At 42.7% G+C, this 576,716-nt stretch overlaps 6 protein-coding genes across 16 annotated transcripts; 3 read left to right on the top strand and 3 right to left on the bottom strand.

Moving 5' to 3' along the window:
• The first annotated feature begins 95,473 nt into the window (after positions 1–95,473).
• Positions 95,474–110,641, top strand: CDKN3 (cyclin dependent kinase inhibitor 3). 4 transcript variants are annotated; one of them, XM_060098104.1, is made up of 8 exons: positions 95,474–95,552; positions 97,915–97,997; positions 99,285–99,340; positions 99,836–99,880; positions 102,842–102,929; positions 107,111–107,142; positions 108,843–108,946; positions 110,406–110,641. In XM_060098104.1, exons 1-8 carry the CDS (start codon positions 95,529–95,531, stop codon positions 110,490–110,492), a joined length of 519 nt encoding a protein of 172 aa, XP_059954087.1. In that variant the 5' UTR covers positions 95,474–95,528; the 3' UTR covers positions 110,493–110,641. The 4 variants fall into 4 exon arrangements, with proteins under 4 accessions (XP_059954087.1, XP_059954085.1, XP_059954086.1 ...); XM_060098102.1 differs by having other exon boundaries at positions 102,707–102,929; XM_060098103.1 differs by lacking the exon at positions 99,836–99,880 and having other exon boundaries at positions 102,707–102,929.
• A 5,215-nt stretch (positions 110,642–115,856) lies between these two features.
• CNIH1 (cornichon family AMPA receptor auxiliary protein 1) lies at positions 115,857–130,980 on the bottom strand. The gene is made up of 5 exons (XM_060096195.1): positions 130,815–130,980; positions 125,538–125,606; positions 121,507–121,619; positions 120,283–120,426; positions 115,857–116,755 (listed from the first exon to the last, which is right to left on the bottom strand). Exons 1-5 carry the CDS (start codon positions 130,893–130,895, stop codon positions 116,728–116,730), a joined length of 435 nt encoding a protein of 144 aa, XP_059952178.1. The 5' UTR covers positions 130,896–130,980; the 3' UTR covers positions 115,857–116,727.
• A 24,127-nt stretch (positions 130,981–155,107) lies between these two features.
• Positions 155,108–169,285, bottom strand: GMFB (glia maturation factor beta). 2 transcript variants are annotated; one of them, XM_060096193.1, is made up of 7 exons: positions 169,141–169,285; positions 164,687–164,783; positions 163,256–163,305; positions 162,511–162,560; positions 161,716–161,801; positions 160,390–160,463; positions 155,108–158,832 (listed from the first exon to the last, which is right to left on the bottom strand). In XM_060096193.1, exons 1-7 carry the CDS (start codon positions 169,141–169,143, stop codon positions 158,761–158,763), a joined length of 432 nt encoding a protein of 143 aa, XP_059952176.1. In that variant the 5' UTR covers positions 169,144–169,285; the 3' UTR covers positions 155,108–158,760. The 2 variants fall into 2 exon arrangements, with proteins under 2 accessions (XP_059952176.1, XP_059952177.1); XM_060096194.1 differs by having other exon boundaries at positions 161,716–161,798; positions 169,141–169,284.
• Positions 169,286–182,359: 13,074 nt separating this feature from the next.
• On the top strand, positions 182,360–213,175 carry CGRRF1 (cell growth regulator with ring finger domain 1). Its single transcript, XM_060098099.1, has 6 exons — positions 182,360–182,593; positions 194,457–194,596; positions 204,291–204,468; positions 204,620–204,767; positions 210,902–211,009; positions 211,232–213,175. The coding sequence occupies exons 1-6, from the start codon at positions 182,490–182,492 to the stop codon at positions 211,550–211,552; spliced, it is 999 nt and encodes a 332-aa protein (XP_059954082.1). The 5' UTR covers positions 182,360–182,489; the 3' UTR covers positions 211,553–213,175.
• An 18,139-nt stretch (positions 213,176–231,314) lies between these two features.
• On the top strand, positions 231,315–468,155 carry SAMD4A (sterile alpha motif domain containing 4A). Of its 6 annotated transcripts, none has more exons than XM_060096187.1 (13): positions 231,315–231,551; positions 232,768–233,404; positions 384,817–385,335; positions 415,248–415,511; positions 426,668–426,777; positions 428,968–429,054; positions 436,998–437,331; positions 439,571–439,656; positions 445,147–445,265; positions 449,678–449,879; positions 451,220–451,346; positions 459,451–459,534; positions 459,789–461,387. In XM_060096187.1, the coding sequence occupies exons 2-13, from the start codon at positions 233,209–233,211 to the stop codon at positions 459,932–459,934; spliced, it is 2,274 nt and encodes a 757-aa protein (XP_059952170.1). In that variant the 5' UTR covers positions 231,315–231,551; positions 232,768–233,208; the 3' UTR covers positions 459,935–461,387. The 6 variants fall into 6 exon arrangements, with proteins under 6 accessions (XP_059952170.1, XP_059952174.1, XP_059952173.1 ...); XM_060096190.1 differs by lacking the exon at positions 459,789–461,387 and adding an exon at positions 465,333–468,155 and having other exon boundaries at positions 231,319–231,551; XM_060096188.1 differs by lacking the exon at positions 231,315–231,551 and adding an exon at positions 232,097–232,167.
• A 57,677-nt stretch (positions 468,156–525,832) lies between these two features.
• On the bottom strand, positions 525,833–576,488 carry GCH1 (GTP cyclohydrolase 1). 2 transcript variants are annotated; one of them, XM_060098097.1, is made up of 6 exons: positions 575,997–576,488; positions 549,454–549,563; positions 540,822–540,877; positions 529,858–529,889; positions 528,710–528,794; positions 525,833–527,930 (listed from the first exon to the last, which is right to left on the bottom strand). In XM_060098097.1, exons 1-6 carry the CDS (start codon positions 576,334–576,336, stop codon positions 527,804–527,806), a joined length of 750 nt encoding a protein of 249 aa, XP_059954080.1. In that variant the 5' UTR covers positions 576,337–576,488; the 3' UTR covers positions 525,833–527,803. The 2 variants fall into 2 exon arrangements, with proteins under 2 accessions (XP_059954080.1, XP_059954081.1); XM_060098098.1 differs by lacking the exon at positions 528,710–528,794 and having other exon boundaries at positions 527,824–527,930.
• Positions 576,489–576,716: the final 228 nt, after the last annotated feature.

Below are 576,716 nucleotides of genomic sequence, written 5' to 3'. Positions count from 1 at the left end.
AGGAAACTGATATTTATTAATTCAACTGCTGTGAGCCAAGCACTTTTACGTGCCTTACCTTATTTAAGTCATGCAAACACTTTGTTTGGTAGGACGTTTTTGTCCACAGACAAGATGAGCCTCAGAAAAGGAAAGTGCCATCTCCAAGTCACACAGCAAGTAAATACATAGCTGGGAATCAAATTCACATCTCATGACCTGAAGTCAGGGACTCCAAAGGCCATTCTTCAAACACAAATTACCTTCATTCTCTTATTTCTATTGGGTTTTGTTCAGATCTGTCTGACCAAATCTCAAGAACCAGTCCAGGAAGAGGTCAAGAATACAGGACAAGCTATCAGAGCTGCCCTGTCCAGCAGGGCTAGGGTGACTAACCATCCTGGTTTCCCCAGCTCTGAAGCATTTCTCAGGATATGGGACTTTCAATGCTGAAATCAAGGCAATTCCAGGCAGATACTGATGGGAGAACTCAATGGCTCAGCCAAGAGGGTTCTATCCACCATGGGGTTACTAGTTCCATGCAGAGATGGCCTTAGCATGGTAGCCAAGTAGCAGGGTCCCAGGATGGAAGGGCAGATGCAGTAGGGGACAAACAAGAAGACAATGAGATGGAGTTGGAGTTCTAGGAATTCAGGAGCCAGTCTTGTGAAAACAACACACATAAGATGATGTTTCTTTTACACTAGGCTAAGAATCTCTCTGGATTTAAAAAATACTCTTACAGCACCAGAACTGCCCTGACGAACATCTAATTCTACCAGTTTGGTCTGAACAAAGGGTTTTTTCCCAAGCCCTTTGCCTCACATCCACCTACAGAACATAATTTTGAAATTGAGGTCTTTGAACCCTGGCTTCTCTCCTCACCCTAAGCACTGACACTCCCTTTAGTGTTTTTACCCCTCTCTTTTTAGAAAACCAGCATTCTGAATTTTGTCCATCTTATCAAAATCTGGAAAGGCTCTGCAATCATTCATTGAACCCACTGCTGTGAATTTAAGCCAAAGCGGACTTTTCCCCAGGGTATTTTCATCTTATTTTATCCTACATCTCCAACTGTGGTGTGACTGGCTCTTCTTATAGCCCCAAAGAAGACATGGGATAGTTGTCGGGGTGTGTGGAGAGGAACAGACGCCTCTCCCTAACCTCTGCCACTACCACAGTCCATGGAGTTGACATTGGACAAGTAAACCTAATTCAGAACTGCAAGCACCTGGCTGAGAAAAATGGGTAAGCTTGTCCTTTTTTGAAACTTTATTTACCTAACTTATTTTTTTTCCCAGAATTAGAATAGTAAAAGAGTTTTTAAAAAGTTGTTCCCTGAATCTGGGAGATATCTCTCTTTTGACAGTTCACTGAAAAATCATTCAAGTGAAGGAGGTAGAATAGGATAGCAGAGGGTTTTTGCAATTTTCTTCATATTACGTTTTTTTTAAACTTTTTATTGAGGTATTACCTATTGTGTAGAGAAGTACACAAATCACAAATACACAGCTTATATTTAAAGAAAACTGAACACTCATGTAATCAGCACCCAGATCAAGAAACAAAATACAGGGGCTTCCCTGGTGGCGCAGTGCTTGAGGGTCCGCCTGCCGATTCAGGGGACACGGGTTCGTGCCCTGGTCTGGGAAGATCCCACATGCCGCAGAGCGGCTGGGCCCGTGAGCCATGGCTGCTGAGCCTGCACGTCCGGGAGAGGCCACAGCGATGAGAGGCCCACGTACCGCAAAAAAAAAAAAAAAAAGAAAGAAACAAAATACGTATTACAAGTCCTTCCCTACCCATCCAGAGATAAACCATACAAATGAAATCCTTTGCTTTGTATTCTTTTCTGGCTGGCTTCTTTCACTCAGTATTATCTTTGTGAGATGCTGCTGCATGGGACACTCATTTGTTCTTTCTCATTGCTGTAAAACCTGCCTTTGAATGAATATAACACGACTTATTTTCCATTCTAGTGTTAATGGCCATTTGTAGTTTCTACCTTGAGGTGACTACAAATAGTGCCTCTATGAACTTGATTATACATGCCTTTTGGTGAACATATGTATGCATTTCAGTTGTTAATATACACTTAGGGATAAAATCACAGGGGATATGCATGCAAATGTTCAACTTCAGAAGATATCTCCAAAAGGTCTTCAAAGCCTTAGCAATTTCCAAGGAGAGAACAATTGATAATGAGAGCGCAGATTTAGAAGAAATTCTGGAAATCCAGTGAGCACATTCCCTGGTTTCTGGCTGACTTGCACTCCCACTGACTCCAATGGGTACAAAGCTCTTAATAAAGAAGGCACATCCCCTTCATTCTGTACCCCTTTCACTAACCTTAACTTGGTAAAAGCAGCCACGGTATGACCATGGGGTAGGGACCCTGATTTTCAACCTACAACCTCTGTAAATCTCCTGGCTCCAAGCTGGCCAAGCATGGCAACAGTTTGGAACACACTTTCTAAATACACAGAGCTGGGTTGGGCTCCGTCACCTACAGCAAGACATTTAGCTACTCTGAACCAGCTTCCTTATCTGTAAACTGGCAATTGTTGTATAAAGGCACTTGTCCACACTTGTCACTAAGGAGATTATATTCGTTACCTAGAGCTGCCATAACAAGTACCACAAACTGGGTGGTTTAAACAACCAAAATTTATTCTTTCACAGTTCTGGAGACCAGAAGTCAGAAATAAATGTGTCAGCAAGAGTTTATTCCTTCTGGGACCTCTGAGGGCAAATCTGTTCCATGCCTCTCTCCTGGCTGCTGGCAACCCTTGGCATTTCTCAGCTTACAGCTACTTAAATCCAGTCTCTGCCTACATGGTCACATGTAGGCCTTCTTCCCTGTGTGTCTCTGTGTCCGCCCTAATCCAGTATGACCTCATCTTAATCATCATCTGCAAAGACCCTATTTCCAAATAAGATCATATTCTGAGGTCCTGGTGGACATGAATTTTGAGAGACACTATTCAACTCAAAGCAGGGACATTTAATACATAGTAACTATTAGTATCTACTATGTTATTATTTTACTGACGGATGGCTGGCTGGATGGACCTCTCATTCAACAACTTGACAACTAGTATTGAATGTCTACTATGTGCCAGGCACAGTTATAGGTGCTGGCGAGACGGCCCCTGCTCTCATGAAAGTTACATGCTAAGGGAGCAGGGAGGGAGAGCAACAAATCTATAAATAATCATATAACCTGTCAGACGGTGACGATAAGAAGAAAAGGAATAGTGTAGCTAAAAGTTCCGACTTTGTTCCCTCCGTTCTACCCTGTATGCGACCTTCTGCTCTGGGGCCTTGTTGTTTTTGTTGTCACACCAGACCTTCGTTGTGTCCTTTGCAAAGGAGGACATGAATTTTCCCATCTAAAAATGAGAAAACCCATTCTGGATAGCAATTTCCATTACAGTGGACAAATGAATCATGATTATACCATAAACTGGAGACTTGTATAACCGAGGAAATTGTTCTAAATAAAAGAATAGCTCACAGGGTAGGAGGTAAATCAGATTCCACAAGTGATAATAAGAAAGAGCTAAAGGAGGGCAGTTACGTATCAGGCTGCATGAATCATTTACTATAAATCCAGATGTTTGCAAAATGAAAAACAGGCCAAGTCCATGACCTCGTGAACTGATGTAAGGACTGGTTAAAATATGATGGGAGAATAAATATCATGGATTTTTTTTTTTAAGTCATGAAAAGGCCATTTACCTATCTATCACCTAAAAACATGCAGGGATAAAATATATATATATTGAAATTTTTATTTTGAACTGCCGTCAAACCACTTAAATTTTTTAGTAACCAAAGTTTCAATTATTATAAATCAGTAGCACAGCATGAGTGGCTTGTTATATCACTGTGGGGAGAAAAACACTTTGTTAAGCTCGTTTCCAAGGAAATGAAACGCTTTTCAGACATGTCATTAACGCTCATAAAATTCCCCAAAGCCAAGTAGAGGGCAGATGTTATTTTTCAGAATGGTCACAGACCATCCATACAAGGAAATCTCAGTTAATTGTTTGAGTATTTATTTGCTTATTTATACTTGGAGAAACCAATTTAAGAAAGGAGACAGAGGTGATCTGTATTATTAAAATACAAATCAAACAACATAGAAGGAACCTATGGTTTAAAAAAAAAAGTGAAGCGTATGTGGAGAATTAACCTATCACAAACAGAAGCAAAACACCAATGAAGTGGAAACTGTCTGCTCTTGTACATTCATGAAGCAAAGAATCTTGAACCACCCCCCGAAGACCCCTCCTGAGTTTGTACTAACGCAGAATTCATTTCCACACTGACCCAGAACATTGCCAGTGCCCCAGGATTCCACTGCTTTAACCACCACACACCACACTCTACACATCACACTCTCACTCATATTTCCAAATCCCATATTTCTCTGTATTCTCCCTGAATTGTTCTGCTTCATGATGGGATGTTTGGACCACTATTCTTATCTTCTTCCCATCACCACCAGTTTCTGAGAAACGACATCCCCAGCTCCCATGTATTCCTACCTAGTACTTCTGTCCTCACGCTTCATAGCGTATCCATCTGCCTCTAATGTGCTTACCCTGCTTATAGGCTTGCAAGAGTTTCCCTGACCTACCCAAGAAAGGTAGAGATCATCTCGGATGCATAAAAGGCAGCAACAGTCAGGTCTTCATGGCTTTTTTGCCTATAGTAGTTAAGACTATGAATGAGCCTGTGGCACCCTGAAAGACAATTCTGAATTCTGCAGTACATCCATTCACAGAATCACTCATTAAGTAAATACTTACTGAGCCATGTTGGGTGATAAATTACCTCGACACATGGTAGCCTCCAAGTATACTAACAGGCAAGCTCTCCTAGGGGTCACGGAACAGAAAGGCTCTCAGACTACCTTATGCTTGAATCACGTGGTTCATCAAGTGAATTTAAAGCATGCGGTGAGAAGCAAGGTGAATAGATATGGTGTCAGTTATCACACTTAGACTAGAGTGCAAGCAGGTGGAAGAAACCACACGACCGGAATTCTGGGTTCAGCCTTCCCCATGGCTGCTATTGTGGTAAGGACCAGAGTTAGGGATGGGTAAGAGGGCCCAACAGATGAAGGTGCCTGGGGTCAGGGGCACACACTTGTTCTATCAGAGCAGTTCCATCAGGCCATAGCTGTAGTTTGGCAGTTAGCCTATTGAGCTGCCATGGATTATACTGCACTTCCTTGGTTAAGGACACACAGGCCAAGAGCGGCATGTCAATGAATACCCAAATTAAGACTTCATAAATATTCGGCGCTTTGTGTGTATTTAGTGTGTTACGAATATTTAGTCGCTACTTGGTCCTTCAACTCCTCTCTCTATTCATACACATATGCTCTAATTAATTTATTTGTCGAACAGGCTACTCCAGGCTTAACATATTAATGAGTTTCATCCATTCCATTTGTTTTCCCCTATAGCGGAACTGAATATTCTCAAACAACATAGCAAAATGTACATTAGGAACAGCTACTGTGTCCCGAGGTCTGGGGGCAGGAAGAAGATGCACAGAGCAGAAAGAGAAGGCAGAGAGTGACCACATGGGGACATGGGCAGCAAAGACACCATGGAGGGATTGCTCTGTGAAGTAAGACTTAAAAGCTGGGCGGAACCTGCCCTGGGGAAGCAGAGGGTTTGGGCCTTCCAGACAGAAGAGGAACGACCAAGCAAATGCACTTAAGAGTGACCCAGCCTGATGCCTGCGGAAAAGTAGAACATCATGTGTCAAGTGCAGAACGGGTGCATGAAAGATGGGGCTGGAGAGGGGACAGGCAGGCCAGCAGGTGGAAGGTCTACATCAAGCTGGAGCTGGACAACGCTGAGGAGGAGACAGGCCGCCTCCTTTGAGGGCTGCATGCGGACTCGGGGTCCCAGCCAGGACTGAGTGGTGGAGGCTCTAGGCATCACAGCCCGGGTTGCTGAGTGGTGAAAATCAAATGCGTTGCATGTCAGGTGAGTAGGAGGCCAGCGGCGTCCGGAGAGCGGGCGGGGTACTGCTCAGCGGAGGCCCACTTCACCTCTGCCTCTCTGTGCTGCAACTAAGCCCCGTGGGCTGTGTTTATCAGAACTGTCTCAACGTAAATGAAGCGAGTTTCACCTCTTTCCCTTCCAGCCGCTGATGGACGATCTCACCCAGCGGTGGACAGCGTTCAACACTATGTCATTCCACGTAACGATTCCTGTTTGGTTTCTTGGCGAACAGGGGGCAGACTCAGAGCTCAGTTTTGATTTCACAAAGGGGCCCCTTTGCTCCACTCATTATGGATAAACAAACCCCCTTTCTGGGCCCTTTTTCAACCAGAGCTGATTAGGTTGTATTTATATTTGTGGTAAAAGGGTAAACATCCTCCAAGTTCTTTAAATATATTCACTGATAGACTCAGAAAGATCTAGTCTAACTCCTAATGCCCAACCTATAACCTGGGAGCAGAGGGGAAGCTATAAGAACGAAATAAAACAAATATCTGTGAATTGTAAACTGTATGCTTCCTCGTTCTTCAAGCCAGCTTAAATTACAATGGGCTGGGCTTCCCTGGTGGCGCAGTGGTTGAGAGTCCGCCTGCCGATGCGGGGGACACGGGTTCGTGCCCCAGTCCGCGAGGATTCCACATGCCGCGGAGCGGCTGGGCCCGTGAGCCATGGCCGCTGAGCCTGTGCGTCCGGAGCCTGTGCTCCGCAACGGGAGAGGCCACAGCAGTGAGAGGCCCGCGTACCGCAAAAAAAAAAAAAAAAATTACAATGGGCTGCTCCATTCTCTTATTCATTCACTCAGCAAACATTCTGTGAGCCCTTAATGTGTCGGCAGCACATGTGTTTCACACAGTGATTCAACATCAGGTCCAGGTAGTGTTCATATGACACAGTTTAATTTATAAGTCAGAGATGGTTTTTTCCCTAAATTAATAATACTTAAGTTTCCAGGCCCCTCCCTTGAACAGGTATTTTCCAAGACCCTGGGAGAGGACTTAGCAAAGAGTTTACATAGTTGTGTATTTTATGAAACATGCAAATGTATAATATTTAAACTGCATTGGCTTAAGCCCCATTTTATATTTCCATTTTGGCCTTCCTTCAGCCACACTTCCCCTCGAGTTGGATGGCTTTGGAGTGGCTACAGGCATTTTGGGGTTCTGGCTAAGAAGTTAAATTGGGGGTACATTTGTGTTTAGCAGGATGTATGTATGTGGATCACAGTCATTTACCATGGATAGTTAAGTCAATATTAACCATCCCTGTACAGGACCTAATCCCAGGAATGCTCTTCCATCACTGTGCTGACCTGCCCTGCATCAGGACCAAGGTACAGGGCCAAAGGTCACATCACGATCTGAATGTGTCCTACTGAACCCTGTACCCAAGTATGCAGGTAACAGGAGAAACAAGGTTTGACATGGAAGGAGCCAGAAGTTAGTCTGACTTTTCCAGTCATCAGATGTGTAAAACTGGGTCCTTTAGTTGGGGACCCCAATTTTTTGGTTGGGGAGGAGACACAGAAAGGTCCACAGGATGAATCACTACCTAGGTATGCCTGGCCTACCCTGGGAGTGTTAGAAAGCCAGGGGTAATGTGGGCCTAAGTAAAAGAAAGGAAGGAAGCATTGAATGGAGAGGGGGTGGAGACAGACAGGAAAAGATGGCTTTGTTACCTGGAAGAATTGTATGATTTGCTGAACTAAGTGACACAATGTAGCCTTGGTGTGTAGGGTTCTCTTTGGTCCTAAAATAGGATTCAGGACACAAAATTATGCCCAGTAGTTGGAGCCACATGAATACAGAGTAATACTCCAGACTGTCAGATCCTACCTTGGTCATCATTTGTATCTGCAACTTTGAGTTATTTATACAGGTGTCTTACTTCCTTGGCTCTGAAACCAGAAAAAAAGTCTCTGACCTCAATTCCAGAGTAGTGTTGTCTGAATGCCACAGGTTACTTTCACGAGCGAGTCTCTGAAAGTGTGTCTACAGTTTTACTGACAATGTACCCACCTCTGCCTGCCCCAGAGGCATCTACCTTCCTGTTCAGGATACATTAACACATAGTCCTCCGCTCAGTCCCAGCCTGGAGCCCTCTCCATCAGCAGATAAACTAGGTTCACCACATGGCAATACCAACTTTCCAGGCTACTCCAGAAAGTTTAGTCCATCTGTGCCTCAAGTACCTTGGGTTTCCAGAGCACCATCAGCCAACAGCTGCAGGCTCCCCTACTCATAGTGGGAAAATGTGATTCATGTAGCTATGATGTATATGCTTCAGAGGTCTAAGGGAAACATAACCTAGAAGCTTTTGTAGTAATAAATGTGAAGTACAATCTAGGAGACTCGAGACATAAAAAGCATAAAATCATCAGTCTCTGTAGATTATTGTCCTAGATGGATCATGATGCTTGATGGAGTTTCTACCACATCTTCAGTCCCAACCTGATGGACAACGCTACTGCAGGCAGTTCTTTACACACAAATCAGTGTCACTTGGGACGGGATGCTTTGGGCAGAAATCTGATTCGATTAGCTTAAACAATAAGGAACTAATTACCTCACACAACAAGTCAAAGACGGGGTGATTCTAGAGCTGAGTAATTCAGCCGCTCAAAGATTTTTTTCCACTCTACCATCCTCCGTGTGGTGTGACCTTCCAGCTCGGCTCCCCCTTATGGTGTCAAGATGCTACTGCAGCTTCAGATAATACACGTCGAAGGCCTTGTCCGGAAGGCAGAAAGGGCCTGCTTCCTCTCACTTGTGGCTTTTTTAAAAGTCAGGTTTATGAATATATGTTACATACAGTAAAATTCACCATTTTTAAGTGTATGTTTTGATGAGTTTGACAAATGTATACAGTCATGTAGCAATCAAGGTGTAGGACATTTCCATCATGCCAAAAAGCTCCCTCATGTCTGCTTGTATTCAGTCTTCTCCCTCCACCCCAGCACCTGGCAACCACTAATCTGAATTCAGTCCCTATAATTTGCCTTTGCAAGGATGTCAGATAAATGGAATCATACATGAGAGTAGCCATTTGTGTCTGGCTTCTTACACTTAAGCACGATGCATTTGTGGTCCATCCGTGTTGTTGCATATCTCAGTAGTTTGTTCGAGTGGCACTCCATTGTATAGATATACCATGATTGGTTTACCCGTTTATGGACAAACAATGGACATTGGGCTGTTTCCAATTTTAACTATAATGAATAAAGATGCTGTAAACATTCACAGACAGGTCTGTGTGGATGTATGTTTTCATTTCCCTCAAGTAAATTCTCAGGAGTGGGATTGCTGGGTTGGGAAGTTAAGATACATCATCTTTTAAGAGCAAGAAAACTTTCCCCAGAAGTTCCTCTGTGTTTGTTGGGTCCTGAGCCCCTGCCTAAACCAATCTTGGGCAGAAGGAACAGAAAGAAATGAATCAAAATCCACTGTCATGGCTATAGAGGAAGGACAATCTCCCCTGGTCATATAGCTTCCTATGGAAACAAAATCCAGCCTCTTCCAGCAGGAAAAAAGAGAAGAATAGGTTTGCGCCAGTGGCCAGTAGTGACCCACCCAAGAAACACCTTAACTCTGGACTTCTTGTATTAGATAATTAATTCCTTTTTTTTTTTTTGTGGTACACGGGCCTCTCACTGCTGTGGCCTCTCCCGTTGCGGAGCACAGGCTCCGGACGCGCAGGCCCAGCGGCCATGGCTCACGGGCCCAGCCGCTCCGCGGCATGTGGGATCCTCCCAGAGTGGGGCATGAACCCGTGTCCCCTGCATTGGAAGGCGGACTCTCAACCACTGCGCCACCAGGGAAGCCCTGGTTGCCAATCTTTTTTTTTTTTTTCCCCCAAGCATCCGTACACAGAACCTGCCACTGAGATTACCTGAGGTGACCAGAACTAGCCCTGTCTTTGGCCCCCGGAGCTCTATCACTGCACAGTCCTCTAACCACAGTACACATGATTGTGCCCCTGAAGGCCAAAGTGCACCATGAAAACTTGGTCACAAATACAGCAACAACTTCACCCTCCCAAACACCAGCAGCTCCCTGAGAAGGGTAGAGACCAGTGCATGTGACGGAACAAATCAGGGTTCTCTGAGGGCCAACTCTGAACCCAGCACCATATTAAGTCCCTTCCATGGGTTAACTCATTGAATCCTAAAAACACTGTGATGTAGGCAGTATTCTTTTTTCTACTTTACAGATGAGGAAGCAGGCCTGGAGCTAGGGTCCTCTGATCAGCTTTCACAGCCAAGATGGCAGAGCCTTCTCCTGGGTGAGCCGCTCCCACTGTCAGCCTAGGACAGGGGACCCTGGAGGGGACAGAGCATGGAGAAGTGGCAGAGAAGGCAGAAGAGCATCACCGTCCCACTGGAAGCTGAGGAGGACACCCAGCTGATGAGGAGCCCAAGCTACACACACGCACACACATTTCCAACGCTCCAGCCCAAGAAAAATGTCTCCCACTTCAGAGTTCTGTCCCAAGGATTGAATTAGATCTCAGGCCAAGAGGAAGCAAGCAATTTAGACTCAAGAATTTGTTCTCAAAGGCCTCGCGACTCAAAGTGTGGACTGTGGCCCAGCAGCACAGGCATCAGCCGGACGCTTGCTCAATGTGTAGGATCGCAGCCCCATCTGAATCAGCAAAGCCACACGTGTATTTTACAAGACCCACAGGTACTTAGAATTCCAAGATGCTCTGCTCTAAGGAGACCTGGGTCTTTGGAATAAGGGATGGGGTAAGGAAGAGAAGCGGGGCCAGACCATCTCTTATTTTAGCCTAGTCCAAACCTGACTGGCCAGTGTATGTTTCAGCCCTTTTTTTTTTTTTTTTTTTTTTTTTTGCAGTACGCGGGCCTCTCACTGTTGTGGCCTCTCCCGTTGCGGAGCACAGGCTCCGGACGCGCAGGCTCAGTGGCCATGGCTCACGGGCCCAGCCGCTCTGCGGCATGTGGGATCCTCCCGGACCGGGAAACGAACCCATGTCCCCTGCATCGGCAGGCGGACTCTCAACCACTGCGCCACCAGGGAAGCCCAGCCCCCTTTTTTTTTTTAATGATGTCAGGATGTATCCACCTCTGCACTGTGGGGTTGGTATTCTGAATGCCCATTTAACAAGAAAAACAGGAATTCTTTTTTTCCTTATGAATTGCTTTCCTGAATCTCCTATATGTGTTTCATCTATTCTCCCCGGCTGTGTGTGTTTTTGTGTGTGGAAAAAGCAAAGCTTAAATGTCAGAAGGAAGGGATCAGATTCCCCATCCTCTTGCCAACCAAGAGCACATTTACTAGTCTCTTCCCTCCTTTAAATGTTAAATGATGTTTATGAAGCACCCACATGGGCCTGGAGCTTTTCTCAGTGCTCAAGGTTGCCAGGTGGTCAACATAATGGCATTACCCTTTATTTGAACTCTCTACTCTGGTGTTCTCGGAGGCCCTGCAGGAACACGAGCAGACTCAAATTTAAAGTGAGAACCCAGAAGGGGATTAGACACGACACATGAGGAGTAGTCCCGATTCTCAATCAGGTAAATCAGTGGGCCGTGCCTGGTCAGCTTCACCTTATCAGTGCTGTCCAACTGCTGTCCTCAACTTCTCTGGTCATCCTCCACCCTGCCTCAGCCCTCTGTTCCTTACCGTCCACAGGAAGATTTGACAACCCGTCAAGTGTCGAAAGGGTATCAAAACAGATCCACTTTTCCTATGAAAATCTCACAGATGGAGTGACCAGACTCACTGACTAGATATCGGGGTTCGTGATTTTACAGTGGGAAAGTGCATTTTAAACCAGAGCTAGCCTGAAAATCCAGATCATACGGTCACTACAACTGCTAACCAGATAAATATAAAAATGGGCATTTCATCCTAACAGGAGGAAAAGAGATACGCTTCTTTAAAGATGAATTGTGTCCTTTATTTTGTGTCCAAACCTGCAACCTTTCAACATCTTGTTTGGCGTAACAATTGCTATGTAAACTCAGGGTGGGTAATTACCTTCCTATCATCACCAGGAACTGGGATATGTAACATACGAAAGTAGACTGTAACATCCTCCTACTCGGAAAGCATCCACTCCAGGAAAGCACAGATACTCCTTCACAGAAACCCATCTGCAAAGCAGGCAGGAAGGAGGAGGAGGGAGGGGAAGCTTGTGCGCCACCAGACTCTTGCCCTCCTCTGTCTTGGAGTCTTCTGCTCCGGTTCAGGAGAACGCTTTCAGGCCAGCAGTGATGAATCTGACGCCATGTGAATGAGATTTGCAGGTGTGAGTGGGAGGCTGCCGGGGCAAACCCGGATGAATGGGAACGTGGGGAGAGGAGGGTTTCTGGGACAGAAGCAGAAGCGAAGGTTGTGCTCGAATGAGCAAAAATAGGACAGACGCCTCTTCTTGAGGGAGGGTAGATGGGTCGTCCCAAGAGGCAACTTGAGGGCTCTGAGCTGTACAACCTCAGTGCTGCTGTCAGGGAAGGATACAACAAAGCGGGAGACGGCTTCAGCAGACACTGAGAGTCAGAACTGTCTGATGGCTTGGAAAGTCTGCCAAGCCCACTGGGGCCACCTCCACAGTAGCTCAGGCTAGGCAGCAGTCTTGATAGGTCAACCCCCATGAAAGCAAATGACTGGGTAAGTCAAGGGCACAAGTGCCTGCCATATAGTAGGCACTAAGTAAGTAGTTACTGAATGAATGAATGAGTGGGTGCATGAGCCAATGTAAGCTTCAGAGCCAATGATTTGGTCCAGGAACTGCATTGATTCATTCATTAGTTCATGCAGTACCTATATTTTGAGTGTCCCCTCTATGTCTTGAACTATGCAGCAGTTCAAGATAGAAAAGGTCTGCCCTCCAAAGCTTCTAGTGGGGAGACAGAGACAAATAAATACACAAGCAAATATATAATAAGATAATTTATAAGCAAAGGCAAGTGCTATAGAGAAACTAAAATGTAGTGTTAGACTAGAGCAGAGGTCAGCAAACTTTTTCTGTCAAGGGCTAGAGAAAAAATACTTCAGGTTTTGTGGACCAAATACTCTCTCTTAAAACAACTCAACTCTGCCATTGTAGCCTGAAGGCCCCTGTGGACAATATGTAAATGACAGGCATGGCTATGTTCAAATAAATCTTTATGGACACTGAAATTCGAATTTCACATGATTTTTATGTCGCAAAAATGTTTTTTTTTCAACCATGTAAAAATGTAAAAACTATTCTTCGCTCTCAGGCCATATAAAAACAGGTTGATGGCCAGATCTGGCCCCCAGGACGTAGTTTGCAGACCCCTGGAATAGAGTGATGGGGTGGGAGGGTCTGCTGGGAAGGTGACATTTGAGCCTAGACTAGCATGGGGAGAAAGAACCAGCCATGCAAAGAGGAGGGAAGAACATTCCAGGCACAAGGAAGCATGGTGCAAAGGTGCGTGCGTGTATATATACACACAAACACACATCCACAGTACTATCCACCACGGACAGTTGTTGAATAGTGGTGAGAGAAAACGGATCTAGAAACGTCTGTGTCCCCACCTAACCATGATTTGGGGATGAAGGCAATCCCGGTCTCTGTGCTCATCAGCCAGGTGTGCAGCTTCACACTTTGATGGACTGGCAGGTCTCTGCACAAAACAGATGCTGACTTTACTGGCCCTGGTTTCTCTTCTGCATATTTCCTCATTGTTCAAGATTAGTCATTAGATTTTTAAGCAACAGCATCTTTCTGGAAAATTTGTGGGAGAAGCAGCTCACAAAATGAGGTTGTGCTTGTTTGTTTTGTTTTGTTTTGTTTTGTTCAGGGTTTACAACTTTTTGAGTGTTATGGATTGATTCCTGGATTCTAACCAACATCAATCAACCTGGTGCCTTTCACATGAGTGTATGGACATAACCTCATTAAATACAAATTATCGGAAGTCTTCTGGAATTGTGTATGCAAAGGGAAAATGGACAACTCCATCCATCAACCACACACCATGACGGCTGTGACTACCATCAAAAACTAGGCGAAGCAGGTTCTTGGAAGCCCCTGCTGTACCTTCTCCAACCCCTACTAAGTAGGGATAGAGTAAGAGGGTGTGATGGAGAGAAACAGCCAGCCCCAGGTGAGAGGAACTTGTCTTTGAAGCATATTGTTTTGATTCTTTGGCTTCTGGCCCCTACAGCCTTTGGACCTGAGTCAATTCCTGTTCTTGTGGAAGCTACCCAGGTTCATACTTTCCCCCTTTGTATGTGGATTTTTACTTTGTTAATTAACATTTCTTGCACAGAATTAAGGCACAGAATAGCATCTCAATCCTTCATATCCCCAATTGGGGGGCAAAGCAACTCAGCAGTTTTCAAGTCCTGGCAGCATCAAAAGAGCATCTGCAATCAATTACCACCTTTTCTCCCCCTGTTTCTCACCATCCGTTGCTTAAAAATGGCTAACTTGTTTTTTTCCCTCATATCCTTGTAAAAACACATGCACACACCAACACACACATGGCTCCCAGGCTGAAATCACAAGTGCCAAAGCTCAGCCTGGAGAGAACGTTTATGACTGGGTTATACATCCCCGAAAATAGGGGTTTATAATGGAAACACTGACAGATCATTAACTATAATAGCATAAACCGAGGCACAGAATTTTCACGTTGTCTCCATTTTGTTTGTGTCAGCGGGATTTCCAGGCCCAGAATCTGGTGGGAGCTCATGAGCTGTGCCCAAATGTGTGAGGCAAATCTGAGGGCAAGAGGACAGCCTGGAGAAAATGGCTCAGGACATGCAGAGTCTTCAGGTGCAGAATATTCTGTGACGTTTGGATTCAGAAATGATCACAGGAATCTCAGCATGGAGAAGACAACCATCTGGGCTGGAAGCTTCAATCCCTGTCAGCCACTCATCTCCAGTGACCAATTGCTCCTTGCCCCAGGCATGACTTTTACTGATATAAAGAAGCAATTTAGAGCAACTAGCTAGTTAGCTGATAGATGGAAACTATCCCCAGTGAGATCTCCATTCTAGTTTTTGTGCTCTCCTAGGAGGAGATGCATCCACCAACTTACCACCAATGCTTAGAACATTGCCTGACACATAGTAGATGCTCAAAGCATATCTGGTGCTGCACGCATAACTGGATGGATCCATGAGCTAATGAAGGAATTAACAGATCTCTTTCGGCCTCACTCAGGTTTCTCATGTGTGAAATGAGGGCGTTCATTACCAACAGTGGTTCTCGACTCTGGCTGCACACTGGAATAACGCTAAATCACTTTACAAACATACTAACACCTGGACCCTACCCCCGACCAAATAAGTCAGAATCTCTAGACATGTGGCTTGAGCAGCAATAGTTTGAAAAACACCCCAGGTGGTTCTAATGTAAATTAGATGATTCTGAAATTCCTTTCTGTGTTTTTAATTCTAACTAATTTGGGTCATGAAATTCAAGGCCTAGAATTTGTCTCTCCTCAGAGAGGTAAAAGGAACAGGAGTGAAATGACACTGAGAAATTATACTTAGGAAATAATGACCATTTATTGGACTCCTTGGTGCTAGGCACTGTGTAATGCATATTATTATCTCCAACCCCTCTGACAGGTGGCCTTATCCCAGCTTCCCTGTTTTTCAGATGAGGAACCTGGGGTTCAGAGAAGCAAAGTGAATTATCCAGAGATAAGGAGTTATCCAGGGAGAGGCTGACCTCCTCAGCTGCTGTGGGGCGTTGTCAATTCCTTTTTAGAATTAAAGGGTGTTCAGCATCCGGCAGAGATTTTATGTTCAGGCAGAGTGTTGGAAGAAAGAGAAGTGAGAACTTCAAGACACACCACACAAAACTGTGAGGTTTGGGGAGGAGGAATTCCCTCCCGCCCCTGCTCCCCTCCAAAGTGAAAAAGGACAAGCTCGCGCTCCCCCAGGCCTGGGCCAGCTGTCAGAGATGAGCCCTGATAAAGGCCCTGGGCCTCCTCCTTGAATTCCTTTGTTCCAGAACCTATCCCATTAGAAAAAGGTCACACATCTTTGGCCCCTTTTAATTTCAGGGGTGGAGAGGTAAAAGCCCAGTCGGGGAAACATGTGCAATTATGAGCAATTACTTAAACGGCTTTCAGACAAGCCTTGGCCCTCCACCAGCGGGCACAGGGGCCGGCGTCTGCGTTTTGTAGGCGAGAAGGAGCGAGGGTGGGAAGGTAGGGACGGGGGAGGGGAGACAGCAAAGTCTTTTGTCACTGGGCTACAAAAAAACCCCATTGGTATTTCCTGCCACCGGACTAGCTGACACTAACCAGCCCTGCGCAGGGGAACTATTCACTTAAAAGTCATCGTTTCCTTTACTTATCTGCCTCTAAAGAAACAAATCTATTAGCAGCAAGAAATCACTCCAGCGGCTTCAACTAAGTGCTTCCCCTGCTGAAAATGCCAAAGCCCTGCCTTCAGCTCCGGCCGGCCATCCCCTGGCCTCCGCTCCTCCCAGGCAGCAGCTCCAAGCTGGCCCGTGTCAGGGCGTCTCTGGCCACTACAGATAACAAGGGCCATTACGTTCCAAATCCTTCCCCAACCTCCTCCCCTCCCTTCCGCCAAAATCCCAAACCCAATTTCTCCCTGGCAGATCAAAGGCCGCCCAAGCTACAGGAGAGCTCACTTGATCAATAAACTCTTGACATGGGAATAAACAGAAGGATACAATATTTTCCTTCAGGATTTATTTTGTCCATGGAATAGCAGTGGCTTGCTATGCCTTTCCTTTTGAGAACCATGGAGATTCGGTGTTAAAGCTCAAAATAGTTTACTCCTGAATGAAAAATCAAAAATGCCCAGATAGCCCGAAAACACTTTTTCAGTCTTTGTTGGCCTTAAACATACAAACTTTAAGGGGAAGACTAGATCTTCCAAAAGCAAACTTTCCTTCCACTCCAACTCAGTTTGCAAAAGTTTACTGTAGAGCTACCTAAGCAAGGCAATCTCATTTTAATAATTAACTTTGCAATTTAGGCAGTATAATAAAAATTAATATGCATCTCTCACTGTTCGTCCTGAAGAATTCAAAAGTACTTCACAGACAACGATCTGAAACTATGGATGAAAAAGTACAGCAAACCCCAAAAATGTTGAATCCAGGACGCTGTGCATTTGGGACATACCAATTGTTTTTAAACTCTTGAGAATATTTATTTAAAAAATCAATTCACTGATTCCTGTATCACTCTCCTATGACTGTTTCTTTGATACTGAACCCGCGAAACTGAAGGAGAGAGAATTTCAGCTGAGTTGCTAAAATAGTCCAGGGAACTCATTTGGAATCTAGCTATCTAGATTGCCCCATTAACTACCGTGTTATGTTTACTCACACATGCTTTCATATATAGCACTTGTATATCACAATTTTTAGAAATAAGGTCTTGCATCTTCCTCCTTTGTAAGATATATAAACGTATACTTAGATCAATACGAGCTTTTCATTAGTTAGTACGGAAAATGTTCCACAAAGATCACTGAGGCATATTAAACCACTCTAACTTAGGATCCAGATAAGAGAAAGCAAAGTAGATCAGCAACATAGGCCAGAAGATGAGGAACAGGAGGGGGAAAATGGTGTCTTGTGACACAATGACAGTTACAGTTTAAGCCCAGAATATAGACAACAGGGTGTGTCAGCTTTACATTTATAGCCCACAGGAAGAATAAAAACTCCTTGCCAACCTGTTTGTATATTTCCTCCTACAGCATGACTTCAGATTGATAACTACCATTTACTGAGATCTCACATTTACCAGGCAAAGAGCGAAGCACTTGACAAACTCTACATTATTTCCTTTATTCCTCACAAGAGTCCTATGAAATAGGTACCATTTGACAGATGAGGTATATGGTCCTAAAGAGGTTAATTGTCTTCCCCAGGGTCACATGGAAGCGCTTGGAAATGCTGATATTTGAATGGGGGCATCTGACTTCAGAGCTGCCACGTGAACTGCCAACCTGAGACAAAAATGTCTGCAGCTTCCCTCCCAGCCCAGCACTAAGAATTTCATTCAAGAGGCAGGAGCCTTTCTCTTCCATAAAATCATCCTCAGTCTTCTCCAACCAAACTTTTATATGATCAAACAGTGCTTATTTTATTCATGGATATGTTTACATTGCCTATCTCCAAGTACATTAGTTTTGAAACACTTTCCCCTTATTCTTGCATTTCTGCCAAGTAAGTCAGGAGAAAATCAATATTTCATGGAGAGAAGGGATCATAAAGTACATTGGTGGGGACCTAGAAACGGGTCTACCGATTCCATGTACCTTCCCCCTTAGTCTTGTGACCTTCAGGAAACACATCATTTACATTAACTTCATTAGTTTTCAAGTGTAACATTTTAAAGAAGCCTGGCCTGATTTATTGATGTCTGTCCCCCGGCAGGAGTATTTTTCTCTTTCTCCTCTTAGCACAATGATTTGCACTAATCCTTTAGAAGGGCGGTGGGTAAGTCTTTTGTTCTATTAAGGTAACATGCAACTGTCCAGACCCTGTGTTCAATGGCTAATTTGCCAGCCCTCTCAAGTAGTTTACCATGAAAGTTCAGGGTCAAACAGCCTTTGGATGCACGTATACCGCACCTCGCAGCAAACTCACCCAGAATGGGCTTGCCTGCCTGCCTGAACACAGAACTTGGCATCCTTGGCCTAAAAGGGATCAGCACCACGGGTCCACCTTGTGGGAAAAATGTCTCTGAGCCAAACCATACAAAGCCAAAGTGGTGGGGGGTAGGGAGGAAGACCAAGCCAGCCAAAAGAAAAACCTGTTTCCCCTGTCAAGGAAATCAGCCAGGTGAGGCCAAAGTGGGACAACGGGGCAGGGGCTAGAAGCTCCAGTGGCACCCATGGAAGATAACAGCCTCATGGAGCCCCTCATCTTGATGAATATGTCTGGGCTTCGCTGGCTTCTCGGTGCCCTGGTTCATACCTAAAGAGTGATCATCACCATGGTAGTGACCTGTTCAGCTGGCTGCTATCTCTTTTGGCTGATTGCAGTTCTGGCCCAAGTCAACCCTCTCTTTGGACCAGAGTTAAAAAATGAAACCATTTGGTATCTCAAGCATCTTTGGCCTTGAGGGACAAGACTCCCTCTCCAGTGCTCAGTCACTGAAGTCATGAAGAGAATTCCTCTAGATGCAAAAGCACCTCCAAACCCAGACCACCTTCTTGGACTCACCTATTTTGGCCATTAGTTGCCTTAAACATTCACACCATGTTTGAATATCTTATTCTACAATGAAGTATTTTTTCCTACCGTCTTTTTTACACTTTGAAAAATTATGTACCTACTTAACCTAAAGTGTGCCGACTCCATAAAACGTTTACACACTCTTCTGAGGTAGAAAGTGCTATTCCTCCGAGAAAGATATTACTCTCTCCTTGGAATCTGTGGATTTGAAGATGGCTCCTGCCTGCTTACAACATGGGAATCAGTGAGGTGTTTAAAAACTGCTACAAGACAAATTAAGTCTCCAGTGGGACAGTCAATAAGGGAACATGTTCCGAGGGAAGATGTGACCCAACAGATACACAAAAGTATGTTCTCAGGATGAATCTTATTTCTGCCCTCTTTTGAAATAACTTATTTTTCTGCTTCCTATGAAAAAAAGAAAAGAAAATCAAATTAGTTCCCTGCCCTCAATAATATATAATTTGAAGAAGGTCTTGCAATGTGCTGAGATTTACGTTAAAATGTTAATTAAACCAAGTTGTTGAGTAGAGTCATGGAAACAGTGGATAGGCCAGAGTCGTGTAGCAAACACAGCGAGAACTAACTTGCCCAATGAGCAAGACTCCATGAAAAGTAACATTTCCCAGAAGATGACTTTCCATCAGATTTCTCAAATATCACAGGATTTTGCTGTCAAAGGAGAAGCCTCAGCTCAAAGTGTCTCTGTGGAGGCCACTATGAATCAATCTCCTGCTCTCCCACACGCCTGTGGCCACAACAGATCTGCCTTGTCCACTGACACACGTGTCACCTGGGCTCCTCACAGCCAGAGGCACATGTGCCTAAACAAGCTAAATGAATTCTTGGCCTTGTAACAAAACAAGGATAACCAGCCACTGGTGTTTGACCCCATGACCTTGGCCTCTTTAGCACTATGCCTTCCCCAACAGAGTTAAAGAGCTGTGTGCTCTGTGGTCATGTCACCTGGCAGGAAACCATCAAGCATGTGAGTCCTGTATGGGCAAGGAAAGTCTGGAGAAATTAAGGCTGAAATACTGCCTACACATCTATTTCTAGGAAGTGGTGTACTTCATATAACATGTTCCTATTTTCAAAAATATCAAAATTGCTACATACTGAAAATGGTTGCTTTTGAGCCTTTAATAGAAATATGACTATGTATAAAACAGGTAGGTAGATATTATGTGTATATAACATATTATATATATTTATATATTAAATTACATATACATTATATATAAAAATACAGATATATATATCAGATATATATATATAATTTGTTCATATATATAAATTATATATATATAAAATAATATACATAATTTTATATAATACAGATATATATATATAAAAAATTTTAGAACCTTCTTGAGGAGAAATTGAAATAGGTGTTTCAGAAGCTTTCCAATGGCCGCATTTCACCTGGGCCCACCAGGAAGATTATTAATAAAATAAGGATCTTTTTTTGTTAGTTTTCCAAAGTAAAATTACCACCGAAATTCTAGTGTTCCTTTTCCTGGCAAGCCCCCTTGGTATTAGTCTCTTGGTCTTTTTCTCATGTGCCTGAGGAGCAAGGAGTCTGCTACAATGGAAGCCTCCGCTTTGGGGGACTTCACTGGAATCTGCTCATGGAACTGTTTCCTTCAGTGCCCCCTCTTCCCCTCCCTCATCCTTTGCTCCTTGTCTCTGTCTTTTCCCCAAGATCTCAGCCTGCACCACTGTCCCTTTCCCTTACCACATTCCTGGCATGATGGCCTTCTGCCTTGAGCATGCCAAGCTCCTGCCTGCTCACAGGTGCTTTCATTTGCTGTTCACTATACCTGGAAGACTCGTCCCTGTCTCTTTCTCATCTTTCATTTCTTACTTCAATAATCACTTGCTCAGAGACACTTCCCGGACCTCCCCACCTGAGTCAGTCCTCCACCTCCACCCAGGTACTCTCCATCACATTCCCCTGAGACTTGTCTTGAGAGTACTTATAATCATCAAGCAATATTCTGTGTTTGTTTATTCACTGTTAGCCCTCCCCTCTCTCTAGAATATAAGTTCCATGAAGGGTGAACTTCACCTACTTTTTGCACTCTCAAACACCCAGCACCTAAGCAATGGCTGGCGCACAGTAGGAGCTAAGTAAACAATAGATGAATGAATGAATGAATGAATGAATGAATTGTCCAGTGTTCCTCAGAGGAAAGGCACAGCTTCTCCAGAGAGACTATGGAATATCTGACTTGTTATTTAAGGAATTTGAAGAGCATTAATGACTTCAAACTCTTGACACTCTGCTTAGCCTCTGGTTGCTGTGGGACCTGCCTGACTTCAGGGGGCTTCTCTAGTTTCCAAACACAAAGTTGCCCACATATTAAAATGCTTAGAGATATTTAGCCTCTAGATAATGATAATAGTTACCATTTAGTGAGTACCTTCCCTGCCAGGAACGTGCATAAGACAGTCTCACATTAGTCTGCTCGGCCAACCTATGCCATAGGGGGTGTTATCCCTACTTCATATGCTAGGAGATTGAGTCTCAAGGGATTTGCAAAAACACATGGAACATGTAAGTATCAGAGCTGGTATCTGAAGCTTGTCTGTCTCATCTACCTTAAAGGCCCATGCTTTTAACCACTTCTTTGTTTTGAGAAGCCAAAACATCAATGTGGTAAAGAGAATCAGCTCATGGTGCACAAGTGTGTGATGTCCTTGAAAGGTGTGCAAGCATTTGTGTCATGTGGTCTGTAGTTATAGCTTCCAACCCCTTCCTACCTATTCTAGACCAGTGCTTATTTGTAACAGTACAACTACTTCAGGTTGTTCATGAGTTTTCCTGGGTTTTCAAATACTGTTCTCATCAACTCCAAGGAAAGAAAGCAGAATTATTTGAGGTTTAGCGCCTGCAGAAACTTGCTCTTTGCTCCAAGTGACAAACAGCTCACGTTTATGGAAGACATAAGCTGAGTTCCGCCTTCTTCGTGGTAAATTTCTACCAAAAGTAATGTGAAGGGCTGAAAATTTAATGTTCCTAAGAGTAAAATGTATACAGAAGTTTACAATTCCTAATTTTTCTATAATAATAGCTATCTCAGCATCAACACCATTCAAACAAAGCTATAAAAACATTAGGATAATATTTCAGAGAAAAACAGAAAAGGAAATAATTTACTCTCTTCCAACCCTCAGACCGTTATGATTCTTTTATCTGCATACCTGACTTTTCTTCCTTAATCTGTCCATCATGTAGATCATTCTGAGTCTCTTTCTTTTTTTTTTTCTTTCTTCTTTCCCAGAAATCATCATAAGAATATCTACCTATTAAGCTCTTGTCCCTTCCACTTGCCTTTTCACCCCCCACCCCAATTTCCACATGAAGTTTACCAGTTCCTCCCTTAATTTTTTCTTCTGTAAGATGAGCTTCCAAGTTCTTACTCCTTTCTGCTTGAATGTGTATGAAAATGCAAGTGTTTAAGATTTACAACTCTGCTTCGCAGGCTCTCTCTGCATCTCTTCTGGGGCTTAACTACTGAGCTAAAAATCCCCCAGCTGAAATAGCAACAGATGGAAGGTTTTGAAGACATATCCAAATCTCCCAGTTCAACCAAAAAAGCAACAGCTTTCAAACTTGTTACATTATAGTGGGGAAGGATTTTCCACAGCCTGACCCGTCTTTCTAACAGGAAACTTTCAGCAGCCTCCATGGTGTATTAACCAAATGACTGAATTTAATAGGAGCCTTTTCACAATAGGGAGAGCCTGTGTGCATGTGGACCTTCTCTCTCAGGCCAGTTTACTAGAGCAAGTGTCCAAGTCACCAGACATCTCCCCACTCCTGGGTAACAGGGGATAATGGGTAAAGAAAAAAAAAAAAAAGGCAAAGAAAACACAATGTTGGAGAGCACTGGGAAGTAGTGTGGCCTGGTGGTGAAGAGTAAAGGCCTTGGGATCCCAGTTTTGGCACAGAACAGTTTTTTGTGATCTTGAGCAAATTAATTAACTTCTCCAAGCCTCAGTTACCTCATCTGTAAAATGGGGCTATTCTCAGTACCTAATTTGTCTTTTTGTTGTGACAAGATAGTCACAATTTGACAAGACTGTACAAAAAGCACTCTACACTCTTACGATATCATGCTCTGTAAGTGGTTCCTATCACGAACATAGTTTTTATTTGCTATTACATCATGGACCAGGCAGCTTCTCATGATAGCAAAGGAGTTTAGGCCAACAGGTATAATGTCAGGTTTACCCTCCTAGATAACCCAAATTTATACCAGATGAATTAAGTGGAAAAAAGGAAAAATAATAAACAAAGGACCTTTTAAATGTGTTTCCAATATAAATGGTCTAGAAGCAGAAAAGAGAAAATAAAAGGAAAAGGACAGACAAAACAGATAAAGCTTGCATCTCTCCCAGATTTCAACATAAACTATCATGGCTTTGGAAAAGACCCATCCATTAGTTCTTCAAAGTTTTTTTTCTCAAGGGAGAAGAATCCCGCCCAGAGAAGAGAGACTGGCCTCAAAATACCAAAAGAAAGTTCAGAACTCTGGCCCTCACATTGAGGTAACAGTCTCCAGGTCAGGGGTGTTGACCTGTCTGCAATTTCTGCTGGTGGAGCCACTGAAAGAGGGACCCCCAAGGTACCCACGTGTACACTGTCAGTCCCAAATGTACACACGTTCCGGGTAACGCACCAAAGGTGGGGGGGAGGGGCACTTCATCAACCCCATCAAACTGGTGCTTCTAGTGGCTGATACTCTGACTTTCTGGCCACCAGCTGTCATAAGAGGGCTATATCCCTTTCTGAGACTGAGTCACCTCACCAAGAGGTTGTTCAAAAGGCATGCAGTTCAGAGAAGACAAAACAAACGCAGGTGTGCAGTAGAATGGGGCCAGTTCTGATGCTGAGACCAGAGTGAGGCTGCCTGCCACACTGCTTACTTCAAACCTAGTTTATTGGAACCAGAAAACTGAGTAACAACCACATTCTGAAACTCAAGATGCCGGCAAGAGTTGGATGTTCCTTAAAATAAGCTTTTGCGTTGATTATGTTTAGATGGTGCTGAAAGGAGACAGTTGCGCCCACCTAGAAATTGATCACGGCTTAAGTAGTGGATAAATTATGTTCCCTAGTGTGTGCTTTAAAATGTCACCTGGATGGAAAACGACACCAGCCATGTGCCTCACTGACCTAAACACCAAGCGCTCTCCTCCATACGGAAATTTAATTATTCTGTAAAATAAGACTTTTATTCTTGTGGAGTGAGTATCTTTTTCGCCAACAATGATTTTCAAAGGCTTCAAATATCTGAAATCACTGTGAGAGGCAAACCTCTGATTTAACTGCTTTTTTCCCCTCATAAGGAAATATCTCCTTAAACTACTAATAGAGCCCAAGCCTATTTACATTGCAAACAACACGAAACAATTTCCCTGCTTCTTTCACTGGCCTCATCTAGCAACCAACGTGGTGAGAGTAATAGCAACTAAAACTGACGATTCTGACCTGGTGCCTGGCGAACATTTCTCCTTTTATAACTACTTGAGCGTGGCAGGCTCTTCCTATTAACTACATTACCTCACCATTATCAAAGACGAAAGGAAATTAATTTTGTTTTTCAAGGTCTTGGCAATAAGTCGGTTCTTTACTTCATCAGACATCTGCTGTTTTTCTACGTGTGTCATTTGCGAAGCTGAGTTTTCCTTATGACTTTATTCTCATAACAATTTATCACGCAACGGTGTTTACCAGAGGACTTGGGCCGACGGGTTTTTCTCTCTCCCAGCAGAAAGCGTAACAGTAACTTAAGGCCAATATCATCATCTATATTTCATTCTCAAATAGTTTTCTGGGGCTTAAAAAAAAAAAAGCCAACAAGACTGTCAAGAAAAAATAACCACTTATGGTCTCCGGCTGAAATGTATTGCCAATGCAACTCTACTTTGTTTTAACAGATGGGCCTTTATCAGCAAATTATGTGGGCAGTTCACCAACTTCCCTTAGGAATGGAGGAGTGCTTCCATTTACTTGGGCTCTTATCTGTTCATTTAAAGCCACAGTTGACCACAAAATTCTAGGGTTTTTTTTTCATGTATTGATACAAAGGATAAACTACAGAGAATCTTCTGTTCTCCAATCATTAGTCGTTCCTGGGCTGATTGATAAGGCCTAAGCCTTATTTCACACCAGTGAAAAAAATAATTAGGTAGTCCACATAGATACAGGAGGTTCTCTAACGCACTCTACATTTATTCCCTTGCCTAATGGCATGAGGGCCTCTGAAAAAGCTCTTCACAGTATTTATTTTGATGAATAATCTGCTGGGGTTGACTCATTTTTCTTTTTCTTCTCTCACTTTTCCTCTCACTTTCTCCAGCTGCTGACTCACTCCTAGAAGCCTCAGTTTTGCTGGTAAACACAAGAACCAGATTCACGGGAGGCTGTTGTTTCAGAGAAGAGTCAACAGCTCTAGAATGGGGTGTGCAGAGAATCTGAAAACCAACTTCAAGGAATATTAGAGAAAACCTCTATTTGCCTCATGCCTCCTATGTGGACCCGTGTTTTTCTGTCTATGTTTTTTTATTAAGGAGATTCTTATCAAAAAAAGAGATGAATGATGACAAATTTTTATTTTACCCTGAAAATTACTTTCACCTTCCTTTGTTGCAATTTACCATAAACATTTCCACAAGAATCCAATCCCTAGGCCTCAAGTTCTCTAAACCTATAAAATAAGAAGGTTGCACTAGACACCAAGTTGAGTGTTCATGAGGAACACCTGGGGAGCTGGTTCAGTATGCAGATCTGAGCTCCACCCTGATTCAGTAGTGTGGAAGTGGCACCCAGGAATATTCCATTTTCAACTCACCACTGGTGAATCTAATGCAGACAGTCCATGGACCACGCTCTGGGAATACTGGTCTGATGAACTTCATAGGACAATTCCTCTTTCAAAAGTCTGTGATTCCAGGGGCTTCCCTGGTGGCGCAGTGGTTGAGAGTCCGCCTGCCGATGCAGAGGACACAGATTCATGCCCCGGTCTGGGAGGATCCCACATGCCGCGGAGCGGCTGGGCCCGTGAGCCATGGCCGCTGAGCCTGCGCGTCTGGAGCCTGTGCTCCGCAACGGGAGGGGCCACAACAGTGAGGGGCCCACGTACTGCAAAAAAAAAAAAAAAAAAAAGTCTTTGATTCCATAAAAACCTCAACCGCAGCTATTGGCTGATCCTCTGAGCAAATCTAACATTTATTGACAAATCTATCCAGCGGGCACTGGCTTCAGTGGTATCTCCCTGGGTCTACTTTGTGAGCAGGGCAAGCCTGGCTCCAGGGGGGCTTTGAGGCTGAGCAGGGTGTGGATGGCAGCCCTACACTCCAGGAACCAAACACATCAGCCCAGTCCAGCCCAGCCCACGGGCTCCTCCTGGCCTCAGTCTGAGACATAAGGCTCTTCAAAATGCTGCATCGCTTTGGTGTTCAAGGTAGGTTTCCAAAACAGCAGGCATTTTCAAGGAAAAGTACAGAAACCTCATTTTGCAAGTAGTGACTCTGGGATCACCCATGATTTGTTACTTATTATCAGACAAGTCTTCTCCATTAGCACGAGAGAATATTGTAGGGATGAAATTAGAAAACTGATTACGACCCACATGAAAAATGAACCACAACGAAGTGTGCAACTTTTCAAAACCATTCATCCTAACCTCAAGGCTCATGAATGAAAACCAGAGAAGTACACAGCTGGTATGACCCAAAGGCCAGTGCTCATGCATGCTTACAGAATTTACAGGACGCTGTGAGGACAAGATTCCAGTTTATGAGCACGTGGAAGTCAGAGGCCAAGGCTTGATCACAACTCCCTTACTAACTACTGTGTGACCTTGGCCAAGTTACTTCACTTCTCAGAATGTGTAAAATGGGGCTCACAGTTATTCAGTACATATCTACTGAGTGCCTGGAGTGGGCCAGTGATGTACAGTAATCTCAAGCAGTGGACAAAACAGGAAAAAATCCCTACCCTCAGGAAGAACACAGACAAGAGACAAAGAAATTGAAACTACAATGTCAGTCAGTGATACGATGAAAAATAAAGCAGGGTAAGGAGTTAGAGTTTGGGGTTGCTATTTCAGATAAGAAGGTCAAAGAAAACCTCTCTGAGGAGGGACCGTTTGAACAGAGGCCATAATAAAGTGAGGAAGGAGCCTCATAATATCTGTGTAAAAGCCATCCAGGCAGAAGGAAAGTGCAGGGGCAAAGACCCTGAGGCAGGAACATTTGAGGAATGGTCAGGTGACAGCAAGGCGACAAGTGTGGCTTAAGGAAAAGGAGTGAGGGGAGAGTAGTAGGAAATTAGGTCAAAGAAGGAGTCAAATCTTAAAGGGCCTGAAAGTGAGCACTTTGGGTCTCATTCTGTTTCGATGAGGAGCCTTTAGAAGTTCTGAGTAGCATTAACTGATGGATGTTTGAAAGGATGGTTCCAGCTGCTGTTTGTAGACAAGAATATAAGGGAAGTGCATCCATCAAGATAGGTGAGGTCATCTTTTCTTGTTGCAATCTGACATAATCTTTTCCACAAGAATCAAGTCCCTGGGAAACCTATAAAATGAGAAGGTAATCAACAACCACAAAAATTTTGTGCTTTATAGATGCAAAGTTGACTTCTCACTCATACTTCGTGTCCATTGTAAGTTAGCTGGGGTTCTGCTCCACCTCTTCTCATTCTGGGACCCAAGGATGGAGCAGCCTCTATCTGGATCGCTGCAGATCACCACGACAGAGGGAAAAGGGAGCACGGTGACTCACGCACAGGCTCTGCAATGTCACTGGGAGTGATACACATCACTTCCACTCATATTTCATTGGCCAAAGCAAATCGTTTGAACACATCTAACTTCAAGGGCAATGGGAAAGTACAATCCTACCACGTGCCTGCAAGATGGAAAATGGGATGAACAGCACTAACGAATGCCACAGAGACCAGAGGGAAGCAGGGAGACTGATTAGGAGGCTTTTATAGTAATCCAGGCAAGAGAGGAGAACGGCTTACACCAGGCAGTGGCAGGAGAGGTGTTAGGAAACAGATGCAGAAGATATTCTGAAGGCAGAGACAAAAAAAAATTTGCTGATGGATTGGATGTGGAATAATCATAACCACCTCACAGTGGATTTATTTTGGTGCAGATTAAATGAGATGATATATGTGAAATTTTTGCACAATGCCAGACACGTTGTAAACCTCAACGATGGTGATTATTATCGTCGTAGTTCGAGACTGAAGAGGTACTTATGATAACAGAACAGAACAGCCTAATTTTGGCCCATCCTATTTTCCAAGATATATTGTTGCTTCACTCTTACACCACGATTCACACACACACACATGCACACAAAGATATTTTCCAAAAATAATCGTAGTATTTATTATCAACTTGACTTTAAATGGTCTTCACCTCTTAGGAAACTTTCTAATAATGAACTGGTTTTCCTAGTAACTTCAGAGAAGCTTTCATTCAAGTGGACACACATTTGGGACCCAGAAAGCAGCCTGCATAAAAGTCAGGAAGCCCCCAGTCTCTCAGCTCAGATGTTGTAGATTAATATTCATTTGATTTGGAAATGTGAAATGAACTGATAAGAAAACTTGTTCGTACCAATGACATTCAGGAATGAAAATTGACAGGTCACCTGCGTTAGAAGATTTGATTCTTCAGATTTTAAGGGGAGGAGACCTTTGGTGACATTTGCTCTCTTATGGCTTACATTAAACAATTTAATATATAACATGAGGGAGAGAACATGATTTAAACAATATATCCAGGAGGAAAAATAAATGACCTCAGTCCCCAGAGGCACTGTTATGCACTGGTACTATTCATGTACATTATAAGGGATGATGTATCAGTTTTACTTCTAATCAGCATCTAAATATATCACCGTCGGTTCCTGGAGTGCATTACACTATCTCGCAATGCATGCTCACATTCTACATTAATGTGGAAAGTATTCATCCGTTATCAGGCAGAACTTAATTCTATATTGAAAAATGAGGTGTCTGCTTGGTGCACTTCTATTTTTAGGTTTAAAGTCATTGAGAAACCTAAATCTAAAATAGAACTTTGGAACTAAACTATGCCGTTTTTTATGGTGTGGGTGTTAAGAGATAACAGTTTTTTTGGCATCTGATTCAGAGGTATCACCTATGTTTTGGGTGCCTCTGGCTTCCTCTCCTGTTTGGGAGCATCTAACCCAATGGTGTTGTGAAATTCTTTAAAAATATTCTTAGAACAAATTTTTAAATAAACATATAATACATGCGTCTATCTCTGAGTTAACTGTCCCCATAAACAAGCAGAATATCCCAGGAATGTCACAATTTCAGCTTCTAAACTATGTCTTTCAAACTGCTTCCTGTCTATGCACGTGTCTTGATTTGGGGTTCAAAATCTATGTTCTCTATGGATATCAGTAGATTAAAAAGGGCTGGTTTATGCTAACACATATATATGGAATCTAAGAAAAAAAAAAAAGGTCATGAAGAACCTAGGGGTAAGATGGGAATAAAGACACAGCCCTACTAGAGAATGGACTTGAGGATATGGGGAGGGGGAAGGGTAAGCTGTGACAAAGTGAGAGAGTGGCATGGACATATGTACACTACCAAATGTAAAATAGATAGCTAGTGGGAAGCAGCCGCATAGCACAGGGAGATCAGCTCAGTGCTTTGTGACCACCTAGAGGGGTAGGATAGGGAGGGTGGCAGGGAGGGAGACGCAAGAGGGAAGAGATATGGCAACATATGTATATGTATAACTGATTCATCTTGTTATAAAGCAGAAACTAACACACCATCGTAAAGCAATTATACTCCAATAAAGATGTTAAAAAAAAAGGGCTGGTTGTTGCAATATTATACAAATGAAAGTTAGGTATTGAAACATACCAAGTGATGTGTTCCACAGCATAACAAATACAAGCAGACTCAGTTAGCCAGACCACGTGCTCAGGCCACTGTGGATGTTCCATAAAGTGGATCTGATGGATTTACTGAGCATCTTCTATGCGCTTAGGACAGCATTAGGTACCACGAGAAATAAAAAATACATGCGACTATTTCTGTTCTCAAACTCTTCAAAACGATTGAGGATTCAGTGGATCTCTGTTGGGTCCAAATGATAGAAATGCAACTTGATCTAGCTCAACTCAAACACAGAATAAGTGGAGGAAGGTGGGAATTTATTGGCTCACCTGACTGAATTATGGGGCAAGTGTAGACCTAGCCTGTAGAGGGAAGTATAGACGGATGAAACTCTCGAGTGCTTTGTTTTTACGTCTTGCTCCTGTGCTTCTCTCTGTGCTTCAGCATCATCTTCTCAGACTGGGTTTTCCAGAAAGCACAACTCTGGCAACCTCCAGATTCACATACTGACCACTTCGGCACCAGAATGAAAAGGACCCTTCCCCACTGGTTCTATGAAGGGGTGCACATTTCCATGGTGTAAATACTCCCACCCTGGCCAGCTTCAAGCTACCACCCTGAGGTCACCAAATGGGGAGCAGGGAAGAGATGCTGTCCTGAGCCTGGCTGAGCAGGTGCGAGCCAGCTCCAGTACGCCACTGATTTCCACCATATACTGCAATCCCCTCTCTATACACACCTACGGGAAACCCAGCTAGACCTGGTCCCCGCTTTCAAGGGGTATTTCAAAGAAGACAGAGAAGGAAGTAAATAATTACAGAAGAGTGAGGTAATTCCTACAATACAGGCACACACAAGATACAGAGACGGCCCCAAGCAGGGGTGATCCCCTCTGCCTGGGCTGGAGTTGGGGCCTCAGGGGAGGCTTCATAGGAGATGCCTTTATGGTGGAAAACAAGTTCACCACTTGGAAGTGTGGAGGGGAAGGGCGTGCAGAGGAAGCACCGTGCACAGTGACCCACCGGCATGCAACAGAAGGGGGTGAAGGGACTGTGAGAGCGGTTGGAGGGAAGGTACAAGCTGAGAGACACAGGCGAGGCTGGGGGCTGTGGGGAGTAATTCAGAGATGAGTCATGAGGACTTTGGATGCCTTCTAAGGAATTCAGCTCTTCAGCCCATCCATCAGTGGCCTTCAACCTGTTTCTAGTAGGGGGAACCCTTTTGCTATGAAATGTTAGGTGTGATCTCAGCTTATAGAACAAATAAATTTCTTACATTCTTAGTGCATACTCATTGTACTAAAAAGAACTGTGTTACATTTGCTGAGAATACCCGTTTGTAAACTGGTGGTGTCCTGGGTGTTAAAATTTGGTATACAGCATAGCACATTTGAGAGAGTTCACATTACTTAGGTTTTTAAATAATTGTTTCTGAAATAATTTCAAGCTTAAAGCTGCAAGCATAGTATAAAGTACACCCAGAAGGGCTTCCCTGGTGGCGCAGTGGTTGAGAATCCGCCTGCCGAAGCAGGGGACGCGGGTTCGTGCCCCGGTCCGGGAAGATCCCACATACCGCGGAGCAGCTGGGCCCGTGAGCCATGGCCGCTGAGCCTGCGCATCCAGAGCCTGTGCTCCGCAACGGGAGAGGCCACAACAGTGAGAGGCCCGCATAACTCAAAAAAATAAATAAATAAATAAATAAATAAATAAAAAATAAAGTACACCCATACTTTACCCCGACCTGCCTATTGTTAATATTTTGCCCTGTTTGCTTTATCATTTGCTTTCTTACTCTTGCTCTTTTCAAAAGTATGTACATATGTGTATGTGTATGTATGTGTGTATACTTATTTTTCTGAGCCATTTGGGAATACGTTACATACCTCATGGACTTTTACCCCTGAACACCTCAGGATATATTTCCTAAGAACAGAAATACATATTCTCTCCTATAACTACAGTATAGCTATTAATTTCAATAAATTTAACCTTTATTCAATACTTTACTCTTCTATCCTAATTCCAATTTTGTCAGTTATTCCAAAACTGTCATTTATAGCATTTCCCCCCTCCAGTACAGGATCCACTCTAGGACCCAGTAGGATGTCCTTCCATCCCTGATTTGTGATATGAATTTTGATCTCCAGTCGAAGTTTTTTCAACTTCTCCATTCTATGTATAGTGGCTATTTTTTTACTTTGCTATTAATAAGCAATTTGAGGGGATACATTTTTAGATCAGGCAAAAATGATTTTTCAACTTTAGCACTCCTTCCATGATTACCAGTAGGTAGTTGACATTCCATTATAGGCAAGAGCCCTCCCTTCTCCTCCATAGTTTTTGTTTTTGTTTTTTTTAGTATTTATCTCTTTATTATCAGTATGTACTCACGGATTCCTTTTTCTTCAATGCTTTATAATTCACTTACTGTCTTTAACATTAGTGCTCAGATTATCTCTGCTTTGACCACTGGACATCCCTTCAAACTGACTTCTGTGTCCTAGTGATATACCCCATTGGGTTTTGTGTTTTGGGTTTTTTTTTTTTAGCATTTTCATACTTTCTGACATAAAATATACCAGGTTCATCCATACCTACCCTGCCTCAGCCTTGGAATCAGCCATTTCTTCAAGGATCCCTGGTTCCTTTTATTGGGGAATGGCATTAGGGACCAAGATCTGGGTACTAAGTGTGCTTATTGTTACTAGGGTGTCATTACTTCTTGGCCTTTTCAGTGGACAAAGCTAGGATATATACATGTATGTATCCATAGAGAACACACACACACATAATTCTGAGTCCACACCAATGCCTCAAATTCAAATCCATCCCCACAGAGTTCTTTTCTTGACTTCCCCATTCCACATCTGTACCTCTCTTATTCCACAGTGACAACTAATTATTGTTCCTACTAATATGAACTCATTTACTCATTCCTCAATCCTATAATATACCTAAAAGAGTTTCAGAAGGGCTTCTCCCCAAAACAAACCTACTAGAAAGAGTTGAGGACTTGTTTGCTGTTCTCTCCATCTCCCCAGCCTGCCAAGACTGGATGTATTTAGTCCAATATACTGTGTTCATGAATTACTTCAATTGGTTATTTTTTCCCCCATTTATTTTGGTAATGTTATTCATTTGAAACACAGCTGGGTTCATGTGCTTCAGTTTTCATCTAGTTTCAGGGTGCTTTTTTACCTTCCATCATTGCTAACTTTATTTCATTTTTTGAATAGGTAGAACAGTAACATGCTTACAAACCTCAAAACTGTATGAAAAGGCACACTCAGAAAAGTTTACACTGTAAACTTGTTTCTAAATGAACAGCATTCTTTTTTAGAAACAGCTCCTGTTTCTAAATGAACGGCATTCTTTTTCCTGTAATGAAATCATCAAATGATTTCATCCATCATCAACATGTGTGGGAAGGGGGAATACAATGATGTGTAAAGGGTTAAGGACAAGTCCCAGTTTGCAGGCTGAAGTGCCTGGTAGGATGAAGGTGAACCTCTGCAGGACACAGCTCACAGGGGAAGAAACAGGTTTGGACAGAAAGACAGTGAATTCCGGTTTTGATGTGTACTGTGTTCCTGCCCAGCTTATCTTCTGGAAAGCCAGAAGAAGCAGGACTAAATGAAAGGGAAAAGGGGAAACAACAGCAGCAGGCAATGTGTGAAGGGCCAATGAAAGCTGCACAGCAATGAACCTTGAAACCATCTTGAAATTACCTGTCTTTATTGACTGTGCCATTGCCATAGCCATAAACACACCATCCCCCTGAAGCCTGGGTCCTCCCCTCCATCAGCCCCTAGGTAGGTCCTCTGCAGGGGCACATGGCTTAGTGGCTCTGGAATCAGACATATCTTACACAAATTCTAGCTCCACTACTTCCTAGCTGGGTGAACTTACACAAATCGGCTCATCCTTCTAAGCTTCAGTTCCTTTCCTGTAAGACGGAGAGAGTGACACATCACCTACCTTGCAGTGTCGTTGTGGAGACTATGGGATAATATAAGGCAAGTGCCCAGCACAATGCCCAATTCAAAGAAGGTATTTTCTCTTTTTTCCATTAATCCCAGGTAATCAAGATTCCAACTCCCTCACACTCTAATATAAGCTACACAATACTCTACTGCTGTGGCTCTCAACATTGGCCACACATAAAGATCACCTGGGGAGCTTTTAAAAAATACCAAAACTCAAACCTCACAGCCCAGAGAGTCAGACTTAATCAGCCTGGGGTGGAATTCAGCATTGGTGTTTTTTTTTTTTTTTTTTAAAGCTCCAAGGTGATTTTAAGCAGAATTCAGCACCACTGCTTTCCTCACACACTAAATCTGAAGAAGGGCTCTCCTAGGTTGTATTCCCTCTTGACCCTTCTGACAGCACTTCAGAAGAGAAATAGATGGCTTAAATTGTTCTCTTTTTATCCCCAACATCCAAAGCATATAGCAATATGTTATTCTCCAGGAATCTCTTTTCTGAGAAACATAAATACCACCTTCCCCACAGGAAGAAAGGAATGTTCCTCCCCACCCAAAAGAAACCTGCTCCTTTCTCACCCACCCAGGCAGGCTAGAAAGCAAAACACAATCGGAGCTTGGTCAGCGCAAACTCAGCCCCGAGGAGACGAGCCAGGAAGGGGCAGGTCTTTCCACGGGCCCAGTCCAAGCAGTCCCAACCAGCTGAGGGACGCAGAGGCTGGGGGCTCCCAGAGGGCGAGGCCGTTTCCGCTTATCACACATATCATGTCTAATGGGTGCCGGCGCTCTCAGGAAGCGCGTGAGCCGCTGCACTGCACTTATGCCAGCCATCGCCACCAAACCGATGTGTACACGGGCTGGAAGGCAATTCCTCAGCCAACTCAGGGTTACTTTGAAAACTCTCGTCTGCAGGAGGAAAGGGAATCAGTCACCACCAGCAAAGGTAGAACGCTAACGGGTGGCTGAAGCCCATGGGATCCTCTAAGGTGGATGGATTCCTGAGAAGAGGCGGGTAGAAGCCCACTGCCTAGCACCAGTTGCTTCCTTCAAAACAGGAAAGAGAAACCTTTCTGACAACAGGAAGCAGCTTTCTGATCAATTTTTTTTTTGTCAAATAAAAATCTTTATCTAAGATGTTTGATTCCCATTGCTTACCAGTTTAGGAGTATTTTGATAAGAGTACGTGTTCCCTGGGGCCTGGAATCCCAAAATTCTATCTAGTAATGAAGCTTGCTGCCTTAGGTCACCCAGCTGCCCTCCAAGGACCCTGAAGGCTATAGATCTTCAGTGTAAAATGGGCTGATTCATCGCCAAAGGTGCTGGGCAGAACGCCTAAAAGAACAGTGTTTAGAATGTAGGTCCCAGCACTGTCCTTTGTTTTGAGCTATACTTCTTTACAACATTGAGCCTGGGCAGCCCAGCCCCACAGCGTCTGGCCATTCTTGATGTGCTCGGGCAGCCCAGTCTGAATGTATCTTCACAAAAGCAGGGGCCCGGTGACCAGATGTCCAGTGCAGATGGAGCCTTGGGACACCCACCCAGTCTGAGCCATGACTTACACCTGTGCAACCTCTGACAGCCAGGGACTCAGACGCCTTGGCAATCCAAAGACAGCCAGAGCAATTCTTCCACCTCAAACCCTCCCTCTATTCTGCACCTCTTCTTCTGAACCATGCTTGGAGTAGTATGAAACTGTAACCTTTGGCTAAAGAACATCTCTTGGGCTTCCCTGGTGGCGCAGTGGTTGAGAGTCTGCCTGCCGATGCATGGGACGTGGGTTCGTGCCCCGGTCCGGGAAGATCCCACATGCCACGGAGTGGCTGGGCCCGTGAGCCATGGCCGCTGAGCCTGCGCGTCCGGAGCCTGTGCTCCACAACGGGAGAGGCCACAAGAGTGAGAGGCCCGTGTACCGCAAAAAAAAAAAAAAGAAAAGAAATCTCTTTTATTCCCATCACGTGTCAGAAAGACCCCAGGGTACTCAATAAAGAATGAGAAAGCAAGAAGTAAATGGAAAGAAAAACAGGAGACTAAAGCTTAGGCCATCAATATGAACAAGAAATTAAAACCCTTCTGCAAACCTACCCTTATTTATCACTTGTCTCTAATTTGCTTTAAGATCCTTCAGCCTGTGCAAAGGGACATTGAGTGTGTACCTCGGTTTAGGCTGTAAGTCTGGGGTTGAGCTGCCCAAGCTCAGAAAACATTGAACTCAAGTATGCATAGCCCTGCAGAGGTCAACTAGAGTTCTCTTCAGAAAACCCATAATCCAGAGGCAGCTACTACAAAGGCTTCAAATCCATATCTCAGTCAAACTCAAGGCTTGCAAATTAATACGCTCAATGACAGAAGTGGGCCCCCGTTGCTTTTTTAAATGAATACAGTGGCTTGTTTACAAGGATAACGATGGTTAGAAATTGGTTCTCATTGGTAAAATTAGAAGTATTCAGTATATGTGTATATTGATGACAAATATGTAATAGACCCTCCCCCTCCAGTACCCTTACAATGAATTAGGTATAAGATTCCAGGTCCAGCCCACACCCAAGGGGAAGAGACAACACATGGGTGTGAATACAAGGAAGGGCATCACTGGGGTCCACCTCAAAGGCTGGGTGCCTTCTCTTTCCAGCTCTGGGTCACAAAGGATTTCAGATTCCCGATGCCAGTTATAAGGGTTATAAAGAAATCTTGCCATTTGCCTCAAATAACCTTTCATGTACGACGGTGGGCAGAGTGCCTGCCACGGAACATCACCCGACCCTGAGTTTATTGGTCAGCTCCCCTTTCTACAGAATGTTCCTCTCTTCTCCTCCAACATAAATGAACCAAGCCTGTGTCCTGGATCCTCAAAGTATCGAGTATATTTGGCAAACACATTTCAGCTGAGGTATTTGTGTAAGTGAGGCTTACAACGTTATCCTTCATAGGAGACATTTTTGGATTTTAACTGAAGCCTCTGGTGATAGCACCTCCCAGGGAAGCTGTTTGGAAGAAACTTTGGAATGCAGAACTTTCAGGCTGAAAGGGACCTGAGAGATGGGAGAGTCCAATACTCTTGCTTTACAGCAGAGAAGCAAACTGAGGCCCGCAGGGAACATGACCACAGACCTTCCCAAGTTGACATAGCCAGATTTGCAGGCATCTTTACAATCAATTTTCCTCATTCTCTCTCTCAAATGAATAAAAGGGAAACCATTGTGTCACTCCAAAAATGGATCTCTTGGAAGTAGTGTTAGGAGCACAGGGGGAAGAACTGTCAGTGGCAGACCCAGGGCTTAATGCTAATGATATGTTTGTTGCTTTGTCTTTCAATGCCTAGAGCCTCTTGGCCTATTCTGGTGGTTCCAAACACTACGCCCCCCAACTCTTCTCCATTCTCCTCCCGCACCCCAGCCCTGCATCCACCCCTCTCCCCTCAGTCCCCGGCAATGCAAAGGAAGAGGTCACCACCGCACCTACCCTAAAGACGGCTGTCCCCCGAGGATAACACCCAGAGTGAGATCCGAGTATCAGAGCTGGGGTGTCTGGGCCTCCGGACGGGCTTCACGAGACGCTGTGAACCAGACTGCCCTTGGAAGGCAGGATGCCCCCTTTGACTTCATCTCTGTGCAAGTGTCATCATTATCTGACATTTGAGCAAAACACAGACATACTCCTGTTACACAAGCTGATTAAGCAACTTCATCATCAGAAAAAAGCAAATCTCCAAGAGAGCCCAGCTCACAGCTCATCAGCATGTAGCTGCCCGCACTCAACACAGCCGTTGAGAACCCAGTTCTGGGGTTGTGTTCTGAAAACCAAGACTTCGTGGTCCGTCTCACCAGGGCCAAGGGAAGCACAGCTACCTTTAGAGACAAAGGAGTCACCCAGTTTCAAAGGTTTCTTGATATTGTGCTGTTTGTTGGATTTGAGTTGCATAATATGATGTTTTTTGAGCCTTCAAAAAAGGGAGCAAGATCCAGGCTTTACGGATAGGACAGAGTCTCTGTGTGAATGCACATTTCATGTTCACCATTTGCAATCTTCTAATGGAAAATGACTTCAACAGGCCTTTTACGTGGCTTAAGCCAGCTCTCCAGCCCTTGACACTTTTGCCCTCCTAACAAGTTTGACTAGAAGGTGCGTGGGACTGAAAGAGATTCCACCTGGGCTGGAGTTAGGGCGACTTGAATTGCTGCCACCACAGATCTGCCCCTCTTTGCAGGTCTGTGTCCCTGCCCCATCACACTTCCTGGAAGATGTTTGGCAGACCTGGACTCAGTCAGCCTATACTGGTTAACGGGGCCTTCTAATTTCCCTTTCTTGTACCCCAACAAGATGAGGTATTGGTCTTCCCTGGTGGCGCAGCGGTTGAGAGTCTGCCTGCCGATGCAGGGGACGCGGGCTCGTGCCCCGCTCCGGGAAGATCCCACATGCCGCGGAGCGGCTAGGCCCGTGAGTCATGGCCGCTGAGCCTGTGCGTCCGGAGCCTGTGCTCCGCAACGGGAGAGGCCACAACAGTGAAAGGCTCGCGTACCGCAAAAAAAAAAAAAAAAAAAGATGAGGTATTTCCTGCCTTGCCACAAGCCACGCCCCTAGGTCAAACATCTCCTACTCACGTTTTACTCATCAAAGACCAAGAGAAGAGGACCAGGCACCATTTACAGAGAGAGGAGCTCAAAGATGCAGCTGGACTGGGCCTAATGAAGGGCTCCAAGGGCTATGGAACAGAGGAAATGCTCCTTACAGGGAGGTTCCACATCATCCCGGATCTGGGCTGCTCTCCACAGCAACAAGGAGGACCCGGACCTTGCACATGCGCATTTAAGCCAGATGGCATGCACAGGTGTGAGGCTCCCCTCCTCAAGGTCTGACACCATGGTTTAGATAATAAAAGTCTGTGATAATAGAAATTTCCCTAGGGGCGCTTTTTAAATTCCCTGGCACTCTTACCTAATAGCTTACCTGTCCCACAGGAAAACTATGACCCATTCTTCATTTATTCAACAACTGTATTGAGTGCCTACTCTCTCCCAGACAGAAGAAACTGCCGAGTTTTACTTTATTATTTTACTGGTGGAAAAACCACAGTGCAGACTTCCAGTCCAGGGAGCAATCTATGACCATAATGGTGCGGAAATATTAACATGCTCCTCTTTTTTTTTTTTTTTTTTTTTCTGCAGTAGGAGGTCCTCTCACTGTCGTGGCCTCTCCCGTTGCGGAGCACAGGCTCCGGACGCGCAGGCTCAGCGGCCATGGCTCATGGACCCAGCTGCTCCGCGGCATGTGGGATTTTCCCGGAGCGGGGCACGAACCCGTGTTCTCTGCATCGGCAGGCGGACTCTCAACCACTGCGCCACCAGGGAAGCCTGCATGCTCCTCCTTTTTGTAAACTTTTCACTGAAGCTCAATGTACAGATACAAAGGGCACAAATCCTAAGTATGCAACTCAATGAACTTTCACAAACTCAATAATCCCATGCAACCAACACCCAGATCAAGAAACAGCACATCATCAGCACCCCAGAAACTTACTTTGCATGTCCCACCAGTCACTGCCCTTCATCAGAAGTATCCACTGTCCTGACTTCTAACATCATAAATAAGTTTTGCCTGTTTTAAACATCATATGAGTAGCATCAGTGTGGGTACTTTTTTGCATCTGGCTTCCTGTGCTAATATTTTGTCTGTGAGAGTCCATCTTGTTGTTTCATGTATTTAGGGTTTGTTCATCCTCATTGCTATACATTCCATTGTGTGATTATATTATACCACCATGACTTTATTCTTCTTACTGTTGATGAGCATTTGAGTCGTGTCCAGCATTACATATAATGTAGCTATAGACGTTCTTTTATGTGTCTTCTGGTCAACATGTATATGATTTCTCTTGTTCATATATCTAGGAGAGGTGATATTGTCTCTTAAATAATAAAGATCCGAAAAAGCTTTGAGAGCTACATTTTATTTTATTTTTTTAACATCTTTATTGGAGTAAAATTGCTTTACAATGGTGTGTTAGTTTCTGCTTTATAACAAAGTGAATCTGTTATACATAGACATATGCTCCCATATCTCTTCCCTCTTGTGGAGAGCTACATTTTAAATCAGATTCTTGCTGCTGGCGGTACAGATGGCTCCACCTTGATCCCACCAGTTTCTTCTCATCTCTTCCTTTCTAAGTTGGTCCCAAGATTTGGTGCTGATACCTGGAGCAAGTTTGGGTGGTGACTTCTATCCTGACAGGGAAAGTCACTCAAGATTCAGGCCGTGGCCAAGGTTGCTGAGCTGGTCAATAGCAGGCAGCCTGGGAAGTAACCACAACATGCCCTGGGGCAGGCTGACGGGTCTGCACAGGAAACCAAGAAGCCATTCAGTAGGAGCTTCTGTAATCACCGCCACTGCACGCCTGGCTCTGTCTCCAGGGCTGCCTTCTCACTTCAGACTCTTCTTGTGCCAGTGAATTTCTGGCTTGCTCTGGAAAGGCTGCCAGTGCCTTGTCATGAGCCCCAGAGACCAACCATTGGCATTCTAAGCGCACCACCGCTGCTTGGATGGCAGGATTCAGCTGATGCCAACGTGCCCAACACTGACTTGGCATGTTCCAAAGAGTGAAGTAGACTTGGTCACTCTGCCAGTACTCAAGCTAACTCCCCACGCACCCCACCCCCAGCAATACCCAGGAAGTTTTGGGACTTCCTGCAAAGAACTGGCCAGAACTTGCAGTAAATGAGTTCTCCCAAAGTCCCAGCTTCTGGACAGGTGTTCCCGCTTATGCTGTCTCCTCAACAGTCCCATCCACTCCCTCCACCAGTGTGGTAGGCATGGTTCTAGTCTAAGTTCTGTTCTGTTGGAGGTTGTTATAGGTTACACACGTGCCCAGTGTCATAAAGCTAACACATGGTAGAGCAAGGATAGCAAACAAGATCCAAACCTAGCTGCTTTTCTAGTACAGCTGGAACCTCAAACATTTTAATATTAGCCTAAATAAAAGATCATCAAAAAATCAACAAGGGGGGCTTCCCTGATGGCGCAGTGGTTGAGAGTCCGCCTGCCGATACAGGGGACACGGGTTCGTGCCCCGCTCCGGGAAGATCCCACATGCCACGGAGCGGCTGGGCCCGTGAGCCGTGGCCGCTGAGCCTGCGCGTCCGGAGCCTGTGCTCCGCAACGGGAGAGGCCACAACAGTGAGAGGCCCGTGTACTGCAAAAAAAAAAAAAAAAAAAAAAAAAAAAATCAACAAGGGTAGTTAGTGGAAAGAACATGGAAATAAGAATTGGGAGATCTGGGTATAGTTCCATTCCAGTTTACTACCACCTAATTTGGTTATCCAGGGAAGGTCACTTAAGCTTTCAGAATAACAGTGTCTTTAACTGAAAATGAAAGAGTCATGCATTCCCCACAGACCACACCTCCGTGAGAGCGGAGACCATGTCCTTTTCTCCTGACCGTAGTGTTCCCAGCACTCAATACATGTGAAATGAATGGAAGAATAAATTCATGGGAATCCACATCAGACTCTCTTAACAAACTCTCTCTCACACATCAGACTCTCTCAAAATGCTCATGCCAATGCCCCACCCCATAAATGCTGGTTTTCTTTTAAAGGGAAAAAAAAAAAACCTCTCTAGGTAGTTCTGATTCAGACCCATAGTATGACGTCACAACTCTAAAATTCTATCATTCTGTTAAATCAGCTGTATAAATAATCCCTTACTAAGTTCAACATGAATTTATTTATTCAATTTTATACAGTTCCCTCCTAATTAGGACAATCAGGCCATACGTTCTCTCGATTCCTCTAAATCCCTGAGAAGTCTAACTTCTCTCCCTGTCTGCAATTAGAGTCCCCATCTTTCCCCTTCACTGCTACATTTTTCTCCGACTTGCTTTTAAAAGTCTGTTTTTTTCCTTGAATTACACCAGTTGGATTGAGACCATCAAATCTATAAAGATATAATATCTGCATAAATTAGAAACAAAGTAATTTCTTATTTGGATAGAATTCCTACGTGCTGGTTCACAAGTGTTTTCCCTTTTTCTCTTATCTTCATCTAAAGTTCAGTTAGAAGGAGTGACTGGGAAATTTGTCTTTACTCAGCACTCAGTAGGTGCTTCACATAAAAAAGAGGAAAAAGGAAGAAATACTAAATCAAATCAACCTGGCAAATCACTCAAATGACCCAGCAGCCTACACATAGGTACTGCTGTTCTGTTTTTGTCTTAGGAGGGGTAAAGCTAGCTAATACTGGTTTTCTTTAGGATTTTCCCAATATAGGCATTACCCTACCCAAATACTGTTTGCTAGGCTGCAGTGAAGCCATACTTACTTTAAATACAGACTTCTTTAAACATCCACTGAAGGGTTTTTTTTTTACTTAGATACATTTATGTATTGTAGCATGATTGCCATTTTAGCGATACTTATTACATTACATAATTATAGCACAATGTTGTCTATATTCATTATACTGTGCAATTGACCTCTGTGGCTTATTTACTACTCATTGCAAGTTTGTACCTTAAACATCTATCTTATCACTCCATCCCCATCCTCTGAGAAACACTATTTACATCCACGGAAGTGTTTCAGAGCTGAAGCTTAAGAAACTTCCGTCCTCTGCTTACCTGAAACAATTGGCCATCCCTGCTACCATGGGGGCCTGCGATCCTGCAGCCTTGCACTGTGTCTTCTACATACCCATGGTCAATTGCCTTGATCAAGAAGTCTAGGCCAATAGCAGGCTACTCAGTTTTCTCCCACACCCCCTCGAGTCCCTGGGCCCTCTGTGGCTTTTCCACCTGGGTGCTATTAAAAAAGCGAAGAGGGCAAGAGAAAGAAAGTGTTTGCTGGCTCCTTTGCCAACCGGACCCTTCCTTCCAAGGCCACATGGCTCTGGTTTCTTTGTTTCCTCTTATGTTTAATTTTCTTTGGCCCAGGCTTTCCTCAATGGTTTTCTTTTCGCATTTTATCACCATAAATTAATTAAAATGTTTCTGGTGCTGAGTTCACATCTGATCATCTTGGCAGGATCCCCTTACACAGATGGCGAGTAGATAAAGAGCGATCCAAGCATCCAAGAACAAGAAGAACAGCCCACATAGGGAGCCGGCCTGAGAGAGGGCGAGAGGAGAGGAGGGTCCAAGGAGAAACAAACTGCCACCAGCCTGCACGGGAAAGTTGGAATGGGGGCAGTGGGGGCTAGGGGGAATGTCTTGGGACTCTTTGTATTTCTCACTCCTTCCCCAAACTCCCCAGAAGAGAGCTTGAAACTAATTAGAGGAAGAACTAGAAGCAGTTTTTCTACGTTCCTCTTCACCCTGAAAATTTGGGTGGCTCAGGTGGGCTACACAGCTGTTGGGGGATGGAAGCACTTCGGAGGTAAAGTGTGGCTAGAGGGAAGGGAAGAAGCAATGATCTCCCTTGACAGAGAACCCAGCACGCATGGGTCAGACCCATACTATGCTTCAGCCTAGGAATATAACAAACAACAAGACAGACCTGGGCCCTCTCCTCTCGGTGTGAATAATCCAATAGGGGAGACAGACACGAAAAGCCCAGCTATATGAGGCAGTAAAGAGACCACAGACTTGGAACTTGAAATACGTTTTTGTCATTGATAAGAAGTACGTCGCACAGACGGGACAAGTACGTTCACCGCCCAGAGACTGGACCCACCGCTCCCAGTGCCTGGCTGCCTTGAAACTACTCCCGAGGGGCCTAAGCACCTCTCAGAGGAAGGCCACGGAGTCGTGACGCTCAGGCGGAAAAGAGGAAACTTTGTGATGCTCAGCAAGGGAAAGAGAGACAGACATATGGTCCTAAGTAAACTTCCAGAAGGCTATTCCAAAGGAGAGCTGAAAACCTACTGAGGCTTTAACCTTTCTTTCTCCAAAACTACTGGCACATAACGCTGTCTTATTATACAGGCAATGCTCTCTTCATCAAAACTAACAAGCAAAATAATTAGTTTGTGAAAAGTGCCTCAGACGAAATAAACAGGATGCTGGGCCAAAGAATAATAGAGGCAATCCAGACAGACCTCCCTGAGTGGTGACATTTAAACGGGAAGACAGGAAGGATCCCAGGGGCCTCAAATTAAAACAGAGCATCAGAACTGATACTGTGCAACCCGCCAAAATCAGGCACAGACCACGACGTGCAAAAGCCCCACTCCGGGCATCCGGAGAGAATAAGCAAAACCTGGAGATGGTTTTCGCATCTCCAAAGATGGCCGAGGCTAAGATCCGGCCATTGTTTCTGGCAGCTGGACAATGCGTTCATTGAAAATCAGTTACGTCTGTTGTCTCCTGGAGCAAAGTGAGAAGGGCTTTCCATCCTCCACTCAGGGGAGGAAGGAAATGTGGCATATATCATTTGCTCCAATCTTTGGCCTCCGTGTGTGCCAAGCTCCGTGTGGACACAAACAACGGCTTTATTTACAGTTGCTTACAAGGCCTAATTGTAAGGAGAAGAAAATCTCTCAAAAGCCCCATACGTTCCATCTCCAACTCTACCTCTGACATTTCTGGTCTTCCAGGCATCACCGGTTCATTTTCTCCTGACCACCTCGAAAGTTCTTTAGCATTTGCATACACGCATTCATGTTATCATAACGCTTCTCTGCCCACCTTCTCCTGCTGTCTCTAGTTACTGCGGGTCTAGTTCCTCCAACTACCTCTGACATGATGACCCTACACTCCTTAGAAATAAGAACTGAGTTGTGTACTGATTTTTTCTAGGCACTTAGTAGGTGCTCGATAAACACAATGAATTGAATTTTAAAGTTACAACAAATAAATATCTCATTTCCAAATTGTTAAGTATCAACCATGAAAGCATGATTTTTTTTTTAACCATCCCCGAATTTTATCTTGCAGATGTATTTTACAAATCTTCAAAGAAAGAGGGAGGAAGAGAGAGTGAGGAGGAAAGCACTTAAATCTGCTTTTTTTTAAACTAATATTTTCCTTATTATTCTAATGTGATAAGCAAGGTCTATCAGTGGTAAATATAAATAATTTACAGATGCATAGATATTTTGTACATACACACACATACTAATTTCTCTGAAAAACCTTTCTGTATGAATTGTTTTTCAAGAGTATGATGTGATATATTCTGAGAAGAGAACAAAAAATATTTTAAAAATTTACTGTTGCCAAGCATTCCTTGTTTTTCTGTTCTTTGTTTCAGTTCCTAGAGTCCTGTGCCCTGCTCTCCCAGCATCACTAAATTCAGAGAAACACAAGGCAGATTAGACCATGAAGCAATCCATTAGACAGCTCTGAGGCCCTGAAAACCTCAAAGATACAGGGTCAGGGGAGTGCTATTATTTTTATATTAGTTTACATTTGTCTCCGATTTTGAATCAACTCAATGTTTTTGTCTTGTCCTTGCACTTGCACTTGGTCTCGTGTGGGGCCCAGCTACAGTTACAAAGCAGAGCCCGAGGGAGTTCTCGGTCAGAGACTCAGGGCCTGAGAAAAGGCCAGGTCTGGGAATCACTTGTCCGGTGACTCTGCCTTGGAGGGTGGATGGCAACCCTGGGGAAATTGGACTCCCACCTCTGATGTGTGGGCTTAAGGAGCTCCTTTAAACAGCCTGGAGCTCTGCCTGTGCTTGTTAAAGGATGCTTTGCAGATATGGCTGATACCGTGCATCCCCTCCCAATCGGGATGCTGAGTTATACACCTTTCCTGATCACCAGCCTCAGACACTCTCTCTCTGGGGTTTAGCACCTTCTCTCTCATATTTCCCATTTTTTGTATTTGAGGTTCGGGGAAGTGAGATAAGAGTCAGGCAGGAAAAGACCTAGTTTACAATAATTTAAATAAAAGCAAACTTAGTATAACATAATTAGACGTGCTGTTTCATTCAAGTATCACAAGAATCCCACAAGGTAAGCAATTAGCATTCTGTTTCGGAAATTAGCAAAAGAAGGCACATAAAAGTCCATTATCTTGCTGTTAGTCCCCGGGATTATTTACAGGTAAAGCTTTGAACCCAGGCCATCCAACTCCAAAGCTACCAAGATCTCTACTATGACACATGGCCTGTTGCTTAAAGACTGTACACACAAACACAACTCCAGTTTTCCAAAGGCAAGAAAGCTGGCACTGAAGCAAAACAGTCTGTGGGCATGTCTACAGAACCCAGGTCTTCAATTCTACTCCACATCACTCTCCTCCTACAGGACATAGGCCCATGCCTTGTCTAATTGGACTCCATCTCAAATGCACAGCTGAACTTCAAGACATTTCAGACAACTCAACATTAAATGTCTTACCCAGGATAAGAATATTGAGCAACCACACTTAGGCAAAGAAACTTTACCAGGTAGTCTTTTTAATGATGCTATAAATCCAGAGGCCATAATCAACTGCAGGTAAATTCTGCCTTAAGCCTCTACTGGTTCCTGACACTGAGCTAAGACAGAAAACTGTCTTGTCACAGTTTAGATAGAATAGTAGGTATCTCTATTTCATACAAACAAAATTCTCTTCAGATGCAGTCCCCACCTGATGATATCAGATACATGCCAGGAACCAGCCAGCTACTTATTTCCCCTTAAAAAAAAAGTGTTGGACTTCCCTGGTGGCACAGTGATTAAGAATCCACCTGCCAATGCAGGGGACACAGGTTTAAGCTCTGGTCCGGGAATATCCCACATGCTGCAGAGCAACTAAGCCTGTGCGCCACAACTGCTGAGCCTGCGCTCTAGAGCCCGCGAGCCACAATTACTGAGCCCACGAGCCACAACTACTGAGCCCACAAGCCACAACAACTGAAGCCTGTGCACCTAGAGCCCGTGCTCCGCAACAAGAGAAGCCACCTCAGTGAGAAGCCCGCACAGAGCAACGAAGAGTAGCCCCCGCTCACTCAACTAAAGAAAGCCCCCTCACAGCAATGAAGACCCAACACAGCCAAAAATAAAAAAGAAATAAAGAAACTTATTAAAAAAGAAAAAAAAAGCTTCAAGTGTCCTTATTGGGCAAATGGAGATGAGAGGGCTGGAAAACCAAACTACGAGTTCACATCTGGAAGCCAGGCCACTGAGCCAGTTCAGCTCAGATCACTTGTCAACGGGTCATAGTCTATGAGATCAGAAACAATGCCTTTCAACCAGAGCATTTTTCTCAGGGCCAGTTCTCATGACAGTCCAAAGATGTTGGAGTCATGTTTGCAGTTGTGGTTAGAAGAAGACGTATTAAAGCCACCATCCCCGCTTCTCAGGGTCATGTCCTAGAAACACGGTCCGGCATTTGGGCTGTGCGCACTGATAAATGTTAGTGACACCCAGCTTTGACTGCTGAGTGAGGCAGCCACCCCAGCAGGGAAGAGGTGAGATGGGAAAGCTCCTGCTCTTTGCAGTGGACTGAAACAGCCCTGGCTCCCCACAACATGTAACTTTTGTCCCTGTGCCTCCCCAAAGAAAGAACAGGCCTCAGAACATTGGATATCCCACTGAACTAAAGTTGTGTAAGAGCCTGCCTCTCACTCTGTGCATCCACAGTGACCTGAGAACTGGGCACAAAGCCACTTGAAGGGGTAAAGGAAAATACCTCCCTTCCACTCCCCATAAAACTGCTTATAAAGAAAACAGAAGTAATTATGGGGGGAAAATGCTTAAAAACCTAGAGGGCTCTGTTAAATGAACCTCACATGGATTCTAGTTTAAGTTTCCAAGACTCGGGCAAGAAATATTCATGTTGAAAGCCTTCCTTATCCAAGATACTTGGAAAAACCAGCATGGTTGTCCAGAAGTCCAAACAACCTCATCTGGTAACTAGTGGCTTCTCTTTATTTTTAATTTATTGCAAAAACTGCATTAAAATAGTGACAAAGGAAATTAGGAGAAGGAAAAGTTCCCTTATCAACACTGCAAACCATGAACTTGCTTTTGAATCTCATCTTTCCCCTTCTATACCTTGTTTATGGGCCAACATGATTTTTACGCAGTAAATAAATGTCTCTCTAATCTCATTGTTAAAAAATATTTTCTAAGGAACTTTGAATGTTTTAAAATCCCACAGTGATCTGTCTAGCCACACTCTGAGCCACATCCTCCCAAGTTAGATTGATACTAAGCCAGTCATTTCTCAGGGCTAAAGATTCCTTATCTGTGCTAAAGCAAGCTACCTTTAAGTAGGTATGAATAGCACCCAAAAAACCGATAAGATAGCACTGGACCATAAACTGCCAACATACAGTGTGCGCCAGCCTCACTGGATATCTTCCATTTGTCCCTCCAGATCCACTCTCTACCCTTCTACACTCTGCTCTGTGCCCAGAAAGGCTGACCCACATGGTCCTTATCTTGGGCTCCTTGTCCTCTGGCTTCCAGTTGGGGTCAGCTAATGGCGGGGGGGGGGGGCACCAGCAGGAGATCAGAGGCCAAGAGGAGAGTGAAATCAAGGTATTTATTTTCCCAGCTCCTTTCCCACTGGTCTCCAGGCCATGGCTTCCCTCATGCAGCCGCTACTATAGCTACAGCTACAGCTCCCAGGGCTTGGCAACTGCTCCGTCCTCTTGCTCCTGCAGCCTAAAGGTGGTAGGACTTCCCGCTAGTCCTGGTTTCCCTGAACTGTACCCAGACCTCTGTGATTATGCTCTTCTCTTGGCTCGCCCTCTTGAGTGTGCCCCTGGGACCCTGACTCATACACCAGGCAATGTAGGAAGTGACAAGCTGAAGCCCTGTGTCTAAAACCAATGGGGAGAAAATGCAGCATCCTATAGTCCTACAGCAGAACTTCAGAAAAAAAATCAGTGAAACAGATGGAAGTCAAAACAGTCTTATGGAGAGCCTACCACCTAAGAACCGTGCTTTGCCCTGAATCTCAAGGCCACCCTGAGATGCCTGGGGCCACACCTCCATTGAGGCATGGACTGTCAGATACCTTCGTGTTCCACCTCAGATCCTCTCAGCCCACCTTTGACTCCAGCCATTGCCATGGCAACCAGCAGCACCCAGGTGTGCCCAGCAGTGACCTTGCCTCAGCTGCACTCAGGATCACTCCTGTTCTGCCCAGGGCATCTCTGCCACAGTGGTCGCACAAAACACGTTGGCACTCACACATGCAGAAACGTGGAAGGGTGAGGAAGTTAATCTCATGGGACAACCCTCGACCTATGGAGCAGGGGAGGCAGTAGACAAATGCTCCTGTCTTCTGTCCCTCGGGTGAATAATTCTGGGGTGCATTTTACATGGCTCCTCAGAGGATTCCCAGTGGGATTGGTACAGTGGTAACCATCTTAATATGTACCCTTGCCTTGGCTTTCCTCTCTCCCTGTCTCATTATTCCCAACACTCCCTACATACACACACACACACACACACACACACACACACACACACACACTCCTATCCCTTAGGATACTTCATGAAATAAACTACCTTCACATAAGCTCTTCTTGTTGGCTCTGCTTTTGAAAGAAAACCCAAGCTAAGCTAGGCAGTGAGATCTCCTTGCTGCTCCATAACAGAAGAAAAGCTCAGAAATGGGAGACAAACAATGAGGAAAAGGCCTCCTTATGCCTGTTTGAAATTCACCCCCAGGTGCTCAATGGCCTGACCAGCAAGCCCCAGAATCTTCAAACTATCCTAACCACATAAAAATGCGCCAAGGCAGAACCACACTCCTTACCAGCTACAGGGTATCTGAGTTTTTCGTGATCCAATAGTTTACGTTAGTCCCATATTTGCTGTCAGTGGGGAGAATAAACCAAGAGCAGATATCCTAGAAATTCCATCAACCCAGCTCCCCTACATGGAGGCAAAGTACTCTCATCCCCCCAGATCTTTCGGAAATGCATAAAACATGGTTTCTACAATTTGTCTTCAGACTGCTCTATTTGCCTGACACACAAAGAATCATTCCCTCACACCCTGAGATTTTTTTAAAGTATCTGTTCAGCCTGTTTCCACAACTTCTCTCCAGTACAAATAATCTTTTTGAAAAACTGCTTTTCTCTTCCAAAAAGTCAAGAAATGAGTCCTCTAGTAGCTTTTTGGGTATGAAAGAAAATACACTGGTTTCATATATCATGAGTCCAGAGCGGTGGGGAAAGAGGAGAGATCACATGATGGAAACAGGTGAATTTGGGGGAGTAAAACAAGGAGAGGGAAAGAGCAGGAAAATGCTGTCTTGTGGTAAGTGCTGAGAAAAAGGCTTCAGCACTCAGGAAGTTCTATGCCTACAGATGTCAGATGGAACTTTAAGCAAGCCACTTTGAATTCCTTTAAGATTCTTTTCAGTGCACTCACCTGTAAAATGAGAACAAATTCCACTTATCTGGGACAAAGATCAATACCGGAATACTTCACACATATGAATATTCCTGGGACCACACACACACACACAAAAGCTAGAAAGTTGGATAGGATGAGCTCGCAGTGGGATCTCACCAACCTACTATGTAGCCCCAAATTAAATACGCCACTTATTAGGTAGTTTTCCACATAAATCCCTCGTAGAGGGGGTATGTATGGAGTTCAAATTCTAATAATGTTGGTAGGTTATAATGAACAGGATTGCCACAACTTATTGTCTGCTTCAACTTTATAAGTCAGCCCCCAGGCATACACGCAATGCCCCCCTCTTTTCCTCGACTTTGTTATTTCATCCAGCAATAAAGCCCCATGCCCAGGGCCACACGTGGGGCTGAGATGAACATCACAGGCCCAAACTTTGTGGAAAATAGTATTTTAGCAGCAGCATCTGGCTTCTTGGCATGATCCCCCAGCTGTTGCGCTGACAGCTCTGAAGCTGCTTTTTACTTTGTCATATGGTTCGGCTGCTAATGGGCTGTCTATTCTTGCTTGTCCTCCTCTGGGTCATTTTTCCTTTCAAACTCACATTGAGTTCCAAGAAAATTGCACACTTTGACTCCTCTTCAGGAAAGCCCCGTGCCTAGTTGCCGTGGAATTCAGAGGGCTAGGCATCCCAAGTGGGAGTAAGCAGTCCCAAATGCTCGAAGAGAAAACATCTCATTACACTGCCTGGTACATTTATTCCACGAGAAGTAGGCTTATGAAGGGGCGATTAGGTAACTTGACAGGCACAGGTGGTAGACTAATATAAAGCGTTATTTGTCTTTGTGTTTACACAGGATCGATCACCATAGTACCCAGGGCTTAAACAAGCACATAGTTTTGACACAAAAGGCCACAACTCACTCCTCATAATTGGCAATGCTGCTGGATTCCTAGTATTTTCTCCTCTTGATGCCAATCTGAATACCCAAATGGGAAATTTAGCACCTGCAAGTGGTTTCTTGGGCTCCCAGATCTCACATCAGCAGTCTGTGGAGTCTTTGCATGCATTGTAACAGACCAGACAAGGGTTGGATGTCCAAACTGGAGCCTGATTCCCTGAGACTCTGTGAGTGGCTAAAGAAAACAGCATGCAGTTGGCTTCCCATTCAACCCCTCTGGAGCTACCCAGGATCCAAATGAGCCCATGATGACTTATGAAGTGACCAGAAACCAGCCAAACATGTACCTGACTTTCATGGTCCATAATCAGGGCTGCCACATACTGTTGATCAGGCTGCGTACTGATCAACTCCAGAGAACACCATCCACACAGGCTAGTGACGTTGTGACCCTGATGTTGTGCCATACAATGGCCCAGACCTCAGTAAAGAGATAGCTACAGGATATAGGACAAGGACGCATAACCACAAATTTAAATCACCCCAAATGTAAATGACACCAGGAGATAAGAGTATTTTGAGAATATATAACACACAAATCCTTGAAATAAGTATAAATGAGTTTCTGGAATGATTGAAGAGAGGTGATTTAATTCTAAAAGATGGAACAGTTTCTTTTTTTCTTCTTTTTTTTTTTTTTTTTGCGGTACGCGGGCCTCTCACTGTTGTGGCCTCTCCCGTTGCGGAGCACAGGCTCTGGACGCGCAGGCTCAGCGGCCATGGCTCACGGGCCCAGCCACTCCGCGGCATGTGGGATCTTCCCGGACCGGGGCACGAACCCGTGTCCCCTGCATCGGCAGGCGGACTCTCAACCACTGCGCCACCAGGGAAGCCCTCAACTCAGTTCTTAATAATGTACCCCAGCTGTCCTCCTGCCCCTTTGCCACACAGGGTCCTTATATGGGCTTGGCGTGCAGCCCTCCTGCCTTGCTCTGTTCTCTGGGGTCTGGGCCACCCTGATTCTTGTCTGGTCCACTCAACTCATGAGCCCCTAAGTCCCCCCTCGGACATGCTTGAGCCTCGATATACGCCATCTCCCTCAAACTTGCCTTTCGTCACAGATCCTCACCCTGAATTCACGATCCACGGCTGCCCACGTCCTGCGGGGATGATTTGTTTTCTAATCTGGGGTCAAAATGAGGGGAAATGGGCCCACCCCTCAGCCAAAAGGTTTGACTTCAAGTCTTCGACAATATATTTCCTTACTACAAAAGTTGTAAAACATTGGGATAATGTTACGGTTTTACTACCCCCTCCTTTGTGCTCCCATAGCACTTTGTCCATCTCTTTGTGACAGAATTTATCACGTGTGTTATAGTTGGTTATGTGACTGCCCCCCCTGCTGGGCCATGGGCTCCTCCGGGGCAGGGACTAAACCTTATTCATCTTTGTTTCCCCAAGCCTACCATAGGTGTTCAATAAATATTGAAAGAGAGTTAACAACAGATTACATCTGTATAGGTCCTTATGTTTTGCAAAGGCCGCTAAGGGAGATGGTGGAATCTGGCTCTAGAATGCTAAGCTATAATTTTTCTCCTATTCAATGCACCTTGAGTAAGTATAGCCATCAAAATGGGGAGGAATAACAGGACCACATGCCAGTTTTTAAAAGCAGCAGTACCAAGACTTCGGGATTTCACTAATCAGTGTTTTCCATAACCTTTTAATTGGTGGAAGCAACATGGTGTTCCCAACTACTTACTTTGCTAAGTTAGTACCTTAGAGAAAAAGTCATCATCATCAGCTGCTCCCCTCCTCATTCCACAAAAGGAAGAAGATTTTAAGTATCCCCACTCCTCAAAAAAAAAAAAAAAAAAAAATTAGCAGCATAAACGTAAGCCTAGAATAAATGAAAACTTTTTGGGTTTTTTGTTTGTTTGTTTGTTTGTTTGTTTTTGCGGTACGCGGGCCTCTCACTGCTGTGGCCTCTCCCGTTGAGGAGCACCGGCTCCAGACGTGCAGGCTCAGTGGCCACGGCTCACGGGCCCAACTGCTCCACGGCATGTGGGATCTTCGCGGACCGGGGCACAAACCCGTGTCCCCTGCATCGGCAGGCGGACTCTCAACCACTGCGCCACCAGGGAAGCCCAGTGAAAACTTTTTAAATTGATAAACTTAGCTTTATGAAACCCTAGTACTACCACCTATCTTTTCCTCTTTCCCCCAAGAACAGTGGACTGGCCCCAGTGCCCAGACTCTCAGTCCAGAGCAGTGTTTCTCAGACTGCAGCATTCCTGGGAATCTGAAATTGCTCTGTTAGAATCTTTCTATTCTGGTAAAATATAGATAACATAAAATTTACCATTTTAACCATTTTTAAGTGTACAGCTCAGTGGCATTAAGAACATTCACATTGTTCAACCACCACCACCATCCATCTCCAGAACTTTTCCATCTTCCCAAACTGAAACTCTGTACCCATTAAACACTGATTCCTCATTCCCTCTCCTCCCAGCCCCCAGCAACCATCATTCTACTTTCTGTCTCTATGAATCTGACTATTCTAGGTACCTCACATAAGTGGAATCATACAGTATTTTGTCCTTTTGTGATTGGCTCATTTCACTTAGCATGTCTTCAAGGATCATGCATGTTGATCCATGTGTCAGAATTTCCTTCCTTTTTGATGCTGAATAATATTCCATTGTATGGATATACTACATTTTATTTATCCATTCATCCGTTAATGGACAAGTGGGTTGTTTCCACCTTTGGTTATTGTGCTCTACTAGAATTTTTAACTTATTTTTTTTCACATGACAAAATCTCAGATTTGTAACATAAGCAAATTCTGAATCATCTTGCTCGTCTGAGTCATCACAAGGCACATAGCAATATAGGTATAAGGTGCTCAAAAGAACCTTTGCCATAACAGTCTGTATTCCATTTGCAATGCAAGCTAAAATGTTGGGTGGTCCCTGCCTTTGTACATAACTATCTGTACCACTTTGTTACCATAATAGCAAATAACCCATAAGGAATATTTCTAGTCCCAATTTCAACAATCATTGAACCAGACACCAATTTGATGCAGATGCCAATCCACTGTGATGCTAGTCTTACTTTCTAGTGCAGAAAACACCTCACAATTAACTGATGCCTCATTAAAATTGGTATTTGAATATTTATTTTCAGTAAATCTTAGGTTTACTATGAAGTCTGACTTTTCTAAACTATCAATGCCTTGAAGTTACCAATATTTTTCCTACAGCTCACTTGCAGGTACAGAAATTCTCTGAGCTATAGCATCATTGACGTTAAAATGACAAATTACATACCGGGCTGGATCTCAGGTTTGCGTTTCTACCGTGAATCAGGGATGTGGACTTTAGCTAAATGACACCATCCACACTATTTGATTAATAGTGATTTTGAATAGTATTGGTTTTGTAAGCATTAGGAATATATGTCCAACTTTATGTGTATATAGAGTATAATAATAGAAAGGATAGGAGTCAACACCAGAGATGCAGGAAGACACTGTTGTCCCTTTAAAGGAGGTCTGTACGCTTCTCAGGTTTGCAGGGCACGAGTCTGGAGCTCTATTCCTGGAATGCTCCCCCTCATGTAAGAAGTAGTAGGGCAGGTCAAACCAATTAAGTGTTCCTAAAAACAGAGCTCACCAAATACCGTGGCTGCAGAATAACAACACCAAGAGCCAGCCAGAAGCTTAGAGTGGTGCACGGAGAGGAATGACCCCGGGGGACACCACGTTAAAAGCTCGTATTTCATTCCCCAATGAAGCACTTTCCTTTCAAGCTGCGACCTCTATCGCAGCCGTTGAGAACCACACTTCTTTCCCACTCCCAGGGGTGAGCATTCTCCTCCAGCTTCTGGGCCAGATTGCAGCCAAATGAGCCGTCAGGCACTCCCCTGGGATAGTCAGACATTTGCCCTGAGATCTATAATACAATTTGACCTTCTTTCTGCTGAGGTAAACACACCACCTGTCACCTCTGAAAACTCAGCCTTGGAGTCAAGCACATCTGGAATCAGCCTATAAACGTAGTCCTGAGATTAATGTTGAACAAGAAGAAAAGCTAAGGTATCCGCCACTGATTTCCACTTACTGACAATTCCCACTCAGCAGCAATGTTCGGCTTCCACATGTGGACACCTGAACACTTCCCTGTCCGCAACGCTATGCTGAGATTGGCCAAAAACAAGCCTCAGAACACCTTGAAATCCATTTTAGCTTCGACTGAACCCCCGGCGTGTGGTGTTTCGTATCTGTGTCCTCCGTGGGCAGAATCAGAAGTAATGAAGGGCGATTCTCAAACGTCTGGCCGCATAGAGGGGCGAGGCCCGCGCACACCACTGACTCTGGCGCCCGGAGATTCCCCAGTGTTCACCTCTTATCCTTATGGGCACAGGAGGAACTGGGGCCAGAAACTGACATCCTAGAAACTCCTAAACGCACAGGAAACGTTCAAAGTTGCCATCTTCCCCCCAAAAGGTTACATTTCCAAGAAACCAAGAGGAGAAAGAGAAACATGAAAAGATCTCGTCTTGAAGCTCCCTGAAGTACACCTATGTTCGATGAAAGGGTAAGTCATGCCACATAAAACCCCCGTTTCACAAAATATGATCTCCCTATTAACATCTGGATATGAGCCTCGTGTGTCTTGAATCTTGAGTTCAAAATGTGGATCATCCATAACCCTAGTTATACAACCAACCTGTTGGCACTGACTACAGAGGTGAGACGCCCTGTTGCAAAGGAGGAAGACTGTTTCATATTCAATGAGAATGAGAACGTGTTTCATTTCGCACCGAAGCACGACTTGGTAGGCTCCACATTGGCCCATGCACATGTGGGGTTATTTAAACGGTGCCTCTTAGTCACAGCTCCTGTGATGTGGTGTGTGCCAGGGTTCAGCGGCACAATGTGATCGTATCATGAACATCCTGGCCCTCCTCACTTTACCTCTGAAACCAATTTTGGTGACTGACGCTGCTTTCTTTGCAGTCTTATCAGCCTCTTCTCCCCTTCCGACTGTGGATCTGATCTCCTAACCAGCATTTCTGTGTTTAGACTGTCTGGCCGAGGTCATTTCCCCCTCGATGCTTAACGAACAGGTTTCCACAGTCTTTCGGTTTGTTTTTTGTTTGTTTCTGACAGTAGGCTGTGTGCACCACTTTCTGGGAAGTTTCAAGTTGTTTCAGGGAGTTCCTGGTTTTTTCAGGGAGCTAAGCTTCCCGTTTTCGTTTTTTGAGGTGAGTGCCCCCAGAGTTAATGTAAGATCAGCCGAATCACAAAAACAATTCTGCCTCCCTTGAGAAACAGGCTTTCAAAGAAAATTTTCTTGTTTGCCTGTACATTTGATAAGCATGATCAGGAAAGAAAATAGAAGTCCTGCAAATCTTCTTCATGTTATTTTTGATATTCTTGCCTCAACCTCAGTCCATCAGAAGTGGTGGGATTTCCCTGGTGGCGCAGTGGATAAGAATCCACCTGCCAATGCAGGGGACACGGGTTCAAGCCCTGGTCCGGGAGGATCCCACATGCCGCGGAGCAACTAAGCCCATGCGCCCCAACTACTGAGCCTGCGCTCTAGAGCAGGCAAGCCACAACTACTGAGCCCGTGAGCCACAACTACTGAGCCCGTGAGCCACAACTACTGAAGCCCGTGCGCCTAGAGCCTCTGCTCCGCAACAAGAGAAGCCACCGCAAGGAGAAGCCCACACACCGCAACGAAGAGTAGCCCCCACTCGCTGCAACTAGAGAAAGCCTGTTGCACAGCACCAAAGACCCAATGCAGCCAAAAATAAATAAAATTTAAAAAAAGAAGTGATGCCACTTAGTCCTCTGTAAGGTAGCTCTCACTAATGTACACTTCTCATTAACAACTATTAGAACTTCACTCTTACCTGTAACTGAACATAAGATAGTAATCAATAATCCCACTGTAACGGTTTTCTATTTCAGTCTTTCTCTTTGGGCTTTACTCTTACACACGGAATTTAAATACATGAACACATATTCCTACACACCTGCCAAAGCCAGCTTTCCTTTATCATCTTCCTCCAAGAAGTGGAATGCTATATCCCATAAACAAGGCTGGTAAGGGCATATCTGAGCCAACCTTTTCTTTGGCTGCCTTTCAAAAAGTTGTTTAAAACAAGCTATGTTCTTGAACTGGAAAAAGGAATTACACATGATAACCTCAGAAAGCAGCTACTTGCTATGCCCAACTAATATCATTGCACAACACCGTGGCTCTGTGTGCAGTGTTGTCTTCAGTTACTGGCCAGAGCCATGCCACCAAAATGACTAAGTTGAGATGAAATTAACTGCAATGGGCCGTGACCATATTGAAATGTTGTACTGAGTGTGACTATAAAGTTGGAATAACTATCAAACACTTAATGAGTATAGGATAATTAGGAAAAGGATAGTGTAAAACTCTGATTTCTATGAAATAACAAGTGACTCCAGTTATGGGTCCTTAACCTCACTCACTGATTTCTAACAGTAGCACCTGCTCTGGCAATCACCTCTCCAGTCTTTTTTTTTTAAGTTGAAATACATAATTTTTTTTTTGCCTTTGCAGTCTTTTTTTTAACAAGTATATTTGATTTAAAATATTAGTTTCAGCACAGTGATTCAGTATTTTTGCAGATTATACTCCATTATTTTATATTTTATATTTTATAATTATACTCCATTATACTCCATTATTTTCCAGTCTTAATGAATGAACTGTCCTGAGTCATTCACACCATTCCTCTACTCTCCAAACAATGACCATGTTTATAGGAGGGTGGCCTGTGTCGTTGAAACACTTATGTTTGTCTAGGCAGAGCTAACTAGAACCATTAACCACTGACACCATAACATCAGATTTAGCTAGCTAAACCAACCCAGTATAACCCCACTCCCCTCACCTTTTCTTTCACAACCTGTTAAAACAGATACATAAGCCCAGATCCAAGCCAATGGGCATAAATGCAGCCGGAGCCTCAATGGAGGGGGTCCACAGATACACCATCTAACACAAAGTGACAACATGACCCAAAGAACACATACTTCTTTTGTTTTGCTTGCAGTTCACTCCTTCTGTGAGAAGAAAGCTTGCAAAGAATTTTGTGAGCCGAAGTTTTTTAAGCTAACTGCAAGGCTGCCAAGCGCTGTTATTGCAGAATTCATCTAAGAGTGTGGTGTCAGTGTTACTGTGGAATCTAGGAGGAATGGATTCTGTTAACTGCCCTCTCAAGTACACCCACCACGACCAGATGTTAAGATAATGATCAGCACATCATGTTCTCCAAGGCATGAGCCCTACCAAAATCAGCAAGGGATTTCTCCCTATTTCAAACATGTTCAAATAGCGCGATCATAAGAGGTTACCTGCTTTCCTCGGCCATCGTAAGTACATGCTTCCTCCTGGTGGGATGTAACTGTGGTTGAGTCTACAGTGAAAAGTTGGCTCAGAGGAATCTCCTTGAGTAAAAGTGGCCCTTCTTCCCATGATGGCTGCTTCTTGCCCTGTATCCCAGGTGTCTGCAGCATCTTTTCTAATTCACCCATCACTAGGACTCGCCCTCTAAGAAACAAAACTCCTAATCACTTGGCACCTAATTCCCCATCTGCAATGTGGAGCAATAGTAATCCCTCCCAACTTTCAGGAATAAAGAAGAGCTACAGGCTGCCCTTTTCATGGCATAGCAATGACTTCAATAATAAGGATTCCTCTTTTACTTTCATGTTTTTAACTCATGCAACTCAAAACGCATAATGTCCTTGGGATGAATAAATTCCCCCAACATCTTAGGGAGACCCAGTATGTTTATACAGAAGAGAAGTTATTTACCCCATGCCATACAATGAATTCATGGGGAAACTCTTTAAATATCTTTACCATTCTCTCTGTCCTACTTTCAAAGAGTGGCGAACGCATTGAATTGAACAAGCAGGCACTTACTCCACTGTTGGTCCTCTCCCTCATGTCTTTCCCGAAGCATGATTTGCATGCAGTTAAAATCAGATACCAACTCCAAAACTGAAAATCTGTCCAATAGCCAAAAATTAAATTCAGAGTTTTTATTTTTAAAAAACAACCCGCAAGATCTGTCTTCCCCTCCCCTTAAGAAATTCAGTGCCCAAAGCTTCCCTATAAATAGTTGTCAATAAACACAACTGCTGCAAATGTATTCAGTAAATGTTAAGGTCAAAGGCCTTCGCTGTTTATTGCCTTGTAAACTCAAAGACAAGTGAATTTATTGCTTGAATGAGTTTCAGGGTATTGGCCTTCATAAAAGTTCTGAATCGCAGGTACAAAATGCTCCATCAACACACACCAAAGCTATTCTGCACAGAACTGAGAGACTGCCCACCACTGGATTCATAATTCAAACACGTCTTGGAAAGTGTATTGTTTGCCATGTTGCATAGATCCCCAAGGATTAGTCCTGAACCTCACCTGTCATTATTACCAGAACTTGCTTCAACCTAACTATAAATTGCTGCTGCTTCTAAAACAATATCACGTATTAGCCTACCAATTTAAACTCTCCAAAATATAATAGAAAAGATGTCAAGAATGGAAGAGTTTATCATTTCTCTCTAATCTTCATGTAGGCGGGATATCTATAATCTCCTTCATAGAACATTTGTCAAATTTTAAAGAAAAGGACAATGTTACATGTCAGAGCACACCAGAATGTGTGTACTACTTCAGAAAATTAATTTTTTATATTATTCAAAATGTAATTTTTCTAACCTTTCTGTCATTTGGCAGCTTTAGGTATCAATATGTATGCCTAGTAGAAGTAGCAAAAGGAGCGATCATAAGACAGTTATTAAATATTGTTACTTTTAGAAATAAAAGTTATGGGAGAAGTTCACATTTATAGTTTTAAATAGTTGTATAATTATTTCATTGTTCTATGTTAATAATTTCCTTATGATATAGATATTTTAAAGTTAAACTTAGAGTTCCCTTGTGGCCTAGTGGATAGGAGTCTGGGCTTTCACTGCCATGGCCCGGGTTCAGTCCCTGGTGAGGGAACTGAGATCCTGCAAGCCATGTGGCACAGCCAGAAAATAATAATAATAATAATAAAATTAAATTTATTTTTATAAATAAAGCCAACTCTGGGCTCCAGGACCACTGGGCCTTACCATCTTAAGTGAGGACCAAAGCAATGTAATATACAAAGGCTATGGTATTAATACCAGAAATGCATCATGAAATTTAAAATAAAATATCAAACTCAAACCACTGATGGTAAAATAAAATTATCCTAGACTTCTGATACTCTTCCTGCCATGACGGTTATCGCCTCCAAAGAGTGTTGCAGAAATCATACCCTGTATGAACCTAAATTTAAGTAATATTAAATATCTTCCAACTGTCAAAATGTAAAGTATTAAAAAATGTCACACATGCTAATCCCACTACAAAATGTAGGTTTGGGCTTAAATGCTGGGTTATGTCATTTTTTGACATTACCCAGGGAAAAGTTGAATTCTTAATCTATTTTCTCTCATGTGAAATAGTAGATTATATCACTTTTGTCATTAATAAATTCACTTCATCCTAAACCACTCTCCAATTTTCTCCAAAGCACGGTCTTAATCAGGAGTTTTTCTATATATAAGATTGTAATAGCATAGTTGGAAGGTATTAGGCTACATTTTTGCTATTTTTTTAATCTAATTAGCTGTACGAAAATTAAACATATTAGATGACTTATAAACTGTCATATGCAAAAAAGAAATAGATTCTTTAATAAGTGTGTATTAAATATCTACCCTGCATTACTGAGATGATTAAGACAGGAACCCTGCTCTCAAGGAATTGAGAGATCACTGGGGTGGGGAGTCTGGTGTATGAATAGATGATTATAATGCAACACGGCAACAATAGAAATACTTCAAATAAATAACTGTAGAGTTTACAGGTGAGAAGGCAAGGCAGGAAGTGATAATTCTGCCTCTACATCTTTTTTTTTTTTTTTCTTTTGTGGTACGTGGGCCTCTCACTGTTGTGGCCTCCCCCGTTGCAGAGCACAGGCTCCGGACGCGCAGGCTCAGCGGCCATGGCCCACGGGCCCAGCCACTCCGCGGCATATGGGATCCTCCAGGACCGGGGCACGCACCCATGTCCCCTGCATTGGCAGACGGACCCTCAACCACTGCACCACCAGGGAAGCCCTGCCAGTACATCTTTTTTGTTCTTTTTTAAATACTTATACCTCATCCATATAATGAGTGAAACATTATATAATGAACTGAAATTCAAATTATTTTCATGGAAAAAGATTCTCTGTTCACCTACGACAAGATGAAAATAATATACATGTCTACAAGACATGTTTATAAGTCTGAGTCTCTACACAAGCTGACATGGATCATCTTTTAGAAGAAAGTATCTTCTGGAAGGCAGAATGAAAATTCTACTACTTCTGTTACTCCTAAAAATTTTTATGAGTTGGGCATTTATTCCAGAGATATGAAATCTTACATTCACACACAACCTGCACACAAATGTTCATAGATGCTTTATTCATAATAGCCAAAACCTGGAAAAACTCAGTTGTCCTTCAACGAGTGAACAGTTAAACAATACCATGGAATATGACTCAGCAATGAAAAGGAACCAACGATTGACACACACAACAACTTGGAGGAATCTCCAGGGAATTATGCTGAGTGGGAAAAGGCAGTCATAAAAGGTTACGTACTGTATGATTCCATTTATATGACATTTTTGAAATGACAAAATTGTAGAGATGGAGGACAGATTAATGGTTGCCAGGGGGTAGGGAAGGGAACAGGGTGGGAAGGAGGCGGGTATGGCTGTAAAAGGGCAACACAAGGGATGCTGGTGGTGGTGGAGCTCGCCAGTGTCTGGATTGTGGTGGTGGATCCATGCACCGACACAAGTGATAAAGCTGTAGAGAACTAAATACATGCACACACGCATGCTTGCACACACAAGTACGAGTAAAAACTGGGGAAATCTGGACAAGATCCGTGGGTGGTATCAGTGTCAATATCCTGGTGGTGATATTACACGAGGGTTTTCCAAAGTGTTACCACTGGGGGAAACTGGGCAAGGTGTACACTGGCTCTTTCTGTGCTATTTCTTACAGCTGCACGTGAATCTTCAGTTATCTTAGAAAGAACTTTTAAATTTTTGAAAAAAAGTTTAAATTAAAACTACATGTTTGTGATACATTATTAAATGATATGGGCACAACGTGAGCCCCTTCACTATCACACAGCATGTTAACATAAAAAGAAGTGCACCAACTATGATGACTCTAGTCTCCTTAAAAGCATACCTGCACAGAGCTGGATTCCTCAAGGATACAAGGACCCTACCTTATGGTATGTACAAACTGTGTGTGAATACCACTGGTAAATCTGACTTTGATTTTTCTAAGCAACTTCTGAGAGACTATTCCTCATTGATGAATCTTGCTGGAGGGCAGTGAAGAAGGTGAATTCAATTTCCAATCCATTTTGATAGCCAGTATACTAGATAAAGGAATCCTCATTAACTAATTTACCGCCTGGTATGTTCTAGCTTTCCATCTTCACAATGACACTAAACCTAAGAAGTTGCAGGACATAAAGGCATCAACTGAACTAATGTGACTTACATCTAGAAATATGTTAATTATCTGATGCTGAAAACACAGAAGGGATTAGGGGGATTCTGAGGCAGTTTGCTGAAACCTTCCTTCGTGCCTGGTCCACGAGGGGGCGGATCACATTCTGACACTAGTAAAGGCCTTCTCTCTCGTCCCCTCAGGCTCTTGGGGATCTAAGGCACATCTGATAAAGATTGTCCTTATGATCAAGGCATTGATTATACCTGTGTCTTTCAGCACAGGTAGGAATGTATTTCAGATAAGACAATTCAGCATTTGAAAAGTGATCCATAGTCTCTCAAGTAAAAAACGTTTCTACAGAAACACTCTTTAGAATAAAGCTCCCCTAAGAAGCGGAAAGCCTTTAATGTATAGAGCCTCTTATTCATTCTAAAAGTCCATGAAAATTCATGCTGTGCTGATCATTTATTGACACAACCAAAAACAGGTATGTTTGTCTATGAAGCAAGGGAGGAAAGATGGGACCAAAAAATTGCCATGAATAAAAGGCTACAATTCCAGCCTTACTACCATAGCCTGCAAGATGAAGGGGCCTTTGTTTATACATTGTGTGTATGAGGAAGGGGAAAGCACAGTTTAGAACTGGAAGATGATTAAGTGTCTTTGGGTGCATGATTCAACTTGAACTTGTTTCCTATGCATCAGAATGGAAACCATGATTCCTCCTTTACCAAATTCACCAGACTGTTATGAGACTCCAATGAGAAGATATATACAAAGGCTTTACATTGTTAAAGCACTGTACAAAGAGAAGGGATTATTATTAATAGTCTAAAGAGGAGACGTCTACTATTAAAAAATCAACAGAGAATACTCCCTAACTTAAAGTATGCTTCTAAATCAAAACATTACCTGAGGGCTTCCCTGGTGGCGCAGTGGTTGAGAGTCCGCCTGCTGATGCAGGGGACACGGGTTCGTGCCCCAGTCCGGGAGGATCCCACATGTCGCGGAGTGGCTGGGCCCGTGAGCCATGGCCGCTGAGCCTGCACGTCCGGAGCCTGTGCTCCGCAACGGGAGAGGCCACAACAGTGAGAGGCCCGCATACCGCAAAAAAAAAAAAAAAAAAACATTACCTGAATATTTGTTGATAAGAAGAAAAAAATGCCAAAAGACTATTTAATTGTTGAACAAATTTTCTTTGATAACTCATGATTGACCTAGAATTCTACCAGGTGCAATAGGTGATAAGGAAAAAAAAAAATCTAGGATAATCATGCAACAACTTGGTCTAATGAAAATTAATAGTCAAAGTGAGATTTCGGAAAGGATACCTGTATAATTCATTGATCAAGTTGTTTCTATCTGATTGTTTGGATAGCCCACCATCTGCTTTTTTTATTCAATGAAGCTATAAGATTGCCAGAGCTGACGGTCCCATTTTACATGTAAGAAAAGTGGAGACCAAAGGGAATCAAGTCTCACAAGTTTAATACCCACCGACCGATTTCACATAATTACTGCCAGCACACCTGATGGGAGGAAACATCCAACAGGGATGGCACATCGATGGGGAGCCCAGGATCTTTGCCAGCTTCAGAAAAGAGGCAGAGATAAAAGCACTTCTCTGGCCTCATTTGAATTCCTTGCAAATTCAGGCCAAATCTTCAAATCCACCCAAGTTCTTGGCTGAACACGGTGACTGGGCAACACTGCCTTCCAGTGGCAACAATGTTTTAAGAATCAGAAACCGCAGAGACTATATAGTATTTCAACTAGGTAGTGCCTGTTTACTCTTAGACCCAAAGAAACACCAAAAGATTCTTTTCAAAGCTTTGGTGTAGGCACTAATTAAAATTCCACTATTAGTAATACTCTTTCTCAGTACTACTTGTTGAAAAAATTTAGAGCACCTACCTCGCTTCTGTAGATGAATCCCACTCAGAGCAATTATGTTATTCAAATAAAGTCACAGGATAACTCTGAACTGACTTGAGTGTGGTAATCCTGTATGTCATCATCAAAAGCATACTCAGCAGCCAGTGGTTCCAGACACAGAAAAATCAAAGTGATGCTTTGCAAAGTGGTTGTTCAAAGGTGCTTATGAACTTAGGAAAATTCCAAATTTTCCTTGATTGAAACCAGTCCACCCATTCATTCCTTATACTTCTCTTAAATTCCCCAAAACACCTAATGCAGGATTAAGGATATTTTGGATCCTTGAGAAATAATTATTGTATTGCACTTTTTAAAGTCTGTGCTAACTAGGAAGTGTCATTCTCACTTTGTCTCCTAGACCAAATTTATCTTCTCCAGTTATCCCCCCTCTGAATCCTCCATACCTGCTGGCCTGTCTGAAACCACTCAGTGAGTTGATGGGATTTATCCTCATTATTTTTATCTATGGCTTAATTGTCACCTTCCCTGTCTGTCTCACTGCAGGGCTTTTGTCTCTTGGAATCCACATCTCTAGTTCTAGCATTCTTTCTTCCTAAGTTGTTGTTGCCCCATATATAGCTCCATAATTTATGTTTCCAAGGGATCTGAGCAGGTTATACTAAATGAAACCAAGGTATCTCCCAAAAGGCCTGCCCATTTAGGGGTAATTAGAATAGTAATGCCAACATTGTAAAGGTCTCATATATCTGAAGGCATGAAAGCACTGCTTGCAAGTGTTCTCACTGATAAATTCCACATCCTTGAGAGAGAGTTGAGTAGCCTAATGTCATATCAACCAGAGGAGGCAACCGACACAGACAGAAGTTTCGTAAATGTCTCATATGAGAGGATTGGCCAAATGCAGTAAGTCATTCTGTGGCACACTATGCAATTATTAAAATAATGCCTTGGATAAATGTTTATTGAGATAGAAAGATGGTGGCAACAATATAGCATTAAGGAGACAAAGAGGCAGGTTACCAGATTTAATATAAAATATGATGTTTTAGTGTGTGTGTGTGTGTGTGTGTGTGTGCGCGCGCGTGCGTGTGCATATACAGAGGCACCACCGATCTAAAACTGCCCCCCCAATAGAGACACAGACGTAGAGAATGGACGTGTGGGTACAGGGCGGGAAGGGGAGGGTGGGACGTACTGGGAGATTAGGATTGACATATATACACTACCATGCGTAAAATAGATAGCTAGTGGGAACATGTTATAAAGCACAGGAAGCTCAGCTCGGTGCTCTGTGACAACCTAGATGGGTGGGATGGGGGGGTGGGAGGGAGGTCCAAGAGGGAGGGGATATATGTATACATATAGCTGATTCACTTCATTGTACAGCAGAAACTAACACATTGTAAAGCAATTATACTCCAATAAAAACATAATGATAAAATAAAATAATAAAAGATAAAACTGCCCCCTCCACACACAGAAAATCCCCATGAGCCCTCCCCCCTCCTCCCTCTTTTCTCCCAAATAAACAAAAAAAATCTAAATAAAATCAGTTCTTGGATTTTTTTAAAAGGCTTTTAGAAAAGTCCTCTAGTCGTGTGCTGGTAAATGTTTAAACACTGGCTCCCCAGGAGGAAAGCCCTGATTTGTAGCATTTACCAATTTCCATAGTGTAAATAGTCTCAATATGATCAGTTTTTTTTTTTTTTTTTTTCTTTTTTTGCGGTATGCGGGCCTCTCACTGTTGTGGCCTCTCCCGTTGCGGAGCACAGGCTCCGGACGCGCAGGCCCAGCGGCCATGGCTCACGGGCCCAGCCGCTCCGCGGCACATGGGATCCTCCCAGACCGGGGCACGAACCCGTATCCCCTGCATCGGCAGGCGGACTCTTAACCACTGCGCCACCAGGGAGGCCCAACATGATCAGTTTTAAGCTACCAACTTGATTTTACTGAACGTGGTGTTGGGAAGAGATGCTCAGAGTAGGCTCAACTGCTCTGGCGAAGCCACGTGGCCAGCTTCAGCAACCCACTGCCCATGCCTCACTTGCAAACATACTATAATCTGTAGGCCACTCTTATACAGAATAAACAACAGAATGCATGTTTTAAGTGGTTTTCTTTCTATCTTGTTATCAATCTATATTTTCTGCTGTTTAAACAAAGACTATGTTTCCTGTGTTGGTTTTTACTTATTTAAATTTAAAAAGAAATTGTGTCCCTTTCATTACCTTGAAGTGGAGAAGATCTTTGTAACCATGACATAAAACCTAGAAACCATAAATAAATTTGATCAATTTCACTGCATAAAGATCAAACAAAGACCTAACTAACCAACAAGGACCTACTTTATAGCACAGGAATCTCTCCTCAATATTATGTAACAACCTAAATGGGGAAAGAATTTCAAAAAGAATAGACACATGTATATGCATAACTGAATCACTTTGCTGTACACCTGAAACTAACACAACATTGTTAATCAACTATACTCTGATATAAAATAAAGAGTTAAAAAATAACCTTTTGTGTGGAAAAAAAAAGCTTTTATAAGGAAAGCTGAAATAGAAATGACAAACTAGAAAAAAATATGTGCAGTTTGTTTCTCAGAATCTCCAACATACAGTCATTTCCCAACTGAAAACCTGATAGAAAAATAAGTAATGATTTGAACAGTTCAAGAAGAAAGGAAAGAAAGATAGGGCTCTCAGACAGATTCCCCATCCACCTACTCATCAATAAGAGAAATGCAACTTAAAATTTAACGTGGAGTTACCATTTACTTAACCTACCAGATTGGTAAAGTTGCGAACAGTGTGAACGTACATTCTGTGATGGGAGGTTAAATTGGTACAAATTCTCTGACTGTGGTAACCTGAATAATGACCCACAAAGATGGTCACATGCCAACCTGCAACTTGTGAATATGTTACCTTACATGGCAAAAGGGACTTTGCAGATGTGACTAAAGTCATGGATCTTGAAATGAGAGGTTATCCTGGATTATCCAAACGGGCTTAACATAATCACAAGAGTCCTTATAAAAGGGAAGCAGGAGAATCAGAGTCAGAGAAGATGTGATGTTGGAAGCAGAGGTCAAAGAAGGAGATTTAAAGATTCTACACTTCTGGCCTTGAAGATGGAGGAAGGGGTCACAAGCCAAGGAATGCAGACAGCCTCTAGAATTGAAAGAGGCAAGGAAATGAACTCTTCTTGTAGAGCCTCCAGAACGAACACAGCCCTGCTGACACCCTGATTTTAAGACTTCTGGGGACTTCCCTGGTGGCACAGTAGTTAAGAATCCACCTTCTAATGCAGGGGACACGGATTCGAGCCCTGGTCCAGGAAGATCCCACATGCCGCAGAGCAACTAAGCCTGTGCGCCACAATTACCGAAGCCCGTGCACCTAGAGCCCGTGCTCCACAACAAAGAGTAGCTCCTGCTCGCTGCAACTAGAGAAAGCCCACGTGCAGCAACGAAGACCCAAAGCAGCCAAAAATAAATAAATAATTAAAAAAAAAAAAAAAAGACTTCTGACCTCCAGAACTGTAAGGTAACAGTTCTGTGTTGTTTTACACCACCACATTGGTGGTCATTGGTTACAGGAGTAATAGGAAACTAATAGAGAAATTCGGCAAACTATAAATGTATACACTCTTTGGCTCAACAAACAACATCTAGGAATTTAACTGAAGATACATTCACATACATGCAAAATGATACATGGTCTGTATTGTTGTTTGTAACAGCAAACAACTGGAATTCATGTAAATGTCCAACAAAAGGAGGCTGAATAAATAATATGATAAAGCCATACAATGTAATATTATGCAGCCATAAAAAATGAATAAGAAAGGTCTTTATGTCATGATACTACAAGATCTCTAAGATATAGTAAATTTTAAAAGGAGGATGCTTTCAGTATAACAAGTACAGTGGGTACAGTATACTAACAATTATGTAGAAATGGGGAGGAGGGAAGACATATACTAATTTGCATATATACACATAAATATGTCTGGAAGACTAAATAATTAATAGTATTTGTTGCCAGTGGGGAACGGAACTGGATGGCTGGACATTAGAAGGGAACAGGAGACTTCTTACTATATACATTTTATGTTTTGTTGAAATCAGTATATGTAATATGAATAGATACTACTTATTAAAAAATTTAAATAAAAACAGAAAGAGCATAAATTAAACAAGAAAGAGATTTTGCAGCTTGACCAGGTCACCAACCAAGTCAGTGAAGATGCCATTACCATCAGTGGGTCTCTGAAGAAACTTCTGTTATTTTTGAGGTAGGCAATGCCATGAATTCCAATCATTCTAGAACCTTTGGGGGTGGATTCATGGCATTCTCTGTGACCTAAGGAGCTGGATGAGAGAGGGATTTCCTAATCAGGTGGGATGTGAATGGAGCCCGCAGTGAGCTATAACAGAGGTAACCTTACCTTGTCTCCAAATGAGGATCTATATTTGCTTTAAGCCATGGGCGAGAATTCTTTAGAAGTCCTTACAGAAACCTTATGCAGTCTCAGAAACCCTGTCAAGTAGGGTTGCCAGATTCAACAAGTAAAACTACAGGACACCCAGTGTAAATTTGAGTTTCAGATAAACAACAGTTAAATATTAAGATTTTTTAATAGGAGAAATATTTTTAAATTTTTAATCATTTGCTATTTCTCTGAAATTCAGATTTAACTGGGCATCCTGTAATTTATTTGACAACCCTACCTCTAAACTTCCTTAGAGGCCCCATGATGGCCATGGACCAGCAGGTGAGGACAGATGGGCGCATGACGTAGATGCAGCCCCCTCTCCCGGCCACCATCACTCTCCCTTTCATAGACACAGCACACACCCTTCTGACAGGAAGGCACAGAGAGCTGAACAGGTTTGCATGGTAAGGTGTCGCTTCACCCAGGCAGCGTTACTGGCCAAGGACAAAGTACGTGGCTCCAAGTTAAAGTAAGTCTCTGCTCATTTCTGGCCCTGGAAGTTCCTGAAGGTAATGTGTGGAATACTCTAGAAGAAGTTTGGAATGGGGGTGGGGAGTGTCAGGCAACCTAGAGAAATGTTCTCCCAGCCCAGGTAATAAACATATTCCTTTCCCCCAAAATACCGTTAAAGATGCTTTAAAAAAAAAAAACCTTAAAAAAAAAAACCCTTTAAGCTGACCTCCTGCCAAAGTACACATCAATTATACAGCTTCAGTCAGGCGGATGCTCGAGGAAAGGGGGATAATGTTACACCCAGCTGGGCACTTTGTAGTTAGCACAAATGTAATATAAAGCACAGCAGAGTTCGTCAAGTGTCTGTCTGGATTTTCAGTTTTCATTAGTGCTATAATTAAAACCACATTTTCAGCTCTATTACCTGTAACAAGAAAGGAATGAGAAATGAGGTTGTCAAGGTCAGGCTTTTCCAGCTATTTATACTGAGGATCTGCAGGCCACAAGTTGTTGGATTTGGTGTAAACCAGAGCGATGGCTGAATGTCACACAAGGACCCATCCTGTGTGGCTTGAAAGGCACACTGATGAGGTCACTTCCTTTGAATGGCCACAGGGCCGCATATGTCCACAGCGCATGAGAGCCTGGAGGGTGGGCGGTTGGGTGAATCTACTCTTGGCCACAACCACCGGCCCCTGGATGGGTCTCTATCCCTTTGAGACCTGGTCATGCATCCTAAAACAGCCCCAAAGGCAGTCCTCGGTCACTCTTGTTGAGGGCAAGAATCCTAAAAACCTAAGGCCATCTTCTTCTTACCTCGACTGTAAAGGTGCAAGAGGGCTGGATGGGAATGTAAATGTTAACCCTACCCACCAAGTCACTCCCCAAACTGCGCACACGCTCCGCAGGGGCCACACTCTGTGCAGCAAATCCTGTTGGCCTGGCCTTCAAAACAGACCTAGAATCAGGCCACTTCTCACCAACACCTGGTCCATGGCACCACCATCTCTTCCCTGAATTCCAGCAAGAGTCTCCCTCCTAAAACCGCGGGGTAGGGGGGGATGGTGGTGTGCTGAATTGGGCGATTGGGATTGACATGTATACACTGATGTGTATAAAATGGATGACTAATAAGAACCTGCTGTATAAAAAAACAAAAACAAAAACAGTCTCCCTCCTTCTGCTTCACACTCCCTGCGATGGTCTGAAAGTCTGTGTCCCCCCAAAATCCATATGTGGAAATACTGACCCCTAAGGTGATGGCATTTGGAGGTGGGGCATTTAGGAGGTGATGAGGTCATGAAGGCAGAGCCCTCATGAATGGGATTAGTGCTCTTATAAGAGAGGCCCCAGAGAGCTCCCTCGCCCCTTCCACCATGTGAGGACACAGTGAGAAGTCAGCCGTCTATGAACCAGAAGGTGGATCTCACCAGATACCAAATCTGCCAGTGCCTGGATGTCGGACTTTCCAGCCTCCAGAACTGCGAGAAATAAATTGTTGTCTACCAGCCGCCCAGTCTGGTGGTACTTTGTTATATAAGCCCAAATGGATGGAGACACTCCTCCCGCCCCCCACCGCAAACACACACCTCATAAGAGCAGCCAGACCACATCACTCCCGGACACAAAACCTTCCCGTGGTTTCCTGCTCGCTCAGAGAAGAAGCTGGAGCCCTCGCTGTGGCCCTCAAGGCCCCACTCCTCCTGGCCTTCTCCTACTTCTCCACCTGCACCACCCACTACTCTCTCCCCTTTCATTCTATTCCAGGCACACTCCTTCCTCAGGGCCTTTGCACTGGCTGTTCCCTCTGCCCGGAGTTCTCTTCCTGTTATCTGTATGACTTGCTCTTTATTCAAAAGGTAACTTTTCTTCCAGTGAGGCCTTCCCTGACCACTCTACTCCATAATGCAAACCACCAGTCTCCCACCCACACTGCCAACCATGGCATTCCCTATTTCTTGTCTCACCTTTATTTTCCTCCTCGGCACTTATCACCAGATGGTCTATGGCACTTTTTAAATTTATTTGTTTTCTTTAACTATCTGTCTCTCTTCACTTCCCAGAACGTAAGTTTCTTGAGAAGAGCAATTTTTGTCCGCCTTTGTTTACTGTTGTTTCCTCAGAATTAGAAAGAGCCTGGCACATAATAAACATTTAACAAATGTTTGTTGAATGAATAAATGAATGCAATCCAGAGATGGCTCAAGCCAGCACCAAGTGGGTCCTCTTTGGGTGAGTGATTACTAGGTCCCTGAGGCCCACCCAGCTAAAAAAAAGTGGGCCTTTTTTAGGGTCACTAAAAAGTGGGGTGCTCACGTACCCCCTCCCCAACCAAAAGATGGGTCTCAGGCAAGTGCTTGTTCTCTGGACAAACCGCACATTCTTAACCACAAGCACTGCCCTTGGGGAGCCGACTGGTAGTAACTTACAGTAGATGGGATCTGGACTCCCCTCACCAAATGAGAAATAGAAAGTTCTCCAGCAGTGCTGCCCTTTGCATTCCAGCCTAGCCCAGGTTGGACCCAAGCATCAAGTATGGGCTTTGATGGTTAATTTTATGTGATAACTTGCCTGGGCCACAGGGCTCAGACATTTGGTCAAACATCACTCTAGATATTTCCGTGAGGGTATTTTGGATGTGATTAACATTTAAATTGGTGGACTTTTAATAAAGCAGGTTACTCTCCCTGTGGTAATGTGGGTGGGCCTCATCCAATCAGTTGCAGACCTGACTAGAACAGAAGACTGACTGACCCTGAGCAAGAGGGAATTTTGCACAGATGGCATTCAGACTTGAACTACTATTCGGCTCATGCCCGGGTCTCCAGCCAACCAGCCCACTCTGCATATTAAAAAACAAAACAACCCTCCTTCCCTTTCTCTCAGTCTCTCTCTCCATATATATATATATATATATATGGAGAGAACCCTGACTCATATACTGCCTAAGCTGTTCAGAGGCAGTTTTCCTGGGGATCAACCCTCCTGCAGGAAACCACACTCTTCCAAGTGCCAGCTGCTCTGGAAGTATGAACTGCTGTCCCTGACAGGAATCCTTCCCTCCATCCATGCACAAAAGCTAACACAGCCCCAAGGCATTCCAAACAACACTAGTTGGTCACATCCCTAGCCGAGAGGGCAGCAGAGAATCCCATATAACAAAGACTGCTGCTCTGCTGCTCTGCTAAGAACTGCAAGGAGTATTTCTTTATTTATGGTATCATTGCTGTGAACAATCTTAACAATGCAATAATATTCACATTTCATGCAAACATTATGCTGAACTTTGAGCAAACACATAGCTGTAACCTAAGAAGCTGAACAGAGAGTAAAGCGGTTAAGAAAGTGGGCCCTGGAGTCTGACTGCAAGACTCTAGTCCCTACTGTGCCAAGAGCCGGCTGAGTAAAATGTGTCTACTCCCTAGGCCTCAGTGCTCCCATCTTCAAAATGGGATGATAATAGCAATACCTATCTCACAAGGTTGTCATAAGACCATTGAAATAAGTGGAAAAAATGCAGATAGCACACGCATTTCCTTGCCTGGCCCGTGACCCATGCTTCGTGAATGTTACTGTTATTATTGCTCTGGCATGATCCCAACTCTCAGAGTCTTCTAGAAGCCCAGTGTGGCACTTTGTTGAATGGGATTAAATCAATTATGACCTGTGGGTTGCAAGTGAAGAACAGAAAATACTTGGGGAAGACCTGGAGCCTCAAAGAGCTGCTCCTGGAAATGTAATGAGTAAAAAGATGTTGCACAAAAGTGTAGGAGCTGTGAACTAGAAGACCTCTTAGAGGTCATCCTGCCCCAGGAGGACTCTCTTCTGCAAAAGTCCCAGGGGTGATCACACCACCACATTGATTTGCTCCCACAACAAGAGGCTGAGCTCACTGCATTGCTAGGCTGACTGAATAGGAAAAAAACTCTACTCATATTCATGGAGCATGAGAATATATGATAAACAAGGAAACAAATGCATGTGTGCCACATATATACAATGGAATATGACTCAGCCATAAAAAGGAACGAAACTGAGTTATTTGCAGTGAGGTGGATGGACCTAGAGTCTGTCATACAGAGTGAAGTAAGTCAGAAAGAGAAAAACAAATACCATATGCTAACACATATATATGGAATTTTAAAAAGCAGTACTGATGAACCTAGTAGCAGGGTAGGAATAAAGGTGCAGACATACAGAACAGACTTGAGGGCACGGGGGCGGGGGAAGGGGAAGACATATATATACTACCAAATGTAAAATGGATGGCTAGTGGGAAGCTGCTGCATGGCATAAGATCAACTCAATGCTTTGTGACGACTTAGAGGGGTGGGATAGGGAGGGTGGGAGGGAGGCTCAAGAGGGAGGGGATATGGGGATAACGTATACATATAGCTTTGTTGTACAGCAGAAACTAACACAACATTGTGAAGCGTTTATACTCCAATAAAGATGTGAAAAAAAAATGCATGTGTGCCAGAAAGGAAACAAACAGGGTGCTTTAACAGTTCAAATGAAGTGGGTGTGAAATGTCCAGAGGAGGCAAATCCATAGGGACAGTAGGTAGATTATGGAAACGTTCTGAAGTTAGGTAGTTATGACAATTGTACAATCTTGCGAATAGACTAAAACCTACTGGATTGTACACTTTAAATGGTGAATTCTACACTATGTAAACTGTTATGTGAATCATAATGCAATTCAAATTTTTCTAATAAAAAAAAAAGCTGGGTGCAGAAGGGCCTATTTTAGGTAGGGCAGACAAAGAAGAAAACCTCTCTGAGGAATTTATATGAAGCAAGTGACTGAGAAGTGGAAAGAAGCCAGCCATGGGAAGACAGGTGGATGGGCTCAATGAGCAGATACAGCAGCAATTGAGGAGGACATTGAGCGTGGACCACTGAGTATGGTACATAAACTGTCCCAGATTCAGCCTGGACATCAGGGAAGGAAGAGAGAGAGAGAGAGAGAGAGAGAGAAGGTTGACAAGTCGAAAGAGGCTATATCCTATAAGGCCTTGGTCAGCACAGTAAGAAGGGGGTCGGGGGGTTCACTCCAAATGAGATCAAAAACCACTAAAGGTTTTTATGCTAAGAGTGTCCTGCTCCAGTTGCCATTTTTGGAAGATCACCTATAGCTCCCTGCACACACAGTATCAGTTATCCAGGGGCAGGACCAGTACAAGGTATAATATATTAAAGAGAAGGATTCTCACTGGGCAGGGCTGGTGCACTTTTAACAAAACTGTAACCAAAGGATACAGATTAGACGAGTTTATTCATAAGAAGAAAGAAGTTAGAGAGGTGATATGAAAATTAAATGCACCTTATATCCTTTCCCATAAAATAATCTAGTAATAAAAGGTTACTCTCTTCCCACCACCTCACTGCTGCTTCTAGCAGCAATGGCAGGGCTATTATTAAGACATGAGCGCCCTCTACAGTTATGAGCCTAGATTGCTTTTTACTATTGAACGGACTAAGCTTGGAAAAATGTCTACTTTTATTAATAGTGTGACTGAAAGATTACCATCCCCAAAGCCCATACCACCCATGATAAGCTAGCTCCTCCAACACTTTCCTGAAAGTGAAAAATAGAAAAAGGAAGTGAAATTGGCAGCTTTCTTGGACAGTCATAGAGTAAACAGAGATTTGACTCTCTGCCCTTTGGGGTAATAAGCTCCCTCCACAGACCAAAAGGAGGGTTTGTGTGTGTGTGTGTGTGTGTGTGTGTGTGTGTGTGTACACATATACACATATATTCTCACTGCCAACATTCCATCTCATTATGTAATTGCAAGGACAGAACATGTGTTTGAATGATCGTCTCGTGTTCATCAAAATACTTGGTAGCAAGTCAATGAAAAGTACTTGCCATGAAACCACAGATCAAGGAGGTAAGGGACTGACTTCCCCTGGCCAGTGATAGTGGCAGGAGGCCAAGGGGAGAGCTGGCAACCACCACTTGAACATGGTATGGACATGTTTGAAAATGCAATGGAAGTCTGAGAGGGTGGCCTTGAGTGGGAAAGTGGAGAGATGAGTGGAGAACGAAGATCTGTGTAAGGTGGTAAAAAATAATGCCCAGGGAATTCCCTGGTGGTCCAGTGGTTAGGACTCGGCACTTTCACTGCCAGGTTCGATCCCTGGTCGGGGAACTAAGATCCCACAAGCCGTGAGGCCATAAAAAATACATATAAAAATTTTTTGGAATTTTTAAAAAATAAGAATATGCAAGGAAGGGATTAAAAACAAAAAACAAAAACAAAAAAAACACCCAGAGAGAGGCACCATGCAACAGCTGGAGAGGGCGTGAGGAGAGGCTCTCTCTGTCCAGATTAACGCTGTTCAACCGGGGCTGAGCAACATGGAAAGTGGGAAATCAGAATTTGTGAAATGCTTTGATTGCTCCCTCCACGGTCTACTCCTCTCCCCCAATATTCTTGGGCAAAGTTTATTCGGGAAGGAGAAAGAACAGGGAGATGTACTGGGCATCTAAACAGGGCATGCGAGTTCAGAACCCAACTCAGTTTATAAAGCTTCCAGGACACGGTAAGTACCAATAAAGAAAGGGGGAGATGTCCCTAGGAGCCGGTAGAGACGTGGGCAAGGGGGCAGAAAAACAGACCCCTTCCCAGCGCTGCTTTCCGCTGACCAGCACGGTCTTTAAAAAATGAAATCTGTTCCTAGACAAAATAGAGTCAAACATTCCTGCGCGCTCCATCCTTTAAGCAGATTTAAATATTGGCCTGTCTTCTCCGTGTTTGTTTTGGTTCCCTCAGCCCACACTGGAGTCCACGGGCTCTTTCCCTCACTCATCATCTTGCCTCCCGCTGCTTTGGCAGAGAATGGAGTAATAATTCAGCAAGCTGTTCGGGGCTTCCCATCCCGGGTTTTCACAGCCCCACATTCCAGTGGCGCTCGGCTCCCCGGCCAGCAAGCCGCGGGAGGGACCTTGCTGCAGTGCGCTCTCCTGACGAAGTGAAAGCAATTTGGGAAGCAGAGTGAGGAAAGAGCTTAAAAAGGACATCAATTTCTCCTTATCGGCTCTCACAATTTCTTAGGAAGCTGGACTGTCTGTAGCTTACAGTTCCATTGCCCCAGTGGGGAGGGGGTCAGAAGCAGCTTTTAAAAATATATACAATCATATCTCAATAAAGCTGGGGGAAAAAAGAAAAAGTGAAGATCATGTAGAGGCTGGTTGATAGATGGCTTAAAAATAAATGACTGATTCTCTTTTCCTGAGAGCAACGTGCCATGGCCTTTGGAGTGCTTCTTTCCTGTCCTTGCGTTTGCTTCTGTTTGAGCTAAAAGAGCCTGCTGGAGTGCCACCTTTTGGTTTATCACCCAGAACATCCTTCTCCCTTGGAGGATGCAGGAGCCTGATATTCATCGCCATTGGAGGATGTGTTTGTACCCAGAACTCTCCAGAATAAAAAGGTTTCCAAGTGCTTCACTATAGTGATTTAGTCACAAATGAATTTTGACATGTGAGAAAAACGTGAGTATTTTGGAAGAAAAGGTGATCCTCCCCCGACCCCCCATTAAAACAGAAAGAAGCAGCATCTGAGCTCTGTAATACACTATCCAAAATCAACGTAATACCATTTGAACAAATAAGGGTCTAAATCAAGCTCGGCAGGGGCCTCAGGTCTGGTGATTTCCTGGAGAAGACTTAGTATCATAAAAAAAGCTTTTTCCCAATGTAATGTGGATTTTTTTTAAATGGACTTTTTGTTTATGGTTTATTTGGTTTTGGTGCTGGAAAACAGACCAGGGACTCTGCTCTTTTCACAGGGCTAAGTTTTGAGCTTTTGCATAATGAATGCAATAAGAGAACCATGACTGCCTGAAAATCCTGAAGAACAGGAAAATAGGATGATCAAGAGAAGGGCTGCACCAATGTTCACTGCAGCACTATTTACAATAGCCAGGTCATGGAAGCAACCTAAATGCCCATCGACAGACAAATGGATAAAGAAGTTGTGGTACATATATGCAATGGAATATTACTCAGCCATAAAAAGGAACTAAATTGAGTCATTTGTTGAGATGCAGATGGAGCTAGAGACTGTCACACAGAGTGAAGTAAGTCAGAAAGACAAAAACAAATATCGTATATTAACATATGTATGTGGGACCTAGAAAAATGGTACAGATGAACTGGTTTGCAGGGCAGAAGTTGAGACACAGATGTAGAGAACAAACGTATGGACATCAAGGGGGGAAAGCAGCAGGGGGGTGGTGGTGGTGGTGTGATGAATTGGGCGATTGGATTGATATGTATACACTGATGTATATACAATGGATGACTAATAAGAACCTGCTGTATAAAAAAGTAAATAAAATAAAATTTAAAAAATTTAAAAAAAACTAATACTAAACTTTCTTTGGGTAATTTATATGGAAATATGTTAATATAAATGTTTCAGACATTACATGAAATTCCTAAAAATCTTATATGTTCTGGTATAATGTTATAAGTCATCATTCTAGTTATAACTTTAAAATGTGTAACTCAGAAATAACTAAATTTCCTTGTCAATTGCATTATTATGAACTTTCATCAAATCTTTAACCATGGTCATTTTCAAGTCTTTTGTCATTTACAGACAGTTCTGGGTGTACTCTGATGCTTTTGCAAAAATGTTCCTATAAAAGGGTTTCATCTTCAAGGAATTCATGGAAAAGACTCTGACAAGTACAGGTTTCTGGTAACTGACTATACTGCTGAACTGAATGAATAAGCATTTTCAGAACTCTAATGGAAAACTGATGAATTCATAAAAGTGCTAAGAAAAGATCAAGATAAAAAGAATTAATTACGTGGGACTGAGTGAACTGGTGAGGATTATACTTTTTGTGACTTTCTGTTTGAATTAAAAAAAAAAGAGAGAAGGGCTGAAGGAAGGCAGTACTCAGGAAGGCGGCCAATTCTCTAAAAATCACTCCAACAATAATTAACTGGCTGAAAGCCAATAGTACAGAATTATAGTAAACATTGATAGACACTAACCATAACTACAGAATTGTGAAGGGTAAAAAAAATAATATGGTTAACAATCTTAAAAATGTTAGAATGGGCAAAATAAGAATGAATAAGGAAGCCACAAGGAAAACTATATCACATATAATATTTTGGCTACTAATTACTAGCAATAACACTTACAGTGATACAGTATTATCAAATTGACCAATAAATCTTTGAAACTACTAAAAAGGTTTACTGAACAGGAAAGGTGACTGAATAGGAAATATTTTTATGTGTAATATATATAGAGAGAGAAACAGAGAAAAAGTGAGAGAGGGGGGTCACAGGAAGACTACCCACTGTGGGTAAGTTGATAAAGTTAAGCCCATAAAGGCACAAAGTTGAGTGGGAGATCCAAGCGACCCTCCATGTGCAAAGACCCATAAGCCACGCCTGAAATACCAGCCAGCCTTGTGGTTGCCATTGTCTTAATTCACTCAGCAGGCAGTCAATATGTACTGATAATTCAGCTTTAGCAACAACAATAGAAACTGTCAGAAGTTTCATTGTTTCTTAAATTGAAAGCTCCAAAGGGCAGGAACTCTGATTTCCTGGTTCACTTGTATGGTAGCACAGAACTGCAATAGATGAGGTTTTCAAGCACTGTCTTTATTTTCCCATCATTTTCTGTTTTTCAGCTTGTTTGCTTGAGGTATGTATTCATATGTACATATGTATGCATTTTTCAGATAATGAGAGCTAACATTTATTGTTCGCTGTGTGCCAGGCACCATCCTAAATGCTGGGCACACATCAATTCATTTAACGCTCTCAATAACCGTATAAAGGAGGGACTCTGAATGACCCCTGTCTTTGCCAGATGAAAAGACTGAGCTCCAGAGAGACTAATAAGTCTACTCCTCATATTCTCTATCTCAAGTTCCAATTCCACCTGCTGGCAGAAATTACACTCCTGGCTCCCAAGGACATTTAGCTATTTCAAGTCTAAAATCAGTCTGGAGTTTCTCTTCCCCCTCCTTTTCCCTGGGTGGTTTTCAAGCTCCTGGGGCTCGTGCAGCATCATGACACCTGGAGAAGGCATCCCGTCCCTTGTTGCCATTATCTGCCGTACAACGGCTTCTGCTGAGATGTTCAGCCCCCGTCTGGTCCTCGGCTCAGATGGATGACCCTGCAGGCCAGCATTTGCTGAGGGGGCTGAAATCCCATCTGGTCCCCAGCCACACAGCACATACTCTCACCACGGCTGGTCTCCTGACCAAGAGACCCCTTCAGGCCCACCTGCTCTCGCTCTGCTTCTTGGCGATCTCCCAAGCCCTTCTAGAGAGATGTGAAACCGTGTCTGCTCTCCTAAGGCATGCTCGGCCAGGAAGCCAGGCAGGCAGGCTGTGGAGGCCCTCTCTGTGTTGACACATTCTGTTGCCTTATCTACATATCCTCAGGGACATCTCACCGGTGCAGTAGGAAAGACTTGCTTTCTCAGAGCCAACCCTGTACATAGTCACAAGTTCCCTCCTTCCTCATATCCCCTTACACATCTGAATGTCCTAGTATAGCTGACCCTCCCCCAGCACATAAGTGAGTGGGAGGCAGCCGCTGCTCCTTTCTCTGGGAACACAGTGGCATCTGATCCTCTCATTTCTGCCCCTAACTATCAGCTCATAGGGGAGAAAACCTGACTCCTTATATATGCTTTGCAAATCTTACTTATACTCATAAAATGGCTTTTGAATATAAAGTGAAGGATCAGACACGTGTGTCCTCTGATTTCACACCAACAACCTTTCCCTAAATCAATAGCAACTAATATGTTGTGTGCCCAGGCTCTGGGCAGGGCCTCAGTGTAAAACTGAGGAAGTTCAATGAAGCAGAGGGAGACGGGTACACACAAGTTAGGACCCCAAAATATCATACCCCCAAAGAACCATTAGGAAAACAGTTTCATAAGTGATAGGGACTACTGAAGGTACCCATACACTCTAAAAGCAAAGATCAAAACATCTCATTGAAATCAAAAGGCTACAGGGCTTCCCTGGTGGCACAGTGGTTGAGAGTCTGCCTGCCGATGCAGGGGACATGGGTTCGTGCCCCAGTCTGGGAAGATCCCACATGCCGCGGAGCAGCTGGGCCCGTGAGCCATGGCCGCTGAGCCTGCGCGTCCGGAGCCTGTGCTCCGCAACGGGAGAGGCCACAACAGTGAGAGGCCCGTGTACTGAAAAAAAAAAAAAAGGCTACAGACTATATGATTTCATTTACATGACATTCTTGTAAAGGCAAAATTATAAGGACAAAGAAATGGATCATATCCATACAATGGAACATTATTCAGCCATAAAAAGGAATGGAGTACTGGTGCATGCTACAAAGGGCATCAACCTCCAAAACATTAGATTAAGTGAAAGCAGCCAGACACAAAAGGTCACATACTGTCTGATTCCATTTATATGAAATATCCAGAAGAGAAAAATCCATAGAAACAGAATACAGATTGGTAGTTGCCAGGGGATGGGGGAAGGAGCGAATGGGAGAGAACACTGCAAAGAGTTTTGCTTTGGAATAATGGAAATATTTTTGGAACTAAACAGAGATGGTGGTTGTACAGTATTATGAATATACTAAATGTCACTACATTGTTCACTTTAAAATAGTTAATTTTATGTTATACGTATATCACAATAAATTGTTTTAAAAAAAGATCAGTGGTCAAGGGGGAGGCTTGACTACCAAGGAGCCCAGGGAAATTTGGGGGGGGGCAGGGGGGCTATGGAACTGTTCTGTATTGAGTGTTATGGTGGTTGCACAGCTGCCTACATTTGTCAAAACTTGCACAACTGTACACTAAAAATGGTGCATTTTACTGTCTATAAATTATAGCTTAATTTTTTTAATGGGGCAAGAGAACTATCTAGCATATAAAAGCTAAATAAATATTGTTTACTGAAATCTGCCATATATTATTTTGCTAAAGAATGACTCCTCTATAGAAAGGACCATAGAAAATCTTTTCTACAATTTCATTCTAATGAAATGAAAAATGCACTGGCTACTACAGGATGGAATTTATACTGGCATTTTTTCATCAGCACGTTATTCGCTGTGTAAGAATTTGATGTGTATGAGCCTGTCAGAAAACTTTACTAAGATTTTTTTATAAATATGTAAATGTATCAGGAGTATATAACTCTCCAAATGAAGGACACTGCACATTTAAAAACTCTCATTGAAGCATGAGGTCTAGTAGGTTCTCTGTGAAATAATGTAGCACAGAACTCCAAGGTCAGTTGTAGCAAGCTGGGTTAAACTATCCTTAACATAATTATTTCAAGCAGAAGATTTTATTCATTTCTAAGATGCTCTGGCTATTCATCGTTGTACAACCATGGCAAAACTTAATTGGCTTATAACCTAATTGTATCTCACACAGATTGTGTGTTGAATGGGCTCAGCTGGGCAGTTCTCACTTGGGATGTCTGCACAGTTGCACTGCAAAGTTGGCTATGGCTTCCACTTGCAGGCTCTATTGGGCTAGATGTCCAATATGCCCCACTCCTATGCTGGTGGTTGATGCTACCTGTTGGCTGGGAGCCCAGCAGGGGTCTATACATGGCCTCTTCATGTGACTTGAGCTCCACACAGCACAGCAGCTGGATTCCCAGAGAGAGTAAAAAAGAGCAAGAATTCCAAGAAACTCAGGCAGAAGCAGTAAGACCTCTTCTGACCCAGGCTTGGAAGTCATACAGTGTCCTTTCCACCTCATTCTACTGATCAGAAAGCAAGTCAAAGGGCCAACCCAGGTTCAAGCGGGGTACGGGTGGGGGTGGAACCACACAAGGGCATGAATACTGGGAGGCATGTTCATTGGTGGCCATCCTTGGAGACTGACTTGCAGAAGAGGCATCAGTATTTATGAAGATTTTGGAATGATATTAAGTTTTCAACTATAAAATAACTTTTTGGCACTTTTTGATAAGAATTAAAGTGAATGTCAATTTTAGAAAGTATACATCTTGGCAACTAACTACTGTCTAGTTTATTCACTCAACAACTTTTTATTAAGTGGCTACTCTGTGCCAATCACTGTGCAAGTCTTGAGGGTATATGGATAAATTAGACATGGAACCTATCCCTTTGGAGCTTAAAGTCTAGAGATTGCTTCATGAAAACAAATAAAAAAATAAAAACAAAATTCCATAAAACCTATTGGAGTGCAAAAGAAAGAGAGTTGGTTCTCCCTAAAATGGGGTGAAGGAATGTCAGGAAATGGATCAGAGAGAAAGGACCTATAGGGGAGTCTTGACAAATAAGGAAAAATCCCAAATTCCTTAGCATTTCTTTGGGAGAAGAGTGTGGGTGGGATGGGAAGAGTGTGGGGAAGAAAGAGGGCATTCCCAACGGAGCAAGCCAGCAGAAACAAAGGCGAGGAGGTATAAGACACTTTTAGGGCACTGGAAGCAGTTGCATGCAGCTGAGATACAGGATGCAGGGGGAGCTTACAGACACAGGCATCAATCATGCACCATCTTATACAGGTGTGTTTACTTTGGTCCACAGATTGTTTGTTTTTCTTTTTCACTTTCATAGCGAACTACCACACGATGTTTTTTTTAATTTTTAAAATTAGTTTCTAACATTTAATAAACAGAAAGCTGAAGACACACACACACACAAAAAGTTGATTTGATTTGGCTGTACTGTGCCCAAATTCCCACCTGGCAACAACTGGCTGGAGCCAAAGAGTGTCCCCTCAAAATGGGATTCGAAATCTCTAATTCACAACATCCCCACCTGGTCCCCACTGTCCCCTCCGCTGTAGGCCTCTGGGTCTGAGATTCCCCCAAGAAAGTTAAGATGCATAGTTTAGGCAAGGGAGCCAATTAACAATCTTTTATGCTGTGCTCAAGGGTGGAAAAACGCACAACATAGGAGCTGTGAGTTCTGTTTTATTTGGGGCTCACTGAGGACTATAGCATGGGAGACAGCCTCTTAGATGGGTCTGAGGAACTGCTCTGAAAAGGTTTGGGGGAGGTCAGTATATATATGATTTTGGTGAAGGGGGATACGTGCCATCAAGCACACATTTCAGCAGAAGTTTGTTGCTAGTCATGAGGGAGCAGATGTCCCTGTTAATGATTTTAGTGCTTTTCTAGATATGAGAAGATGCAAGAAGTTGGTTCATAAAATTTTCTCCTGAAAATATCTAACTATCTGAAGGCCTGTTCTGCCAGTTTCTCCCAAAGCACAGAGTGCCTCATTCCTGATCTCCACCCTGAACTCCATTCAGGGTGTGTTGGAGGTCAGCAGCTGCAGTGGCTAATGACCTAATCTTTCTTGAGCTGGATGGCAAGGGACTTTCCTTAGTTGACACCCTCACGAGTGGGGAATAGTAAAGGGTATTCAGTAGGGAAGTGACATGATCACATTTGCATCTTAAAATGATCCCTCTGGTATCACCAAAAGATCCAGGTGGAGAATGCACTGGTGAAGTGCATGAGCAAGAGGAGGAAGGCAGGTGGGAAACTGTCCATGTTACAGGTGAGAAGTGACAAGGTCGGATCCGGGGCAGTGGCAGTGGGGATGGAGAGAAGGGGGCCAAAACGAAAGGTAGTAAGGAGTTGAAAAGGCAACACTTGGCCACCAATTAAATATGGGGTGAGACAGGGAGAGCTAGAATGACCCTCAGGTGTGTGGCTACAGTGAGATGGAGGAAAAGCAAGTTTGAGGAAGAGATCATAATTCCAGCCCTGTACCTCTTCAGCTTTACTGCCTGAGGGCCATCAAGGTGGAAGGCAACTGTGCACATGAGTCCGAACTCAGAAGAGGTAAGGGCCAGAGGTGGACATTAGGAATTCATGGGCTTATTGGCAGTGAAAGGACCACTAAGGCAGCCAACGGTGAGTATGGGGAGTTAGAAGCAAGCCAAGGAAAGGACCCTGAGGAAGGCCGAGTTTCCAGGACAGAGGAGGAGGAATTGGAAAAGAGGAGCTAGGAGAACCGACAGCTGCAGAACTGAGGGAAGAGGGACTTTCACAGAGGGATGGGTCATCATAATCAAAGACCACAGACAAGTCACCTGCAATGTCCACTGCATGTGACAGGAGGATGTCATCAGGATGGAACCTGCGCAGAGCACATGAGAAGAACTCCAGAGGTACAGGCTGGCATTCTGAGTGTGGCTGACGGGAAGGTAATTCTTTTTGTGTGTGTGTGTGTGGTATGCGGGCCTCTCACCGTTGTGGCCTCTCCTGTTGTGGAGCACAGGCTCCGGATGCACAGGCTCAGCGGCCATGGCTCACGGGCCCAGCCGCTCCGCCGCATGTGGGATCTTCCCGGACCAGGGCACGAACCCGTGTCCCCTGCATCGGCAGGCGGACTCTCAACCACTGCGCCACCAGGGAAGCTCGGGAAGGTAATTCTTGAACGAGATACTGTGTTGTGTTTAGGATTCAGGGGAAAAAAACAGAAATTCCTTTATAAGGACTCTGTCATGGGAGGAAGAGAGCATTTAGAATTCTTCCCTTTAACCAGGAGGCGTTTACATGGTCTTTCTATACCTTTTTCAATAATGCTCGTAAAGAAAGATTAGCAAACATCCTGCTGGTTCACTGTATTCTTCATCAACTGGTTCAGCTGAAGAACCATCATTTCTTTTCACCTCATCAGTCCCTCAACCTGAAAACAAACTCCAGTACAAGGGCTCCAGATGTGTATTTCCTCTTGGCTTATAAACAAGTTTTACAATAAAAGATTGTTCTCGTGTTTTTCTCTTTTGTCGTCAAGGGATTTTGCCAGTGGAAAGTTCTGTGATGACAAAATGCAACGTGACTTGGGATTCATGCTCTTATCCTAAGAAATCTACCTAGCAAGGAAGAAAAATGTCTGGTTCCATTCTTAAAGGAGAGACATATTTTCTGATTTTGTATTTGCCTTCTGAAAGAACATTTTTTTCTTACTGAATTTTGCAAAGAATAATAGATTTAAAAGAAGTGAGAAGGTAGAATCTCTGAATACGGACCTTTCTATTGAAAAACTAGGCTCTAAGGGTAAAAGTGATATGGAGCAAGATTGGAGGGGCTGGGGAGGGGTATTTGCTTTGGGGTATGGGTGTGTGTGTGTGTGTGTGTGTGTGTGTGTGTGTGTGTGTTTTTAGCGGTATGCGGGCCTCTCACCGTTGTGGCCTCTCCTGTTGCGGAGCACAGGCTCTGGACACGCAGGCTCAGCGGCCACGGTTCACGGGTCCAGCTGCTCTGCGGCATGTGGTATCTTCCCGGACCAGGGCACGAATCCGTGTCCCCTGCATCAGCAGGCGGACTCTCAACCACTGCGCCACCAGGGAAGCCCTTGTGTGTGTTTTAACACTGGAAAGACTTGAGCTCTCCTATGGGCTCTGCGGAAGTCAATAGTGAGGAGCTGGCGGAAGAGAGGAAATAACTGGTGCTACAAGATTCCACAGAAGGGAAGGAGTCTGTCTTACATAGAAGGGATTCAAACCAGGGGGAAAGAGGCGAGCATTGCCATGGCCACATAATGTTACAGGTGCAGACAAAGGAAGGCCAGGCCATGTGCCGAGCCGGGAAGCAGGGCTACTTCTAGAGGAGAGGCGTGAAGGCTGGGCAAGGAAGGGAGGCAAGAGGGATGAGTGAAAAGATTGACAAGTGCCCACAAGGCCCCCATCAAGGTGGCCATATTTGCTTTCAACTTGCCCCATTTGGTAGAGAAATGCTTTTAAATGCCTTCTGTGTAAACTGAATAAAAACAGAGTGAGAAAACAAAAGAGAGTAAGGAATGGACAAGATGATATTTACTGCGCAATTAAGAAGAGGGTGGGTGGACTTCCCTGGTGGCACAGTGGTTAAGAATCCGTCTGCCAATGCAAGGGACACAGGTTCGAGCCCTGGTCCGGGAAGATTCCACATGCCGTGGAGGAGCTCAGCCCATGCACCACGACTACTGAGCCTGCGCTCTAGAGCCCACGAGCCACAACTACTGAGCCCGCGCACCTAGAGCCCATGCTCCGCAACAAGAGAAGCCACCACAATAAGAAGCCCGTGCACCGCAACTAAGAGTAGCCCCCACTCGCCGCAACTAGAGAAAGCCTGAGCGCAGCAACGAAGACCCAACACAGCCAAAAATAAATTAATTAATTTTAAAAAAAGAAGAGGGTGGGCTTATAATTATTTATTCACTTATTTATTCATTCAACAAATATTTACTGGCGGCTCTTTCAAGCCAGATGTTGGTCTAGATGCTGTTCACAGTCATTGAGAGACAAAAATTCCTGCCTCAGAGAGCACACATTCTCGTCCTCTCCAGATATGCCAAGGTAGTCCTAGATCAAATTCCTAAAAAGTGTTAAGTTTTTGCACCAGCTTCCACTGCTATACATAACATGCCACGTGACAGCCTCTCTTCCTAATAAAGGGCTGCAGCACAAAGAACAAGTGTGAATCAGCTACAGTGGAGGACAGGTTGGTTAATACTCATACAAATTAAAGTGGAAGGGCATTTCAGAAAAAGAACGCCATGACTCAGTTCAGGATTTGGCCAGGACTCCAGATTTAACAGCCTCTGAACAAATTAGCATTTTCTAATAATCCATCTGACACGTTATGTTCAGAATGTGATTTTCCGATTGAGGCGCTAGGCACGAAACTACTTCTTGATAAATCTGAAGACAGACGCTGTAAAGCACATGCAAGGTCCCCCAGGTGTTTGCTGCAGAAGCTGAAAGGGGCAAGGGATGTGGCCATATCCTTTCCGGTCAGGTTTCAGGATAGATAGATTTAAAGGATAGAACTGTAACCAGGATTTGGCCATCTTTGGAAGGAGCATGGTGTTTGAATAACATCCTTCCCAGACTGAAAGTTGTTCAGACATGGATCGTCATTCCAGGCGCTTGGCACACTGGTTTACACTAGCATCCAAGTGCATAATTGCCAGGAACTGGCCAAATCCACAGAGACACCAGTCACTTCTGAATGCTGAAAAATGTTTGTAATATACCGTAATGAATGTAAGCCTGACTCATTTAATCAGATCTGAGTCCCACACTGGGGATTTCTGCATGGGAGGAAGATGTTTTCTGAAATCCTACTTTTCTCGCCTGCTATCTCCCATTCCAGGAAGAACAGAACTATAATCAGGTTGGCCTTGCCAATTTCTGTTTTATATTTTAGATCATTAATATGGATGCTTATAACATACCTGTTTCCAACTCATTTTGAATTCACTTCGATGTGATGAAAATAATGCTCTTTCTCCTTATTTTAGATTCTATTTTTTTGGACCCTTTTTCCTTTTTCTTTTTAAATGTATCTATTTTTGGCTGTGTTGGGTCTTTGTTGCTGCACGCGGGCTTTCTCTGGTGGAGGCGAGCAGCGGTGCATGGGCTTCTCATTGCAGTGGCTTCTCTTGATGCGGAGCACGGGCTCTAGATGTGCAGGCTTCAGTAGTTGTAGCGCACAGGCTCAGTAGTTGTGGCTCGCGGGGTCTAGAGAGCAGGCTCAGTAGTTGTGGCGCACGGACTTAGTAGCTCCGTGGCATGTGGGATCTTCCCAGACCAGGGACCGAACCTGTGTCCCCTGCATTGGCAGGCGGATTCCTGACCGCTGGGCCACCAGGGAAGTCCCTATTTTAGATTCTATTGAAAATGAACTAAGTATTACTGAAAGACAGAAATTTAAGACTCTTCTCCATTCCTGGCAAATTTCTCAAACTGGTTTCCCAAAACCAATGAGAGAAGATGGGAGAAAGGTGCTAGTAACACTCCCCTGTGAGAAGCTGTCTGATTCAAGGCCTCTCTGGGCTGAAAGCAACTGGGACGGGTGAATAGCCCAGCTTCAGGAGCTGGTCAAACTTTCTCCTAAGACAACAATGGAAAATCCAGCCAACTGTTCCAGGCTCTCTTACCCAGCTTCTTTTTTGTAGAGGCTTGATTCCTCAAGTTCAGAAATCTGACCTCCCCAGGATTATTCCAGCCCCAGATAACTGATTCATAACCAAACAAACTCACTAGGAAACTCTCTGAGCTCAGAAGTCAATTCATTCATTTTCAAGTAGCGATTCCATTCCACATGCTACAGATGAGGAGACTGCAATTCAGGTCAGCTGATTAGGTGATTAGTCCAAGGTCCCACAGCTCATTGCAGAACTAGGACTTGAAGCCAGGTCTTCTGACTTCAAGGTCCTCTCCCTTCCTGCTAGAGCACCCCGCCTTCCTGGTGGGAACCCAGCATGCAAGGGCAACCAGAGGTTACAAAACGGCTTCCAAAGAGCAGGGACACTGATGGGGTGCAAGCAGGCAACAGGGTAGGACAGGCCGTGTTGAGAAAGCTGGCCGTGGACAGCAGAACCCATGTGACTGAGGGTCAGGAGCCAGAATTCAGGTCCAGGGCAGGCCAGGGACAGGGGAAATGGCAAGAGATCATCAGGGCTCCATTCAGAACTAAGATATGAACGAAATAGAAACTGTCTCAGGAAGACAGCAAAAGCCAGATTAGCAAAATTGGGCCCAGGCCACGCCAGGTAGGCCCCCCCACCCACCGCAAGCATTAACCTCCAACTGAGTTTCAGAGCCTTTTACTCCTTCTCCTTCTATCTCCCTGTGAAAAGAAGAAACCATCTAAAACCAGAGCAGAAACCAGGCTGTAGGTGGAGCCAAGTGGCTGCCAGCCGTGGGGCTGGGAGGAAAAGCAGGGGCAGCAAACGAGGCCATAGCTGCAATGCCACACCCAGCCTTTGGCGTTCAAAACCCTTTCCTATATATTCTATTTCTTGACTGTTCTAAAAGGTGCTGTTGATTCTGTTTTACCTCTGGAAAACTTTCCTAAAGATGGCTGGAGAGAGAAGGTCCATATATTTTACTACCCCACCCTGGACACTTTTGAAAGTAAAAGAGAGAGCTGTTAATAATTACGCCAGGGCAACCAACAGTCATAAACCAGGGCTAAGGTTTAAACCGGACATGAGGTCACCCCAGCTTGAGACTAAGCACTCGGGACTCAGACATACCTGAGCACAGCTGGCAGAGGGTGAGATAATCTTGTCGGGATTGTTTCCCAGCGAGGCCAGAGGACTCCTGGGAAGAAAGTCACCCTAAAGGAAGAGAAAGTCAAAGTACACAAATTGGGTTCCATGACATCAAGACAGAGCCAGAGGGGAGGGACAATTCTCAGTACTGCTCAGTGTTGGCCACCCTCAACATCCTGTGACCCAAGTTCCATGGCTGTAAACAGCCAGTGAAACTAAAAAGAGCTATTTCATTAAAATCTCCAGGGGACGTTGAAGATGCAAGTGTTAGCAAAATCCTGTGCCAGCAATTTCAGCAGCGACAGAGAAGGTGCAGTTGGCACTGCAGATGGGTGGGACGTCAGTGGTCAGCGGTGGTCCCAGCACCTTCGGCGGGTGTCAGCGTGGTTGCTGCTCCAGGTTTGGGCAGTGACCCCACAAGCAAGGGAGAGCAGGAGAGCCAAAGACAGCGGGTGCCTTGCTCTTGCCTTTCCAAGCATACGAGATGTCATCCGTGAGTATGCACTGAACTAGCGTGAGGAATAAACAGGGGCTGCAATTTCAGAGAGTAGATAGACTAGCAACCAGAGAAATATTATTTCATAAAGGATGGTGGGCTTCCCTGGTGGCGCAGTGGTTGAGAGTCCACCTGCTGATGCAGGGGACGCGGGTTTGTGCCCCGGTCCGGGAGGATCCCACATGCCGCGGAGGGGCTGGGCCCGTGAGCCATGGCCGCTGGGCCTGCGCGTCCGGAGCCTGTGCTCCGCAACGGGAGAGGCCACAACAGTGAGAGGCCCACATACCAGAAAAAAAAAAAAAAAAAAAAAAAAAGATGGTTATTGTGACTTTAATTTTAGCCCCAACCTGGAGATGCCTGGGAAACTTAAATAATATTTCTCTCATCACAGTGCGAGGTGCTCACTGATGAGGCCTAAATTTGGGAAGCTTCCTAAACTGAGGGTCACTCTGTTCATATCAGTAGTTTCACAGTCTAAAGTAGGCATGTACCCTCAAAATATAGACGCTGCAATGATATGGACATTTATAAAATAATGCATAAAATATTTACACATGATAACATAGTACAAAAACATTTTCCAAAAATTCCTAAAAATTATGGAACTTTTGCTACCTCTTAAAGAATGGCATCTACTGATTCTCTCTGATATCCAACTGATTAGTGTTAGTCTCTTGACAATTTGAAATTAGCACCCACTGAATGGCTAAAATGAAAAAGACAGGCAATACTAAATGTTGGCCAAAATGTTAACCTAGAATTCTAACACAGCCCGTGGGAGCGTGAATTGGTACATCCTCTCTGGAAAACTGGCCCTACTGATGAAGGATGAACATATGCACTTCCACTCCTACTATATACATATACATGTATATGTACATATGTTTACCAAAAGACATGGACAAGGATATTTTTAGCAGCACTATTCATAATTGCCCAGCCCTGGAAACTACCCAGTGCCTATCAACAGTAGATGAGATGAATAAATTACAGCATTCATACAACAGAATACTGCCATGAGAATGAACAAGTACAACCCCACACAACAGCATGAATGAATCTCACAAACACAAAGCTGGGCAACAGAAGTCAGACACAAAAGATACCATTTATATACAACTTGTAAGCAAGCAAAATTAAGCAATGGTTTCAGAAATCAAACCAGAGCTAACCTTTGGGGTGGCTAGTGGACGAAGGAGACTTCTGGGGGCTGGTAATGTTCCATTCCTTGATCTGGGTGCTGGATACATGAGGATGCAATTTTATCAAGCTTATCATTGATCACTTTGGTATATTCTACCAGTCAAACTAGTCACTAAGGCCAGCCCATATTTAAGAGGAGTATTATACTCCACCTCGTGACAGAACATGGCAAAGTCACAGGACAGAAGAGTCTGTGGAATGAGCGAAGTTGTTACATCCATTCCCACTATAAAATACAATAGCATTTTAAAATTTAAATAATATTTTAAATATATTTTACAATCTACTCCAGTTGTCCAGTGCAAATTAGAACTCATCATCATTCTGGGGTAAAACAGAGACCTTAGGAAGGTAAAGAAGAAAATAAGAATACCAGTAACCAAAGCACACAAGACAAGGAAGGATGCTCCAGTTGGGGTCACATGCATTCCCTGGACCATTAACTGTGACCAGAGGAATAGGGTACATTTATGGATCAGTCCCAGTCACATGCCCAACAAGACTGCATGAAATGAGACAGGAACAACTCACCAAAGGAAGAAGCAATTGGAAAACAACATATGCCTACTGCAGATGTTATATACTGTAACTGATGGTCAGCACAAGAGAAATTTTTAAACTTAGCATGTCACGAATGGGGAGGTATGATCTCTCCAAGTTGCAGTCAACTCTAAGATTCCAGTGTTCTCTCCCTAACACACATGTCAAATCCATTAGCATTAATATTAAAATATTTAAAAAATATGGATCTATTTGTAAAACATACATCCAAGTACAACCTCTGATGGCAATCATGTTTCATTTCTCTTTGAGCATCTCTAAAGATACTCATCTGTCTGTGAACATATGTTAACACTTTTCCCTCTGATGGTTTGGATAAATCCTCCACATTGTTTTGACCACACACATTTCTGTTAACAGCCGTGAGTCACACAACAAAAAATTAACTGAAGACTACAGGTGTGGCAGGCTGAACGTCAGCCCCCACTCCTCCTCTCCAGGGAGAATCTTGGGGATTAGAGAGAAACTAGGTTACTATGATGCCATTTAACCAGATAGTTCAGCCATAGCCCATGTCAGTTTATGTGGGACCCCCATAATGAAGGGATCAAGCCGAGCAGAGGAGAATGTTTTAGCATAATAAGGCCAGGATTCTTCCTTTGCAAGAAACAGAGTTAAAATCATGTTACTAGAAGAAATATACATTTCTCTCATAGACTATATCACAGGGGTGGGCAAACTTTTTCTGTAAAGGACCAGAGAGTAAATATTTTAGGTTTTGCAGTCCATACAGTCCCTGCTGCAACTACTCAGCTCTACCACTGTAATGCAAAAGTAGCCACAGATAATACTTAAACAACCAGGGGACTTCCCTGGTGGCACAGTGGTTAAGAATCCTCTTGCCAATGCAGGGGACACGGGTTCAAGCCCTGGTCCGGGAGATCCCACATGCCGCGGAGCAACTAAACCCCTGCACCCCAACTACTGAGCCTACACTCTAGAGCCCGCGAGTCACAACTACTGAGCCCTCCTGCCACAACTACAGAAGCCCGCGCGCCTAGAGCCCGTGCTCCGCAACAAGAGAAGCCACCGCAGTGAGAAGCCCGTGCACAGCAACGAAGACCCAGTGCAGCCAAAAATTAATTAATTAATTAATTTTAAAAAAATACTTAAACAATGAGTGTGGCTGTCTTCTAATAAAACTTTATTTATAAAAACAGGCCTGTGAGATTTGATCCATGAGCCATAGCTTGCCAAACCCTGGACTGGACAAAAAAGAAAAAAAAGAAAACCCTATATCACAGAGGTGAGATGTATTTGTCTCTGGGTAGAGAGAAAGCCTAGACCGGCCCTGCTGGTGGAGAGAACAAACAGAAATTGTAATGCTCCCAGCTTACTCCAGCCCTCCACCTTCTACCCTCTTCCTACCATGGGACTGGAGCTCATCCTCCCCTCTCTGCAGAATCAGCAGGAGCTAGAACAGATTGAGACTATGTTCACATCCAGCTGAGGCCAGAGGTGGCAGAATTTGTACCATACTCGAAGGGGCTGGGATTTCATTAATTCCAAAGGGGGGAGGTATGTTCTGAGGAAATGGAAGGGATGTCTGATATTGAAGATTAAAGAGATTTGTGGAGACAACACTGGGAGAAGGGGAAAGAAGGAGAGAGTTAGGGAATGAGGGAGTATCAAACATCCTTAAGCCCACCCAGAAAGTACGTACCTGGAGTGCAGATCCCAGTCTTTCCTTGGACCCTCTCTCAATGCTTCAGAAAAGAGGCTCTTAAGCCTCCCACAAGGCCCTGCTTCATTGCCTACCTCTCTCAGCCTCACTCAATCAGCTTCTCCCATACTGGCCTCCCTGCTGTTCCTTGAACACACCTAGCACATTCCCACCCCAGGGGCTTTGTACCTCCTTACTCTTCAGGCAGACTGAAAACTCTTCCTCTAAATATTCAAATGGTTCACTCTATCTCTTCATTTGGGTGCTTCTCAAGTGACAGCTCAAAGATGCCTTCCCTGACTTTTCTATCTAGAATAGCATCCTCATCAGACTCCACTTGTTTTTTCTTCACAGCACATATCACTACCTGACAGTCTCCCCCAGCACCATGTGAGCCCCATAAAGGCAGGGACTTTGTTTAGTTCACTCAGATATTCCTTGCACCTTGAATAGTACCTAGGACACAGATGATGCTCAATAAATATTTTCTGAATAAATTAATGAATCAAGTTCAGTGATGACTGGACATGTCTGATGGCTAACTTTATGTGCAAACTTAGCTGGGCTATGGTGCCCAGATATTTGCTCAAAATGTGTTCTAGATGTTTCTATGAGGATGTTTTCGGATGAGATTAACATTTCAGTTGGTGGACTTTGAGGAAAGCAGACTCCCCTCTATAATGTGGGTGGTCCTGATTGACTCAATTGAAGGCCTGAACAAAAAGGCAAGCAAGCATTTTGGAGCAGATGGCCTTTGGACTTCACCTGCAATATCAGGTAGTCCTTGTTCTACAGCAGATTGCCTTTGAACTCCAACTACAACTTTTTCCTGAGTCTCCAGCCCCCCCTAGTCTCCCCTATCAGCTTTTGACTTGCCAAGCTTAAAATAAATCTCTTCATGTACATATCCTACTGGTTATTTTCTCTGGAGAACCCTGACTAATACAGTCTCTAAGTCAAACTGTGCTATCTTCTTTGCTAAAGAATTCTTCCCATTAGCTCTCTACCCACTGGTTTCCACAACATGAGTCAAGGAGCTGAAAGCTCTGCATATTTTTGTCACATCAGCAGGTAATATTGCTCCAGGTGACCTTCTTCCCCATGGCCAACTAAATGGGGACTGGAGAATGGGGGAGAGAATAATCAAACATATTTTTTAAACATAATAGCCAATTACTTAGAAACTAGCACTTAAAACCATCTGGAGACTTTATCTCCTCTTCATAACATACTATTTCATTGATATTTTGTTAACAGGAAGGTTGATCTACATCCTAACCTGTATATATCCTGGAATGGTAAGGAACATAAAATATCAAACATACTAGGTATGTTTATATTCTGGATTTTTGGCGGTTCCCATAGTATTTATATGACTAGATATGACCACAATTATAAAGTCTACAGGATGTGGTGTGTTTTCACAAGATGCTCCAGGTCAATGCTTCCCATCATGCCCTTAAAAAATAAAAAATAATTTTAAAAAACAAACAAAACTCCCTACCCTGGTACCGCTTCGGATCCTGCCTCGAGAAAGTACCGCTTTCCAGCGTCCCCACAGAGCTGGGGCGGCCTTTAGAAGATATCGCTCCGCCCCTCTCCCCGCCCCACCCGGCTCCCAACTTGGGGGAGGAGGGCGCCCTCCCAGCCAATCAACACTCAGCAGGGCCCTCCTCCGGCGCGTGTTTCAAAGGCCCCGTAGGAACCAATGAGCGGTTAGAGGCCGAGCCTGGGCACCGGGGGCGGAGTAAGAAACAGGGAGAGTGTCCGATTGGTTCCAAGAAGAAGCCTCGCCCCACCTCACAGAAGGATGTACCAATGAGCTGAGCGGAGGGGCAGACGGCGCGGGGCGGAGGCTGAGACGCTGGTGCTGCCCGAGGGAGGAGGAGGTCGGTCTGTATGTCGCGGCCAGTTATGAAGCCGGTGAGTGGGGCCGGGGATTGGAGGAACCGAGCCGGAGGGATGGGAGCGGCCCCGACGCCATTTATTGAGCCCGGGGACAGCCCCAGCCTAGTTGCGACACGACTCGCGCAGTAACCGTCCAGGGAAAGGGAGGTGGCGCTTCCCGGGACCTGCGAGAAGGATGGCAGCGAAGGAATAGGGTCGGAGGCGGGCGAGGGGAAGACAGACATTCGCTGTGCGCCTGTTGTGGGCTGTGAGCTGTCGCATGCGGGGTCTCCTAAGCCTCACGACAGCCCTGCCAGAGAGGGCTGAGCCCCGTTTTACGAAGGAACGGAGGCATAGAGAGCTTAAGTGTCTCCGTGCATCATTCAGCCTGATACTCCAGCCCCAAAGCATATCCTGGGATGCCCTGGGCCCCCTGGGGAGCAGTCCTCTCCGCGGACGGGGAAAACTTCCTGAAAGATGATTAACACCCCCAGCTTGTGGGTGTGTCACCACGGCCACCATTCCACGGGGCCACCTGGCACTGCGTCCCTTTCCCTGGAGTTAAGAATCTCTGGGCTTGGGGAAGCAGAAACATCCAACTCTGTTAGGATTTGTAAAGCTGGCTGGGAGAGCCTGAGTGAATGGGCCACGCAAACTGAAACTCTTGAATCATCAAAACTGCCTTAAAGAAAGAAAAAACAGGCTTAAGGGGCTGAAGCCCCACCTGACTCACATCACCTACCACCAGAGCTGACAGCCTGTTGAAAGGGCTCCATTTGAGTTGAGTTGATAATAATAATACGGATAGACCCAAAGCAACTCAAATCCATGGCCTAAATTGGCTCTGTAAAGTGATCTGGCAGTTACAAATAAGACCATTATAGGATAGAATATAGCTTCAGAGCTAGAAAAGACATTAGGCGGTTACACTTGCTAATCCCCCTATTTCCATGTGGAGGGACATCAGCTGTCCTTCACTCCTGGCCTCTTTCTACACTTGTCCCCAGAAGGGGAAGAGTGAGTGATCTGATCCCTGAGTTTGGGAGGAACTGAACACAAGTAGCTCAACCCTTCCTTCCCTTCTCTTTGCAGAGAGTACTATCTGGGGTGCTCTCTGCCACAGGGGAGCCATGGGTTGTCCATCACTGCCTGTGCCTGGGTGGATAAGTCCAATTCTGGAGTGAAGAATTGACAAACCCACTTGACCTCAGCTTTAAAGCCACATCCTCCATCCTGCATCTGACACTCAGTAATAAAACTGATATACTGATCTCCATTTGCCTCTCCAGGGTCTCATCCCTCAGCTGGTTCCAACTAGGAAGTAGAAGAAAGGTGTGTTTTTTATTGGTCCTATAACACATCTTCCATGTAGAAATGCTTCCCACGTGATTCTCAACTCCTTAGATCAGCACACAAAGTTCATCTCAGTCTCTCTAGGCCAGTGATTCACAAAGTTAGGGACATGGTATTCCACCTGTACTCCCACTCACCCACCAACCAAACTGCTAGGCTGTTTGGGGGTTATTTATTGAGAAATGGGGTAGAGAAAACTCCTTTAGCTTCCTCTTCTCTGCTCTGATGTCACAGTTCCTGGATACAGTCAGCTCTTGGTGTCCGTGGATGCGGAGGACCAACTGTCCCATGTTGGTCCGTTTTATGTAAGGGACTTGAGCATCTGGGGAGTTAGGAACCCACGGTGGGGGGGAGAGGTCCTGGAACCAACCAATCCCCCCCACCCCCTGCAGACACCAAGGAAATATACTGTACAAAGCCCTTTCTCTTTTTGCCTTAATTGCCTTAACTTCTCTATCTGCTTAAAAACCTCCTGCTCATCCGTCAAAACCCAACTAATGGATCTCTCCTCTGTGAAGCTTTCTCCAGCTCCCTAAGCAGTCACTCCCTTGTCTGCTCTGAAGGGCATAGTGCCATTTTAGCACTTCTAACTTTTTTGAATCTATTTACACATTGTCTCTCCAATTATACTGAAGGCAGGCTATTTATTTTATGGATCTTTGCATCTCCAGAGCTTGGCAAATGAAGGTGTCCAAGAAATGTTTGTGAATGAATGAATGAATAAATCTCACTTTATAGTTTTGGAAAACTGAGATCCAGTAGAAACTGACATCGCTTGTCCAAGTTTATACAGTAAGTGGCAGAGCCAAGACCAGAAGACAGGTTTCTTGGTTCCCAATCCAACACTTTCCACTACATGGGGCTGTAATTATTAATAAGACAGTAAACAGCAATAGTTTATTATTGATATTGCTGATCTCTCTGATATTCCAGGTTGAGTAAATTGCAAATATGCATCAGTTTGTCTTTAAGCAAGGATCAGCTATACTAAAACTATATGTAAATATTCTTTACAGTTATTTAACATAACTGATTTCTTTTGAAGCCTAGTTCAGTGCAAACAAGTGAATTTGACTCATCAGACGAAGAGCCTATTGAAGACGAACAGACTCCAATTGACATATCATGGTATGTTAACCTTTCTGATCAATGATGAGCTAAAATATTTGATGTGTACATAATAATCTTTGTAGAATTTAGTCTACATATTGAAAATGATTCTCTTCTGCTGATTATATAATTCTTATCTATGGTAGAATAAAGCTTTTTTGGGGGGGGTAAGGGGAGTGGTGGGAGTTCCTTCCTTATACATTGAGAAAACCATAATAGAAACAAGGAGTTAAGATTTGAACGAGCTCCCATTTAGTACCAAAACCTTCTTATTCTTTTATGACAAAAGAATAGTGTACAAAACATAGGATGAGAGATCCTATGTTATCATTTATTCCAGTCCTAGAACTACTTGCCACAATAATGCATCTATCAGCAGACCCTGTTTAAGATAAAAGCCACATCACCATAGATACAATAACAAAAACAAATGTTTTTATATAAAATCAACTTCTGAATTTTGGCAGTGACTTACGGTTACAGCAGATTCTCTACAATCCCTGTAAGTGTAATAATCTCTCTCTTTAAGCACTGACCCTGCTGTAGAAAGAGAAAAAAAGTGTTGTCCCTATAGTTCTTTTGTTCTGCCATCAAATAGCAATTAACTTTCATTTCCCCTTCTAAGCCGCCTTCGAACTCAAAAACTCATCTAATTTTCAAAGTCAGGTGATATTTATACAATGCCCCATATTTTCCTCTAAATTCACCTTCTGTTTTGCAGACAAGGTGAGCGTCTGCCCGCTTTGTCCCCAGACACTGCAAACTGGGAATACGATTTCTTGAAATTATTTCATTTTAACCAAAATCCATTACAACAAAGAATAGGTAGCCTGTGGTTTTTATTCTATGAAATTGTATCTGTTTAAGGAAGTCCTATAAAGAAATCTTAAAATAGTAATTTTGAATGAATGCTGGAGATGAAATTGTCAGATGGTCATTTTCCAGCTTATTTCCTAAGGTTACTAACACAAAATATCTCAGGTAACAAACCACAGGACAACTTAAGTACACTTTATACTAGCTGTAAGCAACCTAGGCATTACTATCCTTAAGTTAGTTTAAATTAGCTTGCCACTTTTCAGACTTAAATTGCAACAAAGCAAATGATAAGTTCCTATTTTGAAACTCCTAGTCTTTCTAAGCCTTTTTGTGACCAATACATTGATATTTAACTATGAATTTTTGTTTTGTGACTGCTGTAAAACTTTAAAACACCTTCATTTAGTGGCAGGCACACACGTTTGTATAAATGTCCATCTATAACTTTAAATTGAACTAAACTTGATAAAGTTTTATTCCTTTCAGGCTATCCCTGTCACGAGTGAACTGTTCTCAATTTCTTGGTTTATGTGCTCTTCCAGGTAGGTGACACTATCGATATATTAGAAATTATTTTTTATATAATTCTCTGTACTGAGCAGTAAGAGAATTTCACAGACTATCAGCATAGGAACTCCGTTCTGGAAACCCTCTTGGTGGGCTACAGATAAAGGAACATAGACCCACTCTTCAACCCTTCCACATCCACATTCACAGTTCTACATTTCTGATTTACCTATCTTATAAAATGTAACACAGGGGTACAATGTGAGGCTAAGGACTACAGCCAGGTACTTGTTACAGAAAGGACACGGAATAAAGAATCCTTGGATTAAGAGTTCCTTCAGCTGAGATCTATGAATCCCTGGAATTATATTCCTAAGAATATAAGAAATTTAAATTCCCATTCAGAATGGAATTGAAGCATATAAGTGATCATGTGTAATGACTTTCTACAGTAGCTATATATGTGTTTAATATACTTGTTATTTATGACCAGAAACTGACTCTTTCACTTGCCTTGTTACTACTTACAGGTTGTAAATTTAGAGATGTTAGAAGAAATATCCAAAAAGATACAGGTAGGTGTAATATGACAGGAGCATCTTAATAGGGTCTTAAAAAATAATACTAAAAATCTCTTTGTCAAAAAGAACAAACTGGGGCTTCCCTGGTGGCACAGTGGTTGAGAGTCCGCCTGCCGATGCAGGGGACACGGGTTCGTGCCCTGGTCCGGGAAGATCCCACATGCCACGGAGCGGCTGGGCCCGTGAGCCATGGCCGCTGAGCCTGCGCGTCTGGAGCCTGTGCTCCGCAACAGGAGAGGCCACAACAGTGTGAGGCTGGCGTAAAGAAAAAAAAAAAAAAAAAAAAAAAAGAACAAACTGTAGTCTCTTCTGAATTTTCCAAAAAAAATGTTTGGTATTTCATAAAGTTTCAAACTATAGACTTATTCTAATATGTGAAGAGGTATTTGTGAAGGGCAAAGAAGACTCATCATTTACTAAACATAGTGTTGCTTTTCACTGATTGTTGTAGTTCTATACATAAAAACTGCATTTGAGTTATAATGTATAAGTTGGAGGGGGAAAAGTATGTAAGTAGAAAGCTGACATTGCACTGCCCAGATTTTTTTTTTTTTTTTTTTTTTTTCCAGTACACAGGCCTCTCAATGTTGTGGCCTCTCCCATTGCGGAGCACAGGCTCCGGACGCGCAGGCTCAGCGGCCATGGCTCACGGGCCTAGCTGCTCCGCAGCATGTGGGATCTTCCCAGAGCGGGGCACGAACCCATGTCCCCTGCATCGGCAGGTGGACTCTCAACCACTGTGCCACCAGGGAAGCCCTGCCCAGATCTTTGAACATACTGTTCTTTGCAGACTTGACTGTGATACTGGAAATTAAGCCTGAGCTGGGAACCCAGAGGTAGTATTGAAATTGTCCATCCCACATAGAAAATTTACAGAACCAGTGTCTAGGTGGAAAAGATGGAATAGGGTCTGATCTCTACATGCCCAAGGATGTTCTTAGCCTCAAGTCTAATAATCCTACAAATATCCTGATAATCTGTCCCAATTTGGAATTTATATATTGTATGATACTAACAAATTTAGACTTCCAAAATATTTTATTCTGGTTGGCCTGGAATATCTCAAGCCTGATAGTCCTACCAATGTCCTTATAATAAACCAATACAAAAATGTATATATTGTTTGATTTTGACCACTATAGATTTTATAAATCTTAAAATTCTGTCCTAATTATCCTAGAATATCAATTTGCTAATATACTTTCTTTAATTTACCTACCAGAAAAGACTAATAGATTAGTTGACCCTTGCAGTATTTGTAGAGATTTTCTGCTCTAGAGATACCCACCATGGTAGGAAGTTTCCATTTGGAGAACATTCAGTTATGAGCAAAATATCATTTAAATCATTGGTTCCAGAGCCAATCTTGCACATTTTGGAAAACCCTATTCATTTAGTCTCTTCTGTAAAAGGAGTTTCCAATTTTTTACCAAACCTTTTTTTCTTCCAATGAAATCTTAAATGGAATCCAATATACGAAACAGATGACAGTGTCTGAAGGGGGATACCTAAGACTCTCCTGGCAGCACTTCCTTTGTCTGTCCTCAGAGTCCTTTCTGAGAAAGTTGAAATCTACTATATAATAGAAATTATTCAATGCGTGCAACAGGCAAATAGGAAATTTACCTACTCTCTTAAAAATGGTGACGGATGTCAACTACAAGTTAAACCCTTTTACAAGTACAAAAGCATAATAGTATTACCTAGGGCAGCACTGTCCAACAGAAACATATCGGGAGCCACAAATAGAAGCCATATATGTACTTTTGACATTTTCTAGGGGCCACATTAAAAAAGTAAAAACAGGTAAAATTAATTTTAGTAACATACTTGATTTAACCTTATATAGGCTAAATAGTATCATTTCAATGGGTTTTAAGTATAAAATTATTGAGATAGGAGTTTTTTGGTACTTGGTCTTTGAAATCAGATACGTATTTTACATTTACAATACATCTCAATTTGGACTAGCCATATTTCAAGTACAGGTTTAGAGTTTCATGATTAAAAAGTGCTTTGTACTTAAATAGCTAAATGTCCTAGGATTTAGTGGGTGGGGAGAGAAAAAGGGGAATCAGATGAGTCAGAATTATTCATTTTGAACCAAATGCTCTGTAGTGAATATTGCCCTAAGGAAGCTCCAGTGAACAGAATGGCCTGCTACTCTCGCTTGGTTCATATCATTATACTGAAATTCACTAAGTCACATAATTTTCATACAGCTAATGCTTTATTTCCTAGAAACCTAGTCCATAAAGTTAAATACATGATGGTGTGGTACAATAGGTGAGAATACAAGAGCTCTGGCACCATGGCTGTGCTGGAGATTTTATATACAGTGCTTAGGGTAAAACAAAATAACAGAGACTTGTACACAGCAAACACCATTGATTTGGTGAGAAGAAAATGGGAAAAAATGTGCTATCATTCCTTCTTATTTTGAAATATTAGGTGTTTTACAATTTATTTTAAAGCAGTATTTATTGTAAAAAAAATTTTTTTTTCAAAACAGCAATATAATGGATGTCTTACAATCCAGTAAAAAAACATTTTGACTTATAAAGTCAGGTTTCATTTTAATAACCTTTTGGTTCAGATGTTTCTAATTACTATTTTGTGCTTAGTGACTTGGTTTTTACCCTAGTTTGAAGACAGATCAGTATTGTTTTAGATTATCAATGAGCACTTCAAAGGTTATCATTTGTTATTTACTTAGTTTGTTTGGCTTAAGGAACTTAACTCCATATTTTCCCTCCTGACTGTATTTAAATTGTAATGTTTTGTCCATGTGTGTCCTTGTGTATCTTGGTCTATTGGCAGAAGAACTAAAGAGCTATGGTATACAAGACATATTTGTTTTCTGCACCAGAGGGGAACTGTTAAAATACAGAGTTCCAAACCTTGTGGACCTCTACCATCAGTATGGAATTATCACTCATCATCATCCGATTCCAGATGGAGGCACTCCTGACATAGCCAGCTGCTGTGACATAATGGAGGAGCTTGAAATCTGCCTTAAAAATAACCGAAAAACCTTAATACAGTATGTTTTCCTTTTCTCCATATACTACATGAAAAATGTCCCAGTCAAAATGATTTCTCAAATTATCGCATCCTTATGCAGTTATTACCTACCTTATAGTTTGTTGCAAGGATCAAAAGGAGATAATACATGAAAAGTACTAGCACCATGCCTGGCACAGAGCAAGCACTCAGATATTTGCCATTATTACTTTTTTTTTTTTCTTACATCTTTATTGGAGTATAATTGCTTTACAATGGTGTGTTAGTTTCTGCTCGATAACAAAGTGAATCAGTTATACATACACATATCTTCCCATATCTCTTCCCTCTTGCGTCTCCCTCCCTCCCACCCTCCCTATCCCACTCCTCTAGGTGGTCACAAAGCACCGAGCTGATCTCCCTGTGCTATGTACCATTATTACTTTTGAAGAGTAAGGACAATAAATGAGTAGATGAGGAAATTTTAGGACAGGGTAACAGGCTTTTTTTTTTTTTTTTTTTTTTTTTTTTTTTTTTGCTTTCTTTCCTTTTGTCTTAGACCTTTACTCATGATTTTGGGACCCTCTCCTTCCCAAAAAGGTGAGGGCATCATTCTTGTAATGTAACACCATACCTACTGGTCGGCCTTTCAGTTGTTTAGTTTCTTCCAACAGCAAGAAAGTCCATTTAAAAAAAATTAACAGCAAAGGAATTATCCCTAAGCAATGAGCAATCCTAAAAACAGGACTTGAAAATTATATTTGATGATATGAATTTGCTACCTGAATGAAAGAGGGACTCTCATCGTTTGTCAGTGGCTGTAAATAAGCTGCTGGTATGAAAGTTTAAAACAAAAGAAAATGGATTAAGGGGAAAAAATGAGAAGAAAAGAAAAAAGTAGCTTGGAGAAAGGAAGAAGAAAGTGACAATCAGCAGTAGACAGTAGCATTGGAAAGACTAAGTGGTGCCATGGAAGGGAACATTAGTTATACAGAAGTGAGACCCACAGAGCAGAGGGGAGCCAGCCACAAGGAGAAAACTATAGACTTATTCTAATATGTGAGGAGGTACTTGTGAAGAGCAAAGAGAACTCATCATTTACTAAACATAGGTCTTTGTGCTTATTGGGGTTTTTTTGTTTTTTGGGATTTTTTTTGTTTTTTGCATCCTAATCTTCTTAATCCTTTCTGGAGCAAGATGGAGCATTAAGTAGTGTAATACCTCAAAAGCTCTAAGGTCATTGCTTTGAGCTAGAAAGTATACAGACTATACCAAATAACTGAGTAGTCTCAGGCACCTAGGAAAAGGGCAAGCCCAGCCAGCTTCTCTCTCCTTAGACCAAGAGCCCCAGGGCTTCATGCCAGTAGCTCATGTTCTGAAAGCAAACCAACCAGTACAAGGGTCTTTGGGGACACATATCTGTTTGTGACCAAACTAAACTCTGATATAGAGAACTATCACCTGCAAAGTAGGGGAAAAAGAACTAGATGCCATCCTACATCCTACAGTTTCCAAACTTTATAGAAACACATCATCTCTCATCTAGTACTAATTGTAGAAGCAAAATTTTAGAATAAATGCAGTTAGTTGCCTGTGCTAAATTTTCTGATAAATCTAAGTACAATAGCATTAGGTGGTTAGATGGAGCCAGTGAAAAATATTTTACAATTTTTGAACCCATTTTCAAACCAATTCTGAGATTTTTTTTTCAAACGAATCTTTGAAAGCAGCCTCTACTGAAAGATTACTAGAGACCAAACTAGCTCAGTTTAGAAAAGCTTAACAAAATCTACTCTAGCAAGTTCTAGCAAACCAAATGCTCTGGTGTTTGAACACAAACAGAATGGAAAGGTGGATGGGCAATCTTGCGTATGTCAAATGCTTCAGGCTCCCATAAAATAAAGCATCTGATGACTGGAAATTTTCATTGTCCTAGAGCTTTCAGAGGTGTCCCTACAGTGACTAATGTTTGTTTGGACAAAGATGCTTTTCTATCCTTTCTACTATCTTTGGGTGCCCACACTGCTAAACAGCTCTAGAGTTCTTCCCTCAGAAACAGGGTCTGGTACATTTTTTTCCCTGTTGTCTGTCCTCCCCGGACATTTTTGTTCCTTTATAAAGTCAGTGAACACTGCTCGCCTGTTTTGTTACATCATTTCCTGCAGCTGTTGTAACAAAGGACCACAAACAGGGTCGCTTAAAAAACAGAAGTTTATTCCCACCCAGTTCTAGTGGCTAGAAGTCCAAAATCAAGGTGTCAGCAGGGCTATCTTCAGTCAGAAACCGTGGATAGAGTCCTTCCTCACTTCTTCCTAGCTTCTGGTGGTGGCCGGCAATCCTTGGCCTTCTTTGGCTTATGGCTGCATCACTCCCCTCCGCCTCTGTCATCACATGATTCTCCCTGTGTGTCTGTGTTTTCATACAGTGTTTCCTATCGTAAGGACACCAGTCATATTGGATTAGGACCCACCCTAATGACCTCATCTTAACTTGATTATATCTGCAAAGACCCTATTTTCAAATAAGGTCACATGCGCAGTACCAGTGATTAGGTACAACATATCTTTTGTGGGGGGGCACAGTTCAACCCATAGCACCTACCGTGTATGAAACATTGTGAATATAAAACACACACTCTAGACACAGTCCCCACCCGCAGGAACCCACAGCCAATGACACTATCATGTAAGTGTAATGATACTCAAAACAGGTGTATACGAGGCAGTACACAGGATGGCAGTGGTTTCTATGGGGGGGCACAGAGGCATTTCAGAAGTTGAAATTTGAGCTAGGTTTTGAAGGATGAGTAGGAATCAATCAAATGGGAGTAAAGATAAAGCTAGCAAGATACAAAGTAATTTTTTTGGTTTTTTTTGGCTGCGTTGGGTCTTCGTTGCTGCGCGCGGGCTTTCTCTAGGTGTGGTGAGCGGGGGCTACTCTTCGTTGCCGTCCGTGGGCTTCTCATTGCGGTGGCTTCTCTTGTGGCGGAGCACAGGCTCTAGGCGCAAGGGCTTCAGTGGTTGTGGCTCGCGGGCTCTAGAGGGCAGGCTCAGTAGTTGTGGCACACGGGCTTAGTTGCTCCATGGCATGTGGGATCGTCCCGGACCAGGGATTGAAACTGTGTCCCCTGCATTGGCAGGTGGATTCTCAACCACTGCACCACCAGGGAAGTCTCAAAAGTGGTACATCTTAATCTTGCAGAAAGCCACTAAAATGTTCTACCTCTCTCTGCCTTTATACAGTAGAGCCTCGTCTCTGAAACAGGCCTACAGCTGGGACACTTTGTAGAAAGCAAGTTCATCAGTTATACAGGGGTCAGTACCTGTTTGGTCCTCTGTTTCACATCCTATCACAAGACATGTATCTACAGCTCCATCTACAAATACACCACAGTAACTGATGCTCATGATGAGTTGTCAGCACTGAATTAGGATCAGTACACCCTCTGAGAAAGTTAGGAAGTATGGAATGCACTTTTTTAGGATCTTTGAAACTGATTAAAGTGAATGGTTTTATTGCTTAAGAATCAGTCCTTGTTTTTCTAGCAAATCCAGTTATACAGAACTGCTCATTTCTTCACAATGCTACATAATAGCAGCTAACGCTCATTTACCTCTTACTCTGTGCCAAGCTGTTGTGAGCTTTATCTCATTCAGTCCTCACTGTGACATAGGTACTGTTGCTGGCCCCATCTTATAGGTGAAAAGGCTGAGGCCCAGAGAGGTTAAATAACTTAGGTTCACACATCTAATAAGTGACAGATTCAGGATTCAACCCCAGGCGGTGGGGCTCCAGAGCCCAGGCTTTAAACCTCTAGGATACACTGCCTCTTTACTCTTTCTAGATGAATGAAGAATTATCATACGGACCTGTCCCATAACCACTAAGATTTTGTTTAGAGAAAAATTAAGTGGCAGTTGGTAAAAGTAGTCTGATTTCTATCAGTTTAGTAACATGTTCCACTCCTCAGATGTTTAAAGAGGTCAATAAAAAGGCCCTGCCTTCTTTGTCCCTTATAGGTGTACGGAATACCTCCCAACAAACAAATAAGCACACTTTGCTCCTGATTGACTTATTCAAAAATATTTATTAATCTCTGGGTACAAGGCACTGTGCTAGGCATTAGAGTAGAAATAGAAGGCAGAAAGAGCAAGTCTCTGGTTGTAATTGTTGGGATGGAATGAAAATGTACAAACTTCAAAACTGTTACTTCCCTTTCAGCTGTTATGGAGGACTTGGAAGATCCTGTCTTGGTAAGAAATCTATTTCTGTTATTCAGTTGTTGTTTTTTTTAACCTCGAAGTATGAAAACTTGTGTTTCTGGGCCATATGCTCACTTTGTATGAAAATGAGATGAAACACAGTAAATATCTGCTAAGACCCAAAGGATTATTTAAGGCCCTAAATTTGGTGTTCCCTAGAAAGCCTGGGTGGGAGTCAGAGGTATTTTCAGCATTGTTTTGGAGGATTCTACAAAACATAATTTACAGGTCTTAGCACCTGCATTCTTGTGTGTTGTTTTGTTTTCTAATGTTCTCCCTTTGCAGGTGTTAAGATATTGACAGTAACTTCTAAATAATATCCATGGGTAACATAAGCATAAAAACAAAGTTATATATGTTAACTTTAAACTTTTAAAAAATGTATTGGGGTGGGGGGGAACAGCTAATGAAATACCACAGTGGGAGTAACAGTTATTCCTTTTAGTGTTGGACAATATCAAAACTACAAAGTTTTGTGTTTCAAAGACATTATCAAAATGAAAAGACAGCCCACAGAATGGGAAAAAAAATATTTGCAAAACCATATATCTGATAAAGGACTTACCCAGACTATATAAAGAACTCTTAAAACTCAATAGTAAAAAGACAATTAAAAAATTTAAAAATGGGCAAAGGATATGAACAGACATTTCTCCAAACAAAATATACAAATGACCAATAAGCACATGGAAAAATGCTCAACATCTTAGTCCTCAGGGAAATGCAACTCAAAACCACAGTGAGATACCACCTAACACCCATTAGGATGGCTGTTATCCAAAAAATGGAGAACAAGCTTTGGAGAGGATGTGGAGAAACTGGAACCTAAATACACTGCTGGTGGGAGTGAAGAAGGTGCAGCTGCTTTGGAAAACAGCCAGGCAGTACTTCCTCAAACAGTTACACATAGAGTGACCCTACGACCCAGCAATTTCACTTCTAGGCATATACCCCAAAGAAATGAAAACAGGTCCAGACAAAACCTGTGCACTAACACTTATAGCCACATTATTCATAATAGCCAAAAAATGGAAACAACCTAAATGTCCATCAGCTGACAAATGGATAGACAAAATGTATAGCCATACAATGGAATATTATTCACCCATAAAAAGGAATGAAGTACTGATATGTGCCACAATATGTACGAATCTTGAACACATTATGCTAAGTGAAAGAAGCTGGTCGCAAAAGATCACGTATGATTCCATATATATGAAATGTCTAGAACAGGCAAATCCACAAAGACAAAGTAAGTTAGTGGTTGCTTAGGGGAGGGGTGATGGGTGATAGAGGGATGATAACAAAAGTGTACAGGGTTTCTTTCTGAGGTGATGAAAATGTTCTAAAACTGACTGTCGTGATGGCTGCATTTAACTGTGAACACACTAAAATCCACTAAATTGTGCACTTTGAATGAATTGTATGGGGTATGAATTAAAATAACTCAGTAAAGCTGTTTAAAAAAAAAGAATGAAGCCAATGTTAAATTTTAATTCAACCAGTCATTTAAAATCATAATTTGTCAAAAACACATACTAAAAGGCCTCAGTCTTTTAATTCATTTTCCAAACTCAGTCTTCTGTACAAACAGAAGTCTGAATTAAGTATAAGCATATCATTAATTTATAATATACTATAAGAATATATATTACACGTAGTGTACAATTTTTGTCTCATGTTCTATTTAGTAGCCGCTTGTCTCCTCCTATACCTGTCTGACACAGTATCACCGCAGCAAGCCATCGACAGCCTGAGGGACCTGAGAGGGTCTGGAGCAATACAGACCATAAGGGTAAGGAGGGTGACCGTTCTCGTGAGGCTGTGGCCAGGGGCAGACCGTCACAGTGTAACACCTCATCAAAAGGGTAATGAAAATCCAGAGCATTCTATTATTCATGTATCACCTATTTATATTTTGACTTTTTAAAAATTTACATTTAAATATAACCTGGACGTCTGAAAAAGTTCAGTTTTTCAAACAAAATAATGAAAAATTTGAACTTTCCAGTTTACTCTTTCAGGATCCACTACTGTTCAGTTTTTGCCCATTCTGTTCTGGGAATGGATCCTCTCACCTGGAAAAATGGTAGTTTCCTGGGTATATTTTTGACCAAAAAGATCTCATGAAGATCCTATTACTGTATCACCAAAACATTTAACAAAGATAGATGAATGACTATAATAGAAAAAAATGTAAAACCATGCTAATTACCCTTTGCTGTGGATAACCTTAGTGACATCTTTCACATTTACTTTCTATTTAACACCAAAACACTGCAGTAGCAAAGCCCCAAGGATATTATTGATTTGTAGATCTGTAAAGCTAACTTGCCTTCCTTTCCCAATTACCCAGTCTCAACTTTAGGATGAAGTCTGAGGAGCGGGTTCTGAAAACAGAAGCAGCTCCCTTTATTATCTGTTTTTAACAAATGATGCTTCATATTCAACATGTTCCCAAGTGTCTCTTTGACACAAAACAGAATACATGGTGTCAAACATATGTATATGTATGTTTTACATCTTTAATTGTAGAGAGAATGAAGCCCACATTAATATGGGCTGTCAATTTATCACCTCAGCATTCTGGGGCAAACGTGCTTTTTCCATCTCTGTGCTGATGTAAGTTAGCAGTATGCAATTTCAATTTCTGAACAGTAATACAAAATGAGATTATTGGCAGAGGAGACTATCCTCTGGGCAGCTATTAAAACTCCAAATGAATTATTTGAAGATTTTATTTTCCTTATCTGTTAAGATTAGTGATTTTATTTTAATATTATCTACTATGTAAATTGTTCCAAATGGATTTTATCATCACCAAAAGCAGAAAACTAAGGCTTCTGTAAATTAAGAAATAGATTTTCTTGAATACGCTGCTGTTAATTGCTGCAGAAAGTGCCCTCTCCCCTGTACTTACTCCCCAGGGGAAAATGCATTAGCAAAAAGAGCATCTTCATGTGTTTTTAATCTTATTTCCTCCTGCCAGTAAAGGGAGAAAGGATTTTAAAGATTTATGAAACACTGTTATTTCATGCTACCTCCTAATTTTTAGAGATTTTAAAACAAGTTTTTCACACTATATGTAGCTTTATTGAAAGATAAAACTTCCTCAAGATAGAAATACCTCCTTACGCAAAAGGATGTAGAACTGTTTTTATCAAGTATTTTTTTGATTCCCAATTCCGACTAGTATGACTACTCTGGTAATCAGCTTTCTACAACGTATTTCAATATATCTTTACTTTTTTCAGCAATATAATTATCTTCATGAGTTCCGGGACAAACTAGCTGCACACCTATCATCAAGAGGTTCACTCTCAAGATCTGTATCTAGATAAAAGAATTTCAAATAGCATATATATATGACCATGGCAGAAATTTGAGTTCTCCAACATCTGTATTGAAATGAAACTACTATTGTTATCAAACTGAATGTAATGAATGTACATGTATATGTGCAGATATTCTTAAAGCTTTTATTGACAAATTTCATTGTGTCTCTTTCATCTCTTATAGGAGATAGAAAAACTGGTATACAATTTTCCTTTTAAAAATGCACTAGCTGCTGTGATGTATTTTACCTGGAGGCAATGCTGAAAAAAGCATATGGAAAAATATATTTTTATTTTTTACCACACTCTTACCTCATATTATCGGTAACTACTGGGTAGCATATGACATAGTAATACATATGAAAATTGGTATGAGTAGCTATGCTAAAATTATTTAAATAACTCTTACCCTCTATTCCTCTGAAAATTTCTCCCACTGTTTTCTCTACTTCATAGACATACAGAATTGTGAGGGATCCTATGAATCATCTCGTCACCTCCCTCCCAATACCAGATCATCCCAACAGGTGTTTATCCAGCATTTGCTGGAATTTTCCAATTGGTTCAGACAGCTGCTGTTTTTACAGCATTCATTTTTTCACCCTAGGAACTACACAGAATCAATTTAATCCCTCCTCCACGTTTATTTTATAAAAGCACTTACCTACAGATTAAGTCTCCAGTTCTCTCACTCCTTCACTTCACTCTATGCTACTGAACATGTCTTTTTGTCTTTAAATTCCATGTTGAGCTACTGAAAGTAGTCATTTGTAGACAAGGATCATACAGTGAGTCAAAGTTAAGGGATCTCGGTTTCACTGCTGCAGAGTGCCACGGCTCTCTTGGCTACTGATAGTCACAAAGGTGACCAACAGTGAGAGGCACTTCCATACAAGACAAAGCAAATCTCACTACATCAACCCTTAATTTTAAATAATCATATAATTACCCAAAGACTTACTCTGTCACTCTTCTTGCTCTGATGGACTACTTTAACTTCATTAGAGAATAAAACAATTACTAGTGCTGTTTGGGAACTTCAGACCAGAGAGCCAGCATGTACCATAATATAAAATCAATGTTTTAATACTTTTATATACACAGTGCTTCTAGAACTTAAGGTTTTATAAGACTATTAAGGAAGGTGGGAGAATTGCATATCCCTAGGGATTTCTTACCCAAGGTAATAAATGCCAAAAGTTATAGCTAGAAAGTTATTTATTTATGTTTTAAAGTACAGGCTGCAATAATAGACTGACCTTCCTCATGATTTTGGTGTTATAACCAAATACAGTTTAAAAATCACAATATTTCATTAAACTTTAAACAGTCATTGAAATTGACATTACCAAATCTTATATTAGCTTTCTCCCAATATAAATATATAGCTTATTCTTGAATACTTAAGAAAATGGAAGATAAGTATTGGCATGGACTAATCAAATTCTTTAATAATCAACTAAATTTTCAAAGTGCATGCATCTCTTAATTTCCACTGCAAGTGCTTGTTAAGCGTTCGCATTTAAAATGCTTGACTAAACTATTTTAATACTAGGTATAAGGAAAAACATCAATTATTCCATAACAAAGAAACATGGGATGTCACTACTCAAATATAATTATACAATTAAGTTTAATAACATGTAATTCCAACATTCTTGGAAAAGCATTTTCTCTGGTTAATCTGCAGGACAGCCCTCAAAACAATGGGGGAGGGGAGACAGACCAGCTAGAATCCTCGTCATACACAAGCCGGTTAGTTGCTGAAATAGAATCAACACAAACTCAACTGTTATCCACAAACTACACAAGGAAACATTTGAGAGTTTTTATTAAATATACAAAAGCAAAATAAAGCAAGCAAGCTCTAAGAAGGCAGGACAACATAAGGGCTGTACATGGTGTACAGGTCTTTGGATGGTGTACAGCACCATTAAGGTTAACTTAGATTTTAAATCTAACAAACCATGAGCACAGATGGCTAACTATATTCTGTGTTTCCCTTAGTAGTTTTAAGATCTACCTAGTCATCAATTTATTATTTGAGAAATTTTTCTTCTCCAGAATATAAGAACATGATAACCAAAGAAATTTAGGAAACCACTGTACAATGAACGTTAACTTATTCTTTTCCATGTCAAGATGTTCTCTACATCTTCCACAATGTGCATTAATGAAACTAAAGCAGGGTAAAACCTTCACTCCAATCCCCCAGATCACCTTAGGCGGTTAATACTATTTTCCAAAAACAAGCAGAACAAGCAGCAGAGTTGTTTACTCCTTTCAGACATTTAGCTTTAAAACCATTAATTTTAATCAAAGTAAAATTGTTCTAAGAAAGCTATTCAACATATCCAGAAACAGAACCCCATTTTTTTCTCTCTTAGCATCGCCCCAGAGTATTAGTTCAGAACCATCTGCTAAGCTACAATACTAGTGCCAGAGACTCATTAGCTGCTGGTCTGACCACAGATCAATGACTGGTTTGAACAAAAGAGCTTAAATTATTCGACATTACTATCTTTCCCCTTTGAAAAGAGTGTTGTTTTAAAATATTTCGGCTGTCAAAACTTCTGAGTTCCGGGCCTCCCTGGTGGCGCAAGTGGTTGAGAGTCCGCCTGCCGATGCAGGGGATACGGGTTCGTGCCCCGGTCTGGGAGGATCCCATATGCCGCGGAGCGGCTGGGCCCGTGAGCCATGGCCGCTGAGCCTGCGCGTCCGGAGCCTGCGCATCCGGAGCCTGTGCTCCGCAACGGGGGAGGCCACAACAGTGAGAGGCCCGCATACCGCAAAAAAAAAAAAAAAAAAAAACTTCTGAGTTCCAATTATACTGTACAACTGATTACTGAGAGATGCACACTTTAAATAAGTAACTTAGATGAAAACTTTTAAATAGATTATTTTAACGGGCTTGATGCTGCTATGCTATAGCCATACCTGAAATGAAAGCCCACCCTCCTCCAGGGTGTAAGAAGAAATCCACAGAAGTCATTCTTTGTACTATGGCAAAAATATTCCATGAACACTGTTCATAAATATATATAATTGGAGGAAAAGAGAAGTGTTGTATCAAGGAAAATAACTTGCTAGTTTCAAAGTGTATCTATATCTTACTTCCTTTCTATGCAATTATCTGAAATATTTTCAAAATATGTTGTTGATCTGCAGAGAAGATGAGAGCTACTAACATAAGTGGTCCTCAAGCTGGAAAATACTGAACAGGCTTTAAAAGACACATACTACAAACTGCCATGCACTCTGTTGCTTTGTGTAAGACCATTACCTGGGTATCTAAACTTGACTGGTAGGTCTGGCAATTCATGGTGTAATCCATGAGGCTTCTCAAATGCTTCAGTAATATCTGGTATGTCTCAAAAGTGGATCATCTGGTCATTTCCTATCACTACCCCCTTCCCATGAAAAGTAATTCAAACTTCAAACAAATTAGCAGTTTATATACAGCCTGTGACCCAACTCTCCTCTATCCTGGGATAGGGAGTGGGTACTATCAGTTAAATATTGTGAAAATCATCAAACATTATTAATAAAATTCAGATTCAGGCATTCAAGTAAGTTTCTACCCCATACCTCCTTAACACTAATAGGACATGTTGGCATGATATACTTTTGTTACTAAGTAGAATAACTGCTAAATAGACTACATTTGTTATATAAGATTTTTAATGCAGGAGAATCTGTACCAACAGCAAGGAGCTGCTGATACAGATAAAAACCACAGTGTGTTACACTAATGGTTTCAGAGAGTTGGAACGCTCTTAAAGATAAAACACACAATAGCAAAAGTAATTGTAACCAGGGAAAAAAGAATTCCTAAATAAACAGCTGTGGCTACACAGAGTGCAGTCTGACTAAAGCTGGAAAGGATTACAAACCCAGGCTAACTACGTTTCAGCTGGGCATGCAGGAAAAACAGAAATATGGCTAGGGCCACCCAAACCAGATTAATGGGGGGAAGAAAGCAAACTCAGAGCACGGGAAAGAACAAGTGGGATACTGTCAAACGCAAATATTATGTTTCTGCTTTCTCTTGGTAAGTGACTTAATTTCATAAAACACTGGAAAAGGTAAAGATGAGTAGATATTATGAGAGCATCCAGCTACCCAATCACATGCCTAGGAACTAACAATCTACCACTGAGATGGGTGAACCTCAATTGTGAATCATCTGAGGAATCAGCTAAGGACTACATATCTAATTTTTGAAGCATGAGAAGGTGGCTTCTACAAATTAGAACCAGTAAACCTTGCATTAATCCTGGGGAGTATTGTGGAATACATTATTAAAAGTAATGTTAACTTATAAAGGAAAGTGGTGTTTGCTAAGAGACAGCAAGGGCTCATGAAAATGCTCTGACAGGAATACAAAAGTAACTGCCCCAGGAAACCTACGTCAAGTACAGAAGACTTGGCCAAGTCTCTCATGATCAAATGTTCTTGTGAACAAGAAAGAAAAATGAGTGCAAGCTGGTACAACTGGGTGGATTAGAAACTGAATTATTGCTTATACTCAGATCATGCGTCTTCAGTGCCTGGCAAGGGCTCAGTAAACAATTTACTGCATGAACGGATGATCCCTCGAAGCGTGTTCCAGACTACGAAAGACAAGGTCTTTAAAGCGTCTCTTATTATGAAATGGCTGGACTCTCCTCACTCTTCTGGTTCTACATCCTCTTCTTCAACATATTCACCCCCCCATTACCCAACCTCAAAACAGTAACAGCCACTCTCCCAAAGGTGGAGAGGCATTTTTTTCACTAGTAGAGAATACAACAGTACAGCATCTAATTCAAGGGGTACTTAGAGTAAGACTTCCACAAACACATCCATAAACTCCCTTGATCATTATGTGGAATTTCTGCCTATGGTTTTCTTTCTTTGATCCTTGAAGAAACTTTGAACCACTTAAAACTATTTTCAATTGCCCTAACTTCCTCATCCCAAATAAAGCACAAGAATGCTTACGGAAACATGCAAGCCATAATTATAATTTACCTGCCTTACAAGCAGCAGCAAAAAAACCAAACTTATAAGTCATTTTACCTTAAAACATGCTGTTTCAAAAAGGAAAAAAAATATTTTAAACATTTTAAGTTTCACAATAATTTTTTTTAATTGGTAAGAAAAATACTGATGCTGTACCATCAGTATTTATGAATCTTGTCAAGTGACAAAAGAAGGTAATGTGCTTAACCATTTAAAAATCTTCCTTTTTAGATCCAAGCATGGTATTTAAAAAAATGTAATACTCTACTATCTTTTAAAAAATTGACAGTGATATGTCTTTATTTGGAATAAGCAAGTTTAAGAATAGCTATTGTAATCTTTAAAACAATGCACTGAAAATAAGTCTTAATTTCAGAGTTTTATTGTATTGCACTAAAGGAACAGCAGGACGGTTATACAATGTTCTCTCTATTCAGTTTTGAAAATCTAAAGTACTTGCAAACTCTTAACATCTTTACCACCAGATTAGAACACTAATAACCAATTTCTTAATAAGTAATGTCTCACAAATTAAAACACATTTAAAATAGCTTTAAATGCATTCTTCACAAGTAAGTCAGCATATATTTTTGTATCATGTTCACTTATGCTTAAGAATTAAAGCAAGTATATTACTCTGGTGGAAATATGGGAAATCTCTCATTCATGCAATATACAGGGATAATATTTCAAGTCAAAGGGAAAAAAAATCCCACTCATTTTTTTAATGCATCCATATATAATCACCTACATGATAGATGAGGAAACCCATGAAGTTTCCACAGGTCAGATATATATTTTCAATTCCTCAGAAGCACCTGATATCTACAGCTAATTTATAATTAAATGGCATTTCAATAAAACCAAAATGAGCCCTACAACTTCTATAAACAAAAGCTTCCAATGGACTAAGGATAGTCAATAATTAATGCAGTCATTTAAGGGGTTATGGCTGTTCCTTAAGGAGTGCAAGTTCAAACCTGTCAACACCAGAGGTATCATTTTATATTAATTTATACGTAATTCCATTTAAATTCTTTATCCGAGTATAACATATGAAAACAGTCTTTCCACAAGCAAAAAATGTGGAAACATTTAAAAAATAAGGAGTCATTTTTTAAAGTAACTGATCAGATTCCATAGGCTACTCTTGGAAACAGGATCTTGCTGGATAGAATCCCTTCGTTTGGTGGCTTTTTGCATGCACTTAACTGGACCAGTTCTTCTGAGTGTTGTTCTAAGAGCTCACCAAAACATAGATCATGCTGAAAAGAAGAAAAAGGCTATTATTAACTCAAACGTTCCTAATTATAAAAACTAAGCGCACCAAAAAGTTGAGTCTGCTTTATATAGCAAACTAGTTCATGATATCACACCATCACAGAAAATGGAAAGACCAATGAATGACAAGTTCACAGTATGATTTTAATCTGCATTTATGGACTTTTGCCTAAGGTAGGATTGGCTCAGTGCATGTGCTGTAGTTGTCCCCTATTTCCTTTCCAATTTTAGCAAGTAGAACAGCACAGCTGAAAGCTTAATGGGGATCAGAGCTTAGAGAAGCAATCCAAACAGCACACTGCTCCAGAGCTATGTCTAAGAATAGGAGTGAGCATCTCCAAGGGCTCACTTCATGCCAGGCCTTCTGTTAGGTCCTAGGAGGTAGAGTAGGTACCATTATCCCCATTTTACAGACAGGAATGATCAATCAAGGAACTTTCCCATTAGAGAAGGGCTCTAGGCAATAGCAGAAAGTTTAAAAAAGAAAAGGGGACCAACAAGCAAAATAAAAAGCAATAACCATTTGATCCTACATGAAGGGCAAGGTGGGAGAGGCATGGTTCAAAAGCATGTGTGTCTAAATGGAAATACAAAGCAAGGAGGTGAGCAAACTTGACAGACTATTTATTTTTTGTTATCATTATTTAATTAATAGACTTTTTAAAAGAGCAGTGTTAGCTTTACAGAAAAATTGAGCTGCAAGTAAAGAGACCTCTCATGGACCTCCCGCTCCCAGCACACAGACAGACATACAGACACAGATACACACACACACACACAATTTCCCTTATTACTGGCATCTTACATTAGTGTGGTATGCTTGTTACAACTGAACCAATACTGACACATCATTATTAACTAGAGTCCAGTGTTTACATTAAGGTTCACTGGCTGTTGTACATTCTACAGGTTTTGACACACGTATATTTGCTTGGCAAACGTACCCACCCTTACAGTATCATACAGAATAGTTTCACTGCCCTAAAAATTATCTGTGCTCTGTCTATTCATCCCTCCCTCCCTGCTAATCCCTGGTGACCACTGATATTTTTACTGTCTCCATAGTGTTGCCTTTTCCAGAATATCATGTATTTGGAATCAGACAGTCTGTAGCTTTTTCAGACTGGCTTCTTTCACTTAGCAACATGCATTTAAGTTTCCTCCATGTATTTTCATGACTTGATAGATCATTTCTTTTAATCTCTGAATAATATTCCATTGTCTGGATGGACCACAGATTAAATATGATGTTTATCCATTACTATTGCTTTTTTTTTTCTGGCGCTGTTGCCTGGCATGCGGGATCTTAGTTCCCCGACCAGGGATCAAACCTGTGCTCCCTGCAGTGGAAGCGCAGGCTTAACCACTGGACTGCCAGGCAAGTCCCTACTATTGCTTTTTAAAGAAAGACAATGGGCTTCATTGTAAGGGCTGGGCTCACAGAGGTTCACAGACAGCCTGGGAGGGGGCCCAATGGGTCAATGGTCTTGGTGCTTGGCCTGAGGACAGATGATGGAGACAGAGTGGACTTGTGGGCTCTCATGATCTGGGCGATTGTTTCCATTCTCCTCGGGCAGACAGCTGGCTGTCCCCGGCTCTTCTCAGAAAGGCCTTTCAGGTGGGGGTGATACCCTACTCCATCGACAGGCCTGGGACTTAGTTTGCTGCTCTTATGGGGGCTCGTGGCTGATATGACCCCCAGACTGGGTGTCTGTCCTTCTCTTTCTCCTCAATCAAGGCACTGTGTTGGCTGGGCCTCCCGCCTGGACTCGTGTGTGTGTGCATGTGTGTTGATGGACAATTTAAAACAAATGAATGATGTAGTGCCACCATCTCCTGGTGAATATTTTCCCACAACTCTACATCTCCAATTTTATCATTTATTCAAGCATTCATTTATTTTCCTTCTTTCAACAAATATGTTTTAAGTGCCTACTATATGCCAGCACTGTTCCAAACACTTATTATAGAAACTAAAAACTGAAAATGAACAGAAATTAAAAGGACACATGGAATTTCACTTTTCAGAACTTTTTCACTATCTTTGTTTCATGTATGAACGTCTCTAGGTGTACTAACGGACACTCATTTTTCACAAATATAACGTCTAAAATCATAAAAATACATTTTCCATAAATTCAAGTCTAGCACTTCACCCTTTTCCATAATGGAAACCAGTATGATGTAAACAAAAAATAAGCAAGTTTTCAAGTAACAAAAAGGAGAGGGAAGAGAAACTTAATTACTGCCAAAATTACATCTAATACAACTAATTTTCTTCATATTTTGACAATCAGGTAGAAATTCCTCTCCAGTTGAGTATTTATCAATAAAAAATGGGAAAAGTGTATTTATAAAGCTTAAAGAAAAATTATAACTCCACACTCGCCCGTGTCCATTTCTAGTTTTAATAAGCAGCCGTTTTCCTCCACCTGCAGTACACCTAGAACAGTGCCTCTCAACCAGGGCTGATTTTGCCCCACAGAGGGCATCTGGCAAACGTCTAGAGACATTTCTGGTTATTATGACTGGGGCAGGGGGAAGCTACTGGCATCTAGTGGGCAGAGGCCAGGGATGCTGCTAAACATCCTACAATGCACAGGACAGCTCCTCACAACAAAGATTTATCCTGCTCAAAATATCACAGTGCCAAGATCAAGAAACCCTGACCTAGAGGAATGATGATATGAGTCCATCACAGTATAAAGGGAGGAAAATCAATAACTGCAGCATCAGGACTTCCCTGGTGGTCCAGTGGTTAAGAATCTGCCTTCCAATGCAGGGGATGCGGGTTCAATCCCTGGTAGGGGAACTAAGATCCCACATGCCTTGGGGCACCTAAGCCCACACGTCGCAACTACTAAGCCTGCATGCCTCAAATAGAGAGCCCGCTTGCCACAAACTACAGAGCCCTTGCACTTTGGAGCCCGCACGCCACAGCTAGAGAGAAGCCCACATGCCATAACGAAGATTCTGTGTGCCACAGCTAAGACCCGATGCAGCCAAAAAATTAAATAAATAATAAAATAAATAAATAACTGCAGCATCCTATATGATAGAACTTTTCTTTCCTTCATCCCATTCGGATCATGCAAACCAGAAAATAAAGGGTAGAGTGTACAGTTTATGAAGAATGATAAAGAAAAAATTAAACATAATGTTGAGACAGACACTGAAGCCAAGCAGAAACTTTTTTGCAAACGCACACAGCCATATCCTCTTGCTCTGCCATGGAGAATGAGGACTGTCCTTCACTGACTGTCTGAGACTTTGGAAGCAGCATCCCTGACCCAACCTTCTGCCTCTGACTGCACATCAGCTGGCTGCCTTGACAAGTACCAGTTTATTCAATGTGTGTGAATTTGCTGGTGTGTACTGTGCTGTTATCAGTACCACCATTCAAGACATGAGTTATTCTTCAAGTGGATTTTAAGGTGTTCATACCATAATGCCTGCAAATGTTTCTGGCAGCAAAGTGAAATCATATTTTCGTTTTGTTTTTTAAACTTACCCATATAGGTAGTAAAAAAATGCTAGAAGATAAAAAGCTAATTTGCACCATCCTTCTTTCTGACAATATGCTAGAATATCTGCATTCATGATGGTTGTAGGGTCATAGAGTCCTGGTCCACTCATCACTGGTCTACTCATATACCTGTAATAAACACAGTTGATTAGCCACTCAGAATGGAAGCTAACCTTCAGGATGCAAGGGAGCATTCTTCTTCTCAAATAATATTTGTTACAATGAGAGGTGGTCCACATTGGGAAGCATACTTTTAGTTCTAGGTGGAGTTCTTTCCTTTTATCATCTTAATTTTGAAACTGGAGCCCCTACAGAGAACAAGGTGGTTAAACAAGTCATATCTGGTCTCCTCTACACTTTGAGAAATCCAAGAAAATTAAGAATAACTGTAAAAAGGAAATACAATTTTTTCTTTCAACTTTTTATTTTAACATAAAGAACACTTCACCAAGATATTCCAAATGTTCACATTTACCACACAGCTTTGTCCTTCTCTTTTCTGTTCTCTCTCTAAATACACGTACATTTTTTTCTGAGCCATTTTAGAGCCAGTTACAGATGTGAAACCACTTTACTCTTAAATACTTCTTCTGTGTGTATTTCCTAAAATCAAGGGCAATGAGATTTTGACATGCCTATCTAAATCAAAACACTCTAATGCTATACAGATCAGATATAACATTTAGAAGTTATGAAATATGAATCTTTTATAAATAACCAAATTTAAAGTCATAAAGTAAACATGGAGAAAGAAGTTAGACACACTGTACAATTTGATTTATATGAAGTTCAAAGATGGACAAAACTAATCTAAGCTGCAAGAGATCACTGGTTCTCCTATGAAAGTACAGGGCTAACTGATTGGAATGGGACACAAGGGACTCTTCTGGGGGCTGGAAGTGCTGTATATCTTGATCTGGGCGGTAGTTTCACAAGTGTATCCATATGTAAAAATCCATTGAGCTGTACACTTTAGATGTTCACACATTATCGTATGTAAGTTATACCTCACTTTAAAAAAAACCCTTTAAAGAATAATAACATAAGCTCCATAAGAGGTATTAACACAGTTATTTGTGCATCCATGTGGTTTTAAAAATAAATGCCAACTAATTTCGTTTAGGTGACTAGCATGTAAGATAACCATATCAACCATAGTATAATTAAAATTTAATTAGGAAAAGTATTAGAAGTGTATCTAAATATTACCTCCAAATATGATATGCCAAGAGGGGCATATTGAGACCCAGTGTAAGCCACTCTGCTGCACAAAGAAACATGACACAGAAGAAAGCATGGATGAGGTACTCTGGAAGGACAAGCTGGAAGAAAAACACAAGCCAGTTATCAAAAATGCTTTGGCATTAAATCAACTGCTAATTTGGAAAGCAGGTGGCAACTAAGTTTCACTAATGAAAAATCACTGTTTTCCTAGAATCAGAAATGAAAGATGCTACTGAGTTTTATTTCCATATTAAGCTTTTGAACAAAAGCAGGATTATATGCCAACTGACCAGAGGATATAGCTTGCACTAAAAGAATAAGATATAACTTAAAATTTAAAACCCAAACTCTTAGAGCAACAGGTTAAATTATACAAAGTTACCACCCAGATTGTTCAAACACAGTTATTTGCTAATCACTCAGAATATTTTTTCTTTCCACCATTCAAGAATGATGAAAATACAAAAATGAAATATCTGATCACATGCAACATGATATAAAAAAATCCACAAAAACAAAACTCCCCTTTAGAAGTTTACACATTACTGTTTTTAAGCCTTTAAACAGAAACCAAGGATGTTACATATACAATATTTAGCAAACCACATCACATTACCACAAAAGTAATTTTTCAATGGAAAGCCAACAGCCAATAATCTCAGCACAGTCGGGGGGAAAGAACATTAATGTGCACAGATGCAAACGATGTGCTTTCTGCAATGCAGGAGGGAAAAGACTAAGATCTGAACCATGAAATTGGAATTCTCCCGGTTCCTGAGCTCCCATTCCTACAAGGCCTTCCTATTTCTTTCAGCCTGCTTTCTCCAATGAAGGGCTACAAACACAGCAGACCAGTAGGAGCTCAGAACTCAAAAACAAAATACATCTTTTGATAGCAGGTAGTATTAAGTGAGGAAAAATTAGTTCAAGCAAAATGCTTTTTGTAAAATGACCAAGAGTTCATGCTTTACTTTAAATTATCTTTCTCATCCTACAGATTTCAGCCTAATGACTCTGTTAAATATAAATACCAAAACCTTTCATTTCAAGTTTCAGCCAAAGAGCTTCCTACAAGTCACAGCTTCAAAGCCAGTTTCTCAAATGTGCTGCACTGTCCCATCAGATCTTTCCTGAGGGGAAACTATAGCTGTAGAAATAATATATTACTTATTCAAGTCCATTTTCTAGCACTCCCAAATTACTTTTCCCATTCAAAGCTGTAAAGCAAAGTTTTTAATTAATACTATTTTAAATAAAATTCCAGTAAAACCAATTAATCTATACCACTAACCAGATATTTTCTACAAATTTAAGTAATATAATAACAAGATAAACTCTGCACATGTATATAAACATGTAAATAACATGGACCATTAAGCCAGCATTTAATTAAGATCAAAGTTAAACATCTGCAAGAAAATATCCATAGGAAAATCTTTGGAACACAAAGACTACAACCAGGACAAACCAAGAAAAATATATAATACATTTCATTAGGAGTTCCACTAAAGCTGCTGTTTATAATACTAGTTTAAATTAAAGACTTTTCTTTAAAATATAATGAGCCTATTTTGGCCCTCTAAAACCAAGTGATCTAACAATACAAATCATCATCCAAGTTTTCCAGACTAGGGTATGGGGAGAAAATGATTTTGAAAGCATGATCCCTACTGCTCTTAAACAATATTCTTTAATAAGAGTGATAATAAAGCTAATCTGCAACTCTACCAGTTTTAATATGAAACAAATGCCACACTCCCTCTCTTCTCCTCAAAAGAGTCCAGATACTTTTACTATGCATCTCTCATGAAGACCAGTCCTCTTCAATCATTCTTTAATGACGAAATTTCCCCATTAGTGGCACAAAATGATTCCATTTAGGAACCCACATTTACACAAAAACTAGTATCCATAAACACCGCATGCAAATAAGGCTGAAATGATAGTACTTAAACATGCAAATCATAATATTCTGTAGTTAAGGTTCACATTTTTAAATACAGTGGTATTTGTCTTCCCCCATACTTTGGCAGAATTGTCAAAACAAATTTTCAATAGGGAAAACTGTCAGATGCACTGCTATTAAGCCAATTATCGGCACCCTATCCAAAACACAACTTGTGCTGGTGTAGAAACTTCCTTCCAATCCACTGTAGCATTAGGATGTCCCAAGCACAAAGTGACAATTTCTTTCCATTAAAAAAAAAGCCAAAAATCACACTCTATATTTTAAAATGAAATTAGTCCCTCTTAAGTTATAGTAAATTAGGAAAATACAAGAATCTAAACCTAAAAAATCAGGCAGTCTGGGTTTGAATTCTGACTCTACGTTAGCTGTGTGACCCTGGGCAAAGTGCCTGAACATCACTAAGCCTCAGTTTACTCTCCTATTGATGAGTATAATATACTCACCTCTTAGGATTGTCATGAAAACTGAATGAAAAAACCCAGGTAAAGCCCTCATCTGATTTCAGCTATTATCATCTTCATCATCATTTGGTTATTTGAAGTAATGAAAAGCCAAAGAAGATAGAATACTATTAATAAACAGCCATCAAAAGGAGAAATTTCAGTTTGTTAATTTCTTGGTAACAATTAGTTTAAACAGTAAGTTAAGATGTTTTACAATGAACATCATTACTTTCCAGTGAAAAAGCAGATTCATCTCATATTTTGCTTCATAAGAGTAGAGAAACAGCAAGTTAATACTTTTAATTGTACCTACATCAAGTCTTACTGTAGCAGTTCTTTAAAGACAAACCAGGAATCTATTCCATCATGGCTATTTATCTAGGAAACAATGATAAAAGTAGCAAACCAACTTTATAGACCCTTTCTAGATAAAAGCCCTCTAGCATGCTAGTGCTTCACAGTTTTACACAGCTAAAGTCTATACATGTTTTAATCTTCATTAAGTAATGTTTAAAGATGAATTATTACATTCTATTTCTTGAAGACATACTCACTGCTTTCCTACAAAAATCCTTTCAGTTTCTGACCAGTTAGGCAAAAATCAAACCTACAGGCTAAAGGAGAATCTTCCTGTAAACTAAATGAAGTCAAATATATATATAAAACCCCTAAGCACAAAGGGGCCACATTATAACTAAATCCAGAAGAGCTCAGAACTTAGTGGAAGACAGGTTTGCTTTAGAAACTTAGAGTGGATAGATACTAGAAATAACTATGTAGACATTTGTATACAAATTGTTATCCACAAAATTCTGACAGCATGAATCCAAAGGTAAGCCTTACTGCAAGATTCCAGAGCCTAAGAACAGAGCTATCCACCTAAAAGGCTCTGAATAAACAGCTGCTGAAAGAATAAATAAATTCCAGAATAGACAAAACCAAAGATAAAAATAGATACGGTACTAAAGACTCCACCTACAGACTACCTCAGAGTAAGTTACCACAAAAGAACAATCTCACCTATTAAAGTCATTTCACGTTAACCAACTTTCAAACACTGCACCTAATAATTTAATATCGAAGTGCCTATGGCTATAACATTTTTTTAAATGCATGAGCATTTAACAGCTTTCCCTACTTGACTGGGCCAGCAAGCAAACATTTGCATAAAATATGAAATTTCATGAAATCATAAACCTCAACAGGCATATGAACAAGCACACTGAACAGAACAGTTTACAAATACAAACGCCCTAACCCTCCCCATGAAATGGACGTAGCATTAAAACATTAAACTAAAAAGCAGTACACACCTTTAATGCAATTTTGACTCTTTTAATCTTTTTGACCTTTTCAACTGTCTTTGGCCGACAATGTAAAAAGCAGATTGGAAGAATGTTAGTATGACAGCTGACAAGATCACCAGCAGATTAATAATAGAATAGTCAAGCAGGATAGGAAAAAGAATATTTTTTTAAATTCTGCCTACTTCAAAAAGTACAAATTTATCATGCTACTGAGAATATTGGCCATTTTCAAATTATATCAAGTTAAAAGCAAAAACCGTTTAAAAATCTAGAGAAATAGCCTATATTATAACTTACAGGATTCAGGGTATTACACTGGTCTATAGGATTCTTGTAATCAGTCTTCAGCTCATCAAATGCTATAATCTAAAATAAAAACAAAATAGTTAGGATCTCTCACTTTAATAAAAAGCAGCAATAAACCTGCCCCATCAAACAACAACTGAATAAAGTAAGTTAATAGGACAAAAGCAGAAGTGTAGCAACTTTATATGTACCAGTTTACAGTAAGCTCAATATATGGTAATTAATAAATAACTAGAATCACATTCAAAGAATTGAAAACACTTGTATATTGTTATCATTAAAATGATCTGATATCACTGTGATAAATACCTTCAATTTTCAGTTTTTTCAATGCCTCCACTAAAGTTATTTTCTCTGCTTGAAATAGTCTCTCCCCTAGCCATGACTATTTATGGAAGCTCCTCTTTATCCTAAACAAACATTCTTCCTATGTCAACTCCTCCCTGTAGGTCTCCCTAACTCCCTTGGGCAGAAATAATTGCACGCCTGTCTAATCTCCACATAGCACAAGGCTTTATAACGCTATCAGGCTGGCATTTCTCATACTGGAGGAGAGGATTTAAGTTCAGGTTTGTGTCCCCCCACTAGACTGTGTGCCCCTCAGGGTGAAGTGTTTTTAATCATCTGTGCACGTCCCTCCCTTGTCAGTGTTCAGCGGGACACTAGAAGTGGACTTGTATGCTTCAATTTGTTCCCATTTGTACCTAAGCACATACATTTCACAGTCCTGCTTCGATTTGGAAATTCAAGAAATAGCCTCAGAATAGAGGAACACTAAGAGAATATTAAACTCCACAGCCAGGACCACCACATACAGTACTGCAGTTTCTGCACAGAACAAAAGGCCAGGTGGGGGCACAATGCCACGCACGTTCCTGCTGCCAAGCACCCTGGCATGGGCTCTGCAACAGGGGCTATTCAGGAGGGAGGACTTTTCTAATCCTGTGCCTCAAGAGGCATCTTATTCTAATTCACCTTAAGGCACCACACAGGCAGGAGCAGGCCTGTTTAAGGGCACTGCAAACATGATCAATCTGACCTCCTTTCGTGTCCTCTGTGTATTCCTACCACATGCAGGTCCTTTCATTCGGTCACCAAACTAAAGACTGAAGAAGGGTAAAGCCCAGGTAAGGCTAGCTTCTCATGGTGTGATGAGTGAAACAGTTATAAATATGATAAGGGGAGAAAGATCTCATCCACTTAAAATGCATTGCAAGGACTTCCCTGGCAGTCCAGGGGTTAAGACTCCATGCTTCCACTGCAGGGGACACAGGTCCCATCCCTGGTCGGGGAACTAAGATCCTACATGCTGTGTGGCGTGGCCAATAAATAATAAACAAATAAAATGCATGGCAAGAGTAAATCAACTATCCTTTAATATAAGTAAATAAATAAAAATTTTATATCATACCATTAAAAAAAACAGCAAGAATCAAGAATGTTTCTGTTTGCACTCTGAGAAGAAATGTGGCTTTAACATTTAAGGTCACTGAACACAGAACTTCAAAGTCAAAATGCACTAAAAATCAAATAGGGGTGACACATCACTTTGTGTGAAAATAAGAAGCCAAAGGCCCCAAGTTTATGGGGGAGCTATTTTAGTTGCTGCCACCAGTCACCCAGGGGACAAAGAATTTAATCTGCCCTTCCTGGAATCCGCTAGACCACCGGGGTAGTCTCATTCAGTAAATATTGATTGAACACTTATATAGGTGCCAGGCACTATTTTAAGCCCTGCGACATAGCAGTGAACACAGCAAAAATCTTTGCTCTCACAGAACTTACATTTTAATGTTTAATTATTTTCCTTCTATTTCTACTTTCATTAAAATTTTTATTAGGCCTTCCTAGTAATCCGCCTTCCAATGCAGGGAATGCGGGTTCGATCCCTGGTCAGCAAACTAAGATCCCACATGCCCCGGGCTTCAACTACTGAGCCTGCATGCTCTAGAGCCCATGTGCCACAACTACTGAGCCCGCACGCTTCAACGAAAGACCCCACATGCCGAAACGAAGATCCCGCCTGCCGCAACTAAGACCTGACGCAACCAAATAAATATTAAAAAAATATATTGGGCTTCCGTGGTGGCGCAGTGGTTGAGAGTCCGCCTGCCGATGCAGGGGACATGGGTTCGTGCCCCGGTCTGGGAGGATCCCACATGCCGCGGAGCGGCTAGGCCCGTGAGCCATGGCCACTGAGCCTGCGCGTCCGGAGCCTGTGCTCCGCAATGGGAGAGGCCACTACAGTGAGAGGCCCGCATACCGCAAAAAAAAAAAAAAAAAAAAAAAAAAATATATATATATATATATATATATATATTTACTGAATGAAAGGGGGGAAAAAGGAAAAAATAGTCCTATGCTTAAAAAAAAGTACAGAACTCACCAAAAGGCATTTTCCTTTGCTAATGACCCCTAACGCATATAAATGTTAAAAATATAAATGTACAAATAGGAGATACTAATTTCTGATTATTTATTTCTGATTATTAATCTAATTTCTGATTATTTATGGATATAATTAGTCAATTACCTGACATTAGCTGTGATATATTCCCAATGCATTTTAGTAATAACGTTTAAGACAAGGACTGACTGTGATCGCAAATACAATTACTTCCCTATAACAAGATCCAATTTACTAGCAGAGTATGAAACTTGTGCTTTAACTTTTTTCCCACTGGACAGTTTCTTCAGGTGATTTCAAAGGATCTTTTAATGCGTATGTTGCTGAATGGGTTTCTGTTTGAGTGCTATAAGCTAGAGTTGTCAAAACTCTTCTGAAAAGATTCTTAAACTAGTGGTTTTCAAATCTTCTGTGACTGTGGGTCTGGACAAGGACGTTCACAAAGTTTTCCCAAAAAGTGCAAAAACAAAACAAACAAACAATCCCTAAAGATAGCAAACTACACAATTCAGGATACCTTCAAATTCAATGCACATCTTTGGAGAATGACTTCTGCATTTTTAGCTTTCAAACAAATCTATGCTCCCAACTCTATTCTCCAAAAAGCATCAATCACATGAATTAGGACTAAACTGAGAGATGTAACCATCAGCATAAAAAAAATCCTCCATACAACAATTAACATAAACTGGATTTTCTGAATTTATACCTGAAATTTCCAGATGAGTCTTCTGACAGATACTTAAAATGACCTAAGAAAATAAACTGGGGACCTCCCTGGTGGCGCAGTGGTTAAAAATCCACCTGCCTAATGCAGGGGACACAGGTTCAAGCCCTGGTCTGGGAAGATCCCACATGCTGCGGAGCAACTAAGCCTGTGCTCCATGACTACTGAGCCCGCGTGCCTAGAACCCATGCTCTGCAACAAGAGAAGCCACCGCAATGAGAAGCCCGCACACCGCAACGGAGAGTAGCCCCTGCTCGCTGCAACTAGAGAAAGCCCGCGTGCAGCAACGAAGACCCAATGCAGCCAAAAATAAATTATTTAAAAATTAAAAATATAAAAAGTTTTAAAAAAAGAAAAGAAACTGAAGGTTACATAGTTAACAAACTAAAACTATATCTTTATTTAGAATTTTCTATTTTTTCCCAAAGGATGCACAATCCTCTGAACTACTAGAAATCCCTAAGGATATAAGCTCTCCACTAATCTGTGGAGTACAAACAAATTTTTAATTCTGTAACAGGACTTAAAATCACCTACTTCACCCAAACACATATTCATTTAAATTACCCATTTTTTTCTTTAAAGTGCAGTTCAGGTTTTCTTAGCAAAACACAATCTAGTTCAAAATGTAAGCCATCCACAGCTCTCTTCTAAGAATCCTCATCAGCTCAGAAAACAGAGTGCCCATCAAGCAGGAAGTGATTAACTCCTCATCTACAAACGGCAAGGAACCACACATTTCAGTTTCATCAGAGGTTTACTAAGGCAGAGCTAGTTTGCATCCCAAATTACCTTTACTTATTGTCTTTATTCCACCAAAGAAGAGTCCAAAATGCTCTTCAAGTTATGGGTTCCTACTAACAAAGCATTTTGAGGGAGCAGCCTACATAAGCATTCCCCCACTACACAAGCAGTTGGGTTTCAAATAATTACAAATGTAATTACACTCCTTAGCAAAAGGGAATGGATTTGAGAATTTTTTTTTTTTTTTTTTTTGCACAAGACACTGCCACCACGTAAATCACTCTGCCCCTGTATGTTCCATAACAAATCCCTGCTATGGGCATGATGAAACCTGACTGAAAATTTACATGAGAGTGAACATGCCCAATCATTCAAACTAAGACCAATATCCCAGAAGGTACTAGAATATGGAGGGCAGAGCAAAAATAAGATACATTTTTAATGAATGCTGATGTCCAAAAGGCTGCTTCTAATTTTGTGTTAGAGAAACAGGAATCCTTAAAAATCTCTTGTATTTCACAGGGAACTTAACTTGTTCCTTACAGGGACCAGTAAGGATGTGCTTCTGTCCTGCAACATGATGTGAGTAAAAGAGAGAAAAAAAAAATTACCCTAGAGAAGCGTAAGGTTTCTGAGCATTTTCAAAATCAAATTAAAACTACCTCTACTAAATCGGCTACTCCGAACACAGAGGTGGCTAGGAAGTCTCTCAAGAAACCTGTCGGTCAAAGTATGATTTAGGGGGAAAGTTCGGAGATAACGGTCAACAAAGTAATCAATTCAACCGGCATCAAAGTTCACCAGGAGACAATGCCGGGGGCCGGGGGGTGATTCTACTTGAAAAGCACCCAACAAGTGCGTGAAAAGTAGAGCTGGAAATTTATCTAAAGTGGGTTATAACTACCTCATTTGGGCCACACTCCTGTGGACACCAGAAAACAAAGGCAATCTGCATTAAATAATAATATTTCGGCAAACTTCATTCCGGCTGAGCACGTAGCACGCCCCTCTGCGCCCTTGACATCCTCCCGAGGGACGAGAGAACGCGGGGATGCGGCGCCGGCCAGCGAAGCGCTGTCCCTCAGGGCCCGCTAGGACCGCGGCCGCCCCACCCGGCGAGGGAGGAGTAGCGGCGGGCGCGGCCTGCGCCGGGACACAGCGGGCGCAGCCAGCCAGCCGCCGGACGCCTCGGCTCCTCCTGGACCTGCAGCCCCCGGTTCGCGGACCGAGGGCGCGCAGGGTCCTGGCCGCGCGGCCGGCACCGCCCCGGCCTGGCCCCATTCCCGGGCGTGCGGACCTCCGAGGGCCGTGGCCGCCCCGACCACGGGCCCGGGGCGAAAAGAGGCTGCGCCGCCACCTCGCCCTTCTTTCCCCGGCCCCGGCTACTCACATGCCAAATGGCGAAGAAGATGAGTGCGGCAGTGAGCAGCAGCGCCAGCATGTAGCAGAAGGCCGCGAACGTGAACGCCATGGCCGGGGAGGAGGAGCAGGGAGCAGCGCCGCGGCCAGCGGAGAAAGGCGGCGCAGGGCCCTCTGGGTAAAACCATTCACTTCCCGCGACCACAACCCACACCGCCGCCGCTGCCGCCGCAGGGGCGCCAGCCCTCCCAGCACGCCTGCGCACCAGCCCCGGTGCAAGGCGCCCTCCGGTGGCCGGAGTCCGCCATGCACTTGTATTGTCTGCATAGAGGATTAATTTATTTTGCCTACTTCGCTCCTTTATTCTTTGAACAAATATTCATTGACTGAGTGCCAGTATGTTCCAGGTACTGTACTTCTCCTTTGAGATACAAAGGTGAGTAAAATAGTACTAGCACGGAAAGAAGTTAGTATAGTGCCGGAAATGAATACTTAAATAAATCATTACAGCATTATTACCCTGTTAACGGACATCTGCAGCATGTTATGAAAGGTCAGAGCAGGGCGCCAAGCCCACCCTGCAGCGTTCAGGGAAGGATTCCTGGAATAGATGTTTCTTAAACTGAGGCTTACATGAGTAGAAGTTGTCCAGGCAAAGAGACGGTAGGATCAGCCGTCCAAGCAGAGGGTTCAACGTGAGCAAAGGCACAGAGATGAAAGAAAAAAAAAAATTTCGGTGTCTTAGGTGAAACCACCTAAACAGTTCTAAATTCGTGGACAAGACAGTGCTGAGAGTTAGGGATCATCAAGGGTTTAGATCACAGAGGGCCTTATATGCCTGCTTAAGGAGCTCAGACTTCATATCCCATAAACCCATGTTTTTCAATCTCTTTTGCTCACCACACACAATTAGTCTTTTTCATTGCAACACAGCAGAATATCATACACACGTGGAATTATAGAGACATGGACATCTGGATACAGAGAAATACAGATATAACAAACAAAAATTTCACAAAACTAAATATCCACGAGTACTTGCCCTTCTATTCTTTTTTGCTGTCTTGTTTTTGGAGGGGTTTTTTGTTTGTTTCTTTTCTTTTATTCTTAGGTGGTTTTTATTTGTTTTTTTAACATCTTTATTGGAGTATAATTGCTTTACAATGGGGTGTTAGTTTCTGCTGTATAACAAAGTGAAACAGCTATACATATACATATATCCCCATATCTCCTCCCTCTTGCGTCTCTCTCCGACCCTCCCTATCCCACCCCTCTAGGTGGACACCAAGCTGATCTCCCTGTGCTATGCTGCTGCTTCCCACTAGCTATCTGTTTTACATTTGGTAGTGTATATATGTCCATGCCACTCTCTCACTTGGTCCCAGCTTACCCTTCCCGCTCCGGGTGTCCTAAAATCCATTCTCTACATCAGTGTCGTTATTCCTGTCTTGCCCCTAGGTTCTTCAGAAACTTTTTTTTTTTTTTAGATTCTATATATATGTGTTAGCATACGGTATTTGTTTTTCTCTTTCTGACTTACTTTACTCTGTATGACAGACTCTAGGTCCATCCACCTCACTACAAATAACTCAATTTCATTTCTTTTTATGGCTGAGTAATAGTCCATTGTATATATGTGCCACTTCTTATTGATCCATTCATCTGTCGATGGACACTTAGGTTGCTTCCATGTCCTGGCTATTGTAAACAGAGCTGCAATGAACACTGTGGTACATGACTCTTTTTGAATTATGGTTTTCTCAGGGTATATGCCCAGTAGTGGGATTGCTGGTCTTGTGGTAGTTCTATTTTTAGTTTCTTAAGGAACCTCCATACTGTTCTCCATAGCGGCTGTATCAATTTACATTCCCACCAACAGTGCAAGAGGGTTCCCTTTTCTCCACACCATCTCCAGCAATATATATAGTTTGTAGATTTTTTGGTGATGGCCATTCTGACTGGTGTGAGGTGATACCTCACTGTAGTTTTGATTTGCATTTCTCTAATGATTAGTGATGTTGAGCATCCTTTCATGTGTTTGTTGGCAATCTGTATATCTTCTTTGGAGAAATGTCTATTTAGGTCTTCTGCCCATTTTTGGATTGGGTTGTTTGGTTTTTTGATATTGAGCTGCATGAGCTGCTTGTATATTTTGGAGATTAATCCTTTGTCAGTTGCTTCATTTGCAAATATTTTCTCCCCTTCTGAGGGTTGTCTTTTCATCTTGTTTATGGTTTCCTTTGCTGTGCAAAGGCTTTTAAGTTTCATTCGGTGCAATTTGTTTATTTTTGTTTTTATTTCCATTTCTCTAGGGGGTGGGTCAAAAAGGATCTTGCTGTGATTTAGGTCATAGAGTGTTCTGCCTATGTTTTCCTCTAAGAGTTTTATAGTGCCTGGCCTTACATTTAGGTCTTTAATCCATTTTGAGTTTATTTTTGTGTATGGTGATAGGGAGTGTTCTAATTTCATTCTTTTACATGTAGCTGTCCAGTTTTCCCAGCACCACTTATTGAAGAGGCTGTCTTTTCTCCATTGTATATTTGCCTCCTTTATCAAAGATAAAGTGACCATATGTGCATGGGTTTATCTCTGGACTTTCTATCCTGTTCCATTGATCTATATTTCTGTTTTTGGGCTAGTATCATACTCTCTTGATTACTGTAGCTTTGCAGTATTGTCTGAAGTCAGGGAACCTGATTCCTCCAGTCCATTTTCCTTTCTCAAGATTGCTTTGGCTATTCGGGGTCTTTTGTGTTTCCATACAAATTGTAAAATTTTTTGTTCTAGTTCTGTGAAAAATGCCATTGGTAGTTTGATACGGATTGCATTGAATCTGTAGATTGCTTTGGGTAGTATAGTCATTTTCACAATATTGATTCTTCCAATCCAGGAACATGGTATATCTCTCCATCTATTTGTATCATCTTTAATTTCTTTCATTAGTGTCTTAAAGTTTTCTGCATACAGGTCTTCTGTCTCCTTAGGTAGGTTTATTCCTAGGTACTTTATTCTTTTTGTTGCAGTGGTAAATGGGATTGTTTCCTTAATTTCATTTTCAGATTTTTCATCATTAGTGTATAGGAATGCAAGAGATTTCTGTGCATTAATTTTGTATCCTGCTACTTTACAAAATTCATTGATTAGCTCTAGTAGTTTTCTGGTAGCATCTTTAGGATTCTCTATGTATAGTATCATGTCATCTGCAAACAGTGACAGCTTTACTTCTTCTTTTCTGATTTGAATTCTTTTTATTTCTTTTTCTTCTCTGATTGCTGTGTCTAAAACTTCCAAAACTATGTTTAATAATAGTGGTGAGAGTGGACAACCTTGTCTTGTTCCTGATCTTAGTGGAAATGGTTTCCATTTTTACCATTGAGAACGATGTTGGCTGTGGGTTTGTCATATATGGCCTTTATTATGTTGAGGTAAGTTCCCTCTATGCCTACTTTCTGGATGGTTTTTATCATAAATGCGTGTTGAATTTTGTCAAAAGCTTTTTCTGCATCTACTGAGATGATCATATGGTTTTTCTCCTTCAATTTGTTAATGTGGTTTATCACATTGATTGATTTGTGTATATTGAAGAATCCTTGCATTCCTGGGATAAACCCCACTTGATCATGGTGTATGATCCTTTTAATGTGCTGTTGGATTCTGTTTGCTAGTATTTTGTTCAGGATTTTTGCATCTATGTTCATCGGTGATATTGGCCTGTAGTTTTCTTTCTTTGTGACATCTTTGTCTGGTTTTGGTATGAGGGTGATTGTGGCCTCATAGAATGAGTTTGGGAGTGTTCCTCCCTCTGCTATATTTTGGAAGAGTTTGAGAAGGATAGGTGTTAGCTCTTCTCTAAATGTTTGATAGAATTTGCCTGTGAAGCCATATGGTCCTGGGCTTTTGTTTGTTGGAAGACATTTTTTTTTTTTTTGCATTACGCAGGCCTCTCACTGTTGTGGCCTCTCCTGTTGCGGAGCACAGGCTCCGGATGCGCAGGCTCAGCGGCCATGGCTCACGGGCCCAGCCGCTCCGCAGCATGTGGGATCTTCCCGGACCGGGGCACGAACCCGTGTCCCCTGCATCGGCAGGCGGACTCTCAACCACTGCGCCACCAGGGAAGCCCTGTTGGGAGACTTTTAATCACAGTTTCAATTTCAGTGCTTGTGATTGATCTCTTTTTATTTCTATTTCTTCCTCGTTCAGCCTCGGAAAGTTGTGCTTTTCTAAGAATTTGTCAATTTCTTCCAGGTTATCCATTTTATTGGCATATAGTTGCTTGTAGTAATCTCTCATGATCCTTTGTATTTCTGCAGTGTCTATTGTTACTTCTCCTTTTTCATTTCTAACTCTGTTGATTTGAGTCTTCTCCCTTGTTTTCCTGATGAGTCTGGCTAATGGTTTATCAATTTTGTTTATCTTCTCAAAGAACCAGCTTTTAGTTTTATTGATCTTTGCTATCGTTTCCTTCATTTCTTTTTCATTTATTTCTGATGTGATCTTTATGATTTCTTTCCTTCCGCTAACTTTGGGGATTTTTGTTCTTCTTTCTCTAGTTGCTTTAGGTGTAAGGTTCAGTTGTTTATTTGAGATGTTTCTTGTTTCTTGAGGTAGGATTGTATTTCTATAAACTTCCCTCTTAGAACTGCTTTTGCTGCATCCCATAGGTTTTAGGTCATCGTGTTTTCATTGTCATTTGTTTCTAGGTATTTTTTGATTTCCTCTTTGGTTTCTTCAGTGATCTCTTGGTTATTAAGTAGTGTATTGTTTAACCTCCACGTGTCTGTATTTTTTACAGATTCTTTCCTGTAATTGATATCTAGTCTCATAGCGTTGTGGTTGGAAAAGATGCTTGATACGATTTCAATTTTCTTAAATTTACCAAGGCTTGATTTGTGACCCAAGATATGATCTATCCTGGAGAATGTTCCATGAGCACTTGAGAAGAAAGTGTATTCTGTTGTTTTTGGATGGAATGTGCTATAAATATCAATTAACTCCATCTTGTTTAATGTATCATTTAAAGCATTTGTCCTTATTTATATTCATTTTGGATGATCTGTCCATTGGTGAAAGTGGGGTGTTAAAGTCCCCTACTATGATTGTGTTACTGTCCATTTCCCCTTTTATGGCTGTTAGTATTTGCCTTATATATTGAGGTTCTCCTATGTTGTGTGCATAAATATTTACAATTGTTATATCTTCTTCTTGGATTGATCCTTTGATCATTATGTACTGTCCTTCTTTGTCTCTTGTAATAGTCTTTAAAGTCTATTTTGTCTGATATGAGAATTGCTACTCCAGCTTTCTTTGATTTCTATTTGCAAGGAATCTCTTTTTCCATCCCCTCACTTTCAGTTTGTATGTGTCCCTAGGTCTGAAGTGGTCTCTTGTAGACAGCATATATATGGTCTTGTTTTTGTATCCATTCAGCCAGTTTATGTCTTTTGGTTGGAGCATTTAATCCATTTACATTTAAGGTAGTTATCTATGTGTATGTTCCTATTACCATTTTCTTAATTGTTTTGTGTTTGTTTTAGTAGGTCTTTTCCTTCTCTTGTGTTTCCTGCCTAAAGAAATTCCTTTAGCATTTGTTGTAAAGCTGGTTTGGTGGTTTTAATTCCTCCATGAAATCTGAATGAGATCCTTGCTGGGTACAGTAACCTTGGTTGTAGGTTTTTCCCTTTCATCACTTTAAATATGTCCTACCACTCCCTTATGGCTTGCAGAGTTTCTGCTGAAAGATCAGCTGTTAACCTTATGGTGATTCCCGTGTATGTTATTTGTTGCTTTTCCCTGCTGTCTTGTTTTTAATGTTGGTTGTCACCCACAAAATTGGCTCACCACCTGCTGAATGATTGCTGCTGATGGAAATGGATATCACTGATGGAAATGGATATCACTGAAGGCTTTTAAGCAAGAGAGGGACATGTTTACCTTTGTGCTAAAGATCGCTCACACCAGCAAACTGTATAGAGAATGGTTTAGAAGCAGTCTATCCAGTGCTGTCTGACAGAACTTTCTGCAATGGTGGAAATTTTCTTTATCAGCACTGTTCAATATAGTAGCCAATAGCCACTTGTGCCTATTGAGCACTTGCAATGTGGCTAGTATGACTGAGAAATTGAACTTTAAATTCTACTTATTTTAATTAATTAAAATTTAAAGAGCCAGGGCTTCCCTGGTGGCGCAGTGATTAAGAATCTGCCTGCTAATGCAGGGGACACGGGTTCGAGCCTTGGCCCAGGAAGATCCCACATGCCACGGAGCAACTAAGCCCGTGCGCCACAACTACTGATCCTGTGCTCTAAGGCCTGCATGCCACAACTACTGAGCCCACTTGCCACAACTACTGAAGCCCTCATGCCTAGAGCCCATGCTCCTCAACAAGAGAAGCTACTGCAGTGAGAAGCCTGTGCACCGCAACAAAGAGTAGACCCGCTCACCGCAACCAAAGAAAGCCTGCACACAGCACGAAGACCCAATGCAACCAAAAATTAAAATAAATAAAATAAATAAATTTAATTAAAAAAATTTTAAGAGCCACATGTGGCTAGTGGCTACCACATTGGATAGACATGAGGATTATGTGGCACCTTTGTGCAAATTACAAAGGTACTCTCTCCAGATAAACAGAGCTCCTGTACCCGTGCACAAGAATGCAGGCGATACTTCAGCCCCACTAACCTCCTTGGCCAGCCATCTTTTGCAGTATATAAACTGCTCAGCTGGATGCAGTGACCCCCATTAGAGAAGCATGAGACTGGAAGCAAGGAGCCCATAGCAATGATCCAGGCAAAAGTTGTTGTGGCTCTGACTAAAGCTGTGGAAGCTGGGAGAGAAAGGAGTGAATATATTTGATAATATTTAGGAGATAAGCTCAGTAGGACTTGGTTGACTGTATGCAGTGGTGAGAGAAAGGAAGGCATCAAAGAAGACATATACAGTACTACAGGCCACAGAAGCATGGCAAACTACAGCAATGGGCAATATTTGTCCAGGGGAACTCACAATCTAATGAGGGCAGAGGCAGTTTCCTGATGTCGGGGGAAACAAGAGTTGACGTGGAATTGTCCAAGCCAGACCATGAGATCCAGACACCTTCTTATAAATGAATCCCATCTACACTTTGGAAAATAATGTTTCATCACGATATACCTCGAGGTCCTACCTTTTGGCAACAAGCTCCTCTCCAGCTTCATTTGTGTAAAAAATTAATAAACAGAAACCTGAATTAAATAGGGTTGGGAGACCAGCAAGGGAGCTCTCGCGCCCTGTGATAACAGCAGAGCCCAAAAGGAAGATGAAAGACTCCTCCTCTTTCCTGGCAAGGACTCAGCCAATTAAAAGCTGTGGGCTCTTTGTTTGCCATAGTCCTCCCAACTTCCTTTTCCCCTCTATAAAAGTGTTCTTCTTCCTCCCTTGCCATTTTGGGGAATTGCATGTGGATGCAGATCCCGAATTACAGTTCTCTACTGATCTGGAATAAACCCATCTTTGCTGGAGAAACATCTGGCAATCTATTTCAGGTCAATACTTGAAATGTATCTTTCCCTTGCCTGGTAACTATGTCCAGCACCTTATCACACAAAGGGGAACTGTCTCCCGAGGACCCACCCTCAGTTCTAGAAGGGACGACTCACCTGAGAAAGTAGAAAAAATGGGCAAGAGAAATTTTGAACTTCATTCAAGTGTAGCATTTTAGATGTCCCGACAAGGTTTATTCTATGTCAGATAGAATGCTGACTGGTTCGCTCAGAGGCTGGGGCAGTGTGAAGCCCCCTTTACATTTTACCAGTGCACGCAGGTAAATTTTAGACCTGTGTAGTCTAATACAGGAGCCGTAGGTCACGCGTGGCTGTTTAAATTGATTAAAATTAAATAAAATTAAAAATTTGGCTCCTCAGCTACACTAGCCATATTTCAGTGCTCAATAGCCTCATGTGGCTTCTGGCTACCCTATTGGACAATGTAGTTAAAGACTATTTCCATCATCGCCGAAAGTTCTGTTGGACAACACTGCTTCAGACAATATTACACAACTATAATCAGTTAGAAAATACACTGACTTTAATGAGGGCAAATGGCTAATTAGCTGAACCAACCATAGACGAGGCAGTCGTCGAGGAAAAGAATGGGTTTACTTGACATTTTGGAGGACCATTATGAGCAGAAAGTGCAAACAATTCTCAGTATATTTAAGAAGTTGCATTAACCCTTTTTAGCCCATGGGAGTCATCTTGTAGCAGATGGTGAATTAAGTTCCTGCTTCTACTTACATCTATGGATGGGGCTGGATGATATGGCAAAGAAATATTAATCTTCTCGCTCACTCACTCCCTCTCCCCCCTTCTCTTCTTCCCCCACTCAAATTCCCTTTGTTCAAGTTGTCTTTCCATCATTTGCCTCTACTCCCATGCCCTCAGCCCAGACAGGCGGAGGTCAGCCACCAGAGAGCTGGAAAACAAAGCCCACAGATACAAAGCATGTAGTCTAAGAATTGGATCCCAAAAGTTCAGATACACACCTGAGAGAATTTTCCAGCCCCTTAGACTAGATGAAGAAAGCCAGTGCTGAGGAAGAGGGAAGAGGAGATGCTGAGCAGTCAGGAGAACGTGAGCTCAAGCAGGCTGCAAGCTTCCCTGGGAACCAGCACCACCTTGCCAAACTCCAGCGAGCGCCTGGCAGCTGAACTCAATTTTCCTTTCCGTTGGTGTCTGTTGAGAACTGCCATTCGACAGCAGGTCGTCTTCACACATCCATCTTCCAAGTGGGAGTGATGCTCACCACCCCGCTCAGCACCACATTCAGTCCCTGCCGAGGAGACGTTCCTCTTTCTTTGGCCCAGGAGGCTGGTAAACCACGCACCCTCTCCGTGGAGAGGGAATGAATAGGCTCCTCAAAGACACCGTGGTAGGGCTTCCGTGGTGGCGCAGTGGTTGAGAGTCCACCTGCCGATGCAGGGGACACAGGTTCGTGCCCCGGTCCGGGAAGATCCCACATGCTGCGGAGCGGCTGGGCCCGTGAGCCATGGCCGCTGAGCCTGTGCTCCGCAACGAGAGAGACCACAACAGTGAGAGGCCCGCGTACCGCAAAAAAAAAAAAAAAAAAAAAAAGACACCGTGGTAACATAAAGGGAGAGTCCCAACACTACTGTGAATTTGTCCTTAACCAACTCAAGGTCTCCCACAGGCATGGAACAAGAGGGGAACATGTCATCCAGATGACATATACCATAAGGATGTTTTGGGAGGACCTGGGCCCTTACGTTGACTAATGAGCACAGAAAATGGTAGGCCAGCGGTTCCCAATGTTCCAGAAGAGGTTTGCATATTCGGGAGAAAATCAATTTCACCCGGTGATTGTGGGTGGCACCTGGATCTAGACACGTGTCTGAGATGTAAGCCTTGGAAAGAATAGCCGTGGAGCTGAGAAGAATGGGAGGTATAGCAGAAAGTATTGGTTGCCCCTCAAGCCACTCCCACTTCTTTCTTGTTGGCAGAGTTTGTTCAAGGGTTCATGACCCTCATCCCATGTGCTTCAAGGAGGAGCCCTTCCCCAGCCCAGGGTTTTAGGGAAAGGCAGCTCCTGCCCTCCAGAGTGATGTCTGACTCCCAGCTGCTCTGTATGGGGCAGAGCTGATGGCTGTTTGTGTTATTTTCTGTTTACCACATACATTTCTAAATCATTGGGTTAAGGCTGCATAAATTTTTTTTTTTTGACTGCTCCACATCTTAGTTCCCCGACCAGGGATCAAACCCACACCCCCTGCAGTGGAAGCCCGGAGTCTTAACCACTGGACTGCCAGGGAAGTCCCTCATTCATTTTTAAAATCAACTTTATTAAAGTATGATTTACATAAACTAAAATATCCCCATTTTAAGTGCACAGTCAATGAATTTAGACAAAATTATACACTCAGGTAACCACCCATAATCAGTGCGTTCCACATTTACAACACCCCAAAAAAGTTCCACTGTGCCCCTTCCCAATGCCTAGCCCAAGGCCACCACTGATCTGTTTTCTGTCTACAGATTAGATTTGTCTTACCTAGAGCACCTTATCATTAAAATTATACAGTATGTATTCTTATGTCTGGATTCTTTCAGCATGTTTCTGAGATTCATCCATGTTGTTGCTGTATTAGTAGTTCATTCCTTTTTATTGCTCTGTAATATTCCATCATATGAATACATCACAATTTGTTTATCCATTGAAGGACATCTGGGTTATTTCCATTCTGGAGCTATTACAGATAAATATGCTATAGACATTCTTGTACAAGTCTTTTCTTGTGGCCATATATTTTCATTTCTCTTAGGTAAATATTAGTGAAATTGCTGGGTCATAGAGAAGGTGCTATGTTCTTTATTGTTTTTAAAACACTTAATTCTAACTCCAGTTCTGCTTCCACTGAATTCGTGAAAGATTGTGTACCAGGTATTATTGGGGATCCCCCTTCCCAGTGTCACACTAGAGTCTTGGAAATGTATGTGGTCACAGAGGCAGAACTGGCAGGTATTAGAATCATTGCCAAGTTTGCAAACTCTGGTCCCCCCACAGGCACCCTGGGGTCACCCTTTCTATTATGTCAGCACCTCCCCAGGGCCCACGGAACAGGGCACAGATCTCCACTCCTACGTTCTGTTGACTACTTTCTCCCTAGTGTCTCTCCATTTGTGGCCTTGCCATCTGTTGCCAAGTGTCCTTGTATATCTCACATTCAAACTCCCTGAGAGATAGGGTCTGTGTGGTCCACTTGGGGATGTTGTCTTGGTTGAGCAGAGCAGTGCCTAGATGCTAGCTACCCACAGCTGTGCAAGATCCACAGCCTTCTCATCCCTTTCTGCTTTAGGAGACTGATTAGCTATCCTCTCTTCTTTCTCTGCTGGACCCCCAAAACCTTCACACATCACCCTCCCCTTCTGGGACACCTGGCAGAGTCTCTTCAGTGCAATTAGGGCTCTCATAAAGGGCAAGGAGAGTGGTTGGCTTCAAATGGCTTTCTTCTTTCTGTCCTGTCTGCAAAAATCCCCGAGGCATGGAAGCCTAAACCGCCTAGCCACCTTCACAGTGTAGGGGGAGAAGGAAATACGAGAGAAAAACACCGTAATTATTTCAAGAAATTATGTAGCCACCTTTTAGTACCAGGGAGCGCTTGATCTTCTTTAGGTGTGACTTCCTGAGGTTGTAACTGGAACAACCCCTGTGTTTCAGTCTCCTTATAGGACATACTGCTCTCAAATTTCCTTTACTGGGGCTTCCCTGCTGGCACAGTGGTTGAGATTCTGCCTGCCAATGCAGGGGACGCGGGTTCGGACCCTGGTTTGGGAGGATCCCACATGCCGCGGAGCAACTAGTCCCGAGAGCCACAATTACTGAGCCTGCGCGTCTGGAGCCCGTGCTCCACAACAAGAGAGGCCACGATAGTGAGAGGCCCGCACACCGCGATGAAGAGTGGCCCCCACCCACTTGCCACAACTAGAGAAAGCCCTCGCACAGAAACGAAGAGCCAACACAGCCATAAATAAATGAATGAATAAATAAATAAATAAATAAATTTTTTAAAGGCAAAATTCCTTTACTGGATGTTCTGCCAATTGGATCTGTGAGTGGTTATTCAGGCCCATTGGGGTTTCAAGGAACAGAGTCATGCCCAGGTGGCATGGGTTTAGGGAAGTTTATCCTAAGGATAGACTGAGAGGTAGAGGGGCCAGGTACTGCTGCCTGGGGGCTGCTCCGCCCTCCCAGAACCATATCCCCAAGGGTGTCACACAGACCCTGTGTCTCTGGGAGTTTGAATATGAGATATACAAGGACACTCAGCAACAGGGGGCAAGGCTCCAAGTGGAGAGACACTAAAGAGAAAGCAGTCAACAGAACCCAGGAGTAAGCGGAATCCCAGGGTAAGCTGGAACCATAAACAACACAAGAATGAGTTGATCAAAACCATGTCTAAGCAGAAGTAAAGAAGCTGGTTTCCCCACAGGAGCCTGCTTCTCTTCCTAAACAAGAATGGGAAGTTATTCAAACTCAATAACAGTCAAAAGTTCAGTATGTTCACTGCTTGGCTGCTGTTGTATCTATTGTTCATGTCATCCTAAGCCAACCTCATTAGACCCTGAAACATCACAGAACCCGACGTTGGGAGTCTAGTAACGCCACTGGCTCAGAAAACAGGGGAAAAAAAAGCAAACTTGCAGATATAACACAGCAAGTTGTGGTGCACGCGAGTGCTTTTTAGCTAGCGCGGAGCACCATTCTCAGGGCTTCTACACGTGGTGATTAGGCTGGATAATGAGTGCATGTGTATCTGCTTTATCATTTGTTAATCTTTGAATTTTACGCTCTTTTGTGGTTAATCTTTAAACTGTACCCTCTTAAGATCTTTATATACTTTTGTCATTAGAAACATTTTTAATTTTTTTTTTGGCTTTTTTTTTTTTTTTTTTTGGCTGCATCGGGTCTTAGTTGCAGCACCTGGGATCTTCATTGACGCATGCGGGATCATTCGTTATTGCACATGAGCTTCTCTCTAGTTGTGGTGTGCAGGTTTTCCCTCTCTTGTTGAGGCCTGGGAGCTCAGTAGTTGTGGCACACGGGCTTAGTTGCCCCGCGGCATGTGGGATCTTAGTTCCCCGACCACGGATCGACCCTGCGTCCCCTGCACCAGAGGGCAGAATCTTTACCACTGGACCACCAGGGAAGTCCCTTTAATTTTTTTTTTAAGTAACAAGTATATAACTTTATTTATTTTAAAATATGTCTTTTTTTAAAATTTATTTTTGGCTGCGTTGGGTCTTCATTGCTGCACGCGGGCTGCGCGTAGGCTTTCTCTAGTTGCGGCGAGCCGGGGCTGCTCTTTGTTGCAGTGCGCGGTCTTCTCATTATGGTGGCTTCTCTTGTTGCAGATCACAGGCTCTAGGCATGCGGGCTTTAGTAGTTGTGGCTCGCAGGCTCAGTAGTTGTGGCACACGGGCTTAGTTGCTCCACAGCATGTGGGATCTTACCAGACCATGGCTCGACCCTGTGTCCCCTGCATTGGCAGGCGATTCTTAACAACTGCACCACCAGGGAAGTCCAAGGTTTACAACTTTAAAAGAACTCATTTTCCTCCAGTTCTATTGGACCAGCTCCATTTGTTTCTCAGAGAGAGCCCCAGGTGAGTAGAACAGTAATGAGATTCCACCTCTCACATCCAAGGTTATAAGGACTCTCCTTTGGAAGCTGGGCCGCATCCTGGCCAGGCCAGGCTGGGGCAGATGCCAGCCTGGACACACACCACATTGCAGTGCACTGGGCTGTTTGCAGCCCTGCTGTGGGCAGGGCTGAAGGAAACTAACAAGGGGGTGTGCAGTACACTGCAGCCCAAGATAGCCAGGAGCCGCTACCACCCCCAGGCCAAAAAGGTTGTAATAGGAACTGAATCTGAATTCATAATGAGAGTGTCTATGAGGCAGGAAGGACTAAGATGACCCATGAGTAAAGGGAAGTCTAACTGGTTTTGAGCAAAAGCCAAAGTGGTGAGATTGAGAAAAGGCTAATAGAGTCCATGGTCAGGCACTTCAGCTGCAGCAACAGGCAGAAAGGTGCTTTGTTACCCTAATGGAAGAGGATCAACAAACTTCTGCATTTGAGGTGAAAACCAGAAAATTCAGTCTTGCAGGTCAAGCTAGGTGCTTCCAGTTCCTGGGCCATACTCCAGTCTCAATGACACTCACCTCTTCAACCATCCCTGGGTCAGGTACTTCTGACTGGGAGCACTTGGGAGGAATCTCACGATTAACCCCATGACTAGAGATGGATTAAAATGAATACCCAGCAGCTTCAACAAGGAATATGTGTCACCAATATGGAAAAAAAAATTTGATACCACTTCACTGAGAAAAATAAAAGAGCTAACGGAAAGATTTTCCTTGATTGAAGTTTAAAAAGATGTCATTTTCTCCCAAATTAATTTATGTTACCACGATTGTAATCAAAATGAGATTTCAAACATTATTTTAAAATTCACCTTAAAGAATACTTGAAAATACCAAATAAATATTTGAAAACAAAGAAAGATGAAAAGAAATTAGCTTTATGAGATTTGAAAACATTTTACAAAGCAGTAATAATTATAAGTATGATTGAGGCACAAAAATCAACAAACATATCAATATCTTAGAATAATTATTCCAGAAAAAGACACAATTCCACATAATAATTGAATGCTTTTTAAAGAAGGCATCCCAAATTATTGGAAAAAAATATTTTTCGTGATGTTAAAACCTTTGTCGAGGTACATTAATAATTTAAATTCTCTCGATACCATATAATTAGGTAAATTCAAGGTTAGCCATTTAAAATAAAGGAACGCATAGCGTTGTCAGATCTCCGGGCGTGGGTGTACTTTTTAAACTAAAACTAGTCTGTTACATCTTACACGCACACACACAAAAACCCACCCAATCAACAGAGTCAATTACAAAATAAATAAAATTTTCAATATATCAAAATACACCAAAATAAAGAAGAAAACTGAAATACTCTCAGTTTAAAAAAAAAAAGACAAAGGATGAATAAGTACACTGAAAACTCTCTAAAAATGAACTCTAAACCCCCAGTTGATAAATGGACAAAGGGTAGGGTCACACAGTTTACAGTTGTAGTTGATTAATAAACATATGAGAAAATAAACTCTCTCTAGTAGTCAAAGAAAAAGCCAATTTAAAAATAAAAATTATGAGGTGGATGGACCTAGAGTCTGTCATACAGAGTGAAGTAAGTCAGAAAGAGAAAGACAAATACTGTATGCTGACACATATATATGGAATTTAAGGGAAAAAATGTCATCAAGAACATAGGGGTAAGACAGGAATAAAGACACAGACCTACTAGAGCATGGACTTGAGGATATGGGGAGGGGGAAGGGTAAGCTGTGACAAAGTGAAAGAGCGGCATGGACATATATACACTACCAAACGTAAGGTAGATAGCTAGTGGGAAGCAGCCGCATAGCACAGGGAGATCAGCTCGGTTCTTTGTGACCGCCTGGAGGGGTGGGATAGGGAGGGTGGGAGGGAGACGCAAAAGGGAGGGGATATGGGAACATATGTATATGTATAACTGATTAAATTTGTAAAATTAAAAATAAATAAATAAAAATAAAAATTACCATTTTGGTAAATCAAATTAGGTAGTACTTTAAATAAATGAAAGTATTTGGTATCGGCAAGGCTCCCTTGTCCATAGCTCCTCAGTATAATAACCCTCTTGAAAATCATCCAAAACATGGAAAAGCCTTTTGCACAAAAATATCTCTAGCAATAGTATTGGAAACCACCAAAATACCCAACAATAAAAGAATTGTTATGTAAACTGTGACATATGCACTAAGAAAAATATTATAAAATTATCTAATTATGTTTATAAATAGTTCCTTTTTAAATGGAGAATGTATAATTACATTACTCATGAAATTGGATACATACCATATACAATTATCTTTTTAAAATACATGGGAAATGATTGAAAGGAAACTAATATATATTAAGATGCTTTTTCCAGCTTTATTGAGATATTATTGACTTATATGTAAGTTTAAGGTGCACAACATGATGATTTGATACACATATATTGCAAAGTGATTATCACAGTAAGGTTAGTTAACACCTTTATCACCTCACATAATTACTATTTTTTTGGTGTGGTGATAACATTTAAGATTTACTCAACAGTACAACAATATATCAATACATTCAAGTACATAATACAGTACTGTTAATTACAGTCACCGTGCTGTACATTAGGTCCCCAGAACTTAGTCATCTTATAGCTGGTAGCTGGTATCCTTTGATCAGCATCTCCCAGTTCCCTCCACCACCACCCCACCCCCAGCCCTTGGCAACTACCTTTCTACTCTCTATTTCTATGAATTCTTCTGTTTTAGATTCCACACATAAGTGAGATCATACAGTATTTGTCTTTCTCTGTCTGACTTGCTTTACTTAGCATAATGCCCTCAAGGGCCATTCCTCTTGTTGCAAAAGATAGAATTTCCTTCTTTTTTATGGCTGAATAATATTACTCTGTGTATGTGTTTGTGTGTGTGTGACATTTTCTTTATCCTTTCATCCATCAATGGACACTTAGGTGGTTTCCATGTCTTGGCTATTATAAATGATGCTGCAATGAACAGGGGGATGTAGGTATCTCTTTAGGAAAGTAGTTTCATTCCCTTTGGATAAATACACAGAAGTAGGATTGCTGAGTCTTACAGTAGTTCTACTTTTAATTTTTGGAGGAACCTCCATACTGTTTTCCATAGTAGCTATACCCATTTACATTTCCACCACCACTACACAAGGGTTCCCTTTTTTCCACTTCCTTGACAATGCTTGTTATCTCTGTCTTTTTGATGATAGCCATTCTAACAGGTACAAGGTCATATCTCATTGTGGTTTTGATCTACATTTCCCAGATGATTAGTAATGTTGAGCATCTTTTCTTGTACCTATTGGCAATTTGCGTGTCTTCTTGGGAGAAATGTCTTTCAAGTCCTTTGCCAAATTTTTAATAGAATTGTTTGAGGTTTTTTGCTACTGAGTTGTATGAGTTCCTTATATTGGTTATTAATATATATATTGGTTATTAATCCCTTCTCAGATAGATGGTTTGCAAATATTTTCTCCCATTCTGTAGGTTGCCATTTCATTTTGCTGATTGTTTCTTTTGCTGTGCAGAAGCTTTTAGCTTGATGTAGTTCCTCTTGTTTATTTTTGCTTTTGTTGCTTGCACTCTTGGTGTCATACCCAAAAAATTGTTGCCAAGAGCCAATGTCAAGGAGCTTTTTCTCTATGTTTTCTTCTAGGAGTTTTATAGTTTCAGGTCTTACATTTAAGTCTTTAATCCATTTCGAGTTAATTTTGTGAGTGGTCTAAGATAGGGGTCCAATTTCATTCTTTTGCATGTGAATATCCACTTTTCCCAACACAATTTATTGAAGAAACTATCCTGTCCTCACTGAGTATTTTTGGCTCCCTTGTCAAATATTAGTTGACTGTATATGCATAGGTTTATTTCTGGGCTCTTGATTCTGTTCCATTGGTCTATGTGTCTGTTTTTATGCTGGTACGATACTATTTTGAATACTATGGCTTAGTGATAAAGTTTGAAATAAGGAATGTGATGCCACCAACTTTGTTCTTCTTTCTCAGGATTGCTTTGGCTATTTGGAGTCTTTTGTAGCCTGTATGAGTTTTAGGATTGTTTTTATTTCTATTTCTATGAAAAATACTGTTGGAATTTTGGTAGAGATTGCATTAAATCCATAGATGTCTTTGGGTAGTATGGACATTTTAACAATATTAATTCTTCTGATCCATGAACATGGGATATGTTTCCATTTACTTGTGTCTTCTTCAATTTCTTTCATCAATGTCTTAATAGTTTTCAGTGGACAGCTCTTTTACCCCCTTGGTTAAATTTATTCCTAAGTATTCTATTGTTTTTGATGCTACTGTAAATGGGGTTGTTTTCTTTTTTTTAGATAGTTTGTTTTTAGTGAATTGTAATAAACGGAATTTTGTATCTTGGTTTTGTATCCTGCAATTTTACTGAATTCCTTCATTACTTCTAACAGTTTTTTTGTTGAGTCTTTAGGGTTTTCTATGTTTAAGTTCATATCATCTGCAAACAGACAATCTTACTTCTTCCTTTCCAATTTGGATGCCTTTTCTTTCTTTTTCTTGCCTAGTTGCTCTGGCTAGAACAACCAGTCTCAAACAGTTAGCTAGGCTCTTCCAAATAAGGCAACTGCTTAAGTATGTATAACCAGTCAAAAAATTTCCTTGCTTTGCTTCAGCCTCTATTCTATAAAAGCCTTTCCCTTAGAAAGCTCCTAATCCCTTCCAGTTTGGTGCTGCCTGATTTGAATCATTGTTTGCTCAAATAAACTCTTGTCAATTTTAACGTGCCTCTGTTTATCTTTTAATGAGAATATGGAATCCACTTCATATTCCTTACTGGGAACTGATCTGGAGTTTGTTCTAGACTTACAGGGTTCCAGGTTTACAGGTGGTCAAGGATATCACTTCCAGGCAGCCTGGGAACAATGGCAAACTTTGGAGATCTCAGAAAAAGAAAGGTACTTGCACGTTAAGAGATAATGCAGATGAAACTGGAGAAGAGCCACCAATCCTTGGTTCCTGGGCTTAGATGAGATGATAAGGGCAATTCAAGGGAGAAAGAAAGCATTAGAATAGCCGTGCCACCTTTTAGGAAATCTCCAGATAGAAGTTAACCCATTGGCATTTGTAGTCTTATAGCTCTAGTTTAGTTGATCATAGAGCAAGGACAACAACCTCCTATTAATCAACACCTCCTATTACATGTGTATAAGTAAAACATGCCACACAGAACAGAACATTCACAATTTAAAAGCTCATATTTAGGGACTTCCCTGGTGGCGCAGTGGTTAAGAATCCGCCTGTCAATGCACGGAACATGGGTTTGATTCCTGGTCTGGGAAGATCCCACGTGCCACGGAGCAACTAAGCTCATGTGCCACAACTACTGAGCCCACATGCCACAACTACCGAAGTCCGCACGCCTAGAGCCCATACTCCACAACAAGAGAAGCCACCACAATGAGAAGCCCGTGCATCACAACAAAGAGTAGCCCCCACACACCACAACTAGAGAAGGCCCGCGCACCCAGAGAAGACCCAACGCACCCAAAAAATAAATAAATAAAATAAAATAAAAGCTCATATCTACAAACTACATGAAGAGCTAGTACTGAAATTAAGTCATGGTGAGATTTTGTTTGGAGATTCTTCTCTAGAATAGAAAACAAGTTTAAAGAGAAAATATCAGTATGTATACAAATACAAATATTGCTGACAACTATGATTGTGTATGTATCATATAAATTAAGCCTGTACCTAATTTGTACCAAATAAATAATGGGAAATAATTTTCCTCAAACTGAAGAATATGAATCCCCAGATTCAAATGGTCCATCAGATATCTAGCACAATGAATGAAACCAGATCCATACCAAGTTTCATCACAGAGACATTTCACAACACCAGAAATAAGAAGATCCCAAAAGATTCCTGAGAGGAGAAGAATGTAATTTATGAAAGAATTGGAGTCCAACAGGCATCAGACTTCTTCTTTTTTTTTTTTTTTTTTTTGTGGTACGCGGGCCTCTCACTGTTGTGGCCTCTCCCGTTGCGGAGCACAGGCTCCGGACGCGCAGGCTCAGCGGCCATGGCTCACGGGCCCAGCCACTCCGCCGCATGTGGGATCCTCCGAGACTGGGGCACGAACCCGTGTCCCCTGCATCGGCAGGCAGACTCTCAACCACTGTGCCACCAGGGAAGCCCCATCAGACTTCTTAACAGCACACTGAAGGTAGACGGTGGAGGAGCAATGACCTTAAAATTCTGAGGGAAACTGATTTCCATCCTAGAATTTAATACCCAGAAAAGAGATGCCACTCTAAATTCAAATAATTTGAGGGGGTTTTGAAAAAGGGCTATTACTAAAGAGTGGGAAGGGATGCTGGAGTCCTCAAAGCTTTGCTGTTCCCATCACCAGGCCCAAGGATGAAGAGGAGGTGGTGGTTACCAGGATTCAGAAAAAGCAGATCATGTAGAGAGAACTACCTTGAGTGCAGGAATGACTTTCAGTGGAGGGCCATAGCCTGTGGAGGAAGCCCTAATGGAGTGGTGGAGGGAATAAATACCCTATCCTCACCCCCTATCCTTCTTAGAGATTGGCTGAAATCAAAAAGAAACCAGAAGGCAAAGGAGCCAGTTGATATAGTTTCTAAACATCAGCCTCCTTGAGGGCAGAGACCAGAGAAGGGCAGAGAGTGGGTCTGGAGAAGCAAACCAAAAATATCTGGCACACCAGCCAAACCACAAATTTACTGTGAGTATGGAGGAAAAACATTTTCAGAAACACAGAAGCTCTCCTCCCATGTGCCGTGAGCCTCAACGTAATGAGTTAACAAGACAGGGAATACATGGGATCCAACCGAGGGGCTCCAACTAAGAGGCAAGAGGGGGAAACTTCAGGATGACATCTGGCCTCATACCTATAGAGCACCCAGTGTGTGTGCAGATTTAGAGGGAAGATGGGAGTCAGGGAAGTAGGGCTCCAAGGAGAAGGGAACTGACAGCTTTTCCTATATGCTGAAGTATTGGGAAGAATTGCTCTAGGCATTTTATTAATCTCTTGGGGTATTTGGGCAAAAAATAGCAATGAATACATTAAAAACTAAGAAAATGGGGGGAAATGATACTTCTTAATCCAGTAAAACAAAATTTGTAGAAAGAATAATCATGAAGAAACCCCCAAAAGACATCTAAAAATCCAAAAGATGACCCCTAGGAAAGAATCATTGTTTGAATACCTGTCCCACTCTTGGAACCACAGCCAGTTGGTGTTAAATAAAGAAGCAATGACATCCAGAAGCAAGCAACCTACTCACCAGCAGCACGGGATGGATGCTCAAAGAAGAAACCCCTCCAGGAGAACAGAGTCAGCTTGCCCTGAGCAGGTGCATTAGCTAACACCTTTCCTGTCTCCTGCTTCCCCATCCCCACGCCAGGGGGATAAGTGAGAAAGAAAGGCAGTGCAAGGGGACCGAGGACGGGCGCTCCCCACCACCGCCAGCCACAAGTTTAGCCTGTGCTGATGGGGAGAAAAGGTTTGAATCAAATCTGAGACGGAATTTTTAAAAGGAACAGAACTGAATCTTAGTAACAGAAAAGGCACTTTTAACAACTAAGCGACTGACATGTTATGGAAATATATCATTAAGGAAGCTTTCTAACCAGAGGGAAAAAGAGAGGCTTGACAAGGAACAGAGGTAACAGTTTTTTAAAAAACAACCAAAAATTTTTTATAATATTCCGTTTGAGAATCCTTCATCAGACCAGTTACATAAATTAGAAAAATATCAGATGGTGGTTAAGTGCTATGCAGAGAATGTGAACAGATGGGCCGTGAGTATCAATGTGTTGCCACCTTAGGAAGGATGATAGGAAAGCCTCTGAGCGGCACCATTTAAGCTCAGTTCAGAATACAGGAGCCAGCCACAGGAATATTGCAGGGGATGGGATCAGGGGTGTGCAGAGGGGAAAGTGGGCAATCTTCCCAGGAAGAAGCTACAGCTAGTGAGAAAGACTGAGCTTGCTGTTGGAGGAACAAAAATAAGGCAGCTTGGCTCAGGTGTAGTGGGCTAGAATAGGACAAAATGAGATCAGAGAGGTATGCGGGGCTAGATCTAGATGGCAGAATGAGAGAGTTGTACCGTCCCTGAAGGCAGCAAGGCAAAGACACGTGTTTCTTGCAGGCCCTGCTCAAAATGCCAGACTGGAGAAACAAAGGGAGGGTACCAGAGTTGACTGCTAGAAGCCAAGAGCTGGGAGGGACGGTTGTAAAGTCACCAGCCATAGGGAGCATGACCCGAGTCAAGGGTCTTGCAGCCAAAGCCCCTACTGGGGGAATTGGCAAGAAACCCATGAAATCATTCCATGGGGGAAAAAAGTTGGTATTTGACACTGGCCACGCGAGAGGGCACCAACTCCAGGTTACATCTGTACCAGGTTAATAAGTCTTTTCCTGCTCCCTTATGTTGCCCGTTTCCTCTAATCCCCAAGGGACCAAAGACACCTAGTGAATGGAGGAGCAAAGCAGGGCAATAATGCGGGACAGGCCAATCCCCACGTCACACGGTGGGTTTCCCAGCCTGGAACAAGCTTGAAGGAGGTGGAGTAGAGGAAAGGGAGATGGGAGGGAGGGAGCTTTAAAGAAAGTTAAGATGTTGAAGTTCTGACATTAGACTAGACTTAATTTGTATTACCTGAAAAACTGAGCATAATTCCGTAATTCTTAAGAGCGACCAGAAAAGCTATGGAGCCAGAGACAAGAAAAGAGATAACTAAAACTGTCTCTGGATTTCTCTGAGTGGTAGACCTTTTCTACCTTTTGCTTAGGGTTAGGTGCTTAGTTGGCATTTATGGAGCCATACCGCCATCAAGCAGAGATTGTTTCTGTCAAAGCCAGTTACCAGGTCTCAAGGAATGGAGACAGCCACAGGGCTGGAAGGAACTGGCCCCATGGGGACTGCGGGGGGTGGGGGGGTGGTTGTTTTGTCCTGAGGGTGCACCTGGGCAATGGGCTCCTGGCCGTAAAGTGTGTGTGTGTGTGTGTATGTGTGTGTGTGTGTTTTAAGAAGATGCTATATTTAGTCCAACGAACAGTAGACTTCATGGTTTAAACGGCATTTGAGATGCTTTTTGAAGATCACTGATTTTGGCAGGCAGCAGCAGCGTGGGGAAGAGGTGTTTCTGTTGGTGGGGGATAGGGCCAGGGCATGTTGGTATAAAAGTTGGGCTGGAGATAGTGTAAATGTAGGGAATAGGGGCAGATGAAACCAGAGGTAGCGCTGGGGTTAGGTACTTTATGCAAGTGAACAGACATGTCCACATAGACTTAAGTCGTGGAGGGTTTCTAGTAAGGATAGACATGCAGAGGAACCCAGAAAAAGCTGACCAACCAACCAGGCCTCAGAAAGAGAGGGACTCTGAAGAGTGGCCCTGGATCAAAGGAGGCTCTAGGAACCTAGAAGCCAGGAGGGTGGCCCTTCAATTCAGGGCTCCATCTTTGACATGATTCAGCTGCTCACTGCACACCTGCTTCATTCTATACCTCCCCAGCTGGCATCTTCTTTCCCTCTGCTCTGTAGGTTGCACTTGGCCTCTAATCCATCTAATAGCGTTCTTCCGAGTTCAGCTCCCACTGCTAATGGCCTCATTCAAGAGAATGAGATCATCGTCCCAATATCAGGAATTGAACTATAATTGAATTGTACCTCTTTATAAAGTAACAAGACGGACACTGGGAAAGCAATTGGCCCAGCTCAGTGTTTCCAGTTAGGCAACATCTTAGAGGCTGGTGGCCCTTGGGAGAGATCCTGTGTGTACTGACGATGGGGAGGGAGCTGCAGACAGGAGTACAACCATGTGGGACAAACCATGGCTGCCTAAAGGCTTGCCCCTTCAGCAAGGAGCAGTGGCAGGGGTATTTCTACCTAACAAAGTTCTGTGGTGTATTGGGATCCGCCATCCATTACAGGTAAGGAATAGGTCACAATACGGCAGGACTTAATTCCAGGGTAACAGAATCTATACTTAATTGTGTAGGTAACAGTGTCTAGAATCCACCGCCCCCGCCCCCGCCCCGGTCCCCATCCCCACTCCTACCCCCCCTCGCTGACACACACACACACACACACACACACACACACACACACGGCCCTCCCCCTGCTTTGTCGGGGCACCACATGGTGGCTTTTGGATGCAACCCAGACATTCTGCGTTTTCTTTCCTGTAATTGGAAAAGAGGGTTACCTCAGCAGGGAGCTTTCATGCAGCCTAGGGGCAGATCTCAAGCAAAGGATGAGAGAACTCCCTGATGCTCAGCGATAAGATCTTTCCTCTAACTGGCTTCCCAACATAGCTAAAAATATACCACACAAGAGTATCCACTCAGGGTGCGCCCTCATGCAAATGAGAGCGGGCCCTCACTGTGAGGGTAAGTGATTAGAAATGCTTTTTGATGCTGAAAACTGAAAAGGACAAAAAGACAATGAAGGTGAAAAAATTTAGGAGCTGGCCGTGAGTAGCTAAATGGCTAAATTTGAGAAATAAGGAAGATGTTTCCTCTGGCCAGTTCTCCTTGTGAGATTCTTGAATATAGGAAGGCAAAAACAGCTCCTTTCACAACTGTAAACAAACTGTGACTACTACATAGTCAATCACAAGAAGTATATGGTAAAGTCTAAATACTATGTTAAGTACTGTTGACTTGTATTCATTCAATAGATACCCACGACACACAAACCACGGACAACAGTCTGTGATATAGGCAGAATGGGTCTTTAACGGACGTTTAATAAATGGTGATAAACCATATTCAATAAAAGATCCTTCAATTTAATTTGATTTCTTACAAAATACACAGACCCTCTAACTTACAGTCTTCCCTTCGAAAGCAAGCGTTCATCATTTGAAATAATGCCCTCTGCCCCTACAAACAAACCATTTTAGTATCAGACCAAGTTTTAGAAATTTTTATAATCTCGTTATATTTTCCCTCACCCGTTCCTACTTTTGCCAAGTGATCCACTTATTTTGCCTCTCGGTTTTTCCAGATAAAGTAAACAACTGAATCTGTGTGGTTCACACAGATGCCACAATTGAGCCTGGCAGGTAACAGTAAGTAACTCCAAAAGGGAAAGGAGGCAAGTAAACAATGAAAAGCTATAAGTCCTTTCATGTTAACATTTTATTTAAACCAGTACAAGCACCATGCTTAACAGAAGACTGTCCAAAATAAACATGCAATATGAACTCGCACAGACTGAAACCACAGCTTCAGAAGTTGTGCCAGCTGTTGATTTTGTTAAACGATGACAGGAAACTGTTAAAATTCACAAGACTAAACCATTAATGTTTCAAGCCTCCTGAATGAGATTACATTGGACCACCTAAATCAGTGGGAACTACCCTGGCATGTTAGTGATCTCAAACAATATTCAAGTAATTACACGTGTATGAACTATACTCCAAAAAGCAAGAAAACACAGTTTCTATCACAACCTTAATGTAGTTGTTTTAAATATCATAGGAAGATGATCACTGATTTGAAATGTCAAATGGCATAATAAGAAACAAGTTTCTCAAGAATATTCCACTTGGGGGCACTGATGTTAAGTGGCCTAAAAGAGTTACATTTTTCCAGAAATACAAAATAAGATTCGTCCAGAAATGTTTGAGACACTTCTTCACATAAGTTGTAAAGGCTCAAATTCTGTAGATTCCAGTATTATCAGTCTATTGAACAAACAGGGAAAGCAACCATACTAAGAATATTTGAATTGATAGATTACGAGTTACTCTCTACTTCCACCAAATATCAGCATTTAAACTCTTAGGAAAATATCTTTTCATCACTAGTCCACATTATGGATTAATGACATTGCTCGTGTTTTAAGGTAGTCCAGACATATTTTTAAGAACCCCTTCCTTACTATCTATATGAGTGGGGAACAAAGACAGCCAAATTTAATTTGGCAATAAACTCCTTTAACTGGAAAATTTTTAAAGTGTCAGACCAGGATACAGTTTATGGCTACGTTCGACTCCTGAAAATAGGAGAGAAAAAGGGAGAGAAAAGTGCTGACATTTTGCTACAAAGATCATTTAGTAATGACAATACAAAATTCAGCAACACCCTCTTAAACAAGAGTATGTTTAACTGTACTAGGCATTTAGTAAACTTTTTAGAAATAGACAATTTGAACATTTATTTTAGAAGTCAATTAAACAAAAACAGCCAAACAACTTTTTTCCTAACATAATTGCTTCAATACCAGAACAAAGTGAATGCTATTCAAACTCTTTGACATTTTGGAATTTCAGCATAGTCACCTGAGAACAGTTTTCTTCATATGTCATTTATGTTGCCACAAAAATCATACTAAAAAACATGTCAGCTCTACTTTGACAACATTAGATGCTATGCAGAACTTATACAAGGCCAACAATCTCAAAACTAATGGTGACTTAGAAGACCATGAAGGAGGTTCCCAGGAAAAAAGCAGCTGCCAAAAAGGAAAGATGAAGTTTGAAGGCTGAATGGGAATGGCTGTACCAGAAATGGAATGTAAAAACTGGAATTACAAAATCTGGAGTTACTATTAGGGAGAAGGCAGAAAAAGAGATTAAATAGGAAATATACTTAAAAAGAACAATGCAAAATTTGGTTAGATGAAAGGGAAATATATATAAAAAACAGAGAACACTCTAGGACAAGGAATCTATAACTCTCCCTATAGGACCAAGGAAGTGAAAAAAATGTTCTACTGATTCCCTAGCCTCATCTATTGTCTTGCAAAAATACACGTTATCGATAAGGAGTCAGACAAGCTCAAAAAAGCATGGTTTATCACAGCTCTTTGTCCCTGTTAGAGAAAAGGGGAGCTAAGAGTTCTGTGTATGGAGGTCAGTATTATCTGACATTATGGAGGACCTTCCAATTAAATTAAAAAAACAACAACAACACCTAAAACATGCAAGACAAAATAAGGAACCTCACTAAAAAATACATTCTTGCAGCCCTAGATTCTCTTATTGCTGCGAACCTGATGAAACAAAATATCATTTCCTTCATTCAAAAACATTAGAAGAAGTGTCCAGTCACTTGGATTACATATGCATTTCTGCAGAATTATAAGCATTATTCTCCAATATCAAAATAGCTGTTTAAAGAATTCTTAAACTTCCTGGATGAAGTTCTCTCTCTCTGGAAATTGGAATAAAGAACCTTCCCATTCATTAACCAAAACAAATACCCCCTCCAGCACTTCCTCATCTCCAACTAACTTCCTATTGCTTCCTGTTTTTTAGATTAGTGAAGCCAAACAGTGTTGGAATAGAAGATTCAATATTGTGAAAATTCCAACTATCTTCACCTCTTTATTAAAGTTGGCACAGAAACCTTAAAAAAACGCAAAGCACATATGAATGGGAGATACGCCAACATTAAAAAAAAGCCTTTGCTAGTTTTGAAATGATTAAGATATTCTTAATAAAAGAATTCACTCACCAAATCTGGGTAGTCTTTAGAGTCTCAAGACCTTTTGTCAAATTAATGTCAAGATAATCTTAAACAGTTACTCATATGTTTTTAAAGTACACTATATATCAGAATCCTTGCTTTAAAAATGTCAAGGATGCCATCATCTAACAAGACAGGTATCCAGTTTAGAATATCTTCTGACATTTAGGATGTAAGATCAGATTTCTATTGACGTGTTAATGTTATTAACTATGGCCAAGGTTTTACGATAACCATTTTTTTTTCCTATGGCACAAAACTAATCACAAATATGCCCCAAATTATAACTCTCAACTGCCATATATTCACCAATCCAAGTGGATAGTTGGAATTTTTTAAATATCAAGTTGAATTTATTACAAATTTCAGATACACATATTAGAAAATTGTTTTACTTGGACCCTTTACAAAAGTATTAATTTCACCAAATCTGGAATACTGGCAGTGTAAGAGTCTTAAACTAAATTTAAAGCTAACAAATCAAAGGCACAGTATTAACACATGTAAAATAACTAGCATTCACAGGACAACATTAAGAGGCGCTTTATAAATAAAGTGTTATTAACCTAGATTCAAAACTATCTAGAAATGACACAACCAGGAATGAGAGCCTTAATTAGTTACAATCCATCAATTTCTAAGACTAAAATGCTATTTTCCATAAGAAGAGAACCTAATAGTCATAACTTTATTATAAAATCTAACTTCCAGACCTTAAGAACAAGCAATTGATGAAAAGTTTCTGGGCTTGATTAAAAGGATATAGAAAATTAAGAAGGCATGGAATTGATGAAAAAATGCTTGTAATGCAGATTATACTATAGTAAGTTATTATTCATGGCTCAAAATTGGGTCACTCAAGTCTTCTATCCCAAATTGATTTCAAAGATTTGACAAGTGATAATATGCTATTTTCATATATAAACTGCTAATATCCAGTATTTGTCAAAAGGAGGCAACTGTTGTCTATCACAATCTAATACCCACTTTCCAATGGTGTCTGTAAATAGTAACAAATTCTGAACCATAAGTTGTAGAAATTAGTCACAAGAGTGCAAAAAAGTCCCTGGAGAGAAGTAGTCCACCTAACAATTACAAATATAAGGAAACACTTTACAAAGTTTCATTACTATGAAGATGATTTCCCCTTTGTTCAAACTTTGAACAAATGAAGAATTTTTCTTTACTGCAGGTAACAAACTGTAAATAACAGTGCATTTTTAGGCATAAATAAGTATTTATGTCTGGTTCCAGTATGGTCAGGTTAATACATAAATACTTTAGAAACACAGAAGTTCACATTAGTGGAAAAATCCAAGTTTCTCACGTAACCATTCTTCAGTTAGGTCTTCGGTATTTCTTATTTCAAATACCTTAAGAAAAAAATCAAATATTTTGTATATTTGAGTATTAAATACCAAATTCTCCTTCCTTTCATGTTGGTCATGACTTAATCTGTGTAAATTAGACATACCTTTACGTTTCTTTAAGTGCTAGGGCCTCAGTTACCAAAGTTTAGCAATCAAGACAGCATAAAATCAAAACTCTTAAAAGCACAAATCTACAAATGTTCTGAAAGAGTAGTTTTATAAATATTACCCACTAAAAGAGAGAGCCAAATATACACACTTAAAATCAATCCACTTAGGAACTGGAAGAACAGGTGCTGATCCTCCACAAGTGGAGGAAATACCAGCTGTTTCCATAAGGATAGATTAGTGGTCCACAGCCACAAATCTCTAGCCAGAATCTGAACACACACAGGCCCAGAAAGTATAACGGCTATAAAAAGACAATGTAATAGAGCAGAAAGGATGCGATTTGAGGCCAGATGAAAGTTTGAATCCTAGCTCTGAAATGTATTAATATACAACCCTAGGCAAGTCATTCATCCTCTGAACCTCAGTTTTCCCAGCTAAGAACAGGAGTTTCACCATCAACTTACAGAGTTGTGGTGAGGATTCAATCAGATTATTTGTAAAAGTAACTTGTAAATTGTAATGCCTTAATTCCAGCACTTTAGGGCATGCCTAGGGTTAGAACAGACATGAGCCTGTTAACAGAGCTCCTTCCTAACCACCCAATCCCCTTAGAGCAACTCCAGCATATTCCCGTGGTCCAAATGAGGATAAGTAGTGTCTATAAGTTGCTGGTATCAATGACAATCATGTGGGCTAAAGGGAAAAAGCAGAGGGCACTTAAAAGCATCACCTGGGTTGATAATTAAGCACCCAAGGGGAAAACCCTGATGCTCTCCTTAAAATAAAACCTGAAAGGAAATATTATTTAATACCATTCCAGTGATGCAAAATTCTGTTTCAAAACGTTAAATGTATATACTTTTTCAACTCAAACTAATGCATGGAAGTTAAAGTTTGAAAGCAAGTACCACTCTTACCGTTAACCTTCAAAAACGCCATAAAACAATGGGAACATGTTAAATCTTGAAGCAGGTGTCTCATATGAAACAGAATGTTCTAACTTAATAAAGCTAATACGTATCCTTAAAATTTTAATTTTAGATTTGGAAACAATACAGTTAACTGCATAGCATGGAATTCTTGCACAGAACTTGGTTCATTTATTCTATGGTCAAGGGCCCAGAGAAGCTTCAAATGCTGCATTTATCTACTAGAAATTACATTATGGAAGATGAAAAATTCTCAATAGATTGAGTAGTTTTCTAAAGCTGCCTATATTCTGAATACAAGTTCTTGCAATCAACTTATAATTTTCATTCCAAAAACACACTTTTGGTTAAAGACTTCTATCACTCTATTTCCAACTAATAAAAAGCTCTAGTTTACTGCTCTGTTCTAAATAACTTTCACCTACAAAAAGAAATACTTAACTCTTCAGATTACTTGGGTATTGCTCTATTTTCAAAGGGAAAAAATTGTCTCAACAAGTTAGTCAAATATAAATACCACCTTGGTGAGTTCAGCTGTTTGGACTAGCTTATTCTTACTCCCAGCATACATCATCTGCTGTTCAGGCTTACAACCTGGAAGAGACAGATCAGAGTAGAAATGAGACTTAAATTTTGAAAGAGTGATGAGTTTTCATTATTTACTGTATAAAAATGACACATTTAGGATTTCCTATGCTATCAGGTTTACAGAAACTTCTGTCTAAATGTGTAAAGGCTGTATTTTGAGTCTTACACTGCATACTGCCTGCACAAAGAGAAACAACTATATTACTAATGAACAAGGCTTTAGGTCAGCAAAAATAAATGAGGCTAGATCTCTAAAGATCTTGACTTTTAGAGCCTTGCAAATACTTTAAAACTTTTCAGCACTTAGTTTTGACAGTAAATATCAAGATCAGTTTTACGGAGGCCTAATATATATAGGTTTTGGGATGCTGTTGGGTCAGGAGTGTCAGGAGATTAACTCTGAAAAAAGGTTATGGTCTGTTTACATATTAATTAAAAAATAGACTGCAGTATATTTTAAGTGCTACATAAATGATACAAATAATAAAGTTCAGGGAGGAGTTCAGTGAGCAGAAACTTTATTGTGGGCTTGAATGGTGGCGGCAGTGGGAGTTCTGGTGATAATGGATACTTTAAATACCAATAAGCCATTTTAATATCCAATGTAAGCTATTCTGGGACTATTCTCAAGATTATAGGCATATCACTGGTAACTACTATTTTAAAGATAAACACCAAATATATATCATAATCATACACATAGTTCACATACTTATAAAATTAAAATACAGAAGAAAATGTACTTTTGATATTTTAAAATGTCATTACATTTCGAATTCCTTAAAACGTCTGTACAATTTGACCTAACTACACTTCTAGGAACCTATCCTAAGAAAAGCAAGTTCTAAGAGATGATGCTTTATAGTAACTTCTTTTTAGGGATGCACTCATGTGTGTATGTGCGTGTGCACATACTGTGATTTAGGTTATTCAACACTTTTCCTCCTTAAAATGAGCATAAAATTTGTCTAGTATAAAAATGGTTTAAGGGGCTTCCCTGGTGGCGCAGTGGTTGGGAGTCCACCTGCCGATGCAGGGGACGCGGGTTCGTGCCCCGGTCCAGGAGGATCCCACATGCCGCGGAGCGGCTGGGCCCGTGAGCCATGGCCGCTGAGCCTGCGCGTCCGGAGCCTGTGCTCCCCACTGGGAGAGGCCACAGCAGTGAGAGGCCCGCGTAACGCAGAGAAGAAAAAAGAAAAAAAAGAAAGGTTTAATTTGATCAGAACCAAATATGCACTATTTAAAGAAATTCACTTACCAACAGGACTGGAGAAAATAAAGCACAGAGGGTATGAAACTCTTCCATCATCATGTTGATACTTATAACTATACACAATGAAGGTTTTTCTCAAGTTAAGGAAACTAAAATTACCGCTCTGTTTGAGACAAGTACTTATCAACAAAGTTCTGAAAGAAAACACGCACCAGGGGAGCTAGTGGGTGGCTAATTTCTATCCTATCCATTTAGGCCACACCTACATTATTCATTATCTTTCCACAAAATTATAAATGGGCCCCCCCAAAAAGTTATAACATCTTATACTCTCTCACAAATAAACTTATTAAAAGTATAGATTTAATATGGATTTTTTCTCTTTCTCAATTTTTATTATAAACATGTAATAATAAAAGGAACTTTTAAAAAATAATATTAATTTTTTGGTTCTTTTCCAATACGAGCATACATTTTATTGAATAATTTGGTCATGATCATGATGAAGAAAATTTTGTAAAATATGCCTTTTAAAAGTTGAACAAACGGGGCTTCCCTGGTGGCGCAGTGGTTGAGAGTCCGCCTGCCGATGCAGGGGACACGGGTTCGTGCCCCGGTCCGGGAAGATCCCACATGCCGCGGCGCGGCTGGGCCCGTGAGCCATGGCCGCTGAGGCTGTGCGTCCGGAGCCTGTGCTCCGCAACGGGAGAGGCCACAACAGTGAGAGGCCCACGTACCGCAAAAAAAAAAAAAAAAAAAAAGTTGAACGAACGAACTTCATAAATAAAATGGTGGCCACTTAAAAAAACAAATCTTTCTAAAGCACTAAGAAAAGGATATCGAGGTTGTCGTTCAGGTAGTTCATCTTTAAGTTCATCTGGTGAAATGCCCTGGAACCATAAAGAAAACAACTTTTAAACATTTTCTTACCCATAAATTCTTAAGAGATATACCAAGCACCTATTCTACTAATAGGTATAAATTCATAACCTCATACCACAACATAAAATTTTATTTTACTAAATTGTACATAAGCTGAGGTTATTAAAACCTCAGTGCAATGAAAGCCTACTCCAGCCCACTCAGTTTAGCTCTGTGTATTAACTAAACATGGGGCCGAGAGGCAGAGTAGTCTATGCTCATGTTCCAACTGTCAGGAAATACTGAGTGAGGTAAGCCAACTCCTCAGAGCAACAACAATATCTGATTTAGGGGGAAAAAGTTAATTTCTTTTCACTCTAAATTAGTTACTTAACTTGACACACTAAACACTTAGGTTAAAGGGCTTTAGTTTTTAATTACTGGCCAACCAATTTAGAAGCAAGTTATAAAGTTGATTCAGTTTTTACCAGACATATAGCCCTAACTTCTACTACTTATTACCCTGGATTTCATTAATGTTTTATGGACGGTGATTATACTAGCAAGACAATGCACTACACAATAATTAGCACATGCTTTTCATGCATAATGATCATGTCTAAAGGTTTAGAACTCGCTTTAGAAGTAACTGTAACTAATATAGCACCTTTGGGGCAATAATAATTGCTTAACGATAAAACTATATTTAGCTGATCCAACAAACCTCAAGCTCTTCATCCAGAACCACCAGGCGTTTATCCTTATCAATTTTCACTAAAATAAAAATATAGTATGAGTAAACTGTGATTCTGATGTGACTTGATCTACCAACCCGCAGAGTCCTAGCCCTTTTTTTGGCATCCAAAATTAAAACAGGAAGAAACACAAGCATAAAACACAAGCTTGACTCTACAAGCAGTCAGCATTTAAAAGCTTTTACCCAGAATTCCCAGCACCTAATTTGCTAATTTAGAACTTTATGTCAACTCCTTACATTTACTGTGTATATGAAGAACTTCATAACTCAAATGCACTTCCTAGATGATAAGAAAAGGTCTGAAAAGGTCACTGTGACTGAGACTGGTTTATTGCACTTGGTTAGAATTGCAAGCGAAACGTGGACCAAGGGTCAGGACAGACAACCGCCAGATTGCCAGCTTCTCCAGAGTCAGGATTTCATGGTGCAGTAGGAGTATTCTGAGAAAGTGAACTACCAAATAGTAGTGATAGCTCTATTAAAATACATGCAACAGAGCCCAAAGCCAAACTGAAATACGTTTAGATAATCTATGCCTGTATTCTTTTCCATTACTCTGAAAAGTTATCCAATTTTTTATTTTGCACTAATTTCATAGTAAATCCTGTGAGACACAATATGATCTCAAATAGCTTTACTCTTTGTGGCAAAATGGCACTGACACACATTGTCACTTTTAAGAACTGTATGCCTACGTTGTAGTATTTGCTTGTAAAAGAACCATAATTCAACAAGCTGTCACCACCTCATTAATTCACATCTGCCAGATGCATCTCTGTTAACAGTATATAGAGTTTTACATTCTCACCCCCTCATCCTTCCTTTATCTTTCTAAATCACTACCCACATATTAAATGTTACCTAAGAATATAAAAGATATCTGCATAACATCACATACAGTTCACAGTGGAAGAGGCAATATACAAATCATTCTTTCTACTGTCAAAAGTCAGTGACACTTACAAGTACTCTCCATGAAACTAGAGTTCAAGTCTACAATTGAATTAAGACCTCAAATCACTTTGAACATAATGCTGAACGGTACCACTTTAGGTGTAGGCAAAGGTGTCTGTCTGGGGATGAATGGCCAGGCTATTTTTAGTCTCCTGAGAAGTTAAAGGATGGAGTTGGATGGGTCACTACAAATGACCAAGTGACCAAGAAGATGATCATCTTCTCCAGGGCTGTGTAGGCAGCTGAGGGAGGAGGTAGGACACTCTGCCTCTGTTCTGTGACAGTAGCTGTTATTTTTTAAAGTGACAGATGGGGGCTGGTGGGGGGGGGAATTAAAACTGGAGGAGGTAACTTTCTAAAGGTTCAGGTTATTCGATGTAGCTATAGGATAAAGCCAAACTCCAAACTAAGACCATGTAATGGAGACAATCGCTTTTAGCTTACTTATAATGGCAGCATTGTTCGTCTCTTTGCGAAAACGAAACTTTCTCAGCTTTTCCACTAAATCTTCAGCAACATCACAAACTACCAAAGACTCGCTCTAGAAAAGAAAAAAATCATGTTATCAAATGCCATGACTTCAATATACATATGTACATGTTAAAGTTATAAAACCTAATACCTTTAAGAAGGTATACTGACATCTACAAATGTCGTAATTATGTGAAAGTATTAACGTGAAACACATGAACACTTAAAGAGCTTTTACATCTACCAAGCTTTGTATCTACATTATTAAATTATACACATTTGTTCATCTTATATGTCGGGTATACTTTCTCTTTGGCTACTAAATATCTCAAAGAACTAGACACATAATAATGTGCAATTTCATCAGAACTGTAGAGGAAGGGAAGAATAAGGGAAAAGTCAAGGATCATTGCTGTTATAAAGTATAATATTTTTGCACTATGCAGCAAGAACAGGAAAATCATCTTATTACACTTAGAGTTAGTAAGGCCCTAGTTCATTTTTGAGTCTCACAACTATGAAAAAAAATTAAAAGCTAAAGTATGAAAAATAAACCATAAGAGTAAAGACCGATTACATTGTATATCTTAATTAAATGACTACAGGGATCAAAAAAAGGAGCTATTAAGAATTATGAAAGCAAAACCAGATGAAACAAATATAAACACTCAAAGAACCTTTTATAAATTATGAAAAAATATTAGAAACTCTTCTCCAGAAATCTGGCAAGGAAATTATCAAAAGCACTCTTTTTTTAGTGGTACAAATGCACTATTGATTGCAAGCATGTGGATGGAAATCTTTTTCTTTAATGTGAAAACTTTGAACACATACAAAAGTAGAGAATAGTATAGTGAAATCCTATGCACTTAACACTCAGCTTCAACCATTATCAACACATAGCTAATCTTATTTCATCCAAAACCCTCAATACTGCCCCCACGGACCGTCATATAGGAAAGGCCCAAAATCATTTTAACTATAAATATTTTAATATGTATTAATAAAATGACAGTATGTGCCATTAAAAACATAAGGACAATAACATTATCTCACCTAAAAAAAAAAACTAATAATAATTCCAGTGAATTATTCAAGTAGAGTTCAAAGTTCAAATTTCCCTATTGTTTTAATTTTTTTTTTCTTTTTTAACAGTGAGTTTGATGGAGTCAGGTTGCAAACAAGGTCCACATTCTTTGGTCTCTTCATCTATGGGTCTCCCCGCACCACCCACTTCTTCAGAAAATTAAAAGAGTTTTGAGATGAATGCCAAATACATGTCTCATTACAATCCAAAAGAATTAAGACTTCAAATTTTAAGTTAAAAGGAAAATTTAATAAAAGCCTGCTTTTTCATCCGGTGTTGGGTAAATAAGAGCATATGTTACAACAGTAAATAGCTATCAATTTTAAGTTGTCCTTTAAATTCATAACACTGGTAACATATAAGTTACGATATACCATAGGATGTGCTATTTATACAATTAGAAAGTACATCCCACCAATACATATTAGCCAATAAATTAGGCTCCTGTAGGAGTCATGTATGTCCATCCTTTTACTTCTCTTTAGAGAAAGAAATGCTAAGTCATATGGAGCTTCCTGAAAGCAGTATTCAAGCCTAGTCTATTTTTTCCTATCTTTCAAGAAAGAGATATAAATCAGAAAACTAGAATTTCCAATCTTTCATCACCACAGATAGAACCCTTTAGTAGAAACTAATAAATACTTTAGATTTTTGTAGGCAAAGAGCAATTTGTCATGAGTCTTATCTTACAGTTCTGATACCCAGAGCTGCTTGTGCAATCCTGACACTCTAAGAATAGTAAACCAAGTGAAAAACATGCTGTGATTTAATCTATATTGTTTTTTTTCTTCATTTTCACCCCTCCCAATACCTTAATAAGGCCAAAAATTCCTTCCTACAAGAAAAAGGACCACGGCTCAGCCAACTCTAATGCTTCCAGTCAATAGAAGCATTTAAAAATCAGTATAACACCCTGAAAACAACACTATATGGTAAATATTAACATACAAAGTGGAGAGTTGAACTCAAGTGGTCATTTATTGGATAATCCACACAATGAACATTTAATGAGCGTCAGCACGTGCTAAGTGCTAGGGATACAATGATATAAAATAAATAGATTAAAACTATGGGCCCCTCAAGGAGCTTATAAAGTCTATTAGAAAACAGACGTACATCAAAATCATCAGGTAAAAAAATATACACTTGTTTGTACCTAGGATAAGAGCTAGAAAGGAGAGAAACTTGATGCTATGAGAACTTATGACTAGTGGACAACGGCATGGTTACAGGAGACTTGCCTGAAAAATGCATCTAAAGGACCAAAACTGCCTATGTAAAAACCCTTTGATTAAAGTGAGCGCAGCACATCTAAGATAACGAAAGGCCAGTGTGACTCAAGCACAGAGAACGAGCTGTAACACGTACAAGAGGAGGCTGGCAGGGGCTGGACCACATAGGGCCCACTGGGTCATACTAAGTATTTTGGTCTCTAGCCTATGAGCAAAGGGAAACCACTAAGGTGTTTTAAGTAGGTGGTGACAGGGAAAGTGATCAGATTGCATGCAGGAAACAGGCAGAGCACCTGGATGAATAGACCAAGACTAGTTAACTGACAAGGCTAGTCCAGGTGAGAGATGAAAAGTAGCTTAGACAGACTGATGAGGATAAAGAGAAGCAGGTGAATTCTGTTAATAATTGTTAACGTGTATTAAACGCTATGAGAAAACACTGTGCTATGTACTTTACATGGATCTCTCTTCATCCTCAAAACAATCCCATTAGATGGGTATTATATTATACCCAATTTGCAAGAAACTTATTAATAAGATTTAGAGAAGTTAAGTATATTCCCCAAAGTTATGCAACTAGGGGAGCCAGGACTCAAGCCAGACAGCCTGACTTTAGCCCACACTTAGTCAGCACAAAGGAGCTGGTGACAGCCAATACTAGGAGGGGTGGATTGGTAAAAAAGGTGACTCCTAAGCTTTCTGGCTTGTGTAAGACTTAAACAGTGCTACCTTTCACTAAGTTAAGGAACACTGAGGAACACCAGGTTTGAGGGGAAAGAGATGAGTTCTATTTTGGACAAACTGAGGGGGCTTTGAGGCACTCAAGTAGGGAAAAGCTTCCCAGGGGATGTTAACTAAATAGTGGGATATAAATATCTGTGCTGGATCTCAGAAGCAAGGTCTGCACTACAAATTCACAAGTCATTTACATATAGGTAAGTGGTAATTGAAGCTATGAGTGTAGGTAAGAAACGAAGGAGAAAAAAATACAGAATGTTAAATGAAGCATTAGAATGGAGCCTAGGACTCCTACTTGTGATGTACAGGATAGGAGAAATGCATGGGACACAGACAGACCAACAACAGGAGACGACTAGGAGAAAAATCAGTTCTGGATCCTAGAAGCCAAGGGGGAAGCACGAGGGAAGAAAATGCTTCAAAGAGGGGAGCGTGATCAACACCCAGAATGCAGCTGAAAGGTCAGGAAACATGAGAATTGAAGAGTGAGTCCCTTGGAATTAGTGACCAAGACAAGATCTATTCGATGGAAGTGGGTTGAGCAATGAGTGGGAGGTCAGAGAATAGAACAGTGGGAGTTTTGTGTTTTGCTTGTAATTAAAGACACGAGAAGCATATTTTAAAACCCGATGGGAAAGATCCAGGAGATCCTCGTTGGGTAATTAATTTAATTCTACACTTTATTTTTGAGTGCGGGGTCGAACCCATACGAGACGGAAGCCAGAACCCCCAGACCACGCAAAACTAAGCTTTTGACACTTACTTTAAGGCCAAGGGCCAAAGCACTGAGTCAAAAGATTTCCAACTGCCATAACTCGAAGAAAGCAAGGATAAGGAGAAATCCTTAGAGGCAGGCCAGGGGAAAGAGGAAAAAGAAACTAAGGCGAGGCCGAGAGGATGGAGTCAGAATTCGAGCCCTCCCCCGCAAAGGCGGCCAGGCCGAAAGTGCTCGGCGTCCACCGGCCCTCTGGGCCTGGCCCGGGCCCTGGGAGAAAAGCCGGCGTTTGGGGGAGCCCTCGGCTGGGCCAGACCCACGGCCCCCCCGACCCTTCAGCGCAGCAGCAGCTAGAGCCCTCCATCCAGAAGGACCGGTGAGAATCACCCACCCCCGCTGGCCGCACCCTAGTCGCCAAGCCCGCTGGGCGGTTCGACCCCGGGCCCGGCAGGAGGATGCTGCCCTTATGCGAGGCGGCAGCGTCCGCGGACGGAGGCCAAGACTCAGACTGTGGGTACCCACCAGCAGCCTGGCCGGAAGCGGCCGCCGACCCACTCCGGGCGCTGCCCGCCGAGACCGGTTCTGGCAAACAGGAAAGCCCGGCGGGCTGGCCCAGCCCCCCGGCCGGCCCCCACCCTCCCCAGCAGCAACTCACCATTTTCCTTCCGGCCGTCAGCAGCCTTTCGCCTTCCCTCGGGTCCCTTTAAGAATGGCACGACAGCCGCCTCCCTTCCTGCCCGGCGCCTGGCAGAGCCGCCCCCACCAAGCTACGCGGCAGCGGCAGGCCGGCACGTGATGGTGGACGGCGGGCTGCGCGGATCAAAATTAGCCGAAACGCGAGCGCCCGCTTGCTCTTCAGCCACTCTAGGGGAGGATGCCCTGTCTGATTGGGAGTGGGCGACCGTGCCAAAATACACTCTTAAAACTCAAGCCAGTTTTTGCTTCCTTTTAACTTTCCTCAAGCTCTGAGATCAATTTCCTGGTGACATGATTAAGTCAACGATTTCAGTGGTAAATGTGTGCGTTAACCCTGGCTTCCCTCCCACCCTTTCCGGAACCCTACCCCCGACTCCCACCAGCTTCTGGGACTTGGTTAATACATTTCTTTTCTCAATGGTGTTTATTTATTGAAGTATGATTGAATGATGATTGATGTCTAGATGAGTGCTCTCATCTAGAGCCGTTGTCTAATCGCGCATTAAGAAGTTTCTGTAGGAGGTGCCGACTTACTGGAGCAAGTTTACTTTTGAATGTGATGGGGAAAGTAGTTTAGAAGAAGTAGGGTTCGAACTCAGAATTCATACAGGTGCCTCCAATGAAAGAGGCTGCCTGAGGCAAGATCTCACGGTGTTTACAGCTTATCCCCAACTGCTAGCATGATGCCCCGTCCATAGTAGATGCTCAATTCATATTTGCCGAAAGAGTGAAAGAAGCAAAGAAAAAGAAAATTCCAGAACATGCTCCCACTTCCATCCTTCTTCATTAGTATTAGACTGAATTATTAGAATTTTTAAAATTTGTGTTTAATATTAAATTTAATGAATTGTTAGCATGTTAGTAAGTAGCATTAAATCAGAGTTCAAAATACATAAATTAATTTGAAACGATACCTATGTTTTCTCATAAGTTAGAAAACTAGAAGGATTAGCTATAAGAAATTCCACAGCTCAACTACATTCTCTTAGTGATCTGCCCCCCAGCCCCAGTACTTTTTACTATGACAAGGGAACTGGTAAATTTGACAGGTAGTACCATATAAGAAATGGTGGAAGAGAAAATGATTTTTACTGGTCCATGAACAGTTATATTAGACTTTTTTTTTTTTTTTTTTTGGCTGTGTTGGGTCTTCGTTTCTGTGTGAGGGCTTTCTCTAGTTGCGGCAAGCAGGGGCCACTCTTCATCGCGGTGCACGGGCCTCTCACTGTCGCGACCTCTCTTGTTGAGGAGCACAGGCTCCGGACGCGCAGGCTCAGTAGTTGTGGTTCACAGGCCCAGTTGCTCCGCGGCATGTGGGATCCTCCCAGACCAGGGCTCGAACCCGTATCCCCTGCATTGGCAGGCAGATTCTCAACCACTGCGCCACCAGGGAAGCCCCGTTATATTAGACTTTCACAAAGATTCTCCCCCACCCCCATCTTTTCCCATCTCTTCTCTCCACCTACAGGAGGAACTGGAGGGAAAAGTGAGAAAATTAACATTTAGATGCATGACATTTCATCTGGTAAATAGTAAAGCCATTGTTTTCCTCTTTCATGTTGTTCTTTTAATGTTTCCTAAATGTTAATGGCTATGAAATGGGCTGGTCTCATGTTAGACCCAGAGAGGTTGGGCAGAGTAGTACACTGACAAGAAAAGGACAATGATGAAAATGTGATTTATTTTATTATGTGGGAGGTGTAAAATGAATACAGACTATGTACAGAAATTTTACTTGAACTCAGTCTGTAGAATATTCTTTGAACCAGGAAAAAAAAATTACATCTATTTTAAATGAGGTTTGGGAATGCTGTTCGGGCTTGGGTTATTCTGAGGGGGAAAAGTTCTAACTGTTTTCTAGCACTTTTCTGCCTGGGTAGCCCCTATTAAAAACCGAAGAACCTATAAATACTAAGCTGTGTTGAGGTCATTGAAATGTGTTTTATCTCAGGGAAGCATTTGACGTCAAGACAAGATCAGGGTCGAAAGGAAAGGAGTATTCTAATTAAAAATCGAGGGAAGATCAGAATTAGAATAATCTTTTCTGGCCTGAATTTTTCTAAGTCCTCCATTCTCTGTATTGGCAGCCATGCTAAAGTGTTTCTATTATTTACATATTCATTCATGCAACAAATAGTTATTGAGGACCCATTGGCTCTGTCCTGGTGCCAAGATCCAAAACAGACTAAAATCCCTACCATCCTAGAACTAACATTCTAATGGGGGGCGGGGGAGATAACAGACAATAGCACAGTAAATTAGTAAATATTATAAGTTAGAAGGTGAACTGTGCTGGGGGAAAGAATTGGAAAAGGGAGATTGGGAGTGCAGGGTATGAGGGATTTTTATTTTAAATAGGGAAGTCGTCCTAGTCTTCACTAGGAAGGTCATGTCTGAACAAAGATTTGAAACTGTGGGGATTAGGCATGTTGATATCTGGAGGAACATCCCACACAGAGGGAATAGCACTGTAAAGGCCCTGAGGCAGAAGCATGCATGTTGTTACAGGGGACAAAACAGCAGTCAAATGACTGGAGTGAGTTGTAGGCGTGGTCAGAGGGATTAGAGGGCTGGATTCTGTACAGCCTTATAAATCATCACAAGGACGTGCCCTTGGAGAGACTGAGCAGGGGAGTGACATGACCTGTTATGCATTTTAGCAGAATCATTCTTTTTAACAATTTTAAAAAATTAATTTATATTTTTAATCTATTTATTTTTGGCTGCTTTGGGTCTTCGTTGCTGCGCGCGGGCTTTCTCTAGTTGCGGTGAGCTGGGGCTACTTGTCGTTGCGGTGGCTTCTCTTGTTGCAGAGCATGGGCTCGAGGCACGCGGGCTTCAGTAGGTGTGGCACGCGGGCTCAGTAGTTGTGGCTTGCGGGCTCTAGAGCACAGGGTCAGTAGTTGTGGCGTAGGGGCTTAGTTGCTTTGTGGTATGTGGGATCTTCCCGGACCAGAGCTCAAACCCGTGTCCCCTGCATTGGCAGGTGGATTCTTAAGCACTGCGCCACCAGGGAAGCCCCTAGCAGAATCATTCTGACTTCAGTGTCCTTCTAAAAGGATCCTTCTGTTGTGTTAGACTGTAGGGATAAAGTGACTTCCAGAGCCAGCCAAGATGGAGTAAGTAAGTTGCAGTCTTTCTCTCCCATTAATTACAACTAAAAGCTCTGGAGAGAATATCAAAAACAACTACCAGAGGACTCTGAAGAGTAAATAATAGCAAAATAGCTAGTGGATTGAGAAAGGAAGAGTTTTGATCACCTCTTCTTCATCCTGTTTGTGAGGGAGGGATTCTCTCCCTAGGATTATGGAGATGGCTGAACACACAACACCCAATACTGGACAGGTGAAATTGACAGCAGTTTTTTAGTCACATACACTCACAGTCTGGGGGAGGGGAACACCAAATGCCATGCCCTGGGAAACAGAGTGAACAACTAGAGGCTGTGGGAGGCAGGCTTTGTAGCATCAAGAGGGTGAGGTGCCCCCTGGTCCTGCGGGAGGATGTGACTGGCTTATTTGAATAATTCCAGGAGCTGGAAGGAAACTGAAACCCGGTACTCAGGGATAAGCAGGCACTGTGCCTGGTCCCCTTCATAAGGAGGGTTGTTTGGCTAGGGGACCTTGTCCGTGGGAGAGGAGTGGGGATAGAAACTCACAGTTAGGTCGTTCCCGATTTCACCAGATATCAAGGCAACACATAATATTACACCTTAATTTTAGGCCGTACACAGCAGGAACTCAGAACTTGACAAATGACTGGTATTGTGCTGGTAAGTTTTCTAGTTCTTTTTCCTCCTTTACTGCCTGACTTGAGAGTGGTCTGAATCAGCGAAGCAGCAACAGCAAAACCTCCAAAAGGAACCCTTCCTTCTAGCCTGGGGATGGCGGAAAAGGGGCCCCTGGGAAAGGAGAGTGTGGAAGGAAACTCCCTTTTTTTCTCCTAGCCCTGCCCTGAGGGCAACACCAATCAAGTTGGCACTGTTACAGCAGGGCAGGGGCTCAAGCACCTAAAACCGTGAGAGAAAATCCATTTTTCTGCATAGAGGAATTTGGGAAAAGGTTCCTGTTATACAAAAATTGATGGCGGTATCCCAGTTATTTTTTTTCTCCCTTTTCTCTTGTCACTTTACCTGAAGGACAGGCTCAGTCACGCAGACTGACACAGCAGTATAGAGGGCAAATATTCTGGAAGCTCCCCATCTTTCAGTCCAGAAGAACGGGGAAAGGGGTCTCTGGGAGTCAGAGGGTGTAGAGGAAATCCTGAAGAGGAGAGACTGGGATTGACACTGGGCACATACCCAAGTTCCATATGTGCAGAACACACCCCCAGGAGCATGGCAAAGACTTTGAGAGCTTAACTACAAGATAAACCACTGCCAAGACTCAGATTAAGCCCAGAGTGGCTCATGTGACGAACAGACCCAAACAGCATAGTAAAGCCGTTGCAAATTGAGCTGCCATTCTGTATCCTGGTTGTGGTGATAGGAACTGTACACCAGACATAATGAATATTTCTGTATTTAAATTAAAAGTTAAATTTTTAAAAAGTAAAAAAAAAAAAAAAAAAAAGAAGAAGAAGAACCAACTGTGGGAAATAGAGAAGCAAGGAGACCAGCCAGGAGACTGTTGTAGTAATCCAGGGAATACATGGTCTAGACCAAGGTGGAAACAGTGATTTGGTGAGAAGTGCCCTAAGAAGTGCCCTAAGTTCTAAAAAATTCTTAGAACTACTAAGAATTTTCTGTATAAGGGTTTCTCAACTTCAGAAATATTGACACATGGAGTTGGATAATTCCCTGTGGTGGGTAGGCTGTGCTGGGCATTGGGGAGTGCTTTGCAGCAACCCTGTCCTCTACCCACTAGACACTAGTAGCCCCTCAACCAAAATGTGGCCAGACATTGTCAAATGGTGTCAGGGCCCAAAAGTGAGGATTCACCCCCAGTTGAGAATGGCTGTTCTAGGTGAATGCCTTAAGCTTTGGGCCACAGACTAAGCACCACATTCGTCATCAGTATCGGCTCAGTTGGAGCAGGCTTCAGGTGGGCTCCTAACACTTAGTACATACAGATGACAAAAGCCCAACATCGAAGACCATGGAAGTTTTTTTTACTAGAGGGACTTGGAAGTTCGATGGGCTACAAAAGGTTAGGTTCTGCCAAAGGACTATAAGATTTTTCACAGTTCCTGTCATCTATGAGATCATACCTAAATTGCACATTCATTCAATTCTGTTGTGCAGTGATGGTCTCAAAGTTTGAAACTCAAAGTCATGATGCTTATCATATTCCTCTTGGTGTCTCCAAAACAGAGAGAAATTTGACCTTCCAAGAAATAATGTGGGAGATAGAAAGTCCATATAAAATGAATGAAGGGATTGGCAGCTCCAAGAAAAATGTATACAAGAAATAATTTTTAAAAACATGTTAATGTTTTTAGCATTTCTAATGAGACCTTCTCCTTGGTCACCCAGAAGTATCTATTAGCCTCAAAGGACAAACAGAACCGTGATGTCAGGAATGCAAAAGAAAGCAAGCAGCTTTTGACTACTAAAATAGGATTTTTGAATCCGAAGAAACACAGTAGTCTTGAAAAAGCCAGACACTACCAAGGGAGAAAGGTTTTATAAAATTGTAAAGCTCCATTAACATTTGAAAATCCAGACCTTGGCAAAATTAAAAGTGGCATTTGATATATGCCATATGGTAGAGAAAACTGAGGCTATGACATAAGGAAAGTACCTGCTGAGGGTAGGAAGGAGAGAAAGTCTCCCTTCTGATCTGGAGCAGCGTGGGAAGAAGAAGGGGCTTGGTGGGGGGGCTTCCCTGGTGGCGCAGTGGTTGAGAGTCCGCCTGCCGATGCAGGGGACACGGGTTCGTGCCCCGGTCCGGGAAGATCCCACATGCCGCGGAGCGGCTGGGCCCGTGAGCCATGGCCGCTGAGCCTGCGCGTCCGGAGCTTGTGCTCCGCAATGGGAGAGGCCACAACAGTGAGAGGCCCGCGTGCCGCAAAAAAAAAGGGGGGGGGGGCAGTTAAACTTGAAGAGACTAAGATAACTTTAACTGATAAGTTTAAGCTCCCATTGTCCTCTCCCTTTCACCCTTCCACTATTCAGTGGGGTGGTTATTCTAGAGCAAAATTACATCAGTTATAGATAATAAAGAAGAGCCATTCTTTCCTTTGATGTGAGAGTTACTCTTTTTTTAGCCTAATATAGGTATTTTGTGCTGCCAGGTTACCTTCTGGAGAAGAACCCCCTCCCACTATCCCTCTCCTTCTTCTGTAAACAGGTGTTGAGGGGCTACAAGACATAAGCTAGGTGCTGGTGGCACACACATCAATTAGGTGTCATTCTTGCCCACAGGGAGCTGGGGACCTATAGGCCAGATGGACTAGTGAGCAGATGCTTTCACCAAGGTCAGGGGGACCCCATATAGATCCACACTGGGTGCTATGGGAGAGGCATCTCTCCAAGAGTTGGGAAGTGTCCAGGAAGGCTTCCCAGAGAAGGGAACTTCAGAGCTGAGTCTTAAGAATGGCTAAAAGTTCGCCGGGAGAGGGAAGAGGAAAGAAGAAGGGCTTTTCAGGCAAAGGGAAGAGCCTATGTACAGAGCTGTGATGACTGATTTGATGTGTTGACTTCTCCACATATTGCTCAGATGAAACATTACTTCTGGGTATGTCTGTGAGGGTGTCTCTGGATGAGAAGAGCACTGAATCAGTGCACTTGGCAAAGTAGATATCCCTCCCCAATGTGCGTGGGTATCATCCAATCCGTTGAGGGCCTGAAGAGAACAAAAGGCAGAGGAAGGATATCGCCCCCCATCCCGCCCCCTTTTTCTTCCTGATTGCCTGCTTGAGCTGACACAGTGGTCTCCTGCCCTCCCACCAGCTTCGCTGGATTACTCCACCAGCTTCGCTGGATTACTCCACCAGCTTCGCTGGATTACTCCACCAGCTTCGCTGGATTACTCCACCAGCTTCGCTGGCCCTCCAGCTTATAGACGGCTGAACTGACTGTGGGAATCCCTCTCTCCCTCTCCTTCTCTCCCGCCCTCCCTGGAGAACCCTAATACAATGGCCAATTCTGAAATCTGCAACTAGTTTCTTTCACTGATTTCAAAATTCATTTCCTCCCAACACTTTAACTTCTCTGAAATCAGGATGCAGCTAGCAATCGTGGCATCTTACAATTTTGTTCTTGGTGATACATAAAGTAAAGGTGAGGCTTAAAGCACCCTAAAGTGAATGAAGTTTAAGTTTGGGGGCCACTTGCTTGCATAGGCCCCTTCCAAGGCCTTACAGTTAATTTTGTATTTGTGATTTTGTATTCACCCTCCTAGAATGGGCCCCCCAAATGGTATGTGCTTCAGGCCTCACATACCTGCATCTCTAATGTACTTTAGAAGACTGGTAATTCAATAGGTCTAAGATTTGTATTTGGAGGGAATGAGGGAAGGGGAACAGGGATGAGTGGTGAGAGATTGGAGATTTAGGGTCTAATTTCAGTGAATGACAGCTACATCCACTCATCTGGTAGAAGAACCCAGAAACTTCAACTCCTGCTACTCTCATGCCCCATGTCCAATGCATCATTAGGTCCTGTATACTTCTTCTGTGACAAGAGTTCTCTCCTTCAAACTCCGTTTCCTCCTTCTGTAAGTAATAGAGCCTTCTAGTTTTAGCTGGACACACAGCCACCCTGAACAAAGACTGTATTTTCCAGCCTCCCTTCCAGTTAAATTTTGGCCAACAGAATGTGTCGTATATCCTTAGAGTTTCCTTAAATTGAAATGGTGTCTCATTCTTCCTCTTTTTCCTCCCTCTTGCTAGCAGGAATCTGGACATGGTGGCTGGAGCTGCAGCAGGTATCTTGGACCATGAGGTGACCTTAGGAATGGGGGCTACACATAGTGGAGCAAAATAGAAGCCTGGGTCCCTTGCACTGTGAAACATTGTATCAGTCCTGCATTACCTACTTCTGGACTTTCACCTGAAAGAGAAATAAACTTCTATCTCAAGTAAGATACTGTTATTTATTTATTTATTGAGTCACTCACAGTTGAAATCAGTTCTAACTAATAATCCACTTCGCTGCAAGTCCTCATCACTTTCCTAATCAGAGTTACCAATATTTCTTCTCTGGACTTTTGAAAGAATCTATTAATTGGTATCTCCATATTCACTTATATCCATCCCAGCCTCCTTCCGATAAGTTTTCTACACAATAGCTAAAGTGATTGATTTAAAATGCAAATAGAATGTCGCTCCCTATATTAGTCTGCCTGGGCTGCCATAATAGAATACCACAGACTGGGTGGCTAAAACAATAGAAATTTTCTCATAGTTCTGGAGGCCAGAAGCCCAACATCAAGGTGCCAGCAGTCTTTCTGGAGAGAATTCTCTTCCGTGGTTTTTAGACACCTGCTTTCTTGCTGTGTCCTCATATGGCTTTTTCTCTGTACACACGTGCACACAGAGAGCAATCTCTGGTGTCTTGTCTTTTTTTTTTTTAAATAAGTACACGAGTCCTATTAGATTAGGATCCCACCCTTATGACTTCACTTAACCTTCATTACTTACTTAAAGGCCCTATCTTCAAATACAGTCACATTGCGGGATTAAGGCCTCAACATACAAATTTTGAGGGGGGGGACACAATTCAGTCCATAAAACTCTCTTCTTCAGTCATATCAGTGGCTTCTCATTGTTCTTAGGTTATTTGAGTAGTTAAAATGGCAAGACTCATGTATGATCTGGGCCCTACCTATGTCTCCATTTTCATCTCATAGCATGTTCCTCCTCCCTCTCCATGCTGGCCTTTCATTTTCTCAGGTATGCTATGATTTTCCCACCACAGGGGCTTTGCACATGCTGTAGCTTCTGACCTAAATGCTTTTTGTCCCATCCTGTCCCTTTGTCTGGTAAACCTCTCTCCATAAGCTCTCAGGTCAACCATCTGTTCTTTAGGGAAGCCTTCCTTGATCTTCCTTATATTCCCCATTTCCTCATTATTTACTCTCATAGCTCCATGTACCTTTTTTTTTGTTTGTTTGTTTGTTTTTTTTTGTGGTACGCGGGCCTCACACTGTTGTGGCCTCTCCCGTTGCAGAGCACAGGCTCTGGACGTGCAGGCTCAGCAGCCATGGCTCACGGGCCTAGCCGCTCTGCGGCATGTGGGATCTTCCCGGACTGGGGCATAAACCCGTGTCCCCTGCATCGGCAGGCGGACTCTCAACCACTGCACCACCAGGGAAGCCCCATGTACCTATTTTTTTTTTTTATCATCACATTTTATGGACAAGGGGAGAAGACTTGGAGGAGTAAGGTGACATACTAAGGTCACATAGCCAGTAAGTCCCATACCACGTGTCACACTCTGATCTTTCTGAGACCAGAGCCTGTGCTCTTACCTATCCTCCCCATGCTGAGTGGCCTGGATGCCCCAGCCCTCCGTCTGTCTGCATCTCTCGGAGAGTGGGTTGTGGCAGAGCCAGCCCAGGTCCATCTCTGGAATTCTCCACCCGAGTTGACCCCTCTGGAAGGAAGATAGTTGACCCGCAGTTGAAATCACAGCAGATGGGGCCAGCCAGGGTTTCTAAAGACCATGAGGCAGCAGCAGCTTCCTTTAGCTTGATGGACAACCGTCTAAATGGAACAGGACCCTCGCATTGAGCCAAGCTGCTCTTAGCAACACTTTTTTTTATAACAAATTTAATCAGTTATACATATACGTATGTTCCCATATCCCCTCCCTTTTGCGTCTCCCTCCCACCCTCCCTATCCCACCCCTCCAGGCGGTCACAAAGCACCGAGCTGATCTCCCTGTGCTATGCGGCTGCTTCCCACTAGCTATCTACCTTACGTTTGGTAGTGTATATATGTCCATGCCGCTCTTTCGCTTTGTCACAGCTTACCCTTCCCCCTCCCCATATCCTCAAGTCCATTCTCTAGTAGGTCTGTGTCTTTATTCCTGTCTTACCCCTAGGTTCTTCATGACATTTTTTTTTCTTAAGTTCCATATATATGTGTCAGCATACAGTATTTGTCTTTCTCTTTCTGACTTACTTCACTCTGTATGACAGGCTCTAGGTCCATCCACCTCATTACAAATAGCTCAATTTCATTTCTTTTTATGGCTGAGTAATATTCCATTGTATATATGTGCCACATCTTCTTTACCCATTCATCCGATGATGGACACTTAGGTTGTTTCCATCTCCGGGCTATTGTAAATAGGGCTGCTATGAACATTTTCGCCATGTACCTATTTTTAATAGTAGTTATAATTTTGCCTTTATATTTTGTTCAAGATTCTTTGGTTAATGTTTGTCTTTTCCATTAGATGATAAACTCCATGAGAACAGAGATGTGTCAGTTTTTGCTTATTATTGTATCCCTATTGCTTTCTACAGTGTCTGGCACATATCTGACCCTCAATAAACATTTTCTGAATGAATAAGTAAGAGGTAAGTGGGAGCTGGGTCATGGAGAGATGGGTATGCTAAATAAGGAACTTGGAACTTCATTCTCAAGGACATATAGCATGACAACCAAGAATTTTTGGCAGCGGAGTGAAATACGACATGTTTAAAAATATATATGTGTGTTAAAAAAAATGTTTGCCAGCACTGTGTAGAATGTACTAGAAAGAATCTATGTTGGAAATAAAGTTACAAGTTTCAATGGTTGTAGCAGTTATCCAAGTGGAAAATAAGGGCTTGTGTTAAATTTGTGTCAGTTCCTGTTCTTTCTTCTGAGAATTCTTTGGTGTGAGTCAGGTTGGGTCTATTTCTCCACTGCTGGTTTGGGATTTGGCTTTAATAGCCTGGCTAGTGAATTATCCTTGTTCATCTGTTTTCCATCTTCCAATATGTTGCTGCTGTTATTTTATTTCCTGTTCTTCTTGTTTTTGTTGATTTATTTTTTAAATCCCTTTGATGTAGTTTTAGTGGAGTTTTGGGAGAGAGCAAACTTACAGGCATATGTTTAATATACCACTTTCACTTGGAACTCCTTACCTTTTTGTTTTCATTATGAAAATTCTTTATTGTTTATTGAAATAAAATTGCCTTTCACATTAGCCAAGATTTTTTTTAGTGACAATATCAAATGATGACAAAACCGAGGATAAAAGGGAGGGAACATAAATTGGTACAACATTTCTGGAGAACAGTGTTTCTTCAAAGGCTTAAGACATACATACTTTTTGAACCAAAAGTTCCACCTCTAGAAATTTATCCCAAGGAAATTATTTAGCTTTAAGAATGTCACTGCAGGGCTTCCCTGGTGGCGCGGTGGTTGAGAGTCTGCCTGCCGATGCAGGGGACACGGGTTCGTGCCCCGGCCCAGGAAAATCCCACATGCCGTGGAGCAGCTGGGCCCGTGAGCCATGGCTGCTGAGCCTGTGTGTCCGGAGCCTGTGCTCCGCAACGGGAGAGGCCACAACAGTAAGAGGCCCGCGTACCGCAAAAAAAAAAAAAAAAAAAAAAAAAAAGAATGTCACTGCAGTGTTGTTTTTAATAATAATAAAAAAAATGTCCAGGGCTTCCCTGGTGGCGCAGTGGTTGAGAGTCTGCTTGCAGATGCAGGGAACACGGGTTCGTGCCCCGGTCCGGGAAGATCCCACATGCCGCGGAGCGGCTGGGCCTGTGAGCCATGGCCGCTGAGCCTGCGCGTCCGGAGCCTGTGCTCCGCAACGGAAGAGGCCACAACAGTGAGAGGCCCGCGTACCGCAAAAAAAAAAAAAAAAAAGTCCAACAATTGAGGGCCGATTAAATAAACTACATAAGTTCACAAATCCTATATGTAGCCACTAAAAATTACGTTGTTGGACAAGAGAAGCCTCCTTAATGAGAAGCCCGCGCACCGCAACGAAGAGTAGCCCCCACTCGCCGCAACTAGAGAAAGCCCGTGCTTAGCAACGAAGACCCAATGCAGCCAAAAATAAACAAATTAATTAATTAATTAAAAAATTATGTTGTTGAACCAAGCTTCTCACACAGTACCTCTCCAGAGAATACCCAATACATTGTCATTCACCAAAGGATAGGTGAAGCCACAGGACAAATTTAGCTCATCTTCCTCCAACAGTAATTTTACTAGTGATTTGGGAGTGTGGAGGGACTACTAGTTATCTATCTCTAGGTCCTTTGTCCCTTTCTTCCGTGGTAACAAATCCCTGATCTGTAGCGGGGATGCTGCGTTTCCCTGACTCCGTGGCAGCTAGGTGTGGCCTTGGGACCAAACGCAAACCCATGAGATCTCAAAGGAAGTGTTGAGAGAGACGGGTATAACTTTAGTTGGTATCTGCGATACCTCAACCACGGATTCAACCAACCACAGACCGTGTAGTACTATAGTATTTACTATTGAAAAATATCCACCTATAAATGGACCTTATGCAGTTCAAACCTGCGTTGTTCAAGGGTCAACTGTATATATGTATATGTATATATATGCACATATATACACATACACATAATACGTATTTAAAATTATTATTAAAGTGAAAATTAATACAAAAAATATTCAAATATCTAATTCTAATTTGAGGGGTATAGGGGAGGAAAAAAAGAAAGGGATATGGGAGGACAGTTGATTAAATATTTCTGAGAAGCTTGACACCCAATGCTAATTTTCCTCTAGCATTAAATCCAACTTGAAAAGGCTGACAAGGCTCCTATAAACTGCTTGTGAGACTCTTTTTGGTGTTTCGTACAGTGTCTATTTGTAAGTTTTGTAGATAAAACAAGAGTAGGTGTGGGGTTATTTTACTTTGTAGAACTTAAGATGCCGGCCGCCCTCTTCCTCCCACAACCGCCTCAGCTCTAATAGGCAGGATCTCAGGATTTTGACTCTGGACGTGGATTTCGGACTGTGCCTCTTCTCTCTGGCATCAGAAAACACTACCTGAGTCTTGGGCGGGGTTGGCACCAACATCTATTCAGACTTTGCCGCAGACAAGCGCAGACCGCTGGGACAGACCACGAAATAAGACGTTCGCCGAACACCAAGCCCGTGAGCCGGGGGCGGTGCGAGTCGGGGCCCCGCCCCTCTGCGAAGCCAATAACCCTGGACGGGAGCGGGAGGGGCGGAGTGAGCCCTGCAGGCCGCCTCGTGATTGGCATGCAGGCTCCCGCAGCCCGCGAGGCTACCCCTATCCAGTCTGCCGGAGCTCCAGGCTAGTGCGGATCTACAAAGTTTGTCCGCTCCGGGGCACCGTAGTAGCTTTACCCTGGCCGAGAGGGCCCGGCTGGGCTAGACTGGGCTCAGCGGCTGGAGCCCGGCTCAGCTTAGGAGACCCTGATGGCTGCGGTGTTTCTAGTAACGCTCTACGAGTACTCGCCGCTTTTCTACATCGCGGTGGTCTTTACCTGCTTCATCGTGACCACCGGCCTGGTGTTGGGATGGTAAGTGCCCCAGGGCCAGGGGCAAGGGACGACGGGGCGGACAGCCAGGGAGTGGGGTCGCGGCGGGCAACTGGGGGCAGAGGAGCTGGGTGGCTGCTGGATTGGGGCACCTGGGGCTGCCGGAGAGCCGGTGCCGAGGACTCCGACTGGCTCCGGGAGGAAAACAAGGTGGACACCGCACCTGCATCACTGCTCCGCATCATCGTCCGGTCCCCGTCGCTGCGCGCATCTGGGGGTGGTGCCGGATTGAGGTATTTTACCCAGCTTTGTTTCTAGACGATAAAGCAACCAGTAAGGGCCAGGTCTTGGTGTTAGGATAGAGAGGTTGTACAACAGGCTTCTGTCCGGAATTGGGGCCTACTGTGTGCCCGGAGTGAACCCGTCATCCGCGGTACAGTCCACAGACGTGGACAGTAAACCGAGCTGATCGTTGTTCTGACCTGAACTGAGCACTTGGCCTCAGATCTTACAGTGTAAGTTATAACTGACTGAACTCTGTTACCGTTTGAGAATTTAATGGTTTCTACACATATTTCACACCTTTTGAAGGAATATTTAGATCGATAGAACCATGAATACATAATTTTAGAGCTGGAAGAGACCTTAGAGATAAGTTACACTAAGGGGTAAGGGCACTTTACCTATTGGAGACAAGGAGAGTAGACTGTTAGCTCATCCCTGAGCAATTCTAGCTCAGAAATTCTAAAATTTCTCTCTTGAGGAGATGCCATTGTATCATGTTTAGGGAAGCCTTAAAAATACAGCTATTTGAAACCATCTTACAGGCCCCATCCACTGAGGAGAGAGACATGAGCTGGATTTTGAAGAATGAGTATTTTGAAAAGTAAATGGAGTTAAAGGTGTACAGTAGAGAATAGAAAGCATTTCAGAGAATACATGAGCAGAGGGTCAGAGAAGACATGCTAGCGAATAGAGCAGGCTGTGTAAAATGAGTTTAAAAATACCCTTTGAGCACATATATGTGATTAGGTTAGAGAAAGGACACAAGCCCTGGTCAATTTCTGAAAATATGCCATCTTTAAGAACTAAGTAAAGTTCTAATGTTTTCACACTGCTTTCCACCCTATCAACAGTAGATCATAAAATTCCTTGTTGGTTGGTGGGGGAAGAATAAGACCAGTTTTACACAATTTGTTATTCTTGACCCATCAGACTTTCTTGCTATTGTTCATTTCAAGAAAGTTTGTAATTGGAGTTAGGAAGATGTTGCCTAAGTGAGAAAAGCTGTCTTAACACAGGATTTTTATTGACTATAATGTTAGTGTTATTGTCTTCAAGAGTGTAATTTTCCTCCATTAAGGAAAATAAGTAACTAGTTGATAATTACATTATATCCTTAAATTTTAATTTTCAATAGCCCTAATTATTTTAAAATTAATTTTCAGTCGGCCTAATTCAACTAATTAGGTATCTCAGATGTCCGTCTTTAGTACTGGTAAGAGGAAAATGAGTGAAGACCATACTGATAATGATGGTGGCATCTGTGGGTGAAGGGTAGTTAGGAACCTCATGTTTGTGGTGGTTAAGAGACAGACTTTGGGGTCAGACAGACTTAGGCTCAAATCCTGGCTCTGCCAAATTTGGCTTGGTCTGAAAACTTAATGATTATCTAAACACTCCATTTAAGTATGACTTTTACAAGGGTGGAAACCCAGGTAATTGTAGAACTTTCAAAAGTCTGAACTAAGCACTGCTGAGGACACAAGACCATGTTAGTGCCACTCACTTCCATCCTGATTTGGGCCTAACCAGTTATCTTGAGCCTAACCCACCCATTCTCTCCATCTGGGTTAGCTTTGCCCATCTAAATAACCTTTTTACTAGTGTTTATTTGCTGCCCTAAGCCACGGCTACAGATTCATTGAGTAGAAACAATGAAAACCATCTAGATCTCATCAAATCAACTATCTAATAGTTCTCTAGGCAGAAGGTAAACCCATTAATCCACTATGCTTTTTCACTATGCTTGTCATTTTTTTTAACCTCCCCAAATATAATTTCAGTTGGTCATCTGTTTTCTCTGTCATGGTTCTTACCTCGGTACTGCTCTGCGTTTCTTTCCACTTTTCCCTTGTCCACTTGCACTGTGTGGGAATGGAGAAAGAACAGGAGCACCTGGTTGTTGGAATCCCAGTGGCAATAGCAGAGAATCATGCAACCGGCAGCATGGTATCTCGATTTAACTATATGATGGTTTCTGTGAGCTCTAATAGCTACATTTATTAAGCTCTTGCTATTTACCAGGCACTGTGCAGAAAGGAGACCAAAATGCCATATACATCCTTTAATAGTTTCAAATAATCAGTGAACCTAACTCTGCAGCTACTCTCTGCTTCCTCTGGACTGCAGATTATTAAACTGTCATCTCTAAGCTTCATACCACCCTTATGTACTCTGCTTTGTGAGCCTGGGGCAGAACCTCTAAACCACGTTTCTTCTTTACTAGCTTGCTGCCTCAGTGAGGCTTTGCCTATAGGGGAAGGGGAGTGGAAGGCTAGAGGAGGGCAAAAGGACTTGCTGCTTCCTGTTTGGTTCTTGTCCTCCTCTGTCTCACCATAGTGATGGTGCCTCACCCTGGCATTAACAGTTGGTCGCAGTTTATAGTTTTCCACTCTCTTAGAACCAGCCTCATTGTACCCCCTCAAAGATTTCAATATCCCTTCCTCAGATCTGAGTCCCATGTGCATGGGGGTCTTTCCTCCAAATTTCTAAGCTGTAGTAATCCTCTTTGCTCTATTCCTTGTCCTAGGTGTGATAGTTGCTTCCCACTGTTACTACTTCTTTGATGCTCAGTGTCCCCTTTTTGCCTTTTCAGTTCTTCAACATCTGGTTAGCAATTTTTTTACATTAAATTATCTGTTAAAATACTGGTGTGGTTTTGGTCTCTTGACTGGACTGATATATAAGAAATCGTTACTCAGAATGGGATCCTGGGTCGGGGTGGGGGGCTTCAAAGATGGGATTTGGGTTTGGTCATTTCTTTAGCTCCTTGCCAATGGGAAATAAGATTCTAGTAATCCATGGCATGTGTTGGCCTCATAATTAATCAACTTACTACCTTTGTGTGATTGAGATTAAACGATTTCTGAAGTAAGTGCCTTGGGGGACCAAGCGCCTTAACACTTACAGAAAGGAAATGACAAGCTCATGTCTTTAAACTCTCAGATCAAGTCTTAGAGAATCAAGAGTTTTTATGGTTTTATAGCACTTTACTTCATGCCACAAAGCTAAAAATTGAACACAGTTTTATTTGTGCTGGTATTAGAATTACATAGCCTTGCCAATGTCTCATTTAGGACACTGACTAGAAAAGAGTAGCTTCCTGAAACTAGGAATGGCAACATCTAAATGGGCAGAGCTGAGAATCTTGAAACCCCAGTCATTCTGAGCTTTCCTTCTTGGTGGAAGCAGCCTGCTTTCTGTGTCTGAGAAAACTAGCCTTCTCTTGCTTGAAGATCCTGTAATAACCTCTCCCAGGGCAATTGCTTTGCAAAGGGTGTTTATACTCAAGACCTACCTCTATTACCTTTTGCCACGAGGCCCAGATCTCTTCATGTTCCTCAGGACAGGGACAGAAATCTGACCTAGTCAGAAATAGCCTAGCCTCTAAAAGAATTCCAAAAGTTTGCTAATTTATATCATTGCGAATTTGTGTAGTATGTGTGAGAAGGGAGTGTAAGTAGGTTAGGCCAAGGAGGATAGACTGTAACAATAGAGCGTATGACATTTATTTATCTGGGTGTATTCTTAAAAAATTTCTAACTCTAAAGTGTTAACTCATACTTGGTCGACTGAAACTTGGACTCAGAGGTGCTCTATATTTAATAAGGTTGGACTTCCTGTTAACCGTTTGCTTCCTTTTCCTGGTCTACATTCCTGCAGCACTGGCATCACCCTGGTAGTGACAGTTGGCCTGAGTAACAGCAGTTTGTTTTAGTTTACAGTTTTTCCTCATACCTAGAAACAGCCTTATTGCACTCCTTCAGAAATATGAACACCAGCTGGCCAGCACTCCTACTGGAAAAGTCTGGGTCCAGCTCTGGGGGATTCCTTCTCCCAGCTTCTAAACTGTAATAATCCCCACTCTTCCTTTTGTTTCCTTAGCCTTCGGAGGGATAACTGCTTCTTGCTAGGGTACCTCAGTGTCCCCTTCTTGCCTTTTCAGTCCTCCAGTACTTTAATAGTTCTGTATATTAAAATCTTTGTGTCCAAATAGCTGTCTCCTGCCAACCCTTCCTGATACACTGACCTTGACTGTTTCTCATCTTACTTGTCGAATGCAGTAGGTTGTGTGTGTGTGATGAGGTACACATTCCTTCTTAGGGAAAGAATATAGCGTTATTTTGTATTTGCTTAGGGTACAAAACGTATGACCCTTCTATTGGCAAGAAATTTCTTGGAACAATCTAGAAGAAAACACAAAGCTCTTAGAAATGGCATTTCAAACCTTAAAGGGCCTTAAAATAACTTATTCTAACCCTTCTTTTTACAATTAAAGGCACAGGATTTTAGAGATTGAGTAATTTACTCGAAGTCTGTTAGCACATCAGTTTGCCCAGAAACAACCCTCCTCCTCTACCAAGGATTCCCCCAAGAATGTTTTTTATATCCTCATCCAGTCTCAGTATTCAACTAGCCAAGTGAGGCCAACTTTGGGAGATTGCACAGGAGAGAAGCTTCCCCCCCATCCCCGCCCCCGCCCAGATTAACAGCTGCCTGTATGTTTTCTAATTGACTTTAGAACTCAAGGCTGAAGGGGTGATAAAAGTTGTTTACTGCTGAGCTCGACACTTTAGCCTCAAAGTAAATTTTTTTCAGGAGGGACTTGGTGAGACTCCAACAAGGCAAGGAGGTCATTTCTTCTGATTCAGCTGCTGGGTGGAAGCTTAGGAAGTGTGTGCAGGGTAGGACAGTGTACAGCAATATGAAAAACTGTGGACAGAATTGGAAGTCCCCAGGTTACTGCTGTGCTGGAAGTTTAAGCAGTATGAACAAGTACAACAAACACTTTAGAAATGGGAAAAAAACAGAATTATAGAAAATTCCGGGAGGATTAAGTATGAAATTTTAGCAGTAAAGAGAATGGAAAATTCTCTTAATGGAAAAGAAAGGGGTGGGAGGCTGAGTTTATATAAAAGAGAAAGTAATGAATGTTAAGAAACATTTATTTAGTTGGTATTCTATTGCTAACAGTTGCCAAAATGACTTTGAGTGGAAAAAGATAAAAATGGAATTTGATTGAAAAGAAAATTGCTCAATTTTCTATTTTACTGTTTCTTCTGATGTCATATCAGCCATGATCTGATACACAGGGCATCAGTGTCTTTATTCACGCTTTTGACTAAAAATGTGAAAAAGGCCAGATGTAGGATGGTGGCCAGAAACACATCACAGAGTCTACTTACTAACATTTTTTTTTTTTTTTTTTGTGGTACGCGGGCCTCTCACTGTTGTGGCCTCTCCCGTTGCGGAGCACAGGCTCTGGACGCGCAGGCTCAGCGGCTATGGCTCACGGGCCCAGCCGCTCCGCGGCATGTGGGATCTTCCCAGACCGGGGCATGAACCCGTGTCTCCTGCATCGGCAGGCGGACTCTCAACCACTGCGCCACCAGGGAAGCCCCTACTTATTAACATTTTATAGAACCATTTGGCAGCACCAATTATGGATTGCTCTTTAGACAGTCTCTAGCATTTAACCTTATTCCAAATCATTTCTGCATATTGGCTTTTGAGTAATACATTAAAGATAGAAATATTGGTCCACATCAAATAGGTTTAAACTGTGAAAGTTGTGGATTTTTGTGCAAAAGAGCAAGTTCACGATGTGTCAGGTATGTGAAAAGGTTTAGGGTTATTCTAGGCTGAAAGCTCAACGTGAGTCATCAGTGTGTCAGGTGACATGATCTTAGACTACATAAAGTGTGATGTTTAGGACAAGAGGTGTGGTCAGGCTATGATGTCACTCTGCTACACAGTGAACTCTATCCCCCTCACCCCCTGTTTTCCCTTCAAAGCATGAGGATATCAAGGGAGCAAGGCTGGCAAAGTCAAATAAGGACCCAGAGCCTTGACTGAGTGCTGGCTGCACTAGCCATGCTTGGCTGACTCCTCTAAGAGAACAAGAATACAAAAATGTCTGAGATGGTAATTCAGAAGTGTAGCGGTGTTAGGCCATAATTCACATAAGGCAGTAATGAAAAGCCAAAGAGCAAAAACATTAACCTTCAAGGAAAAGGTTAATAACTTTTGTGTTAAAATTAAGAACCGTGTTCATCAAAAGATACCATTATGGGACTTCCCTGGTGGTGCAGTGGTTAAGAATCTGCCTGCCAATGCAGGGGACACGGGTTCGAGCCCTGGTCCGGGAAGATCCCACATGCCTCAGAGCAACTGAGCCCGTGTGCCACAACTACTGAGCCTATGCTCTAGAGCCTGCAAGCCACAACTACTGAGCCCTCATGCCACAACTACTGAAGCCCGTGTGCCTAGAGCCCATGCTCCGAAACAAAGAGAAGCCTGTGCACTGCAGTGAAGACCCAACACAGCCAAAAATAAATCACACACAAAAAGCATTCTCCATTTATGTAAAAAAACAAACAAACAAAAAAACCCCATACTATTATGTATGTGAAAAGGCAAGGTGTAGAAGAGCTGAACATATATCCAATAAAGGGCTTGTATTCAGAACATATAAAGAATTTTCTATAAATAAGAAAAATAGACCAGTAGAAGAACAGGGAAGGGATTTCAAAGGGCTTTCACAAAAGAGGATATCCAAGTAGCAATAAACATAAAAAGTGCTCAACCTCATTAGTATTCAGGAAAGTAGAAATTAGAACCATAATGCAGTGCCACCACACACCTACCAGGATGGCTAATAATGTTTTGACAAGGATATGGAGCAAGGGGAACCCTCATTCATTGCTGGTGGAGTGTAAATTGATACTACCACATAGAGCAGTTGTTAAGATTATCCACCAAAGTTGAAGAAGCACAGACCTTATGGCCAAGAAATTCCATTCCTAACAGAAATGCATGTACATGTATGTGCGTTGAGAGCCTCTTATGAAAATGTTCATATAAACATTATTCATAATGGCCAAGATGTGAGGACAACTTAAATGTCCATTAAGAGTAGAATGAGTAAGCAGATTACGGCACGTTTGTACAATAGAATACTATACAGCCACAAAAATGCTCTAAGTATAGATACAAGAATTAATCTTCAACATAATGTGATAAAATAGGAAATAAAAGTATACACAGCATGCTTCCACTTATATGAAAGTTCAAAAGCAGGTAAATTATAATAATTTAAATTATAAATTATAGTAAATTATATAATTATATACTAAATTATAGTAATTGAAGTCAAGATAGAAAAGGAAAGGGTAGTACGTGGGAGGTGACACAAGGAGACTTTCTGAGGATATTATTTTGGTTCTTAACCTGAATAACAATTATTTTGTTATTCAGAAAAGTACTTTGTGTACTTTTTTATATGTATGTTATCCTTCACAGCAAAAAGGTTATATAATATAAAAAGGCCAAAGATTGATCAAGATTCATAACAACAACTTTAAAAGATGTTAAATCAAGGACCTTAGGATATTAGAAAATGTAGACCCAAGATTAAGCATGAGGCAGAGAAATTAAAAATCGAGAGAGAGGAATTTCTTTTAATAATAGATGTGCTTTGCCAACTGTTGATGTGATGCTGGGCCAAGCAGTGTTGGATAAGCACGCTTAAAGAGAAGCAGCACTGCACGTGTCAAATTATTTGTTTCACTCTGAGGTGTATCCAAAGCCACAGAGCAGATACGGTATATCCTCCTACAATACTGATTTTATGTAAGGATTTGGAGAAATAATATTTTTATATTAAAACAAAATAATTATGGAGTATAAAAAGCATTTTACAAAGGAATTTTATGCTCACAGTGGACTGCTTCCAGATATTTCCCCAAAGCCTTGCCTTTTGTGGTTTCTGGCTTCTGTACCTTAAAGCAGCAGTCCCCAACCTTTTTGGCACCAGGGACGGGTTTTGTGGAAGACAGTTTTTCCACGGATGGGGAGGGGTTGGGTGATGGCTCAGGCGGTAATGTGAGCAATGGGGAGCGGCAGATGAAGCTTCTTTCACTCACCCGCAGCTCACGTCCTGCTGTGTGGCCCAGTTCCTAACAGGCCTCTGACTGGTACCAGGGGTTGGGGACCCCTCCCTTAAAGGATTCTTAAATTGAAATTTTTAGGTACAACATTATAAAGTACCTGAAATACAGTACTTGAACCTACAGTAGAAATGAACACCATGAGATCTAACTTCTAGCTTTTACTGCTGGTACTGTGGGTATAAAGAGTAAGGCAGTATGGGTAAAGAAAGAAAAGGGTGGGGCGAGGTAGGGAGAATTAAATAATGAGGAAAGGGCCAGGGAATATAATGAGGAGTATGCATAGAGTGGTGGTTTTTTCTTTGCTTTTTTTCACTCCAAGGGACGAAGGAAAGAAGGGGAAGGTGTTATGGCTGTAACAGGAAGGCTATATCTTTTGTCCTACCACTCTGTATGCCTGATTTGACCTCTAAAGGGCACTGGGGCAATGGTGAGCAGTGGAGACAAAAGCTGTGGGGTAATTGATTCTGAGAATCAAAGAGGAGAAGTTACTGGATTTCTGTTTTCTCTCTTCCAACCCCTAAATCCACTCCATCATCATTATCATTGTAAGCACTTACATAGTGCCAAGCCCTGTTATAGACATTTACAGGTGGGGAAACAGTTACATAGAGGTTGAGTGATTGCTTAAGGACACATGGCTATTAAGTATCTTGTTTCTGACTTTAGGAAGAAAGCAGTTTTTAATTAAGTATGATGTTAGCTATACTTTTTTTTTTATTGCCTCTATCAGGTTGAGTAAGTTCTTTTTTTACATTCCTAGTTTGCCAACAGTTTTTATCAGGACTAGACTATGGATTTTAGCAAGCAGTTTTTCTGCATGTAGTGAGAAGATTGTATGGTTTTTCTTTTTTAGTTTGTTAATACGGTGAATTACATTACATTTTTAATGTAATGTTAAGCCAGCCTTGCATTCCCGAGATAAACTTTGCTGGGTCTTGACATATTTTTATATACTGTTGGATTTAATTTGCCAAAATTTTGTTAAGAATTTTTACATTTATGTTCCTGAGTGGTATTGTAATTTTCTTGTATTGTCTCTTCCCCTCCGCTGCAGACTTCAGTCACATGTATGTTAGACTGCTTGAACTTCTCAGCTCACTGATGTTTTGGTTTTTTGTGCAGCCTTTTTTTCCTTTGTGTTTCATATTGGATACTTTCTGCTGCTATGTCTTCAAATTTACTAATCTTTTGTTCTGTAATATCTAACCTGCTGCTAATCCCATCCAGTGTATTTTTCACCCAAAACATTGTATTTTTCATCTTCAGAAATGGATTGGGATCTTTCTTATATCATCCATGTCTCTATATTATATGCTTGATCTTTACTTATTTTCTTGACATATGGAAGATAGTTATAAAATTATTTTGATATCCTTATCTACTAATTCTAGTATCTGTACCATTTCTCTGCCCATTATGGGTTATATTTTCCTGATTCTTTGCATGCCTGTTAATTTTTTGTTGGATGCTAAACATTGTGAATTTTACCTTATTGGGTGCTGGATGTTTTTGTATTCATACAAATATTCCTGAACTTTGTTTTGGGATTCAGTTAACTTACCTGGAATGCTTTGATCTGTTAGAGGCTTGCTTTTCAGCTTTTTAAAGCAGGAACAGAACAGCCTTATCCAACTGTTCTATAAAATTAAAATCATTTAGAGTGAAATTTTGTTTCATTTGTTAATTTTATTGGCTTTCTCTTGGCATTAGATTTATTCGTGTGTTTTGAAATTTTAGTTTGCAACCTAAATTTTAGTGAAAGTCCCCTGCCCCCCTCCTTTGTCCTCATTCTTGCTGTTAAACCAGATTTCTAGACCCCCTCATCAGGGAGTAGGTCTTATAATGAAAGTTCTGTCCCATATTGATATAAGCCTAACCCAGCTCCTGGATTCAAGTTGTGAACCTGGCTCTGGCCCTTGTCTTGAGTGGACAACCTGTAAGGCCTCTTACTGTGTGAAGGCTTAGTTGCCACTGCCTGCTGCCAGACTCAGAACCCATCAAACCATGGCATCAGCCTTACTCATTACTTTGTATTTCTTTTCCTTTTCAGATCCATAAAGATTTGTCTTTTAACCCAGCTGTCTCTTTTTTTTTGCGGTACGCGGGCCTTTCACTGTTGTGGCCTCTCCCTTTGCGGAGTACAGGCTCCAGACATGCAGGCTCAGCAGCCATGGCTCACGGGCCCAGCCGCTCCGCAGTATGTGGGATCTTCCCGGACCAGGGCACGAACCCGTGTCCCCTGCATCGGCAGGCGGACTCTCAACCACTGCGCCACCAGGGAAGCCCAGCTGTCTCTTTTTTATTACAATTTATTATTAAAATTTTCAAACATACAGAAAACTTAAAAGAATTACATAGTGTACACACATATGCCCATCACTTAAGTTCTACAATCAACATTTCACTATAATGTCTTTATTACATATCTGTCCATCCATCCATTCCTCTATCTACCCATCAATCCATGTTAATTTCTTGATTACTTTGAAGTAAGTTATACTCTTTATCCATAAGTACTAAAGCATTGTATATTTTTAGCTAGAGTTGATTGTTTGTTTTTCTTTGTAGTTATTTTTTTTCTTTTGAAGTAAGATTTATAGAAAGTGAAACGTACAAATCTTAAGTGTTACCAACACATCATCTATACAACTCAAACCTCAGTCAAGGTAAGAACATTACCATCACCAGAGAAAGTTTCTTTGTGCCCTTTCCCAGTCAATCCATACTCCTGCACCCCTAGAAGAACCATTGTTCTGTATTTTATTTCTACCATAAATTAGTTTTGCTTGCTCTAGAATTTCCTATTGTGGAGTCATAGAGCATTTACTCTTCTATGTAAGGCTTCTTTTGCACAGTATGTTGTTTCTGAGATTTAGCCATGTGGTTGTGGTAATAATTTACTCCTTCTCATTGCTGAGCAGTACTATTGCTTTGTTTAAACACACCTGCTGTTTGTTTACTCATTTCAGTGTGGTCCTTCTGATTTCTCTTTTTTTTTTTTTTTCATCTATCACTGCTAAGTGTGTGGAGAGAAAAGAGTGCATTAAAGTATGAATCTAACTGTGCTATCTTAACCTAAAGTCCCCTGGTTTAACTAATGTGTTTTCATTTTAAGTTGTTTTGTTTAAACTGAGTAAACTCAGCTGCTTTCTACTTTTATAAGGAATTGAGTTTATCCCTTCCATTTTCCCTCTAAGTCTGTTCATTATCACATTTTTACATGAAATTTAAAAGTAGAGGAAGGGCTATATTTGGTGTTTAAAAGTTCTCTTGTCCCATAAATAATATCAAATAGTCTGCACATTAAATATGTATTTGCTTTTCATTTCATTTAAAAAATTCACTAATTCTATCTTTTTGCAACTGTATTAGGTTCATTTTATCTATAATCATGGCACTCCTTTGTAATCAACAATAATTAACAGTAGAACTCTCTGCTTTCAAGAGTATGTTGATTCAGCCAGCCAAACAATATATTGCAATTCTATGGGACCTCTAATATCTCTTAGTTTTGGATTAATTCTGCAATATAATATAAAATATTGAGTAACTGAATCTATTTTTCTGATACTTATATTAAGAGGAATAACTAATAAAGCACAACATTCTTTACGTATACAGTTTCAATATTTATTAAAATTATGTCTTATTTTATTTTTACCTTTCTTCAGGTTTGGTTGGGATGTTCCAGTAATTCTGAGAAATTCGGAAGAGACCCAGTTCAACGCAAGAGTTTTCAAAAAGCAAATGAGACAAGTCAAGAATCCTTTTGGCTTAGAGATCACCAATCCATCTTCAGCTTCAATTACAAGTTGGTGGCTATTTTCCAAAGATTTTTCTCTCTTTCTAACCCTTTAATTAGCCCTTTAATTTTCTTTCTCTACTGCTTAGCCCTTTAATTTTCTTTCTCTACTGCTTTCTCTTCCTCAGACTTAACAAACATTTATTGAGCCCCTATTCTGTTCCAGAAGCTATGCTACATACCAGAGATACAAAGACTAATAATTCACAAACCTTGCCCCTAAGGAGCTTATCCACTAGTAAACAGAGGCATTTGTATGAGAAAAATAAAGTATCACAGGTGTTAATAAGAGAAGTCTGTTAGGACACTGTGCCATTTTCATTGTTCTTCAGTGCAGTGAGAAAAGTAAGGCAGTGTAGTGTAAATATAGCTAATGTAAGGTTGCTACCCTTCTGAAGAACAGCCATCTTTTCATCTGAAATTATGGTATTTTGGTATTAAATGGTAATAATACATGGTGGTTGTTTATTTCTGTATTTGGGGAAATAAATTGTCTGCAAGATTATCTAGGAACCACTGGAGTAAAAGAAAGAAGGAAAAGGGTTAAGTTTGGGGAAGCATATACAGGAAAAGCTTCGTAAAGAGCAGCGTGCTATGTGTGTCTCTCGCTGTCTTATTCCCCCCCCCCCCACCTTTTTTTTTGGGTGAGTAGCGTTTTGAGATAAGTAGGTGTTTATCTTTTGGGATTGGGAGAAATTCTAGGTAGAGAGAGAAGCACGAGCACAGCAATGAGATAAACAGAATAATACATTAGAGAAACAATAAGTAGTTTGTTATGTATAAAACATAGGGTGGGACAGGTAAGAGAGAAGAGTCAAGGAAAATTCAAGTTCTTTGCGTGGGTCCTCCGTAGACAGATCTTATTGCCAAGGTAAGGAGTGCAGGAGGAACAACAGGTTTTGGAGGAAAGGTAATGAATTCAGTTTTGAAATTGTGGACTTTGAAATGCTTCTGTGACAGTTAAGTAGAGATATAGAGTAGGCAGTTCTCCACACAGTTCTGTAGCTCTACAAGGATTTCTGGGCTAAGACCCTATCATTTTTCACACTTGCTCACATTTCTGGTACCTTCTAAACAAACAGCCCCAAACTTCTTCAACTTGTCATCTTATTCTAGCCACTGTCCTCTTTCTCTTCCTCCCTTTGCAGCCAGGCTTCTTAAAAGTGGTTTGCATTTGCCTTCTCCTCTTAGCTCGTTCCCTTTTATGCCTCAGATGATTGCAGTCTGATTTTTGCCTGTATCCGTGTACTGAGATGGCCTAATCCAAGGTCACTAATTACCGCTTCAGCCCCCACCTCTGGTCCCCCCAGTCTTAAAATCCAGGGGACGCATTTCCAGCCTGAGTTAGTGTTTAGCAGGGTTGGCCAGGCCTTCCTTCTTGACATCCTCTTGCTTGGCCCCTGTGACCTTCTTGTCTAGTCATCTTCCAGCCTCTAACTTCTAGAATCAGTTGTCATCAGTGTACATAGTCAACAGGGGTTATCAACCTTAAGTATATCTTTTTTTAAAATTAATTAATTTATTTGTTTTTTATTTTTGGCTGCGTTGGGTCTTCATTGCTGTGAGGGGGCTTTCTCTAGTTGCAGTGAGTGGGGGCTACTCTTCGTTGTGGTGCACGGGCTTCTCATTGCTGTGGCTTCTCTTGCTGCGGAGCACGGGCTCTAGGCCTGCAGGCTTCAGAGTTGTGACACGCGGGCTCTAGAGCGCAGGCTCAGTAGTTGTGGCACATGGGCTTAGTTGCTCCGCGGCATACGGGATCTTCCCAGACCAGGGCTTGAACCCGTGTCCCCTGCATTGGCAGGCGGATTCTTAACCACTGTGCCACCAGGGAAGTCCAACCTTAAGTAAATCTTGATTTACGTTGAAAAAGTACAAAATTTCTTTTTCTTATTCCTTACCTATAAATATTGTATGATTACCCTATGACTTAAAGGGAACTAAGGACCTCTTTTCCCCCTCATGGTGGATAAGTGGTTCATTCTGACATTTTGCACTTAGGAATAACAAATTTCAAGATAAGACAGAGAAAACTAACTTGTTTAGAAAACATGCCTGATTAAGATGTGCAGAACTGTGGTGGTTTCCTGATCGCTAACCTCTATGGACATGTACTTAGACCTGATATAATGTCACATCTGGCTCTTGAGCAGGACTGCCAATAAAAAAACCCCACCAGCACAAAGCTGTCCTTCCTGCAGCACAGTTCCACAAGCCTGGAAACACTGAAAAAGAAGAACTGTTACATCATGAGCAAACAAATCCAGGACACTTGTGAGCTAGAATGTGTGAGGAAATCCGTCAGTCTGTCTTTCAGGCAGAAAAAGTCTCAAATAGAGCCCACCCTGTAAATGCTAGAAGCAAATGAAAAGATACCCAGTAAGTAGAAGACCTCTCTGCTATGTCCAACACACTAGATGCTAACAGTAGCATTACTGAAGTATGTGAAAAAAATTTTAAGTGTGCAGACTTGTAGCTTACTGAAGTATTTTAATTTTTCAAATACTAATGCATATCATTCTTTTTTAAAAAATTTGTTTATTTTATTTATTTATTTTTGGCTGTGTTGGGTCTACGTTGCTGCGCGCCGGCTTTATCTCGTTGCGGCGAGCGGGGGCTACTCTTTGTTGTGGTGCGCGGGCTTCTCGTTGTGGTGGCTTCTTCTGTTGCGGAGCACGGGCTCTAAGCGTGAGGGCTTTAGTAGTTGCAGCACACGGGCTCAGTAGTTGTGGCTTGTGGCTTAGTTGCTCCGCAGCATGTGGGATCTTCCCAGACCAGGGATTGAACCCGTGTCCCCTGCATTGGCAGGCAGATTCTTAACCACTACGGCCCCATGGAAGTCCCTCTTTTTTTAATTGAAGTATAGTTGATTTACCATGTTGTATTAATTACTGCTGTACAGCAAGGTGATTCAGTTATACATATATATACATTTTTAAAAATATTTTTTTCCATTATGGTTTATCATAGGATATTGAATATCGTTCTCTGTGCTACACAGTAGGTTTATCCATTCCATGTATAAAAGCTTACATCTGGGGCTTCCCTGGTGGCGCAGTGGTTGAGAGTCTGCCTGTTGATGCAGGGGACACAGGTTCGTGCCCCAGGCTGGGAGGATCCCACATGCCGCGGAGTGGCTGGGCCCGTGAGCCATGGCTGTTGGGCCTGCGCGTCCGGAGCCTGTGCTCCACAACGGGAGAGGCCGCGACAGTGAGAGGCCCACATACCGCAAAAAAAAAAAAAAAAGCTTACGTCTGCTAACCGCAACCTCCCACTCCATCCCTCCCCCAACCCCCTCCCCCTTGGCAATCACCAGTCTGTTCTCTATGTCCGTGATTCTGTTTCTGTTTCATTGATAGGTTTATTTGTGTCATATTTTAGATTCCACATATAAGTGATATAATATGGTATTTGTCTTTCTCTTTCTGACTTACTTCACTTAGTATCATAATCTCTAGGTCCATCCATGTTGCTGCAAATGGCATTATTTCGTTCTTTGTTATGGCTGAGTAGTATTCCGTTGTATATATGTACATCTTCTTTATCCAGTCATCTGTTGATGGACATTTAGGTTGTTTCCATGTCTTAGCTATGGTGAATAGTGCTGCTGTGAACATAAGGGTGCATGTATCTTTTTGAATTATAGGTTTGTCTGGATATATGCCCAGGAGTGGGATTGCTGGATCATATGGTAATTCTGTTTTTAGTTTTCTGAGGAACCTCCATACTGTTTTCCATGGTGCTTGCAGCAACTTACATTCCCACCAACAGTGTAAGAGGGTTCCCTTTTCTCCACACCCTCTCTAGCATTTGTTATTTGTAGACTTTTTAATGATGCCCATTCTGACTGGTGTGAGGTGATACCTCATTGTAGTTCTGCAATGCATGTCATTCTTTATCTATCTTCTGTGGGGAAATAAGAAGGTTTTGCTGGGAATTATACTCAGTAGAATAAAATTCATTTGTTTAAACTGTGGAATGGCGGATGTTATTAAAGGTGTCTAACCAGAACATTGAAATAATATTCTGAGCAATAATTGTGAGATTGTAAAAGGTTATTTCATTTGATGTGTAGATAGGTAGTTTAAAAATGCAAGTCTTTATTTTCGCTGCTGTACCTAAGATGCCTGGCATATAGAGGATGAAGGGTGAACATCTGGAGACCTGATTTACTTGAAAATAAAGCAGAGAATCAGTTTTAATCTTAGTTGTTTAGCTCTGTTTACTAGGCGTGGGTTGTTGGGATTGCTTTGTTGTTATTTAATGTATGTGGGTTTATGATGCTTCCATGTCCCCAGGGTAGAAGCTTTAATGACATTAAAAGTAAGTACTCAGGGACTTCCCTGTTGGCTCAGTGGTTAAGAGTCCACCTGCCATTAGCCTGACACTTGGTATTTTTCTTTGTCTATAATTGAGTAATTAAGAGACTGAGAAGCTGAGCAGAAAACAGTAGCTGAGAGGCTGAGAAGTTAAACAGAGCTTTTGAAATTTCTTAGGACAGGTGGAACCAAAATACTGAGTCCCATTCTTCCAAAGAATAGAGAATTTGACAAGTATCAGATGATTTTTGTTAGGGATTTCTGAAGAACTATACTTCAGGAATAATGATGAAACACACACACACACACACACACACACACACACACACACACACACACACACACACACACACACACACACACACACACATTAGTTCCAGAAGGAAAGCTGAGAGAGTATGTTGTAAAAGTAATACAGTAACCAAGAATTTTCCAAAACAGATAAAGGATCTGATGCCACAGACTCAAGAAACACTACAAACCCCAAGTAGAATAAATACAAAGAAAATCATTATAAGCATATCATAATAAAAGAGCTGAAAAACAAAAACAAAAAACAAAACAAGAAAAAGAAAAAAAATCTGGGACTTCCCTGGTGGTGCAGTGGTTAAGAATCCGCCTGCCAATGCAGGGGACATGGTTCGAGACCTGGTCCGGGAAGATCCCACATGCCGCGGAGCAACTAAGCCCGTGTGCCACAACCACTGAGCCTGTGCTCTAGAGCCTGTGCTCCACAACAAGAGAAGCCACTGCAATGAGGAACCTGCGCACCTCAACAAAGAGTAACCCCCGTTCGCCGCAACCAGAGAAAGCCTGCATGCAGCACAGACGACCCAACACAGCCAAAAATAAATAATTAATTAAAAAAAAAAAAAAGAAAAAGAAAAAAAAATCTGCCTGCCAGCAGGGGACACGGGTTCGAGCCCTGGTCTGGGAAGATCTAACATGGCGTGGAGCACCTAAGCCCGTGCACCACAACTACTGAGCCTGTGCTCTAGAGCCCGCAGGCCACAACTACTGAGCCCATGTGCCACAACTACTGAAGCCCGCGTGCCTAGAGCCCGTGCTCTGCCACAAGAGAAGCCACCGCAGTGAGAAGCCCGCGCACTGCAGTGAAGACTAGCCCCTGCTCACCACAACTAGAGAAAGCCTGTGCACAGCAACAAATACCCCACACAGCCAAATAAATAAATAAAATAAATAAATTTATTTTTTTAAAAAAGTAAGTACTCAGGATATATTAGTTGAGTTGAATTGACTTAAAGGGAACTAAGGACCTTTTTTTCCCCCAGTGGTGGATAAGGGGTTCATTCTGACATTTTGCACTTAGGAAGAACAAATTTCAAGATAGGACAGAGGAAACTAACTTGTTTAGAAAACATTCCTGATTAAAATGTGCAGAACCATGGTGGTTCAGGAATTCTGCTGTCCTTTTGTAAACAGCTGCCTTGTGCAAGATGACACACATAGCATTTTTGGAGGAATTTGTGAACCTCTCTTCCCTACAACCTAAAATTTTCAGCTCCCAGTACTCCCTCTGGTTTTATTATCCTCATGCATGATCTCCTTGTATACAGTTCTTCTTTCTCAGGGCTTCTTCTTCAAGGTTTGTGGCTTTTCTGCCCTAGGGTTTCTCCTTTTTTAATGGCTCAACTCATTTGACTGTAGTCCTTTTTTTCCCCAGTTTTTTGCAAGGCTGTCTCTTGTGCTGTGCTTTACTTGGCTGTTACAGCTAGGCACATAAGGGCAGGTTGAGAGAAATCACATCCATGCTGCCTCGCCTAATTTGGCTTCTGAATTTTCTGGTTTATGGCTGTGTCCCAGTTTTGTTAATGATCTGTTATTGATCTGTTAGATCAACAGATCTAAGATGGCATTGTGTCCACACCGAATTATAGAAGATTAAGAAAATGTAAGAATGGGAATTCTATTTGCAAAGAAGTGGGAAGAACTAAAGGGAGACATTCTCTTGTCAGTCTATTAATAGAAAAGTTTATGAAAGATTGTAGGGAGTAGAATTTTATAGATTCTGTAGTTCTTTTTGTTAACTTATTAATTTCAGAGACATATTATGTTAAAGTATGAGTAATATCCAGTGGTGAGTAGACTCTGACACTCCCTATTGTAGTTAGATGTACAAAGTCTGTACACAAGTCTTGTATGCAGCTCTGAATTGCTGGAACTCTGATTCTTTTTACAAAGCAAACACACTGGGTAGGTTTCTATGTTCTGTAAGTTGAGTTTTTTTAATTTTTTTTTAATGTTTATCCTTCCATTGTTCTATTTTTAGTGTAAGTAAACCCATATATATAGATATTCTCTCCTGTGAGATAAACAGTAATATACTATATATACCTCCCTCCACCTTGCTTTTTTCATTTAACAATATATTCTGAAGATTGTTCCATGATAGTACATGCAGATATTTTGATATGGCTCAATTCTTTTTTTAAGAGTTACAGTACTTCATTATAAAGTATTCCAGAATGGCAATCATCAAAAACTCTACAAACAGTAAATGCTGGAGAGGGTGTGGAGAAAAGGGAACCCTCTTTCACTGTTGGTGGGAATGTAAATTGATACAGCCACTATGGAGAACAGTACGGAGGTTCCTTAAAAAACTAAAAATAGAACTACCATACGACACAGCAATCCCACTACTGGGCATATACTCTGAGAAAACCACAATTCAAAAAGAGTCATGTACCACAAAACTAAAAATAGAACTACCATACGACGCAGCAATCCCACTACTGGTCATATACCCTGAGAAAACCACAATTCAAAAAGAGTCATGTACCACAATGTTCATTGCAGCACTATTTACAGTGGCCAGGACATGGAAGCAACCTAAGTGTCCATTGACAGATGAATGGATAAAGAAGATGTGGTACATATATACAATGGAATATTACTCAGCCATAAAAAGAAATGAAATTGAGTTATTTGTAGTGAGGTGGATGGACCTAGAGACTGTCATACAGAGTGAAATAAGTCAGAAAGAGAAAAACAAATACCGTATGCTAACACATATATACGGAATCTAAAAAAAAAAAAAATGGTTCTGAAGAACCTAGGAGCAGGACAGGAATAAAGACACAGACATAGAGAATGGACTTGAGGACACAGGGCAGGGGAAGGGTAAGCTGGGACGAAGTGAGAGAGTAGCATTGACATATACACACTACCAAATGTAAAATAGATAGCTATTGGGAAGTAGCTGCATAGCACAGGGAGATCAGCTCTGTGCTTTGTGACCACCTAGAGGGGTGGGATAGGGAGGGTGGGAGGGAGATGCAAGAGGGAGGAGCTATGTGGATATATGTATATGTATAGCTGATTCACTTTGTTATAAAGCAGAAACTAACACACCATTGTAAAGCAGTTATTCTCCAATAAAGATGTTAAAAAAATAAAGTATTCCATATTTTATTCATTTAATCCCTTATTGATAGATATTTGGGTGGGTTCCAGCATTTTGATATAACTAATGCTCTAAACATCTAAACAATGCTCTTTTCACATTTTTTTGCATTTTTGCCGGTAATACAATAATATTAAGAAATCATTTTCTGGGTTCCTTTTTTTTTCTTTTTCTACTTTTTTTTATATGCCTTTTATATTTTTTCCTGTCCTATCTACTTCCAACTTTTTTCCCTTGCCTCATGTTTTGTGGTTCTTTAGTGACATAGAGGAAAGTATGTGTGATTTTAATATATATTTATACATATACATATATATATATAAAATTTGTATTAATAGAGTGTTCCTCTTCAGCTATTCAGTAGTTAGTTAATCAAGAAAAATAGCTAACTGAATTTTCTATTCTTGAATTAATACCTGATGTTGGGCATTATTTAAAAATTTGAAATCAAATTCTGTTCCAATTACCTATGTGAAATTCCTGCCAATTAAAATTTTTGCTTAACAATGATTAGAAATTGCTCTATGTTGCTGCTACTGTACATGTTCAGAATCTGAGACTCTGTACATACTACTGAATAATGAGAAGAAAAGTGAAAAGCTCAATTTTTGGTGTCCTGTAGAGCAGCGGTCCCCAACCTTTTTGGCACCAGGGACCTGTTTCATGGAAGAAGATTTTTCCACGGGGCAGGGTTGGGGGGATGGCTCAGGCGGTAACGCGAGCAATGGGGAGCCGCAGATGAAGCTTCTGTCTCTCGCCTGCTGCTCATCTCCGGCTGTGCGGCCTGGTTCCTAACGGGCTACGGCAGACCGCTGCCGGTCTGCGGCCCGGGGTTGGGGACCCCTGCTGTAGAGCATCTGCTTGTGTTTGTGTATCTCCTTCCAACTCATACTCTTGATCACCTTTTAAAAAATACATAATGTATCAATATAAATTCTTATTTGCAAACAACAGAAATGACTCCAAGGGCATTGAGTAGCTTACAGAATTGCCAGTAGGTTTGGAGAGCCAGAATCAGAGACCAAGGCTGTTCAGCCAGAAACAGTGACCAAAACCATGGGATGCCCTTTTGCTCTGGTAAGTATGCCATGGTCACTGAGCACTAGATGTTGCAGCTTGCACTGCCAGCAGTATGAGACATTGGATGCTGCTGCCCTTGAACTTAATATTGCTACAACTGCAATGAGCAAGGGAAAAAATCATATGGGTGGCACATAGTAAGTCCTATGTAAGTGTTAGGTAAATAGGCAAAACTATATAAGATAATTTGAATGTCTACTTATAACTTACATATCCACTTAATCAGGTTTACTTAAATTGTAATATATTTTATTATGCTGAAAGCAAACAAACGAATGAGGGCATCACTATTAAACCCTCCATGTTTTGGCATCTCCACTCTTTCCTTAGGATATTTTGCATATTACATGGGACATTAACTGTGTGACAAGAGTATATCAGTGTTGTCAATGAGTATGTTAAAGTTAGTAAGGCTCAATTTCTTTTTAATATTTTTCCTGCTCCACTGATCATCTTCTGGACCGCATGGGTTGTATGCATCCACTTTTAGAGACAGGTCTATTACTTCTTGTAGTTAGGATTATATACACTATTAGAGTGGTAGGTTATCAATAGTGAACTGTATTTCAGTTTTTTAAATTTATGTGGGAAGAGTCTTGAAGTCATCAAAAAAATCTTTATAACTTCCAAGAATAAATATAAAATAATGTAAATTAGAGTTTACTGACAGCGCTTCAAAATTGTGTAGACACTGAAGTTTGTATATCTTTTGTTTTAGAGACCATTTCCTTCATTTATAGGCACATACCCTTTAATGAGTTCCTTTAACTGCCATCAGCCTGGCCAGCATCCAAAAAGGAAACTTTTGTTACTGGCTATGTATAATTGTAGTAGAAATAGCATTAGGTAATTTTCTTCTCTTTATCTCGTTTGTTTTCCACAGCTGGCATAACTTTGACAACAGATTGCCTTGAAGATAGCCTCCTTACTTGCTACTGGGGGTGCAGTGTTCAAAAATTATATGAAGCTCTGCAGAAGCACTTTTATTGCTTCCGAATAAACACTCCTCAAGCATTAGAAGATGCTCTGTATAGTGAATATCTCTATCAAGAGCAGTATTTGTATCCTTTTATCTGATATATCCATTAGCACATGAAAATTTTAGACATTAGACTTTTTATGGATAAAATAGTGTTGCTAAGTTATTATACCCTTTGGTATATTGTTGTATTTTTGCTTATAGTGGAAATTTCTCTTTACATCTTCAAAAAGAATTAAAAAGGACAGCAAAGAAGAAATATATTGCCAGTTACCAAAAGATACTAAAATTGAAGACTTTGGTACAGTGCCCAGATCTCGCTATCCATTGGTAGCACTGTTGACCCTAGCTGATGAAGATAACCGAGAAATTTATGACATTGTAAGTAATTTTAAAATTCTGGAAACATTAACTTTTAAGTGATTTGGATGATGGCTCTTAATTATTTGGTGAAATAGAAAAGTTTATTTTAATTTCTAAGGATATACATTTGGCCTGGACACATTTTTTTTGGAAAATGAATACATGGGAAGTACACTTGTATGCGTTTTATATGTGTAATGCTCCTTCAGAGCATGACTTGTTTTTTTCCATATGGATTGCAAGAATATGATTTTATTTAGAAAACGAAAGATAGAATTGAATTACATTAATTTCATCATCCTATATTCTGTCATTTTTGCCACATAGAAAAAGGTCTGTTAGGAAGCATATTTATTCCTAGCATTTTTAGCACTGAATAAATAAGCATTGTAATGATCTGAAGGGCTTGGTTTTAAGACAGTATCCACTCTTTTCTTTGCATGCTTGCAGTCATCTTGTTTCCATCATAGCCCCTGCTGCACGTACATCTTATATGTGTTTGGTCCCTATATTTTCAGTAATTATTGTAATCTCCTTTTCTCATTATGTGCTAATTATTTCTTTAGTCTGGTAGTTTATCCCAATTAGGAAGATAAAAGCATGTTAGAGGTCTAAAGAGGTCCTGAACCTGACATTCCTATAAGTATGGTAGAAGCTTGTACGTGAAATAAACTTTTGGTGAAATCCTATCATGATAAGAATGGCTTTATACACAATTTACTACTTTTCTGAAGTGCATGAAATAGATATGTTGATGAATAAAGATATGGTAACATTTTTATGACACTTTGTAATATACAAAGTACATTCGCTACCATTAACATATTTATTCCTTCCAGCAACTTTGTGTGTTAGGGCATCTGTCTTATAGACACTGAAAGAGACTAAAGAAAACTCCCAGGCATTCAGGAAATAAGAGATGGAACCTCGATTCTGAGCCTTTGTAGTCCTGTGGCAGTATGCTTTGTTTTTAACAGGAGTATCTCACCAAAACCAGCACACATTGAGCTTTGGAAGGTGCACACCCTAATTGGGAGATCTAGACCCTGCTCAATAAGTTATGCCTCTGTAGTTTTTTGGGGAGCGGGGTTAATTTTATTAAATTGAAGTTCCATTGAGCTGAAGTCAGTTTGTTTTTTCCAAATAAAAGTCATACTAACAGCAGTGTATTTCCAGAACCTAACAGAGTGCCTGAAACACAATAGGTGCCCAGTAAATTTGATAAGTGAAAAAAAAAGTCATATCAAGCAATGTTAGTGAGCCACATAGAGCCTCACAGCCAAGCTCCTGAATAGTCCATAGGAAAGCTCTTCTGGTTGTCGCCCCTCTCCCTCCCTTTGGCCCTCCCACTCTTTTCAACTGAAGATAAATAAGACCTATTAAGTTGGTGTTTGATATGTCCAGGCTTAACGTCCTTCACTCTGCCTACCTGGGCAAGATAGCCCTTCTCTCACCACTGTGTCCCCCATCTCTTCTAAGCTCCCCTACTTCTTTGCTTTCATTCGAAACAGAAAGGGTCAGATCTGTCACCTTCCTCTCAGCTTCCCCTGTGGTTCCTTTCCCTCTCGCTGCTGGTGCTCTTTGTCAACTTGAGTACTCAGACTCTTCCTTATTTTTTAACTTTCCTCCTCAGTCTAAACAGAGAAGGAATGAGAGAGAGAGAGAGAGAGAGAGAGAGAGAGGGAGTGTGTGTGTGTATGTGTGTGTGTGTGTTTGGTGTTGGGAGGTGTAAAATACATATAACATAAAGTTGACCATTTTAACCACTTTTCAGTGTACAGTTCAGTGGCATTCTAAACAGGGAAAGATTTGCTCTCAGGTCCCTGATGCAACTGGAATGAAGTCTACTGGCCCAGCTATGGTTGGGGGAGGCTTATTCCCACAGGGCAGACAAAGTACCTGGCTCTCAGCTCCTCTGTATACACCTCCCTGCCTGGGTCCTTCTCTGTGTCTTCTGTTCTTATCAGTAGATTCCCTTCATTTTTTCCTGTTAATCCTTGCTTCTCGCTCTCTTATCTCTCAGGTGGGGCCTAACACTGGCACTAAAGCATATTAGTATATTTTGTATGAATGTTCTCTGTTCTTAATTTTAAAAGCAAATTGGGCATTTGGTTTTTCAGTATTTTATCTGGGGTCAGAGGTTCTAAATCTAAAGAAATTTTTTAATTCTCTCACTCCTATTGTAACAGTAATCAATTACATTCAGATTGTGTAGTTAGGAACCAGTCTGTTATTTTAGGTAGATAAGGAAAGTAGGGATTGTCACTGCAAGACCTTGACTTAAATTTTTTTTTCATTTTTACTAAATTATACTAGTTTGTTTTCTGTACTACTCAAATGATACATGTTTGTGGCAGGAAATAGAAGTAGAAAATCTAGATAAGCCAAAAGGGAAAAAAGGAAAATCACCTGTATTCTATCATCCAAAGATAACCACTGTGAATATTTGTATCTTTCTAGACCTTTATGTATGTAATTTTGAAACAAAAATGGGATCAAATTGTCCGTACTATTTTGGGATCTGCTTTTATTTAATAGTATGTTTTAAACATCTTTTCCATATCAAATGTAAATCTACAACTATATATATATTCATAACTAGCATGATAGTAGCTTCAGAGGCTTTTAATGTTAAACTAAATGGCAGGATTGTTAGTAGTAGGTGATAACATTACTATCTTTTACCAATCCTGTCATTTTGATTTAGTATTAAAAGCCTCTGAAGTCACTGCCAAATTAATAAATCCTTATAAGGCTGTAAAGGATATTGTATGTTTACAACCATAATAGGGTTGTTGTTGTTTTTTTTAACTTTCTTTATGGACTTGCAAAAATAAAAAAGTAGAAGAACATCCATATACCCTTTACCCTGATCTCCTATTGTTAATTGTTAACATTTGCACTATTTGCCCACATACATATTTATGGGTGTATGTGTATATATATATTTTTAATGAATTGAGAATAAGTTGTATACGTGATGATTCTTTACACCCAAATACTTCAGTGTGTTTTCCTAATAACAGGGATATTCTCTTGTATAACTACAATATGGTTATCTACTTTATAAATCTAACATTGGTATAATTTTTTATCTAATGTATTATAATATATATTCCAATTTGTCAGTCTGTCTAACAGTATTCTTTACAACATGTTTTCCCCTCCAGTACAGATTCTAGTCTAGAGTCAGATGTTGTATTTGTCATGTATCTTTAACCTCCTTTAATCTGAAACATTTCCATAGCCTTTCTTTTGTCTTTTATGACATTAGCATTTTTGAAGAATAGAGTCACATGCACACACTGTTTTTGTAAAATAGAACATTTCTCATTTTGTCTGATGTTTCATCATGATTAGATTGGAGTTGAGCATTCTCAGCCAGTGTACCACGCAGGTGATGATGTGTGCGTTTCAGGGCATCACCTGTAGAAGAATGGGAGGTTCTTTTCCCTCATTGGTGATGTAAATTTTGATCTCTCAGTCAAGGTGTTATCCAATTTTCCACTGTTTCCTTTTTTTCCCTCCCTTGCAAGTAATAAGCAGTGTGTGGGGAGGCACTTTAAGACCATACAAATATCCTGTTCTTTAGTAAAACTTCCCCCTGGATTTAATATCCATTAATGATTCTTACCAGATTTCATCTTTACCATGATGGTTGCAAAATGATTATTTTCCAACTCCAGCCCTCCAGTCAGCCCTCAGCATTCTATTACAAGCAAGAGTCCTCCGATTTACCTCTTTGTTTATCTATTTGTTATCCTCATGGCCTCATGAATTCCTTTTTCCCCCAGTGGTTTATAATTCATTACTGAATATGATTATTTTGGTCCTCAAACTGCCCTTTCCTTATTTCCTGCCCGAAACTGAGGATTTATAGTCAAAAACTGTCCATAAATTACTCAGATTAGTTCTCTCAAAAGTCAAAAAACTATATAAAGTGGTATACTCAGATGTTGCTTTCATCCCTTACCCCCATTCTCATACACCCCAATTCTTGTACAGATAATCAAGTTCATTGTTTTCTGGTTTATCCTTCCTATGTTTCTTATTGTAATGATAAGAAAATACAGATATATTTCTGTTTCTTCTTACTTTTCCTTCTTTCTTACATAAAAGGTAGCACCCTATATATATACAAAAACATGTTCTTGCTTTTTTCACTTACAGCTGCCTAGCACTTTATTGTATGTAGGGTATCCATGTATGACAGTTATTCAGCCAATCTCCTGTGGTTGGACATTCAGGTAGTTTCCAGTATTCTGCAATAACAGATAATCTTGCAGTGAATAACCTGTGTGTCCATATTTTAACATTATTGAGGTTATGTGGTTGAAGGCTAAGTAAATACATTTCTTTCTGCTACATACTGCCAAATTCCCCTCCATTGGAATTGTACCTTTGGAGTTGTATATATATATATTTTTTAACACATTTCCACCAGCAGTATATGAGAGTGATGATTTCTCCATAGAGTGTACTGACAAGCTTTTCAATTTTTGTTAACCTGATGAGAAAGAAATTATATCTCAGTCAAGTTTTAATTTGCATTTATCATATTGTGAGTGAAATTGAACATCTTTTAATATGGCTAAGGACCATGTTTTTATCTTTTTGTATATTATCTGTTCATGTCTTTTGCCCGTTTCTCTATAGGATTTTTATTCACTTTTTCTTCAATTTTTAAAAGTTCTTTATAAATTAGAGATATTAACCCCTAGTCTGTGATATACATTGTAAATATATATTTCAGCTTGTCATATGTCTTTTCACTTTACTTATAGTGCTTTTTGTCATGCAAATTTTATATATATATATATTTTTTTTTTTTTTCTTTTTTGCGGTATGCGGGCCTCTCACTGTTGTGGCCTCTCCCGTTGCGGAGCACAGGCTCCGGATGCGCAGGCCCATCGGCCATGGCTCACGGGCCCAGCCGCTCCGCGGCACATGGGATCCTCCCAGACCGGGGCACGAACCCGTATCCCCTGCATCGGCAGGCAGACTCTTAACCACTGCGCCACCAGGGAGGCCCAAATTTTATATTTTTATGTAGTTAGGTTTGTCAAATTTTTCTGCCTCTGGGTTTGGGTCATAGTTCGAAAGTCTTTTTCTACACTGAAACTAAAAAGAAATTCACATGTTTTTCCTAGTACTTGTATAGTTTTATTTTTCACAATTAGATCTCTTATGCTTTTGGAGTTTATTCTTATGTATGGAATGAGGAATGCATCCAATTTTATATTTTTCCAAACAGCTATCCAGTTGCCCCAATACTTTTTATTATTAAGAAGGCTCTCTTTGTTTAGTGATTTGAGATGCTACCTTTGTCATATTTGTATATATACTTATGTCTGTTTCTGGACTGTTTATTCTGTTCCATCCATCTGTCTATTCATGTGCCAGTACCACACTGTTTTAATTTTAGAGGCTTTGTAGTATGCTTTAATATCTGACTGAGCTTAGTCCCTCTCATAGCTTTCTTTTCAATATTTCCCTAGCTATTCTTTTTTTTTTAATTTATTTATTCATTTTTGGCTGCGTTGGGTCTTTGTTGCTGCACATGGGCTTTCTCTAGTTGAAACGAGCAGGGGCTAGTCTTTGTTGCGGTGCATGGGCTTTTCATTGCGGTGGGGTCTCTTGTTGTGGAGCACAGTCTCTAGACACGTGGGCTGCAGTAGTTGTGGTGTGCGGGCTCAGTAGTTGTGGCTCATGGGCTCTAGAGTGCAGGCTCAGTAGTTGTGGCACACGGGCTTAGCTGCTCTGTGGCATGTGGGATCTTCCTGGACCAGGGCTCAAACCCGTGTCCCCTGCATTAGCAGGAGGATTCTTAACCACTGCGCCACCAGGGAAGCCCCTTTCTTAGCTGTTCTTATGTTTTATTTTTCCATATGAAAATTTTAGTCAACTTATACAGCTGTATAAAAACTAATTGCTATTTTTGCTGAGATGACATTGAATTTGTAAATTTGAGTATAAATAAAATAATTCTGGCAAAAATATGTAACTGGGTCCTCTTTTGTGACTGATTTAAGGAATTTATTGTAAGTTTTCTAATTTATCAACCTCTTATTTTTATTTGAGAAGTATTTTTCACATATCTGTGAAATAATGTAAGGAGGTATGTACTGACTGGTGTTCAATTTTTATCTTAGATTTCCATGGTGTCAGTAATTCATATTCCTGATAAGACTTATAAACTCTCCTGTAGAATATTATATCAGTATTTACTCCTGGCTCAAGGTCAATTTCATGATCTTAAGGTAAGTTGTACCCTCTAGTCTTTATCCTCTGTCTTTTTTGTTTGCAGAGTTTCAAAGAATGACTGTCTATAAAGAGATAATATTTTTCAGTTATCATAGAAGTTAGCTATTATTTGTTACTGGATTTGCTAGCTCATAAATTTTTAGCACGTCTTATGACCCCCGGATTTGAAGCATAATTGTCATTTGTAATATCTTTACATTTGTTTCTTTGATTTTCAGCAACTTTTCATGTCGGCAAATAATAATTCCACTCCCTCCAGCAGTTCCTCTCCAGAGGAAAAAAACACAGACCGAAGTTTGCTGGAAAAGGCTGGACTATCTGAAAGTGAAATGGAGCCTCCAGAAGAGAATAGCAAGGACTGCGTGGTTTGCCAGAATGGGACTGTGAACTGGGTGCTCTTGCCATGTAGACACACATGCTTGTGTGATGGCTGTGTTAAGTATTTTCAGCAGTGCCCAATGTGCAGGCAATTTGTTCGGGAATCTTTTGCACTTTGCAGTCAAAAAGAGCAAGGTAAAGACAAACTGAAAAGTCTCTGAGGATGTTGTTACAACTGAGAAGTACACTTCCCACTGAAGATGCAGTGTTCTTGTGTTCTTGGAATTAATCATAACATGGAATCTACAGTGTTAACTGTCAGTGAAAATTCTATTTTAACTTCATATTTGTACAATACATGGATGGTGAAAATTAATTATTCCTTGCTGTTCAGTATGGCAAATACTGGAATCCCATTCTGGAGCAATGCATAAAAATTCATTCAACCTCTTGAGAAGAATGTAAACATTTGGCCTTTTATCAGCTAGAGGATTTCACATAATGTTGATTAGAAAAATTCTGAAAAGCAATCCATCTAAAATTCGAGGAAGTAAATGTCTTAAGATTTCTGAATGTTTTTCCTTTGACAAAACCTAGAATGCAGTTGGGTAAAACTGAAATCCTTCTTAAAATAATTGTATGTTCTCTGGTTTACAAAAGAGTTGGAAAGGGCTTCTAACTTTAAATCCTTTCCTGAAATAACCATTTTTATAAATATCCAGCTGTTCGGTTTCTAATTTTCCTTATAATTCTAGTCACATAAACACAAGTCTTAATTTTTAAATATAGCTTCTTAAATCATAAATGCAAGAAACAATTCTTGACTGTTCTCAGTGTATCATAGACTTAAATGATATTCATTTATAGGAAGCAGATATATAAAACATGGATAATAAAATTTATTGGATAATTAAATACATTGTCCAATATGATTATAGTAGCTGGATGTGACCTACCAGGGAAGATCTGCGAGGCTCTCAATGCCTTACCTTAGAGTTCCTCCTGCACACGAACCCATCCAAAACTGAAGGGGTTTAGAGCCAGAAAAATCACTAAAAGAAACAAGTGACTCTTTTTTCTAGGGTGTTTTTTATTCTAAGTAAACCTCATGTCCTTCTGAATAGTAAGTCACTTTGTTCATCCCTTGTTACATCCTCTTAAGAGTTGAGTAACCTGATAGTCAAAAAAGCCCCATTCCCCACTTTTCCCAAGATGACTAAGAAGAAAAAAGTAAATCAGAGCTTCCTGTTTCTTCAGTGGAAATTACCTTTAACTCACTAAGAAATTAGATCATGGCAAATAAACTGTGACATGCAGGGAGATTTCCAAGCCTCATTTGTCCTGTTTGTATTAAGAATAATGCCTTATCTTTGTATCAGTGTGTTTATGTACTATTATTTCATTCCCATCAAATATAGCACTCTCAAAAAGACATTACCTATTCTCCATTTTATAAACCAAAGCAAATTTCATCTATGTTCAATAGCTATGTAATAAATACCTTCTAGGGGCCAGATACCTTTTGGGAGTCTGGGCTACAAAGAATCAGACAAGGCTCCTGACCTCAAAGTATTTGTCCCTAACAGAAGCACTGATGGCTTATTAGAAGCACATCCCTATCTTAGTAATTCCTAAGGCCCTGTTCTCTTTCTAGCCCTAGAAGCAGGGCGGTCAAAAGCTACAGTCCCTGCTGCAGTTGGCTAGCTGTAGAGCAGTTCATCTGGGAAATTCACTTTGTAGGTCAGTTGGAATACTCAGGGATCATTTTGCCCATCCTATCCATCTTGCTTCCCTTTACAGATCTGTTTGTACCTAAACTGTCCTAGATAACATGGTTGCTTTCTCATCTGAGATACCTTCCACCAGCAATCTTATTCCATTTTTCATAACTTTTTTTATTGTAGTGAAATATACATAACATAAAATTTACCATTTTAACCATTCTTAAGAATACAATTTGGTGGCATTAAGTACTTTCACATTGTTATGTGACCACCACCAGTATCCGTCTTCAGGATTTTTTCTTAATGTCGAAACCAGCTCTAGGGGAGGAACTTAAAAGCTGTTGCTTAAGGACACAACACAAATCATCTCATCACATCACAGATAATCGTGAATTATCTCCCACTGGGACTACTGTATTTTTTAAGCCATCTCATTAACTGTGGAATGAAATTTTGTCTTGGCTTGTGGGAATTTGTAGCACCAATATAGGTAATCTGGGGTTTAGGAAGGGTCAGTGGAGATGATTTCAGCCTCTTCTACTCAATCCTGCCTCAGATGGCCCTTATTCCACTGGATAATTCCCTAACTCCATTACCTAGATTTTGAACACTGAATTCCCCTCTCTTTTCATATCTCCCTATATTATATTTCTCCTGAGTCGTTTCTCTCTTGTCATCATGACCTCTAGTTTCTGGGTCCCTGAGTCTATTCTAATAATTCATGAACTTGCTCCTGGGTTGCTGGCTCAACTGTTTCAAATGTGTTACCATGTTGGCTTGCTTTCTTGGCCTCTCCACTCTACCTGCCCCAGCAACCCACACGCTTGGCTTACCTCAACTATGTTTCTTTCCTGCTGTTACCTCAGAAGGTCAAGTGGTCTAACCAATTTCTTATGGAGTCCACCATGAAGCCCCTCTGCTTAGTTGCTTCCAGGTCTTCCCTGCTGCTCAACAATCCTTTTATTGTTTTCCTAATGGAGCCCCTACCGAGCTCCCCATAGCTACTTCTCTTCCACTCTTAGCAACTTTTGTACCCCACCACTGCTGTCTCACTTTCAGAAAAGAACCTTCAAAAGGTAGGTGAAGATGATAGACCCCCAAAGTCATATATCTTGGGTTTTTTCCCAGCTCTGCTACTTGTCCCTTGGACAAATTGTTTAACCTCACTCACTCTGATCAGTTTCCTCATCTAGAAAAATAGTGATAATAGAACCTAACTATAGGCTGTTGAGTTTTATTCCAGTTAATATATGTGAAGTGCCTAGACCTGGGCATAGCATATAGTAAGCTCTATGTGTGACAGGTATTACCATTACTGCTTTGTTTAGATGTTCAAAGCCAGTAGACATTCTTTTCTCTCTTCCTCAAAAGAGGAGGTATATTATATATATTGATACTTCTGAGGTCAACGCTGCTTGTGTTATTGATCTCTGTTTGCTCCCTGAGTTCATTTAAATATTCATTCAGTACTTGAAATATTACCGAGTGCCAAAGACATTACACGTTGTGTGGGCATGAGAATACGGCAGTAAAAAAAAATAGGCAAAAACCCGTGCCTTCATAGGCCTTACATTCTAGTAGAGAGAGAGACAAATTAGTAAGCAATATCATATATCACGTGGAGATTAAGTGCTATGGAGAAAATCAAAGCTGGGATGAATGAGTCGGGAATGTGAAGGATGGAAGTGAGGATTCTATTTCAAATACGATGGTCAAGGAAGGCCTCACCAGGATAATAGAGACCTGTAGAAGGCCAGGAAGTGAGCTATGTATATCTAGACAAAGACACCTTAACCACTGCAAGGCTGAGAGGTGCAGCTTACTGAGATGGAAACAATTGGGAAAAGGTAGGTTTGGAGGAAAAGAGCAATTTTGTTCTTGTTCCATTTTGGATGCCAGTTGGAAATCCAAGTAGGGATCTCAAATAAGCAGGTGAATATAGTACTCTGAAGTTCAGGGGAAAGATCTGGCTGATAGATTTCATCTTTTCTTGATGCCATGTCATCAGCATGGCATCTAAAGCCAAGAGTCTGCATGAGATCACCGACGACGTGAGCACAGGAATAGAAGTGGTCCATGGACTGAGGGGATACTCCAGCATTCAGGGAGATTGGGAGGAACAAGTACACTGAGAAATAGATGGTGAGGTAGGAGGAAAACCAGAAGCGTGGGCTTTACAAACCATCCCAAAATGGAGTTGTATGAAGCCATCACCATTTTATTATACTCACAGATTGTGTAGTCAGGTATTGGGACACGATATGGCAGGGATGGGCCTGTCTGGGACCTTAATTGGGAAGACCCAAATGACTAAAGTGACTCAAGGTCCAGAGGACTAAAATCATCTGAAGACTCTTCATTTACGTATTTGGTGCCTGGGCTGTGATGACTTGAAAGCTGGGCCAAGCTAGGACAACTTGTGTCCTCTCCATGTGGCTTGGACTTTGTCATAGCCAGGTGGCCTCAGGATAGTCATTTCTTAAATGGGGGCTCAGGATTCCAAGAGTAAGTGTTTTTAGTGAACAAGGCAAAAGCTGCATGGCCTTTTTTGTTTTTGCCATTTTTTTCTTTTTAACAGCTTAATAGAAATATAGTTTAAATACCATATCAATACAATTGCCCCATTCAAGGGTTTAATGTACTCACAAAGCTTTCCAACCACCCCTACAGTCAATTTTAGAACATTTTGATTACCCACACGAAAAACCCTGTGTGCATTAGCCATTGCCCCCAATCCCTGCCATGTTTCCCCAACCCTACGCAACCACCGATTTACTTTCTTTATAGTATAGATTTGCCTGTCCTGGACATTACATGGAATGGAATCACATGTAGAATCTCAAATGGAATCACACACAATATGTGGCCTTTTGTGACTGGCCACAGAACATTACTTAGCATAATGTTTTTAAGGTTCATCCATGTTATAGCATAAATCAGTATTTTATTTCTTTTTATTGCCAAATAATATTCCATTGCATAGATATACCACACTGTTTATCCATTCATCAGTTTATGGACATTTAGATTTTCTTCACTCTTTGGCTATTATGAAAAATGCTGCTGTGAACATTGGCTACAAGTTTTCACATGGACACATGTTTTCATTAATCTTGGGTATATACCTACAAGTGGAAATGCTGGTTCATATCAAAATTCTACAATGAACATTTTGAGGAACTTCCCAAATGTTTTCAAAGCAGCTGTACCATTTTACATTCTTACCAGCAATGTATAGTGTTCCAGTTTTCCCACATCCTCACAAACACTTGTTATTATGTTTTTTATTATTGCCATCCTAGTGGGTATGAAGTGGTATCAAAATTTTTTAACTGGGTAAAAAATACATAAAATTTACAATTCTATCCTAACCCTTTAAAAACGTATAGTTTAGTAGCATTAAGTACATCACATTGTCGAACAATAGATCTCCAGAATTTTTCATCTTGCAAAACTGAAACTCTACTCTCATTAAGTAACAACTCCCTATTTCCCCCTCACCCCAGTCCCTGACAACTACCATTCTACAGTGTAACTGTGGTTTTAATTTGCACTTGCCTAATGGCTAATGATGTTGAGCATCTTTTCATGTGCTTATTAGCCATTTGTATATTTATTCAGATCTTTGACCCATTTTAAAATTGTGTTGACTTTTTGTTATTGATTTGTGTTTGTATTCTAGATACAAAGCCTTTAGCAGATATATGATTTACAAATATTTGCTCCCATTCTGCGGGCTGTCTTTTCACTTTCTTGGTGGTGCCTTTGAAGCATAAAAGTTTTTAATATTGACGAAGTCCACCTTACCTATTTTTTCTTCGGTTACTGCACTTTTATTGTCATGCGTAAGAAGGTTTTGCCTAACTCAAGGTCACAAAGATTTACTCATGTTTTTTCTGAGGGTTTTATCATTTAGGCCTATAGTCAGTCAAATGTTGTATATGGTGTGAAGAAGGGGGTTCAACTTCATTCTTTTACATGTGGAAATGCTCAACAAAATATTAGCAAACCAAATTCAACAATACATTAAAAGAATCATACACCGTGATCAAGTGGAATTTTTCCAGGGTTGCAAGGATGGTTCAACAGATGCACATCTATCAATGTGCTGCACCATATTAACAAAACAAAGGATAAAATTCATACAATCAAATCTTAAATGTACTGAAGAACTGCTGCAGTAATTTAAATATACTTTAAATTTAAATATAAAATTTAAATATAAATTTAAATATAAAAGCAATATAATCAGATATGCATTTTGGAAATGTCAGTATTGGAGGTGCTTTGAATGTAGCAGTCTACAAAGTGGAATGTGGGGAAAATATTGGAACTCATGTTTATTTTTATCTGCATGAGAAATCACATTTTACTAATCTTGGATTAGCTGGAGAACATGCCTATCACTTATAAATAAATATATAAGTTTGGAAGATGGTCTGTTGTTTGAAATGTGGGGAAGACTAAATGTGGAAAAATCAGGATCAAGACACTATTACAGTAATCCAGCTGAGAAACAATAAGGACCAAAGGACTTCATCAAATTGGATCATGGAGAGGAGGAGTCCAGGATAGCTCTTAGGCTTCTGGCTTGGGTAAAGTGAGTCAGGAAAACTGGTAAGACTCTGTTTTATTCATCTTTGTACCCCCGGAACACCATCCATTCATTCAACAAATACTTAGAAGGTCTTACATGGATCAGCTGCTGTGCTTGGTGCTAGAGGTAGAGGATGAACAAGGCATGTGAGATCTTTGCGCTTGTGGAACTCACTTGGATGACTGGAGGAGACTAACAATAAATAGTAAATTAAAAAAATAAGATGATACTGCTTATGCTGCATACTCTGAAGAAAAAAAGCAAGTTAGCAGGTAACTAGATAGGACGGTGTCTGTGGAGGTCTCTCTGAAGAGCCTACAATTGAGCTGAGCACTGAGGGTTGAGGGAAAAAGCCTTGTCAAAAGCCTGGGCACAGGGATACCTTCAAGATGGCGGAGAAGTAAGACACGGAGATCACCTTCCTCCCCACGAATATATCAGAAATACATCTACATGTGGAACAACTCCTACAGAACACACTGAACACTGGCAGAAGACCTCAGACTTCCCAAAAGGCAAGAAACTCCCCACGTACCTGGGTAGGACGAAAGAAAAAAGAAAAAACAGAGACAAAAGAATAGTGACGGGACCTGCACCAGTGGGAGGGAGCTGTGAAGGAGGAAAGGTTTCCACACAGTAGGAAGCCCCTTCGTGGGCGGAGACTGCGGGTGGCGGAGGGTGGAAGCTTCGGGGTCATGGAGGAGAGCGCAGCAACGGGTGTGGAGGGCAAAGCGAAGAGATTCCCGCACAGAGGATCGGTGCTGACCAGCACTCACCAGCCCGAGAGGCTTGTCTACTCACCCGCTGGGGCGGGCGGGGGCTGGGAGCTGAGGCTCGGGATTCGGAGGTCAGATCCCAGGGAGAGGACTGGGGTTGGCTGCGTGAACGCAGCCTGAAGGGGGCTAGTGCGCCACAGCTAGCTGGGGGGTAGTCTGGGAAAAAGTCTGGACCTGCCTAAGAGGCCAGAGACTGTTGTTTCAGGGTGCGCGAGGAGAAGGGGTTAAAAGCACTGCCTAAACAAGCTCCAGAGACCTGCGCGAGCCGTGGCTATCAGCACGGACCCCAGAGACGGGCATGAAACGCTAAGGCTGCTGCTGCAGCCACCAAGAAGCCTGTGTGCAAGCACAGGTCACTCTCCACAGCACCCCTCCCAGGAGCCTGTGCAGCCTGCCACTGCCAGGGTCCCGTGATCCAGGGACAACTTCCCCGGGAGAACACACGGCGCGCCTCAGGCTGGTGTAATGTCACGCTGACCTCTGCTGCTGCAGGCTTGCCCTGCATTCCGTACCCCTCCCTCCCCCCACCCCGGGCCTGACTGAGCCAGAGCCCCCAAATCAGCTGCTCCTTTAACCCTGTCCTGTCTGGGCGGGGAACAGACGCCCTCAGGCGACCTACATGCAGAGGCGGGACCAAATCCAAAGCTGAACCCCAGGAGCTGTGCGAACAAAGAAGAGAAAGGGAAATTTCTCCCAGCAGCCCCAGGAGCAGCAGATTAAATCTCCACAATCAACATGATGTACCCTGCATCTGTGGAATACCTGAATAGACAACGAATCATCCCAAAACTGAGGCGGTGGACTTTGGGAGCAACTGTAGACTTGGGGTTTGCTTTCTGCATCTAATTTGTTACTGGCTTTATGTTTATCTTAGTTTAGTATTTTGAGTTTATTATCATTGGTAGATTTTTTTATTGATTTGGTTGCTCTCTTCCTCCTTTTTTTTATATATATAGATAAATATTTTTTTTCCTTTTTGTGAGTGTGTATGTTTATGCTTCTTTTTGTGATTTTGTCTGCATAACTTTGCTTTTAGCATTTGTCGTAGGGTTCTGTCTGTCCGTTTTTTGTGTGTTTGTTTGTTTTAGTACAGTTTTTAGCACCTGTTATCATTGGTGGATTTGTTTTTTGGTTTGGTTGCTAGCTTTTTTCTTTCGTTCTTTCTTTTATCTTTTTAAATTACTTTTTAATTTTTAATATTTATAATAATTATTTTTGTAATAACTTTTATTTTATTTTATTTATTTCTTTATTTCTTTCTTTTTTTCTCCCTTTTCTTCTAAGCTGTGTGGATTACCGGGTCTTGGTGCTCGGCCAGGTGTCAGCCTGTGCCTCTGAGGTGAGAGAGCTGAGTTCAGGATATTAGTCCACCAGAGACCTCCCGGCTCCATCTAATATCAAATTGAAAAAGCTCTCCCAGAGATCTCCATCTCAAAACAAAGATCCAGCAACACTCAACGACCAGCAAGCTACAGTGCTGAGCACCCTATGCCAAACAACTAGCAAGACAGGAACACAACCCCACCCATTAGCAGAGAGGCTGCCTGATATCGTAATAAGGTCACAGACACCCCAAAACACACCACCAGACATGGTCCTGCCCACCAGAAAGACAAGATCCAGCCTCATCCACCAGAACACAGGCACCAGTCCCCTCCACCAGGAAGCCTATACAACCCACTGAACCAACCTTAGCCACTGGGGTCAGACACCAAAAACAATGGGAACTATGAACCTGTAGCCTGCAAAAAGTAGACCCCAAACACAGTAAGTGAGGCAAAATGAGAAGACAGAGAAACACACAGCAGATGAAGGAGCAATGTAAAAACCCAGCAGACCAAACAAATGAAGAGGAAATAGGCAGTCTACCTGAAAAAGAATTCAGAGTAACGATAGTAAAGATGATCCAAAACTTGGAAATAGAATGGAGAAAATACAAGAAACGTTTAACAAGGACCTAGAAGAGCTAAAGACCCACTTCAGACCTACGGACACATACAGACTGAAAGTGAGGGGATGGAAAAAGATATTCCATGCAAATGGAAATCAAAAGAAAGCTGGAGTAGCAATTCTCATATCAGACAAAATAGACTTTAAAATAAAGACTATTACAAGAGGCAAAGAAGGACACTACATAATGATCAAGGGATCAATCCAAGAAGAAGATACAAGAATTGTAAATATTTATGCACCCAACATAGGAGAACCTCAATACATAAGGCAAATGCTAACAGCCATAAAAGGGGAAATCGACAGTAACACAATCAGAGTAGGGGACTTTAACGCCCCACTTTCACCAATGGACAGATCATCCAAAATGAATATAAGGACAAATGCTTTAAATGTTACATTAAATAAGATGGACTTAACTGATATTTATAGCACATTCCATCCAAAAACAACAGAATACACTTTCTTCTCAAGTGCTCATGGAACATTCTCCAGGATAGATCATATCTTGGGTCACAAATCAAGCCTTGGTAAATTTAAGAAAATTGAAATCATATCAAGTATCTTTTCTGACCACAATGCTATGAGACTAGATATCAATTACAGGAAAGAATCTGTAAAAAATACAAAAACATGGAGCATAAACAATACACTACTTAATAACCAAGAGATCACTGAAGAAGTCAAAGAGGAAATCAAAAAATACCTAGAAAGAAATGACAATGAAAACACAATGACCCAAAACCTATGGGATGCAGCAAAAGCAGTTCTAAGAGGGAAGTTTATAGAAATACAATCCTACCTCAAGAAACAAGAAACATCTCAAATAAACAACCTAACCTTACACCTAAAGCAGTCAGAGATAGAAGAACAAAAAAACCCTCAAAGTTAGCAGGAGGAAAGAAATCATAAAGATCAGATCAGAAATAAATGAAAAAGAAATGAAGGAAATGATAGCAAAGATCAATAAAACTAAAAGCTTGTTCTTTGATAAGATAAACAAAATTGATAAACCATTAGCCAGACTCATCCAGAAAAAAAAAGGAGAAGACTCAAATCAACAGAATTAGAAATGAAAAAGGAGAAGTAACAGTGGACACTGCAGAAATACAAAGGATCATGAGAGATTACTACAAGCAACTATATGCCAATAAACTGGACAACCTGGAAGAAATGGAAAAATTCTTAGAAAAGCACAACCGTCTGGGACTGAACCAGAAAGAAATAGAAAATATAAACAGACCAATCACAAGCACTGAAATTGAGACTATGATTAAAAGTCTTCCAACAAACAAAAAACTAGGACCAGATGACTTCACAGGCGAATTATACCAAACATTTAGAGAAGAGCTAACACCTATCCTTCTCAAAATCTTCCAAAATATAGCAGAGGGAGGAACACTCCCAAACTCATTCTATGAGGTCACCATCACCCTGATACCAAAACCAGACAAAGATGTCACAAAGAAAGAAAGCTACGGGCCAATATCACTGATGGACATAGATGCAAAAATCCCTAACAAAATAGTAGCAAACAGAATCCAACAGCACATTAAAAGGATCATACACCATGATCAAGTGAGATTTATCCCAGGAATGCAAGGATTCTTCAATATACACAAATCAATCAATGTGATAAACCACATTAACAAATTGAAGGAGAAAAACCATATGATCATCTCAACAGATGCAGAAAACGCTTTTGACAAAATTCAACACCCATTTATGATAAAAACCCTCCAGAAAGTAGGCATAGAGGGAACTTACCTCAACATAATAAAGGCCATTTATGACAAAGCCACAGCCAACATCATTCTCAATGATGAAAAGCAGAAACCTTTTCCTCTAAGATCAGGAACAAGACAAGGTTGCCCACTCTCACCACTATTACTCAATATAGTTTTGGAAGTTTTAGCCACAGCAATCAGAGAACAAAAAGAAATAAAAGGAATGCTAATCAGAAAAGAAGAAGTAAAGCTGTCACTGTTTGCAGATGACATGATACTATATATAGAGAATCCTAAAGATGCTACCAGAAAACTACCAGAGCTAATCAATGAATCTGGTAAAGATGCAGGATACAAAATTAATGCACAGAAATCTCTTGCATTCCTACACACTAATGATGAAAAATCTGAAAGAGAAATTAAGGAAACACTCCTTAAACACCACTGCAACTAAAAGAATAAATACCTAGGAATAAACCTACCTAGGGAGACAAAAGACCTGTATGCAGAAAACTATAGACACTGATGAAAGAAATTAAAGACAATACAAAGAGATGGAGAGATAGACCATGTTCTTGGATTGGAAGAATCAACATTGTGAAAAAGAGTATACTACCCAAAGCAATCTACAGATTCAATGCAATCTGTATCAAACTACCAATGGCATTTCTCACAGAACTAGAATAAAAAATTTCACAATTTGTATGGAAACACAAAAGACCCCGAATAGCCAAAGCAATCTTGTGAAAGAAAAACGGAGCTGGAGGAATCAGGCTCCCTGACTTCAGACTATATGACAAAGCTGCAGTAATCAAGACAGTATGATACTGGCACAAAAACAGAAATATAGATAAATGAAACAGGATAGAAAGCCCAGGGATAAACCCACACACATATGGTCACCTTATTTTTGATAAAGGTGGCAAGAATATACAATGGAGCAAAGACAGTCTCTTCAATAAGTGGTGCTGGGTAAACTGGACAGCTACATGTAAAGGAATGAAATTAGAACACTTCCTAACACTGTACACAATAATAAACTCAAAATAGATTAAAGACCTAAATGTAAGGCCAGACACTATAAAACTCTTAGAGGAAAACATAGGCAGAACACTTTATGATGTAAGTCACAGCAAGATCCTTTTTGACCCATCTCCTAGAGAAATGGAAATAAAAACAAAAATAAACAAGTGGGACCTAATGAAACTGAAAAGCTTTTGCACAGCAAAGAAAACATAACTAAGACGAAAAGACAACCTCAGAATGGAAGAAAATATTTACAGATGAAGCAACTGACAAAGGATTAACCACCAAAATTTACAAGCAGCACATGCAGCTCAATATCAAAAAAACAAACAACCCAATCCAAAAATGGGCAGAAGACCTAAATAGAGATTTCTCCAAAGAAGAAATACAGTTTGCCAACAAACACATGAAAGAATGCTCAACATCACTAATCATTACAGAAATGCAAATCAAAACTACAATGAAGTATTCACCTCACACCAGTCAGAATGGCCATCATCAAAAAATCTACAAACCATAAATGTTGGAGAGAGTGTGGAGAAAAAGCAACCCTCTTGCACTGTTGGTGGGAATGTAAATTGATACAGCCACTATGGGGAACAGTATGGAGGTTCCTTAAAAGACTAAAGATAGAACTACCATACGATCCAGCAATCCCACTACTGGGCGTATACCCTGAGACATCCATAATTCAAAAAGAGTCATGTACCACATTGTTCATTGCAGCTCTATTTACAATAGCCAGGACATGGAAGCAACCTAAGTGTCCATCAACAGATGAATGGATAAAGAAGATGTGGCACATATATACAATGGAATACTACTCAGCCATAAAAAGAAACGAAATCGAGTTATTTGTAGTGAGGTGGATGGACCTAGAGACTGTCATACAGAGTGGAGTAAGTCAGAAAGAGAAAAATACTGTATGCTGACACATATATATGGAATCTAAAAAAAAAAAAAAAAAGGTTCTGAAGAACCTAGGGGCAGGACATGAATAAAGACGCAGAAGTAGAGAATGAACTTTAGGATACCGGGAGGGGAAAGGGTAAGCTGGGACGAAGTGAGAGAGTGGCATGGACATATATACACTACCAAATGTAAAACAGATAGCTAGTGGGAAGCATCCGCATAGCACAGGGAGATCAGCTCGATGCTTTGTGACCACCTAGAAGGGTGGGATAGGGAGGGTGAGAGGGAGATGCAAGTGGGAGGAGATATGGGGATATATGTATATGTATAGCTGATTCACTTTGTTATAAAGCAGAAACTAACACCCCATTGTAAAGCAATTATACTCCAATAAAGATGTTAAAAAAGAAAAGAGGCTGGGCACAGCATATTGGATGGAAGGAACAAAAAGCACAAAGTGAAAAAGAGCTTGGGTAGTAGAGGGAGAGAAAAAGCCTATGTGACTTGAAGTGTATAAACACGAAGGAGCAATGTGGATGGGGTTGGAGAGAGGGCAAGTGTTGTCATGGGCAGGAGTCAGGATAGTCTTTTGTGCAGTGGGAAGACCTTAGAGAGCCAAAGAAGGGAGGTAACCTTGTCCATGTTGCAATTTTCAAAGACTGAGGGGAATGCATCTTGGGGAGGAGGAAGGGGGCAGAACCAGGAGTTCAGTTTTAGTTGTTAGAAGTTTGAGCTGTGATGTTAAGCCTACCTTATTGGTTTTATTTATTTAGTTGAACCTCCAGACATTTACTCTCCTCTCTCTTTACTGTAGCTAGGTCCTATGGAAACTCTGCAAATCTGCCCCAGGCATAGGACTGAGTCAGTTAGTCAGGTTGGGGGAGGAGGAATAGCTGTCAGATACTTTCCTTGCTCTGAGCGCTTTGTATTTGTGCCAACAGTTAAGCTATTGCGTCTCAGCTACAAACCCACCCTTCTACAACCGGCTTTGTGATGCTGGGGTAATGCTCTGCAAACCACATTTATGCTTTGCCAGTGGGCTCCCTATGAGGCTTTGCAAACTAGAGCAATAGAGGGAAACTGGAAGACAGGAGGAAGGAGGGATTTGCTCCTTCCTGTCTGTTTCCTGTGGGCTTCATGTTGGTTTCCTGTTCCTGTGATCATCACCGGAGCCTCGCTTCTTTACCTTGGCAGTGGTGGTTAATTCCAGGAGCAGCAGTTGAATCCAGATCACAGTTCTCCCAACATTTGCCAAACCTGCCTCCTCACCCCCACCTTAGGACGCCAGCCTCAGCCTAGCAACAGCCCTTCCTCAGAGGGCTGAGCGTTCCAGCTCTGAGGGCCTGTCCTCCAAACTTCTAAGTTTTTATAATTCCAACTTCATTTTGTTTCCCTAGCCCTGTGGATGGTAGCTGCTTCCTGCAGTTGCTTCCTGTGAGATACCTTCATGTTTTCCTTTAGACTCTTCAGTTACCAACTCTTTATATTCATGATCTCTGATAAAATAATTGGTGTTGCCTCTCTCCTGGCTACTCTAATTGATAGCAATTAGATCTTACCTCTTACATACCTGGCTCAATTTACTATGGTAGACAGAAAACTGAGACCAACTGAGGTTAAATAGCCCATATCACACATCTACTACGTGGTAGAGTTAGGATTTGAATCCAGTTCTGCTTTGTTTTGTTTTGCCTGAAGCTTGGGCTCTTAATCACTAGTCACCTTCCTACATTGTATGAAAAGCACATGGTTTTTCAACACTGAACTGTGGGTACAATTTTAAATTCTTTCATCATTTTTATTGCTTTTCTTGAACCCATTATCAGACCCAGCATTTCCCCAAACATATCCCAGGCAACACTATACTACAAGACCTAGGATGTGTTCTGGGCTCAAGTAACTTTAGGACCTGCCATATACTGTACTCTCCAGAAGAGCACAGTGAACTTTAGCATAATGAAGGCCTTGAGAAATCTTGCAATAAAATTTAAATGTATAACCAGGCAGTTTCTCATAAACTTTCTGAATGGGGATATTCCAAGGATGTGGAAAAATGTGGGATTAATCAATATTTAATGTATCCGATGCAACAGTAGTACCTGGTAAAGAGAAAGTTGTTGGTGCCAGCAGTCTTGGAATATTCTCATCACAGAGGTTGCTTTAAAGAATATTGGAGAAGGGGAGTCTGATCTTTGTTTAGATTATAGAAATATGACTTTAGACTTGTACATTAAAAAATTTCAGCTATTTAAAACTGTGGACACATTTCAATGGCACTTTCAGTTGGAAAAGCTACTGGCAATTCTTTAATCAACAACAAAGATCAGAATTAGGATTTGATGATTTCTACAATGAGTAATTTTTACTTTCTTTCTCTCATGCCAATCTGGGACAATTTATCCCTCTAAAAGGTCTAAGCTCCACTTTTGTAATCCTGACCTATACAAATCCTATAAATAGGAGTAGTTTTGCAGCACTTACATTTAACCTTTTGACTATATTTATTTGAAAATTTATCTATGACGCCTTATGTTTTACTGTAAGAAAATATAATTTAATATTTCACACATTTGTTTATTTTTAAAGAGTGTGAACCCATCTGCATTTGTGTTTGAAATTGTGGTTCAGTTGCCTGAACTTATATTTTATTTAAGTACCACTTAATTGGTTTGGATTATACTCTTTAGAAATCAGTCAGAAAGACAGTGTACCTGACTAAATGTTCTAAAAACTAGAGTTCACCTTTCTTATCTAGAGTTCACCTTTCTTATCTAACTCCATTCTAGAGAAAGCTGTCTCAAAAGTTTTCTTCATGTAATATTAATCAGCCTTAAAAAGGAATAAAATTCCGATACATGCTGTAATATGGATGAACCTTGAAAACGTTATGCTAAGTGAAAGAAGCCAGACGCAAAAGGACAATAAATACTGTATGAGTCCACTTATATGAGGTACCTAGAACAGACAAATTCATAGAGGCAAAAAGTAGAATAGTGGTTAGCAGAGACTGAGGGGAGGGAAGAATGGGGATTTATTGTTTAACAAGCCCGGAAGTTCAGTTTGGGAAGATGGAAAAGATCTGGAAATGGATAGTTAGTGATGGTTGCACAAACAATGTGAATGTACTTAATGCAACTGAATTTTATGCTTAAGAGTGGTTAAAAGGGTAAACTTTATGTTATACATATTTTACCAAAATTTAAAAAAAAGACCTTTTCCTTATGGATTCAACATGTCCATCCAATTCATATTCTTGTTTCACTCCTGAAGAGTAAATAATCACACCTGTTATGGTCTTTGGGTAGTGGCATTCTATTTACCTAAAACTGGGTTTAAGAAGTCTTTTTTTTCTGGAAAAACTCTCTAAATTGAGGAACTGAAGAAAATTTGAAAACTATCTTTAGAGTGGTAAGAACTTCAGTGAAAAGTGAAAGCAGATTCCTCAAGAGTCCCAGTGCTTTACCTGAGGCTTGCTCAGCCAGGTTTACCTTGGGTCAGTTATCAGTCACGATCCCGTCAGTATAAAAACGTGCTAGGGGTATAGGAAATTGGTGCTGGCCATTAGCACTCTGCCCTGGGCTAACAGAACACCAGCTTCCTATCTGAATGTGTGCCCCTCCCAACACTGAGATATTTCTGAACTTCTAATGAGATCTGAACTCAAGTTTAGTCTCCCTAAGCCATGGCTCCTGGGCCTCACCCAGCTTGCCTTTCACTGTTGCTATCTTAGCAGACCTGACTCCTGATTTAGCCTTCCCACATTCCATCTGTCACCAGTTCTGCAGTTTCTTCCTCCACATCTCTCTCATCATCCCCTTGAATCCTGATTCAAGCCCTGGCAATCCTGTCCTCGGCCTTATTACATGGCTTTTGAGAGGGCATGTCTTTGAAGAATGAAAAAGCATGCTTCTGTGTGAGGCAGACCCAAGATGTAAATGAGGCAAATTAACATACTCTAATTTGTACCTACAAAGAAGGAAAATTAATACTTATCAGGTACCTCCTATGTGCCAAGTAATGTGCCAGTTATTTTCAGACCTTATGAGGGCAGGCATTACAATTATTTTTAAATAATATTCTTAACACAGAAACTACTTTACTGTAGCTGTGCCTGCTCTTCAGGAAGCACACTAGATCCCAGTGGCAAATATTACACAGATAGAGTTCTATCTGATGCAGATGCCAGTTTGGCTCACTTTCAATCAGTCTTCAAATTTCCTCACTCCTGGGCACTTCTGTTCAGTCACCCAAGTCTAATCTTTTCTTTAAAAAAAAAAATTAATTAATTAATTAATACCTGCGTTGGGTCTCCATTGCTGCACGTGGGCTTTCTCTAGTCGCGGTGAGTGGAGGCTACTCTTCGTTGCAGTGCACAGGCTTCTCATTGCGGTGGCTTCTCTTGTTGCAGAGCATGGGCTTTAGGCGCGTGGGCTTTAGTAGTTGTGGCTCTCAGGTTCAGTAGTTGTGGCTCCTGGGCTCTAGAGCGCAGGCTCAGTAGTTGTGGCACACGGGCTTAGTTGCTCTGCGGCATATAGGATCTTCCCGGACCAGGGCTCAAACCCGTGTCCCCTGCATTGGCAGGCGGATTCTTAACCACTGTGCCACCAGGGAAGCCCCCAAGTTTAAACTTTTCATAGTCAATTCCTTCTCTACATCTTGGGCTGAGTAGCCTACTCTTGCCTCCACGCTCATCAGTGGTTCTGCACCTTTCCTGTGTACAGAGTATGGAGAAGCACCTGGGCTTGTCTCCATTAACCAAGAAATGGTTTCCCTGCCTGCCAGCCATGTTTCTAGCTCACCTAAATCCCATTCCCCCCAGATTACCGCCTAATCAACTGTTCTTTGGAAGTTAGAATTTGCTCTAAAACTCCAAGTCATGTGGATATTTAGTACTTGTTAGCCACTTTTTTTTTTACAAAAAAAATTTATTGGTTATCCATTTAAAATATAGCAGTGTGTACATGCCAATCCCAAAGCCACTTCTTAATTACCCATAAAAAGTGGGTAAAGTTTCGAATAGGAAAGTCCATATTTAGACAAAAATATATATTTAGCTGATAGTATTACTTTCCTTCCTTCAGTCCTGACTTCACCCTGTGAGGAATCGTGAAGCAGCATCACTGGGTTTTATCTCCACCCCCTTTCCAGTCAGGGAAAAGGCCCAGAGGTGAGGGAAATCGCAAGTATTGTGAACCCACAAAAACAAGGCCGGCTGGCAACTCATGAGTCGTGCTCCTCTTTGTATTTTTTTAAAAATAGCTAAAAAATTAGCTAAATCAAGATCTTTTCTTAGGTCACAGGCTGCTGTAAGAAGTACACTTTTCCAGTAGGTGGCAGTATTTTCTTTCTTCAGTTTAAGCAGAATTCAATTTGCCTCAAGGTTTGTTGTTTTTGTTTCTTAGTTTTACTATTCGCTTAGTAAACTTCAGGTGACAATAAATAAGTTAATGAAACTGATTTTTTCACTTTCTTTTAAAAAATCACTCTTGGAGGCTTCTAAAATCCCCAGGTAGGGAACTTCTGCTTTGGCTGCAGTTGATAGCAAGGTATATATTGAGATACACCATGCTCTAAACTTTCTCCCCATTTCTTGATAGAAGTTATTACTAAGTACTAGCTAATGATAATAATGTTTTGGGGAAAATATTTCAAGATTTCCTGCTTCTGTAATAATAAAACAAAATTAAAACACTGACTCTAGAACTGTTTTTAGGGCAAAATATTCATTAAATTATGCAGACACCTTTCTTGGCTGGTTAATGATGAGCTTAAGAAAATTATCCACACACCCTATTTTAATGTTAACACCTATATTTTTGCAGCTCCACAAGACCTTTCAATACCCCAACAGATGGTTAGGTGCTGTCACATGTCTCACAGGAACTAAGCGGTGCAGAAACTAGGTTTGAGGATGGAAGGAAGAAATGATTGAAAATCCAGGAACATATGCTGGAGTTAAAGAAGGAAGTGGTAAATCAGTGGAATAATATCTCAGATACTTTATCTTCAGAAATACTGTATTAACCAGAGTAGGGGAGGCAGGATTTGAAGCATAGGCTTCACTAATTTATCAGAAGTACTCTTATAAAGAAAGCCTCAAGTTGCTGGAGAAATGTTCCAGGGCTCACTGTTTTCACTGAAAACACAGAGACAGCCTGGATTTGGTCATCAAGTCCTCCTGTGAATATTCGATTACTATTAGAAGGCACAGCGATTGTTACGTTTTAGGGTATTTTAAACCAATCCTCTACTTTCGAGACTACCCGAGGGCACTTTCCCAGCCCTCCCTGAACTGCTTGGCCTCGGCGCTGCACCTCCACCCCCATCCTCTTGTGCGCGGCGAGGACCTCTGAAGCCCTCTGCCTGGCCTCGGCCTCGTGCACTCTGCAGGGCCAGATAAACGCTGCCCAGCCCGGCGACTCAGACGCGCTGACAGGTGGCCTCGCCCGCCTCCCCGCCGCCTGGGGCGGCGCTCCTCTCCGCTCCAGGCCCGCAGCCGGAGCCGCAGCCGCAGCCCGCGCGCCAGGTGTAGCTGCCCGGCCGGCCCCAGAAGTCAGGCGGCTTCCCCAGGGGAGAGCAAGGCCGGAGAGGGGTGTGGGGCTAGCCGCGAGGCCGCCCACAGGAGCAAAGGGCATCCAAGGTCCGACCCGGGCGAGGGGTGAGCAGCCCGGGAACTTCTCGCGCTCCTCAGACACGGGCCGTCCGGCGTCCGGGCTCTTCAGCACTGCGTACCGCCCCTCGGCCTCCTCCGCCCTTCGCGTCCTCGACCCCCGGAACCCGTCCACGCCTCCAGCGCCCTTGACCCCACGTCTCTGTCACCCCCGGGCCCCAGTTGGGCCGAGGGGTCACCGGAGTCGGTGAACCACATTCCCAAGGACGAGCAGCCGGTGGCAGCACCGTGCCCTCTCAAGCGCCCTCGGGGTCCCCTCCCGTCTGCACTCCGGCGTCTCGAGCGCCCCGGCCCCTCCGGAACACGCAAGCAGCAGAGGGCAGGCATTCACTTGGACCCCTCCCCTTCCCCAAACTTCTTCCCTCCGCCAGGCCGTTCCTCCAACCCGACCCCTCTGCGCCATCCGGCTCCTCCCTCTCCGCTCCCCTCCCCTTTTCTGGTCCCCACTTAGGAATCCGCCCCCCCACCCCCGCCGCAGGCCGGGCCCGGGGATCCTCCCCCGACTCCCCCCGCTTGCCGCCGCTGCCGCCGCCGCCCGGGTTCCTCTCCCCCCTTCTCGGGCGCTCCCTGCCAAGCCCATGATGTAATGGTGTATGTTAATCAGTAGCATGTGGGGAGCTCCGGCTCGGGCGGCTCAGTCCTCCGCGAGCCGACACTGGAGGCAGCAGGAGCGGCGGCGGCGGCGGCCCGGACCCGCAGCGCCGCACTCTCTCAGCGCCGCCCGCCCCGACGGCATGGCCCGCAGCCCGCGCTCCGGGCGCCCCCAATCTCGCTGAGAGCCGCTGCGGTCCCGGACCCGCGTTTGGGGCCGCGAGCCGCCAGGATGAGCCGCTCCCAGGTGAGCGCCCTCTCTCTCTTTTGCCCCAGGTAGGGGGCCCGTGGGTCACTGGGTCCCCTTCCCGGAGGGGAGAAGTTCTGGGAGCCGGGAAGTTCTGGGAGCCGGGAAACGGGGTGCTGGGAGCGAGCCGCCTCACGAGGGCTGGCTGAGTCGCTGGGCTCTCTTCGCCGTCCGCTGGCTGCCACCCGAACAGGGTTAGGACTGGGGGAGCCCCCGAAACCGAACTTTTCTTCTTTGCGGTCCTTCGGGGGCGTGTGCGGGCGGCGCGGAGCCGCAGTTCCCGCGGAGCCGCCCTGCCCGCCGGGGGAGGCAGTGCTGTAGGCTCAGCTGTCTCCGCGCTCGGCGTTCGCCCGTAGCCGTGCTGCCTTCGGCCTGGGACGCGCGGGCGAGGCGGTGGGCCGGATAGACCCGCCCGTAGGCGGCGGCAGCGGGGGCAGGATGCCTACAGCACACACACGCGTACACACTCACATACACACAGACGCACACGCACGCACACATCTGATCGCTCAGGGAGAAGCAGGCCCTCGGAGACCTCCCGGGTGGGCTGGAGCGGCGCGGTGCGGGGTAGCCGGGGCTCCGGCTGCGCCTCCGCCCGCTGGACGCTGAGCTTTGGGTGGGGAGAGTTTATTTTTGTCTCGAGCTGTTGCCGCGGCTGCTCACGGCCTAAATCCAGAGGGGCGCCTGGCGGTGGAGATGCTGGCTGTTGCTGTAGATGGAGCTGCAGCCGTTCGGCAGCTTCTCCGGGAGGAGGAGGTGGCGGAGGAGGAGGCGGGAGAGGAGGAGGAGGAGGAGGAAGGAACTCGGGCTGCTGCTGCCTCCGCCTCTGCTTTGCATTAGCCCCCACCCCCACCCCCGCGCCCCTCCGCAGCCGCATTGCAAGTTTTCTGCGCGAGAAAGATCTGTTGCTGGTGCGGGTGTTTGCAGGCACAGTCCCCGAGGCCACCCCGGGTGGGGTGTGTGGGGAGCACTAGCCGTTCGCAGCGGCAGCAACAGGAAGCCGGGCGGTCTCCTCACGCACCTGGGAAGGAGGCTTCTTGCCCTTCCCAGAACGGGAATAGCTCCTCTCCAGCATCCGGGTGCGAAGGGGGCGGCCGGAATTTGGGGGACCAAACCCCCCGCGGGGCGCCCCCCTCCACCCCTTCTAATGCACTCGTTTCCCGCGCGCGCTCCCTCGCCGGCCGAGGTCTCACTGCAGCCTTTTCTCTCCTTCCAGTGGTGATCGCCACTCGGGAATGCGGGTGTGAAGGGTCCGAGCTGCCGCCCAGCGGGGGAGAGACCCCGGGACGCCGGAAATCACCATCCCGAAGCTGCGAGAAGAAGGCGCGGGGGAAGAGAGCATTCTTCAGTTTGTGTGCCTTGTGGGGAAAAAAAAATTTTTTAATCGTTATTTTAAAAAAACAAAACAAAAAACATTTCCGTGCTACTGTCTGTCATCATCTCTGGGGAAATCAGCCAGAACCACCAGAACGTAACTGAAACCAGACGAGAGAGGCAGGAGCCGAGGCAGTACCTGCAGCGTCCGGGCACCAGAGCCACCTTGGAACGGGAACGCGTCTCCGGCGGCCGCTGGGCTGCGGCTCCACCAAACTTTGGGGCGGGCGGGGCGGGCTGGGGCTCGGAGGGGGCTTTGTAGACCTAGGGCCGCCCCCTAACCATGATGTTTCGCGACCAGGTCGGGGTGCTGGCGGGCTGGTTTAAGGGCTGGAACGAGTGCGAGCAGACTGTTGCGCTGCTGTCGCTGCTCAAGCGCGTGAGCCAGACCCAGGCCCGCTTCCTCCAGCTCTGCCTGGAGCACTCGCTGGCCGACTGCACCGAGCTGCACGTCCTCGAAGGCGAGGCCAACAGTCCCGGTAAGTGCGCGGCCGCCGCCGTCCCGCTGTCCTGTCCACGCCCCCCACCCCTTCCCAGCCTCGGGCCTGGCCCCGCCCCCCGGCCGCTGGTCCGTGGCGACAGAACCTCGAGGCCCCCGGGTCCTTGGCGTCTCCCGCCACCGGCCCCCGCCCCAGGCCCTGCCACCCACTAACCTCCGCTGGCCGCTTCGTTGTTTTGCCCACTGTCAACTCCCTCAGTCCATTCCATGTGGTAGCTACGGTAGCATGAATGATTGATTTTTCTCTCATGCAGTTTCCTGGGAAATAAGTAAGTCAGGTCACGTAGAGTCTGGATTTTCTGGGCTCTTCCCCCGCCCCCCCCTTTCTTCTTCTTTTGGGCAACGTGGCTCTCTGGATTTCAGCAACACATGAAGCCTGGGACTGCCCTTCAGAAGACAAGCTTTGATGAGGCTGTATGAGGAATACATGAAAATCCAATTTTATTATTCATTTTTCCCCACGGATATTCCAATTTTAGAGCTCTGTCTTCAGAATAATTTGTAGGTGATGCTATAGACTATTAAAATATTTGCCGTTCGTATACTACGTGGTTATACTTAACTATCACGACATTATTTATATTGATATACGTCTTGTAGAAAGGGTCTCATAGGGAGCAGGCATGAATCAGGGTCCTTAATGCTTTTGTCAGGAAACTTTACTGAACATAACAGAATTGTTTCCTCTTACCCTGCTAGTGTATTTACAGACACCTCGACTAGCATAGAAAGTGAATGTACTGAAAGGTTCAGCAGTTTGCTGTTTGCTAGCATGGGTGGTGACAGACTGAAATTATATCCGGGCCTGGGGGTGGGAGGTGAGGATGGGGGATGGGGAAAGGTCTGTTGGTTGTAATATTGCATGGGGAAAATTCTTTAGTTCATGCTGCAGCAGGAGGGTGAACAGAGCCCCCAGTGTTTACACAGAGAAAAGAATGCAGGGTCCTCTTCCAGCTGTTCCATGTTAGAGCCGCCAGCCTGCAAGACTCAGCAGAGGGCTGGGCTGCCATTTGATGACGGGGTCCAGTCCAGGGCAGCAGGGCCTGGGAGACACGAAAGTGAGTGTGCCGGCAGCGCAGCAAGAGGGGGGCTGGCCTGCTCCTCCCTCCTCCTCCTCCCTGGTGTTGTGCCCGTGGTGCTGGAAACACTAGGATGGGATGTTTCCATATATAGAATCCTAGGCTGGCAGTGACTGCTGGAAATCCTCACAGCCCTTTTCCTGACCAGACAGGACTGCACCCAGAGGATCCGGTGCTGCCTAGTGTGGTGGGCCATCCTGAGGGAGATCCCACAGGTCCCACTGGGATTCAGCCTGAGCCTAACAGCCCACCCTGTTGGTTACTCACAAGGGTGGCAGTGGCAGGGCCCCCTTCCCTTTCAGTTCTGTGTTTATAAATAGCTGAAGGGCCAGTCTCCTTCATAAGGGTGTGGAAACATAACTAGGATAACTGATGACCTGCTCTCTTTACTTCCATTCTTTTTTTTTAAAAAAAATTATTTATTTGGCTGCGCCGGTCTTAGTTGCCTCACAGGGGATCTTTGTTGCCGCGTGCCGGATCTTATTTAGTTGTGGCATGCGGGATCTAGTTCCCTGACCAGGGATCGAACCCCGGCCCCCTGCACTGGGAGCTTGGAGTCTTAACCACTGGACTATCAGGAAGTCCCTCTTTACTTCCATTCTTAATGTGACAGGGTAGCCTGGATCACCTGCTTGATTTTGCTTTTTCAGGTTTGACAAGCAAGGTTATATAAACTTTTGCGTTTTATAGAATGCACAGAATTTAAGTACAGTGATTTATGTTGAATGCTTGACCTCAGTGCTTGTAGGGGCTGTTTAAAACAATGATAATTAATCCTTAGGTTACTCAAATGTTAGAGGAACATTTTTTCCCTTTGAGTAAAGGAGAAGACTTTTCCCAACATAGCAGCCATCCGTTTAGTAAGTGAAGCCATTAGATGTATGGAATTAAAAAGAAGTTGCTTAGCTTAAAAATCTTTTACTTTAATAAACCAAGAAAAAAATTGAACTTCTGTGAGTTTAAAAACATAATTTGGTTATTTTTCCCCTCAAAAAATCTTTTTTAACCATACTTATTGGTGTAAGCTGCCTACCTATTCATGATGCTAAATGCTGTAGATATATGAAACCATAACCATTATGTAAGATAGGGACCATTTTCCAGTTTCTGGATTAATCTTTCAACCTGGATATTTTGCTTCCTTGGAAACTTTGCACTTGTTTTGTTATGTGGCCAGGACAGAAATTTATTAGTGAGGTCATGTGATGGTTTGGTTTACTTCTGCATTAAGGGATCATAAGGAACATCGAGATTTGCCCTAGAATGCCTGTCTGGAGCACAGCTCTCTTACGTATCTGGAACCTAGCCAAGTACCAGGCAAGGGGCAAAAAACGCCTACTCAGCATTGGAATAGATGGCGTAAAGTCTGGGAGAATACTTCAGATGTTCTTTCAGAACTTACTCTTATTTTAGATAACAATCCTAACTTTTTTTTTTATTTGAAAAATGATCCATAGAATATATGGGGTAGCACATTTAGAATGGGGTGAGGAGTTGCTGTAACCAGTGGTGAAAAGTGACCCCTGACAGCTTGACAACTAGGAAAGAAACAGAAAAATTATAACTTTAGATACGAGAGTTGGGAACAAAAGCCCTGAAGGTTTGGGAATATTAAGGTAGGAACCCTCAATCGGACTTGCAGACATTACTTTGTAATAACATAAATCCATGATGGCTATTTACCATTAATGAGAGTGAACTACCAAAAAAGATAAATTTTTAAATACACTCTTTGAGAAGAGAGGGAAATATGCCATAAATGTTGGAAATATTAACACTCAAGGTAATTAACCTCCAGAGCTCTTTTGGCATGTGAAGCTATTACCCATTCAGAAAACTAGGCTGTTTAGAATGACTCACTTATTGGCTGGCTGAGGTTTCCTATACCAAAATCATCATGTGTGACTTACTTTATTTTGTAATCATCAATTGAACAAACACATATTTCTTCTGGTGTTCAGAGATTTTAAAACTTGGTGCATGAGAACGAAATTCTTATCTGGGGCTTGACCTCAGTATAACAACAAAAAAATTACTAATAATGCAAACTTGGCTCTGTTTTCTACAGGACTAACGTTAAATAGATAATCCTCCACATTAAACATGGTTTATTTGAGATCCATGGGACGTATTTTGATACTAACTTTTTGTTCTCTTAAATTTAGCATTTATTGAGATTCTAGTGGTTCACTGGTTCATCCTTTGCCTCAGGTTCGTGGTCATCTGAGATCCAAAGAACATGGTTGAGTTAGTCCTTATGGATTTGTTTGTGTGTTGTGTGTGTGTGTGTGTGTGTGTGTGTGTGTGTGTTTTACTCCGGATTTGGTCAGTGGGTACTGGTCATGCTCAGCTCTCTAAAGTAGAGGCTTGTTTCCAGAACGCTCATAACCTTAGATACGTGCCCTTCAGCCACCAGCCCAGGTTAACATTGAGATTTCTGGCCAGTCTCAGTTTGTAGCTCTCTGTTTTTGGTGCTAAAATGTCATTTGATACCTAAAAATGGAACCCGCTGAGTTTACTTGGAAATATTCAAAGAAAAATGGATTGTGTGGCACTAGTTTAGGACTTTTGTCATTTGAACTTGAAATATTTTTTCCAGTGGAGATAGTGTAATAAATGGAGATTCACAAGTGAATCCACAAGTTTATTAATTCACAAAACAGTGCATATTTTGTGGGGAAATTGCGTATGTTTGTAGTAAATAAATGGCAAAGAGATTGTTGCTCTACTTATAATTAAATACAAGAGAAAGGATTATCTGAAATGGTAGTGTTAAAGACAAAATTAATTGTGGAGATTGAAAAGGGCTTGTGGGTGTATTTACTCTCATTAGAGGGCAAAGATGTGGGTCCTATGTTTTTATGGTTTTTGGTTTCCATGGTATAGGTATGCCATACCTTAGTTGATTTTTTAGATCATAAATTGAGTAAAAGGAAAGCAGAAGAGTATAGGCTTTCCAGATGATATTTCCTAGATAAGATCTTGTTTGTAGTTCTTTCTTTTTCTTTTTTTTTTTAACATCTTTATTGGAGTATAATTGCTTTACAATGGTGTGTTAGTTTCTGCTTTATAACAAAGTGAATCAGCTATACATATATGTATATCCCCATATCTCCTCCCTCTTGTGTCTCCCTCCTACCCTCCCTATCCCACCCCTCTAGGTGGTCACAAAGCACCGAGCTGATCTCCCTATGCTATGTGGCTGCTTCCCACTAGCTATCTATTTTACGTTTGGTAGTGTATATATGTCCATGCCACTCTCTCACTTTGTCCCACCTTACCCTTCCCCCTCCCCATGTCCTCAAGTCCATTCTCTACGTCTGTGTCTTTATTCCTCTCCTGCCCCTAGGTTCTACAGAACCATTTTTTCCCCCTAGATTCCATATGTATGTGTTAGCCTACTGTATTTGTTTTTCTCTTTCTGACATACTTCACTCTGTTTGACAGACTCCAGGTCCATACACCTCACTACAAATAACTCAATTTTGTTTCTTTTTATGGCTGAGTAATATTCCATTGTATATATGTGCCACATCTTCTTTATCCATTCATCTGTCGATGGACACTTAGGTTGCTTCCATGTCCTGGCTGTTGTAAATAGAGCTGCAGTGAACACTGTGGTACATGATTCTTTTTGAATTATGGTTTTCTTATGGTATATGCCCAGTAGTGGGATTGCTGGATCGTATGGTAGTTCTATTTTTAGTTTCTTAAGGAACCTCCATACTGTTCTCCATAGTGGCTGTATCAATTTACATTCCCACCAACAGTGCAAGAAAGTTCCCTTTTCTCCACACCCTCTCCAGCATTTATGGTTTGTAGATTTTTTGATCATGGCCATTCTGACTATGTGAGGTGATACCTCATTGTAGTTTTGATTTGCATTTCTGTAATGATTAGTGATGTTGAGCATCCTTTCATGTGTTTGTTGGCAATCTGTATATCTTCTTTGGAGAAATGTCTGTTTAGGTCTTCTGCCCATTTTTGGATTGGCTTGTTTGTTTTTTTGATACTGAGCTGCATGAGCTGTTTGTAAATTTTGGAGATTAATCCTTTGTCAGTGCTTAATTTGCAAATATTCTCTCCCATTCTGAGGGCTGTCTTTTCATCTTGTTTATGTTTTCCTTTGCTGTGCAAAAGCTTTTAAGTTTCATGAGGCCCCATTTTTGTTTGTTTGTTTGTTTGTTTTGTTTTTGAATTTAATTTTATTTATTTTTTTATACAGCAGGTTCTTATCCTGTCATCCATTTTATACACATCAGTGTATACATGTCAATCCCAATCTCCCAATTTATCACACCACCACCTCCCACCCCCCACTGCTTTCCCCCTTTAGTGTCCATACATTTGTTCTCTACATCTCTGTCTCAATTTCTGTCCTGCATACTGGTTCATCTGTACCTTTTTTCTAGGTTCCACATATATGCGTTAATATACGATATTTGTTTTTCTCTTTCTGACTTACTTCACTCCGTATGACAGTCTCTATATCCATCCACGTCTCTACAAATGACCCAATATCGTTCCGTTTTATGAGTAATATTCCATTGTATATATGTATCACATCTTCTTTATCCATTTGTCTATCGATGTAGGCCCCATTTGTTTATTTTTTTTAAATTTCCATTTCTCTAGGAGGTGGGTCAAAAAGGATCTTGCTGTGATTTATGTCATAGAGTGTTCTGCCTATGTTTTCCTCTAAGAGTTTTATAGTGTCTGGCCTTACATTTAGGTCTTTAATCCATTTTGGGTTTATTTTTGTGTATGGTGTTAGGGAGTGTTCTAATTTCATTCTTTTACATGTAGCTGTCCAATTTTCCCAGCACCACTTATTGAAGAGGCTGTCTTTTCTTCATTGTATATTCTTGCCTACTTTATCAAAGATAAGGTGACCATGTGTGCATGGGTTTATCTCTGGGCTTTCTATCCTGTTCCATTTATCTATACTTCTGTTTTTGTGCCAGTACCATACTGTTTTGATTACTGTAACTTTGTATTATAGTCTAAAGTCAGGGAGCCTGATTCCTCCAGCTCCGTTTTTCTTTCTCAGGATTGCTTTGGCTATTTGGCATCTTTTGTGTTTCCATACAAATTGTGAAATTTTTTGTTCTAGTTCTGTGAAAAATGCCATTGGTAGTTTGATATGGATTGCATTAAATCTGTAGATTGCTTTGGGTAGTAGAGTCATTTTCACAATGTTGATTCTTCCAATCTAAGAACATGGTATATCTCTCCATCTATTTGTATTATCTTTAATTTCTTTCATCAGTGTCTTATAGTTTCCTGCATACAGGTCTTTTGTCTCCTTAGGTAGGTTTATTTCTAGGTATTTTATTCTTTTTGTTGCAATGGTAAATGGAAGTGTTTCCTTAATTCCCCTTTCACATTTTTCATCGTTAGTGTATAGGAATGCAAGAGATTTCTGTGCATTAATTTTGTATCCTGCAACTTTACCAAATTAATTGATTAGCTCTAATAGTTTTCTGGTAGCATCTTTAGGATTCTCTATGTATAGTATCATGTCATCTGCAAACAGTGACAGCTTTACTTCTTCTTTTCCAATTAGGATTCCTTTTATTTCTTTTTGTTCTCTGATTGCTGTGGCTAAAACTTCCAAAACTATTTTGAATAATAGTGGTGAGAGTGGACAACCTTGTCTTGTTCCTGATCTTAGTGGAAATGGTTTCAATTTTTCATCATTGAGAACGATGTTGGCTGTGGGTTTGTCATATATGGCCTTTATTATGTTGAGGTAAGTTCCCTCTATGCCTACTTTCTGGAGAGTTTTTATCACAAATGAGTGTTGAATTTTGTCAAAAGCGTTTTCTGCATCTGTTGAGATGATCATATAGTTTTTCTCCTTCAATTTGTTAATACGGTTTATCGCACTGATTGATTTGCATATATTGAAGAATCCTTGCATTCCTGGATTCCATAAACCCCACTTGATCATGGTGTATGATCCTTTTACTGTGCTGTTGGATTCTGTTTGCTAGTATTTTGTTGAGGATATTTGCATCTATGTTCATCAGTGATATTAGCATGTAATTTTCTTTCTTTGTGACATCTTTGTCTGGTTTTGGTATCAGGGTGATGGTGGCCTCATAGAATGAGTTTGGGAGTGTTCCTCCCTCTGCTATATTTTGGAAGAGTTTGAGAAAGATAGGTGTTAGCTCTTCTCTAAATGTTTGATAGAATTCGCCTGTGAAGCCATATGGTCCTGGGCTTTTGTTTGTTGGAAGATTTTTAATCACAGTCTCAATTTCAGTGCTTGTGATTGGTCTGTTTATATTTTCTAGTTCTTCCTGGTTCAGTCTCAGAAGGTTGTGCTTTTCTAAGAATTTGTCCATTGCTTCTTGGTTGTCCATTTTATTGGCATATAGTTGCTTGTAGTAATCTCTCATGATCCTTTGTATTTCTGCAGTGTCAGTTGTTACTTCTCCTTTTTCATTTCCAATTCTATTGATTTGAGTCTGCTCCCTTGTTTTCCTGATGAGTCTCGCTAATGGTTTATCAATTTTGTTTATCTTATCAAATAACAAGCTTTTAATTTTATTGATCTTTGCTATTGTTTCCTTCATTTCTTTTTCATTTATTTATGGTCTGATCTTTATGGTTTCTTTCATTCAGCTAACTTTGGGGGTTTTTGTTCTTCTTTCTCTAGTTGCTTTAGGTGTAAGATTAGGTTGTTTATTTCAGATGTTTCTTGTTTCTTGAGGTAGGATTGTATTGCTACAAACTTCCCTCTTAGAACTGCTTTTGCTGCATACCATGGGTTTTGGGTCCTTGTGTTTTCATTGTCGTTTGTTTCTAGGTATTTTTTGATTTCCTCTTTGATTTCCATAGTGATCTCTTGGTTATTTAGTACTGTATTGTTTAGCCTCCATGTGTTTGTATTTTTTCCAGATTTTTTTCCTGTAATTGATATCTAGTCTCATAGCGTTGTGGTCAGAAAAGATACTTGATATGATTTCAATTTTCTTAAATTTACCAAGGCTTGTTTTGTGACTCAAGATACGATCTATCCTGGAGAATGTTCCATGAGCCCTTGAGAAGAAAGTGTATTCTGTTGTTTTTGGATGGAATGTGCTATAAATATCAGTTATGTTCATCTTGTTTAATGTATCATTTAAAGTTTGTGTTTCCTTATTTATATTCATTTTGGATGATCTGTCCATTGGTGAAAGTGGGGGGGTTAAAGTCCCCTCCTATGATTGTGTTACTGTCGATTTCCCCTTTTATGGCTGTTAGCATTTGCCTTATGTATTGAGGTGCTCCTATGTTGGATGCTTAAATATTTTCTATTGTTATATCTTCTTCTTAGATTGACCCCTTGATCATTATGTAGTGTTCTTCTTTGTCTCTTGTAGTAGTCTTTATTTTAAATTCTATTTTGTCTGATATGAGAATTGCTACTCCAGCTTTCTTTTGATTTCAATTTGCATAGAATATCTTTTTCCATCCCCTCACTTTCAATCTGTATGTGTCCCTAAGTCTAAAGTGGGCCTCTTGTAGACAGCATATATATGCGTCTTTGGGTTTGTTATTGTAGGTCTTTTCCATCTCTTGTGTTTCCAGCCTAGAGAAGCTCCTTTAGCATTTGTTGTAAAGCTGGTTTGGTGGTGCTGAATTCTCTTAGCTTTTGCTTGTCTGTAAAGGTTTTAATTCCTCCATCGAATCTGAATGAGATGCTTGCTGGGTAGAGTAATCTTGACTGTAGGTTTTTCCCTTTCATCACTTTAAATATGTCCTGCCACTCTCTTCTGGCTTGCAGAGTTTCTGCTGAAAGATCAGCTGTTAACTTTATGGGGATTCCCTGGTATGTTATTTATTGTTTTTCCATTGCTGCTTTTAATATTTTTTCTTTTTATTTAATTTTTGATAGTTTGATATGTGTCTTGGTGTGTTTCTCCTTGGATTTATCCTGTATGGGACTCTCTGCGCTTCCTGGACTAGATTGACTATTTCCTTTCCTATGTTAGGGAAGTTTTCAACTATAATCTCTTCAAACATTTTCTCAGTCCCTTTCTTTTTCTCTTCTTCTTCTGGGACCCCTGTAAGTTGAATGTTGGAACATTTAATATTGTCCCAGAGGTCTCTGAGGCTGTCCTCAATCCTTTTCATTCTTTTTTCTTTATTCTGCTCTATGGTAGTTATTTCCACTATTTTATCCTCCAGGTCACTTATCCATTCTTCTGCCTCAGTTATTGTGTTATTGATTCCTTCTAGAGAATTTTTAATTTCATATATTGTGTTGTTCATCATTGTTTGTTTGCTCTTTAGTTCTTCTAGGTCCTTGTTAAATGGTTCTTGAATTTTTTCCATTGTATTTCCAAGATTTTGGATCATCTTTACTATCATTACTCAGAATTCCTTTTCAGGTAGACTGCCTATTTTCTCTTCATTTGTTAGGTTTGGTGGGTTTTTATCTTTCTCCTTCATCTGCTGTGTGTTTTTCTGTCTTCTCATTTTGCTTATCTTACTGTGTTTGGGGTCTCCTTTTCACAGGCTGCAGGTTTGTAGTTCCCCTTGTTTTTGGTGTCTGCCCCCAGTGGCTAAGGTAGGTTCAGTGTGTTGTGTAGGCTTCCTGGTGGAGGGGACTAGTACCTGTGTTCTGGTGGATGAGGCTGGATCTTGTCTTTCTGGTGGGCAGGACCACATCCAGTGGTGTGTTTTGGGGTGTCTGTGACCTTATTATGATTTTAGGCAGCCTCTCTGCTAATGGGTAGGGTTGTGTTCCTCTCTTGCTAGTTGATTGGCATATGGTGTCCAGCACTGTAGCTTGCTGGTCGTTGAGTGGAGCTGGATCTTTGTTTTGAGATGGAGATCTCTGGGAGAGCTTTCGCCGTTCGATATTACGTGGAGCCAGGAGGTCTCTGTGGGACCAATGTCCTGAACTTGGCTCTCCCACCTCAGAGGCTCAGGCCTGACACCCAGCTGGAGCACCAAGACCCTGTCAGCCACACATCCTTTGCTTTCTTCTGCCAGTTTTCCCCAGGATTCTGCAGGCTCTGGAGCAAGTGGGATGTTCCAGCTGGTCTTATCCTGGCCACCAGAAGCTCATGAAGAGGCAGAAAAGTAGTTTTCCTTCTTCTATTTTTAGTGAGTGCTTGGCCAAGAACCAATTTTCTCTAGGGCACCTCATAAATGGAAAAGCTTATCCAGGTTAAAAGTTCTTGCTGTGGCCGCTGTAATTCACGATTATCTTGGGTAAGTTTAACCCGCTTGTTTGGCCTTAAAACAAAATTTATTCACCTGATGCCTCACGCTGGGCCCAGTCTAGCTTCAGTCCAGCCCAGTCTCCTTTCACTTTTTCATCAACAAACATTTACTGACTGCCTACTACTTTCCTGGCCCTGTGTTATGCAGTGGGAATACAAAGGTAATTTACTGTATTCCAGTGCCTGGTGCATAGATACCAAGTGTTGAGTAAATGACTAATACCATATCACAGGTACAGAAACATAGATATAGGAATTAAAAGGGTAGGGGACAGGTTCTGGGAGCATTGTGAATGTACAGCTAATTGCCTGGAGGAGTCAGGGAAGCCTCCACTGCAGAGGAGATATGTTTGAGTTTTGAAGGGTGAATAAGAGTTGGTTCAGTATGTAAAAAGGATTGTAGAGAGCAGGCTTGAAGGTGTTTTCCACGCAGAAGAGATAGCATTTATAAAAACGTTGTCTTATGAAAGGGCCTTGTTGTGTGCAAGAAATAATGAGGTCGGAGTGGCTCAAAGGGTGTAGAATGCTGGGATCTAAGAGAGAGAAGTTAAAACAGAAGTCATGTGTGTGCAGGTCTTTGCCAGCTAAGGAATTTGACTTAATCCTGCAGAGATGATAGAGAACCCAAGAAGACTTTTAGGCATGGGTGTGCTGAGAATGAGGAGGGAAGAAGAAGGAAGTTAAAAGATGAAAAGGGTGTGTGTGTGTGTGTGTCTGTGTACACTTTTGGGAAAGCTTTGTAATATATGCATGATTCTCTGAGGCAAAAATGGGAGAAGTGAGGCAGTTTGGTTCAGACAATTTCCATTTTGGCCACATGGTGGCATCATCAGCCAAAGGCAGCTTTGTTGCTCTCAGCATTGCTGTATGGGGGAGAAGGAAGGACTGAGATAGAGAGGAAAAGAAGGTATTACCAGGTGACCATTTATTTATATCCATAGGAGGGGATATGTCTAGAGGATTCTTAGAGTATGGATTTTGAATTGGGCTAGTCACTTAATTTCTGAGCCTTAGTTTTCTCATCTGTAGAATGGGACTAATGAAACCTCGTTATTGGCTGGAAGCTACTTGTTAACAATCCAGTAAGGACCTATTCTGTCCCCCAGGTTTAAATTTGCCTCTAATTAATATGAAATTTATATAAATAATGTTTTCCTAAATGATAGGGCATCTTTTTTTTTAATTTATTTATTTATTTTTGGTTGCGTTGGGTCTTCATTGCTGTGAGCTGGCTTTCTCTAGTTGTGGTGAGTGGGGGCAACTCTTCATTGCAGTGCTCAGGTTTCTCATTGTGGTGGCTTCTCTTGATGCGGAGCATGTGCTCTAGGCACACGGGCTTCAGTAGCTGTGGCACACGGGCTCAGTAGTTGTGGCTCGTGGGCTCTAGAGCACAGGCTCAGTAGTTGTGGCGTTCAGGCTTACTTGCTCTACAGCATGTCGGATCTTCCTGGACCAGAGCTAGAACCCATGTCCCCAGCATTGGCAGGAGGATTCTTAACCACTGTGCCACCAGGGAAGTCCTGATAGGGCACCTTTTATTTAAAGGATTATCTGGAAGAGATTGAAGGTGACTTGGAACCTGAAAAGATATGAGTCTATTTTGCTCCACCTTCTATATTTTAGCTGTATTACTCTATTTTATATCATGTTGAGTCCTAAGAAACACAGCCCTGACCCAGTTTTCCCAAATAACTTGTCAACACTTTTTACCTTTAGTTGGTAAATGTGAAAAAAAGAAATCATTTGGAGGAATGAAATATCTAGGGACTTCATATCTGAAACACTTTTCACTTTGGGTGTTGTAATTTTCTTTGGGTTGGTCTGGGATGACAGGGAGCAGGTCACACACATTTGTGATCTTTGTTGCAAATAAATTGCATTTGGTTGTTTAGCTTGGATGCTCAAAGGTTTTAGCAACTGAGTATGTGTTATAAATAGGTCCCATCAAAGCAAGTAGAAGGCAGACAAACTTATAGCAGTCAAATTGGTTTGTTTATGTTTAAATAAACAAACTGAGAGTGAAATGAGTGTCAGAAGGGCTGAGAAGTAACTGAAAACTCCCCAGTATATCCTAGAGGCTTAATTCTAATAAGAATTGACAACACCAGAGAAGAGAAAATACTCTCCTCCTTGACCTGAGGAAAATTTGGAGGTTTTCATCCACGAGGGAAGTGCCTTACGTAAGTCATTTGCTAGGAAAGCTGTGGTGCTCATAAAAATCCTTTTTTTTCTTTTAAAAATATAATTACTACTTTGAATTTTTAGCCTGTTCCTTTCTTTCCATCTTTTCTAATCATTCCTTCCAAGGCCTTACTGAGTTCATCCAGTTCACATAGATTAAGATGCAGAATCAGACGTCTCCTCTGAGCTATTTTTTGCTTCTGTGGAAGCCGCCTGAGGCAGGAATCTCCCAAGGAAAGCAGAACTTTCAGAAGAGGAGGGAAGCTTTCTCTCAAGGTTAGCTAGTCAAAGCTTGGGCTTTGCTCTGAAGACTGCACTCCCGGAGCCAGCCGGAGTTCAGAGGAACCTGCTGCTTTTATTGTATGTAGGAGCATTTCACTCCTTGGGACTCATAAGCTAGTTCTAGGGTTTTGTTCTCACCTAGGTATCATCATTTTAATACAGTTTTCCTTGTCTTGGTTTAGCAGGGAGAAAAAAATCAATCAAACGATTCAGTGGTTTCTTTTATGCAATAGGTAAGACTGTTAAGTGGTACCTGGAGAAGAGTATCTGGTAAGAAACTGGGGGATCAAGTTCCTCACTACTTATTAATTCACCAAGTCCTGCAGCCGAGAGCTGGGAGCTGTGTCCAAAGGCAAAGGAGGTGTGATGATTCCCCTCAAGGAGCTTACACTCGAGTTGTGGAGGTAAAACAACATACATACAGTTTATCCCTGACTTATGGTAGTTTGCATTAGACAATTTTTTGACTTTACGATTCCAAAAGCGATATGTATGCTGTAGAAGTCGTTCCTGGAATTTTTTTTTTTTTTTTTTTTTTTTTTTGCGGTACGCGGGCCTCTCACTGTTGTGGCCTCTCCCGTTGCAGAGCACAGGCTCCGGATGTGCAGGCTCAGAGGCCATGGCTCACGGGCCCAGCCGCTTCGCGGCATGTGGGATCTTCCCGGACCGGGGCACGAACCCGTGTCCCCTGCATCGGCAGGCGGACTCTCAACCACTGCGCCACCAGGGAAGCCCTTGTTCCTGGAATTTTGAATTTTGATCTTCTTGCAGGTTAGCAGTGTGCCCCACAGTCCTCCCTCGTGATGCGGGGCAGTGGCAGCCCCCAGTCAGCCACACAATCACGAGGGAATACAACCAATACTCTTAGAAGCATTCTGGACCCATATAACCATTCTGTTTTTCACTTTCAGTACAGTATTCAATAAATTACATGAGATATTCAACACTTTATTATAAAACAGGCTTTGTGTTGGATGGTTTTGCCCAATTGTAGGCTAATGAAAGTGTCTGAGCACATTTAAGTGGGCAAGGCTAAGCTAGGTGGGTTAAGTGTATTAAATGCATTTTCAACTCATAATGGGTTTATCAGGAGGCAACCCCGTTGTAAGCTAAGGATGATCTGTTTATATAATAATTCGACCGTAAAAAGTTGCTAAATGCTGTGCTTCCAGTGAGAGAACAAAACTGGACTTGAGTGAAGTGGAGAGAACAGGATGGGTTGGGTCATCCAAGAAGTAACGAATGGAAGAAGTAAACTTGAGTGGGTCATTTGCAACAAGTGCTTTAGAGCTTACAAGATTCTTGCCTTTTTAGTACCTTTAATGAAAGTTTTGTCAAGAAAACCACACATATAGTGGGGAGTCTGTTGGACCATGTAAGGGGCAGGATTCCAGGCCCTTTTTTAAAAAAAAAATAAATTTATTTATTGATTTTTGGCTGCGTTGGGTCTTCGTTGCTGTGCGCAGACTTTCTCTAGTTGTATCGAGGGGGGCTACTCTTCACTGTGGAGCACGGGCTCTAGGCCCGTGGGCTTCAGTAGTTGTGGCTTGCGGGCTCCAGAGCGCAGGCTCGGTAGTTGTGGTGCACGGGCTTAGGTGCTCCGCAGCATGTGGGTTCTTCGTGGACCAGGGCTCGAACCCGTGTCCCCTGCATTGGCAGGCGTATTCTTAACCACTGTGCCACCAGGGAAGTCCTTCCTGGGCCTTTGAAAGATGAGTATGAGTACATTAGAAAGAGGGGAGCATGGTGCATATTGTCCATCAGGAATGAATTCTTGAATGAAAGAAGGAGCAATCCAAACACTCCTCTGATTTCTAACATGTTTAAAGGAGGAAAACAGCATATCAGCTCACGCCAAAATTTTTTCCCTAAAATTACCCATTAAAATTATGAGACTTAGTAGTAGTTCTCTTGGTTCTTAGTAGTTCTTAGTAGTAGTTCTCTTGGTTCCTTTTAGTAGAATACTTCCATATGTTACTTTGATTAGAGCTAGTGTTAAGAAGAAACATGTTAAACACTTACAGCAGGGATCCCCAACCCCTGGGCCACGGACTGATACCAGTCTGAGGTCTGTTAGGAACCGGGCTGCACAGCGGGAGGTGAGCGGAGGGCGAGCCAGCCCTTCATCTGCTGCTCCCCATCGCTTGCATTACCGCCTGAGCCATCCCCCCCCCCCAACGCCATCTGTGGATCTTCCACGAAACCGGTCCCTGGTGCCAAAAAGGTTGGGGACCGCTGACTTACAGAAAAAGATAAAAGTGTCTTAAACTAGTTTTCAAAATTTAATATGCATACAGATCGCTTGGGGATCTTGTTAAACCGAAAATTCTTATTGAGGAGGCCTGTCGGGAGCCCAGAGTTCCTGCATTTCTAATAAACTCCCAGGTGATGCTGCTGCTGCAGGTCTGTGGACCACACTTTGAGTAGAAAGATCATAGGCTATTAGAGGTGGAAGGTAATTTAGAGGTAATTGGTGCATTGGCTTTCAAGTTTTATGGATGAGTATCGCAAGGTTTTTGTTTGCAAATGAAAACTTAGATGGAAGCTTATGGTAAGTGGATGGTCCCCCTCCCACCAAACCCCATCTCCACCCCCCAACACTAACTTTCCAAGGAGAGCAATTTGAAATCTCTGTGATTTCCCCAGGCTTGGAGATCGTCACAGCCTGAATGGAGGCTGGGATTGAGGAAGGCAGATCTGAGCTATGTTGTAGCATTTCCCAAGCTTTTTGGCCGTGCCCCTGCTGGAATTTCCAGGCATTCTAATGATCAGTGTCCCATGGAAAATGAGGTTCCAGGAAAGATTTCTGTGTGTGAGTGTGTGCTGACGCTATGGACTGTAAAGTTGAGCTGGTAAGAGCAGGAATGTTAACTCCAGAGACCGGATGGGAGAGATCTCTTCCTACTTCCCCAGCGTCCTCCCATAAAATGCAACATAGGAACTTCTGAAGCAGCTTATCCTGATTTGTCAGTAGAATTCAAGTGTGTGTGTGCAGCATAAATACATATAGAATACGTACTTTCATTGTATACGTTTATATCTGAGTGAGTATGTGCACCAAATATGTGATTTAAATACGTGACTAGAATGGCGATGGGAAACCACTTTTGAATTTCTCAAGAGTTGTGAAGGAGGGCTTCCCTGGTGGCGCAGTGGTTGAGAGTACGCCTGCCGATGCAGGGGACACGGGTTCGTGCCCCGGTCCGGGAAGATCCCACATGCCGCGGAGCGGCTGGGCCCGTAAGCCACGGCCGCTGAGCCTGCGCGTCCGGAGCCTGTGCTCCACAACGGGAGAGGCCACAACAGTGAGAGGCCCGCGTAGCGCAAAAAAAAAAAAAAAAAGAGTTGTGAAGGAATAATAGAGGAATCATCAGAAGCCTCCATAAATAATGATGTCACTGAGAAGGCAAAAAGGAGGGAAAAAGTAAGTTCTGTACCTTGTAAGGATATGTGAGGTCAACAGTGATCCTGTGCAAGATACCAGAAGAGTATCTGAAACTTGATATATGAGCATTTGGATGAGGAAATAGGAAGCAGCCTGGTTTTCCTAAGAATGGGAAGACTGGGTCATGGAGAACTAATGTCATTTCCCTTTTGGTGGGGAATAGGAAAGGAAGGGAGATAGCATTGACATTTACGGACAGTCTTCTGTATTTGGGCAGATTACAGGAATTCTGGTAGGCATTCCATATCTAAGTTTCAGCACAGCCTTTGACAAAGCCTCTTATTTCTTGATGAGTAAAATGGAGACCTGGGAGGGCTGGATGAGAGTCACCCACCCGTAAGAGGGCTGGGTGGCGTTAGAGTGACTTCTGCCGCTGTCAGCCTTAAGGGAGGTCTTTGGTGCTGTGCCTTGAGGCTCACACGTCCTACATCATTATTCATGTTGACTGCGACTTAGCCTGGGGTCCCCAAGAAAGCAGAGCGTGAGGCAAGGGCTGGCGTACAGGCAGTTTATTTTTGGCAGTGATCCTGGGGAACAGGAAAGGGGGCTGGGGAGGAGAGAAACAGGGAAGGAGGGGAGGCCAACACAAGCCTGTGTGGTTGAACTTGTCACTGTCATGGGCACTGGGGCTCAGCCCCATGGGACCCTCTGAAGGGCCATGCAGACTGTGCCTCAGAAGGGACGGACACGGTGGGCATTTATCCACGGGCTCCCCTCTCCTCTTAGTCAAGGGTTGCCCCAGGGTGCTAAGTCCCCGTACTTCCAGGTTTGCACATGTGCACGTGCTGATCCTTTCCACAGTGTCCCAGGCATGGTGTTGGAGAAGCCCCAAGGCAGAGAGCTAGAGAGAAGTGGCGTGATGGAGGTGGGGTGCTGTCAGGTTTCACCTGCCTGAAGCTGGTGGCCACAGCAAGGAATGGGGTGTAAACTGGACTGAGAAGGTGTAATTATCAAATCTGTGGGTGAACCCAGAGGGATAGCTGAGAGCTTGATGACAGAATCATGATCCAAAATATTTCCATATAACAAGATGACTATTAAACCACTAAAAGTGTAGGCTCTACATTTGCGTCCCCTAGACCTCCTCTGGGGGAGACATGGCTTATTAGTAGTGTGCACGAAAAGGACTTTGGGCTTTCAGTGGACTTAGAACTCAGTATGAATAATGTCACAAGGGGGTTGCCTCCCAAATCCGCTAAGCTTTTAACAGTACATTGTATATACAATGCAATGTATAATAATATTTTATTCAGAACAGGTCTTCTCGGCAAGCCATCCTGTTCCTGGAGTGTGGGGTGCAGTTCTGAGGAACTGCACACTTTGAGGAAGATGAATGAGTCAGGATGTGGCTGGCAGGAGGAGGATGGTGAGGCACTTGAGAACCAGGGGGAACATTCAGGCTGGGGAAAAAAATGACCAGAGAACAGGACAACTGTCATTGGTTGCCTGAAAAGTTAGCTTGGAGTTGAGGTGTTCCGTTCCATATCTGTATAGAGGGCAGTGTGTGGAAGCCAAAGCTCATTTAGCTCAAAGTAAAGAAAAACCTGGCAATGGTGAGAGCTCCCAAACAACGTCACAAGCTGCTTTAGGAGGCAGAGGCTTGAGCTTCACCAGAGGTAGACAAGCATTCAACATCATGCAGGGCACAGAATAACTTCTAAATAAGGTTGGCCCTTATTTCTTGTGCACCTGCTCTGTGCCAGTCACCTTACTGAATTCTTTGCATACATTATCATTTGCATATATTCATCCCAGCACCCCTTTGAGATGAGGTAGAAGCTGTCATTTTTCTGTTGGTCAGGGAGGAAACAAGCAGCTCGGCCTCAGAACGCCTCCATGTGCTTCTCCACTGCAGGGAGACAGTATGGATTTCTCTAGGAAAGAAGCGTGACCTCTTAGTGACCTCCAAAGTCCCTTCTAACCTTAAGATTCTATGATTTCTGTGAATCAGGAATAAAGATAAAACTTATCCAGAACTGTCCAGAGCAGAGGAGAAAGAACGAGAGAGAGAATATGAATAAATGAATGAAGGAGTGAATGCATAAGGGCGGGTCTTAAAAGTCTTCTTCAAATTATTTCCAGCGTATTCCTCCTGTGCTTCTTAGCCTGTTTGGGCTACAGATTTGTGGCACTTTGTTTAGGAAATGCAAAGTAGAGTGATTTTCTGTGCTTTTTTTGAAGTAGGCAGTGTGGTGAAGCTAAGTCACCATGAAGATTAGGGCCACCACATTTAAGAAGAGATGTAATGAACCAAATGCAGTCTTGTTTCTTTTGAGTCACACAATAGCAGTGATAATCTCTGATTGTACCAGTCATTTATTAGCAAAGGTTAATGGTAATTGCTATCTGTGTCTCCAGATCTTTTTTGTTCCCTCTGTGTAGTTCTAAAAGTGACTGTAGGGGAGTTCTCTGGTGTCCTAGTGGTTAGGATTCTGGTCTTTCACTGCCTTGGCCCTGGTTCAATCCCTGGTCGGGGAACTGAGATCCCGGCAGCCACGTGGCATGGTCAGAAAAGTAAATAAATAAAAGTGACTATAGGATATTCTTTATATATGGTAATGGATACCTTTTCTCCCCTCCCACCTTTTTTAGCATTTTGTGGTGTTGGGCGCTGTGCAGATAGCTACACACACACAACTATCTTCAATTATTGAATAGATGAGTGATACGAAGAGGCAGAACTAATGGTTGTAAAAACTAATGCAATATAGTGCAATAATTAGATAATGTGCTTATTATTACCTAGAGTCTAGCACATAGTAAGTGATTAATAACTGGTTTCTGAATTATGTATTTTGTGTGTATATATTATATATATGTATATAAAGTAAGGTAACATAATACTATGTAGATAATACAAATAGTACAATAGTATGTGCATAATACAAAGTAGTATAATAAATACCGTGTATATAATAGAAACTATATATTGTCTCCATTTTACAGATGAGGAAACTTAGGTTGAGAGTGGTTGTAAATGTGCTGAGGTCATCGAGGTGTTTGTGATCTAAAAGCCCATATTGAATCTTCGTCACTGTAGAATGCTGCAGATCTCCTGCACTTCTTGGGTAAATAAAATGTTGGTGTTTAAAAGAAAAGTACATAAAGGTATTTAATGGTAGTTTGAATAACATTTTATAAATTCAATCTTGGAAGAATTCTTTTCAGCTTGTCTATTTTAATGTCCCTCTTATTGATCACATTTTAATCCTATGTAGCTTGACATGGCTTGGCTTCTTTTTTCCTCTGGCATTAAAAAAAAATTAAGTGAAAAGCACTGATTCAAACATTTCCCTTCCTATTAGGGAGATTCATGGGACGGGAGGCTTCTGCCGCCTCTGCCTGAACAGGCAGGACTTGGTGAAGGAAACAGGCTCGGCAAGCTGCAGAGAGGAAGGAATGAGGAATGTGTTATCTAATAGCTCGTGGTATCCTTGACTTTGACAAACTAGCAATTGATGATCCTGGGTCAGGATCTCCTTAGGATTTGGAATTGGGCAAAGCACCAACTTGAGGGTTGTAAATTAAAACAAGCTCTCCCATTGTTTTTAAATGGTGGAAAATTTCTGAAGATTAGGAAAACATATAGTTGGTCTAAGAGTGAATTCTACTTATTTCATTTTCTAGCAGCATAAAAATTAAGGAGGTGAAAGAGGCCTTGTCTACTCCAGCCCCTCTTTTGAAGATTTGAGAAGACTGAGATCCACTAAGGGTACCTGCTAGTAGGGAAGGGCTGGTGTTACACCCAGTTGCTTCTTGGCCATCTGTGTCCTAGACCTTGATCTCCCACAACTTTCCCGTGGCTGACTCGGCCACCATGGTCACCACATTGAATGACTGTGCGGGGCATGGGAGATATTCTGTTTACCTGATTGTCAAAGCGTTCATCAGGATGGTTTCCTTCCTCAAAGTTGTTTCCAGACTCCCCCCCCACTTTTTTGTTTCTTTACCCACAATAAAACACAGATTTGTTTTCATTGGAGAATGATTAGCACTCATATTCTGAAATGACAGAGAGTTATAGCATAGGAAGGTTTGGCTTTATTTTGGCATGTTTTAATCACAGTTCCAGTAATGTCCTCTTGGTTTATGCAGGATCTGACTCAGCCCCTGGAGTTACCCTCAATCCCAGCAGAGAACTGGGTGTCATTCATGACTGCCCCTATGGCCCCTATGGGAAGGATTTCGTTCACTGGTTGGTGAAGCAGTTCCTTTGCATGTCGGTGTGGTGGAGCAGCTGAGACTCCTCCTGAGAACATCCCCTGACCCCTCAGGGCTCGCTGGCACCCTGCAGTCACCTCCTTTACAGCATCTGTCACAAGACCTTGTCATTGTTCATCTTCCAGACTAGTCAGTGTCTTAGTCACTTTTGTCCTCCAGCACTGAATATTGTGCCTGGACTCAAGTGGTTTTGGTACATTTTTGTTGAAAGAATAGATGAGTGAATACAAAGAAATTTAACTTATGGCTCTTGTCCAGACGGGGCTTACATCTTGGATGTGAGAAAAACCTAAATGCGTAAAGACTGAGTAATAAAAACAGGACAAGATGATAATCCTAGTGCTGTTACCAACAGGTATGTGATAAAGGCCAGATGAGAGAAATAGATGTGTTACTTTTCAGTCCCTTACAGAAGACATGGGTTAGCTTAGCATCATCCCTTAGAAATGTATCACTGTGTAAAAATGATTTAAACTCTCTGAGCCTCAGTTTCCTCATCTGTGAAATGGAGTTACCTCTACAAGAGTCAGGGCTGTTACCAGGATGAGGTGGGATCACCTATGTGTAAAGTACTTTGTAAGCTGAATCATGTTATATAAATGTGGGGTGACATTATTTTCAAATGACCAGCTGAAACAATGGGATAAAAAGTTCGGGAACGTGGGTGTTTTAAGAGGTCCAGGAAAAGATAACCATGGGTTCTTTTTCAGGATTTCTGCTTGTTAGCAAGAGCTGAAATAAACACACAGTTCTAGTAATGAATACCAGCCACCTCTGGGCCTGGACCAAGGCCTGGATCTGATGATTCAACTGAGACTTGTAGCTAATGGCCCGGAGTCCCCACAGGCTGGCCTGGCTGTAACTTGTCAAAGTTCGATTTGTGTCCACTTTTATCCTTTTAATTGATTAGATCATTGAGGGCGCTCTCTTCCAGTTTGAAGGACTTCAGATGTCAGTGTTAAAGAACTTCTTTTGGGGAAAGTTACATGAAATGCTGTATGGTGACCACTATATCCCTGCCTGCAAATATTCTGGTATGAGAGTTCATAGAGCCATTGAAAGCATGCCACAGGGATTCTATACATGAATTGGCAGGTCTGGATTCTTTAAAAACTTGTGATAGCTAAGTTTTTATTTAAGCTTTATTATTATTATTATTATTTTTTTGCGGTACGCGGGCCTCTCACTGTTGTGGCCTCTCCTGTTGCGGAGCACAGGCTCCGGACGCGCAGGCTCAGCGGCCATGGCTCACGGGCCCAGCTGCTCCACGGCATGTGGGATCCTCCCGGACCGGGGCACGAACCCGCGTCCCCTGCATCGGCAGGTGGACTCTCAACCACTGCGCCACCAGGGAAGCCCCTAAGCTTTATTATTAAAGAGGTAACTTTTTCGTAAAAGTTATTATCCAACTTACAACATGCAGTGGGAAATCTTTGAGTATTTTTGTATACCTCAGTGAAACAAGAAAATAATTACACTCTGCTTTTTATTCTTTAATGTTATCTTCACCTTTACCTTTCACGGAACAAGCGTTAGTTGGAAAAGGAGAACAGTCTTTTGCTGTTGTTCTTGTTTGTTGTTTTTTTTAAACAAAACTTGCTGTTCTCACATTTTTGTTTTAGTGGCAGAATTTCAGTGTTAGCAAATTTTCCAGATTATTGTGGTATTTGCAGATGATCTGAGCACAGTTAAAATATTGAAACTGTGAGTTGTGAGATCAAAGTTGGATTTCGTGTGTGATTCTGATATTAAGGTGCTGATGAGTTACACGAAAATCACCGCGGTGCATATAGGTTTAGTTGGCAGTATTTTCGGTAGGAATAATCTGGACAAGAATTGCTGCTACTGGTGCTGCTGCTGGTTTTCTTTAAGATGCTTCCCCCTTTTCATTGAGAGAGAAGGATTCCCAGAGTTAAAATAGGAAATGCTGGAGTGTTTTGTTGAACTCCACAGGAAGTCAAATGGTGAGTGGTGTTCATGAGCTTCTCAGTCCTTGGATAGAGCAGATGTGTGTGTCTGTGTGAAGACAAATCAGGAGGTGACTTGCTGTCCCTGGTACTCCCACATCCCCCTCTGCACACGACCAGATTGGCACTTAGCACATTGGGTTGCACTTACTGTGTTAGCTAAGGAACGGTTCCAGGGTAAAGGAAGCTACAAAGAGATGACAACGAAATGCAACATGGGGCTCTGGATTGGATCCTGGATTGGGAAAAAAAATATTGCCGTGAAGGACAGTATTAGGACAATTGGTGAAATTTAAATGTGGGCTCTATCTACTATAGAGGATAATACTATATCAATTTTAGATCTTCTTAATATTATCCTTATGCCTTGGTCACATCAGAAAATGTCCTTATTATTAAGAGATGCATGCTGTAGTCTTTAGGGGTGAAGGGACATGATGTCTGCAACTTATTCTCAAATGGTTGTCGTATGTAAGGTGACAAAGATTAAGAATTGGTGAATCTTGGTGAAATGTATAAAGAACACATTTTTTAAAATAAAAAGTTCAACATGTTTACCTCTCTTAGTTCTTGATATCCTTCACTGAAACGTTGGCTCCAGGAAGGAAAGGCCTGTGTTTTTTTTATCACCCTTGTGTAGGTTGCCAGATAAAATACAGGATGCCCAGGTAACTTTGACTTGCAGATGAACCACAAATAGTGGGACATACTTATAGCACTTATACAAAAACCAAAAAAAAACAAAAAAAAACCTGTTTGGTGTATCTGCAATTCAGAGTTAACTGGGGTTCCTGTATTTTTATTTGCTGATTCTGGCAACCTTGTCCTGAACCAGCAGTGCCCCCAGTAGCGCCAGGGATGTATCTAGGAAATGTCCCCCCTTTATGGGGAATGAATGATATGGCTTTTCGGAATCCTGATCTGAAGGCTCCTATTAGGTAAAACCCATCGTGTCTGAGCACGGAGCTGGGACTTTACCTGTTCTTGGACTTGATCTCCTCCCGTCCTACTCGCTTTGATGGATCTTTTCTCTTTGAGCTGATGCGAGCTTTCTCCATTTCTCTGTAGTTGGTGGAGTCAGCTGGGTTACATTTTATACTAAGTTACCCACATCCTAACACTCCTGACAGCTTTAAGATCTTCTTCTAACACACTTGAGTAGAATGGATGCTGGAATCTGTTTTGACAGCTGTTGAAAACCTAGACTGTTGCTACAGCAGGTTAAAGAGGTTATTTGTAACACTGGTATTATTGTAACAGTGGTATTATTCAGTGAACCTTTTGAAAAGATGTGCACCCTGTTAAGGCAAATAGTATTTTATAGAATTTAAATGATTTTGATGTTCACGGTTAAATTATCAAATATAATGCTCCTAGGAATTATACATGTAGTAACATTTTCCATTAATTTTCCCCACCAATGTAGTAACAGTACATTACAATGATCTCTATTATCAGTGCCTTTTAAAATGCAGGTGTAGAGTCTTTAAAATACAGCTAGTCTATTGCCAGCTGTCCCATTGATAACCTTCCCTTTAAAAATGACCTTTGAGCAATTTATAAAGAATGAATATTTATAGTATTTTCTTGTTGAGCTGCTAAAAGAGGGGTCTATGCAAGTAACAGGTGGCTTCAGTTGGCCTGCGTTCACTGAAATGTGATTCAAATAAAGCATTGCATTATTTTACCATTGGAATTGTGATTATGTGCTAGACTGACTTCATTTTTGGCAAATCGCATGTCAGTGTTGAGGTTTGGGTTTAGGGTAGGCTGTCTTGCGTGTGCAGGAACAGGAGAGCTTTGCAGATGAGACATAGCAGCTGAGGGATGAAATATCCAGGATCTTCTTTATGAAGCAGAGGAATTTTTACCAGAGGAGCTGTTGTTCTACTGGGCTTTAGGGGCAACTGTTCAGGTGAACCCTTTAGACTTAAATGTTCCTTGGTCTTAGCAGAGGGCTCTGTCAAATTAATTATCAGTGCAGTGCTTAGCACATAGTAGGCACTCACAGTAAAATTTGTTCAATAGAATGAAATAGATAGTTATGTTTAGGTTATTATTTAACTTTTTATATGATTTAATTACTTGAATTCGATCTTTCCGTTACTGCCCTTTACTCAATTGCTTGGCAACACACTTGTTAACATGTTTTCTGATTAAAATAAATGTTCCAATCTAAGTTTATTCTAGATAATATTATAATATAAGGAATTAGGGGCATTAAATGGATGAAATGGAATTTGTCACAAAAGCTATTTCTGAGAAGTCTATTTTAGTAAGCGTACTTTCTCCTGTGTCTGAAAAGATTTATTACTTTGTGCAAATCAGGTCCTAGCAAATTGGGTAGAAGAGTTTTTTTTTTTTTTACAAAACAACATTCTTATAAGGAGAATTACGTTTCTATGGGGAAAAACTGAAAAAGAGAGATCACATAAATAACCCCTGTAATCTTATTTCTCATTTTCTCGAATATATTTGAGTCTTCTTTCCTACCATCACTACACAATTTTTTTTACACACATACACAAAATTAGGACCATATGAACATATTGTAGTGTTTATATGTAGTGTATACATGTGTTATATGCTGTTCTCTGAAAAAATATATTTAAACTGCCTTTTAAAACTTAATATACCATTCATATTTTAATGCATCACCATTAGTTTTTTTACAACAGTATTTTTAATGACTATAGGATTTCATGGCATGGCTGTGCCATAATTTATTAAACCAAAGCCTTATACTTGGTCATTTAGGTTATTTCCAGTTTTTTACAATGCTGTGATAAGCAGCCTTTAAAGCACGGTTATTACTTTGGGATCCATGCCCAGAAATGCAAGTTCTGGGTCACACATCCTTACAATTTTGTTTATAGTATATTAACCATATTGTCCTTCTGAAAGTTTGGGCAAATGACTGCTCCTGTGAACATTTAATTATTTAATTCTTGTACACTTTTTTCTACAATGGATATAATTAAAAGCAAGCAAAAGAAACCTATTTTTGTTAGGTTCTTATTTTCAGGTACATTTCTTTGATGATTTTTTTAATATTTATGGTTCAATTATAGGTTTTATCCTTTCTTTCTGTCTCTTTTTCCATCAGGGCATTTTTTTTTTTTTTTTTTTTTTTGCGGTATGCGGGCCTCTCACTGTTGTGGCCTCCCCCGTTGCGGAGCACAGGCTCCGGACGCGCAGGCTCCGGACGCGCAGGCTCAGCGGCCATGGCTCACGGGCCCAGCCGCTCCGCGGCATATGGGATCCTCCCAGACCGGGGCACGAACCCGTATCCCCTGCATCGGCAGGCGGACTCTCAACCACTTGCGCCACCAGGGAGGCCCAGGGCATTTGTTTTTACTTACTAATTTATGATCATTATCACATATATATATTTTTTCTTTCCAGTTTGTATAATGTGATTTGATGTCCGGAAGTTTAGAATTTTGATGCAGTCAGTCTACTGGTAGGAAAAGGATTTTTGAGAGCAAGTGATATTTCTATCAAAAGCTTATTTTCTCCTCCTGTGTGGTATCATTTAGTTTTCCAGAAGGAAGGAAGAGGAGCTGCTCAGTTTTAGTTTAATTCCTTCAGAAGAGTTTTAAGTTACTAAAGTGTATACAACTTATGTATTAAGAATCAAGATATGTCTGTATTTGCGTTGTTTGAATAGTATACCCAAAAGCTCAAATTAGTACTTTCATCCTAGAAAGTTCTCATTTTGGAGTTTGGTCCATTTTATATCAAGGCACATTAAAGGTGGGACAAGAGTTAAAATGGATGAGTGATTCATTGTGTGTGAAATTTTCTGAAGACAGAGTAATTTACATACTCATCTATCAGGAATGCCCAGACTTGGGGATGGTAACAATGACTGCAATGGGCCTGCCACAGCTGATGACTTTCTGATTCATAGACACCTACTGGGTCAAAAAGCCTCATGCTTTCCACTCCAGGGATGGAGTTTTGTAGCCATATGTGGTATGAATACTTTGGTTAGATTTTCCATGTTGATATTTTTCTGTCCATTCTGAATCAGATTTGTGCTGCCATATAAGTAGCAAGACTCCACTCTATGTGAAATTACTTCAGAAGCCAAGCGATATTAACATCAGTTAAGCCAGTGATTCTCAATGTGGGGAGTCTGCGTGTCCTTCCAGAAGGTAATAAGGTGACTTGTGTCGTTCATTCACTAACTAATTTTATTTTGTGCCTATTCAAAACTATATTTTTGGTAAGAAACGACACCTGTGGTGTTAGAAGCTGAGACCCCACAGTATACAAGACATAGCCCTTTCCTTAATTTGAAAGCAAAGTCCATTGCTTTGATTTGTTTTAATCATGATAGCTTCATTTTAATTTTCAAAGGCAGGAATTCCCTCTTTCCCTAGATGTCTGTGTGGCTCATTTCTTCATGTCCTTCAGGTCTCTGCTCATATGTCTCCTTCTCAGAGAAACCTTCCTGACCACCTTCTCTAAATCTCTTACCCTGGTTTCTTTTATTTTTTTATTTTTTTTCTTTTTGCGGTATGCGGGCCTCTCACTGTTGTGGCCTCTCCCGTTGCGGAGCACAGGCTCCGGATGCGCAGGCCCAGCGGCCATGGCTCACGGGCCCAGCCGCTCCGCGGCATATGGGATCCTCCCGGACCGGGGCACGAACCCGCGTCCCCTGCATCGGCAGGCGGACTCTTAACCACTGCGCCACCAGGGAGGCCCTACCCTGGTTTCTTTTATTCACCGTGTTCATCACCATATGACATATTAAATTATGTATCTGTTTATCATCCAAACCCCCCTCTAGAAGGTAAAGTCCATGAAAGAAGGGTGTTGTCAGTTTTGTTGACTGCTTTCCCACCCCAGCATCATAAACAGAACATGGAATATAGCAGGCACGCAATAAGTACTTGTTGAATAAATTAATTCACTGAATATTTGCATGCCTGTGATGTGCTGGCACTGTAAGTGGTGATAAATGCTATGAAGAAAAATAAAGCAGGGTAAAGAGACAGAGAGATCTTAAAAATGTCTGTCTTAAAAGGGTCTGGGTTATAAGGCAGGAAGACACTGATTAGACAGCCTTATCTTCCCTTTTCTTTCTCCTGAGTGTCTTTGCGTCCTCCCCTCTCCCAGCTATGTCATGGCCACTCTGTTAGTTGTGCCGAGGCTTTCTAAGGCGTGACATTACATTCTTTTCATGCCTCACTCCAAGTGGGCCTTCCCACTTGAGTAACATGAAAACCCAAGAGTGGTCAGCTCTTGAGTTTGTATTTCCCAGACCCTCAGGTGACATGCTTTCCAGCAGCTAGCTTAGAAGTAGCCAAAGGTTGCCTTAGGATTTGAGAGAAAGTTAAATGTTAGTAAGTGTTCAAGGCTGCTTTTATTATAGTTTTCATTTTTTTTGCATAATAATCATGTGATTCTGAACTTAAGTTCTTTGAGAGATGCATAATAGAAAGACTTGCAAGTTTTAAGTCAGAGTTCCTTATCTCAGACCTTCCCTTTCCCCACTTGCTTCTGTAGCTTGTCATTCAAACCTTCTAAGATCTCAGCTAGTGTCTCTCAAAGGCAAAGTGGTAGCACCCAAAGAGGATGGACGAGGGCTGTTCTTTGGTTATCACCATGACAGGATTTTAGCATCTGTCATGGGATACCCAACATCCTGCAAGACATGAGACAGGAGACAGTTTTTCCCATGAGAAAAATGTCCTGCCCAGGTGCCCCTAGCATAAATGCTGATTCTTTCCCAGTCCTTCTCAACAAGGGTGGTCATGGCCTCTATGGGGTACTTTAGAAACCTGTGAGATAGTGTTGGTTTTCACAATGTTAGGGGGTGGTACGCTACTGACATTTAATGGGTGTGGCCAAGGAGGCTAGAAGTCCTGCAATGCATGGGGCAGATGTCCACCTTGGAGAATTTCCCTGCTTCCCACTTGACTTTCCAATGTCCACCAGGCAACAGGGAAGTGAAAAACCCTACTGATAATTATCAGAGCCTACAACCAACGCTATAAGCAAAAGGTACTTTTGCACAACTTGGCTGGAGGTCTGTATTTTTTTTTCTTCTGGACTTTACCTAGAGTCACCTTCCACACTGGCACCATTACTTGTGGTTTGTAACTGGCTATCAGTTGGTGTGCATAGCTGTTGCATTCATAGTGATTGTAGGATAGGGGCGAGGATCTGACCACTTCATTTTGTCTTCTGGAGATCTCGTGTCTGAAAATGTACATATTGTAATGTATATTCTACCATTATAAATTATTTTCCTTTTATTTCTCCTTTATATTGCAGCTAGATCGTAACATTGATTTATTAGAATTGTCTGTGCATTACGTTATATTACCTGTGATGTTCATTACAGATTATAAAGGGGGCATGGAGTCTGATGAGCTTGAAAACCTTCACTCTAACCTGACAGAGGTTATATTTCTTACTACTCCTCTACATGAACCCTGTTTCAGGCAAAGTTATTTGCTCTGAGTCCCACGTTTTCTTTCCCTCCACGTGTGCCTCAAACCACGCCTTCTCCTCCACGTTCCTTCCATCTCCCCCTCTATAAACCGCACCCACCCATCAGAGCCCAGTTCCCTGGGCAGCCTTGTGAAGTCATCATCATTCCTCAACTACCACAGCTCAGTGGCTTTCTATTTTTCTTAACTACTGTAGCACTTGTAAGAACTCCTCATTCAACACTTGTCTGCAGCCCAGTGGCATCAGGTATCTTTTTATGTTTAAGTTATCTCCTTGAATAGCTTGCAAGCTTCAGAGGGTCCACTTGACCCTGTCTTTTCGTCCCATGCAGTGCCGAGGAATGCTTGATGTTTCGCCAGCTCTCGCTCATGGGCTGCACTCTCTCGTCTTCTTTCCTTTCCCGAATATGAATTCTTTCCTGTCTGTCATTTTGCTCATTACAAAAGTAAAGCACGTTCATTGTTAAGACATTTAGGGAAAAGTAAAAGAAGAAAATAATCATCATTACTGATCTGCCACCCAGAGCCACTCACTGCCTATCATTTTAGAGCATTTCCTTTCAAGCTGTTTTCTCTGTGTATATCTATGTCTTTAACAAAATTAGAACCATGTACTTTATATGGTTTGTATTTGGCTTACCCCCTGCTTACTTCACTTAATGCTATATCACGAGAATTTTCCTTCGTTACTAAATAGTCTTAGGAAACTATTTATATAAAACAGGTTTTACTGAAAATTTTAGACATACAAAAAATAGAACAGTATGATAAATTCCTAGGTACCCAGCGTTCAGCGTCAGTAACATCAGCATTCTGCCATTCTGAATATGTGTTTTTTTGGGATTTTTTTTGCGGTACGCGGGCCTCTCACTGTTGTGGCCTCTCCCATTGCGGAGCACAGGCTCCGGACGCGCAGGCTCAGCGGCCATGGCTCATGGGCCCAGCCGCTCTACAGCATGTGGGATCTTCCCGGACCGGGGCACAAACCCGTGTCCCCTGCATTAGCAGGCGGACTCTCAACCACTGCGCCACCAGGGAAGCCCCTGAATATGTGGTTTTAAATGGATGCATACCATTCCATTGTTTGGATGATACATAATTTATTTAAGCATTTCTCTGTTATTGTAAATTTAGATGATTTCTACTTTTCTATAATTATAGAGGCTTACGTTTTTGTTCTTCTTGTCATAATTATTATTCGTGCTTCCTGGTTAACCTAATTAATTTCTTCATGATTAAGTAACTATGATTATTATTAGTTTTGTATTCTGGGATTTGTATTATATTTCATATCTGTGGCTGGTTTCATTGTCATTTTTCTTTTCTCCATCCATCAAATATTTCTTGTTCTAGCCAGAATGAGTCTCAAATGAATTACAGTAACAAGTTATGTTTCTCTATTCATTTTTTTTTTAGAGAAAAAAACTCCTGAAAACTGGCAATGTAAAAGAATGGTACTTACTTTCTAGATAATTTAAGAGACACTTGCAAGAAGGAAGGAGAAAATGGTTTCAGGAGAAACAATATCTGGTAAATTATAGTCTTTGCCCAATGGAAATTTATTTTACAAATACTTAATTTTGCTTAATTTTGATTGAAAAATGGCCCCTCTTATAGGCTGGAATAGTGACCATCTACCTAAACTAAGGTGCCCTTGAACCAGTAGGTATAAGTGTTTTTATCCAGCTGATTTAAGTTTGTATTTTAACAAGTATATTTGGTATTAATTTAAAAACCCAGCATCTTTAAATGGAAAGGACCTACATACAGCTTCTCTTTAAAAAGGTAGTTTCTCAGGCAGTGGAGAGAGATGGTTTTCTTAGATCTGGCCCATTGTGAGCTGTGGGAGAAGGAGCAAGTGGGAGACAATTGGATGGGTGGTAGGATTACTAGTTCCCTGTGAAAGCGAAGGAAGGATTACTGTTGCCCTAGTTCTGATGGGATTTCTTCTGCAGTATCTGCTGAAATTTCTAGACCAGATCATATACAGGAAGATGACTCATGTACCTACCTACTCTAAGAAATGACTGTTTCTTGTACTACAAAGTAAAATATGGTTGCTGTAAAACAAAAAGTAGATTTTCAGATTTTTTTAATAGATATGTATAACATAGAAAGCAGAAGTCTCCCATACCCATACCCCTTGCCACTGAATGACCATGCTAGCAGTGGTGAGTATGCTCATCTTGATTTCTCCATGCCCATATTAGCATACATTGTATGAATAACATACAGAAAAGAAATGCTACTTTTTTTTTTTTTTTTTTTGCGGTACGCGGGCCTCTCACTGTCGTGGCCTCTCCTGCTCCGGACCTGCAGGCTCAGCGGCCATGGCTCACGGGCCCAGCCACTCTGCGGCATGTGGGATCTTCCCGGACCGGGGCACGAACCCGTGTCCCCTGCATTGGCAGGTGGACTCCCAACCACTGCGCCACCAGGGAAGTCCAGAAATGCTATCTTTTAAAATGCTTGTGTTAATTTGGTAATCAGTAACTGTCCAGACCTTTGACGTATAGAGACCACATGCAGTTTCTCCTGGTTAGAGGTAAGATGCTAAGTACAAATAACAGGACAGAACTTGCTAGGTATAGAAAACTGTAGCAGAAGGGAGAACGTAAGAAAAGGAAGGAGTTAAGAGCCCAATATTATTATTCAGAGGTTAGATTTTTATTGCTGAATCAGATTTAATTGGTGGTTGTACTTTTTCCCTCGGGAACACATTAAAATAGTCACTATGACAAGATGACTAAATCATGAATGAATTGAAAATATTAAGCTAGTCTCAGTCATACTAACATATCAGCAACTTGTTGGAGCTTAATTTTTGCATTGCAGTTTAAGTGACAGGAATGTACATTGCCAACATTAGGACTTTTAATTTTGGGAACACTGCAAATAATGAATTTCACAAGGTCTATTTCCAGTTTAGGGCCAACCATGAATGATTATATTGCTATTCTAACAGGTGTTTAAATAATGAAAACAGTAGAATTTCTGTATGTGAAATACCACTTTGTTCATTCATTAAAAAAAAAAGCCTACTCTGTGCCATGAGCTATACTCAGTATTAGAGAGAGAAACTTATAAGACTTGCCCCTGTCACCCTCATCTCCCTCATCCTTCATGTCCCAACACAGAGGTCACCTATGATGTCCAGCCCTTTTAGCTCTACAGACTGACTTAGCAGATTCCTCATTGATGTTCTCACATTTGGACACATCCTACTAAAGCATTATCTCATTGTCTTGTAAATAACATAGATACTGAGTTCTCTAAGGTCAGGGACCTCATATCTCATAGCCTCAGAGTCAGAATGGATACATAGTTGGTGCTAAATGTATATAGATTAATACATAGTTACTGAATAAATGACTGAAAAGTTCTCTAAAAATGAAATGAAAAATCTAGTAATGTTGACTAAAATCTTTACCTTCCTAACTACAGTACAAGGGGTCAAGAAACAGTCTTGAGAGGAGTAGTGTCCCTCTTAATGCAGATCTTTAGCATATGATACTTTTTAAAATTAATTTTTATTGGAGTATAATTGCTTTACAATGTTGTGTTAGATTCTGCTGTACAGCAAAATGAATCAGCTAAACATATATCCCCTCTTTTTTGGATTTCCTTCCCATTTAGGTCACCACAGTGCATTAAGTAGAGTTCCTTGTGCTATACAGTATATTCTCATACATTGTCTATTTTATACATAGCATCAATAGTGTATATGTGTCAATCCCAATCTCCCAATTCCTCCCCCCCACCCATACATTTGTTCTCTAATGTATGATATTGATACTTGAATATTAAGATAACTGGATTAAGCATTGCTCCTAAAAGTGTTTTTGGGGGGATCTTGGTTCCCCGACCAGGGATCAAAGCTGCGCCCCCTGCAGTGGAAGTGCGGAGTCCTAACCACTGGACCACCAGGGAATTCCCTGCTCCTAAAAGTGTTTAATGGGGTTAAATGGGAAGAAAAGTTTCAATATAACATGTCTTAATGACACATCTCTTTCAAAATTATTTAAAAATTATTAACCATCTTATGTGGGCATTTCAAGAAAACATAAGAAAAAGATCTTTGCCCTATGGAGCATATATGATTTCTAAATTTTATTTCTAGTGGGAGGATACCATTTTTTGCCTTTCCTGTTACCTGTTCCAGAGTGGGACTGGTAATCTAAGGATTTTAGTAATTCAGAACTGTGATTTAGAAATTAGAGTTCATGTAAGGTTCAAGAATTAATATCTTTTAAAGCTAGAAAAAATAGAGTCAAGGTAGCCTCACCTCTTTCCCCTGTGGAATCAGACTTGTAGGTGTGGAAGGGAGAGATCTTGATCTTGTCTGTTTAATATCATAAGTACATCGTGGTATGTGATATGGGAAGATGTGCCAGTCAGGTCCTGGCAGGAAAGAGATTGGCTCCCTCAAAAAGGGTAATGGAGGAAATAGAGGGACTCCTAACAAAATCTAGGCAGAGGTCAGGGAAATCAACAAAACTTGGCAAAGCATCCTAGAGTTAACAATAGAAAGCCATTGTCACTCCTTGGTCCTAAGGAGACAAGGACAGAGAGAATCTCTTGTAACTTGTAAGAGGTTTAGCTGTAGGAAAGTTCTGTCTGACAGGAGCTGTGGGCTTTCAGGGGAAGATTGCAGCAGCAGGAACTGGGAGATAAATACCCCAGCCTTTCTCTCTTCCCTCCCTTTGGTTTCCTGCTGGCCATTCCACTGGATGACCCAAGTAAACCCCAGAGATCAGGGAGCCAAGAGATGTAGGCTGAGGAGGGTGGCCTCCTCGGTCACAGAGTAAGGTAAGAAGGAGCGGGGCATGGATCTGGAGGGGCAAATGGAGAATATCCAGCCAGGGAGGAAAGTCTTTAAGTTATAAAAAGTAGCCTTCCCTGTTCATAGCATTCCTGTGTTCATTTGAAGGGTTAACTGGTGTGCTTCATTTGTTAGGATTTTATTGCTTGCAGACTAACCTGTAAATCAGATGTCATGAAAGGGAGCCCCATGTGGAAGAGTTTTGTTTGGGTTACAGTATTTTCTTTAAAAAAAATCTATATTGTCTTTGGGGAGATCCACATCAAAATGTGAGTTTTTTACTTCTTTTGGCAAGTGGAAAATTTGGGAGCATTGAGCATGCAGTCCTGTATGGAAACAATCTGCTAAGCCTAGTAGTAGCTACCCCTTTAGACAGGTAGGAGCTCTTCACTTTGCCTCAATCCCCACCATTCCCTATTGTGGTCTTAAACCCACATTGCTTCTGCCTGGTCCCTGTAGACATTTGAGTTCATGAACCTGACTTCAACAAAGCAATTTAGAGAAGGAAGGACAGATGAGTCACACAATCTAGAAAGAGAATGAACTGTGTCTTGGAAGACACACTTCTCTACAAAGGAAATAGAGAGACAGGGAGACCAATCTTGTCCCTAGAGACACAGTCTGAGTGTTAGACTAACTAGAAGAAGGTTTTTCATAGATGAATGAAGTTCAGTTTTACTCTTTTAGGTCAGTCTCTAAGTTTTCTTTTAAACGTTTCATTCTTTTCCATAGAGCAACGGTTGTTGAATGGCATGTGTTCCCAGCTCATCCCTTGTTTCAGAACAAGGGCGTGCTAGGGAAAGAGAAAGGCTGAGGTGGGGCCCAGGAGACCTTGAACCAGAGGGAAGATGAGGAGACTCTGGAAATGGGGAGAGGAGCCTTTCTGCTCTTTGGTCCATTCTTTCCTCCTAACGGCTTTTCTGTCCCTTCACAAGAGCTGGGTACATGCTGGGGCCCGAATGAATGGACTCAGAGTTCCCCTCTCCTTAAGCCTGAAGATTGGCTATGTAATTTTAAAAATTGTGGTAAAACATACATAACATAAAATTTACCATTTTAACCATTTTTAAGTGTATAGTTCTATGGAATTAAGTACATTCCCGTTGTTGTACAACCATCACCACCAGCCATCTTCAGAACTCTTCGTCTTTCCCAAAGGGAAACTCTGTGTGCATGAAACCCTAACTCCCCATACCTCCTCCCCCAGCCCCTGGCAAGCAGCATCCTACTTTTGTCTCTATGAATTGGATTACTTTAAGTACCTCATATAAGTTGAATCATCCAATATTTGTTCGTTTGTGTCTGGCTTATTTTATTTAGCACAATATTTTCAAAATGTACACATGTATCAGGATTTCCTTCCTTTTTAAGGCTGAATAACATTCCATTTGTATGTACATAGCACAGTTTGTTTATCCATCCATCTGTTGATGGACATTTAAGTTGTTTCTACCTTTGGCTATTGTGAATAATGTTGCTATGAACATACGTGTACATACATCTGTTCAAATCCCTGCCATCAGTTATTTTACTTTTTAAAAAATTTAATTAAATCAATTTATTTATTTGGCCACGCCATGCAGCGTGCGGGATCTTAGTTCCCTGACCATGGATCGAACCCGTGCCCCCTCCAGTGGAAGCATGGAGTCTTAACCACTGGACCACCAGGGAAGCCCCAACTATTTGTTATTTTAAACATTACATAAGTAATCCATGTAAAACCCACACAAACTGTAGAAAACTTGAAAGATACAGATAAAATATAAAAGCAACCATGGATGACCCCAGCATCATCAAGGATGATGATGATAGCATGTGTGTGACCCTCGCTGTGTGCAAGGCCCTCTGCTAAATAGGTGCTTTACCTTTTTATTCCTCATAATGGCTTATGAGGTAGTCATGATTGTTCTCATTACAAATGAGAAAAGTGAAGCACAAAGAAGGTTAAAATGTTTAAGATTATACACAGAAAATGGCACATCCAGTATTCAAACTCAGGCAGTTTGGTTCTGGAGTCCTTGCCTAATATAACCATTATGTTATCCTGTCCACCAAGGCTAATTGCAACATAGCCACAGCCTTCTAAAGTTTCCCCCTGCAAATATATGCATATAGCTATGTGCATACACACAATGAGGTAATACTGTATACATCCTCTTTTATAATTGGCTTTCTGTATTCAGTAATAAAAGCAAACGTCAACATCTTTAATGATTATGTAGTGGCCAATCTTATGAAGATATCATGATTGTTAAATATTGTTATGACAGAAAAAAATATAGTTTTGTCTCAGTTTTTCACTATTATAAAATACTGTGCTGTACTTTTTTTATGCACATATTTTCAAACACTGATCCTCATCTTTTCCTTAGGAAAAATAGTTTTACTATGTCAAAAGTTATTTTTTATCTCTCTTTATAAAAATTGCTTTATTTTTCTGATTTTAAAAGAAACACAAGCTCATCGCAAAAAAATAAGTAAATCAAGACAAAGCAGAGAAGAAGATAAACAACCTGTTTATTAATATAAACAACACTGAAAGGAACATCCTGTTACTCACACTTTTGTGTACTTACCCTGATTGCTTTAGCATAAATTCCTAGGAGAGGAATTGCTGGGGTAATGCACATTTAAAAATTTTATTTATTTATTTATTTTTGGCTGCGTTGGGTCTTTGTTCCTGCGTGCAGGCTTTCTCTAGTTGCAGTGAGTGGGGGCTACTCTTTGTTGCAGTGCATGTGCTTCTCATCACTGTGGCTTCTCGTTGCAGAGCATGAGCTCTAGGTGTGCGGCCTTCAGTAGTTGTGGCACATGGACTCAGTAGTTGTGGCGCACGGGCTTAGCTGCTCCGCGGCATGTGGGATTTTCCCGGACAAGGGCTCGAACCCATGTCCCCTGCATTGGCAGGCAGATTCTTAACCACTGCGCCACCAGGGAAGCCCCTGGGGTAATGCACATTTACATTTTTGATAGATATTCCCAAATAATATACCTATTTTAAGATGTTTAATTTCCATTGTCATATTGACCTATATTTCTGGAGTAATAGCCACTATTCAAAGAAGTGAGGTCTCAGATATGGACATACATAAGCCAACATAAAGTCAACCTGTTACGTAGGTCAACCTGTAGTGTGACAGGAACACACTACATTTTTATCTACTAGCGCCATCATTATAAATAATCTCAGCACCTTAAATTATCTTTGTTAAACTATAGGTGGGAAAATTGGAGCCCATAATTTTTTAAATGTTTAATCTTTATTTTTACAGATTCTTCGAAGTAAAATTTACATGCCATAAAATTCACCCATTTGAAGTGTACAATTCAATGATTTTTAGCAAATTTACAGTTGTGTAATCATTACCACAGTCCAATTATAGAACATTTTCATCACCCTGTAAAAGATTCTTTGTGCCCACCCTTAATTCCAGGCAACCACTAATCTACTTTCTGACTCTATTGTTCTGTTTTTTTTTTTGTTTTTTGGTTTTTTTTTGTGGTACGCGGGCCTCTCACTGTTGTGGCCTCTCCCCTTGCGGAGCACATCATGCGCAGGCTCAGTGGCCATGGCTCACGGGCCTAGCCACTCCGCGGCATGTGGGATCTTCCCAGACCGGGACACGAACCCGTGTCCCCTGCATCGGCAGGCGGGCTCTCAACCACTGCACCACCAGGGAAACCCTGTTCTGTTTTTAATATAAATGGAATCCTACAATACGTGGTCTGGTTTGTTTCACTTAGCATAATGTTTTCAAGGTTCCTCCATGTTGTAGCATGTATCAGTACTCCATTCTTTTTTTAATGGCTGAATAATATCACGTTGTATGGAAATATCACCTCTTGTTTATCCATTCATCAGTTGATGTGGAGTCCAAAAATTTTGCGTAAAAAATTTTTTTCTTTGTAGTACGAGCAGATTTTTTAAAAACATTGTAGTGCTTGGGTTGTATCAAGAGAAACGGGCTCCAATTTCTATGATAAAAGATTTAGAATTAGAAGAATTGAGTTCTAATTCTGGACCGGGTATTTCTCTGTCTATATGATCTTGGACAGGTTACTTGGCTTGTCTTAATTTTCTCACCTATTCAGTGATGAAGAATGCCATAATTGACTCCCAGTATTATCATAAAAATTAAATGAGATAATACCTAGGTGAAAATATAGAGTACTTTGTAAACTACAAAGCAATATACAAATATACCCATATCATCAATAACAGCAGTAATACTATTCCTAAATTTTTCAGGTAGCGTTCCTTCTGATTAGTCCTCAAATTACAGGTTAATTAGTTCAGTGGACATCCCATTAAAACTCTGTGCCTCTTTTCTTCTTAAAACACTGGGGTTTCTCCATTTGAACTAAAAATTTCAGGAGAATTTATGGACTTGTAGCCTTAGATCTTGGAGAGAAGAGACATGTACTCCTGCATACTCCCAGATCATTAATCCTACTTTTATTCTACTCCAAACCTTGTACCACATCATTTCCTAATGCCAGACTGGAGTGAGTAATAACAACCTTTTGGCAGATCAGATTTCAATTTTAAAATCCAGGAAGCAAAGCCGTGTCCTGGCCTTTCTTCTTTTTAAATTATAGCCAAATGTTCCTTTTCTGTTTTTAGGCAAGTGAGATGCCTGGTTTCTGCCAGACCAAAGGGGAGCCAGGCCCCTCCTCTGTACACATCACTGTCATAAACCCAGGCATTCTGGTGAGGCAGCTACTTATGAAATAATGTTGCAGCATTAAGTGCCCACACCTGAAATTAGGATCTTTGGAAGACATTTTCCAGGATGTTGTTGCTCTTATTACGGGTTTCGTTTTTCTGTTTGTTCCTAAAAAAGTCTTTATTAAGTTCACCCAGTACTTACGTTGACCTAGCTGCTTGGAATCTGGTGAACTATCAACAGGATGTGATTTCTCTCAGAATGTGTTATTCTGCTGGTACTGTGCTGTGGTGTTTTTGTGACTTGAGTTAGCCACCAGAGAACCCCTGCTCTTTACTTTCTAGACTAACGTGATTTCTCTCTGTTGCCCAGAACTTTGGGCTGGTATCTCTCAAGTAACTGGTTTAGCATGTGAAGCTTATTAAAAGCATGCTACTGACAAATAATATGGGTCTTGCCTGGAGGAGCTATTGTAGAGCCCTTTTCCTGGTAAGATTTCAAGGCAGTGTCCTTCATTTTCTTAGCAGAACATCAGCCATCAGTATCCACACACTGCACTTGAAATGCTCATCACAACCTTAATCCTTCCTTGAGGAAATAGTCTGCAGGGCAGGTTGGTCATCAGTTACTCCAGTTCTCCAAGAGCTACCGTTTTGCCATGTTAGTACCAGAGACCAGCTTGCTTAGACTATGCTAACTCAGCTGTGCACAGATCTGGGTTTCAGCATCTGGGCTTTGGCTTCTTCCAACAGTTCAAGGAGGAAATGGCCACCTGGCTTCAGCTGAAGTCCCCCTTCCTTAGTTTATGGAAGGATTATGCCATAAATTCCTCTTTGAGCTCAGCAGTAGACAATGGACTGTCCCTTCTAACAAATCCATCTGCTTCCACATTTACGAAATTGAGAATTCCTAACCTATCATGTTTCCTTTTTAGCTGTGACTTCCTAAGCTGAGAGCCAAAATTAGTGCTTCGTTACAATAACTCTCATCTCTGTTTCCTGGTAGTTATCTCCCCTCTCTTCCAGGTGGATTAGCTCTTCTTTCCTTTACTCCAATTATCCTGTACATGTGTTTATTTTAAGGCACTTAAAATCCTTTATGGAAGTAGGTAGTTCAGATTATAAATAAAATGGCATCGCTTGCATTATTGTCACAGTCACATTATTGACTGGTCTTTGGTGTTAGGCTCCTGCTTCCCTCTGAATTTCTCTATCCTTTTTGATTCATTCACATTTGGATAGAGATGAAAAACAGGAATAGGGGCCAAAAAGGAATACAATCCTCAACTGAAGCTGGGCAACATTTTTGTAGTTTAAAGTATAAAGTTATAAAGGCTACTGTGCAAATATTTTTATTTTCATGTAAATCAAAGAGCCATCACTTATCTTAGCTACAGTATAAGTGTTAGAGTAATTGGCTAGTAGACTTTGTTGAGGTTAAATAGTAGATCTCACAGCCCAGGGCTCCCCTGGAGCCTTTAGGGTTAGAATTTATAAAGCATTTTTTAGTTGAATCGCATGTCTGGGTGCAGAGTTGTTGTTTTAAGCAGAAACCAAGGCTGATGACTTGGAGAAAAAACTCAGACACCCTTATGTCACTTTTCATAAGAACTGATATGGGTGCTGGGGTTATAAGGCTACAGTCTGGCTAGAGTGACTTAAAGACTTTAGGATAAGATGATGATTCTAGGTCGCTGGAAAAAGGAGAAAACTCCAAAGGCATCTGGCAAGAATGATGGAGAGAATATCAAGGAAAACAATATAAAAACAAAGGGGAAAGCAAGACAAAGACAGCAGGATCCTGGGGATCCAGGTGGTACCAGAAACTTCTTCTCTTCTTCCTTCAAAGTCTCAGCTGGGCCCAGGGAGGCTTGTGGTTTAGAAGGGGGATGTGGGAGTGAGTGGTCATAGCTTAGGTAACCATGGAATCAGCAACCCTTTTACTTGGAACATCTTTCCAGGTCTGGACCATTCCCTTAGGATTAAGTGGAAAACCGCTGTTTCAAAGGGGAAGCACATCCATGTACTGCTGTGTTATTTTCAACTGGAATAATGTATTTACTTATTGCTAGAAGATGCCCACCCCTCAATCCCCCCCCCTTTTAAACCAGAATGGCACCAACAGTGGCTTCAGGGATGAAGGTACGTCCCTTTGTGTCTGTCCTAGTCAAGGCTCCTCTGGTTACATGAAACAGAAGCCAGCGTAAGCTGGCTTGAGGAAATGGGGCTCTATTGCAAGCATACAAATAAGTTCTCAGGGGAGTGGCATGAGACTCCATGAACAAGAAACTTTCCAGCCTCAGAGGGGCTAGAATTGAGATGATCTGGGCCCTCAAGACAGCTACTTGCTGGATTTCTGTCTCAGTGCATCATGTCTGTCAGTCCAAATGTCTAAGTCCTTGTTACTTCAAGTGCGGACTGGGGACCAGCAGTATGGACCTCATCTGTGATCTTGACAGAAGTGCAACCCTCCCCATCTGAATGTGCATTTTAACAAGACCCCCGGGTGATTCGCTGCCCATTAGAGTTTGAGGAACACTGGTGTAGGTCACTGGCTACTTACAGAGTAGTTTCTTTTCATCGAGTGCCCACCCTAATGTCATCATCCTGGATGGGGGGGGCAGGGCCATGTGACAAACATGAACACCACCGGGGCTTGTAGGAGGGAGAGGCCAGGCCAGGCACGTTGTATACAGTGCCCAAGGCTCTTGGACTTTCCTTTAACTTGTAGCATCTCTGTCAGGGCCGTGGGGGTTCCCAAGTGCTAAGACAAAGTTGATAGAGAAATCTAGTGATTTACTTAAAAAGAAATAAAACTGGTTGTAGTGCCATTACTACTTTAAAGTGTCATTGTTTTATTTATCTTACTTTCATTAGCCCAAAGATAATTAAACCTGAGAACACTGTAGAATATATATAATTTAGTTGTACGAATATGAGTTTTGAACTCTGACATAAATGAGCTCTCGGGTAATTTAACAATAGCTACCTTTTGCTTTGAGCTAGCAGAAACTAATCAGTGCTAGTGTTTACAAACCTGGTAGTGCCTAGCTCTGTCTGGAGTCCAGTGTGCATAGCTTGGCTCCCATAATGCCCATTAGCCTGTGAAATTTATTTTTTTTAATGGTTGTAAGGGCATTTGGCCTATAGCCAAGTGTATGATGGAGCAAATGTGTCCCGTTTTAGTATTACTCTATGAGTAAGTAGTTGGACTATTCAAGGACTGGTGTATGTGGATTAGTCATTCCCAGGGACACAGGATTCTTTTGTAATTTGGTACATTTGGTACATAGAAGGCAACTTTTAAAAAGGGAGATCTTTTCTACTTCCATTATTTTATTTTATTTTATTTTATTTTATTATTACATATTTTTTGTGGTACGCGGGCCTCTCACTGTTGTGGCCTCTCCCATTGCGGAGCACAGGCTCCGGATGCGCAGGCTCAGCGGCCATGGCTCACGGACCCAGCCGCTCCGCGGCACGTGGGATCCTCCTGGACCAGGGCACGAACCCGTGTCCCCTGCATCGGCAGGCGGACTCTCAACCACTGCGCCACCAGGGAAGCCCCCATTATTTTATTTTAAAGAATTTTTTGCCTTCTTAAAAATTAATTTTAATTTTTTTTTTTTTTTTGCGGTACGCAGGCCTCTCACTGTCGCGGCCCCTCCCGTTTTAATTTTTTATTAAGACAATTTTTTAAGAGTACTTTAGGTTCTCAGGAAAATTGAGGGGATGGTACAAAGATTTTCTGTAGACCCCCTTCCCATATATACTATTATTATTATTATTATTATTATTATTATTTGAGTGCTTTATTCCCTTAGCTCACCCTTGCTGACCACAGTTGTTTAAGGTATGGTTAGCCGTTTGCTCCTTGCTTGGCTGTTCCAGTTTTTGGTATTTGAAGTTGCTGATTTCTCCCTCTTTAGTAACTGTTTCAGCAAGAATGGTAGATTTCCATAATGCCTTTTAAATAGAATATGTCTCTGTAAGGCACATGGTACATTTCTCTCTGAACTTCTTGAAGACACATAAATTAAATCTGTATCTTTATTGAAGCAATTCAGGTGATGGGAAAGAGTCTCCTGAATCAAGAAGGAAAGGAGGAACCAGGGATGGTGGCAGGTAATGGAGAGACTTAGGCCCCTCTTCTGATGTACAAAGTGAAGTTCCAGTGCTAAGAAAACTCCCAGTTCTCTGAAAATATAGTAAACTATTAATAAAAATCATTTTTCTTAAAAAAAAACTCCCAGTTCTGAGTAAGGAGTTTATGGTGTGTCTGCGCAAGATGGAATTTTATTTTGGGAACACCGTTGGAAACCCATTAGATTAGGTGGTCTTCAGTCTCTTGTAGTCTGAAATTTTATGAACTCTTACGAACGTTGTTTATCAGTCCTAAATGAAGAGAAAAAGAGCTCCCTGCCTTAAATTTATATTCTATCTAATATGCACTTTTAAAGTTTGAGTTTCCATTGCACTTCTGATCTTCTTTTAAATCATGAAATCTATCACTCATACAAAAGAATATATCATATTTATGTGCCATTAAAGATTAATAACCGCCCTTGCTCCTCAACTGAGAAATAGAGCATCACAGTCTTTGAAGTTGTCTCTGCTAATGTGCATTTCTAGGCCGCTTTACTGTCTCAGACCCGTGTACTGCAGTGTCTTATTTGTGAGCAGTAGCATCAGTGGGTACCCCGTGACAGTGGCCCATTTTTCCTCATGCCCAGACCTTTTCAGGTTTGCAATCTGTCTGATTCTGGACTTAAGAATAGTTAAGTTTTACCACTTAGAAACTGATCTTTAGTAAGCTAAGCAGCCTGCTGAAAAATAATAGCATTGTTTGTGATTTTAATTTTCCTGCTCACATGACAGTTACAGTGGCGGTAGCTTCCCTGAGCACAGGATGAATATCTGTCAGCTTGAGGTTCTGCCGCAAAGAAAGCAAGGAGCCGGGATGCTGAAAATCCACCCCGGAGAAAGCGAAAGACCAGGAGAGCATATCTAATGGAAACTGTCTTTAACTCATCAACATTAAATCCAGATAAGTTGGCATTATTTCCTAGGTGCATGCTAGGGGCATTGAAGGCAGTCACACTTTCATTTGTGACCTGGATTTTCTTTGCCATCTATAATTCCAAGGAGGCAAGATTGGATGCATATATTTTTAAAAATATGTGCTTTGGTGAAAAGCAGAGTTTTGAAAAAAGGAGACTGAAGGATACTATTACATTGCAGTGAAGTAGCTATCACGTTGCTATTAATTGCGTCACTTAAAATAGGAAGGAAAACCCCACAGTGATGCAGATGTCTCACAGGACAGTTCTCAGGAGGCCCTGTGGATTGCCCATCCTGCTGCAGGTTTGGGCCCATGGCCAAAGGTGCTGGTTCTTTTTTTTTTTTTTTTTTAATTTATTTTCGGCTGCATTGGGTCTTTGTTGCTGCGTGCGGCCTTTCTCTAGTTGCAGCGAGCGAGGGCTACTCTTTGGTGTGGTACGTGGGCTTCTCATTGCGGTGGCTTCTCTTGTTGCGGAGCACGGGCTCTAGGTGCATGAGCTTCAGTAGTTGTGGCTTGCGGGCTCTAGAACGCAGGCTCAGTAGTTGTGGCGCACAGGCTTAGTTGCTCCGCAGCATATGGAATCTTCCGGGACCAGGGCTCGAACCTGTGTCCCCTGCATTGGCAGGCGAATTCTTAACCACTGTGCCACCAGGGAAAGCCCCTGGTTCTTTTTTAGAAATGACCAGAGCTGACACTAAGTGAGTGCTTGCCATGTGCCAGCCATCGTGTTCAGCACTGTGTTTACATGTATCATCTCACAACAACTCTATCGAGTAGGTGCCATTATAAATGAGGAAATTGAGGCCCAGAGAAGCTGCAGCACCTGCCAGGGTTGCATTACTTTAATCAGCGTCTCTGCTAGAGTCTTGTAGAGAGAGCATTGCACGGGGTTACAAGGATGAGTTCTGGGGCAGACCATCTGGGCTCACACTGCGCTCAGCCACTTACTGGCTCTCTGGCCTTGGGCAAGTTCATTTAACTGCTGTGTACCTCAGTTTTCTCATCTGTAAAACAGGGATAATAGCCTTCCCTTCCTCCTAGGGTGGTGCTTAGGACTAAGAAGTAAAGACTGTAAAGCACTTGGTCAGGCCTGGTATATAGTGCATGCTTAGGAAAGAAGAGCTAATTTGTAGAACATGGAGTCAGTGTTGAGCATTTCTTGAAGCCTGAGACTATTCAGATATTTTAACATTTTAGAAAACAACTCACTTTTTATTATAAGCAATAATGTTTATAATAGAATGGTTAGAAAATATGTAGAAATAAAATAGGGAAAACACTTTACACCACTATCCAAACACAACTTCTGTTAATACTTTGCTCTGTTTTCTTCTGTGCTGTTTTTAATATCATTGTGATCATAATCATACTCTATAAACAATTTTGCACTCCTTTACATTTAAAATGATAACATAATGATGAGTATTATCATTGTAATATCTTTGCAAATATAATCTTAATGGCTCTGTAATTTCTATACTGCTCCATTGCTTGGTATTTGACTATTATAATTAATTGTTTTCATAAAAATCTTTGTGAATAAACTGTATTTTCCTAAAATAACTATACTTCAGTAAAAAATGGTTAAAAAATGGATTGGGGGCTTCCCTGGTGGCGCAGTAGTTGAGAGTCCGCCTGCCAATGCTGGGGACGCGGGTTCGTGCCCCTGTCCGGGAAGATCCCACATGCCACAGAGCGGCTGGGCCCGTGAGCCATGGCTGCTGAGCCTGCGCGTCCGGAGCCTGTGCTCCGCAACGGGAGAGGCCACAACAGTGAGAGGCCCGCGTACCACAAAAAAAAAAAAAAAAAAAAAAAAAATAGATTGGGTCATTAAGAACACACACATATATATATAACTTTAAAAATCGAATTTTCACAGTAATCACTTTCCACCATGACTGACTTTACAAGTAGACTTCTTAAGGAATTCGTGTCCTTAAAACATCCTTGTTAAATCGTTAAAAACAAGTTATCCTCATTCTTCTGACTCTCTGGTAGAGAAAGAGTAGAGCTTAACTTAGAATAAAGCAATAATGAACTCAATTCGGTGTTTACTAGGTGCCCATTTTTACCTTAGGACTGTTCTAAGTACTGGGTTGGCCCAAAAGTTCATTCGGGTTTTTCCATAAGATGGTACCAAATCCCGAACGAACTTTTTGGCCAGCCCAGTACTAGGAGGGAAAGTGTAAAGATACGTTTAAGGATCAGCCCCACCTTTTAGGAACTAGAAAGCGTGTCCTTTCTATGGTAAGGAAAAGAGCTCAGACCTCTACATGGCTTAGTTCTGGTGTGTGTGTGTATGTGTGTGTGTGTGTGTGTGTGTGTGTTCACACGCTTTTGCAACATTGCTTCCATGCCTCAGGCAGGCTCACATGTAGTTTCCAATAGTGAGAGCTCAAGACTGGAGAGCCCCTTGCAGTCCTGGTTGCCCATCACAGATTGATAGGACTTTACTGTTTACAAGCTGCTTGCGGAATGTTGCTTGGTGCTGCTTAACCCGTGGCACGTGTCTGCTTCTAACGTGTCCCTTTGTGGGAGGCAGAGCTGAGCCCTGGCAGGGAGTATGGCCCCTGCGCAGTCAGGCTGGCACAAGGCTGCTTCTCTGAGGCAGGCACGGTAACCTCGGAAAGGTGAAGGGCACGGGCCCGGTTTGGTCTCCGTGCTCTAGAAATCATCACTAGACCGTCAGCATTCATTCAGCACATTTCTTGAGGGTTTTCTGTAAGACATCTTTTCATAATGTCTGTTTGAAAGACTGTTTTCAAAGTCCAGAGAGATTTAGTGACTCAGAAAGTTCTTCATTCAGCAAGCTTCATGATACCTGGCACCATGTTTTTGATACCCACCTCTTGTAGTCCTTTAGTTTGGTGGCTGAAGGGAATCTTCAGTTGGGTTTCTTCCTCACTGTGGAAATGCTGAAGAAGGTGTAAGGGTGGTCGACACATCTTCACGTATTTGCCAATGTTGTCTTTGGTGCTACCCAAGAAGAGAGAACATTTGAGCCTACTTTCGGGGGAAATTCCTCTCTGGGCTGCGAATTCCTTCTTGCCTGGTGGGACGTGGGGGTCAGAGGGTAGCCTGGCCAGTGGAGCTTCCACAGAGTCTGAGGGGATGACTCTTACTGGAGCTGGGTTACCATTGGAGTCATGAGAACACGAGGCCTCGACAGAACAAGATATAAAGGAGAGACAGGAGTTTAGTGATGTCAGTGGTGGAAATAGGGAATAGAGCTAAGGCCAGGGAATGGAGCAGAGGGCCTGGGTTACGTCATCCCAGTGGACATTCCTGATGGGCAGGTGGAGAGAGCTGGCGGTGGAGCTCAGAGAGCTCTGTGTCAGAGGGAAGTTCCTCATGGGGATAGGCAGTCATGGGAGGTAGACATAGTTTCCATTTACGAAGAGGGGCTGGTCCAAGCTCTGAGAAGAGAATGGAGTTTTGGGCCGTGCCCATGGTAGGAGATAGTAAGAAGTGTGTAGGAAGAAGGAGGGCTTCGAAGTTAGGAGAAGCAGCAGGGCATCCTGCAAGCCAGGCAAGGAGAAGGGCTCTCAGTTAATAGCATAAAAATGACAGAGAGCAAATCATTTGAATTAAGACCTGAATCTGGGTCCTGGACTTTGCCATTTACTGTGTGGCCTTAGTCAAGTTACTAAAGCTTTCTGGGGAATTTCACACCAGCCAATTGGGGATGATTAGAACACTTTCCATACCTGACCAAGTCGTAGTGTGGATCAGAGGAGATAATGTATTGGAAAGCACTTAGTATACTGAGGTGTCTCATACAAAACTTAGAAAATCTGCTTTGAGTCCCAGTGTCTCAATCCAGACCTTCACCTGTCATGATAACTATTAGTTTTTGTTACACCATGCCTGATTTTATAGATTCACATTGCACCTGTGTTTTTATCATATGTTCTCAGATATGTATTGAAAAGAAGTGGGGCATAAATAGTAGAAAATAGCTTTCTTCTATATCCTGCCAGCAAATATAGGAAAATGCTAAGTTAAGCCCAGGTAGGGCACGGAGTATGTCTCTTTTGTTTAATACTGGACTTGCTGTGCCTGGCACACAGTAGGTGTTGAGTTAATATATGTGAATGAATGAACAAATGTCTTGCCAAATTCTTTGAGCTGTGAATTTTGCATTTAAGCTAGCTGGAAGAAGGGAATCGTACTCAGAGCCACCCGACGTTGTCTTTTTAGTGGGAGATGAGGCTATGATTTTATTAGGTGAAAACATGGAAAGAATTGTTAGTCATAGAGTCACAGATTTAGAGGTAGAGGGGACAGCAGGAGAAGCAAGATTTATTATTACCACTTTTTTAAAGGTGAGGTGCCTGTACCCAAGAATGTGGAGTAACTCTGGCTGGACAGTTTGTAACAGAAGAGAGGCAGAGGAAGGTAAAATGTTTGTCTTATTCTTTGTACCTGTAGGAGGCAGAATAACGGCCTCCAGAAAATGTCTGCATCCTAATCCCAGGGACGTGCGAAAATCTCATGTTACATGGCACACATGCAGATGGAATTAAGGTTCTTAGTTTAACCTTAAAACTGGAAGATTCTTTTGGACTATCCGAGTGGGCTCCATGTAATCACAAGGGTCCTTAAGGGGAAGTGAGAGGTGGAAGAAGAGTCAATGCCAGAGAGATGTGATGGGAGAAAAAACTTGATCAGCCGCTGTTGACCTTGTGGATGGAAGGGGGCCATGAACCCAGGAATGTGGGTAGCCTGTGGAAGGTGGAAAAGGCAAGGAAATGGATTCTCCCCCAGAACCTTCAGAAGGAACACAGCCCTGCTGACACCTTGATTTTAGCCCAGTGAGACCCATTTTGGACTTCTGACCTCCAGGAGTATAAGATAGTAAAAGTATCATTCTTTTTAAGCCACTAAGTTTATGATGATTTGTTACAGTAGCCAACAGGAAACTAATACAGTTCCAATATGGTCTGCCCCTGATGTTTCACCTCTAGAGAATAATGTGCTTTTTGGTATTCACATGCTTTTGTGCAGGGTTAATTTATGCATCTGGAGAGGAAGGTGAATTTAATAGGACACAGTTTGAAAGAAATAGCTGTAATTGACTAATAAATCATCATAGGTTCCTCTTGGCCACACTGCACTTCTTTTTTCTGCCACATGATTATTCTGAGTGGACCTTTCTTGGCTATCAAAGAAAGTGCAGTTAGTTAAGTCCTTCATGAGTCAGACTGACAGCAAAAGTTAGCAAAATCATTCAGAATATCTTCTTGGAGTGTTTAAACTTGTTTGTGGGATCTTGTATTGTTTAGTCTTTGAAATAAAAGTAAAATTACCATCTCTTTGTGGATATCTTTCCCCAGTAAGGAATTTATTTACTCTCTGAAAAATGGGAGCCTATTATGACTTTTAGAAACCTCTTTTATTGGCACTGCTGATTTTTAGTTGGAGTATCACAGTGATTCGACTATGTATGGTGTGTTTCTAACTTTCAGCTGGTTAGTGAATTCCTTTTGTCTTTCCATCTTTCCACAACCTGGTTTTTGTTTTTCTCTATAAATATGACCCATCCCTTCCAGAGCTAGATTACTTTCATTCAGTTCTGAATATTTAATAAAAGTTTCAAAAGGAAGCAAGAGCTTTTGTAGCATTTTCTCTTCCAAACAAGCTAGGGCTCAGTCCTTCAAATGAGAATGAAACTTAAATGTGGCCAAATCAGCATCGTCATTTGAAATGATGAGAATGTATTTCTACAAAAATATAAACTGAACTTTACAATGTAAAGAAGGAACAAAGTCATCTATAGAAAAGCAAGTCCAGGCCCCAGAGCTCACAGACTACCCATTATAATCATTCCAGAAAAGCGTTTTCTTTACCGGAGAACTTACCAGCTAGCTCAGCCTGGCACAGCAACAGGCTGACACTAGCTCTTACTATTCTCTCCACTCGGTGTCTGAAAAGTATTTATTTTTTTAGTACATTTCTCTGACCTTTGGTTCTGTGCCTCTCCAGCTGGATATTGCTTACAGCTAAATGTTTTCTGTGATAAAGTTAATTTCCGAAGCTTTCGATTTTTTTTGAGCCAAGTTGCATGTAGCACTCAGTCTCTGTTGACAAAGTCTTACTACTATAAAAGTCCATTCTGATTTTTTAAAAAAGTCAGGCAGTTTGATTCTCCTGTGAAATAGCTAATAGTCAATGATATAATAGTTTGACTCTGACACAATCTCACGATAGCTCAGCTCTAGTGCATTTTTTAGGAATGAGTGTGGAAAAGATAAGCTATGAAAAGCACTTGTAACCAGATGGAAAAGAGGAAGTTTTGATTCTTTCTCTCTCTGAACAGCAGATATGCCCAAATCTTCAGAATTAAAACAAGAAGCTGATAGGGCCCATGATAGGCTTAAATTTTTTCTAAGGTTTCCCCTAATAATAATGATTAAAAACCAGCATGATGATATCTAGAATTTATAGCACATTTAATTTGTACATTAAAAATCATATTCATTGTGATTACTCAAGGCTATATATAATAATGGCATAGAAATATAGTACTTTAGCCGAAAGGAAGCCTTTGACTCTTGACTGGGCATATGGGTCTTAAAGAAGAAAAAAACCCTAAAAATCCTAAAAACCAAAGAAGTAATAAGGGAAAATTGATGTTAATAATGTCATAGCTCACTTCCCTTTTTATTCATAAAGCCCCATTTATTAATAGTAACAGCATCAACAATAATCATATTCCTTCTCTGCCCTAAAAGTGGCCTTCGAGGTTTCACAGAGCTCTTCATTCTGCCTGGTGGGTGTGCAGTGCTCAGAACACTGGTTGCCTTCCAGAGTGGGCCGAAATTCCCTAGGTAGCCCCAGGTCCCAGAAAACCATTTGATCAAGCTTTACATAGAAATCAGCATAGAGAAGGCATTTGAAGAAACTCTTCCTTATGTTAGGCTTTTCCCCTCTGGTTTTGTCCCCTGGCTTCCTATAAGGTCAAAAAGAGAGCCTGACATACTAGATTCTAGTAACATACTGAGTTTGATGGGAAATAAACCAGCAAGAGCTGTTGTTATTGCTAATAATTAGTGTCAACAGATCTCCTCAATCTGGATGGAAACCCCCAGATGGGCCTTCCCTTGATTGACCCCCGAGATGTGCAGACCCCTTGCTGAGGTCAGCTGGGTAGGTAGTAGTGGGTTCCTTACACCACTGGAACAGGGTTTCTGTTGGTTTCCAAATTGCATCTCTGAATAGCACAGAATTTGAATTATTACTTAAACAGCTGGTTATTTATGTTTGGAAAATAACGACTGAAAATTTACCTGGAAAAAATCTTTATTCAGAGAAAATCCTTTCCATCAGATTGCATATAGCTAGTCAGTTTCTTCTAATTTTCCTTTTCTTTTAGCCTATCCCTTAATGTCCATATTTTCATGATAGGATACCATCACTTTTGTATTCACTTGAATATGACAGTGTAATCTGCATGTCTCCCAGCCTTCTTTGAGTCATTAGAAGCTCTTTCCTGCTCCATAGAATTTGGGCTGTTATTAATTTTACTTCTTATTTAAAAATCTTATCTTTCTTTGAATGTAAATGTCTTCATTTTCCCTAATGTCTATTCCGGCAACTCTAATTGCTGTTTCTTCAGTCTAGGGTCATCTTCATTAGATTAATTACTGTGGAAGCCTGTTTCCTAAATGTGCTAATAGCATGAAAATGACTTATTTCCCTGTTCTCTGTCACACTATGCTAAGAAACAGACAAAAAGAAAAATTTGTACAAGAAGACTGAAAAATATCAGTTTTCTTGAATGGCCCTTTTGAGGGAGCTGCACCCACTCATCTACTTGGGTATCAGGACTTGAGTGTGAGGGGCTAAAACCAGTGTGGAGTTGGAATGGGGTGCTACCTGAGACAGTCAGTAGTGGAAAGAGACACAGTCCTCCTAAAGAGGAAGAGCCAAGGAAAGCAAATATACTCGCTGATTCTAACAGCAAGAACAGGATGCATACCAGGGGCAGAAGCCTTGGCTTGGGAGCTGGGTGGAGATTGGAGGGAGGTGGGAACAGGTTGGGATGACATGAAGCATCCCATGGGACTGGGTGTTTCTGGTTTGCCTCTGTTGGTAGTAGGCTATGGTGTATGTATACTAGGCTGGTTTAAAGGTCTGTGGCTGGTTGTGAGCAGTCATGATGCAATAAAAATGTCTTTACAATGTGCCCAAGGGTTCTCACATATTGCTGAAAAGGTCACCCTGTCTGAGATATTTGGACCATTATGGTGCAACTACTGTTTCTGAGTTCCAGCTGGGGCTTCTGCCTTATAACGCCTGCTTTCCAGTTCCCACATCCACATGAAGGTGGACCAAGGGGTGACTGATTTGTTTGCACTTGATCTTTCTTCCACACCGTGTTCCTTAAGTTTCATATAGTATATCCCTCATTCTACCAGTTACCCATCATAAGACAGTTTGTATCTTTAAAGCAGAGATTCTCAAAGTGTGGTCTGGGGAACCCTAAGATCCCTAAGACCTTTTCAGAGGATCTGCAAGGTCAAACACATTTTTGCAATAATACTAAGACATTATTTGCCTTTTCGCTCTCATTATCTCATGACTGTTTAGAGTACAGGTTCATCAGTAAAGATTCAGATTCCACGTTGCAAGTAACCTTTAAGGAGATGACCAGTTGTGATGTTTTAGCCTTTATCAAAGAAGAATGTCACAGTTATCTGAAACTGTATTAAAATACTCCTTCCTTTTCCAGCTACATTTCTGTGAGGCTAGATTTTCTTCATATACTTTAACTGAAAGAACATCACAACAGGCTGAGTGCAGAAGGAGATATGAAAATCTAGCTGACTTCAGTTAAGACAGACATCAAAGAGATTTGCAAAAATGTAAATACTGTGGCCTTTCTCACTAAATTTTTTTTCTGCAAATCAGTCATTTTTCGTAAAAATATGTTATGTACTTTAATGTATAATGGGTTTACTTATTTTAAAATAAATTAATGAATAAATATTTTTAAAATTTCTTCATTTAAATTTATAATATATTTAATCTGGATTTATAATATAGTATATCTGGATAAATATAATCTATATAAACAAAAGTTCTTTGGGGTTTTCAATAATTTTTAAGAGTGGAACTGGAACCTAAGACTAAAAAGTTTGAGAACCTCAGCTTTAAAATAAGCATTTTATGGATAAGGCAAAAATTTGGTTGTTAAATGACATAAATATATACCATAAAATCAGCTATTGATAATAGAAGTGACTTTTAAAAGGCACTTGGTCTGGATCTCTCTTGTCTTCTGTGCCAGTGGTTAGTGTGTTTCCCTCTTCATTCTTCCCCTTACACACCAGTTGAATCCCCTTAGCTGTAAAACCTGATGTAGGCCTTGTATAAATACGTGGGAAACAGTTACTATTTATTCTCTTTTCATAAAATGTTTCTAGGTGCCAGTAATACTTTAATAAAAGCAAGCAGTTTTTGCCCTTTTTGCCTAAGGGACACGGAGCTTTACAACAAATTTTCATTGATTTTTCAGTTATTTACCCGTTAAAATAAGAGCCAGAGAACAGCCTCCTAAGAGGAAGACTGGAGAAGCCACATTTTTTCCCCCAATTTAAAGAGAGAGAGCTTGTGAAGTGGGAAGTGGCTGTGTGATTGTCTAATTAAGTCCTAGAGTCAGAGGTGAGGCCAGGGTCGGGATGTGGTTCTCCGGAGTTCAGCTCAGTCATCTCAGAATGTACCATTATTACTGTCACCTTTCTTCGGTGCTCTGCCCAGTGTGTGTTCCATAAAGATTAACTGCCAAAAGTGTAAGTTAGATGCCACATCTAGTGCAGAGGGAGATGGACCAGAAGTCAAGGGCCCTGGCTGCTTCTCTAGGCTTCTCACAAGCTCACCTTGCAACCTTGAACAAGTCACCGAGCCTCCCGTGTGCTCTGGGTCATCTGTCAAATGAGGACTTACCTGCCAGGAGAGGAGGGAGGTAGTTTTAGAATGTAATTTTCTGGTTCTCTATCTCATTGAATGCTCACAGCAAACCTCTGAAGTAACTAGGGCAGGTGTCATTACTTTCATTTTGCAGTTGAGGAAATACCTGAGATTATGTGATTAGTAAAGGATGACACTTTATTCTTTTTCCTAACAATACAAAAACATGAACCAGTCTCTTGACCCTTGAGAAACACCTGTTCAGAGCACAGGAGATGTATTTGACTTTTCAAGTTGGAACTCTGAATTATTTCATATAGAAATATTGTTACCTGTGGTTCTTCAGGACTGGATACTTTAAGTACTACATTTCAGGAACATCCTGGGCTACATAGATGTTTGTGGGTTGACCTAGGACCCTCATCACCTCTTACAGCATTGTTTCTTAAAAAAGGTGTTGCAAGTTCTGTATAACATGTATATAAATAAGCTTTTAGAATACAAAAAAATTCTGCAGCTAGGTACTCTCTGTTCTCTATTTTAATGTTTATCATTTTTATTTTGTGACTTATTTGAAATCACAATATGGTATTACTAATAAGTAAGAATATTTTACCTGAAAGTGATAGTGTTAAAAATATACTATTTCAAAAAGCTTTACTCCATTATTTTATTATATTACATTATTATGTAATATTACATAAAACATTATTAATAATTACAGGAACTTTTTTGCCCACGTGGAAGGCAGATTTAATTATATAATAGAAGTGAGTGGGGAAAAACTTCTCTCATCAGAAATTTCCTGTGTAAGAATAAAATTTCATTGTACTCCATCCTCTTTCAAATAAAATTTACTTGTATTTATAGTTGGCTATACAATTTACAGTATATCCTGTGAGACTCTGTATCAACCACACATTATTTCCAGAGAAGATAACTACCATTAAATAGCTGCCTCTATTTAAGTGTAGAGAATGAAAATATAAACCTTCCCATAGGAAAGGTTATAAATTGCCTTGCTCCCTGTGCTCATGCACATTTTATACCTGTCTTATTGTTCTCTTTAGAACTATTCAGAGTTACTCCACACTTTCTTATATTCTGGGGAAAATTTTTTTCCATAACTCTATTGAATTATGTGGCAAGGCCTAGTTTTTGTTTTTAACTCTTTAGAACTTAAGTTTTTCATGAACAGACCCATCTCCCAGAAAGATTACATACTAATCAATTATGCTATTTTGCTCTTCTTATCCCATTAGAAGCCTATTCTGCCGGTTAGAGCTTTGTGCCGTTGTATAAAGCTGCATATGTCTTGGTGGTTGTGTCAGTACTCTTTAAAGCATAGGATCTGCACGTGGGAAGGCTCTGGTTGAGGTCCCAAGCTTGCTGATTGAGGCAAGGTGATATCTCAAATCATCCAAAACAAATCGCCCCATCCTTAGATAAGTGGATATAGTCAGCATAATCTCTCTCATTGGCTTATTCCAGAATTTAATAATATGGAAACTTGACTTGTGAATTCCTTTGATTAAACTAAGCTTTTATAGAATTAAACTTATTATTGTTGATTTATTATTGCTAAATTGATGTAATTATTTTGTTTTGACAAATTCAGAGCCTTTTAATGCCTATCTTGTCACCAACCTTGTTTATTTTTCCTGAAGTAACAATGCACACTTCAAGAATTCTGAATTTTCAAAAAAATTTGAAACTGTATTTTATAAGGTAGCAATAAAGAAATAATTCTCTTTAATTGAGAAAGGAGAATTTTGAATGTGAGCTAGTGAAAGCTGAAGCCAGAACTGGAATTTGTTTCCAGTCAACTTACCCTTGAGTAAAATTGATCCTTGATTTACTTATGTGTCAGTTATTCAAAACCCTGGTGAGTAACAAAATATATATTTACAAACCAAAGGGTTTTTTAAAGGTACTGAAGTTATGTATTTAATAAAGTGGAGGTGTGTAAATATGGTACCATTTTTTGCAATTCTCTGAGAATAAAGGAAGGAAGGTGAAAAGGTCATTCATTTCCTTGAGGTAATGTATTCCATAGGATATTTCTCCATAGGTATTTCTTTCTCAATTGTGCATGAAAAGATTGTGGCTCCCCAAACACAGTAGGCTCTTTCAATCGGGAAGAAATACAACTGTGCATTAAAATGCATAAATGATCAATAAGTTATACGAACATGCAAATATGAATTACTATGTCAGTAATTTTACTGAAAGCAATAAACCATTTTCTTTTCTTTTTTTTAAATTATTATTTTTTTACATCTTTCTTGGAGTATAATTGCTTAACAATGGTGTGTTAGTTTCTGCTTTATAACAAAGTGAATCAGCTATACATATACATATGTTCTCATATCCCCTCCCTCTTGCGTCTCCCTCCCACCCTCCCTATCCCACCCCTCCAGGCGGTCACAAAGCACCAAGCTGAACTCCCTGTGCTATGCGGCTGCTTCCCACTAGCTATCTACCTTACGTTTGGTAGTGTATATATGTCCATGCATCTCTTTTGCTTTGTCACAGCTTACCCTTCCCCCTCCCCATATCCTCAAGTCCACTCTCTAGTAGGTCTGTATCTTTATTCCTGTCTTACCCCTATGTTCTTCATGACATTTTTTCCCTTAAATTCCATATATATGTGTCAGCATACAGTATTTGCCCTTCTCTTTCTGACTTACTTCACTCTGTATGACAGACTCTAGGTCTATCTACCTCATTACAAATAGCTCAATTTTGTTCCTTTTTATGGCTGAGTAATATTCCATTGTATATATGTGCCACATCTTCTTTATCCATTCATCCGATGATGGACACTTAGGTTGTTTCCATCTCCGGGCTATTGTAAATAGGGCTGCTATGAACATTTTGGTACATGACTCTTTTTGAATTATGGTTTTCTCAGGGTATATGCCCAGTAGTGGGATTGCTGGGTCCTATGGTAGTTCTATTTGTAGTTTTTTAAGGAACCTCCATACTGTTCTCCAGAGTGGCTGTATCAATTCACATTCCCACCAGCAGTGCAAGAGTGTTCCCTTTTTTCCACACCCTCTCCAGCATTTATTGTTTCTACATTTTTTGATGATGGTCATTCTGACTGGTGTGAGATGATATCTCATTGTAGTTTTGATTTGTATTTCTCTAATGATTAAATATGTTGAGCATCCTTTCATGTGTTTGTTGGCAGTCTGTATATCTTCTGTGGAGAAATGTCTATTTAGGTCTTCTGCCCATTTTTAGATTGGGTTGTTTGTTTTTTTGCTATTGAGCTGCATGAGCTGCTTATAAATTTTGGAGATTAATCCTTTGTCAGTTGCTTCATTTGCAAATATTTTCTCCCATTCTAAGGGTTGTCTTTTGGTCTTGTTTATGGTTTCCTTTGCTGTGCAAAAGCTTTGAAGTTTCATTAGGTCCCATGTGTTTATTTTTGTCTTTATTTCCATTTCTCTAGGAGGTGGGTCAAAAAGGATCTTGCTGTGATTTATGTCATAGAGTATTCTGCCTATGTTTTCCTCTAAGAGTTTGATAGTGTCTGGCCTTACATTTAGGTCTTTAATCCATTTTGAGCTTATTTTTGTGTATGGTGTTAGGGAGTGATCTGATCTCATACTTTTACATGTCCCTGTCCAGTTTTCCCAGCACCACTTATTGAAGAGACTGTCCTTTTTCCACTGTACATTCCTGCCTCCTTTATCAAAGATTAGGTGACCATATGTGCGTGGGTTTATCTCTGGGCTTTCTATCCTGTTCCATTGATCTATCTTTCTGTTTTTGTGCCAGTACCATACTGTCTTGATTACTGTAGCTTTGTAGTATAGTCTGAAGTCAGGGAGCCTGATTCCTCCAGCTCCATTTTTTGTTCGCAAGATTGCTTTGGCTATTCGGGGTCTTTTGTGTTTCCATACAAATTGTGAAATTTTTTGTTCTAGTTCTGTGAAAAATGCCAGTGGTAGTTTGATAGGGATTGCGTTGAATCTGTACGTTGCTTTGGGCAGTAGAGTCACTTTCACAATGTTGATTCTTCCAATCCAGGAACATGGTATATCTCTATTTGTATCATCTTTAATTTCTTTCATCAGTGTCTTATAATTTTCGGCATACAGGCCTTTTGTCTCCTTAGGTAGGTTTATTCCTAGATATTTTATTCTTTTTGTTGCAATGGTAAATGGGAGTGTTTTCTTGATTTCACTTTCAGATTTTTCATCACTAGTATATAGGAATGCCAGAGATTTTTGTGCATTAATTTTGTATCCTGCTACTTTACAAAATTCATTGATTAGATCTAGTAGTTTTCTGGTAGCATCTTTAGGATTCTCTATGTATAGTATCATGTCATCTGCAAACAGTGACAGCTTTACTTCTTCTTTTCTGATTTAGATTCCTTTTATTTCTTTTTCTTCTCTGATTGCTGTGGCTAAAACTTCCAAAACTATGTTAAATAAGAGTGGTGAGAGTGGGCAACCTTGTCTTGTTCCTGATCTTAGTGGAAATGCTTTCAGTTTTTCACCATTGAGGACGATGTTGGCTGTGGGTTTGTCATATATGGCCTTTATTATGTTGAGGAAAGTTCCCTCTATGCCTACTTTTGCAGGGTTTTTATCATAAATGGGTGTTGAATTTTGTCGAAAGCTTTCTCTGCATCTGTTGAGATGATCATATGGTTTTTCTCCTTCAATTTGTTAATATGGTGTATCACGTTGATTGATTTGCGTATATTGAAGAATCTTTGCATTCCTGGAATAAACCTCACTTGATCATGGTGTATGATCCTTTTAATGTGCTCTTGGATTCTGTTTGCTAGTATTTTGTTGAGGATTTTTGCATCTATGATCATCAGTGATATTGGCCTGTAGTTTTCTTTCTTTGTGACATCCTTGTCTGGTTTTGGTATCAAGGTGATGGTGGCCTCATAGAATGAGTTTGGGAGTGTTCCTCCCTCTGCTATATTTTGGAAGAGTTTGAGAAGGATGGGTGTTAGCTCTTCTCTAAATGTTTGATAGAATTCGCCTGTGAAGCCATCTGGTCCTGGGCTTTTGTTTGTTGGAAGAGTTTTTATCACAGTTTCAATTTCAGTGCTTGTTATTGGTCTATTCATATTTTCTATTTCTTCCTGATTCAGTCTTGGCAGGTTGTGCATTTCTAAGAATTTGTCCATTTCTTCCAGGTTGTCCATTTTATTGGCATAGAGGTGCTAGTAGTAATCTCTCATGATCTTTTGTATTTCTGCAGTGTCAGTTGTTACTTCCCCTTTTTCATTTCTAATTCTATTGATTTGAGTCTTCTCCCTTTTTTTCTTGAATAGCCTGGCTAATGGTTTATCAATTTTGTTTATCTTCTCAAAGAACCAGCTTTTAGTTTTATTCATCTTTGCTATCGTTTCCTTCATTTCTTTTTCATTTATTTCTGATCTGATTTTTATAATTTCTTTCCTTCTGCTAACTTTGGCGTGTTTTTGTTCTTCTTTCTCTAATTGCTTTAGGTGCCAGGTTAGGTTGTTTATTCGAGATGTTTCCTGTTTCTTAAGGTGGGATTGTATTGCTATAAACTTCCCTTTTAGAACTGCTTTTGCTGCATCCCATAGGTTTTGGGTCGTCGTGTCTCCATTGTCATTTGTTTCTAGGTATTTTTAAATTTCCTCTTTGATTTCTTCAGTGATCACTTCGTTATTAAGTAGTGTATTGTTTAGCCTCCATGTGTTTGTATTTTTTACAGCTCTTTTCCTGTAATTGATATCTAGTCTCATAGCATTGTGGTCGGAAAAGACACTTGATACAATTTCAATTTTCTTAAATTTACCAAGGCTTGATTTGTGACCCAAGATATGATCTATCCTGGAGAATGTTCCATGAGCACTTGAGAAAAATGTGTATTCTGTTGTTTTTGGATGGAATGTCCTATAAATATCAATTAAGTCCATCTTGTTTAATGTATCATTTTAAGCTTGTGTTTCCTTATTTATTTTCATTTTGGATGATCTGTCCATTGGTGAAAGTGGGGTGTTAAAGTCCCCTACTATGAATGTGTTACTGTTGATTTCCCCTTTTATGGCTCTTAGTATTTGCCTTATGTATTGAGGTGCTCCTATGTTGGGTGCATAAATATTTACTATTGTTATATCTTCTTCTTGGATCGATCCCTTGATCATTATGTAATGTCCTTCTTTGTCTCTTCTAGTAGTCTTTATTTTAAAGTCTATTTTGTGTGATATGAGAATTGCTACTCCAGCTTTCTTTTGATTTCCATTTGCATGGAATATCTTTTTCCATCCCCTTACTTTCAGTCTGTATGTGTCTCTAGGTCTGAAGTGGGTCTCTTGTAGACAGCATATATATGGTTCTTGTTTTTGTATCCATTCAGCCAATCTGTGTCTTTTGGTGGGAGCATTTAGTCCATTTACATTTAAGGTAATTATCGATATGTATGTTCCTATTCCCATTTTCTTAATTGTTTTGGGTTCATTATTGTAGGTCTTTTCCTTCTGTTGTGTTTCTTGCCTAGAGAAGTTCCTTTAGCATTTGTTGTAAAGCTGGTTTGGTGGTGCTGAACTCTCTCAGCTTTTGCTTGTCTGTAAACGTTTTAATTTCTCCATCAAATCTGAATGAGATCCTTGCTGGGTAGAGTAATCTTGGTTGCAGGTTTTTCTCCTTCATCACTTTAAATATGTCCTGCCACTCCCTTCTGGCTTGCAGAGTTTCTGCTGAAAGATCAGCTGTTAACCTGATGGGGATTCCCTTGTGTGTTATTTGTTGTTTTTCCCTTGCTGCTTTTAATATGTTTTCTTTGTATTTAATTTTTGACAGTTTGATTAATATGTGTCTTGGCGTATTTCTCCTTGGATTTATCCTATATGGGACCCTCTGTGCCTCCTGGACTTGACTGACTATTTCCTTTCCCATAATAGGGAAGTTTTCAACTATAATCTCTTCAAATATTTTCTCAGTCCCTTTCTTTTTCTCTTCTTCTTCTGGAACCCCTATTATTCAAATGTTGGTGCATTTAATGTTGTCCCAGAGGTCTCTGAGACTGTCCTCAGTTCTTTTCATTCTTTTTTCTTCTCTTCTGCTCTGCAGTAATTATTTCCACTATTTTATCTTCCACCTCACTTATCTGTTCTTCTGCCTCAGTTATTCTGCTATTGATCTCATCTAGAGTATTTTTCATTTCATTTATTGTGTTTTGAATCATTGCTTGATTCATCTTTAGTTCTTCTAGGTCCTTGTTAACTGTTTCTTGCATTTTGTCTATTCTATTTCCAAGATTTTGGATCATCTTTACTATCATTATTCTGAATTCTTTTTCAGGTAGACTGCCTATTTCCTCTTCATTTGTTAGGTCTGGTGGGTTTTTATCTTGCTCCTTCTCTGGCTGTGTGTTTTTCTGTCTTCTCATTTTGCTTATCTTACTGTGTTTGGGGTCTCCTTTTTGCAGGCTGCAGGTTCGTAGTTCCCGTTGTTTTTGGTGTCTGTCCCCAGTGGCTAAGGTTGGTTAACTGGGTTGTGTAGGTTTCCTGGTGGAGGGGACTAGTGCCTGTGTTCTGGTGGATGAGGCTGGATCTTGTCTTTCTGGTGGGCAGGTTCACGTCTGGTGGTGTGTTTTGGGGTGTCTGTGGATTTTTTATGATTTTAGGCAGCCTCTCTGCTAATGGGTGGCGTTGTGTTCCTGTCTTGCTAGTTGTTTGGCATAGGGTGTCCAGCACTGTAGCTTGCTGGTCGTTGAGTGAAGCTGGGTGCTGGTGTTGAGATGGAGATCTCTGGAAGATTTTCGCCGTTTGATATTATGTGGAGCTGGGAGGTCTCTTGTGGACCAGTGTCCTGAAGTTCGCTCTCCCACCTCAGAGGCACAGCACTGACTCCTGGCTCCTCAATTTGGGATGATTCGTTGTCTATTCATGTATTCCACAGATGCAGGGTACATCAAGTTGATTGTGGAGCTTTAATCTGCTGCTTCTGAGGCTGCTGGGAGAGATTTCCCTTTCTCTTCTTTCTCACAGCTCCCAGGTCTCAGCTTTGGATTTGGCCCCACCTCTCCGTGTAGGTCTCCAGAGGGCGTCTGTTCTTCGCTCAGACAGGACGGGGTTAAAGGATCAGCCGCTTCGGGGACTCTGGCTCACTCAGGCCGGGGGGTGGGGGGAGGGAGGGGCACGGAGTGCGGGGCGAGCCTGCAGCAGCAGAGGCCGGCGTGACGTTGCACCAGCGTGAGGCGCGCCATGCGTTCTCCCAGGGAAGCTGTCCCTGGATCCCGGAACCCGGCAGTGACGGGCTGCACAGGCTCCCCGGAAGGGGGGCGTGGACAGTGACCTGCGCTCGCACACAGGCCTCTTGGCGGCGGCAGCAGCCCCAGCATCCCACGCCCGTCTCTGGGGTACGCGCTTTCAGCCGCGGCTCGCTTCTGTCTCTGGAGCTCCTTTAAGCAGCGCTCTTAATCCCCTCTCCTCGCGCACCAGGAAACAAAGAGGGAAGAAAAAGTCTCTTGCCTCTTTGGCAGGTCCAGATTTTTTCCCGGACTCCCTCCCGGCTAGCTGTGGCACATTAGCCCCTTCAGGGTGAGTTCACGCTGCCAGCCCCAGTCCTCTCCCTGTGCTCCGACTGAAGCTCGAGCCTCAGCTCCCAGTGCTGCCCGCCCCGGCGGGCGAGCAGACAAGCCTCTCGGGCTGGTGAGTGCTGGTTGGCACCGATCCTCTGTGCGGGAATCTCTCCGCTTTGCCCTACCCAGGTATGTGGGGAGTTTCTTGCCTTTTGGGAGGTCTGAGGTCTTCTTCCAGCGTTCAGTAGGTGTTCTGTAGGAGTTGTTCCATGTGTAGCTGTATTTCTGGTGTATCTGTGGGGAGGAAGGTGATCTCCGCGTCTTACTTTTCCGCCATCTTTCCCGGAAGTCTTTTTTTTTGTGGTACGCGGGCCTCTCACTGTTGTGGCCTCTCCCGTTGAGGAGCACAGGCTCCAGACACACAGGCTCAGCGGCCATGGCTCCTGGGCCCAGCCGCTCCGCAGCATGTGGGTTCTTCCCTGACTGGGGCACGAACCCATGTACCCTGCATCAGCAGGCGGGCTCTCAACCACTGCGCCACCAGGAAAGCCCAGTAAACCATTTTCTTAAAGACATGAGCTCAGGCTTAGTTTGTTAAAATTATGTGAGGAAGAAGAACCTCACAATTCAGAGAAAAGTGGTATACGAAGATAGTTTAGGTGTAGCCCGTTCCCTGGTGGATTCACATTTTGGTCTTCTTTGAAGTTGAGAAAATGAGCAAATGTCTGGTATCCCATACTGCATGTAGTCATTCTGATGAGCCATTGGATTTCATGATTCGTTTTAAGAAGTCATCCTACCTCTTTTTCCATCAGGGTTGTAACTACCACTACTTGCACATTATCTATAGAATTAATAGTCAGGCACGGATGACGGTAACTTTAAACTGGACCTGGATCACCATTCAGTAAGTGTACCCAAAACAGTTCTTTTCTCTGCAACTCATAACTATGCCTCGCTTAGAAACTTCTTGAAAATTGGGTACCTGATTTTAAGCATGATGTAAACTATGTTTTCACAAGTTTATTGATTACTACCTTGTGTGAGAAAGACATAAAGCCTTCCTGACATCAAGACAGATGATACCTTTTAGGCCTGGCCCTGGGTTATTGGAGGAGATTAGTATGAGAGGATTTGTTCTCTAAGGAGCCATTCCATTCATTACCCTGATTTTTTTCAAGGGTGGGCAATTGATTGTGCCCCCAAACTATTAGTCTTTTGGTGACAGACACCATAAGAAGAAACAATTCAGTGCTTTCAATTTGGATGAGGTGGCTTCTGGTACAACTCAGAATAAACCTGGCCTAGAGCTATATGGTATCGCTGATGTACTTTATTTCCAGTGGTGTTCTAGGGTCAGCTCACACCACCTCCCACGAGCTGACAGAGAACAACTCTTCCCAACTGCACTTTCAATAACATCACCTAGGTAGTCTGAAATCAACCATGTTGGTAGTCTTAATACCAGGGAAATTGGCACATGCTATAAATCCTGCCTTTCACCCCACAGAGAATCAGTTGTTAAAACATTTACTAACATACTACTGCTTCAAAACCAAGAGATAGTACATTTTGCAGTTTTGAGGTTTTAAACAATACCTACCAAAAATCAATCATAAAGGAAATATCAAATAAGTCTTTTGACATTGAGAAATCACAGATTTAGCCAAACTACCTCCACCCAAGCATTTATCAAATTCATCTCCCTTCAAACTTGAAAATGATCTAGAGATTTTAAGCCTATGTTAGCATAGATAAATATGTCTTCAAATATATATATATATATATATATATATATTTTTTTTTTTTTTTTTTTTTTTTTTTTTTTTTTTTTGCGGTACGCAGGCCTCTCACTGTTGTGGCCTCTCCTGTTGAGGAGCACAGGCTCTGGACGCACAGGCCCAGCGGCTGTGGCTCACGGGCCCAGCCGCTCCGTGGCATGTGGGATCTTCCCAGACCAGGGCACGAACCCGTGTCCCCTGCATCGGCAGGCGGACTCTCAACCACTGTGCCACCAGGGAAGCCCCAAATATATTTTTATTTTTTAATTTTTTTTTTTTCTTTTTGCGGTATGTGGGCCTCTCACTGTTGTGGCCTCTCCCGTTGCAGAGCACAGGCTCCGGACGCGCAGGCTCAGCGGCCATGGCTCACGGGCCCAGCCGCTCCGCGGCATATGGGATCCTCCCAGACCGGGGCACGAACCCGTATCCCCTGCATCGGCAGGCGGACTCTTAACCACTGCGCCACCAGGGAGGCCCCCAAATATATTTTTAAATGTTAATTTGATTTAATAGATCTTTCCGGGATCTCTCTCTAGTGTGGAGAGAGCCAGGTACAGTTACTAAGGTATATTCCCTCAGGGCTGCTAATCTTGACTGGTACTCACCGAAGTTGGCCAGTCACTAAGATGCTTTCCTTTCCTTTTTTTCCCCTTTTGTTTGTTTTATTTTTAAGCTAACACTTGTCCTTTGGAAGATTACTTAGAGATGTCTTGGGCAGGAAAGAAAAATGTTTTATTTCACTATTTATTGGACCTCTATAAAGTAATGTACTTTTTCCTAAGGCTAACTATACAATAGGGCTAACATTCTATAAAAAAGTCATGTCTTTTTTTAAATGCTGGAAAAGTATATAGTTTTCATATAGGAAGATAAGAAAGCCCCTCTTTATGGATCAATATATCACTTTAAATATATTTTGAGAGTAGGTTTGTTGAATATTTTCCAACGTGAATACAACTGCCATCATCTGTTAATGATTTAAAATAGCGTGAATTATAAATGGAAAAATTGCTAAGAATGATAATCCACTTATTGATATAATTAATAGGTAATTACTTCAAGTCAAAATGTTAATTAGCCAAGATCAGTTTCGGGTATTCAGATACAGTTGTTAGCAAGACTTTGAAAATGATAACAACTTTCTTACCACTGCATTCTAAATTATATTTAAAATTCTTTAATTCCTTGAAGGCAGGAGAGAGAATCTTGAGATCCTGCCTTCTCATTTACATTTTTCTTTTCTGGCTGTGTCCGTAAGGCACGCCTTAGCACTCAGTGTATTTAACATAACAGGTGTTCTTTCCCTACATAACATATACTTGGAGAAATGACTCGAACTAATTTAATCTAGAACATGTTAAGAAATCGGGAAGGAGATCATGCTTGTGGCTAGGGATAACCTTTTTTGTTTCAGCTGGAAGACAAAAACAAAGGTAGGCAAGTCAATTACTTTTAAAAAATATTGTTCTCCTTTGGACTTGGGAGATGTTTGTCTTTTTTCATTGATCTCAGGAGAACTATCATGTGGATGACCTTAAATTTAGCCACACTAACCACTGACAGCATCCCCCTAATTCAGCCTCAGCTGTGATGTGAGGTGATGCATAGCCATGAGACTGGTGAGCACCTCTTGCTCCAGGCATCCAACTAATATAGATGGCTACCATTCAGTGGGTACCATATATACTCCAGGCCAGTGTGGAGAGCCTTCCATACATCATCTCACGAGATTGACAATATTATCACCCTCACTTTTCAGATGTTGAAATGAAGGGTTTGGGAGTTTAACTAACTCATCCTAGGAGTCACAGTTAGCAGCTGTCAAACCAAAACTTATCTGTAAAGGGACCTCACATCAGTGCCCATCCCATAGGGTTGTTTGAGGATTAAAATAATTAGCAAATGGAAACTGCTGAGAACAGTGACTGAAACAAGAATAGGCACTGGTTAAGTGCCGCCTCCATCATCATCATCAAAACTAGGTCAATCTGATCCCCAAATTGGGGCTAACAGCCCTGCCTAAAGTGCCAAGTGAATAGAATAGTCAGTGGCATTCTCTCTGCTATGGTGGCTGTGGTCTACCCAGAGAATTCCCAAATGAGGCAACAGATAAGTAGTGCAGATTTCTATGGCATTGGCCCTGCCTTCCCAGTTTAGGAACAGCTTCTCTTGGTATAAGGTGGAGTGATTTTGACTGTTTTTAGATCTAAGCTCGTGTTTTTTTTTTTTTTTTTTAATTGGAATTAAACCAGGTAGGAAAGAAGTCTCAAGGAATACGGGCTAAAGCTATGGGGTTTTATAAGCAAACGTAGGCGTAATTTAAAAATTGAACCTAGGGGGGAAAATCAGTGTTCCATTTCTTTTTCCTTATGTTCAACTGAAGTTTCATATGAGATCAGGTGACGAAGGGAGAAAGGAAGAGATGAATCTGAGAGCTATTTTGAAGGTGTGACCTCTAGGGGAAGGTTTGGTGCATTTCAACTCCCAGATTTCCTGTTTGAATTTTTAAAATAGCAACTCTTGAACCCAAATGGCACAATCACAGAATAGCCTTCACTTGCTAGCACTCACCAACACAGAGAACTCAAGAAGGCTATCACCAAGCAAGACCCTCAGGGTTAAAAATGCCCGAAGGCTGTTCAATTTGTGTTTATTTTCAGATCTCCTTTTTGAGGGACAGAAGCATCCCCTAGATTCCAGATCAGATTCTTTCTTTCTAGTTTCCTCTACCCAAAAAACCCAAACCAAACAAAAACAAAAAACAAATCTATTCCCTAAAATGTACAGAACATTGATGCTTTCTAACACATTGTCTAAGAAAAAAAGGGGGAAATCTTCTGATTTGAAAGTGTCCAAATACAATCAGACTCACTTTTGATATGTCAGTGAAGCAGAGGGGAACAATATTTTGGAGGGAATTCTGCAGCAATTAATCCTTTAAGAATTATTTTTATTCATTCATTTAGTTCTTCTGTGTAACTCATAATCTATGAAATTTAGGAATAGAATAATCAGTATTTTATGAAAATTTTCCTCTGGAGGAAGGGAAATATTTCATTGATTTTTCATGTATTAGAATGTGCTACCTTTGTACAATCTTCGTGATTTTGACTTAGAAAACTAATTTTCCTTAATGGGAATAGTTTTGTGGTAGTGACACTAGGATACAGCTTGTTAGTGGGGGAAAAAGCTTATTTCTTTATATTAATATTCTGTTGTTTTTGTTTAAATTAGAAGTTAATCATTTAGGGTTAGTTATTTTGTTACATCAATTTTGATGTTTTACTGAGAAAGGAATAGTTATAATGTCTCTCTTCCACTTTGCATTCTTACTATCTAGTTCTCAGAGAAATTTTTTCTCAAATAACCAGGCAACTGGTGGAGGCACTGTTCAGGGTCTGGCAGAGGAGGTAGGATGTAGGATTATCATGGGCCTCAGATGTGCACTTGTGATGTTATGTTCAAATGAACTTACATGTAAAGTTGTACTTTGTGTAAAGGCTTTGGCGTAATAAATGTAAACACTCACAATATGCCACAATTTGGGTAATTCTGCCTTGGCATTAGGAACTTCAAAAAATGGAATCAGGGCTTCCCTGGTGGCGCAGTGGTTGAGAGTCCACCTGCCGATGCAGGGGACATGGGTTCGTGTTCTGGTCCGGGAAGATCCCACATGCCGCAGAGCGGCTGGGCCCGTGAGCCATGGCCCCTGAGCCTGCGCGTCCAGAGCCTGTGCTCCGCAACAGGAGAGGCCACAACAGTGAGAAGCCCGCATACCGCAAAAAAAAAAAAAAAAAAAAAAAAAAGGAATCAGCTCAGGCCTCTGCAGACAGGGCTTTGCTGATTTGCTCTTGAGTGTCAGGAGCAGCGATTCAGGCTGTGGGAAGGCTCCTGGCCCTGGACCGGCATCTAGGCCGGTCTGTCTCAGCCTGGGCTGCCTGTAGGATCATCCTGGAGCTTTCAGCATTACTGATTCCTGGTCTCCGTCCCTGAGACTCTGATTTCATTGGTCTGTCATGCAGCCTGGGTATTGGGATTTTTGCTCCTCAAATTGGGGTTCATAGATCAGCAGCATCTCATCGCCTGGGAGCTTGTTACAAATCAGAATCTCAGGCCCAACACCAGCACTACAGAATCAGAGCCCACATCCCAGGTATGTGCCGTCAAGTCTGAGGAGCACTTTTTACAGCCCTCCTAGGCTGATGGGTCTGAATGGCAGCTGCAAATGGAAGTGGTTTAGTTCTGTAGCTGAATAATGAATTGATTTAGAAACTGTTGAAACCCATTGGATAGTGTCTAGAATAGATTTTGTTGTTTTGAAAACAGAAACATCACTGCTGCTGAGATCATTTCTATAAAGGCAGACTTTGTTGAGTACAGTTGGGATCATTGGGAGTCACATGATTCTACTGTAGACTGAGAACTTGGCAAAGTTAAGTGAAAATATGTCAAGATATTGCCATGAATGAACCACACTCCTGGGTCCCGTCCTTGGTCTGATGTGTCAACATACCCAGAGGAGATCCATCTCCAGGGGCAGACTCGGTCTCCAAACTCATGAGAGTAAAGTGTGAAAACAGGCCATGGAGAATTTACAGTGAGAAATATGACTGCCACAGGGCAGTGCTTTTTCTCCTTGCAAGCAGACCTAGATGAAAAGGCAGATCATACCAGAAGGTTGTTTGGTGAGTAGGGGATCAGAACAGGGAAATTGGGTGGATGGAAAGGATTATGTTCTAAGTTTGGTTGTTTTCTGTCCCCGCCACTAGACTGACAGCCCTGTGAACGCAGAGACTTGTTCTGTTCACTACTGTTCTCCCAGCTCCCAGGAGCGTGCTGGCCTTGCATGGCTTCCGCCAATGCTTTCCCCAGTGACTTTCCATACGCTCTGACCCCGTGGCTGGCCAGCTTCTTTTCTTTTGACGTCTTGATGGCCTGGTTGCTCTTTAGTCCCATTAGGTGTCTTTGCTCACCTACACACCTGTCCCAGGTATTGCTCCTGTGTTTTGTCTCTCAGAGGCTATCTTACTTCTCCAGTTTCTAGCTTCTCAGCAGGACCTCGGTGTAGTCCTTGTGTACTTTCCAAATTGTTTTTAGTATCATAAAGCCCACTTCCATTTTTTAAAGACCCTGAGCAGGTGGGAGAGCATTTACATTCACAGCTAAGTCAAGTCCATATCAGTGAATATTGGAGCGTGGGGCAGGGGGCCCAAATCTGTTGATATTAAGTGATAACTATGATGGCAACTTTGTTCAGAAATAGCTTGGCCATTGGTGAAAAGGGAGGAAATGTGTAAAAGATGGTTCCAAAGTATTAATCACTGGACACTGGGAAAATGATGGCTAATTTCATTGGTGGAAATAGAGAAATCAAGATAGGGATCTGGGGCTCCCCTGGTGGCGCAGTGGTTGAGAGTCCGCCTGCCGATGCAGGGGACACGGGTTCGTGCTCCGGTCCGGGAAGATCCCACATGCCGCGGAGTGGCTGGGCCCGTGATCCATGTCCGCTGAGCCTGCACGTCTGGAGCCTGTGCTCCGCAATGGGAGAGGCCACAACAGTGAGAGACCTGCGTACCATAAAAAAATAAAATAAAATAAAAAGATAGGGATCTGTTTTGAAGAGAACAAGGATGAGCTTGATTTGGACTTGCTGAATTTGAGTTAAGGGAGGGTATCAATGTGGAAACATCATGAACACAGTTGGAGACAACATATGGGAGCTCCCAGTTGTTACTGCATTACCTCCTTTAGAATCTCTTGGCCTGGAATATTCTCATTCTTTCTACTCTCCCTGAACTGTTGGGAGGAAATGGACTATGGCTGCCCAGGACCCTTCTCCTCTAAGTTTGCAACCAGGAAAAATATGAGAAGGATATTTCTGTCTTCATAAGAACTTAGTGTGAAGAGACAGTCTAATGGAACTGGTTTGATTTCGTCCACTCCTATTTAATTTCTATGATATCTTCTCTAGTCGCACGGTAACTTACACATCACTGTGCAATGTGAGAAGGACAAAGACATCAAGTATTACTGAATGACTCCATACGTCTCTTCCAGAACCACTTCCATTGACTCTTACTACACAAACCCTCACTGAGCCAGGGATTCCAAGCATTACTGATCTAAGACCTTTTGGAGACCACCTGCTTTGACATCTATTTCAATGCTAGCAGGAAATTTCAGAAACAACCAGTTTAACTGAGCGCAAATGATGTGCTCACTGAGGTTTGGTAAAAAAGCCTACAGTTGAGACCTAGAAAGTAAATGCTGTTTGCCTTCTGAGTCACTTGTGACTTTCAATAGACCGAGAACTGACAGAACTGCCAAGAAAGCAAATAGTTTTATTCATATGACTGTACAATTACTCTCAATTACTGCATTCAATTGATGCGCGCCACAATTACTTTGTAATATGTAGGACAACCTGGGAAAAGAGATTTTATTTTTGTGGGGGAAAGTGACCACAAATGACTAAAACTTGAAGCATACAGAAAGATATGCAGTAGTTTTTCTTAAAAAGTATCAGAAAAATCGAGCTTCCCTGGTGGCACAGTGCTTGAGAACCCGCCTGCCAGTGCAGGGGACACGGGTTTGAGCCCTGGTCTGGGAGGATCCCACGTGCCGCGGAGCAACTGGGCCCGTGCTCCACAACTGCTGAGCCTGTGTGCCACAACTACTGAAGCCCATGCACCTGGAGCCCGTGCTCCACAACGGGAGAGGCCACCGCAATGAGAAGCCCACGCAACGCAGCGAGGAGTAGCCCCCACTTGCTGCAACTAGAGAAAGCCTGCACACAGCAACGAAGACCCAACGCAGCCAAAAATAAATAATTTTTTAAAAAGTATCAGAAAAATAAATACAGCTTTTCAGAGGGCATTCCAATTGTAAGGATTTTGTTGGCTAATCGAAGTCTTTGGAACGCACATCTGGAGTTGACAGCCATCGTCAGTCTGTCTGTTCTTTAGGATGAATAGTGACGTGAGTTTGGGTCCCCATGCTTTTTCTGAACACTACAGTGCTGCAGCAAAAAGCCCAATCGTTTCTTTTTTAACAGCATTTTTTGGTGGGTGGCTTCCCTTGTTCCTCCTTCCCCAACCCTCCATCCCTTGCAAAACAAACAAACAAAAAAAGCTTTCAGGAGATCAGGCAACCCAAAGAAACTGCCAGTGATAGTGTTCTGTTAATCCTATAAATATTTCTGTAAACCTGACTCCAGTGAGACATAATTCGGCAACTGGAATAATGGGCTTTCCTGCTGTTGCAACCAGAGTGCAAGTGCTCCAACTTGCTGAGCAATTACTCCCACGTTTCTGCCTCCCCACACTGTCATTAGTCTTCCCTACACTAGGTGTGAGATTGTAGGGAAAGTAAGGTAAACACTGCCATTCTGTAATTAGCTGCCGCAAAGTTCAGTGGCGAAAATAGCAAGAATACAGTTTCCTTCTAGAACCTGGAAAAACCATTTTGATTTGTTTGTGAACCCAGGTGGGGCTCGTTTATTGACAGACTGTTACTCTTCTGATCACCAGGTGATGTTTACACAATGAGATGTTAAGTCCCTCCACACCTCTTTAAAAATCTGTTTCCACATTTGCAAGTGTTCTTGGAGAAAGGACCCCCCCACTTCCTTTCTTCATTTTCTTTCCTGCATCATTTCTCTATACATCGCACCTCTAAATGATCCCACTCTGATTTGATCTCTCTTTGACTTCTGCTTAAAAACTTCTAGTTGTTTCTGAAACATGCTAAGCAAAGTCTGTTTCAAACAATACCAAGGTTTGGTATTGTCATACTGGATAGCAGCTCTACTGCTAGGTGTTTGTACACATACGTGTGTGTGTGTGTGTGTGCGTGTCTGAGTTACTTTGTCCTTTTAAACACAAGTTTCAGGAAGTCAGGAAAGGTAGTAGCTCTACTTTAATTAATGTCCTCTTTTAGCACCTGATACAGGGTGATTAACACACTTTAATGTTAGATGTTAGAGTTTATCTCCTTTCCATCAGAATTTAACTTTCCACAGGATACTATATTTCTTTCATGCTAATCTATATTTTAATGGCCTCTAAATTGTTAATTGGAGGGTAATTAGTTCTAATCTAGTGTTAATGCTATGAACATAGAGTAAGAAGCTAATTGACATGGCAGGCTACCAACTAGAATCTTATGAACTAAAACTTTTTATCTCTTGCACAACAGTGAGTGAACTCATTATGGAAGTGCCATTCAGGAAGAAAAACGGCCTTGCCTACGGGTGTTCTGTACTTTGTGGCTGCATCGCTGATTTCTGGGTGATGGCTGACTCCTTTGACTTTCTAAGTAGAACAGCTTACCTTTAAACCAACTTTGGGGAAGTTGGTCTAAAAAACTATATGCATATTTGGTTGGCATATTTTTGTTTTCAGTTGCATTTTTGTCCCCACTAGATATAAGGAACTCCTATGGAGGCTGAAGGATGTACAAAGCAGGAGAACATCTAGTAAATCTAGATTCTAGTCGAAATAATAATACATTCACTGAGCAGTACCTAATAGTTTATAAAAGGATTTCATGTATGTGGTTTCATTTGCTCCTCAATTTGAATTATTGAGGTCAAGGCAGGTATTTTTATACCCATTTTATAGTTAAAACAGCCAAGATTCAGGAAGTTTAACTAACTGGTCTGTGATTATGTGGCTGTTAAGTGATAGAGCCACGCCAAGGACTTGAGTCTGTGACTTCTGCTCCAGAGTTTTTTTCCTGATCACATCCTGCTTTTCTCAGCTGTTTACGCATAAAATCTTATTGTGTAATTCTGAGCAATTGCCATTCCCTTAGAAATTCAGAAAAGTTACATAATCATAACCAAGCTAACTCATCATCTTTTTACCTTCCCACTCCCAGACCCCTGAGTTAACAAATTCTACTCCAGTACTGACTCTGTTCTTCACTCAAGCTCAAAAATAAAACTGTCTTTGAAAAGGAGGTAAAAATGATAGAAAGTAAAGAAAATCAGGTCCAGGGGTGCTTCTGACCCTTTTTTCTTTTAAAGAAAATTTTAACTGCTGCCTAAGATGTCAGTTCTCAGTCTAACCCAGAGTAGTTTTTCAGAGACAAAACGTGTTAGTTACATTTGCTGTCCTCTGGCTGGTCCTAGCCTGAGCTAGTGTACCAGAACTTTATTTAGTCAGTTTTTTAAATTTATTTATTTATTTATAAAGATTTATTATTTATTTATTTATTTTTGGCTGCATCGGGTCTTAGTTACAGCACGCGGGACCTTTCGTTGGGGCGCTCAGACTCTTCGTTGGGGGTGCGCGGGCTTCTCTCTAGTTGTGGCCTGCGGGTTCTCTTCTCTCAGTGTGACGCACAGCCTCCAGAGCGCGTGGGCTCTGTAGTTTGCGGCACGTGGGCTCTAGTTGAGGCACGCGAGCTCAGTAGTTGTAGCACGCAGGCTTAGTTGCCCCGCGATATGTGGGATCTTAGTTCCCTGACCAGGGACCGAACCCATGTCTCCTGCATTGTAAGGCAGATTCTCTACCACTGGACCACCAGGGAAGTCCCTTTTGGTCAAATTTCGATTACTTAGTGCCTGCATATCTGGTACACAATCTGTGTTTTGCGTTCATGTGTTTGTTTGACTGAGATTTACCTTTTCAATCGTTTACTATTCCTTAGAAGCTCCACCAGAATGTAGACAGGAAAACAAAGACAGGAAAATCTAGTGAGTCAGCTCTGCTGTATGTGAGCGGCTCTGTCACAGTGTGGACAGCATAGAAGTTGCTGGAAGATGAGGTCTCAGCGTCCCAAGGCAGTTTCTTTCATCTTTCTCTGCCCTCCCCCGGCTTCTCTAAACCACTGGGAGATGAGAGGGCCCAAGTTCTATTTGTGTCTGTTAGTTTATTTGTAAACTGCAGGTCAAAAAGTAATATTATGTATAAAATCCAGACTGGACAATTGCTCGTTTCATGCAGAGAGAGAGCTTTAAAGGAAATCAGCTGACTTCCTGACTTGCTGAATGAAGTGTGAGTTTTAGTTTCTATCCTGTTAGGAAATGACATGTGAATAGAAAGAATACTTGTATGAGCAGGCTTTTATTTTTGTCAATGGCTGGAAACCTGTAAAAAAAAAAAAAAGAAAAGAGAGGTCTGTTTATTTTAGCATATCAAGATTCATTTCTGTGAAACAAAGGCAGAAATGGCAGTTTCTGAACCTTTGGTGGTCTCCATCCTGAGATTCCATTTCTTCTCTTCTTCTGCCCAGAGTTGTTGGGTCGCCATAGCAACTTGACTCCTCCCCCACAACCCTGTAAGATTAACTGGATACAGATTTAGCAGCAAGTGAGGCCAAGATCAAAATCCAAATTTAGGGCACTGATCACAGAAAGTGGGAGGTCTGAGGCCAAGGACCACTCTGCATCCCTCTGTGGGCTGCACGTGATATGATGGGCATTCTGCCCTGATGGCTTAGGTGGCACTGCTCAGAGACCCTGTCAGCCACGGAGAGCTCAACTGCCACACTGCAGATGGGATCACACCCAGGATGAGAGTTGGATAGCTGTGTGGAGGAGTATTTAGTGCAGTAGTGTAACCCTATATCAAATGAAATTGCTGGAGCTGTGAAGTCAGGCATGACACTCTTGGGCAAGGAATGATGGAGAAGGGCATTCAGTAGGTGCTGCAAACATAAAGGCACTGTATGCCCAGGAATGCTTTTTAGGGGTCTTCGAGATCCTATAAATGGTGATAACCATGACAACAATTGCTCACATTGATTGAGCGCTTAGGTTGCCCTAAACGCTTTGTACCTCGTTTGATCCTTCTGACAATCTGAACTAGATGCTGTTATTTTAAAACAAGGAAACTGAGGCAAGGAGACGTTAATAGACTTCCCCAAGGTTACGTAGTTTGTAAATGGCTGACTGGGATTTGAGCCTTTGCCGTGTGACTCCTGAATCCAGGCTCTTAATTCTTGAAATACTGCCTCTAAAGCAGGGGTCCCCAACCCCCGGGGACCCATGTTAGGAAGTGGGCTGCACAGCAGGAGGTGAGTGGCGGGTGGGCCAGTGAAGCTTCATCTGTCGCTCCCCATCCCTCGCATTACCGCCTGACCCATCCCCCCCCACCCCTGGTCCGTGGAAAAACTGCCTTCCATGAAACAGGTCCCCGGTGCCAAAAAGGTTGGGGACTGCTGCTCTAAAGGATCTTTACTTATCCTCTTGAAGGCTCATAGATAGAGTGTTCAAGGGAGCTTAACTGTAGTTTTTTTTTAATTAGTTTTTTTAAAACTTTTTTTATTGAAGTATAATTAATTTACAGTGTTGTATTAGATACTGGTGTACAGCAAAGTGATTCAGTTATACATATATATACATATTCTTTTCCATTATGGTTTATTACAGGATATTGAATATAGTTCCCTGTGCTATACAGTAGGACCTTGTTGTTTATCCATTTTATATACAGTAGTTTGTATCTGTTAATACCAAACTCCTAATTTATCCCTCCTGCACCCCCTTCCCCTTTGGTAACCATAAATTTGTTTTCTATGTCTGTGAATCTCTTTCTGTTTTGTAAATAAGTCCATTTGTGTCATATTTTAGATTCCACATATAAGTAATATCATATGATATTTGTCTTTCTCTATCTGGCTTGCTTCACCTAGTATGATAATCTCTAGGTCCACCCATGTTGCTACAAATGGCATTATTTCACTGTTTTGTTTTTTTTTTTGCGGTACGTGGGCCTCTCACTGTTGTGGCCTCTCCCGTTGCGGAGCACAGGCTCCGGACGTGCAGGCTCAGCAGCCATGGCTCACGGGCCCAGCCGCTCCGCGGCATGTGGGATCCTCCCAGACCGGGGCACAAACCCGTGTCCCCTGCATTAGCAGGGGGACTCTCAACCAGTGCGCCACCAGGGAAGCCCTATTTCACTGTTTTTTATGGCTGAGTTGTATTCCATTTTGTGTGTGTGTGTGTGTGTATACCACATCTTCTTTATCCATTCATCTGTTGATGGACATTTAGGTTGCTTCCATGTCTTGTTGAAAAATGAGCAGAAGACCTAAAGAGACATTTCCCAAAAAAAGACATACAGATGGCATATAGATACCTGAAAAAATTCTCAACATCGCTAATTATCAGAGAAATGCAAATCAAAACTCCAGTGAAGTATCACCTCACACTGGTCAGAATGGCCATCATCAAAAAGTCCACAAACAATAAATGCTGGAGAGGGTGTGGAGGAAAGGGAACCCTCCGACACCATTGGTGGGAATGTAAATTGGTGTAGCCACTATGGAAAACAGTATGGAGGTTCCTTAAAAACTAAAAAATAGAGTTGCCATATGATCCAGCAATCCCACTCTTGGGCCTATATCTGGAGAAAACTCTAATTAGAAAAAATACATGCACCTCAATGTTCATAGCAGCACTATTTACAATAGCCAAGACATGGAAACAGCCTAAATATCCATCGACAGATGAATGGATAAAGAAGATGTGGTATACACACACACACACACACACACACATACACACACACACACAATATAGTTTTTTTAAGCACAGATATTATTATAGTTTGAATTGTGTCCCCTCAAAAACATTGAAGTCCTAACCCCCAGTGGCTATGAATGTGACCTTATTTGGAAATAGGGTCTTTGCAGATGGGATCAAGTTAAGATGAGGTCCTTAAGGTGGGCCCTAATCCAATATGACTGGTGTCCTTATCAGAAGGGAAAATGCCAAGTGAAGAGAGACACACAGGGTGAACGCCGTATGACGACAGCAGCGGGGTTGGAGTGATTGCGGCTGCAAGCCAAGGAACACCAAGGAAGGATAGACAGCCACCACTAGAAACTGGGAAGGGACAAGGAAGGACTCCACCCAGAGTCTCAGAGGGAGTGTGGCCCTGCTGATACATTGATCTCAAACTGCTAGCCTCCAGAACTGGGAGAGAATAAATTTGTTATTTAAGCCACTCAGTTCATTACTGCCGCCCCAGGAAGCTAATACAAATATGTTCTTATTGTACCAGGTTCAGTCGATACAGAGGCACACAGCGATGCACGAACATTCCCATTCTGCTTCATCTCCCCCTTCCCATCTTACTGACAACTGCTGGGGACAATTTGTCTCCTTTCTATGCATGTATATTTACGTTCATTTTTATATAATGGGACTGTATTGTATGCATTTTACTGCAACGTTTTCTTTTTAAAGCTTACACATGTATCTTAGAGATCTCTAAGTCTTTAGCTTTTTTTTAAATTGTAAAATACATGTAGCATAGAATTTACCATTTTTAAGTGTGCAGTTCAGTGGTATTAAGTACACTCACATTGTTGTGTAACCATCACCAGTAGCCCTCTGCAGTGCTCTTTTCATCTTATAAAACTGAAACTCTGTATCCATTAAACAAAAACTCCCCATTTTCCCCTAACCCCTAGCGCTGGGCAACTACCATTCTACTTTCTGTCTCTAGGAATTTTACTACTCTAGGTACCTCATATAAGTGGAATAATACAGTATTTGTCTTTTTGTGTCTGGCTTATTTCACTTGACATCTCCTCAGGTTTTATCCATGTTGTAGCATGCATCAGAATTTTCTTCCTTTTAAGGCTGAATAATATTCCATTGTATGTGTATACCACATTTTGTTTATCCATTCATCTGTCAACGGACACTTGGGTTCCTTCCACCTTTTGGCTATTGTGAATAATGCTGCTATGAACATGGGTGTACAAATATCTCTCTGAGATACTGCTTTCAGTTCTTTTGGGTGTATACCCAGAAGTGGAATTGCTAGATCATATGGTAATTCTATTTTTAATTTTTTGAGGACTTGCCATACTGTTTTCCATAGCAGCTGCATCATTTTACATTCCCACCAGCAGTCTACAAGGATTCCAATATCTTCACATCCTTGCCAACACTTGGGGTTTTTTTTATAGTAGCCGTCTTAATGGGTATGAGATGACACCTCATTGTAGTTTTGATTTACATTTCCCTAATGATTAGTGATGTTGGGCATATTTTCATGTGTGTATTAGCCATTTGCATGTCTTTGGAGAAATGTCTATTCAAGTCCTTTGCCCATTTTTTGTAATAGGCTTGTTTATTTAAGGAGCTCCTATGGATGGACATTAAGGTTGTTGGCAGTGTTTGTCTATAAGAAGCAGCACAGCAATACATAACCCTGCAAAATATATCATTTCACACATGTACAAGTTTATATTTAGAATGAATTCTTAGAAGTAGAATTGCTGGGTCAAATGGCTATGTATGTGCCTTTAGGTATTGATGGATATTGCCAGCTGGCTGTCTGAAGAGATTGTATCAATCCACAGTCCTAACTAGAGTATATAAGGGAAAGTATGTGGGGTAGAGGGAGGGGCTACTTTAAATTGAGTGGTCAAGGAAGGTCACTCCTTGGATGTGACATTGAGATTAAATCTTAGATGATAAGACAGAGCCATCCATGTAAGATCTAGGGTCACAACAACTGGGGCTAAGCTACAAGGCAGAAGTGGCCCTGGTGTGTCCAAGGGCATGAAAGCAGACCAGTGTGGCTGAAGGCTGGCAGGGGAGGAGGAGGGTACCAGGCTGTGAGTTGGACAGGAAGACAAGGTTCACATAGACTCTACTCAGGAGTGTGTTCTATTGGTACATGCAAGGGAAGCCAGTAGAGGGAATAAAGTTTGGTTTTATAAGATCACTCTGGTTGTGGGGTTGAAAGTAGACAATTGGGGGCAAGTGGAGGGAGGCAGGGATATTACTTAGGAGCTACTGCAGTGACCCATGCAAGAGAGGGCATGGTGCTTGGATGCCTGGGGTGGTGGTAGAGATGGGGGCGGTGGAGCCTGTGAGCTTTGCTAATGGATTGGACACAAAGGACTAAGGGCTTGGGTGTGGGGGTCAGAGGGGAGGAAGACAGGGAGAGAGAAGACTCAGGATGATGGTGGCTTCTTGGTTCTGTCACTCACTAGAGGTATGACCTTGGGGAGGTAATCTCACCTCTCTGTACTTCACTGTTCTTTATACAATGAGAGTAATTTCAGTATTCTTATCTGGTGGTTATGAATAAATGACTTAATATGTGTAAAATGCTTTCAGTTTGGGACATATTGAATTTGAGTTGTTTATTATATCTCCAAGTCCAGTGTTGAATAAGCAATTGGATATGCAAGTCTAGAATTCAAGAGAGTGATTAAGGGTGGGGATATAAATTTGGAAGTTGTTTGCCTTAAATATCATCTATAGGGCATGAGACTGCATGAGATCACCAAGGGAGAGAGGAAAGATAGAGGAGAGACAGGGACTAAGAACTGAGTCATTTCAGTATCAAGAGTCAGAGAGAAGTGTAGGAACTAGCCAAAGAGGGTGAATTGGAGCCCACAGTGAGGTTGGCTGAAAGCCAGGAGAGCGTGGAGCCCTAGAAGCCAAATGAAGAAGGATCACCAAGGAAGAGAGAATGATGTGCTGTGTCCAGAGCTGCTCATAGGTCAAGTGAGAGTCTTACCTTCTTCCACATGGAATAGAGATCTAGCAGTCAGCACTGTGTGTCAGCATAGAGGAGACTGGGAAGACACCTAGTAGATGCAGAGCTGTCAACAGCATCCTCAGAAGAAAAGGGAAGCATCTTCCTCCAGCAGTTCTGGCTTCTCAAGAAGAAGAGAAATGAGCAGGGATGGAAGGTAGGTTGGTTAGTGACATGGTGATGACTTCTTGACCCTTTTTTGACACTGGTTGTCTTAAATTGGTTCTAAATGGCCTTTTAGAATCCCCAGCAGATGAAATTTATTTCCCTTTTGTTTCATGTGCCACTGAGGATCTCTTGAATTCTTGAAATTTTTATTAAGAATTCCTCATACGCCAATAAACAATGCCCAGACTCAAGAGCCTCTCTGCTAACACATTGAGCTTATGTTTAAGGAAGGTCTTGGGCAACAGAACAGCTCAGTTATTGCACAGAGACCTAACGCTCGTAGCTTTTTGCCAAATGGTCACCATCCGTACATCGTTCCTTCCTGAAGGGATGTGAATCCTCAAGGCTATTTTTGCTACAAGGAAAATATGGCACAACATATGGAGTCTTCACCCTCCAGGAGCAGAAGCAAAGTCTTGTCTTTGCTTAAGCAGGCCACTTGGTGAATGCCACAGGCTTAGGGCAACTGCGATCCTCGTGACTCATGGGTGACTGTACCAGGGAGCCACATCACAGAGCAGCTGGTCTGAGGAGCATTCTGACCTGATGTTTCCCAAAATGTTGTGCATGGAATTTGCCCCATTTGTCATGCTAAGATGGCTGTTAATCCTACCCAAATTTCTGTGTACAGTAATATTTTACCTCGAACCTAAGTAATAGAATTCTAGAATATTGCCATTCTGAAGGTGAATATTTAGTGAGGGATATTATAAACTTTTAGTCTTATGGATAGTCCCTCTTAAGGAGAATAAACGTGAAAGAAGAAGAGGAGTTATAATAAATGATCAAATAAGCTATTTTTTAAATTTCCTGATTTAAAAGCAGATTCGTCTATAAGTAAAACAGTTTCTACCAACAAGGACCTACTATATAGCACAGGGAACTATACTCAATATTTTGTATTAACCTATAAGTGAAAAGAATCTGAAAAAGACTGTATATATATATTACTATATATAACTATAACTATATATATATAACCGAATCACTGTGCTATACACCTGAAACTAACATGACATTGTAAATCAACTCTTCTCCAATAAAAAACAACATCAACAACAACAACAAAAAACAGTTTCCATTACTATCTTTGAGCAGCAAGAAAGGTTTCTCTAGGAGATTAAGCTAGTCACTTACTGTTCCAGGAGAGATTGTACTTTGAGTTATAATAGAATCCTGAAATTAATTTCTGTTATCATGAAAACTATTTGTAATAATTTGTAGCTAAGCTAGAAATTGAAAAGTTAGTTTTATTATCTGAATCCAGTGTCTACTGATGTTCTAGGAGAGTGGACATGTAACCAGTTCTATTATAAATGCTGTTGTTGAAAAACATTCCTCCTTATGTTAGACAGGGTTGATTTTGCCTTTTGGCATTTATTATTTGTTAACATCTGACCAAGTTTAGGTTTATTAACCTTAGGGCACAGAATCCCATTTCTCTCTCTAAATGGCTGAGCAAGGTTGGCACACTAGAGGAAGGGACATGGCTTAGCAGCTCTGGACTGTGCCACTTGGTACTTATTGCTCCCAGCAGTGACTTTTATCTCTCTAAGCCTGTTTCTTCATCTCTGTTGTGGGGTAGATAACCTGCATCACAGAGTTATCGTGAGAACTGGATTAAATATTTTATGTGAAGTTCTTAGCACAGTGCCTGGTGCGTAGGGGCATGGAATACATGGCAGCTATTATTATTTTTGTTGTGCTCTCCTCTACCCTGCAGTCTTGAAGATGTAAGAAGAGAAACATGGTGGTTGAGCCTTGGTGAACTATCTCAGCACCTTTGTTTCTCCAGTGTGTGTTACATGCTTGTCTAAAACACCTTGCTCTCATCTAGCCCCATCTTCTCTTCCAATGGAGGCATCAGGGTTGGGAGTGAGGGGACAGAGGAGGAGGTGGGGGGCAGCCAGCCTCACAAGTGGGGGCCGCCCCTCGCAGCCACTACCAGCTGGGCCACATGAAGCAGCAGCGGCCAGGGGGACCTGTGTCAGTGGTGGTGTGGCTCCCTCCTTGCCCCTCAGACAGGCTCCTCTCACTCTCAGAATCTCTCAGCGTTTCTCTGCAGAGCCTGCTTCCCCATGTTCAACCCCGCGGCTTTTAGGTTGTTTGCCCTTTGCTTTGGGATTTCAGACAGGCCAGCTCATATCACTGCATCCATTTCCTCAGGATGCTAGTGGTGCCTGCTAGTTGCCTACGTTGATTAGATGTTTTGAATGTCAAGTCGGCGTTGATTAGAACACACACGCACACGCACACACACACGCACACACACGCACTCACACACACATGCTTACATGCTTCCACTTTCTAGTTCTAATACATCTGGCTCACTGATGAGAATGTAAAGAGGTCTAACATTCCTCTATTGACAAACTACTCCCTGATAAAAGTGCCAAATCCTTGTGATTGTGTTTATTTTCATTGGATCTGTTTGGCCAAAAAGTCTGCATAAATTGGCTCATTAGAGGAAAGTACTTATGTTTGATAAAAAAAAATAATAACCTTGGTATTTTGTTTTCCGTGTGCCTTCAAATCACCAGTGCAAGCCTTTGACCCAAGCAAGTCAAGGCAGAGAGTGGCTTCTGTTTCCTTCCCCCAATTAAACAAGACCAAATACCCTTTCCTCAGAAGTGTTTTCTCTTTCCTTCTTTTATCCCTCCCTCTCTATCTCTCTCTGCCTCTCTGTGTCTCTTTCTCTCTTTCTCATAACAGTATCTGGCAGTTGTTGTGCCATGGATTTCCACGTTTTACTCTAGTTTGTAAATTTGTTTCATGACCATAAAGATCTGTAGCTAATCCCTGAAATCTCTTAACCTGTGTTTGGGATGTAAGAGGTCCCAATTGACACAGAATCAATTATTTATTGATTTAGAAGGAGAAAAATAGAGAACAGCAAAGACATTGTCAGTATTTATAGATCTCATTTTGGTTGATGGTCTCGAAGACAAGCCTGTTTGGGGACTCACCACTGAGGGAAACTGTTCCCAGCAGAAGGGGCTCCTTTTCCGAATTTAGACTGTTCCGGGTGGTCGTGAAGAAGCTGGCGGTTTTGTTTGCAGACTTTCTGGTTTCCTGAGCAGTCTGGTGGTGACAGCTAGCTCTAGCTGTTTCCCCGTGTCATCGCTCACAGGAATGGTGCTGAATACTCAGAGGTGGCACTAGGCTTTGGGATGGCAGCAGCTTCATCAGTGTGCCCTCACCCCAGTCCTCAATTGTCACAGCAGCAGGTCGTGCCTCAGAGCATAACACCTGCTAGTTAGTGTGCCTGGTGCATTGGGCAGGCTGTGGGGGAAATGCCACAGTCTGATCTCTGTTGATTTCCCAACAGTTACATTCTCCTTGCTTCCTACTGGCCTTCACCTTCCAGGCAGACTAGGTTTTGTCTTCCATAAAAAAGAATTTCCTTTTGGTCTTTTCCACTAGGTTTCTCCCAGGTTTCTTCTCAGGGTCTATAACTTCGTTCCACCCCTGCTCTTGAACTTCACCACTCTGGGTTTCAACCTTTCAGTCCTGATGAATAAAAGTCTGCTTTTACTTCCTGATGCTTTTCTCCTCTCATTCAACAGTCTATTGAAAAGAAACATATGTGCTCGGAGAGAATTGCACTGTATGATGAATTAAACTCTCTGGGCCTTTGTTTCTTTTCTCATCTGTAAAATGGAGATAATAGTATTACTTACTTCTTAGGGTTATTGTGAACAAGATAAAACATATAAAGTGCTCAGAATAGTGCTATACATGGTCTTCACTCAGTAAAGTCATCATCATCATCATCATCTCTTTTTTCATCATCAGCATCACCAACAATTCTGGGTCTACAGGCAGGGACCCCTCGTAATTTTGATAGTATGATTATGTGTTAGGCTGTACAGATCACAACCCAAGTCTCCTCTGGAACTCATTTCATGTGGTACTAATTTTCCCTTCTATCTTATATTTTGGATTTTCAAGGACTAGTCTTCTTGACCCTTCTTTTCTGTACGGTTTTCACCTCACTCATTCATTTACTACATCAGATTTAACAAAGCTGCTCTATAAATTAAACTGCGTTTAATCAATATAACAGCACTATGAGATGAGGGCATTACCTTCTCCATTTTACATGTGATAACATTTCAGATCAGAGAGACTACATCTTTTGCTTATGATAACCAGCCAGTAAAAGGCAGACCCAAGATGCAAACCCACATCTTCTGACTCCAAGTCCAGTGTAGTTTCCGTATGGAGCCATTTATTGTGTGTGGAGGAGCAAAGACATTTAATTTTCTATCTAGGCTTTAACTAAAAAGTCGGTAGGGCTTCCCTGGTGGCGCAGTGGTTGAGAGTCCGCCTGCCGATGCAGGGGACACGGGTTCGTGCCCCGATCCCGGAAGATCCCACATGCCGCGGAGCGGCTGGGCCCGCGAGCCATGGCCGCGGAGCCTGTGTGTCCGGAGCCTGTGCTCCGCAACGGGAGAGGCCACAGCAGTGAGAGGCCCGCGTACAGCTAAAAAAAAAAAAAAAAAAAAAAAAGTCGGTAAATTTTAAGTTGTTGGAAGGTAACTCTTAGTTCTAAGTCTCTTTCTAAAATGCATATATCTAGTCTTCTCCTAGCACTATGCCTTGAACTTACTTACCAGGTTTCTTTCCTGGCATCACACTGAGGACTGAGGTCATGACACCAAGGATGAGACTTTGTCTAGGCTGGAAAAGTAGTCTTAGTGGAGTATGATACAAGGGCTCTCCATTCAACAAGAGTGGCACCAGGTGTACTCTGAGAATTGGAGGTGGATATAGGTGACACAAAAACAAGATGTCTGCGAACCTGACATAACTGCTGCCCTCAAATTGGCCTGGCATTGGCTGTAGAAGAATCCTTTTTTAATTCATCTGGTGCTGACCTGGCCCCAAATCCAGGAAAATCTTTGCTCTGCTACCTGGGCAGCAATAGATACCAAGTTCATTCATTCATTCAGCAGACAGTCACTCAATACCACCCGTGTGCCTGGTGCTGTGTTCGTCACTGAAATAACAGGGATGAAAGATCCTGTGGAGTGGACGATCCAGCTTCCTGGTTCCGGGGTGGGGGGTTGGGGGAGAGGGGGAGAGGAGGAGGAAGGGCAGAGAGTCAGATGAAGAGAAAAGCTTTCTGAATCAAGGGGGAGGCAAGTCTGCCGTAACCATACCTGCAAACCCTGCATTTCTGAACATGGTGTCATATGCCGGTGAGTACTAATAAATATTAGGAGATATATCACACAGTGTTATTGGCCCGCCAGAACCTCTGAATGATTGAGAACCCAGCAGTGAATCCAACATGCAGTTGGAAAGCCCTGAACTGTAAAGGAAAATAACTTCCTTTCCTCAAAGTTCTCAAGGCAATTTACTGATTCAACTGTATCTTTAGTTCCTCTAATATCTGGGTAGGAAGGCATATATTCAGTAAGAATAAGGCATTGAATCAGCAAGCAACTTGGTAAAAATCATGTAGACAACAGGCAAGAGCAGGGGAGTTAGTTGGAACCTCGCTCCAAGAACTCCATCCCTTAAGGAAGATGTACATATTAAAATGGAGTGTTATTCAACCTTAAGAAAGGAAAGCCTGCCATTTGCAACAACATGGATAGATATTGAGGGCATTATGCTAAGTGAGATACGTGAGAGAGACAAATACAGTATGATCTCATTTATATGTGGAATCTAAAATCAAACAACCAACCAAAGAAAAAACAACCAAACTCATAGAAAATGAGATCAGATTTGTAGTTACCAGAGGTAGGGGTGAGGTGGGAGGAGTGGGTAAAATGGGTGAAGGTGGTCAAAAGTTACAAACTTGCAGTTACAGGGGCTTCCCTGGTGGCGCAGTGGTTGGGAGTCCGCCTGCCGATGCAGGGGACGCGGGTTCGTGCCCTGGTCCGGGAGGATCCCACGTGCCGTGGAGCGGCTGGGCCCGTGGGCCATGGCCGCTGGGCCTGCGCGTCCGGAGCCTGTGCTCCGCGGCGGGGGAGGCCACAGCAGTGAGAGGCCCGCGTACCGCAAAAAAAAGAAAAAAAAAAAAAAACAACTTCCAGTTACAAGATAAATGTCTTTACTATGGACTTAATGGGGGTGTAGAGTACAGCATGGTAACTATAGTTAACAATATTGTATTGTATATCAGAAAGATGCTAAGAGAGTGGGTCTTAAAAGTTCTCAGAACAAGAAAAAATTTGTTACTATGTGTGGTGATGGATATTAACTAAACTTATTGTGGTGACCATTTCCCTGTGTGTGTGTGTGTCAGTTATACTACATACTAAATCATTATGTAGTATGACTGAAACAAATAAAATGTTATATGTCCATTATATCTTAATTTATAAAAAAGAACTCCATCCCCTGCTCTGTTGACTTGACTTCTACTCTTCTTCAACAAATCTGATTTTGAAAAAGAACAATAAGAAAGGGAAAAAAGGAATACACCCTTCAGAATTGTTTGCCCTAATTGTGAAACTCACTGAGTAAGCGCATTATTGGTCTAACTCCACGCAAATGAATTGACTGTGAACCTTCTTCTCAACCCAGTTGTTGGTCACAGCAAGTGCGTGCCTCACACCCATGATTGTTTGGTTTCAAAACCCAAAGCTGCTCCTTTGACTTTGTTGCTAAACCAGACGTTGGCAAATGTCTGCCCTTTAATGGAAGTACCAGCCTGGAGCTAGGAAGTCTCCTTAGGCCCAAAGATTTACAGCCGGAGCTCTCAATAGGTTGTTGTTATCATATCCAGAAAGTATTTTAAAATATCCCTGAAATGCCTTGACAATGGGCTTAGAAAGTTTAATTTCCATTTAAGCCGGTAGGCAGGGGTTGGTATGCTGTTTGAAGTTTTGTGGTGTTATGAGACACTCAAGAGAAATATGTGTGGCAAAGTATTCCAGGTATGTTTAAATTGTCAGTTATTGCTTATTCTGTTGTGCCTTCAAAGAGTGTTTTTGTTAAGGAGGTCACAGGGATTTGACTTCTTCTTTACTGAAGAGAATAGTGGAAAGCTGCCTTCTCGAGAATTGAAAAGAAATGAGTCACAGGTTTTTTGTTTGTTTGTTTTTTGTTTTTCACTTTTGGCTTAGAGAAAAGAGCCCTCTCCACCAGTGGGAAGGAGAAAAGAAGGGCTCTAATGGATGGGAGGTGCCCAGCGAAGAGGCTTCACACAGCACTGGGAAGGCAGGCAGGCCCACGAGAGACCTATTGGGACAAGCTCTCATTTTGGTGGCGAGCTGGGGACACAGTCAGAGGTCAGTTGGGTGATCTGGAGACTTGAGAGCAAACCATAATGACCAGCCATGTTGCAGGGGTGGCTACAAACAAAAGCATATCTTCTGTTTAGGAAACTTTACCATTCTGTAGAGTTTTCACACATATTTATTAAATTCGAGCTTGTCTGTCCCACTGCTGGGAAGAATGAGACAGGGAGGTGTGCCATTTCTGAGGTTACTAACTTGTGGTAAACGCAGATCTTCTCAAAGATGAGCACTTATAATCAAATTTGGGGGAAGAGGCTATGGTTGTAATAGATTGAAAACAGGAATTAGTGTGGAAGGTTCTAAATTATACCTAGTTTATGAATTTAAATTTTGATTGATGATAACTAACTTTTATTGAGCACCTATTATATACCAGGCATTTGGCTAGGTACTTGACATAAATGATTTCATTTAATCCTCACAATTCCATTAAGTAGGTAGATATTGTTTTTGTTTTTGTTTTGCGGTACGCGGGCCTCTCACTGTTGTGGCCTCTCCCATTGCGGAGCACAGGCTCCGGACGCTCAGGCTCAGCGGCCATGGCTCATGGGCCCAGCTGCCCCGCGGCATGTGGGATCTTCCCAGACCAGGGCACGAACCCATATTCCCTCCATCGGCAGGCGGAGTCTCAACCACTGCGCCACCAGGGAAGCCCCGTAGATATTGTTTTTTATCACGATATTACAGATGAGAAAAAGAAGGCATAAGAGGTTGCATGCAGGGACTTCCCTGGCAGTCCAGTGGTTAAGACTCCACGCTTCCACTGCAGGGGGCACGGGTTCTATTCCTGGTTGGGGAACTAAGAGCCCTCACGCTGCTTGGAGTGGCCAAAAAATAAATAAATAAACAAATGAACAAAAGAACCATTCAGGAAAAAAAAAAAAAAAAGAAGTTACACGCAGTTAGTCACACAGTTAGGAACTGGAGGAGTCAGATTCAGGCAGAAAACTGCTGAATCCCTGATCTTGAGTCCTCCCATCACTGCCTGCATACAGGTCCTCTGCACAAGACCATCCTTAAGCTCAAGGTTTAATTACAGTGTACAACTTTAGTTGTAGAGGAGTTATGTTTTTGTAACACTGTAGTAACTTCATGATTATGATTCAGACCTTCGATTAACCCATGAGTGGTGCTGTAGAACCTGTGACGGGCAACACGATATGATAAAGAAGGAGCATAAACCAAAAAGCCCAAGAGCTGAGGGTGAGCCTTGCCTCCAGAGTCAGGCAGTTTGAAGAAATGGGCAAATCCTTTAACCTCTCTGGGTCTCAGCTTCTTCATTTGCAGCTCGACTGAGTTGTACCAGTTGAGAGCCTCTGTCATCTGGTGATCCCATACTCAAATTGTAGGAAAAGTTAGCTGAAAATGCTACCTAGAGTTATTAAGTAACAGTCAGTGAAATGGATACAAAAGGTTAATGGTCCAATAATATGGATTAATTATTTTCAAGTTAACTTATTTGATTTCTAACTAGTACAGTTAAAAGAATTATACAAAATAGGTACAAAAATAAATTTGCATAGGCCTCAAGGATTTAAAGTGAAAAAGTAATAGTCTTTACCAAATGTAAAATAGATAGCTAGTGGGAAGCAGCTGCATGGCACAGGGAGTTCAGCTCGGTGCTTTGTGACCACCTAGAGGGGTGGGATAGGGAGCGGGGGAGGGAGATACAAGAGGGAGGAGATATGGGGATATATGTATACATATAGCTGATTCACTCTGTTATAAAACAGAAACTAACACACCATTGTAAAGCAGTTATACTCCAATAAAGATGTTAAAAAGAAAGAAAGAAAAAGTAATAGTCTTATTTCTCTGCCTCCCAACCCCCAGTGGAACCCCCAGTTCCACTGCCCAGACATAACTAGCGTTAGAAATTAGCTCTACATATACAACTATGCAACACATCTTTCATGTGAATTTATAAAAGACTCTGCTAGTTTCTTTAAATTATCTTAATTATAAAAACAATATGTGACTGTATGCACTTGGTAAAAAAAACATTTCGAACAAAACCTGTTTGTAAAAAAGCACAAGACTTTAAATTTTTGCATATTGAATTTTATTTCCTTCCACTGAAAAATGAATAAGGCACTCTGCTGGAAAATATTAGAATTGAGAAAATATAACTTTCAACATTATGGAGGCATCAAAGTATTAAAATAAGCTTTCCTTTTGTTTTAGGTCTTTTAAAAAATGACAACAAAAGTCATTTAAGGCATTCTTACTTAAAAAAACTTTCACATGATGATTCAAGTTTTGAGAATCCAGGATACTTCTCCATTTCCCGCTAAATGAGTTTTGACTGTTAAGAAGCGTTATGTTTTGAAAAACCTCTGGAGAGGATTTCCTGTATCTTTCTTTTTTGTTTTTCGTATAGCTGGTAGGATTTTGTTATATAATTCTTTGATTTTTTTGTTTTTCACAATGATCAAAAGTAAAGAAGTGTTGGGGGCTTTCCTAAATTAGTTGCAGTACTCCATCCTTTGTATTGTTACTCTGTGTCTCATTGTAAATCAGTAACTCTTCCTCTAAAGTTCAAGTAAATTGAATCGTGCGATTTTGGGCTGTATGATTTTGACTCCATTCTCTGTGTAGATAGAATGCATGGTTCCAGGGTTAGCTTCCTCTACATGACCCAGCTTAGCTTGCTGGTGCCTTAGAGCCACAGTAGTCCCTGCTGCCTGGGTTCTGCTCAGTATCATTAATGACTTCATTAATTTTCACATCAGAGAGTCAAGTTTTAGTGAGGGAGGCTGAATCCAAACCATGCAATTATACAGGGGAGAGCTAGTTGAAGATCTTTTAATACTACCTGTCCAAGAGGAGGCCTAATGAATGGCTTCTCTGCTTGAGCTACCCCACATTCAGGGCCCACATCTGAATTTCAGCTACTGAAGACAGGGAGAGAGATTTTAATGCTCCAAATGCGTGGAATGTGTGTACCCACTTTATTTGTTCACTGGGATGATGAACCTTTAAGCACTCAATATAAAATAACACCCACATGTGCTTTCAATTATAAGTCTTTCTTCTCTCTATTATTGTTTTGTTTTTCAGATTTTTTAAAAGACTAGTATGATTAGTTATATCCTGCCCATTTAACCACTTTCCACATTTCACTTTTAAAATGAAATCATCCTTCTTGCATTTAACTAATGGAAAGTTGTTTCACTTGCCAAGCAAGGTTCCACTGTCCCTGAAATAAATTTTCCAAAGAACTGGAAACTCTATGCAGCTTTTATACAAGAAGCAGAATGGAAATGTTCAAATTTATGTTACTCTGATACATATTTTCCACAGTGTGATATTTAAGTAATATCCATCACATTGTATGTGAAGATATTCATTTGACTCTCTAAGAAGAGCAATTGTATTCAGGATTTCTCTTTCATCTTGCTTCCAACTTCCTCAAGTATTGAAGTTTATTTTGTTTACAACTATTGAAAATAACTGATATCATCAGCAGCAGCTGACATAAGTGAGGGGTCGTCATGTATCAAACATTGCTAAGAGATGAACAGGTCTGATCTCATTTGATTATCACAACAACCCTATGAGGAAGACCGTTATTATTTTCTCTGTTTTACAGATGCTTAAACCAAGAATGATGAGGGATTAAATAACTTGCCCAAGGTCCCTGGCTAGCAAGTGGCAGAAAAGGAACTCAGATGCAGGGTAATTCCAAAGCCTAAGTGCTTTCCCACTATGCTATTACCCTTATTAAAACATACTTTTTAAAGAGCTCTCTATGCTTGGCATCATTAACTATTGGCCTTGCCCCCAAGAGCATTCAGTCTAAAATAGTAAACTTTACTGAGCAGATAGTAGGGTGTAACAGCTGAGCAAGCATCAAAAAAGATATAAACTGAATTAATATTCAATTAATTGAATAGCTGTGCTGTTTGACAGGGTACTCACCAGTCACATGTGGCCACTGAGCACCTGAACTGTGACTAGCTCAGCTGAGGAACTGAATTTTTAGTTTTATTAAATTTGAATTAATTGAAATGTAAATAGCCACATGTGGCTAGTGGCTATCATACTGGAAAGCAGAGGGACAGTAGAAGGCAGTAGAAGGATTAAGCCATAGGAGGCAGGAATGGAGGCTGAGATGCATGGACCTGAACTTGAGTGTAGAGAGAAGCCCTTGTCAGCCCTCTTGAAGGACACTTGTTACAGCAATATGAGGAAGCAAAGGGGCAACTGGAGGAGGTGTGGGATTTCAGGCATGAGATGAGTGGGGCAGACACAAGACTGAATAGAGGGAACAAGAGGGACGGGCCAAGCAGGACTTCTGTGGTGGGGAACGTGGCAGGATTTGGCAGCTGACTGATTGTGGGTTGAAGTACAGTGGAGGTTGGCAGCTACTTCAAGGCTTCCAGGCTGGTGATGGAAAAACAGCTCCTTTCTGCACTAATTTCTGTTGGCAGAGGGACATCTAGCTTGAGATGCCTTATAAACAGAGTATGTATCCTGAGGCTATATCTGAGAAGCAGGTTGGTAGATGGATAAATAGATTTAACATTTGCATAGTGATAATATTTAATCCATGTGCATAGAAAACATTCAGAGTTATTGTACAGCATTTAAAAAATAGTAGCAAAGTCAGTGACTGGAGTGGAGTGAGTGAGGCAAAGTGTGGTAGGAATTGAAGTTAGAGGCGTAACCTTATAGGCTATGGAGCTACCAGGAGCCGTATGGTCCATGTAAAACTTTGGATTATATTCTATTCTAAGTGTGATGGGAAGCCTTTGGAAAAGTTTGATAACAGTGAATTTCACTGGACCACTCTGAATGTGGTACAGAGAATAGCCTTTAGTGAAAGAGTAAGTATGGAACCGGGGAGCTCAGGTAGGTTACTCCAGTATTCCAGGTGAGGGATGCTAATGGCTTAGACCAGCATAACAATGGTGGATGTGGAGACAAGTCGGTGGGTTCTGGAGATAATTTTTCAAGGCGGAGTCAACAGAATTTGTTGTTGGAGGAAATATGTGGTGTGAGAGACAGAGAGGAGTCGGGGGTGATTCTAAGCTTTTGCGCTAAGTAAGTGAGTGGTACCGTTTATTGAGATGGGGACCATGGAAGGAATACTGGGGGTTTACAACCAAAATCAAGAATTCAGTTCTGGACATATTAAGCTAGAGATGCCTATGAGACATCCGAGTGGGGCTGTCAAGTGGGCAGTTGAACATGTGATCCTGGAGTTGTCTCATGATTTGATGAGTTGTGGTTTATTAAGGTTTTTAGGGGAAGGAAGGAGCCAGAAGAGAGAAAGAGAAGCTGACTGACAAGAGTATTCAAGAGTGGGAGACATAAACACCACCCCCGCAAGTAGTAAATGTGGGTCCCAGGTGTAAATCTGGGTGGAAGCCGTAACCTGGGCCTCAGAAGCTGGCCGAACCCCCTGATGCTGAGCTGTGAAGGAGAGAAGGCGAGTACCCCAGCACCCCGCGTGACTCAGACCAGACGCCCGGACCTCAGGCGGCTGCACCTGACAGGGAAGCCCCTGACAGGAGGCCGCCCCTCAGGTGTCTCTGGGCCCAAGGAGAGGAGCCCCCAACAGGATGCCTGGCCCTCAGGTGACTCCGTGACAGGACGGCTGCCCGAGAATTTTAAAAGTTTCTTTGGAGGCTAGAAATCCATACATTTTAAGACTTAACCAGGAGGACCTTCCAGATGGTGGAGGAGTAAGACGTGGAGATCACCTTCCTCCCCACAAATACATGAAAAATACATCTACATGTGGAACACCTCCTTCAGAACACCTACTGAATGCTGGCAGAAGACCTCAGACTTCCCAAAAGGGTCTTGGTGCTCCAGCCAGCTGTCAGGCCTGAGCCTCTGAGGTGGGAGAGCCGAGTTCAGGACATTGGACCACCAGAGACCTCCTGGCCCCACATAATATCAGTCAGTGAGAGCTCTCCCAGACATCTTTGTCTCAATGCTAAGACCCAGCTCCACTCAACGAGCAGCAAGCTCCAGTGCTGGACACTGCATTCCAAACAACTAGCAAGACAGGAACACAACCCCACCCCTTAGCAGAGAGGCTGCCTAAAACCAGGCTAAGATCACAGACACCCCAAAACACACCACCAGATGCGGTCCTGCCCTCCAGAAAGACAAGATCCAGTGTCATCCACCAGAACACAGGCACCAGTCCCTTCCACCAGGAAGCCTACACAACCCACTTAACCAACCTTATCCACTGGGAGCAGACACCAAAAACAACACGAACTACGAACCTGCAGCCTACAAAAAGGAGACCCCAAACACAGTAAATTAAGCAAAACGAGAAGACAGAGAAATACACAGCAGATGAAGGAGCAAGGTAAAAACCCAGCAGACCAAACAAATGAACAGGAAATAGGCAGCCTACCTGAAAAAGAATTCAGAGTAATGGGGCTTCCCTGGTGGCACAGTGGTTGAGAGTCCGCCTGCCGATGCAGGGGACACGGGTTCATTCCCCGGTCTGGGAAGATCCCACATGCCGTGGAGCGGCTGGGTCCATGCGCCATGGCCGCTGAGCCTGCACATCCGGAGCCTGTGTCCCGCAACGGGAGAGGCCACAGCAGTGAGAAGCCCACGTACCACAAAAAAAAAAAAAAAAAAGAATTCAGAGTAATGATAGTAAAGATGATCCAAAATCTTGAAAATAGAATGCAGAAAATACAAGAAATGTTTAACAAGGACCTAGAACAACTAAAGAGCAAACAAACAATGATAAACAACACAATAAATGAAATTTAAAATTCTCTAGAAGGAATCAATAGCAGAATAACTGAGGAAGAAGAACGGATAATTGACCTGGAAGATAAAATAGTTTAAATAACTACCACAGAGCAGAATAAAGAAAAAAGAATGAAAGAGTTGAGGACAGTCGCAGAGACCTTTGAGACAACATTAAATGCACCAACACTCAAATTATAGGGGTCCCAAAAGAAGAAGAGAAAAAGAAAGGGACGAAGAAAATATTTGAAGAGATTATAGTTGAAAACTTCCCTAATATGGGAAAGGAGATAGTGAATCAAGTCCAGGAAGCACAGAGATTCCCATACAGGATATATCCAAGGAGAAACACGCCAAGACACATATTAATCAAACTATCAAAATTAAATACAAAGAAAAAAATCCTGAAAGCAGCAAGGGGAAAGCAACAAATAACATACAAGGGAATCCCCATAATGTTAACAGCTGACCTTTCAGCAGAAACTCTGCAAGCCAGAAGGGAGTGGCAGGACATATTTAAAGTGATGAAAGGGAAAAACCTACAGCCAAGATTACTCTACACAGCAAGGATCTCATTCAGATTCGATGGAGGAATTAAAACCCTTACAGAAAAGCAAAAGCTAAGAGAATTCAGCACCACCAAACCAGCTTTACAACAAATGCTAAAGGAGCTTTTCTAGGCAGGAAACACAACAGAAGGAAAAGACCTACAATAACAAACCCAAAACAATTAAGAAAATGGGAATAGCAACATACATATTGATAATTACCTTAAATGTAAATGGATTAAATGCTCCAACCAAAAGACATAGACAGGCTGAATGAATACAAAAGCAAGATCTGTATATATGCTGTCTGCAAGGCACCCACTTCAGACCTAGGGACACATACAGACTGTAAGTGAGGGAATGGAAAAAGATATTCCATGCAAATGGAAATCAAAAGAAAGCTGGAGTAGCAATTCTCATATCAGACAAAATAGACTTTAAAATAAAGACTATTACAAGAAGAACCTAGGGGTAAAACAGAAAGAAAGACACAGATCTACTTGAGAATGGACTTGAGGATATGGGGAGGGGGAAGGATAAGCTGTGACAAAGCGACAGAGAGGCATGGACATATATACACTACCAAACATAAGGTAGATAGCTAGTGGGAAGCAGCCGCATAGCACAGGGAGATCAGATCAGTGCTTTGTGACCGCCTGGAGGGGTGGGATAGGGAGGGTGGGAGGGAGGGAGACGCAAGAGGGAAGGGATATGGGAACAGATATATATGTATAACTGATTCACTTTGTTATAAAGCAGAAACTAACACACCATTGTGAAGCAATTATACTCCAATAAAGTTGTAAAAAAAAAAAAGCCTATTACAAGAGACAAAGAAGGACACTACATAATGATCAAGGGGTCAATCCAAGAAGAAGATATAACAATTGTAAATATTTATGCACCCAACATAGGAGGACCTCAATACATAAGGCTAACAGCCATAAAAGGGGAAATCGACAGTAACACAATCGTCGTAGGGGACTTTAACACCCCACTTTCACCAATGGACAGATCAACCAAAATAAAAATAAATAAGGAAACACAACCTTTAAATGGCACATTAAACAAGATGGATTTACCTGATATTTATAGGACATTCCATCCAAAAACAACAGAATACACTTTCTTCTCAAGGGCTCATGGAACATTCTCCAGGATAGGTCATATCTTGGGTCACAAACCAAGCCTTGATAAATTTAAGAAAATTGAAATCACATCAGGTATCTTTTCCGACCACAATCCTATGAGACTAGGTATTAATCACAGGAAAAAAACTGTAAAAGATACAAACACATGGAAGCTAAACAATGCACTACTAAATAACTAAGAGATCACTGAAGAAATCAAAGAGGAAATCAAAAAATACCTAGAAAAAAATGACAGTGAAAACACGAAGACCCAAAACCTATGGGATGCAGCCAAAGCAGTTCTAAACGGGAAGTTTATACCAATAAAATCCTACCTCAAGAAACAAGAAACATCTCAAATAAACAACCTAACCTTACACCTAAAGAAATTAGAGAAAGAAGAACAAAAAACTCCAATGTTAGCAGAAGGAAAGAAATCATAAAGATCAGATCAGAAATAAATGAAAACAAATGAAGGAAATGATAGCAAATATCAGTAAAACTAAAAGCTTGTTCTTTGAGAAGATAAACAAAATTGATAAACCATTAACGAGACTCAGCAAGAAAATAAGGGAGAAGACTCAAATCAACAGAATTAGAAATGAAAACGGAGAAGTAACAACTGACACTGCAGAAATACAAAGGATCATGAGAGATTACTACATGCAACTATATGCCAATAAAATGGACAACCTGGAAGAAATGGACAGATTCTTAGAAAAGCACAACCTTCTGAGACTGAACCAGGAAGAACTAGAAAATATAAACAGACCAATCACAAGCACTGAAATTGAGACTGTGATTAAAACTTTTCCGACAAACAAAAGCCCAGGACCAGATAGCTTCACAGGCGAATTCTACCAAACATTTAGAGAAGAGCTAACACCAGCAGAGGCAGGAACAGTCTCAAACTCATTCTACGAGGCCACCGTCACCCTGATACCAAAACTAGACAAAGATGTTCCAAAAAATGAGAACTACAGGCCAATATCACTGATGAACATAGATGCAAAAATCCTCAAAAAAATACTAGCAAACAGAATCCGACAGCACATTAAAAGCATCATACACCATGATCAAGTGGGATTTATCCCAGGAATGCAAGGATTCTTCAATATATGCAAATTAATAAATGTGATACACCATATTAACAAATTGAAGGAGAAAAACCATATGATCGTCTCAATAGACACAAAAAAAGCTTTTGACAAAATTCAACAACTATTCACAATAAAAACTCTCCAGAAAGTAGGCATAGAGGGAACTTACCTCAACATAATAAAGGCCATATATGACAAACCCACAGCCAACATCATTCTCAATGTTGAAAAACTGAAACCATTTCCACTAAGATCAGGAACAAGGCAAGGTTGCCCACTCTCACCATTATTATTCAATATAGTTTTGGAAGTTTTAGCCAAAAAGAAATAAAAGGAATCCAAATCAGAAAAGAAGAAGTAAAACTGTCACTGTTTGCAGACGACATGATACTATACATAGAGAATCCTAAAGATGCTACCAGAAAACTACTAGAGCTAATAAATGAAGTGGATAAAGTAGCAGGATACAAAATTAATGCACAGAAATCTCTTGTATTCCTATACACTAATGATGAAAAATCTGAAAGAGAAATTAAGGAAACACTCCCATTTACCACTGCAACAAAAAGAATACAATACCTAGGAATAAACCTACTTAAGGAGTTAAAAGACCTGTATGCAGAAAACTATAAGACACTGATGAAAGAAATTAAAGTTGATACACAGAGATGGAGAGATATACCACGTTCTTGGATTGGAAGAATCAACATTGTGAAGATGACTCTACTACCCAAAGCAATCTACAAATACAGAGCAATCCCTATCAAACTACCAATGGCATTTTTCACAGAACTAGAACAAAAAAATTCACAATGTGTTTGGAAACACAAAAGACCCTGAATAGCCAAAGCAATCTTGAGAACGAAAAACGGAGCTGGAGGAATCAGGCTTCCCGACTTCAGACTATACTACAAAGCTACAGTAATCAAGACAGTATGCTACTGGCACAAAAACAGAAAGATAGATCAATGGAACAGGATAGAAAGCCCAGAGATAAACCCATGCATATATGGTCACCTTATCTTTGATAAAGGAGGCAAGAATATACAGTGGAGGGGCTTCCCTGGTGGCGCAGTGGTTGAGGGTCCGCCTGCCAATGCAGGGGACACTGGTTCGAGCCCTGACCCGGGAAGGTCCCACATGCCTCGGAGCAGCTGGGCCCATGTGCCACAGCTACTGGGCCTGCGCTCTGGAGACCGTGTGCCACAACTACTGAGCCCGCAAGCCACAACTGCTGAAGCCCACGTGACTAGAGCCAATGCTCCACAGTGAGAGAAGCCACTGCAATGAGAAGCCCGCACACTGCAACAAAGAGTAGCCCCCTGCTCGCACAACTGGAGAAGGCCCGCACGCAATAATGAAGACCCAACGTAGCCAAAAATAAATAAATAAAATTATTGAAAAAAAAATAGGAATATACAGTGGAGAAAAGACAGCCTCTTCAATAAGTGGTGCTGGGAAAACTGGACAGCTATATGTAAAAGAATGAAATTAGAACACTCCCTAACACCATACACAAAAATAAACTCAAAATGGATTAAAGACCTAACTGTAAGGCCAGACACTATCAAACTCCTAGAGGAAAACATAGGCAGAACACTCTATGACATAAATCACAGCAAGATCCTTTTTGACCCACCTCCCAGAGAAATGGAAATAAAAACAAAAATAAACAAATGGGACCTAATGACACTTAAAAGCTTTTGCACAGCAAAGGAAACCATAAACAAGATGAAAAGACAACCCTCAGAATGGGAGAAAATATTTGCAAACAAAGCAACTGACAAAGGATTACTCTCCAAAATATACAAACAGCTCATGCAGCTCAATATGAAAAAAACAAACAACCCAATCCAAAACTGGGCAGAAGACCTAAATAGACATTTCTCCAAAGAAGATATACCGATTGCCAACAAACACATGAAAGGATGCTCAACATCACTAATCATTAGAGAAATGCAAATGTAAACTACAATGAGGTGTCACTACACACCGGTCAGAAAGGCCATCATCAAAAAAATCTACAAACCATAAATGCTGAAGAGGGTATGGAGAAAAGGGAACCCTCTTGCACTGTTGGTGGGAATGTAAATTGATACAGCCACTCTGGAGAACAGTATGGAGGTTCCTTAAAAAACTAAAAATAGAGCTACCATATGACCCAGCAATCCCACTACTGGGCATATACCCTGAGAAAACCGTAACTCAAAAAGCGTCGTGTACCACAATGTTCATTGCAGCACTGTTTACAATAGCCAGGACATGGAAACAACCTAAGTGTCCATGGACAGATGAACGGATAAAGAAGATGTGGCACATATATACAATGGAATATTACTCAGCCATAAAAAGAAACGAAATTGAGTTATTTGTAGTGAGGTGGATGGACCTAGAGACTGTCATACAGAGTGAAGTAAGTCAGAAAGAGAAAAATAAATTCCGTATGCTAACACATATATATATGGAATCTAAAAAAAAAAAGGTTCTGACTAACCTAGGGGCAGGACAGGAATAAAGACACAGATGTAGAGAATGGACTTGACGACACAGCCGGGGAAGGGTAAGCTGGGGCGAAGTGAGAGAGTGGCATGGACTTATATACACTACCAAATGTAAAAGAGATAGCTAGTGGGAAGCAGCCACATAGCACAGGGAGATCAGCTTGGTGCTTTGTGACCACCTAGAGGGGTGGGATAGGGAGGGTGGGAGGGAGACGCAAGAGGGAGGAGATATGGGGATATATGTATATGCATAGCTGATTCACTTTGTTATACAGCAGAAACTAACACAAGAATGTAAAGCAATTATACTCCAATAAAGATGTTAAAAAAAAAAAAAGAATCAACGAGAAAAAAAAAGAGTGGGACAGAGGTTTTAGGAATTTGCAGGGTCCTGTTTTGGGAAGGAGGCGTTGAGCAGGAGAGGAACATGTAATTCTGACTGTGATGTTGTTGAAACAGAGAAGGTGTTTTGAAGACACTGGCGTAGTGTGGTGGTGGTCACCACTGGGAGGCTTTGGTGTGGTTCTCAAAGAAGGGGGAAGGTAGGGAGAGAGAGTGGGCAAGCAGAACTGAAGGTTAGTGTGGTGCCAGCACAAGGACGGGGTAGAAGTCAGGCTATAGCTTGACCTTGTCATGGTGCAAGTCAGTTTTTGCCTGCTCCTTGTGCATGAAAGCATTTTTAGGCTATTTAATAAATTTTTATGCCTCAGGGTAGAATAACAGAGTGGGAAGTGTTGACTTAAATTGTTTTTTGAAGCAAGTATAAATGTCAGAATTTAGGAGAATTGTACGCTGGAAAAAGATTAGTTTAGAAGGGGGAACTTTTTTCTACTTTTTCTCATTTGACTGTATTTGTCACACATAATCATCTTGCCTGCTTTTATAATGTAGGATTTCCATGTACATGAATATATATATTTCATATTTTTTCCCATTAAAATGGCCAGTGTTGATATACTCGGTATTAGTTCCTAGTCTATTCAGACTTCTAGCCATTGGAAAGAATAGCTATTAAAAAGGAGGAGAAGGTTTTCTATTATTCTTACTGGCTTATAACGTACAAATAGGGTAGTGGGAAGGGTTATCGAGAACTCTTACTAAGGGGATGATTGCTCTAGAGAGAAGTTTCTTGTCTTCCCACTTACCTCCTCTCTAGTAGTTCACTGACAAGTTGACAGAAGAGAATGAAAGTGAATTAAATCCGTCAGACTCACAACTTTTATCAGATAAAAGATTTGGAATAGAGGGTTTACATATTGTTTATAGAGAAACCTTTACATCCCTTATTGACTCACCAGTCCATCCTGTTCCTAAACCTGTATAAGTAATTAATAGTTGCTTAAATAGATAAAATTAGAATTCCTTCCCCAAGTCCTGTTGTTAGATGAGGATCCCACTGTTACTGGCTGGTGTTTCCCCTTCTTGCATTTGTTGGCATGGTCCCATTGTCAAACTCTTGGGTCACTAATCGGCACTGACTCAATCTTGTCCCCCTTTGTCTCATTATAGTAGCTCCTGAGACTGGATTACAGTTCTGTGTCTTGTGGGTTGGCAGTAGGGAAGAGGACTTCCTTCCGACCCTCGTGCTCAAGCAGCTGTTTCTCCCAAAACACCAGTTTCCCCAGGCCCCAGCTGGTTCCTCCCTGCTGAGAAGCCAGAGTATGCCCAAGTCACTGCTAGACCAAGTTCATCCCATGAGAGTGCAAATGACTGCGATGCCTTTTCCCAGCATAAGCTTTTATCCTCTTTGTCAAGAGCTTATTTTGTCATCCTCCTTCCCTTCCCCTATAAATAATCCGTTTCCCCCCCCACCAGACTCACGGAACAGAGAGAGGCATGCCCATGTCATATGCCTGCACTGAGCATTCTTTCTGTAGTTTTTACTTGATTGGCCTTTTAGTTCTTTTCTTTCATCCCTATCAGGATCTCCAGACTGAGGTTGTGGAAGGTCAGAGTTAAAACCGATACTGAGTGCTTTTCATCTGAAAAACTGAGCTCCGTGCTTTCTGGATATTGCAGAAGTTTCCCCTGTCTGCGGCAACCCTTGCCATACTTTTGCTTCACTATTTCCGTTTCAAGGTTTAGAGGCCCTGGTGATAGGGAGGAACTATAAATAAGAACAACCCCGAGAGTGATAGGATGAGCTCAGATGATCCTTAAATTTTTGGCCTTTCTCTTGGTTTAGAATTCCTTAAGACCTATTATAGTGACTTATTTCACTTGACTCAGAATACCAGGCCTTTAGAGCTCCTTATGTCACTTACAGAAAGTGACATATCATGGCTATGATATCTGTCAACTCACCGCTTATTGAAATGCCTTTTATTATAATGCTCAAAGTAAAGAGGGGGTGAAGTGGACACTACCTTAATGATATTTTACACACACACTTAATTGCCCTGAGGAAGTTCAGTTACATGAGTTGTAACATAAAATGACTAAGTTCTCTACTCTTCTTTTGTTTGACAAGTTCAGTTGTCATTTAACAGATTTTCCTTATGGGAGGTAAGCTTATGCTTTCTACGGATGAATGAATGCCTTGCAACTAAATTGGTGTGTTGGAATTTAAGCATATTAAAGAGTTGATTCTTTTTAAAAACTTACTAGTAGAAATGCACTACCCACGAAGAGATTTTGTAAATAATCTCTTCTGGATGATTAATATGTATATGTAGTCATGCTGATAGCTTATTTGAGATATCCATGATATAAATATTGATGTAATGTCCTTAAATAAGGAATACTATACATTATATGTGTATACATATATATTCCAGAGTGGTAATATATTCAACTTAATCTTTATTTGACCTCTGAAGGCCTCCCAAATTTGGAAGGGCTGTTGATATTTCCTCATAAACAAAGTCCTAGGACTTGGCTTCTGTATAGACATCGGAGGAAATGCCCAAGGACTTTTGTGTGCTTATTGTAGTAATTGTCTTCACTGTGCAGAACATTATTCCTTCCGGCTAATTCATCTTGCTCCTTTTTGCCTCCTTCCTTCCATGTGAGGGTTTAGAAGATAAATTATACTCAGGAGTTAAAGTTCTCTGCAAGTTCACACTGCAAATTGTAGAAAGAAAACCAGAAATTTACACTTCCACCCTTTATCTTAATTCCTAGCCTGTGCTAAACTCCTAGGATCTATGACCACCTCATATGATGGTCTGGAATTCTCCTGGTTTCAGTGGACCAGAGAGAACTGTGGCAGTCAGACCTCCATTGCATATTTCCTGGCCATATAGTCAAAATGGTAAAAGAATGAAATGGTCAGATCTCTAACCTTTCCATTTCTTTGCTTTATAAATGAATCACAGTGATCTACGAGTGAAAGAATGTAGCTCACCAGTGTCATTTGGGATCTTCTAAAGTAGTAGGAAACTCTGCATTCTTCAGACCAACTTGTGGCATGCCAGCACATTCCTCTGCGATGAGGTGGAGAAATACTGGTGGCGGTCTGGGATTTGTAGGGCTGGGTCGGGGAGCTGCTGTTTAAAAATACATTTAATTATATTCCTTCTCTGCAGTAATATTGATACCATTTTTAGCCCATTACAAATACTGTGATTTTCATTTAAATCATGTCCATTATCTTATTGACCTAGTTTTTATTTTGTAATCAAAATGTTCTATTTCTGGATAGCTTAGACCAGAATCTTTTTTTTTTCTTTTTTAAGGCTATGGACCCTTTGTGGACTTTTTTCTTCCATATCTGTGTGTAGATGGGCTGCCTCTGCGTGCACTGAATTATAGAAAATGATACTATCTTGTAAGGGTGCAGCTTTTCTCTATTTAATTTGGCAGGATGCCCTGGGACCTCACATCTGGTGACTTTTTTTGATGAATGGGTGATGGGAGAGTTAAGAAATTCTACTTGTTTTCAAAATGAGAGGCAGAGGTCTTGATTATCTTTTCTCCTTCTTTCTTTGCTCAACCTCTGCTCTTCTGCCCTGTCTCTCTTTTCAGCTTTCTCTTCTTTCCTCTCCACTCCTCCCCCATATGCTATCAACCTCTTACAGAGTTCTACTCATCCATGCTCTCTCCTCACATACTCTTTGATACTCATAGGATCCCACTTATTTTAGGCCTTTGCCTTTTCTATGTTTCTTTCCCTCCTATTTTCTTCCTGCTCTCTTCCTTACCTTCTCCCTCTTGGTCTCAGCAATACAGGCCCTATGCTTCATTTCTCAGCTCTGGCTGGAAGCTTGTTCCGGGGAGAACCCCTCTGGAGGTGTTCCTGGGGCTCCGATCCTGGGGCTCATCTTTCATCAGTGTCTGATCAGGGCCTTGAGACCCCTGAGGAACTTTCCACTACCTTCAAGGTTTTGTTTTCAGTATTATTTCTCACAATCCTTCTTGACACACGAAGGTCCTTTGTTCTTTTCTCCAGGCAATGAACAGAATCAGGGAATTTTAGGATGCAGAGTGACCAGCCATCTTATTTTGCAGGTGAGGTAGTAGAAGACCTGAGAATGGTTTCTCCTAAGATTCGAAGGCAATCTAATGGCAGAACCACTCAACTACCCCATTTCCTGACTCCTGTTTTGGGGTCTCTTCTCATCACGCTCTTTCTTAGCCAGGAAGTCATGTAGATGTTTTGTCTGGTTCCTGTTAGCACTCATGTCTCTCAATCACCGTTAACCTTCTCAAATACTGTTTGGCTTAAATGACATTTTAGAGTAACTGAGTCTTAAATGTGTCACTTTCTTGTCAAAGGAAGACACAAAAGATGAAGTGCAGTGACAAGAGTCTCTCTCTGAGTTGTTGGGGATCTTCTCAGGAATACTCTTTTGCTCCAGGTCATTTCTGTTGATGTATTCATTCCTAAGAACTGGTAGATGACTATGACATATAATATTCAAACTTGAACTCCTTCCTGCCTAACTAGAGTCTCTCTGCTAATCAGGAAACCACAGTTAAAGCTGTGTCCTGAACTCTGCCCAGCACGTCAGCTTGGCCAGGAAGGATAGGGAAACCCTATTGGTAGCAGCCACCGGGGACTAAGGGAGTAACTGGAGGTCAGCTAGGAACTTAGCAGGGAAGACATCAGCACAGGGGACATTCCAGCCACCCAATTGTCTCCTTGTCTTCTAAATTTTCTCTGTGGTTGAGGTCAAGCAAAACCCAGGATGTCAGCCCCCGGGCTAGGAACCCTACACTTTGGTATTTTATGATCTAACAACAATTTTTTTTTTTAATTCAGGAGGCTCAGTATAGGGTTGTTAGCTTTCATCTTGGGAAGTAAGGATATTAAAAACAGCAGTAGAAAAATTGTCATATAATGTTATAATCTTTTCATAAAAGAAAAGATATTTCAGCACCAGAAGTAGGAAGAATATAATCTCAGAATAAAGGAGAGTCTTCTATACCACACACATAGAGCTTCCAGAAAAACTCATATTGGGTTGTCCAGATTTTTCTTATTAAACCACAGGCCAGTATAAATTTTGTCCTAGAAGCAGTGTTGACCTGTGATACTTGGGAACCGCCAGCCTTCACTCCATGGCTAGTAGACCCCTGCCCCCTCTCCGGGGAGAGCACAGAAGAATGCACGAGGAAGATGGCCTATGAAATAGATCCTCAGTAATAGGAAGTGTTCAGTAAATGGTGTTTATTTTTATTCTCTCTTGGAGAAGCGAATTAGGCTATTCATTAGAATGACTATTTCAGGTTGGGCTTCAAGGGACACTGCTTTTCTTTGCTTCTTTTCTTTGTAGACTGATCTGATCTTCAGCTTTGTAGATCTGAAGGTTGATTTGATCAGTTACCTCATGGATGATCTGGGAAGACTTACACTTCCCAAGTTCAGAGGAGGCTAATCCATAAACAAAAATGCCGGCGTGTTGCTTTACATGTAGAAGATATGCTTTTTCAGAGACCACCTCGATGAATCAGTCTGCCCAAATCCCATGTCCTCCCTACAGTGGGGGTGAGGGAGGATGGATGCTGGTGTGGGAGAGGGCAATCATGGCGTCCACTTTCCTTGGGGATGACAGGCTCAGAGTAGCAGGAACTGGTAGACTGAATTTATTCCAGCAATTTAGGGAGCCCATTGTATTCCCTGCCGTTGTTTTTTTTTTTTTCTTTTTCTCTCCTTTGGACATTCCTCCTCGTTGAGAGACAGTGAAGCAGAGCGGTTAAGTGCAAAGGCTCTGGAGCCAAAATGTCTGGAAATCCGGGCTTTACCTCTTACTAGGTGTGTGACATTGGGTAATTTATTTGATCTCTCTGCTTCAATGTTGTCATCTGTAAAATGGAGATATTAATAGAATTTGCCTCATAGGTTTGTTTTGATGAGGAAAGGAGTTGATATGTGGAAAGTGCTTAGGAGTGCTTGGCATATAATAAATGATCAATACATATGTATTATTATTATAATGAATATTATTGAGGAAGCTAGTGGACATGGAAAAATGAATACAAATTAGATGGGCAGAATTGGTTAGGTTCTTACCCTTTAACTTTCCTTACTGTAGAATTCAACTCTCTGGTAACCTTTGGTTTCGGTTTTTACCCTTCACCATTTCAGTAGATTTTCATATCGTGTCACTCTGTCTAGATTGTTTTTCACTGTGTACTGTTCCCTGCTGACATGGAGAGATACTCTGATCTGAAGCTGTCAAGTCTTCTCTTCCCAACCTGCACCTTTGGAGAGGCTTCTGTTCTCAGTGCGGTGGACTCCTGTCTGGGTCTCTTCCATAGGTCACTGTTTCCCGGACTTTTCCCCTTGAGTTTGAACTTGCCTTATCTGGAGGTGGTAGCTCTTGACATACCAGACGGGCATGAACCTGGCTGCTAAGATAGCGAGTGATGCTGAGACACTTGTGTAGATGTGCTTTAAAATAAGTAGCAAAAATAATTGTAAAGCTGATTCTGTGACTAGCTTTTTATGTGCTTCCTCATATTTTGCTAAGCCACAGGGCAAGGTGACAAATAACTTGATTATATTCCATTTCTCCATCCCCTGGAGAAGCTTAACAACTATTTTCCAGTGGGAGTCAGTGCCAGATTGACTGGTATTCAGGATGCCTTTTATAGGAATGCATGCATTCCATCTAATCTATAGATGTGTTTAGCACCTGTAGTGTGATCATTTTTCAATTTCTTCACTAAACTTACAGTGATAAATTACAAGTTTTTAGCCATTAAAATATTTTACTATAAAATATTCCAGGTACATTGGCCACTGAAGCAAATTAATCCACTTACCACCTATCTGTGGTGTAATGAGAAACTAAAACTGATAATCAGCTAATCCTTCTCCTTTTTTTTTTTTTTTTGAAGTATAGTTGATTCACAATGTTGTGTTAGTTTCAGGTGTACAACACAGTGATTCAGTTGTATATATTCTTTTTCAGATTCTTTTCCCTTATAGGTTATTACAAAATATTGAGTATAGTCCCCTGTGCTATACAGTAGGTCCTTTATGGTTATCTTTTTTTTTTTTTTTTGCGGTACGCGGGCCTCTCACTGTTGTGGCCTCTCCCGTTGCGGAGCACAGGCTCCGGACGCGCAGGCTCAGCGGCCATGACTCACGGGCCCAGCCGCTCCGCGGCATGTGGGATCCTCCCGGACCGGGGCATGAACCCGTGTCCCCTGCATCGGCAGGCGGACTCTCAACCACTGCGCCACCAGGGAAGCCCAAGGTTATCTATTTTATATATAGTAGTGTATATATGTTAATCCCAACCTGCTAATTTATCCATCCCCCACCCCTTTCCCCTTTGGTAACCATAAGTTTGTAAAACTTTCCTTCTGTAAGTAACACTATCGGCTCACATAGATACTTTTCCTCACTACTCTGTTGTGTTCCCATCCCTGTAAGCACAGATTTCCTCCCTGACCCCTTCCTTATTTTCCAAGGCAGCTAGAATTAGCAATGTGATTGGGCTGTTGGTCTTGCTTGTTCATTGCCAGTTGAGAAGTCAGATGCTAGGTTTTCAGAGGGGAAGAGTTGAGGTCAGCTGGAAGTACTATTTCTAGTTTTGTGGTCAAGATTTTTTGTAGAGAGTGTTGCAATCTTGCTGTCAAAGTTGTGCTGGGTTCTCTACTAAGGCATGGGCACCTGTCTGTCTCTGCAGTGGTGCAGTCATGTAAAATGACCACCAGCTCCTTCCTAGGGGTCAGCTGCACCTGTAGGCCAGGTCAGCCATGTGCAATAAGTGACAATGTCAAGAAACTTCATATGAAGACTTGAAATCAGCCAATGAAGAGCCAGCCTTTTTCCCACCTATACCTTGGGCATGAGAATGTCCTCTTTGGGTTCTACTTTGCAATTTGGTAGACGTGGATAGTCTGAAGATTGTTCCATTCATCTCAGGAGCTGAGGCTCTGCAGGGTAAAGATACCCTTAACAACCCAGCTCAGCTTTAGGTTCTAGGATCTTGAGATCAAGAATTTTCTTACATTGAATCCCACAAAGTAGATGTGAAAGGTGCTTAAAGAGAAGGTGTAACTATCTGTTTTCTAATTCATTAGAAATTTTAACCTGGAGCTGCAGAGCTCCCAGACCTTTCACAGAGGCTCAGCGACACCCCCTCATGGTCTGGATCTGGGCTATATTCTCCTGCCAGGCCTTAGCCAGCCCCAAAGTTTCAGCCTTCTTCTCTGAGCAAATGACTGCCAAGTCCCATCTTTAGATTGCCCCTCTCCCAAGCCTCAGACCCACATTTCCAAAAGTTTGTATGACATCCTGCTCTGGGTTGCCATGGACTTATCACAGCCTGCCCAACAAGAAGACTCTCCTCCTCACCCAGTATTGCCTGCCCTCTCCGCCATTTGTGATGCTCCCACTGTGGTGTCCACTCAGTCTCCAAATGAGGGTCAGTCCATATTCACAGGCTTCCTCCAAGGAACTCTTCCCAGCATAATGTCCTTACTTTTCATTTTTTATTTCCACTGTTAATTTTATTCGTTAAGATTAATCTTAACGAATAATCTTTTAAGATTATTCGTTAGAAGAGAGGTCAGATTGGGGAATTAGGTGCACCTCATGGCTGGGCATGTCCTACACACTCTGCAGGAAGTAGAGAATGAGCAGAACTGGGCCAGTCTGATGCTTTGAAAAAGATGGCTCTGGGCAAGTTGCTTGGCTTTTCTGAGGCTCAGTTTGCATACCTGTAAATTGGGGATGCCTTGCTCACAGGGTGCTTGTGAAGGCCTGATATCATAGGTGAGGAATCAGGCAAGGAAGTATTAATGACACTTGGGAATGTAGCATCCATCTTATCTCTGGCTCTGTACAAAAGAGAGATGTTTAGGATTGCAGTTCCACATGGCTGTGGCTGGTTCTCAATCCCTTATGTGCCCGGGCATGTGAGAAAGTGCTAACATTTGTTCAGCACACTGGGGTCACCCAGCTACCCTGGGCCGTCCCTGACTGCTCGAGGGCTGAGGGGATCAATATCTCCACAGCCTATGGAGATGCATTTGAGACATGTCATGGTTGAGAACTGTCTCACAGTTCACAAGAGACCTGCCACCTTCCCTGGTGGTATCCATTTTTATCATGGCTATTTAAAAATTTTTGTGTAAGCGTTGATTCCATTTAAGTCAGAGACGTGACAGAGTGGAGATCCATAGTAGCCAGGGTCAAGGCTTTACCCATTCTCTTGCTTCACACAGAAGGGTGTGTGATCATAGAACATATCGGTGGAGACCCCTACTGGTTGGGACACTTACTGATACCCTACATTCTCACCAGGGAGGATCCTGAGACCACTTTTCTGCTCCCTCTACACAGGATGTGGAGCTGCTGACAACCCTGTGGGTCTCCACACTCCATGCATCCCCCAGAGAGGTTTGGCCTCCAAAGGGGATGCCCTGGGAAGTTCGTCCAGGATTTCCTGTGCTGCTGGGGCGACTTCCTGCACTGGGCAGCAAACCAAAGGTCACAGACTCTGCAAATGCACCGCCTTTGTTGCTCAGTGGAAGGCCCGGACCACAGGGGTCCGAGTTAATTGATCACACTGGGAAAACTACTCATTGAAGTTGGATGTAGCAGTATGACGGAGAAGTGACTGAACTGATTTAGGACGGGCTTAACTGAAGAGCCAAGCTGCCTCAAATCCTTCATGGAAGTAGGCAGGATGTAAATAATAAATCATAAATAAATAAAACTCCAGAGCTAAATAAAACCCCCTTTAAATATACCATCCCTCACAGCTGCAAGTATTGCAAAGCGGAATTAGCCAGGATGGACGATTAAGGGCTTTCACTCCTCAACACTGAGACTGGATTCAGCCTCAGATACTTTTCATCCAGAATATTTTTATCCAAACCCTGTATAGTAGCAGTGATGAGTAAAGTGATAGACTGAGATCTGAAGTACTGAACCAAGACAACTAAGTCGATTTTTCAATCCAGCTGGAATTTTAGGGATTCAAGTTTTTAGTCAAAGGATCTTAAGATACAGTGTGAACTTCCACACCTCATAAAGCACCATCAGATAAGTATACACACACACACACATAACGTATATGCCATAGACATCTGTATATGCACTTATATATATAACATATATACATGTATAACTAAAAAGCAGTATATTATATATAATATATAGACAGGTATATATACTTTAAAATATATAGCATATATACTTTTATATATAACATACTAGGTATTTTAAAGTGTATATATTTTTATATAATAGATACTATGTATTTAAAATGTATAACATATATACTTTTATAGAAATACAATAGTTACTTTTAAGTATATAGTATATATTATAGAAAGTATATAGTATACATATACTTTATTTTTTTTATTTTTTATTTTTTTATAAATTTATTTATTTCTTTTTGGCTGTGTTGGGTCTTTATTTCTGTGCGAGGGCTTTCTCTAGTTGTGGCGAGCGGGGGCTGCTCTTCGTTGCCATGCACGGGCTTCTCGTTGCGGTGGCTTCTCTTGTTGCGGAGCATGGGCTCTAGGCACGCGGGCTTCAGCAGTTGTGGTGCACGGGCTTAGTTGCTCCACGGCATGTGGGATCTTCCCAGACCAGGGCTCGAACCCGCGTCCCCTGCACTGGCAGGCGGATTCTTAACCACTGAGCCACCAGGGAAGCCCTACATATACTTTAAAATACATAGTATATGTACTTTTACATATAATATACTATATATTTAAAAGTATATACATACCTGTATAGTATAGACTTATATATTTATATACTTATATAATGTATATCCTGTCTTTTCATTTTTCTTTCTGTTTAGCCAAAAGCACAGCTACTTTTTCTTTCTGTCCTGTTTATAGCAGTGTTACTTATTGCATCTTATGAGGAGGCTTATCCAATAGTCTGTAAGATAAAAATTAAGCAGACCAAAAAAAAAAAAAAAATCTTCCAAATGGCAAAAAAAAAAAAAAAAAAAAAAAATTAAGCCCAAATTATCCTTCAAAGTCTTAGGAAGGCATCAAGTTAGAGACCGACCTACAGTTCCTCCCTAGGTCCAACTTGGTCATTTTCCCCCCTCCATTATTGGAATAGATCATTAGCTATTTCTTTGGATGAGCCTCTGATGAGGTACAGAGAAGCTCATTGGATCCACTCAGCCATTAAGCTGTGCTCTTTTCCCTCTGGCAAGTGCCAGATGTCTGTGGCATGCTGGGGTAGTCAGCTGGTCTCTTGTGGGCCCTCTTCCTTCTCCAGTCAGTTCAGTTGGAAGCCAGTTGAGAGTTGCTTGTTGCCAAACCTGTTTATGCCAGTTGTACTTTTTCCATTTAGGACATGTAGCTAAATATTATGTAAACAGATATATATGAGTGTGAAAAGGAGAGGTGTTTCTATGAAAACTATACTGTTGTCTTGGAAAGACTTGTCAATGATGAATTTGATTTTAAAAACCAAAAACTGTGGCCAAATTAAGTATAAACAAGATAATTCTAAAAGATTAGGGGAAAATTTATAGAAATCTAGGCAGCTTCCCCAGTCAGATTGCTTTTCAGTTGTTTGGGGGTTGTTTTCTTCTTTAAGAAACTAAACCTGAAAATCGTAGTAGATCTCTGGTTTATACAGGAAAGACAATTGGGAATTCCAGACAGTTGGACCCATCATCAAAGACAAGGCATTGCTCCTGTACCAAATTTGTGAATGAGTGTACGCTCATATATTTAAATATCTATGAATAAATGTCAGTTGATATATATAACAAGAGTATCATTTTTATGATTCCATGCTTTAACCAGTTTTTTTTTTTAGATTGTCAACCCAATCCAAGCTACTATATGTGTTGGATTAGAGAGTTTCTTTTTTAGTTGCGGCATGTTGTGTAAAATATACATGTCTACTGAGCATATCAAGATGCTTATACTATGTGATTTACAAGAGAGCTGAGCCAGGCTGAGGAGAGAGCAGACACACCTCCTTTAGCACCCTCATCCAAGGACACATGCTAATTGAGGGAAACTGTAGGCTGAACCCTTTGCGCAAGCTCTCTGGAGCACACTCACTTTCTGTCTCCCATCCTCTCTCCCCTTCTTCCTCTCTCCCCTCTCTACCACCTCCCATTCTTCTTTCTATTCCTCTCTCCCTACGCAAATGTAGTTGAGGTCAAAGAACTCTGAAATAGAGGAGAAACCATTTGGAGTTGAACAACAATATATTTCAAAGCGCTTGTTCCAAGAAAGATAAGATCTTTGGCTTAAAACGGTTTGAATATATGTTTATTTATGTGAACTAAGCAGAGAGAGAGAGAGAGAGAAGGAGAGGGAATTCCTTTAAATAATGAGCTTTGCTTTATTACAATGTGGCTTACGTTAGGTGGTTTAGGAATATACCTATTTCTTATGAAGTGAGATCAGGATATAGCGAAAGAAATCTTATTTGAAGTGTCCTAAAATCCAGTGTGTTTTAAGTCATTTTTTATCCTCTTTGGTCTAAAAACATTGTGGAAGGACCTCCCTCTATTTCTGTGCTGTGTCTAGACTCTGTATCAGAGCACAAACAACTGCAGGAAAAATGTGAGAATGCCTGTGGATTCCAGACATGTTAACAGAGGTATCTGAGAACCTCAGGAAGAATAATATTTTACAGTGAGGTGGCTGTCGTCTTGAACAATAGAAGCCATATGAATGTGCTTTAATTTATGCTAATGTGGAATGCTTAAAATCATAAAACAGTTATGACAATTGGGTTCCTGTTCACCCAGGGAATGCGGCTCCCAAAGATAAGTCCGCCAGAATATGAACTTCATAGGAAAGCATGAATCCACCCACCTCCAACAAGTAAGGGGCCGTCCTTCCTTTCAGTATTAGCTCTTAGGGGTTTGATTTTGACAGATTGTGAGGTATTTTATTCTAGAGCATAAACCAGATGCTTCTCTCAAGGTAATGAGGAACAACTGATGGCTGCCAGATAAACTAGAAAAGAAATGTTTCTCTCTGCAGTTCTGGACAATAATGCAATTTAATGGCATTTCACCTGAGTGGACTTTTAAGATGGATGGATTTTTCTTTTGCCTCTCAGGGCATAGGTCCAAATTTGGAGCAGATGGCGGAAAAGATGGATGGCCACAGAGATCTCCAGGTGAAATTGGTTGGATTTCCTCAATCCTCCTTAATTCCTGTTCGATCAACATCCATGTCCATCTCTCTGGCCCTACATAATGGACCCTGGTTTCTGAGGATTTTCTGGGTCCAGAATAACCAAAATGTGCTGACTAAACTCTGAACAGATTGAAAGAACTCCTCACCTGATATTTCAGGCTTTTGGAAGAAAGGGGCTGTCTCAACCTGGAATCTTGTTTTCCTTACTTCGAGTAATAGTGGATTTTCTTTCCTCGTAATAAGAAGACACAACTGGGCAGGGTGTGAACCGTAAAGCTCAGGGAGTGAGTTTAAGAGACAAACTGCTTCCACTGTTGTTCAGGTAAAACCTAGTAAAAGAGAGACTTTGGGGTTCTTAGATTAAGTCTGGTGAGAGACATGAAGTTCCCCGTAACTAAGCAAGACTGAGAGTTAGAGGTTACCCCAACTGTGGAACAAGGAATAAGAAGCAGCAGATGATTGTGGGAAAGCCCCAGAAGTGTTGTTCTGGGCCACTGAGGTCAAGAGGGGACCCTCAAGATCAATGGAAGGAGGGACCTATGGGAAGTACTAGGGACAGCAATGCCTTGTGGATTTAATTTTAAAATGTCTTTGTGAGGTCCTTGATCGACAGCCTGATAGTCTCATTAACTTCCGTGTTAAGGTAGACCTGTTGACGTAATTGTTTTTGCTCATACTGGAGACCCTCCTGCTAACCAGTTTGTATTTATTATTTTTATTGTGGTTGTAATTAGCCTCCATTCAGAGCCAGATGCCTTTGATTTATAAATAGCATATATTGTCAAAGACACTTCGCTAGAAGGACAAATGATTCCCACTTAAGATGAGAATTTCTCTGTGATTGACAGAGTAAGCATTGGCCTTTTGGTCACCATAGGCCTTTGGACACATATGTACCCCCACTTGTTGGAGGAATGGAATATACCAGCAAACTAAAAGCTGGCAAATCACAGGTGCTCAAGACCCTGGAAGAAAGTGCCCCAGAGGTGTACACTTAGTTTTAAGAAAAGCTAAATAAGTGTGACATTTTCGATGGGGCTTTTCTTCACTTGAGCAGAATGACAATATTTTACTAGACAACCAAGAGATAAATCAAGATTTAAACCAACTTCTCACCTATCACGCAAAGCTTAGCCTCAGTAGTTATTAAAAATAAATGGGATTTAAATAGATGTAGACGCACCTATTTTATTTCCAATTTCATGCTCTTGTATTTTGCAGTATGGTTTTAGATCTGTTTGTGAAGCATGAATGGGGTAAAAACAGCCTGAGAAACAGCTGGGAGAGGAACAGGCTTTCAAGTCCAAGACAAAGTCCAGGCTCTGGGTTCAGCTGTTACCAGCTCACCAAGTGACCTCAGCCCAATTTCCTCACCTTGAACATGGAAACAATAATGCTTACTGTCTTCTTATGGGATGCAGTGATATCTGTGACTGGCATCATTAGTGGCTTTGTGCTGAGAGATGAGGGTAGAACCCCTCATCTCTTCCTCAGGGACCATGTGTGGAGATCAGGGCTCCAGGGCCAGGAAGGGCATTGGCTTTTATTCTCTCCCTAGTCTCCATGGCAACTGCAGTATTGCTACCCCAGGTCATTCTGATTGAAGAGTCAAGGAAAGGTGCATGCCATGCCTCCACATCCTGACATTCTCCTGGATGACCTGCTCTCTTGGTCATCTTCTCCCAGCCCACTGTGCTGGTGACTTGGAGGAAGTCTCCATGGTCCCCCTCTTTCTTGCTGTCATCTGCTATTTGTTTCACCAGTAACTGGGACTTCTAGGTGAATAGTAATTCTCCACTGACAGTTTTTCTCACATCCATCACTTTATGTTCTAGATAACGTTTACTGAGTCCTTACCACGTGTAGGCACTGTGCTTACACTTCACTGTGTTATCATTTTGTTAACATGAGAGAACTGTGGATAAGAGAGGTTAAGAGAACCCCCCTGACAGCTGCTCCATGGGGGCCCCCTCTCTTCCGAGGCTGCAGACACCCCTCACCCTGTGTCCTTGTGCCTTCTTGGTGCAGTTGTCCTCCAACTGTTCTCTCTCCACCCAGCTCCCTCCTGTGGCCACCAGCAGGTGGATCTCCCCATACCGTGCCATGCGCTTCAAAAACTGCCACTTGTTTTTTCACGCACCAGCCCTTCAAAAGCTGACCTCGCGTGTCTTCGCTCCTGCTTTCCCAAAACCAGTTCTCGGCAACAGCCGAAGTAGTGTCTTTCCTAGTTCCTAAATACTCTTGTGCATCTGCACGTGTGCCTTCCTCCACCGGAAACAGCCTGCCCCTATCTCCATCTCCCTACTTCCGCCCCTTGCTCCAGGGCCGAGCACAGATTGGCAGCCTGTGCTGCCTTCTGTGACTGGCTGGACAGGAAACCTCTTCTCTTCCTTCTGAGTTTTTGTGGTACTGGCTGTGTAATCACTCAGATGACATGGTAGATGACATGAGGGCTGGCTGCATACTATTCCTTTCTCTGGTCAAGATCCCTAGAAGGATCTTGTCCACAGGCGAGAAAGCCATAAAGAAGTTACTGGCAGTGTTAGGGCTGGAGTTCAGTTTCCCCAAATCCCAGACCGGTGATTTTTTCCTGTGATAACTTTTTACCTTCTGTCCTTCCTTGGAGGGCACAGACTTTATCCTGTCTATATTTAAAGTTCATGTAGCGTCCAGTGTAGAGGCTTGTATCTAGGGAATAGTCAGCAGCTATTTGTTGAAAGAAAGCAAATGAAAGAAGATAGGAAGAAAAAAATAATAATAGCTAACACTGACATGCACTTCTATTTTAATTTTATTTATTTAAGTTTCTTTTGTTTTCTAAAATTTTTATTGGAGTATAGTTATAGTTGATTTACAATGTTGTGTTAGTTTCAGGTACACAGCAAAGTGAATCAGTTATACATATACAGGAATTTTATTTTAATTTAATCCCCTTTCTAGTTTATTCCCTATAACATCCCTATGAAATAGGTACTGTTATCACCAGCCCCATTTTACAGACAAGAGAGGTAAGTAACTTGCCCAAGGTCACAGAGCTGGTGAGTGACACTTATCAGGACCTGAACCCAGGGAGTCTGGCCCCCGAGTCTGTGCTCCTCCTCTACCGTGTTCCCCTGTAGGGTCAGGGAGGACTGACAGACAGGGAAGGAAACGGAAAGAAGCAGGGAGCTTGATTCAGTGTCCAAGATGACTGAGCAGAGGAAATTTAGATTAGGCTGCTGTGTTTCATCTTCCTTTAATTTAAACTGAGAAGAAGCACCACTTATAAGCCAGAACAGTGGCCAGGCTGCTGAGTCTGTAACTGCTGCCTGGATCCCTGTTGCAAGGTAATTACTGTGAAACTCCCCAAACACAGCTCCACATCTTCTTCCTTATAGTCTCTTCATTATAGGAGACTTAGTCCAGGGTCTTTTAAGGAGTCTACATACCCCCAACTCAGAGTCCCTTAGAGAGGGGAAGGTTGCCACTTTCTTCTCTGAGGCTCCCTCTAGAACGGGGGTCCCCAACCCCTGGGTCCTGGGCCGCTCCCCATCCCTCGCATTACAGCCTGAACCATCCCCCACCCCTCCGGTCCCTGGAAAAATTGTCTTCCCTGAAACTGGTCCCTGCTGCCAAAAAAGGTTGGGGACCGCTGCTCTAGAACGTGTGCTTTCCGTGGAATGCTTTCTTAAAGAAAAAGTCATAGACTTGAAATCACCACGACTAGTAATGAGTAGCTTATATGTCAACTTCAGCGAAACAAGCAGATGAAGACTATTTAATGGGGGCTTTTATCGTTAGACGCGACCTTCACTCTTTTATTTAAGCCCAATGTTAGTGTGGTTGGTTTTTTGGGGTTTTTTAACATCTTTATTGGAGTATAATTACTTTACAATAGGGTGTTAGTTTCTGCTGTATAACAAAGTGAATCAGCTATACATACACTTATATCCCCATATCCCCTCCCTCTTGCTTCTCCCTCCCACCCTCCCTATCCCGCCCCTCTAGGTGGTCACAAAACACCGAGCTGATCTCCCTGTGCTATGCGGCTGCTTCCCACTAGCTATCTACCTTACGTTTGGTAGTGTATATATGTCAGTGCTACTCTCTCACTTCGTCCCAGCTTACCCTCCCCACTCCCTGTGTCCTCAAGTCCATTCTCTACTAGGTCTGCGTCTTTATTCCTGTCCTGCCCCTAGGTTCATCAGAACCATTTTTTTTTAGATTCCATATATATGTGTTAGCATACGGTATTTGTTTTTCTCTTTCTGACTTACTTCACTCTGTATGACAGACTCTAGGTCCATCCACCTCACTACAAATAACTCAATTTCGTTTCTTTTTATGACTGAGTAATATTCCATTGTATATATGTGCCACATCTTCTTTATCCATTCATCTGTTGATGGACACTTTGGTTGCTTCCATGCCCTGGCTATTGTAAATAGTGCTGCAATGAACATTGTGGTACACGACTCTCTTTGAATTATGGTTTTCTCAGGGTATATGCCCAGTAGTGTGATGCTGGGTCATACAGTAGTTCTATTTTTAGTTTCTTAAGGAACCTCCATACTGTTCTCCATAGTGGTTGTATCAATTTACATTCCCACCAACAGTGCAAGAGGGTTCCCTTTTCTCCACACCCTCTCCAGCATTTATTGTTTGTAGATATTTTTGATGATGGCCATTCTGACCGGTGTGAGATGATGTCTCATTGTAGTTTTGATTTGCATTTCTGTAATGATTAGTGATGTTGAGCATCCTTTCATGTGTTGTTGGCAATCTGTATATCTTCTTTGGAGAAATGTCTATTTAGGTCTTCTGCCCATTTTTGGATTGGCTTGTTTGTTTGTTTTGATACTGAGCTGCAACGTGGTTGGTTTTTAACTCAACCCCCAGTAGCTGTTAGTATTTCTGCTTGTGATAGCACCAATTTTTTCTCACACACAGAAAAGTCTAATTTAAACTTGTCGTGAGCTTAAGAGCACATTAGGGGAAGTAGCCTATCACTTAGGAGATTGGAAAGATGATTTTGCAAGCATTTAAAGAACACTTTGCGCCAATAATCCTAAAGTGAATTGAATACTATTGCAGATTTGATAAATCAGAGCAGAACCATGTTTAAGTGTGTGCTGTATTTTGAGGGATTCCCTCCTGCCCCGCCCCTGCGAGGTGAAAAACACTGCTTTTCCTATATGAGGAAAAATAGTTGTTTATGCCCCAGACCAGTAACATGTTTTTGTGGCGAAGTTCTGAACGCATTGAGTGTTTGTTGTGGCCCAATTAAGACAACTTTATAGATTAATGAAAAGTGATTTATTCTTTCTTCTAAGCAAAACATTTAGTTCTCTCTCTGCCTCTTTGACTCCAAACAAATCTGTCTGGTCCCATCCCTTGCCCCCCGTCCCCAGCTGCACCCCCCTCTTGTAGATGTCATGGTACATTTTTGTGACTGTGATCCTGTCTGTTCCTAGTAATTAAGGGCTCTCTGAGCAATGTGAAAGTAGGTTACTGTTCATCTAGTTTCTTGCAAGAACCGTGCGTGTGTGAGGGTAGCTTTTCACCTAAAAGACTAAAACACAGAGAGAGTCAAGGAAGTAGGGAAAGAACAGGCCAGGTGACTTGCTCTTCTTAGCTCCTGCAGGAGCCCAGATCAACCCTGAGGGAAGCAGAGCTGGGTTTATAACTCTGTACTATATGTTTTACCAGCTTGTGACCTTGGCCAAAAGAGCGAGCCTTTCTGAATCTCGGTTCCCATCTGTAAAATAAGGATGATAAGGCCTAGATCCAGGGTTATTGAAAGGATTGCAAACACTGGATAGCAAGCTCCTAGCACGGGTATATGATAATTGATAGGAGTTTTTGTTGTTGCTATTGCTGATCTTGACATCACCGTCATTAGCGCTGCCTCTATAAGCAGCTCGTGCATTTGGGAAGAACAAAGGGGAACTTGACTGCTGATGCCTTGCATGCACATAGCACACAGCTTCAGTCTTCAAAACTACCTGCATTCCCTACCACAGCAGCTACAGTTGCTCCAAAAACAACCAAAGTAGGGACTTCCCTGGTGGTCCAGTGGTTAAGACTCCATGCTTCCAATGCAGGGGGCGCGAGTTCGATTCCTGGTCAGGGAACTAAAATCCCACATGCTGCGCGGTGTGGCCAAAAAGGAAAAAAAGAACAACCAAAGTAAACATAAAAGTCACAGCCACGTAGGGATGAAAACAAAGAAGGAGGTGTTTCCTCACTCTAGCAGGGGATCCCTTAGCCGAGTGGGTCCCTTCTTCCCTCCTTGTCTACTCTCTTCCACCTACAAACACGCAAATGTTGACAGGCACCCACGGAGCATGTGCAGGGCTTGGGGGCGAACCGTAGGGGCCAACGTTGAATCAGACATGGATTCTGTCCTCAAGGAGCTTACCTGCTACCAGGAAAGAGGAAACACCCATAAACGTCTTGAAAGTTAGGAAGAAAATGGTAGGACCATAAGAGAGATAGCACTAAAGGGCTATGGAATTTAGGAGGAAAGAGAAATTTTAGCTGGAGTTGGAACATGCAGGTTTTATGAAAGAGGCAGCCTAGCCTCATCATTAAGAATGCAGATTCTGGAGTTGGATCACCAGGTTTGAACCTTGGCATTTTGCTACTTGGTTGCGGCTCCTTGAGTGCTAGGCTAGGTCACATCTCTGTGCTTCTGCTTCCTCATCTTTAAAATGGGGATAACGATAGTACCTACCTCTCAGGGTTGTTGCAAGAATTAAGGGAGATAGGTAAAGTACTTAACACAGCACCTGGCACACAGTGAGTCCCCTGTTAGTGTTTGTTAAATGAATTTGCCAAAGGACAGCTATGGATTTACCCTTCAAGGGAAGGTGGGTGGTGTTCTTCCACATGGAGGGTTGCATGAGCCAAGGCAGAGTCCACACTGAGACACGGGCTTGGGGAAGGTGAGAGAGGGGGAAGACAGCTCGGGATGAGACCATGGGGGGTTCTTGAGTGTCAGGCCAGGAACCTTGGACGTTACCGAAAATGTGAAACGTACTCAGTCTTCCGGAATTCAGTGTGCATGAAGCCAGAATCTGAACCTGTCTGAGGGTAGGTCTCCACATCTCAGTTCCAGTGAACCTGGCGATGAACCCGATGCCAGTGGCCGTGAAATCGAAGCTTTCAGGATTATCAGGCCTGAATTGACACCTCAGGGAAGATGTGCAGCAGAGTCCCAGCAGGAAGTTAAAGTCAGGGACAAAGAGGTGGGAGGTGCAGAGGCATGGCGGGGTGGGGGTGGGGAGTGAGGGCAGGAAACGTTACACGTTGCCCCCAACGATTGCTTCCTTTTCAGATTACAGATTTTTTTCTTTAGCGTATAGTCAGCTGTTTCGTTGTTGTTTTATTTCTTTAAGCCTCGGGATGCACCCAGTCATCTTTACTCTCTTTCCTAGGGTGGCGGGGAGGTGGGGATGATCAAAACCAATCACAGGGGACTTTGTTTTCAGTCATCTGTGGCTGTTGCGCTTTGTGCGGGCGTGGAATCTGTCATGCTCTGCCGCGTTCTCTCCGCACTCATAGCTGGGTCAGTAGGACTTCAGAAAGGGCTGCAGAAAGTCACAGAGCCCCTGAGAGGATGCCCATCATCTTGGGATTTGTTTTTAAGTGAAAAATTGGAGGGTTGGAATGCCTTAGGTTTGATTTGCTTTCAACTTTATCTGTGTAAAGGCTACATGCAATTTTTAAGGAATCGTCCAAGTTACAACAGGATAATACAGTCAGCCCTCCGTGTCCTTGGGTCCCGGAACCGCAATTCCAATCTGAGGATGCAGCACCTGTGGATAGCGGGGCCGACTGTATTGTTTTTTAAGTGTTATGGGGATGTGGGAGCAGTTCCTAAGACCACATGTAAGCCATTTAAAATTCTTTTTGGAACAAGGTAAAGCACGATACATCTATATATGTACCAAATCAAGATCAATTTCCATAAAAGTCTGTCTGTAAAGTGGGAACAATGAAATGATAAAGTGCCACTGTACATTCATTTGTGGCTCTGAAACCTGCTATGCATCTTCCCACAAAGTGACTGAGAGTGAAATATCACCGTATTAACGGTTGGAAGAGAGATCTTCTGGCCCAGGCTGCATTCTGCCTGCAGCCGTGGTGCACCTGAGATCTAGAATGATCTCCAGGGAGGTGCCTGGGGCCGTTGCTCAAAGGTTCCCTTGCAAGCTAGGAAGGTAGACATGCACATTCAGGAATGGTGGGGAGTGTTTGCTGATGTGAGTTTTAAAGGCATCTTTTCCATCCGCCTCTGGTGGCTCTTTTTCAGAGCATTGTATTCTGTTCTTGGAAAACAATGCTTATCCATCACATCCTTGATGAAGAGTGAAGTTTGCCCCCAACTGTCTGACGGCCAAGTCACATCAACTTCAGTGGGAGTGACACATGTCCAGAGGCAGAATTTGGCTCTATCAAACTTAGGCCTAAAGGTCCTGATTAATATATTATGTAAGAAAGAGTGAGGTCATAGAAACATTCAGTCTCATACCTTGAACCAAAAGTTATCCTTATTTAGTGCTTCCAAAGTTAGAAAACAATACAGGCAGTAGACGCTCCCTCAGGATCGTGAAGAAATAATGGCTGTCTTGTTCTTGACCGTGGGTTTTGTGATGGTGTCAGCAAAGCAGGCTGCCTGTTGCTTTTAGCACTTGAAGTTTGGACTGGCTTCATTAACCCTCTCAGCCGGCATTCGGGAAGTCCACTGAATCCCCACCTGCTGTCAGGGTGCCCAGGCATCACTGGGGGAAGCTCTACAGTGGGGCCCTGTGCCCTGGGGTGAGGGTGGGTGGCTCTGTGGCCCTTGGGAAGAAGCAGCGGCCTCTTGCCTGGCAGCCCTGCCGCTGTGCGGGCCCTTCAGCAGCTGAGTCTAAGAAGAAATAGCGTAACGCTTCTCTCGGATCATCATTTTGGCTGAGCTAAAGGTAGATCAAATTTCACCCTTAAATAACTGTCTTCTGTCTGTGTAAACAGTCACAGCCATTACTGTTAAACTTCAGACCTCAGCCCATGGATCTGGATTGCTTTCTTTTTCAGACCTTAACTCCGGGGACCACTCTTCCCTGCTTTCTGAAGCCTCTGATGCTATCTGAGCATGCAACCTACTCTCTGAGTCTTACAAAGCCGTGCTTAGGGCACATGCAGTTAAGGAGGGGAGGCGTGTGAAAAATTCATTTACTTCTCCCCACTGGGACCTAAATCCATTTTAGCATTCCACTTGCATCCAGAAAGAAATGCCAAAATGTTAAATCATGGCGTTCTCATTCTTTTCAATGGGAAGAGGAGGTTATGCAAAGGAAGCTTATGTTCCTGTGGAATGAGTGAGAAGAACCTGGAAAGAGGTTTGCCTCGTTTAAGAAGTTAATATATTCAGTGGCATCAAAGATGCTGCCAAGTCAATCTAGTCCACGTTTAGGGAGAGAAGCAGGAGCTTTGCTGCTCTTCTAAGTTGCTTTTTGGATATAAATTCTCTTAACAAGTAAGAATGCAACAGCAGCTTGCTTAAAACTTGAGAAACAAAAGAAAAGGCAGTGGGTAATTGATTCTGTTCTCCAAAGGCCCGTTTGACACTGAGTGGATCCTGGCTTGGTTTCTACCATATGGGTGTTTAGTCTCTGCCAGCAGGAGGACACAGATGGAGTCTACCTTTCTGCAGATGCCTTTAAATGAGAAGGAAATCCATTGACACATTGTCATAGTGACAGTGCAGTATATCCCTTAGCATCGATGTAGCCATGCCCCAAATGACACCCAAATCAATGAGATGGGAAGAGATTTTAAAAGAAGGCACAGCATCCTCTACCATGGAGAGCAGCTTATTTTATACCCAGGAAGCCACGGAATCTTTCTGAAGTGTTTGCTTGAGGGCCAAACTTTAAACTTATTCCTTAGCCACGCATTAGGTCTGATTAAGCAACAGGATGAGAACATGCGAATAGATGTTTCAGCAGTGAAGAGCTTCAAAGTCTTGAGTTTGTTACCAACTGTAAGATTTAGGAACTCTGTGATTTAATCACAATGATTACTTCTGGTAGCAATTCAATCAAGCTGTCATATCAAATGAAGTTTTATCAAGTTTTGTCTGGCAGGGATATTTACCAGCCAGGGTTCCCCAACACAGTGTGTGCACACTGCATTTATGAAAACGAGGCTAGAGCCACCCCATAATATCAGTGAGGTCACCTTAATTGGCCTGTTTTAAGGCTCTGTGGCTATGGGGACATCAGAGCCCAGGGAACAAACGAGTAGCCTGTTAGGAAGATCTCATAAAAGCGTTTCCTCCCTTGCATGGTTTAGAAAATTCAGCCCTTCAGTTAGTGTCTTGCTCGTCAGGCACAAACCTTAACCTAAATATAGAGGGCTAAAAAAGAATCCTTCCATGGTAGGGCTCCCTTAAATTAGCTCAGCTAATCTATTCATCTGTGTACTGACTCGTGCCTAAACATTGGAGGCCAAATCCAAAAAAAGAAAAAGCAAGCCTGTGGCTCAGTCCTAGGAAAGATGTAGAACAACTGAGTATAATCCTGGACAAAGGAGCCCCTGAATACTGCAGCAGGTCCTTATTAGAAAAGAGATAGGCTGGCTCTTCATAATCACCCTTGTTCGTTAACTGCTCATTCTGGCTTTACAGGTGCTTTTGGTGTATTCACAATTCTCCGTTTATTGTGATTCTTCTCAGTTTCAATATTTCTACCTTGCTGGGCTTCCCAAAATACACTCAAATAAAAATCTTCTTAATAGATAGCCAGGATGACAGTGTTCTAGGTCTTTATCTCTTAAACCTAGGAAGCTATTCTCAAGAAAGAGGACAGCTAAAGGCATCTGGACTCCAATTTCCTTAGCTAGAATGGCAAGAGGGAGCATGCCAGGATGCAGAAGAGGTCCCCATGGTCTAGAGCCTTGCGTTATGCATTTTGCTTCCCACTGAAGCCAGAGGCCTGTGTGTACCTGCTGAAACACTGCCCATGACCTGCTTGAATTCTGGCCATTTTGTTATCCAACTTGTTATCTTCGAGCGCCTTCCCATTTCTCTGTGAACGCCGGCTAGTGGAAGACACCTGAAGATGAAAGTCAGGACAAGAGAAGGTGTTTGGAAGTGGTCAAAAGGTAGTGCAGTGTGTGTGAAAGGGGCTGTGGAATTGTCCTTGAGAAGCTATTATTGGTCCTAGCAGTTTTACCACACTGCGTAGTGTTTGGGTAACTACTGGATCATGGTGTTAGAATCCTTGTAATTGGATGGATCTATGCTTTTGGCAATCTTTGGAGAAATACATTTTATGAATGCTTCTATTTAAAGAGAACAAAACAATAACCAAAACACGCCATTCTTATTACCCTACCTCCCCCACGCACATAGCATTCTGATGTGGTTTATTCCTGAAACTGACTCATTCAGCTTTTCTCCTGGAAATTGTCAGTATGTACGCCTGGTTAATGGAGAAAATCAGTGCACTGCCCAGGCACAATGCCATGACTCATTCCTGGCATTTCAGGGGCTTTGTAATGGAAATCATAGTTCCAAGCTACAGTTCTTACCAAGTGGATGTGTGAATATTAATGAAACAAAGCAAGGTCTCTGGTCCTACTGCATAACTCTTGCCATAGATTCAGTGTCTGCTCATGAAGTGGAGGTTCTTCTCCACAACCCACGCTTGCTTGAATACCACAATGTTGTTTTAATTAGTCTTTTAAAGCACAGTAAAATATTTGGCTTTGGTGAAAGGAGGAAATTCTCTCATATGTTGGAACTATTTGGTTGAAAGGGCATTTTTGTCTACTGAATTAGTCTCCTGGGGGTTATACTAATATCTGAATTCTTTTTAAATTGTCTCTAATGACTTACAGCCAAATATCATTCATTTATTCTCTCTATCCCTCTATCTCTCTACCTACCTATCTATAATTGTGTGTGCATGTGGCACATTTATTTACATATATATATATATATATATATATATATACATAAAATATACAGTCTACTGGGAGAGCATGGATGATGGAAACCCTGGATAATCCCAACCTTTTATTTTACCTTCTGCTTGACCCAAACTTGTCCCCAAACATTTTTCAAGTGTCATTCCCCATTCTTTGTGCTATGTAACATTTAAAAGTAGTTAAAAATACAAAAAAAATAGACAGCAGGAAGAAGTGGGAGAAACAAGGAAGACAGATATTCAAACGCTTATTTTTTACTGACTTGGGTTTGAATTTGGGGTCTGACAGACTGGTTGGACTTTGTGGAAACTCACAGATGAGCCGGCTGCCCATCATTCTTGGAGATTGGGACTGAAGGTTAAATTTTTTTTTTTTTTTTTTTTTTTTTTTGTGGTACGCGGGCCTCTCACTGTTGTGGCCTCCCCCGTTGCGGCATACAGGCTCCGGACGCGCAGGCTCAGCGGTCATGGCTCACGGGCCCAGCCGCTCCACGGCATGTGGGATCTTCCCGGACCGGGGCACGAACCCGCGTCCCCTGCATCGGCAGGCAGACTCTCAACCACTGCACCACCAGAGAAGCCCTGAAGGTCAAATATTTAAAGTTGGCTTTTGGTGATTCTTATATGTCTAAAGTCCATTAGACCAAGAATATTTGGGCGCTGCTAATTGGAAAGTAGACATTGAGGAGATATTTTCAGCAACAGAAGAGAATGAGCAATATACCTGATAACTCAGCCATTTTATTCTAATCTTGTCTTCTCTAACAATAGGTCCCTGCTACATGCTCTTAAAACACAAGTGCTAATATTATGAGAAATGAATTACATGAAAAACAGTCTAATCTTTTCCAAGTGTGCTAAAAATACCAATGTGCAACGAAGAACATTTAAACTTTCTTCCCTTTCCAGATGATGCAGGATCCTAGGCAAAGACTGGATTTCAGAGTATACCCTGAGGCCTGAGCCCGAGTGAAGCTTTTAGCTCATAGGTGTAAAGATCTTTAGACAAGGACTTTCAGAGCAAATGCCTTATCATTACACTTCATGCTGACTTTAGATGTACAAATCATGTTTGCCATGTCATTCTTTGGAAGTGGCTGGTGATGGAAGGGTGTTTTTTTCCTTATGGGGAAACTGAGGCACAAGAGATTATTACATTCCTAGGCTGAATACCTAAGGCTATGACCCCGAGACCCCGTGTGCAGTTGGGAAACAACTTCCAAGCAAGCTGTTTCGTGTTGCTGGTTTCCACACGGTAACTCTTCCATCTGTTTCTCCTTACCAGATCCACCCATCTCTCAGAATGTGTGAGGGGAAGTACTGCTTTCTGTTTGATAGCCTTCAGGATTTGACAAGAGGATCTTGTCTGCGACCTGAGGTAGAGAGGACAGGATGGGCTGGTGACCTGGAGGATTTGGAGGCAGAGATGGTGGGACAGGTGTGTGTGTATCCAGAGAAGATGCAGTGTGTGTGTTCAGAGTCCCGCTGGGCCACGTTCCCTTGTGTGTGTACTGTTCCACAGTCCTTCACCATCATTCATTCCCGTGTTGTTTGGCAGGAAACCTCGCCAGCATGTCTGACATCGCTGTGTATTTCTTTAGACAGAAGTCTTTTCTTAGGCTTTATGGAGCTGTAGAATAAGAACTATGCAGGAACTATGCAAGTGAAAGAGTAACAGTCTTAATACAACTGCCAGCTCTTCGGTTTGACAAAAAATAGTTGCTTCTGAGAAGTAGTAAGACAATGCGTGGAGAATTGGGCCTTAATAACTACCGCTCACTTTTGAATGCTTCTGCCGTGGAGTTGCATCTTACCAAGGTGGTGTAATTTTGAGGTCTGTGGCTGAGAGACTTGGATTGTGTTTGTCCCCGGCCTGTGAGCAGAGGTGATATTTAGGGTTGTAATGTGGGTATTGAGGCCTTTTTAGCGTATGATTACTTTTTGATAGGCTTATTTTAAGGGAAAGTTAACTCAATTAAGTTACTTAAAATAGAGCCACATTTGTTAAATATCCTTTTCTGGCAAATTGAAAAGTGATTTAGTTGAAACAAGATCCAGAAACTTCTGTTCCAACACATTTTTCAGTTCATCAAGTTAAAGTTTGAAGAAAACTCAATCAAAGTACCCAGCATCACTGAGACCTAATGAAGCAGTTTATATTTTTACTTTATGTTTTTTACTTCAGAAGCTTGTGGCCACGTAGAGTAAAAGAAGCCTCAGGCTCTTAATCTTTTCAGTGGACACTGCCAGTGAGAGTGTTGTTATTGTTAGATAATCATAATGGTATGTTCTGGAGGCTCTTTCCCCTCACCGGACACACCCAACTCACTCACACCCCGCCAGCAGAGCCAGAGAAAGGAGAATAAAGCAGTGTCTTATTTGCTTTTAGAATCTGATTCTCCATTGCTTTGGAGACATGCTGGGATGTGCGCTTAAACTATTATTAAATTTCTGATGTCCATCCAGGACATTTAGAGTCATTCGTAAGAACTAAGAAAACAGTGAACAGGTCAGGCCGAGCGGTGCAGACCTTCTTCCAGCAAGCCATAGCCTAGCCTCACAGTGAGAGGCCAGAGGACAGCAGCGCCAGGCTGGGGAACGGGGATTAAGCCTGCACAGAGGACCCAGGGCGCATTGCTTCACCTCCACCAACCTCAGCTTCTCACCGCCTGCCTAGTCACACTTGTCTTGAAAATTAGATGTGCTAATGTTTAGATGGAGATTTTGCCAACTTTTCAAGAAAGTCCTCCACAGATGTTAGATATTCATAACCAGAGGTTGAGGAGGTAAATGTAATTATGTGTGCCTGTTGATCATTATGTGTGTGGGGCACCGCTGATTTTAGAAAAGTTTTTAGTCACTTTTTGATGGAGCCCCAAGTTAAAAATATTCAGGGAGACCAGTTCAGCAGTTCCCTTACGTTTAAACAAAGTGGGAATTGGAAATCTCCCCAATGACAAGCAGTAGAAGTAAGTTGTGACGGACCACTGCTCCAGATGATGGAAAAAGATTTATGACGGATGCAATAGCCCACTTTAAGAAGAAATGCAGAGCTCTTGAAGAGAGCTATCATGACATCCAGTGTTGGTCACAGGACTGGCCTTACAGGGAGGGCAGGGGTGAATATTATGAATACCCCTGAGGTGGGTATTCCATTAAAGGGGCGTGTGGTTCAGGAATCCCTGGGTGAAGAAGGAGCCCTGTTCTCATCCCCCAACATGGGCTTTAATGTCTGAGGTCGTAGGGAGCCTGCTGCATGCGTGGAAGAATCTTGAGGTATGAGTTTATAGGGGGAGACATCTGTAAGTTATACCTATTCCCAGGACTCAGAAAGCAGCAGAAGTAGCTGGGCCTTGTTCAGTTCCCTGTCGGCCTCCTGTCTCTTCTCTTTCAGTCCATTTGCTCTCTTCTGTGACCTCTTCATCTCCCAGGCCAGGTCTGTACAGGAGAGAGTCACAGAAAATAGAATAAGGTGGTTTCCTGAGGGCTGTTGAGTGCTGGTGCCAATGGTAACCAAGGGACACACACCATACATGGACCCCTAACTCTCATCCAGTGTCCATCCCAGCACACATCCCACTGAAGGCTCATCTTGTGAATCTCTCTGACATTTCCCAACTCCTGGTAACCCTGTTGATATTAATGCTTACTGATCATCACTTGTATTTTAAGCATTTACTTTCGTTCCAAAAAGTATTGAAGATGGAGTTTCTCAGCACACAGTCAACATCCCATGATGTTCTGTTCCGGATCTGTACTCTGACTATGGCTGCATTCTTCAAAAGATAAATACGAAAGATAATGCAATGGAGAATAAATGTGTGCCAAATTAAAGCATAAAAGGAAATAAAGTAAGAGCAAATTTCCACTCTACTAACAGGATAGGCCAGCCCTATTTTTCAGGCATTCGGTGACTTCTGTTTAAGCCAGGCTGCCTTCTACATAGGCCTGTTGGAAAGGAAGGAAACGAATGAACAAGGAAAAACACCGTTTTCAGCATCGCTGGCTACCTGGATCACCAAGCCTGTGTTCTTGGCAGCCAGCATATCGTTTTCTTCCGTAGCCAGCCGCTGTGCAGTGCTGTGAAAGGTGGGCCCTGCTGGGGGAAGCTGTGTACCCAAGCGAGCACCCTGCCTGGTTCTCCATGGATAGAAGTATGTGCTGATGCTCTGGCCTTTACAGGCTCAGGCTCCAGAACACTGGGGGAGAGCTGTCGTCTCTCGGAGTCACAGCCATCTCCCTCCCGGGGTACCCCTGATGGCGTTGGAATAGCAGGTAGATGGCATCTGATGCTAGGATACTGTAGGGTTGGCCTAAAACCCGGGCACAAGTGGTTGTGAGGTAGAACACAGTCGGAGGCGCAGGACCACGCCAGGGTTCAGGCAGGGTCACAGAAACCCCCATTTCTGTCTAGGAAGACCCCCGAGGGTGGCGGCGGTGATGCCTGAGCCCAACACAGTCACATACGGATCCTAAATTCGTTACTAAAAGGGCTCATTCTGAGAGAGGTTGAAGAGTGCTGGCGGGAGGCTGAGCATGAGATTGGGAATCCAGAGTGACCTTTTCTCTATCAGCTTCGTAAACTTCTATGATTCTTCCACTGAGAATCGCTTCTCAGTTTGCTTTATTCCTACCTCAGAGGCCACCACACACACACTCCTCTTCCAGCAGAGCTCCAAAAACACTCTTCTGTCTGAACAGTTTTAATCAGAAAATTTAGATTACTTCCTGCAGATTGCCTGTTTCATGAAGCATGAGGCACAGGAGTCTTTTTGAGAGGATTGTTTAAGTGATCATTTGAACCAAAAAGAAATCACCTTTTTTATTCTTCAACGTGAAAGGCTTTTCCAAACCACCTGATTAAAGTCTAAATTGTTCCACACAGGAGCATGGGAGGCATGTCTCCAGGTATATCCAGAGGCTCACAGTCTTTGAATAAGTGGGGATGTAGGAGATCTGTATGGAATCCCTGAGGCCACTAGACTCACAGAGAAGGGATTTTTCAAATCCTGTCATTTGAAACTCCAGGCAAATCACTGGCAGAGAAAACAGAGTTTTCCAAAGTCAGCCCATCATTGGCTCAGATTTTAATAGAAAATCAGGAGTCAAGAAAAGTTAGAAGGTAGAGACTTTAAAGTCAGGCCTGGTTTTAATTTATATGTGGTTATTCTAAGCAGTCAGAGAAGCACCCTTCCCCCAATACCCCGTCCCAGGCATAAACTGCTCACCCATTATAAAAGACAAATTAACTTTTTTTAAGGGTGCCACCGTAAGGGTCATTAATTTAGTAAATTAACTGACGTTCCTAGAAAAGCTCCATGGCTTGTGCCAGTAAATATTTACCCAGCTAGTGACACTTCAAATGGCACCCCAAAATCCCTGGTCCACTTCCAAAGGGTGAGCAGTTTACTTTCAGGAAATGGATTACTCACTTGTGGAATCAGACCAACACCCAGGCTGCTCAGTTTCAACATCCTTTAAAATGCAAAAGGGAACTTTCCCTGCCTCAAACTTTCAAACCTTTTCCAGATGGTCCGATAGGGGCGAGTGCTTCAAGCCCAGTGAGGCTGGTCTAGCCGGGGTGGCTGAGCCCCCCGTGATGCTGGCCACAGGCTGCTGGTGTGTTCTGCTGGGTGGCTGATAAGAGGCATCGAGTGCCTGGAGAGAAACGCCTCCTGTGCCTGCCCCGTTTTCATCTGCCAGACACCCACAGAAACGAGGGAGATCTGTGTAAAGGCCGGAGTGTGCTCAGCTGGGATACTGCCCCCACTCCCACCCCTCCGCCAGTTGCCTCTGCTGGTTTCACTTCTCAGCCGCAGCTGCCCACAGCTGTCTGGGAAATGGATCTGGGCCTGGGGAAGCAGCCGCAGGGTGGGTGGGGTGGGATAGGTCATGTGTTTTGAACCTAGACCTTTCTGTCCTGATAGCCAAAACAGGCAGGCCGTGGGCCCATTCTGTGAGCCTTTTGATTGGCGGTTAAGCTGAGTGCCTCTGAGGGAGACCCTGGGGAGACACTGAGGACCCTGGACCAAGAGGATGGTGGCCAGGAGGGCGTGGGGTCTAGAAATCCTATTATCTAAAGATGATGGGACTTTCCCGGCGGTCCAGTGGCTGAGACTCTGCACTTCTACAGCAGGGACGCGGGTTCGATCCCTGGTTGGGGAACTAAGATCCCACGTGACGTGCGGCCCCCCCAAAAAAGATTATTAGAAGGAACTGGGGAGTTTTAGCCTGAAAAAGAAAATTTAGGGGGATGGCTATCTTGTGAAAGGGGAAGTTGATTTTTTATTGTATTTTTGCATTGTAATAAAATAGACATTACATAAAATGTGTCATTTTAAAAGTTTTTATGTGTGCCGTTCTATTACATGAATTATATTTATAATATTGTGCTACCACCACTACTCTCCATTTCCAGAACTTTTTCATCATCCCAAACAGAAACTCTTTACAGTTTAAACAGTAGCATCCTCCCTCCCCTGAACCCCTGGTAACCACTATTCTGCTTTCTGTCTCCATGAATTTGCCTGTTCTAAGTACCTCATCTCAGTGGAATCATACAATATTTGTCTATTGTATGGGGCTTCTTACACTTAGCATAATGTTTTCAAGATTCATTCATGTTGTAGCATGTGTCAGAATTTTCTTCCTTTTAGGGGCTGAATGATATTCCATTGTATGTATGGCCCACTTTTGTTTATCCATCCTCTATTCTCTATTGATGGATTTTGGGGTTGCTTTTGGTCATTGTGAATAACGCTGCTATGAACACGAGTGTACAAGTATCTGTAGATTTATTCTCTGTAGTTTCAGAAAAACTGACCTTTGTTGAATGGAAAGAAGTTGCAGAGAGATGGATTACGGCTTCGATAATTCTAGCTCTTTGATGGTGGAAGTGGGCTCCCTGTGGCTAGGCTCAGCCCAGGTGACCATCAGGGAGGAACAAAGGTGGGAGGCCCACAACTAGTAAAGGAAGGGCCAGAGAATCTCTGAGGGCCCTTCCACCTCCAGAATTCTGTGATTCTCAGGCAGATGGACTGTGCATCCTAAAGGGAACCATCTGGAGAAGAAGAAAGTGGTGTCTGACCAACTTTCCCTTGGAACAAAAGGGAAAGTGAAATGGTAAATTATTTATCAGCCAGGGGAGGTGACTTGCTGAACTATCTCTGGCTGGACTTGAGATCAGAGGCTGATGATGGTGTGAAGCTCAGACAAAGGCTCTGTTTAGTCTTGGGGAGAGTTTCCCAGCGCTCCTAAGAAAGCTCCCTTGCACACTAGCATCTGGTGGTGGTGAGTGGGGGTGAGAGGGCCAGGGTTCTCAGCACAATCCCCTGATGTCTTCCCAGAAAGGAGGGCTGCCCCTGGGAGACCGGAGCCCCATCTTCATGTAGGCTATGCTGGTCCAGGTCAGGGCTGAGGGAAGGTGGAGAAAGCTGGAATGGGGAATATCCAACAGTGAATGTCAGCTGAGGTGGGGATGCCCTGGGATCCAGCACAATTAGCTTCATTCTGTTACAGTTGGGGGTTTTCTTATCATTAATTGGGGAGGCCTAGCCAGAGAATTCCAGTATTCCACAGTGAGTTTAATTGTGGGTGATTTCATTCTGCCCTTTTTATGTTGAAGCCAGGGGCTTGCGTCATACAACAGTGAATTCAGGGAGATTTTTATTTGCATGTGAATCATCGCTTTTCCAGCTGAATGTCACTTACTTGGAATTTTCATCTGATTTTGTTTTTGTTTTTGCTCTTGGTGTTTTTCCATCAGGCTCTTTGGCTAACCAGAAAAAAAAAAAAAAAACAGAGGAAGGGCTCAATCTGACTGGAACAGGGTTTGAGTTGGCAACTCCAAAAGGAGAGTATTATGAATGTGAAAAAAAGAAAACGGATGCTTTATTTTGCTTTGAGGGAGGGACCGAGGCCAAGTCAAATTGAGAGCTCTAATTTGGGAATGGTGTTATTACAGGTCATTGGGAGTTGGTTACGCTCTAAATTGGGAGGCCGGTCACATGAGGAGGCAGCAAAGACGGATCACATGGGGGACACTGGGGCTCTTTTACAATGAAGTTTTATTTTATTTACTACACAGTTAAAATGCACTTCTGTCATGTTGAGGAACCAAGTCACCTTATTGGCTGGTGAGCACTCCCTGTCTTGGCCCATCAGTTGTTTTATAAATGAGCTAGTTCTTCCCATATGTGTGCTTTCTGAGGCTTTATTTAGGTACTGGAATCTGTTCAGTGATTAGTAGAGCAAGCCATGTACTGAAGGTTATATGTCTGTTCTTCACCTTCACATGCAGATCTTATTCTGAGGGTCTTGCTTCCTTTTCTTCCAAAGGCTCTACCCATTTTAGATCTCAATCAAGACATTCTGGTAACTTTAAAATACATATATGTGTGTTTATGTGTGCGTGTATATGTACATATATATATTTATTTATTAGATTATCTATTTATGAGATTACCTTTCATCTTATCAGTACTGTTACTGTTAGCTTGCAAAATAAAAACAAATACTTGTTAGTTGGGTCCTGCCTCACCATGGGCCGTTAGGAACAAAGTATTCTTCCTACCCTCAAACTGCAAACTCTTGACATTCTTGGCACCTTGGGGATGACCAAGAACAGTTGTGTGTGTGGTAAAACTGCTCATTTTTCTTGGAGCATTGAGTCAGCGTTCTTGATATATAAAAGGCCTGAGTAGTTAGCCGTGTTTGAAATAAAAACAAAAAAGCAGCCCAGGAAGAATATCAGGAATTCAGTGTCCCGTGCAAACAAGTTGTGCTCATGGTCCTAAATGAGACACGTTACTAAGGCTGTGACACAGAGTCTGCTGGTGCTTCGGAGGCATGCGGACTGGCGATGCTTGTGATCGGGGTTAGGAATAGAAGGTGTGTGGAAACTTTCTATAAAAGGCAGCTGGGTCCCCTGGACTGGTGTGGACAAGCGGTCAGGAAGCTCTGGCACTGTTCATGGCCATACTAGGGTATGGCTGCCTGACCCTGGCTGAGCTTCTCTGTGCCTCAGTTTCCCTGAAGCACCATATTGGTTTTGGGAGGGGAGGATAAGGACTTCCGGAGATGTAGGAGATGTGAGATGTGATCAGGTAGATGGAGGGAGCTTGGTGTCACGGGAGCTCAAATCAGGCCTGTGTCCCCAAACAGGGCTGGGCTGCTAGTCTCCTCAGGCATCATCCACTCTGGGTGATGCCTCTGATATCACAATACCCAGCTGGATACTCAGTAGTGCTGATCTGTGCCCAGTGGACACCAGAGGAGGAACGAAAAGGCGGAGGACGAAGTGGAGAGGGAGGAGTTGGCGCAATCCCTTATGTGACCATCCCATCAACTCACAACTTTTTCACCGGACATCTGGTTCAGGTGTAATGTGTTCAGCCCCATACAACCTGTACAGCGTCTGCGCCCTCCCTTCCACACTCAGCAAAATATCATCGTCCTCTAATCGAGAATTTTGCTCCTGTTGCTGCACGTGTCTTGTGGTTCATTGTCAGACCCGTAAGTTGATAACTTCTTCACTAAACGGCTCTCCGGAGCAACCGTTTAGAGGTAATGCCCTGGCTTCGTGGTCCAGGCTCCTCTGGGTCTCCTGCAGACCCCTCTCCACCCTCCTCCATGGGACCGCACAGAACTCTGGGAAGATGAGGGGGTGGCTTGTGAAGGCATGATTCTATGGTAACAATGCTTTAAAACAGGAATTTTCACCTTCTTTGTATTCATGAGCCATCCCAGGCCTGGTCAGACTTTGTTTCTTGTTCTGACAACACTCTTAAAACCCACATGGCCCAAATCGTGGCTCCCCCATGTAGTCTTAGAAGGCGCTATCACTCCTTTTATCTGGCTAGATGGCTATGAATAGAAAACTTGAGAGATCAGCCCTGTCTTGGAAATATTATGGCATTTTGCTGGCTTATTTGTTGGTTAACTTTTTAATCCAGCAACTTCCTCTTAAAAATAGATTCCTGGGCTTCCCTGGTGGCGCAGTGGTTGAGAGTCCTCCTGCCAGTGCAGGGGACATGGGTTCGTGCCCCGGTCCGGGAGGATCCCACATGCCACAGGGCGGCTGGGCCCGTGAGCCATGGCCGCTGAGCCTGCGCGTCCGGAGCCTGTGCTCCGCAACGGGAGAGGCCACAACAGTGAGAGAGGCCCGCGTACCGGAAAAAAAAAAAAAAAAAAAGATTCCTTTTGCCCTTTGAATTGATTCCTCTCAGCCCTTCTCCTGGTAAGAAATTAGTTTTCCCACCTGGTTTCACACCAGCCTTAACTTGCAGATCATCCCAGGGCTGGAAATTAATTGGAGCTGCCTTAACCAAGGAGGCTACGATTTTCTCTTAGTTCCTTTGACCGGGGGTTCTCAAACTTAAGCCTGGATCCGAATCACCTGAAGGGGTTTTTAATCACAAAGTTTTGGATTCAGTAGATCTAGGGAGGGGTCCCAAATTTACATTTCTTACAAGTTCCCAGGTGTGCAGCCCCCTACATTTGGAGAACCAGTGTGTTAGGTCTTTTTGGCTCTCCTGTTCTCCCCTCCTCCCCCTTCCCCAACCTGTAGGGGAGGGGCCCATGGAGCCTTAGCCTCGTTCCTCAGATAATGGGGACTGTTGCTAACAATTAGAGGACATTCACAGTGGGCCAGACAGTGGTCTCCATGCTTTACACAGATTAAATAATTCAAACAGCACAGCAATCCTATGAAGTGTTGCATTTTCCAGATGAGGCCCTGAAGTGTACAGAATTGCCCAAGGTCACACAGCTAACTAAAAGGAAGGTCGAGGTCCAGACCCAAACAATAGAGCTGGAATCTGTGCTCTCAATGCTTTATTATCTTTCTTTTCCTTTTCCTCAAGTTACTTAGAGCACCTGGTACTCCTACAGTTCTTGGAAACGAATACCTCAGAAAGGAGCCCCAAGACAACTGAGCCCATCTTAGGCACTTGTAATCTGCATACTGGGGCCCGAGTCTCCAGGCGGCTCGGCTTCCCCGTGTGTGTGTGTGTGTGTGTGTGTGTGTGTGTGTGTGTGTGCGTGTGTGTGTGTAGGTGGGTGGGTGGGAAGGGCTCTCAGTGGATAGGACCTCGGGAGGGGGCTGATGTGAAGACGCCGGGGGGGCGTCCACTTGTGAAGAGAGGCCAGACCTCCCCTTCTGTTGCGGCCCAGTGTCCCCTCACCATTCTGCCTTGGTCCGGAGATTTCTGCTATGGACCCTTAGCAACCTAACCAGAGACAGATGAAGCCAAGAAGGAACAGATCTGCGTCATCAGCTGTGATAGAAAAGTGCATGTGTCTTTTCTCCAGTCTGGTCCAGCAAGCATGTGTGATCAGCACTGTCCTTGGCAAACGAACAGTAGAGACTTAAGTGGGAGGCACTGGCCCTGCCCTCAAGGAGCCCACGGTCTGATGGAGGAGAAAGAGTATCGTATGTCACTGAGGTAGACAGTGTGGTAGAGAAGCAGTGAGGGCCAGAGTAGATCAACAGGATTCAAGGAAGGAGGTAGATTCTTAAACCACGTCATGGATAATGGCGGGGGCAGGAGGGAGCGAGTGTGGATGTATACAGGGCATATCTACAGCAAAGAATATTTAATGATAAATAATAGTCTCTTAGGATTTGAACAGCCAAGGTTAAGTCTCTTTTGGTATAGTTGTAACTGATTAAGCTCTTCATGTTTTTCTAGTAAATAATGTGTCAGATGCTGGCTGGAGGTATACTGGAAGTTCTGGAGTTACTTTAGAAGATAGATTCTACTCCTTACGGAGTTGCCTGTTCTATAAATGGAGAGCTCTTTAAAGTATTTCTCTACCCCTCTGGTCTGATTCTTTCCAAATTCTTTGTATTACAGACTTCTCTATGGGGTACAAAACTTTTCCCATGGCTATCTCTGACCCTGCACACCCCATTGAAAAAGAGGGATCCTAGAACCAGGCCATATACACTGATAGGGACCAAAGATAAATATCCAGTGGATAAATACATCCACCTCCAAAGGTGGTGGCATAAAGCCAGATTAAAACAAAACAGGCCGTTGCTGGCACTCCCTGCTCTAGATTAGTGTGGCCTAAGTCCTCTCACTGTTTTCGTGTCTTCCTTGGGTTTAGAATTCTAGACGGTGTGTTTGAGACTCAGGAAGCATGAGCAAGAGGCCCTTGTCCACAGACATTATAACTATGGGCTCTGAGCTCTTGTCTTCTGCAGCATTCCCACAAAGTCTCCTAAAGCAGAGTGCCCTCATCTGGTCAGTCCTGCTGATTCTGGCCCAGCCACTGGCCTGTGGGTCTGTTTAATTTCACAGTGAGATGCCCAGGAGGGAAATGGCCTCTCCTTTCTGATTAGAGAATCACATCCTTTACCATCCTTTTCTCCTTCAGACCCCACTGCCCGGGAGAACTTCAGAAATTAAAAAGTAGCCCTCCTTCTCAAAAAATCTGAAAAGTCTTATTCTGTGTGATTGCCTCGACAGACCTACTAACCTGAAAATGAGTTCAGTGCACAAGTAAGAGGTGAAAATGACCTGCCTTTTCTGCTTGCCTTTGCATAAATTCCTGGAGTTGGCTAATAGCTCAAGAGATCCAGTAAGGGAAGTGGTCTAACTCCCAGTAAGGGAGGTGTGCTTCTAACTCCCTCTGCAGGGCTGTGGGTAGTGAGGACCAGAGGGTGGGATTGGCTCCGTCCTAGGGTTAGTCACCCAACTCTGTCCTTGGGCGGTTAACCAGGCCCTTCTTTTCAAATACATTAACAGTTAATTTGTGACCATGGATTCAAATATCCTGCTTTCACAAATTTGTCCATTCTATCCTCTGCCGAATAACTTGTACATGTATTTAAGAATGCCTACCTAAGGGAGTGATGCAAACATGTTACTATCAACTTTTCCAACATGGGTATTTTGGGCATATGTGTGTGCTGTTCCTTGGCGACAATATTTACATGCATCCCAGGGTTCTCACATTCACACTCACACTTTGGATTCCCATCTCTCAAGATGGGAAATTTTGTCGAGCAACTTCCTCATTATTTTAGAAGGTGTGGGACCCGTGACTCAATAGTCCAGACTCATTTCAAGGCATAGTACGTCTCCACGTGGTCAGAGGTGGTTCACTCTGACCCTTGCCAGACCTGTGAGGTTTACAAACGTATTGGGTGAAGTGGCTGTTTTTCAGTTGGGTCTGCTGGATGGAGCACAGACTATTCCTTTGTGATTTGGCCTTGTTTATAGTCCTCCTGACACTCCTTGGTTGACTCTGTCTGGACATTGCCAGGGATTTTGGTCCTGGAGTTCTTCGGTAACAAATCTCATGGCAGTTAGGCTCCCTGGACCACAGTGTGCTTCTTTTCATGCTCTCATTTCCAGTGCTGCTTATAGAGGAAGGCCTGAATCTAAGCGCAGGAGTGCAAAGCTTGTTCTTCTCTTCTGCAAGGTCAGCGTGAGGATTGCTAATTCATTATTTTGAAATACAATTGGAAAGTCATTTTGTGGTATGTGGGGTTTGTCAGTGGTGGTCTGGGAGGGCGAGAGGGGCACTGAAGATTAGCGACTGGGAAAGCTTCCTGCTTTGGGAACATTTAACGCCTCTCCTCGGAGGGGTTTTGGGTATTAAAAAACTAGCCGAATGTGGTTTGCAAAGATTTGTCTTGCATTTGTCAAGAGTAAGGTAACATTTTCTTCATCTCTAATTTATTTGACTCTTAGGAGGCCCATTCCTATGAGGTTTTATTAGAGCATAATCACTTATGGCCAAAAAAATTTGGACACACCACAGCCTTAACACGGCCCTATTGGCATTGGTTTTGTCTCTTTCTTCAACAGATGTTTGCAAAAGAGTCGTATTAAATGCATTTAATTCTGCTGTCTCAGCCTAACAAATCTTTATCATGAAGATTACTTTAATTGGTGTCAGTTACAAGCAGGAAAAGCTCCCATTATGCTTTTGTTTTCTAGCACTTGGGGAAATTTTCCATCCTAAATAGAATATTGAAATGGGGGATGTAGTAAAGATTTTGAAAACTGAGCTAATCATTTTATTTTCCTTTTTTACATATTCCTGTTTCTGTTTGACGTTAAAGCTAAAATTAATCAGAATTCCACAGAGTCAAACAAGAAAGAGGTGACTGAAGAGTTTTGGGGTGACAGTTGGTACCTTCTATTGCTTGCAGGTCACCCAGTCCATCAGTCTCTGTTTAAAGGAAATTTCTAGGAAGAACCTCAGATTTTGAGTAAGAAATCCCGAAGTCTAATAAACTATCAAATAAAATGCCTGGGGACAATTTTATATAGCCATTTTAAAACATGATTAATAAGGAAATGGTAATGCAAGGGAAAATGGAGACAAATCACTACCCTCATGAAGCTTATATTCTAGTAGAGAAAGATGGAAACTGAGTGTGGTACACAGCAGGTCACATGATAAGTGCTGTGGAGAACAATAAAGCAGGACAGGGGGATAGGGAGTGTAGGGTGAGGGGGCGATGTGGGCAGTTGAAGATTGTGTACAGAGAAGGTCTCACTAAGAAGGTAACATGTGAGCAAAGACGGAACTGAGAGAGGCTGGATGTGGGTCTGGGGGAAGAGCGTTCCAGGCAGGTGCAAATGTTGGGAGGTCGGCCCAGGTCTGGCATGTAAAGGAACAGCAAGGGAGCCAGGATGGACTGACATGAATGAAGGACAGTAGTAGGGGGTGGGCTAGATCCCAGAGGGGCTAATAGTCTGTTCTATGGCTTTTACCATTGGAATGTTTGATCAGAGAAATGACATGACCTATCTTCTGGTATAAAAAGGTCATTCTGCTTATTATATTGATAATTAGATTCTGGAAATATTTTGAAGATCCAGCACATAGGATTTGCTGACAGATGAAAGTAGTCGAGGATACTCCAAGGTTTCCACCTGAACTACTGGGAAGATGGAAAAGCCATTTGCTGAGATAGAAAAGAAGACCAAAGGCACAGGTCTAGTGAGAGTGAAAGCAAGAGTTCAGTTTGGGACTTGTTAACCTGTGCTGGAGATACAACTCTAGGAGTTGTCTGCATACTCGTCAGGCCAGAGGTCAGAACTGAGGCAAGTGCTGGGGGAGTTGGCCTGTCTTATGTGCCCTCAGGGGTGGGGCAGCCTCAGACCTATGAGAGTTAGCCATTGCCAGGAGGAGGTCAGAAGCCTGAAGGTGAATCCCAACCCTAACTTGAGATTTCAGGACTAGTTACTGCTGACCTGGGTCCTTCAGGAGCAAAGGACACCTCCTGGATTGCCCAGCCATGCTGGTACCCGGAGAAAAGGGACCAAGATGGAAAGTCCCCATTGAAGAGATGACAAGATCACTTGGGAGCAGTAAGGGATTATTATAGGTATCTGTTGGGGCCAGAGGTGTCTGGTTCTTGCTCTTTGAGGAAGGTCAGGTGCCTATGAATGACCAGCCCCTAACCACCATTGTACTTTCAGAGAAATCGCTGGTGGTTATAATGGGCTATGGAGTCCACTATGTAGATCCCTGCCTTTTCTAGTGAATTCAAGGGGCAATAGCATTTTTTTTTTTTTTTTTTTTTTTTGCGGTACGTGGGCCTCTCACTGTTGTGGCCTCTCCCGTTGTGGAGCACAGGCTCCGGACGTGCAGGCTCAGTGGCCATGGCTCACGGGCCCAGCCGCTCCACGGCATGTGGGATCTTCCCAGACCAGGGCGCAAACCCGTGTCCCCTGCATCGGCAGGCGGACTCTCAACCACTGCGCCACCAGGGAAGCCCTGCAGTAGCATTTTTGAGTGATTCTTTTTACCAAGTAACATGAAGCTCCCTGTACTAGTTAACTATTGCTATATGACAAATTACTCCCAAACTTAATGGCTTCACATAATAATGTTTATCTCACAGTTTTCTGAGGGTCAGAAATTTAAGATGGCCTCGCTGGGTGGCTCTGGCTTAAAGTCTCTGGCAAGGCTGCAATCAAGATATTGACTAGAGCTGGAGAATCCACTTCCAAGGTGGCTTACTCACATGGCTGGCAAGTTGGTGCTGACTGTTAGCAGGAGGCCTGGGTTCCTCCCCATACGGCGGCCTCCCCTGGGGCTGCCTGAGTGTCTTCATAATTGGGGTGGCCATAGCTTCCGCCAGAGAGAGTGAACCAAGAGAGTGAGGTGCAAGCTGCAATGCCTTTTATGACCTGATCTCAGAACACCTCCTACACACTCTGTTGGTCACATACAACTGTTCAGATTCGGTGTTGAGGGAGAGTACACAAGGGCATGAAGACCAGGAGGCAAGGATCCGTGGGGACCGCCAGCCAGAAATCACCCTCCTTGAAAATAGGGAGGAGGTTTCTATCTTCTCAATCTTTTGTATCTGCTCAAAGCATTGAGCACCACTTCCATGTTATCTGGGGTCCCCCATCACAACTGGTCTAATCCACATCTCTTGCAGGGCTCCACCAAATTACTGGGATGTTACTTTAGCCATCTCTAGCTCAAGAGGATCCCTTGGGAGACAGTAGGCAAATGCAGGTGCCAACACAGGAATCCCATTGTTTGCCATGTTGGTTTTTGCTATTTTCCCCCTGACTTTTTAGGTGCCCTCTCAGCTCCCATCCCTACCAAATGCATGGCATGTGGTATTCCCACTGTCCTTCGGTCCCTGATTTGTGCAAAGATGCACTACAGTTAGAAGCCTTTATTACATGATGTGTCTAGGATTGAGTTTGTAATACAAATTCTTCCAGGGAGCTTTTGACCATTTAAGACCCACTGTATTCCTGCCTTTTTAGCACATTTATTTAACCAGTGCTTCTTGTACGTGTGCATTTAATTTCCAGCCATTTCTCGCGTGAGCAAATTGCCTAAATACACTTGTGAGAAACTCTGTTATAATGTTATTAAACTGAAAACAAGGGTATAATAAAATAACAATTTGAAGGTAATTTACTAACAACTGGAGCCCTTAAACATTGACATACCATTGTGTAGTAATAATACCAGACTTGGTATTTAAACACCTTCTTTGTCACTCCAAGAATCACTGGGACTGCTTCCTAATCCTCATGGTCTTTAATTATAGCTCTTTCAAGATTTTTTTTACTACTCCTATGTCACTGGTTTATAAATTATAAATCATTAGCTTTTACCCACATAAAACATCCAGAAAACTCTTATCTCTGCTGCTTATCCAGAGAAATAATAAAGAAAATATTCAGAGAAAGTAATAGAGGTGAGTTGGCATCATTGAACCTTATTGTTCTTGGACTTCGTTCTCTAGACTGTCTACCGACTAGAGTGATATTGGGGTGGATAATAATAGAAACTGCATCACAAAAGTGATCGATTAGTTGAACATTTTGAGGATTCCTGGGTCTTCCCCAGTAAGGAGAATTCCTTGAATACACATCTCAGTAAAGGCTCCTTCTGCCTGGAAGGTGGTGTGGATGACACAAAGAAGGCCAGTGGGCAGCTGGGCGGGACCTGCCATTCCTATACCAAGTCCCCGCACGCAGGGCCTGGCTTCTGTTTTAAGGTGGAGATTCTCACTCTCGTCAGTGCTCTGGGGATACTCCCCCTGAGAGATTGATTCAGCCAATCAGTGCTGGCTGATTAATTTGCCATAAGGAGGGACCTTACGTACTCAAAGGAGCCAGAGAGACTAGGTGTTCTCAAAGTCCATATACTCAGTCCAGGAAGGCCTCCACAGGAAGCCAAATCATCATCAGAAACCATTTATCCAGTTGTCCTGAAAAATCATCATCACAGAATCTAGAAATCCCTTGTCTGTATGGTCAGTTCATCCTCTCCCTAAAGGTACCTGGAGAGCTAAATCATAGTCCGAAGTTTGTTTGGTGAGTGGATAACCAGGATGAGGGAAGCTAAGTGAGGGGAATGTTTAGTGGCAACAGGTTAGCTTCATGAGTCCAGCTCAGAATGGGAATGACCTTGCACTAAGGACTGAATTACTAGAAGCCAAAGGGCTAAAACTTCCTTTTTCCTAGAGGGGTACTTAGATAGGTGTATCAGTTATCTTTACCCCAAACGTAGAAGCTTAATACAACAATAAACATGTTATCACACACAGTTTCTCTGGCTCAGGAATACAACGCAGGGCCCCTCAAGATGTTCTCTGGAGTGTAGTCACCCGAAGGCTTCACGGAGGCTAAGAGTTCTGCTTCCAAGTTGGTGCTGCAGGCAGCAGGGCTTAGTTCCTTACCATCCAGACCTCTGTCCCTACTAGGTGGCTTGAGAGTCCTCGCAGCATGGCAGCTGGCTTCCCCCAGAGGGAGTAACCCAGGAGAGAGCAAGATAAACGCTGCAGTGCCTCTTCTAATCCATGAAGTCACGCACTGTCACTTCTGCTACACTGTATTTGATAGAAGTGACTCATTAACCCCAGCCTGCTCTCAGAGGGAGTTGATTGGCTCCACCTTTTGGAGAGGACTGACAAAGACATAGTGGACATAGTTTAAAACCACAGAAGGTACGTTGTCCTCTTACCTTCTTTTTTTCTACACTTCCATAGCCGACCCAACTCTTCTGCTGATCCATGTATTCTTAAAATTTTTTTACATTATTATATTTGTAAATATAATGTACATATAAACATTTTAGGGACTTCTCTGGCAGTCCAGTGGTTAAGACTCCACCTTCCAATGCAGGGGGTGCGGGGTGGATCCCTGGTCGGGGAGCTAAGGTCCCATATGCCATGGGGTGCGGCCAAAATTTTTCTTTTTAATTAAAAAAAATTTTTTAATTGTATGTGTAATTATATATTATATAATCATATTTTAATGTATTATATAATTACATGTGTAGTATATAATTATATATGTAGTATATAATTATGTATGTAGTATATAATTACGTATGCATTATAAATATTAATATATTTAGCTTATAACCAAGCTCTTCTAGTATGATAGTCATTATGCATCTTTATGCTAATTTGCATACCCCCATTCTGCCACCTCCCTAGCTGGGGGACCTGGGGCAAGTTACTTGACCTCTCTGTGCCTCTGTGTCCCCATCCGTAAAGTAAGGCTGTAATAGGACCTGTGTCATAAGCTTCGTGTGAGGATTAAGCGAGGAATTACATGCACAGAGCTTAGAAGAGTCCCTGGCACACAGAAAACATTCAGTACTCTTAGCTCTCAGCATGGCAGCTGGAGCAGTGGCAGAAACAGTTTGATCCAGTAGGTGTAGTTAGCCCTCAGAAGGCCATCATATTTCCATGTTCCCAGAGGTAGTAAACAAAAGTCATAGTTGTCTTCATGGCCATGCCACAGCCCTACAGCATCCAAGCCCTGTCCCGAGGATAGAGAAAAAACCTTCTCAGGCCTGGAAGGGACCAAGGGTCAGCAGCCTCTTTGCTGTGCTTGTTCCTCCTCTGGATCCCAGGTTAATCCCTGCCAGAGAGGGCTTACCTGGAGATAACATGTTTAGTTTGTACTCTGAGTCCTATTTATTGATAAATTTTGTTTTTGTTCCTAAACTGTTTTTAGGCTGACCTTTCGTGGAAGGGTAGAATAGCCAAACGGGGAACTAACCTGGCAAAAAGCTAGGGAGTTCCTCAGCCTCAAGGATTTGTATTAAAGGTTGTTCCCAAATTTTATTTTATTTTATTTTTTTTATTTTTTTTTCTTTTTGCGGTATGTGGGCCTCTCACTGTTGTGGCCTCTCCCGCTGCGGAGCACAGGCTCCGGATGCGCAGGCCCAGCGGCCATGGCTCACGGGCCCAGCCGCTCCGCGGCATATGGGATCCTCCCAGACCGGGGCACGAACCCGTATCCCCTGCATCGGCAGGCGGACTCTCAACCACTTGCGCCACCAGGGAGGCCCCCAAATTTTATTTTTAAACATACATTTTTCAGGGTATACACTGGCTATGTGTGATCAGTGTTGGCGTTGGACATAGATCCATCTTTACTTCAGGCCCCTTTGCTTCTTGTCAGTGCCTCTTTAGTTCCTTGGGCTTAATGAATAGATTTTATCTTTGTCCTAAGCATGTTCATAATTTAAAACATGCTGGGTGTTTGCTGAAAAGGTATTGATGAGAAAGTTAGAACTGATGCTTTCTTCATCTCCCAGAGCAACTTTAAAAGAAAGACTGTATACCTAGTGGAATGCATGAGGGTTGTCTTGTGTCAGGTGGCAATTTGCTAAATATAGGGAGCTTGGAGGGACCTGCTGAGGTCATCTGTGCCCTCCCACCCGCCTTCCCCATCTGAATGTCTCCAGCCCTGTGCTAGCCAATTCAGGAGTCACCAGCCACACACGGCCTCTGAGCATTTCAGCTGTGGCTAGTCCAAGTTGAGATGTGCTGTCAGTGGTAAAGTTCTCCCTGGATTAAAAAAAAAAAAATTTATTGAAGTATAGTTGATGTATAATATTGTGTACGTTACAGGTGTACAGCATAGTGATTCACAATTTTTAAAGGTTATACTGCATTTATAGTTATTATAAAATACTGGCTACATTCCATGTGTTGTACAAGATATTCTTGTAGCTTATTTTATACGTAATAGTTTGTATCTCTTAATTCCTTACCCCTGTACTGCCACTTCTCCTTCCCTCTCCCCACTGGTAACTACTAGTTTGTTCCCCATATCTGAGTCTGCTTCTTTTTTAAAAATTTATTTATTTATTATTATTTTTTGGCTGTGTTGGGTCTTCATTGCTGCGAGGAGGCTTTCTCTAGTTGCAGCGAGCACGGGCTACTCTTCATTGCGATGCGCGGGCTTCTCATTGCGGTGGCTTCTCTTGTTGCGGAGCACGGGCTCTAGGCGCATGGGCTTCAGTAGTTGTGGCTCATGGACTCTAAAGCGCAGGCTCAGTATTTGTGGCGCATGGGCTTAGTTGCTCCGCAGCGTGTGGGATCTTCCCAGACCAGGGCTTGAACTCGTGTCCCTTGCATTGGCAGGTGGATTCTTAACCACTGCACCACCAGGGAAGCCCTGTTTCTTTTTTATTATAGTCACTCGTTTGTTGTATTTTTTAGATTCCACATATAAGTAATATCATATAGTATTTGTCTTTCTCTGACTTATTTCACTTAGCATAGTACCCTCCAAGTCCATCCATGTTGTTGCAAAATTTCATTCTTTTTTATGGCTGAGTAGTATTCCATTGTATATATGTACCACATCTTCTTTATCCATTCCTCTGTTGATGAACACTTAGGTTACTTCCATACCTTGGCAATTGTAAATAATGCTTCTATGAACATTGGGGTGCATGTATCTTTTCAAATTAGCATTTTTGGTTTTTTCGGATATATACCCAGCAGTGGAATTTCTGGGTCATATAGTAGTTCTATTTTTAGTTTTTGAGAAAGCTCCATACTCTTTTCCACAGTGGCTGCACCAATTTACATTCCCACCAACAGAGGGTTCCCTTTACTCCACATCTTCACCAACATTTGTTATTTGTGTTCTTTTTGATGATAGCCATCTGACAGGTGTGAGGTAGTATCTCATTGTGGTTTTGATTTGCATTTCCCTGATGATTAGCAATGTTGAGCATCTTTTCATGTGCCCGTTGGCCACCTGCATTTCCTCTTTGGAAAAATGTTGCCAATATTTTAATCAGGTTGTTCTTTTGATGTTGAGTTGTATGAGCTGTTTATATATTTTGGAAATTAACCCCTTATTGGTCATATCATTTGCAAATATTTTCTCCCATTCAGTAGGCTGTCTTTTCATTTTGTCAGTGGTTTTCTTTGCTCTGCAAAATCTTTTAAGTTTAATTAGGTTCTATTTATTTATTTTCACTTTTATTTCCTTTGCTTTAGGGGATGGATCCAAAAAAGTATTGCTGTGATTTATGTCAAAGAGTGTTCTGCCTGTGTTTTCTTCTAGGAGTTTTATAATCTCTGGTCTTACATTTGGTCTTTAATCCATTTTGAGTTTATTTTTGTATATGGCATTAAAGAATGTTCTAATTTCATTCTTTCACATGTAGCTGTCCAGTTTTCCCAGCACCACTTATTGAAGAGTCTGTCTTTTCTGCATTGTATATTCTTGCCTCCTTTGTTGTATATTAATTGACCATATGTGTGTGGGTTTATTTCTGGACTCTCCATTCTGATCCATTGATGTATGCATCTATTTTTGTGCCAGTACTATACTGTTTTGATTAATGTATCTTTGTAGTATAGTCTGAAGTCAGGGAGCAGGACTCCTCCAGCTCTGTTCTTCTTTCTCAAGATTGATTTGTCCATTTGGGGTTTTCTTTGTTTCCATACAAATTTTTAAATTATTTGTTCTAGTTCTGTGAAAAATGCCATTAGTATTTTGATATAGGTTACACTGAATCTGTAGCTTGCCTTGGGTAGTCTGAAGTGCACCCTGTATTTTGAAGACTTAATACAAAGAAAGTGTAAAATGTTTCATCAGTAATTTTTACTGCTTACAAGTTGAAATAATAATACAATGATATAATGGATTAAATAAAATATATCATTAAAATTAATTTTACCTCCTTTTTACTTTTCTTTTAATACTAGAAAATTTTAAATTGCGTATGCTCGCATTATATTTCTATCTGACAGTGCTTCTCTGGACCATTTTTCTCTATTCTTCAAGCCCCGAGGATGGAGGTTGTAGAGACTTCCTTGGTGACTCCTCTGAGTCTTTTGTCATTCTGGCACTTCACATCCAATCTTATTCTCTCATGCTTCAATTTGAAGACTTCTGCTTCAAGTAGTTGACTGTCCATCTCCTTATGAAATCCCTACTTGGAAAAAGTCAAGTATCTCTTCATATTGTTCAGTTATAAGCCCATTATTTTTTACCTTTGACTTTCTACCTCTTTTCCAACTCTGATAATATTTTAAAATTTTATTTTATTGAAATATAGTTGATTTATTAATGCAGTGTTGTATTAACTTCCACTGTACAGCAAAGTGTTCAGTTATATATACACACACACACACATATATTATACTTTTGCATATTCTTTTCAATTATGGCTTATCACAGTATATTGAATATAGTTCCCTATGCTATACAGTAGGATCTTGTTGTTTATCCATTCTATATATAATAGTTTGCATCTGCTAATCCCAAACTCCCAGTCCAACCCCCCCCAACCCTTGGCAACCACAAGTCTGTTCTCTACATCTGTGAGTCTGTTTCTGTTTTGTAGATAAGTTCATTTTTGTCATATTTTAGATTCCACATATGAGTGATATCATATGGTATTTGTCTTTCTCTTTCTGACTTACTTCACTTAGTATCATAATCTCTAGGTCCATCCATGTTGCTGCAAATGGCATTATTTCATTCTTTTTTGTGGCTGAGTAGTATTCTATTGTATATATGTACCACATCTTTATCCATTCATCTGTCAGTGGACATTTAGGTTGTTTCCATGTCTTGGCTGTTGTGACTAGTGCTGCTATGCATAGTGTTGCATGTATCTGTTTGAATTACAGTTTTGTCCAGATATATGCCCAGGAGTGGGATTGCTGGATCACATGGCAACTCTATTTTTAGCTTTCTGAGGAACCTCCATATGGTTTTGCATAGTGGCTGCACCAATTTACATTCCCACCAACAGTGTAGGAGGGTTCCCTTTTCTCTACACCCTCTCTAGCATTTGTTATTTGTAGACTTTTTTATGATGACAGTTCTAACTGGTGTGAGGTGGTACCTCTTTGTAGTTTTTTTGTTTTTTTGTTTTTTTGATCTAAGAACTTTGCCTTTTAATTTTTTTTTGACAAATTTAATCAGTTATACATATACATATGTTCCCATATCCCCTCCCTTTTGCGTCTCCCTCCCACCCTCCCTATCCCACCCCTCCAGGCAGTCACAAAGCACCGAGCTGATCTCCCTGTGCTATGCAGCTGCTTCCCACTAGCTATCTACCTTATGTTTGGTAGTGTATATATGTCCATGCCTCTCTTTCACTTTGTCACAGCTTACCCTTCCCCCTCCCCATATCCTCAAGTCCATTCTCTAGTAGGTCTGTGTCTTTATTCTTGTCTTACCCCTATGTTCTTCATGACATTTTTTTCCTTAAATTCCATATATATGTGTCAGCATACAGTATTTGTCTTTCTCTTTCTGACTTACTTCACTCTGTATGACAGACTCTAGGGCCATCCACCTCATTACAAATAGCTCAATTTCATTTCTTTTTATGGCTGAGTAATATTCCACTGTATATATGTGCCACATCTTCTTTACCCATTCATCTGATGATGGACACTTAGGTTGTTTCCATCTCCGGGCTATTGTAAATAGGGCTGCTATGAACATTTTGGTACATGTCTCTTTTTGAATTATGGTTTTCTCAGGGTATATGCCCAGTAGTGGGGTTGCTGGGTCATATGGTAGTTCTATTTGTAGTTTTTTAAGGAACCTCCATACCGTTCTCCATAGTGGCTGTACCAATTTAAATTTTTAAAAAATTTTATTTATTTTTGGCTTTGTTGGGTCTTTGTTGCCATGCACAGGCTTTCTCTAGTTGTGGCTAGCGGGGGCTACTCTTCGTTGAGGTATGCAGGCTTCTCATTACAGTGGCTTCTCTTGTTGAGGAGCACGGGCTCTAGGTGCATGGGCTTCAGTAGTTGTGGCATGCAGGTTCAGTAGCTGTGGCTTGCGGGCTCTCGAGCGCAGGCTCAGTAGTTGCAGTGCACGGGCTTAGTTGCTCCATGGCATGTGGGATCTTCCCAGACCAGGGCTTGAACCTGTGTGCCTTGCATTGGCAGGCAGATTCTTAACCACTGCACCACCAGGGAAGCCCCCTCATTGTAGTTTTGATTCACATTTCTCTAATAATTAGCGAGGTTGAGCATCTTTTCATGTGCCTGTTGGCCATCTGTATGTCTTCTTTGGAGAAATGTCTATTTAGGTCTTCTGCCCATTTTTCGATTGGGTTGTTTGTTTTTTTTCATAATTGAGTTGTATGTGCTGCTTGTATATTTTGGAAATTAAGCCCTTGTCGGTCACATCACTTGCAAATATTTCTCCCAGCCTGTAGGTTGTCTTTTCGTTTTGTTTATGGTTTCCTTTGCTGTACAAAAGCTTGCAAGTTTGATTAGGTTCCATTTGTTTATTTTTGCTTTTATTTCTATTACCTTGGGAGACTGACCTAAGAAAACATTGGTATGATTTATGTCAGAGAATGTTTTGCCTGTGTTCTCTTCTAGGAGTTTTATGGTATCAAGTTTTATATTTAAGTCTTTAAGCCATTTTAAGTTTATTTTTGTGTATGGTGTGCTGGTGTGTTCTAACTTCATTGATTTATTTACATCTGGCTGGCTATCCAACTTCCCAGCACCACTTGCTGAAGAGACTGTCTTTTCTCCATTGTATATTCTTACCTCCTTCCTTGAAGATTAATTGACCGTAGGTGTGTGGGTTTATTTCTGGGGTCTCTGTTCTGTTCCACTGATCCATGTGTCTGTTTTTGTGCCAGTACCATGCTGTCTTGATTACTGTAGCTTTGTATCAACTCTGATAATTTTTAATGACCTTCCCTGGGTCATCTCTGGTCTCTGTTTTTTTTTAATAGAAATTTATTGGAGTATCTGGCCTTTATTATTTTTAAAACTTGGTATCTGAAACCACCCAGCATGGCTCTAACATGGGCCTGACTAATGCAGAGACAAATAGAAGGAATTATTTCCACTATCAAGTACTTGACTGGTCCTTTTGATACATTACCTCATTGAATCCTATAACACAAGGAGGGACAGGTGCTCTTGGTAGCACTCTTCACTGATGAGGGAGTTGAGGCTCACAGAGGTTGAGTAACTTAGCGAAGTTCCTTTGCCAGTTAGGTGACAGAGCCGGGATTCATGCCCATGTGTGCCTGACTCTGAAGCCCATTCTTTCATTACCTACCATGTCTTTCTCGCCTGATACTTTTCATTGAATACACCCCTTCGTCTTGAGAGGCCTTATCCTACACAGCTGGTGCATTTGTAGCTTATGGTCAACACTGACTCTTGAGCTTGTTCTGGTATGTTTGTGCCTCACTAGAATTGTGAAGCCTTTCTGCTAAATTCCAGAAATGCCTTTTCAACCCTGCAGATACTTTGTGAAAGCCCTAGCCCTTCTACAGTCATCACTGGGCCAGAGTTGAGGTGTTCAGGTGTTCGGAATGACTTTTCTGAAGGGAACTTTCTTTCCTATCATCCCAGGCCCCATGGATAACTATCAGTCTCCAAAACAAGCTACTTTTCAAAGGCCAGTTAAGGCAATTAATCCATGTTTACCTAACAGCAAAAGATTTGTGTTTTGAATAGTAGGGAATAGGAAGGGTTCCTTGGGAGAGTGTGAAAAACAAATCTTTTCATGGATGAACCTTGAAGACATTATGCTAAGTGCAATAAGCTTGTCACAAAAGGGCAAATACTATATAATTCCACTTAAATACAGTAACTAGAGTAGTCAAATATATAGGGACAGAAAGTAGAATGATGGTCATCAGGGGATGGGAGAGGGAATGAGGAGTCTGTGTTTCATGGGTACAGAGTTTCAGTTTGGGAAGATAAAGATATGGAGATGGATAGTGGTGATGGCTGCACAACAATATGAATGTACTTAATGCCACAGAACTGTACACTTAAACATGGTTAAAATGGCAAATATTATGTATATTTTATCATAATAAAAATAGCCAAACAGATCTTCTATATTTAAAGAAAAATAGCTTGCTTAGCATGTGTGATCAGAGGTGCCACTGTAGCGAAGTCTTGGGTCTATTGTTCATTCTAGCTTTGAGATCACAGTCATTTTCTGAGTCAGTTTCTCATGAGGAAGGTGCAGGCGTACTTCACCGAGCTGAGGGGTGTCCTTTTATCCCTGACAGATTTCTCCATCTAGGAAGTTTTACCAACTTCAAACAAATGCCTTTGCCCGGGCCTCAGCCACTTTCCACAAATGTCTGGGGAAGGGAAAGCAGCCATACCTTCGCGGACTCCACTATATGGACCCTTGATTATACTCACTTTTCCATGGAGATTTTCTTATTCCTTCTTCACCTATCTGAGGGTATGCCTAGACTTTCCTAAGAAATAAAATGGCTGTAAATTGTATTTGTTTGTACCGAAGTGGTCATAGCCTCTTTGGAGACCTGCATGAGAATTAGATTGAGCACCCAAACATCTCAGAGCGTTTGTTTCACGTTTCATTGACGTCACTGCCCCCTGACAACCTGAGGTCAGTTATCCAACTCAATGCAGAGACTGTTTTTGAGAAAATGTATGCAGGGTACGTAGGTTGAGACTCTAATCCCCAGGAATTCTCTTTACAGCGTGGTGCTTGGTGCCACTGTGGGTGTAATTGCTTATTTGCCCTGCATATTTTCCTTTTCAGGAATCATTAACCAATGGCAACAGGAGTCCAAGGATAAAGTGATTTCCCTCCTGTTAACTCACCTGCCTTTGCTGAAGCCAGGAAACCTCGACGCAAAAGTAGAGTATATGAAACTGCTGCCCAAAATCCTGGCGCACTCCATTGAACACAACCAGCACATCGAGGAGAGCAGGCAGCTGCTGTCCTATGCTTTGATCCATCCGGCCACTTCGTTGGAAGACCGCAGTGCTCTGGCCATGTGGCTGAACCACTTGGAGGACCGCACGTCAACCAGCTTTGGCGGCCAGAACCGAGGCCGCTCGGACTCTGTGGATTACGGGCAGACGCACTACTATCACCAAAGACAGAACTCCGACGACAAGCTTAATGGGTGGCAGAACTCTCGGGATTCTGGGATTTGCATCAATGCCTCCAGCTGGCAGGACAAAAGCCTGGGGTGTGAGAATGGCCACGTGCCCCTCTACTCCTCTTCATCCGTCCCCACCACAATCAATACGATTGGAACCAGCACCAGTACAAGTAAGTCCCCGAGAAGCCCTTTAGCGTGGTCTGGTTTGGCGACTTGCTGTGTGAGGCATGTCCCACTGGGAGTGTCTGCTCTGAGCACCCTGTAACCCTGGGAGAGAAGGGCCGATTGGAATTGGCTGTGGGAAAGGGCTCTTTGGACCCCATCTTTGTCGTTCTTTCAACTCTGGAAAGAGAAAAATGCTGGGCAGCTAAAAATGATTGATGGTCCAAATTCGGGTTACAAACAGACCAAAAAAAAAAAGAAAAAATTAAATGAGACAGATTAAGTGGTGAAAGAAGGAAACTTCCTGTTTCCACAAACAGAAATGCCTTTCACCCGCTATCTTTCACCTGGGGTTTTTGGATTTGCTGAGACACTGAGTTCCCCTGTGATTCTCTAAACCTGATTCTAACCCATGGTTAACCAGACAGCCTCATGGGCTTTGTGCATTTTCCTTTCTTTTCACTTCTTTTGTTTCTTTTCCTTTCTTTTTTTCTTTCTTTCTTCTTCTTCTTTTTTTTTTTTTTTTTTAATTTCACCCTGGAATGTTCCCTCCCTTGCATCTCCTGGTTTTAATCCCCAGTTGTCAGGGTCACTTTTCCTCCTGACCAGGGGGAACAGGTTTGCTAACTGAGAATGCTGCTCTGTGCTGTGGCCTGGTGTGGATGCTGTGGCCTTCTCTTGCTCAGTCTAACCCCTTAGGAGAGGTGGGGCGGGGATGGCTTTGCGGGAGGGGAGAGCAGAGGACAGCCTCCTCCTCTTTTGACCACTAAAGCAAAGTACTCTGCCCACAGCTGGGACCAGGGCCAGGAGTCCTCCTCTCTATGGCTCCCCACTTAGGCTGAGCAAAGTAACAAACATGCCACTGGTGCTTCTGCAAAGTGGCAACGTGGGAGAGTGGCCTGCCATTAAACAGAGTTCCCTGATGCTAGTTTGCATGTGTCCCTGAAGACAGCGTCAGTGCATAGATAACCTTCTTGGGGAAAAGCTTTTGCGGTCAGACCTTATGTGCCTGTCAACATGCAGGAACCCCCAATTAAAAGATCTGAGAGGATTAAGGATTGTCAGTGACAGTTTCTTGGCCTCTTCCTCCACTCGGATCTTTTGGCTAATGGGCCTTTTTAAATGGCTTTCTCAAATACATAAGAGTGTTGAATTTTTACTACATTGATTGAAACAGTACTTTAGTGGAATAATCAAAGAAGTACTTAAGATACCGCATTGATAATGCCACAACATGAGAGTTTAAGATTCTTTCGTCCATTTTCATATTTAGATATTGATAATTTTCAAATTTGGGGAATTAGGTGATTATTGCATCATTAGTTTATTGTGTCAGAGGTTCTGGTGACAGTTTTTTTCACAAACTAGTAATCCAGGGAACAGTTTCACTAACCTCTGTGTGACAGAGAGTGATGGCTTGAACTATTCAAGCAGACACAGGCAGGCTGGGATGACAGAGCTTCTTGGCCGGAGTTTCCTGGGTCAGTGACAGAATCCAGTAATTGTTACAAAACTCTTTGATAGCTGGGAGAGATGCGGGCTCCGAGCTGCCTACCCTCTCAAAACTTGGTCTTTTGTATTTTAAGGGGTTCAGTTTTATGTCATTTGTCTTGAAATTAGTCTTGGGTCATCGCATTTCCATCTCTGCTGATTTACACATTCCGGGGTCTTGATAAGATTAGTACAATTTGAGATGTTTATCAGATTATAGTCAACAGACACTTTCATATTTCACTGTGGCTACCTCGCCCAGCAGAGGGGAGGAAACGCTTAGATGATTGTCACGGCCTCCTAGGCCTTTGAGCCCAGTGTAGTACTTGAGCTGAAAAGGACTTGGAGGTTTAACAAAGTAACTATATTACGTATCTTGAGAAGAAAGGGGTTAGAGCCCCCTTTTCAGAGCATCACTAAAGAAGATAACAGCTCAGATCTCTCCTCCAGAAAGTTTCATTCAAACACTTAGGTCATATCAGCACTTGCATTTCAGGAACATCTCTTTAACAAAACATTAGTGTCATTGCTTTACCCCTCTGCACTGTCGATAGTGGTTAAATTGTGCTTATCAAAACTGCAAGCCTTTGGGTCATTCATTCGCTTGTGCTTTTATCAACTATCTTCTCAGCACCTGGGAGGCGGCTTGACAAAGTGGGGGCAGGACAAGGACTTTGGTGTCACTGCTTCCTGCATCCAAATCTCAGACCTGAAATTAGCTAACTGCAACTTGGCTGAGTTACTTCACGTCTCTGAGCAAGCTCCCCACTTGTAAAATGGGAACATTCATGATATCTGCCTGCGAGGGTTGTGGTGAGGGTAAATGAGATTATGTACAGAAATGCCCAGCCCTGGCCAGGGCTGGCAACAGTAAGCACTCAGTAAGTGTCTGCTAAATGAATGAGAGAGACTGGGCAAGACAGTGAGAAGCAAAGTGCTAGCACTAACCCCCAGACTCTGTGCCCTCATTTGCATTGTATCTTTCCTGAGCCCAGACCATGCAGCATGGTCTAGGGGGACTTGAGTCTCCTGTGACCATTTCACTGCAATAGAAAATGGTTTGGCCTTAAGTCTTCAGATTCCAAGGTAGAAGAGTACCAGCTGTTTGAGAAGAAGCAAAGGAGGTTGCTGGCTGAAAAAGAGTGAGTGAGGTAGACAGCAGTGGGAGAGGTTGCAGAGGTAACAGGGAGGGAGACATCTTACAGGGTATTGTGGGCCATTGCAAGAACTTTGACTTTTGCTCTCAGCAATCCCATTGGAGGATTTTTGGCAAACGAGTGATGTGATCTGACTCATGTTTTAAGGGATTGTTTTGGCTGCTGTGTTAAGAATAGATTGTACCAGGACAAGGACAGAAACATGAAGACTGGTTAAGAAACTATTGCAGTAATCCAGGCAAGACATTGATGACTTGCACCAGAATGGCTGCAGTAGAAGGGGGGAGAAGTGGTCAAGTCTAGATGTGTTTTTGAAAGTACAGCCAAAAGGATTTCCTGACAGAATAAATGAGTTGTGAGGGGAAAAATTCAAGAATGACTTCAGGGTTTTTGCTTACACAACTTGGAAGGATGGCACTGCCGTCAGTTGAAATGAGGAAGTCTCTATTTATTGAGGAGGTTTGGGGGTAAGATTGGGTGTTCAGTTTCATATATGGTGAGTTTATACATCTGTTAGACAATCAGAGATGTCTAGTAAGCAATTGGACATATGAGCATGCAGTTTGAGAGAGAAGACTGACCTAAGATAGACATCTGGGAGTTCAGCACATGGGTGATATTTAAAGCTATGAAACTATGAGATGAGATTACCATAGTAGAGATGCAGATAGAGAAGAGAACCAAGGGCTGAGCCTGAGCACATCAACATGAAGGCTGGGAAAAAGCAGAGGAAGCAACAAACCAAGGAGAAACCATTGAAGTTGGAGAAAACGCAAGTGTATATGTGTGTGTGTGTGTGTGTGTGTGTGTGTGTCAAGGCAAATGAAGAAAAGGTTTCAAGAAGGAAAAAGTGATCAACTGAGTCAAATGCTACTGATAGGTCCAATAAGATGAGGACCAGGAAGTGACCATTGGATTTCTCAAAGAGAGATCTTAGAGATCAATTGGAAATGCTTCACACATGATAGGTATTTAAGGGATGAAGAAAGTTGAGTTAGTGATTCCAAAGAGATAAGAAACAAGATAGGGAGAGAAACTAGCTATAAGCTTGACTTTGGATTTATATTGATTTTGAGAAGGTGCTGGCACATTGAGATGGAGAAAATGATACATTAAAAAAGAGATGATGGAACCACACAGATTTTTTGAAGGAAGGGATTAAGATGAGGCTAAGAGTAGAGGGCAAAAACTATGTCCTAATCTAACAAGGATCAACCAATTTTCATCCATTTAGACAGAGGAGAGAGTACCTTTTATTGATTACAGAAGTTAAATCAAATGAGATCTCACAGGATCTTTGAGCTGGGGCTTTTCTTCCATGAGATAAGAGAAGAATGGGTTCAGACAATCGAGAGTCTATGAAGCACCATTTTGGAGAGCATCAAGGTGTTTCAGACGAGAGGGGAGAACCTATTTTCAGTACCTAGCTCCCCTTTTAAGGCTACTCATGGGTCTGATGACTCAGAGCAAGAATGTGCAGATTCTTCATCATGAGCCTGTGGGACCAGAAAGGACCGAGGTATTGGCTGTCACAAATCATGGCCTTTGTATTGACCATCACAAGCAATTCCAAGTACAACATGCCTAGAACCTGGCTTAGCATCCTTAGGTTTGCTTTCTGTCTCAAGTCTTCCATAGAAAAAGTAAACTGTCCAGGAAAAGAACCATCCAGGTTTTCTTAAGAGCCCACAGAATTTCGCTGTGGGGAGGTCAGTGCCACCTCCATTGCCCCAGACTGACTTTCTAACCATGTTCTACTCTTCACTGGCAGAATTTGACCTGGGAGAAAACTATGTGCTGCAGTTACAAATGAAAGGAACTTGTTTCTATTCAAATCATTGCCAATACATGATTTTTCTTAGCATTCTTTACATTTGGATTTAAAAACATGCCAACCTTTGCTAGCCTAGACTGAGGCAAGAACTCAGAAACTTTGCGTTACAAAAATTATTCCAAAGTGCTCCATTTGAACTGCCCACTTCTTCTACAGTCTCATGGTGTAGCTTGGAACCTTAGTATTTCTTTTATTAATCTAAATTGATTTTTATGATGATAAAAGCAATACATTAAAAATTTGAGGGTACCATAGATCATGAAAAGTAAATTTACAGTAATTGCTGCATCGTGCTTACTACATGCTGGGTACTCTTCAAAAAGCTTTACATAAATATTAGTTCATTTAATTCTTATAATCCCCCGATGTGGCTATTACTGTTATTCCCATTTGACAGATAAAGAAACCGAGGCACAGAGAGGCCAAGCAACTTGACCAATGTCACAGACCATCCAAGTCTTATACCCCAAGTATGCTTGCTTTGCACTGACTCATATACTGAGCATTCTGTGTCCCAGTTCTTGGTTGACATATTTGCCTCCCCTTCCTGATTATGAACTCTTTAGGGACAGGGGTTTTGTCTTCTTTATCCCTCTTTCCCAGCACCTTGAACACCCTCAAAAAGTCACAGAAATGTTGGAGATGGCAAACTCCTGGCACGTGTTCAGCTGCCACTCTCCTGTGGTAGAGCATCTCTTAGATAATGGCTGTCTCCTGCTAAGCCCAGATGTGGCCTCTGCGTCCTCCTCAATATGCCCCTCAAGGCAGCCACTATAATTCAATAAGAGATGGCATGTGAGCTGAAGCCTGTCTGCCTGCCCTGCCAGAAACGTTTGCTGAACAGTAGGGACTTAATAAATTCCTGGGCTCACTAGGCAAATGTTCATGAAATTAATGAATTTCCAAAATAAATAAGAAAGTGTCCTTGGGAATTCACTAAATATTTGGTGATAATATTGATCATTTAGCATTCTGTCATAATCCTTACAGTCATCCTGACTTACGTTACCAACTTGGTCTCAATACTAACAGGCTTTTAGTAAAATACTGTGATCTTGATTGTGGAGGTAGTTATATGAAGTTATATAGGTGATAAGATGCACAAATATATACCAAAAAAAAATAGTGTGTACAAAAACTGCTGAGATCTGAGTAAGGTCTATAGTCTTGTTAAGGGTGTTGTGTTTAATGTCAGTTTCCTAGTTTTGGTAATACACTACAGTTGTGTAAGATGTCATCTTGGGCGATGCTGGGGGGATGGGTACATGAGACCTCTCTATGTAGTATTTTTGCAATTTCTTGTAGATCTGTAATTATTTCAAATTGAAAGTTAAAATGTAAAAACTACTGGGGCATCCTGTGCCTTGATATTTCTTGGACTTTGATCCTTGTTTCTCAGCCTTCCTGCGGGGTGGAGGGTCCATCCCTTCATGGAAAGGATGGCTGCTGGGCCCCAGAGAGCCAACACCTGAAACAAAACTACTTCAGCAGGGCAAGGTGAAAAGGAGGGATGTTGTGGATCTCAGAAAATGGGGCTCCTTTGAGAACCCTGAATCTGCAACTGAAAAAAAAAAAAAACCAATTCCATCAGCCCCTTAGGCAGCCAAGGCCAGCTCTTTCAAAGATGCCCATTTGGCGCAAGAAGTCCTTTTCTCTCTGCCCTTCCCATTTTCTTACAAGGCTGCCAGCTACTTCGAGCTCATTCCAGCCATCCTGTAAAAACCCATTAGAACACCAATACTCAAGGGGAGGAGAGAGAACACTCAACTTTGGGCAGGCCTGATAAGAAGAGGTCTTGGCAAGTGGTCTCCTGGAAACTGAAAAGAGGGGCAAGGCTTGGAGACCTTGCTTGTGTCTTGCAGGCTGCAGGTCATCCCCATCCTAAGCCTTGGGAGCCACTGGTGTCCTTTGGAGTTCCTTTAAAATGTTCATGGAATTATTTTGTCTTTTACCAACAGACTTTCTTTCTTGGTGGAAAATTTCTTCCTCCCCAAAACATAGCCAACCTGGCATGTAACTGAAAAATTCCCTTAGATCCTTAACCCCTCATTTGCTCTTCAAAGAGGTAACTCTAGTTGCTTTGCTTCCTTTGAGAAGCATTTATAACAGCTGGCATGATATATTTTTAGCTTCAGCTTCCTTCCCCTTTGGGGGAACCTTTTTTTAAATATGGCCCTGGCCTTCCTGATATGACATTGTGAAGGTGGCTCAGTGATATCTCAGAGGACCCAATATTGCCACTGCCTGATCCTTCTCCTGTTTCCAAGAGTCCAAAGGTTTTACAGGACAGTGCTTTTCCTCGCTGTGTCTAGTGTTTGTTTTCTGGGGATTGGGGAAGAACAATCAGAAAAAACACTGTAGTAAGCAAGAAGCCTGCTAGTTTATTATGCATCGGAGATCCCACTGCTTGGGAAAAGTCAAAGACCTCCATGGTACACATGCCTTGGGTCATGAGGCTGTACCATCCGGCCCCTATCCGGGAGGAGTTTTTTCGACTCTAATGACAGTGAGGGTTATTAAACACTAGATGAGCTCCAGAGGAAGGCAGTAGTGTTTCTAATTCCCCACTGTACTTCAAAAATAGGATAGATTCTGGCTGGAATAAATGGCTTAAATTGGACTAGCCTGGAAGAGGGGAGAAAGAAGATGAACAGGCTGGATTCTTTAAGACTTTTTCTGAGCCCTGTAGTCTTAGAGTTTCTATTATTTCACAAGATTTAGAGTTATAGTCTAACAGTGGCTACTCCACGAACAATGGGACAAAAAAATCTTTTAATCTTGCATTTACTTATTTTTTTTCTTTTCTCACTTTTAAAATTTCTGGGGACAAACTCAGGTTACACTGAGGAAAGATGTATCATGAGTGTAGCTTATCTTTGATGTAGTTAACATTAAGCAAATTAAACCCTTGAATTTCATGGTGACAGGTGAGGATAAATTTTAGTAGAAGCAATTACTATTAATCTGAGGTATATTTTCTAACTCTTGAACACTGTAGGTTTCATTCCTGCCATCACCTACCCCCACCCCAGTCCTCGACATTCTGTTAGGTAAAATACGGTCTTAGAAAATCTCAGGTGTAAGTCAAGTAAGAGAAGGGATATGCAGATGGGGAAGTGAGGTAGGCAGGGGGCTTCCAAAATCTGGAAAGTGCTATAAAGGATTTTTGTGGATTGGAGAAAGGCTAAAACTCCCAACATACCCTGGGATAGTCATTCTTTGCCAAAAGTCTGGACTATTCCCACAGACAAATTCCATGGCTACAGTTAGAGAGTAGAGCCAATGAGAGCACAGGGTTTGCTTTAGAGATTTGTTTCACAGCCAGCCTTGCCGAGATGCATCCTTTTGGAAAAGCCCAGCAAAACCCATACGGAGCTAAAAATTTATAACAGATTATTTTATACTTTAGCCTTCTCCTTTGCACGGTAAGACATTGCAATGCAAAGGGAATTATAAGGCTATAAGTGGCATTTTAGATATTCAAGTTTGGGGTATAAATGATGAGGCAGTCTTGATCAAAATCAAGAACGTGGCTTTGAAGTCAGACGTCTTGGTTTTAAATTCCAGCCCCACCAATAACTGGGTATGTGACCGTGGACAAGTTACTTGACCTCTAAACCTCCTTTCCTCATCCATAAAATGGGAATACACTTCGGTAGGAGATCTCTTAATTGGCTTGATAGGGTGGATGGTTGATGTGTTAATTGCAATAGCTGTTTAAAGCAGGAAATCATAAAAAAGGCTTAAGACCTTAAACATATTATTTTAACTTAAAGTGTAAATACATTCATGTGCCATCTTTTGTATCATGAGATGGTCCTTTCTTTGAGGATAGGGTTCCTGACTGAGGCTGCTATTGGTTTTTCCTGTATAAATCACACCCTTGATGCATTATGGTCTGTGATTTCCTTAAAATGGAACCGGAATTTGAAGACATTTGCAAAAACAGAGCACAGACTCTTTCTAGATTCTGGTTTTTCTCTTTTTATAATTTAGCTTATAGTTTTCTCACTAACACTGAATTCAACAGTAGATTTTTTTTTAAAGTAAAACAATGGGGGCTTCCCTGGTGGCGCAGTGGTTGAGAGTCCGCCTGCCGATGCAGGGGACACGGGTTCGTGCCCCGATCCCGGAAGATCCCACATGCCGCGGAGCGGCTGGGCCCGCGAGCCATGGCCGCGGAGCCTGTGTGTCCGGAGCCTGTGCTCCGCCAACGGGAGAGGCCACAGCAGTGAGAGGCCCGCGTACAGCAAAAAAAAAAAATAATAAAAATAAAAATAAAGTAAAACAATGGATATTTCTAAAGCTTGTAACAAAGTTTTTAAGCAGTTAACTTTATTTATAATTCATATGTTATTTCTGTTATACTTTTTAAAGTGATACATTTACAATAGTAAGTACAACTGGCATAAATAGATTTGGTGACAAATTCAAGCTTCTCTTGGTACACCAATAAGTCAGCTGATGGGAGCAGAAGTGCACAAGTAAATTCTAGTTTGTAAAGAGTCCATGAGCCACGGGCATCTGTGAATAGTTGGAAGGGAATGGAAAGTACTGGTTGGTCCAGTAAGTTGGTTAAGTGAAGATGAGTTAAGAGAGCTTCTTAGGGTTGTGAGGATTAAATGAAAAATGCATGTAAAGCACTTGCCAATAGGAGATACCCAACAGATAATAGCCCTAATCATTATTATTTCTGCACTGGTTGTTAATGCTGATACAAGTAAGGGGTGGTTCATCCACCAGCCCAGGCTCTGCGGTAAGCTAGGGTGGAATAGGCTTCCTAGGGCAGCTCTATGACACGGCTCTTCCAATAGGCTCAATTGAAATCAAGATACTTTGAGTCAGCTCTGTAGAGAGCTGCCTTCCCCAAATACCTATATCCCCATAAGGACTGTGGCAGTGATGTATCTTACTAAATAGCTTAAAATGGACCAGAAGAAAAAGAAAGAATAAGAATAGGTAAAATTTTGTTGTTGCTTCTTTGGGATCCATTGCTAACAGGAATAACTTTTTAAATTGGCAATAAGTGTAAGGATTTTATTCACATTTATTAAAATGATCCTTAAGTAACAGAATAAGATTTCTCCAACTCAGTGTGGGATCCTTCACTCTCAGGAACTCTTCTTTATCAAGGCATGAGGTTGGGTGACCCCTAAGGATCCTGTATGGTGCTTTCATTCTATGCTTCCAGACTTAGTGGGCAGGTGGCTCTAATTCCCACCTCAAGCTGTATTTCTAAACACAGAGAATGTGGCCTTCCCAAATACTTTCAGGAGCTGGAGAGAGAACTTGCTGAGAAAAGATGTGGATGTGAGGGCCTGGCTAGAGTGATGCCTGGTCTGCATCCACTGGGTGCATTGGGAGGAAGCTCAGGACTGCAGCATGTTTGGAAAGTTGGAAGAATTTTGGAGTAGTCATTAGGCCTCAGGGAGATAGTCTGTGAGAAAGGGGATTATTCACACATGTTCATCGTTATCCAAGAAATTGTTTGGTGCCTGCGGTATAGTTATTAACTCTGACAGGCTTAGCAGGATAATTTCAATATCCCGACTGAATGTTATATATAAATATTGTTGTAAAAGTCAGAGTTCTCTGCAAGTACAATGATGGCATCTTTGGCTAAAAATGACTGTTTGTTAAATTTTGGCAAGGTAGCTCCAAATTCACCTGGAATCTCAAAGCATTGTGGGCTCCCCTACGAAGTCTAAGAGGTTTTGATTCCCAAGAGTATCTCTAATTTGGTTATAAGGCTGACAGTGTGACTGAGGTCAGCCAGTCCCTGAATCGGGATCTGAGCTGCAGACCCTAAATTCAAGGTAAGCCTTGTCATATAGCTCACGGCTGTTCAGGAATGAGTTTTGTCAATAGTCAGTGAGGGTGGATGTCTTGCAAGCAAAGATGTGTTGCTTGAATGCTTTCTTTTTAATCTGTGTGATTTGTGAGAAAGAATTTAAAGCTTTGTATGGTCACAGTTCTTTCCCTAATTTTCTGTTGGTGATGATCTCTCTCTAGCTGGAGACAGCTGCATAATTTTTATTTGCTTCTAGAGTTATTCCCTTGATCCTCTTCCCCAGCCACTCCATCTGTATGCAGTTCAGAGAGCAGGCTAATTATGGGGTACTGGAGAAGCAGTTGCTCAGAGAAAAGCTCTTTAAGCGCTCGACTGGGGTAGCTCAACGCCGGGGTCATGCTCGTGACCATCTCCTCATTCACGTCCACACGTCTGCCTATGAGCTGCCTTCCATCCTTTTGCAGTTGCATGAACAAACTTTTTAGAAAGGTCAACATGAGAAACAAGTGCTTTTTCTTAAAGGACAGAGCAAGTAAAGGATTTCATGTTTACTTCTTAGGTCTTCACTGGAAAAATAGCCACCAATTGGCCGAGAACAAAGATATGTTCCTATACTTAACCCAGGTTTTGTATTTTTGGCTGCCCCTGCACTGGCTTAGGAGCAAGAAGCTTTATACACTCAGGGGTCAAACTCTCAAACTGGTGTGACTCCAAGCAAAAGGACTGATGAAATTCCTTGACCCAGGAGATTGCTTTGCCCGCAGGTCAGTTTTTTCAACTCCACTTCACCATATCAGGTAATTGATTTACTTCTGGAGATGTTGACCCTATGAGACCTCTCTGCCAACTAAATGGCATGGGCTGAGAGATACGAAACACTTAAGAATCCTGACTTTGGGAAGAGGATACAGAGAAATACCTTTCCCCTCTGCCCCTCCCTCTTTTAGATCAATCAGCTTAGATTCTGTTGGAATCATCTAGACTGGCAAAGACTTGGGGCCCTTGGTTGAGCTGTTAGAACTCTAGAAGAAGCCTGCTTGAAAGCCAGATTTGTCTTCGATGTAAAGAATCTATAGACTCCCCACTAATTATTAGAGAGAAGCAAATCAAAACTACAATGAGGGGCTTCCCTGGTGGCACAGTGGTTGAGAGTCCGCCCGCCGATGCAGGGGACACGGGTTCGTGCCCCGGTCCAGGAATATCCCACATGCTGCGGAGCAGCTGGGCCCGTGAGCCATGGCTGCTGAGCCTGCGCATCCGGAACCTGTGCTCTGCAACGGGAGAGGCCACAACAGTGAGAACCCCACGTACTGCAAAAAAACAAAAACAAAAACAAAAACACTACAATGAGGTATCACCTCACACCAGTTAGAACGGGCATCATCAGAAAATCTACAAACAAGAAATGCTGGAGAGGGTGTGGAGAAAAGGGAACCCTCTTGCACTGTTGGTGGAAATGTAAATTGATACAGCCACTATGGAGAACAGTACGGAGGTTCCGTAAAAAACTAAAAATAGAATTACCATATGACCCAGCAATCCCACTACTGGGCATATACCCAGAGAAAACCATAATTCAAAAAGACACATGCACCCCAATGTCCATTGCAGCACTGTTTACAATAGCCAGGTCATGGAAGCAACCTAAATGCCCATCGACAGATGAATGGATAAAGAAGATGTGGTACATATATACAATGGAATATTACTCAGCCATAAAAAGGAACAAAATTGGGTCGTTTGTACAGACGTGGATGGACCTAGAGACTGTCATACAGAGTGAAGTAAGTCAGAAAGAGAAAAACAAATATCGTATATTAATGGAACCTAGAAAAATGTTACAGATGAACCAGTTTGCAGGGCAGAAATAGAGACACGGATATAGAGAACATACATATGGACACCAAGGGGGGGAAGTGGCAGGGGTGGTGGTGGTGGTGGTGGGATGAACTGGGAGATTGGGATTGACATGTATACACTAATATGTATAAAATGAATAACTAATAAGAACCTGCTGTATAAAATAAATAAAATTAAATTAAAAAAAATTTTTTTTAATCTATAGACTCCCAACACCACATCTTTCCAATGGGAACTTTGATGAAATCTCTACCTCAAACAAATCCATGATGGTCATAAGGATCCCATTGGGAACCTGATCTCTAAGCCTATCACAAGCAGAGTTGGGTCTTCCTTTGGTGCTGGAGAAGTTTGCTTTTCTTCAAGTCCCACAGTTCAACTATGAGTCTGACTCTCCAGAATTGCCCCGGTTTGCATCACCACCCAAATCTATCCATGGAGGTGGCCTAGTTTTTACGATGGAAGGGAGAGTTTGGGCAAATAATCCCATACTTCTCAACGTTCCCTCCTCTGTTATACTTTGGCTAGTTCAAGAACACATGATGGTGGCATGGATCTGGCAGGGTTGCTAATTTACACTGATGGCAGAATCAGAGTCCAGAAAGGTCTCAGGCAATATCCACTTGTGGTTCAGAGCACATACTTTGGAGTCAGACCAACCTGGGTCTGACTGATTCCACTGATTCCCAGTTCCACTGATGACTAGCTGTGTGACCTTGGAGAGATGCCTTAAGCTCTCTTGGCCTTTATTTTCTCATATTTAAGAAGGGGGTAATAATCCCCACCCATGAGTGATTGTGAAATTCCTCTCTGAACCTAAGTACAGTCCTTTTTGTTTTGAAGACAAAGATTTTACACCAACCCTCCTGATCTAAAACTTGTGCTCCTTCAGTTCTAGGAAATTTTCTCAAATTTTAAAAATAATTCTCTCTGATTTTAATCAGGTAGTAGCTTTTCTCTTTTGATCATCTAATTTCCTTAACTTTCCCTTTCTTGTTTTCAATCTTTTTGCTCTACTTTTAGTCTTCTTGTTCTACTTTCTGGTTGATATCTTTATCTTCTACACCTACTATATAATTTTTAATTTTTGCTATTGTATTTTCAAATGGCAAGTGTTCTTGTTCTTTGAATGTTCCTTTTCGTATTGCATTCTGTTCTTGTTTCATGAGTGCAAACCTTTTCTAATATCTCTAAAGATGTTACAGTTGAGTTTTGGAGTCTTTTTCAGCTCCCAACATTGTCTGTGCTTCCTTGAGTTAATTTTTCTGTTTGTTTTGGACCCTGTATCTCAAGCAAATGTCCTTTCATTTAAAAGGAAGGCACTAGAACTTGTGTGTATGAATTTCACCATGGAGAGATCTGTTTGGGCCTGGCCAGGCTGTTTCCTGGGGACTCACAGCTGTAATTCTTTTCTCGTGAACTAGTCCACTTCCCCTAGAGGAATCCTTTTCTCCTTCTGGAAGATACAGGCCTGGCTGCCTGGGTCCTGGGGGCTGTCAGGAGAAAGGTGCTAAGAAGACAGGATAGTTGACTGATTTTGTGGGGTGGGAGAGAGAATCTGAGGTTGTCCCTGTACCTTAGACATACTTTCTACCAAACCTCCTGTCTTCAGCCCCTCCCAGCACCTCTGCCTTCAGAGGTACCTGATCTTGGAGTCCTAAACTTCTTGGGAATTTTGCAGCGTAAATTGTCATGCTTCCATTGCTGTGGGCATATGTGTCCCCTTTCTTGGGTCTACTGAGTCAGTTACCTTCATGTCCTTCTGTTTCCCAGCTTCCAAAATTTTGTTGACTTCAGTGGTCTGCTGATACCCATTGTCATCTCCCGTCATTTCTCTGTGTCCTTTTCCTTCTGCATTTATGCCTTTGCTATCTTTTTAGTGAGTTTCCAGAAGGAACAGTAACATCTCCATATGTTGGAAGTCTATTTTCACTTGTTGATTTGTTTATTATCTATCTCTCCCACTTGATTATAAATTCCAGGAGGCCGGGAACCTGGCCTTGTTCACTATAGTATTCCTACTGTCCAAAACACTCCCTGGCATATCATGGGTGTTGAATAAATACTTAATGAATGTATGCATGAATGAATGACATGTAATATAGATCTCTTTGTACAATGCTTACAGCCCAATAAATGATAACTATCTTAAGCATAATTATTTCAATCTTTGAAGATTAAGTATTGAAACCAAACTTTATGCTACTCACAGCCATTGATTTAAATGGGGACAAATCTATCTCTTAAGTTAAAATCTTTACTGAGAAGCACCTGAAATATCTTACCTCCCCTAGAGCTCCTTCTTCAAGCCCAAACTTTTCCTGATAGTGATCTCTTTACTAATAGGATGTCACCTGTTACTGTTAAATTAAGGTCTGCATTCGAAAGGTAAGAGACTGCCTGAAGATCCCATTTCCAAGTAGAAGCACTCCTGGAACTAGTTCTCCTCATTCATTATGTGACCTTCTGCCTGTCACCTACCTTCCCTCAGTTTCCATTGTCTTATCTGGAAAGTAGGCTGGGGAGAACAGAAAGATTGATTAAATGATCCCTGAAGCTTTTGCAGGCTCTAAAATGACAGATTCTGTGTTCTGATCATTACAAACTGTCAATAAACAATAAATCACCATCTCTACGGACCAGGTGTTACGATAGTGACATCCCTGTGAAATTGCCCCATCTTTTCAAATGGCAGATTGGTCAATTCATTAGATAATTAGGTATATAAATGATGGCTTCCAGGTATACATATAGACATCCCAGTTTTAAACAGCTGCATAAATATATTGTCACAATACAAACCACAGAATTAAATAAATACAACCCAAACTGATTAATAAGATTAACTGTAGTAGAGAAACCAGCCTTCCACTGGTGAAGATTCTGGCTGAAGAAGGTGTTGCTTTTTCCAATCTCCAGACAATACCTGACTTCAGATCAGTGCTGGCAATCTCTCTGACCACTTTGGCAAAAACAAGAGCGTCCTGTGGCAGGTCTTGAGTGGCCGATGGCTGAACAGTGGTAGGCAGCCAATATGAGAAAAACAGGTGCACAGAGTGCCCAGAACTGGAAAATGCCAACCCACTGTGAAGATGCAACAGCTCTGCTTCTGGAAAAACCCAATGGCATACTGTTGTTTATGGAGACCCTAGACCCTGCTGTGTTTGGGTTACATTGTTTATGACATTGTACATAGGCCTCAACATTGGGGTCCTGCAGTGTGTTACTCTGGTGTTAAACGAGGGATTATCTGTTTTAAATCACAGATCTATTAATCTCCCCCTCTCTATCAATGACATTGATATAAAGACTAGTGACCATTGATATAATTTGAATGATAAAGACCAAAAACATAGGGGCTCTAGTATTAGCTTCAATATCAATTTTGTTGAGTGACCTTGGCAATTGCTGTTATCTCTTTCAGCCTCTGGTTCCTTAAGTGATAAAATGGCAAGGGGGTAGACTGGATGATTTCTAAATCATATTCTTAAAGAAGTCCCTTCCTCTTTTAAAGTTCTGGAATTCTGAGATAGTTGGGGATTAAATAAATGAGGAAAACAAATTTTGGTGCTCCTGACACCTTCCAGTCTTCTGAAAATAATATTCTTGGAGGAAGGGCCTAAGAAATGCAACACCATCTTTAAAACCCCATCAGGACCAACTCCATTGGGTATCTAAACAACAACGACTTTTCAATAAAACATAGGGGGACTTCCCTGGTGGTCCAGTGGTTAAGACTTCACTTTCCAATGCAGGGGGTGCAGGTTCGATCCCTGGTTGGGGAGCTAAGATCCCACGTGCCTCATGGCCAAAAAAACAAAACGTAAAAGAACAAAAGCAATATTGCAACAAATTCAATAAAGACTTTAAAAATGGTACACATCAAAAAATCTTTAAAAAAATAAAAGTAAAAATAAAAATAAAACATTGGCATTGTTTTATGCCTCTACCAATTCTCTTAAGGGCTTGACTCAGGAATGAGAAGCTCTATAGCCACCCTATTGGGCACCTGGTGAGTCCATGTTCATTTTATGGGGATGCTTCTTGAAGCACAGCTTTCTATTTAGGGAAACTTCATGGTTATCTTACATCTTTGAAGGGGGAAAAAAAACTAGGTTATTTCTCTTAAGTCTGCTGCTCCTCTAGCATTTAATTTTTTTGTTGTTTGTTTGTTTTGGCCATGCTGTGCAGCATGCAGGATCTTAGTTCCCAGACCAGGGGTCTAACATGTGCCCCCTGCAGTGGAAGCATGGAGTCCTAACCACTGGACCTCCAGGGAGTTCCCTCTAGCCTTTAACTTAAAATGAAAGGATCTTGGTTTGGCTTTTTTATGCAAATGCTCATCTGACTCTGTCCTCAGAACACCCACAGAAGACCAAAGCCATAAGCTCTGTGAGCCAGTCAGGGAAAGCCCAAGTGGAAAAGAGATGCTTCCCAGGCAGCTGAGCAGGTGATTTCTAATTCAGTTATAGGGAATCTTCATGCTACTCAGAGCTGCGGATTTTAAGTGACTGCATGGAATAGCCAAAGAAACAACATGCACATTTACCATAGAAGCAAGAAAGAAGAGAAGATCTTTTCTGATTTTAATGCATTTCTCCTGACACTGTCATTCTAAAATGGAGAGCCAGGATTCAGAGAGGCTTCTTGGTCCTGGTGCATTACCACCTCCTCAAAAACTCTGATTAGTCCTTGAGATACTGTAGCAAATTCATTGAAATTGAAATCACCTAAAATTTTTACTTCCTTCAGCAATTCTTCACCTTCATGCAAAGTGTTACTTAAAATATTAACACTGCCTTATAGCTCCTAGCAGCTGTGTGCTTCTGAATGATAGAAGGTGATGGCTTAATAAGTGATAGAAGATACTGTTTGCATCTGTTGCCCTGTCTTTTATTATTCTCTTTTTTGGCGCCTGTAGCCCTAGTCACTAGCATAGTGCCCTGTGCATAGAAATGTTAGCTAAGTGTTTGTTGGATGAGTGAGTGAATAAGGCAGTTAGCTTAAACCCTTGTTGCAGGAAGGTAAAAAGTTTATTTCAAAAGGATCTTGCATACATCATCTTAGTGAGCCTTCATCATCCTTCCTGATACCCAGCATATGTTCAACACAGAGCAGATGCTCAGCGAGTATTGGATAGATGGATGGATGGATGGATGGATAATACAGGCAGCATGTGATCCCCCAGCAACCCTGGGAGGTGGGTAGGAGAGGTATTATCATCGTTATAACTATTTTCCAGATGAATACTATGAGACCCTGAATGAGGAGGCAGTGGACCTGCTCGGGGTTTTGGATATTGAGTGTTCAGTGTCAAGGCCCAGTGTCAGGGCTGGAGTTCTTTCTTCCATGAGAAACAGTGTGGAGTTGGGCTGAAGAACACAAGGCAAGCTTGCAAGTCAGAGAACCTTGGGCTTTGAAACCTGGCCCTCGCCCCTTCCTAGCTGTGTGATCTTTGCCAAGCCCCTTACCCTCTGCACCTCAGCTTCCTCTCGGGGAAGCGTGTGTTTGTGTGTTTGTACGTGGGGGAGGAGTAACGATAGAGCCCACCGCGTAGGGCATTAAATGAGGAGTGGCTGGAACAGTGTGAGGACGCATTTGGCAGTGCTCCACACTCGGCCGGCCTCTGTGATGGTAGTCGGTGCTGCGGTGGTGCCCGCCCTCGTGTGGCCTCCTCTTCAGGGAGAAGGTTCAGGAAAGGTGGTCCTAAGGATGTGCTTTTGGCTTGTGTTTGGGGAAAGGACAGTACAGTATCCCCAGCCTAGGGCCGGGAAGAAAGAAAGAGACTAAAGAGACAGAGCATTCATTCGTTCAGTCACCCTTCCGTGAAAGCCTAAAACGTGCGGGAGAAAGGAGAGCGGTGGGGTGAGCCAGGAAGGGGAGGGATGAGATCAGCTAGTGCCTTCCCTGGTGCAGAGTGTCGTCTGCGGTGAGCAGCTGGCAGCTCCTTTACCCTGACACCCTCGCTGGCTGTCCTATCAGTATTACAAGGCAGACTTTTTTAAAAAACGGGGAAATAAACAATGCGAGGAAAATGTCTTGTCCAAATGAGAATGGCACTGCATAAATATGCTAATAGCATCATAGCAGATTGGCTTAGGGAGGGGCTGAGAGATCATCCTCTGGGCTGTAATGGCTTTTTCAATGTTGTGCCCTCAGCTTGTAGAGCTTGACACATGGGCACCCAACAAATGTCTGATGAATGAAGGAAGGAAGGAGTTCATCTAGTCCAACCTCCTTGTTTTGTATATGAGGAACCCAGTGTCACCTAGCTGTGTTATACGTTCTTAGCTTGAATTTCTAAATATAATGGAAGTACTTAGAATCTTCAATAAGGACTTCTGGCAATCGGTGTTGCTTACCACTATCAGGACAAAGAGAAGCTCTCGTGAGGGGTTCTTTCTTTTTTTTTTTTTTTGGCGGTATGCGGGCCTCTCACTGTTGTGGCCTCCCGTTGCGGAGCACAGGCTCCGGACGCGCAGCCTCAGCGGCCATGGCTCACGGGCCCAGCCGCTCCGCGGCATGTGGGATCTTCCCGGACCAGGGCACGAACCCATGTCCCCTGCATCGACAGGTGGACTCAACCACTGCGCCACCAGGGAAGCCCGAGGGGTTCTTTTCTTTAATGGAAAAGAAGGTGATTCACGTGCCGTGACCCTCCAAAATGGAAATGAAATGCAAGCACTTAAAATGAGTGGGAGGAAAGGAAAGACCAAGTTGAGTCTGAATCAAAGGAACGTTATTCTGATTGGGGCAGAGAAAAGATTGTCTGTAGATAAGAATTCTGAAAAAACAAGGAAGACACTTCTTTTGGTATAACAGGCCATGGTAGAAAATTCATCTCTTGTAAATCTCTGAAACACTATCAAGCAATCAGAGATATTTTTCATACTGCACATAATACACTGAAAATGCTCTATGAATATCATTAGACTGGCTAGTACTTTGAGTTGATCTTTCAGTTAGCAGTGTTGGTTTATATTGGTTTATTCTTACTCTGACGACTAACAACTAATATTTCTGTAGGACTTTACAGTTTAAAAAACACTTTCAGGTACAGTAAATGATTTAATTTTTCAGCAATCTTATGATGGAGCCTTTGATAGCTACTGCTGGAGAAAACTGAGGCACAGAATGGCCATATGTCTTCCAACCCAAATCCCAAATTCTTACTTCAGCAGGCTGCATTTGATGTAGATGATGCCTCCCCCAGTGTCAACAGAACAGGTGTCAAGCCAGTAAGTCAGAGCTGGGTGTGTAGCCAGTACATCTTAACCTTGAATGTGCACACAAATCTCTTGGGATCTTAAAATGCAGGTCCTAATTCTGGGTCTGGGGTGAGGCCTAAGAGTCCAGCCTTTCTAACAAGTTCCCAGATGTTGCTGATGCTACTGGTCCATGGGTCTAGAACACATTTTTTGCTGTTTGTGAATCAGTTATGCTCTCACCTACCGAATTTCCAGACCAAGAGAAAATGTACTCAGAGCTTTCTGCAGCTGATTCATGTCCAGAGAGAGCCTGAGGCTGACCCCTGACCCTCTCTTCCTGCCTAGCAAGGATGAAATGGCCACAGCAAGAGGCAGGCACTATTGCCCAGGAGTCAAAACATCGTATAGGGAGTCTTCAGAAATTTCTGCCCAGATATCATTCACGTTGGAATTCTGGTTCCAAAATATCTATTTTACCTGGAGGGCAGGACAAGAGTGATAAAATCCTGGACTGAAGAGCCTGAGCAGAATTCTGCATGTGAAGCCAAAGCGATGATGTGTATGTTTTCTTTTGAAGTGACTTAAAGAGTAAAAAAATGCCCATTCTTTGGGGGCATTTTATTAAGACCAGGCGGCCAACCTGGGGAGGTTTTTCAATGTCCAGGATGTGGGCAGAGTTTGAGGGGAACACTGAGGTAAGAAGACAGCCCAGGACGGTGGTTCTCAGCCTGGCTAGCCATTAAAACCACTCATGTGCATGAGAAAGTATGAATGCTCTGACTCCATTACAGGGATTTTCAGTTACTTGGTCTGGGCTGGGATCTGGGCATTGAAATTTTTTTTAAGGCTCCAGCGGGGTTGAATGTGCAGCCAAGGTTGAGAACTGCTAGCCTAAGACAAAAATGCTCCAGGATGGAAGACGGAATGAAGAATTTTATCCATATCTATATTAGTCAGTTCTCATTAGTTGCAGTGCTGATGTTCTATGAAGTCCCTGTGGACACTGAATTAGCGAACACTGAACCCCCCTGCTGCTAGGGGAAATACTAGGCTAGGTTCCTGCAAACCTCATGACATTTTCATTGACGTATCAATACATAACATTATTTTATATATGTTTAAAGACATCTTATTTAATACATATTGTTGATTCATTAATATCTGCATTCAAGGCCAACAGCACTCTTACTCATGCTAAACAAAACTTGTCCAATACATGTGTTTTCTCCCTAAAGCACATCACAGCCTCTTGCACTGAGCAACACTAGCCAGCACACCAGCCCTACACTTGGGGGCAGTTTTAAACAGTAAATCACAAACGAAAAACAGCGAAGTTAGAAAAACATGGCACTGAACAACCTTGTAAAGGACACTGGTTTACAGTATGAGAACTGACATGGGAAGGCTGAGCAACAAGGCCTGTTCGACTCCAGCCAGGAACACGTGCTCCAAGGACTCATTTTTTGCCAGTCTGCACAGGTCCGTGAATGACGATGAGAATGCTGCGAATGTTCATTTTTGGTTACAAGAAATTTTTAGCAAATAGGTGAATTCTCAAATACAGAATCTGTGAATACGGAGGATCAGTGATATATAAGACATAATAGAGGAACACACACTGTATAGTTTGTATGCAGGTCAAGGTGGACATAGAAGTAGACAAGCAAAGAGACCTATGGATCTGAGCTGGCTGTCTGGGGTCAGCCCAGCCCCCCTGATCGCCCTACAGCCTGTTCTCTTTGCTGCCTGGATCTTAAGGCTCCAGACAGCCCTCCCCATCTCGTACCCAATAAGAAATGAATGCTGTTCAATTCCTGTCCTTAAACTAGAACAGTCCTGGGGCCTGAATTATGCCAGGAACCTCATGCTTGCAGTGTCTCTGGAAGTCTTTTATTGCAGGACTGATTTATAATACCCAAGTCGATGAGTTGAGAGCAATTACGTAAACGCTGTTTCTCTGGGATAGAGAAGAACGGTCCGGTTTAAATGAAAAATGCGGTGCCAAGTCAAAAATCAAATCGTTATGTGTAATTACAGACCGCAGTAAATCAATTTTACAAACACAGTACCAATCTCACTGTGTCCCAACACCCACAGGGTCAGGTTGTGACCGTTTAGAATTTGAGAAGAGGCTGAAGGTGAAGAGAAGGTGGGAATTGGGATGCGTGAAGCCTCAATAGCTTGTCTTGAATCACATGGTGATGCAATCAAATATAATTAAGAAACCAGGAGAACCCAAACCATCCAATTTCTCTTAATTAACACCCCCCCAAAATAATCTAATTAGCAGTGTAAGCTCAAATTGTGGGGGTTTTTTTCTTGAATGGTCATTTATGTGTATTGTTACACTTGACATTTGATTGAATGCTTTAATGAAAACAAGAACCAATTCCCTCATCAGTAAATTGCCGGCCGAAATGCTGAGAATCTCCAGTTCTCATTCTTCTATCAAGGAACTAAGTTAAGAATTAGTCAGGACTGCATAATACATTTCTAATTATTTATAACCCGTCTCCTAACACTAGAAAGAAAAGAAAAAAGATTGCTGCTTAATCAAGGCCAAGTTCAGAGTTTCACACTCTGAAATCCTGGCACCGGTCCTGCGTTTGGCTGGTGCTGAGTAGAGACCCTGATGGCAGTAGGATTTCGGCATCTTCTAATGATGCCAGTCCTTGCCTAATCAGTGCTGTTGCATTTAAGAGCCACCTTGCCCTCTTATCTGGGAGCCTTTTAAGCTCCAGTGGCAGTGAAGACTTTGCCAGTAGTTCAGCTCAAGACAGGAGTTAGTAGACAAGACTCCAAAGTATCCTTTGGAAGCCCCTTTTAAGTGTGACCCCCTTCTCCTCTGGACAAGTGCTGCTGGTGGTGTCAAGATGCAAAAGGATACCCTGATGATTTGTTCAGTGACTCTGGTAGTGGCCTTGGGACTGATGCTCTGAGGGGGGGTTTGGTTGCTCAATCATGAAACCCTGGCTATTGCAGTTCCAAACTTGGATTGCTTTGTTGGTACCCGCATTCAGTCAGCAACTGGGGAGTGTTAAACACAGGATGGACAGTGCATTTTGTAAACCTAAGAAGCACTTCTTGGATAGACATGTGAGCTGAGGTAACAGTGATTACAATTTGAGAGTTATCTTTTAAGAAAGGGGTAGGAGGGTAGTTTTGTCATCAAACATCTAACTTTCTGAGTTTCTCTAGTCTCTTCCTTAAACACAGTGACTGGAGCATTTTTATGGACACACTGGTAAACAAAAAAGGAAATAGCTGCTTCGGTCCACTCCTAGCCACTTGCTTGGCTCAAATATTTTCTTTACTTGGTGTCATAATCAAAATGATTCAAATTCTGCAACTCTGTCTAAACTCTTCACTCACCACATGAGTAGAAATTCCACGGACAAACATAAGGTCTAAGAAGCCTAAGGGTTAAGCACATATAGATATAACTATAGATATGAAAAGGAAAATATTTCAGGAAAGTAGAAGTGAACCCAATATACAGGAACCTTACAAATGGCTAGGTTGATTCCACAGTCCCTCGAATTGGCTGAAACATCTGCTTCAGTGGTGTCAAGTTACTTCCATAGTTGGTGTCATTGGTTTTGATAGAATGGAATGAGAGGATTTGGGCAGTTTCCTTTTAGGACTGCTTGATTTGAAGTTCAACTTGTAAGATTCTACTGATTTCTATAAAATGAATATATTGGCTTCTTGTCTAACTTATAAATAATGACAATGTAAAGTCAAACAGCAGTTTTCTAAAATGGATTTTCTACTGGATGACACCCAGTTTTGCCATTATAGAAACTGACAAAAGAGGACAAATGAAATGTACAAAAGATTAATGCAGCAATAAAAGTCTGCCAGAAACATTCTAATTTACTTCTTAAAAGCCTAAATGTTTAAGTGATAATGTGAAGGCAGAAACAGACATCTTTGCTCTGCCCAAAGGCCAAGCCTTCTGTGGAGTAATAAGGGCTGACACCAGTAACAAGGACTCACATCATGGAAAAACCTCTCCAGGTGCTTTTCCCTGCGTCAGAATGCGTTCACTTAAAGATGGTATGAAAATGATACTGAACGGGGAAAAAGAGATTTGGCAGTGTGTATTTGTCAGCCTTGTTGGCATGTTCTTTGCGGCTCTGTCTTCTTCTAGAGCCTCCATTTGTTTTGTTTTGTTGCATAGGCGAGTGTATACTTTCTCTTCAGAGAGCGTGTGGCTTCCTCCCTGGGCTTGTTGGGAACACCCGGTCCGCCCCCTACATCTTTGCTTTGTAGCATGCTCTTTCTTCTTCCCCCAGGATGAGGTGGAGTCTAAAGCTGTTTGGGGGAATCATCTTCTGGTGTCCAGATGTTGTGAGCACTGGTTTTCCAAACTTTTGGACAAGAAGCAGGGCACAAGCATGCAGAGTGGAGGCATATAACCTTTCAGATTTGCTTTTAATCTATTCCCTGAAGCAATGAGACGGAGCATGTTAATTTTAACCGTAATAATTAATATTCCCTTCCCCCTCCAACCCCCGACACAAATCTGTTCTTGGCCATGAATGTGACTGGTGTTGTCTTTTTTTTGCATGATGTCACTGATTAAATACCCAAGTTTTTTTTTTTTAATGTATTCTTGCAGTACTATTAATCTTTTCTTCCCCAAAGATTCCCACCACAGGGCCTCAGATTACTGGTTGTGGCACCACAAAACCAACTAAAGAAGAGGAATCGAGGGTCTAATGTCATTTCGCCACTGAGCCTTACTCAAAGATGTTGGCTTTTTTAAAAAGCAGATGCCTAGAATTATGCATACAAGTGGTGTTAGCAGAACTCTACTCTTTGAAAATGGAAAGCCTTCAGTAACAGTTCCTTAGATGCTCTGAAATCAGTGTTCTCAGAAGAAACTCTTGGGATGGCACCCGAAAGATGCCTGTTAAGCAGGCCTAAACTAAGGGAATGAACAGAAACACTCTCCCCAGTAACCTTGAAACAATAGCCATAGCTATTTTATAGCTGGCAATGGCTTGAGCTTTTTCTCCTTTCAACTTGACAAGTATCAAACCACCTCCTGCAGCAAAACTCTCAAATTGGTGTATTCACCAAAGTTTCTACTGATGCTGCTGAATTTCTTTTGGGAGTAGGTCTAGAAAATATTGTTAAAGTACGCCCTTAGCAACATGTAAGTAGAATATTCCCCGTGCTTTTTCATAGCCTGTTGACACACGTAACATGTATCACCCGAGTAGGGAATTGACCTGGACCTTTTCATTCAGGAAAGAAATTCTAAGTTAATATTTTAAAATAATATGTAAATATTTGATTTCCTCATTCGATTTTTTAAAATCCCTAAATTAGAATGAGTTGTTTTTGTAAAGTTTAGTCATGCTAGCAATTAGATTGAATTCTGTCACATGAGCGTCTAGAATTTGAAAAATTAACAAAGCATTAAGTATTTCTGTGAAGGTCAACTTCTTGAATTAGAAATGGAGAGACTGGCTTAAGAAGAAAGAAGAGTGAAATTGCAAATCATGTCTATGTGGCTGAACTCATGAGGGCCTGATGAGGCTGCAGAGCCCAACCTTGGGTTGAGAAGACAGGTTATTGGGTTTGATGAAAGAGAATGACATTAGGAGTATGGGTGTACTTAATGCCCTTATTCAAAAGGAAATCAGCTTCAGCAGTCTAGCTTCTAGACTCCAGGGCAAAATGCTGAGCCTGGAGATAGGTGGAAACTCACAGTGGTAGCAATGAGACCTGGTGGTGGAGTGAACTTGAGGAGGTAGTATAACTGTGAAAGGCACCAGAGGACTTTAAACATACGAGTTCCCGAGGCCACTAGGTTCCCCGTAGAGCTCAGCAAACACAGTGGAGAATAGCAGTCATCTCTATCATTTATTGAGTTTGGGCCTCAGTTTTTAACAAAAAACTGGGATCCCCGTAAAACAATAATTGTACTTCAAATCTGATGATGAAAAAAATGACAAAAAGAGCTATGAATTCAGCAACTATAAATGAATTTATATTTTATTAATTTTAATACTCTCTACATACCTATAAAAACCACGTATAGCACAGCGTCTCATCTACTAGCCGGTGCACGTAGGGATTCCCAGGTCCTTCCACTACCCAGGGGCCCCCAGCTCACAACATAGGGATTATTGGATTACATTGCCTTTCAGGGCCTTGCAGCTCTGAAATGTTATTAATCTATGCTCATAATACTAATTTTAAAGCATTACTTGCATTCACTGTATAAATTTAAGGAAAACAGAGGAGTATGCAATGTATCGTTGAAAGATCTCCGTTACTGTTTGTTAGGAGAAAGTTTCAGTGTAAGAGTTGAGCTTCAGTCGTCCGAACTGTTTGTGTATGAGGATCACTTCACTCCTTGACAGTGGGGTACAATCCTTAACCTAACAGTGGACCAGGGAAAAGCTGGGCCCATATCCCAAACCTTCCTCTTTCCACACACCCCATTATTTGTCATATTAGAAGGCAGGAGAAGTAGTTATACCTAATTTTCTTAAAAGAGTCTATCTTGAAAAGTCTTTTCCTGAACCTAATTTCAATAGCTAAAAATCAAGGCAAAGTCAAGTTTGGTCAAAGGAAAGGGGAAAGAAATCTGATTTCCAGGCTTTCAAGAAAATACTTAAAAGAACAGAACCCAGCGCCAGGTATCGTATTTTCCCCTAAAAATGTGTTGAAAGTAGTCTCATGAAAGGTGCTTGGAGATGAAAAAGAAATCATAAGGTATGACAGAGTTTATTGCCAGATTATAAGACCCTCTGTCCTCACATCATACTGCTCCACTGCTGAAGCAAGATTATTTTTAGCTGCTTTTCCCATATTTCAACTAGACTTGTTCAGTATTTATTATTTATTTTTAGTTCACTTGAAGTTATAAATGTTCCAACTATTATAGTACTCTACTGTCATATGTACACATACATACATATATATGTGTACATACCTGAGATTTCCTATTCCTAAAAATATAAGCGATACGGGCTCTATACACTCTACACAGTATTAAGTTTTAGCTTCAGTTTTTTCAAGAGCAAGAGTCACAATTTTGCCCCCCTGGGCAATTGTTAGAATGAATCCCCCCTGAAATATGTTGTCCCTCCAGCGCTCATTATTATAAAGTCACAAAATTCAGGACCTCGGTTCAGCTGGAACTTGCCAACTTCTAATCAATAGTGAGATTTTTTGGCAAGGTGTGTTTAATTCTGCATCATTTGAATATTACTCTGGGGCAGCTTAAGTCTGAATGGAGCGCTGCTGTTGTCTGGCGTGCAGCAGTCAGCAAGCGAGAACATTCCAAAGGTCTGCCTCTAGCTAGAGTTATTCTGGGGCAGCTAACACAGTGTGAAGAGCTTCTCAGAAGCCTGACTTCACTGCTCTTGCCTCCCTACTCATAGGGAAAGGAATTTTATTTATTTATTTTTGCCTGAATATCCATTCTTCCTCTATTTACCACCACTTCAGATGAGTTCTTTCGGTTGAAAAGAAAAAAGGAGCCATGGGACAGCCATCCACCCTTTGCCCCGGGCCACCTCATTCATTCCACCGCTGTGTGGCCTGTTTTCTCACACTCTTTCTGTCCATGGCGTTTATTCTTTCGTCTGCTATTTTATGCCAAACAAAGTACTCCAGCACCTGAAGTAATACCAAATTTGGCTCCGCGATCACCATTACCTCTACCTGAAGATTTGTCTTCACGCCAAAGTGGCCTTGTTGGCAGGTGACCTGTCACCTGCTCCGGTCTCCTTCCCGCAGGAAGGTGAGCCTGTATTGCCTCCAGGCCTCAGTTCCCTTTGGAGAAATGAGATGTCTGCCCCGCACAACTTGGCTTTCATGTAGGTGTGGGCCCCCGCTGGCTCTCAATCCACGGCCCTCTCTGCAAACCAAACCAGAAGCTTAACGAGAGGCATTGTGCTTGGTTGCTATGGCAGGTTCGCTCCTACGGGGACATTTCTGAGTTTGGTGCCAGCTGTGGGAATCTTTATGATACAGACAGGGTGGGGCCTTAGGTAGGAAGTCCCTGGGAAAAGGTCCTGGTACCTCAGGTATAATTGATTTTTATTGGAGACAGAGACCAACCAAGTTTGTGCCATAATCCCTGTAGTTTCGGTCAAGCTCAAGGTTATATGAAGAAATGGGTGTAGGTTTCTATGAACAAATCCCTATAAGTCCTGGGAAGTTAGGTAAACATTTAGTAGATTCCTTGGACACTGACAGCCTCCCCAAGGACACCCATCAGTGGGAAGGTAGCATGAATTTTAAGAAAACTTTCGGTGGAAAGAAACAAATTGGCTTCATCTAATAACAGAATTCAACTGCTACCTGTGTCTGGTATTGTTCTCCACATCCAGAAACGGGGACTCTCTGAGCAGTGTTACCACTCATGGTTATGGATTCAGTTATAGCCTCTAACCAGGTGGAATGCTAAGGATTCCAGCAGCTCTGAGCTGTGCGTCTCTCTTTGGCAAGGCCTGTTTTTATGGTTTCGGGCTCACTCTAATCCTGGCTGTGAAGAGGAGCCCCCGTTTCCCCTCTGGGCACACCTGGCTGGCACCATTCAGAGCATCCACCAGATACTCTGAAATGGTTGCAGAGGTACCAGGAAGCAAAGACATCTAAGCTGGAAAGTCCCAGCACTTGGGGCAGCCCTGAACAAGTCTGCCCAATTTTGTATAAATACTTAGACAGGCATGAAATGAATTTTCTGGATGTCTGGCTTTTCTTCCTATTGGCTTCTCTCTTCATTTTTGCTGCTGCTTCCTTTTCCTTTTTTTCCTTTTCTGCTTTTTCTTTTTTCTTTTTCTTTTTCTCTTGCTAATTCGGATCCAACCAGGTAGCAATGCATTTTCCAGGGAGCCTTTTTAAATAGTTTCTTCCATAGTCTAATTTAGTGGAAATGCAAGCTGTTTCAGCCTGTTAGGATCCAAAAAAATGTTTAACAGTGTTCCCTTTGCATATTTTGAAGTTAGATGATAATTCCTTGCCTTTGATAGAATTGACCCAAATTAGAAATTTCTCAGGTTACAGATACTAAACGCGGCAGCTCCCTTTTTCCCTCCCTTTTTTCTTAATAAGGAAGTTTCTAGCCCTTCTGATTGTCCCTCTTTCACACACAAGACGGCCCTTCTGGCCACATGAAGCCAAACGGAAACACTGACAGCAGAGGTGTGAGCCCCATGGCTCTCAGGGCCTGGTTAAGGCCAGCTGACCAGGAGCAGCCTGCCCTCACCTCTACTGCCCCAAGCACACTTTTTGCAAACACTCAGGCTTTCGGCTCTGGTCTTTACCTTTTTAAGTGGGTGGCAAGGGAGCCTGCTGGTCAGGTCTCTCTGTTGGTGCTGCCCCACCAGAACGCGGTTTAACAGAAAGCAGAACTTCTTACATTGGGACGTCAGGTCCGCTGACTAAAGAACGCACAAAGATGAACGCCAGCAAAGCATTGCTAGTCCGAACTTGGGAGGGTGCATACCTCATTGGAGGGGATAGAGCCTGAGATGGAACTTAATGGCTTCCCTGAAAAATGTTTAAAAATGCATGTGGCTCAATTCCATGTGAACACTGCAGCAGTCAAAATAAACTGGACCTGTCAGTAGCCAGCTCAGAGAGAAAGTTATGAATAGACTTATTCTGTAAGGTTGTCACTTTACACGCCCAGAAAAACCAACCAAGGGTAACGTCGGCTCCCTCGGCGTTGATTTTGGTTAAATCCCTGCCTTGAATGACCTCAATTTAATGTGGCTAGTTATATGTGAGTTGTTGCTTTTTCCTGGTTTTCTGGAAAAGAAATTAAAAATGGGGGCTACGCAGATGTTGCCCCCTGCACGGAAGGGCTGAGCACGCTGGTAGAAACCAGTCCCGGCTGACTGAGAGCAGCCCACTGGCTTCTGAATGAACGCCTTGTTACCTGGAAGTGTTTTCAATATAAAGCTTGGCGTTAACCTGCGAAGCCAACAGAAAGAATCGGCCCTTTCACGGACAGCTGCTGTGTCCCGTATACCCCTGGTAGTGTTGGGCTGAGCCTGCACCCCCGTCAGAGGTGATGGTTCCCCCGATTCCTGGTTGGAAGGACTAGTCCACTTCGTCTAGCTCAGCCCAGCAAAGATCCCCAACGACGATGACCGGCCTGCCTGCCCTTCCAGAAGTCCACCCTTAACGACATGGGTAATGTCGGGTTTTGTGTGTTTCTTCCCCTGCAAAAAAAAAAATTATCCAGGACATGTTCTTTTCAGTCTTGGCAGATGGCCACTTAGCCAGGCTGTCAAGCCTCACCTGATGTATGGGGCTACTACTCCAATTCCTGATTTCTAGAGTTGGAACTAAACCCAGATCCCAGCCCACAAAAGCACAGGTCTGGGCACTCTAGATGTAGCCTCCCTGGAGAAGCCCAAGCCACCCAGAGGTACAGACAGCATCCTTTTTAATCACCCCCAAAGGGAAGGGCCACCCCATGCCCACGGATGCAGTAATAAGACAGCGCCATGTCTCAGGGTGAAGAGGTACTGTGGGTTCTTCTGCGGCCCAGGCTAAAGGGGGGGGAATAACCTATTTCATTTTATTTTTTTTTTTCCAGTTCTCTCAGGCCAGGCACACCACAGCCCTTTGAAACGATCTGTGTCCCTTACCCCACCCATCAATGTGCCAAGCCAGCCTCTAGGACATGGATGGATGTCTCATGAGGACTTACGAGCTAGAGGACCCCAGTGCCTCCCCTCCGATCATGCCCCCCTGTCACCACAAAGCAGTGTAGCCTCTTCAGGAAGTGGTGGGAGTGAACACTTAGAAGATCAGACCACTGCTCGTAACACATTCCAAGAAGAAGGTAGTGGTATGAAAGGTGAGTGACTGCCACTGGCAACAGAGTCCATCCCTTTATATGGAATCAGGAGGGTGAGAAGAGAGATAGGCAGTGAAGAGGAAGGAGCCCCCCCCCCCACCCTGCTCCCCAGGCTGACGGAGCTGACTGCGGAGGAAAGGGCTCGGATTCCCCTTCCAGGGCTTCTTGCCAAAACCTGGGAAGAGCAAGAGAGGTCAACACCCTCTTTTTTTTTTTTTTCCGAATGCAGTGACTTGCAGACAATTAAATGTGTCACAGCTGGCGGTGATAGCATCTACTGTTTGCATGTACGTTCCTCCGTCTGCCCTGTTTGTAAAGACGCTGAGCTGCTCCAGCCTTCTACCTCACTGCTTTGGCCAGGGAACCGTCGATAATTTAGCAAAACAAACCACAGGATCTTTTTTCAAATCTCTCTTAGTGTACAATCGTAGTGTTGCTTTCTCTCCTCTCTCCCTTTTCCTTTGATATCCAAAGAAGCTTGCAAACCCTTTTTCTCTGCATCTGTTTAAGGGACATGAAAAAAATACCACTGAGACTCTCTGACAGTGTTGTAAGCCTGATAGCAGATTTGCATACAGGTGATAAAGGCCTTTTGTGCAGCATAAGTAAATGTTCCTACATTGCCCTGTAAATCTCTCCTCTTCTAAAGATACTCATCAGGAGATAGAGATTTCCAAATTACCCATGGTAGGTTCAGAGAAGATACGCACATTCTGTAGTTTCAGATGCAAGTTGTTCAAGGGCTGGGAAGCCCTTAGGGAAAGATGCTCATCAGAGACACATTAATAACAATCTTAGATGGAGAAACAAGAGCTAGTCGTGCTCCTGGGACTACGATGCTGAGGGGAGGCTCTGAGGGTGCCCTCGTTGCTGGCATGCATAGTCCTGAGGTTGTGCTGTTTCTGATCGTACCCTTGAGAAGAACCAGTGTTGACATAGGAGGCTGTGTACTGAGTTTCCTCCCCACCACAGGAGCGTGGCACAGGGAGATGCCCGCCATTGCCCAGGTGCTGGTTGTAAGTGAGCACCAGGCTGAAAAATGGAGCTTGCCCACCAGGGGACATGAATCTGACACAAAGACAGTTCCCTGGAGCATTCCTCCCTCCCAGCTGCTCAGGCCAGCATCCTCCCAACCCACCACAATCTGTGGTGGATACTGTACTGAGTGCCCAGAGTGGGTGGGACACATCTTGATGTTTTCCTCTCTCTGGTGATACAAATCGGTCATTAAAGGTGTTTAACAGGCAGCAAAAACAATGGCTCCTTTTGGCACGCCGCGGGGATGTGTGTCCTCTTTTCTTTCTCTTCCACAGTTCTCGGGGAAATGTGTCATAATTTTGGAGACCTACCAAAACCCATTTTTGAGTTTATGCTACATGGTTCTGTGTTCAAGCAGCTGAGCCCCGGGGGATGAGTAGCAGGGGAGGCTCAGCCACGCTTGGCCCAAGAGGGGTAGAAGCCATGGTTACTCAGGACTAGCTTCTTGCCGAGTGAAATGGAGCATCTGGACAAGTGGAGTGTCTGGACAGATGGTTTCCAAGAAAGCTACATGCGGTTCTAATTGGTAACTGTGGGAAGGAGGCCTGGCCTTTACGTTGAAGGGCTTGGAGGGTCTTGTGGGAAGCCTATTGTTCTCCAGGACACAGGCCTCTCCAGGAGGAATGCTGGGTCTGCTGTCTGCTTATAGGAGCTTTGTTATCTTTTTTCTTTTTTCCTTTTGCTTTCTTTTCTTGGTTTTCTTTCTTTGTTTTTGGTTGTGAAGCCCTCTGTATACCTTAGACATTCTCCCAAAGCAGGTAAATGTGTGTTCATTGCATGCTGGCCTTTCAGGGTGAGAAATGAGTCATGAGAGCAGGCTTTTAAAGAGAAACGAATGAGAGAAAAATGGAATAAATGTCCTATCCCTGTTTTAGAATAAAAGCCAAAATATTCCAAAGTTCAAGGAACATGCCATATATCCGCTTCTTTGATTCCTTCTTTTAGAATTGGTGAGAATTGTCCCCTCAGAGCTTCTTCGATCTGAAAATGATACAGATAAGATATGATAGCCAAGATTTTCTTTATAGGCCCAAGGCATGTGGTCAGAAAACAGGCTCTTTGGTGACAGGACTAAACAGAGGACCCTCTTCTGTGTATATCCACCTTCTGCTGACCTATTGAATGGTCCTTCTCCCAAAGTATACAGTCCTTAGTGAATTAACTGGCAAAACCTATTTGAAGGAAGGAACATAATAGACGATGAGGGTTCTATGTGTGGGAAAAGTATATTTGCAGTTCAGCTGGTAGGTCAAGCCGTAGAAACATCCACACCTGAAAACAGCATCATTCCAGAACGTCGGGGCCAGTGTTTATGCCACCCGAATGCCCCTCCCCCGCTGCACCTGGCAACAGCTTCCCTCGAAGGCCACCCCTGAGGACCCCCACCATCAAGCGCTGCTCAGGATGGCCTCCCAGGAGAGCGCAGAAGCAACCCTTAACAAGCCAGTCCTAAGAGTGTGTCATCCGATTCCCCTGTCCAAGAGCAGACACCGGTTTAAATTTCCCAATTCATTTGTATTTTTCTGAGAAATGAAATCTGAAATCAAACGAAGTGCTTTTAAAGAGAGCTAGCTCTTCCTCTTGGATCCATGTCTCTTCCTTTCTGTGACCTGGCCCTTTGGCAGGAGTGTCGGCCTTTTAAAGCTACTTTCTGGTCCACCTCAGGATGCCATCATCTAATAGCTATTTTCCTACTTTTTAGACACCCAGTTTACGAGAACAACAAGGAATCTGTAGTAGACTTTGGAGGAGTTCCAAGTCTCCAGGGGATGCATGTCAGCCCTCACCCCACACCTTGGGGAAAGAATAAAAATTCCCGTAATGGAGCTTAATTTAGTGTGAATTCATCTTTCTTGACAGCAGCTGTGCGTACTTTGCCGAAACGCTGTGTTCATCCGAGGCTTCCTTTTCATCCAGACAGATGAGCCAGGTTTGGCTACACATCGTCCCTTAGGAATGTGCCTCTTGGGTCCAGAGTGGGAAATAAAGCTCACAGCCCAGCATTCTTGCCCTTTTTATTTTTCACAAACATCCATCTCTCCCTCTTTTTGTCTTGGTGTCAGCGTTCCCTGCCAGGGATTGTCACTAAGTTCTCTCCCAAGTAGACCAGCTCCTGCTCTCAGAGGATTAACATCATCTGCCTGCTTTGCTTTGTTTTTCCTTTTATAGTAAACACACATCCTGAAGGTTTAAGTCAGCTCTGAAGCACAGAGTGGATGTCCCTGGCAGTAGAGATCTCAAACTAATATCTCAGGCTCAGGGAAGCATGGGATCAGCTACTCAACTAGAAGTTAATGAACAGAAGTGGGACACTGAATGGTAATATGGATGTTTCCCCTTCAACATGCCCTGTGGAGGCTACTAGTAATACATGTTTGGACGGAATAGGCTGACTGTGGTTTCTAAATTCAGTTGTCCTTGTTCCTTGCAAAAGCTTCACTGTGACTTATCCCAGGGGAAAGATTCTTGATTCTAAGTTGACACTCAATTCTATTCTTCTCCCCTCCATATCACATGAGTAGAATGTGCTCTCTTACCCCTTTGCTCATACAAAGCCTCCAGGTGGCCAAGAGGGGAAAAAATGACATCCCCATAAATTCCTGAAAGGAGAAGAAAATAGAGAACAGAATTTCATTGGTGGGAGAAGTACATCTGCCCCTCCTAGTAGCATCATGTCTTCAGAAATTTTGTATAAACCCAACACTTAAAGACTTATCCGAAGGCAAGGGCTGTTCATGAGTTATATGGCTGTTCTATGGGAACAGAGATGAGGGAAGAAAGACCGATTAACAGGTTTCATTTTTGTCCTCAGCAAGTCAGCTGCCTTTCTTGAGCCCTTGCCGAGAGAGGCTTTGGACTGGTTATTGGGGAGACAGAGGTGAAGGAGATGGTCCCTGTCTCAAGGGACTCACTATCATGCGAGCCACAAACAGAGACCTGATGCATGTACACATCTGTGAAAACATCTTTTCTCAGAGACCTGCCCTGGGTCGAGGCAGGCAGCAAAGAAGGCCCTAATTCAAAGTGGAGGGAAGTCAAGGAAAGTTCCTGGAGGGGGAGAGGCCTGGAGCTTCCGCTCGGAGCAGGATTACAGATTAGCCAGATATATAAGGTGAGGGAAGGGCATTCTATGCAGAGAGAATATTATTCGTGAAAGCATGGTTATGAGACAGCTTGACCAAGTGCATCATCCGATGGCTTGTGTGTTAGAGGCACATGGGAACAATGTCTGGAGAGGGACGAGCCAGATGCTAGGCATTGCAAAAGATTGGAGCTTTTTTCCTGATATGGAAGGAATTTAGCAGCAGACTGACCTGCTTAGATTTACATATTAGAAATAGGACCTGAACAGAAGAGTGGGAGACATACCAAAGTAGGGGAGGGGCAGGGGATTCTGGATTTGGAGGCCAGCTGGGCAGTGGGGGATGTTTCAGTACCTGAGGAGGAAAATGAATTTGGACCAAGCCGAACAAAGGAGACAAGGTAGCGTGTTCGTGGGGTCTTCTTAAGATAGACCTGAGAGAGCTCTGAATTGAATTGCACTGATTGAATGTAGACAGGGATGGAGCATGAGGAATTTAGGACGATGCCCAGCTTTTTGCCTGGGACACCTGGGTAGCCCGTGATGTCATCGACAGCAAAGAGTAAATCAGAAAAGAAACAGACTGGGAGGACAGCGTGCGGCCGGCTGAGTGTGGGACCCTGTAGAAGATTCCAGTGGAGGCGCGCCAGCCAGGCCCACAGAGCACCATGCTCTCCCCTGGCTCAGCCTCCCTAAGAGCCCTGGCTCCCCTCCTCACCTGCACAGTAAGCGTTCTGCCTCCCTGTGGTGAAGTTCATGTGGGGAATTCACTAGACTTCTGGCTAGTAAGGCCCATAGATTTAGTCTCCTAAGACTGAGAAGCTCCATGATTTTCTCATTGCAGTTGTCGGTGTGAGAGGGGTAGAGATGGGGGGTGGGGTCTGTTTCTCTTGAGATGAGCTTCAGCCTCACCATTATGAATGAACATTGGCTGGTATACTTATGAGGTATGGCACTACGTTAGTATAAAAATATAGGGGTAATTTAAACTTACATTGTTTGCATATAGACATGATAAAGGTAAAAAAGAAACCTTTGGGTCCAGTAACCTTGATAGAAACATAGCGATTAAGAGCGGAGGGAACCACGAAAATAGGCTCAGGTTTTCTTTTCTAAAGAACCTTTCTTAGATGAAACTTATGTAAACTTTTTTTCTCCATAGCAAAGGAAATATATTGCCTATTCTGAAATAGCTGGTTTGGGGTTTTGAGCTGCAGACCTTTGAACTTCTGCCTGTCTTAGAATGAGATGAGGGAAACAAAATATGGAGAAGTGTTATTTTTGTAAGACAAAGGAACCCATCAGAAACCTTTGTAAGAAGGGTTGTGAATACAGCATTTCTGAGGGTCATAAGGATGTGAGTGATGACAAAGGAGCGACACAGCCCCTTGTGTGGCTGGGACACTTTTCAGCATGGCTGTCATGGGAACAAGTTACTATTTTCTGAATGCTGACTTTCTAGATGCTGTCTCGAATCCATCTCACTTAAAGGCCAGGATTTAGTAAACTTACTTCCCTTTCTTTATTCCCAAATGCCAACATACGACCTGTGTGGATAGGTCCTAATGGGCTCAGACTTGTGCTCCCTCTTTTCAGATAGGCTGAGAGGCCCTGATATCTTTGAAAAGTAAATCCCCAGGATTCCCCCAAATTCTAAAGGTTGTGAGACTTACAGCTGCTATTTCTTACGAAGTGTGTGTCTTCAGCTAAAGTGCTTTAAGGACAGCCGTCAATGTGGAACCCAGCTGCTGTTGACGCAAAGCAGGCTAAGAGTAGAACACCACTTACGGGTGTCACAGCCGATGGAAACTGGGAGAAATTTAGTCCTTCTGTTTGTATCAGACACTTCAAAGAGGGTATTTTACCCAAACTCGACCATCTCTGTGCCTTCCAAGACCCACACATGCTCCCCACAAGCGTGGAAGCCGGAGGCCACCATGGACACGTCCCAGGATGGCAGAGCCTGCTCCAGCTCCACAGGGACCCGAGACCAAGGCACCTTCTTTCTTTTGCTCAGGGGCTGGTACAGAATGGGGCTGTTCATTCCGCTCTGGCCAAAAATAGACAGGCTTCAGTTATCTTAATGGTGCTGCTAGACTTCTTCATTTTCGAAAGACATGTTTTCCTTCTTGCTTCAACCCTGAAGAGTTAGTCCCTTCTTGCTCCTACGTTGGCTCTTCTCCCTCAAAGACCAAGGATGTAGTCGTGTCTTGGAGAGAGAGAGGGAGTTGTTTGAGATTAGCCTGGCTCTCCATGGCGAATGGGAGTTGCTTTTCCATTTGCAGGTACCAGGACCACCACAGTGAAGCCTCTTGTGGAAATGGCGGCTGTTCATGGTTCTGTCTTCCAGGGGTGCCTTACTCCCTATACCCTTTACATCATTCCCCATATTGAGCTCTTCTGCAATATTGGTTCCATGTTTCTCTCGTGCGAGACCTCCTTGTTTGCGGGGTAGGTGCTGCATGGCTTGTTGACCTGAATGATATTTGCAGCCATTCCAGCAGCAGGCACTTGAGCAAAGCAGCCCAAGTTCTAACTGGAGCCCAGCTTCTGTGTGAGCTGTAATATGCACCACAAAGCCTCTCGGGGGCTGATTTATCCAAACTCTAAAAGGTAAATTGAAAGCGTAATTGGAAACTTGACCCATTGGTAAAGACCAACAGGTAGACATACCAGCGTATAAAAGATGGGTGAAGCACTATTATCAAAAACGCCCATGAGAAGATAAACCACCGTGGACTGCAACAAGACGTAGGGGAGCTTCATAAGGATGGACACTGTGGCATGGGAGCCCACTGTCCACACATGGATGGCGCCACTTTCTCCCAGAAACTTCCTACCCTTTGCCCTTGTCAGTTTCCTTCATGGGCTTCTCTTCCCTCACCTTCCCCTAAAAGCCTGGTTGGTGCTCCCAGGGCTCCACCTTGTCTCTCCCCTCTTCCCTGAGTAATCTCACCCACTTCCATGGCTAAAACAACTACCATGTGCTACTGACAAGGAAAGTGGTTCTCCAGCTCAGCCCCCTCTTCAGAGGTCTTGACCAGTTGACTTCTCCACCTGGATGGCTCAAAGGTGATGACACTCAGCTGACCTAAAGTGGAGTTCACCATCTCTCTCCTCTTACCCCAAATCTGATGCTCCCCTGTACTTTCCTACCACACCTACTCAGAGGAACCATTTTAGGCTCCTTTCTCTCCCTTATTCCCTGTACTTCCTTAACCTTCAAGTGCTGTGGATTTATATACTATCCTTCTCCTCTGCCACTGCCCTCCTGAGCTTGGATTCATCTCCTGGCCTCCACTCCCACTTCTTCCAGCCCAGCCTTTACATCGACCGCCATCATCATTCTTACATACTCATCTGATTGTGCCTCTACTGCTCAGATTTCAACAGTTTCTCATCACCCAAGCCAAGGTTGACTCTCCTTGGTTCGGCATTAGAAATCCCAATCATCCGACCCTTGCCTATTTGTCCCATCTTATGTCTAAGCTCTTCTCTAGAATTCACCCAAGCCTTTGCTTGGCCTGGAATGCTCTCTTGCATCTCTGCTTTGCTTATGCACTGCTCCTGCTTCCTGAGATGGCTTCCTCATTATGATCTGCCCAGTGACTCCCGGACCAATGCTACTGTGAAGCTATCCCACTCCCCAAGGCAAACCCAAATGCCCATTGTTCTGTGCCCATCCTCCCCCCCCGCCCCCCCCCCCACAGAACTTTGAGTAGACTTAGCACTTGTCCTGCAACTTTTATAATTTTTTTGTGAGTTACCTGTTTTTTTGTATTAAAAATTCCTTGATGGCAGGGCCACGCCTAGCCCCCATTATAGGCATTCAATAAATGTTGAGTGAGCAAATATCAGGATTCCCACACTTGGCAAGGAAGTCAGTTCCAGCGTGTAGTAAAATCATCTTTATCTTTCTCACACTGCATAAGAGAATAACTTTCTAGTCTGGGACCTCCATTGGCATGTCCATCAGAAACAGCCCAGATGAAGTTAAATGGCTGTGTACCAGCCAGAGGCAGGAGCCCAGGCGGCATGCATGCTTTCAATCACATATCAGCCACTCCAGGAAACACCCCTGTTGGTCTGTGTCTTCCAACCATAGGCCTGAGGTTATGTTAGCTGGTTCTCAGTTTTGCATCCAACCATGTAGTATCTGGACCATGGGAAAGGAACTGAGCTTCTAGTTAGAATTCGTCCCTGGCCAATATCTTACAGAATCTAGCCTCCAAGTCATTGGAGTTCCTGGCTTCAGAGGAGTGAAATGGTCAAGGCACTCAGTTCTCTGGTGTGTTTCCCTCTTAATGGAGTTTTGTTTTAATCCCTGGCAAAGGAAGGTGCCTCACCGCCAACCAGGGGGTGAAAGGTTAGTAAACTACGTTCTTAAGAACTGGGATTTCCTCTTCTTTGTTCATCAGTTCACGTTGCAGGAGGAGATGGCACATGGCACTGAGCTAGGAACTGACCCTCTAGGAGCAGGTTCAACATGCCTACCCAAGGCACATATGGCCAAGAAGAGCTTGCATTTCTCCGGAACATAGCCAGAAATAACTCTTCAGGAAGGCCTAACTCACCATGTTCTAAAGCTGTGTAGGAACCTTTTCTGGGGAAACGACTCCCAGTGACCTACATTTTGATTAAGTGAGTGAGGCAGGCTCTTCATCCCTCTAACCAGGGAAATTCTAGTTGTCAAAATACCTTTATAGAAAGGAATGAGTACTGACTGGACTGAGACTTGCCAAGCCAAGATTTGCACCCCACTCTCTCCAACTCTTAAAACACCGTATTGTCACCTTGGCTTATAAAGCACCCAGTTTGCATCGTGATTTAGTAGCTTGGGATTCTATTTGTTTTATCATCAGTGGATTTTGCATGATTAAGCTGTAGGGCACCCAGTGAAAATTTAGCCCATGAAGTTGCTCCATATTCTTTTATGACAGATTGTACCCAAGCGTGGCATTGGGTTACCCAGACTTCTCTGAATCATGATCACTGAGTTTTCTGAGCAGCTCCTTGGGACCTTTCAAAGATGTAAACAACAAACGTGAAACCTGGTGATAAAGCAGTAACATGTCAGTGGCCTAAAAGCCAGAGATATATCTATTTGCTGCTCACTCTGTGGAAGTATTAGCATTGTTTTAACAGCAACAAAAGCATGACGGAGAATCAAGTCTGGTCGAATAGTTCCAGGATGTCACCAGAGGCAAGCAGATGTCCTGAACTCTTGATCCAACCACAGCTTGAGTTGAGGAGGATGTGAGGATTGGTACTATGTGTCTGGGGAAGCCCTGTCTCTTGTGGTTAACAATGGTCCCAGAAGGACTCTCCACTTGTCGCAGTAGAATGAAGGGCCTGCAAGCACAGAGTCAAGTGACTTCTTGCCTGAGATGACTGAGACTGTTCTTAAAATGCCATTGGCCATCCAATTCTGTTTCTCCAGAAATTCCTCCTCTTCGGTCTTCACATTACTGCAAATCAAGAAGTAACCTCACCAGGCCCACTCTCCCCTGCTATATCTTTGAGTTTCAGGTGATCGCCCCATACCCACATTCCCTAAAACTAGGTTGGGTTCACCCAGGTGGCAGGGCCTGATAATCAGAGTAGGCCAGGCCTCTTTAATCAATCCCTGTTACCTACTCTAAACATTACAAAATTAGAAGTTTCCACTTATTTTGTAGTGTTTGTGGACTCTGTCAGCACCTCAGAATAAAGCACTTAGCGATAGATAGTATCTTGCGATCAACATGGTTAGTAATGGATAATAATTCATAGAAAGCATGAATAATGTTTATCCAGTGCTTCAGCATTTCAAAGACTTTACAGTCACTGTTTATTCAGCCTTCCCACTGATGGGCTATTTGGTCCTCATTCTACAAAAAGTTGATACAATGTAGGAAAAATCTGGGAATCTGGCAACCTGGCTCTAGTCCCTATTTCACCACATAGTTGCCCTGTGATCTAGATTTAATGACTTAATTTTGCCATCTGTAGAATGAGCTGGGGTGGGGGAAGATGATTCTAGAGACTTCTCAAAGATCCTATCAGCTCAAAAACCCTGACTTTAAAAGAGCATGGGCAAGTGCTTTGTTTTGGTTGCACTTAGCAAGGTAATAATTCTCCTGTGGATTTTCAATACAGTTACTGTTTAATTTTCCTAAATCTAGAATCCCAAATGTAGGAATTATTTCAGATGTGCTTTGTAATTCCCATTATCCCATAGTCTAGGCAATCTTTGGACCTTTCAAGTCCTGATATGTGGTTGACATACGAGGAGAAGGTCAAAGACACATCCAGATACATGACTTAGCTAGGAGAAATGGTCAGCAGACACACACACACACACACACACACACACACACACACACACACTATGTGGTAGTTTTAGAGTGCAGGATGCCCTTACTCCCACTGGGGTATAGGACGTCAGAAGAAAACTCAGGCTAAGAATGACAGCAGCTCCACCCATGGGGAAAGTGCCGCTGCCTGGATTTTTTCCTATCACCGTGGAAGTGGCAGAAACAGCATATGGGGATCTGCACTAAACCTAGAAAGAAATTATCCTGAGGATGAAGACTCATCATATGTAGTTTACGTTCTAAGTCATTTCTTTCGAAATCAAAAATGAAGTAGTCTGGCTAAAGCAGTGAATCCCTGACATTGTGGGGGTCATGAATCCCTTTGAGGATCTTATAGAAGCTGTGGATGACCCTCTGCCCAGAAAAGCACCCATGTATTCACAAATGTAATTTTAGAGAATTGCCGTATGCTCTGAAGCCCATGGACCCCAAGTCAGCCGCCCCCTGGTGTAAAGAGTAAGGGAGCCCAACAGTGGGAATATCAGAACTAGATCAAGACTTCTAAGTCTGTAATTTGCTGACAAAATTAAACAAGTAGTAACATAAAGGTTTTTTTTTTCTTTCGTTTTTTTCCCTCTGACCACCACCTTCTTTTCCTTTCTCTCTTCCCACATCTCTTGTCATCTCTTCTGTTTCCCTCTGAATTTCTCTTCCCATCTCCTGTGCATCTCGCACCACAGATGTTCCAGCCTGGTTAAAAAGCCTCCGCCTGCACAAGTATGCTGCGCTTTTCTCCCAGATGACCTACGAGGAGATGATGGCCCTCACTGAGTGCCAGCTGGAGGCTCAGGTATGTGCTTGGCTGGCTATCCCTGAGAAGGTACCCCAGGTGGAATCTGACGTTCAAGTCCAAGGCAGACCTTGTTTGAATCCATACCTGTACCCACCTAGTAGCTTGCCTTGTTCTAGGAACTGCCAGGTGCTGGCCAGCATGCCATGGTGAGTAGGGCTGGTTTCTTGCCTTCAGGGTCCAGTAGGAGATGGGTAACCACAGGGCAAATGAGGGTGAGGAGGAGTGATATGAAAAAGAAATAACCTAAGTGCACACTTCTAGGGGGCTAGGGGGGAATCAGAAGAAGTACATTGACCAAGGCCTCAAAGAGTCTGTGTCCCTGCTTTTGTTTTCCTGGGCCCCTCCCTCTGTCTGCCCGGCCAGGACTGGTTTGGAGGATGACAGATTGGTTGTGTATTGTCCAGTCCGGTTACAAATCACTTGACTTCTAGTAGTTAGGAAGTCGAAGCACCAGCTCCTGTCTCAGACCTTCCCCAACACTTGTCCAAAAACACATTCAGACTGGTCTTAGTTGGAATGGAGAAAGTTGTACAACATATTTTCTTCTAACCACCCTAAATAACATAGGACAGCCATCGAGCATGGGATTACCCCAGGTCTCAGATGTCGGTTCCCTCTGTGTGCCATAAAAGGACAAAGTTCCTCCTTCCCTCTGTGGATACCGAAGCCCAGGCCAGTCAGCAGAGCCCCTGAAACTAAGCATGTTTCCTACCATGCTGTGCTCGGGCAAATAGATCTGACCAATGTCTTTGTTTCCCTTGTTTAAAATGCTATCTGCCTGTTTCAAATTGACCTCAGTTTCCTTTGAGCAGTGATTTGAGAGAATTAATGGTCTGAATGGGCTAATAGTATTTCCCCTGCAGGAAGAGGAGATTATACCATTTGGGGCATGGCTGGTCTGGACGCAGACCTCCCAGCAGATCCTGGTTTCCCACTGCATATTCAGTATCCACAGTTAACCTCTGCAAGCCTGGCTGAATACCAGTATTGAGTTGTAAGACAAAGCCCAGAGTCACTGCACATTCTCAGAGAATGAAAGGCCCTAATTTCAACTTCCTAACACTTCTCCCACTGCTTGTTTATCTCGATCACTCCTTGAGATCCCCAGGACTGATGAGAACCTCTTCTAAGAGCATTCTTGTGTTTGGGTCAGAGTTGAGAAAAAAATCTCAGTCATCAGTTGTTCGACTTGAGAAAAAACAAGAAATAATTGACACAGAGGGCAAAGCCAGAGGCCAGCACAGACTTTTCAGAGTAAAAATTCACTTGAACCCAAAGTCAAGGCTAAACAGAAATATGCCCCCAGTGCTTCATCTTAAAGAGTGGGTTTAGACATCATTTGAGTCTTAGTTTTCCTCAGTAAAGGCAATACCTCTGGTGTTCCCATTTTTAAGAGAAATTTTATGAATATTTGCAAGAGTCATCAGAAGTTTACATTAGAGACCTGATTTGAGAAAGAATCTTCTATTTGGAAATTTGCAGTCTCTCTAGTCAACAAATGTCTAACTGAATCAATCCTTGGGCTCACCACTGATGCACAGTTAAGGAGATAAAATCCATAATCCTAACTTTGAATCCTAATCCTCTATCTGAAGTGATGACTGAAATATAGGTTTAAGTTCTCTATTCTAGTTTTCCTTATGGAGAACCAAGAGGGGCTGCAAACTGACAAAAACTAGCCTGTGTTGTCTGACACCAGGTGAGAACTGCACTGGATTTCATGTCTCCTCGAGATGGGTAAACATAGGAAAGCTTTGAGAAAGCAATGCATATCTCTGTGTGGGGTTGGAACCTTCAGGAAAACTGCAAGGGACCAAAATGATAAAACCTGGACACAAGGAGTGAGTGTATGACCTAAAAGTGATCTTTTAAGACTATGAAGAAATTTCATGCTGGATGGGATAATTGGCTATTTCTCATTCTCCTAAAGGCCACAGGCAGATGTGTAGCCAGATGGAGTTAAAGTATTTAGTAAGAAGAGGTCGATGATAATAGATATTGAGGAGTTATAATATTTAGTAAGAAGAGGTTGATGACAATGGATGTTGAAGAGAGAGACAAATGGATATTTACTAGTCTGCACACATGTGGGAACCAAGAAGGCAGTAAAGTACTAAATAGCTTCCAAGAATCTCTAAGCTGATGCTTAAAAATATGTTTTTAAATATAACTTTTACTTCATTATAGAATGTTACCAAAGGTGCAAGACACAAAATTGTCATCAGTATTCAGAAGCTCAAAGAGAGACAAAACCTCCTGAAGTCTTTGGAAAGAGTAAGTTATTACCGGGTGATGGACCCCTTCCACCTTCATCGTGGGAAAATGGGCCAAGGGAGATTCTCAGTTGAAAGTGTCATCAGCAGGTCTTGTAGAGAGTATCATGCTGTTTCCTTACCAAAGTCAGAAAAAAATGAAATGATTTTCAAGTGACGTTTCCTGGTTATACATGCTTCTGTGTAATCTAACCACTGAAATGTACTTATTCCCTGCCTCCAGGCATCCCACAACTGGCCATCCCAGAGCTCTGAGGAAATGTTTTATATATATTCCCTTCTGCCTTTTATATGTTTGTAGAGATGAAGGAGTGTTCAGCCCACAATTAGAGGCTGCAATCTTGACACATCAGTGTAGCGAACATACAGATGTGCTTCATTCCTGCTGTCCACCCAGGGAAGGATCTTATTTTGAGGAAAGCTGCCCCCAGAGTGGCAAACACCAAGTAAACCCCAGGCTTCAACAGAGAGGATCAAAATCATTTGACAGACGGGCATGGTAGGCTCTCCAGAGAAAAATTTCAGACATTAACTTACCAGAATGGGTCCCTGTGACTCTGATAGGAACCCTCTCAAAAGTGCACAGTGCTGAAAAAGAGTTTATTCCATTGTTAAAAGCAGTTTATTCGCTGCTACCATCCCTTTTTGTGCGCTGCCTAAGCATGTTCTCTTCCTATCATTGTATCTGGGTGTCACCATAGTAAGGATGTCATTTTTAGGGCTTGGTGGCTTTATGAGTTCATCTAAGGTCCTAAAGAGAGCAGACCTTGCAAGCCAATGCTCCCGTGGCCCCGGTGTGGAGATCCTTGTATACCGCTGTCGGGGGCAAGCAAGGTGGGTGGGAAGGCACTGATATTTGCTGCCTTCAGAGCTTGAGTTGTAATCTCTTCCAGTAATCCCAGGGTGCCTTTGGAAGGGAGCAAAGTATGGAGGTAGGTGAGGCTAAAGCAAGTTTTGTAAGCACATAAACGTTTCAGTGTCATGGGAGTTTGTTTTACCTTATTCACAAGGATGTGTGACAACATAGAATTATGCTGAACGCATATCTTAGAAAATATAAAGTAATATGTAGTTACAGAATATACATCTTTATAAGGAAGGTGGGTTTTTAAACCTCTGGATGGATAGATAGAGGCTACTCATAGGCGCCTCCTTGATGAAAGGCCTGTTCTTAATTAAAGTGCATCACAAATGACAAGTAACCTATCCAAGTGACCTTGAAGTTGTTGTTGTTGTTCTTAATTTTATATCAACTCCTTTACCAGGCAGTTTGTCTAACAGAGTGATTACTGCCGTTTTTATATAACTGTTCTCTTTGGGAGAACACTCAACAGGCCAGTTTTCTCCTTATCTGTTAAAAAGCACAGAAAACATTTTACATCAGGATTAGATTGCTAAGCATTCTGGTAAAAGAGCGATGTTTTCCGCACTTATTTCTGGAGCATCCTTCAAGAACTCATCCATATCCTCTTGTCACTGAGGATATGCACCCACCTGGGGGACAGAGAGATGGAGCTGCTGTCGGCTCCACTCCATGCAACGCTGGACCAAATCAGCACGTGGAAACACAAGGGCAGCAAGGTGGCTCGGGCGGCCCTCACGTGCCACTGACCTCCTATCTAGCCTGTCATAAGTCCGTGACACTTTCTGTGTCCTATATTTCACACCTAGAATAATGTTGACTCCACACAAAGACCTTCTCCCTGGGTCACTGGACTGGGAATGTTAAAAAGATGACAGGGCTTCCCTGGTGGCGCAGTGGTTGAGAGTCCGCCTGCCGATGCAGGGGACGCGGGTTCGTGCCCCGGTCCGGGAAGATCCCACATGCCGCGGAGCGGCTGGGCCCGTGAGCCATGGCCGCTGAGCCTGCGCGTCCAGAGCCTGTGCTCCGCAACGGGAGAGGCCACAACAGTGAGAGGCCCGCATACCGCAAAAAAAAAAAAAAAAAAAGATGACAGCTGTAATACAGAGTCTGAAAGCAGCTACTGGCCAAGCAGAAAGCATGGTGCGTTTACTCGGTGTGACTTCTTTGAGGAGGGAAGCTGTGGACCACCACGTTGGGCTTGCTTGGGAACACCCGAGTCCAGACCCCTGCGAGCTTGTCCCTTCAGGAGCTGATGGCCTGGGGGTGGGAGTGCAGCTCTCCTCAGCATGCACTGAGGACTCAGCCCCTGGCCCTGTTCCCCCTTCTCTGGGAGCCGCACCTCTCCCGCTCTGCCAGGGTAACCGGTTCCCACATAGGCCACCAGCGACAGGCTCCAATCAGCCATTTCCCGGACATTGCAGACATCCTCAGCTGATTATGCTGTTGGAAACGCTGTCATCATGCCCTTGCCTCCTATGGCATTCTTACCTCACATAGAACCCAGAGGTTTCTAAGGAGATGGCCGGGACCCGCCCATGGCTAGTTCACAATCAGCAGCCACTGCAGATAAGCTCTAGGTCCAGAGCACTTCTGCTCAGTTACTGAACACTGACTAACCAGCTGCCTTGGACTAGATTTCCCCCGTCCACTGGAGGCTCACCGTGAGGAACCGGTGGTTCCCACCCTCGGGGAGCTCGGGACACGAGGTACCACAGATAGATGTGTAGTGGTGCTCTCAGAATCCAGCGTGATCCGCGTCCTCGCTGAGGCTGGTGGGGACGTCTTCCTGGGATGTAACAGACCACTCCACCACGGTGAGGATGGAAAGCAGAGGGGAGCCAGTGCTGGCGGGAGGACTCGCTGGGAATCCGTGGCCAGTGGTGGGCCCCTGAGCCAGGGCAGGGGCCGTGACGGTGGAGAAGGATGAGAGGGTCAGTTAGCGGGAGTCTGGGCATTGGCAGGAGGTGTGGGCTTGGGTGCCATGCCATTTGGGAACAGAAAATAGAGGAGGAGCTATAGTGTGGGAGAAATGGAGTTGAGTTTGGCAGATGCAGTCTGAGGTGCCTGGGGGACACCCAGGCAGAAACGGCAAGTCAGTGTCCAGGAGAACAAGTCTAGAGTCCACAAGGCGAGGAAAGGCTCAGCTGTGGGTCGTTTGTGTGTGGATGGTCGTTGGTACCCCCAGAAGTGTGTGGCGAGTGGTAAGAGCCGAGAACAGACCCTGGGTGGGGAGCGGCAGAGGACATGGAGGGGCCAAACAGCAAACAGACCCCCGAGGGTCAGAGAGTGAAGGAGCGACCCTGGAGGGGTCACATCCCATAAGGACTGTCACTGCCCCCTGGAAGTGGCCACCAGCAGCTCACCGGTAGCCGTGATGAGTAGGGTTTCAGAGAGATGGGAGGGGAAGCAGAAACCCAAGAACCGGGGAGCGTGAAAGGATATCGAGGCTGTGGGGTCAGGCAGTGTAGACTTCTCAAGGTATTTGGTAGGAAAGGAAAAGGGAAGATTAGAATGGTCACTAGGGCAGATTTTCCAGCATTTATCTTTAGTAATGAAAATGTTTCCACGTGCTTTTATTTACTGTCTTTTTTCAACTGACTCCCAAATGATGAAGCTGAACCATTCTCTGAGCCTGGGAACCTGGCCTGGAGAAAGGAAACACACACACACACACACTCACACTCACTCAAACACACTCACTCTCACACACTCACACACACACTCTCGTGCACTCATATACACACTCACACGTACACTCACACTCACACACACACACACTTCTGTGTTCCCGCTGCTCCCTGTCCTGGCAGTATCCTCGCGCTGCATGGGTCCCGGTAACTGTAAGCATCTTAGGGCAAAGATTTTCTCATATTTGTTTTTAGACCCCCAGTGTCTGACAGTGCCCGGCCCGTAGGGAGAATACAGTTAAGTAGATGCAGGAGTGCTATCTGTTGGGTGAGGAGTCCAGTTCTTCTCCCACAGAGAGAAGGAAGAGCCGTGGGAAGTTACGTAAGTGCTGGGGCCGCCACTGGCAGCCAAAGCTCTCGCTTGCAGATGACGTGCAACTTGTGTCTGTTACATGCCCCTAGAGAGGCTCTGAACCAGTCTTCCTCCAAGACCCAAGAAATCCAGGCCAGGAAGGCTGGGATCGTCAGATTGTAGCCTCCTTCCCACTTGTCGGCCCTGAGCTGTACCTACCTGAGTGGACTGCTGTGCAGGAAGGACCAGCCTTCCCACTTCTGCTCGCACGTGAGCTCCTTGGCTCCACACGGGAGTTAACGGGCAGCTTTGCTTCTTTTTGTGTTCACAACACAGGATTATATTTATGGTATGAAGGATCAGTAGAGACTTGGGCTGCTTCCCTGTTTTTGTCAACATGGAGAATTCATTCCCACAGCCAGTTGAGGGTACAGGATTGAGCTAGCTTCCTTCTCAACTTGGGCCCTCAGTGCTAAGTTCTAGACTTTACTCTGAGGAGTCAGGAACGTAACCGGATGGTCATAGTGCCACCCCGCGGAGGCTGGCATAAGCAGGAGTATTGCCATCTGGTCACAAGCCAGGTGTTGTCTTTGAGACAGTGGCTTTGAAGTCAAAACAGAAGTCAAACAAAGCATGATTCCTGGTTGTGATATTTTCAGAAAGTGTCCAATGTTATTCATTATGTTTATGGTTTCCTTCTTGGTGTAGTTGTCCCCAGTAGAATAAGATCTGAACTTGGGACAAGAATGTGCTCCCTGTTTGAAGGAGTTCAGCTCTTAGCATAACCCAGGTCTCCTTCCCCATCACTGAGTAACTACAGAAGCCTTCATGCCACGTGACGAGAGCAGACAAGGTTTCAGTGGCAGTTGACAGAGTATCACAAGTGTGCATTAGCTTCCCTCAGTGGTAGCTGCCACGTGGGATGGCACAGCAGGGGTACATGTGGTCACCCAGAGGGGCCTGCCAGCTCCGCCTGCCCAGCCTGCTTTCATGGGGAGGCCTCATCCCTTCTCTCTCCTCTCCCTTCCCCTTCTCAGTCAGGGCTGACCTTCCACACCCAGGTGCTGGCTGGGCGGCTGGCAGAAACTGGAGGACCTCGAGGCGGGGGTCGCCCAGTTGGCACACAGTTTGGTCAGAAAAGGCTGCAGGGGCTCTCCTGGCATAGGTCAGCTAGCTTGCCTCCCTGTATCATGCCCTGATAGATCACCAGGTCCAAAGTCAAGGAACCAGTCACATGACGGCATCAGACTCTGGGAAAGGGCTGGTCCAGCCCGGGCAGTGGGAAAACTGGGAATGACCAGGAGCGTCCTGACTCACGCATCAGGCTGGCAGACACAGGCTGCAGGCTGGTCTCACCACACACAGCCCTCTCTGCCAGGTTTAGAAGGAAGAGGGTAGACTCTCAGAAGTCTGCCTCTTTAAAAGGAAAATGGGATTCTCTCCCCTGAAATAGGCCGATAGTGGCCCTGGCCAGGTTTGAGACAGTTCTGATGGCTACTTAACATTTCACTTCCCTCCGAATCCCTGGGTGCCAGCTAGGCTGAGGCACAGTTCAGGCTCTGCTTCCAACCCACGAACAAAGCAGGTTCCCGCCAGCGACGGGGCAGGCTGTCGGTGTTTTGCTGCCCAGAACTGAAACATGCCTGTCCAAGGCTGCGCCCTCAGATTTCCTCTTTCTAACTGATTGATGGGCAGTCTGGGTGTAGAAATGATCACATTCCATGAGCTTGTGTTCCTTGATATCATCAAGCAATTTTTCTTGGTAAGAGAGGATCCTTGCTATTCTGGGCTCTCAGAAGATTAAATACTTCATTGGTAATCAGGGCCCTGATAGTCACGGTCCTTCCCGGGTCCCGGGCAGAGGTCTCCTGCGTAAGCATTGGGCAGCACTGTGGCAAGGCAGGTCCACCCACCACACCAGGGAAGACCCCCCAACCCCTGACCTCCAGCCCCAAGCATCTGAGCCTGTTCTGCGCCTCTGTGAGCATCTGGCAAACAGATAGATGTCTATCAGAATCAACTTTCATTCCTTTTTCTAATAAATAATGCCCAGGATATAAAACTCTATGTATAGGAGGATCTAATTTTATTATATAAAGTCATGTATGTATTACAGACAATTATATACATTACAGGCATACCTCACTTTGTTGCACTTCACACATACTGCCTTTTTCTTTTTTCTTTTTAACAAATTGAAGGTTTGTGGCAGCTCTGAGTTGAACAAGGCTTTTGGGGACATTTTTCCAACAGCATTTGCTTATTACTTCATGTCTCTATGTCACATTTTGGTAATTCTCACAATATTTCAAACTTTTTCATTATTATTATATTTGTTATGGTGATCTGTGATCGGTGATCTTTGATGTTACTATTGCAAAAAAAATTATGACTCGTTAAAGACTCTGGTCATGGCTAGCATTATTTAGCAATGAACTCTTTTTTTAAAAAAAAGATTTCTATTTTATTTATTTATTTTTTGGCTGTGTTGGGTCTTCATTGCTGCGCACGGGCTTTCTCTAGTTGTGGTGAGCAGGGGCTACTCTTCGTTGCGGTGCGCGGGCTTCTTATTGCGGTGGCTTCTCTTGCTGCGGAGCACGGGCTCTAGGTGCGCGGGCTCAGTAGTTGTGGCTTGTGGGCTCTAGAGCGCAGGCTCCGTAGTCGTGGCGCACGGGCTTAGTTGCTCCACGGCATGTGGGATCTTCCTGGACCAGGGCTCGAACCCGTCCCCTGCATTGGCAGGCAGATTCCTAACCACTGTGCCACCAGGGAAGCCCCAATAAGTATTTTTTAATTAAGGTATGTACGTTGTCTTTTTTAGACATAATGCTATCGAATATTTAATAGACTATAGTGTAGTGTAAACATAACGTTTATATACAAGAGAAAACAAAAAAAATTTGTGTGACTTGTTTTATCGAGATAACTGGTTTATTGAGGTAGTTGGGAACCAAACCCGGAATATGTCCAAGGTCTGCCTGTATAGTATATACAGCTCTCATCTCATGTAGAAGAAATTCTTGCGTCCCTGCCCCGGACTGCTGACTCCTACACTCAGGCCCCCTTGGCTCCTTGGACCTCATTTTCCACACCCTCCCCTCCCCCACCCCGTTCTACCCCAGCCTCCTTGCTGTTCCTCACACACTCCAGGCTCCCACCTCAGTGCCTGTGCCCTCTGCCTGGAGCGCTCTTTCCCGGGAACCTGCAGCTCAGGCTCAACTGGGTTCCTGCTCCAATGTCACCCCGTCACAGAGCTTCCCCTCCCAGCAGCCCTGCCGTGTGCCTTAGTCTCTAGCATGACGAATGTTCATCTCATGGCAGGATGTTAACTCCCTGAGGGAACCCTACTGGCCTTCCCGCCGTATCCCCATGCCTAGCCCAGTGCACAGCAGGTCAGAGCACCCAAAACGTACTTATAGATTTAACAAAGAAGCACATAACGCTGAAACCTGCAGCTTTACAAATATTAACATCGTCACAACCACCTGATGAGGCAGGTCCTACTGTAACCTTCATTTTATCCACAGGGAAACTGAGGTACAAAGAGGTTAAGTCATTTACCCAAGGTCACCCAGCAGTGTCAGAATTCAAACGCAGGCATCTGTCCTAGAGTCTGTGCTTTTAACCACTGCCTGTGCTGCCTGTATCATGCGCTGAATGAAGGTGTGAATTAGCGTGTTCCTTCATCTAAAACAAATCACACGCAGGTCAGGAAGCCACCATGTGACCCTGTATAACTTTGTTATACAGCTTCTAAAGTGTGTGAATGTAAACTAAATAAATGCATTTTAAAGAAAGGCATTGAGGAAGCCAGGGAAGGAAATGTACCAAAATCATTTTAGTGATCATCACTAGATAGTGGGATTTTAAAGTGATCATATTTTCCTCGCTATACCTGTATGTATTTTCCAAGTTTTCTACCTGGGCTAACAATAGAATGATTCAGTTTTAAATGGTTGCTCTTCCAAAGAACATTCTAATGAAGGGGTCAGCAGCCCCGAGCCCTGCGTGGGAACAGCTCGGAGAAGAGGCGGGGCGGCATGGAGGAGGGTCACCCAGTTCCTGACCCTCATGGAGGTCTTCTCCCTCTGACCATCCAGGACATCATCGAGGGGGGCAACCTGCGCATCCCCCTCCAGGAGCTGCACCAAATGATCCTGACTCCCATCAAAGCCTACAGCTCCCCGAGCGCCACCCCCGAGGCTCGCCGCCAGGAGTCCCAGGCCTCACACCCTCCTTCGCTGATGGGCCCGGAGAGCCAGAGCCCCGACTGCAAAGACAGCGCCGCGGCCGCGGGAGCCACGGCCACTGCCTCGGCTGGGGCCAGTGGCGGGCTCCAACCGCACCAGCTGAGCAGCTGTGACGGGGAGCTGGCTGTCACCCCCCTGCCAGAGGGGGATCTCCCTGGGCAGTTCACACGTGTCATGGGGAAAGGTAGGACCCGATTCTCCCGCCTCCCCTTTCCTCTTCTCGACACCACTGACCAGAGCTCCCAGTTCCCGAGGACCTTCCCCAGGGTGCTAGGCGAACTACCAGAGTACATGTCATTAGCCCATTTTACAGACGAGGAAAGTGCGGCCCGGAGAGGTTAAGGTATTTGGATCTGAATTCCAAGCTCTCTGATCCCCAAAGGCGTCTTCCTTCCCCCTGGCTCCCTTCTCTCCCGCTTCCTCAGACCAGGGCCTGCTGGGCCCTGCTAGCGGAGCACTCATTGGGCCTTTGGACGCTCAGGCTGAAGGCAGCCTTCCCACGGGCCACAGAAGGTACCACATCCACGCTGTGTGTGTCTGTAAGGCAGCATAGAATTCCCACATGGTCCTTTGGGTAAGAGCGCCCCTTCTGCCTGTGACTGCCCTGTGCCCGGCCCTTATGCACATATCCTTGACCCTGTCTGACACTAGAATAATTTGTGCTTGATGGGGTATTTCTCAAAAAATCTCGATTATTTTTAAAATGTAGTGAATACCAGTACTTTTCCTTTGGGAAGGGGAAACAAGTTTTTTCTCTTCCACTGTGCAATATTTCAGACCATTTAAAACTGGATTCTAACGAAAAGGACAGCTGAATCTTACAGGTGCAGTGAGATACTCCGTGTAGTACACGTCCTTAAAAAGACTGAAATCTGTAGAAATCTGGCTCAGAGGAGGTGGTTTGTAGCATCCCTTGGAGCTGAAATGCCAGTAGCTTCCTGGTCAGGGTGGGTCCCGCCACCTTCTCACTCTCCCTCACCCCCAAGTGGGCTCTTCGCTGTGTGGATTAGAGCAGATGGCCCCGTGGGTGGAGGTACAGGTGGGCATGGTTATCTGAGAGTGTGGTACGTTACCCCCGTTCCCTGTGACAAGACCATGTGGGCTCTGCCCTCAGGGGACTCGCAGTCCTCTGACATGGTGTCTTTTTAAAATTTAACTACTTTCAAGTAAATTATAAAATTAATTCATGCTCTACATAAAAAATCAAAGCTAAACAAAATAGTGAAAGGTGAAAAATATGCCCACCTCCACCCCAGGCCCTGCCATCTTCGTCCTCAGAGGTAATCACTCTAAACGGTGCAGAATATCCCTTCAGAAACATTATAATCATATACAAGCACATGAGCATCCTTTTTACACACACACAGGTCTTGCTTACATGTTTCTCTGCAGCTTGTTTTTTTTTACATTATATGCTTTCAGTATTTCTAGCAATACAAAAGCACCACCTCATTCTTTTTTAAAGGCTGCGTACTATTCCCCTGTGTTCATAAACCATAATTTAACAGGGCCACAATGGACACTGAGATGGTTTCCATGTTTTGTTATTACCAACAATGCTATACTGAAAATCTATGTGAAATGGTATAAATGGGATTCTATGACAGATTCATTATGCAGGATTAGGGAGAGAAAGGAATCCTGATGCCCGGTTTCAAGCTCCATGGCGAGGCATTTTTACTTCTCACTGACGTCTTTGTCCAACCATCTCCACCTCGCCTTCTAAACGTTCCCATCAAAATCAGAGCATCAGGACCTCTAGGATGAGAATAGAATGGGCTACACTAGCGTGGCCATGACCTGTCCGGGGGGTTGTATCCTCCACCTGCAGACTGGCTCTGCTCTGTCTCTACGAGAACTTCCTGGAGTGTGTAGGTGTGCATGTATCAATGTGGGTGTCGCTTTGAGAAAATAACCCTCCTGTGATTGAGTAGCAGGCTCCCTGCTCATGTGCGTGCCCACACACCTGACATCCTAAAAGACGTGCCAGCCTCACTCCTCCAAATGAGATGTGCGGCTCATTCATAAAATTATGGCTCTTGCTCTCTGATAAGGGCTGATGGTCTTTAATGCCTTTGAAGTCCCTCTCAAAAGGAACTTCTTTCAAAGACAGGGCTCCGATGCTGCTGCATTCTTCCTCTCCCAGAGTGGGCAGGGTTGCAGAAGGCTTAATATAGAATGGTATGCGTGGAATTAACCAAAGGGGCTTCTGGAGGCAAGGGCCCCTGTGGTGACCAAGCCTTTGACTTCAGTGGAATGAGGAGCCTCTTGGCCTTTTTTGTGAACGTGACATAAAGCCACTGTCACACATACCTCTCAAAATATTGGTCCTGAAAGGAAATCAGAGGCAGATCTCAGAGGTCAGGATGGGTGTACATTTCTCTAATTCACCTTCCTTTTTTTTTTTTTTTCTTAATTCCCAGTGTGCACACAGCTCTTGGTCTCCAGACCCGACGAGGAGAATATAAGTTCCTATTTACAGCTCATAGACAAGTGTCTAATCCATGAGGTGAGTAGTGACAGGTTTCACGAAATTGCTTTTTCTCATTGCTTAAAAGTGGTTCTCAGAATTTCTGTGGTGTGATCATTTGGGTCTCCAACACCTTGTGTTTGAGTTGGGGGGGTCACTAATAATAGCTTGGCAGAACTTGGCTGTGGTGGCTTCAAACCTAAACGCAGCTTGTGTATTACTCTGGGGTCCAAAGATTCACCTGGACTGAGCTCTGACTTGGGGGCAAATGCCTGAGAGAAATGTCTGGCTCCAGAAGCCTGCCCGAGGGACCAAGCCTGGGGTGGCCGACCACAGTCCTGCCACCTAGCCCCGGGGGTGTGGAAACATTTCCCGTTTGAGCTCAGGAAAATTGGAGGAGGGCGGGGAGAAAAGGAGAGCGTTCAGAAGAAATAATGTGTGTCCGTGTGTATGTTGTATGTGGTTTGGTGGTTATTCTGCTGTATTTTGACTTGTGATTCTTATAAGAATTGTTTTTATTTTTTTTTTAATTTTTATCGGGGTATAGTTGATTTACAATGTCGTGTTAGTTTCAGGTGTACAGCAAAGTGAATCAGCTATACATATACATATATCCACTCTTTTTTAGATTCTTTTCCCATAGAGGTCATTACAGAGTATTGCGTAGAGTTCCCTGTGCTATGCAGCAGGTCCTTATTAGTCATCTATTGTATATAGAGTAGTGTGTCTATGTCAGTCCCAATATCTCCCAATTTATCCCTCCCCCCAACCCCGCTTTCCCCCTTGGTAACCGTAAGTTTTGTTTTTTTTTTTACATCTGTGACTCTGTTTCTGTTTTATAAATAAGTTCATCTGTACAATTTTTTTTAGATTCCACATATAAGTGATAACATACGATATTTGTCTTTCTCTCTCTGACTTACTTCACTCAGTGTGACAATCTCTAGATAACCTCCACCCAAACTCCCACTCACCCTTTTCAATGTCCAATCCTGACACTGCTCTCATTTGGGCCAGCAAAAAAACAATAGGAAGGAGAGAAGACAAGAATAGGGGATGGATTTTAGAGCTCATTCATTCTGTAGATACTTATTAAGCACCTAGGTCCTGCCCCTGGCTAGGGAGCTTCCTGTGGGAGGGGAGTGGGTGAGACAAAAGGAAAACAAGTCACCACACATATGACAATAAGGCCACCTCCGAGGAACTGGAGCCCAGGAGGTGTGGCGGGTACCTACCCAGAGCCCAGAGGCACTCCATCCAAGCTAGACCTGAAAGGCGAGCAGAATCTTAGTGGGAAAGTCTTGGTCCGTGAGGAAGCGGAAGAGAGCAGTCAGGCAGAGGGAGCAGCGCTTGGAGGGGCGGAGGATGCTTGGAGTAGGCTTCAGCGGGGTCTGATCAGGGGAGCATTTACATTTCTGGAAAAGCAAACCGGAACCCTGCTTCCTCTTCCACACCCACGCTCAGCACTGAGCCTTGAAGGTACTGGAGGACAAGTTCCCTCCCACCTCGCCTCCAGTCTACTGAGCCCAGGAGACAAAGTAACGAGTCCTCCAGCTGCCTCCGTTGGATGGTGCAGTAGCTTCCTAATTGGTCCACGCCAGCCCCGACGCTGTGGCCTGGTGCTTCTCCCTTTCCTGCCGTCGTGCATGCCCTCCCTGGGCATCCTGGCTCTCCTTTCTGTGTCTTTCCCCTTTTCCTTCCTGGAGCTCCAAGTGACAGGTGCCAGGGTGGCCCCGTGTGGGCTCATCTCCCCTGACTGCAGTGGAGGGGGTGCGTCATTGACAGGAGTCACGGGCAGAAAGGAGCTTGTGCCCTGTCTGCTTGCCTGCATTCGTGTCAGGATGGAGGGGCCTGCTCTCTGCTTCGGGAGGGAAAATGGTGTGTGAGGCTTTTTATGATTTGAGTTTGAGTAGAGGAAACACGTTTGAATAATTTTGCACAGCCTCGGGTTATTCTGTGCATGCAGAACCCACCCTCCCTGCAAGGCCCTGTCGAGGCACAGCCTCCATCCGGGCTGAAGACTCGCCGGGGCTCCGAGACACAGGGCTCCCTTTCACAGCCCGATCTTGCTGTTCTTTAGCCAGTGGATGGGAGGGTGTTGACTGCCGAGACACCTTCCTTCCTCCCCAGGGACAAAGGAGCCAACTCCCTAGAGGAGTAAAAGGACAGGAAAGTTCTGAATCTTATTTCTGAGACCAGTCGCTTCGTCTCCTGGATTATAAGCCCAGGCTTCTCGCCTCCTTGCCGTCTTGAGAAGGTTCTGGGAAGACGAGCTCTTGCCCCCTTTATGACCCTTGTAATCCAGCCACAAGAGCTGTAGGACACATCTTCATCCAGACAGACATATGGGTCTGGGCCTGACAGGGACAGAGAACTCAGAAGTGGCTGACCAGCTGTGTCTGGGCATTCTGGAGTGTGGAGTCTTCCTTCCCCTCCAGCCCCCGAGGAAGCTGCTGCCAGCGCAACCCAGAGCTGCCTGGCGCGGGCTGAGGTGAGGCGCTGGCATCCCAGCCGATAGCAGAGCTCCCACAACTGAGTGCTATTTGCAGGCACACACAGCTCTCAGAAATCACTCATTACCAGCCACGGTCTAGCTCCTCTCCAAGCCTCCCAGCTGCAGCTCCCAGGACTGAGAGGAACAGCCACACACTCAGCACTCCTAAGGGGCCCGTTCCCTTCTGCAGCCCCAACTACGTGAGCCTGTTGCCCCGCGGCTGAGTGGATGAGCTGACCTCTCTGAGGGGGGCATAAACATTTCCATCTTCTTGGGTACTCTTTGCCACCATGGGAGATGTCACATATGAACCAGTGTCCCTGGAAGCACTTTGAATGCACATCTGTAAAGTGAGCCATATACTCCTTTGTCACTTGGAAACTCAGGTGGGCTCCAGACCAGCTCAATGTTGTAGTTTTGAGACCTCGAAGTCATTGGTTGGAGTTTAAGGCCGTGGTTAAATACCAAACCTTATGAATGTGATGGACATTCATATGCCGCCACCAAAGGGCTGGTCCATGCAACCGAAAAACCTAGTCAAGTGTCTGTGGGCAGCACACAGTGAACCATGACGAAGAGCCAGGCATGTTCTGAGTATTCTAAGTGCCCTTCGTGTGTGAATTTCATTTAATCCTTATAAGATCCCTTTGATGATGTATTATTATTATTATTTTTTTTTTTTTTTTTTTTTTTTTTTTTTTTTTGCGGTATGCGGGCCTCTCACTGTTGTGGCCTCCCCCGTTGCGGAGCACAGGCTCCGGACGCGCAGGCTCCGGACGCGCAGGCTCAGCGGCCATGGCTCACGGGCCCAGCCGCTCCGCGGCATATGGGATCCTCCCAGACCGGGGCACGAACCCGTATCCCCTGCATCGGCAGGCGGACTCTCAACCACTTGCGCCACCAGGGAGGCCCTGATGATGTATTATTAACCTGAGGTTTTAGAAGGAGCTGAGTCTCAGGTAGAGTAACTTGCATAAAGATGTGCAGGGGGGGCTTCCCTGGTGGCGCCATGGTTGAGAGTCCGCCTGCCGATGCAGGGGACGCGGGTTCGTGCCCCGGTCCGGGAGGATCCCACATGCCGTGGAGTGGCTGGGCCCGTGAGCCATGGCCGCTGAGCCTGCGCGTCCGGAGCCTGTGCTCCGCAATGGGAGAGGCCACAACAGTGAGAGGCCCGCGTGCTGCAAAAACAAAACAAAACAAAACAAAAACATGTGCAGGGATTCAAGCCCTGCCCATTTGCATCCAGAGGCTTCCACTGACCCACTGGGCTGGACTCTCCTCTCCTCCCCAAGTCATCTTGACCAGCGCACCTGCATCTTGTGTCCTCACTGAATAAGCTGGTCAGAAGCAGAATCTACCCATCCCTTTATTAGTCTAGCAGAAATGCTTGCCTTTTGCAGTTTTTGGAGCTATTCCTATATAGCTGGACACTCACTGAGCATCACCAGCAAATGAGAGGGACCACAGAGGAGAACCACATCCTCACCTTTTAGCCGTGAGACCCTCCACCATGCACCTTAAGGCGTGTCAGCACATTTTTCTCTAACGGGGCACTGAGTGCCTGCTGGGGAAGTCCTTCCTGATGACTGTGCTCAGTGGCGTCTGGCTAAGGTCAGCCAGGAGGAAGGGGTTTGCAAGTCGTCAGTAGCTTTTCCACAATATGACTAACGTCTTCTTGCTTTTGTTCACATAACTCTCCTGGATTCAGGTCCTTAAAGATGAAATGTCATTGGAAGAAAATAAAGCTGTTATTTTTTTCTGTCTGTTTAAGGAATCTGTTTCCTTTATGGGAAACAGACATATAGTCTGTTACTCTAAGTATTCATTTATTTCTGCTTAAAGTATTTCATGCTTTATTGACAGAACTACTTGGGTATGGTATCTCCATCACTGTTATTGCTAATCAGTCAGATCCGGTGGATTTATGACAGTGCGTGGACCACAGTTCTAGGCACTTGACAGGGGTTTCCTATATTGCATGTGTGGTCCTCACCATCTAGAATACTACATGGCCATGGCCTATCTGCAGCAGAATTCCCAGGGCACTTGCTGCAAACACAAACCCCCTAGACTCCTCTCCATATCTATGAAATCAGGCTCTGGTGGGGAGAGGGGGTTCAGAAATCTGCATTTTAACAGTATCCTGGGGGAATCCTAATATATCATGAATTTGAGAGTCCCCGCCTTGGGGTCTCATAGCCCCTGTGAAGTCCTTCCCTGGGCTTCGCATGAGTACATAGGCTGTACACACAAAGACACATGATACAGGTGAGAGTGCATTACGTATGGAGCAGTAGTAGGTAAAGCATCCCCAAACACCAATTTTACTAGAAAAGACTTGAGAAGGCATCAGATCTACCCATTTTCCTAAACCTTAGACAAAATTTAGGTGAGGAATGGTGCACTGGGGCTGTGTAGAGCATGGGGCCCTTTAACTGGAGATTTCTCAGCAGAGGCCAGACACGCCAAGAGTACATTCCCTTTTCTGAAGCCCCACAGACCACTCCAGGGTGAACACACACCATCAAGCAGATTGATTTTTTGGAGTGGTTTAGCATTTCCATGGATTTTGAAAATGCCTGTAAAAGCCCGAGTAGTCAACAATCAATTTTGCAATTCATTCTTGGTTAATAAACAGAGTCCAGAGTGGAGTCAGGGGAAAGTGGAAAGTGGGTATGGATCTGCCAGAAATACAACCAAAATCGAGGTTGTCAAAAGCTTAATGCGGGGCTTCCCTGGCGGTGCAGTGGTTGAGAGTCCGCCTGCCAATGCAGGGGACATGGAGGCCCACGTACCACAAAAAAAAAAAAAAAGAAAGCTTAATGCATGTACCTTACCAGGCACCTCCAATGTCAAATAACTTGAATTTTCAGTACAGGCAGTGCCCAAATAAAACTGACTGCTGTTTGGAGCAGGTTGGAAACAAGGTGAAGAAAAGGCAGCTGCAGGACTCCGATGTTTCCCCGATTAATCGCGTGTTTCTCCCTCTAATGCCAGGCTGCGTCACCCATTAAAAAGTCCTGTTTGTTTTGCAGGCATTTACAGAGACACAGAAAAAACGATTGTTGTCATGGAAACAGCAGGTGCAGAAGCTCTTTCGGTCTTTCCCTCGGAAAACCCTTCTAGACATATCAGGATATCGACAGCAAAGAAAGTATGTTGGGATTTCAGTCTTTGTACTGCATGGTGGTTCCAGTACCTCACTGTCTGCTTAGGTTCCAGGGGCAGGACTACACAGGGCATCATTCCTTGTTTATCAGGGCGCCCTATGACAAGTCCAGATCGCATTCCTTAAACAGGTGGGGTTGGGAAAAAGCTGTAGAGGGAAAGAATTCCCAGAGGAAGAGCTGAATGTGATCTGTGGCAACTCAGTTTACATGGTCAAAATGACGGTATTAGTCTGGATGGGCATCGAGTGGGGAGTGGGTACGATTTAATGAATGCCCACAAAACACCTGGTGGTTTATCCACAACAGGGGGCTCTGAAAGGACACAAACGGGTTGTTCTCTCCGCACCTTAAGTGGTAGTGTAATTTTTTCTCCCTTCTGGCTGCAGACAAGCTAATTATAGTTGGTGGCAGGGTGAAGAGCCCAGTGCTAGTCTATTTTGGTCTGAGCTGCAATCTAAGAGTGGAGCCGTACCATTCTTGATTTTTCATAGTACTTCAGCTTCTTGGATGCAGTTAAAAATAAGCCTCGTTGTACTTTAGAATCCATTACCTTAATCTGGTTTTAAATTGAGGAATCTAATTGCATATTAAAGGTGAATTACAGTGACAATCTGGGGGAGGAATCACGGGGAGGGGTACAGTGAAGCCTTGAACAATGACAGGGAGTTTGGGGGAGACAAGGGAATGCCGATGATGCAGATATGCTGAAAAATCAACATTCTATTTTACTTTTTTCAACATGAGCAGATTAAATACTCATTTTTTTCGCTTGCACCTAGCAAGTTCTGAGTTCATTTCTCAGTGCATATGTGGAAGCTCTGTCTGTGTTAAAATGTTGGGCATTTATTTGCATAAGTGTGCCTTGAAACATCACTGTTTTATAAATTACTTCAGGGAGATAAGGCCAGTTGGAATTTGTGAAAAGTCTTCATTGAAGATTAATGTAAAAATTGAAGTGTTATCATATTCCAGCATATATAGCACAGCTATTTATTAAACAAACATTTAGCATGTACTTTGTGCCAAGTGGGTATCCAAGCACTTAAGAAGATTAATACATTTAATCCTTGCAACAGCCATATGAGGTAGAGGTGCTATTATCAACCCCAATTTACAGAAGAGTTGGGAGGCAATGGCATCCGGGATTTGGACCAGGCAGGCCAGCGTCAGCTCCAGAGTCAGTGCTCTTAACCACTGCGGTTGCCGGGCAGCTCTCCTGGTCCCCGGATGATGTGCAGAAAAGACAGTCAGACAAAACAATACTCTATTGCCAGCTCCTTGGCCCCAAGCCTCCCTGGAGGGTTGGGCTGGACCACCTGTGCACCCTGAGGATTCCTGGGGGCCCAGATGAAAGGCGAGGCCTGCTCCTTAGCCTTCTTCCCTGGGGCTGCCCCCTTCCCAGGCTCTCCCTCTTCTCGTAAGGCGAGCAAAACCCCCAAGAAAGAGGAGGAAGATCCGGACCCCTCTTGCAACACCAGGCGCTTGGGAGACAAGTTCCAAAGGGAGGAAGGAATTCAGAAGTTGAAGATGAAAACAGAGCTTTCAAGCTCTTTGCTCTTCCCCCCCCACAAAGTGCCATCCGCTGCTTCTGTCTGCCCTGCTCTGTCCTTGGTCCACATCACTGTTCCCCTTAACCTTGACTCCTCTACAGTATTATTAACTGATGCTTGAATTGGGCTAACCCAAGGTTTGCCAGATTGGTCCTCCTTTTATTGATTAGATCAGAATGAATTCAGTCATCAATTATGGATGTTCAACTGGAAGTTGCTGAAGCTCCAGAAAATAACTCATTCTCATAAATATTACCTCTGGGATCTTTTCATGCTATTAATTTGCTTTGAAGACCTGTTTTTCCCATAATACAAAGGTAACTGCAGCCCAGGCCCTCCTTGAATTACCACAAATCCCAAATTAATTGGTTCTTATTAATGTTATTTTATCAGTCTTTTCATGCATTTCAAGGAAATGAACTCAGTTGGTTAGATTCAGGAAAGCACAGAAAGACACAGATGGGCAGAGCTAGAGAATGAGAAACGAAAACTCACGTTTGTCACTTTGTTCTCTCCCTAGAAAGAATGATTATTTCATTAAGCCTCGTGATCTTAAGTGACTTAAGCTTTCACTCTGGTTACCAGCAGTGGCAACCCTCAATAAGCCTGACTTTGTAATAACCAAGTTTAGGGCACCATGGTGAGATCCACCGTCATTCGACGGCCTAACCAAATTCTCCCCTCCATCCGGCCTATCCCCAAATTGTTCTGGGCTCTACCAGCTCTGTGAATGCTAACTTTAGGAGTCCACGTTTCTCCCGTGACTAAATGTCCCATTACAGAATCCTCTGCCTACATTATATTGCTTAAGAATATAGTCTTGCCTGCCTGGAAGCACAAATCATTTTAGCATCACTCGCTGACTGCTCTGTTTTGCATATGAAATAACTTTTAAAAAATCCAACCAAAAAGGAAGATGAGCAAAAAAGCTGTCTGCACTAAATAAGGAAAAATCTTCGGAGAATACTAAATCATCATACCAGGTGGCCAAAATTCTGACTCCAAAAACCAAAGGACTAGTTTTCATAGTTTAAAAAACAACCCCCCCCCAAAAAAACAGCCCCCTGATCCTTGTGTCCACCTGTCACATGTTGTCCATACTCCAGAGGGGTCTATTCCATCCCTTGAGATTACTTCGACTCCTCTGGGCCCGAATTTCTTCTTTCAAACCAAACATTTTAAACCTTAGTAAAAGAAGGAAGAAAGGGGGAGAATGGGAGAAAGAATGAGATAAACCAAGAGCCCTAGAACCCGTGAGTGTCCTTCTCACCACGTGTACATGAGCCTCTGACTGGAATCGGGAACCATTCTTTTGGGTCACAAAAGCCTAGAAGTGGAAAAACATAGCCCAGAAATCAGTTGCCACCAGCTCACCGTGGCATTCTCTTCCCTGCTCCCCCCCCCACCCCCAGGAAATTTAGGAATTCGAAGGAAGAGACACTTTCTGAGATCAACTGTGCTGATGACTTAGATGCTCCACCCCACCACACACACGCGCGCGCGCGCACACACACACACACACACACACACACACACACACACACACACACACACACACACACACACACACACACACACACACACACACACACACACACACACACACACACACACACACACACACACACACACCCCTTTCTCCCTCAGGAAATAACTGTTTGGCAGCACCTCCCCTCCCCATCATCTGGTTAAACTACGTCAGCCCTGTCTCCTGGAGTCTCCACACAGGCTTGGTACAAACCTCCCCTGTGTGGCTGGGAAAGCAAGTCTATTCCATCTTGTGGCCATCGGAGGTAAAGCATTTTGACTGAAACATCGGTGAATGACTCAAGCTGACTCTTCTTGGAAAGAATGTGCTGGTTCCTGAAACCCTGCTGGCTGCTGTGCACCCTCCCAGAGCTTGAGGCCTGCTGGAGAGGACGAGTTCTTCAGCACTGAGCTCACCAGGCCAGTGGGAGCACGGTGTCCGAGCACGATGCTACGGGTCCACAGCCGCCTCCCTGCGTGGACCCAGGCGAAGCCTGGGACCTCCGGGTCTTTCTGTGGGGAGGGCCTGAGGAGTGGGGAACAGTCGGTGTCCTAGGTCCAGAGTGATTGCAAACATCATCATCTTCCTTCTCATATCCCTCCTCTTCACCTGGAGTCAGAGCCCTAGACATGGGGTCAGCTCTCCCATTTGGAGAGGTGATTATAATGCCAGAGACTCACTCATTCGTTCACTCCACCTGCATTTACTGCCAGGAGCTGATCCAGGCAGGAGGGACCTGCAGGATTGATAAGGACAGACACCATCCTTTTTCTCATGGAGCTTACGTCCTAGTGGGGCTCAGAGGCCACTCCTTCCAAGTCTGCTGGACAGACAGACATCAGAACCGGACTGTGGTCTGAAGGAAGGGGCACAGATCCTGGCTCTGCCGCTTTCTTACTGTGTGGCCTCTTGACGGGAACGCGAGTGCTCAAGGCCCGTGACACGGTGGAAGAAGGCTGTAGAGCACACGGGTTAACCTTCTGGGCTCGTATTCCTGCACTGCCCCCCAATGGCTGTGTGACCTTTGAGAAATGATTAAGCTCTCTGTTTTACTTCTCCAGCTGTAAATGGAGGTAGAGTGCCTACTTCATAGGATTGTCGTGAGGACTGAAGAATCAACATCGAAGTCCCAGGGCGATGCACGTGATGTTAGCTCTCAGATGTTAGCTGTCATTTAGTCATAGAACCCTGACCCCCGTAGACCTCATAATGGTCAACATGTGAGCAGACCCCAAGGAGGCATCCTGCTGGCAGCCCGGGGGTTGGGAAGGGCTGAGGGTGACTGACGGCCCCTGTTCTTTCCTCTTGGCTCTCACAGCCGCGGCTTCGGGCAGTCCAACTCCCTCCCGACGGCTGGCTCTGTGGGCGGCGGCATGGGCAGACGGAACCCACGCCAGTACCAGATCCCCTCCCGGAACGTCCCTTCCGCCCGCCTTGGCCTCCTGGGCACCAGCGGATTCGTCAGCTCCACCCAGCGCAACACCGCAGCCAACCCCACCATCATGAAACAAGGAAGACAGGTCTGCTCGGCCCCGGGGAGGAGGGTGGGCAGGCCCAGCTCAGGGCCTGAGGCTCCGGACGTCCCCCCAGGCAACCCCAAGGCGAGAGGAGAGGCCCAGGGGGGGCTAGACTGAGGACAGTTGTCCCTGTGGCTCAGAGGTCGTTTGCACTGTTTCTCGGGAAGACAAAGCGAGGCCACAGCAGCAACTGGGTTCGTGGGGATTTGTTTAGGCTGCCCCACGACCGCCTTAACCTTGGGGGCCCTGCACACGGGGGGCCTTTAGGAAGAAATGCAAGACCTGTTTCTTCTTTGCCTTGATCCTTGACCTGCCCCAGCAGATACCACTGCCTTCCAAATTTGGCTTCCAGAGCATCTAAGGGCTTTCTTAGCCTTTTTATCTGAGGCAAATAGCTCCTTTGTCATGGTCCCAGCTGTGGTGGAGAACCCACAGGAAGGAGCCTGAGAAAGGCTGTCAGAGGGAGAATTGAAACATTCTCAGGCAGTCAAGGCCAGGCTGCCCAGAGATTCTCGCCGTGGGATATAGAGCCACAACCTCTGTCCCCTGGGTCCTCGTCCCAGTACTCCCACCCTCCCACCCAGCACCTCCCACCTGTGTAGCCCCTGCTTTGTGGGGACTCTGCAGGTCGGGGCTGGGGTTAGAGGGACACCAAGTGAGTCTGAGGTTCTGGGTTGTCACGAGAAACTAAGGGATGAGAGCTTGATTTAAAAACAGGAAACAGTTCCTGGCAAGACAGGCAGGATTCACTCCCCCCAGGGAAGCAGCACAGGGTAGGAAAAAGTCCCACTCTCTGACCATTGTGGGAAGCCCCCAGATGGGTCCAAGAGGAAATCACTGCTAGGACACCCGCGTAATAATAAACACACAAGCTGAGTTGTGCCAGCTCTTTGCCAGCTGAGAGGTTCTTTTTTCTCCTCCTTGCTTTGTAGTAAATTGTAAGAATCTCGCAGAGAAAATCAAATGAGAGCCCTGAAATAGTTTGTGCTCTTCGTTGCAGACATTTATAGAACTCCCCCCATTTCCTAGAAAAGTGATAGGAAAAGCAAAGGCAACAGAAGGGATAAAAAGAGTTTTGGAGCTAGCAAGGGAGATTGGTGTCCAGATTCAGCTGAGGCTTAGAGAGGAGGCTGGGGCTGAGGACGTTTCGCCGGGGGGAAGGGGGGGATTGAACGGAATCGAAAGCCCCTCTCGCTAAGTAAGCAGATGGATTGCGCTGGCCTATAAGCCCTTTCCCCGAAGTTAGCAGAGAGTCCTCCCAGGGTACTTGCCTCCTGGATTCTGGCTGGGAGGCCCCCCCAGGTGTCCGGACTAACGGGTTCTGCTTTCGTGTTTCTCCCTAGAACCTCTGGTTCGCCAACCCCGGGGGCAGCAATAGCATGCCAAGCCGCACCCACAGCTCAGTCCAAAGGACCCGCTCGCTGCCCGTGCACACCTCGCCACAGAACATGCTGATGTTCCAGCAGCCAGGTAGGACCCGGCCCTCCAGCCCTCGCTCTCCTCTCGGGGAGGCCAGGTCGCCAAAATAGATGCCCCAGTGAACCCAGGCAGAAAGTGCTTAGCCTCAACTGTCACCGTGCATTCTTTTGAGCTTATAGAAGCCTTTCCTTTTTTAAACGGTGCCGTGCCAGCGTGAATAGCGGCTGGTTGGCTGGGAGCCAGCACACGGAGCTCGAGTTGGTTGCGATCTGTTGGGGGTGTTTTTGATCCTCGTTATATTTCTAGATTGATGCACCCAGAGATAGTACTGGGGAGTTTTCAGGGGGGAGTTGGGAGGCGTTTCATGGGTAGCGTGTGTGTCGTCGGTATATACATGGGGGAATGTGTAGATAGTGAGACAGAGGAAGAAAACTTGACAGTGCTGATGCTGAGACACCTCCCCCTGGTTGGGGAGTTCCTTGCACACGTGACCGCTGATCCAGCCATCTTCCCTTTACTTGGTTAAAGAGCAGCTTGGTGCACCTCGTGTCAATTTCACCTTTGACCACGCCTCCTCAAACAGAGTAGCCAGAATTACATACAGCCAACAGATGCCTGCACGTTTTTCTGTGCAGACGGTGACCTCTTAGACTCCATGAGTAATGCAAAGCCCCGCAAGCAATTACTACATGGGTTGCACCTAGAGGAAGGTCCTCACCCTGGGTAGACGTGCTCTGTACCATGTCTTATAGGAGTTTGAGGGGAAATGTCACTGTGGCCTGGGTGGGCAAGGAAGCTTCTTAGAGCCATAGGTGAGCTTCAGGGAGCAGAGGGTGAAGGGATGGAAAGAGGAGGGTGGAGTTCAAGCAGAAGGAGCTAAGAGAGCAAGACTGCAAGGGTATCAAGTCCCACAGCGAGTCCCACGGCGGCTCAGCAGAGGGGTCGGGCTGAAGTAGCAGCAAGTAGACCGAGGAAGCTGGAAAGACTGCAGCCAAAGGTGGGACCCTGAATCCAAGGCCGAGGAGCTCAGACTTCAGCTGCTCTCAGTGGGGAATCGATAAAAGACTTGGAGCAGGGGCGTCAGACAGGGCTAAGCATGGAGGAGTGAAGGGAAGGCAGGCTGGAGGAGGAGAGGCCACCGAGGAGAAGGGCGGGGGCTGATAGCAGGGAGCCACCAGGGCACAAGGTATGTCAGGAAAGGACGGGACGTCTACATAGTCCAGAGGCTGGTTTAAAGTTGCTTCTTGACGGGCTTCCCTGGTGGCGCAGTGGTTGAGAGTCTTCCTGCCAATGCAGGGGACGCGGGTTCGTGCCCCGGTCCGGGAAGATCCTGCGTGCCGCGAAGCGGCTGGGCCCGTGAGCCATGGCCGCTGAGCCTGCACGTCCGGAGCCTGTGCTCCACAGCGGGAGAAGCCACAACAGTGAGAGGCCTGCGTACTGAAAAAAAAAAAAAAAAAAAAAAAAAAAGTTGCTTCTTGACTTCTAGGACTCTATACCTATTTGTTCATTTTTGTTTTAAAGCTCCTTTTCTTCATTTTGATACTTGCTATTTTTCTTCCCAGGAAGAAATACTTGATAAAATTTGGGGGGTGTGAAGGCCTTCTCCCTGGGTCATTTAGTCCCAGCCTCTGTTTGCATGTAGAATTATGTATAATCCATTCCCAGTAAAAAGAGAATCTGGACAAGATTTGAAGACATACTGGGCACGAGACCTTTCACCTTAAATGAATAGTTCACCCTGACCTCAGCCCCAGGACTGCAGCCCAGCCACCGGGCAACCTCACGGGAGCCCTCGCTTAGCCGACCACTCTCTTCCAATCCTCACATACTTGTAGACTTCTCCATTCTTTCCTACCTCTTTTTTCCTCCCTGCAGCTCTCTTCCAAGTCCTCAGTCATCCTCTTTGTCCCCCATCTTAATTGGGCAGACCAGGCCCACCAGGAAGAGCCGGGTCCTCCCTGGGAGAAGAACCATTTGGGTCTGTTGATATGAATCTTCCATCTGCACTATGTTTCCCCTCTGCTGTTATACAGCAATGCTGAACAGTGGCTTATGCTCAGGTCAGCTGTGACCCTAAGATTGTTTCCACCCTCTTCCCATGAAGCCTCTTGTTCCCATAGTTAAAGAATCAAATAATACCAAACAGCTTGTAAGAGAAAATGACTCCCCCTGCCCTCCCCTCCCAGCCCATAGTCCCATCTCCGGAAGCAGCACTTCCAACTGTTTTCAGTTTTCCTGGTAGTTATCTGCAGGCCTCTCAATAATGTTCTTCACAGACTGGACTTAGAACTCTAGAACCCTTGGGTTATTGTTGTTGTTTTAATTAACCTCTCACCCGAGCATGACAAACCCACTTCCAGCAAGGCCCTGATGAGGCACGGCATTTCTAGTAACCACAGCACGGGGACAGGACTGCTCCATATTTCCTGATTGCAAATACCCTGGTTAGGGCTCAGCAGAAGCCACTCCTAAGTCCTGCCCAGCATCCTTGGCCCATGTGGGGTGGCTATTCCTGAGACATGGCCATGAAGGGCAAGGCAGGGCACAGCTGTGACCCAGGATCCCTGGCTAAAGGGAAAGCAGGCTGCAGAAAGTCCTCCCCATGGGCGCAGAAAGTTCCTCCTCAGCCTTTGCATCTAGGGCCTGAGGGCCAGGGGCTGGGACCAGACCATAAGCATCACATCAGGTAGGCAGAAATCAGGAAGGCAGAAAGTGGCTTTCATCTATACACAAGCAGTAGTAATTTTGAAGGCAAAATGGAATAGAGATGTGCGACCAACCCAAAATTAAATACTCAGAAAACTGTGCTACATTCCAACATAGTGGTTTCCTCCTGGCCATTAGATGTCTTCAAAGCACCCATTTTGACCCATCTGAGCAAATCTTGAAGACTACAATACATTCTAAGGAAGTTTGGATTCTATAAACTTAAAATAATCCCATCAAGATGATGGAATGTCTCCGAAGAATAAAGAAAAGCCTGGGGGCTAGAACCAGCCTCCAAGTTGTATATCAATTCATCAGTCACCTTGCTTGAATTTGCGAGACACTTCTTTCTTTCCTGGACCTACAGAATCCGTGGGCCCCTTGGAGGCCAGAGCAGGAGGGGTAGTTCTTCACTTCATTCCCATGTGGACAGATTTGAGATGTTTCCCAGGACAAGCCAGGAGAGCCATCGGTGATTGTTGCCTCTTGCTGGCCTGTGGGATGAGTAAGAAACATGAAGCTGGTCCTCCCAGAGAGAGGAGGACAGGGTCTGATACCATCACCAAGGGGTGATGAGCTCAAAATCAGGGTGGTGCCTGGCGAGAGGGATCATGTTTCTCTGAGAGGTAGGGTGTTTTCCCAACTGGAAAATTAGTTTGGAAACTGCTCGCAGAATGACACCTTATCTTGGAAGCAGACCCTGCTGACCCGGGCTCCTCCACCCTTGGGATCAGAGAGGATCTCAGAGCAGCCCTGGCGTGACACTAGGAGGCCACGGAGGCTCCCCACCACCTAGAGGGCCCGACAGGAAAGGGCAGAGGGGGCCAGCAGCTGACTTCAAAGGAAAAGCATGGAGAAAGGTAGACGGGGCAGCCTCACAGGGGACCTCATCCTTCCCTTGCACAAAACCATGTGCAAACTACCTTTGGTGCTGGACCACCCAGATGTGAGATGGGTAAAGCAGTGCCTTACCTGGCAGCATTTCATGATGTGACATATCTGTTCTGCATCGCAAACCTCCCCTATGCAGCGGCTCATGACTGGAATCCTTCCATCATTAGAACACCTGGGAGCGTAGGGCACGAAGCTGTTATCATTCCCTTCTCCTTAGTGTGAGTGAGTTTCAGACTCCTTCCAGAGAACTGCCTTTAGGAAGAGAGGGGAGGGGGGGAGTGCCGTCAGTGCACTGGCTCCGCTGAGGGGATGGAAGGGGCTGCCCCGCAGAAGCAGAGGCCAGAACAGGGACCCACTCAGAGTACCTGATCAACATTTGCTCCCTCCTTCTAGTAATCCAAGGCAAACGGCCCTGCTCAGGACGGACAGAGAATGGGCAGGGAGGTTGGCGAATGAATCAGTTCTATCACAGCCAAGAGCCCAGCTGGGTCTGTGCCCCACTGCTTCTGAGAGCCAAATTCAGAGAGACCGACTTGGGGCAAGATGGCACAATAGTGTCATGTACCATAGTCTTCTCATCATTTTTTTTTTTTTTTTTTGCGGTACGCGGGCCTCTCACTGTTGTGGCCTCTCCCGTTGCGGAGCACAGGCTCCGGACGCGCAGGCTCAGCAGCCATGGCTCACGGGCCCAGCCGCTCCGCGGCATGTGGGATCTTCCCGGACCGGGGCACGAACCCGTGTCCCCTGCATCGGCAGATGGACTCTCAGCCACTGCGCCACCAGGGAAGCCCTCCTCATCATTTTTTGTGAAAATGTGGGTCCCATAGGATTTCCGCAGCACTTAGTTCTGCAGATCTAGGAGTGAGGTCCCCAGAGAAGAGCTCCATTCCCCACAGCAGATTCAGGGAGCAACTGCGTACCTGTGTTCCCTGCCGCCTGCCCACCACTACCAGCTCTGCACGGCCGCATCGGCCCATTTCCCTGCCCGCACTGATCCCTTTTCCTTTTGATACCATTCTCCCCCTTTCCTCTTGGTTCCCGCCTTCCCTTTATCTTCCTTCCTCCCCTCATCACAGTTGTGTAGCTCCCACTCCTGCATTCCCTGCCCCTTCCTCAAGAGCCTGACTTTCCTCATTTCTCGCCTTCCAGCCACCCACTTCTCACTCAACCAGACTCAAAGCCCTCCTGGTTTACTCAGCAGGGTAGCCTCAGCTGTCATTGGCAAAGTGGGATTCCCAAGGTTTTTCCTAGAATGCCCCAACTTGTTTCTTATTCTAAAGTCCTAAAAACACTGGCCTCTCTACCTCAGCCTCAGGGACTTGCAGAGAGCGGCAGAAGGACACTTCAGGTGCCACAGCCATGAGACTCAGCTGCAATGGCTGCTTCGGCCAAGGAAAAGCCACGTGGGGGTCCCCCAGGTGGACCCTGCAGCAACACCTCGTTAGGGATGGGCGCTGCTTCCTTCCAGAATCCTCTTGACCCTGGGCCTGAACGGCAGTCCTTGTTCTTGTGGGACTTCTGAAAAGGCACGATTTGAAAGTCCCACGTCAGCCTAGACTTTGGGCATCCTAGAACTGGGGATCCTCAAATACATCCTAAATACTGGAAGGGTCTGATGGGGAGGGGAAGAATCCCTCGTACTCAGAGATGCCATCCGAGCTAAGGCAACAGGCCTGCTCAGGCCACAGGACAGAAGGCTCAGAGTCTATCCTTTTTGCCCTCCCGAAGACTCGAAACTACACCTGCCTGGTCCGTTACAGCTGGGGGCCCAGGATAAACGCGATGAGCCCCCAGGCTGAGCAGGAGCAAGGACAAGAGTAGGCCTGTGGTCCAAGTGGACCTGTGGGCAGGAGCTGCCCACACGCTTAGTCGGGGCATGGAGAGCTCTGCCCACCAAGCCACCCATGGCTGAGGGCTTCCAGCCGAGATGGAAAGCTGCTCTTCACCCGTCTGGTCTCCCTCTGTCTCATGTGTGCAGGGAGATGCCACGGATCTGTTTTTATCAAATACACAATTAAAAAGTCACACTATTAGGAAACTCTAGAGTGTGAACATACGGGCTTCTCCCAAGACTTAGAATTTTTCAAAGCTGCTCTGAGAGTGGCTGGGAGTCACGACTCTCCCGTGCAACAGAGGGAAGAGCTGGAGGATAAAAAGCAAGCATGCCGACTTTCAACCTAAAAGAGCAGCCACTAGGGTTTGGAGATTCTGGAGCAGAGAGCCCCACATTTCTCAGCCCCCCTTTTTTTGGAACACGCAATCCCAGGCTTGGAAAATGCCATTTTGCTGCGTGTTGGCAAGAAATCCTGCAGCTGAAACACTTCTCTCCAAATGTCGAGCATCTTTATTTATCCAAATCTCTCCACAGTGTTTGTTTAAAGGGGAGTGCTAGAGAGTAAACTAAATTTTACAATGAGCATATGGATGGCTGTAACTGCTGGGGTTTTTTTTTTTTATTTGCTAACTGGCTATATATAAAATTGTGTTTCTATTTTATAGATTTCACACCCTGAAGGCTGCTAATTTTTGCATGCATATGATTTTCACATGAATGGATGAAAATACTAAAATACTCTTCCCTCTGGGTTGTCTAATTGCCCGACCCTACTCAGAGCAGTGGTGGATAGGGGTGTGGGGAAACCAGCTTCCCTAGAAGCCCAGTCGTCCTCTGTCTGCTCATGAACTGGCACAGTTGTCTTTCAGACCCATCGATGCTGGAACCGGTGTCAGAAAGAACCTTATCTTCTCCCCAGTGTTCATATCGATCCATTTTGCCAACCTTCTCTTTGAGAATTTTAAATAACGGAAACGACATCTGCCTCTGAATTAGCTGGTAATGGGGAACACAGATTGCAGGGAAGGCTGAAATATATAGCTCCTCGAGGAAAACAAATACTTTGGTTTAGCCATTGGTTTCAACTTCCTCTCCCACCAAACCATCAACCTCATTTTTCATTCCCTCCCCGCTCTGGCCCCAAGCGCCCCCTAGTGGAGATGTGAGGGAGCCAGGAAATGGCCTGCAGTTTGGGCCGCAGGATCCTTTCCCCACTTTACAGAGAGAAGAGCTAAGGCCCAACGAAGGGAACAGCTTCCCAGGGTGTCACAGGAAGGCAGTGGCAACGCTGAGACTCCCCAGGCACTCAGAACATATCCCACTGCTGATTTTTTTCTGCCCTCCCCCACAGGATTTCACAGTTCTGTCCGAGTTTCACAATAGCTGTCAGTTTCCTTCTAGTTCCATCTTTTTCATCACTCCATAGACAGGTATGAGGGGTGCAGAAGGCCATGGCTGGGTATCATGGGAGGGTCAGAGAAATCTGAGAGCATCGTCGCTGTCTGCAAGGCACTTCCAAACTAGTTAAGGATGTGCAAGAGTTCCACAGGATGGGGAGGATGGGGGAGGTGCTGATGGTGAGCCCTAGCACGACAGAGGAGGCTCAGGGGTGCCTCCCCCTTGGAGGAGGAGGGCTCAGAGCCTGGAGAGATAGGGAGGGTCCACATGGTAGAGGGGGCTTTGTGGTTAGAATGCACAGTATTGTCCTGGGTAGCGGGAACCCGCAGAGCAGACGTCTCAGCCCTTGCTTCTCAGTGCTTGGAGTTTAAGAGTGTTGACAGGCATGGCAGGCGTGCAGTGTGCAGTGGAGCACCAGCTCTGGGGTGAGACCCATGTGGGTTCCCGTCCCAGCTCCGTGTCAGCTGGCTAGCCTTGACAAGTCACTTAGCCTCTGGGAGCCCCACTTGAGAACTGGACACCCAGCAGGGTCTTGGACTCAGAAGAGGCTCTTGACAGGCTGTGGTTTCCCTTTCCTGCTCCTTGCAATGAAGCAGAAATGCACCAGGCCCCAGTTCTAGGCACAGGGAGCAAAGCCAAGTCCTGCTCCAATGAAGCAAACGTTCAACTGGGAGGAGGTGACTAATGCACACATGTCAGATGTTGGTGATGGCTATGAAGAAAAATAAAGCAGAGAAAAGGGATGGGGTGGGAAAATTCTGTTCACATACAATGAACAGAAAGTCCTTTCCAAGGAGACAGTAGAGCCAGAGACGTGACAGCAGGCAGAGTGAGAGCCATGGAAATGTCCAGGGACCGGCATTCTGGGCAGAGGGAACAGCAGTGCAAAGGCCCTGGGGTAGAAAAGGGCCTGGTAGGGAGTGAAGGAAGGGGTTGCTGTACGAGGGCAGAGAGGTAACAAGAGGCCAGGTCTTCGGGGCCTTGCAGGCCATGGCAAGGGGTTGGCTTTTACTCCGATGGGAAGCCGCTGGAGGGGTCTGAGCAGAGGCCTGGCAGACTGTGACCGTGACAGCTATTTTTAGTCACCAGTTTTTTTCCAGCTGCAATGGACTCAGTGTGTCTAACAGACTCAGAGGTTGGTTGAACCTGAGTCCAGCTCACCCTCCACGCCGGCCCTGTTGGTCTCTCCCGCCCCCCCCCCCCGAGTCCTCCCAGGGAGGCACTCCAAACCCTCACCCTGGCAGGTGGAGCCAGCGACACCACGCCTACTTCCTCCTTGCTCTCAGAGTCCCTGTCACCAACGGAACCCTTTGTCCCTTGCAGAATTCCAGCTTCCCGTGACTGAACCTGACATCAACAACAGGCTGGAGTCCTTGTGCCTCAGTATGACCGAGCACGCCCTGGGAGGTGAGTGCACCCTCCCCGCATGGCATTGCACACCTGCAAGAACCCCCAGCCACGTGCCATCCTCCACAGCTCGGGAGAGAGGGAAGGGCACAGGCCGAGGAGGCAGGGGACAGCGAGGGAGAGGGAGAGCGGCTGCAGGGTGCTGTCGGACCCTCGTCAAGCCTCGCGATACACAGTGGCCGCCAGCGCCCTGCTCCTCCTCCTCTGGGAGGTGCCTCGGGGCCCCGGAGACCAAGGCTGCCCTCTTTCCCCAGGGGCTCCACCTCCCAGGGCACACTGGAGTCCCAGCCCCACAGCTGTCCTAGCCCAATGCGGGCACTGGAGGAGCCAGGAACACAAGACGTGGCTTTTAGTGGAAACATTCCCCCACAGCACTGGATTCCTTCCTTCTCGGCACTAGATCCCCCAGTCCGGTCCAAGCGTATCCCAACTTGCTCTAAAAATAGAATTTCTGAAACCAAAATCCCTCCTTGTTTTTATATCTCGCTGTTCCAATGGCTTCCACGATGCCCAGAGCCCCAAGCCGTCCGAGGCGTCCTTCACAGTGTGACAGGGACGGTCTAGTTGGATGCGCCAGTGGTGTGCAGGGCTGCAGACCCTGGAGGAGCTCCCAGAAGCAGCTGGGTCGTCCCACCGTGTGTTTGCTCTGCAGCCCTGCACTATCACAACAGCCCTGGGAGGCCTTCAGTGCCCTCCTGGTACCAAACGGGTGCCTTCCTCTGGCCTGGACTCACTGCCAGCCCTGGGGATGTTTGGCAGACTAGAGAAGAGACATCCGCCCCTTCCTGCCAACCTCCAGGGAGGCTGTGAGTCATGGAGATGGAGACAGGCCTCCTGTGACCCTTCCCAACAGCCCTGTCCTGTCTGGACGTGCTCACCCGCCGCAGAGCCAGAGACGGGTACACGGAGAGGCACAATGTGTGCTATAGCCCAGCAGCAGCAAAAAGACAGGCTGTCATAAGCCACTGCTCCAGAGAGCTTTGTCCTCCTGACCAGGGGTGTTGAGATTTTCAATCTCTACAAACACAGTCTTATCCTGAAACCAAATAGGACAAAGGTAAATGCTCTGTGTGAAGCAGAGTACAGGCCGGGACTGCACCCACCTGACCTCACCCATGCAAGGTTCTCCGTAGCCTGGAGAAAGCCTCCACTCAATACCAGAAGGGAGCTAGCTGAAGGCCTCCCAGGGCTTCTGAGCAGACAGACGGTGGGGTGCACAGCTCCCTCCGTGACCCCCCGCTGGGGTTCCGGGGAACCCCATTTGCAAGCACCACTCCCTCTCCCTTGGCCATTCAGTTCAGATCTTAGAAGCTTTGCAGCACCACTGGTTCCCTCCTGGTACCTCTGCGTGTGGTACCACCAGCTCCCCTTCTCCAGGTAACCGAGGAGCTTGGGTCAGCACCCTGACAGCCCCTGAGGTGTAATGGGAAACAACCCAAAGGTCCATCAGCAGATGAATGTGGATGGACGAGATGCACTATAGCCACACAGTGGAGTGTCATTCAGCCTTGGAAAGGAATGAAGTACTGTTACTTGGCTGATCTGTGAAAGCATTATGCTAATGGGTGAAAAAGCCAGACACAAAACGCCACACCGTGTATGGTTCCCTTAATGTGACGTGTCCAGAATAGACAAACCTACAGAGACAGAAGGCAGATGAGTGGCTGCCAGGGTTTGGAGGGAGGTGGGAATGGAGAGTGGCTGCTAATGGGCACCAGATTTCTTTTGGGGGTGACAGTATATTCTGGAGTTAGATGGTGGTGATGGCTGTGCAACCTTGTGAAGATGCTCAAAACCACCAAATTGTACACTTTAAAAGAGTGAAATTTGTGGTGTGCAAATTATATCTCAATTTTGTCCTAAACGGAAGACCTCCGGACCTGAGCCTTCAGGCCAAGCTCAGCCCCCTGTAGGCAGCCCAGGTGCCCTCCCACCTGACACCTGACAGGCGCTGGCTTGCAGGGCGACTCCACTGAGTCCTGCATTGCCTGTGAGAGTCACCCAGGAGGACTGACCTCCCCCCGGGCTTGACAGATCTCAGGTAACTGGTGTGTTGGAAGCTGTTATCAATCTACTAAGTACTAACATAGCATCATTAATAGCAGTAATGCTAAATGCTCTTTATTAAAGGGAGGTCTTCATTGAAAGACTTCATTTTTAGCCTGGTCTTCTATTTTTACAGGAAACATCTGTGAACTGGTTTTTTTTTTTTTTTTTTGCTTGCTAATGTTTTCATCTTGTTAATCTCCTAAGCCTTTTTATTGCTGTGGTTTTTTTTTCAATAATCCTCTCTGGTGGGAAGCCTCATAAGCAGCTTCCTGAGCAGGGAATGCAAATTAGGTTCAGGGTGGCCCAGTTGGGTGCGGTGGCAGCGGTGTGCCCTCCCACTGTGACAGCACCTTTCTGCTGGCCGACCCCTGCCAGGTGCCAACGGAGATGACTTTGCTGCGAACAGAATTTCTGCCAGTGAGTGAAGTTATCTTACACGAGGACGAATGATTAGGGAGAGGAAAGCAGGGCAGTAAAAGATGTTCCGGGGCTTCCTGGTGGCGCAGTGGTTGAGAATCTGCCTGCTAATGCAGGGGACATGGGTTCGAGCCCTGGTCTGGGAGGATCCCACATGCCGCGGAGCAACTAGGCCCGTGAGCCACAACTACTGAGCCTGCGCGTCTGGAGCCTGTGCTCCGCAACAAGAGAGGCCGCGATAGTGAGAGGCCCACGCACCGCGATGAATAGTGGCCCCTGCTTGCCACAACTAGAGAAAGCCCTCGCACAGAAACGAAGACCCAACACAGCCCTAAATAAATAAATTAATTAATTAAGAAAAAAAAGTTAAAAAAATAAAAAGATGTTCCTCTGCTTGCATCTCAAGAAAAGAGGGGGAGAGGTGTCCAAGTTCCTAGGACACCACATCCCAGGATGGCCATTCTAATGGGGCTGCTCCCCGGGGCCCCAAGCCTTGGGGCCCATCCTTTTGTGCTGGCATCTCTGCTCTTTCAGTCTCCTCCAGTAACTGCTGCCCTCTCGGTGTTGGTCTAAGCTACTTTTCCCTAGCCTTCCCTATCCATCTCTCCTTTTCTCTCCCCAGGCCCCTCCGACAGAACCGGTGAGGAAGCCCAGGGGGTGGGTTGCCTCTGCCATCTTGGTGTGTGAGTCTTTATTTAAGGCTTTCATCTGGCTCTGCTGGGCTTGCTCCTAGGAGACTGGTGGCCCCAGGTGTTCAGGGAGTCTCAGTACCAGCAGAATGAGTCTGCGAGGCTCCGCCCGGCAGAATGGCATCCATAGTGAATCAAACCATAAAGAGGAATGCACGGTCCATCCTCGGATGTTCTGGGGTTTGTGCTTCACCTGATCCCGTTGTCATTCCTCCTCACCTTCTCTCCTCACTTCTTGGGACTTAAAGCTCCACTTATAGCCGATATAAGTGCAAATCGGGAAAAGGCTCCACTTTCTCAAGACATTATTCTGCCTTTCATTTGAAATTTGCCACAATAATGATAAAACCTATGATGGTTGCGTGTGAATGGTGCCCCTTTGAGTTGTGCAGTGCACGACCCGCACAACTGTAAATGGTGAGTCTGGACTTAACCCACTGGTCATTTCCCCTGCAGGTGAATACCGACCATCACCCTTGGAGGATGAGGTATAGGGTGAGAATTCTGTGAAAATGCAACTTGGGGCTGGGTTAGTTGAGATTTTCTTGTTTTCAGCTCCTACTTCAACAACTATGAAAGGTTGACATTAATGAATGGACGAGTGAGGCCCAGCAAGAGTGTGCACTGCGCTTCTACAGACGAGGGAGTGGCCTCTGCACCCTCACCCCACCCACACACGTGTGTGTGCACACATACACACACTCACTGTTCTCCCACAGCCAGTTACCACTGCTGAGCCACCACTCAAGAGGCTAAGGTTGACACGCGTGGAAGGCAGGGAGAGGTGATTCGTTCACATCTGGGGACCTCTAGGATTGATAATCTGAAACAACAGATGCTCTCAGGGGCCATTTGCTTCCCTTCTTTAAAATCTCTCAAAAAATCATGTAGAACTTTACACACACACACACATGAGTACAAGTAAAACTGGGAAAATCTGTAAGATGGGTAGATTACATCAATGTCACTATCTTGGTGGTAATACTATACTATACTTTTGCAAAATGTTACCTTAGGGGCAAACTCAGAAACAGGGTGCTCTTTCTTATGTGGACCGACAGTGATCTCATTAAAAATCTGAATGAAAGAAACATTTTTCCTCCAAGTCCCTGCTGGCAAGATGCTAGCCTGGCACCACCCATGAGGCGGCCAGGAGACCCCTGCAGTGGGCTCAGTACTCCCCTGTATCACTTAGGTCCTCCAGCTTTCCCTGGAACAGTCGGCCACGCCCCTCTCACACCTGAGCTCTGCCCACTGCATCTAGACGCACCTCTGCTAGACGGGCCTTGTGATGCGGAGGTTTAGACCAAGACACATCTACTGACATGTGGACATCAGCGAAACCAGGGGGGCATCCTGCATCCCATCCTGGCCCTCATTTAGTGGTCACTGAACATCGTCATTTCTACCTCCTGTGACTAATCCATGCCTCTCTCTGCTCACTGGAGAAACTCTAGCATGGACCATTGTAGGGACCTCTTAACTGGTTCACCTGCCACCAGCCATGCCAGAGAAACCATTCTGAAGTCAAATCTGGTTACTCTACCACTTATAAATCCCCAATTACCTATGTCCAAGCTCCTGTTAATAGTACAAAAGACCCTTATGGTCTGATTCTGGGGACTCTCCCACAGTCCCGTGTGAAAAGGGGTTGGGCAGGCATCGACTCCTTCTGTGGTCTGGCTCACTCATGGACTCTCCTCTCTGACAGGCATGTCCCCCACTTTCTCTATAGCCTGGTTTCACCGATTCTCCATAACACCGACATGGCATATGCTGGGTGGCCTCGGCACTCTTCCATGTCCACTGGATCTTTCAGTTCCAGGTGCCAAAAAAAAATCTCATCCTGGTGTCTCTGCCCCTGATCAGATTCTTGAGACAGAGAATCTGGATCAATTTGGGTCAGCTGCATACCCCTGGTCTGCTCAGCTGTGATCAGGGATCGCAGTCACCACCACTCATCTCCGGCCTTTCAGCAGGGGCTCACGGGGAAAGGGAGATGCTCCCAAAGAAAGGGACATGAGCTGGACAGGTCCACCTGCATGTGTATTGCAAAACCTAGCTGGCTCTCTGCCGTATCTCCTGCCACTCCTCCTGTCCTTCATCCTAAACCTCCAGCCCGCCCCCAGGCCCACCATTTGATGAACAGCATCACGCCTGTACATGAGCTGTATGCCCTCCCCACCCTAATACTCTCCTGCCTCCTCTTTTCTTCTCCTACTAGACCATCTACAAAGTCATTTTCTTTCTCTGTGAAACCATCCTTGACTTCCAAGGGCAACCTAAACACTCCTTGCCCCATGTTCCTGCTGTGCCTGGTACCTACTCCATTACAGCGACCATCCCTCATATGTCATTGTCAGTTTACGTGTCTGTGTCCTGTCTAGGATATATATATACTTGGACTAAGTGTGAGGATTAGGTCTTTTCATCTTGGTTTCCAGGCTCAGTATGGCTCCTGGCAAAAATAGCTATGTTGAGTGGGTGGGTATGTGAAGAATGAGTGAATGGATGGATGGATGAATTTAACCCTTATCTGTCCTCAGAGACTGGGAGGTCCGACGTGCATGACGCTGGAATCGGTGGGCATGAATGGAATTGCTTTGCTCACCTGTGCCCATTGTGTCCTCCTTTCTCTCCCAGACGGGGTTGACCGGACCTCCACAATCTAGAGCTGAAGATGAGAGTGACCGGGCTGGCCGTGAAATCGACTGCTGCGGGTCCAGTGTTAGCCATCTTCAGGGTTGCACAGAATCCTCCAAGATACTTTGCAGCCTTTTTTTTCCCCCTGGTCCCTCTCCCATTTTGATTTTGTGAGAGCGTAGGTCGTCCTTGTAAACATATCAGTAGACCTGGGACTGGTTATTTTGTCATTTGTTTCTGTCGTGGGATGGCTTGGTGTGGGGCATGGGGAGGGATCTCTAAGGGAAACATAGGACTGGGAACGGGTGGAGGGAATGCAAGTGGCTTCTTGGATGGAAGTGAGGGGGAAAAAAAAAAGAGGGTACCGCTTGGAAAGAGATGAGAGACTTGGGAGGGAGGCAGAAGCCCCAGCCCTTGGGAGCCTTCTCAGAAGCCTGCCTTCAGAGTCAGGCCCCAGGAGGAAGGCACGGATGCCTGCGACCAAAGCACAACGGCGGCTCGCTCTTTTATGTCTCCCCTGATTGGATTCCCTGAGGCCCCTGCTTGAAATCCAGCCGCAGAAGAAGTCCACATGGCAACGGGGGCAGGAAGGGAGAAATTCCCTCCCAACAAAATTTCAGATAAACTTTGATTTGTGTATTGTTTACATAACAATTTTAAAGGGTACATAATGTGTAAAGAGTTGGGATAGAACTTTTCTTCATACTATGGTTTTTGTAAAGGATTTGTCGCTATGGATTCATTTTTTTCCTCTATTTTTATAATAGCAGCAGGGTTGTCTTTTTAAATGGCTGCCAAGCTCTGCTTCTCGGGAAGACGGAGCGGTCACGTAGGCCTGAGTTGTGTCTCCCACCTGTGGGGGTGGGAGAGGTGTGTCGGTGGAGTTGAGGATGTGGCTGGAGTGGGCGGAGCACTGGGAAGGGCGCCACCATGTGATCGGTTATGGGATTGCGCGCAGTCACCTAGAGAGTCTAAAGGAATCCTGCTGCCCTTTCTGCGCTGGATTTGCTTCTCACCCGGAGAACCTCTTTCTCCCCACCCTACCGTGGGGTGTCATCCTATCACTCCTGTTCTCGTCCACACACACACACACACGTGGGTACAAGTTTCACTGGAGGAGAAAAGGCAAGGATGGATATTTTTCCCTAGCAAGAGGCCTTAATACCCAGATAATAAGCTCAAAAGGCCGCTTTTGGGGGGTTGCTCGCAGGAACCCCAGCCTGGGGGCTGCAGCCCCTTGGCTCGCTCACCGCTGAGGAAGAGGAAGAGAAGAGCAAGGTCCGGCAACAGTGTATAAACGGTCAGTCAGCAAGTGGCAGAGAGAGCTGCGGGGAGACGTCCCAGGTGGGCAGTGGAAGAAGATGTGAGAAAGGTCGACTTCATGATGGAAATGATGATTCTATCACGTACGTCAGGGATTTGCTGTGTTGTCGGCTGATTTATCCACCCACATGGAAGGGAGACAAAACTACTACTTACATGGTGAGAGATTAACAAACTACGCTACCAAAAAGTAATAGCTCTATTTCTTAAGGGCAAGAAAGGCTACATTTGGAATGTAATGCAATGGAGGGTATTAGAGGAAATCCAAGAGGAGCTGTGCTCTGCGCTGGAAAATTGGGTTGTGTAAGTGATGGTGTGACAGCTCAGCCAGAGGCGAGATCAGGGAGATGGTAGGAGGCCTGTTTATTGAATGGGTGTCTGGTACCATTTTGGGGGGTTTGTTTTTTAGCAAAGTCAGAGTCGAAATTAAAGAGATCAGACCATGAAAATCACTGCGTTTGCTTGGGGTTATTTTTTTAAATAATGAAGTAAATACAATGTAAAAGGCCTTAATGAAATCCAAACAGCTTTCTTCTACCTTCAAGATTGAAAATGTACACCCAGCACAGCCTTGGATGTTGTGAAGCTTGCAAAGTCTTCTTAAGGTCTAAAATGTGGGACCATCTTAACCACAGAGAGCCTTTAGCAAGCAAAGAACACTTGAATCCACAACATCCTGCACTGCATTTTTTAAAAAGGTGGGGGGCTCTCCATGGGTGACTATGTTCTAAAGATGCAAATTCATTTGCAGAAAGAGGCAGCATTTTTTAGTTGATATTTTTTAACCAAGTGCCATTAACATTCATCCTCCGCTCCCCTTTTCTAAGCAAGCTTAGGGTTACTTGGGGAATGTGTTGGGATGGACAATCGTGTGAGCCGGGAAGGACAAGTCAAAGATGTTGAAGGCCAAAGGCAAGACCAGAGGGTTTGCGAAGGTGTTTTTTGGATGCTAAGAACGTTAATGGAAGAAAAAGAACAATGGTATAACACATCTTGTGGAGAAATTAAAAAGCATTCAGATCTGCTGCAAAACACGTATATCCATAAACACTCGGGTTGTTCAGAAAACAGATTGTGAACAAAATCACATTAGCATGAATCCTTTAAAAGGAAGAAGACCTTAAAGTATTTGCAAATCTGAATTTCTATTTATTCCTTCACTGAATATAGAAACAATGGTTATCTGATTATTAGAGATATTATTTTGGATATGTTACTTATTAACTTGCTATGGCTGGTAACCATGATAAAGTCTGTTATTAATAACAACATAATTCTTTTTTTAAAAGAAAAGCTTATTTTTCATTGACTGTGTATAGATTTATCTACTTAGTTGTGTTTTGCTCTTAGTGTTTTAATTTTTTTTTAAGTTGAGTGTTCTGATCAATTTTAGGAGCCTGTCCCCACCTTGTTTTGAGTCCTGTGTTGACTGCAGGTATACAGCTCAATCTAAAAATCCTAAAGCAAAAGAACTTTATTTATAAAAAAAAAAAAATCAAACAGTTGCATGCATATAAGGCTGTGAAGTCAGATATTTAGTAATAAAGCGGCAGTGCCTTTTTTTTGTATTTACCCATTGACCCCCAAATGCAACTGTTTTATATTAAGTAAATAGTAAACATTAAAAATCTCAGAGTAAAATCTATTTCACTACATGGGTTTTTTTTCTCCCCTTGTTCTGATTTAAGCAGTGTGTATTTGACATCTCTACATTGTCCCAGGGACAGTGGTGTTCTACGATATTGTTATCATGTATGATGTTTTATTGGTGCTTTTTATTCATAGTGGTTTCTTACCAGAAACAGTAGGAAGACACACATGAACTGTGTACAAGAAATGAAACATTGCTGCTGATATGTTTTGTTTTGTTTTCCACATGCTTTTTGAGTTTCACTTTTTAAACCAAGGGCCAGCAAGCAAAATAGATGCCCTGGAGAGGGCGGCTATTTGCACCAAGCTCTCCAATGCTGTGTATTGACGGTCCCTTTTTGGTACTCAGGATTGGAGCTAGAGCTGGGCCCCCTCTCCCATTCATTTGAAGAGACACTGAGGGAAACAAGGTTTTCTTTTGAGGTGTCGTTGGCTGCCTTTTACGGAATGGGCGCCTTCTCCGGGTCTTCTGTTCTTCTACCCGTCTTGTAGCTACTGCCAGTGCAAGGTTTGTAGATGCACGTTCCCCCTCTGGAACCGGGATCTCCCTGAGAGCCTGGGCTGGGGGCTGAGCTGGGTTGAATGCATAGGCGCACAACCAGAAGGGCAGCGAGGGGAGGAGAAAGCAGCCCCCATCTCGGTGGCCCTCTGGGGATGTCTTGGGCAGGTGGCCCCAGCTTGGGTGCAGGGAAGCAGCCTAACCAAGGCGTTCAGGTGTGCCTGTTACAAGAAGGCCCTGGGGAAGGATAATTTGCACATGGGGCTGTGATAACACTAATGTTGATTTTTTGTTTTACAAGTCATCAGAGATGTTTGCAAAGTGAGTTTTATTTTTTTGTAATTCCTTTATCTTTACTTAAAGGTGAATGTGTATTCCTCTGGGAGGAATAGGAAGAAAACAGGAATGTTAATAATGTCAAACAGAAGACTTCCTCCCTTATTAATATATAACCCTCATGTATTTATGCCTAATGTAAGCTGACTTTTAAAAAGCTTTCTTTTGTTGCATGCCCCGTGCAGGCATCCCTATTGTACATGCATGCCTTTCGTCCTGTTTTCCTGTATAAAGTTAGTGAACAAAGAACTATTTTTGCCTAGTTCATGTTGCCAAGCAATGCATATTTTTTAAATTTGTCATATATGGAAATAGCATGTTTGTTACATGTAAAAGCTTTACTGATATACAGATATACTAATGTTTGACGAAGCTGTTCTTTGCAAGTGTACAGTTTTCAAATGTTACCAGTGAAACACCCTTGTGGTTTAAACTTGCTACAATGTATTTATTACTCATTTCCTCCCATGTAACTAAGAATCATGGCTATATTTCATATCAATGTTATATTGAAAGTGAAGGGAAATGATTAATACAAGGTTTTGTAACACTGGTGTGTGTCTTTTTTCATTTTCTTCAATATGGTCAATTAGAAAACAAGAACTGAATCTTAGAAATAGGCCAGCCAGGAAGAATAAGCCTGACATCCCTGTAAACTGGTCCCCCCTGACCATTCTATGAAAACTGTGTCTTCCAACCATGAGCTACTTTTTTTTAACAAAAAGGTAGGGAGAGAGGTGTAAAATTTTATGCAGCTTGATCTGTGCCCAGAGTAACCAATAAATGTATCACCTGACTTAGGGGCATGTTTCTAAATAAAAACTCTAACCTTGCAGGTGGTACTGTTTATAGCTTGCTCTCCACCGTCAGTGCCTTTGAAATCATATTTTACCCCTTAACCACAGCATAAACAGTAGCCTCCTTGGAGCCTTGGGGTTTTCAATACACATGGCTTGAATCTTATTTTAATACTTCTAATTCCAGTAAGATATATAATATACATTAATATAAATTCTAAATAATGTGTCAGTTAAGCATATGGTTGGAGAGACAAACCTGGGTTTGAATTTGGCTCCAGCATTCTCTGGCTGTGTGATCTTGAGCAAGTTACTTAACCTCTCTGAGCCTTGGGTTTGGTTTGGGTTTTGGCCTATGACACTCAAGGTTTGTGTAGTTAAAACTCTAGTCCAAAAAAAAAAAAAGAAAGAAAGGTAAAGACAAAATAAAACATAGGATACAGAGGTTATTACCACCAAAACCTAGCAACCTGAGATTTCTCTGAGGCAACCACAAATTAACATTGTGACAGTGACCATCCGGTGACTGCCTTTCCGCCAGGCTCAAGCTGCTCAAGAGACTGACAAAATCCAAAATGATCCCTGGAAAAGTGAAGAAATGCCTTGTAAGCTGAGACATTAAATGAAATTCCTCCTACAGTTAAATTCCCATAACCCAAATGAGCTCTATCTCGGTATTCTGTGAGGAGGGGATAGTGTATAAGAGAAAAGTTGAGCCTCATTTTTGAAATGTGTGGAATGAGGGGAGATAAGAGAGTTGTGAGATTAGAGGGACCATAAAGGGCTCAGCACGGTGCCCAAAACGGGGTTAGTTAGCAATTTTTATCAGTAGAGCCGTAGCTCTTTGTCAGCCATCTTTGTAATGGAATGTTCAATCCTAGATAAATGGTTACTCCTGTAGTAAAGTTTTCAGGACTCCCCCTAGCAGCCCCTCCCAAAAAGAGATTTAATTGCATTTATTGAAAGGGGATGAATATCTATATAGCGTACTGGCTCGGAAGAGGCTGCAATGGGTTTGAGCCAGGAATCCAGAAGGAGCACAGATGGGTACAATCAACTCATACTCTCCAAGCTAATGAGAATGGCGGCCCAGGGGAACAGAAAAAGGGACCAAACTCCTGTGAAAGTACCTTGGTTTTGTCCCTTGAACAGTCACTACATCTATATGTAGCCCTGACTCCTGATCAGCCCAAGACCTATTGTCCCCAGAGGCTGAGGGGAGGGCCTGGGGGTATCGAAAATCTCATCCATAACCAGAACCTAATCCTCTAGAAAGATGAGCAGTCAGGGTGGATCTGGCCCCCACCCCCACCCCGAAGCACAGTGTGTCAGCCCACACTTTGTCCAGGCACTGATCTCACAGATACCGTTCCACAGGCTTCTACAAGCACTCTCATTTTCTATCTTCCATCCACACATCACAAAACTTGAAAACTACCCCTTCCCTGGGCATTTCAGCCTCTGGATGCTTAACTGTAGCTCTAGGATGGCCTAGCTCACTCGGTGCTTCTCAAACTACCTGTGAATTTTAGTTGTAGGGGGTGGCTGTTTATTTCCAACCCACATAGTCTAATTCTTTTTTAAAATACAAGAAAAATAAAAGAAAAAAATCACAGTCCCCCAATCTCATGCTAGATTCAAAAGACAAAATTATTTTGTCAAATTGCTAAAAAGTAGTCTTAGTCTGGCTCCCTAAGTTCTGGGATCAGCCTGCAAAATCAGACTGGGAGATTGCCCTCAGGATGAGACGGTGGAAATCCTGACGCCAGCATCTCCCTCCCCTGGGCTAACAATGCCTGCAATACAGCAGAGGAGTAACCGTCACATCACATCTGAGAGATGCATAGACATTGGCCCAAGAACAGCAAGTGCTGGGACTTCCCTGGCGGTCCAGTGGTTAAGGCTTCTCCTTCCAGTGCAGGGGGTGCGGGTTCGATCTCTGGCTGGGGAACTAGGATCCCACATGGCTCACGGCCAAAAAACCAAAACATAAAACAGAAGCAATATTGTAACAAATTCAAGAAAAGACTTTAAAAATAGCCCACATCAAAAAAGAAAAAATCTTTTAAACAAGTGGCAAGTTCTTTGTTCACTGGGCATTTCTAAGAGCTAAAAACGCAATCCTTGAGAAAGGGGACATGTCAGCAGGGAAGGAAGAGGAGGGTCCAGAAGGTAATGGGACCGGTGGTGGGAGGTTAGAGCCCAAACCTAAAGGGCTTGGAAATGGGTCACGTGAAAGAGCACCGTTTCCATGGTAACTTTGAGCAGTGGTCTTCATGCTCCTCCTCTCAGTTTCTGGCCCAGTGTCTTGAGACCGGAGGGTGGCCCCTCTGTGTGTGTGTGTGGAGGGGGGGGTCTGCCCACGCATTTGGGACACGGGTACATAAAGTAGGAAATGCGGGTGCCTGGGAAGTTGCAAACTTTGGCAAACGTCAGCACGACATCTCAGTTATGACCAAGGGGCTCCGCTGGAGCGCGTGATCTTTCCCTGTCCTCCCGGGTGTCAGCCCACCAGCCTTGCCCAAGGGGCCCTTGTGCACAGACAGTGACTTCTCTGTGATATGAACCTGGCCATTTGATGACTGAGAATTTCCTCCAAGGAATATTTTTCATTCTTCAGTGGTTTCTACTTCAACTTTTAAAACCCACGGAGAAATATTTTGGCAACGTTATAAAGCTCAGACTTTATAAAAAGACAGCTTTGTGTTGACATTTGACTCAGAGCGCATGTTTTTAAATAGTGTGTTCCACAGTTTTTTGAGGTTTTATGTTTTTAAGTCCAATCCAGGAGAAACAAAATCGGAGCTTTGGTGAGTGAAACGGTCCCACCAGAGCTATTGGAACTCAAGACAGCTGAAAGGTTCCAGTTAAACCTCCCTGTGGGGACCACAGCCGGGACTGGGTGTCCCTGTTTGTGCCAACATCCTTGGGAGATAGTTCCAGTTTTCCATGCCATAAAATTCTAACAGGCTTGGAGTGAAGTCAGACGAACCTACAAAGCCCCAAGATCAAATCTGTCCAATTGGACCTCTCCACTTTGCTTTCTGTTAAGCTTATCCCAGATCTGTTCACTGGGAAAAAGCTAAACATGGATTTCCAGTACCTCTACCTGACTGAGTCCCTTTTGGCATTGACCTATACCTGTGTTACTCATCCAAGATGGAATATGTCCAAAGACAGCAAATTGTGGATGAGAGAAATAAAATGCATACATGACATCATTTCCCTCCCTCCATTACCAAAGGTGCATATCCAACCCGGGGCGGAGAAAACACACCCTATGTGCTTTCTCCTGTTCAGTGCTTTGGGGTCTAGATGGCTTCATCTCCTAACTGACTCCACTTTGTTCTCCTAAGACACAGGCCCCAAGCCCTCGTTCACCTGCAGTCACTGCATTTATCCAGAGGTGCTTCCAAAGTGTTCAGATCCAACCCATCTCCCAGAAAAGGCCTCAGGAAACAGACCCCAGTTTTGTTGTCTTCCTCCTACAACAGGATTTCCTGGGGACCAGGTGCTGACCAGCTGCATGTCTGGAAACAGAGGATACTTTGCAGGGGACAAGCACCAAGGTCCTTCTGGACCCAGTAGGTAAAGTCCAGTGACAGTGAGCCATCTGTCCTGTGCCACCCAGAGAAAACCTGAGATGCCCCATCAGGCCCCCTGGGGATCTTTTTAGTCTCTTAGCCTGAATGATATGAGCCCAGGGCTCAGGGTGTCCACGAGGGGGCAGCAGGGGAATAAGGGTTGCTGCTCTCTCCCCAGCAGACGGAAGTCAAACACCCACCAAACCTCCCAGCTTCCTCTGAAGAGAGGAAGCAACCCTGATGAAAAGTAGTTCTTGGAGAGAGCCTGGGATCATTCCAGATCTGGAGGCAAGAGAGAGCTTGTGAATCTGAGGAACAGAAATAAGTAAACAGACAACTGGAACGGAGAATGGGGAGTGGTGGGTTTAGGGCCTGGGGACTAGCTGGTACCAGTGGCAGAGTCATAAAGGGCCTTGTTAACCGTGGTGAAAAGTGCAGACTCCACCTTAACTACTGTAGCTGCCCTTGCCTGCCAGCAGTGTGATCACATATGAGGTTTTTGGTTTTGTAGAACAAAGAACCTAAGTGAAAAGCCTCCCTCCTGCCCCAGGCACTCAGCACACCCCACCCCCAGACATTCAGAGTTAGTTTCTTCTGTAGCCACCAAGAGATATTTTATACATTTACAAACACTGATGTATTTTCTCTCTTTTTACACACAGAAGAGCACAATGTGCACAGTGTTTGTCATTGTGTGCTATTTTTCTTTTTTTCCGCTTAGATCAGTTTTGGAAACCACTCTCTATCATTGCCTCATACTTTCTGAGGACTGCTCCGGGCTCAACTCTCTGGGCTAGTGCGATCTCACCAGTCCCGTGCTGATGGGCACTCACGCTGCCTTCATTCTGTCTGTTACAGGCACTGCTATGATGAAATACATTGTACGTGGGTCGTTTCACATAGGTACAAGTGTTCCCACAAGTGGGAAAGTGGAATTGCTAGATTAAAGGGTATTATATCAGCGTTCTCCAGAGAAACACCAGTCAGATAGATAAATTACAGAGAGATAGATGACAGATAGATAGATAGATAGATAGATAGATAGATATGGGGGACTTATTGTAAGCAGTTACTCATTTGTAGGGGCTGGTGAGTCTGAAATCTGTAGGAAAGGCCAGAAGACTGGAAACTCAGGCAGGAACTGATACTTCAGTCTTGAGGCAGAATTTCTCCTCCTAGAAACTTCAGCTCTTGCTCTTAAGACATTTAACTGATTGCATGAGGCCCACCTACATCATCAAGGGCACTCTCCTTTACTTGATGTCACCTGACTCTAGGTGCTGTTAACCACATCTACAAAATACCTTCACAGCAGCACCTAGATTAGTGTTTGATTAAATAACTGGTACTAGAGCCTTGCCAAGCTGATAACCATCACATTTATCATTTGTCATTTGGCTAACTTTTCCCAAGTTGTCTTCCATAGATTTATACATCTGGCAGCAATGGATGACAGTGCTTTATTTCTTACCCTCTCAGCAATTCCTATGTCACCAACTTAAAAAATATTTTCCAATCTAATAGGTGAAAAATAATATATGTCCTTTTCATTTGCATTTCACTTATTTGAGTGAGGGTGAGCATATTTTTATATGCTTAATAGTCATTCATAATTTCCTTTGAACTGTCTGTCCATATATTTGCCCATTTTCTATCAGGTTGTTGGTCTTTTTCTAATAATTGGTAGAAGCTCTTTTTATATTGTGGAAATTACCTTTGGTCTATGATATGAGTTAAAATACTTTTCCCAGTTTGTCTTTTGATTTTGCCTATAGTGATTGTTTCCATTGAGAATTTTTTTAAGGTAGTTGAATTTCTTGATCCTTTCTTTTTTGGCTTCTGTATTTTGGATCTTATTTTAAAAGGCCCTTTTTGCTTTGAGATATACTATGTTTTCCTCTAGTACTTTTATGGATTCACTTTTTTACATTTATACATTTGAACCATTCCTTGTGTAAAGTATGAGGTATGGATCCAATTTTATTTCTATGCAAAGATGGCTACCCAGTTGTGCCTATTCTGTTTATTGAATAATCTATCTTTCCTCCACAGATTTGAAATGTCACTTTTATAATATACCAACTTCCTCTGTGTATGTAGGTCTATTTCTAGACTTACTTTTTTTTTCTTTCCATTGATAAGTTTGTCTATTCATCTACCAGCATCTCCACTGCTTTAATTATTACAACTTAAAAATTTGCTTTAATATCTAATAGGCAGGTTTATATTTTAGAAAGATCACTCTGACTGCATTCTGGGAAATGGCTTTGAGGAGAGGCAGAGTGACGCTGGGGAGACCCACCAGGGGCTACTGCATTATTCAGACGACACACAAGCTTGAGTGAGTTGTGGGAGGGATAGGGAGAACTGGATGGATCTATGAGATTCTTAGCGGGCAGCAGCATCATGGTTAATGACGGACTGGATGTGGGGATTGAAAGAGAAATTGAAGGGTCCAGAATCCTCCCCAGTTTCTGACTAGGGCAGCTGGGGAGTCGAGGTTCCATTCACCACTGAAGGAGTGAGCTACAGGTAAGGGCAGCAGGTGGAATTTGTTATATTACTGGACCTACCTCATCATTCAAGATAAGTCACCTGGGAGAAATAATTACTAGTTGGTAGTTATGCAGAGACAATTGTGCTAAGCCAGTTAGGTTGGTATTAGCTTATCCCCACACTGCAGCCGAGGAAACTGATGCTCAGAGATGTCAAGCAACTTGTCCGAGGTCACAGAACTGTCATGGGGAAGAGCAGGGCAGGGGTTCACGTCCAGGTCTGTCTACTCTCAAATCCTGCTAGGAGGGGACCATGGCTGGCTGTCAGGCTCCAAGATCTCCCCATATGAGCACTTGCACTTAGGAGACTGCGGTGAATCTCCAGGCCTTTTCCTTCCAACATCTGTCGCAGCCTGAGACACAGGCCACAGGTATAGGCAGGAGAATTCTATAAAATGACTGCCTCAAACATTGGTTAAAATATGGCCCCTGCTGGAGGACGAGGAGCCTTCACAGCTGTGGTGCTCAGCCTGGAACACACACAGATCACGTAGGGAGCTTCACCAGCTGCTCATGCTGATCCCACCTCCAGAGACTCTGACTTCGCCTGGGGCGTGACCCGGGGGCAGGGATTTTAAGCTCCCAGGTAATTCTAATGCTCAGCCAAGGGTGAGACCCACCCATTAAAGGGACCTGCTTCTCCTCTTTTAGCGAAGTGGTCTGTGACTGTGTTTCTGCCTCTTTAGTAGATGAGGGTAAAGGCAGCTGTCTCCATTCACTCATTAGAGAACTAAGCACCTGACCCATCACAGTCCTTGGGCGTCCTACCTATGGGAATCCTCTAGGCCCGGCAGAGTAAGCAGTGGGGTTTCAGCAGTCTCAGAGCCACTTCCGAAATTTCTCCCCCCAACTAACTTGCAACTGTGCTTGCAATGCCCACCACAAAGACTCAATTTTGGAAATGACTTGTACTTTAATTAGGTTAATCCATGTTGTTTCTTGGGATATATAACACATTAGCCGAAGGATCCATCTGCCAGAATTCATCCATCTGATTATCCACGTACCTGTCAGCGTAAGTTAGATTATGCTGCAGTAACAGACACCCTCAAAATGTCAGTGGCTTAAAACCACAAAGACTTATTTCTCACCGAGCAGTACGTCCATCCCAGCTTAGCTGGGGCCTTTACTCCACATGGCTCACCCTGGAACTGAGGCTGGTACAACTGCCACCACCTGGAGTGTTGATGTTTACCACAGCAGAGGAAAAGAAGGATGAGGCTTCCACCAGAAGTATCGCGGCAGCTCATACTTCATCCGCCAAAGCTAGTCACGTGGCCACGTCTGACTTCAAGGGAGCTGAGATGCACAGTCCTACCCTGCACCCAGGTAGGTAAGGCCCTGGGGTCCCTGTCTGGCCAATTCCCAACTGTTGGGGAATTTTATTTTTTTATTGAAGTATAGTTGATGTACAATATTACGTAAGTTACGGGTGTACAACATAGTAATTCACAATTTTTAAAGACTATACTCCATTTATAGGTATTATAAAATATTGGCTAAATTCCCTGTGTTGTATAATAATACCCTTTCCTCTCCCCACTGGTAACCACTAGTTTGTTTTTTATACCTGTGAGTTTGTTTCTTATTTGTTATGTTCACTAGTTGGTTGTAGTTTTTAGATTCCACATATAAGTGATATCACACAGTGTCTTTCTCTGACTTATTTCACTTGGTGTAATACCTTCCAAATTCATCGATGTTGTTGCAAACGGCAAAATTTCACTCTTTTTATGGCTGAGTGTATTCCATTGTGTGTGTGTGTATATATATATATATATATATATATATATATATATGCCACATCTTCTTTATCTATTAATCTGTCGATGGACACTTAGGTTGCTTCCCTGTCTTGACAATTATAAATAATGCTGCTATGAACATCAGGGTGCATATATCTTTTTGAATTATTGTTTTTGTTTTTGCTTTGTTTTTTGGACCTATACCTAGGAGTGGAATTGCTAGATCATATGGCAACTCTATTTTTAGTTTTTTTTTTAAATAAATTTATTTATTTATTTTTGGCTGCATTGGGTCTTCATTGCTGCAAGTGGGCTTTCTCTAGTTGAGGCGAGCTGGGGTACTCTTCATTGAGGCACACAGGCTTCTTACTGCGGTGGCTTCTCTTGTTGCGGAGCATGGGCTCTAGGCACACGGGCTTCAGTAGTTGTGGCAGGTGGGCTCAGTAGTTGTGGCTGGTGGACTCTAGAGCACAGGCTCAGTAGTTGTGGTGCATGGGCTTAGTTGCTCCGTGGCATGTGGTATCTTCCCGAATTAGGGCTTGAACCCATGTCCCCTGCATTGGCAGGCGGATTCTTAACCACTGTGCCATCAGGGAAGTCCCTATTTTTAGTTTTACGAGGAACCTCCATACTGTTTTCCACAGTGGCTGCACCAATTTACATTCCCACCAACAGTGTACGAGGGTTCCCTTTTCTCCACATCCTTGCCAACATTTGTTTGATTTTTGTTCTTTTTATAAATTTATCTATTTTTGGCTGCATTGGGTCTTCGTTGCTGCACACGGGCTTTCTCTAGTTGTGGCGAGTAGGGGCTACCCTTCATTGTGGTGTGTGGGCTTCTAATTGTGGTGGTTTCTCTTGTTGTGGAGCACAGGCCCTAGGCATGCAGGCTTCAGTAGTTACGGAACGAGGTCTCAGTAGTTGTGGCTTGTGGGCTCTAGAGTGCAGACTCAGTAGTTGTGGTGCGTGGGCTTAATTGCTCCGTGGCATGTGGAATCTTCCCAGACCAGGGATTGAACCCGTGTCCCCTGCATTGACAGGTGGATTCTTAACCACTGAGCCACCAGGGAATTCCCAACATTTGTTATTTGTGTTCTTTTTGATGATAGCCATTCTGACAGGTGTGAGATGATATCTCATTGTGATTTTAATTTGCATTTCTCTGATGATTAATGATGCTGAGCATCTTTTCATATGACTGTTGGCCATCTGCTTGTCTTTGGAAACATGTCTACTTAGATCTTTTGTCCATTTTTAATTAGGTTGTTTGTTTTTTGTTGTTGAGTTGTATGAGCTGTTTATGTATTTTGGATGTTAACCCCTTACTGGTCATATCATTTGCAAATATTTTCTCCCATTCAGTAGATTATTTTTTCGTTTTGTCAATGGTTTCCTTTGCTGTGCAAAAGCTTTTAAGTTTAGTTAGGTCCCATTTGTTTATTTTCACTTTTGTATCCTTCACTTTAGGAGACAGATCCAAAAAAATATAGCTATGATTTATGTCAAAGAGTGTTCTGCCTATGATTTCATCTAGGAGTTTCATGGTTTCCAGTCTTACATTTAGGTCTTTAATCCATTTGGAGTTTATTTTTGTATATGGTGTTAAGAATGTTCTAATTTCATTCTTTTACATGTAGCTGGCTGCTTATTGAAGAGACTATCTTTTCTCCATTGTATATTCTTGCCTCCTTTGTCATAGATTAATTGACCATAAGTGTGTGGGTTTATTTCTGGGCTCTCTATTCTGTTCCAGTGATCTATGTGTCTGTTTTTGTGCCAGTACCACAGTTTTGCTTACTGTATCTTTGTAATAGAGTCTGAAGTCAGGGACCATGATTCCTCCACCTCTGTTCTTTCCCAAGATTGTTTTGGCTATTTGGGTTCTTTTGTGTTTTCATACAAATTTTTAAATTATTTATTCTAGTTCTGTGAAAAATGCCCTTGGTATTTTTCACAGAAATATTATGGTAAATGACCATATTACCCAAGGCAATATCTATAGATTGCCTTGGGTAATATGGTCATTTTAACAATATTAATTCTTCCAATCCAAGAACACAGAATATCTTTCCATCTGATGGTGTTGTCTTCAGTTTCTTTCACCAGTGTCTTACAGTTTTCTGGGTACAAGTCTTTTACCTCCTTAGGTAGGTTTATTCCTAGGTGATGGTAAATGGGATTGTTTCCTTAATTTCTCTTTCTAACAGTACCTGTTAGTGTATAGAAATGCATCAGATTTCTATATATTAATTTGGTATCCTGCAACTTTACTGAATTCATTGATGAGCTCTAGTACTTTTCTAGTGGTGTCTGTAGGATTTTCTATGTATAGTATCATGTCATCTGCAAACAGTGACAGTTTTACTTCTTCCTTTCTATTTGGTTTCCTTTGATTTGTTTTTACTCTCAGATTGTTGTGGCTAGGAGTTCCAAAACTATGTTGAATAAAAGTGGTGAAAGTGGGCATCCTTGTCTTGATCTTGATCTTAGAGAGTATACTTTCAGTTTTTCACCATTGAGTATGATGTTTTCTGTGGTTTTGGCATATACGGCCTTAATTATGTTGAGGTTTGTTCCCTCTATGCCCACTTTCTGAAGAGTTTTTATCATAAATAAATGTTGAATTTTATGAAAAGCTTTTTCTGCATGTATTTAGATGATCATATGATTTTTTTCTTCAGTTTGTTAATGTGGTGTATCACACTGATTGATTTGCGGATATTGAAGAATCCTTGCATCCTTGGATAAATCCCACTTGATCATGTGTATGATCCCTTCAATGTATTGTTGGATTTGATTTGCTAGTATTTTGTTGAGGACTTTTGCATGAATGTTCATCAGTGATATTGGTGTATAATTTTCTTTTTTTGTGATATGTTTGTCTGGGTTTCGTATCAGGGTGATGGTGGCCTCATAGAATACATTCAGAAGTGTTCCTCCCTCTGCAAATTTTTGGAATAGTTTCAAAAGGATAAGTGTTAACTATTCTCTAAGTGTTTGGTAAAATTAACCTGTGAAGCAATCTTGTTCTGGACTTTTGTTTGTTGAGATTTTTTTTTTTTTTTTTTTGTGGTACGGGGGCCTCTCACCATTGTGGCCTCTCCCGTTGCAGAGCACAGGCTCCGGACGCGCAGGCTCAGCAGCCATGGCTCACGGGCCCAGCCGCTCCGCGGCATGTGGGATCTTCCCGGACCGGGGCACGAACCCGCGTCCCCTGCATCGGCAGGCGGACTCCCAACCACTGCGCCACCAGGGAAGCCCAGGAATTTTTTAATTACTGATTCAATTTCAGTACTGGTGATTGTTCTGTTCGTAGTTTCTATTTCTTCCTGGTTCAGTCTTGGGAGATTGTACCTTTCTAGGAATTTGTCCATTTCTTCTAGGTTGTCCATTTTATTGGTGTATAGTTTTTCATAGTAGTCTCTTATGATCCTTTGTATTTCTGTGGCATGGGTTGTAACTTCTCTTTTTTCATTTCTGATTTTATTGATGTGGGCCCTCTTTTTTTCTTGATGAGTCTAGCTAAAGGTTTATCAATTCTGTTTATATTTTCAAAGAACCAGCTCTTAGTTTCATTGATCTTTTCTATTGTTTTTTCAGTCTCTATTTCATTTATTTCTGCTCTGATCCTTATGATTTCTTTCCTTTAATTAACTTTAGGTTTTGTTTGTTCCTCTTTCTCTAGTTGCTTTAGGTGTAATGTTAGGTTGTTTATTTGAGATTTTTCTTATTTCCTGAGGTAGGATTGTAGTGCTACAAACTTCTCTCTTAGAACTGCTTTTGCTGTGTCCCATAGATTTTGGATCGTTGTGTTTTCATTTTCATTTGTCTCCAGGTATTTTTTATTTCCCTTTGATATCTTCAGTGACCCATTGGTTGTTAAGTAGCATATTGTTAATCCTCTACTTATTTGTGCTTTTGAAGTATTTTTCTTTTAGTTGATTTCTAGTCTTATAGCGTTGTGGTTGGAAAAGATGCTTGATATGATTTCAATTTTCTTAAATTTACTGAGGCTTGTTTTGTGGCCTAGCAAGTGATTTATCCTGGAGAATATTCCATGTGCACTTGAAAAGAATGTGTATTCTGCTGCTTTCAGATGGAATGTTCTCTATATATCTATTAAGTCCATCTGGCCTAATGTATCATTTAAGGCCAGTGTTTCCTTTTTTTGTTGTTGTTAAAAATTTGTTCAGTTTTTTTTTAACATCTTTATTGGAGTCTAATTTCTTTACAATGGTGTGTTAGTTTCTGCTTTATAACAACGTGAATCAGTTATACATATACATATATCCCCATATCTCCTTCTTGCGTCTCCCTCCCCCCCACCCTCCATATCCCACCCCTGTAGGTAGTCACAAAACACTGAGCTGATCTCCCTGTGCTATGCAGCTGCTTCCCACTAGCTATTTTACATTTGGTAGTGTATATATGTCCATGCCACTCTCTCACTTTGTCCCAGCTTACCCTTCCCCCTCCCCATATCCTCAAGTCCATTCTCTAGTAGGTCTGCGTCTTTATTCCTGTCTTGCCCCTAGGTTCTTCATGACCATTTTGTTGTTGTTGTTTTTTAGATTCCATATATATGTGTTAGCATATGGTATTTGTTTTTCTCTTTCTGACTTACTTCAAGGCCAGTGTTTCCTTATTGATTTTCTGTCTAGATGATCTTTCCATTGATGTAAGTGGGGTCCCCTACTATTATTGTGTTACTGTTGATTTCTCCCCTTATGTCGGTTAATATTTCCTTTATATATTTAGGTACTCCTATGTTGGGTGCATATATATTTACAATTGTTATATCTTCTTCTTGGATTTATCCCTTGATCATTAGGTAGTATCCTTCTTTGTCTCCTGTAACAGTCTTTATTTTAAAGTCTATTTTATTTGATAAAGGTATTGCTACCCCAGCTTTCTTTTGATTTTCTTTCCATCCCCTCACTTTCAGTCTGCATATGTCTTTAGATCTGAAGTGAGTCTCTTGTAGGCAGCATATATATGGGTATTGTTTTTGTATCCATTCAGCCACTCCATGTCTTTTGATTGGAGCATTTAGTCCATTTACATTTAAAGTAATTATTGATATATATGTTCTTATTGTCATTTTGTTAATTGTTTGGAGGGTTTTTTTAGGTCTATTTTTGTTTCTTTCTTCTTCCTTTGTTCTCTTCTCTTGTGATTTTATGACCATCTTTAATGTTATGTTTGGATTCTTTTTTCTGTGTGTGTGTGTGTGTGTGTGTGTGTGTGTGTGTGTGTATCTAGTATAGGTTTTAGGCGTGTGGTTACCATGAGGTTTTAAGTTGCTGATCTCTTAATCTCAAATGCATTTTAACAACCCCACATTTGTACTCTCCTTCCCTCATGATTACTGTTTTTGATATTATATTTTATATCTAATTGTTTTGGGTATCCCTTAACTGCTTATTGTGGATCTAGATGATTTTACTACTTTTGTCTTTTAACCCTTCTACTAGCTTTGTGTGTGGATGATTTCCTAACTTTACTGTATGTTTGCCTTTACCAATGGTCTTTTTCCTTTCATAATTTTTGGGTTTCTAGTTGTGGCCTTTTCTTTTTCACTTAGGGAAGTTCCTTAAACATTTCTTGTAAAGCTGATTTGGTGGTGCTGAAGTTTTAGCTTTTGCTTATCTGTAAAGCTTTTGATCTCTCCATCAAATCTGAATAAGAGCCTTCCCGGGTAGAGTATTCTTGACTGTAGGTGCTTCCCTTTCATCACTTTAAATATATCATGCCACTCCCTTCTAGCCTGCAGAGTTTTGGCTGAAAAGTCAGCTGATAGCCTTATGCAAACCCCTGTGTGTTATTTGTTGCTTTTCCCTTGCTGCTTTTAATATTCTCTCTTTATCTTTAATATTTGTCATTTTAATTACTGTGTGTCTTGGTGTGTTCTTCTTTAATTAATACTGTGTGGGAATCTCTGGGCTTCCTGGACTTGAATGTCTGTTTCCTTTCCCAAGTTAGGGAAGTTTTCGGCTATTATGTCTTCAAATATGTTTTCAACCCCTTTCTCTTTCTCCCTTCTCCTTCTAGAACCCCTATAATGCAAATATTTGTGCATTTGATGTTGTCCCAGAGGTCTCTTAAACTGTCCTTATTTCTTTTCATTCTTTTTTTTTCTGTTCAGCATCAGTGATTTCCACTACTCTGTCTTCCAGCTCACTGATCCATTCCTCTGTATCATTTAGTCTACTGTTGAGTCCTTCTAGTGTATTTTTTCATTTCAGTTATTGTATTCTTCATCTCTGTTTGATTGTTCTTTATATTTTCTAATTCTTTGTTGAAAACTTCTAACTTTTCACTCTGTGCATCCATTCTTCTCCTGAGTTCTTTAATCAACTTTACAATCACTACCCTAAATTCCTTCTTGGGTAGATTGCCTATCTCCACTTCACTTAGTTCTTCTTCTGGGGTTTTATCTTCTTCCTTCATCTGGAACATGCTCCTCTGTCACCTCATTTTGCCTAATTTGCTGTTGTATTTTTATGTATCTTGTAGGTTGGTTATGTTTCCCGACCTTGCAAAAGTGGCCTTTTGTAGGAGATGTCCTATGTTTCCCAGCAGCACACTCCCCTCATCACCTGAGTTGTATGCCCTAAGGGTTCCCCCTACAAGGGCTGTGTGTGTCCTTCTACTGTGGCGTGCTGACTATGTGGGTGGTCTGGTAGACGTGGCTGGCCCCCATTCCGGGTGGTTGCCAGGCTCTGCCTCCTGTGGAGGCTGCCAGCTGCTGGGGGACAGGACCACGTCATGAGGTGGCTGATTACAGAACTCCAGGAGGTGGCTCCAGGGCTAGTGCTCACTGATGGATGGAGTCAGGGTCCAAAAGACTCTGTTGTTGTTGCCTGCCCACTGGTGGGCAGAGCCAGGTCCTGGGGTTAGTGCTGGCCTACAGGTGGGCAGAGCCAAGTCCTGGTGTCTGGTTTCAGGGCCCAGGGGTCCCTGAGCTGGTGTCAGATTTCTGGGGGTGGGGTGGGGTGGTTCTTGACACAGTTGGGTACACTGTCTGGGGTGTCTCAAAGCTTGTGTTGACCTGCTAGTGGGCAGGGTCAAGGCCTAGCTGCTCTCAGGGCAGGTTCTGGCCTGCTGGTGGGTAGACTGGGGTCACAGGTTGTGGGATAGTGCGATAGTGATTTTCTTGAGTCTGGTATCTGCCCCCTGATGGTTGAAGCTGGTAGAGGGGCTAGAGCAGGCTTTCTGGAGGGCTGGATCAGGGCCCAGGAGATTCTGGGGCTGGTGCCTACCCACTGTCGGTGGAGCTGGGTCCTGGGCCCTCTGGTGGGCCGGGCCATGTCCAGAGGTGGCTGTGGGCCTGAGGGTCCTAAGGCAGCCTGTCTGCTGATGAGTGGGGCTGTGTCCCCACCAGTTAGTTGCCTGAGGTGTCCCTGCACCAGCACCTACGGGCTGTAGGGCCAAGGCAAGGCTGGGTCCTGGGGTTAATAAGCTAGAGGGACAATGGCACTTGCCAGCATCAGTGTCCATATGGTAGAGCAAGTTCCCAAAATGGCTGCTACCAGTGTCTGTGTCCCCAGGGTGAGCTGCAGTTGCCTCCTGCCTCTCCAGGAGACTCTCCAGGATTAGCAGGTAGGTCTGACTCAGGCTCCTATCAAATTTCTTCTGCCCTGGGTCCCAGACCACGTGAGATTTTGCGTGCACCCTTTAAGAATGAAGTCTCTATTTTGCCCAGCCCTCTGGGACTCCTGAAAGTAAGCCCTGCTGGCCTTCAAAGCCTAATGCTCTGGGGGCTCATCTTCTCAGTGCAGGACCTCCAGGCTGGGGAACCTGATGTGGGACTCAGACCTCTCACTCCTGTGGGAGAACCTCTGCAATGTAATTATTCTCCAGGTTGTGGATCACCCATAGGGATATGGGAATCGACTATATCGCGAGTCCACCCCTCCGACCTGTCTCACTGTGGTTCGTTCTCTATGTCTTTAGTTGTAGAACATCTTTTCTGGTAGGGTCTGGCCTTTCTCATCTATGGTTGTTCTGCAAATTGTTACGATTTTGGTGTGCCCATGAGAGGAGGTGAGCTCAGGGTCTTTCTACTTTGCCATCTTGGCTGATCTCCTGTTGAGGATTTATTTTTCCGAAAATATTTAACGAGGTAGCTGAGATCAAATATCAAATCCACAGCATGCACAAAGGTGGTTAATAAGTGCTCAGGCATTTTAAAATATATGTTTAACTGCAGACTGTGTCAGTGCCTAAAAAATACTCATTCTTCCCAATTCCTCAAGAGGAATTGCAGAGTCCTCTGCAGAATGAGAGCAGCAAGAGTAGGTGAAGCCAGACAGGTGGAGAAAGGAGGGCACTCTGGGGCATCCAGCTTTGGTGAAATGGAGCACTCTCTAGGGAACTAAAATACAGTCGGTGCAAGAGAACAAACGTCAAGTAGAACTCAGGGACATGCTGGGCTGAGAAGGGGCCTTGACTCCACGCTGTCAGGGACACTTTCATTAAGACTGAGGCAACACTGGGGACTTCCCTTGCGGTCTAGTGGTTAGGGCTCTGTGCTTCCACCGCAGGGGGCACAGGTTCTATCCCAGGTCAGGGAACTAAGATTCTGTATGCCGCACGGTGCAGCCAAAAAAAAGAGAGATTGAGGCAATGGTCAGTGCAGCTCCCAATTCCCAGGGTGCCTGGAACTGCCCTCAGGAGGTAGTCGGGCCTCCTGCCATCTCCGCCACGAACACTTCTGCCACTGCTCAGCGGCTCAGCCCCAAGTTCTCCTCATTGTCTCCTCACAGGCACAGGAAGGTGTAATCCTCCCCTCTGCCCAGGTGGGTGAGGTCCTAGGATCCCTGATTGGCCAGTGTCCTTACCCCCCTGGGCACATTAGCAAGACCAACCCTGGTCACTTTATCTAAGTTCACTGTCTCTCTTCAAGCTCTCAAAATCTGGAGGAGCTTGATGTGGCCTCATGGGACCAGGTGGTATCCTGACTGGCCGGTTGACCTCCTGTCCCACCCGTGGCACACGGTGGAATCGCCAGACCTCAGAATCAGCCCCAGCCTCAACTGTATTAAATTCTCCTCCTCTGTCAGCTCCCCCTGGGCTCTGAGCAGGCCAATTTCTTGTATCACACGTCTCCAGCTGGGCTGCAGCCTGTGGATCACTCCAGGTTCAAAGACTCCAAAGCAGAGGAATTTAATGCTAGGAAAAGTGCTTTTATGAGCAGCGGTTCTCACCTTCCAGGCACATTTGAGGCATCTCGGACTCAATCTCCCATTCAAAGGTTGGGTTCAATGGAGAGCCAGCAGGAAGCCAGCAACCTGACCGTCGGAGGGTCTGACCCAAAAAATAAAATAAAAAGGAACAAGTGCTAGAGAGCAGAAGTGCCTGCAGCGGCCTCCTACCCACTTCCACTGGATGTGCCGGGAGTGAAGAGGCTTCAGCTCAACCCCTCCCTGCAGCCAGCGGAGCCCCAGGAGGACGAGCTGCTTCCTACTTCCGCTCTGCCGCCGACAGAGGTGTGGGAGGTACGTGGTGCCTATTGTGGTCTCAGATGTCCCTTCAGAGAAGCTGCCCACAGGACCCTGGCCCTGAGCCGGAAAGGTCCTTCAGCTCCCCCAGATGGGCCCCAAATCCCAACTTGGGCACATTTTCAAGACACTTTGCTCTTCATATTTTTTCTGAAGTGGGTATTCCTTGACCAGGACTCTGAGAAGATCTTAGGAACGCAGAAGCTTTGTGCCCATTTTGGAATCTAGTTTCTCTCACCTTGAAAATGGGATTACTCCCCGTCTGGGTACCTTGAAGAAAGTGCTGCAAGACTGAATAGACCGGCTTCAAATCCCTGGGGCTTCAGAGCCCAATTTCCTGAGTTCAAGTCCCAGCTATGCCTCTCCCCAGCTCTGTGTCCTTGGGGAAATTACTCAGCCTCTCTGTGCTTCAGTTTCTTTATCTGTGAAATAGGGGTAATACCCAGTGGGGTTCTAAATACATAGTGAGGTAAATATTTAGTCCTCTGTTCAGAGGAGCAAATGAGCTGATGTGTGCAGAGGACCTAGAACAGTGCCCGTCCCATAGGTTGTGCTCTTATTGACTGTTACTAGCTAACATTATTGTCATTATTACAAACCCCAAGTGCGGTCCAGTCCAAGCCTCACCAGCCAACAGCAAGAGTCATAAGCTACAAAGTCAGAACTCAGGGCCGTTCCCAGCACTCTTCCCAGCCTAGAAAAACCCACAAACCCAGGCATCCTATGGATTGACCATCTCTTCATTCCCCTCGGAATCTACAGCCGTGGCTGTAGGCTTAGAGTTGGGAACCGTGAGCTCCCGTGATGATGCCACCCAGGGGCTGCTGAGAGAAAACGTCCTCTAGCCCCCTGTATCTCCTGTGAGCAGGCAGGTAGAGGCAAAGGGCGCTGACACAGCCTATTAAGTGCCCCAGCCAGTAAGGGCTGGGGGACGTCATCCTGCAGAGGGAAGAACCTTTGGAGTATAATGAACCTGGGACATGGCATTTCCTTGGGGATTCCTTCCTTCTCCTGTCTGGGCAGAGGTTGTTGACAAAGCCACAGGGAGGTAAGAAATGAGGGAGACTCTGAGCCAGGGAGAGGTCACGGTCCAGGGTGGGATGGTGGGATCTGGGAACGTAAGGCATTCTGACTGCTGGGGGCAGAGAGGCGTGGGGCGGCTTGGTTGTTTCCGGGCAGACTCAACCTCCAGGCAGATGCTAACTGACCCGGAACTCACAACCCAGGGTCCTGTGCACACACACACACGTCATACACCTTGCAAGCTCATGCATGCACATACACACACACACACACACATCATATACCTTGCAAGCCCATACATGCACGCACACATACATGTGTCATACACCTTGCGAGCCCATGCATGCACATACACACACACACATACACACACACGTCATACACCTTGCAAGCCCACACATGTGCGCGCGCGCACACACACACACACACACACACACACCCATCCCCAGGGGTGTTACTCCAGTTCCTGCAGCAGCTTGGTGACTAGAATCCCCCAGGCTTAAGTGAAACCAATCAGCGTATTCAGTGGACGTAAAAAGGAAGAAAAGCTCACCTTAAATCTTTTCCCTGGCAAACCTCCTGTCACATTCTGGCGGCTGAAGAAGTGGTTCCAGAAACGGGAGGGGAGACAGCGTGGCAGCTGATGCCCTCTGGTGGACAGTCTTGGCTCAGCTGCCCGTACATGTGCTCGGGAACAGCACAGCTCAAATCAACAGCACAACACAAGTCAGCACATGTTTCTGTGCCTGATGGGGGTGCTGCAGAGAAGGCGAGGGTGAGAAAGAGGCGACGCTCGCTTCTGAGGTGCCCACAGCCTCCCCCATCATGTCTCTCCTAGCCTGACTTGTTCTCCCCGCCCCGGCATCCGGATGGTAACAGCTTAAACATAACCAATAAACAATCATGGAAGCTCCTCTCACCGAATCCCCATTATGTCCACATCCTGCACAAGGCTCTTCTCATCCACGACTTCTCACTGTGACTTTAATCTTATCTGATTTTACAGATGAGGCTCAGAGCATGTAAGCAACTTGCCCAGAGTCACACAGCCAGCCCATAAATACCAGAGAAATGCCAGAGATTTTATTTACATGTATTTATTTAAAATGCATACACTTGGTGCAAAACTCAAATCTTACAAAGGAGTTCACAGTAAAAACACATCTCCCCCACCACTGTCCCCCCGGGTCACCACGCCAGAGACAACCTCCGTTTTTAGTTTCTTGCAACTTGTCCACAAATATTCTATGCGTATCAAAGGAGTCCTTTTTAAAAAGCACAAAAGGTAGCATGTTATACGCTCTTTTCAACCTTGCCTTTTTCACTCAACAATATCACTGAAGGTCATTCTGTAGCAGTAAATGTACAGAGCTGACTCATTCTTTTCAAGAGTCTATTGTATGGAATAACCACAGGTCATTTAATGGCCCATGGATGGGCATTTTGATGTTGCCAGTCTCCTGCTATTACAAATACACCACAATGGGGACTTCCCTGGTGGCGCAGTGGTTGAGAATCCGCCTGCCAATGCAGGGGACACGGGTTCGAGCCCTGGTCCGGGAAGATCCCACATGCCGCGGAGCAACTAAGCCCGTGCACCACAACTACTGAGCCTGCGCTCTAGAGCCCGTGAGTCACAACTACCGAGCACGCATGCCACAGCTACTGAAGCCTGCGCACCTAGAGCCCGTGCTCTGCAACAAGAGAAGCCACCGCCATGAGAAGCCCGCGCACTGCAGCGAAGAGTAGCCCCCACTCAGCGCAACTAGAGAAAGCCCGTGCACGAAGACCCAACGCAGCCAAAAATAAAATACATTTATAAGTGCATCCATTCTTTAAAAAAAAAAATACAGCACAATGAACCTCCTTGCACGTATGCCCCTTTCACACAAGTGGAATTGCTGCGTCAAAGGATATGTGCATTTGTGATTTTGAGAGGTGTCACCCTCTTCCCTCCAGTATGGCTGTACCACATGACCCCAGGCTCCACCACTGGCAGGGAATGGTACCCAGGGCCTCCTGACTCCACAGCCAAGGCTATCTCTCCTACAGCATGCCCCTGCTCGACAAACCCTCAAAGTCACAACTCGGACCTGCTGGACAGGCCCTAAACACCTTTGCCAGAGCTGTGCCAGGAGGCTCTCGTGAACCACCTTGGAAGCACGGGATTCATGGAGAAGGGGAGCCTTCCCGGCTCTAAAGGTAGAAGAATGTCCCTCCAGCCGTAGCTCCTGGACAGACATGGCCCTTTGGGGATGCACCTTGGTCTCCCCAAGCATCTAAAAGGAGGCAGAGAAGTGACCTCTATCCCCGGACTTCAGAGTCACCAGGCCCTCCCTCGGCCACTCTCCAAGGATCTGCACACAGTCTGGTCTCTGCTGAGAGGAAGAAGCTCTGTTACCAGGGAGCCTTTGAGACTTTGGCCTCACTGCACTGTGCCCCACACGGACGAGCCCGTCTTGCTGGATGCCTCTACCACCAAGCAGCATGTGCCTGTGAGAGACGGCAAAAGAAGGCCCTGGTGACTCGCTGCCCCCTTGTGCAGCCTCCTTCACCAGCAAAACTCCCTCTCCTCTCTCCCGGTCCCCCACTGGAATCCAGGGACACCTGGTGAGTCAAGGCCAAAGCAGTCTTACTGCTGAGGGGACTGGGAGGTGTGGGCAAGGACACCTTCACCAGCACAGAAGACAGTCAGCCAAGGAGATCCACACCATACACTTGGAGGGTTCCAGAAGGTGGGGAGGTGAAGCAAGAGTCCCAGCAGGGCCTGTGCAGCCCACCAGCCTTGGGGGCTCTGGCTGTCAGGGAAGCCCAGCTGGCTCCCGCTCAGCACCTGGAAGAAGCCATGACTGGAGATCTGGGAGTGGAGGTGAGGCCTGGAAAGCTGCCTGGATGGGCTCCAGGCTCTGGGGCAGGCGGTGAGCACAGCCAGGCAAGGGAGCACTCTCCCGGCATGCTCACCTGGCACAGCAGCTACTGTCATTACTTCAAGCACACACCCCTGCCTGCTGACTGGGGCAATGCTGTCATCCTTATAACACAGACAAGGAAACTACCCAGCCCTTTATACGGCAGAGCCACAAATCAAATCCCAGTTTTCTGACTGGACATTTGAAACCTAGGGTCATGTCAGGGAGCCCGCAGAGTGACATCAGACCGGTAGCCCTCAAGAGACTATCCCCAGTGGAACCCAACATCAGTTGCCCTTTAGGTTAAAATACAAAATTTGTCTGAAAATTAACTAGAAGTCTTCGACTACAAGATGACAAGATTCCTGGGCCTAATACTCAGGGACCCTTGTGCAGTGCAAGTTGTCAGCCTGACTTTGCTCTATTTTGTCTTGTGAGTGTGGATTTTTAGAAGTCAGGCTCCTGCCAGCTTCCTCTAAAAATGCCAAGCTTCCTCTAACCCGTCAGGCATGCCTCCTACCACCAGAGGATGTGATGTCCCAGTTGGCCTGTGGTCCTCACCCTTGACTCTGCATTAGAAACACCCAGAAACCATTGCTCATTTTTTAGGCATAATAATGATACAATGGTTATGCCTTAAAAAAAAAAAGGTATCTCTTAGCCATATGTACTGAGCTGTCTATGGATGAAATAATCGGATGTCTGCAACTTGATTCAAAATAACTTGGAGGGGCATGAGTCGGGGTAGAGATGAAACAAGATTATCATATCGGTAACTGCTGAAGCTGGGCTGTGGGTAGATGGGGTTCATGATACGATTCTATCTACTTTTGTACATGTTTAAATGTTTCCATAATAAAAAGTAGAAGGAGGAGGAGGGAGTGTGCGGAGAGCTTGGTGAAATGCAGCGTCTCAGGCCCCTGCCCGGGGTTGCTGAGTGAAGCTGAGGGCGCAGGCATCTGCCCTCACAGACTCCCTGAGAAAGCTCAGGGTTGGAGCCCTGGAGCACCCCTGCAAAGGCCCGTCTGCTGTCAGCCGCCACTCAGGCTACACTCGACGACGTCAGTGCCAGGAATGCGAACCGCCTGGGGCTCAGCCTTTGCCTGCTTGCCCCACATCACTGTCAAGATCCCAATGAGAAGAGTGGCAGCATCTGCGCACGGAGCCAGTTTAATCTTTATTAAAATCTCTTTTGTGCACGATGTTCCCAATTTGTTTCTTTGTTCCTGGTATCTGGAGTCGCACAGCTTCTGATGTTTGTCTTGGAGATGGAGCTAGTTTAAGTGACACAGCGTGGTGGTGGAAAGACCAATGCCAACCAGCAGGAAACATCCCCACAGCCGGGCTGCTGTGCCTGGTCAGCCTCCGGGGGCCTCGGCTCTGCCGCCCGCTTGGAGGGCCCCAAGGAGAGCTCTGGGCACGGCAGGCAGAGATGCGGGCAGCCCAGGCCTGGCCAGTATCACTGCTCCTGTGGTCGACTCAGAACTCAACTGAAAGTTAAATCTGATGAAAGCTGACTCAAACTTGTACCTAGAGTGGGGTCATCACTCTGGGCTCCCCTGGGCCCCGGAGCAAACAGAGGCCTTCAGGCTCCATGCACCTCCCCAACCCTTCAGCCAGACTTCTACCTCCTTATCTGCTGTATTTATTGAGGGTGTAGGTATGACCTTTTTTATTTTTTAAGGTTCTGCTTCTTAAAAATATATAGCTATTTTTTAAAGTTTGAAAGAACTGACTTTGATATATGAGGAAGACCAGAAAATGTGGCCGAAGCGACTATAAAGCTGAACAGGTGGGGACATCGAGTGGGACAACCAGGCTGGAAAACAGTTGGCGGTTTCTTACAAAGTTAAGCACACATCTACCCCGTAATCCTTCCATTCTACTCCTTTGTATTTGCCCAGCAAAATGAGCCAATGATGAGGAAGATTTGAGTCTGGACACCTCAAAAAATCCTCAGAAGTCCCTATCATCCAATAGGAACCATGCGCCATTCCCCATTTCTGACCCGTGCAGAGGCAAGATGACTTGGTCCCAGCCCTTGTGCAACCAGGTGGGAAGTACCTTCTCCCCATCTTCACATGCACAAGCACCAGGCTCAGAGGGTCAGGTCCAGCCAAGGTGGGGGAACTCCCCTGAGTGTTAACATCTTTCAAGGTGAGAGAGAGGACCATCACAGGACAATCCCTGTTGTGAAAGTAACCAGTTTCCAACTTGTCAACTGTAAGCTATAAAGTAGCTTATAATAATAAGCATTTATAATAAACACAACAACAGACATGAAAACTGGCTTTTATTGAGCCCTCAGCAGGTTCCAAGAACTCTACAGATATCGTCTGATTTAGTAATTCCAGCAATCCTGTAATGTATTATTCCTATTTTACAAATGAGGAAACTGAATCTCAGAGAGGTTAAGTAACTGGCCCAAGGTCACACAGCTGATAAGTAGCAGAGCCAAGAGTTTGAGGACAGCATCTGCTTTTTCAATTCTTGGGGTCCCTTGTGAGAAGTCACTTCTCTGCTGCCTTCAATGTAGTTGGAGAGATTAATGAAATTCTCAAGGTCAAGTTTCCCATTTGACCTTTTATTTCGTGAATTCACAGGCTTAATTATTTTTCCATCAGCCCCCTCCAGAAGTAGATAGAACCATAGCCCTTTCCCCTTAGGCTCTTGACCGTGTCCCTGGCAAGGCCATGAAGGTGTAAAATAAGTATTGGTTAGAACCCTGCTTGGAGACAGGGAAACTGTCTAAGGATCCTAGGCTGCCTCCATCTGTGAAATCCAATATTCAAGGTCATCATCATCGTCATTATAATAGTTAATATGCATTGAGTGCAAACTCCCTGCGCTAACTGCTCTTTTTTTTTAAGGTATTAACTCAGTTAATCTTCACACAATTCCTTGAGACGGATACTATTATTATCTCATTTTACAAATGAGAACTAAGGGCTGGAGAGCTTAAATAACCTGCCAGAAACAGCAAAGACAACAGCTCTCAGGTGAAAGGATCTCTATTCTAGTTACATATACATCCTGGGGCAGAAAACAAGGTCTCAATGCCTACAAGTCGGAGGGAAGCTAAGCCTCCAATGGCATCTACTGTGGTCTGACTCTGTGATCCTCACCCTGCCGTACGCAGCCCCCATCAGGACTGGGGGTCCATGCCCGACTCCTCAAACATGCACTGCCATGGCTTGGAAAACACATGTAGCTTCCTCAACACGCCTGTTATAAAACTGCCCATCCCATGAGGCTGAGCAATTGGTCAAATACCATCTGAAAAACTGAAATTAAATAACCCTGTGGAAAATATTCTATATTAGGAAGATCAAACCAGATCTACAAGAAAGCCCTATGAAAAACACAAAGCCGTTTCATGGTGATTAATAATAAATACTGGCACAGTGCTAAGTTTGACCAAATGCCTTCCAGGAGGCAGTTTTCCTCTCCATGGCAGCCAACTGTGTGTGCCACCCATCCTCCCAAAGCCTCTCCTCTGTGCACTCAACACCAAAAGACCCCAAGTCTCTTCCCAGCAAGGAGGGCTGACTACATCCCCGCACGATGCTCTGATATTCTTAGTCTCATCCCCTTTGTGATGCAGGCCCGTTGGTGTGAGGTGGCTCCTGCTGGGTTTCCATCCCCTTTGTGATATGGGCCCTCTGGTGTGAGGTGGTTCCTGCTGGGTTCCTCATCCCCTGACCCTCAAAGAACTACGAGGAGTCCAGGATTATCACCTCAGAAGAGTTTAGAGCTTACCTGTGCCACACCTGCTTTTTCCATTGTGAAAAGTCTTCATCCCCATGGCATTATGTCCCCTTGCAGGGCCCTTTACGTCAGCCGACTGTAGTTAGCTTTGGCCAAGTTACTTGAGTGTCATAACCCAACGTGAAAGATGCAATTTGAATTCCTCTCAGTTTCCAGCGCCTCAGAAACGAGAGGCATTCGTGTTTAGTTCTCCTACAGGTTGCCTCTCCGAGCTTATTTATGACTATATTGGATTCTGATGACAGGAAATTATACATAAAACCTCCATCCTCTTTCCCACATTCCGGGTAATGATGCAGTTTCTCTCACACCTTGGCAGCTCTTCTGGGAGCACTTACCGGTTTGGGATGATGGAGGGGCCATTCTAGCCCAGGCTTCACGTGCGTAGCTCACATCACCTGCTTCGGCTGGAGGGAAACCAGTGTCCCCTCCGCCTTCCCTGCCTCCCAGGCCTTGGCCACAGCCATTGCTTTTCTCCTCATAAACTCAGTTATTGGAACTGGGGGCAAAACACCTTGTGATTTTGCCATCCAGATTCATCCCTGGACCTTCTAACTAGAATGAGTTGCACTAAAGTCATTTTTGTATCATGAAAAGAGCACAGAGTATCTACTTTTCCTCAAAGCCCAGCCACACCACCCCAGGACTGCTAGTTCTCCCCACACATTGCTGGTTACATATTACAGATTATAGGTCTGATTCAGAGTGGATCCCATGCCCATCACCTGGGCCTGAGGACCTGCATACATAGAAACACCAGAAGCCTGGCATCCATACACAGCTGGTCCTAAACTACCTACTCAACAGATTATCCACAAACCTCAGACTCGAAATATCAACCCTGGCCCCAAACACTCTATTTACCCCATCATCAAGGAAACAGACACCACAAAACACAATGAAAAACTTTTGACATATGATTTTCTGCATGAATGAGGGGAAGAAAAGGGGCAAGGACTGGAGCTGTAGGAAATCAGTCTATTAGTTAGCTAGGCACCCTGCCTGCATCCCAAAGCCACCCCAAGCCTCTTGCATCCCAAATCATGCTCCATCCAGCCCTGCCCTCAGATTAGAAGGCCCACTCAGGGATGACTGAAAAGAGACACTTAGGAAGATTGGTTTTAGGCTCTGAAGGCTACTAGCAACTACTTTAACTGCCCTCAGCTCCCTGGCAGCACGCCCCAATTTCATCTTGCTAAGTGATAAGTAATGACACTTAAATTCCATCGTCTGGAAGCAAGAGAGCACAAGATATCTCTGCCAGCCAATTAACCACAAGGAGAATGTTTAACCTCGCAGAATCCAAGATATTAACAAGGAGATGCTCATTTTTCACCTATAAGCTTGACAAGTATATTTTATTTTCTTATTAAAAATTTTTTTAACTTTATAAATTTATTTATTTATTTTTGGCTGTGTTGGGTCTTCATTGCTGCGCACAGGCTTTCTCTAGTTGTGGCGAGCAGGGGCTACTCTTCATTGCAGTGTGTGGGCTTCTCTTTGAGGTAGCTTCTCTTGTTGCGGAGCATGGGCTCTAGGCGCGCAGGCTCAGTAGTTGTGGCTGGCGGGCTCCAGAGCACAGGCTTGGTAGTTGTGGCATATGGGCTTAGTTGCTCCGCGGCATGTGGGATCTTCCTGGACCAGGGCTTGAAACTGTGTCTCCTGCATTAGGCAGGTAGATTCCTAACCACTGCGCCACCAGGGAAGTCCCGACAAGTATATTTTAAATTGCGTCTGTACACAGCTGGTCAGGAATATGCACTTTCAGAATAATTTAGGAATATCAATCAAAGTCTTTTAAAATGTGCTTAACTTTGACATAAAGAGGAAACCTCAAGGATGTTCATTACAGCAGTGATTATAAGGGCAAAAATATATATATTGGAATCAACCTAAAGTTCACCTAACAGGGACCTGGTTAAATAAATCAGAACGTTTTCATATCATGAACGTTAGGCAAGCAAAGTGATGATGTAGTGTAATCTGATGACATGAGAGAATGTTTATAGTACAATGTTAAATGGGAAAAGCAGGTGCAAAATAGTATGATCCCATTTTTAAAAATTATATATATACCTATGTAAATATGAGTATATATAGATATATATATTCTGAGATAAATGTTTCAAAATGTTATTAGTGGTTATCTATGGGTTAACATTGGGTTATGGGTGATTTTTACATCTTTATAGTGCTTTTCTATTTTTTCAGCATTTTTCCACCATGAATATGCAACAGTTTATGATCTGAATTTCGTAAAAGGTTATCACTGTTAAAGGTGCATCACCATCTCTAGGGTTCTTACCAGTCTTCACTTTGAAGGAAAGGAAGGAAGGGTGGGTACCCTAGACTTGGCCAGGATATTCCAACAGCAGTAGTGATGGAAACAGTTCTAAATGAGGTGGGACTGTCTCAAGAATGAAAGGCTGCTCCACTAAGGAGCTGCTATCCACAGGTGAGAGTGATGCCTTGAAGGCCCTCAGAAGATCAGGATGCCCTGAAGCTGTTCTTGTCCTGGCCTGGGACCCTGCCAGTGTGGGCAGGGCCTCTGGTCCCTTCCCCTTGTCCCTTTACCAGCCCAGGGAATTCAGCTGCAGTTGACAATCTTGGAAATGGGCAAGTACATAGACAGGCAGATATATGTGCTTAGCAACTCACCAGAAGGTCAGCTTGGAGCCAGCTCACACTTTGGAAGTTTTTCCAGCAGCAGGACAAACAGAAGTCATAAAGGAACCATCCAAGGAAACACATCTTTTCAACCCAGCTAGTGTCTGCTCTCCAGAGAAATAAAATGGGTGCTGTTTAAATATAGCCAGCATGTTCTTCCATGGAAATTGTGGAAGAGGAGATAGAAATCATGCGGCTCTTTAACTTATTAAGTAGCCAATTAGTAGTGAAAACAGTTGGCAAAAATAGTTATATTAGAACTAACCAATGAGACCCAAGCACCAATGCACATTCCTATGAAACAAATCACAGTCCACAGCTACACAAGTTTTGCAAAGCACTACAAAAGGGGATGTTAGCAGTTAAGGATTGAATGTCAATATCTAAACTCGATTATTTGTTAAAACAAAAGGCTGAACTGAAATCTGACCCCTGCTTGGTGAAGTGTTTCCTGGTGTGATATGCGAGGGTGGAACAGGGGGATGTCAGAAAAACCTTCAGACCACTGACCAGCCCAGATAGTCCCCCAGGGCAGTCTGGTTCGAGCAAGAACAGCTCTTCCCCAGGGAGATGGCTCCAAGCCTGCAGCTGGCCAAAAAAATGGAAAGAATGCGTCCTCATGGAAAGTTTGATCAGGAGTCATCCCCAGTCTGAAAGTCTTTGTCCCCTCTGGGCACAGCCAAGTCTCATATCATACAACAAATGCCAGAAGGAATTCCCTTCCACTTTCTTCTGTTTGGCGAAGATGGGGACTGGCTAGGCCAGATTAACAACAGCTCAGATCTGGCCGCATCCTCTGTGCTGCAGGAATCTCCCTCCAGGGGGCCTGCGAGCCCCACCCTCTTCTCAGCAACCAGAAGTCTGTCTCAGCAACCAGAAGTCCTGTGAGGCCCAGCCTATCTGAATGAGTCTTGAAGAATACTCCTCAGCATTGTGGAGAAGATGTGATTTAAAATACAAATTAAGGAGGAGGAATTTCACCCTCCTGCCCCATCCCAGGAGTCCAAATCAGAGAAGACGGAGGGAGTCCTCCCAGAGAGGGGAGCTGGGGAGGGCTCCAGATGCCCCAAACCTCTGACCAGATGGCCCCAAATCGTTGGACAACTTCCCCGCCAAGTGTAACTATGGGGTTGCAGAAGAGCTACGTGGGGTGGGTGAAGATACTAAGATGCTAAGTCCCTACCTGCCTGAACTAAGGCGGCCATGGAGCGACTGCCCCACTCGGGAGCTGTGCCCTCAAGCTCTAAACTTGGTGGATCCAGGAGGAGCCGAACCCTGAAATGGACACAGATGGTTTGACCGGAGAGAAATGAGGAAAGGAAACCCCTGGACCAGCTCAGCTGCCCAAGCATCCCATGGGCCAGGATCCCCACTCTGGGCCCGAGGGCTCTGCTGTAGAAAGAGAAAAGCCCCCTAAAGAAAAGACTGCCCTGAGGGAGACATCACCAGGAATGCTCCCATCACCTAGTGCCACACCCACTGAGAAGTATCCCCAGGAAGAAGGAAGCCAACAGCCACTCTGCAAACACCTCCAGAGGGCCAGGTGCCAGACACAGAGGTAGATTTGACCAGGCCCTCATGGCCCAGGGCAGAGGGGTCCTGAGGGCAAGATGGCTGTCTCTGATCTCCCCCCACCCCCGCCCTCCGCCTCCATCAGCCATGAGCTAGTATCTCCAGCACGCACACACACACACACACACACACACCCGCAGACATACGCAGACATACAGACACACACAGACATGCACACACACAGACACACAGACACACACACACACACACACCCCTAGCATCTAGGAAGGGAAATTCTATCTCTTGCTTATAACCAAGTTACCCCATTTTCTGACCTTAAAAAAGAACAGCAGGTTTCCTTTGAAGGTTTCAAACCTTATTAGCCACAGTGGGAAATGACGCTTTAATGGGGCTGTGATGGTCTGAGCCTCGGGCGTCTGTGTATGCAGCCATATTACTTAGCAACACCATAGCCGCTTAGGTTTAATTTCCTAGCTTGCCTGATAAGCAGGCTGCAAATGTAATTTGTGATGCCGCAAACTGGGCAAACTCACGGGGCTATTAGATGAGTCACCGGGTGATTGAGGCCACTGTGCCGAGCTCCGCAGAAGAAGGGAAATGAACCCTGATCTGTGGGGCCAATGGCGCTCGGGCGGCCACGGTTTTCTAAAGCGTCTGGGAGCTATGCTGCCTCCTCTCCTGCTTTCTGGTTTGGTGCCATCGCTTATTAAGGGAAGCTTCACTCACCTCTCAACCCCTGTCAGAATCCTCTTCCAGCTTTCTGAAATCCTCATTGCTAGCATTACAAACTCAGAGCCCTGTAAGAACAGACAGCTAATAATAACAACAATAGGAATGACCGTAATAAGAGCAAACATTTTTGAACAATTAATAGACACCGTTCTAGTTGTTTTACATGAATTATCTCCGTTAATTTTCCTAACAACCCCAAGAGGTAGGTACTGCTGTTATTCCCATTTTCAAATGAGAAGACGGCACTGAAAGGGTAGCCTCAGTTGTAAGATAATAGGAGTAGTGGCGCGACTGCCCACTAAACAGGGCACGCCCTGCCAGAGGGAACAGCTGTCATTCAGGGCCAATCAGCTGTTACCTGGTTGCCAGATCTACCACTTTTCTAAAAGAGCAGGAAATCCAGATTTTTACATAAAATGCCGTGAGTTTTAAACCTCACCAGCTAATTCAGCTGTTTAATAAATACTTTGAGAACCAAACCAAGGACGTCTGCCCGCCAGATCTGGCCCATGGGCCACCAGTTTGCAACTTCTTCCTCATTAGAACAAGTACACTTGTACATCAATAAGTACACTCCAAAATGGATAAGCAACAAGGACTTACTGTATAGCACAGGGAACTCTGCTCAATATTCTGTAACAACCTAACCGGGAAAAGAATTTGAAAAAGAAGAGATGCATGTATATGTAAAAAATAAATAAATAAATAGGTACACTCCAGTTTTTCAGCCTTGCTTCCATGTGCCTCTGGCCCCCCAGCCCTTGGATCAGCCTCGTTTAGCTGTGTCCCTTCTAGAGCCTCAGCTCCATTCTTCCAGTAGCTCAGGATAACGGTCTTAGTGTCACCCTCAGAACCTTCTCTTTTCTCACATCTCACAGGCAATCTGTCAACAGGTCCTGTGGGCTCTCCCTTAAAATTTATCCAGAATCTTCCACTTTTCTCACCCCCACCAAAACCACCCTGGTCCAAGTCACCATCATCTCTTTTTTTTTTTTTTTAAAGGGACTTTTATGTTTTATTTATTTATTTATTTATTTATGGCTGCGTTGGGTCTTTGTTGCTGTGCGCAGGCTTCCTCTAGTTGCAGTGAGCGGGGGCTACTCTTCTTTGCGGTGTGCGGGCTTCTCATTGCAGTGGCTTCTCTTGTTGCAGAGCACAGGCTCTAGGCATGCAGGCTTAGTAGTTGTGGCACATGGGCTCAGTAGTCGTGGTTCGTGGGCTCTAGAGCTCAGGCTCAGTAGTTGTGGCGCACGGGCTTAGTTGCTCCGCGGCCTGTGGGATCTTCCCGGACCAGGATTCGAACCCGTGTCCCCGGCACTGGCAGGCAAATTCTTAACCATTGCACCACCAGGGAAGCCCACCATCATCTCTTACTTGGAAATCATGAGCCAATGAGCCACCAACTACGCCCAGCTTCCCCCTTACTCCATTCTCCCCAGAACAGCTACCCTGCCCCTGTAAAACCTAAGTCAGATCTGGCCACCTTTCTGATCACCCGCCTCCAATGGCTCCATCTCACTCAGTGAAAGTCCTAAATGGCCCTCAGACTGGCCCCACCTCCCACCTCTCTCTCCCTGGACTGCAGATACACTGCTTCCTCCTTGCTGTAGCTCAAATATACCAAATTCAAATGCGCTCCCACCTCAGGCCCTGGCACTCCTACTCCCTCGGAGTCTCTCCCCACAGGTATCCTCTTATCTCTCATCCTCTCTTCACTCTGTTCAATTGCCACCTATTTGGAAAGATCTTCCTGGACACTTACCCCAAATAGCAAACCTCCCCATCCCTCTCCCTCCCCTGGTCCTTCTCGCTCAGCCCTAGGACAGGCCATATATCATCTGTTCCTGTTTTCTCTCTTCCCACTAGAAAGCACCCTTCATAAAAGGTGGGAATTTGTTTTCTTCTCTGGTCTGCCCCTGGTGTCTAGAACTGTGCCTGGTATATAGTAGACATTCATTAAAGATTTGTTGAACGAATGAAGAAATGAACACAGTGGGCGCTTATGAGAGACGCTCCCTTCTCAGATCGCTATACACGCCTTGGTCCCACCTTCTCTACACTCTGCGTGCACCTGGGGGACTGTTGTCTCCACCACGGCTGCTGCTTAACAATCCCAGCTCAGTAGGGTGCCAGGTTGATTGACCAGGAGACAGTCCTCGCTCTCGCCCACCTGCCATGTAGAATAGGAGCTGGTGATCTGGGAGCATCTTGCCCTGGATGGAAGGAGCCACGGCTCAGTCACGATGTTGATGAATTTTATAATTACTCTGGATGAGACATGGCAGGTTTTGCGTGAGAGTAGAACATTTTAATCCTTAATTATAAGACTAGATAAAAGCTCTTTACTCATTTATCTGCAGAATGTGTGTATTTCTTTGTTGGCCTTAATTTCATTTCATATTTATTTGAAAGCACATATATTCTAGGAAGGACTGAATATGATTCAGCCCTTCATATTTCTTTCACATAGACAGAAACAGAGAATTATAGACTGAATGATTCCAATTCCATCCAAATTCTCCGGAAAGCCTGGACAGAGCTGCAGTAATTCAACACATGTTCCCTCCACGGACCTCCATGAACCCAGCATGGCATGGTCAGCCCTCCACAGGATCCCTAGAGGGCAGGACCCGCCCTGATTAGCCATAGGTGATGTCTTGGATATTCATCCTTCCTTGGCCACTAAATGCTCCAGCTCAACAAGAAGGTAAGCCAGGACATCAGGATGACCAGCCCCAAATCTCAAGTTTACTTGGGAAGGAAGCATAGCCAAGAGGCCCAATAAGACATGCCCATGTGTGGCAGGGAAAGGCTTCATCTAGCAGCACCAACTCTAAAACTGATGGAAGAGGATCTAGGAAGGTGTATAGATGTGTAGCTTAGTCCTAAGCCATGGGTGGGGGATGCACTGGACCATTTGTCATTTTGCTGAGGGACCCAGCATGTGAAAAAAGCAACTCCATTTGATTACCTTCTCTGTATCCCACAGTCTTGCTCTCTCAACATCTTTTCATCATTGTCTCAGAACTTGCAAGTCAATGTTTTTTCCTTGAATGTTTGTTGAAAAGTTCTCACTTTGGGCATGTATGCCCCACCCATCATCACTACCCTCTCACCCCCAGCTGCTCTTCTAAGGATATGATAAGATCTTATTATGAAAGTGTCCACAGCCTTGCCTCCTCTGCCAGCCTGCAAAAACCAAGCCTGCAAATGCCAAGAGACTTCGCCTCTGCCTCCCCCTCCCAAACAGGGAGGGTCCTTTCTCCTAGAAGAATGGGTGAGAGGAGGGAGAGAGGAGCAGTACTTGGGGACAGTTTGAATTACAGGGAGGGATGTTCCTGGGCAGTTGGAAACACTGCGCACATGGTAGATGAAGGCAAGAGGTTTTATCATTGTTTCTGTGATTTATGATTTATTATGTGATTTATGGAATCCTCTGGACAGTTTTATTTTTTTTAATTTATTTTATTGAAGTATAATTGATTTACAATATTGTGTTAATTTCTGCTGTACAGCAAAGTGATTCAGTTATACACATATATATATTCTTTTCTATTATGGTTTATTACAGGATATTGAATATAGTTCCCTGTGCTATACAGTAGGACCTTGCTGTTTATCCATTCTATATATAATAGTTTGCATATGCTAATCCCAAGTTCCCAATCCATCCCTCCTCCCAGCCCCCAGCCCCCTGGGCAACCACAAGTCTGTTCGCTATATCTGTGAGTCTGTTTCTGTTTCGTAGATAAGTTCATTTGTGTCATATTTTTGATTCCACATATAAGTGATATCATATAGTATTTGTCTTTCTTTTTCTGACTTACTTTGCTTAGTATGATAATCTCTAGGTCTATCCATGTTGTTGCAAATGGCATTATTTCATTTGTTTTTATGGCTGAGTAGTATTCCGTTGTATCTATGTACCACATCTTCTTTATCCACTCATCCGTCGATGGACATTTAGGTTGTTTCAATGTCTTGGCTACTGTGAATAGTGCTGCTATGCATAAGGGTGCATGTATCTTTTTGGATTATAGTTTTCTCTGGATATATGCCCAGGAGTGGAATTGCTGGATCATATGGCAACTCTATTTTTAGTTTTTTGAGGTACCTCCATACTATTTTCCATAGTGGTTGCACCAATTTACATTCCCACCAATAGTGTAAGAGGGTTCCCTTTTCTCCCCACCCTCTCCCTCATTTGTTATTTGTAGATTTTTTTATGATGGCCATTCTGACTGGTATGAGGTGATATCTCATTATAGTTTTTATTTGCATTTCTCTAATAATTAGCAATGTTGAGCATCTTTTCATGTGCCTGTTGGCCATCTGTATGTCTTCTTTGGAGAAATGTCTATCTAGGTGTTCTGCCCATTTTTCGATTGGGTTGTTTGATTTTTGTTTTGCTTCATTTTTTTGTTATTGAGTTATATGAACTGTTTGTATATTTTGGAAATTAAACCCTTGTTGGTCGCATAATTTGCAAATATTTTCTTCCATTCAGTAGGTTGTCTTTTTGTTTTGTTTATGGTTTCCTTTCCTGTGCAAAAGCTTATGTTTGATTAGGTCCCATTTGTTTATTTTTGCTTTTATTTCTATTGCCTGGGATAACTGACCTAAGAAAACATTGATACAATTTATGTCAGAGAATGTTTTGGCTATGTTCCCTTCTAGGAGTTTTATGATGTCATGTCTTATATTTAAGTCTTTAAGCCATTTTGAATTTATTTTTGTGTATGGTGAGAGGGTGTGTTCTAACTTCATTGATTTACACAGGGCTGTCCAGCTATCCCAAAACCACTTGCTGAAGAGATTGTCTTTTCTCCATTGTATATTCTTGCCTCACTTATTGAAGCTTAATTGACCGTAGTGTGTGGGTTTATTTCTGGGCTCTCTATTCTGTTCCACTGATCCATATGTCTGTTTTTGTGCCAATACCATGCTGTTTTGATTACTGTATCTTTGTAGTATTGCTCTTGACAGTTGTAAAGAAGGCTAAGCCATGGACTTGAGCTGTTTGTAAGTTGCCTTGGGATCCTGGACACTGTTTCTTTTACCATATCACTCTTCACTTGGGCCCAGGCTTTGAAAGGATTACAAAAAGATTTACTCACTCTGGGATGTTCAAGGAGAAAAGTTTGTCATCAGAACTGCCACTAACAGTTGTGTGACCTGGGACAAGTCAGTCATGCTCCCCCAGTTTCTTCATCTACAAAATGAGTGATCTGGAAGGAATGAGCTCTGAGGTATTGGCCCTAAAACTTTATGACGCTTGAAAGTTCTATTCTAGGCAGTCAGGGAATGATGGTGATGAGGTAGCAGTCACTGAACGTTCATTCTGTGACAAAATCTTTAAAAGCATCATCTTAAGAAAAAAGGTCTAAAGTTTTTATTCTGGGTACTATAATTGCATGAGAAGATGAGTTTCTAAGAATGATGCCCGGCTGCTGGGGCGGAGAATTGGACATCTGAGCAAAGCACAAATGTGCTGATTCTTCCCCAAATTATCATTCTACTGTGATTTCAAGCCCAGAGACCCCTTAGCCCACAGAACCTCTGGACAGCATAATACAGGGGTGGGGGGGTGGTAAAAGGGGGGCTCAAGTGGTGCCACAGCCCACTGTTTACTGCATGTTTCGATGTTATTGGCCCAAGATTACTTGGGGGTTCTGCATTCAAGATTCCCTTCTTTTTTAAGGTGTCTAGTTTGGCCACTGAACCCTTGCTTCAGAAACAGCCAGCCATTTGTAGCAGGGACTTTCCCTGGGCCCCTTTCTGCCCAGAGGGGCTGGGACAAGAATGAGGCAGCCAGGAAGCTGAAGCATCTACTCTTTGGGATGCAGGGGTAGGTAAATGGGAACAGTTGGGTTAATAGCCACAGGTAGGAGTCGGATCAGACTCAGCAGCTATCCTCGGGTAAGAAGACTGCTTTTTAAATATTTAATTTTGGAATGTTTTGAAAGTTCACAAAAGTATTTAGGACTATATGGTCAACCGTCATTATCCAGCTTCAACGATTATCAATAATTCGCTAATCTTGTCTCATCTATCCCAACCCCCCATCCTGACCCCACTCACAACAGAGTATTTAAAAACAAATCCCAGACATGAAGTCATCTCACCCAGAAATGCTTCAGTAGGCACCCGGCTCCACCCTTGCTCCCCATACTCATACACCATCAAATGTCTTTGCATTCTTTCCATCCTCTTTCCCATATCCTGCCCACAAGTCATCCCTAAAATAAGTTCTAGACCCTTCCTCCTTCCTTCTCCTTGAGCCCCTAGCCCATCAATAATCCCGTCTCATACCTGTAACCCTCAACATCTCCCTAGAGACTAATTCTTTTCTTTAACCTATGAACCTGGTCAAGACTCTCCTACCTGAATAAGTAGCTCCCCGACTCCTCATCCACTCTAGATATGGCCCCTTTATCTCACTCTCCCTTTAGAACCGACCCTCTTCAAAAAGGAATCTACACTTGCAGCCTCTACCTCCTGTGTTCCCATCCGCTCCTCGAGCAGCGTTGGCGCTACCAGGTTAATGATTTCCCCGGTACCAGACCCAAAGAGCACTTCTGCAGTGTGGTCCTGCCTACTTACATGGGTGTGCTTATCAATGCAATACAAGTTCATGGTATATAATTTGAAAAAGAGAAGAGGCAAATAGGAAAACTTGTATGAGTACTAAATAAATAATAAAAGAGAATTTTCTATTACTCACTTTGGTATATTTGCTGCTGATGTTTTACATATAGATTTTCATATTTTAACAGCTGCATGGTAGTCTACCATAGGGTCATGCCATGATTTAGTTCCTGTTGTTAGACATTTAAGCAATGTCAACTTTTCAATATTATGAACAACTCCAGAATAAACATACTCACAGACACATATCTATGCACACATCCATCTTGATTTCCTCATTTTCACTCTTTTTGGAAACCCCATATTTGCATTGGGCACACCCATCTCTCAGGGTTCCCTGAGTCCCTTTGTGGATGGTCTCTGGGGAGTTCTCACATCTCCAGTCTCCCTACTCTGTATCCTCTCCCTGGCTGGCCTCGGCTCCACTGGTCTGCACTTGACTTTCACATCTCTGCCTCCAGCCCAGACCTCACTCCTAAACTTTATTTACTAGACATCTGCCCTTGGATGTTCCATCTCAATGGTCATGTCTAAGCGAAGGCTCCACAGCCACCTTTCTCCCCACTCCCAGTACCCTCCGAAGCCCATTTCTCTTATTATCATTACCTCAGCAATCAGTGATGCTGTGATTCCCAGACACTCAAGCCTCCCAAACTGGGGGTTGTCCTGCACTAATTGTCTTCAGCTGTTTGCAGACAAGCTCTTTCATGTTCTACCTCCTAAATCTGTCTGCTATCCCCTCCTCAGCCTCCACTGTCACTGATCTAGTTGAGGTCTCATTATCCTCTCTGAATTAATGAAATAGCTCACCTCACTGTCTTCCAACTCTGATGACAATCCACATTTCTGCCAGCTTTCCACAGCTTCCAGATCAGTTCCTGGTCAGGACATAGGCAGGGACCTCTGTGATTGGGCCTCTGCCTACCTCTTCCACATTCTTTCTCCACTCTCGCCTCTCCATTGTGGGTTCCACATATATTGGAGCTCTTTATGTGCTTCAAATATTTATTGACATGCATCCTTCACTAGGTTTGAGGACAGGGCAGTCTCACTCATCTTTATATTCCAACACACAACACAGACTGAAGGGAACAAAGCCATGTAGGAAAGATCTGTGTCCTCCCCATTGATGGCAACTATGGTGACAAGGAAGGGGGCTATGTGCTGTCTCTAGGGAGGTCTTCTCAGGGCAGGCAGGACCTCACTCCCAGGACTCACCTGGGCTGGTCACCTGTGGGTGGAGACAGAGCCTGACATCCATGAAGCCTCCTTTCTGCCCAACCCTTCAGAAGCTGCTGGAGCCAAGGTGGCCCAATCCAGCTCTCCTGGAGCAAAGGGAACTCAGGGCTCTACATCTATGACCACCTTATTGTTCCTATCTCTGGTAATGAAATTTCCAGCAATGATGGACTCACTGAAATATAGCTTCATTCACAGACATGTTTCTATAATTAGAAACATAATAAATGAGAATAAGGGAGCAGGAGACAAGAAACAGAGTTTAACTCTTTACAGCCAGTGAGGAATTTAAAGATCATTTCCATAACTGTGAATGCTGGGGAACCGATGCTGACCTATTCCATGCCAATTCCTCCTTGAAGCCCAGATGGCCACAGCTCTTTGCTATGCTTGCGGGGAACCACACAACTGTGTTACAGCTAGAGCAGAGGTCAGCAAATTATGGCCTGCTGGCCAAATCCTGCCCACCACCTGCTTTTGTAAGGTCCAGGAGCTAAGAATGATTTTCACTTTTTTTTTTTTTTTTTTTTTTTGCCGTACGCGGGCCTCTCACTGTTGTGGCCTCTCCCGTTGCGGAGCACAGGCTCCGGACGCGCAGGCTCAGCGGCCATGGCTCACGGGCCCAGCCGCTCCGCGGCATATGGGATCCTCCCAGACCGGGGCACGAACCCGTATCCCCTGCATCGGCAGGCGGACTCTCAACCACTGCGCCACCAGGGAGGCCCCGATTTTCACATTTTTTAATGATAAAGAAGAAAAACCAAAAGAACACTAAGTTATATGTGAATATTAGATATTCACATAAAAATGATATGAGATTCAAATTTCAGTGTCCATAGGTAAAGTTATACTGAAACACAACCACACTCATTCACTTATGTATTGTCTAGGGTATCTTTCATACTATAAAGAGTGGCTGCAACAGAAACCGTGTAACCTGCCAAACCTGAAATATTTACTATTAGGCCCTTTGCAGAAAACGTTTGCCAAGCCCTGATCTCGAACACAGAAGGCCCATGAATTACAGAGAAATAAAGATGTGAAAATTCAGGCCAACTAAGGTTAGATGAAAGCAATGACGCCTTTATTTCATCCAAGAATTCACATACTTCACTTCTATCATTTTTCCCCAAAAACTTTACTTTAGTTGTAACATTCAAAGATATTTCAAATAATCATTACAGACACTGTAGTCACCCTATTCTCTTGGCTCTATATATGTCGATAAAGATATAGATATATTTTTAACTTTTAATTAAGTACAGGCATATGATTTTTTAAAAAGTCAAATAGTGACAGAAGGCTTATAATCAAGCAAAAGTCTTCCCCACCGCCCCAGTTAAACAGACAACACCTTAAAAGTCGCTGTTAAATCTTAATAGTTGAAAAGTTAGCTGTTTCTCCTGTATTTATTACCTAAAAATTGAGCATAATTGCTCTTTCTTGATTGTTCAATTTAGATGTTATCTAAGCTGCGTCATGACAGATGAGGATTTAATTCATATTCCTTCCTCTAAGAGAGTTTTTCTCACAATTTTTAGATACCTCAGTAATCAGTGTTTACATGATGAGTATGTAAATATTTCTCACCACAGAGACAAGTAGTATTCTATGGTTATATTTCTAAGTTATACCTCATTTTGTTTTGTTCCATGTATTTAAAAGCTAAGAAGGGGAACGCTGTGTCCCAATATTATCAGAAGTTCTAGACCTCCAACAATGATCTTCCCCAAACTCAGGACGCTGCAAATTATGAGAGCAATTACATGTCTTTAAAGCAGACTATGAAGCACAGATGTTGCTTTAAAAAAATAAACAGTCGGGCTTCCCTGGTGGCGCAGTGGTTGAGAGTCCACCTGCCGATGCAGAGGACACGGGTTCGTGCCCCGGTCCGGGAAGATCCCACATGCCGTGGAGCGGCTAGGCCCATGAGCCATGGCCGCTGGGCCTGCGCGTCCGGAGCCTGTGCTCCGCAGTGGGAGAGGCCACAGCAGTGAGAGGCCCGCGTAATACAAAAAAAATAATAATAATAAAAAAATAAAATAAATAAATAAATAAATAAACAGTCTGTTCAAAACTACAGGAACTCAGGCCTGAACTTCCCTTCCAAATTGTAATATCTCATGTGGCATTTATATAAGGTAGATTTTGGCCTTTTGCTTCTGATCCTGAGGGAAAAGAGTAAGAAGGAAATGATGATGAAGACAGTTCTGCAGCCCTCATTTCCTCTGTTTACAGAACATTTTATCAAAGAACAAATTCCCCCAAACCTCCCTGCTCAAATCTCTAGTGTAAAATACAGTCGAGAATGCCACAGCTCCCGGCCACGTGCTACACTTATAATGAAAAGCTAACTATCTCCTTGAAGGGTTCTCAAAAAGAACCAACCAAGAGTCCTGCCCAACCTCAGAACTTTGTTCCATGGGAGCCCAAGGGATAAAAATGGACAGTGGATCAAACTCTGATCTATCTCTGGGTAGAAGGATGTTAAAAATCACAACCCAAACTTCATGAGGTCATTTCACATATTTTGGGTTCAGAGCTGACTTATAAATAAGAGCTTTCTTATTACAAACAATGCTGCAACAAATAACCTTGTACACAAATGTCACTTTCACATGTATGCAAATACATGTAGAGGATAAATTCCCAAAAGTAGAATTGTTGAGGCAAGGGATATATGCATTTAATATTTTAAATTTGAATATATCTATATGGAGAGAGAGAGAGAGAGAGAGAGAGAGTCTTTCAGAATCAGATCTTCTTTGCTTATATTCCATATATGATTTCTAGATCTAAAATGTGTACGACTACATGGCTAAAATTAAATTGTATCTTCTATGCATTGTATGTGTTCATTTTTCCAGGCTAACTGGGGAATGATTTATCCTAAATTGCCTTTCTGGCCCACATAACTCCCCATGATGTATTTGTTTGAGGACAGTCCCTTCTAATTCCACCTATCCCCCCCTACAGTCTTCTTTAGATCCCTTCTAGTCCAATTTCATCCCTATATTGTGGTTTATGATCGCCTCAATTCCAAGTTCAGCAATGCTCTGCCTTTAGGAGAAATGATAGCTTATAATACAAGGTAGATCCCCACTGATTCACTTTAGACCAGTAAGAATTCTGACCCCCAAAAAAGGAGCCTGCTGCCATGATGACTTGGATTACCCTGACCAGTAACAAGCAGAAAGAATATGCTCATTTCTCAGAGACAGAGACTGTGAGGGCCCCTCCTCCCACAGATTACCTCCCACTCGAAGAAACTAAAATTATTTTTCATTAAGATGTACTTAGAAAAGGTAAATATCCTTTGATTTAGATCAAATCCCTTTTAGAAATACTTTTAGCAAAGTCTTCCAGTCTGTCCTTAGCCAGAAAACCCCATTAAGCAAAATACTACTGTCTCAACTCCATGAAAATTATTTCTATAAAGTTAGTACCAGTTTTGTTGAAGGTAGAAGTCTGTATGCTTATTGCATTCGGCAGCTTCAGTGATTTGACTTTTGCTGAAAATAATGTTTCAAAGTATTGGATAACCAGAGAAATGAAAGAAACGGCTGTCCCAAGAGGATTTGTAATACTCTTTGAGACCCAATTTGATAATAAATGCATTAAAAGACTGTTAAAGTCTTTTATGTTAAATAAAGGTAGGACAGTGAAAATATTGTCCCCCTAGTAATATATTACATTTTTAAATGATATCCAATTCTGGTAATACCTTGCCAGGAAGTAATCTGGAATATTTATCAAGAGTCTTTTTAAAATGTGAAGGGAGGGGGTGTGATTACAATAAGGGAATACAAAGGCTTTTTAAAAAAATTTTTATTGGGGTATAGTTGATTTACAATGTTGTGTTAGTTTCAGGTGTACAGCAAAGTGAATCTGTTATACATGTACATATATCCAATCTTTTTTAGATTCTTTTCCCATATAAGCCATTACAGAGCATTGAGTAGAGCTCTCTGTGCTATACAGGAGGTCCTTATTAGTTATCTATTTTATATATAGTAGTGTGTATTTGTCAATCCCAATCTTCCAATTTATCCCTCCCCCTTTACCCGCTGGTAACCATAAGTTTATTTTCTACATCTGTAACTCTATTTTTGTTTTGTAGATAAGTTCATTTGTAGCCGTTTTTAAGATTCCACATATAAGCGATATGATATTTGTCTTTCTCTGTCTGACTTACTTCACTCAGTATGACCATCTCTAGGTCCATCCATGTTGCTGCAAATGGCATTATTTCATTCTTTTTTATGGCTGAGTAATATTCCATTGTATATATGTACTACATCTTCTTTATCCATTCCTCTGTTGATGGACATTTAGGTTGCTTCCGTGTCCCGGCTATTGTAAATAGTGCTGCAATGAACATTGGGGTGTATGTATCTTTTTGTATTATGGTTTTCTCTGGATAGATGCCCAGGAGTAGGATTGCTGGATCATATGGTAGCTCTATGTTTAGTTTTTTAAGGAACCTCCATACTGTTCTCCATAGTGGCTGTACCAGTTCACATTCCCACCAACAGTGCAAGAGGGTTCCCTTTTCTCCACACCCTCTCCAGCATTTATTGTTTGTAGATTTTTTGATGATGGCCATTCTGACTGGTGTGAGCTGATACCTCATTGTAGTTTTGATTTACATTTCTCTAATAATTAGTGATGTTGAGCATCTTTTCATGTGCTTTTTAACCATCTGTATATCTTCTTTGGAGAAATGTCTATTTAGATTTTCCACCCATTTTTTGATTGGGTTATTTGGGGTCTTTGTTTTGATAATGAGCTGCACAAACTGTTTGTATATTTTGGAGATTAATCCCTTGTTGGTTGCTTCATTTGCAAATATTTTCTCCCATTCTGAGGGTTGTCTTTTCGTTTTGTTTATGGTTCACTTTGCTGTGCAAAAGCCTTTAAGTTTAGGTCCCATTTGTTTATTTTTGCTTTAGTTTTCATTACTCTAGGGGGTGGATCGAAAAAGATCTTGCTGCGATTTATGTCAGAGTGTTCCGCCTATGTTTTCTTCTAAGAGTTTTATAGTATATGCCCTTACCTTTAGGTCTTTAATCCATTTTGAGTTTATTTTTCTGTAAGGTGTTAAGGAGTGTCCTAATTCCATTCTTTTACATGTGGCTGTCCAGTTTTCCCAGCACCACTTATTGAAGAGACTGTCTTGTCTCCATTTATATTCTTTCCTCCTTTATCATAGATTAGGTGACCATAGGTGCGTGACTTTATCTCTGGACTTGCAGCATTGGAACCATTCAATATCGACTATGGTGGTGGATACACCAACCCATACGTGTGATAAAATTGCATAAAACTTGGGCTTCCCTGGTGGCACAGTGGTTAAGAATCTGCCTGCCAGTGCAGGGGATGTGTGTTCGAGCCCTGGTCCGGGAAGATCCCACATGCTGCGGAGCAACTAAGCCCATGAGCCACAACTACCGAGCCTGCGCTCTAGAGCCCGTGAGCCACAACTACTGAACCTGTGTGCCTAGAGCCCGTGCTCTACAACAAGAGAAGCCACCGCAATGAGGAGCCCACGCACCACAACGAAGAGTAGCCCCCGCTCACCGCAACTAGAGAAAGCCCGCGCGCAACAATGAAGACCCAATGCAGCCCAAAATAAATAAATTTATTTTAAAATATATAAATAAAAAAATTAAATTGCATTAAGCTTAATACACACATGTGTCAGTACAAGTATAAGTGGAGAAAACTGAATAAGACTGGTGAATTCTATCAATGTCAACATCTTGGTTGTGAGAGATTGTATGATAGTTTTGCTAAATTTAGTACTGGGGAAAGAAAACCTGGCAAAGTATACAAGAGATCTCTGCATAGTGTTTCTTACAACTGTATGTAAATCTACAATCGTTTTGATAAAATGTTCCATTTAAAAATGTGAACCTGCCAAGATAAATGAGGTATAAAGTACCTTTAGGTAAAGAAAGAAATTAATTTGTGTGCTATAAAAATTTTAGCTATAAGACAGAGGATAGCTATACATTGCAGGGGATGAGCAGTGAATAGCTCATCCTAAGCCATCTATTCTTGTCACTTAGGGGAAGGGAAGAGAGAAAAGGTGGTGACTTCTTTGTCCCAGTAAATCCATATCTAGAGCTTTATTCTTGAGAAATAGAGATGTTTACTGTAGCATTATTTATAGTAATAAAAAACCAGAGACAGGGCTTCCCTGGTGGCGCAGTGGTTGAGAGTCCGCCTGCCGATGCAGGGGACACGGGTTTGTGCCCCAGTCCGGGAAGATCCCACATGCCGTGGAGCGGCTGGGCCCGTGAGCCATGGCTGCTGAGCCTGCACGTCTGGAGCCTGTGCTTCGCAACGGGAGAGACCACAACAATGAGAGGCCCACATACCGCAAAAAAAAAAAAAACAGAGACAACCTAAAAGTCCATCATTATGAAATTGATCACAACATTAGGACATTTCTACCATGGAATGTCATGTAACCATTTAAACAAATCTACAGGATAAGATACCAAGATAAGAGAGGGAAAGGCTATGTGTACTTTACAGTATCCAAGTATTGTAGACAGTTACATGGGGAGAAGCAGGAGGCAAAGACTGGCAGAGTAGACATCAAAGTGTTAATAATGAATGCTAAAAGGAAATTTGAGACAATCCAGGGAGTCAATGCAGTATGGGTATGTTATTAAGCAATCATGGTAGATTTTTGTTGGGTGTAATAATGTGTGTGTGTGTGTGTGTGTGTTTTAAATCCTTCCTTACCCTTTATCCATTACTGTTACATACTGAAGCACATACAGGTAATGTCTGGATAGATTTGCTTCAATACTCCAGAAGTGTCAATAAATTATTTGCACAATTTAAAAAGTAAGTAAAATAAAACAAGTGTTAACAGTAGTTCTTTCTGGGCTATGTAATTATGGGTACCTCATCTTTTTCTTTATGCCTTACTATATTTTCTATGTTTTGTATGATGAACAACTAAAAATCAGAGGAAGAAAAGTAGGATATGTTTAGAAAAATCAGGCCAGAGAACTAAGTGATTTATACACAGGTAATTGCAGCACTGATCATATTAATCTGGAGACAGTCCCTTTTAAGAGGCAATTTACCTTTAGACTTATCAACTGAGTGGTTGCAGATGCCCTTAACCCTGGGTGGTGGAACCGATCTCTCACAGAGTGATCCACGCAGCTGTTCTCCTGCCCAAATCGCCTAGGTATGGGCCCAGTAGCTTCCTGGTGGGTTCCACGGGTCTGAATGGTTGTATCTTAGGCTGGTGGTTCACAACTGGGGGAGCCCACCACAATAATCAAGGGCAATTTTTAATAAATTTATTTATTTACTTTTGGTTGCATTGGGTCTTCGTTGCTGTGCACAGGCTTTCTCTAGTTGCGGAGAGCGGGGGCTACTCTTCATTGCAGTGCGCGGGCTTCTCATCGCGGTGGCTTCTCTTGTAGCAGAGCACGAGCTCTAGGTGTTCAGCCTTCAGTAGTTGTGGCACGTGGGCTCAGCAGTTGTGCCTCTCGGGCTCTAGAGCACAGGCTCAGTAGTTGTGGCGCACGGGTTTAGTTGCTCCGTGTCATGTGGGGTCTTCCCAGACCAGGGCTCGAACCCATGTCCCCTGCATTGGCAGGTGGATTCTTAACCACTGTGCACCAGGGAAGTCCTGTGATTTATTTCAAAATAACAATTACAAATAGTGAATAAGTCCTCATAGGGTGCAGGCACATGGATTATCTGAAAGCTCCCCATGTGATTTTGATGGACACACATGGTCAAGCACCCCTGATTTAAATAAGCAAACAGATATGTAATATATATAATATAGAAATAATTTTGTGTGTATGACTTTGCTTACATGTGCCTTAAATATTTTTGGAAGTATATTTAAGAAGGTGATACAAAAATAGTGGTTTTGGGTGTCCCCAGCAGTGGCTGGGAAAAGAGAGAGACTTTTCAATGTATATCCTTTTGTGCGTTCACACTTTATGCAAACGAATGTATTGCCTATTCCAAAAAAAAGGGTGAAAAGTGAAAGAAAACCAAATTTTAAGAGTCTCTGCTTCAGACACTCAGTTCACCAGAAGCATTTTTCTTTTGCTAAGATAGTCAAAGTTCTGTAAAATGAACACATTTTGGGGGCAGAAGTTTTTGCTAAACAATTTTTTGAGAAAGCACCTAACATTGACTTAAAAAGAACTCTAGAAATAATCATTGTAATGGATCTTACATTCTGACAGTTACAGAGACCACTCACCACTTTAGAGCCACGCAGCCTACCATCGGGAAGAACATACAGTCAGCTGGCTGGAGAAGGGAAGGGTTCTCATTGTGCAGTAATAGTAAAGCATTTCATAAAATACCCCTGGTGATAGCAGTTGCCTGGCTCACTCAAGGGTGGAGGTGGGTAAGCTTCTCCTTAACATCCTTTTGTGCTGTTTGAATTTTGTGCTAAGTATACACATTACCAGTTTAAAATCTCTACACAGTATTTTTTAAATATGAACATTTAAGACTGTGTGATCAGATGGAACTACAGGTGGCCAGTTCACACCCCTATCTTAAAGTTACTCCCAGCAGCACTTTTGAGTTCAAAGGGCAAAGCCAATTGCATACATCTTCAAAAATCTGATTCCACAGATTGAGGCCAATACATTCTGTGGGCAGGAAATTCAGTTTTAGCAAATACCGCACAATAATTAAATGTGGCTGTGCCATGATCATACAATCTAAAATTTAAAAAGAAATCTAATTCCAATTCAAAAAAGTGGGGCCTCAGAGTTACAGAGATCAACTGGAAAAGATTAACCAGCTACAATGATGAGCTAGAGGTGACCTCATGGTTTAGGCCCATTGGTTAACAAGATGACCAACAGATGGAGAGTCAAGACAGGAACCTCCACTCTTTAACCCAGTGGCAGGAACGCAAGTCATTTAATCCTCCCTGAGGCCCAACTTGCTCACCAATAAAATGAAATAAATATTCTTAAGAAAGCTATTGAGGAAATACTACTTGTGGAAAGTACTATTAAAAGTTTAATACATCCCATAAAAGAAGTAGCACTTTATAACAATTTTTCCAGATTTAATGTAGGGTACAAACACACACGTACACATGTACACACATACACACACACACACACACAACATTAAATCTGGAAGATTTCTCTTCCATCCTCAAAAAAACTAAAATGCAGGAAACGTAAATTATCAGTTCTCAGGATTCAGGGTTTCACCTTGATTTTATATTTTTTTAATTAATTAATTTATTTTTTGGCTGCGTTGGGTCTTTGTTGCTGCACGCGGGCTTTCTCTAGTTGCAGCGAGCAGGGGCCATTCTTCGTTGCGGTGCATGGGGTTTCTCATTGAGCCTGGAGCACAGGCTCTAGGTGCAGGGGCCTCAGCAGTTGTGGCACACAGGCTCAGCAGCTGTGGCTCATGGGCTCCAGAGCACAGGCTCAGCAGTTGTGGCACACAGGCCCAGTTGCTCCGTGGCATGTGGGATCCTCCCAGACCAGGGCTCGAACCCATGTCCCCTGCACTGGCAGGCGGATTCTTAACCACTGTGCCACCAGGGAAGTCGCTTGATTTTGATTTAACACTCTTTTACAGTGTTCTAGTTAAAAAGGCCATGAGAATTCATTGGTTTTTTAAAATTTTATTTATGTATTTATTTTTGGCTGCATTGGGTCTTCATTGCTATGCACAGGCTTTCTCTAGTTGCAGTGAAGCAGGGGTTACTCTTGTGGCGAGCAGGGGCTACTCTTCGTTGCGGTGCCTGAGCTTCTCATTGCGGTGTCTTCTCTTGTTGTGGAGCACGGGCTGTAGGCACACAGGCTTCAGTAGTTGTGGCATGCAGGCTCAGTAGTTGTGGCTTACGGGCTCTAGAGCACAGGCTCAGTAGTTGTGGCGCATGGGCATGTTGCTCCACGGTATGTGGGATCTTCCCGGACCAGGGATCGAACCTGTGTCCCCTGCATTGGCAGGTGGATTCTTAACCACTGTGCCACCAGGGAAGTCCCGAGAATTCATTGTTGACCTATCGATACTTTAAGTACACCAGATACTTTTAATGTTCTAATTATTTTCTAAATATTAAATTTATATGGAAATTCTGTTACAATAATCAAGCACTGACATAAGAAGTCTCTCTTTCCTACCCCTTCATTAAATGGTGATTTTGACAACTGTTAAGCAAGACAAGGTCAGATAAGATTTGGATGAGAACTTCAAGCTCACATGTTCCTTGCTCACAGATGAATCAGCTTTCAGAAGGACCTAGAAATGAGAACTTTTTCTCTGAGATTAGCTGTCCTTAGTTAAAGGCACTTTCCAAATGGCCACTATGAAATAATTCTGTGGTCCCTGATCATTTTAAACTGATTTTTATCTACTAGCTTTTCTGTTTCTTATTCAGTTTATCTCTGGGTTTTAGAAGTGAAATGGCCCTGCAAAAAAGAAAAATCCCCATAAAGAAATTGACCAGTCAAGATCAAATATGACTTTAAAGATTAGTGTCATCACATGGGTGACATTGGAAACCCCGCGAAAAGACAAATTAGAAAGAAAAGTATCTCATCTGTCTATTCATTTGGCACATTTTCAAACATGAAAAGATCCAGGAAAAGGAGAAAGAAGAAGAAACTCATTCTAAAATCAGGAGAAACTCAACAAAGCCTAAGTGTGACAGCCTCAGAGGAAGTTTTCATACATGCCCTGGCATTTCATCACAGCTCTCCCTCAACACAGCCTTCTCAACACTGATCAACAGCCAAACCATGGCTCTCTGGGCAGCACGGTCAGTGCCTGAAGTTCAAGGATTTCTCAAAAGGTCAGAGTTGTGGACACATTGCTTAAACCAAACAGGAGAATGTAGAAATAAGAGGAAAAGCAGATGGACGCATTAGGGCTGTGTACTGCATGTGCTAGGAGTCATCCCAACAGGATTTGTAAGCAAGTCATAACTACACTGTTACGGAGAGCATAAAAGAAGCTACTTAAATACAAGACTGGGTGTGTCACTTCCCTCCCCACCCCAGTCAGCCAGAGCCTGGTATTCTTACTCAGAGGGCCATAGACATGTAACTGAAGTCAGGCAACCAAACACTCCGACCGTCCCCCAAACCTTGGAATTCCCCAGGAATAGGCCCACAAAGTGATGTCCAGTCTTGTGGGATTCACCAATTCCAGTCCTACAATAACACTTCTTCCTTAACCCAAATCTTGACAGCCAAGGAACACACCACAGTAAAGCCAAGGAAGTCACGTGGTAGATGTTTTAAAACTGAAGCCTGTCCAGAAAGGACAAACCCTCCCAAAAAAGGAGAGAACTCTGTTCCATACCTCGGAGGGTGACTCTGAGTTACAAAACAAAGGAGAGCTGTGTCTAAGGTAAAGGCTGAGCAGGACCAGGCTGAGGGGGGCTGCCTCAGGAGTAGGAATACAAGGTCATGGAGGAGTACTGTAGAAGAGAACAACCCTTTTGTCTTCTGGTCAGCTGAAGTTTCACTTAGTTGGACAGCCATGGACATTCCAGCATTTGACATTCCTTGGGGGTAAACATAGGGCTTCTCAAAAGCAAATGACCAAATAAATTGTAAAGGAGAATATGGGACTGAGGGAGCAAGAAGTGAATCTACAGCTTTAAAAAAGGTTTTGAGGAACTTCCCTGGTGGTCCAGTGGTTAAGAATCCACCTTCCAATGCAGAGGACGCGGGTTCAATCCTTGGTAGGGGAACTAAGATCCCACATGCCATGGGGCAACTAAGCCCTCGTGCTGCAACTACTGAGCCCGCGCGCTCTAGAGCCTGTGCGCCACGACTAGAGAGCCCGTATGCCGCAACTACTGAGCCTGCACACCCTGGAGCCCACACCACAACTAGGGAGAAGCCTGCGCACCGCAACGAAAAGATCCTGCATGCTGCAACAAAGATCCCGCATGCCAAAACTAAGACCCAACACAGCCAAATAAACAAATAAATAAATAAATAAAATATTTTTTTAAAGGCTTTGAAAACACATCAACCAATGAACAATCTACAGAGGAAATTAACCTCTCACAGTATACACAACAAAAAGTGGCATTTTTGACATCTATATGAATGGCAACTGCAAATGAATGTCCTTGAATTTGCTATGAATAAATATGCAGTTAACTCATAAAAAAATAAAAAATAAAGAAATTAAGAAAATACTTTCATTTACAATAGCATCAGTAAGAATAAAATAGGTGATGGTTGTGGAACATGAATGATTTTTAGGGCAGTGAAACTACTTTGTATGACACTATAATGGTGGATACATATCATTATACATTTCTCTGAATCCATAGAATGTACAACACCAAGAGTGAAAACTAATGTAAACTATGGACTTTGAGTGATTATGATGTGTCAGTGTAGGTTCATCAGTTGTAACAAATGTATCACTGTGGTGTGGAATGTTGATACGGGGAGGCTGGGCATGTGGGGGGGGGCAGGAGGTATATGGGAAATCTCTGTACCTTCCACTCAGTTTACTGTGAATCTAAAACTGCTTTAGAAAATAAAGTTTGCTAATAAAAAAGAATAGAATACTTAGGAATAAACTTAACTAAGGAGGTGAAAGACTTGTACACTGAAAAACTATAAAACATTGATAAAAGAAATTAAAGACATTAATAAATTGAAAGATACCCCATGTTCATGAGTTGCAAGACTTAATATTGCTAAAATGTCCAGCAATCTACAGATTTACTGCAATCCGTATCAAAACGCCAATGGCATTTTTTTTTTTTGCAGAAATAGAAAAAAAATCCTAAAATTCATATGAAACCTCTGAGACCCCCAAATAGCCAAAACAATCTTGAGAAAGAAAAACAAAGCTGGAGGCCTCATCTGGTTTCCAAACATATTATAAAGCTACAGTAATCAGGGCTTCCCTGGTGGCGCAGTGGTTGAGAGTCCGCCTGCCGATGCAGGGGACACGGGTTCGTGCCTGGTCCAGGAGGATCCCACATGCTGTGAAGCGGCTGGGCCCGTGAGCCATGGCCGCTGAGCCTGCGCGTCCGGAGCCTGTGCTCCGGGGCGGGAGAGGCCACAGCAGTGAGAGGCTCGTGTACCGCAAAATAAAATAAAATAAAATAAAAACCTACAGTAATCAAAATAATGTAGTACTGGCATAAGCACAGACATATAAACCAATGGAACAGAATCAAACAGTCCAGAAGAAATCCTCAAGTGTATGATCAAAGGACCTTTGACAAAGGTACAAGTGCTACACAATGGGGGAAAGACAGTCTGTTAAACAAATGTGCTGGGAAAACTGGACAGCTACATACAAAAGAATGAAGTTGGACCCTTACCTTACATCATATGCAAAAATTAACTAAAAATGGATTAAAAACCTAAACCTAAGAACTGAAACTATAAAATTCCCAGGAGAAAACAGAGGCAGAAACTTCATGACATTGGAATGGGCAATGATTTCTTGGATATGACACCAAAAGTATAGGCAACAAAGGCAAAAAGATACATGGGACTACACCAAACCTAAAAACTTCTGTGCAGCAAAGGAAACAATCAACATAGTAAAAAGGAAGCTTACAAAATTGGCGAAAACATTTGCAAACTATTTCTCTGATAAGGGATTAATATATAAAGAACTCCTACAACTCAACAACAAAAACATCAAATAACCTTATTTATAAAAAGTACTTGAATAGACATTTCTCCAAAGAAGATACACAAATGGTCATATGCACATGAAAAGATGCTCAACAACACTAATCACCGGGAAATGCAAATCAAAGCCACAATGAAATACTACTTCACACCCATTCTGATGGCCGCTATCACAAAACTGGAAAATAACAAGTTTTGGCAAGAAGGTGGAGAAATTGTAATTCTTGTGCATTGTTGGTGGGAATGTAAAATGGTACAGCAGCTATGGAAAACAGTATGGCGTTACCTCAAAAAATTTTAAAGAATTACTATATGATCTAGCAATTCCACTTCTGGGGTATATATCCAAAATAATTGAAAACAGGATCTTGAGATATTTGCATAGTTATGTTCACTGCAGTATTATTCACAATAGCCAAGAGGTGGAAACAATCTAAATGTCCATCAGCAAATGAATGGATAAAGAAAATATAGTATATATGTATATAGTGGAATATTATTCAACTTTTAAAAAGAAGGAAATTCTTTAAAAAAAAAAAAAAAGGAAATCCTTATACTACAAAATGAATGACTCTTGAGGACATTATGCTAACTGAAATAAACCTGTCACCAAAAAAAGACAAATACTGCTAATTCTACTTATATGAGGAATCTGAAGCAAACTCTTAGAAAATAGAATAACAGTTACCAGGGTCTGGAGGAGGGGAAAAGGGGGGGAGTTGTTCAATGGGTAGAGGGTTTCAATTTTGCAACATGAAAAATTCTAGAGATCTATTGTACAATGTGCATATAGTTACTACTGTACCATACACTTAAAAATGGTTAAGATGGTAAATTTTATGTGTCTTTAACCACAGTTTAAAAACCCAGATCAAGCAATTGCAGTGTATAGACCTCATTTGTACTTTGATTCAAATAACTATTTTTTTAAATTATGGGACAATAGAGAAAAATTGAATGCCAACTGAATATTTTATATTACAGCACTGTTTTGTGTGATAATGAAGGTATTTGGGTTATGTGATTCCTCTTCTTTTAATTAATTAATTAATTAAAATATTTATTTAGGCTGCACCGGGTCTTAGTTATGCCACACGGGATCTTCATTGCGGCACGTGGGAACTTTTAGTTGCGGGGTGCAGTCTTCTTAGTTGTGGCATGCAAACTCTTAGTTGTGGCATGCATGCGGGATCTAGTTCCCAACCAGGAATCAAACCCGGGCCCCCTGCATTGGGAGCACGGGGTCTTACCCACTGGAACACCAGGGAAGTCTCTCCTCTTCTTTTAGTTAATCTGAAATATTTATGGGTGAAAGGATGTCTGTGATTTGCTTTTAAATCCAGATGGAGGAATCATGATGACTATGAGTTGAGACTTACTGAAGCTGGATGATGGGTACGTGAGGCTCATGTACTCATGTACTGTCTACTGTTGTACGTTTTTTCCATAATAAAGACTAAAACACAAAGCAAGTGCCCCTGGAAGGGTTGGGGCTGTCAGGCATCTACACTGTGCCCTTGAGCTCATCTACTGAGACTTTCCTCTTCACCATCAGCAGGACCAAGCCCATCATGGTGAATCTTGGTGTTCTGTGTTGATGGACACCCTTCTCTAAAACCTTTGGTGTCTGCAACTTCTCTCCCATTAAGTGATAAAACAAGGAACTCACCCAATTTAATCTTTAAAAAAATTTTTTATTGTAGTTGATTTACAATATTGTGTTAGTTTCAGGTGTACAGCAAAGTGATCCATATATATATATTTCAGATTCTTTTCCATTATAGTTATTGAATATAGTTCCCTGTGCTATACAGTAAGTCCTTGTTATTTTATATATAGTAGTGTGTATATGTTAATCCTAAACTCCTAATTTATCTCTCCCTCCTTCTTCCCCATTTGGTAACCATAAGTTGGTTTTCTGTCTGTGAGTCTATTTCTGTTTTGTAAATGAGATCATTTGTATCATTTTTTTTTTAGATTCCATATATAAGTGATATATATTTGTCTTTGACTTACTTCACTTCGTATTATAATCTCTAGGTCCATTCATCTTGTTGCAAATGGCATCATCTCATTCTTTTTTATGGCTTAGTAATATTCATATATATATATATATATATATATATATCATTTGTATCATTTTTTTTTAGATTCCATATATAAGTGATATATATTTGTCTTTGACTTACTTCACTTCGTATTATAATCTCTAGGTCCATTCATCTTGTTGCAAATGGCATCATCTCATTCTTTTTTATGGCTTAGTAATATTCATATATATATATATATATATATATATATATATATATACCACATCTTCTTTATCCATTCATCTGTCCATGGACATTCAGGTTGTTCCCATGTCTTGGCTATTGTAAATAGTGCTGCTGTGAGCATAGGAGTGCATGTATCTTTTTGAATTAGAGTTTTCATATTTTCTGGATATATATGCCCAGAAGTGTGATTGCTGGATTACATGGTAACTCTTTTATTTTTTGAGGAACTTCCATATTGTTCTCCATAGTGGTTACACCAATTTACATCGCCACCAACAGTGTAAGAGGGTTCCCTTTTCCCCACACCCTCTCCAGAATTTATTATTTGCAGACTTTTGGATGATGGCCATTCTGACTGGTGTGAGGCGATACCTCATTGCGGTTTTGATTTGCATTTTTCTAATAATTATCAATATTGAGCATCTTTTCATATGCCTGTTGGCCATCTGTACATCTTTTGGAAAAATGTCTATTTAGGTCTTCTGCCCATTTTTTTATTTTTATTTTTTGATATTGAGCTGTATGAGCTGCTTATATATTTTAGAAATTAATCCCTTTTCAGTTGCATGGTTTGCGAATATTTTCTCCCATTCCATAGGTTGTCTTTTCATGTTGTTTATAGTTTCCTTTGCTGTGCAAAAGCTTTTAAGTTAATTAGGTCCCATTTGTTCATTTTTGCTTTTATTTCTATTACTCTAGGAGACAGATCCAAAAAAAATATGCTGCGATTTATGTCAAAGAGTGTCCTGCCTATGTTCTCCTCTAGGAGTTTTTATAGTATCCAGTCTTACATTTAGGTCTTTAATCCATTTTGAGTTTATTTTTGTGTATGGTGTTACAGAATGGTCTAATTTCATTCTTTTACATGTAGCTGTCCAGTTTTCCCAGCACCACTTATTGAAGAGATTGTCTTTTCTCTACTGTATATTCTTGCCTCCTTTGTCATAAATTAATTGAACATAAGTGCATGGGTTTATTTCTGGGCTCTCTATTCTGTTCCACTGAGCTATTTGTGTTTTTGTGCCAGTACCATACTGTTTTGATTACTGTAGCTTTGTAGTATAGTCCAAAGTCAGGGAGTGTACTTTCTCCAGCTCTGTTCTTCTTTCAGCCAATTCAGTCTTCAGTGAAAAAACTCAGGAGCAGCAACTTGGGCTTATTGAGCAGCTCATTGTTTTATTGACACGTGAGTTGTGGTTTCAGGAATGTTTTAGGAATTCCCAGTGGCTAGGACTCTGTGCTTTCACTGCTGAAAGCACGGGTTCGATCCCTGGTTGAGGAACTAAGATCCCACAAGCTGTGTGGTGGGGCAAAAAAAGAAAAGGAATGTTCCTTGCATTCCTAGTTTAGGTGATTAGGTTCACTACCTACAGGCTACAGGGTCCTTCAAAGAGCAGCAGGCCACTCCAGTGGCCCCAGCACCTGGACAGGCTGACAATCAGTGACGGCTGTGGCCTCTGCCTAGGTGGAGCAGGGAATGGGAAGTCCACCCAATAGAGGGAATGATGTGGTCACCAGGCATGGACAGAAAAGAGGCAGCAAAACCTTTCCTCCTACTTGGAAGTTTTGCCCAGGCAGGCTCTTCCCTATAAAAGGGAGGGAAACTCTTCCACTCCCTGCACTGCCCAGCTCCCTGCCCCAGCCAGCTCTTCCCTCCTCAGCTGCTCCCACACAGAAAGCAGTGGAGTTCTCAGGAGCTGCAGTTATGCAAAGTTAGGCTTAGAACAGGGACACGTGGGCCATTCCGATTCCTTACTCTTAACCCAGATCTGTCCTTCCCATTACTGCAATAGGGTGAGGACAGAAATACCCAAACTGAATACCAAAGGGAAACAGAGAGCCTGGGGTAAATTTATGTCTGGGATTTATATTCTAATAGCTTGATGGCGGAGAGAAGCCCTTACCAATGGTATCTTTGCTAAAACAGACTGTAGTAAAAATAATTGAATTTATTGATATATCTATAGCAGTGGTTCAAAAAGAAACTACTTTCACAAGAACAGTCATAACACTTTAATAATTTGAATAAAACCAACTTCAGGAACAATATACATACAATTTGAACAATTAAACTGAACAGTGTATTTAAATCCATCAACTTCTTAAAAATCCCCAAAATGAACTCAAGCCCACGGATATGAAAAGGTAATTTTGAAGTACTACAGACCAGAGTAAAACAGACAAGGTAATTACTTTGCATTTATCAATACTCTAGACCAATACTGTGGATACTGTAGACCTTTATGAGAACACTTCTAAGGAATGTTAGAATAAATAGTCATTAAAAAGGAATACAATTGATCTCAGAAAGATGAATTAACAGCTAACAATTTCTTTGGTCCTCCAAGTCACAGGTGTAAAAACTTTAAAATACCAAACGTGAGCTGAGTGTTTAATTCTATCTCTAAATGTTAAGCAGGATAATGTTTATATCAGGTTAGATTTTAAAAGGAACTCAGAATCAACCACCACTCTACTTTAGAAACTCCAAGTAAAAAATATATATATAGGAACTAGAAGTAGGGAAGATTTAAAATTAAAAAAACAAACAAACAAAAAAATGCCATCTGGCCCTAGCATAAGCCAAATGGCATCAGAGTGGCAGAGACAGGACCACCAGAGTTACAGCAAGCATTGTAGTTAATCCTTGTTAAGGTAACAGGATAAATTTGAAGAGCACAATGTCAACCAAATAAGAGACTTCTCCATAGAATAATTGTGTTTGTTTTTGCAGAGAGTTGGGTTTTTTTTTGTTTGTTTGTTTTAATTTGGCCCACACTGCCCCAGTGGAGGAAATTTTAAGATAATCATTAATAAGGCAGCAGCTTCCTGGACTAAAAGACCTATCCCACTTGAACAGTTACACAGAAGACAAGATCCACATGGACCACAAGGGAAACCAGAACACCGACTTTCAGTAGCTTCCAATCACTCCAGATAATGACGGTGCATTTTTACAGACACGAACAATACAGCTTTCATTAGACATGGGACATAGCTCAACGCAGTCCACAGTGCAATTCTGCATTCTGTCATATTCACAGGAGCTATGGTTCTGCAGACCTGAAAATGATGGACACTTTCAAAAGTTTCTGTAAATACTTAGAAAAATATTTGATAAGTTAAAAAAAAAAGTTTTGAGGCATCTACAAGGAACTCACAAAGTAAGCTCCCAAGAAACGTGTAAAGGTAGAACTGTGAGAGCTAGTTATTTGCAATGTCAGTACTAAGCCTTACAAAATAATGGCTTTTTGAAAAAAGGCAAAGGTATCTACACTCTAAATGGTGTGATATTCTCATCAAGGCACAGAGAGTTAAATGTCTAAATCCCTGTATACTGACATGAGAATACACTCGTAAACAACTCCAGGAACTAATTCCCTGTACTTGAATTTTAAAAAGAATAGAAGGTAGAAATTGCTTTTTTAACTCACAGTGAAATTAAAAAACATAGATATTCCACCACCTTCCCTTGGTGACATATGTTACAACGGGATAGTTAAAAAATAAATATATAAAAAATAAAGTATCACTGGCAGTTAAATAAACATGATTAAAGTGGAGCCTGTTGGACTTTGAATTTGCAGAGCAATGCTGCACAGTGTACATAAATTATTTTAAGCACTATGCCATTTTTGTTTGGGGAGAATAAAATAAATATATTGGTCATACTTTTCTCCCATTCCCAACACACCTGTGCTTCTGAATCAAATTACCATACTCTGAACAAAACACATGAATTCTTCTCCCTTCCCAGCACCCTCAGGTTACCTGAAAGGCAGTGGTTTTATGCAAGTAACTTACACTATTGGCAGTTTGCTTGAAGGTTGCCACTAAAAGGTGGCGAGAAGAAAGTAGATTAATTACCCCTTTATTAATTATCTTTATTTGACTTGCTTTAAATAATTATTAAATACAATTAATGACAAGGGATAAGCAACAACTGGAAATGGAATGTACAAACAGTTAAGACCGAATGATGCTACGAGCTGCACAATCTGTAAACCATGTGGCACACGCTGAGGTTCAGCTCTTAATGAGAGTCAGAAACTCTTCCCGGGTCTTCGGGTCCTCGCGGAACACCCCCAGCATCGTGCTGGTCACGGTTCTGCTGTTCATTTTCTGTACCCCTCGCATTACCATACACATGTGTCTACAAAACAAGGCAACAAACGTGGCTTCAAGGAGTAGACAGTTACTGGTTTGGTTTTTAAAATACAAGCAGCCCGAAAGATTAAATCTGATTCAACTGAGTTTACAGTTACCAAGTATATCAAAATGTCACTTCTTAGACAAATTTGGTCTAAAACTTTTTTTTTTTTTTTTAAGTTCCTAAGCCTTACAGCTCTTATCCTTATCAGTGGTTGAGTCCTTAAGGCATCCAGTCGGAGGGGGAAAAATAGAATTTTCTTCCTGGGTGAAACTAATACCAAGTGTCTACAGAGATACTCAACTTCTAGATAAAGAGAAATTCAGGATTCTCACTTGATCCATCTTCAGGACCGAGACAGCACTAAGCTAGCTTAGGTTCCGAGAAACACTGAGGCATATGCTGGTCTCACCAGGCAGACTCCAGAGATCGGTGACCCCAGTGGGTGACGCTGGACGGCACCCACAGTGCACAGTTCACGCCATGACAAAAGAATGGGTGAAGACTGCCCATAAGATGTTCGCAATTCTCATAATGCATTCTAACTTAAAGAAGTGTCTTCAGTTGCCCTGTGTACCTATTCTTAAGTACAACTCTTTATTTTTCAAATGTGTCACAAGATATTGGGAAAACTCTGCTCGTAGCAACAAAGAGCTAAAGAAGAAATCAAGAGAAGACTGATTTGCACTGTTGTGCAAATTCACTACGCCTAAGTCTATGACTCTCTACACCTCCAGACCAAAACACCACTGGGACATTATTAAAGGCAAACACGGACTTACGTCGCTTCAACCACTACCCCCACTCCAGCAGGTCGCAAGGCCTCTGTGATTGCTACAGCAATTTGTTTCGTAAGGCGCTCTTGAACTGTGGATGTGACAAGGAGCTCAGTTTAAGAGTCTGACACGAACAGAGACCTGGAAGCTTTTGTTGTCTCTAGAATATCTGACATCTTAAAAAGCAAGACTTTGGTGAGGTTTAAGAGCCAAGACACACCACCTTTTACCAGTTTGCTTGCTCTGCTGTCTGGGCCACAGGATGCCCCTGTTCAGTCCCCTCACCTGCAGTACAGGTGCCAAGGGGAACTAAGGAACCCCTGGTGCCCACCAGCACCACTGAAGGGAACAGATCAGGATGATGAATGTCTCTTTAGGTGTGCAGAAAGACTGACCAAATATTGATAACAAGCACCCCCGTGGAGGCAGAGTAAAGTAAATGAATAAATAGCTTGAAGCAGGGTTAACAAAGGAGCTACAGTCCAATTATTGAATTGTACTTAGAGCAATGTTGAAAATCAACGATTTAACCTAAATAATGTAGTTCCTGTGCTGAATAAACAACATCTTTGAAAACATTAAGTGTTCAGCACTGCCTCTATTTGAAAACTGACAAAGTCCCCAAATATCAGAGAAGGAACTGGTTAAATCAAGCCACAGCGTAGCTGTACAATGGAATGCTGAACAGCCAGCAAAATGAATGAGATGGTTACACGTATGTGAAAAAATGTTTAGGATTTGGTAAGTGAAAAAGTAGGGGGAAAAGAAGGTGACACCGATTTTCAAATACTATAATAAAAGTAGATTGATTTTTTAAATGTTGCTATATGCAATAAAATGTGAAGGAATGTGCAAATACAATGATTTGTTCTGGAGGCTTGAAACACAGCAGACTTTCTGTTTTATATTCCTATGAAGTTTTAATTTCTTTTTTTTTTTTTGGTCACACCATACGGCCTGGGGGAATCTTAGTTCCCTGAACAGGTATTGAACCCTGGCCACCGCAGCGAATGCACCGAGTCCTAACCACTGGACCGCCAGGGAATTCCCTTGATTTTTATAAGCCATATATATTACACTTGTAATAAGAACAAAAAATACTCTTTCCTTAATAAAAAATGTTTTTCTGTAAATAAAGTAGTTTCAAAGTTTACCTTGTAATCTTCTACTATAGATTTCTACAATCCTAGAAAAGAAAGAATTGTTTTAGTTAATTATAAATTGTTTGAAGTGAAATTGGCAAGGTTTCCCCATAAGTCTAAAGAATAATTGCTTTATTGAAGTAATTGTAGGGTCTGGGCAGGAGATAAATGCTTATAGGAGGAGGACAGAAAGATACAAAAACTACAAGTAAATGAGAAGAGGGAGGGTCTAAAGGAGACCACCAACCATGACACAGTGGTGCTTCCCTAAGTCCCCAAAGACAGAGAGAATTAAGTGAAACATTCACTTAGGAAAAACAACAATTAGAGGTGAGTAATTTTCAAGCTCCCATGTCATCAATTTTAGGTCACATCTCACGTGTTCTAATTAATCATATTGTTTAATAAGAGCTTAAAGCTCAAGTTAAAAATAAAGACTTTGTTAATTAATAGCAGACAAATATCAACTATGTACCAACTAAACCTATTAGGATAATCAGATTAGAGCTAAACAGACTTCTTCAGACATCTCTTTATAATACAGGTCTACATAAGCACTCAGTAGGATTAACCGCCCCCTCCAAATAAAAGCCCCTGATCTTAGCTCATAACACAATCTGTCAAGTGATGAATTTCCCCTTTCAACATCTTTTACTCTGGCTGTAAAATGTAAAGATGGCTACAGAATTACACATTTGAGGATCGCAATTCACGGGAAGGGTCTTTTCTTTAAAATTTGGCCTTTTAGTCATGAATTTGGACTCAATTTAAGTATCAGCTTACCTATGAGGTATGTTATGGCCCTTTCCCCCACTGTGCCACTCAGAACTGATGACTTGCTTCTTTATACCTGCGACAGCCAATGAAGTCAGTCACAGGTGGGCTGCCTACCCTAACAGGAATGCCTCTAACATTTCACTGCCAGCCCAGGTGCCTGCCTGTTGCTGGCGACCGTGCCAGAAGAGGGTCATTCGTTATCGAGTGCCTACTGTGTATATGATTATGTGGCGAACAGGGCCCCTATGCTCAGAGTTTATCATTTCTTATTCCTAGTTTGTTTTTCGTTTTCAAGTAAAGAATAGGTGTCGGATTTCTGTCTTCTCAGCATTAAAGATAATCACATAGTGTATGAAGGCCATTCAAGATGGCTGTTGTCTTGCTCTCTCTACATCTCCTGCTTGATGAGGCCCTGCTTCACTCACATGACTATCCAATTCTCTTCATTATAGGGCTTAATCAGTAACTGCTTCCATGCTTGCCCGCTGCCCCAGCCGCTGGTTTCCCTGGTAACTGATGAACCAACCTGATGTCAATTCCGCCTATAAATAGTAGCCTCCTTCTCCCCCGGGGTAGTGAAGGTTGTTGCCGCGCACGGTGAGGTGTTGCTCCAGGACCTGGCTTTGGACTGGTAAGAGCCTCCTCTCCACTAAACCGTTGATGTCTCTGTCACTGTTTGGGGGCTTTTTCTTCAGTCTTGAGGCTGGGCAATCAATCATAAGGCTTGCAGGCCTTCGAGGCGCAGCCCAATAATTGCTGAGCCAGCCAGGAGGCCAGGGAAACTCCCGTGAATGCAGAGATGTCGGGAAATACGGGTGGGGAACGGAAAGTTTGGGAAATACGGGTGGGGAACGGAAAGTTTGGCGGGGGGGGCGAGAATCGTGAGGTGTTTGTCCACTAGCCATGTGGGGCCCTGTGGCAGCTGACTACCATGAGAGATGCCTTCTTCTTCCATTATATTGATGATAGCCTGTTATCCTCAGAGTCTCTTTCCAATTTAAAAGTAGCAGCCCCGCGCTCATAGCTCATCTGACTGCACTGGGCTGGCTGGTGAACATAGACAAAACTCAAGGACCTGGAATATCTAGAATATACAAGCATACCCCAACTCACCATCCCTAAACAATTATAGACACAGGCTTTAGGGATACTAACTCAGGGGCAGGCTTGCGAATTGGACGTGGCCAGTTACCTGGGAGGATTTGGTTGGGGTCTGTGGTAACGGCAAACTAATACGAGTACCCATGGGCTTCTGGTCCCAGCTGTGGAAGGGGGCGGAGCAACCACATAGTGTCATGGAACAGCCATATGCATTCTACAGTGCATTACAGTAGGTGGAAGACACTACAAAAGGCCTACCCGAGTCATCGAGCAATGCAGAAAACCATGATTTGGGGTCTAGAACAGCTGCTTGTGACATACAGGACCCTGGTGGACATCGATAGCGACTAAGGAACCCACTTTGCCAGCTGTGAAGCTCAGGACTGGGCTGATAGAAACGACACGCTGGCATTTCCACCTGCCCTACAACCTCACTGCTGCCAGCTAATTGAAGGGCTGAATGGACTACTTACCAACTGAGATGGGAAACCGGCCCTCTCAACGCATGGGCCAGGAGGCTACCTCAAGCCCTACAAACTATAACTGAACATCCCAGGATCAGTGGTCCCAGTGCCTACATCATGTTCACCCAGAGGTAACTAGTCAACACCATCCGAGTTCAGCTGTTGACCACAGAAGGACAATAACTCGTTTTTGCCCTTGTCACAGGATCTAACCCCAAGGGGAACACATTATAAAATGGCCCTGGAACTGACAGTAAGTCCCAGGTGGTTTGGGTTTGCCGCTCCATTGGGGAATAGGATTAGAAAGGGACTTAGTGATTTCACCTGTCTCCTACCCAGCCCCACCTAAGACTGCTGAGGTAATTAATCTGGGCCCCTACTGGAGAAAGGCAGCGTTTATATTAACCCTGTGGTCGGTTGTTACACCGCCTCTCCAATACTAGGCATGGCTGTGGGGACTGAGGGTGGACAGGCGGTGTGGTTCTGCAGGCCAGGACAAAAACCACGTTATCTCAGGATGCTATTATTGCTTATGTTTTGCTTAATGGTCATGACCTCCCCTGTATTGTGCCTGTTAAACATCTTATATTTTATCCCTTGCCTGAGGGGAGGGAATCTGTTCCAGGGCTGGGTGGCAACAGTGGGCTCGCTGCAAAATGAGTCTGATTGCTGGGTCTACGGTGAGATGCCGTTGTCCTCCTCCTCTGGACTTCTATGGTAAATGGACCTGCTAAGCACCTTTCTTTCTCTTGCTACTCTTTAGCTGCTGCTGTCTGTACTGCATTTGTGGTATCTGGCTGCAGTGCCCCTCTACATACCTTACCCCAGGGACACTGCGGAAGAGGGGTGGACCAAGATTGTAAGGGCCGTGCAGGGTATGTAAGGGTAGAGGGTATGGTCAGGCCATTCAAGATGGCTGTCCTCTTGCTTGATCAGTCCCTGCTTCACTCACATGACTATCCAATCCTCCTAGTTATAGGGCTTCATCAGTTTCCGCCTTTGTGCTTGCCCCCTGCCCTAGCCGCTAGTTTCCATGGTAACTGATGAGCCAACCTGACATCAATTTCCCCTATAAGTGGTAGCCTTCTACCCCGAGTAGAGAAGGTTGTTGCCGAGCACGGTGAGGTGTTGCTCCAGGACCTTTGTTCGGACTAGGAAGATCCCTCTGTCCACTAAACTGTTGATGTTTCTAGGTTCTTTCTTCAGTTTTGAGGCTGGGCAACTACAGGGCTTGCAGGCCTGTAAGGTGCAGCCCAACATATAGCTTCATTTAAAAAAAACTTTATTTTGCCCTCATCTGTCAAGATAACTTGCTGAGAGGTAATTATTGGGAATAGAATTCTAGTTTGACACTGACATTGATCTGACTTTCAATACTGCCATAGGCAAATCACCGGTCAGTCTAGTTGCTATTACCTTGTAGGTAACACTTTTCTGTGTGGCTGCTTTTATGGTATTTGAGTATGTGCACTCTTGCCTATGTTGTGACTAGATGGGGGGTTAATTTCATTTGTCCTGTTTGGGATCCATTAGGCTTTCTGAATCTGAAGACTGATAGGCTGCATATGCTCTGGAAACGTCTCAGCTGTTAACTTCTCTAATACTACACCTACCCCATTGCCTCTTACCCCCGGAATTTCAATGAACGGCATATTATACCTTCTTAGTCTTCCATATCTTACACTCTCATTCATACTTCCCACCTGTCTGTGTTGTATTCCATGTAGTTTCTTCAGACCTTTCTTTGGGTTAACTCATTTTCATCTGTGCCAAATCTGTTTGATGTGAGTGTACTGGATTTCGGATTCCATTATCACATCTCTTCTTCCTACAAGTTATATTTGGTTCCTTTTCCAATCTGCCTAGCTAATTCTGAAAGTTTCTTGCCCTTTTGTCAAACTTTCAGTACTCTTATTTTTTATTTTTATTTTTTAGGAGTTTACTAACTTATTTATTTTTGCTGTGTTGGGTCTTCGTTTCTGTGCGAGGGCTTTCTCTAGTTGTGGCAAGTGGGGGCCACCTTCATTGCGGTGTGCGGGCCTCTCACTATTGCGGCCTCTATTGTTGCGGAGCACAGGCTCCAGACGCGCAGGCTCAGTAGTTGTGGCTCACGGGTTTAGTTGCTCCACGGCATGTGGGATCCTCCCAGACCAGGGCTCGAACCCATGTCCCCTGCATTAGCAGGCAGATTCTCAACCACTGCGCCACCAGGGAAGCCCCCTCAGTACTCTTATTTTTCTAATACACTTGTATATTCTGTATCTGATAACTCTGGTATCTGCCCTATTTGACCAATTGTTTTAGCTGAATCTGGCTCATGGTGACTTTCTTTTACTTTCAGTGAACACATGCTCTTAGGAACATTTGTGGGAATTCTTTGAAGCCTGGATAAAAGTATCCAAACATGCACTGTTTCTGCTAGGTGCTAGCAGGCTACCTCCTTAGTGACATCTTAAATAACTGCCTTGGGTTTTTTGAGGACCACACAGGTAATGTGAATTCTGACCCCACACCTAAGTGACTCTGTGCCTAGGGGTGGTTCTTCCTGCTCTCCCCAGAATATTTAGGGGAAGATAGGGAGGACAAAACCCTGACTTTGGCCCCAGTGTTGGGTAATTCTTGTGGATTCTTACAATAACTGCTTCATATTTCCCCTAATGTGTGAAATGTTAACACACATTATATCTTAGTATGCTATACCAAGATATCATTACAATCTAGTTTACCATACTCTTGGGAATCAGTAGTTCTCAAATTTTAATGTAACCTATTTTTGTATTCTTGAAGTAAAGCTCCTTGGATGATGAAAACAGTGCTTGTAGCCTACTGAAGTAGGTTTTTTGATATTTAGGATTTTTATGACTACTCATAATTGAGGGTAGTCTCTAATTAACAGCTTTATCAGGCTTTGTTATCAGGGACAGACAGCTTCATCTAATTAATTGTATAGCTTTTCAGGTTTTTCCATGCTCTTGAGTTACTTACACAACATGAAAACTAGTGGTTACTTAGAAGTTTGAAAGAATGCCTAGTAAATTGACTGGGTCCAGCCCCTTCCCCTCCACCCCTCTCCCAACATTAATTTTACTTTTTCTAATGGTTACTAGCTGATCCAGGTTTTCTAATGCTTGCTTCATTCCTGTCCATCTTTTTCTTTAACCTGTTTTTTAAAGTTTTTAAAGCATATTCTTAGTTACATAACCCCTCATTTCTAAATAGAATTATTCTCTCAGACTTATAAGCAACTTATGATAGATTTTCATGCTTTCAGCTTGTCATCATTGAGTAAGATGTTAGCTGTGGGCTTGTCATATATAGCCTTTATTACACAGGCAATGAGGTAGGTTGCCTTTCTACTCTTGAGTTTTTATCATGGATGGATACTGAATTTTGTCAAATGCTTTTCTACATCTAATGAGATATGATTTTATCATTCATTTTGTTAGTGTGGTATATCACATTGATTGGTTTGCAAATGTTGAACCATCCTTGCACCCCTGGAATAAATCCCACTTGATCATAGTGTGTGATCCTCTTAATGAATTACTGATTTCAGTTTGCTAATACATTGTGGATTTTTGCATCCATATTAATCAGGGGTATTGGCTTGTAATTTTCTTCTTGTACTGGCCTTGTCTGGTTTGGTATCAGAATAATGTCTTGAAATGAGTTTGGAAGGGTTCCTCTTAAATCTTTTGGAAGAGTTTGGGGAGGGTTGGTGTTAGTTCCAAAGAATGGCTTTGTAGTAAAGACTGTATACAATTTATATAGTGTTAGCATCATGATTTTTTATCATGTCTAAGGAATTTTTTAAAATTTTGACTTCTAAATAGTTGGGTTTTTAATCTTGAATTTCTAGTTTTCTTGTTACACAACAGCCTGTTCAATTTTTTTAAGTTTAAGCTTACCTTTTGGCCAAAATTCTACTACTCTGCTGTGTATATCCTTTTTGTCCACTTCAAAGACTGAGAGGTAATTAGTGTTCCTACTCCTTTCAGGTTTGTCAGTTTCTCTGTGCATTTCAGCCAGTTCATGTTTTGTTTTGAACCCATATGATGAAGATTCATGACCACTTTTATTATACAACCTTCTCAAAATAAGAGGACTCACTTTATCCCCTTTGACAAATTTTGCCTTGATTTTTATTAACATTTTATTATTTTAAAAGGGGGACATGGTTGGATACTAGATTTAACCCAGTGGGCAGCTTATTTAAATAGCCTACTTACTGGTCTTATAACATCTGTGCTTGATCCTCTGTTTTCTCTTGCATTATGCTTTCTCTCCTCTTCCTCCTCTGGCAACTGGGAAAGTAATCTGGTGATACTTTTGCAGGAAGAACCCATGGATGGATGGTATAATTTAACCCTTGCAAACCTTAGAAGTATTTCTGATGCCTTCATATAACTTGACAAGCTAGACTTGACACTGGGCTGCAAATTCTCAAGTGTGGCTAGAGCAAAAAGTGAAAGAAGAGCAAGAATAGAGCCAGATCACAGTGGGACTTGTCAGCTAAGGTAAGAAGCTTGAACTTTATTAATGCTGCCCCTTCGCAGCTCCATAGCTTTTGTCAAATCCACACTTGCGAAAGAACATCCTAGCAGCATATGAGGAGGACAGGAGCATATGAGAGGACAGGAGTTAGGAATTTAACACATAACCCAGGAGGAACATGAAGGCCCAGAGAGTGGCAGCGAGGATAGCAAGAAGGCAGCGTGGTGATGATGTGAGGGAAGTGGAGGTGTTACAGGGGGTCAGTGAGCATACAACAGCAATGGATGGATTCCCCCTTACTCCTTGCCCCAAAATACATTTCCAGATGAAGCAAAGATCTAAATATAAAAATAAAGCCATAAAAATAACCCCAAAAAACATGAGTTTATGGTTACATAGGTTTTAAACTTCATGAAAACTACTACTAGAAAACAGACAAATGACAAGCCTGGAAAAATTATTTGCAGCTTTAATATTCAGAGAGCTCATACAGATCAGTAATAAAAAGACAAGCAACCCAATGGAAAAATTAGCAAAGACTAAGAGCAGGAAGTTCCTGAAAAAATTCAGCCTCACCTGATTAAATGCAAATTAAAACAACAGGTACCATTTTTTACTTACCTGTTTGGGTTTCACACTCTTCAGTGTTTGCCAGTGTTGGCAAAAGGGTAGAGAAACACACACCTTTAATCTATTATTAGAGTATAGATCAGTATGATCTTTTCTGGAGAGCGATTTGGTAACATCAAAAATTTAGCTACCCTTAACCCAGCAAATCCTACTCCAATCTTACAGACTCAGAGTAAGGAAACAGATAAGGACGTGTTCACCAAAGTTCTTCTTTTTCCCATTTTTGACAGTAGTCTCAAACTGTAGGCTATACTTATATCAAAGACTGGTTAAATGAATTATATTAAAGAAATACTATGTAGCCATTAAAAGGAACTTTTTTAGACTAAAAGATGTCCAAGGAATTTCAAGGTATTTTAAGTTTAAAAAAAAATAGTAGTATAGAATATAGGATATGATCCCCTTTTGCCTTGTTTAGCTAGTAGTTTTAAGGCTACACTGAAATCTTCCAGAGGGATAGTGAAAGATCTCTAGTGGGGAATGGAAATAGGAAAGAAAAGTTTTCCCTTTACTCACTCACTTGTACTTAAGTTTAACTGGTAAGTTACTTTTATAGCATAGAGAAACAAGAAAACAATGTTCCCTTTGTAATCTAATGTTCCCTTTGTGAACTAATCTACCCTTGTTAACTATCTCCCAGTCACCTCTGCCTAAATCTCTTGTATCAATCAACCTGCTCCCCATCCACTGGGAGATGCCTTGCTCCTACCCTCTGATTTGCCTTTATTTATGCATTAACTATACCTACAGGAATTTCTCTTCTGTTAAGAATTCTGTTCAGCCCTCTACCTCTGGGTCTCCTCAGTCCTGCCTGGCCACAGCCATCCTGGCTTCTCTGAACTCAGACCTCCTAACCAGGCACGTCTGTGGCTCCTGCTGCCGAGTACTGTCCACTCTCCTTGAGGGCAGTGGCTCTGTCCTACTTCTCTCTAGCAGCCATGATAACTGGCACATTGTCCTTTCACAGTAGGTGCCCAACAGTTGAACCGTGGCTACCTGAGGCACTACAGTTCTATATTCAAGATTTAATTGTGTTCACTCAATTTTCTGATTCAAGAAAATGAATACATGTTCAATGGATTTTCAGCAACAGAAGGAGTTTCTATTCAAACTAAATTTACTCTAGAATTCTACTAGAGTTAAACCAGATCAACTCACTTTTGGCATTTTCTTGTTACTTAAAGCTTTACTGTTTGATATTTGACTTCCCTGGCACTGAAAGGTCAGTCGTTTAAAGGTAAGCATATAACAAACTTCACATACAAGATTAAAATGAGCAGTGAAGTTTTGCTAAGACATTTAGCCTTATTTATTCCTTTTCATTCCCTAAATATTCCAACTTCTTATAAGGAATAAGCAGTTGGATAATATCTTAGTCTCCTGTTTCATTTAATACATGCTTTATTCAAAATTTTTACAAAATATCTGAGTTCAGTTCTTTGGTTTACTGCTCCATCTTTTTTTCTTACATTTTAATCCTATTAGTGTAAGGACAAATCCCCATGCTAATAATTAACTCCTTTGTATTGTTCATAAAAGCTTAATTATTGGAGAGCTTTTCCTTTCACTAGGAAAGGAAATAACCAAAGACTATTCCCTTCTACCTCCAAGTCACCACTTTTTCCAAGATCTCACTAGATCACTCTCGAATCCATTTCTATAAAGTGTTACCCACAGCCTACACAGTGTGGTCTTCTAGAGAAGACTGCTTACATTAAGACCATGGCCTAGTGTGGCCTGCCAAGCTTTTTATAATATGAAAACTGTCTATGCTACACCTTTCACACATGGGCAGTCTGATACAGGCAGGAGCAGTGCCAGGATTTCTATATAAGGTGGAGGATTGGCAATCTTGCTGGAAGAGAGGGAACCAGGGGAGTGAGCCTACAGCTGTGTCTGTACAGCAAGCCTGCTGATCTTAGACTATGTATTATAAAATGGTAAGGATAACCAATTATAATAAAGACACTTGTATGCAGCTGATATTACTTTATTGCTTGGCAGTAAGTTATTGGAGAGGAGGTCGCTAATAGAAATTATAATAAGGTTGATTACCCCCATCACCACCAATACTATTTTTCAGCCACTCCTTGGCACTGCCATTGGGTACAGATCACTGAAAGGCACCAACATGTTTGCATTTGTATTAAGAGGCTGATTGCAGTGAAGCAATTATATTTATGATGTAAGAACATCCTTTCATGCTACCAAGTAGTCCTGTGTGGTAGTGAGATTGCCAAGTAGGAATGAAGCTAGGGAAACTAGTCAGAAACTAGGGAAGTTAAATTTGTCTCTTCTACCTACTTTCTCCTTAATCCCTAGAAGAAATGAGTAAGAAAGTGGAAGTGAAAACAAAGTAAAAAGAACAGCTGTGGAGAGCAGGCGTCAGATTGCAGGGGCGGTGTTTACAGAGTCCAACACAGAATTGAAAAAGATCTGGACCACCATTTCAGGACCGTCTAAGTGGAGAAGAAGCAGGAACATATCAGAGCCACAGATAGTCAGTTGATCACAAAGGTATGTTTATTCCAATTTTGATATGGTCACTTTTACCTCAGTCAAGTTATCCAAACTTAGCTTGGTTTATTTTTAGAAGGAGGGGGACTCTTGATGGCATTTCATTACCTACTCCTTCATTTTAACTCTCCTTTAACACATACGCCTCCCAGTATTTCCCCATCACCCACAACTCGTTAACTCTATACAAGGAAACTACACAAAAGGGTATTTAGGTCTAGTCCCCAATATTTTATTGTCCCTATCAGAGATATATGAACACTGACCCTCAATTTGACTTCTAGTTAAACACAGGAGACCATGCTTGTATATATCACCACTCTTTCCTAAAACTCAAAAATGGTAGCAAAGGCCAGAACCCACAGGATAAAGAATGAAAAAAGACTGTAGCAGAAAGAGAAATAGAGAGAGTTAGTATTGTCTCAGAATAAAGCTGAGGGTGAAAAAAAAAAAAAAGCTGAAAAAGCCAAGGAAGGCATGGTCTTGGGTCTGTAGAAGCAACGGAACCAGACGTGAACCAACTGGCCCTACAGGATGCAGAGATGTGTGGAGGTACCCAGGTACAGTGGAAGGCAGGGTTGAGGCCCCCACTTCAAAGAGCAGTGCAGTTAGACCTCTGTGCCAGTTTCCTCTCCCCCGCAGTTAGCTAAACCACCCTTAAAAAATGGGGGCTGAACTGAATGCACCCTCAGGTCCTCTCCAGTCAGCGAAGGCTCTACTGAGAGAAGTGTGAGGTAAGGCTTCAAGGATGTGCAGGTGGGAGGTGGAGAAGGAAGGCAGGCAATAGGGGAGCGAGAAGGGCATTTGTGTTTTCAGGTCCTCTTAGTCTGTCTTAGATTATACTTATTGTCTATATATTGTCTCTGCAACTATAAAGTAAGTTGGAATGTACCTTCCAAGTTAGATCCACATTGATCAAGAGACAAAGATTCTCACCATGTAGGGGCAGGTCCTATAAACCTGTCCTCTTATTCACTACACAGTCATACTTACCTAGCAAGTTTGCTGAGGCCAAGAACTTGCTTGTTAGGAAGATAACCGATATGGACCTTCAGAGAAGAGACAGAAATCATGAGCTAAGTGAAAACACAGTACTTCTCTGTGACGAAAGGAATCATAACACAGTATACTTACAGTGCAGTTCAACACAATGAAAACAGATTCTTAAAACATCTAGAAGCTTTAAGACACAGAAAATGAAGCACTTACATAAGCAGTTAAAAAATCACATAAATTAAAAGGAAAATAAGAATGACTATTAATAAAATGACAAATTTGAAGTATAGTTGTGGTATTTCCTGGTAGAGTTAAGCTCTTGATACAATTCTTAAAATCTTTCCTCTGTTGAGGGGAAACTTTCTCAGGAAAGTGCTAATTATCCCACAGCAACATTAAAATGTAGCTAAGAAAACCTCCTTTAAATGGCTGAAACTGTAAGTATAAATATTGCCATTCTACACATCATGGTGGCCTTAAAAATCTTGCCCTGTTGCACAGAAAGAGGGTCTCTGTGCTCTTTGTCATCCTGGGCAGTCCCATTTCTAAGCTGCTAGAGAACACCATCCTCCTGACAGAAGGAAAAGGACACAGCTACAAGTTGTGACTCAGAAAGAATCTGGATCCTAAGACCTAAGTTCTTGTAGGACCTACTATAAGGCAAAGCCATTTCTATTATCTTAAAAAGCACTGATTAATATCTAATATGAAAAAGTTACATGTCTTTCAGCCAAGTGTTAAGTATGAGAGAATATTAGTTCTCCAAAAAGATTAACAAATGGTCACTTATAGGCAATCAATTTACCTAATATAAAATGATCAACTAATTTGCATCATGGTTTGCCAGCATTTGTTGCATTTGTTCACCTAATATTTACCGTACACTTGAATAATCCAGGAGTAATTAGTGTTTGTTCTTTTTTTTTCATCTGTTAGGCACTATGCTTTGGGAGTCTGAGAATACCAATTCATTGCCTTCCTGCTCAGCAGAAGGACAAAGGTAAGTAGCACCTGAACACCGGGTATTTCAAAGAAAAATTAGTGTTGAAACTTTCCCATAGAACCAAGGTACAGAAGTACCACTTGAAATTTATACACTTATATACAGAGCTATAATTTATTTGTTTATACTATTTTTAGTCTTCCCAAAGATCCTGTCATTTAAATGGTCACTTTAAAATTTTTTGGCCACACTGTGTGGCTTGTGGGATCTTTGCTCCTTGACCAGGGATCGAACCTGGGCCCTTGGCAGTGAAAGCAGAGTCCTAATCACTGGACCACCAGGGAATTCCTGTAAATGGCCACTTTAGGCAATCATCACTGAACAGTATGTTTAAAAACCGAGTTAGTAAGGACACAGACACAGAAGTAATCAGAGCAGAAGGTAGGAGGATACAGTGGAGAGAGGCTGAGTACAGGATCAAGTTCCTGGGTCTGACCCCAGCCAAGTCACTAACTCCCTATGTCCTCTTGGACAATTCACAGCTTCCTGAGCCTGATATTCTCACTTAAAATAAAAGGTAGCCATGAGCTCAAAGGTTCCCTCATTTCTGAAAATACATAACCCTGCTGTCACGGCCCAGCATCATTAGTTGTGTGACTACCAGACCATATATGCCTCCTCATGTGATGGAATACGGAATCCTCAGCACCTCCACCCCGACGAACTACTCTTGTCAAATATGTTTAACCTTAAACTTAGGAAGTTTTAGATCTAATCCAGTTTATAGAAAAAGGCAGAGATTGAATGGAGCAAACACAGAAACTGAGACACTCTACAGAACAACTGGCCTACTTTCTCCAGTAAAGAACGTCATTGGGGTGGGGCTGGAGGTAGGGCTGTCAGAGGAGATTATTGTAGATTAAGAAGATGCATAACAACCAAATGCAATGCGAGTGCAAATGTGTAACCCTTATTTGGATTCTGGTTTAAACCAACAAGACAGCTGAGACACCTGGAAACATGTAAATATCAGTTAGTTATTAGATGTTATTTAGGAATTACTGTTACTTTTGTCTATGGTAGTGCTACTGAGGATAAGTAAGAATATTTTAGAGATAGGTATTAATGATTAGTAATGAAGAGTCATGTTGTCTATAACATACTTCAATATATTGAAGGAGTTACTGCCAACTTTTTAGGTTGATAATCAAATCAGTTATGTTTCTTTAAAAAATCCTTATCTTTTAGAGAAATATCCTGGAAGAAATTATAGAAAAAAACAATGTTATCTAGGATTTGCTTCCAAATAGTCCAGTGGGGACGTATATAGAACAAGACTGGTCCTTTACTGATAACTGTTGAAACTGGTTGATGGGAACGTGGAACGTTATATACTAATATACCTATTCTTAGATATGTTTGAAATTTTCTGTAATAAAAGGTTTTAAAAAGAGATACCACTACATACACATCAGAATACTAAACTTAAAAAGACTGAAAGTGCCAAATGTTGATGAGGATGTGAAGTGACTAGGACTCATGAGAGTATATGAAATGTAAACTGGTACAACCAATTTGGAAAACTAAAAGTCTGTATTTAATAAGTTGAACACAGTTATACCCTGTATCCCTGTACATCCACTCCTAGGTATATTCCAAGAGAAATGCATGCAAGAGGAGGATCAAGATGGCAGAGCAGAAGGACGTAGAGCTCACCTCCCCCAACAGGCACATCAAAAATCCATCTACACCTGGAACAATTCATACAGAACACCAACTGGAAACTGGCAGATTTCTTATATAACCAAAGCTATAAGAAAGTTCTGTGTAACCAGGTAAGATGAGGAAAAAAAAAAAAGGCATCAGGACAGGACCGGTGCCCCTGGGAGGGATCTGTGAAGGAGGGAAGGTCCACAGGGGCAGGCCCAAGCCCTGAGGGGCCCCCTTGCCTACTGGGAGGTTTGCTGGAATAGACAGAGGGGCTAGAGGGGCCTGGACTCTGCTTGCAAGGAGTGCGCAAGCTGGCTGGCCAGCAATCGGGAGAGAGTGCACCGCTGGCTTCCACCTGGCCACACTTCCAGTCCAAAACGCTTGCCAGGGCCGGGAGGGGTGCTGCTAGTACACACAGGGCTTAGGCACTGAATCCCGGATGGACAAGTCCTGAGAGAGGACCCAGCCTAGCTTCAAAGAGATAGTCCAGAGGGCCTGGGGTGTGGTCTGGGCCAAAACTCAAAGTCCACTGTCAGCATTCACACAGTAGGGGCAGTCCAGCCATGGCAGACTTGGTCAGCACACACACTGGGTGGCACCACAGAAACATCTGGGGTGGACAGCCTCTGGGGTGGAGTAAACAGTGGCTCACTACCTGCCAGGAGCACTCCAGGTCCGCCCACCCCACACTACAGCTCGGTGCCAGATCTGGGGCAGATAGGTCCTGGAAGAGGTCCACCACAGAGGCAGCCCAGGTCCCAGGCAGCAGCACCTGGATTCCTGCAGTCATTGCACTCTGGCCCCCTTCACCAGCCCACTCCACATCACAGCCTAGAGCTAGGCCTGGGACGAGCACAACGGAGAAAGGGACGTGGCCTTGGGCTGCTGCTGAGCAGAGGTGCGGATACGTGCATGGGTGGTGCCTGGGTTCACTGTGACCATGTGGGCTTCACCTGCTTCAGCAGCCACATGTTTTGAGACAGGGCATGCATTCAAGGGCCATGGAGCCTTACTGAACCTGACCCTCTGGGCTTCTGCTCCAACACTGGGGAGCACACCCCACCCCGTATGTGACAGCCACGGAGCAAAGAGGAGGCCCCACCCGACAGCCAGCTCAGGCTCTGGACACACCAATCACATCCGCTATCAGGAGGATGACAGCCAGTACGCTTTAAGGAAAGACATGGCTGGCATGCATACCAAAAACAGCCCTTGCATCAAAAAATACTGGACTCACACAGTCTACACAGGGACACTCCCACATTAAAACACCCCTTCAAGACCACAGTAGATTAACTTTATGAATTTAGGAGAAACAGTTAAGTAAAATGAAAAAGCAGAGGAACTACTCCCAATTAAAAGGAGAAGAGAAATCCCCTGAAAGAACTAATAATGAAACAGGCTTTACCAGTCAACTAGACCCCAAGTTTAAAATATAGGTAATAAACAGATGTATATGTATGACTGATTCACTTTGTTATAAAGCAGAAACTAATAAAAAAAAAATATATATATATATAGGTAATAAAAATGCTAAAGGATTATAGATAGAAATGCAGATCACTGTAACAGGAAACTAGAAACTATAGAGGAACCAATCAAAATTAGATAACTCAATTCCCAAGACAAAAACCAATCTAGAAGCAATAAAACAGAACAAATAAGTGATCTGAGAGATAGAATAATGGAAATCAGAACAGCAGACGGAAAGACAAACAAACAAACAAAAAATGAAAGCACCATATGAGAACTATGGGATAATATAAAGTGTGCCAACCAACTCGTAACGGGTTTCAGATGGAGAAAAAAAGAGAAGATCAAAAATGTATCAGAAATTATGGCTGAAAACTTTCCATACCTAAAGAATGAGATACATTCAGGTACAGGAAGGATAGAGGGTTCCAAACAAGATGAACACAAACAGACCCAGACCAAGATATATCATAATTAAAGTGGCAAAAGTTAATGTAAGGATTCTAAAGGCAGCAAGAGAAAAACAGTTACAAGGGAACCCCCATAAGGCTAGCAGCAGATATCTCTGCAGAAACTTTGCAGGCCCGAGGGGAGTGGCATGATATATTCAAAGTCCTGAAAGGGAAAAACCTGCAAATCTACCCAGCAAGAATATAATTTAGAATAGGCGAGATAAAGAATTTCTCAGACAAGCAAAAACTGAAAGAATTCAGCAATACTAAACCTACCCTTAAAGAAATATTGAAATGTTTTCTCTAAATAGCAGAGAAGCAAGAATCTATAGGGGGACTTCCCTGGTGGCGCAGTGGTTAAGAATCCACCTGCCAGTGCAGGGGGACACGGGTTCGAGCCCTGGTCTGGGAAAATCCCACATGCCGTGGAGCAGCTAAGCCCGTGCGCCACAACTACTGAGCCTGTGCTCTAGAGCCCACAAGCCACAACTACTGAAGCCTGCGCGCCTAGAGCCCGTGCTCCACAACAAAGAGAAGCCACCGCAATGAGAGCCCCGCGCACTGCAACGAGGAGTAGCCCCCAGTCACCACAACTAGAGAAAGCCTGTGTGTAGCAATGAAGACCCAATGCAGCCAAAATTAAATTAATTTAAAAAAATGTTCTCAATTAAAACAAAAAAGAATCTATAGGATAGGGAAAAATCACAATAGGAAAAGCAAATATATGGGACTTCCCTGGTGGTCCAGTGGTTAAGAATCCACCTTCCAATGCAAGGGACGTGGGTTCGATCCCTGGTCAGGGAACTAAGATCCCACATGCCATGGGGCAACTGAGCCCATGCTCCACAACTAATGAGCCTGTGTGCCGCAGCTACAGAGCCTATGTGCTCTGGAGACTGTGTGCCACAACTACAGAGAAGCCCAAGCGCCGCAATGAAGAGCCTGCATGCCACAATGAAAGGCCCCACATGCTACAACTAACACCTGATGCAGCCAAAAATAAAATATAAAAAATAAGAAAAGCAATTATATAAAAGGACTGAAGATCACTTAAATAAGCCAGTACCTAGAGTAAAAAACAGTAACTGAATCACTGTGCTGTACACCTGAAACTAAGATGACATTGTAAATAACGTTTACCTTATTTACACTGCAAAAAAATCAAAAAAATTTGAAATGCAATTATAACTACAATTAACAGCAAAAGAATAAACATGAAGATGTAAAATGGGACATCAAAGCCATAAAATATGGGAAAGGAGAGTATAAAAATGTAGGTCTTTTAGAACATGTTCAAACTTATATGATATGACTATCAGTTTAAAGCAAGTAGATATAGTTATGGGTCAACATACTTGAAAACCAGGATAACCACAAATCAAAAACACATGACAGATTCACAACAACCAAAAAGAAAGGAACTCAAGCATAATATAAAAAAGAACCATTAAACCACAAAAGGAAAAACATAAAGAGATGAACAAAGAAGAACTACAAAATCAACTGGAAAACAAGTTTTCAAATGGCAATAAGTACATACCGATCAATAATTACTTTAAATGTCAATGGACTAAATGCTCCCATCAGAAGACATAGAGTGGCAGACTGAATAAAAAGACAAGAAACCAAAATGCACTGCCTACAATAGACTCACTTCAGGGCAAAATACACACACAAATTGAAAGTGAAGGGATGAAAAGAGATATTTCATCCAAATAGAAATGACAAGAAAACAGAGGTAGCAATACTCATATTGGACAAAATAGACTTTAAAACAGAGACCATAAAGAAAGACAAGGACATTATATAATAAAGGGATCAATACAAGAAGAGGTTATTATACTCATTAATGTATATGCATCCATTTTGGAATACCTAAATATATAAAAATAGTAACAAAGGGAGAAAGTGACAGGAAAACAATAATAGTAGGAGACTTTTTACACCTCACTGACATCAATGTATAGATCTTCCAGACAGAAAATCAATAAGGCAACAGAAGTCCTAAAATGACACTAGACCAGCTGGCCTTAACTGATATCTATAGGATGGACACTACATTAAAAAAAAATTCTTTTCAAGCACACATGGAACATTCTCTAGAATAGACCATACACTAGGTCATAAAACAAACCTCAACAAATTTAAGAGGACAGAAATTATTTCAAGCATCTTTTTTGACCACAATGGTATGACATGAGAAATCAACCACAAAGAAATACAGGAAAAAACAAAACAAAACAAACACATGGAGACTAAATAATATGCTACTAAAAACCCAATAGGTCAATGATGAAATCAAAGAAGAAATCAGAAAATACCTTGTGACAAACAACAATAAAAACACAACCTTACAAAAATCTATGGAATGCAGCAAAAGCAGTTCTAAGAGAGAAGTTCATAGCAATACCCTCAAATAAGAAAAATCTCAAACAACCTAACCTATCACCTAAAGAATCAGAAAAAGAAGAACAAGCAAAACCCAAAGTAAGCAGAAGGAAGGAAATCATAAAGATCAGAAAGAAAATAAAATAGAGACTAAAAAAAAATAGAAAAGATCAATAAAACCAAGAGCTGGTTTTTTGAAAAGATAAAATAGACAAATTTCTAGCCAGGCTCACCAAGAAGAAAAGAGAGAGGACCCAAACATACAAGAAGTGAAAGAGGAGAAATAACAACCAATACTGCAGAAATACCAAAAAACAAAAAATCATAATACTATAAACAGTTGTATACCAACAAATTGGACAACCTGGAAGAAAAGGACAAGTTTCTAGAAACCTGTGGCCTGCCAAAACTGAGTCAAGAAGAAAGATAATTTGAACAGACCAATCACTAGAAGTGAAACAGAATCTGTAATAAAAAATTTAAAAACAAAACCTCCCTGCAAACAAAAGTCCAGGACTTGATGGCTTCACTGGGGAAATTCTACCAAACATACAAAGAACTTACACCTATCCTTCCCAAACTATTCCAAAAGACTGAAGAGGAGGAAACACTCTCAAATTCATTCTAGGAAGCCACCATCACCCTAATACCAAAACCAAAGACACTACAAATAAAAGAAAATTACAGGCTAATACCTTGATGAATATACATGCAAAAATCCTCAACAAAATGTTAGCAAACTGAATCGAATAATACATAAAAAGGATCATACACCATGATCAACACCATGTTGCAAGGATGGTTCAACATACAAATCAATGTGATACACTACGTTAAGTAAAGGAAAGACAAAAGCCACATGATTATCTCAATAGATGCAGAAAAATTATTTGAAAAATTCAACATCCACTCATGACAAAAACTCTCACCAAAGTGGATATAGAGGGAACATATCTCAACATAATAAAAGCCATTATGGTCAAACAAATATGAAGCAACTGTTAACACATTAAATTTAGGTGATGGGTGTTTAGATATTCATACCACTATTTCCTGTAAGTCTTCTATTTGCAAATTATTAATATAAAGTCAAAATAAAATAAAATTATGATATGGGGGGAGGGAAGAGAAAAGGACAACTCTTGGTAACCCACATGTTCTCCAAAGTATGTTTAACTACGGCAAACTAGATAACATTATCTAGCTCACAGATTCATTTTTCCTAAAATAGAAAGGGTTGGAAACAAATTAAACCCACTAATACTATAACCTCTGCCACAAGATATTCTGCAATCATTACTGCTCATGTCATATTATACAAAAGTATATCTTGGATCAAGTAAAATAAAGGACAAAGGTTTTCAGAGCCTGCAGCAGCTACCTAAAAAAAAAAAAGATGGTCTTTAATCTCATTATTTTAACCTATTAACATGGTATTTACTGTGAAATGCTTGCCCAGAGGGCCTTGTGCTACTTTGTTTTTATTTTGTTAATTTCCAGCTATTAGATTAGTAGGGTTGATAAAGAGTAAATGTTTATGTGTAATTCTAAATATCTGGGATATTAGGAATTAGCAGGTGACAATTTAAAATATAATTATCCTAACTTTAAAACTGTCATTGTGCTTTTAAACACTGTTAGGAGACAACATAGAAAAACTTACCTTTCCAACAAATGGAACTAGATGATGTTCACACATGGAAAACATGTCTATGTCCTTCACAATCACCATCTCATCATGATCTTCATCAAATATAGCATCATTTAGGACATCTGAAATCAGAGGCTTGCTTTAGTAACGTTTCCAATTTTATAGTAAGATAAAGAATAGAAAAGCTAACACCCTGTAGGTACGTGTGAACTGACAGTCAACATAAGAATAACATAAGAATGTTAATCCTAACTAAAATATTAATGGCATGCAAATTAAAACTAGTTATTTTTCTCCCACCACATTAGCAAAGTCTTTTTCTTTAAATGGTGGGGGAAATCCTTATGATGTGGTATTACATAGAAAATGCAGGATTACCAATGTATTTGTAGCATAGGAGAGGGAGAGAAAAAGAGGGAGGGAAGAAAGGAGATAGATTATGCAAAACAAAAGAGTGGGTATTTCTGGTGATAGGAATGGTCTACTTTCACTTCCTTCCTTACATTTTCCTGTACCTAACACTTTCTCTAAAACAAATGTGTAGAAAACTATATCTGAGAAAAAAACAATTCTTACCTCTCCGATTTCTAAAGCTAGATCCAGATACCCATAAACTTGACCTCTGTTATTACCACCCCAAATAATTTTCTATTCTTATAAAATTTCCTAGTTATTGTATGCAAGCATCAGACTCATTCTAAACAGTTGCCTTCCTCCTCCCTTCCTAGGGAAATTAATTCTATAGCTTTTACGTGTGTGCCTGTCCAGGTTGGCTTTGGGTGATGAACAGTGTCTTGTTTAACCTGTGGACTCTGTCATATATGGCCAGGCTTACAACAGACATTAGAACAAAAACTTTATTTTTAAAAACTGCACTCATATCTGAACAGCTTGGCAGACTAGATACATTCAAGTCATCTAGGTATGTGATTTCAAGGATTTGGGGATACCCAATCTACACAGCATGAGACAGAAGGGAGGAGAACAGAGCTTTGTAGCCACATACTGCTATTTCCCCTTGGAAAGGCAAGCTGCTGGGTGAGTCACAGGGAAGATGTGCAAATGTACACCCACACAGCCTGACCTTCAGTGGTTCCGTTGCTACCAGAAGAGAGGCTCACAGATACTGAGTCATCATTTAACCGCAGTTGTCATCCCCCGATTTAGGCTATTCAGAGACACATTTGACTGTGTAATACGGCAGTTATTAGTGTGGTAAACAAAAGTGAACATGTGGGGTTTGGACACACAGATAAACATGACACCCTGGTTAAGAGAGGCTAAAAAAATCCAGGGAGGAAAAGGCTCAGGGCCATTCTTTAAGTAAATACTCCTCCCAAAGCAGTTTTCTCTTCTGAATACTCTGTCCTAACCTTCAGTCCTATTTTTGAAAGAAGTCCAAAAATAGATCCTCAATGCTCCCCGAAGTATCTTGGAGTTTTCCATGATTTTAATGTAATGTTACTGCCATGCATAGCTGACTAAAATCTTTAGTCACACAAGGAATCTTCCTGAAAGTAAAAACAAAAGAATTTTTCTTAAAGAACAAAAGAGAATTGTCAAATATAGGAAGTGTTCATTTGTTTTCTCTGGCAAAAAATGAGAGCAACCCCATTCTAAGCTCTGACAACAACCATGTGGCACGTGTTAAATGCTGGCCCTCAAGTTAGGCTTATGTTAGCATCTGGCTCCATTGCTAACTGCTGAACCTTGGGCAAGGCACTCTGTGCCTCAATCTTCTCAGCTATAAAATGGGCATGAGGGGCTTCCCTGATGGTGCAGTGGTTGAGAATCTGCCTGCTAATGCAGGGGACACGGGTTCGAGCCCGGGTCTGGGAAGATCCCACATGCCGCGGAGCAACTAGGCCCGTGAGCCACAACTACTGAGCTGCACGTCTGGAGCCTGTGCTCTGCAACAAGAGAGGCCCGCGTACCGCGATGAAGAGTGGCCCCCACTTGCCACAACTAGAGAAAGCCCTCATACAGAAACGAAGACCCAACACAGCAAAAATAAATAAATAAATTAACTCCTACCCCCAACATCTTAAAAAATTTTAAAAAACACAAAAGGCAGAAAAAGTGGAAAAAATAGGAACAAAGAATAAGGACAACAAAATAGAAAAACAGTAACAAATATTAAAAAAAAAAATGGGCATGAAAAAAGTATCTACTTCAAAGAGGTATCCTGAGGATTAAATGAGATAATCCACTTGTGTTTAGAAATATGCAGGTGGGGTATGCGACAGATAATATTATTACTATTACTATAATTAAGAGAGTTGCTAAACTATGTTCGCATACACATTGATGTACACCAGAATTTAAAAAGCAATAATTTGCTTCTAAGGAACAGACTGCAGAAAAGGAAAAGTCATAAATTTACTATGGAGAAACCTGGCAGACACCACTTTAATCAAATAATTAAGGTTAACTTTACCAGTAATAAGACATATTGATATCATGTAGCTCCTGACATAAGACCATGAGAAGGGCACATCACCTCTGTGGAATTCTTCCCCAAAATCTGTAACTGCAGTCTAATCACCACACAAGTTGAGGGACATTCTACAAAATACCCAAAGAAGAGCTCTTTTTAAAAAGACGTGGAGGGAATTTCCTGGTGGTCCAGTGACTAGGACTCCGCACTCTCACTGCTGTGGGCCTGGGTTCAATCCCTGGTCGGGGAGCTCAGATCCCACAGGCCACGCGGCGTGGCCAAAAAAATAAATAATTAATTAAAAAATAAAAAGACATGGAAAGACTAAGGAACTGTCTACACTAGAGGAGACTAAAGACACATGACAACTAAAAGTAACAGAAAAACTAAAATCCAAATAAAGCCTGTAGTTTTGTTCATAGTGTTGATGATTGCACCATGGCCATGGGAGATGTTAGCATTAGAGGAAGCTGGGGAAAGGGTATATAGAGAATCTCTTTTACTATTTTTATCATTATTCTGTAAGTCTAAAATTATTTCAGAATAAAAACTTTAAAAAAACACAACAGAGGGACTTCGCTGGTGGCGAAGTGGTTAAGAATCCGCCTGCCAATGCAGGGGACACGGGTTCAAGCCCTGGTCCGGGAGGATCCCATGTGCCACGGAGCAACTAAGCCCATGCGCCACAACTACTGAGCCTGCACTCTAGAGCCCACGAGCCACAACTACTGAAGCCCGTGCCCCTAGAGCCTGTGCTCCACAAGAGAAGCCACCACAATGAGAAGCCCGCACAGCGCAATAAAGAGTAGCCCCCACTCACTGCAACTAGAGAAAGCCTGTGCACAGCAACAAAGACCCAATGCAGCCAATAAATAATTTTTTTTTTTTTTTGCGGTACGCAGGCCTCTCACTGTTGTGGCCTCTCCCTTTGCGGAGCACAGGCTCCGGACGCACAGGCCCCGGACGCACAGGCCCAGCGGCCATGGCTCACGGGCCCAGCCTCTCCGCGGCGTGTGGGATCTTCCCAGACCGGGGCACGAACCCGTGTCCCCTGCATCGGCAGGCGGACTCTCAACCACTGCGCCACCAGGGAAGCCCTAAATAAATTTTTAAAAATAAATTAATCTAAAAAAAACACACAACAGATCAATACCCATCAACTGGAATATATAAGCAATGGAGCACTACTCAGCAATAAGATGGTACAAAATAATGATACATGTACTAGGATGGTTGAACCTCCGAAGAATTATACTAAGTAAAAGAAGTCAAAGACATACACACACAAAAAACTACGTGAGATTCTAGGAAAAGCAAATATAGTGATAGAAAGCAGACAGAAAGTTTACCAGAGACCACAGAGGTGCGACAGAGGATTGGCTGCAAAAGGATATAAAGACGGTTTTTTTTGGTTGATGGAAACCATCTAAACCTTTGTTGTACTGGTGGCTATGAGTTTGTCCAAATTCAAATTGTGCACATAAAGTTGGTAAATTTTATTGAATATAAGTTACACCTTAATAGAGCTAACTTTAAAAAAAAACTGTGGCATACAGGGACTTCCCTGGCAGTCCAGTGGTTAAGACTCCACACTTCCACTGCCAGGGCCACTGGTTCTATCCCTGGTTGGAGAAGTAAGATCCCGCGTGCTGTGCAGTGTGGCCAAAAAAAATAATAAAAAACAAAAAAAGTTTAAAAGCTGTGGTATATTATGAAACCTTTTGTGTGAAAGTCGAAAGGAGATACGAACATATACACACATATATACACTTATCTTCAAAAGGAAACACTAGAAGAATAAATCAAAAAGCAAATAAAAATGATTACCCATAAAGGACTAAAAGAACAGGCAAAAAGGGATATGATAAAATGAGTCATCTTTGAATAAAATTTGTTACATAATTTTGGCTTTGAAATCATGTAAATGTTTTACATACTCAAAACTAAACTAAAAAGAAAACAACTAGCGACCCCATACGTTGTGATGCTTTGTGTGATAACGGAGCCTTGATGCTTTGCCTATATCCCATTTCATTAAAATAGACCCAGACTATGAACTTGACCCAGCCTAATCATTTTTCTTCAGTAATGAAGTCTCTCCCTGCTGTATTTATTTATGTTTTGCTCCAACATATCTGAAAGCTACCATCTGTGGTTAATAAGAACAAAACACTATCACGGACTGTTTTAATTTCCTGTGTGTTATCAGCAGCAAGGAGGTAACCCTGGAAACAAGGATTTATGGCATTCTATTTCCTACTGTTGGTCATAACCAACAAAAGAAACCAAAGCCACCTCCAAAAGTTGAAGGCCTATCTATAACAACACCACACACAAAAAAGTATAAAAGTATACCTTTCTCATGTCATTCATAACTAAGCAATGACAACAAACAACCCTGCTGGGCAGCCATCCCTCAAGCATTTTGTCCCTTCCTGAAAGTGCATTAAGGCAGGCCCACAAATGACCCAGAGTAAGTATTTAAGCACCCTCTGAAGCAGAAGTTCTGACTCCCCCAGTGAGCTTGTTGAAACACAAATCCCTGGACCCCACCCCCAGAGCATCTGATTTAGGAGGTTTGGGTGAGCCTGAGAATTTGCATTTTTAACAAGTTCCCAGAAGATGCTAATGCTCCTGGTCTGGGAACCACAATTTGAGAGCTGCTGTTTTGAGGTATTCCATGTTCTGTGCTGCTACATAGAATCTTTACACCTTGAAAATGCTCCTACTGATACATCATATATATTAAGGAACACAGAGCTGTTTCTGCTGGGGTAAAAGGAAACTCCTAGGGGAAATTCCACACAAAAGGAAAATTATATCTAAGGAACATTCTTTTGCATGAGCGTTAACAGTAATTAGCACTATCCTGGATGTTTTGTGATCAGCACCAAAAATTAGAGATCTCTGAGGAAGTCAGAATTGCACAGATGATCCATCTTCCTGGAGGACAGCATTTAAAGACAATGGAAGAAGACCTGGAATGCTGAACATGCGTCCATCCTAAGGGACAGGAAAGAGAGAATGGGGTCTGCTTACTGGTTTTCGAATTAAGAGAGAACAAGATGCAGAGAGTGAGACCTAACAAGGCATCAGGCCTCTTCACTCTTGGCTGGAATTAAATCAACTCAAGGGGCTAACAAAGATAAGCCCACCTGATTTCGTGGAGAAAGATCTGAATCACTGGCCCAAACCCTCTAACATTAGAGCTGCCTCAACCAGCATAGAGTACTTACTTCATTGTACTTCCAGGTACCACTGTTATCTGGGTTGATTTCTCCCAACCTTGGAGGTAAGTGTTGTAGCTGAAGGCGTTGGCGTTTCCACACAGTACCCTACACACCACGCACAGAGCCAGAGCTAAACTGAGATCTTCCATTTTGTCTAATTAATATCTCAGTCTTTACCCTGTGATTTACTTCCTTAAAATAGAAGACTCCAAAGAAACTCGCATGGTCAAGGGAACATAAGACTTCTCATGGCAACATTATTGGTAATAACAAATAATAGGAATTTAAATGTGCATCAGAAGGACAATTATACATCTTACTTAGAAAAGCACTAAAACCATTAACTAAGGTATCTCTTCCTTGTGAGTAGCAGTAACCTTCGACCAAGATGTGTGCTTGATTATCCTTTGTCAAAATCACATATGTACTGACCTCCCCGCTTACCGCTTCAGAACAGTTCTCAAAGTTCTCTGAGAGACTGTCTCTCAGGTTATAATCCTCAGGTTGGCTCAAATAAAATTTTCCATTTCTTACTTAGATTGACTATTGATTAATTTTTTTCATTGACAAGAGTATGTCCATTTAAATGAAGTAGAAACAATACTACCTGTTGTTTGTGGACACACTCATAAAATGAAAGTATAAAAACAGGCATGAGAGTAAGAGATCAAATTCAGGATAGGGGTTAACTTTGCAGAGGGAGGCTAGCAGGATCAGAGAGAGATAACTATGAGCTTTATCTGTATTTTTTAAAGCAATTATAGTAAAATATTAAGGTTTGCTAAAATTGGATGAATGTTGGCTAAATTAGTTCTTTATACTTTTTCTTGTATATTTGAGATATTTCATTAATAAAAAAAAGATTTTTTAAACTGAGGAGTTCATACACAGGCTGGTGTTTTGTTTTTCTCCTGAAAAAAAAGCAGGCAACTGAGGTTACCCTTGCACAGGACTGGGACTAGAGAAGGATTCCACAGGGAAGACACAGCCTGCTTCACGCAATGCTGCAAACGCCTTCAGAAACCTCCCTAAATCACACTCTGCAATTAAAACAAAGGCTTCTGCCCTGAGTGTGGCACTGAAACTTTCTGTTTTCTACCTCCTGTTTGAAAAGTTTGTCCTACGAGTAAGAGCAACATTAAAGCAAATTAAAAGAGAAAAGAAAATCACTATCTCTGCTTTCATTTCCATCACGGTAATACACCTCTTGTTAGTATTCCAACAGGCACAGCTTTTTGCACTTAACAAGACAGAGCTAACATTTGTAAACTGGCCAAAATAAGCATGAACCCGAACATTCCATAGACTGACATAATGACAGAAACTAAGATGACTTTAGACAACCATTCGCACCATCTGCTGAAGTAGGCGGAGCAGCTGCACAGCTTTGATATGCTCCATGAACTGACTTCATAAACTGCAAGTTTGTCAGCAGGAAAGATCCAGTGCATTGCAAAGAAAGTCAAAGTTCGGTTATTTTGGAAATTTTCCTTCCTGCCATCCTTGGCAGAGATAAATTCCTATGTTGCATCTAAGCAACTAAAATATAGCTAAGACAACATGAATGGACCTTGAGGGCATCATGCTAAGTGAAATAAGTCAGACGGAGAAAGACAAACAGTGTATGATCTCACTTCCATGTGAAATCTAAAAAAGCCGAACCTGTAGAAACAGAGAGTATAATGGTGGTTACAAGAAGCTGGGAGGGTGGAGGAAACGGGAAGAGGTTAGTCAAAAAGTACAAACTTCAAGTCAGAAGATGAATAAATTCTGGGGATTTAACACACAGCTTTTTAATTATAATTAACAATACTGTATTAAATATTTGAAAGTTGCTAAGAGAGTAGATCTTAAAAGGGTGGTAATCATATTGCAACATATAAGTGTAGCAAATCCATACATTGCACATCTTAAATTTATACAATGTTACATGTCAATTATATCTTAATGAAGCTGGGGGAAAAAATACATAGCCGAGGCTATGGAAATAAATGTGCTGGCTGCCCTCAAAAGAGTATTGATATGCATGTTTCAGCAAATACAGTAGCAGTATGCTCTTCCCATCCTCTCAGCAGCTGTTTTTATGAACACAACATCTCTCCCTGAGAGACAAGTTTCATATATGAAGTTAATTAAGACCTTTTTCTTGATCACAACAGTAATGTCTGTTACAGTTTATCTATAAGACATTAAAACACTGAAATGAGAAAATGGAAGCACATAAAATCTCTCTACCCAAAATTACTTTAACTGGGTCTTAGGGAACCACATGCACAGTAGTTCAAGAAGTAGTATGGTAAAGTAGAAGGAATGAGTTAAAAGAGTCCAGAGACCCGAGTTCTCTTTCAAGCTCTGTGCAGTCTGTGACCTGGGTGGCAGGGTCCTCACAAGTAAGAGGATGGTTTTGAAAAAGGAATTCAACATGACTCCCAGGTTCCTGGTTTGCACAACTCTGCGAGTGTTGGAAATCGATGCCAAATTACAACAGAATTACCCCTCCCACTCCACTGGTGAGCTTCTGAGATGTGCACAGCAATGGCTAGTGGCTTTCTGTACTAAGGAAGAGAAAAACACCTGTTTTAAACTATTCAGATTTATTCATGGATAAAACTGAAGGTTCCCAATCATATACACTATTAACTCTCAAAGTTACCTAAGCCAAAGAACTCTCATTCTGGTCACAGTTTACTACTCTGAAAATCTGTGGTAAAAGTTCCTTATTTGTGGAAAATAAGATCCTTAAAAGGCTGTTTAAAGAAAGAAACACAGTGTATTCAAGGAATCATTAAAAAAAATACACACCTGTCAAATTTAGTTTTTTAATTGGATAATTCTGTATACCTTTCACAATCCAGCTGTTTCACTGAAAATGAAATTTACGAAACAGACGGTGGTAACAAGGTCTGGTGTGCAGCAGTTCTAAAGAAAGAGCACACCAATCTGATAAACTATCCATTTGCTTCAAAGCCTTTAATCGGCTCATCCCTTATCATCCTACTTTCACTTATGCCATGAGATTTCACACTGACGGATGTTATGGAACCATTTGTAATGCTATCCGACAAATAAGTACCAGCAGGGTGTGCAAGTTTCTATCATTCATGACAAATGATTAAGGGACAAGGGATCATCTTTTAGAACAGTGGCTCCCAAATGCAGCCAGTCATAGGGAGCCTTGGAAAATACAGCTTCCCAAGCCACCCTGACAAAGTCTGATTCCCTGGGTGTCGGGGTGACCCCAGGATTACGTCTTTTAAAAACCCAAATGATTCCGATAACCAGTCAAGCTGGGAGCGTAGGTTTTTAAGGGGTGAGAGTGGATGAAGGTTGAAAATGGACCCACTACTGGCTCTAATTTGCTGTTCAGCAAGGCCAAACAGTGGGCAATATAATTCCTCACCATAAACCCTCACTGCAGTCACCAAGTCACAGGGTGACAACTTGCACGGAACACTGTGAGCTCTGCACAGGAGGCCTGGAAGAGAGACTGAGGTGGGAGGTGGTGGGGTGAGTGACAAGGAGAGACAAAGGGAAGAAGCTGGAGCCACCTTCAGAGCAGGTGACAGAGAGGACCACATGGCCCAGCAAAAAATAGAGGAAGGAAGACCTCACACAAGAAAGTTGTACCCATCTCCCAGAAAAAACATCAGCCATTTAAGAAACCAATTGGCCCCTAAAGCCAATGCACTAGAAATCAGTTTCAAAGGTAACATGATCATGTTTTCATAGAAGTCCTGTACTAATTTCCAAGCTGGACACAAATATGTCAGACTGTGACCTCAAGAACCTTAAGATCTGAGGAAATAAGACGTCTATGTGTAAAAATATTTGGAGAATGACTATAGTTAAACTACAAAAGCAATAGTTTACATAAAGGGAAAAATAAGGGCCAGGAGAAGAAATACGGCTAAACTGAAGATAAAGATTTGAGCCAGGCCTTAAGGATGGATACGAGGAAAGGAAGAGAGGGTTTTCTAGAGGGCGTGAGGGAAGGAGGTACTATATGAGATGAAATACGGAGGTGAGAAACAATAAAAGGAGAGGTACACTGCCTGAATGGATCATGCACTGGGCGGAAACCAAATTCCCCTCTGTTTTAGAGCATTGTTCAAGTTAAAATTTACATTTAGTTCATAACCTCTTTCAAGTCCTGCCACACTCTGCATTGGTCAAAAGTTATTATCCTCATTTGACAGATGAGGAAACGGATGCTCTATTTGGAAACACTAAGTGCCTGCTGAAGAAGAGCCAACTGCTGGTTTGAGGGCTGGACTTTGACCCCTGTCCTCTGACTTCCAGATGAGAGCCTGATCACCAGCCACCAGAAATCTGAACCTGGTGAGCCCAGTGGCTGGAAAGCCAAATCAGGAGTTGCTGCAGCCATGAGGTGACAAGGCCTAGAACAGCAAAGGAAATGAAGAAAGCAAATCAGATTCTCTAAAAGAAATATAAAATATCAATAGTTATGTATACGGAGGCTGAAGGAGAAGAGAGGGTCAAGCTAACTGCCAGCCCAGGAGAGCAGTTAGAAAGAGTGGGCTGATAACAACCATCTGCTAGAGCCCAGAGCTGCTGCACCTCAGTTGCAAAATACTGTTTAACCAACTATTTATTTGGTTTATATGCAGGAAAATTCAGTAATTTAATGCTACTTTGACCTTTACTTTCCGAAATCAAACTGGAACAGTTTCAGGGGAAAGGAGAATCACATTAAATCTTCAAACTAATAAAAAGGCTTTTTTTTAAAAAAAAGGAACTTCTCTATGTAAGTTTATCCTAGGAAACCAGTAAAAGATAGCTTTTCAAACCAACTAGTCTTACAATCTTCAAGATCCAAATATTGTGTCTCTCCTGATTGTGATATTGCATGAAGAAAACAGCATTCCTAATAAAAATGTTTTCCCTGAATTTAATCAAGTCTTTAGACCTAACTTCCAGTTTCCAGGAATATGAAGGATAGAGAAACAAATTAAATGAAAACAAGAAGAAAAGAATCACACAAATCTCAAAGGTGGAATATCTTACCGGATATCTGACAACCTCTGATAAATCGGGGAGAGGAGGGTAGTAGGAACTTTTCTAGATTTAAACCTAACAATCAAATGCAAATGTATGGATACTGAGTGGGTCTTAGTTTGAACAAATCATGAGTGAAAGACATTTGGGACAACTGGGGAAATCTGAATGTAGATTAGGTACTAAATGATATGAAGGAATTAATAGTTAGTTTTACTAAGGATAGTATAAACGATTAAGAAGAAAAACACCTTCAAGGGTGACATTTCACCTCTAAATACACATCTCTGATTTGCTCTCAGTAAAAGAACAGACCATACCAATATGACAAAATGTTAATTTTGAATCTAGGTAGTAAGTATACAGCTGTCCCTCATACAATTTTGTCTACTTTTGTGTTTGGAAATTTTACATAATAAAAATTAAAAGTAAAATAAAATGTCATGATTCTAACAGAATATCAGTTTTCTTGGTATTACTGTTTAATCAACGAATCCAACAGTTCCTCTTCTAATTGATATAAAGCTTTATTAATAGACTGAAACCTCAAGTGCTAGTATGACTAGCAACTACTTACTCTTCTTGGAGAAATGTCTACAATACTCCTGAGGGGAAAGTCTTTAAATAAATGTTTTGTCCAAGCAAAGGGGCTAGAGGTTAGAGGATCACCAACCCTAAAGAGCATATCAATGAACAACCTTTTAAAAAATCTGCATCACAAGAAAAATGAGAGACCTGTTACCATAGAAACCATCTGTGTGGCTTGAATGTTTCAAAGGAAAACAGCACCTCTAGCAACAAAAGAAGCCTAAGGTCCTTGCTAGGACCTCACCTGTCAGCTGCTGGAAGTCAACAGATTGAGCAAAGAGAGAATGCCAACAAGCGTGCCCATACTACAGAGACCTCGGCGAGACAATCCAACTCTAGTCTAACTGCCTTTCCCTGCAGACCAGATCCACAATAGTCTTGAAAGTGACATGTGCAGGGTCATAAACTAGTTAGTGCAGATGCTGTGACTAGTCCAGAGTAGTTGTTCTTCCCATTATTCCAGGATGAGTCTTTGTTAACACTAAAATGGTTTGAGAAACACCAAATGGATCCTTAGCATCAATATTATATCAGTGAACATTTCTAACATGCTAAATATGTAGCTAAAAGACTTGTCTCCCTCTTATGAACTACTTCACTTGTAAAGGGCCACCCTTGAAAAGGCTCAGTTTATTGTGCTGGAGGGGTATAGAAAGAAAGAGTTAGATATTAAAATGAGAGAAAAAAACAGCAGGGGCTAAGCTTGGCCTCTACTGAGGCAAATCCTGAAGGCGCTGACGGCTGGAGGCTGTCAGCTAACTGCACCTTACCCTTATCGCTGAAAGGCAAATTGTTTCTGATGGGCAACCAGAGTGGCACTCGTCCACAGTTGCCTGTGCATTAACAGAAGCACTTATATCTTGAAGGGGTGGTGAGCTAGAGAGGTGTGATCTACAGCAGCTCTACCTTAAAGTGGTCTGGAGTTCGGCAGAGTCCTCGCCAAGTCAGCAGCCTCTCAGTTGAACTCCAGCACCCAGTACCTTCATCGCTGCTCGTGAACATCTTACTATAAACTATACCATCGGTGTAACTGTATTTTAAGCTATTTTAGTGACAAATTTCTTGTTTGGGACATTTGTCAATGGCCTCTGTTGAACTGGGCTCTGATTCCTATTTAGAATAAAAACTAATACATGTATGATCATGCCTCACATCAATAGCCATGAGCTTCACTGAAACAGCATCTGGACCAACCAGATCTCAAAAAAATTCAACCCAGAACTCAGCAACTGCCAATTTCCTCACCTACACCTAGATGCTTGTTCACAGAACTCTAGAGAGGCAAAAGGTGTTGACTGGTGGAGGTGGCAGGGGGGTGGATTCTCATGGTTAGCAGCCAAAACCAAAAAAAAAAAAAAAAAGGAACAATTAGAGGAAGAGAGCAGGCATAAGGGCCAAATAGTGCAGAACAAGCCTCATGTAGGACTTCTGCCTCAGTCTCCAGCTCCAGTGTGAGAAGGAGACAGAGTGGATTTTCAAAACAGGCTATGCACTAAGCTATGCACTAAACTAAAATGCTCACTTGCCCTCGTGAGGAGGTGGTGATGGAAGAGAATTTAAAAATGCAGACAAGAGGCTGGAACACAACAAAACATTACAGCCATGGTGAGGAAAGACAGGAGGAAATCAGTCAAGTGTTTTTGAAAGGAAGAGATCTACTCGATGTCTGTAAAATCACTGTGGCACTGATGGATGGGAGCAGGACAAGCTAGGAGGCAAGACAGCCAGTAAAGAAGTGAGAGATGACTAAGAGCCAGAGCAAGAGAAGGTAAGAGAGTCTAGAGATATTCAGGAAGTATAAGAGTCAGGACTTGGGGCATGAGTGACCAAGGGGATTAATGAGAAGGAAGAATTGCGAGAGGAAATGAACGACCAGATTATAAAGCCTGGACAAGCAACATGTGTTCAGGTAAAGTTGCTCATTAGAAGGGCTGACTGGTCAAAATGGACTTTAGAAACATCAGAGAAAGAAGCCAGCCCTAATGCCTTCCCATGCGGATCTTTAAAAAGTTAAAAAAGGGCTTCCCTGGTGGCGCAGTGGTTGAGAGTCCGCCTGCCGATGCAGGGGATACGGGTTCGTGCCCCGGTCTGGGAAGATCCCACACGCCGCGGAGAGGCTGGGCCCGTGAGCCATGGCCGCTGGGCCTGTGCGTCCGGAGCCTGTGCTCCGCAATGGGGGAGGCCACAGCAGTGAGAGGCCCACGTACAGCAAAAAAAATAAAAAAATTAAAAAAATAAAAAGTTAAAAAAAAAAAGTTTAAAGTAAACCTGCTTTGAAAGCTTCATTTAATTTTAACTCTATGGTACAGACAACTATGAATATTAGTGTATTCTTTTTATTCCAGAACAGCTAAAAGCATAATCTTCTCTTAACTATCATGGACTATTTGTTTAAAAAAAAATTCAAAATGAATTTCCTTCTAGGTTCAGCTCAAAATCTACCTCGTCCATAGCCATCTGTGATTTCAAGTCTCTCCACCATAAGAACCCACCTTGCTTCTGACCACACAGGACCCCACTTGCTCCTCTCTGCAGGAACTTAGTGTCTGGTCCCAGCTAGCACAGACCAGAGGCTCCCTGAGGGCCAAGCCAAAGCCAACCAGTTTTGCTTCCCTTTTAACAGTTAGGGTCATTCACAGGCCTGATGTTTGATAAATAAAAAATATGCACACAGTTAAGATATCTTCAATTCTAAAGATTTCTTAAAATAAGAAAATAAAATCCTTACAAATTTAAGAACATACAACATTCTACAGATGAGTTACTGGCTCAAACAAGGACCAAACGGTTCTTTTCTAACTTTAAAAAGATGCTCTTAACACGGACGAACCCTGAAGACATTATGCTAACTGAAATAAGCCAGACACGAAGGACAAAATGGTATGATTCCACTCATATGAGGTCCCTAGAATACTCAAATGCAGAAAGTAAAATAGAGGTTACCAAGGGCTGAGAGAAAAGGGGACCAGGGAGTTATTATTGGTTGATGAATATGGTTTCAGTTTGGGATAACGAAAATGTTCTGGAAATAGACTGTGGTGATGGTCGCACAGCAATGCGAATGTACTTAATGCCACTGAACTATATACTTAAAAATGGTAAACTTTATGTCGTGTATGTTTTAAAGCAAACAAATTAAAAAAAGGAATATACAACATTCAACTGTATGCACTTCAACACAGTTGCAAACATGCAGTAGGAAACATAACTGGGTAAGTTGGTAGAGATGCAACATAATTATGTTGTATTATTTTGCCTAATTATTCAAAGAGAAGATAAAATAAATTGTATCTCAAATTTACATACCATTGTAGTTACAGAAAAAATTACTTTAAATAAAAGGAAAGATTAAGAATTTATAACTGCATTTAAGAAAAAGTACAAACCCTAAAAACAAAGATTTAAAACAGAACTGAAGTTTCCAAATAGTAAAACCATTAAAACAGACTCACATTTGTAAAGTATAAATGATCAAAATATAATTAAATGTGCTTTAGACAAAATGTATAAAATTTTGGTTTTCAAATATCTCCCTCAAAAGATTAAGTGGGGAAAAGTCTGTTAGGTATTAATCCACCTTTGAACTGAATGTAATTTAGCTAAATTTTTTGCAATTATTCACAAATTCCCCTGATTAAAAATTTCATGAACTATCTTAAAGTCAGGATGTTAAGAAATGCCTCAAAACTAAAACTACTTGGCTTTCTGTTTGCTAGAATTCAAGAAGAAAAACAGAATGCCTATGGATTACACTGCTCACATCTTAAATGGATCTTCATATGAAAATGTAACATAGGCACTTAAAACCTGAGGGGGCACGGTGTCCATTGGAACATGAGCACTGTCATCACACACACCTGGGGTTTGCTCTGTGCCCTCTGGCAAGTGACTTGACCAGAGGCCTCTCAGTTTCCAACTCTTTATAATGAGTACAGCCTCCAAGTTGACAGGAGGATCATATGAGATCACACGCATACAACCTGGCCCACTTCCCAGGGCTTGGGTGCCCATACTCTTCTCTTCAACACCTAACACTTTCATTCACCAGCAACCAGCACATTGCTGCCTTGATACACACCAAGGGGAAGCTCACATGATCCTACCAGTCAGGAAAAAATACCTCAAAAATTTTATTTTCTGTAATTTGTTAAATTACTCCCTAAAGTCCTACAATCTGGCTTCTGAGCACATTAAGCTATTGAAACTACTAACAACACCTTCAAATAAAATCTCAGTACTCATTGCTAACACAGACAAAATGTCTATAGCACTTCATACATGCTGGGCATTTCTCTCAGCACTTTATATGTACTAACTCACTTAATCCTCACAATAGTCCTGTAAGATGGATGATTACTATTAACTGCCCCATTTTACAGATGAAGCAATTAAGGCACAGCTGGTCAGTAACAGGATTTGAAGCCAGGCCATCTGACTCAAGTCTACTATGTCTCGGGACCTTTCCTTCTGTTCCACGTTCCTTTTTTTTTTTTTTTTTTTTTTTTGCTGTACGCGGGCCTCTCACTGCTGTGGCCTCTCCCGTTGCGGAGCACAGGCTCCGGACACACAGGCTCCGCGGCCATGGCTCGCGGGCCCAGCCGCTCCGCGGCATGTGGGATCCTCCGGGATCGGGGCACGAACCCGTGTCCCCTGCATCGGCAGGCGGACTCCCAACCACTGCGCCACCAGGGAGGCCCCCACGTTCCTTTTAAAACCATTTTCTGCCAACACTTACACTCCTGGATCTCCTGCCTCTCACATCTCCCTTTAGGGCGGTCTCTGCTGGTTCTCCTCTCGCTCTCCTTAGTGTCGGAATGCTGACATCTCCTCTTCTCACTCCTTTGAGGAGCTCAGGCACTCTCCAAGCTTAACTCTCAGCTTTATACTGATAATTCACAAATTTGAATTTCTATCCTTAAACCACCATGCCATCTCTTGGCCTGTTTAAGTCACTCCCTTTTCCTCTGCACAAATGCAAATTCTAACCACCCTCATCTCAAAATCTGGTCCAGTTGCTTTTGGTGCATAACAAAACATCCCAGAATTTAGTGGTGTACAACTATTTTATTATGTCCTGGGATTCCGTGGGTCAGGAGTTCAGACAAGGCACAGGAGAGATGACTGGCCTCTGGTCCACAACGTCTGGGGCTCAGTGGGGACGACTAGTTGGCTGGGGACTGGAATCACCTGGAGGAATCTTTACTCATCTGTCTAGTGTTTGGTGCTAGCTGTTGGGTGGGACCCCAGCTAAAGCCATCAGCTGGAACACCCAGTTGTGGCCTCGCCATGTGAGCTTCCTCACAGCATGGCAGCCTCAGAGTAACTGGACTTTTTACATGGTGGCTCAGGGCTCCAGAGTATCCCACATTCTTAAAACACTTTCCAATTAATCCAACCCCATAGTTCTTCCTCATCATAAAAGAAGGAATATATTAAGCATCAGGTGCTTTTCGCATACCTTCTTAATTCTTGTAAGAGCCCAGGCAAAGCAGGTATTACCATTCTTTATAAAAAGAGAAAGATGAAAATTAAGTTTGGAGACATGCCAGTAATTATACAGATAGTTAAGGGACAAGGTCACATTCAGACTCAGTCTCTTTCTTTACACTATATGGATCACAATGAAGATCAAGCTTGCAAATATATACATTTAACTATTTTTCTCTAATTCCAGGGTAAAGGTTTTCAGTAACCAGATTTTTCTTATTAGCTAGCCCTTAAAACGTTGTATTTCCTTTGCTCCTAGATTTGAAACAACTTTGTCACAACGATTTTAGTTTATCTATCTGAAAATACATGTACATACTTCAAAAATAAAAAACTGAAAATATAGTGAAAAGTCTTGCTTCTACTCTGGTCTGCCATCTGCCCAGTTCATATCCCTGATTAACATATAACCACTTGTGTATCCTCCAATTCTTAATGTCAATATAAACATTTTATTGTCCCCCGCAACATAACTCCTCTGCATCATTTAGCCATTCTAAGGGACTAGACATATAGCATGGTTCTTTTCATGGCGGCAGTGACTAACCTTGAGCATATGTCATTTCGTGTATGCAATTCCCAGAGGGAGGATTTTCAAATAGGATATGTGTATTTGTATTTAATAGATGTTGCCAAACTATCCTCCATAAAGATAGCTACACTCTCAACAGTAATATTTGTTTCCCTATAACTTCCATAATGTAATGCAGTATCAATCATAATGTAATGCAGTATTCGGCCAATCAAACAAGGAAAAAGTATATCTTTGGGTGGTCTGTGTGCATTTCTCTTATTGAAGGTGAGGTCAAGCATCTTTCCATGTATTTAAAGTCATTTGTATTTCCTTTCCTGTGAATTCTCTGCTTACATGTCTTGCCAATTTTTCAATTGTGTTTTTGGCCTTTCTCTCACATTAATTTCTAGCATCTCTTTTATATTAGTATGATTATCCTGTTGTCTACAATATGACTTGTAAATATTTCTTCCCAGTTTGTCATTTCTGTTGGTATCTGACCTGTGAAAGTTCTTAGTTTTTATATAAAGTAACAATTATTTTCTTTTATGGGTTCTAGATTGAGGCATAATTAGGTCAATCTCCAGTGCAGAATTAAGGAAATATATTAGAGAAATTAACAACCTTATATATCTTTAAGCTTTATTTAAAATACTTTTAAACTTACTGAATAGTTGCAAAGATGGCCTAAAGAGTTCCCATATATCTTCTTTATAGAAGAACTCCAGTTAATAAATTCAGAAGGAATTAAAGAACCAAACATCATTATTTTTCAACTTCTAAAAAATACTGGATCTAGGCAATCACCAATGGCTTCTAAAGTGAAGTGAAATGCCGGTGAAAAGCTCTGTAATGGACAACTTAGACTGATAACACTTAAAGCTAATCGATTATAACATCACAAAAAGACAACTAGATATTTAACTGCTTACCGATGGAAGCACCTGCCACCACCTACGAAGTATTCTTGACTAAATTTAAGAGTTATTTGGTGGGGGAGGGAGTGGGGAGAAGCAGGAAGGCAAGCGTCTAAATCTAACTGCTAGTATATAAGCAACTCAGGCGCTAAAGGAACATGTTAAATTAAATCGTGAGAAAAATAATGAGCAGAACGCAGAATGTGGGAAATTCTATAGGACAAATGACCCTGTTTCTTCAACAAATTGTTAGGGGATAAAAAAGAATACCAAACTAACAAATTTTAAAAAAACTTGAAGACATTTATCAAATACAATACGTGAATCTTGTCTGAATCCTTATTCAAACAAACCAATTTGTAAAGAGATACCTGTGAGAAAAATCAAAGAAATGTAAATATTGGTTAGATATTTGATATTAAGGAATTACTGTTGATTTCAAGTATGATAATATTTTTAAGTCTCTATTTTCAAGATATAGCAAAGTATTTATCAATGAAGTGACATACCTAGGATTTGCTTTAAAATAATTCAGTGGGGGAAGGTGTGTGACAAGAGGAACGAAGCAAGACCTATGTTTATGTTAAAGGTTGGGTGATGGGCACATAGAAACTCATTATACTATTCTAATTTTGTGTACATTTGAACACGTCTACAATAATTTAAAAACTGACTGCAATCCTGACAGATTTTCTAGAGATTCTTCCCCATGAGAATTTTGATGTGCCAGGGAAACCCCCCAATTGCTTCAATTGATACCTTGGAATAATATGTTGACTGGATATAGAAGAAGCCATTTCGCCAAACAGGTGAGTTTCTACAGGCACAGGACTCTATGAAGGACACAAAGATGTCTAAAGGATGACCTCTGGCCTAGAATAGAAGTGTTCAGGAGATCCAGTAGAGATAACTTCCATGGCTTTTCCATAAAGCTAATCCCCTACGTTTTTCTTCAGTGTATAAAAAAGCCAGCATTTACTGAGCACCTATGCACAGAGCACTGTGGTAGAAGAAAGACAAGTGTTAAGAAGGGGTCCTTGTCTTTTTTTCCCTTCAATATTTATTTATTTATTTATTTGTCTGCGCCAGGTCTTAGTTGCTGCACACGGAATCTTAGTTGTGGCCTGCGGGATCTTTAGTTGTAGCATGCGGGCTCTTAGCTGCGGCATGTGGGATCTAGTCCCCTGACCAGGGATCGAACCCGGGCCCCCTGCATTGGGAGCACGGAGTCTTAACCACTGGACCACCAGGGAAGTCCCAAGAAGGGGTCCTTGTCTTTAAGAAATTAATTCAAACATCTATCAAGTCATCTACATGTGCTGGGCAATTTGCTAGGCATTCAAAGGTGAGTACAGACAGTCCCTCTTCTAAAAAACTGTGACTGAGGCTATAACAACCAAATTCTAGTGAGTAAATATCCTCTCAATCTTGAGTATAACAAATTTACCTTGATTCAGACAATCTTTGATTAACCCCAATCTAAATTATCCCTCAACCTAATTGCCATAAACTCAGTAGAGAATGTATAACCATAGGGAACATATTCATTACATAAGCTGGAGTTATGAATTGTTCATATAATCTAGGATTCATAACCTAGGATTCACCAAAGATTAGATAGTTGCCCTCTCCTGGCAAATTTTATTACTGCAGTCTGACTCAACCAAATACTGGACTCAAATAGAGGTATACTGCAAATGAGTCAGTGGGGGAATGCCCAGGCATAGAAGAGTTTCTAGAGCTGGACAAAGAAAACAGCAGAGGGCTTCCCTGATGGCACAGTGGTTAAGAGTACGCCTGCCAATGCAGGGGACACGGGTTCAAGCCCTGGTCCAGGAAGATCCCACATGCCGCGCAGCAACTAAGCTCATGCGCCACAACTACTGAACCTGCTCTCTAGAGCCCACGAACCACAACTACTGAGCCCACGTGCCACAACTACCGAAGCCCATGTGCCTAGAGCCTGTGCTCCACAACAAGGGAAGCCGCCGCAATGAGAAGCCCGCGCACTGCAATGAAGAGTAGCCCCCACTCCCTGTGATGAGAGAAAGCCTGCACGCAGCAATGAAGACCCAACGCAGCCAAAAATAAAGAAAAGAAAAGAAAAGAAAAGAAAAAAGAAAAGAAAACAGCAGAGAAGATACAAAAAGGGAAGGGGAGGGGAGGTGATTCAAATAAATCAGTACAATATTATGATTAAAATTAAATAGATTATGATGATTCTCATTCTCTATCATTCTCCCAGTGCTGCTACTTTTCAGATATGATCTTGTGCAAGTTCTCTCTGTGCCCCAGTTTCCTTATCCCTAAAAACAGGGCTAATATTACCTACCCCGTAGGGTTATTGTGAGGATCAGTGAGGCAATACATGTAAAGAACTCACAACTGTGTTCAGCACATAGTAATCAGGAGTGTTTGTTGTTATTCAGATGTCAGTTCAAGCATCCACACTTCCCATCTCCTAGCGTAGATCAAGTTCCTTTGGTAAATGCTCTCACTGAGCTGTGTTCTTTTTTTTTTTTGCGGTACGCGGGCCTCTCACTGTTGTGGCCTCTCCTGTTGCGGAGCACAGGCTCCGGACGCGCAGGCTCAGCGGCCATGGCTCACGGGCCCAGCCGCTCCGTGGCATGTGGGATCTTCCCGGACCGGGTCACGAACCCACGTCCCCTGCATCGGCAGGCGGGCTCTCAACCACTGCGCCACCAGGGAAGCCCCGCTGTGTTCTTTTTATCACTAGATTTCTCCATCTATAATCACACTCATTCATGTGATTCTGATGAATATCTGTTTAGGTCTAAAAGACTGTCTGTTCCATGAGGGAAGGAACCATATCTGGTTTTGCTGAGCCTGTTTCCCAGCATTCAGTGCAGTGGTTGGCACTCAGTGAATAAATTAAATGAAATTATAAAGTTCCCAGTCAGTCTTATGAATAATAGCATTTAACATTGGTATAGGTTAAACTGTGTTGAAGGTTAAGTTGAAGTCCTAAAGCTCAGTACCTCAGAATGTGACCTTGGAAATAGAGTAACTGCAAACGTAATTAGCTAACTTAAGATAAGGCATACTGTATGGTAAGATAAGGCATAAAGTGGATTCACTCCTATGTGACTGATGTCCTTAAAAGAGGGAAATTTGGACAGCGACAGAAGCAGAGATGGGAGTAATGCAGTTGCACGCTAAGGAACACCAAGGATTGACAGCTACCATCAGAAGCTGGGAAGAGGCAAGGAAGGACCGCACTCCCCTCCCCATTCCCTGTGATTTTCAGAGGGAGTATGGTTTCACCGACACCTTGATTTCAGACTTCTAGTCTCCAGAACTGTGAGACAATAGCTTTCTGTTGTTTAAACAGTCCAGTCTGTGGTACTTTCTTTTTTTTTTTTTTGCGGTACGCAGGCCTCTCACTGTTGTGGCCTCTCCCGTTGCGGAGCACAGGCTCTGCGCAGGCTCAGCGACCATGGCTCATGGGCCCAGCCGCTCCATGGCACGTGGAATCCTCCCGGACCGGGGCACGAACCCGTGTCCCCTGCATCGGCAGGCGGACTCTCAACCACTGCGCCACCAGGGAAGCCCCACGTGGTACTTACTTTCTTATGGCAGTCCAGTGAAACAAAAACAAGTACCAGTTTGTTTAGTATTGCAAAGTCACGTGTAGGACTTTTCCTCCCAGGCCAGAAAAAAATGTTAACAGATAATACATTTTTAAAAGAAACTAGTAAGACCAGATTTTCTCCTCCATTCTCAATGACTCTTAACAGCTTTAATCAACTTTGACTACTCCCAAGTTCCAGTCATAAACTTCAATAGTCTTGTTATTTTTTCTTCTTTATTCATAGTACCTTTTCTGGCAATACACAGAACTAAGTCCTATGTAAGAAGTATTCATTAACAAAATGGAAATGAAACTTATTAGTGAATCAAGATTTAAATGAACTATACACATCTAAAATAGCACCTCTCAATAATGAGATTAACTTTTCTACAACCTACTTTAAAACATGGGACATAAACTCATCTTTTGGCCACAATATGGGAGGCTATGATAAATAAGTATTATCACATCTTAGAAGTTGTTACAATTCTTAGTTCATCATGGCAGTCTGATTTGGTAAATCACAGATGTTCATGATTCAAAAAGAAAAACCTTTTGTGAGTGCTGGCACATTTCAGTATGAAGTGGCTAAGGCTCATTTTTGTGTAAATAAACTATCTAATTGCCTCGCTTTAGCTTTAGAGAATAGTTGTCATCTTGTAGTGAACATGGTTGAGGCGGGTGGGGAAACAGTCAAGAAGTCCATCACTGGGACTTCCCATGTGGCGCAGTGGTTAAGAATCCGCCTGCCAATGAAGGGGACATGGGTTCGATCCCTGGTTTAGGAAGACACCACATGCCGTGGAGCAACTAAGCCCGTGCGCCACAACTACTGAGCCTGTGTGACACAACTACCAAAGCCCACGTGCCTAGAGCCCGTGCTCCGCAACAAGAGAAGCCACCGCAATGAAGCCCGCGCACTGCAATGAAGAGTAGCCCCAGCTCGCAGCAACTAAACCCGCGCACGGCAACGAAGACACAACACAGTGAAAAATAAATTTAAAAAATAAAATAAATTTATTAGAAGTCCATCACCTGTGATACCATCCCCTCTTCCTGCATTATATACTGGCTCACAGGCTTCCCAAATTTGGGACACTGTCAACTTGACTCATGAAAACTGCCTTGGCATCCTGGATAAGACAAGCTAAAACCTACTTCAACTAGAAATGTGACAGAAGACTCAAGACTCTTGTGTACTCCCATAAACTTATAAAAAGGACAACTGATGAGACAAGTTACATTCACTTAACCTTTGATGGATAATACGATCTAAGAGGTTGTTCCCATTTATACCCAGGAGAGGACAGGGAAAGGGAAGGGTCAGACACAAGAACATGAAGATCAAAGACCTCAGGCAACAGCAGACCCTCCAATTTAATTAGGATTCTGAATTTAAAAAATAGTGGAAATACAGGAAATATATAGAAAAGAAGACCTCATCAAAGGTTCTCTGAATATGTAAGAGAACTAGGATGTGGTTAAATTGAAATGGGATAGCAACAGATAAAGATGAGCTGGTCCAAGGATCACCCTGTGATGCTATTCAAAGGACAGCCATTCCTGGGAAAGGTGATAGTGTCTCTTCCAGCCCTCCCTCTACTACAAGCTACAGCCCAGTGGTGAACAGTAACCAGGAGACTTGCACAACCTTGACAGAGCCCCATTACAGGTGACCATAGATGCACCCATAATAAGGTACATACTGGAAAGTAAAGAAAGGTGTACCACGCAAGGGTCATGAAAATACGCTGCAGTGCAGGGAGAACTGACAAATTCCCCAAACACCAGAAATTAGCATCAATTCACTCAAGAGGAGCTAAAAAAAATAATTTGGGAAATGTAAAGTACCAACTTATTTTATGTTTTACAAAACTTAAGTCAACACTAGTAACAACTAATTAATATACAGAGATATAAAAGATGTTAAGTATCTTATCTACAAGCATAGAAAAGTGGCAGTTTCAAAGAAGTTTGCTTCTATCCAAAAAAATCTTTAGTGGTCATTGACTTATACTCTCTAAAGAAATAAAAATTAGGGATTGGATAGGAGTGTTTTCTCTATTACTTACTTCTGTATTTTAAAGTATCCTTCCTTCTCCCACCCAGGTTGGTCCAAGGCCTGGACCACCACCATTTCAGGTTCATTCCTTTAAGTTCAGCATCATCCTTGTCATCCTCTCCTCTCTGTCTTTTATTTATGTACCTCTAAGAAATCAATATTAAGCCCTTAAGTGTGATCCTCTAGACAGAGGCTTTCAAACTTTTGACCACAACAAATACAAGAAATACGACATTCTACACTGGAGCCAGTACATACCAGAAAAAAATCGTACCTATAAAACCTACTTGTAAGCTTCTCAAAACATTTACCCTTACTACATATGATAGACCGATTTTCTCCATTCTACTCCACCTTATTTTAATGCTGGTGACGCAAGTATTAGGTCCAAACTCAGTTTGAAATGCTTAGTAGAGAAGATACACTGACATATCTCACCAAGTAGCAACATAAGGAAGCAGGTAAGAGTTCTGCATTCAGGCTGCCTAGAGTCCAACACCAGCTCTACCACCTGAAGCTGTCAACCTCTCTGCCTCAGTTTCCTTATCATGGGGTAAAAGAATAGTGTTTACCTCAAAAATGAGGATTAACCAAAGACAATCCACATAAGGCACTTAGAGCATAAAAAGTATTCAATTAATGGCTATTAATAATCCTTAAATGGTGTGTGACATTTTTACTATCGTAAAATACATATAACACTCATCATCTTAACCATTTTAAAATGTGCAATTCAGTGGCATTTAGCACATTCACAATGTGTGCAACCATCACCACTCTCTAGTCCTAGAACATTTTCATCTTCCCAAAAGGAAACCTGGAACCCATTAAGCAGTCACTCCCCATCATTCCACCCTGTCCCCCAGGTCCTCTTGGGTAGGGAGATGATTAGAGTCCCCCTCATCTGATTTCTGTTCCTAGGTCCATGGACTTTTTAAATAATAAATTAATACTTGACTAGAACTGTCTTCTAAGGTAGAATGAAGTGTTCTTTGCAGTCAATAGTCCTATGGCTCATGAGACAAACTTCTGCTAATCATTTCTTAAGTAAACCTTCTGAGACACTTTAGGTCTCAAAAGTCAGGAGGACCTGACTCTCGAGGTCAGAAATCCCTCTCTCCTGTGAATTCTATTAGGGCGATTCCCAAAGCCTGACCAAGTGCGGTGGACACTTTCAGTGTCCACAAGGGGCAGACTGAGCAAGGCCCTAAGAAGATGTTTCTTCATTACATCGTGGAATATCACCAAATGGTAGAATATTCACCAAATGAAGAACGTTTATTCTTCAGTCTTTGCATTTTGAAATTCTGCATTTGAGGATCCAAACTTTTACCAACAAAGGTTTAAAAAGTAAACTTGGACACAGAACTAGATATCCATTTCTTGGCTTTAAGATGTACTGTCATTTCCTTTATGTGCCTCACCCCTCTCACACTGATTTCTCACCCTTCCTTTGGGGTGGGGGAGACTGGGCAAAAATAACTGTTCTTCCCAGAATCTATTCAGGAATTCTCCAGAAACTTGATTGGGGAAATAACCTGAGCAGGGAGGTTACCTTGCAAAGCAGCACTGTTATTCTTTGAGAAATGGTGAAGGCAGAAGGCTTCTTAGGCCAAAGGAATAAATGTCACCAAGAGGTACAGAAGATGTGAACTGGTAAACAACGCCCTTGGTCCGAGCTGTGCAAGTCAGATCTTTTTTAACTTTTTTTTTTTCTAATTAATGACCAACATCGCTCACCCAGCAATTAGGCAGCGAAGTCCTCAATCATTTTCTACCGCCACCCCGCGCCCCCTACTTCCCGACCTCCTGGGCAAAAGCCTGACCCTCCTCAGGCGCCGAAAGCACTGGGCCAACCCGGCTCCTTTGGGATGCGTGGGTGGGAAGTGGGTGATAGAGGGACTCCGGGTCCCACAGCCCAGCGAAACTCCCCGACTCCCAGGAAGTCGCTTTCCTGCTTTGGGGTTTAGGGAGTGGGGGAGAAAAGGCGGAGAAGGCTTTAAGCAGCAAACTAACCCCCCAAAAACCTCACACTTCAAACTCCAGGAAAGCCCATACCCAGAACTATGCCAAATTCTGCAAAGTCCTGAGCTCGAGTGAACTGGATGTGAACAAAAGAGAATTACGACTTTCGGAACACCCGGGTACCCTGGCAAGTCAGCGAGAGTGAGGGTCCCCGAGATTGCAGCAAAGAATCACCCCCGGCTTCAGACACACAAAGCCAAGGCTTCACCCCAGACCTACCAAAAATGAGACCTCCAGAGCAGAGATGACCTAGGAAGCCGTCACTTCAACGAGCCCAGGTGCACGTTCCTCGGGCATCCGGCCCTGGGCGCTCAGGCGACAAGGGCTCCAGGCTCCCACCCGGGGGCGGGGGTAAGGGGCGTGGGGAGGCTCTGTGACTGCGGTCCCGCCAACCCGAGGCTGGAGGAGAGGGCCGCGTGCAGCGAGCGGGGAGGACCCCGCGAGGGCCGCTTGAACCAGTCCCCGGGTGGAGAGGCCGCTGACTCCCACCGCGCCCGAAATGCGTCCCACGCAGGGCCCTCTCCTTGGCCGGACGGCTGGGCCAGGGCCGAGGGTGGGGGTCGGAAAGTGACAGCACTCGGCTTCCTCCGCCAAGAGTGAGGAACTCCGGAAACTTCCCGGAGCCGGCGCGCGCTTCCTGCAGCCACCTCCCCAGTGCCCAGCACGCCGGCCGGCGGGCGCACTGACCTGAGATGGTCTCCTGGTAGCCCTTGGTGAAGAACTGCATGGCCGTGGCCGCCCTCCAGGGCGTCTTGAGCAGCCCCTGCCGCTGGGGGTCCTCGCCCAGCGAGCGCAGGATGGAGGAGTAGGCAGCCGCCAGGTTGGGGAGGTTCAGCTCGTTGTCCTCCTCGCTGCGGGGCCGCTCGCCCTTCCAGCCGTCCGCCGGCTGGACGCTCTTGCTCTCCGGCCGCGGCTGCTTCTCGGTGGGCGTGCTGGGCCTGGGCCGCGGCGGCTCCCCCTCGGGGAACCCATTGCTGCACCGAGCGTCCCGCGGCTTCGCCTGCACCCTCCCCGGGCCCTTCTCCATGGACCTGCCGCTGCCGCCCCGGAGGGACCCTCGGACGCGTCAGGGGCTGCAACTGAACTTCGCCGGCGGGCAGTGGGCTGTGACCGCAGTCACCTGAATAAGGCAGGCCTCGGGCCAGGGGTACGCTCCGAGCCCGGAACAGTAGAGACTGAAGAGTGCCTCCTTTTTATGGGCTGGCGGCTCGGCCGGCGCCGCGGGGCGTTTCCATTGGCCGAGGCTCCTGGCGTCATGGCGCTCACTCCGCCCCTTCGCCCTGCCCTCCGCCGGGTACACTGGAAGCCGGCTCCTGTGGCGCGGACTTTGTCTGAGTCCGTGGCGTGGACTTTGTCCGAGTCCGTGGCGCAGACCTTGTCCGAGTCCCTCCCGCGCCAGGCAGGAGG

Source organism: Mesoplodon densirostris, chromosome 4 (genome assembly GCF_025265405.1).
Source record: "Mesoplodon densirostris isolate mMesDen1 chromosome 4, mMesDen1 primary haplotype, whole genome shotgun sequence".
Lineage (NCBI taxonomy): Eukaryota > Metazoa > Chordata > Mammalia > Artiodactyla > Ziphiidae > Mesoplodon > Mesoplodon densirostris.
Note: the sequence above shows the minus strand (reverse complement) of the source record. Positions and strands in the feature narration are given on the sequence as shown.

Excerpts from the sequence above, each read along its gene's own strand:
- SAMD4A (XM_060096187.1), top strand. The coding sequence starts at position 233,209 with ATGATGTTTCGCGACCAGGTCGGGGTGCTGGCGGGCTGGTTTAAGGGC. Across the intron at positions 439,657-445,146 it reads ACAAGTGTCTAATCCATGAG|GCATTTACAGAGACACAGAA; the intron begins GTGAGTAGTGAC and ends TTTGTTTTGCAG. Across the intron at positions 445,266-449,677 it reads GGATATCGACAGCAAAGAAA|CCGCGGCTTCGGGCAGTCCA; the intron begins GTATGTTGGGAT and ends TGGCTCTCACAG.
- CDKN3 (XM_060098101.1), top strand. The coding sequence starts at position 95,529 with ATGTCGCGGCCAGTTATGAAGCCG. Across the intron at positions 97,998-99,284 it reads ACTCCAATTGACATATCATG|GCTATCCCTGTCACGAGTGA; the intron begins GTATGTTAACCT and ends TATTCCTTTCAG. Across the intron at positions 107,143-108,842 it reads ACTTGGAAGATCCTGTCTTG|TAGCCGCTTGTCTCCTCCTA; the intron begins GTAAGAAATCTA and ends TGTTCTATTTAG.
- CGRRF1 (XM_060098099.1), top strand. The coding sequence starts at position 182,490 with ATGGCTGCGGTGTTTCTAGTAACGCTCTACGAGTACTCGCCGCTTTTC. Across the intron at positions 194,597-204,290 it reads ATCTTCAGCTTCAATTACAA|CTGGCATAACTTTGACAACA; the intron begins GTTGGTGGCTAT and ends TGTTTTCCACAG. Across the intron at positions 204,768-210,901 it reads ACCGAGAAATTTATGACATT|ATTTCCATGGTGTCAGTAAT; the intron begins GTAAGTAATTTT and ends TTTTTATCTTAG.
- GCH1 (XM_060098097.1), bottom strand. The coding sequence starts at position 576,336 with ATGGAGAAGGGCCCGGGGAGGGTGCAGGCGAAGCCGCGGGACGCTCGG. Across the intron at positions 540,878-549,453 it reads TAGTTCCATTTGTTGGAAAG|GTCCATATCGGTTATCTTCC; the intron begins GTAAGTTTTTCT and ends TCTTCTCTGAAG. Across the intron at positions 529,890-540,821 it reads GGCCTCAGCAAACTTGCTAG|GATTGTAGAAATCTATAGTA; the intron begins GTAAGTATGACT and ends TTTCTTTTCTAG.
- GMFB (XM_060096193.1), bottom strand. Across the intron at positions 161,802-162,510 it reads CTACCTGAACGACAACCTCG|AACCTTCATTGTGTATAGTT; the intron begins ATATCCTTTTCT and ends TAACTTGAGAAA. Across the intron at positions 160,464-161,715 it reads TATTTTCTCCAGTCCTGTTG|GTTGTAAGCCTGAACAGCAG; the intron begins GTAAGTGAATTT and ends TGTCTCTTCCAG.
- CNIH1 (XM_060096195.1), bottom strand. The coding sequence starts at position 130,895 with ATGGCGTTCACGTTCGCGGCCTTCTGCTACATGCTGGCGCTGCTGCTC. Across the intron at positions 125,607-130,814 it reads TCTTCTTCGCCATTTGGCAT|ATTATAGCATTTGATGAGCT; the intron begins GTGAGTAGCCGG and ends TTTTTATTTTAG. Across the intron at positions 116,756-120,282 it reads TTTTTTTACTACCTATATGG|CATGATCTATGTTTTGGTGA; the intron begins GTAAGTTTAAAA and ends TCTTCTTTTCAG.